Source organism: Pinus tabuliformis, chromosome 3_2 (assembly GCF_031772625.1).
Source record: "Pinus tabuliformis cultivar Carrire ecotype Pingquan chromosome 3_2, CPIR1, whole genome shotgun sequence".
In the NCBI taxonomy this organism is placed as follows: Eukaryota; Viridiplantae; Streptophyta; class Pinopsida; order Pinales; family Pinaceae; genus Pinus; species Pinus tabuliformis.
In genome coordinates, this window is record NC_142302.1 from 423393538 (window position 1) to 423970253 (window position 576716).

The following is a 576716-nucleotide window of genomic DNA, read 5'->3' on the forward strand; positions in this document are numbered from 1 at the left end:
ACTCTTCCACGGCAACGGTGCCAAAATGTCGAGTAGTAAAAAGGGTCTTTTTCACCTCTATTTACCCTACATTAATTATCAATTTAGGTATGATTTGTTATCTCAAAGAGTCTACTCAGTTTGAGGCGATCATTTGTAAAATTAATGCTAGCAGTATAGTTATTTAAATATAAGAGTAAATGGATTCCTAGAATAAAATGTACTTTCAAAAAGAAACTTAACACTGTGAGACTTGAATCATTCACTCAGAAAACTACAACAATTTATCAGCAAAGGGTGTAGTAATAATAAATCCTCCCTTTGTAAAATAATGTAATTGAGAAGCTATTTAAGGAAAAGATCATCAACCTGGGAATTGGACAACAACTGTCAATGCTCACTACAGTTTCAGATCATTTTGTGAACATCAAAGCAATGATAATTCAAATAACGGGAAATGGAATAGGGTCTGATCTATTTCAATCGAATATTACACACTACACTTCTCTGTTGAAGAAACAGTAATCTGAGTTTCAGCATAACCATTATTAGTCATGGTTGTGAAGAAATAGCAATTGCAATCGCAGTGGAACAACAATCCCAATGAACAACAATCGCACTTGGGAGTAAACCGTAGATAAATAGACAATAATACCAATTTATGAATACATAACATTGTTACTCTGTAATCGAACAGTAACAGTAATCTATAAGGAACAACAATGTTACACAATAATATCAAGTTGTTAAAGGAACAACAATACAATACAACTTTAGAATGAGTAGTATAACATTCCTGTGTAAAGAATAACCTTACTATTCAAATAGGAACGAAATATAATAGAGCTAATACATGAAATAATAAGGAACAACAGATTACTGAACAAATTAGATAAAAGAAATCAAACCACACACGACTTGGAATCGAATATTAATGGTACAGGAAGCAAGTGATCCACCAGGGTCAGGCCCTTAGCCTCCAGGGATGCACTGCTTATGATTACTCTAGAATCAAAGATGGAATGGCAACAAAGTTTATATATTAAGCATCAAAACAAAGTTACAATAATTGCTCTTTTAAAGAGTGTCGATGATCAAAGTTTCAGCTACAATAGCGAAATTCATAAAAACAATAATAGTCCACCCCTTGGGCTAGCAATGTCGTGCCTTCTTATAGCAGCTGAGCGGAGATAAGTGGCATGTGAAGATGAACAAGAACTAGCATGCCTTCCTGAGTGTCTTCATCCTATATATATGGTTTGGTGTCATCCTAAACCTTGTTGGCTCCTTTACCCAATACTTCAAGATGTCTCTTGTGTTTGCATTGTCATTGGGAGTGTATAACGGTGCATCCATCCTCCTCACTGGAAATGGAAAATGATGTATATCTTGATAATCCTCTATCCAAAAGGAAGTAAGGCCTACCACAATGACACTTCTCATTATCGATGTTGTTGAACACTAGAGAGGGTATGCAATTACCACTTATTTTGTCATCGTTTCCTTAAATTCATAACTGCTTTACATTATGAAATAGCTATATTGTGAAAGACTATGATAAAGTTTAGAAGATTTGTGTGCAACATAAAATGACTAATAATTACCCTTTTCCTATGTAGAAAAAGAGGAAAATGGAAAATCGCCATTCCAAAGGATACGAAAAGATGAAATCAACTGTTGTCCCTTTGACAGGGAATTGCATCCAAACAAGGCAATCTAGATTGGAGCGTACAAGCTAGGAAAAGGAAGAGGAGATACCAAATAGACGCAAAAAGAATGAGAAGATAACTGAGAGTTAAAAATATGGTGAATCGGATCACTAATTTAATGATTCTCTGTATCATTGATGGCCAAGGGAGTAAAGAGACATTCCCACATTGTTAGGTTGCTATGTTGGCTTAGATGGAAAATGAAGGAAAATAATTCAACTAGTGTGACATGTTGTCTCTCTAGTTGAAAGTGCATCTATCCAATGCTTGGAATTTGCCCAAGGATTAGAAGGAAAAAAAATTCATGTCTGTTGTTCCCTATGACTCCCAAGGGAATACGGCCGGGGTAACCACTAACCAATCTTTGGATTACAGTTTCTAGCCAAACTGTAATCAGAGAGGGCTCTCTCTTTATGATTTTTCTCTGTGTGGATAGTATTTTAGGCTAGCTGTGATGTTCAGGTTTTGGTTTTATGTTTTTGTTGAGGGATGTCTTCTGTACCTAAGGTGCAAACCTTTAGATAATTTTAGTCCATTGGGCAAAGGAGTCTTTGGTTACTGGTTGTTTGAGAAGTAGATTATGATTGCTGAAACTGCAGGGCCTTTTGAATATCTCATGAAACAAACTTAATATTGTAGTGATGAAATGTGTGCAACCAGTGAAAATCAATTAAGAATTTTCCACTAAGCTGGGTTGTGAGAAGGAGATGTATTGTAGAGGAGCAGACTTGAATTCCTAAACAATAATTCCTGTGAAAGATACAGTGTAGAGGTGTAGCAATTAAGAATCACACCTTTATAACCATAACTAAAGAAAACATTTGTAATAGCATAGATTGAATTCAGGGTATTCTATGAATAAATCCTGGAATTAGTCTTTTTCTCTGCCATTAATTTTGAAATCTAGAACATGGATGAGTTATGAGAAAATAACAGAAAGAAACATAACGAAAGTTTAAAGGAAACTTATTGAGCCATGACAACATGCAGGAATCCTGTAGCACTCAACAAATCGCATCACAATCCCTCAGACAACACAGACTTTGGAAATTCCATCGGCCTTTGTATTAAACTCTGAAAATTTACAGCAAAAGAACTCTTGAAGAGTAATCAACAACAACCCCTGCAAGCTTGTGCGAGGGGGAAATATATACAAACGGTAATACAAAATATCTAAGGCGTTGAGTCATCTGAGAAATAATTGTTTTCACCAACTTTGTACAGAATAGCAGATAAGAAGTTATTGATGCTTCTAATACAACATAAATGCTCTTTCTGTCTGTCAGAAGATATTTTGCGTTTGGAGGCCACCGAGTCGGTTGGAATGATCTGCTTTAAATGCTGGAAAATGCGCTCATGTGGCTGCTCTGCTGTAAATTTTTGGCTCTGTCACCTGTAGCTCTCCATCTTGACTTGCTGGCCGAAAGCTCTGCTGAGTTGGCTCAGCCTTCACCTTTTATGCATGCTGATTTTATTAACTTTTCCTGTGCATGCCACCTTGTATTTTTGATGAAAAAACTTAGTGAATGGCTTCCTGGTCTATAAGATCATCTGTATTGCCTTAGTCCACCATTCCTGTGTGGGCAGTTGATGCCTAAGGATTGCATCCATAGTCTCATCTACCTCTGTGTATTTATAGAAGTTAGGAGGCACTTCAAACAGGTGTTTAATTTCATTCATTATAAAGAATAAATTCTCTACTCTGTTGTAGAGACTTTGTCCTGTAGCTGGCCCTGTTTCCTCTAAGGTGCTGGGCCTTTCAATGATCTCACTTGTGGCGAGTGTATTGACCCTCTTGGCATACTGCTCATGGGTAAGCAGTCTTCCTGCATTGTTCAGTAAGCCAGGGAGACCTCTGTTCTGTAATACCACAAATTTGTCCATAAATCTGTTCACCTCGATCTGCATGTCTTGGGTCCTTCTCTCTAATGTCTGCACTAAGCTTCTCAGTGTAAGGACCCTCTTTATCAACAAAATAGTCTCAGTCCTGTTAGAAATTCCCATAGTTGCTAACTGAGAACTTGTTCTATTATTGAGCACATTGATCATCCTGGTGGCAACTTCAGGCATATTGCCTAGAGCTGCCCTTGATCTCTGAATTTCCTTCTGTGCTTTTACAATGAGCTCCAACTGCTCATGGATTGTGTCAATATACTACCATTGGTTAGTAATAGACTGGCCAATATTGGCCCATAGCACTGTCTTGATCTCAGCCACTACTTTATCCAGTTGGAGCTCCTTCTCTAGCTCCTTTATCCTGTCTTTGAGGGCTTTTATTTCCCTGCCCTTTTCTGCCACAGTCTGCTTGGATTTGTCATATCTTTCATTTACCTTGGCTAATTTCTCCCTGGCCTGATTTAGTTCTGTCATTTGTGCTTCCAAGGCCTGAATCTCATTTCTCAGCTTTTGCATGTCCAGGCTTGGGGCCTGCTCTGTTGTTGGTGGTGGTGCTGAGGTGGATGGTGCTGCCTGTTCTGTTTTTTGAGGAGGAGGAACAGTAGTTGGAGCAGTTTCCTCAAGGTTAATTATTTCAGGAGGAGGCTGGGAGGTCTGACCTTCTTATTTTTGCTTCAAAGCTGCCTGTAATGCTGCCTGTGCAGCCTCTGATTCTCCCAGCTTTTCTGGAGTCTGGATTAGCTGCTTATATAGAGACACCAGCAAGGCTGTGGCATCTTGATCATGCCTCTGCTGGGAAACTTCATCTGTTTGAGGGTGAATTTTGGCTGGAATTTTGATCTTTCTCCTCAAAGCTGCCATGTCTACATCCCTCAACTTCAATATTTCCTGTATGCCCTTGATATCGTTGGGATCATGCCCAATCTCTATGATTATATCTTCTAAGGACCTGATTCTGTTGTCCTTTGCTTGAGAGGATGCCCTCTCCAACTCAAGTTGGGCAGCTGTATTATTAAGGCTATTTTCTAGCCTATAATTATCCAATGTCTTGTCTGCCAAGGAGGCATACACCATCTCACCCGTTTGCTTATGTAATTCAATTTTGTCCATTGTGTGGATGTCCTTGGCAAGGACCTCAAGACTGGTCCTTATATAATCTGCAGGGGACTGGGGCTGTGCTACAGCTGGCAAAAAATGCCTCATGATCATTTTGCCTTCACTAACATCATATGCAGACATCAGTCTTTGCTGGTTAGTGGGAGCCATTTTCAACAAATGATTGTATAGTTGTATCTTTATTGGCTCATTCCTCCTCTTTATGTCAATGAAATGCTGTTTGATGCTCAGTTCACCTTCTCTCTGCTGGCTTGAGGAGCTGACTTCTCCTCCCACTGTTCTGTCCTATTCCTCTTGAAAGGAACTTGCGGATGCTTCCCTGCTAGGTGAGCCCATGCCCAAAGTCTGTCCCATTGGCATTTCCTCCTCTGAGAAAGGATTCATTCTTTGTCTTTTCTCCCCATACGTTGTCGATGTTGTAAGGGGAGTCTCTCTGTCTCTTTTTCTTCTTATATCCTCCTTTTGTGGAGTTTGGAGGATTGATGCTTCAGCTGATGTTTCCTGCCTTGGAGGCACAGTTTGTTGTGGCTATTGCTCAGTGGATTTTGGGGCTTCCACTGTCTGCTCTTGCTGTACAGGCTACTCCTGTCTTTGTTCTTCTTGTTGTTGCTGCTGCTGTTGTTGATGTACTTCCTGCTGCTGCACTTCTTCTTGCTGTTCCACCTCTTTTTCTGTTTGCTCTTCAGTCATGGGAGGTGGCTGCTCCTGCTCCACCTACTTTTCTTTGCCTTTGCTGGATGTCTGTTGAGTGTCCATGGCAGCTTGCTGATGTGTTGTTGAAGAAGATGCAGCTGCTCCAAGTTGCCTTTGATAAGAGAAGGAAACCTGTCCACAAGTTTCCAAGTCAGCCTCTTTTTGCATATTCCTAGCCTCTCTTTCTAGCATCTGCTCTCTAGTAATTGGCTCTTCTAGAGTGCCCTCTTTCCAGCTCAAGGAATTGGCATACTGCTCAATATGAGGCTGCTTTAGATGTGCATAGTTACCCAATTTGTATTTTATCCTCCTGAGGGAAATAAAATGATTAGGGTCATAAGGTGTCCATTTAAAACTGGTTTGCAATTTGAGGCCCTCTAGGATCATATCTGCCTCCTTCCATCCCTCCTCTATTTTGTTGTATAGAAAAGGGCCTAGCTGGCTCCTTACCTTCAGCTGCACCTTCTTATTCTTACTTTGGAAATGGAAGCAGTCGGCATTTCCAAACTGCCTGAAGTATTCTAGGGCAAAAAGTCTCATAGGGACATACCTTGGCAGCCTATAAGGGTCCAACTCACAGCCATATACTCTGATTACTATGTGGTGTTGGTAAAAATACCAATCACCAATGCTGTAGGATTTGGAGAGATGGATAACTCTCTGCATGTCATCGGTCAACCTTGGAGGAGGGACACCATACAGCAATGTCATAGCTGGGTGAATGAACAGGTCTATGAATTCACAGTATGTGTATGGTGATTTAGAAATATCATGAAAAACTGAAGTCCAAAACACAACTGACCTTGGACTCCCCTGGGCATTAAGTTTCTTGAGGGGAATGGAGAAACTGTCTGGTTGATAAAATAAGAACAGATGGTAAATGTATGAGGTGTATCTGAACACCCTTTCCCTTTGTAGATTCATTAGCTGTTCATGGATCTTTTCTGCAATATATGTGGCATAGTCATAGTGTACTGCTGGAGGTTTTCCAGGAGAGAATATGGACAGCATTGCCATTATAGTGTCATCAACATCCTCAATTCCCCTGTACCCCAGGATGTAGCTGATCAAATCCACCAGCATTCTGCCCAAGTTATTCAGGTAGTGATATCCAATAGGAGGAGTTCTCATAGTTTCAGAGCTTGGCTGTATGAATAACTGATTAATTTTGATGATCTGGGCACTTGACAAATTACTCCCCTTCTTCACTAAGTCTAGCATGGAGAGAGGAGTCAATGGCCTTGCAGTGTGGAAATGCAGCATCTCATTTATGGTTTCTGGGGTGATATGGAACAAGATTGAGCTTGTAGGACTGAGAATAGCTCTTTGGCATGGATCATAGCATTCCTGGCATCTGTGGATCAAGTCTGGAAGGGCATTGACTTGAGGGAGGTTGTAAATGGGAAAATTTGAGTCCCAAATCCCTAAAATATCAGCTCCACCAAGGTGTTGGGCCTTCAATTCATTTAGCATGTGAATATTAAATTTAGAACCCGCTGGGAACTAGTCTATCATCTGATAATCTACATCTCCTAGGGCTTTCCATTCTAACTCCCTTTGAGGGGCATTCAGAGGCTGGATATTCAGGGCTATTGGTGTTTCCATGGCTAGTAAGGCTTCTGAGTTGTATGTAAACTGTTTTGAGTGAGCAAAACAACGCAGAGGAGTTTCTTCACAATGTAAATGTGAATTGTAGGGAACATAGGGCGAATTGAGCAAACAACAATTGAAATACCGTTTATAGGACTGATTAAAACAGTAGCAGGACTGACAAGAGTGTTTCTATGGTGAATTTGTGTAATTGAGGTTTCTAGTTCACGACTGCGCGAACTACTTGTGAATTCAGGTCAATTTTGTCAAATGCAGGCTTGGCAGAAGGTTTATTGCCTCGCCAGTTGGAAATGGGTGCAGGTCACTGGATGCTTGATGGTAATGTCAGTGCTTTACACTCTCTTAAACAGTTTGCTTGTAGAAATATGGATAAAACCAGGTGCAGGGAACGATTTTGAGAAATACCTTGCGAATTGCAGATAGCAGTTGCAAATGCAGGTACGACGGAGGCGCCCACAGTTTCAGAGTTGAGTTGTGTAGGTTGGCGCTGATTTGGTCGTGAAATGCATGCAGGAATAACAATAGTTGCTTTGGCAAAAAGTGGAAAAAACACGAGTTTTTGGCAAAAATATGGATTTTTGGCATATTGGCGCGTTTTTGGGATGACGTCAACATGACGTCATCAGGTGGGGTCAAGGTCGGATGACGTCAGCATGACGTCACCGGGTGATGTGGCAAGCTGTGATTTGTCCATGGGGATAATGAGGTGGCAGACATATCAGCGCAGGGGCGGACAAGAGTGCTGACGCGATGGTGGGGTGGCACTGATGTGGGTCTGACGTGGTGCTGACGTAGGCATAGTAGGACCGGCAGTAAACCAGAAGCGGTAATGGTTTTTCTCGGACCGCCTTAGATACGGTCGCGGTTTTGTCAGAGGGCGACCCGAGAAATTGTGAGGGCGACGCGTGGCAGAGGCCTGATGTCACCCTCTGACAGTTTCTCGGGTGCTAATCTTCGGACGTCGGGCCCAACCCGATATGTATATTAGCCGTCCGATCAAAGGCGCCCGATCGGACGGTTGACGGGTCGCTGAATAGTGCGGACGATACGGCAACGGGGAAGTAATAAAATATTATTTTCTTTTGAAAGGCGTGCCCAGCGGGACTTTGGGATGTGGCAGATTTTGATGGTTTTTCAATGTATTTTCAAATAAAAATAATATCGCGCCAATACTTTGGATAAAATGGAAAAAGTGGGTTTTTGTGTGCTTCTTTGCAAGTGAAGCGGGTTATGGGTAAAAGGGGCTTTTTCATAAGGTTTTTCTTAGCAAATAAAGGGTTTAATGGGTCAAATGGATTCAGAAGGGGGAAGGGGAAAAAGGCTTAGGTTTCTCAAACTGACCAGCTGTCAATTTGATCCCTGACAGAGAACATATGGCTATAATGCCAAGGGGAGGGATATTTATACAATGCTTGGGGGTTTATACACCATAGTGTTACAATAGTAGGGAAAGGGTAACATAGGGGAATTACATAAATAGATGTTAGGGGTTAATATAGATGAAAAGGGTGGATGGGGAGTGATATCACTAAGTTTATTTGAAAATCACTTAGCTTTAGGGAGTAGATCAAAATAAAAATAATTTTAGACAAGAAATGTGGCTTTTAAAGGACTAAGAACCACCATAAAACCACCAATTCTTCCATGAATCTCAACTGATGAGGGGATGTTAGTAATGAATGGAAAAGGGGAAAATTGGGAAGTTAGACATGCTTCTTTGCTTTGCTGCAAGCTGATAGAGAAGAAGACCTTCTCAATCCATTGATTTTGCTTTGTGAAATAGGTTAGCACACCTTCAATTGTAAGGAATGACACTTCTGCAACCCCATCTGCCTACCCATCTATTTGCCTAGCATTTTTTGTTTCTTCTTGGAGGGTGCACTTAGACTTGCAGACCCTTATTTGCCTTTTCTTTTCTCTGGCTTTTTCCTTTTGACTTTCTATCTAATGCTACCCTTATTGCTTCCAAGGTCCAAGATTAAGCAGTTGGGAGCCTTACTTCTCTACCTAAGCTACTTGTCTGCCAAGATTAAACAGTTTGGACAGACTTCTTTCTCTATTCTACCACTGAAAATTTAAAACATGGCATGATCCAAATTAGGCTGTTGGACCATCCGTCAAAATTGAGTCCCCCTCAAGCTATATACACACCTTGTCTCCCCATGGAAATATGGGATCTTTGCATCATCAAAGCAGATCATATTTGGACCTTTCTTTGCCAATCATGAAATATGAAACCTATTGGTATAGGTAGCTAACAGTGGCTCCACATGGGGATGGTTTTTCATTAGAAAGACCAAGAACAGCAGGTCAGAATGCCTTGGCCTTTGCCTGCTTTCACCAACATTTGAAGTATGCTGCTTTAAAATGCCAAATTTGTGTTCTTCCCATCTTGGTAGATCTCTGATTCTATTTGCCTTTTGCTGATAGTTAACAAAACTTAAGAAACTGCATTTTTACCTTTTGACAGAAAGTAATATATACACTTGAATATGTACAATGGAAACTCAGGCTGCACTTATGGGTAGTAGTCAAAATAGTGCTTCAGCATCCTGCCATTCACAGGACCTTCATCCAAATCAGTTTCATTAAGACTTTTAAGGAAATAAGTATTGTTTCCTTGTACTGCTTGGATAGCAAATGGTCCTCTCCAAAGGGAATCGAATTTTCCATGCTTTCCTTTATCTTCCCTTCTTGAATCCCACTTGAGGACCTTGTCACCAATGTTGAAATCTTCTGCCTTAGTCCTTCTGTCAAAGGCCTTCTTTAATTTTTCTTGTAAAACTTGAACTCTGCTGTAGACTTGATCTCTAGTTTGCTGCAAACATATTATTTGATTGATCCTTCTTTGCATATCATTTGATTCAGCTTGGCTTTCTTGAAGAAGTTTCATAACATGAATTCTTAGTGATGAAGGGAATTTGGCTTCTAATCCATAAACCAACTAATATGGGCTGACCCCAATTGATCTCTTCGTCGTTAGCCTATCTGCCCATAAGGCATTGACCAGCTTCTTATGCCAATTCTTCTTATTTTCTTCCAGCACCTTCTTTATGATGTTAACAAGGCTTTTATTTGATGATTCAGCAAGGCCATTTCCTTGGGGATAGTAAGCAGTAGAATGGCCCAAGGTAATGTGAAATTTGTGGCAGAAATTTACCATCTTCTTGGATCTGAAAGTAGCAGCATTGTCTGTTATTATTTTATCAGGGCAGCCAAATCTAGAAAGGATATTGGTCTCAAGGAACTGAATGATAGTGGAATCATTTGCTTGTCTGCATGGAACAGCTTCAGTCCACTTAGTAAAGTAGTCTGTAGCTGTTAGAATCCATCTATGCTGGCCTGAAGATGGAGGGTGAATCTCCCCAATGAAATCCAAGCCCCATTGTTGAAAAGGTCTCTCTGTTGCAATAGGCCTTAAGGGAAGTGGCAGCAACTGTCTCTTTCCCTCAAACACTTGACATTTGTGACAAGAGGTGGTGAATTTCTTGACATCAGAGAAAACAGTGGGCCAATAACAACCAACCCTCAGTATTTTATCTACAGTGGACTTCCAATACAAGTGTCCACCACAGTCCCCTGCATGAAATTCTTTCATGATATTGTTAGTTTCATTTTCAATCAAGCAGTTCAGTAATATCCCTTCATGGTTTTTCCAAAGCAAATTACCATCCATAACACAAAATCTTGAAGCTTTCATTTTTAAGAACCTACATTTAGTTCTGGACAATCCTGGGGGGAGCACACAGGTTTTGTAATACATAACATATATCAGAGTACCAAGGGGATTGTTCAAAGGCTACATTGATCTTTGGAGTCGCCAGCTCCGGTTCACTGTCTAGCTGGTTGATGTCTAAGGCTTGGAAGTTTGCCCCTATCATTAATTTAGCCAAACCTTGCCCTTTTATTAGTTTTGTAGGTTTTATCTCAATATCAAATTCCAAAATGTTGGCAATCCATTTTCCTCTTCTGCCCTCTAAGTTCTCTTGAGTGAGTATGTCTTTAACAATAGGACTTGGCACATAAGCTATGACATGGGAATAAAGGATGTAAATCCTAAAGTCCTTAATGGCCTTGACCAAGGCATAAGATTGTTTTTCCATGATTTGGTATTTTAGAGGTGCATCTCTGAGGGCTCTGCTAAAGAAAGCAATGGGCTTTTCATTTCCTTGGTCATCTTTCTGTAATAAAACAACAGCAATAGTATGTTGGGAGGCAAAGGAAAAAATGATGAATTCTTTATCAAATTGAGGATTTGTTAGGACTGGAGTTTGAGTAAGGGCCAATTTTATACCTTCAAAGGCTTGATTTGCTTCAACAGTCCATTTCACTTTTGAATCCTTCTTTAGCATGTTATTTAGCAATCTGATCAGTTCTGCTAAGTTTGGGATAAACCTTCTCAAGAAATTGATTTTTCCCAAGAATGCTTGCAATTCTTTGATATTTCTTGGGTGGGGCATTTGTAGGATAGCTTGTATCCTATCTGGGTCAATTCTAATGCCATCTTTTGAAATGATATGTCCCAATAGCTTACCTTCCTCCAAACCAAATAAGGATTTCTTGGGATTCAAGGAGATTCCATATTTCCTACATGTTAGGAAGATCTGTCTCAAATGTTTCAAATGTTCTTGGTCTGATTTTGAGAAAGGTGTGAGATCATCCAAATAAATGACAAGGAAGTCATGAATCTCTTTGGAAAAAGCAATATCCATTGCTCTTTGAAATGTTGCCCCTGCATTTTTCAATCCAAAAGGCATTTTTACATATTTGAAAGTTCCCCATGGGGTTGTAAATGCAGTTTTGTCTTGATCATCAGGGTGTACCAGGATTTGATTAAAGCCTGAGAATCCATCAAGTAGTGAGATCCTTGAGGCACCTACCACTCTTTGGAGGATGTGATCCATCTTGGGTAAGGGATAATTATCTTTGAGTGATACTTGATTCAGATTTCTTAGATCTACACAAAGCCTTATTTCACCAGTTTTCTTTCTCGTAGGGACCAAATTTGAAATCCAATCAGAAAACCTGATTGGTGCTATGATGCCTGCTTTAAACATTTTTTGCAATTCCTTTTCAATTGAAGGGAGGAGCATGGGATTAATCCTTCTCAATTTTTGTTTGAATGGCTTCTGATTAGGCTTGAGAGGGATAGTATGCTGGATAACAGAGGTGTCATAGGATTTTAAATCCTCATAACCCCATGCAAAGACATCTTGGAACTCTTTGAAAAGGTCAACGTATTTGGGTTTTTTATCAGGAGGCAGAGATGCAGATAGCTTTATTATCTTGGGCTTATCAACCGTGCCAATGTTGCACTCTTCAATGGCTGCCTTTAGGGGCTGCATTTTTGGTTTTCTAGGGATTTCGTTTGAGTCAAAGATGTCTTCTAATGGAGTTAGGCCTGTTGGGAGAAAATTGTCTTTCAGCTCTATGATTTCAGCCTCTACTACAGCTTCTTCCTCATGATTGGTTTGTTGAATTTGTTGTATGTTCTCCTTGTTGAAAATAGTTGGATGTAGCATTTGTTTTTCTGTCCTGGGTGATATTGGGTGGTTATTCTGTTCAAACTGTATTTGTGATTGACTTTCTCTTTCAAGTATTTGTGATTGACTTGCTCTTTCAGGTATTTGTGATTGACTTGCTCTTTCAGTGTCAATATTTAATCCTACAAATTCTTGTTGTAAGGTCAAGAAATTATTTATTTGTGCATCATCTTCAAATACCTGCCAGTCCTTGACATTGTTTGGGACAGAAGGTCTGTGTTTTACCTCAGCTGTAAAACAGTGGTGGGGCTCAAAAGGTAGCTTGCAGGTACTTGCAAATGTGGCTAAACTGTGGGCATGCAAGTTATGGGTTCTGGGAATCTTGGTAATTTGAAATTCAGTGAAGGACTGTAGTAGTTCAGCAGCAGCAGATCTATAAGATCTCAGTCTTTTGTCATTGGTGACAAAATTTCCCTTCACTTGTTGGATGACTAGATCTGAATCCCCATAATTGAGACTTTTGTGGCTTGTAAGAACTTTACTAGCTTGAGGCCTAGTAAAAGAGCTTCATATTCTGCCATATTATTAGTACACTTGAAATTTAGTCTATAGGCTCGGCCTTCTACATGACTGTCTTGTTTATTATGTATCCAAACTCCAGCTCCTACCCCTAGTTTGTTGACTGACCCATCAAATTCAAGGAACCATAGGATCTCTTGTTCCGGGGAGAACTTAAAGACCTCCTTGTGTGCTGGAATTGTAAGTTGAAGCTGTGGTTTGCCATCTGGTTTGTTTTCTAGGGCAGTCTGCTCACTTGATGGCACATGTTCACTTTCTTGAGCAGCAGCTGTGTTTAATGTTTGCTTAATCATTGTTTTTTGGGTAGCAGTTTGCTCATTTGTGTCTTCCTCTTGTATGAGTGTCTTGGGTTCAAGCTCATTATCTGAGAGAGTTGTATTATCATTGAAGAGAATGTATGAGTCTATGTCTGAATGGACAACATATATGGGAAAGTTTTGAGGCTTTTCTTCACTGCTGACCATCTATTTCATTAATGTTTCTCTGTATAATCTCTTTGGTTGCCCAAAAACAGTGATGGTGGCATATGACATATCTAACTGCAGGGAACCTTGAAGTTTAGCCCCCCATGACCTTGATAACAGCATCCCATACTTGGGTGGGATGTCAGCAACTACAACATCCATTAGAATTGTTTTGTTTGGGTATTGAACAAGAGACACACATAGATCTTTTATTAGGCCTAAGCACTTAACTTGGCTGGAATCAAAGGAGAACAGGTCCTTGTATGGTCTTGTAATATCCAGGTTTAGTCTCTCCATGACTGATTTGGGCATTAGGTTGTGAGAGGCACCCGAGTCAAACATTGCATTGTGTAATATCTTGTCATGAACATGCAGGTTGACATAGAAAGGTAAAATGCCTGCACCTGTTGTCTTTCCATCCACTTCTGGGCCGAAAAGTAATTCTGGGGTATCATCCAGCACATTGACATTATCTTTGTTATTAGTAAGTTGAAGGGACTTCTTGATTTGTTGCCTATAAATGTCATGTTTGGCCAGTTCTGAGAGAGGAATAACTACCTTCAATTTACTAATTTCAGTTTCTAGGTCAAAGGGTTTTTCAGATTGGATCTTTTGGCTGTGGATGATAGTTCTTTCCTTCTTCACTAACTCTTCTTCTTGATTCTTATCTTGATCTTGAGGCTTGCCCTTCTTGCTCATCTCTTGAGAGGTGTTACTTAGGTTGGGCTTCAAGGGTGAGGGATCTACTGGCTGCTATTTTGAGGAAAAGGTTTCAGCTATTTCCTCGACGGTTACCTCATCTGTATTTGGACCGGTTTTGTTACTTGGTTCTGTGACAATGGTTCTTTTGGGCTGCTGGCTGTCCTTTGTCTTTTCAGGCTGAGTTACATTTACAGTTCTGCTCCTTAGCTTGTATTTCTTATGGACTTCATAAACAGCTGTGTCATAACCTTGTTTGAAATCAAATGACTCACCTGATTTGGTTGGGAACAGCTTGATTACATCATCCTCATGGTCTTCTTGTGTCAAAAAGACTTGACTTTCACCATCTAGACCCATTAAATTAATCTGAGAATCTTCATTGGGTTCACTTGATGTGGAAGTTTCAGCATAGTTTTCTTGGAAAGGGGGTCTTATGTCTTGGTCAGCACTGGCCTTGCCAACGTTTGGGTTTTGAGTTCTTCTAAAATTTAGATTCCTAGGAGGGTTGTTTTGTGGTGCTTCCCATGATGATTTTCTCTCAACCGATTCCACTCTATCCCCTAATCTCTTCATACCAGTGAGTATTGCATCCAGTTTTTGATCAAAGGCTAAGGGTTCCTCTTTGAAAGTGGTTCTCTTTTCCAACCTTGCTCTGTTCTTTTGGCAATCAGGTTAGCTTCCACTGTGACAACAACCTTTTGGGCATCTGCAAGGGTTTGAGGGTCTCTCTCCTTCAACTGATAGGCCATATCAGGGTCAAAACCATCAGGAAATTTGTACAAGGCCAAATCAGGGGGAGGTCTTAAATTTTGCGGGATTGCGTTATAAACATTGTTAAATCTTGCACAATACTCCAAAACAGTCTCTTGGGGACCTCTTTTGATAGTGTCATATTCACCAAGTATGTGCAGAGGATCTTTCTTTTTCTCCCATCTGTTAGTAAAGGCTTGATAAAGTTCATCAAGAGTTGTGATGGAGTTTGCATTCAGGGATCTAAACCAAGTTCTTACATCCCCAGTCAGACTTTGAACAAACATCCTCATTCTCACACTGTCATCATCTATTTCATAGGTCTCAAAATGGTCTTGCATCCTTTTGGCATGCTGAATAGCTGTAAGATGGCCAGTGGAGTCAAAATATGAGATTTTAGTTTGGTAGTCTTGGGGTAGAGCTGCAGCATTAGCTGGTAACTGCAAGGGTGCATATCTGTTAGCCATATTCACAAGGTTTGGGGGATTTACAGGAGCAACTGGGATAAAAGGAACGATGTATACCATAGGGGTAACAGGTGTGGCAGCACCTAGAGTGCTGGTCAAGGGGATATGTGCAGTGGGTGAAGATGTAGAAGGAGGGCTTTGAGATGTAGATGGTGAATTGGGGGAAACAGGAGTAGACCGAAATAGAACCTTGATAGGAGTTGGAACTGGTTCAGGCTGAGCTGTCTCAGGACTCAAATCACTAGGGTTTTCCTGCCTTTGCTGTTTCCTAATTATTTTGGGAATTGTATTTGGACTTTCAAAAAATGCTGGTGGATTTGGGTCAGGGTTTGACCTAGTGTGCCTGGCTTCCCTTTTAGAAGCCAACTTCTGAACTTCTTTTTGGTATTTTTTTTTTTTTTTTAGATATTTTTAGGACTATTTTAAGGGACTGCTCAAGCTTTTGAAACCACCGTCTTGGTAGACATTAGTTGAAAAACAATATGCTCAGTTCCCCAGTGGAGTCGCCATTTATGTTAACACCCAGGTTGTTCCCTATGACTCCCAAGGGAATACGGTCGGGGTAACCACTAACCAATCTTTGGATTACAATTTCTAGCCAAACTGTAATCAGAGAGGGCTCTCTCTTTATGATTTGTCTCTGTGTGGATAGTATTTTAGGCTAGCTGTGATGTTCAGGTTTTGGTTTTATGTTTTGGTTGAGGGATGTCTTCTGTACCTAAGGTGCAAACCTTTAGATAATTTTAGTCCATTGGGCAATGGAGTCTTTGGTTACAGGTTGTTTGAGAAGTAGATTATGATTGCTGAAACTGCAGGGCCTTTTGAATATCTCATGAAACAAACTTAATATCGTAGTGATGAAATGTGTGCAACCAGTGAAAAGCAATTAAGAATTTTCCACTAAGCTGGGTTGTGAGAAGGAGATGTATTGTAGAGGAGCAGACTTGAATTCCTAAACAATAATTCCTGTGAAAGATACAGTGTAGAGGTGAAGCAATTAAGAATCACACCTTTATAACCATAACTGAAGAAAACATTTGTAATAGCATAGATTGAATTCAGGGTATTCTATGAATAAATCCTGGAATTAGTCTTTTTCTCTGCCATTAATTGTGAAATCTAAAACATGGATGAGTTATGAGAAAATAACAGAAAGAAACATAACGAAAGTTTAAATGAAACTTATTGAGCCATGACAACATGCAGGAATCCTGTAGCACTCAGCAAATCGCATCACAATCCCTCAGACAACACAGACTTTGGAAATTCCATCGGCCTTTGTATTAAAGTCTGAAAATTTACAGCAAAAGAACTCTTGAAGAGTAATCAACAACAACCCCTGCAAGCTTGTGCGAGGGGGAAATATATACAAACGGTAATACAAAATATCTAAGGCATTGAGTCATCTGAGAAATAAATCTTTTCACCAACTTTGTACAGAATAACAGATAAGAAGTTATTGCTGCTTCTAATACAACATAAATGCTCTTTCTGTCTGTGAGAAGATATTTTGGCCTTTGGAGGCCACCGAGTCGGTTGGAATGATCTGCTTTAAATGCTGGAAAATGCGCTCATGTGGCTGCTCTGCTGTAACTTTTCGGCTCTATCACCTGTAGCTCTCCATCTTGACTTGCTGGCCGAAAGCTCTGCTGAGTTGACTCAGCCTTCACCTTTTATGCATGCTGATTTTATTAACTTTTCCTGTGCATGCCACCTTGTATTTTTGATGAAAAAACTTAGTGAATGGCTTCCTGGTCTATAAGATCATCTGTATTGCCTTAGTCCACCATTCCTGTGTGGGCAGTTGATGCCTAAGAATTGCATCCATAGTCTCATCTGCCTCTGTGTATTTATAGAAGTTAGGAGGCACTTCAAACAGGTGTTTAATTTCATTCATTATAAAGAATAAATTCTCTACTCTGTTGTAGAGACTTTGTCCTGTAGCTGGCCCTGTTTCCTCTGAGGTGCTGGGTCTTTCAGTGATCTGACTTGTGGCAAATGTATTGACCCTCTTGGCATACTGCTCATGGGTAAGCAGTCTTCCTACACTGTTCAGTAAGCCAGGGAGACCTCTGTTCTGTAATACCACAAATTTGTCCATAAATCTGTTCACCTCGGTCTGCATGTCTTGGGTCCTTCTCTCTAATGTCTGCACTAAGCTTCTCAGTGTAAGGACCCTCTTTATCAACAAAATAGTCTCAGTCCTGTTAGAAATTCCCATAGTTGCTAACTGAGAACTTGTTCTATTATTGAGCACATTGATCATCCTGGTGGCAACTTCAGGCATATTGCCTAGAGCTGCCCTTGATCTCTGAATTTCCTTCTATGCTTTTGCAATGAGCTCCAACTGCTCATGGATTGTGTCAATATACTGCCATTCGTCAGTAATAGACTAGCCAATATTGGCCCATAGCACTGTCTTGATCTCAGCCACTACTTTATCCAGTTGGAGCTCCTTCTCTAGCTCCTTTATCCTGTATTTGAGGGCTTTTATTTCCCTGCCCTTTTCTGCCACAGTCTGCTTGGATTTGTCATATCTTTCATTTACCTTGGCTAATTTCTCCCTGGCCTCATTTAGTTCTGTCATTTGTGCTTCCAAGGCCTGAATCTCATTTCTCAGCTTTTGCATGTCCAGGCTTGGGGCCTGCTCTGTTGTTGGTGGTGGTGCTGAGGTGGATGGTGCTGCCTGTTCTGTTTGTTGAGGAGGAGGAACAGTAGTTGGAGCAGTTTCCTCAAGGTTAATTATTTCAGGAGGAGGCTGGGAGGTCTGACCTTCTTCTTTTTGCTTCAAAGCTGCCTGTAATGCTGCCTGTGCAGCCTCTGATTCTCCCAACTTTTCTTGAGTCTGGATTAGCTGCTTATATAGAGACACCAGCAAGGCTGTGGCATCTTGATCATGCCTCTGCTGGGCAACTTCATCTGTTTGAGGGTGAATTGTGGCTGGAATTTCGATCTTTCTCCTCAAAGCTGCCATGTCTGCATCCCTCAACTTCAATATTTCCTGTATGCCCTTGATATCCTTGGGATCATGCCCAATCTCTATGATTATATCTTCTAAGGACCTGATTCTGTTGTCCTTTGCTTGAGAGGATGCTCTCTCCAACTCAAGTTGGGCAGCCGTATTATTAAGGCTATTTTCTAGCCTATAATTATCCAATGTCTTGTCTGCCAAGGAGGCATACACCATCTCACCCGTTTGCTTATGTAATTCAATTTTGTCCATCAGGTGGATGTCCTTGGCAAGGACCTCAAGATTGGTCCTTATATAATCTGCAGGGGACTGGGGCTGTGCTATGGCTGGCAAAAAATGGCTCATGATCATTTTGCCTTCACTAACATCATATGAAGACATCAGTCTTTGCTGGTTAGTGGGAGCCATTTTCAACAAATGATTGTATAGTTGTATCTTTATTGGCTCATTCCTCCTCTTTATGTCAATGAACTGCTATTTGATGCTCAGTTCACCTTCTCTCTGCTGGCTTGAGGAGCTGACTTCTCCTCCCACTGTTCTGTCCTGTTCCTATTGAAAGGAACTTGCGGATGCTTCCCTGCTAGGTGGGCCCATGCCCAAAGTCTGTCCCATTGGCATTTCCTCCTCTGAGAAAGGATTCATTCTTTGTCTTTTCTCCCCATACGTTGTCGATGTTGTAAGGGGAGTCTCTCTGTCTCTTTTTCTACTTATATCCTCCTTTTGTGGAGTTTGGAGGATTGATGCTTCAGCTGATGTTTCCTACCTTGGAGGCACAGTTTGTTGTGGCTGTTGCTCAGTGGATTTTGGGGCTTCCACTGTCTGCTCTTGCTGTACAGGCTACTCCTATCTTTGTTCTTCTTGTTGTTGCTGCTGCTGTTGTTGATGTACTTCCTGCTGCTGCACTTCTTCTTGCTGTTCCACCTCTTTTTCTGTTTGCTCTTCAGTCATGGGAGGTGGCTGCTCCTGCTCCACCTGCTTTTCTTTGCCTTTGCTGGATGTCTGTTGAGTGTCCATGGCAGCTTGCTGATGTGTTGTTGAAGAAGAGGCAGCTGCTCCAAGTTGCCTTTGATAAGAGAAGGAAACCTGTCCACAAGTTTCCAAGTCAGCCTCTTTTTGCATATTGCTAGCCTCTGTTTCTAGCATCTGCTCTCTAGTAATTGGCTCTTCTAGAGTGCCCTCTTTCCAGCTCAAGGAATTGGCATACTGCTCAATATGAGGCTGCTTTAGATGTGCATAGTTACCCAATTTGTATTTTATCCTCCTGAGGGAAATAAAATGATTAGGGTCATAAGGTGTCAATTTAAAACTGGTTTGCAATTTGAGGCCCTCTAGGATCATATCTGCCTCCTTCCATCCCTCCTCTCTTTTTTTGTATAGAAAAGGGCCTAGCTGGCTCCTTACCTTCAGCTACACCTTCTTGTTCTTACTTTGGAAATGGAAGCAGTCGGCATTTCCAAACTGCCTGAAGTATTCTAGGGCAAAAAGTCTCATAGGGACATACCTTGGCAGCCTATAAGGGTCCAACTCACAGCCATATACTCTGATTACTGTGTGGTGTTGGTAAAAATACCAATCACCAATGCTGTAGGATTTGGAGAGATGGAGAACTCTCTGCATGTCATCGGTCAACCTTGGAGGAGGGACACCATACAGCAATGTCATAGCTGGGTGAATGAACAGGTCTATGAATTCACAGTATGTGTATGGTGATTTAGAAATATCATGAAAAACTGAAGTCCAAAACACAACTGACCTTGGACTCCCCTGGGCATTAAGTTTCTTGAGGGGAATGGAGAAACTGTCTGGTTGATAAAATAAGAACAGATGGTAAATGTATGAGGTGTATCTGAACACCCTTTCCCTTTGTAGATTCATTAGCTGTTCATGGATCTTTTCTGCAATATATGTGGCATAGTCATAGTGTACAGCTGGAGGTTTCCAGGAGAGAATATGGACATCATTGCCATTATAGTGTCATCAACATCCTCAATTCCCCTGTACGCCAGGATGTTGCTGATCAAATCCACCAGCATTCTGCCCAAGTCATTCAGGTAGTGATATCCAATAGGAGGAGTTCTCATAGTTTCAGAGCTTGGCTGTATGAATAACTGATTAATTTTGATGATCTGGGCACTTGACAAATTACTCCCCTTCTTCACTAAGTCCAGCATAGAGAGAGGAGTCAATGGCCTTGCAGTGTGGAAATGCAGCATCTCATTTATGGTTTCTGGGGTGATATGGAACAAGATTGAGCCTGTAGGACTGAAAATAGCTCTTTGGCATGGATCATAGCATTCCTGGCATCTGTGGATCAAGTCTGGAAGGGCATTGACTTGAGGGAGGTTGTAAATGGGCAAATTTGAGTCCCAAATCCCTAAAATATCAGCTCCACCAAGGTGTTGGGCCTTCAATTCATTTAGCATGTGAATATTAAATTTAGAAACCATTGGGAACCAGTCTATCATCTGATAATCTACATCTCCCAGGGCTTTCCATTCTAACTCCCTTTGAGGGGCATTCAGAGGCTGGATATTCAGGGCTATTGGTGTTTCCATGGCTAGTAAGGCTTCTGAATTGTATGTAAACTGTTTTGAGTGAGCAAAACAACGCAGAGGAGTTTCTTTACAATGTAAATGTGAATTGTAGGGAACAGAGGGCGAATTGAGCAAACAACAATTGAAATACCGTTTATAGGACTGATTAAAACAGTAGCAGGACTGACAAGAGTGTTTCTATGGTGAATTTGTGTAATTGAGGTTTCTAGTTCACGACTGCGCGAACTACCTGTGAATTCAGGTCAATTTTGTCAAATGCAGGCTTGGCAGAAGGTTTATTGCCTCGCCAGTTGGAAATGGGTGCAGGTCACTGGATGCTTGATGGTAATTTCAGTGCTTTACACTCTCTTAAACAATTTGCTTGTAGAAATATGGATAAAACCAGGTGCAGGGAACGATTTAGAGAAATACCTTGCGAATTGCCGATAACAGTTGCAAATGCAGGTACGACGGAGGCACCCACGGTTTCAGAGTTGAGTTGTGCAGGTTGGCGCTGATTTGGTCGTGAAATGCATGTAGGAATAACAATAGTTGCTTTTGCAAAAAGTGGAAAAAACACGAGTTTTTGGCAAAAATATGGATTTTTGGCATATTGGCGCATTTTTGGGATGACATCAGCATGATGTCATCAGGTGGGGTCAAGGTCGGATGACGTCAGCATGATGTCACCGGGTGATGTGGCAAGCTGTGATTGGTCCATAGGGATAATGAGGTGGCAAACATATCAGCGCAGGGGCGGACAAGAGTACTGACGCGACGGCGGGGTGGCACTGACGTGGGTGTTGGTATCATCCTAAGACCCTTTTTCCTTCCCAATTTCACATCATTTATCCATACATTTTCATCATTTATCCCTCAAAATCCTTGAATATTGATTATTAATTGTTCTATAGTTATTAAATTGCATAAGAATTAATTTAGGGGTTTTATGTTCCAGAATTAGAGGTTTTTGATGACTTGACTACAGGAAGTACCCACAACCTGTAATGAGTTTACCGTTTGACATGTGGCGCAGCAGAGGAGCGAGAACGAAAAGCATGGGCGAAAAGTGGAATGTCCAAGGATGGACAAACACCTATCTTCCATCCAAATCGAGCCTCCTATGCATGCGGTCAACTTCAGTCAAAGCAGGGTACTCTGGCGCATAAAAGCAGCAACAACATTGTTCTATTTTCATTTTGATTTTTGAAACTTATGGTATGGAAACATTTTCCAAAAAGCTATGTAAAAACGCGGCAACAGCACTATGTACATTCACTGCATCGATGACATGGCTGTATGTACGCATGTGTAAATACAGTTAGTTCAATGTTTTGAAGGTTAATTAATCAGTTGTTGAAACATTTGCTCAGAACAGAGTTTAGTTAATACACAGAACCGGTTACAGTCCCAACGTGTGTTCACTCTTTTGCATTGGTTGATTGCTGAACGGTGGTAGTCAGTATACCCTTAGGCGCGGACGGGCCCTGCGTCCTTTGTTTGGTATTCTGCTCTTCGTTTTGTTACATTTCATTTCAGTTTCTATATATATATGTTCGCACAACGTTGTATTAGTTTCAATCTATATGCTTACACGGCGTTGTATTGGTTTCGATTTATGTATCACACAGGTTGCATCATAGTTTCGATTTACATAACTATTGATTCCCATAGCATATACGCTGCAGTCATCTGAGCTTTTGATTCCTTTATGTTTTGAGTTTCATTACATGTATATGGTGTGCGCATCCGAAGGGTTTATTGTTATGTTGAACGGTCAGCACTAGGATCTGGAACGAGAATCTTGTAAGGGATTTGGTCCTTGTGTGATTTACAGATGCATGCTCATAAACTCTACCTTATTTCACAGTCTATTCATGTTCTTTTTATATAGTTTCATAGTGTAAATATCTTGCATGCTGTGTGTGTTTACTAAGCAAAGGTTTTCTGAGTGATACCTCTGTAAGGGGGTTAGAATCATTGCCCCAATCATACACAGTCTTTAGATTCACAGTTTGCTTTGATAGATGCATGTCATAACCAGCATTGTAGTCAGATACATCAGTAGGGTAATCTAGGTGTGTGAAGGATAGGCTGCATATCACGGTCTTCCGTAAAGAAGCCTTGCAATTTACCTCATAATCACCTGGGCGGTAATTCTTTATGTCTATATATTTTAGACCACGCCTCTAAGCTTACGCACCTCGGTCGATATTAAATATAGAGTCTAGTCTAGCACCCTAGCTGGAACCACTACATTTTGGCGCCGTTGCCGGGGAGGCGTACGTGAAGAATTCAAACAAAAAGAAAAAAATTTCAATACACAAAAACAACCAAAAACACAGTTAGAATCATGTTCATATATGCCTAGACTTAGGGACAATCAAGGGAGATTTGTGAAAACCCCCCACCATCTAAACACTAATCCATCATCATCAGGAGCAGACTCAACACCAACTCAGGAGGATATTCAAACATTAGCTGAGAAATTTTATTCAGGACAGCACATTACTCTTGCTGAGAGAGAAATTCTATTTGCACATAAATCACAGCAGCAACCTTTTCCTAAATCCTCTACCCAAGGGAAAAGTAGCACCATTACCAAAAAATATTCCTTTCTCTCTTTTCCACCAAGAGACACTAAGAGACCAAGCAAAATGGCTGAGGAGGGATCTGGATCAGTTCCCCATCAAGAGGAAGAGGAATCCACTTTTAAATTCCCTATACAAGAACCACAGGAGGATGAGGAAATTAAAATGAAAAATATACCCCCATCCGTGTTACCCAATTTCTATGGTATGGCATCAGAGGATCCGGACTCATTCTTATTTGAGTTTGACATTGTGTGTCGCACTTATGGTTATACAGATGATGCTCACAGACTGAGATTGTTTCAAGCCACATTAAAGGCAGCAGCCTTGAAATGGTTTATGGGGCTAGGGGAACATGCCATAGTAGATTGGGATGGCATGAGGAGGATATTTCTGAGGAAATATCAGCCTTATTGCAGATCCAAAGACTCTAAAGATGACATCTTTAGAATGAGTCTGCAGGAGGATGAAACCTTAGAAGAATATCTAGAACGGTTTGTTTATAACTTGCAAAAATCTAAACACCGAACAATGCCTCCTGATCTAGTTCGCACAATCTTTTTGAAAGGTATTAGGGAAGAATACATGGATGATCTCAACTTAATGGGCAAAGGTGATATCTCTGCCCTACCCTTTGAAGAAATAGCTGAACTGTGTGAAAAATATTCAAGAAGTAAAGCCAAAATGGGAAAGAGGACCTTGTCATCTAGGGTCATAAAAACGGCCTCTGTCAGTGTCACTCGGGCTGAAATTGGTAATCTTTTAGAAGAGTTCAAAACAGATTTGTTGAGTACTCTAGGAAACCAAATTGATACCTTAAAAGCCAAAAAGAAACAAGAGGAAGAAGACAATATAATGGCTATTTTCTGCCCCAAGTGTCGTAAGAAGCATGCATTAAAAGACTGTCCTCTAGACAATATACAAGTATGTGCTTTCTGTACTGAGCATCATGATATATTTAACTGTCCTAAAGTTAAAATTGTGCAGAACTGTAACATGGCAGCCAGCACAGAGATGGAGAACGTGTACTACATGGGTGCAAAGCGACCATGGAAGCCAAGGCAAGCACCCCAAGGTATGTTTCCTAATCAAAATATGCAATTTCCTATCAATGATCAGATGTATGCACAAAACTCATGGAATATACCTATGCCATGGTAGCATGGAAACCAGTCACAAAATCAATGGAGACCATCTCAACAGTATCCCCAATCCTACCATCAGTATCCTCAATCATACCCACCTTACTCACAGCCATATCAGCAGTACCAACAGCCATATCCATCACATTTACAGCCATATCAGCAACACCCTCAGCCAGTTGTTTATCAGCCCCAACCTTCTCAACAAACTCTGCCTGCTCCTCCACAAATAAATGTCCCACAACTTCAATTTCCAACTAATTCACCACCTCCCAGACCCACACAAATACCTGCTCAAACTGTCCCAAATCCGAACAATAGATCAGAGAGGCCAGCTTATAATGTAGAGGAAGGAACTTCCTACTCCACACTGCCTTTACAAAACATTAACCTGAGGTCTGGTAGGGTCCTCCAAAAGGATTCTCCAATAACAGATCAGCAAGGAGAAAACTTAGAAAAAGAAAATGAAATGACAACTCAAATACAACCAAGCAGTGAAATCAGAGACAAACAAATGCAGTCACTGCAACCACCTTTTCCGGACTGTTTGGTCCAAGTCAAACCACCATTGCCTCCACCACAATTTGATGTCTTGGATGAACTTAAAAATGTCTACATAAAAATCCCTTTGCTGCAAGCTATAAAGGACATTCCTATTTACACCAAAGCCATCAAAGATATGTGTCTAAAGAAACCTGCTAGGAAGAGGATTGATCCTCAGACCATTCATGTTCTAGGAAATTTAGCAGGCCTTATGACCAATACCATCTCCATGGAGAAGTATGTTGATCCGGGCATTCCAAAAGTGACCACCATCATTAACAACATACGGATCCCAAACACTTTGATAGATCTTGGAGCTGCAATTAATGTCATGACCCTTGAAACTATGAGAACACTCCAGCTTGTGAATTTGCAACATACCACAATTGTTCTTGAACTAGCTGATAGGTCCAAAGTCATTCCTGAGGGGATTTTGGAAGATATCATTGTTTCACTGGACTCTTGGGAGTATCCGGTGGATTTCCTAGTCCTTCAACCCAAATCCAATCTAGGAGGACATCCTATCATTCTAGGCAGACCATGGTTAGCGACTGCTGATGCATTTATTGGATGCCGATCATGTAACATGATTATCTCTAGAGGGACCGAAAGGAAACAACTCACCCTCTATCCATCGGCACAATCACCTGCAGTCACACATAACTTGTGGCTTGATGACAAATTTAATGACAAAGAGGAGGTACAATCTGTTTTTAGCATTGACCAGATCTATGATTTCCATGAAGATAATACTGATTTGGTAGAATTATTTCTCTCACAGCCTGATATATCTGAAAACTTGAGAAATGAACAGTATAACGCTGCAGATGTACTTCTAGCTCAAAACTTTCAAGAAACATGCACTATCCACTCCTTGCAATCTACATTTCATGACATCTTTCCTGTTCAATCCATCACCAATACTCAGAGTCAAGTCATAGAGATCAGTCCAGGCAAAACTTTAAACATAGGCAACCACCTTGACTCATCTCAACAAGACAAATTGATTAGACTCTTGACAAAGTACCAAAAAGCCTTTGCATGGGATTACACTGACATGCATGGGATTCACCCCGACACATGCACTCACCACATTTACACTGATAGCACCATTAAACCGGTGAGGAAACCACAACGAAGAATGAACCCCATGCTCCAAGACATTGTCAGAGAAGAGTTGCAAAAACTCTTGAGAGTCAACTTTATATATCCTATTTCTGACAGTCAGTGGGTATCCCCATTGGTTATTGTGCCTAAGAATAATGGCAAGTGGCGTATCTGTGTTGACTACAGACAGCTGAACAAAGCCACACTCAAGGACTACTTCCCACTGCCATTCATTGACCAAGTGTTATACACTCTAGCCGGCAAATCATCCTTTTCCTTTCTTGACGGTTTCAGTGGCTACAACCAGATCCGGATTGCCTCTGAAGACCAGGACAAAACCACCTTCACCTGTCCTTGGGGCACCTATGCCTACAATGTTTTGCCATTTGGACTTTGTAATGCTCCAGCTACATTTCAGCGAGCTGTGTTAGCTATCTTTGCTGATTCGATTCATGATTGTGTTGAAGTGTATATGGATGATTTTTCAGTATATGGCAATTCTTTTGAACATGCATTAGAAAATCTAGAAAGAGTTTTGAAAAGGTGTATTGAAGCTAACCTGTCCCTCAGCAACGAAAAGTGCTTCATGATGCTAAATGAAGGGATAGTGTTGGGCCATTATATCTCTTTTCAAGGCATCCAGGTTGACCCAGCCAAGATACAAATTATTGCCGATTTGCCTATTCCACAGAACCAGAGAGAGGTAAGAATTTTTCTTGGGTATGCTAGCTATTACCGCAGATTCATTGAACATTTTAGCAAGATAGCCTTACCTTTGTTTAAACTTCTTGCCAAAGATGTACTTTTTAATTGGACTGAGAACTGCCAACATGCATTTGAACAACTTAAGAAGAAGCTATCTATTGCACCAGTCCTGAGAGGGCCTAATTGGAGTTTACCATTTCATATTTTTACCGATGCATCTGACACTGCCATAGGTGCATGCTTAGGCCAAAAAGAAGAATCTTGTACATATGCAATTTATTTCATTAGTAAAAATCTCACACCTGCCGAGCTTAACTATACAGTTACAGAAAAGGAAACACTTGCCATCATTTATGCTGTGAACAAATTTCGCCATTACATAACTGGTTATGAAGTCTTTGTACATACTGATCACTCTGCCATTCGACATCTCATGAATAAACCAATAACTAGTGGCAGAGTTACCATATGGTTACTATTGTTGCAGGAATTTAACATCACAGTGCTAGATAGACCAGGCAAAGAAAACCAGGTGGCAGATTTCCTCTCTAGACTGCAAAATCCAGGTGAGATTGTTCCTGTTGAGGACTCTTTTCCGGATGAGCACTTATTCGCAATTTCCATAGTAACTCCTTGGTTTGCTGATTTAGCTAATTACTTGTCTACAGGTAGGACACCTCCACATTTCACTGCAAAGGAAAGGAAAAGACTGATCAAACAAAGTGTTAGATATTCATGGCTCAATGGCGATCTCTTTTACACTGGTTTTGATATGATCATTAGGAGATGTGTCCGAAATGATGAGGTAATTGACATTTTAAAATCTTGCCATGATGAACCGTGTGGTGGGCATTTTGCAGCGAAGCGGACAGCCTTCAAAGTTCTTACTCTTGGATACTATTGGCCATCCATTTTCAAGGATGCCAAGAAGTATGTAAAGAGTTGTGACAGCTGCCAAAGGATGGGCAGACCCACAACTACGGATCAGATGCCCCTTCAGCCCCAAGTTCACTTAGAACCATTTGATAAGTGGGCTCTGGACTTCATAGGACCAATCAACCCAGCCTCTAATGGTAAGAAGTACATCTTAGTGTGTACTGATTATGTCACAAAGTGGGTAGAAGCAAAAGCACTGGTAAGAGCAACCGAACACACAGTAGTCAATTTCCTTTTTGAGGAGATCTTTGTGAGGTATGGAGTGCCAAGAGAAATTGTCACTGATCAAGGTACCCAATTCACCTCCCAGCTCATGAAGGATATCACAGACAAGTACCAAATAAAGCATAGGAAAAGTACCCCCTACCATCCACAGGCCAATGGGCAGGTGGAATCAACCAACAAAACTCTGGAGGGGATCATTACCAAAACTGTTGCAATGAACCACAAAAACTGGGAGGAAAAGCTCAAGGAGGCACTCTGGGCTTACCGGATTACTTGGAAAGATACCACCGGATTTACACCATACCAGTTGGTGTACGGTAAGGATGTCATGCTTCCTATTGAATTCCAAATTCACACTTTTAAATTAGCTGCAGATTTACTAATTGATTTGGATCAAGCACAGAAAGAGAGAATCCAACAGTTGAACCAGCTGGATGAGATGAGGCAACAAGCAGAACAAACCACCACCCTCATGCAAAAGCACAGGAAGCAATGGCATGATTCACACATTAAGAAGAAGCACTTCAAAGAAGGTGACTGGGCTCTGCTTTTTGATTCAAAATTCAAGGATCATAAAGCTAAGTTCACCACCCATTGGATGGGCCCTTATGAAATCGTTCAGGCTTATGACAATGGTTCAGTAAAACTCTAAACTATTGATGGCAAAGGTCATTATTTCACAGTCAATGGTCATCGCCTGAAGTTGTACAACAAGCCCATCAGCAAGCAAGATTTTCTCAATACATTATCTCAGCAAGAAGAGGTTGAGGTACTGCAGCCCTCAGCTGCAGTATCACTGCCTTAGTTTCATTTTCTTTCAATTTCAAAATCAAGAAAAAAAATAAAAACAAAAAAAACAAAAATAATAAAAAAAAAAAAAAAAAAACAAAAAAAACAAAAAAAATTATTAAATAAAACAAAAACTCAAAACAAAATAATAATGGGTTAGATGTGAAAACCAGTATCTGGCACAATCTAACCCCGAATTCCTACCTGAAAACCAATTTATTGGCGGGTATGAATTCTATTTCTGTTGTTTATTGTTTCATTTCTCAATTGCATCATGACTTGAGGACAAGTCAAACTTTCAGTCGGGGAGAGGGAGACATCTGTTCAGTTACTTTTATCTCTCCCTTGTAAATTCTTCAGATTTCTTATTCTATATTTCACTGTAAATTTCCAACAGCAGCTTGTTACCAGCATTCTAGACTTTAACAAATAAGCTGTTCTGTCATGATTTTCAGAGGGACCTGGTTATAAATAGTTTGTAGGGGGACCTGTTTTGTTCAGACACCTATGCTATCATCACCATCAGTGCAATGGGACCTGTTTAAGATATTCAGAAGGGACCTGTTTTAAGCAATTGACATCTGTTTGAGACATTCCAGCCAGCAGTAGGGACCTGTTTAAAACATTCAGTTGGGACCTGTTAAAAAAATTCTGCCAAGGGCTACTTCAACAGACTTCCACCAAGCTTTTACAAGGACTTGGCACCAACACTTCAGCAAATTGCAAGCTCAGTGAACCTGTAATAATACAAAGAGCTGCATGAACATCTTCAGTTGTTCAAGGGACCTGTATCTTTAAATCTTCCTAAGGAACCTATTGCATCTTCAGTTTTCACAAGGGACCTATTACATTTTCAGTCTTCAAAAAGGGACCTGTACATTCAAATTTTTCAAAAGGGACCTGTTATATCTTCAAAAATTTTCTCAAAGGACTTGTGTATTCAACCTCCCCCAGAGGTTCTGTCAAAAAGAACAGTCAAAAGGATTAGCAACTCAGCATGTCAAATGATCAACAGAGTAATGTATTTCTATTCTTGGGCATTTAATTTCCTAGATTAGTTTTAATGTAATTTTGGTGACTATAAGCTGTTGTAATTAATTTCAAGGACACCTTCATACATCCACTTACCACCCTTTATCCCACCAAGTTTCATCATTCCCTACATCCACCTATCCCTAACACCCATCACCAACACATATACCCTCCAGGCATACCAACATTCTCTACATGATTGAATATAATTGAAAAGGGCACGTGGTGAGCTGTGTGTTTGTTTAAAAAAAAATACAAAGGATGAGATAGAAGCGGCCTATATATATTCTTTACTCCATACAGTCAAATTATAACAAACGGCCTATATGTTTTACACCACACACACACCCGAATTATAACCTCGCCATCCAACATTGCTACCCAGCATTATAGCGCAGCACTTTCGGTACGCTCTCAGCGTCCTTATGCTAATATGCATACAAGCGTACAGCCCTCTGTTTTTAAATTGTGTGATTACATTGTAAGGCGAGTACAGGGTATTTTACATCCTCGGTTCCCATAACTTACAAAGCGAAAGTTTGAAGCAAGGAACGCGAGGAGATTGTCATCATATGGGTAGAGTTACAACGTAAAGGAGTGAAGCAAGGAACGCCAAGGCGATTGTTACCATTTGAGCGGGGTTACAAAGTGAAAATTTGAACAAAAAGCGCAGAGGAAAGTATCACTGTTTGGGGTCGGTTTACACAGTGAAACCGGTGAGTGCCGAAAAGGGAAGCATCACCATTCTACTTCTAACACCCACAGCAGTCGTATCGACCAGCTAAGCAACATAATTGAAGATTGAAGGAAGCTACATATACCAGGTAACCGACTTGACATCTCTGTGTTTAAATTCTAAAAGTGTAGACAGAGAAGGGTTAGAGGTATAACCCTCTGCCATCACCATGACTAATAGAGTTGAACCTAGTACATTCGATAGCTCACAGTACCATGAAGACTGTATTGAGATTCTTAGAGAAGCACAGTGGCTACCTTTTCTAGAAAAATTCCATGGGAGTAATGAAGAAGTCACAAAACAATTTGCCTTTACTTTTAATGGGGAAAAGGCCCTAATAGGCAACTTCTCCTTCAGAATCTCAGAGGATACCATAGCTCAGGCAATTGGACTCAGCCCTGAGGGAGAAAAGTACTTTAAAACTAAACAATTCAAGGAGAAATCATGGACACAGTTCATGTCCAGCTCTAGAGTTTCCTCAGTAAACTGGAAAAAGGGAGTTCCAAGAAGCTGGTTAGTTCATCCTTGGGATGAAATGGTCTACATTATCCAAAAGTTTATAACATGTGAAGGTAGATACAACATTGTTTATCTCTATCACATCAAGCTACTCCTCCATCTAAAGAAACAATGTGTAATCAGTGTGCCATATTTTTTGTTGCAAAGTTTAACAAAGATGGCCAAAACTATCCAGAAACAAAAAGGGAATGAGGAAAAAAGTCTATACCATTTTGGCCTGATTAAAATCCTCATTGAACATGAGTTGCAGAAGCGAGGGAAGCCATGGAAAGAGTTCCTAGCTGTCAACCAGATCAGAGATGAGGAGGAAAAAGAAGAGCTGCAAGAAGATTCTGGGTTTATGAAGGATATAGATGAGGAAATTCCAATGTCCAAGGCCAGCAGAGCACCTCAGCCTGAGGGCAGCATAAGGACCAGAAACATGCAAAAAGAGGATGTCAAGAGAGTTGAGAAAGACAAAATCTTCACCACCTACTCCCGAAGATCAAGGAGGACATCAAAAACTCAGCTGCAAGAAGACCAATTTGAATCTCCTGCCCCTGCCCATTTGGATGTTGAAAGTGGTGGTCATTCACCACCAGCACCAGAAGTTGACATAGAGGTGGAAAGCCATAACCAGCAGGAGAAATGTTCACCACCTCCTACCAAGAGACAGAAGAAGTTAGAAAAGCAAATTGAGGAATTGAAAGAAGAGCTCATGGAAGCTAACATGTTGGAAAAGGTTATCAAAAGAGAAAATGAACTGCTCAGGGCACAAAGCAAAGAAGTACAGAAGACAAATGAAAAGCTAAAGGAAAGGATCAGTGAGTTAGAGACTGAGCAATCTGAGATTTCCAACTGGGCCACTAAGTGGTACAACCAGAAAAAGGCTCTTAAAGAGAAATATAAAAAGCTGAAGCAAGAGCTCAAGGGACAGAAGGATCAACGGGTGGAGAAGAATGTAGATACCCTGCTCAAGGCAGCAGAGATCCATGCAGGCACAGAGTTCAAAGGGAGTACCTCTGGGGTAGCATGAGGACATGCTAAGTCCTTAAGTCGGGGAGAGATGTTGGTATCATCCTAAGACCCTTTTTCCTTCCCAGTTTCACATCATTTATCCATACATTTTCATCATTTATCCCTCAAAATCCTTGAATATTGATTATTAATTGTTCTATAGTTATTAAATTGTATAAGAATTAATTTAGGGGTTTTATGTTCCAGAATTAGAGGTTTTTGATGACTTGACTACAGGAAGTACCCACAACCTGTAATGAGTTTACCGTTTGACATGTGGCGCAGCGGAGGAGCGAAAACGAAAAGCATGGGTGAAAAGTGGAATGTCCATGGATGGACAAACACCTATCTTCGATCCAAATCGAGCCTCCTATGCATGCGGTCAACTTCAGTCAAAGCAGGGTACTCTGGCGCATAAAAGCAGCAACAACATTGTTCTATTTTCATTTTGATTTTTGAAACTTATGGTATGGAAACATTTTGCAAAAAGCTATGTAAAAACGCGGCAACAGCACTATGTACATTCACTGCATCGATGACATGGCTGTATGTACGCATGTGTAAATACAGTTAGTTCAATGTTTTGAAGGTTAATTAATCGGTTGTTGAAACATTTGCTCAGAACAGAGTTTAGTTAATACACAGAACCGGTTACAGTCCCAACGTGTGTTCACTCTTTTGCATTGGTTGATTGCTGAACGGTGGTAGTCAGTATACCCTTAGGCGCGGACGGGCCCTGCGTCCTTTGTTTGGTATACTGCTCTTCGTTTTGTTACATTTCATTTCAGTTTCTATATATATATGTTCGCACAACGTTGTATTAGTTTCAATCTATATGCTTACACAGCGTTGTATTGGTTTCGATTTATGTATCACACAGGTTGCATCATAGTTTCGATTTACATAACTGTTGATTCACATAGCATATACGCTGCAGTCATCTGAGCTTTTGATTCCTTTATGTTTTGAGTTTCATTACATGTATATGGTTTGCGCATCCGAAGGGTTTATTGTTATGTTGAATGGTCAGCACTAGGATCTGGAACGAGAATCTTGTAAGGGATTTGGTCATTGTGTGATTTACAGATGCATGCTCATAAACTCTGCATTATTTCACAGTCTATTCATGTTCTTTTTATATAGTTTCATAGTGTAAATATCTTGCATGCTGTGTGTGTTTACTAAGCAAAGGTTTTCTGAGTGATACCTTTGTAAGGGGGTTAGAATCATTGCCCCAATCATACACAGTCTTTAGATTCACAGTTTGCTTTGATCGATGCATGTCATAACCAGCATTGTAGTCAGATACATCAGTAGGGTAATCTAGGTGTGTGAAGGATAGGCTGCATATCACGGTCTTCCATAAAGAAGCCTTGCAATTTACCTCATAATCACCTGGGCGGTAATTCTTTATGTCTATATATTTTAGACCACGCCTCTAAGCTTACGCACCTCGGTCGATATTAAATATAGAGTCCAGTCTAGCACCCTAGCTGGAACCACTATAGTGGATCTGACGTGGTGATGACGTAGGCGTAGTAGGACCGGTAGTAAACCAGAAGCGGTAATGGTTTTTCTCGGACCGCCTTAGATACAGTCGCGGTTTTGTCAGAGGGCGACCCGAGAAATTGTGAGGCTGACGCGTGGCAGAGGCCTGACATCACCCTCTGACAGTTTCTCGGGTGCTAATCTTCGGACGTCGGGCCCAACCCGATATGTATATTAGCCATCCGATCAAAGGCGCCTGATCGGACGGTTGACGGGTCGCTGAATAGTGCGGACGATACGACAACGGGGAAGTAATAAAATATTATTTTCTTTTGAAAGGCGTGCCCAACGGGACTTTGGGATGTGGCGGATTTTGATGGTTTTTCAATGTATTTTCAAATAAAAATAATATCGCACTGATACTTTGGATAAAATGGAAAAAGTGTGTTTTTGTGTGCTTCTTTGCAAGTGAAGCGGGTTATGGGTAAAAGGGGTTTTTTCATAAGGTTTTTCTTAGCAAATAAAGGGTTTAATGGGTCAAATGGATTCAGAAGGGGGAAGGGGAAAAAGGCTTAGGTTTCTCAAACTGACCAGCTGTCAATTTGATCCCTGACAGAGAACATATGGCTATAATGCCAAGGGGAGGGATATTTATACAATGCTTGGGGGTTTATACACCATAGTGTTATAATAGTAGGGAAAGGGTAACATAGGGGAATTACATAAATAGATGTTAGGGGTTAATATAGATGAAAAGGGTGGATGGGGAGTGATATCACTAAGTTTATTTGAAAATCACTTAGCTTTAGGGAGTAGATCAAAATAAAAAGAATTTTAGACAAGAAATGTGGCTTTTAAAGGACTAAGAACCACCATAAAACCACCAATTCTTCCATGAATCTCAACTGATGAGGGGATGTTAGTAATGAATGGAAAAGGGGAAAATTGGGAAGTTAGACATGCTTCTTTGCTTTGCTGCAAGCTGATAGAGAAGAAGACCTTCTCAATCCATTGATTTTGCTTTGTGAAATAGGTTAGCACACCTTCAATTGTAAGGAATGACACTTCTGCAACCCCGTCTGCCTACCCATCTATTTGCCTAGCATTTTTTGTTTCTTTTTGGAGGGTGCACTTAGACTTGCAGACCCTTATTTGCCTTTTCTTTTCTCTGGCTTTTTCCTTTTGACTTTCTATCTAATGCTACCCTTATTGCTTCCAAGGTCCCAGATTAAGCAGTTGGGAGCCTTACTTCTCTACCTAAGCTACTTGTCTGCCAAGATTAAACAGTTTGGACAGACTTCTTTCTCTATTCTACCACTGAAAATTTAAAACATGGCATGATCCAGATTAGGCTGTTGGACCATCCGTCAAAATTGAGTCCCCCTCAAGCTATATACACACCTTGTCTCCTCATGGAAATATGGGATCTTTGCATCATCAAAGCAGAGCATATTTGGACCTTTCTTTGCCAATCATGAAATATGAAACCTATTGGTATTGGTAGCTAACATCTATCTACGTACTTGCTGCAATATGTGCCTGTCAGCAGTTTCGTGGCATGTGTTCAACATGGATACCTTCAAAGACTATTGTGAACATATCTTGCAAGTTTCTCTTATATTACAGCTATCGAGGATTCATGGCTATAATATTTTACAATTTCATCACCCCTTTTTACACGATGACCATTGAACAATATCAACCCTACATGTCCCAGGCAGCAATGGAGGTGTTGTTGAACATTGCAGATTGGTACGCCTCACCTGAGGGAACCTTCATCAATATGTACAACGTGAAGAAAGCTCTACAAATATTGTATACCACATCTCGAAAAGGTTGTTAGCTAGATTGCACAGTGTTATCACTCAGGTTGTCCCTTGGTTCCTTAAGGGATACGACCGAGGTAAGCACAAACCAATCTTTGGGTTGTAGGTCCTAGCCTACCTGCAGTTAGAGAGGGCTCTCTCTTTATGATTTAACTTTGTTTTGGGTTGATTTTAGGCTAGTTATGGTGTACAAGGGTTTTGTTTTGATTTTGGTGGGAAGGAGATGTTTTCAAGTAGAGTTGGGATGCATAGTGTGAGAAGTTCAAACCATTGGGCATGGAGTCATGGATTAGGGATTGTTGTTGCGTTTTGTTGGTCACAAGAGGAATATAGAGCAGGATAGCTACACATAGAAAAATATCAGGCTGGAATAAAGATGGAATGAAGGTCAGCGATGAAAGTCAACTAAGAATCTTTCATTAGCTAACAGAGAGGGAAGGTGGATGAAAGTTTGTCTAGGAGCAGTCAAGAATTCCTAAAAGACAGTCATATGTGAAAGAAACAAGGTAAGCATGATCATTTAAGTATGCATATTCATAACCATTTCCGAAGAAAACATATAAAAATAACAAGAACTGAGCATAGGGTGCAGTCAAGCAAAACCTAAGCTAATCTTTTTTCTTGCTATTTAGATGGTAACACAATGGTGCATAAACATATGAAAACTGTAAACAGAGGTAGGAAAACTTATTGAGCCATGTAGTAGCACAGGAATTCCATAGTCACTCTTTAACCATTAATAACACAACAGTCAATTCTTCATCCAAAGCATTCCAGCAGTCTTTGATTACAGAGCTTCTCAAAAATACAGTACAACTCCAGAATGAGGAATATCAACCAACCAACCTGAAATACGTTCTATGGGGAGGTATATATACAAAAACAAGATACAAAATATCTAGGTGATGACTCCTCAAGCAATAAATTATATCACCAACTCCTGTCAGGGAGTAAATGAAGCATTAAACACTGCAATTAATATTGGCTTGCTAGCTACCCATTCTGTCAGAAAACTTTGACTTTTTGGACTGAATGAGTCAGCTGCCTGCTGCGCATTTAATTTTCTTTTTTTGGGCCTGCTGCTGGTACACTGCCTATTGCTGTCTGGGTCTTCATCCTGTGTGCTCGGCTTCTTAACATTTGATGAGTTGTAGCTATCATTTCAATTTTGCTTTATGCTGATTTACCTTTGACAGGTGCATCATGCCATCTGTATATGCTGAACTGTAGCTTGATCAAAAAAGAATTAATAAACAAAATCACCTGAGCAATGTCTCTGTCATCCCGTTCCACCAATCCTCTGTAGGTAGCTGATTCCTTTGTATCTTTATCAGTGTTTCCTCAGCTTCTGTGCATCTATGGAAAGTGGGCTGGAATTGGAACAGGTGGTTTATCTCATGAGCAATGTAGAATAGATTTTCCAATTTATCGAAGACACTCTATCTTGATGGAGGCCCTATATCTTCTGAAGTACTTAGGGAAGTTGTGATTTGGTTGGCAGCAAAAATATTCACTCTGTTGGCATAAAGGTCATGTGACAGCAGTCTTCCAGCACTGGTTAATAAACTTGGTAGCCCTCTGCTATGTAATGCCATGATCTTTGTCTGAAACTCATCCACCTCTGTTTGCATTTCTTGGCATTTTCTGTCCAATGCCTGCACAAAATTCCTGAGGGTTAACACCTTTTTCATTAGCAAAATAGTTTCAGTCCTGTTACTGATTCCTAATGTTGCCAGCTGCCCTTTGGTGCGAGTATTCAAAAATTGGATCATTCTATTTTCTTGCTCGGGCATATTTCTCAAAGATGCTCTAGCCTTTTGGTTTTCAAATTGAGCCAAGTTTATCAAATCCATTTGCTCATGAATGGTTTCAATGGATTGCCATTGGTCTGTAATCGATTGGCCAATTTTGGCCCACAAAATTTTCTTGATATTTGTTAGAGTCCTGTCAAAAGTGAGCTCTTTCTCCAGCTCCTTTATTCTTCCTTCCAAGGCTTTGAATTCTCTTGTCTTCTCAGCTACATCCTGGTTTGATTTGTCATATTTTCCCTCAATTGTAGCCAGCCTTTCCTTGGTTTCTCTCAGTTCTGTCATTTGCAATTCTAGAGCTTCTATTTCCTTCATCATATTGTCCATTTTCAAGCTAGTGCCTTGCTATGTAGGTGCTGAAGTAGTGGCTGAAATTGGTACTGAACATGAAGTGCCTGCTTCTGATGTTGTAACAGTGGGAGGGACTGTTGTGGTGGCTGTGGGAGGAGCAGCTGTAAGAATCTAAGCTGTTTGAATTGGCTGAGAGGCCAACTCTCCCTGTATTCCCTGTAATGATGCCTCCAAGGCACTCTCTGTCTCTATCAACCTTCTATGTAAGGTTGTAAGCAAAGCTACCACATCCTGCTTCTCTTTCTGTTGTGCCAGTTCTGTAGCTTGAGGATGCAATGTGGGTGAGAGTCTAATTTGTCTTCTTAGGGTAGCCATATCTTCATCCTTCTTTTTTATCAAAGCTTGTACCCCCTTCGAATCAGAGGGATCATGTCCCAATTCTATGATAATCTCCTCCAAGGACTTGATTCTATTGTCCTTGGCCTGTGACGAAGCTTTCTCCAACTCAAGTTGGGCAACAGTGTTGTGCAAAGAGTTTTGCAATCTATGGGCAAACAATGTCTTATCTGCTAGAGTAGCATATACCATCTCCCCAGTCTGCTTGTGCAATTCAATCTTGTCCATCGGATGGATATCCTTGGCGAACACTTCCAGATTAGTTCTAATATAATCAGCAGCTGATTAGGGTTGCTCAGTTGTAGGTCTGAAGTGACCGAGGGTCATTCTTCCTTCCTGGATGTCATAGGCCGTCATTAGCCTTTGCTGATTGGTAGGGGCCATCCTTATTAGCTGGTTGTAAAGTTGTAGTCTCACTGGTTCATTCCTGGCTTTGATATCAGTGAATGCTTTTTTGGTATTAGAGGGTTGTTTGCCATGTTGCCTTGTGGATGTTATTTCCATTCCCTGCTGTCTCTCTTGCTCCTGCTGAAAAGAGTTGGCCGATGTCTCCATGCCTGTGGGAATTTGCTGTTCTGTGGGCCCCCCTAGAATTTACTCCTTCGGAAAAGGATTTAACCTTTGTCTCTTTTCTGCTTGCTGATCTGTAGATGTCCCTGGAGGGGTCTCTTCTTGCCTATATCTCTTCTTCGCTCTTTCCTCATTTAGAGGTGTCTGCAATACTGGAATCTCTGTCACATTTGTTTGTGCGGAAGGGTCTTGTCCTTTGCTTTGTTCATCTGTAGAAACTGGTTGATCTGCCATTGTTTCATGCTATCCCAAATCGTGCACTTGTTCTTCTGAATGCTGCATCTCTTTGCCTTTATACGTTGCTGCAGGTGAGGTACTTTCTTGGGCCGGTTGCTGGTGGGATGTGCCCAAAGAGGTACCTTCTCCAATGTACCAAGGAGCTATAAAAAACACCTGTTCACAAGATTCCAAGTCAATAGATTTTTCCAAATTCTTGATTGCTTTTTCTGTTATTTCTTCTTCAGTGAATTCTTCAACTAGAGTGCCCTTTACCCACTCTTGTTGATTAGAAAATTGCTCAATTTGAGGGATAGTGCAGTGTTCATATGCTGCAAGCCTGTATTTGATTCTTCTAAGGCTTATAAAGTGATTGGGGTCATATGGTGCCCAATAAAAGCTTGTTTTTAGCTTGAGTTTCTCCCCTAGAATCTGGTCAGCATCCTTCCATGCTTCTTCCCTCTTATTGAAAATAAAGGGACCCAATTGATTTTTGACTTTTAGTTGTGCCTTTTTGCTTTTGCCAAAGAAATGCACCATATCTGCATTGCCAAATTGCCGAAAGTATTCTAAGGAAAATAGTCTCATGGGGACATATTTGGGCAGTCGATAGGGGGCTAATTCATAGCCATAGACCCTGATTATGGTGTGGTTTTGGTAGAAATACCAGTCACCAATGCTGTAGCTTTTGAAAAGCTATAGAATCTTCTGCATCTCATCAGTGAGTCTAGGGGGAGCATTTGTTGACAACAAGCAGATAGCTGGATAGATAAACAGGTCAATGAACTCACAGTATGTGTATGGGGAGTAATTAATATGATGGAATACTGATGACCAAAATATGACTGACCTCCTCTCCCCTCTTGCATCCAACTTTTTGAGGACAACTGGGAAACTCTCAGACTGATAATACAACAGCAAATGATAGATGTATGAGGTGTATTTGAATACCCTTTCCCTTTCTAGGCTCATGAATTGCTCATGAATCTTATCAGCAATGTAGGTGGCATAATCATACTGGACAACAGGGGGCTGTCCTGGAGTGAAGATAGACATCAAGGCAAAGCTAGTACTGTCTACAATCTCACTTGTTCTGAATCCCAGGATGTAGGAGATCATATCTATGATCATTTTTCCCTCCTCAGTAAATGCAACATGGAGATAAGGAATTGTAAATCTGGAGTAACAGTCTGGGGGCATAAACAACTTAGCAATTCGATCAATCTCTGCGGGCGGCAATTTTGGTGCTTGATCTATCAGATTCTTCAGGGAAAGGGGGACCAATGGCTGAGTTGGTTTGAATTGCAACATCTCATTGATAGACTGAGGAGTAATGTAGAAGAGGACTTTACCAGCAGGGCTCATCACTGCCCTATGAACAGGGTCATAATTAGAACAACAGTGATGGATGAGGTCAGGAAAAACATTTACTGAGGGCAAATAGTACATGGGCATGTTGGACTCCCATATTCTTAATGGATCAGTCTTGTTTCTGAACTTATTCCTTATCTCACAAAAGGCTTGAAGATGAGGCTTCACTCCTTCCATATCGTCGATTTGATAATCCCTATCTACCAGTGGAAGCCATTCTAGCTGTCTATGGGGTGCATTTAGTGGAGCAACGTTAAGGGCAACTGGGGCCTCCATGTTTCGACAAAGATTGCAGTTGGATTAGGCCTGTATTTGAGCAGAAAACAGAAATCCAATAATAGTCTTTTGGGCAGGGAACTCACAGTTTCAAGTTTTGTGCAAAGCTGTTTTTGAGGAGTAAAACTTAATAAAATGAAGACTGTGCAAGGCTTTGTAATTGGTACACTAGAAAGGGAAAAAATAAAGGGCTTTAGCAACCTGTTCTTAGTGATTCTGTGGGTAAACTGGAGCTAAAATTTGAGCTGGCGGTGGCAGTTTTATCGGGGGGGGAAGATGCCAGGTTTTGCGTGCAAATTAAGTTACGTGGGGCAGAGAGGAGAGGGCCGCAGATGCCAACATGTTTCAATGTGGATTTTTAGGTGTGTTTGGCTAATTTTGTAGAGAAATCATGAAAAACAAGGTTATAGGTGCTTTTCGGGTAAATACCTGTTCACTTGGAGAAATGTTGTGGCGAATTGCTGCGGGCGGAGGCCAAACAGGTTGAATTGCAAGTCGAATAGGCCTTGGTGACTGTCAGGCATGTTGAATGTGCACTGGTCGTAAGTGGCATGCAAAAGTTTGCAACGTTCGTTTGCATAAAAAGCAAATGAAAACGATGTTTTTTTACCCCTTTTCACACAAATTTGGCCTTTTGTGGCATTTTGGCGCTTTTTTGATATGACATCAGCATGACGTCATCGGCGGGTCCCGGGTATGGCAGGGTGACGTGGCAATTGACTGGGTCGACGACGTGGCACATGACACGCGGCGGCAGTGGGCTGAAGCAAGAGTGACGTAAGAGGCGACGTGGTGCTAACGTCGGGGGCAGAGAGACAGAAGGCAGTTTGTGGTTTCATCGGACCGCCTTCTGTACGGGAGCGGTATTTGTCAGAGGGGCTCCGATGCAATTGCAGGTGGACACCTGTCTTCTGTACGATGGTAAAACCGCTAGGCTATCGGACGCTAACCATCGATCATTGGGGCAGCTCCGAAATTGGTGAGAGTCGTCGGATGCGGAGGGCCCGATCCGACGGTGGACAGAACTGCGAGCTGCGGGTACCATAATCTACGGGGCCCGCCGAATATTTAAATCATTTGTTTATATGGCGGGGTTCAAAACTTTGGGCTTGTGGGTTTTGCAGGTTATTTGTACCAGAAGCATTTAATGTTTAAATAAACATTTGAACACCCAATATTAACAAAGAGCACAAAAAGGGTAGAACATTAAGGTTTAAGGGTAAAGGGGAGTGGTTATTAATTTAACCAGAGGTTAAATTAACTCCGGTTTAGGACGCGGAAGGGTTAATAGTAGTCCTGGATGGACTATTATTCCCCTAAACTATATTTATATGGCTATACTGCCATACGGTGGGATATTTATTACATTTTTTGGAATTTTATATAGTTTTTGTACAAGAGGGGATAAGGAACTAATCTAGGGAGCTAGATAATAGGATTAGAAGTTAATATGATTTTGCGAAATGAAAATGTAAGGGGAATGATGCCAAGTTTATGATTTGAAACTTAGACATGTGATTTGAATGGGATATGGAGAAATGATTTTACACAAGAAATGTGGCTTCTTTTCATTGAAGAAAGTCAAAGCTTGACTTAGTATTTTTACAAAAATGAAGTGATAACAGGACTGGTTGGGCAGATCCCAAGGTCCTTCAGGGGTGTTAGTAAGAAACTTTGGAAGGGGGGGGGGGTGTGAAAGGAAGTTAGACATGCTTCCATAATTCTGCCATCAAACCACTGCTTTGGCATTTCTTTCAATGATGAGACAAGCTATAACTGACAATATATCAGGTGATCAAACCTTGTTTTCTACAACCTCAAACTACCTACCCAGCCTAATACACCTAACATTTTTTCTTCCTTTTGAATGGGTGCACTTAGACTTGCGGACCATGATTATCCTCTTTTCTTTGGACTGCCCTCTTATCTAAATCTATCCTTATCTCTTCCAAGGGCCCAGATTAAGCAATTGGGCTCCTTAATTTCTCTACCTAGCTACTGATCTGTCAAGCTTGAACTGTTTGGACAGATATTCATTCTCTAGTCTAGAACAAGCAATTTAAACGATGGCATGGTCCAGATTGAACTGTTGGGCCATCCATTGAACTAGCAGTGGCATTTGAGCTAGACACTTTCCTGGTCTTCCTTTGGGGTTCATTTTTATCATCTTTTCTGACCAATTTACTCTTTTTTCCCTTTGATAATTCTTTTACGGCATACCCTCTTCACATTTTTAACTTTTCACTAATGCCTTTTACAAAATATGAAACCTTTGTAGCATGAAAAGATGAACATATTTGGCACTTCCACTGTCAATCATGAAAAATGAAACCTATTGGTATAGGAACCTAACTGTGGCTCCACTTGGGGATGGCTTTTCCAAATGAAAATTCAAGAACAGCAGGTCAGATTTCCTTGTTTTTAATTCTTGCTACAGTCTGCACCTTCCTTCTGTTAGAGACCATTGATCTGAATTCTTGTAACCTATGTGAAGTACCCTTTGAGCTGCTCTGCTTGTAAAATTATAGCTCTGTATTTGCTGGTTTCTCTGAGTATTCATCATCATCTTTAGCCTTCCCAAGCACTTTTCTTTGTTTGTTATGATAGAGCCAGAATATATATCAAAAAATGGTGCAGTTCCCTGTTTTTCTTCAAAATTTGTTGTCTTTAGTTCCTTATCTAACCGCTGTAAAATAAAAGTGCTGGAATTATAGATACTTATGTACAATATATAGTGGTGTCACGCTAATTGCATGGAATCAAAGTAGTGCTTGAGCATTCGCCCATTGACTAGGCCTTCTTCAGTATTTGAGACATCCAAACTCTTCAGAAAATATGTATTATTACCTTGCACAACATGAATGACATAAGGTCCTTTCCACAAAAAATCAAATTTGCCATGTTTCCCTTTTTCTTCTCTCCTAGAATCCCATCTCAACACTTTGTTTCCTATGAAGAAATCTTCAGCCTTGGTTCTTTTGTCAAACATCTTTTTCAGCTTCTCTTGCAGTACTTGGGTTCTATGATACACTTCCTCTCTTGTTTGCTGCAAGTGAATGGTCTGATTGATCCTTCTTTGAATATCATTAGGCTCTGCTTGTATTTCTTGCAACAACTTGATTACAGGGATTCCCACAGATGAAGGGAATCTTGCCTCCATTCCATAAACTACTTCATATGGACTTGTACCAATGGATCTTTCAGTGGTCAATCTGTCTGCCCATAGTGCATTTACCAGCTTCTTGTGCCAATTCTTTTTATTCTCCTCCAAGACCTTTTTGATGATGTTGATGAGGCTTTTGTTGGAGGACTCAGCTAGGCCATTGCCTTGAGGCTAATAGGCTGTGGAATGGCCTAAGATAATATGGTACTTATGGCAAAAGTTGATCATTCTTTTGGATTTGAAAGCAGCAGCATTGTCTGTAATGATCTTTTCTGGACAGCCAAACCTTGACAAGATGTTGGTTTCTAAAAATTGCATAATGATTGAGTCATTGGCCTGCCTACATGGGATGGCTTCTATCCATTTGGTAAAGTAGTCTGTAGCAGTCAAAATCCACCTATGTTGGCCGGAGGATGAAGGGTGAATTTCACCAATCAAGTCTAGACCCCATTGCTGAAATGGTCTTTCACTTGAAATAGGTTTAAGTGGTAAAGGTAACATCTTTCTCTTGCCTTCAAAAATCTGGCACTTATGACAAGACATTACAATTTTTTTCACATCAGCAAACAATGAGGGCCAATAAAATCCAGCCCTTAGGATTTTATCAACTATTGATTTCCAGTATAAGTGTCCCCCATAGTCACCTGCATGAAATTCCTTGAGGACGTCGTCAGTTTCATCCAATGTTAGGCAATTAAGTAAAATTCCTTCATGATTTCTCCAAAACAAAGAACTGTCTATAATACAAAACTTTGATGCTTTCCTTTTCAAGAATCTCTTTTTGGTTCTGGACAACCCTGGAGGAGCTTGCAGGGTTAACAATACAAAACATATGTCAGCATACCACGGGGATTGTAAAAAGGCTTGGTTGATCTGTGGAGTCGCCATCTCTTCTTCGTTGTCAAGTTCATTGATGTCAAGGGCTTGAAAATTGGTTTTGGTCATCAGCTTGGCTATCCCTTGTCCTTTTATCAGTTTTGTAGGCTTGATTTCAATGTCATATTCTAAGATATTGGTAATCCATTTGCCCCTTTTGCCTTCAATTCCTTCTTGGGTTAAAATGTCTTTAACCACAGTATTTGGGACATAGGCAATCACATGAGAGTATAGAATGTAGATTCTGAAATCTTTGATGGCCTTTACCAGGGCATATGCTTGCTTTTCCATAATCTGATATTTTAAGGGAGCATCCCTAAGGGCTTTGCTAAAGAAGGCAATGGGCTTCTCACATCCTTGGTCATCCTTTTGTAATAGGATAGTAGCAATTGTGTGCTCAGATGCAAAGGAAAAAATGATAAAATCTCTATCAAACCTAGGACTTGTGAGGACTGGTGTATTTGTCAAAGCTATTTTGATGTCCTCAAAGGCTTGTTTGGCTTCGATGGTCCACTTGACTTTAGAATCTTTCTTCAGCATATTGTTTAATAGTCTTATGAGCTCAGCTAGATTCGGGATGAATCTTCTCAAAAAGTTAATCTTCCTTAGAAAGCCTTGTAGTTCTTTGATGTTTCTCGGATGGGGCACTTGAAGGATAGATTGAATTCTGCCCGGGTCGATCCTCATGCCATCTTTTGAGATTATATGACGTAGGAGCTTGCCTTCCTCTAGGCCAAACAGTGATTTCTTTGGATTCAAAGATATGCCATATTTTCTACGAATTAGAAACACTTGCCTTGAATGTTCTAAGTGTTCTTGGTCTGATTTTGAAAAGGCAGTGAGATCATCAAGGTAGACTACTAGGAAATCATGGATTTCTTTGGCAAAGGCTATGTCCATTGCTCTTTGAAATGTGGCCCCTGCATTTTTAAGCCCAAAAGGCATTTTGGCATATTTAAAGGTTCCCTAAGGAGTTGTAAAGGCAGTTTTGCCTTGGTCATCCGGGTGTACTAAAATCTGATTGAATCCTGAGAACCCATCTAACAGTGAAATCCTAGAGGCTCCCACTACCCTTTGTAGGATATGATCCATTTTTGGTAAGGGGTAATGGTCTTTGAGAGAGACTTTGTTTAAGTTTCTTAGGTCAACACACAGTCTGATTTCTCCGGTCTTCTTCCTAGTAGGCACTAGATTTGATATCCACTCTGAGAACCTAATTGGAGCAATGATCCCAGCTTCGTACATACGTTTAACTTCTTTTTCAATCAGGGGAAGGAGGATGGGATTCACTCTCCTAAGCTTTTGTTTAAAAGGTTTTTGATTCTCTTTCAAAGGTATAGTGTGTTGGATGACTGAGGTATCATAGGACTTGAGGTCCTCATAACCCCAAGCAAAGACATCTTGGAACTCTTTGAACAAGTCAATGTATTTCAACTTCTGATCAGCGGGTAATGCCTTGGATAGTTTTACCATTTTAGGATTTTCTATGGTTCCAATGTTACAGTCTTCAATCTCAGCATTGAGTGGTTGCATTTTTGGTTTCCTTGAGATATCATTTGAATCAAACAAATCCTCCAAAGGAGTCAAGCCTGTGGGCAGAAAATTGTCTTTTAGATCAATTACTTCAGCTTCTGCTTCAGCTATTTCATCAAAATCTGTTTGCTTCAGCTGCTGCACATTGCTGTGATCAAAAGTAGTTGGATGCAGCATCAGATTTGCTGTTTCAGCTGATATGTATTGTTCAATTTTGGGCTTTTGTTGTTGGTCTTCCACCGTGCTTGTATCAATGTTCATGTTGGAGAATTCCTCTTTCAAAGTGAGGAAGTTATTTATCTGTGTATCATTTTCAAAGATCTGCCAATTTTTGACATTATCAGGGACAGCAGGCCTATGTTTGATTTCCGCAGTGAAGTTGTGGTTGGGTTCAAAAGGTAGCTTACATGTGCTGGCAAAGGTTGCCAAGCTATGTGCATGTAGATTGAGCTTTCTGGAAATTTTATTTAACTGATATTTTGAGAAGGTGTCAAGTATTTGAATGGCTGCACCTCTATAAGCCCTCAACCTAAGATCATTTGTGAAAAATTTTCCCTTCATCTGCTGTATGATCAAATCTGAATCCCCTAAAATTGAGACTTTGGTTGCGCCTAGGTTTTTGATGAGTTTGAGACCTAACAAAAGGGCTTCATACTCGGCCATATTGTTTGTGCATCTGAAGTTTAATCTATATGCATGACCTTCAGCCTGGTCATTTTGCATGTTGTGAATCCAAACTCCTGCCCCTGCTCCTAATTTGTTTACAGATCCATCAAACTCTAAATACCATAAGGTTTCATGATCAAGGTTTGCATTGAGGGTTTTAGAACGTTGCACCATGGGTAGATTGGGTTCTTGTAAGTCATTTGATGTATCATTCTCCTTTGTTGTATCAATCATATCAATAATTTTTTGATTTTGAGCAGCAGGTTGTTCATTCAAACCCTCTGTCTGTGCTGCTACTAGTAATCTGGCATCAGTTTTGGTACACATATCAGCATTATATGAGATGAATGAGTCCATATCAGAATGTATTGAGTAGATGGGAATGTTTTGGGGTTTTTCTTGACTACTCACCACATATTTCATTAGTGTTTATCGGTATAATCTCTTTGGTTGCCCAAAGACTAAAATAGTGGCATAGGACATGTCTAGTTGCAAGGATCCTTGGAGCTTGGCCCCCCATGATCTGGATAAAAGCATGCCATATTTGGGTGGAATATCAACTACCACCACATCCATCAGAATTGTTTTGGTTGGGTATTGGACCCAGGAAACACATAAATCTTTAATTAGGCCTAGACACCTAACTTGGCTTGAATCAAATGAGAACAAATCATTGTACGGTCTTGTGATATCTAGGTCTAGTTTTTCCATCACAGATTTGGGCATTAGGTTTTGTGAGGCCCCGGAATCAAACATTGCATTGTGTAACACCTTGTCATGAATGTTTAAGCTGACATAGAAAGGTGGAACTCCTCCATTTGTTGTCTTTCTGTTAACCTCAAGACCAAACAGTAATTCAGGTTGATCATCTAGAACATTCACAACATCCCTATTGTCTGATATTTGGAGTGACCTATTGATTTGCTGTCTATACACTTCATGTTTGGCCAATTCAGAAAGAGGAACAGCTATCTTCAGCTTACTTATTTCTATTTCCAAGTTGAAGGGTTTCTCTATCTGAGTCTTTTTATTATGGGCAACGGATTTTTCCTTCTCAGCTGAATTTTCAGTGACCTTTTCTTCATCATGGGTATGATTTTGAGTTGAATTTGTTTTGAATTTATTTTCAGGAATGTTGTTTGAACTTAATTTTGAGGGGAGGGATGAGGATGGCTGATTTTTAAAGGGTTGTTCGTCTGATATATCCTCCACAGTAACTTCTCTTGGGTGTTGGTGTGTTTTATCAGAGGATTCTGGGAGAACAGCTTTGTCTTTTGCTTTCTTTGGCTGTTTAGCATCCTTTGGTTTGCTCGTTTCTGGCACATCTATGGTTCTTCTCCTTAATTTGTACTGTTTATGTACCTCATAAACTACTGCATCATAGCCTTCTCTAAAATCAAATGATTCTCCTGATTTGGTTTGAAATTGGTTGCAATTATGGGCCTCTTGATCCTCTTGTGTTAAAAAGACTTGGTGTTCACCATCCAAACCCATTAAATTGATGTGAGGGTCCTCTATTGGTTCACTAGATGTTGAGGCCTCGACATAATTTTCTTGAAAAGGAGGTCTGATGTTATGATTAGGGCTAGCCCTTCCAACATTTGGATTTTGATTCTTTCTAAACTTTGGGTTTCTAGCAGCACTTGGTTGACCTTCCCATGATGATTTTCTCTCGATGGTTTCCACTCTATCCCCAAGTCTGTCCATACCTTTGATTATTGCATCCAATTTTTGTTCAAATGCCAAAGGTTCTTCTTTAAAAGTAGTTCTTCTCTCAGCTCTTGCCCGATTTCTCTTAGCAATAAGGTTTGCCTCTACACTAACAGCTATGTTTTGCATGTCTGCTAAGGTTGGCGGGGCTCTTTCCCTGAGCTGATATGCCATATCAGAATCAAATCCATCAGGGAATTTGATTAAGGCTAAGTCAAGTGGAGGTCTAAGGTTTTGAGGAATAGCGTTATAAATATTGTTAAATCTTGCACAGTAATCTAGGACAGTTTCTTGTGGTCCTATTTTTATTGTGTCATACTCAGATAGAATGTGTAGTGGATCTTTCTTCTTTTCCCATCTGTCGAGAAATGATTGGTAAAGAGCATCCGGGTTGGCTATGGAATTGCAGCGAGCGCTCTAAACCAAGTTCTTACTTCACCTCTTAGACTTTGGACAAAGATTTTCATTCTCACACCATCATCGTCTATCTCATAATTCTCAAAGTAATCTTGCATTTTCTTTGTATGTTGTAGGGCAATATATGTACTAGTACCATCAAAATAAGTGATCTTACTTTGATAATCCTGAGGCATAGCCCCTGGATTTGCAGGGAGCTGCAAAGGGGCATATCTATTTGCCATATTGACAGTGATCAATGGGACAATAGGTAGGAATGGAACAACTGGGACAACAGGGACAGCAATGGAAATTTGTGCAGTGGATGGAGGTGTGGGGAATGTGCTTTGAGAGGTGGATGAGGAATATGGAGAGGAAGGAGCAGTGTGAGGATGAACTGAAGGTTTAACAGGGATCAGAATATAGTTTTGCTGAACTGTTTCAGGGCTTGAATCAACAAACTGTTCTTGTTCCTCTTGCTTCCTAAGGATCTTTGGGATTAAGTTAGGATTGTCAAAAGCAGTTGGAGGATCTGGGTCAGGGTTTGACCTAGTATAACGAGCTTTCCTCTTTGGAGCTAGCTTCCGAATTTGTTTTTGGTATTTTTGTATGATTTTTTTTTTTTTTGGAATTTAGCAAGTAATCAAATTTTTGGAACAGCTATCTGTAGCATAAAACTAGCATGACGATTGACTGAAGCAGCTTTTATTTACTCCTGTAGATGCAAAGCAAGAACAGTTTCAAAGGCTTCCTGGCTGACATTCAAGCTTCATCTGTAGCTTTAAGGAACAAACAGCAATTGCAACAATTCGTTCCTCCCTAGTGGAGTCGCCAATAATGTTATCACTCAGGTTGTCCCTTGGCTCCTTAAGGGATACGACCGAGGTAAGCACAAACCAATCTTTGGGCTGGAGGTCGTAGCCTACCTGTAGTCAGAGAGGGCTCTCTCTTTATGATTTAACTTTGTTTTGTGTTGATTTTAGGCTAGTTATGGTGTACAAGGGTTTTGTTTTGATTTTGGTGGGAAGGAGATGTTTTCAAGTAGAGTTGGGATGCATAGTGTGAGAAGTTCAAACCATTGGGCATGGAGTCATGGATTAGGGCTTGCTGTTGTGTTTTCTTGGTCACAAGAGGAATATAGAGCAGGATAGCTACACATAGAACAATATCAGGCTGGAATAAAGATGGAATGAAGGTCAAAGATGAAAGGCAACTAAGAATCTTTCATTAGCTAACAGAGAGGGAAGGTGGATGAAAGTTTGTCTAGGAGCAGTAAAGAATTCCTAAAAAATAGTCATATGTGAAAGAAACAAGGTAAACATGATCATTTAAATATGCATATTCATAACCATTTCTGAAGAAAACATATAGAAATAACAAGAACTGAGGATAGGGTGCAGTCAAGAAAAACCTAAGCTAATATTTTTTCTTGCTATTTAGATGGTAACACAATGGTGCATAAACATATGAAAACTGTAAACAGAGGTAGGAAAACTTATTGAGCCATGTAGTAGCACAAAAATTCCACAGTCACTCTTTAACCATTAATAACACACCAGTCAGTTCTTCATCCAAAGCATTCCAACAGTCTTTGATTATAGAGCTTCTCAAAAATACAGCGCAAGTCCAGAATGAGGAATATCAACCAACCAACCCCAAATACATTCTATGGGGAGGTATATATACAGAAAAAAGATACAAAATATCTATGTGAGGACTCCTCAAGCAATAAATTATATCACCAACTCCTATCAGGGAGTAAATGAAGCATTAAACACTGCAATTAATATTGGCTTGCTAATTGTCTATTCTATCAAAAAACTTTGACTTTCTGGACTGAATGAGTCGGCTGCCTGCTGCGCATTTAATTTGTGTTTTTTGGGCCTGCTGCTGGTACGCTACCTGTTGTTGTCTGGGTCTTCATCCTGTGTGCTCGGCTTATTATCATTTGAGGAGATGTAGCTATCATTTCAATTTTGCTTTATGCTGATTTACCTTTGACAGGTGCATCGTGCCATCTGTATATGCTGAACTGTAGCTTGATCAAAAAAGAATTAATAAACAAAATGACCTGAGCAATGTCTCTACCATCCCGTTCCACCAATCCTCTGTAGGTAGCTGATGCCTTTGTATCTTTATCAGTGTTTCCTCAGCTTCTATGCATCTATGGAAAGTGGGCTGGAATTTGAACAAGTGGTTTATCTCATGAGCAATGTAGAATAGATTTTCCAATTTATCGAAGACACTCTGTCCTGATGGAGGCCCTGTATCTTCTGAAGTACTTGAGGAAGCTGTGATTTGGTTGGCATCAAAATTATTCACTCTGTTGGCATAAAGCTCATGTGACAGTAATCTTCCAGCACTGGTTAATAAACTTGGTAGCCCTCTGCTATGTAATGCCATGATCTTTGTCTGAAACTCATCCACCTCCGTTTGCATTTCTTGGCATTTTTTGTCCAATGCCTGCAAAAAATTCCTGAGGGTTAACACCTTTTTTATTAGCAAAATAGTTTCAGTCATGTTACTGATTCCTAATGCTGCCAGCTACCCTTTGGTGCGAGTATTCAAAAATTGCATCATTCTTTTTTCTTGCTCGGGCATATTTCTAAAGATGCTCTAGCCTTTTGGTTTTCAAACTGAGCCAAGTTTATTAAATCCATTTGCTCATGAATGGTTTCAATGGATTGCCATTGGTCTGTAATGGATTGGCCAATTTTGGCCCACAAAATTTTCTTGATATCTGTTAGAGTCCTGTCAAAAGTGAGCTCTTTCTCCAGCTCCTTTATTCTTCTTTCCAAGGCTTTGACTTCTCTTGTCTTCTCGAATACATCCTGCTTTGATTTGTCATATTTTCCCTCAATTGTAGCCAGCCTTTCCTTGGTTTCTCTCAATTCTGTCATTTGCAATTCCAGAGCTTCTATTTCCTTCATCATATTGTCCATTTTCAAGCTGGTGCATTGCTCTGTACGTGCTGAAGTAGTGGCTGAAATTGGTACTGAACTTGAAGTGCCTGCTTCTGATGTTGTAACAGTGGCAGGGACTGTTGTGGTGGCCGTGGGAGGAGCAGATGTAAGAATCTGAGCTGTTTGAATTGGCTGAGGGGCCAACTCTCCCTGTCTTCCCCATAATGATGCCTCCAAGGCACTCTCTGTCTCTATCAACCTTTTATGTAAGGTTGTAAGCAAAGCTACCACATCCTGCTTCTCTTTCTGTTGTGCTAGTTCTGTAGCTTGAGGATGCAATGTGGGTGACAATCTAATTTGTCTTCTTAGGGCAGATATATCTTCATCCTTCTTTTTTATCAAAGCTCGTACCCCCTTGGGATCAGAGGGATCATGTCCCAGTTCTATGATAATCTCCTCCAAGGACTTGATTCTATTGTCCTTGGCCTGTGACGAGGCTTTCTCCAACTCAAGTTGGGTAGTAATGTTGTGCAAAGAGTTTTGCAATCTGTGGGCTAACAATGTCTTATTTGCTAGAGTAGCATATACCATCTCCCCAGTTTGCTTGTGCAATTCAATTTGTTCCATCAGATGGAAATCCTTGACGAACACTTCCAGATTAGTTCTAATATAATCAGCAACTGATTGGGGTTGCTGAGTTGTAGGTCTGAAGTGACCGAGGGTCATTCTTCCTTCCTGGATGTCATAGGCCGCCATTAGCCTTTGCTGATTGGTAGGGGCCATCCTTATTAGCTGGTTGTAAAGCTGTAGTCTCACTGGTTCATTCCTGGCTTTGATATCAGTGAATGCTTTTTTGATATTAGAGGGCTGTTTGCCATGTTGCCTTGTGGATGTTACTTCCACTCCCTACTGTCTCTCTTGCTCCTGCTGAAAAGAGCTGGCCGATGTCTCCATGCCTGTGGGAATTTGCTATTCTGTGGGCCCCCTGGCATTTCTTCCTCTGAAAATGGATTTAACCTTTGTCTCTTTTCTGCTTGCTGATCTTTAGATGTCCCCGGAGGGCTCTCTTCTTTCCTATCTCTCTTCTTCACTCTTTCCTCATTTAGAGGTGTCTGCAATACTGGAATCTCTGTCACATTTGTTTGTGTAGAAGGGTCTTGTCCTTGGCTTTGTTCATCTGTAGAAACTGGCTGATCTGCCATTGTTTCTTGTTGTCCCAAATCGTGCACTTGTTCTTCTGAATGCTACATCTCTTTGCCTTTATCCGTTGTTGGAGGTGAGGTACTTTCTTGGGCCGATTGCTGGTGGGACGTGCCCGAAGAGGTATCTTCTCCAATGTACCGAGGAGCTGTAAAAAACACCTGTTCACAAGATTCCAAGTCAACAGATTTTTCCAGATTCTTGATTGCTTTTTCTGTTATTTCTTCTTCAGTGAATTCTTCAACTAGAGTGCCCTTTACCCACTCTTGTTGATTAGCAAATTGCTCAATTTGAGGGATAGTGCAGTGTTCATATGCTGCAAGCCTGTATTTGATTCTTCTAAGGCTTATAAAGTGATTGGGGTCATATGGTGCCCAATAAAAGCTTGTTTTTAGCTTGAGTTTCTCCCCTAGAATCTGGTCAGCATCCTTCCACGCTTCTTCCCTCTTATCGAAAGTAAAGGGACCCAATTGATTTTTTACTTTTAGCTGTGCCTTTTTTCTTTTGCCAAAGAAATGAACCATATCTGCATTACCAAATTGCCGAAAGTATTCTAAGGAAAATAGTCTCATGGGGACATATTTGGGTTGTCGGTAGGGGGCTAATTCACAGCCGTAGACCCTGATTATGGTGTGGTTTTGGTAGAAATACTAGTCACCGACGCTGTAGCTTTTGGAAAGCTGTAGAATCTTCTGCATCTCATCAGTGAGTCTGGGGGGAGGATCTGTTGACAACAAGCAGATAGGTGGATAGATAAACAGGTCAATGAACTCACAGTATGTGTATGGGGAGTAATTAATATGATGGAATACTGATGACCAAAATATGACTGACCTCCTCTCCCCTCTTGCATCCAACTTTTTGAGGACAACTGGGAAACTCTCAGACTGATAATATAGCAGCAAATGATAGATGTATGAGGTGTATTTGAATACCCTTTCCCTTTCTAGGCTCATGAATTTCTCATGAATCTTATTAGCAATGTAGGTGGCATAATCATACTGAACAGTAGGGGGCTACCCTGGAGTGAAGATAGACATCAAGGCAAAGCTAGTACTGTCTACAATCTCACTTGTTCTGAATCCCACGATGTAGGAGATCATATCTATGATCATTTTTCCCTTCTCAGTAAATGCAACGTGGAGATAAGGAATTGTAAATATGGAGTAACAGTCTCGGGGCATAAACAACTTAGCAATTCGATCAATCTCTGTGAGGGGCAATTTTGATGCTTGATCTATCAGATTCTTCAGGGAAAGGGGGACCAATGGCTGAGTTGGTTTGAATTGCAACATCTCATTGATAGACTGAGGAGTAATGTAGAAGAGGACTTTACTAGCAGGGCTCATCACTGCCCTATGAACAGGGTCATAATTAGAACAGCAGTGATGGATGAGGTCAGGAAAAACATTCACTGACGGCAAATAGTACATGGGCATGTGGGACTCCCATATTCTTAATGGATCAGTCTTGTTTCTGAACTTATTCCTTATCTCACAAAAGTCTTGAAGATGAGGCTTCACTCCTTCCATATCATCGATTTGATAATACCTATCTGCCAGTGGAAGCCATTCTAGCTGTCTATGGGGTGCATTTAGTGGAGCAACGTTAAGGGAAACTGGGGCCTCCATGTTTCGACAAAGATTGCAGTTGGATTAGGCCTGTATTTGAGCAGAAAACAGAGTTCTGATAATGGTCTTCTGGGCAAGGAACTCACAGTTTCAAGTTCTGTGCAGAGCTGTTTTTGAGGAGTAAAACTTAATAAAATGAAGACTGTGCAAGGCTCTGCAATTGGTACACTGGAAAGGGGAAAAATAAAGGGCTTTAGCAACCTGTTCTTAGTGATTCCGCGGGTAAACTGGAGCTGCAATTTGAGCTGGCGGTGGCAGTTTTATCAGGGGGGGGCAAAGATGCCAGGTTTTGGCTGCAAATGAAGTTACGTGGGGCAGAGAGGAGAAGGTTGCAGGTGCCAATATGTTTCAATGTGGATTTTCAGGTGTATTTGGCTAATTTTGCAGAGAAATCATGAAAAACAGGGTTACTGGTGCTTTTCGGGTAAATACCTGTTCACTTGGAGAAATGTTGTGGTGAATAGCTGCGGGCGGAGGCCGAACAGGTCGAATTGCAAGTCGAATAGGCCTTGGTGACTGTCGGGCACGTTGAATGCGCACTGGTCGTAAGTGGCATGCAAAAGTTTGCAACGTTCGTTTGCATAAAAAACAAACGAAAACGACGTTTTTTACCCCTTTTAACACAAATTTGGGCTTTTGCGGCATTTTGGCGCTTTTTTGATATGACGTCATCGAAGGGGTCCCGGGTACGGCAGGGTGACGTGGCAGTTGACTGGGCCGATGACGTGGCACATGACACGGGGTGATAGTGGGTTGAAGCAAGAGTGACGTAAGAGGCGACGTGGCACTGACGTTGGGGGCGGAGAGACAGAAGGCAGTTTGTGGTTTCATCAGACCGCCTTCTGTACGGGAGCGGTATTTGTCAGAGGGGCTCCGATGCAATCGCGGGCGGACACCTATCTTCTGTACGACGGAAAAACTGCTAGGCTATCGAAGGCTAACCATCGATCGTCGGGGCAGCTTCGAAATTGGTGAGAGCCGTCAGATGGGGAGGGCCCAATCCGACGGTGGACGGAACTGCGAGCTACGGGTACGATAATCTGCGGGGCCCGCCGAATATTTAAATCATTTGTTTATATGGCGGGGTTCAAAACTTTAGGTTTGTGGGTTTTGCAGGTTATTTGCGCCGGAAGTGTTTAATGTTTAAATAAACATTTGAACACCCAATATTAACAAAGAGCGCAAAAAGGGTAGAACATTAAGGTTTAAGGGTAAAGGGGAGTGGTTATTAATTTAACCAGAGGTTAAATTAACTCCGGGTTAGGACGCAGAAGGGTTAATAGTAGTCCCGGATGGACTATTATTCCCCTAAACTATATTTATATGGCTATACTGCCATAGGGTGGGATATTTAATACATTTTGGGATTTTATATAGTTTTTTGTACAACAGGGGATAAGGAAATGATCTAGGGAGCTAGATAATAGGATTAGAAGTTAATATGATTTTGCGAAATGAAAATGTAAGGGGAATGATGCCAAGTTTATGATTTGAAACTTAGACATGTGATTTGAATGGGATATGGAGAAATGATTTTACACAAGAAATGTGGCTTCTTTTCATTGAAGAAAGTCAAAGCTTGACTTAGTATTTTTACAAAAATGAAGTGATAACAGGACTGGTTGGGTAGATCCCAAGGTCCTTCAGGTGTGTTAGTAAGAAACTTTGGAAGGGGGGGGTGTGAAAGGGAGTTAGACATGCTTCCATCATTCTGCCATCAAACCACTGCTTTGGCATTTCTTTCATTGATGAGACAAGCTATAACTGACAATATATGAGGTGATCAAACCTTGTTTTCTGCACCTCAAACTACCTACCCAGCCTAATACACCTACCATTTTTTCTTCCTTTTGAATGGGTGCACTTAGACTTGGAGACCCTGATTATCCTCTTTTCTTTTGACTGCCCTCCTATCTAAATCTATCCTTGTCTCTTCCAAGGGCCCGGATAAAGCAATTGGGCTCCTTAATTTCTCTACCTAGCTACTGATCTGTCAAGCTTGAACTGTTTGGATAGATATTCATTCTCTAGTCTAGAAGAAGCAATTTAAACCATAGCATGGTCCAGATTGAACTGTTGGGCCATCCATCGAACTAGTAGTGGCATTTTAACTAGCCACTTTGCTGGTCTTCCTTCTGGGTTCATTTTTATCATTTTTCTGACCAATTTACTCTTTTTGCCCTTTGATAATTATTTTAGGGCATACCCTCTTCACATTTTTAATTTTTCACTAATGCCTTCTACAAAATATGGAACCTTTGCAGCATGAAAAGATGAACATATTTGTCACTTCCACTGTCAATCATGAAAAATGAAACCTATTGGTATAGGAACCTAACACATAGGAAGAAGAAGGCATCATGGCCCACACTTTCTATGCAAATGGGAGTGTATGTGATCAGGAGTTTCAATGATGTGGATGGTGAGGTGGAAGAAATCAAGAATTTGAAGTTTGGCACATGGATTTTCAACTGGTATGACCCACATGGTTTATGCAGTGATCATTGCATGAGAGTGTATTATCCTTGGATCCATGGGGCATCTCATTCACCAGAGGAATACCCATGGAGATATTGTTACAACTCTTCTAGGCTCAATGAACCAGTTAGCATTGCAACAGAGTGGCTAGCAACTCTGAAGGAAGTAGCCCCACGGAGAAGAGCAACAACAACAAGAACAGACAACAAAAATATGCAAGACAAAGGCAAGAGCAAGATTGTCAAAATCAAACAGACAGAGCAAAGAAAAAAGTTTAAGGAAGACCTGTTGTGGAAATAGTAGCTTTGGAGATAGATGCAAAGAGGTGAAAATGCGACAAGAGGATAACATGAAGAAAGAGACAGAAGCAAGGACTGGAAGATGTAGAAAGGATGTTGCATGAAGTCTAGCAAAAGCTCAAAGAATAAAAAGAGCTGTGTAGAAGGGAGAAGGAAGTGCAACATGAGAATGAACAGGAATAGGAATAAGAACAAGGGGAAGTGCAAGGCACATACATAGTGAAAACAACACCGATACAGGTTGAATACTCTAAACTAGTAGTAGATGAGGAACCATGCGAGTAGCTGCAAGAATAGGAACTTGCTCTACAGGATGAATGGGTAGTAGAAGAAATGGACACCAAGATGGAGCACCCAGAACAGAATGAGTATACTGATCTCCTTCCCAAAGTAACTAAGGTCACTCCAAAGGCTTCACCATCTCCAATAGTAGAGAAAGTCCCGAGTGAACAAGGGGATACAATTCTCCTTGAGGACCATCCAGGAACATAGGTGTACAATATATCCTTTGAAGAGTCACAACATAGAGTTGCACAAGCACTTAGAGCATGGACCCTAGATGAGCATGCATCACCTGCACACTTGGAAGAACAAGTTATTGTGTCAAATCTACAGACACATCCAACTGCCTTCAATGATGCTACAAAGACTTTTGTTGAAGCCACGAGATCGAATGTTAAGTTATTGATAGCAGGAAATGATTGTATGGCTTAGGAATTTCAATCAACCAGGTCGAGAGAGGAACAATCAACAAGATCTACCAGAGCAGAGATGAAGATGGCCATATGTTCTTAACTATTGGCTCTTGAGATAGTCATACAGAGACTGTATGATAGGTTCGTCACTGTGCACAAGTAATTTTTCCACCTACATCGTCATCACCAGTGCTGCACCAAGATAGTGCAAACGCTTGCAGACATACGTGAAATAGTTGATCATGTACATACATTGATAGTGAGGTACAAGTGAACCACGGTACACTTGCACAAGATGATGAAGTTGTAGATGGATTTGGACAAATCACACATCTAGATTCAACTCCTACTGCTCATCACTAGTATTGAGGCTTCGTATGCACAGTTGTACAAGAGTTTGGATTTCGTGTTGAGTAAGTACGAAACCTCATCAATTGGTACACTCGTTGTATATTGCAAGGTAAAATAATATAATATAGCTTGAATATAGAATTAACTAGTCGGACATAAACTCATTTCTGACATAATTGTAGGTTTGTAGAAGATAAGTTCCTCCTAAATTAGATTGAACTCTTTACCAAAATTAACGAAAGGCAGGGGTCTTCATGCATGCAGACCACAAAACTGATTTTTTTTTTCATATCCACGCACAAGTTCAAAATTATCATACTTCATCCATGTATCAAAAGACTGAAACTAGAGACCCTTAAATCTTCCAGCCCACAAATTTTAAATTAAGAGATCAAAACACAAATGACTCTGAACTTAAGCACCCACAAATCTGAGACCTCGTAGCTTAATGTGTCTTTACATAACATTCAAGCCTTTGGTTTCTTTGCCGTAGTCTTTCAACAAGGAGCTGGAATTTCAAATGCCCTTCGAGCCCTGGGGCGCCTCTTAGACTGAGAACGTCAAGTTGGAGAATCCAAGCTTTTCACATAATAATAACATTGGCAAAACAATCATGGGATTTTAAAAACGTCAAACAGCCATCACAATTCTAGCCTGAAGAAACCTTAAGCATCAGCCGCACCAAAACTTAAAAAAAAAACATCACTCATGAGCATAAAATAGGGCATACCGGCATTTTAACGCACAATCACAAAACTTACTCAAATGTTGTTCTCCAAGCTCACAGCACACGACTCCTTTGCTCGACCTACACACACAGCGGGCTCTCACACTCAGCCCTCAACCTTGCTCCGATACCATGACAAACACACAAACACAGCACAAAAGTTGAACTTCACAACATGCTTTCGTTCATGGATTGAATGGGTATTTATACAGGTTGGAGAAACATCTGGATATCAATTCAGGCGGTGGCTTCCTGAAGAAGCTTACCCCTTAGTCAACAATTTCTAAAACCAGCATTAAAATCACTGTTGAAAATTGGTTCTGGGTAGTTGGAATTACTTCTGGTTCCTTCTAACACTTTTTTCATGGTCTCAGAGCTTCGCCTGGGTGAGACTCTTTGAGAGCAGCAGAAGAGAAGATAAGAAGCTTCGAGTGTGTGAGACTCTTTGATAGCAGTAGAAGAAAAGATAAGCTAGTTTCATAAGACCCCTTAATAAAGCAACAACATAAGTGAAGAGAAAGACGCATAGAGAATAGGATAGCCAGCATAAGACTCTTTGATAGAGAATCGAAAGTTTGAAGATGCCTGCAAAGAAGCGCAAGAGAAAGACGAAGTCAGCTATGGCTAAGTGAGTGAAGGAAAAGGTGAAACAGATTGAAGAAAGTTCATCTCAAATATTTTTTCAAAGAAATTGTTTTGATAACGCTCTCTGTTGTTTCGATACACTTCGTTACCAAAGCAGTTCAGCAGTTTGAAGTGTCACGTTAGTTTCAAAAACTCGCAGGGTTTTCTCTCACCCGCGGCCACATAGTCTCGAAAAGAGCGTTAGCCACATTCCGTTGCAGCAAACTGAGGTGAAGAGAAATGTGCACGTTTTGGTCTCCAACGAAATGTGGTCTGATATTGCAACGCGAATGGTCAAAGGTTTGAGCTTATATAAAATGCATATCTGAATGGAAAGTGCATTGTATTAGTTTGAAAAACGAATTATGTTATTTAAAAAGGTTCATGTAATATTTCATTGCATTAACATTTTTTTTTTTTTTATGACATTCGTATGAGATTTGTGAGAGGTGATCTATTAAAAAGGGAATACGTGCATTCTTAAGAAGGCTTTGAGAGCATTATATGCTCATATATTATTTTTAAAAGGGAATTAAAAAGGAGTTGCATTTTTTTTGGGTTAAAAAAAAATTTGAAAGAAAGATGTATTGTTTCAATCGATTTTAAGAATTGTGATTTCTTTTGTAATCGCTTCTGTGAAAGCGTTGTTTTTTGAAAAAATTTAGACTTGTTTGTTTGTGGAAGCCAAGTAACAACGAATTTTTTATTGCAATTAGATGCGATGTCTACAATTTGTTTTGTTTGTTGGGTTGTAGTGAGCCACCACTTAGCAAATGGGAAGACCGAAGAGGCTTCCCTTGATTTCCTAAGCGAGGACAACTAAGGATGCCTTGAATACCCTTGAGAGGAGTTTTGATGTAAGGGGAAGCATAGAAATTGAAGGTGAAGGTGGATCTATAGCTGCAGATCTACATCTAGATGAAAGGAATGTTGAATCCCACTATGTCCAGCCACAAGTGGATGGAAATTTGGTGATTCCAGCAACAAAGCTTGGTGATGAAAATCTAATAAATCTAGCAATAGAGCTTGCTGATGAAAATTTGGTGAAACCAACAAAAGAGCTCGCTGATGAAGATTTCGTAAATCCAGCAAAAAAACTTTCTGATGAATCTAGAATCAGAGCTTATTTATGACAATGAAGTTGCCATTGGAGCAGTCAATACTATGATGAATCTAAAAAATAATATTGTTGATGTAAATTTTGGTAAAGAATTATTGTGTAATGATGAATGGTTGCATGTAATGCAACAAAAACATCATATTCACATGATGCTATATGGTGAGACATTGGAAGACAACCTATTTGCAACACCACAGGTTAGTAAAGAAGTCAAAGAGATAGAAAGAGAAACATAAAAAGATGAAGAGGCAAGCAAGGAAGCCCGCAAAGAGAAGACAGAGGCAAAAGAAGAGAAAGAAGCACAAAGGGAGATAGATCTGAATGTAAAGTAGAAGGAACATAACCAATATGGATCTGCAAATATTTTTAATTCTAACATTGATTTCCAGTGTGAAGGTACACAAAATGATTATGAATAACAATTAAATTTCCTTGAAGCATGGAGTGAAACACCATGCCTTGAGAAATTTTGTAGAGAAGATGTAGAAATGAAACTTGAAGATAGCTTGGATGATGAAAAAATTCATGAAATTTTTAGTTATTGGAGTTCTGAAGAGATGAAATTGTATTATGGTCTCTTGTTGCAGTAGATTGATGATGAAAAGTGCAATAAAAAAGATAATATTTAGCAGTAGCCCACATACAAGCCGATTTTTGAAGAAGTCCACGATATGCTTATACAACCTAGACAAATGGAAGACCTGCACCAACAAATGAAGAAACTGAGTTTTGAAGGATACAACAAAGAGAAAATGTTGAAACAATTTAGAGGCTACAGAATCTTGAAAAAGAGAAGAATAAAAGTTGAAGTTAATTTTTAAATGGTAATGCTAGTTTGTGGAAGACAAGAAGCTTAGGTTTTTTTATTCCAGTTAGATGTGATGTCTACGATTTGTTTTGTGTTTTGAATCGTAGTGATCCAACACTCAACAAATTGGAAAATCCAAGAGGCTAAGAAGGTCAAAGTGACAATAGCAGATGTTCAAGATCTTTTTAGATCTCGAAACGAAGAGGAAAACACATGCCTTCGCATCGAAATGCACAAAAGAATTTGTGGATGATAGCATTCTTCCCTGATTTCAGATTCGAAGATAGTCAAGGAGGCCTGGGATACCCTTGAGAGGAGTTTTGGTGTAAGGGGGAGCATTGAGGTTGAAGATGAAGGTGAATTTATAGCAGCATATCGACAACGGGATGAAAAATGTGTTGAATCTCATTGTGCTCAACCACAAGTGGATGACGTGTATGAAGAAGTCAAAGAAATGAGAGAGAAGAAACATGTAGATGCTCACGAACCCCACTGTGCACAACCATAAGTGGATGAAATTTGGTGATTCTAGCAACAGAGGTTGCTGATGAAAATCTGATAAATCCAGCAATAAAGCTTGCTCATGTCAATTTGGTGAATCCGGCAACAAAGCTTGCTGGTGACAATTTGGACAATCTAGCAACAAAGATTGCTGATGAAATTTTGGTGAATCCAATAATAGAGCTTGTTGATGACAGTCAAGTTTCCATTAGAGGAGTAAATCCTATGGTGAATCCAGTAATTAATATTGCTCATGTAAAATTTGATGAACAATTGTTGGCTAACGATGAATGATTGTAGGTGATGTAATAGAAACATCATATGGACATGATGTTATTGAGTGAGAATAACCTAATTGAGTCAGTGGAAGACAAATTGTTCGCAACAAAACAAGTTAGTAAAAAAGTCGAGGAGATAGAAATAGAAACATAGGAAGAGGCAAAAATGGAAGCCCACAAAGCGAAAAAGTAGACAAAGGCAGAAGCATAGATGGAAGTGCAACAGAAGGATCCTCTCATTATAGAGGGGAAGGAAGAGAACTAATGTGGTTATGTAAATAATTTTAATTTTAATGTTAATTTTCAGTGTGCACATAAACAGAACGATTATGAAGAAGAATTAAATTTCATTGAAGCTTCGCTTACAACACCATGCCTTCATAAAGTCTACACAGAAGATGTAGAAATGCATGTTGAAGACATCTTGGATGATGAGATCGTCAATGAAATTTTTAGTTATTGGAGTCCTGAAGAGATGAAACTGTATTATGGCCTTATGTTGTAGCAAACTAATGATGAAAATCAAACTACAAATTGTAATATGTGGCAGCAGCCCACATACAATTAGTTTTATGAAGAAGTCCACGATATGCTTAGACAACCTTAGACAACTTGGAAGAATGGAAGACCTACACAAGAAAATGAAGAAGCTAAAATTTGAAGAATACAAGACAGAGAAAAAATTGAAATAATTTAGAGGCTGTAGGATATGGCAAAAGAGAAGAAGAAAAGTTAAAGTCAATTTTTAAATTGTAAACCTAGTTGAGACATAGACGAGCAAGTATCTTAGTGTAATTTTATGTTGTTGTGATTAAAGGGGAGCATTGGAGAGTCTATTTCCGACCACATGTTAGGTGTCAAATCGTCCCTCCAAGTGTCCTAGTTCAGTTTCACTTAGTCCAGTCTAAGTTGAGTTTAACTCTAGTCATTTATTACTCATGCTTCCAATGCAATCTTATTTAACTCATTCGTAATACTCAGAAGAGCAAGTCCTCTACTCCACTTTTTGTTCTCTCCAATTTCTATCAAAATTGAAGATTCACTGATTTGTAAAGCCTACATCTAGAGCAACATGGGAGGTTATAAATAGATTCAACTTGTTGCATGCCATAATCACAAGGAACGCAATATGTAAACAAGAAGAATACCAATTCACAAAAAACTTGGAATGGTTGCAACGAAGTCTTGAATTTTTAGAATTCATGGATTTGTCATATGAAGGGTATTCAAAAAAGTATGGGATTATAAAACACAATTAAATTTGAAATAATGAAACATAACATAATAGGTTGGTTTGTAATCTCGAATTAATATGGTTTTGGAAAGAATTGACTCAAATAAAACACCCAGTATGAATGAATGGATGAACACGAGTAAAAAGAGTGAAAAAACTAAACATGATGCATTGTTTACGAGTTGTGAAGATTTGAAAGAAGAAAGAGAGAAATAAATTATTTTAACGTCCACGAGGCTAAAGATAGCCTATGGGACAGATTACTTCTTCATCTCATTGATGTATTTGGCCATTTTTGTGTGAAGCTTTAAAATAAATTCTCCCAACTTCTCGACAAACCCCTTGCTAAATAGATTATCCCAAGAGCTCGCTGCCAACATCTTTGCATAACTTTCTCTGTTGTCTTTGAAGGCCCCACATTCTAAAATGAAATGTTTTTTTCTTTCCTCTTTACTAAAAGAACAAAAAATATATACTCTTTCCTCTCACACTTCCTTTGGCCTTTTCGAGAGCCCTATTTCACAACGGAATTGACGAGAATTAGTCCTTAACTAAGCAATAAGAATTTTGAGTCTCCATGAGATATTGGCCTCTATGTACGTTTTTAGTTGATGACTATGAATGGGATTAAACACTTCAATATAGTAATTTTTTTTTCTTTCTAACTCTTTATCCCAAATACTCACGTGCAACTTTTCCATAACAAAAACTTTTATCTCTTTATTGTTTATAGAAAATGGATTCAAACAAATATTCCATTTACTAAACCGTTTGATAAATTGAAACATGGTTTGAAATGTAACTTATTGGATAATAAGTTACTCAATCATGTAACGGCTTTTCTCCTCACTTGCATTTAATTTCACACCCATCACTCTCGCCCCATTGACGTTGATCACGCGATATAACCCAATACTTCTATTAGTTTATGTTTTATGGGTTTCATTCGTTTACGTTTGTTAAAGTTTTAGTTTAGCCTATGTTTTAGGTATACTTATATTACGTTTTAATTGAATCTAAGTTTATGTTTTAGGTTTTAGTAATTAGGTTTATTAATTTAGGTAAAATTTGGGTTTATTAATTTAAGTTTAAAATTTTACTTTTATTATTTTAGGTTTACTCTATTCAATTTTAGGAGTTTTTGTTTCAATATCTAGATTTTCATGATGTATATCATGAATAATGTGAAAACGTTGTAAAAATAAGATTATAAGAATTTTGTTATAATTATGTAATGTGGTTGATTATTAATACAAGATACAAAAATACATATTGGCATTAATCAATCAAAGGGATAAATGAAAGTCGAGAATACGAAATTAATTAACAAAAATCTATATTATTAATAAAAATAAAAATAATAAAGAAAAATTTTAATAAATAAATAAATACTAATAAAAATCTAGTGCACCTCCCAAATTAACTATTTAAAATAATAATAATAATAATAAAATGAAAAATAAATTTTAATTCACATTAACTAAATGAAAACATATATATAAATACAACCCATGAACCAAAATTATAAAAATAAAATATCAAAAAATAAAAAAATAATACGAGGATAATTATAATATGAAGAGAAACTAAAATATTAAAAATAATATTTTAATATTAAAATAAATAAAGAAATAGAAAAATTAATTTATTATTAATATTCAAGATCAATTTTTTAAGGCATGGTAGAATAAACAATTTAAAATTATTATAATGCAACAAAGAATAAAGTATATATGCATTAATATATATCAATGAGGGTATATATATAAAAATAACTATAAATCTATATTATAAACCTAATATGAATCCATGATATAACAACTAAAAATAAATAATAAAAGGAGTTAAAGATTAAACAAAAGGTAAAATAGAAACGAAGAAAGAAAGGGTTGTAACCTAACTATTGCTAATTTTCTAGCTATCATATTTATTCAAATTGTTTAGCCTCCTTTCAATCTCTATAGCCTCCCTAAACTTATCGTGATGGACATGATTAATCCTAGTAATGATCTCGGCGTCTTCAATACAAATGTGGTGTTTTGTCTTTTCTGCATGTTCTACCAATGCTGAGGAGTGGGTCCTCCCATGTTTGATGTCAGTTGCATGCTCATGAATCCCTTGATTTATAGTGGGGCCAGTTTCACCAACATAGGGTGTCTCACAGGAACATGGGATTGCATAAACAAATTTCATATTTTAAGGGTCCACCATGTATTGTATAGATCTTAGGGAACTTTTAATGGTGTTAAGGGGCATAAAGTTTGAGGGAACCTTCTGATTTCTTGCGATCCTTGCAATCTTGTTAATATTCCCTTTGATAGAAGGAAGGTGCACTAATCAAATCTAATATTTGGGCTCTTTCTTGATCCTAGAATCGTTGTGAGGCTTAAGAAAAGCCTTGAGACATTGGTTGTTATTATAAACATTATTTACGAAAACATTAAAGATATGGCTTTTCTTGTCATTAACGTGGTTATCATCATAAACTCTAAACACACGTGTAGCTAACGTAACACCAAACTTTTGAGTAGGGAAATGATGAGACTTAGCATGTAGATACTGCTCCATTTGAGTTTTCTTATGAAAGACCTAGTGTGAGAATGAACCATCATCCTTCTTTGAAATTACGATTTCAAGAAAAGGAAAGCTCCCATTGATTTAACATTCTATAGTAAACTTTATGGAACTAGATTGATTATTACGATGCCAGAGAAAGAGATCCAGCTTATCTCGACTATGAAGCTAGATGATGCAGGTGTAATTCACAAACTCTTACAAAGCTTTGGTTTGCATTGAGGTGATGCCAAATATTTAGATTCAATGTCTTTTTATGAAAAGATTAGCCACTACAAGGGAAAGGGGGGAACCTATGGCAACACCAAAAGTTTCTTCATAGAATTCCACTTGAAAGCTAAAGAAAGTAGAGGTAAGAAAAATTTCAACTAGATTAGCAGTATCAGGATTTGTGATGTGATTGATTACCTCAATGGTCTCATTTATATGGATATTCTTCTAAATATCCCCAGGATCAATCCTCATACACTTTACCTCATTGACAAATGATGAAGAGTCTTTGAAAGATGTTTCTGTAATCCCATGTTCCTGCAGGATACCCTATGTTGGTGAAAGTGACCACTCTATAAATCAAAGGATTCATGACCATGTGGTCAACATCAAACATGGGAGGACCCACTCCTCAGCAATCACGGAACATGTGGAAAAGATAAAACACCACATCTATATTGAAGACACCTTGGTCATTACTAGGATTAATGATTTCTATCATAGTAAGTTTAGGGATGCTATAGATATTGAAAGGAGGCCAAGCAATCTGGATAGAGATGATGTCTAGAGAATTAGCAGTTATTGGGTCCCTGCCCTTTCTTTTTGAGTTTCTATTTTTACTTTTTGTTTAATCTTTGACCTTTTTTCTATTTGTATAACCTCTTATTGTTGGTCTATTCTTTATGTCTTTTTAATTGTTATACCATGGATTCATGTTATGTTTATAATATAGATTTATGGTTATTTTTATATATATACACGTATCAAGAGTTATTACTACCTATATACCTTATTCTTTGTTACATTATATGGGTCTCTGCCCTTTCTTTTTGAGTTTCTATTCTTACTTTTTGTTTAATCTTTGACCTTTTTTCTATTTGTATAACCTCTTATTGTTGGTCTATTCTTTATGTCTTTTTAATTGTTATACCATGGATTCATGTTATGTTTATAATATAGATTTATGGTTATTTTTAGATATATACTCTTATCAACCGTTATTACTACCTATATACCTTATTATTTGTTATATTATAATAATTTTGGATTGTTTATTTTACCATAATTTTAAAAACTTGATCGTGAAAATTAATAATTAGTTAATTTGCTTATTTCTTCATTTATTTTAATATTTTTAGATTATTGTTAATATTTAATTATTTTTAATATTATAATTATCTTTCTATTAATTTTTTTTTTTTTTTACAATTTTAGCCTTTTATTTATTTATATATATTTATGTGTTCATTTACTTAATGTGAATCAAAATATATATCATTATTACTATGATTATTTTATTCTTAATTTACACACTCTCTCTCTCTCTCTCTCTATATATATATATATATATATGTTTTTGATAATAGTATAAATTTTTGTGAGTTAATCTTTTAGACTTAACTTTCATTTATCCCTTTGACTCTCTATTGTTTAATTTTGACTAAACCTCTATTTCATTTGGAATATAACTTTTTAAAATTACCTTGTTAGTTTTTCCTCATTCTTTCCATTTTAAATTTACTTATTTGTTTGTTTAAATATATCATTTTCTATATTGTTTGGTCTTAGCCCACGTTAACCATCATCATCATCATTGAAACTAGTCAGTACATTTTGATTGTTAAAATTTTCTACGAGTTATTTAGTTTATGTTTTACTTCTATTATCTTTAGGGTTAAAATGTAAAGTAATAAAGCCTAAAATAATTAGCTTTTATTATTTTAAGTAGATTTATTTTCAGTTTTATTATTTATTATTTTAGTAAATTATATTTACTTAATTTATATTTATCGTAATATGAATTTTATGATATAATATTATAATTTATTAATAGGTTTATTGTATAATATTATTTTATATTTGATTTATTTTTGATATTTATTATTTTTATTTTTATTAATTATATAGATTCTTTTTAGTTAATTTTTTAGTCTTAACTTTGATTTATTCCTTTGACTCCTTATCGTTTAATTTTGACCAAATATTCGTTTCACTTGGAATATAACTTTCTAAAATTATCTTATTAGTTTGTCCTTATTCTTTCCATTCTAAATTTATTTATTTGTTTAATTATATCTCTATTTATTTATCTAAATATAGCATTCTGAAACTGTCTTTTTGTTATTCAAACTAATAGTTACATTCTTAACCCTCTCTACATGGTGCTTTGTTTATTTATTCTTCAAAACCGGTTGAAAAACTGTTATGATGTGATTTTTACCCAAAATTTTCTCATTATTCCATTTATGTTTTAGTTTTATTAATTTTAAAATTTAAATGTAAAGCAATAAAATTTAAAATAATTAACTTGTATTATTTTAAGTAGATTTATTTTAGGTTTTATTATTTATTATTTTTGTAATTAGGTTTAGTTATTCTAGATTTTTTGTATTCAAGCTTCTGTGATCCATAATGAATTAAGAAAAGATGTGGTTCGAACGAACAAGTGTGCTTAATCATGAGGACAAGATGAAGAGGTAGATCATGGCAAAGGCTTAAATAGAGAGCAATGTAGAAACCATAATTTCAAGTAATAACTACATTTGAACAATAAATGATCTATGATCTCCTAGCATAGGAAGTCTATGATCACCTATGTTACAACGAACTCTCATGAGATCCATATTGAAACAGGTCATTGGGTAGTTCCTAAAACACCATGGATGGAAAGGATCTACAGTCTCTGTGAGAATAGGAACAGCGAGGACGAAAACCACTTCCTCTTAGAGTGCCCCGTGTACAACTACATTAGATCTCAGTTTCATAATCTTTGTCGCGATGTTGACCTTCCTAGTTTTAGGATTTCAAAATTATAGTGGGTTCCGAGGCTTATCTCCAAGCTTTTTGAGCATAGGAATAAAATATTAAATCAAAATAAATAATTTGTTTTTTTAGGTCCAATAGACCAAAGTTTGGTATCAGTGGATGTTAACCACCACCACCATCATTAATATATTAAAAACAAATATTATTAAATAACACTATATTAAATGCCTAGTTTTTGGAAAATAATATTTAAATTGTAATATTAATTAATTAATTTACTGAAAACACATATTAATAAATTTATTATATCATATAATAATTACCATTTATAATAATAATCAGAGGTGGTTTATTATATAATATTAAACTAAAGTTACCCCTAATTTAATTTGGAAAATAAAATTAAGTTTGAATCTGATTATTCTTATTTTATTTACAATTGCGTATAGTTACGTAGATGTGATCAACCAAAAGTTTTGCAAATATTTTTCCCATGTGTTTCAAATGGGTTAAGAAAGTTTAAAGAAATTTTAATAAAAGAAATGATTTTTTAAATAATTTGAATGTGAATGTGAAGGATTGAATTTAGGTTTTTGTGATCTATATCAAAATTATAAAAATATTTTTCAATAATAATTATATCAAAAAATATTTTAGAACGAGTTTCAAACCAAAACCAACTATCGTTAGTAAGATAAGAAATCTTAACAATCACTCATCAATGTGGTTAAATAAATAGACAAAACATTCTAACCATTATAAAAATGGCTATATGGAAATGGTTACTTTAGACTAGGTCAAAAAAAAGAAAAAAGTTAATTTCCATAATTTGATTAAAATAAAACAAATATAACTCAATGTAAATATTATTTTCCTAAAAAAGATTAATATGAAATAGTAATATAAATATATTTAAATCAAAGATCAAAATTTTAAAATTATTAAAAAAAAATCTTTTTAAATTTTTGATTAAAATTTATTTATTTTTAGTTACTTATATTACAATTTAATATTTTTTTAAGAAAAATATTATTTGAATTGCATTATATTTTTTTTTTACTTTAATCAAATTTATTAAGCTTTACAATATGAATAACGTATCTCTTTATTTTACTTTTCTTTTTATGAAAGGTTATTATTTTTAGTTATTTTGTTTTATATATAAAAATTATTTGTTTATATTTTTAATATTTATACAAATTATATTTTAAAAGAAAATTGATTTTTTCTTTCATCTTAGGTTAGTTGAAAGTTAATTTCCATTGAAATTTATTTATTTTATTTACTTTTATTAATTTATATTATTATTTAATATTATTTTTTCTTAAAATAATAATATTTACATTGAGTTATTTTCGTTTGATTTTTTTTTGACTTTAATTAAATTTATTAAGTTTTACGATATGAATAAGATCTCTAATTATTTTACTTTTCTTTTTATGAAAAAGTTATTAATTTTCGTTATTTTGTTATATATACATACATAAAAAGAAAATTGATTATTTTGTGTTTTATATATATAAAATTTATTTACTTTTATTATATCTATATATATATATATAATTTATTTATTATTATTATTATTATATATATATCTATATATATTTATTAAAAGAAAATTGATTTTCTCCTTCATCTTAGGTTAGTTGAAAGTTAATTTTCAATCATTGAAATTTATTTACTTTTATTCATTTATATTTCTATTTAATATTAATTTTTCCTTAAATAATAATATTTACATTGAGTTATTTTCATCTGATTTTAATTAAATTATGGAAATTAACTCTTTTTATATTTTTTGGCCCAGGCTATAGTAAATCTATGAAGGCATACATACTCTAGCCCCCTTTGGTTTTGAACTTGTGGCCTCTTAGGAAGAAATGCTTGCTCTTAACGATTAAGCCCACTCAAGTTGTATATAACTATACATTAATACATTAATCAATAAAGTAACACATTGATAATATATTAATATAAACATTAAGACTTTATACTCATAACTGAGTTGGTCAAACATAGTCAACCTAATTTCATGATTAAGCATCATTAATGAAAGACATTATGTTTAACATGTCAATAATTAACCATAGACACATATCAAAAGTGAGCTTCATGACTTAGTCAAACATACTTAATCTTTGTAGTTATCTTTTATCGTGAATATGCCTATTATACAAGAGAGATGTTTTCATGTAACACAAAATTTCTAGAAATGAAAAGAAGTGACTTGTCAACACCACATTCACCGAAGGATCCCATTGACCAAGTCAACGTCCAACTCACCTGCCTAGTTAGCACTATGTCAGAAGTACAGACTGCTGATTGGGATATCCTTTTTTTGAAAATTTGTTTGTTTGAGAAAGTGGATAGAGCTCATTTCTGGAGTCATACAGAGTCCGTTTCACATGAAACAAGTTGCACCGAATTCAAAGTGACAAGTGGTATGTTTTCATTTAGGTTCCACACCATTCTGGTGACTTTCATTTTGACCATAATTGTGAGCACATGATCATTCCTCCCCACTAGAGGCCTTTTGGACCCCAAAATATCACTTTTAGTTGTCCAGCAAGTGAGGGTATAGTTCCCTCACCTTTCCAACTCTATCTGTTTGGATTTTGAAGTATTTGGTCCCTTGAGCCCCGCTCAAAGATAGTTGACATTTACTCTTTTCGATGTACTTGCTCTTCTATCAAGTATAGTTTCCCATTGAAGCTCATCAAGGAATTTTGCAGAAAAGTCTTCAATAGATGAAATTTGAATATTCTCTCCTTGATCTTTAATCAAAGGAGGTTGATATAATATTAAGTTATCAACATTAACAACATCATAAATTTTCATATATGAAGGCAAATCCTACCTGAAGGCATTGTTACCAATCTTTTCCAAAATTATAAATGGACCATATCTAATTGGTTTTAGGTTTTTACCTTATTCTTGGAGCCTCTTTTTTCTAATGCGAATCCAAACTTCATCACTGACATGGAACTTGCGATCTACACGATGATTTTCATGCCTTACTTTATACTTTCCCTGGCTCTTTTCAAGCTATTTTTGAACTCTTTGTTGTACCAATTGGATTTGTTCAATGAACCTTCTTGCTTTGTCTATGTCATTATGACCATCAATAGCAACATCTTTGCCAGAAATGGAATCTACAGGAGATTTAGGCAAGTATCCAAAACATGCCTCAAATGGAAATGTTTGAGTTGAAGATTGCTTGGCCGAATTGTAAGCATGCTGAATATAGTGCAAATGTTCATCCCACAACTTAGGATGCTTGCTAGAATACCCATGAATAATATGTATCATTGTTTTGTTCACCATCTCTGTTTCCCCATCTGTTTGTGGATGAAAAGTTGTATTCTTTTTCAATTTGGTGTCCATGAATCCCAACAAGTTTGACCAAAAATTCCCAACAAAGGGAGAACATCGATCACTAATAATGGATGCGGGCGATCCAAAATGCACCCATACATTTTAAAAGAATAACTGAGCAGTTTGTTTAGTTGTAACTTTCTTTTTACATTGAATCAAAACACAGATTTTGTTGAACCTATCCACAACTACATACAAATAATCATGACCTCTTTTTGACAATTGAATACCTCCTACAATATCCATAGAAACATTTTCCCATGGTTGTGAAGGAACCAAAAGTGGTGTGTACAATCCTAACTTCCTATTGTTAGGCTTACTGACTGCACATAATGAACATCCTCTAATAAAATGTGACACACTTTCAAGCATATGAGGCCAACAACGATACCTCTGTAGATGTGCCACTGTCGTACCTACACCAAAATTGCCAGCAATAACAGAAGTATGTGACTCTCTTATGATGTTAGCTCTTTCTCCTTGTGGAATACAAAGGTTTCCAAGATGATACAACACGTTATCATGGAAATCATAATACAATTCCTCTACTTGGTTACCTTGACTCAATCTTGCATAAACATCTTGAAATTCATTGTCTAATGCATATTTCTCAATGTAACTTTCATGCAAAACAAAATTATTCTTGAGTAAAGTAGGTGCATTAATAATAAGCCTAGAAAGCATATCAACAAATTTATTGTAGATACATTTCTTATACCTGATTGCCAAGTGGAACTGTTGAAGAAAACCCATCCATCGGAAGTCCCTTGACTGTTGCAACTTTGATTGAGATTGTAATTATTGCAATGGTTGATGATTAGTGTGAATGATTATTTCCTTATTGATCCAAGTGGGTGTTGGTGGCCACCCACCTATCCCATTTGGACCCCCACAACTGTCTCTTTCAGCTTTTTTTAGTTTCCTAAATTGTAGCACAGTTTACTATTTTTAGCAGTTTTTCGGGTCCTGAACTTCTGGAGCCGTTTTGAGGCCCTAAACGATGTTTTTTGGGAAATATAGAGCAACATGGGTCCATGGACCAATATTTCCTCTTAAAGTTGTAGTGCTTGGAAAGATTTTTCTAACGAGCTATTGTACGCATCAAACGGAGATCGTATGCCAAAGTTACGACCCCAAGAAATTGATGTACCAATTTACCCAAACGTGGACCACAATTTGGCGTTTCATCTTCTAGGGTTAGGTTTTTTGATGTGAAGGATTTTCCATTGTTTCTCAACAATAAATAGGGCTTCGAGTCTCATTGTAACACAGTTTAACACAGTTCAGAGGCATGTAGCCACCACATCTCTTCTAAGAGATAAGCTACCATCGCCCTAGATAGTTTATTTACATTACTATTTGTTAGCATATTTCAGTATTTTACATTAATGAAATGAAGTATTCTTTCCACTGCATATCTGTGTTTATGGTTATCTCTGTAATTTGTTGCATTCTTGTTTAAGTCTGGATCAGTGGTATCAGAGCGGTCTCATTTTTCTCTGTTTTTCTTTGCATGTCCCCAACAAGGTCGGGATATAACGAGTTAGGGCTTGAACTGGTCGAACCTTTACAAGACCAGCCTCGCAAATCCCGATGGCCTCCCATGGTGGATGAGAAGAAACACGAGGGAGTAGGAGATCCTATCAAAATCTTGCTCGAAGAAGCCCTCGAGTGAAAATGGAACGCAATGATGGACATCTTTGCCCAGATCCTTCAGCGGCTACCCAAAAATGACGCATCGGCTTCCAGCAGCTACTCTGGAAACGCCACGCCCTTTAAGGTACAAGTTAATTTTGAAATCCCCATATTCCAGGGTCAGATAGATGCAAATGCCATAGAGAAATGGTTAAATCTGCTAGAGGGTTATTTTTCTGTTCATGAATTTTCAAGTCAGGAAAAGATTGTTTTCGCTCTTCTCAAAGCAGCCCCCCACGTCAAGGACTGGTGGGAAACCTCCTGCGAGCAGAAGGATGAAAGTACAGGCCCACTATTTTCTGCCGCACCCACTTGGAATGACTTCTGGGATGCCATCAAGGAGCAGTACTACCCTATCAAAAGCTATGAGGACAAATACATCAAATGGACCACACTGTGGCAGGGACAAGACCAAGATGTGCCAAAGTTCACAAAAATTTTTCATACCCTTCGCACACAGTTTGGTATCAAAGATTCTGAGCTGCATCTGGTACTCAAATACTATGGTTGCCTGCACAGATACATCCATGAAGAGATGGAGTTCTTGAACATCTCCTCACTCGGCACAGTGTACCGATATGCTGTCAAAATCGAGCAAAAGTTTAAACAGAAGAAGCGAAACTTTGGATCTGCCAATCCGAAGCCCAAATGACAAAGCCAAGGCGGGGTGACCCAAGACAACTTGTCGAAGCCGCAAGAAAAGAACAACACCATGAAGCCGAAGAAGGACATAGGAAAGTGGTGTGAGTTCCACAAGAGTCCCACTCATAACACAAGTGAGTGTCAGAACAAGCAGTCGCTAGTGGCCAAGTTGAAGGCTTCTGAATCAGATGCATGTTGCGACCTTGAGCCAGAAGCTGACAAGGGGAATGGAAAAGGGAAGCAAATCATTGATGCGGATCCCAACGCAACTGTTGCCACTGCTAAGATCCAGAAAAATAAGCCCGAAAATCCAGAGGAAGGGGAGCGTCTTTTCCACTCACAGATGTGGGTGAAGGGTTCACCACTGCAATTCATTGTCGACAGTGGCAGCCAAAACAACCTTATTTCAGTTGAGGTCGTGAAGCGGTTGGGCCTACCGACTACACCACACCCCCAGCCGTACAGTATCGGATGGCTTCTTGAAGGACGAGATCTCAAAGTTCGCCAGCAATGCTGCCTTCCCTACAGCATCAAGCCCTTCACAGATGAGGTATTGTGTGATGTTACACCTCTAGATGTTTGTGATGTATTACTAGGCCAACCATACCTATGGAGGCGACATGTTTTGTATGAGTCAAGGCCTCGTGCTGTCATTATTTCTTTGAATAATTCATTATACAGGATATCGGAGATAGCCCCACCTACCACCACATCTTTGATCACCGCTAAGAAAGGCAATAAGTGTCGGGTGTGGAGCCTGATTATCTTCTATATTCAAAGGTATCGCCACATTGGACCCCAGTTCGAAATGGGGGCGGCAAAGCCGCCCGTAAAATAATCGCTGCAGGGGGTCCAGGGGGGGGCTGCAACCTTTGGAAGCCCCCCCAGGCAAGGGGTTTCGAGGGCAGTTCCCCCGAAGCTAAAAACATCTGTAAAATTTCCTTGTAAAAGTATAGCAATTTCTAATCAATATGGGCTGTTCATTAGGTGGATGATCTCACAGTAGAACTTATGTTTAGTTTAGGGTTTTTTTCCCTAGAAGGCAACCCCTCTCTTTGTATGAGGGCATTGTATTTGAGGTTGTGTAATAGATGTGTATTCTGTGAGCGAGAAATAGAGAGGTGAGACTGTGAGAGAAAATAGAGGATATTACAGCGGATTTGTTGTAGGTTGTGTCTCTTCATTTTGCTTGATAATAGAAAGGAAGGACTGGCTGTTCGGGGTGGACATGGCCCAAACTGGGTGAACCACGTATATCTGTGTCTCTATTGTTTTATGCGTTTTCTGTGTTTATATTTCTGCAATATTTTATGTGTTCCATTGCTCCGTAATATATAATTTTCTAACAGCAAGCTCATCTCCCAAACCAGGAAATTCATCTGTCTGGTTCACTGCCAAAGTAAGGGGAGGATTGTCATCACATCCATGACCCCCACGAAGGGTTCCTCCATGCAACAGTAGCAGCAGCAAAGGGATACAGTCATGACAAGACACAGGAACAACTTCTCCTCACCCACAGGGGTACCACACAAGTTTCAGGTGGGCGACAAAGTTTCATTACATCTACAGAATGAATGCCTTACAAGAGCCCATCAGAAGCTCCGACCACTCCGAGATGGTCCTTACACCAGTACCAAGGCTACGGGCAACAATGCTTTGAAGCACAACATTCCTCCATTCCTTCACTTGCACCAAGTGTTCAATGTGGACCATCGTCGACCATGCTGCCCACCATTTCTAGTCACATCAAAGATTACAAAACAGCTCACCAGAGACCCAGCTTAGTAGAAGCTTCCTCATCTCAGGGAGGAACTCAATGCAATGGGGACCATTGCTTCCTAAGGGGGGAGGAATGATCCAGGTGGATGTTGGTGGCCACCCACCTATCCCATTTGGACGCCCACAACTGTCTCTTTCAACTTTTTCAGTTTCCTAAATTGTAGCACAGTTTACTATTTTTAGCAGTTTTTTGGGTCCTGAACTTTCGGAGCCGTTTTGAGGCCCTAAACGACGTTTTTTTTTTTTAAATCTGGGGAAACACGGGTTCATGGACCGATGTTGCCTCCCAAATTTGTAGTGCTCGAATAGATCTTTCTAACGAGCTATTGTACGTGTCAAACGAAGATTGTATGCCAAAGTTACGACCCTAGGAAATTGATGTACCAATTTACCCAAACGGGGCCCACAACTTGGCGTTTCATCTCTAGGGTTAGGTTTTGGGATGTGAAGGGTTTTCCATTGCTTCTTAACAATAAATAGGCCTTTGAGCCTCATTGTAACACAGTTCAACACAGTTCAGAGGCATGTAGCCACCAGATCTCTTCTCAGAGATAAGCTACCATCACCCTAGCTAGATTATTTCCATTACTGTTTGTAAGATATTTCAGTATTTTACATTAATGAAATGAAGTATTATTTCCGCTACATATCTGTGTTTATGGTTATGTCTGTAATTTTTTGCGTTCCTATTTAAGTCCAGATCACTTATCCATCAAGCAGTATTTCCACTTTTTCACACTTTGCACCAATGCATACAATTCCTTGTCATATTTAGGATAGTTAATCACTGCAATATTAAAAGTTTTTGAATGAAAATAGATAGGCTTACCATGTTGCATGATGACTGGACCCATGGCGTAGTCACTAGCACCAGTTTGAATCTCTAATATCTACCTCAAGTCTGAAAGTACAAGTATTGGAGCTGAACTAATCTTTTCCTTCAATGCATTAAAGGCTTTTTTTGTTTGCCTCCCCACAAAAAAACCTTTTTCACACTTGTGAATGCATGCAAAGGAGCCACTATAGAAGAAAAGTTAGCAATGAATTTCCTCCAATATTGGGTTGCTCCCAAAAAACTTCTTACCTCAATAAATATCATGGGCCTTAACCAATTCAAAGTGACATCAACCTTGGAGGGATCTATTTTCAACTCACATCCTCCAACAGTATGACCCAAGTAAAGTAAGTAAGTTTTTCCAAACTCACACTTTGACATCTTAAAATACAAATGTTCTTTCTTCAATACATCAAATACTTTTATTACATGCATGACATGTTCATCATGATATTTACTAGAAATTAAGAAGTCATCTAAGTAGACTATATAAAAGTCATCAAGAAATGGCCTTAACACATCATTCATCACACGAATGAAGGTAGTAGGAGAATTACACAACCCAAAAGGCATAGCTATCCATTCAAACAAACCTTGTTTTGTTTTTAACATTATCTTCCGAATGTCTCCTTCAACCATTCTAATTGGATGGTAGCCACTCCTTAAGTCCAACTTATCAAAATACTTTCCATCTTCCAATTTATCAAGTAAATCATGTATTCTAGGCAGAGGGTAATGGTTCTTTACCATAATTTTGTTCAATGCATGGAAGTACACACACATGCACCATGTTCCATCCTTCTTTGGCACCAAGACAATAGGTGAACCATATGGTGAGGAAGATGGCCTGATGATCCCTTTATCCAACAACTCTTGAATTTTCATTTTAATTTCTACACTTTCCATCACTGAAATCTTGTACATGTCAATGTTAGGAAGAGCACAATATTGCTACAATTGTATCTCATGTTGGGTTCCTCTCGCGGGAGGTAATCCTTTTGGTTCTTGAAACATCCCATCATATTGGTTAAATAAATCAACAAATTTAGATTTCAATTTTGAATCACAACCTTTAAAAGCTTCATTATCAACATCATTCCTGGGTTTGATCATTAGACGCACAAAATTCTTACTTTATTCACTAGTCTTTTCATCTTCCCTTCATTAACAAGGGAAAGATTTAGTTTCTTGCTATGATCTCTCACAATATATTCTACTCCATATTTGAACAAATGGTATTTGCTTTCATGTCTATGGAAGATATATTTTTTGTCATAGAGATATGTGCTGCCCAAAACTATGACACATATGTCTAATGGCACAACATTAAGCTCCACTTCATCTACGAAATTTGCAGTAATGGTGAATTTCATTTTACACTTTCTAGTAGCATGAAATTGTGCATTGTAACACACACATCAGAGTGGATATGGTTTATGATGTGGAATGGTTTCCAAGGCTAAACTTTTGACAATTTTTTCGGAGATAATATTGGCTTGAGAGCCACTATCAAAAGTGTATCTACCTTGCTATGTTTTGAGACCACCCTTATGTGAAAAAATTTTATCCTTCTCTTTTCATTTGGAGTTTAATTTTATGAATTTGAAGTACTAGTGGTAGGAATGGATTCTTTTCCTTTTATACCCATGGATGCAATTTTAGTTTCATCAACCAAATCAGATCCCAAATCTTCTTGAGTGGTTGTAGTTGTCTTTTGTTCTCCCTTTTTTTATTATTTTTTTTTGTTTTCATTTCAGGATGAAGCTTCCAACAATGAGCTTCAATGTGACCATAATTGGAACAATGTTTGCATGTTAATTTCTCTCCTTCCTTCTTGATAGATGCATTTTTCTTTCCCTTCCCTTTGAAACCCTTTCCTTTTCCTCTACTCTTAAATGGCTTTTTACTACCTTCTTTTGGAGTGTTTTTCTCTCTTCCCTCAAGATGAGTGGCTTGAACACACCCATCATCTAGATTATTGGGATTAAACATTAATATAGTATGCCTAAGTTAACTCTGTAAACCCCCTATTTACTTCAGCAACGTGTCTTGTGATTGAAAATCTACACCTAACATTGGACACCTTTTTCTGAATACTTGGTTGTAATCATGCACATTTTGACCTTTATGTTGTCTAAACTTCTTCTAATTCATGATAGCTTTTTGCATATAAGCTAGAGGGTAGAATTGTATTTTAATTGCAGCAATGAAATCAAACCAAGAAATTGAGATCTTACTGTGTTTTTTAAATCTCTTTTTAGGTTGTTGATTCCCACTATACTATTGTTGTACCCTCCATTATGAAGGAAGCTAACTGAATCTTTATGTCATCCACTTCAAGGTTTTGAATTTTGTAATATTCCTCCAAGTGATGAATCCAATTATCAAGCTTCTCTTCATTTAGTTCACCATTATACATGGGTAACTCAAATTTGGTATCAAGTTTTGGTAAGGGTGATTTTCCAGTTCCTTTTGAGGTATGTTGATCAGTATGAGTAAGGGTTGTGTTAGTGGAAGAGGGTGAAGATGCATATGAAGAAGAAGAAGAAGATGGTGGAGAGGTTGGAGGTTTACCTCCATTTCCATTGCCTCCTTTTGCATTACCTCCATTTCCATTACCTCCTCCTAAAGAACCTTGTCCTTTAGGAGTTTTGGAGCTTTCACCCTGCAGCTTGGTATTCCTCTCTTCATAGAGGACCTTAACCATCTCTCTCATATCAAAGAAAGACTTCCTGGAGACCTTCTCATCTTCTGTCATGTTTATAGGTTCTCCTTCATGACACATGCTCTCTAGAGCCTCAACTATAACTTGAGGATGAACTAGTGTTGGAGATTGTGGCACCCTTGCCCTCCTTCCTCTTGACCTAAATTTAGGGATTCCAACCAACTTCCCTTCTCATCTTTTGAATTTTAACCTTGTAAGCATGACATAAACTTGCAAACAATTAAATCTTTTTACACAAAGCAAAACTAATGCTCTGATACCAAAATGATTTGATTAAGAATCTTGGTTTGTTGTGATAAGATCCTCCTCAGATCAGAAACAAAATGTTATTCATGTTCTTAAGGATTCATGAATTTTGCAAGTGAAAAGTGAGTTCTATGTTAATTTTCTGAGAAATTTTAACATAAATAAGGGACAAAACAATAGCATAAAAATTTATAGAACATCACCAAAAACACATCACAACAGGAACATGAGGAAGGAGTTCATCGCTCTTGGGCTACATCTCCTTGTTCTAGCTTCCAATCAATTGGGCCTCTCTATTACACAGAAATGTGTAAAATGATGTCTTTATAATGCTCAAATGCTTCTAAAACCTGCTCCAATGTGTCCAAAATGTCAAAAAATGGCTACCTAGTCTCTTTCTGCACCCACTTTGGTCGAAAACTCGAGAAGTTATGACCTATCCTAGTTTCTCCACTATTTGCTCCATAAATTTCCCAAAATTCAACATCATCCTACAATTTCTCCCACCAAGCTCACTAACACAATGACAATTTCGCTGAAAACTAGGTGAAATTGTTGGATCATTCAAAATACCTTTTGGCCACATGGAGGGCCATGTGCCGAGGTCTAAGGCCAATGGCCCACCCCTGTTGGTCAGGCCCCACTCCACCTCTGTAATAGTGTTCACATGGGTGGTTTAAATAACCTCATGGGCTAGCCTCGCACAGGTTGGCCCTCTTCCCAAATTGCGTAAGGTGTGTTGGTAAAGCCTTTGTATTAGCATGTGGAGGTCGCGGGTTTGACCCTCGCTACTTCTGCCCAGACCGATTGGGCTACCACGTGGCATCCTCTAGTTGGGCCACATGTCAGCCTGTGGTTGGCCACTCTCAACAACCAATAACGAAAACTCAAAATTTCAACAAAGGATAAGAAGCCACTTGTCAACACCTAATTCGCCGATGGAGCTCATTGTCCAAGTCAATATCCACCTCACCTACCTAGTCAGTGCCACGTCAGTAGTACATAATCCTAACTAGGCTGTCCTTTTTTTTTGAAAATTTGCCTGTTTGAGAAAGTGGAAAGAACTCATTTATGGAGTCAGGCGAAGTCTGTTTCACATGAAATGAGTTGTGCTTGATTCAAAATGATCTGCAATACATAGTCATTCAATTTCCACATGATTCTAATGAATTTACTTTTTAGCATAATTCTGAGCACTTGATCAGAAGGAATAGAATATTTTTGAAGCTCATCTTGCCACTACTAGAGACCACTACTAAATTCATGTGCATAAGGTTTTCCAAACCTTCCAATTAAAATGCCACTAGGCAAGCCTATTTCTCACAACCTGTGCATGAGAACAAAGTGTTAACAAACCTTTGCTCACAACCTATCCATGAGCACAAAGTATTAACAAACATTTCCCTACTTAAAGAACTTCAAGTATTAATGAGGTCCCTTTGAGGGGAGACCTTCTCTTTGTAAATGAAATCCATGGTTCTTGTTTCTAATTTGGTGTCTATGATACAACAGAAGCAGTGTATCCAACCAAACTGTTATAGGTTTCTATATGTGGAAATTTAATTCATTGAATGTTTCCTTATATCATATTATGTCATAAAAAAGGATGTTATAATGCATTTCCTCTTAATCCCTTTGGAGGAGTCCTAGGTGTCAATGCACCTCAACTTCACAAATTTATTCCTTCAAAGACGTAGTGATGTCTGGGCCATTCTCTTTTCGTATGTACTAGTTTGTAAATTGTAGATCAATGACATTTCAAAAATATGTCAAACACATGATGAATTCCTGGGCAGATTGCAACTCGGGCACTTTGAACATCTTATGAAATCGACCATGGGGCCATGGTAAACTATGCACCATGGTCTAAAATGTAGGAAGTTATTTCCTCAAAAGACACTTTTAAAATAAATACCTAACCTAACCACAATGACCAAACATTGTTCTAGTAATGAGGCCACCATTAAACCTTGGTCCTTCATATATATAGTTATATGTCCCTAGTGAGGAAGTGATTGATACATGAACCTGCTGAGAATCTTTCTAATGAATGAATGAATAAATGATATTTTAACATCTGATGAGACTAAAAACCATCTATAGGACCAAAATAAAAATACCCATTAGTTGATCAAATAGTTTGAAAGGTTTGTAAATGGAGCAAAATGGTATGGATAAAACCATAGCCATGAGCACACTCCTTGGCAATAGTAGTGCACTTTTGTATATTTCAATACCTATTGGAACCCTTATGTCCTTTATCTTAGGACTTTATTTAGGCTAATTTATTATTACAACATCTCTTTTGACATCTTCAATGGCCTATGGTGTTTCTAATCGAAACGTTTCAGCGTAATATCTCTCTTTCCATCGAAGTTCTCCTAATTTAACCTTGTGAACTTATGGTTGAAAGGAATCTAAAATTTTTACATTTTTAATTTAAATTCTTAATATATCCTATGCCTTGTCACCCAGTGAATCCACATTTTCCATTTCCTTATCACCCAATGGAGGATTAGGATCTGAAATATTTAAGTTCTTCAATTTGAGTCTATATGCATCTGCATTTTCATGTGCCTATATCAAATGAGCTCGCTTTTGAAAACATCTATTATCGTAAAATGATTCTACCCTTTGTCCTAGGAATTTCTTGAAGCTTAGTCATTATTAGAACATATCTTTTGACATATTCATTGGCCTCAGGTGCTCGTGCTTCAAACATTTCAACATAATACCTCTCTTTCCATCTAGATTCTCCTAATTTAACCTTGTCAACCTGTGGTTAATAGGAATCTAAAATTTTTACATTTTTCATTTCAAGTCTTGATATATCATGTGCCTTTTCACCTAGTGAATTTTTGGCTTGTATGGGCTTGACCCAGGTTCAGAAGAGTTATTTAGCCAAACAAATCCCGTAGCTACCAGCCCTTTCAGTAACAGCCCGCGGAGCGCGGACTGAGATCTCACCGGAGGTATCAGGGGAGGGTTCTGGAACAAGGTTTGTGCACCCTTGGGATGTCTTGATGTGGTTTGGAAGGTCCGCGTGCCATTCCATGGCCCTCCACCTCTCTACTTCCACGTAGATCCGGAACAAGGCAATTCCTTAATATCTATGATTATAGAGTTTGTTACAGATCAGATCTATTGATTAGGGTATTTCAGCAAACATTCACTAAAGATAACCAATTTGTGCAGCCAGAAAGGATACAGATTTGCATAAACTCAATATGTAAACATAAGCACAAAGATCAAACAGATATATCCACCATGAATTAACTAGATCTGCAATAACTTAGATTCAACATAGTATTTCAGAATAAACTTATCTTTATTCAATTCTTTTGCTTCTACAACCAAATCTTCCTTGCGCACTTAGTTGTAGGGGTCCGCGCACATAGCTGTGTACTCTACTAGGCCTCTCCGTACATAGCTGTATAGCCTCTTATCTACCCACCAACACTCTCGACTCGAACTTACCGACGCAGGAAATATTATCTTCACAAACTCATAGCACCAAGATCCATCGAAAGAGAAGTTCTTTTTCCCCTTAGAGCCACACTCTATTTATACATTCCCATGGTCCACAGACCAAGGGCAGGCCATCTTACTTCCTATTATTCTATACTATTTCTTGGGCAGACAACCCTTTGACTTGATCTATTACATTCCATGCTCCGGATATTTCAAAGATTTACAATATTGTTATCCTATTTTATAGGCTTTAAACACAAAAAACTATTATGCGGGACATCTGTTACCCAACAGGCCCCCAACACAATCATCGTGACTCATCCAAAGTCACTCGTCGGTGTGGTGATATGCACTACCTAGGTTCTGTGGTTCACCTTCCTGTGAGTGACGTACTGATCCCTCTTTGTCTCCTACAACGCTTCTTCCATATCCTTCTCCTGTGTCGCTACCACTTCACGCAATCGATACTGCTCATTTTTCTCTGCTCAGTTAACACAGAACACCCCCCTCATAGGATTTTAGCTCTAGCTAGGGTGCTGCATATAGAAATTCCTCGTACCAACGCTACCATTTTCCAATTTTATATCTTTTGTATGCAGTTTCTACTACAGCTTGTGTTGAAATTTTGCAAGACCATTGCTACTATCCGCGGGATCCCAATCTTCAAGGTGCATCAGAGACAACATATTAACTGTAATTCCATCATTTGTCTCCATATTTACAGCCTTTCCTTTATCTTTCATGGTTCGTCTTCCAGCCCATGGTTGAGGCAGTGACATTCAGACCAGTTCTGGTTTGTGGCTACAAATTTCCGGCACAACCCATACTCGCGATGCTGAAATCTGCATGGTGCCTGCATCTGTCATGACTGTCCTTTTAAAAAATCCCAGCACCTCTAATGGCCAGATCACAACCCTTGGCCTTACTCGTTGAGCATAGATAATGAATAGTTCCATAGTGGTGGGAAGGCACAATAGCTCATGGTTCTCAAAACCATAACTCATTCAGTGGATGCCCCCCTATGATTATAAGTTTCTTGAAGTTCAAATTCGTTGGCTCTCGCCTTTTCTGCTACCCTCATGCTAAGCCTACGACAAATTTTTTCAGATCTGGCTCGTACACCATCTCTTAATTGCCCACCACCTACTCCCTTTTGCCATAACTCAAACATCTTGTCATGAATAGTGATAGCAACAGTCACCTCTTTGCTTGTCGCTGTAGCAGCGTAGCCCTTTCCGTGCATCTGCAACCCTTGTGACAGACCAAATCTACGCGCACCCCAGTTGTCATGCAGCTCCTCCCCATACTGCTTTACCATCCCGTGCTCTCCTTCAACTGGGTGGAGGGGTGAGACTGTCCTCCAGATGGTTAGTCAGGCAGTCAACCCACCCATCTAGAGCTTCAGGCAATTGCCATTTACTCTTCTCGGCAAGGGGTCTCCATTGAGCTTAGCAAGCTGGACTGGGCCTCCATCTGTAACTTCTTTGACTACATAAGGTGCCAACCAGTGCATGCAAAGATTAGTAGGGAGCTGTCATATGGTAGTAATAGATCATTTTCTTTAAACGTGCGCATCTTGATAAGTCAATCATGCCAAGCCTTCTCTCATTGCTTTTGTACTTGCTAATGAAATCCTGTCAGAAATCACTCCTCCTCTAGTTCCTCTAGTTGCGCAATCCTTTGTTCCAAAGCTGCACAGTCTGCCATACCTGTCGCTGCTGCTATTCACAAAATAGGTACAAGGTACTCCATGGGCATGATGGCTTCCTTGTCGTAAACTAATTGGAAAGGTGTCTGGCCTGTCATTTTTTTGCATATTGTTCGGTATGCCCATAACACAGTAGGTATGCATAAATCCTAATCGTTGCATTGTGCATTACATACCTTAGTAAACACTGTGTCCAAAATTTTGTTAAACGCTTCAATAGTCCCATTTGCTTGCAGATGATACAGAATACTCTGCTGATGATATATTTGAAAATCCTTGGGGAACGCGCCGATAGTCTCATTGACAAAATGCATTCTGCGATCACTCATTAGAATTCTTGGACATCCAAATCATTTTAACACATTTTCAAACAAGAATTTTGTAGGTGTAGAAGCCGTATAGTCTTTAACCAGTTGTGCTTCCGCCCATTGGGTCAAGTAGTCTGTCACCGTGATAATATAGCATGCCCTCGTCTTTCCTGGATGAGTGATCGCTCCCACAAAATCGATCGCCTATTTCTCAAATGGTTACAGCGTCATCTATGGCTTGAGCAGAATTTCATCCCTCTGCGATGGTTTCCCAGTCTGTTGACATACGTCGTAGGCCCGACAGTATGGTTTCAAATCTTGTTGTAGAGTTGGCCACCATAGTCCGACGCGAAGAATCTTTTGTGCTGTGGTGCAACATGCATAATGTCCTCTAGAAACCCTCCATGTGCTTCAGTTAGAATCTATCCTCACTCAAATTCAGATACATGTCTACGTAATATTTCATCCTTTCCCATTTTGTAGAGGTGCCTTGCAATAACAGCAAAATTCGCTACACGTATCACCAATTCTTTCTTCTGTTGAATGGAATATCCTTGCGGAGCAGTTCCTATGGTTAAGAAGTGGATGATATCCTCAAAATGGCCATCCACGATCCATAATGCATACAGTTATGCATCTGGTAGCCCTTCATCTATGTTTGTGGGCTCTTTGTTGTTCTCGATCTCGGACAGGTGATCTGGGCCTACGTTTAGATGTCCCGGCTTTATGATGACTTCAAAATCATATTCTTGAAATAATAACAACCATCTGGAAATGCTACCCACCAACACAGGCTTGTTCACCAAGTATTTGAGTGCAGAGTGATCAGTGTACATCTTAAAGTGTCCTCCAGATACATAATGGTGGTATTTCTGGAGCGCGTACACCATTTCCAATCCCTCCCACTCTGTAGTGGAGTAGTTCTTCTCAGCTTTGGATAATCGTTGACTTGCGAATGCTATCAGGTGATCAATTACTTCCGCTCCTTCCTATGTGGGTACTATGCTCAACGTGACACACGATGTGTCAACATGTACATGAAACTTGATGTCCCGTTTTTGAAAGACCAATATTGGAGTTGATGCCATCTTTTCCTTGAGCATTTTTAGACTTTTGCTACATTCCTCACTCCAGCAATAAGTAGCGTCCTTCTTCAACAATTGTTCCATTGGTTCCGTGATCTATGCATAGCTCCTGATGAACTTTCGATAATAACCAGTCTATCCTAGTATGGCGTGCAGCTGCTTGACACTTCGCGGCACTTGTAGATTGAGTATAATAGCAATCTTTGTTGGATCCACCATGAGCCCTTGCTTATAGACCACATGGTCGATCAAGTTCCCAAAGGGGTCGAGGAAAGTGCACTTCTTTAGGTTTAGAACAATCTGGTGTCATTGGTATGTATCCTGCATTAGGCGCAAGCTTGTGGTATTTTTCTTAACTAGCCCAAATATAGTCCAATCATCAAGATATACCTCTAAGAACTTATGTATGAATTCCTTGAAGGTAGCTACCACAATGTGCAAGAATAACGTCGGCACGTTCTTTAATCCAAAGGGCATCATCGTATATTGAAAGCAGCCCCATTCGGTAGCGAACATTGTTTACTCCTATCCTCTGGCATAATCTCGATCTGGTGATACCTTGAGAAGACGTCCGTAAAGGAGTAGGCTTCCTGTCCTCCCACAATTTCCAATACCTCCTTTGTAAATAGCATCGAAAATGGATCGTTAACACATGCATCATGAGCTTCCAGAGGTCCACACAGATGCAAATTTCACCTTTGTATTTTTTCTCCTATACAGCCATAGGACTTACCCAGTCGGACTCCTCCACTGGTTCAATTATTCCTGCTGCAAGCATATTGTCCAATTCTTCACGGACCTTGGCTTTCTATTGTAGATTCAACCGACAAGGTCACTGCTTCACTGGCTTTGTGTTCGGCTTCAGGGTTATTTTCATCATTCCTAGGTCACTGAGAATCCCTTTTAACTATGTGATCTTAGTTGGGAATAGGTCTTGATATTCTCGAAGTAGTTTGATGACTTTTTCCACCATGGCATTGTCCCAATAGTCCCCAAGTGTCGCATACTTCGGCTCTTCCTCCATTTTGATGTTTACTTGTTTCGTTTTCAGTGGTTCTGTGATGTCAGGATCCTCAATTTCTGGTCCATGAACCTCACAATTCCCCTCTATTTCTGGAATATTGATGTTCCTAAGGTCGTCCTCATCATCTTCTACCTACACATTCTAACATTCCAGGGCCTAGCTCAATTGTCGCGACCAGTCTTGCTGCATGACTTCTTCTGGTTCGAGTGGTATTTTGAAAATAGCAGCCTTGACTAGCTACAACGCGTCGTCCACCATATCCATCTATTGATCTTCAAAGAGGAACGTTAACAAAAATCATTTGCGCAAGATATCCCACTCACCTATGCCATGTCGGAGCTCTGTTTCGGTATACCAGTTCCTTGGAATGACGTCCAGGTTATGATAAAATAAGTGTACCCACTTTGGGTGAGGTTCTTTCCCATAGGCTTCGACCCATCTGGTAAGGTGCTTATGTGGGTCATCACGTCCATCGTATTTCTCGACTATTCATAGCTCCGACTTTCCAAATCTTATCTGCATCATGCGTCTGCAGCTATGCCAGTTGTCAAAAGTTCCTTCATGTGTTTCCCACCGCAGGTGTCGTGCACAATGCCCATCGCAACGCATCAAACCGTTGGGGCTCTGGAACCACGGTTTTAAATTTCGTAAGGAATTCCTTACTGTTGTGACCCCATCATACATTGGTAGTTCACGATCCTAAGCTTTGACGCAATACAACGACTTAGTTATCATATTGCAGTTTAACACAGTTACCTTGTTCAATCGATTATGCCACCGCCCATCTTCCTCATCTGAATCTTCAGTGCAGGATTATGCATGCCCCCAGGATATTCTTCCTCCCACAATTTGATTAACCCAATCTTGATTTTGTGTGGTAATTTTGTAGATACAATCTAACTCATCATCACTTCCCTCGTCGCGCACAGGCTCAATGTAACACAGTCCTTCAGCCGAGTCTAGCAGAATGACTATGCAGAATGACTTCTTCTAAAATATCATTTTACGCTTCTTTAAATTAATAACCCCATTCATATTTGTGGCCCAATCTATCCCTAACAACGTAGGATATGGGCTAGTTTCATCCATGATTTCTATTACGTCAAAGTCCATTCAGGGGCTCGTGCCTTCTATATCTACTGTAATTACTTGCAGTCTTCCCATGGGTAGAATCCTCTGTTGATTTTCCATCCGTAGTTGAATAGGAGACCATTGTAGTGTAGGTTTTCCCATGCATTCCTAACTCTGTATAGGTATTACATTTGCATTCGAGCCGAAGTCTAGAATGATCTGATCCATCTCAAAGTCACCAATCTATGCCATTAGCTGCATTTCCTACTTAGTCCTGGACGCTTGTTTTCCAATTTGCGTACCATGCGAGGTTCCGCTGACCCCGCGTACCTAGTTATCAGTTCTTATAATCCTTTAACCACCTAATTGTCGCGAAGCAATTTCATACATCTCTCTAAAAAGGTATTTAACATTGAGGGATCCCTCTCTGGCTCGATTTGATCATTACTACCTGGGGTAGAGACTTCTGCGAAGCTCTCCCTAGATTCCAGATTTGTTTCCTTACGAACCTTGGCATCGTCATTATTCACTTTCCTCTTATCTCCCCCTGTAGCTATGCCACTTCTTAGCACCATGTTTATGTTGGGGTCTTCTTCGTGTGGTTTGGACCTCATCATCTAGACCTTCTGCATCGTCGTAGGTTGTGTCGCCCTCTTCTCACATATATGTGCTATTAATGTGGGGCAATCTAGCATCTCATGATTGAACTGCTGGCAGTAAAGGCACGACATTCTGGTTGGGTTGTTACAGTCCCATGCATAGTGTCCTGGTCCCCTGCAGTTGTAACAGATTAGCTGCTCGCAACCCATTCCTGGCCCCATTTCTCCCTGTCCTCATCCTCGTCGATGGAATCCACAGTGCACTATCACCGCAGCTGGATCATGACCTCACACTTCAGTCTACATTCTGTAGGCAGGTGACTGGTCCATCAATAATTGATAACTTCAGCAGTCCCACACCTCGTGGCCCACCGATCAGCAAAAGTTGCAAAATAGATGCTAGCGGGTCTGGTTAAATTTTGGTAGTAGATGATAGTTGTTCCTGTTGTGCTTTCCTCCCACCTAGAAAATCGTGCAATAGAGCAAGGGTGTTGCGCTCGGCCCTGCTTGTGCCTCTAGTCGCAACAACGTTGGTCCCCCTTCTGCCACATAGTTCAAAAAAACTAGACAGTGATCCTTATCATGACCCTAGCTTCCACACTTTATACACCACACTTTCTCCCTGGCGTTTGCCTAGGGCACCTTTTCCTTTTTTAATTTCTGCATTTCTAAACATAGGTTTTGTATTTTCACGTGGATTTTTTGAACTCCCAACCCCGAATCCTGTATTGTAGTTTCATGCAACATCGTCGCTATCTCTAATTCTTTAGCCTGGGTTGAGATATTTTGCTGTGATAGTGCTGTCCTTAGACGTGGTGTCAATGACGCCACAAACGACGCACATTTCTACACATCTGACAATGTCATGTTTGCCTCACGGATTGTACTTTTTAATCTCCGATCTAGATCCCATGGAATTTCACTAGGCATCATCGTGATCTCCTTGAACCCTATGATCGACTACATTTTTTATTTTGGTGAGTTAAATTCTTTTTTCAATTCAGCCCGGATATCCGCTGTCTTCGCATTCAGGTAATCACTTGAGTACTTTATATACCACGTCAGTGTGCAGTCCTACAGTGTGCTAACTAGGGTAGCCTTTCTGATGTTGTCATTTGTAACTCTCTGCGCTTCCCATACTGCCATCACCATGAACCAAAATTGTTATGGATATACACTCCCTACTCCTTTAAATAGCAACAACTGAATCGCGCTCGTCATCTTCAACTACTAGTTTATGTGTCGATGCACTAGGACCTTTTATGAACTCGTCCTGTTGCTGATTCACTGAATCCTTAGACTCTTTCTTCATAGGATTTCAGCGTCCTGACATCAGAAATCCCTTAGGCAGATCTCGTTTCCAGTAACAGAACCATTTGTTGGCTTATATGGGCCTAACCCAGGTTTGGAAGAGTTATTTAGCCAAACAAATCATGTAGCTACCAGCCCTTTCGGCAACAGCCCATAGAGCGTGGACTGAGGCATCACTCGAGGTAGCAGGGGAGGGTGTTAGAACCAGGTTTCCACACCCTTGGGATGTCCTGATGTTGTTTGTAAGTGTTACGGGGAATAGTGCCTATACAGAACTACTAATCCCACTAAGGGCAGTAGCTACCTTAGAAACAAACAAAGTAAAACTACTTTCATTTTCCTTTATGAAAGATAGATGAGAGAAGAATAAAAGAGACCAACCTCTGTCTTGCACTTGGTTCTTTGCTCGATTCCTCTCTCTTCTGATAGTCCTTTGCTACTTGCTTTATTGTATACCCAGCTTCACAGAGTACCTGTAGAATCAAAGTAGCATAACACTATATGAGAACATGGATCTCTTATCATAAGCAATATAGGATCAGGTGTATATTAACCACACAAATGCATAAAACATCAATCACACAAGTGTATTGAGGAAAACTAGAATAGTTTTATTGATAATCAAGAAAGAGCCAAGAGAATTACAACCAATTGTTCTGACCCAGCAATCATCCTCTTAGCAAGTAAGCCCTTCTTCACCTCATGAAAAGCTTAGATCACCCAACACTATGATGTTTCGTCAAGAGACCAACAGCAATTCCTTACAGGATGCAAAATTCCGGCCTCTGGATCTCTGGGATGAGGGATCCATATATAGATGTCTACAATGGAGATGAGTAAGCCTGTGATTTGATTAGTGTCTTCCCTCTGATAGTTCTTTATTCCACTTGGAGATTGATGATCTCTTACTCATCCCTGGTTGAATTCAAATAGGCAAGTGTCACTAGAGAAGTTTCTGGAAGATTCCATGGTTCTCCACCTTGCGGATTGACCCTGCCATTTGTCCCTTCTCACCCATCGCACCCCATAGAAGGTATTTTTGGAATGCAATGCACCTACTGTGTGTATTTAGGTGGGATGCAACGCACTTTGCCTATGGAGTAGGTGAAATGGTCCAGTTTTGACCAGTTCTGAGTAGTTTTTCATGGAGAACTTCTGGGAGATGTTGTAATCAGTTGACCTTGTTCTTTTAGGGGTTGGAACAACACCTTTAGGGACTTAGGAGCCCTTGGTTTATGGAAATTTATGCTTGGGGTTGCAGTGTCCAAAAATGTCTATAACAGTTGCCCCCTAAAGCATGAGGTCGTTAATCTTTTGATGTTGGGTGAAATGCTTTATCATGAGGATCCAAAGTTCTTTCAAGCTGGAAGGAGACCTGTAATAAGATACAATACAATACATTATCTTCATAATTTTTTCATGATCTAGCTGAGGCGGGCATTCCCATGGTCATCTTTATAAATTCATTTTTCATTTACATGAGACAGACAATCGTCTGAGTGTAGACTGATGATTCTGCTAGAGCCATCATCCCTTAGATTGGATGATTATCTATTCAGCAATGATGTACATTTGATGTCTTTATTTTCCTGAATATATATCGCAGCCAGGATGGATGAAGCTAGATCCGGGGTCTTCAATCTTGTTCAATCTTCACACAAAGTACAAGTCGATCCATGTGAGAGATGTTCTGGAGTCAAACATGGAAAGACATCGCCTGATTACCAACCAATGATGTAAGTTGTTAACAGGCGCGAGAGGAATCAACGATAATGATAATGATCCTCAAGGTACTGCAGTACAATTCACGTGGTCTGAATAAGGGACTTGGCATCGAACACCACGTAAAATATTTCGGTCAAAGGCCGTTGATGTAAACCTGTCGCCGGAAGTGAGAAACTTGCCATTGAGACATGTTACACTAAAAAATGTCACCTTGACTACTTACAGTTAGTATGGCTCAAATCAACAGTCATGCTACCCTCTTAGGCAAGTCTCATGCCTCTGTTATCCATCTCAAACTCAAAGAAGAGAGAAAGTCTTGTAAAAACTATGTTTATCTCTGGGGTCGCAGGTTCTCTCTAGCCTTACCTGTGGGGACGCTGACCATGTTCACAAAATCTGCGTCCATGGACGCTCTGTATGTTAAGGGACAGGTGCATCCCTCTGTAAAAGGCAAAATGCGCGAGTTTTATCTTGAAAAAGTTACTTGTGGTTACTTCTAGAACATTCTAGAGGTCGGTTTGATGAAATGGATGCGCCTCCAGTTGGTTCATGTATCTCTATTAAGGGGGAACTTATCCCATCAATAAGGGAGCTATCCCACCCAAAGAGGGGGATGATCCCATTGATAGTGGACCTGAATAACCTCTTTACAGCACTATAAATAAAGGCATTGAGCCAGAAGGAGAGGAGGTTGGAGCTATACATTTTCTTTGGGTAAATGCTGCAGGATTTAGGTCTTCCATTAGAGCCTTTGTGAGGAGAGATTGTCTTCACTTGATTCTACTTGGGAGAGGGTGAGCTTTGTCAAAGTAGAGGAAAACCCTTGATGGACCCTGGGAGGAACTTGCACAACACCAAGGCCAGGTTGTAAGAGTTTCTTTGTTTCGTTATTAATACAAACTGGTTTATTTTTCTCAATAGCTTGTGTTAATGAGTTATTTCATGTGTTCCTTGGTCTGCATGTTGGATATATGTTTTATTATATGAAATGCAAGTGCTTGGTAATTGTTTGATTGTTTGTGGTTGCAGGAATTGACTTGAAGGAGGAGCTCATCCGGATCGTCAAGAACGGACTTCAACAACAGCGTTTTGGAATAAGGTAAGCCTAAACACTTGTAGTTTTCATGTTGTAAAAGGTGTATTTAGAGAAAGATCACTCCATTTTGTCTTGTTTGTCATTAGAACGTCTTAGACTTCTAGGAAGGTCAGTCGTGTCCGCACCCTTGACAAATTCCGTGTGACAAATTGGCGACTCCGCTGGGGAATCCATTAATGAGAGAGTCTTTTCCTTTATATGAACTTTGCTTTGAGAAAATCATTTTTATTTTCTGGTTTTTGACTGTGAGAATTAGTATTTGGGTGGCTTAGCTTTAGATTTAGTTAGATTTGGTTTTTCTTCATTTTTCCAGAAGGACGCACCCTCTGAGTACTGCACAGTGCGTCTTTGGACGCGCTGTTGCCGTCTGCACAGAGCGGGGCCGCGCCTGTGACAACGGGTTGCCTGCGTCTTCCTGTAAACTTTAAGAAAATTCCATTTTTGCTTTAAATTGCTTTTAGATTTTGTTTTTTCTTAGTGTTTTCTGCCCAGATCCTTTAGTACCCTGTCAAGAATTTTCACCTAAACTAGTTTTGTGAGCTTTGAGTGTTTTAGTGGTTTTCAACGAAGTTTAGACCTAGGGTTTGATTTTTGGAAAGGCTTTGTAGTGACTTTGATAGTAGAAAGTTGTCCAGCCTTAGATCTCTCTGGTTAGTCAACCTTCTTAGAAGTCGGGCCTGTCGTAAAGTCTCCTTGTGTGAGCAACTTGCCATTTGAGTTGTTTTGGGTCAAATTTCGAATTGCTTGTTTATAAAGTATTGATTTCCATTTTACAAAAAGAACAAAAAGATTAGAGTTTTGTTTTGGCTAGTTTTTGATTCTGCAATAAGCTAGTCCTTGATTTGATTGTGATCAAGTAAAACACCTTAGAAATAATCATTGTTAGTTTTGGCCTCGTTAAGATTGCTTAGAATAAATTTGCCTTTAGTTTGCTTATGAGTGCATTTTCATAGATTTTAAGAGTTGTTAAGATTGATTTTTGGTTATATTAGATTTATTTGTTTTATTAAAAGAAAAATACAAAAACATCTTCTTAAAAAGTCTTGTTTCAAGTAGCTTTTTGTTTTCGAAAGAAGAAAAGAGTTTTTTCGTGCATGTAAAGAGAGGTTATGTTTTTATGCTTGGAAAAGACAAACGAATTGTTTCTTTGATTGTCTTCAATTAAGAAGTTGCTTTTATAAAGATTGCATTCTCTCAACTTTTTAGTTAAGCAATTCATCGAAAAAGTAAAGTAGTGGATAAATCATTCTAGGTGCATTTTGTAGTGGTTTCGAGTCGAGTCAACACACCACTGGTTTCACTTCCATCACCTTTTGACTTAAGAAACAACCTTAAAAGTAACGCTTAAATTAAAATCAATCTAGTAATCTTTATTTTTCTAGGGCTCTGAAGCACCAACATAGCTTAGGCTAGGGTCTTGGAGTAGGTGAGTACTTAACTCTCCAAGACTACAAAACCAAACAGATAGTCTATCTTGAGTAGAACAAATCCAATTGTTTCAGTTACATTCTGGGAAAGCTCCTCTTAAAGGAGAAGCACGAGCTCGTGTCCGAACCAGTGAGGGGATCATTCCTCCCTCGTTGGGAACGACGCCAGGCAGTACGTATTACAAACGGTAAACCTCGGATTAACCATTGTCGAGGAGCCAGGGGTCACTTATCGGTAAACCTTGGATTGTTGTCAAGGAGCCGGTAAGGGGATTGGAGCTTGCTACTCTGCCCTTGCGTGCTGTCGGAGTTTAGACTGTTCCCCCAGGTGTAATTGTTGTGATTGGTAACCTTAGTGGCCATAATATCTAGGATTCTACCCAAGGTGACGGTGGAGGGAAGGTCCCACTGTACCTGGAGCAGACGTCGGTTATACTCACTTGGATTTTCTGGGGGGTTCGCTTCACTTCGAGACGGTTAAAGTGGAGGAACTTGGTCCAGTCTATTCATTAAGCAGGTTGCCGGGGTAACTGTTCCACCCACCATTTCTGTACTGAATCCTGCGAGGTTGGGCCTAATCACCAACTAGCGCTTTTGGTCCGGAAGACTACTGTTTGTGTGTGGTTTGACGCTCTAGATTATTTAGGCGTGTGCTTCAAATTTGTTTGCTTCTTTAGAAGACTTTAGGTGGTTTGATTTGAAATTTTTACTTTGTTTTCGTGTGTTGTAGTTAAAATCTTTAATTGTGGCGGAATTACCGAGACAGTCCCGTAGACTTCGGGGCAAGTCTCCTGAGATTGTTACCGGAATAGATTTGTTAAGAAAACTCCGTAAATCGCGGGGTGAATCTCCTGAAGACATTCCGGGTCATTTAGAAGGGTTAAAGGTCCTTGTAACTCCTCCTAGTGGCAGTAGAGTAGGGTCACCTGAAGAAGGAGAGTTTTCCTTGGTAGTCCATCCAGATTACCAAAGTTTAGAAACAGGTTACAATCCCGAAGCTGTTACAGTTTCCGAGCTTGCTGGTAGTTTTTCATCTGCCAGTGAAACAGGCGAAGAACCTGAAATTTCCGAACCTGTTACTCCAACTCCTAGTGTTCCTGATTCACCAAGAATAGAAAGAATTATCACCGAAAATCTTCCTGTTGGATTAATTGCTATAGAAGAACTTGTTCCAGAGGAAGAAATAGGCGTTTCTGATTCTGAAGATCTAATTACCCTTGATCTAAGGGAGCGTGAATCCATCTTTTACAGTCCTCCTAGAAGTGAATCTTGGTACCTTGCATTAACCAATTTTTTAGACAACTCAGTAGGTTTTTCTACACCTCGTACTCCGGTTCCACCTAGAGGAATTCATTCTCCTGTAAATATGTCTGGTCAGTCATCTGTGTTTTCACAAAGTCCTGAATCATTTTTACATGGCGGTCCTTCTGTTCCTACTGGGTATCAATCACTTTCTGGTACCTTTGCGGGAGCATCTCCTCAACCCGTTGATCATGGGTTATTAGTTGGAAACAGTGGTAATGTACCATTGAGTATAGGTGACGTTTATATGATGTCAGGTTCAACTCCCATTAACCAACCTCAAGGTGGCCAATTACCGCCTGGGGGGCAACCTTCGTTAATGCCTGGGGGGCAACCTCAAGGTACTTCATTCGTGACTGGGGGGCAACCTCAAGGGTATCAACCCCAAGGGTATCAACCCCAGCCTCAATATGTACCCCAAAGTCAACCTCAGTATCAATATCAACCTCAAGGATGGCAACCTCAAGGATGGCAACCCCAAGGGTATCAACCCCAAGGGTATCAACCTCAAGGATACCAACCTCAAGGTCAAGGTCAACCCCAGTATTCGTATTTACCTCAAGGTTATCAACCTACGGGTCAATACCCTGGTCAAGGTTATCAACCACCTCAAGGGCAATCATATGGGACTGCACCTTACAGTTATCAACCCTATCCTCAATACGGCTATGGATCTCAGTATCCTCAACCTGTTACGAGTCAATACCCTGGAATGTTAACATGGGATCCGTCACAGGGTCAACAGATGTCGCAACCAAGTATACAGTCGGTACCTCAAGCAGGACAACCTGCAGTTCCTGGTCCACCCCAGCAACCGCAACCTGTCCAGTCAAGTGTTCAGACCCCTGTAACTTCTGTAGTTACTCAGCCGCCAATTGCACCTGGTACTCCACCTCACACGGCTGCAGCAACTACCGCTTCATCTACCATGCTTACTTCTGGAGTATCGGCAGCTCCGGTTTCTACTGTCCCTGTAACCACTCCTCAGACATCTGTACCGTTGTCTGGACCCACGGTTCAAACCACAGTCCAGATGCCTGCAGGCCAACCTGGTACAAGTACGGTTGTTACTACTCAACCTCAATTTGTTCAACCTCCGTACCAGGGACAGTATCAACCTGGGCAAGCTGCCCAACAACCGGTTTACCAGTATCAACCGTATCCTGGGTACACTTATCAACCACCTCAGCAACCCCAGTACGGTCCGGTTAATCCTGGTTTTCCAGGAGGATATAATATCCCAAATGCGACTCCTGTTCCTAGTTATCCTGGATATCCTCCTCCTGGGGCTGGTATTGTGACTCAGAGTTTTAGAGATCCTAACCGGCAGTTACCATTTATTGCAACTTTAGATTTACCCGACTTGACGCGCCTAACGAACGATCCAATTCAATATCTTCAGTTCTGGCCGCCAATGCCAAATAAGTTGCCCAGCGATATACCCAAGTTCGAAGGTAAGTCTGGAGAGGATCCGTCTAATCACGTGATGACTTACCACCTCTGGTGTGCATCAAATTCCATCTCAGATGATTCCATCCGCTTACGTCTTTTCCAGCGTACACTCATTGGTCTCGCAGCCAAGTGGTACATTGAGTTACCACGGGCCTCTTTTTACAACTTTAGCCAGTTAGCTACCTCGTTCTTAACTCATTTTCAGTTACCAGTCAGATACGATAATGGTACAGAATTATTAACTTCGCTAAAACAATCGACATCCACGTACATTTCTGATCACATCCATGAGTGGAGACGTCGAAGAAGATTAGTGAAAGTTTTTATCCCGGACCAAATCTTAGCTGAATGGTTTGTCAAATCATTATTACCAAGAATTACTGAAGATGTAGCTAAGGCCGGAGTAGTTACTGAGGAGCAAGTCATTGCTCAGGCACAATACCTTGACTTAGTTTACACTCAGTCGGGTACGTTACACGAGAAAATTCCGGATCTTCCAAAGTCAAACCAAATCGCTGCTGCTCCTTCGGGATCTCATGCCGCTGATGGTATGATTGGTATCGTGACTACGAAGAGTAAGAAGAAGTCTTCCAAGGCCTCCAATACTCCAATTATCACTTTGCCTGATTCTCCGACAGGAGAGTCTTCTCCTCCTGAACTTACCGCCGACATTCACGCTGTAGAGTCATCTACGGCCAAATCAAAAAACGGTGGAAAGAAGAAAGGAAAGAAGAAGGCTAAAGCAGACAAGGCTCCAAAGGAGAAAACGGAAAAGTCGGAAACCAATGACGAAAAACGCAAACCTCGATATCCTTGTCTTATTTGTGAAGAAGATCATTTTACGAGAGACTGCCCTCATCGGGCCGAGGTAGTGAAAATAGTCAAAGGTTCTCCCACTCCTGCTGTGTTAAAAAATCCATTTCCAGAGCAGGAGAATAAGATGATAGGTTCTTCTTCGAATGCCAGTGAAGAACCCATTTTGATGATGTCTCATGTCAGGATTGCGACTCGATCGCAAGATTATGGTAGTAAGGCTCCTGTTGATGGTAAAGAAGCAGAATCTTCTCACTCTAACCCATCAACCTCAGCTCCTGGTTCCGATCCACTACAGATCGAAAAACCTAACCCAGACTTAGTGATTAAGCCGCCCGCCAAGGGTGTACTTCGAAGGTCTGCTTTCAATCCACATGCGAGAGCAGCCCAGAATTACAACATTGTTGAAGACTTAGCTGTTTCACCTTCAGCAATGTCGGCACTCGAAGTGCTGCAATCATGTCCAGCGCAACGAAAATTGCTTTTGTCGGCTATTGGAGCTGTCGATGTTCAGGACCCGAACCTAATGATCTTTGATCTAGAAAGTAGTACACCGCGTCTCCCCCATCAAATGGCTTTCCAAATTCCAGTGATAGTCAAAAACAGGCCTATTCATCGGACTGTGATTGATGAGGGAGCTTCTACGTGTATTATGTCGATTCAATGTTGGAGATCGCTTGGTTCTCCTTCGTTGAACCAATCCCCCACCATCCTTAAGGCCTTTGATGGCCGTGGGTTCCGTCCGTTTGGTATTCTACAAGAATTGCCTATAGGGGTCGAAGGTAAAACCGTTAGTCTGGATGTGGAAGTGGTTGATGCCCCTCTAGACTACAACCTTCTTTTGGGTCGAAGTTGGTCATATGCTATGACAGCGGTCGTTTCATCGGTCTTCAGAGTCATTAAGTTTCCACATAACGGTAAGATCGTGACTATTGATCAGCTGACATACTTTTCATCCGACCCAACCTCTTCAGAAACTATCCAGCATGTTGGTAAAACGACAATCCCTTATAGGGACATTGGTGTAGGTTTAGTTAAGGATTCCGGTTTACTGGGAACTTTTCCTCTCCCTCCACTCAATGCAGACCCTTCGTTTGCAACAATTCATATGATCACGTCAGAAAACATTATTTATGATGATCCTTGGTATGTTCCCTCTGACTCTGAGCTAGACTCACTCGGTGATGTTATGCCGTTGAGTCCGTATGAGATTGCTTATGAAGCTCTTATGTCTTTTACCGACTTTCATTCAACCGAAATCGACCAAATGAATGTGGTCAGTGAAGAGTCACTTTTCACCTCACCCTTAGAACGGATAACGTTTCCCGAAGAAGTGTCATCTGACGAACAACTTCGCGAAATCCTAAGTGTAGATGATCTACCATGGGAAGATCTCCATCACAGATCTTCGTTTTTACCTAAGGATGATGCATTTGAAAATGATTTTTCATCTATCTTTACCGCTGAATATGTCAAAGACGCTCAGGATCCAACGAAACATTCTGATTCAGAGCTGAATTTAGGGAATATTTCTCGTACTATTCCCATTGATATTTCAGTGAAGCCCGGAATCGAGGAGAACATTCATATAGGTGCCGCATGTACTGAAGAAGAAATCCAAACTTACAAGGCCCTATTCCAAGAATTCCGCGACGTGTTTGCCTGGTCTTACGAGGAAATGCCGGGAATTGATCCTGCCATTGTTGTTCATGAAATCAAAACCTACCCGGATGCTAAACCCATTCGGCAACGGTTGCGTCAGATTCACCCTCGAAAAGCGGCTGCGATTAAAGCAGAAGTCGAAAAGCTGTTGAAAGCAGGTTTCATTTATCCGATCCCGTTAACGGATTGGGTATCGAATATTGTTCCCGTCAATAAAAAACAAGGAACAATAAGAATCTGTATCGACTATAGGGATATCAATCGAGCTTGTCCAAAAGACAACTATCCTACGCCTTATATCGATCAAATTATTGATGATTGTGCCGGAAGTGAGATGTTTTCCTTCATGGATGGTTTCTCAGGCTATAATCAAATCAATATTCTACCTGCCGACCAACCAAAAACGGCATTCATTTGTCCATGGGGGACATTTGCTTATTGCAAGTTACCTTTTGGACTTAAGAATGCCGGGGCCACTTTTCAACGGGCGATGTCTTATGCATTTCATGACATCAAGCACATTGTGCAACCCTATCTCGATGATTTGCCTGCTCATTCTTTACAACGAGCTGATCACCTTGTCCACCTACGAGCAATCTTTATGAGGTGTAGGCATTATCAGATTCGGTTGAATCCCCACAAGTGTGTTTTCTGTATAGAAACAGGTCGATTGCTGGGATTTGTTGTTTCAAAAGCCGGCATTCGCGTCGATCCCTCGAAAGTCGAGGCTATCATCAAATTGCCTCCTCCTTCGAGTTTGCGCCAACTCCAAAGTTTGCAAGGGAAAGCGAACTTTTTACGCCGATTCATCCCAAACTACGCCGAGGTCACTAAAGGTTTTACACGGTTGTTGAAACAGAACGCACAATTCTTTTGGGACGAGATTGCCCAACAATCTTTTGATGCACTGAAACACGCGTTGACCCATGCACCGTTATTGCATCCTCCCAACTACAACCAGGACTACTTCTTATACCTCGCAGCTTCGCATTCCACCATTGGAATGGTGTTAGTTCAAGAAGATGAATTCAAAGCAGAGCATGTGATATATTATCTTAGTAGAACCTTAAATCCCACTGAGTTAAAATATTCGCATGTGGAGAAATTGGCCCTGGCAGCCGTTCAAGCTGTCCAGCGTTTTCGTCACTACATTCTTCTCCGCAAGACTACAGTTATTTCGGATTGCAACCCTATGATTTATATTTTGACAAAACAACTGCTAGGGGGCAAGTACTCTAAATGGATTGTTATCCTGCAAGAGTTCGACTTGGAGTTCGAGAAGTCCAAGTCTAAGAAATCTTTAGTTTTTGCGGAATTGATGTGTGATTTCCCGAGTGCTGACACAGAGACTGTGGCAGAGGAGTCCATTGCGGACGAATCTTTGTTTCTTATTAGCACTTTAGATCCGTGGTATGGGGATATAATCATCTATCTCCAAACCCAAACCTTTCGGCCTGAAGCTTCCAAGGAAGACCGTCGAAAAATTCGGTTTCGATCCCAGCAATACAGAATTATTGGAGATACACTTTATCGCCGGGGGGCAGACTTAGTTTTTCGACGTTGTTTAACTCACGAAGAGGCTGAGAGAGTTTTGAATGATTGTCACTCTGGAGCATGTGGCGGTCATATGTCTGGGTATGCCACAGCTCAGAAGGTGTTGCGCGCTGGCTATTTCTGGCCGTCTATGTTTAAAGATTGTATCCTTGCTGTCAGAACATGCCACAACTGTCAAGTGTTTGATCGAAAGATGCGCGCTCCACCTGCTCCTCTCCACCCTATAATTGCCGCTGGTCCATTCGCCAAATGGGGCATTGACTTTATTACTTGTAACCCTCACTCGGCCGGGGGGCATGCGTATATCATCCTCGCGGTTGATTATTTTACAAAATGGGCCGAGGCGATGCCTACATTCGACGCAAGCGGCAAGACAGCTGCAGTTTTCGTATTCAATCATATCATAACTAGGTTTGGTGTCCCACAAGCAATCATTACTGACCATGGGAGCCATTTTCGAAACGTCATGATGACTGAGCTTACAAGCCAGCTTGGTTTGCGCCACGATAGCTCTACTCCTTATTATCCGCAAGCCAACGGTTTGGTTGAGTCAATCAACAAAGTTCTAGTCATCATGATTCGACGGATCATTGGTATCCATCGAACGAATTGGCATAACATGTTATTTTCGGCGCTATGGGCATATCGAACTTCAGTGAAAAATTCAACAGGTTTCACCCCTTTCCAGCTAGTTTATGGCTTAGAAGCTGTGTTACCTATTGAATGCGAAATCCCATCACTTCAAATGGCTGTCGAATTACTTCCAGCTACTTCCGAAGAGGAGAAACGGTTATTATACTTGGCTAAATTAGATGAGACTCGACGTGACGCTACTTTAGCTATCGAGACTCACGCGAAACGAATGAAAGCTCAGTACGATAAAAATGTAACCCCTCGAAGTTTTTCGGAAGGAGACCTAGTACTATTATATGATCAAGCTAACGATAAGCTAGGTGCCGGAAAATTCGTTCCCATGTGGCATGGGCCCTACATTGTAAAGCGAAAGCTAGCAAAAGGGGCTTATGAGTTAGTTGATTTTGATGGGGACTCTTTGGGTAAACCCAGAAATGGACTTTACCTAAAGAGGTATTATGCTTAAAATGATGGGTATGGAGAAATTTTTAGATAGGTTAGATTTCCTTTCTAGCTAGCAAGTGTGTTAGTTTAGTCAGTGTGCTTAGCTTAGCGAGTGTGGTTTTTCGTCATTATTCTGGCTTATCTTGGTTTTACTCTTGATATTGTAGATGTCGACGCCTCTCCAAACATACATTGGATTTGCTGATGGTGCTTGTCGTAATACACGGAATATCTCTTCCGCAGCTTGGGTTATCTATTCGCCCTCTGACGAGTTAGTTTCTATGCATGGGGTAAGCCTCGGTCAAACAACGAATAACATTGCAGAATACAGTGCAGTGGTTGAATTATTATCCGAATCTATTTCATTTGGAATTCGACGTTTGATAGTGAGGTTAGATTCTGAACTTGTTGTATTACAGCTTAATAGAGTTTATGCCATTAGAAATCCTGTGTTATTAAGGTTGTTTTTGAGAGTGCGTCTCTTGGAACGTGAATTTGATTACATTGAATATCAACATATTCCAAGGTCTTTGAATACATTAGCAGATGCAATTGCTTCTCGAATGTTGGACAGACATTTACGATAATCATGCAAGTAAATTTAAAAACATTTCATCACATATGTTAAACAAGATAAGCCGGTAATAGTGATATATATAGATAGAAGTGTGTCAAAAAATATATACATCGTCTTCGATCATAGGTTTAAAACACCTTATGATCGGCAAAATGATAGTACAAAAAGTCAAAAATGTCACATGTGACTACAAAAGTGACTAGTCAATCACTGGTGGTGCTCTCTGTACGACACCACTGCGCGGGCTACCTTACGCAAAAATCTCCTAAACGGTCCAGGGACCGCGACTACGAAGCGCTGAAGCCTGATAGGAATGTCGTCCATAGTAGTCTCAGGTATATCTGCCGTGAGACGCTCTAGATCATGCTCCAACTCAGCTAGTACTTCTGCTGTCGCATCCTGTGGGGCCGGTACCGGTGCAGCTGGATGTAGTCTATCATAAGGCCGGAGGTTGGCTGGACGCTGTGGACCAACATCTGCATTTTGAAAGATTTACTATTAATTTTGAGACGATATATAAAAAAATACAAAAAATACATAACTAGAAAACTTGTGAAAATAAAAAGTACCTCTGTCGTCCCATTGTTCTCCCTGTGGAAGAACCATGTCCGGATCACCTCTGAAATCCATTCCGGCATACGGAAAGTCCTGTATCACAAAAAGCTGGCCCTCTAACCAGTCAAAATAACTATCTGAGAATCGAACTACTGTCGCGCCCTCGTCAGGATGCCGGGCCATCACCGCAACCCATCGTATCAGCTTTGGCTGCTGGGGACCCAAGATATCAACAGTGAGTTGCTGAGGGATCAGCATTGGAATTCTCTCCAAGGCAAAGCTCACGACTATAGGCCCATATCCAAAAGTCTTTAGTCGTCCGTTCTTTGCCTTGGTCAGTTGGCTCTTCATATGAGCCGACACAGCTTCACACCAGTTGAAAATGGTGCCTTGGTAACAGTCAATTGCCATCCGCATTTGGGATCCGGAAGCAATGTGTAAAGCGGCCGCGCCGCAAATTCTGGTAACCGTGAACGCTATGACTTTGAGTTCCGGTAGAGTGATGTGTTTTATCTCTATGCCTTTTGAATGGTGAGCCCCATGTGTGCACCAATCCTCGCGGAGACTATCAAGGGATTGGCCACCCGGCCTAGTCCCCGCAAGACTGAGTTGCTCACCTCTGTTTGGCAAGCCAGTGAGAAAGTATACATCCGAGGGCTCTATCTCGAGCTGGTGCCCTCCTATGTAAAAGCATTGTTCTTGTACGTTCCATCGCTCAACCAGCCATTCCAAGAATCTTACCTGGCCCCTCATGCCCGGTATGGTCCAATATTTGTATAATCCGCATGCTCTTAGGGCATCCAGGGAAGGTTGATGATTTATTGCAGCTTCATCTTCCTCTACATGCTCTCTTTCTCTCCAGTCTAACATGATTAATGCCCTGCATATCAAAAATAGCAATTAGAAATTAATTTGGGAATTTTTGGTGGTTTTTTGAGAGAGTTGGGGTTTTGAAATGCGCGTTTCTCGGAGGACGCACCCCGGCTTTGTAGCACAGGGCGCCCGGACGCAGCTGGCCTGAAGGCGGGCTGCGTCTTCCGACCGTTTTCCCGTATGAGAAAAAGTCGGGGGACGCAGGTCACCCGAAGGGCACCTGCGTCCGCCGAGAGGCGCATTCCAAAACCAAAACCCCCCCAAAAAATGAAACTAAAACCTAAAAATTGATTCTAAACGGATAGAAATGCAGAGTAGGATGTGTAAAATACCTGGATGAGACGGCGTTCGATTCCGACGGTCAGATTTTCCGCAGCGACCACGGGAAGTTTCTTGTCAAAAGCTCCTTTTTCAACCTCAACAGTGAAACGGTAAAAATGACATGGTAAAAGGTCTTTTTATAGGTTTTTTGGATGAATTAGTTCATTTTTTACCATGAAAAGATGTTTTTGAATGTATTTTTGCCTATTTTAAACAGGTATGAGTAATGTGTTGCTTTTGTGCAGGACAAAGGGATTTCGAGGGAAATTGTAATTTTTCACAAACAAAAATATCAGAGTCATCTTTTAAGCCCTTTTCTGACTCCTAAAACATGAAAAGATCGCCGAGTGTTTCTTTTTCACTCGTTAAAACGGAATTAAAAGACGGTCCCCTTTTAGCTCTTTTCTGACCGCAAAATCAGGAAAAGATTGCCGGGTTTTTGTCGTTTCGAACTCGATAAGGAAATAAAACGACGTGTCCTTGATCGCTTTTTACTTTTCAGGTTAACGACACTATTATGAAAGTACTCCTTGGTCGCAAGATCAAGCGGTTCCCCCAGGTATTATTTTATACTTTTTCGGGCTTGAGGGACACAAATATACGAAAAAGTTCAACGTGGAGTCTCCTTTAGTTTTTTCAGACTCTCTAAAAATGAAAAACGCCGAGTTTCTCCTATACTGGGCTCGTTAAACTTTTACAGTAGAGGACCTGTTCAATTACAAACAGGAACGAACCACTCCTTCCTAGGGTTCGAATTTAAACTAGGTTGGACTCGTCCGAAGGATGAGCTTATAATCAAGCATATGTTATCCTCCTCAAGCTTGTTAAAAATAAAGAGGTACTTGCCAGAAATGGTGGGGGAAAAGAGAGAAGAATGAACCTGTTTGTCACCTTTTGTCTCAGAAGAAACTTTATTACCACTCTTGAACACGACACTTTTCATTCACCTGGGTTGGGAAATCTTTTACCTCACAGTTGACCAAATCACTTTGAAAGTCTTTAACCGGGTTTTAACTTTGAGTTATTCGTCACCAAGCCATCTGTTGTGTCGTTATGTGTTCAAGAGGTCTGCAAGCAAAAACTTTCATCTGCAAAATACTTGTCATCCATTTGACCATCCCTGAGTCAGTCCTTACAGCAACATTTCTTCAACTTGAACAATGATTTCGTGTTGCGGGCTTGCCTGCAACGGGTCGCTTTCTATCGACATCGACACATTATCTAGAAAGATGACTTAGGAATCGACAGTACCTTGAAGTCTGCATGCATCAATGGCAGGTTTCTCGCCTTTGACGTCAGTTTACATCATTGACTTTCGATCAAAGGATTCCGTGAAGTGTTCGACATCAAAACATCTATTCACATTTCACGGGTTGTGCTTGGTACTTTGAGAACCATTGACATTACTGGTGGTCTCTCTCACGCTTGTTAACAGTTTACATCATCGACTGGTAATCAAGTGGTTTCTAACATGTTCGACATCGAATCATTTAATCACATGGCTAGAATCGTACCAATTCGGGAAGTAGAAGTGAAGACCCTGGATCTAGTTTCTACCATCCAGGCTGCGAGGAGTTTTGTATTCATTATCTATGTAGACTAATCATAAACAGATGGCTGCGTCCATACTGTGTCTACAAAAGTCTATAAAAATGATGTACTGCAAGATCATTCCTGTATCAGAATAGTTAGTCCATTAGTTAAAGTTTTGAATCTGAGTATGGGAATGCCTACCTCAGTGATGATATAATCTTATCCATGTATTTTGTGTTGAAAATTGCAGGTTCCAACCAGGCCATCCACAAGACAATCCTTGAAATGATAAAGCGCTTCACCCTTCCTAGAATTACAAAACCCTACTCTATTCCAGGCTTCGCACTTTAGGGGGCAATCTGTTACACTAAAAAATGTCACCTTGACTACTTACAGTTAGTATGGCTCAAATCAACAGTCATGCTACCCTCTTAGGCAAGTCTCATGCCTCTGTTATCCATCTCAAACTCAAAGAAGAGAGAAAGTCTTGTAAAAACTATGTTTATCTCTGGGGTCGCAGGTTCTCTCTAGCCTTACCTGCGGGGACGCTGACCATGTTCACAAAATCTGCGTCCATGGACGCTCTGTATGTTAAGGGACAGGTGCCCCCCTCTGTAAAAGGCAAAATGCGCGAGTTTTATCTTGAAAAAGTTACTTGTGGTTACTTCTAGAACATTCTAGAGGTCGGTTTGATGAAATGGATGCGCCTCCAGTTGGTTCATGTATCTCTATTAAGGGGGAACTTATCCCATCAATAAGGGAGCTATCCCACCCAAAGAGGGGGATGATCCCATTGATAGTGGACCTGAATAACCTCTTTACAGCACTATAAATAAAGGCATTGAGCCAGAAGGAGAGGAGGTTGGAGCTATACATTTTCTTTGGGTAAATGCTGCAGGATTTAGGTCTTCCATTAGAGCCTTTGTGAGGAGAGATTGTCTTCACTTGATTCTACTTGGGAGAGGGTGAGCTTTGTCAAAGTAGAGGAAAACCCTTGATGGACCCTGGGAGGAACTTGCACAACACCAAGGCCAGGTTGTAAGAGTTTCTTTGTTTCGTTATTAATACAAACTGGTTTATTTTTCTCAATAGCTTGTGTTAATGAGTTATTTCATGTGTTCCTTGGTCTGCATGTTGGATATATGTTTTATTATATGAAATGCAAGTGCTTGGTAATTGTTTGATTGTTTGTGGTTGCAGGAATTGACTTGAAGGAGGAGCTCATCCGGATCGTCAAGAACGGACTTCAACAACAGCGTTTTGGAATAAGGTAAGCCTAAACACTTGTAGTTTTCATGTTGTAAAAGGTGTATTTAGAGAAAGATCACTCCATTTTGTCTTGTTTGTCATTAGAACGTCTTAGACTTCTAGGAAGGTCAGTCGTGTCCGCACCCTTGACAAATTCCGTGTGACAAGACATGCAAGCTTCAAAGTACTGAAAGGGTTTTTCCTAGATCGTCTTCTTGGATAATGAGCTAATGTTGACAAGAAGCGATCCATCATAGGAGGGCATTAACAAATCCCACATCAATGACACGGAATGGAGCAAATGATTTTAATGGAGGTGAAAACAATCTGGTGATATATGGTTCAGGGTGGCGGTCATGAAAGAATGGAGTGAAAATGTATTATAGTGGGTGAGACACAGGTCAATTCTCTGAATGACTTCTGTTCAATATATCGGCGACACTGACATGATGGATTGGTAGCATTGACCCCAAATGTGGATGGTGTGATGGAACCATGGTGATATGACCAGTGAATGGAACAACCCAATCCGACTAGGATGCGGAGTGAAAGTGTCATGTTCAAGAGCGACTTGCTACCAACAAAGTTTCTTCAAGTTTTCTTCGCAATTTTTCCCCAGTCATTGCTGACCAGTACCTCTTTATTTTTGTCAAGCTTGAGGAGGATAACATATGCTTGTTCTATAATTTTCCCTTCCGGAAAACCCATCGCTATGTTTTAACGAGCCTAGCGATAGTGAAACTCGTTCTTGTCTATTATAGACAAGTTTGTTGCTATTAGGTTTTAACGATTTTAATGACAAAGATAAATCAGTCCTTTTCAATTTTAGAGAGTCTGAAAAGGAACGTAAAGGAAACTCCAAATATTCTTTTTCGTCATCAAATCCTTTAAGTCCGAAAAAGTATAAAATAATACAAAACGGATGAATTTTCGATAATTTTAACGAGCCGAACAAGACAAACGCTCGATCTTTTTATGGAATAATCCCTCAGGTCCAAAAAGATTAAAATCTAAATGAGGGATAGCACTTCCGGTCACTTTAACGAGCTGGAGAGGCCGATGGCTCGGCAATCTTTTCATATTTTACGAGTCAGTTGAAAAGAGCTTAAAGGAGACTCGTTTTTGAGGAACGAGTGATAAATTCCGGTAGCAGCTGATTCCAGGTAAGGTTTGGAATTTTCCAATCACGGCAGTGTCACAAGGATGGCTAACAAGATCACTCTTCACAGCTATTCCTCAAAAGGGGTAAAAAATTAAGTGGAGGTGAATGATCAGCCAATATAGAGTGGAGGTGATGATGAGAACATGACCAAGGCTTTAAAGACTGAAGTACTACATTCACGATGGTTATTTACCGGAAATTAGTTCATTTTTTAATGAGCTTAAACACGGGGGGAAACACTTGCTCATTGCTTATGTTTATTTTTTAACGAGCTTGAATTCCACAATAAAACTGCTCGATCCAGTCGTATAATAAGGATGTCTCATCTAAGATGCCATTTTTGTGGAGCTTGCACCTTACAAAGCTTTGCTCCGGATCCTTTCTTTATGCAAGTTAGGAAACGACTAATCCTACGAGTTTAAAGGGTTAGAGGACCTACAAATTTAAAAAATAAATAGTCGCTCTTCGCTTGCACGCCAAAAGGTTTGCATGCCCCCAGGTATAGAGAAAAATTTCCAGGTTACCAAGAAAGTTTCATCCGCGTAGCGGATAAAATTCTTTCTCAGCGATGCCTATCGAAATAGGCAAAGAGGAGTGGTGTCACCCAACATAACCTTAACGAAGGTATCTTATTCTAGATTGTTCCCATTTTCCTGTAAGGACGGGTTCGCCAGATTAGTCATATATCCCTCACAGAAATCAACCATATACCCAAGGTTCTTCTGCTGAAGCAGACCAGGATGCATGCCCCCTGGGTTTCAGTCATGTCCCCCGAATCACTCGCGCTCATTAGGTGGATGGACTGGGGATTGATGAGACATTCCTTGCGTGAAAAGACCAATCAGGGATGGTATATGACTATTTGCTATGCGTGAATCGGGGAATGAAAGCTGGTCTACGAGCTTGACCACTCTTCCTTTGTGCGGAAAACACATTACTCTAAATAGTGAGGAGACAACGGCTCCCATGCAATAAATATAGTCTCATCCAAGGAGTAGGTTATAATCTAGAGGTCCTTGGACTACCATTACGTTCATGTGAACGGTTTTCCCTCTCAATGTAATGGGCACATTGGGAAGGATCCCTAATGGTCGACTGGTTCCTTTGTCAAAGCCTATTAGATTTCTTATTTCAGGCAAAAGTGATGATGAACCAAGTGCTTTCCAAGTAGTTGAGGAAAGGATACTCACAGAAGCCCCTTCATCTATGATGTTACTGACCATAACCATGCTATATACTTGAGTGATGATTCGGAATGGTATACTAGCTGGTAAACAGGGTTTGCCTAGTAGATTCCAATCAAAGGAAACAACGAGGTTGCTTGGAGGTGGGACCGAATAGATGGCCGGGTATGACTCTGACGAACTTCCTTCCTGCGGTAAAGGAACGGGTAAATTGCCCCCATGTTCATCGAAGTCTGTGTTTATGAAGAGAATTTGGACAGTGTCATCTTTGTTCTCTTCAGTGACTGTATCATCTGAAGACAGAACCTCTGAAGGCAAGACCGGGTCAACTGCCACCTCGACCTTTTGACTTTCGTCAGGTATGGATTCATATGGTTTATCTTCAATGGTAGATGCTTCGGCCGACCACAAGGGCATGTCAGCTGGATTTTCAACTAGCGACGGACTCGGCAAGAGTTTCTTATATCGAGGAGGGAGCCATAATGGTGAAACTGGACAGTCGTCCAAAACTCTTTTAGCCTCATTTAAGAAGGGACAAGGGTGAACGGCATGATCGCCTTCACACATACTTCAAGGAAGTTTACGTTTTCCTTTTTGTCCACGGGCCTCACTTTCACTAGTTGACGGTGTACTTTCAACATGATCACCAGAGGTGGTCGACACTGGGTTGTGCAAGAGAAGAGAGCAGTCCCTTAGGATCCGAGGGATGCAAGGACAATCTCTATGATAGTGGTCTCCTTTGCAAATGACACATGGCAATTTAGGCCTGGTCAGTGCAGTGTGTGGATTTTCGCTAGACGATGTTTGGTTGCCCCTTTTTGCCTTTGGCTCCTTCTTCTTCTTCTCTTTCTTCTTCTCAGCAACTTGATTTTTGGCTTTACCAGCTTCATCAAGCAAAGAGGAAGGAGGAGAGGAAGAATTGGAAGAAATAGAGGTTTGGGGAGTAACTCTGGTATCGTTTAGTTGCTAACTCGATTGTTCAGGAATCGCAGTGTTCTGAACAATGGAGGTTGAGAAGAGCCATACGAGCAAACCAATTGTCAATCCTGGAAGTGACAATGTGGCCATGTGGGGTGCACCAACATCCCCCCAAGAGGAGAAAGAAATAGGATTTCCTCCAAGAGGAATTCGTTGGTTGGTGGAATCCATTTTCCTCAACCCAAGACCAACGTAGGAAAGGTGATAATTATTCCGTTTAAAATAAATTTTAGACGCTTTGACACAACTCGTTTTTTCAATTTTAAAGAGTCAAGAAAAAACATAAGATGACTCTAGTCGCCTTCGATTTTTAATGAGCCTGAAGTGACAAGTGCTCAGATGGACATTTTCCGTTAAGGAGTCTGAAAAGGAACGAAAGAGACTTCTCTTGAAATCTAGACAGAGGGATTACCAAACCAATCGAAAAACTGCAAAATACTTTTTACGGTACGACAGTCAATCTTCCCAAATGCTATGTTCAGTGCATTGCGATTGATAGGGTGGCACACACAGATTCCTATGGATAGAGGATTAAGCCTATTGTGGTCTCCCAAAATATACTCGACGGTATGTGGGAGCACAAGTCCGTACTAGAACTTATCGTCTCAAAGTGGAGGAATCACCCAACCAACAGTGAAAACAACAATTACCAGGCTTTACGACGCCAGAATACGTCTCTAGCCTAGACTTCTAGATGTTGTGCGTTAGGTTTCAAAGCGTTGTTAGATTCATTAAATTTATTTTATAGTTGATCTTTCTTAAGAAATTTGCCTTTCAGGTTCACCGTGTGATGTAGATGTACAATTCCTAAAATGCAATCTAAGATGATAAACAGTCGTTTTATCTTCTTTGTGCAATGAAAATCCTAGCTAGTAAGGAAACAGAGATGGCGTTCTTTCAACAAAGAGCAAAGAGCACACACTATATTCACTGTCCTAAATCAAACCAACAAACAGTCTAAATGCAAATGCACATGCATGTATTTTTTTTCAACCTTCTTAATGTGTAAATGATAAAAAGAAAGCTATTGCGCAAATCTGAATTATTTTTCAAAGCGACAATTACTAACAAGTTTCTTTTCAAAACAAAATGAGGACAATGACAACACTTTCCGATTTGGAATTGAAAACTTGCTTTCGACACTAGAAAAACTATTAATTCAGATCAAATACAATAGTAACTGGGTAATCGACTATTAAGAGTAATCAGACTCTCTTCTATGACTGAAAACGACACTTGCGACACTTTCAAATCAAGAAACAACAGTACAATTACGTTACTTCTTTGTAAAGGAGAACTGAAAATGACTCAAAAAATACATAAAAACATTTACAGTTCTTTGCATAATGGAGGCGGAATAATAGCAAGGAAAGGGGTTTTAAACAGATGTGTACTGACTACAGGAAGCAAAACTCTTGAATAGATCTGAAAAGAGTGAACACAAAAACCAAAATTTAGGAACAATGCCTCGTCTGATCAGTGCACCTGTAACACAGTGAAATTGAAATGCAACGTACCTACTACACTCAGGAAGTGCGCTGAATTTGAGATTCACATAACAGACAGTGTGCTGGACTAGGGCGATACTTTGATTGGGTTCCTGGTCACAGTTTGCAGTTCAATTCAGGGATTTTGGCCAAGCAAGTGGTAATCAGTAAATCAATCACAGGCGTAGATCTAAGGAGGTTACTAGAGCCACCACAAAGGCAATTAGAGAGCTTGTAAATCAATTGTTTAAATCATAAACAAAACCCGTAGATTGACTGACACAGTGTTGATCTACTTTGCGCTTGCATAGCAAATGCAATTCGAAGGCTAGCTGGCTTGACTTCAGGTTCCGTCTATAAGTTTATAAAGTAAACAAATGTAGATGAACAAACAATCTACTCGCTCCCCAGCGGAGTCGCCATTTTGTTACCGGGAATAGTGTCTATGCAGAACTGCTAATCCCACTAAGGCTGGTAGCTACCTAAGAAACAAACAAAGTAAAACTACTTTTGTTTTCCTTTATGAAAGATAGATGAAAGAAGAATAAAAGAGACCAACCTCTGTCTTGCACTTGGTTCTTTGCTCGATTCCTCTCTCTTCTGATAGTCCTTTACTACTTGCTTTCTTGTATACCCAGCTTCATAGAGTACCTATAGAATCAAAGTAGCATAACACTATACGAGAACATGGATCTATTATCATAAGCAATATAGGATCAGGTGTATATTAACCACACAAATGCATAAAACATCAATCACACAAGTGTATGGAGGAAAACTAGAATAGTTTTATTGATAATCAAGAAAGATCCAAGAGAATTACAACCAATTGTTCTGACCCAACATCATCCTCTCAGCAAGTAAGCCCTTCTTCACCTCATGAAAAGCTTAGATCAGCCAACACTATGATGTTGCCTCAACAAACCAACAGCAATTCCTTACAAAATGCAAAATTCCAGCCTCTGGATCTCTGGGACGAGGGATCCATATATAGATGTCTGCAAGGGAGATGAGTCAGCTTGTGATTTGATTAGTGTCTTCCCTCTGACAGTTTTTGATTCCACTTGGAGATTGATGATCTCTTACTCATCCCTGGTCAAATTCAGATAGGCAAGTGTCACTGGAGAAGTTTCTGGAAGATTCCATGCTTCTCCACCTTGCGGATTGACCCTGCCATTTGTCCCTTCTCGCCCATCGCACCCCATAGAAGGGCTTTTTGAAATGCAACACACCTACTGTGTGTATTTAGGTGGAATGCAACACATTTTTGCCTATGGAGCAGGTTAAATGGTCCAGTTTTGACCAGTTCTGAGTAGTTTTTCATGGAGAACTTCTGGGAGATGCTGTAATCAGTTGACCTTGTTCTTTTAGGGGTCGGAACAACACCTTTAGGGACTTAGGAGCCCTTGGTTTATGGACATTTTATGCTTGGGGTTGCAGTGCCCAAAAATGTCTATAACAGTAAGGTCCACATGCTGTTCTGTGGCCTTGCACCACTCTGCTTCCGCGTAGATCTGGAACAAGGAAATTCCTTAATATTTATGATTACAGAGTTTGTTACAGATCAGATCTGTTGTTTAGGGTCTTTAAGGAAACGTTTACTAAAGATAACCAATTTGCGCACCCAGAAAAGATACATATTTATGTAAACATAAGCGCATAGATCAAACAGATATATCCACCATGAATTAACCAGATTCGCAATAATTCAGAGTCAACGCAGTATTTCAGAATCAACTTATCATTATTCAATTCTTTTTCTTCTACAACCAGATCTTCCCTGTGCACTCAACTGCAGGGGTCCGCGCACACAGCTACAGACTCTACTTGGCCTATGCACACACTTACGTAGAGCTTCTTATCTACCCACCAATACACTTGACTCGGACTTACAGATACAGGAAATACTATCTTCACAAACCCATAGTACCAAGATCCATCGAAAAAGAACTGTTTTTTTCCCTTAGAGCCACACTCTATTTATACATTCCCATGGTCCGCGGACCAAGGGCAGGTCAACTTACTTCCTATTATTCTATACTATTTTTGGGGTAGACAACCCTTTGACTTGATCTATTACATTCTCCACTTCGCATATTTTGGAGATTTACAATATTTTTTCTGATTTTATAGGCTTTAAGCCCAAAAACTGTTACGCGTGACCTCTGCTACCTAACATGAATCCACATTTTCCATTGCCTTATCACCCAATGGAGGATTAGGAACTGAAATATATAAATTCTTCAATTTGAGTCTATATCCATCTACATTTTTCTGTGCTTGTGTCAAATAGCTCGCTTTTAAGAAATTGTATCCTCGTAAAATTCTACAAATTGAATAAAATGCTCAACCCTCATCAAATTTACGTCATCCACATCTATCATATAACCACCCATTGTACCAAACTCTTTTTTGTATATAACAATAGGTAAGTTGATTGCACCCTCACAAATTTCTAATGTATGCATGTGCGCAAGGAAATCATTCCCCACAAAAAAACTAACATAAAGACAAAATCATCTATCAGTCATTCAAATTCCACCTAAAATGGAGGGCTTGGTACCTTCATGTCATACTCAAGTATCATTGCAAGGTCTAGATTTTGGGAAACTGATAGGTATTTTTAGGAAGAGGAATCTATTTGTTGGCCTCCTCGTCCAATTTTCTTGTATTTTCCTTCACAATCAGATGGACAATGACCAACGTGATCACGGAGGTAGCATTTTTCTTACTAATGAGGGAAAGTGACAACGTCACATAAAATTGGAAATTGAATACCATGACAACAAAATAGCTCGTGTTTTTCTATTTTTCACTTTGAATTTTACCTCGCTCTATATATAGCTTGAGAAATTTTGACATGTCTAAGATGAAAAGAAACGTGGAATGACAAATTCACGAGAGATATCATGGCTCCTTGTTGAGTGCTTGAGCATTTAAAACCCTGCTGGTTTGTTAAACTGGGCATTCTGAAACCTCCCCCATCATTATTGCAGGGTTTATTGAAACCCTTGTATTTTATTAATGAATGGGAATTCTGAAACGTCGTCTTTCTTTGCTTAAAGTATATATCATTGTTACAGAGTTATGAAACCCTCTTGCTTTATTAAACATAATGCGTGATATATCAAGGTGTGCGGAAAAAATAGATCCTATTGTTCCAATGGATTTGAACTCAACGTGAAGCAAATGTCGCATAATAGAAACTGACCTTGGAAAAATGGTGTCGGATGGTGATCGAAAAATGGTGTTGGATGGTCAACGGCTCATTCAAAACCGTGCAAAACACTTTCAACGTTTAAGATTTTCACTAGATACAGGAGGAAAAAAATGGGACTATCAGATTTGTTGGGATGAACAGTTTTTTCCCAGCCAACTCCATAGAAGGAACACCTTTGGTCTAATTAGGGGCCTTTGTGAAGCACAAATACTTAATGAGGCATTTAACTATCACAAGTAATTTTGAGCAAATTAAGTTATGTTTTGTATCATAGTGTAATTATTATTAAGGAAATATGTTTTATATATAAGTCCCTTGATTTCGTTCATTTTTTAACTCAAGTACAATGAAATTAAAAAAATAAATTATAGTGCAAGATTTTCTTCATGTATATGGTTGCTTGCTAGGCGGGAAACAGAGGTAGCTGCACAAAAAATTATGACCTACCAATATTCTTTCACAAAATTTGTATTTTCTCTAGTAATATTATTAGTTATCAAAATGATGTTTCTCTTTGTTATTGGTTTTGTAGTATATTGTCTTCTGTTTTCATGATTTTGATAGCGTGCATGAACATTGAAAACCCCCTTTTTTTAAATCCTTTATCTATTAATCGTATTAAACGGTGCATTTTTAGCAAGAACTTTGAACCCAACAATTTAAAAAACAATGTGCTTTTGTTTTGTATGTGTAATATTTCTATTTGTTGAGAGCCTTAAGGGTTGGGCACTAACTCGTGATTTTTTTTACCATAAATTGGACCATGGGTAGTGTTATTCGGAAAAATTTCTTTTGAAATGAGAGGACATAGGAAACATCGTCCTATACACTTACTCTCATTTCATTGGTCAAAAAATTGTTTCTTTCAAAATGGGTCATTTATTACAATGGATCATGCAAATTATTTCTCATTTGTTTTTCAATTTCCTTTCCCAACTCAGGTTAACTCCCATTCCAAAAGCGCTAGCTGTGCATGAAAATTAGTTCTCTTTTCTAGCTATGTAGTTGTGCATGAAAAATAGTGGGTGTGAGTGTGTCACTTCCCGTAAGGCAAGGATATTAATGGATTTAAGTTCCAAAGGAGAGAAAATTTGTCATCCATCAAACATAGCCAAGCTGCAATTCAGAGCTAAGTTGAGCAACTTGATGCTTCCAGACAGTTCTTTTTTTTATTTGTCTAGTTGTCTTTGATCCTCTAGGCTTGTACTATGGATTGAGGATCCACTACCTAGGGGCATAAAAGTCATAAAACTCACCTAGGGATTGCAACTGACATGGGCCACACTAACCCTTATATGATTGGATTTTTTAGCATGTATCCTCCTCCTAGCACAGGGCATAACCACCCACTGTGAGGTTTGATCCTGGGTTGCCTTGCTGATGAAGCTCATCCCTAACTAGTTGTGCTAGTGTGACTTGACGATGCACCTAGCGAGTTAGCTTCAATGCCACCATCTGCTTCTTGTGAAAAAATATATCAGATAAAACCAATATATACAATCATACTTTATATTTCCAAGATTCGGTCTCATAACTCTAAAGTTTATATTTTTTCTCTGCCAATTCTTATTTTGTCGCTTGAAAGCATATATATCTTAGTGTTCCCAAAATTCCATCATGATTTTCATTTCTCCATTCGTTAACCAGAAAGTATCAACATATTGTTTTAATATGCACTTCACCTCTAGATTTCTAGATATAACATTATGAGAATCCTTCAAATAACAACAACTTATAGGAAAGAAAATTATGGAATTGTTTCTTTTCATGTTTCCCTTTGTTTATGACAATTGTTGAGCAATATAGTCGACTTTGTAATGTAGTAGCTCTCTGGCAAGCTTTTTCTAGATGCAAATTCTCTACCAATGATTCTGAATTTGACTTCAATATCGATGCTTTATCAACAAACATGTCTCTTGAGGTTTTGCATGGATTTTCCTTATTATTTTGGTCTTCTAAAATTATGAAAATTGATTTTTTTTTTTTTATGTTGTTAACCTTGGATCATCCTCAATTAAAACTTCCAAATTGTGTGCAATGCTTTTAGGATCTAAAGACTTATGTTCATTTTATCAAAAGTCAAAAGCTCTAATTCTTTAGTTAAGAATATATTTTCTTCCTCATGCAATTTATCAAACTTTCTACATCAATCATAAATAATGGCATACTTGTGAGAGCATTCGAAACCATCAGGAAACCAATACCACTCTCAACTAATGTTGATATAGATCCCTTTAGTTCCATGCTAGGCAACTCCCGTGGTTGTAGAGATTTAGTGTAACAACCTTTCCTAAAAAGCCATGTAAAATATATAAGACCACATTTCATGGCACACATATTCTAGGTTGAATGTTGGGAAAAAAATCCTTGCGTGTGTGTTCAATTGGTTTATTATGGTTAAGGAAATTGGAAAAGAAAATGGCTAAGGATTTGGACAGGCAAAATGGCATTTTTTGCCACAGCTATTTATGAAACTAATGGAAATTAGGAGAAAAGAGGTGAAAGGTCACACGTTGCATGTGAGATGGAAAATAATGGGAAATGAGGAAAATAAATGCCTAATTGATAAAAAGGCTTCTCAGCATCAATTTTTAACCTTTTCTCAATTCATTTTTGGAGCTCTCTCATTATTCTCTCTCTCTCTCACTCTTGGAAACTTAGAGTTTTCTTTGAGCATTTTGGCATTGGATCAAGAAAGGAAAAGAAGGCAAGATGAAAGAAGAAGCAAGAACGAAAGAGAAGGATCAAGCTATTACAACAATATTCTTTGCAAGTATTAATTTGCATGTACATTTTCCTTGCTATATTTCACATTCATGGTATTGCATGTGGTTATTTTGCTGTTATGGCATGGGTTTTCCCAGGTGTGATAGTGTCTTCAGCCTAGCCTTTCCATTTCGAGATAGCCATGGTGTGATGGGGTTCTGATGCTTTGGCTGACCTGGATTATTGGATGGATTTGAAGCTACGTGAGGTGGATCTTCGAAAGAAATAACACATGGTATAGTGATCCCTCAACCATTGTATGGATCGCAGTAAAGCCACTAGCCTAGTACCACCTGAAATGGACTATGTGTTATGGTAAAGTGAAGTATTGTGTGCCTCGGTGGCCCTACGAATCCTTGTCGGTGACTAACGGGATGTATGGTAAATCCAAGAGGTGGATTTCTCTCCGTTGGGCCTATTAATCCTCAGTTGGGATATGTGGCAAATCATAGAGAGTGGGTCTTGGTTTAGAGCCTAGCGATTCGATGTGGATTGCGGTAGAACTTTAGAGACTAGAAAATAGGAAAGTTCTTCATGGTGTAGGTGGAGAAATCTGGTGGCCTCCATGCTTGTTTTGGTCTGGTGATCTGGTGAATATGATGGTAAATCCTTCTATTAAATGTTCATTATATTGGCCTAGTGATCCAGGACGGATTACAGTAAATCCTGGTTTCTATTGATGAGGGTTAGGTCGTTTAGCCTCACGATGCCCTAGTTGGTTCTTTTGGTTTGAGTCCCACATCCATTCTTGGAATATGGAACCAAGGTGAATGGATGAAGAGCTATTTAGCTTATCCATTCTATGGTCGAGTGGTATGTGGTAGTCCCATCCCGTGTTTGGATTTTTCATCATCAATATGAGGTTATTTCTCCTTGTATTTCTATGATTATTATACTCATGTATATGTGGATCATATGGTTGTGATTTACCTGGTACTTTCGTTGATATCATGATGGTTATTTATATGTTTTATGACAATAGCTATGTGTGTCACTCATCATGTTTTTAGTTTTAAATGAATGAACAATCTATCTATGAACTAATAGATGATAATGTAGCAAATGATATAAGTGAACAATGCTTCAGTGATTCTTATATAAGTATGTGATCCATATGCTTAAATATGTTATTTACACCTGTAAATTACATATTTGTTATATGTTCGGCAAAATTCCTATAATGGTTGTTAGGGGTCTAGTTAAGGGCTTGTTCAAGTATTTACATTTGCATCATCATTTCCTTGCTATGTTTCTATTCTGAAGGTGTCATTCAATTATGGGCAATGACATTGGCTTTGGGCCTCAAAAAGTGGCTCAAATCCTAGGGACCTTGGCACAGCACTAAGAAAAATAGTCCCTAGAGGCTGGCATGCCATGCTGTGGGAGCATCTAGAGCCCTTGGGATGCTATCATGCCCATAGCATGGGAGAGTCCAAGAGTTAATTAGCCTAAACTCTCAGTGGGACCCAAGGGATGGTTGTCAAAAACGTTGGGATGATTCCTGGGAGTCCTTATGCTAATTTGGAAGGTCTGCATGATGTGTTTCCAACAATTCCATTTCCCTAAGGTCACCGAGGAGGTTTAATCCAATCACAGTAGCCTCTCGTCAAATGTTTACCTTGGTTGCTCTATTACCTGGGTAGATGTGGGACAAGGGTGTTACAGAGTGGTACTAGAGCATGATTCACCCCTCGTACAGGATGTGCAGTGTGATGGTCATGCATTCATGTCGGTTTCATATGTGTTCATTATGCTTGTAGTCCATGTGCTTGTTACATTTTCATGGTGCTTATCATGGTTGTAGTGATGTCGCCATGTCAAGGTTGATGGTGTTGTTATGGGGTGTGACATCATGAATGTATGGTTATATATGAATTTGTTATGCATGTCAGTGTCTAAAAGTTGTTATGCATGCATTTTCATGGTGAACGTTGTTTTACATCAGGTCTTTGTATGCAATTAGGTCATCATGGTGTGATTGGTATGTTATGATGTTAATGTGTTGGTTCAGATAGAGCATGAGATGTAGACCATCAAAGGGAAGTTGTAGCATTGGCCCTTGAGCCAGGAGAATGTCGTCATACATGTTTGTATGTTGGGAATGCAGATATGTAGGTTAATGATTGTTATATGCATTATTGTTATGTGTGTGCCTCTCATTCTATTGGTGGTATGGTTACATACATGATAGATGCTAGTTGATTAGTGTAGGCATATGCATATGTTCTGGATACTCATGAATGATAGTAACCTATTGTTTTATGCATTTCTATTGTTTTCTAATGTTAGATAACTTGATGAGTCTGTTATATGTTGTTGATGAGTATGTTATATGTTATTGATGAGTATGTTATAGGTTAACTTGTTATTGTTATATGATGGTTAGCTTGATGATTATGTTATATGTTGTTGATGGACATGATATATAAATTGTTGTTGTTATATGTTAGTTAACTTGATGATTAGGGTTAGTGCATTCAAGATGTTAATGCTAATGTTATATGTATTATGTTAACCTAGAATAGTCTATGCAGATGGCTATTGTTACAATAGTCTGGTATGAGCTGACATATTTGAAATATGGTGTTGTACTAATCTAGATTGACTTTGCATATGTGATTATTATGTATGAATGACAATTTTTTATGAGCTTATAATGTGAACATGTTAGCTAGTTATTGTTATGGACATCATGATGTTATTTATGGTTGAGTCGATATGTTGTTAAGTTATTTTGTGCTAACTAGATTGAATGTGTAGACAAGATAGCCTCCCATAAGATACATCAAGGTGCTTGATTGTTTTATTATGTCGTCTAGTTGATTAATTCAACATGCTATGTTTTCAAGTTGTTTGGATGTTTGATGAATTGCATAATATAAGTATGTGTTCAAATGATCTTGTTTTAAGATGACTGTACTAACACATATGTGTTAAGACAGTTGATATGTACTTGAGTGTAGTAGGTGATAGTTGTAGCATTATGTCTAATGACTATGAGTTGATTATGGATTATGACATGATTGTTAGTATTGGTAAAGGTTGACTATCAATTGATAGATATGATTGTCTTGATATTTGGAACATGTGGTTGACATGTGTAAATGGTTGCAAGAAACATGCTTGGTATTAGCGTGAGAAGGTAACAATTGATGTGTTTATGTAACTAATGGTTGGGTGATGTGACATTACATAGTAAGCCTCAATTACAACAAGGTAAAATGGTAAAATAAAGGAATTGGGCAATAATTCTTTTGGCTATGTTTGGAAACCCTAATTCCAAATGAATGAGTGCTTTACATACTAGAAGCCTTGTTAACCTTGATTTCATCTGAAATTATGAGGATATGTGCTATATTAATAAACATTTATTCGACATTTATAACAATTGGTTCTAGTTATGTCTACATTCATTAAAGGAATTGGATTCCCTTGAGAGATGTCATGGATGTGTTTAGTTACAACGCATCTTGCTTGGCACAATAAGGTAAGGTAACTGGTGTATTGTTATGTTTATTTATCCACTGACAATTATGTGTTTATGGCAATATGATGAAAGGGATTGGATGGAAAAGAGGCTTCCATGAAATCTCGAAGAAGGCTCAGGTTAAGCTTTCCCTTGGAAGCATTGGGAACCATGGGGATTGAGTCATGGGGTCTATTGTCAATATTTTTCTTTTAGTCTTTTGGTTATTTATTGTGCTTGATTTTGGTTTTTTGTGTGTCTTGTGCAAGATCATGCCTCTTCGTTTGAGGTGTCATATTGTTATTGATTTTCATGGTTTTCTTCTTGTTTCTTTCTTGTCTTTCCTTTTATGTTTCGAGTCTTGAGAATTGGTTTGGCAAATATGAAAGTTATTGGAGCTTAGGGATATTTGAATGAAATCTAGCAAGGAATGTAAGACTCAAATGAAGTTGGTGCATGTATATGGGAAACTGAAGGCAAGAGTATGATAGTCGGTTGGATTAGTTGGGTCCATTGGCATAAATGGACGATGGCAGTAAAATCATGAGCAATGTAACCATAAAGGAAATTAAATGGACTTTAGGTGTCAAATGCCTTGGCTATGTTGGGAACGATTTTTCTCAATGTTGTGCATGGTCTGCACAGATAACGTGAGTTCTCTTAACCTTTACCTTATGCTATTTGGTGATTATGTTGTGATCATTATTATCCCGATGTCTATATATGTATACATGTATGTATGTGTGTCATTGCATGATAGGATCATGATTATTTAATGCTAATTCTTATATGTATATATGTATGTATCTACGTCACTCTCTAACATGGTTGTTAGCGATCATTCTTGTGGAAGAATGAATGCTTATGTAGGTGAATGACATGAATAGGTTACTGGGTTATGAGGAATCAAGTGGGAAGAGCAGCCCTGACAAATATATGAGGTGAGTATCATGTGGATATGAATTTATATTATGTCATTATAGTATCTTTATGTTATGGACAGGCTAGGTCGAGGGATACATAAGTGGAATGGAAGCAGTATGATCTTTATCATGCTAGGAGAAGCATGGATGATGGAAACACTCTTGAAGAAAGGTTGCTTGGTAGAGATAGTGTGTGCAGTACTAAATTTGTGCATATGTTGCATATGTTGTACATGTTTTATCTGTGATGTTCTGCACATGTGGTGTTGTGTCTATATAGTGTATGTACATGTTGTTTTTGCAATTTTATGTACAAGCTGGTATAGATAGTGTTGTGTGAATATTCCATGTGCAATGTTGGGTATAGATGGTGTTATGTACATGTATATGCAGTGATATGTACATATGTTGTTGTGTGCATGTTGTACATGTGGTGCTATATACATATGGTGTTCTATGCATCATTGTACAAGTGGTGATGTGAGCATGTGGTGATTTGTACATGCTGTAGACGTGGTGCTGTGTGAAGGTAGTGCTATGTACATGTCAGGAATATGGTGTTATCCACATGTGGTGTTGTGTACGTCTCGCATTTTGTACATGTTGTATAGGTCATACAATGTACATGTGTCATTGTGCATATGTTGTGAAGGTGGTGTCATGTTCATGTGATGTTATGCACATGTTGTGCAGGTGGTGCTTTGTACATGTGGTACTATGTACATGTTGTACATATGGTACTGGTGTACATGTGGTATTGTGTGCATGTCATACATGTTGTGTTGCGGGCATGCAATACTATGTATGTGCATTATGTAGTTGTGGTATCGTGACATGTGTACTCGTTGTGTTGTACTTTGTGTATGTATATGTATTTTGTTATACATAGGGTGTAAGTGCATGTATTGTGTTGCGTTGTACACTGGTTGTAGGTGTATGTTTGGTATGTCAGGTGTGGTGCATGTATTGCATGGTGTTGTATGTCATGTCTGGTTGTATGTGTGTAATGCACACTTTGTGTATGTGCACATGGTTGAGAAAAAGGAATTGGGTGTTTTTTGGGTGTGGGAACTGATCCAAAGTATGTATGGAATAAAGGCAAAGGTAGAAGCTAAGAATTAATTAAAGGATAAGTTTATTATTTTATTTCAACCTTATTATGCATGTGATTTATGATTCTAGTCTATGATGATTACGTGTGATCTATGATTATGGTTTATGATAGTTACATGTGATTCATGATTTTAATTTATGATGGTTGGTTTTGAGCTAACCAGATGTGATATGTTTATTCAAGATGATTTGATCAAACAATTAGTTTGACTTGTTGTGACATGAAATAAACAAGATTGCAAGTGTACCTCATTGATGAGCTACCAACGTGGTATGATGTGAATTTATTTCAATTTATTTTGAATCTAATGGAAGTTATGGGCCTGCTACAAGAAGTTTGGAAATGCTCAATTGGGTGGTTGAAATTGACTACAACAATTAGCAGTAGCAATGAAAGGAATTATAACATGGAGAAGTATGTTGGTAAAGCACTTCGGGAGCAAGGTCATTATGGGACACAGGTACCCAATAGTGTCCATTGATTTCCATGAGCATGCTATGGCTGGTATGATGGTTTTGAGGTAGGTATATGCCTTTGTTGTTTGACCTTCCAATGTGAGGAGGCCTTGCCAAGAGATGGACTGCCCGGGATGGGGGTGCTAGTAGAGCTTGGAAGGTGAGCAATTGCATGGAAGGGGGAGAACGGATTTCCCAAAGGGCTGTGTAGTAGAGAAGGGAAGGTCGTGGATGGATTAGTTTTGGTCGTTATCATTGTCAGATGGAATCAAATGCATATTGTGAGTGCGCCCTAGAACAATGAGTCAATAACTCTTCAATCAAGAGGACAAGTGGTGCAGGATTATACTGCTGGATATTGGATGCATATTTGACCTGTAGTGGATTTTGTTCATCCAAGGAAGGAGTTGAATCCTGGTATTAATTTGAGGGTGGAGGTGTCAACCTATGGATTCCCTTGTTGCAAATGTAGGCATTGTATCTTTTTATTTGTTGGTTGAACAAATGTGCATATGTGTATATGTGTGTATTATTGGAAATATTGTATTGAGTTGGATTTATAAGGCTCCATAGACAATATGATTATTTTCTAGGTGAAGAATGTGTGTATGTGTGTATATGTGGTTATTATTGTAAATATCATAATGATATGTGTTATAAACCTCCAATAAACAATATTATTATCATGTTTCAATAGTGGTCATTGTAAATGCTGCAACGAGCTATGTTATAAAGCTCCATGGGAAGTATGTTTTGTTCCCAGTAGTCTTGCTGGTTATAGGTGTCATTAAACATTGAGGACATTGTTCCCCCAAGGGGGTGGGTTATATAACAATCTTGGTTAAAAGTCCATGTAAAATACATAAGACCATGGTTGATGGAACATGTATTTCAAGTTGAATGTTGGAGAAAACATCCTAGTGTGGGTGTTCATTTGGTTTATTATAGATAAAAAAATTGGAAACTATAACAGCTAAGGATTTGGAAATTCAAAATGTGATATTTGGAAAATTTATTTATGAAAATAATGGAAATTAGTAGAAAAGGAAGGTGAAAGGTCACAGGTTACATTTGAGGAGGAAAATGATGGAAAATAATTGAAAAAGAAAAAAATATAGGCCTAATTCATAAAAATACTTTTGAGGATTGGTTTGTAATCTTTTCTCCATTCAGTTTTGGAGCTCTCACATTATTCTCTCTCTATCTCTCTCACTCTTGGAAATGTAGATTTTTCTTGGAGAACTTTGACATTATATCAAGAAAGAAAAAGAAGGAAAGAGGAAGGTAGGAGAAGCAAGGAAGAGCATGATCAAGCAGATATATAAATATTCTTTGCACGTATCGATTTCCATGTCTGTTTTCCTTGCTAGATTTGGAATGCACGGTATTGCATGTGGTCCTTTTATTGTTATGGAATAGGTTTTCCCAGGTGTGACATTGTTTTCAGCCTAGCCTTGCCATTTCCGGATAGCCATGGTGTGATGGGGTTCTCATGCTTTGTTTGAGCTGGATAGCTAAATGGATTCAAGTTTGAGTGAGGAGGATATCCAAAAGAAATGTGGCCTAGTGATCCCTAAACTAGACAATGCATCGCAGTAACATCGCTGGCTTAGTGAACCCTGAAATGGACTATAGGTTTCAGCAAAGACATGTATTGTGTGCCTCAATGGGCCTAGGAATCCTTGGCAGTGAATGATGGGATATACGGTAAATAAAAGAGGTGGATTTCTCTCCATTGGATCTAGTAATCCTAGCTTTCAATATGTGGTAAAGCTTGTAGAGTGGTCCTCTATTTAGGGTCCAGTGATTTAGAGTGGATTGTGGAAATGCCCGAGAGACTAGGAGACAGAAAAATTCCTCACACTGTAGGTGGAGTAATCCAATGGAATCCATGCTTTTTTTGGCCTACTGATATGGTTCAAATCATTTTAAAACTTGTTATTACATGTTCATTGTATTGCCCAAGTGATCCAAGATGGATTACAGTAAAGCCTAGTTTCTATTGATGAGGGTGAGGTTTTTTAGCCTTGGGATGCCCTCGTTGGTTCTTTTGGTTTGAGTCCCGCACTCATGCTTGGAATATGGCACGGGGGTGAATGGATGAACAGATATTTGGCTCAACCATTCTATGGTTGGGTGGAACATGCTATTCCTTTCCCAGGTTTGTATTTTGCATCATCATATGAGGTTATTTCTCTTTGTATTTATATGAGTATTATACTGGTTTATATGCAGATCATATGGTTGTGATTTCCTTGGTATTTATGTTTCTATTATGCTATTTATATATATGTTTTGTGACAATGGCTATGCATGGATCTCGTCATGTTTTTACTTATAAATGAATGAACGATGTATCTATGACCTAATAGATGATAATGTAGCAAATGATATAAGGGAACAAGGATTCTTAGCGATTCTTATATAAGTATGACACTGCTATGCTTAAATTTTTTGTTTACACTAGTAGATTACATTTTTGTCATATGTTTGACAAAATTTTTGTCATGGCTGGTAGGGTCCAGTTAAGGGCTTGTTCAAGTATTAGCATTTGCATCATTATTTCCTTTCTATATCTATGTTCTGAAGGTGTCATTCAATTATGGGCAGTGACCTAGGCTATGGGCCTGAAAAAGTTGCTCTTTTAAGATATTTTAAGAGCTCTTTCTACAAATACCTTTTCTCCTAGTTACCTAGCCATAACCTGCCATTACTAGCACTTGTGTTTCTTTCGAAGATCAAGTTTACATGACAAGAATTATATGATAAAAAAATATGTTGTGGAACAAGAAAATTAAGTTTTAAGTTATCAATTAGGAAAGGGTTACCTTTGCTTTTAGACGCCTTTGAAACTTTTGTTCCTGACAAATATTTTGAATAAAAATAGAGATTGTGATGAATATATTACTGTCAACCGTAATCCATCCTAGATCACTATGCTAATACAATATGTTTCTTTATATGGTGCAACAATTTTAAATATGGATTTTTTTTCGAGAAATTCTTAATATTGTGTGTTAAAACCAACTACAAAAATATTCATTTTTGTTGAAAGCCATCATCATATATACTTTTTTCCTTCCTTTTAGCCATTAGACTTGTAATTTCTTGAACCCATATAAAATGAAATAGTGAGGATTCTAAGAATATAACCCAGGAAGGTGTACAACAACACATTATACAAGTTTTATATTATGTTGAACTCTAGAGACCTCAAAATGTCTTCACCCCATAGTTTGGAATTGATTTCCATCCGCATTAAGGCACTTATTGATTATTTCTTCCATTAATTCATCTTCATCCATTGTTGTGGGAAACTTAGTAATAAGTTTTTACATCTCATTAGAAGTTGCTTAGTGATAGTTCTATTATTTTCTAGAGATATTTGCAATACCGAAAACGCAAAGTGTTCATTTTCCTTAAGTAGACTTGGTGGGGTTGTATGTTATTTCCTCAAAAACATCTCATATCATATGTAATAAATGTTACAAGAAGCTACCACTAATAAATATGGAAGGATTGCAAATCTCTATTGTAGAAAATAGCCCAGTAGTGATTATTTACCATGCATCTTAATCTCTAAGATGATAACCAAACTGTATTTTACTGCTCCCTTTTTTGCTACAACTATTTCTACATAAGCTACAGATAAAACCTTCTGAGAATTCACAAAATGGGAAGAAGTATAGTGAGCCATTAACCATGATATTGGAAATAAAAAATGGCTAATATCAATTCAATGACATATAATGTCCTAAAGTACATCTCATTAGAAGTTTCTTAGTGATAGTTGTATCATTTTCCATAGATATTTACAATATCAAAAACACAAGATGTCCAGTTTCCTTAAATAGACTTGGTGGTGTTGTATGTTATTTCCTCAAAAACATCTCATGTCGAGTGCAATAAATGTTACAAGAAGTTACCACTAATGAACATGGAAGGATTACAAGTCTCTATTGTGGAAAATATCCAAGTATTGATTATTTACCATGCATCTCAATCTCTAAGATGATAACCAAAGTGTTTTTTACTGCTGTCCTCTTTTGCTACAATGATTTCTACATAAGTTGTCGATACAACCTTATGAGAATTTACAAAATGGAAAGAGAGGTAATATGCCATTAACCATGATATTGGAAATAAAAACCAGTTAATATCAATTCAATGACGTATAATGTCCTAAAGTACATCTCATTTGAAGTTGCTTACTGATAGTTTTTATCATTTTCTAGAGATATTTACAATATCGAAAACACAAGATGTCTAGTTTCCCTAAGTAGACTTGGTGGTGTTGTATGTTATTTCCTCCAAAACATCTCATATCGGATGCAATAAATGTTACTAGAAGTTACCACTAATGAATATGGAAGGATTGCAAGTCTCTATTGTGGAAAATTTCCTAAGTATTGATTATTTATTATGCATCTTAATCTCTAAGATGATAACCAAAGTGTCTTTTACTGCTACCCTTTTTTGCTGCAACGAATTCTACGTAAGTTGTAGATACAACCTTGTGAGAATTCACAAAATGGGAAGAAATATAATATATCATTAACCATGATATTGGAAATAAAAACTGGTTAATATAAATTCAATGACATATAATGTCGTAAAGTACTCAATTAAATTGAAACTTTGAATCTTGCAACTTTCTCATAACGAAAGTGAATTACTTACACCATTAGCTCCCAACCTCGATAATTAAGCCAATTAATATTATAGTAATGAAAATTAAGGATTTTAAATTTACTTTTGCATTAAAAAGACATTATCCAACATAGGTATATTTATTATTTCTTTACAAGTATAGTCTCTCATATAGTACATAAAATTATGCATGTTAATAAATTTATCTCTTTAAATTTTCAATTATTTGTACTTTTATAAGTATTATTTTATTTTATTTTTTATTTTTTTAATATAAACCATGGATATTAGAATTGCTTGTAGCAAAGAAATGTCTATTGTTTATTCCACTAATTTCCCATTGTAATGGAAGAAATTTCAACAGCAACAAAGTAGACCACCCCTTTCCCAACAAAATATTCCATAGTGGCATAAATAAATATCCAAAGTAAAGAATATATAGAAGTAAAAAATGCCTTTGAACCAAGGCTATGGGTGGCATTGAAATAAACTCAATATTATATTGGAGGAACAAGTGGAACAACTAGTTCAAAGGCTTCGTTTTTCCCTTATTATAAAATAAAGAAATCAAGGATTGTGGCAAGAGTTCAATGGGATTTACTTGGAATAGGGAAAAATGAACAAATAAATTTATGTCAGAGTGTACCTAACACAGAGAAAACATCTCCATGTAATTAATTTAATGAATTTGAAAAGTTGATAAATATTGTTGAAGGCTAATTTCAAACCAAGAACAATCCTAGTGGATTGATAGTTTGTGGTCCACATTCTTATTCTCAACATCAAGTTTTTGGTTCCCACCTAGAAAACTTATGGGATGTGAAATCGAGGGGAAACACTTATGCATTCATTAGATGATCTTTTTCACAAATGGCATAGCTTTCAATGTTTTTAGATCTCCTTATTGGAAGGAAATGGTGAGAGATGTAGCTAACACTACCCCTAAAGGTTACAAGTCTCCTAGTTATAAAAAGATGAGGAAAACAATGTTATCTGAAGAATGGAATCAACTTGGAGCTAGACTTCATGAAATTAAAGATAGTTGGAAGGAATATGAGGCTCCATTATCTCATATTGTTGGACATATATCAACCATCCCCCCTTATCGATATTTTAATTTCTAGCTTGAGAGGAGTTATGTTCTTAAAACTCCATGATACCATAGGATAGAAAAAATACAGGCCATATCTAATGGGTGTGTTCAAAGAGGAAATAGAGAAGGTTGTAAGAGAAAAGGTGGTCCAAATTATTATAGATAGTGACTCAAACAATGTCCTTGCTGGGGGGTTGATTGAGGATGAATACATAACAATATTTTGGACTCCTTGTTCTATTCACTGCATGAATTTGTTATTGAAATATGTTAATAACATTGCATGGGTTGCGAAACCTATATTTGAAGCAAATATGCTACAAACTTTTATTGTTAATAATGAAACATCCATTGAAATGTATAGGAAATATGAAAATCTTCAACTTCTTTGATGTGTTGAGACCATATTTTCATCTGCATTCATTATGCTTCAGCACCTTATTAAAGTGAACCAATATTTGAGATAGATGGTGATATCAATCGATTGATAGAGGTGGATGGGTTCTCATACTAGGGATGGCCCAAACGTTGAGGACATTATTATTGGATTTTCTTCAGAGGAATTTTGGAGGAGAGTGGAGGATATTGTCACTCTTATTACACTTATTGATTCCACACTTCGAATATTTGATAGTGATTAATCATGCTTAGGGGATACGTTTGAGCGTATGGATCAAGTGAGAGAGAAGATTCATCTTAGAATGGAAGATGAAAATTCTAGGATCAAAAAAGACACCAAAAATGAAGTGTGGGAACTTAGTATGACGTGGTGGAAAATGCTTCACATCCCTCTTCATTCAATTACATTCTTACTTAATCCTAAATGGTTTCATAAGAAACCATATTTAGATGTAGAGGTGATGAAAATTTGGAACAATTTTATAAGTGGGTGTTATTATCACCAGGATCACACTGGTTTATGACTTGAGCTGGGATAGTACTTGAGATCGGAAGACCACTTCACAAATTAAGACTCTGCATAGAACATACAATAACTTGGACCCATAGACTTCTGGATGCAATATGGTATAGAGACTCCCTTGCTTCATTGTTTGGCTATCTATTTTCTTTCACGTGTATGCTCAATAAAAAATACCTTTAATGTATTGATTTATCATTTAGAAGTTAAGTCTAATGTTTCTTTTGGATTATTTTCCATTTAATATTTCAAATATCTATTGCTAACATAATGTTAATTTATTTCATAGCTGACTAAATTGTTTGTATGCAAATAAACTAGAGTGAATATGATTTTATCCATTCAACAAAATGAATCCTCTTGGAATAGAAAAAACACAAGATTTGGTGTTTGGACACTCAAATCTATGTTTTTTATCTCAACAATAACTAGAGTACAAAACTAGACCCACGAGAATGTTGGATTATGGTGGTTCAAAAGATGATGGAGATAATTAGCTTCCACTTGAGGTTCGACAAGACAATGTTGAAGACATTCTTGATAATACTAAGAATTCTATTGACCAAAATAATTATTTTGGAAATCACTCAAGCTCAAAATCCTCTCTAGAAAGAGCTTGAAAATCTAGATTATTAGGTTTAATTTCATTTTGCATATGAATTGTTAGAAGTGACTTTAGAGATACATCTATATTCAAAATTATACATTTAATTATTTATATTTCAAATCTCTTATTCTCATAAATGTTTTATATCTTTTTGGAATTAATGATTGGCTAATTTTTTTTATCTACAAAATTATCACTTCTTTCTTAAAACTAAATCACTATTTATGAATATTTCTTTAAAAATTCACAAGTGAAAACATTGGATGTTTATGACTAATACTTTTTTTATATTGTTCACCTTAAATTTCGTTTCTTCTGTCTCCTTATTTCTTATACGTGAAACATTCAAACTTTATTTCTCGTAACATAGCCATCGGACGAATTTAAAGGGAACAAAATATCTTTTGTATCTAAAAGTGATGCTTAAAGATTTGAATGTGCCTTTTAGAATTTGAAAATGCAAATGTGGATCTCTCTAGTGGTCAAGAGTTTTCAAACAGGGTATTATTGAAATCCTAGCCATAATGCTCCATTTTTCCCAAATGTCATTTTTCATAATTGGTGCATGAGATTTTTCTTGAAATTTGCGTTTAGCCACCATGACTATTGATTTAATCATCACAACTAGAACCTAGGTTTAGTTGATGGAGTCCTCGGTTGAGGCATTCTAGACACAAAAAATGGATCATACAATCCTATGATCAGGCTTCTTTCAATGAAAAATTTATCTGATTGTACGTTGTATCTAAATGAAATATTGCAGAACAAAACACCCCATTTTAAAGGCAAATTTTCAAGCTTAATGTTTACATCTTTTTTTTGAAATATTAAACAAAGTTTTAATTTTTTGCATGTTTAACAAGCTATGACTTGTGATTCATCAATACAAAGGCATACGATACATATAATTAATGCTTTCTTCTAACGAGAAGGAAGCAAGGGTTATTGTTTGCGTGGTTTCCGTCCTTGCTGCTATCTCCATGGCTACTGATGAGGAGATCACTAATTTTGTTAGGGCTGCTAGTTAGTTTATGGTTTTTTATTTATGTAGGTAAGGGTTGGAGTTGTTTTGGTGGTTTTTATGTCTTACATTTTGAATTTAGGCTCTGAAACAACATGTAAAGACCCATCCAATGGTCCTCCAACCAAAATTAAAATTTCCACGTCATTTCACAACACACACACACACACACACACACACACACACACACACACATATATATATATATATATATATATATATATATATATATATATATATATATATATATATATCTATATATATATATATATATATATATATATATATATATATATATATATATATATATATATATATATATATATATATATATATATATATTTGATAACTCGATGTATATATTGGTTACAACATATCAAAAATATTAAAAACATATATAGGATTCAATCGATGCCAATATATAGAAATTAAATGAAGAATACCTAATACGACAGCTCGATTGCAGTGCACCATACTAAATATGCCACCCTGTGAGATAAGAAAGCTTATCTGATTTCTTAGCCCAAGGAATCTCCACAATTTCCCTAACCCTATGAGCCCATATCCAATAGCAGTCATAGTATGCCAGGAATTGACCTAACACACCTAAAACTCAAAACCAAAACTATGTTTGAGTTGTCTATCTCCTTTCTTTCTCTCCTCCCTCCTCTCAATTCTCCCTGTCACCCCCTCCTTCTTCCTCCTCCAAATCCCTAGAAAAAATAAATAAACAGCCCCCCCTCATTTCTCCTCCTACGACACTTATGCCTTCTTCCCCATGCATGACAACCACTCCCCTACCAATCAGTGTAACCCATTCCTTCAAATCAAATGCCATTAACTCCCCCCATGCTCCTTTATTTAGTTGGAAGGAACATCATTTAGGCCTAAGAAGAAATAATAGTAAAATAATGATAATAGATAAAATATTAATATCATATAATATATTATTATTTAATCATGTTAATCAAATTTATGGTTTCACGAGAATCCAATCAATTAAATACTAGCTAATCATATTTAAATATAGTTAAGAAATTATAAGTCAAGGATATGTGTTAAGTAATAACTAATCAAACTTAGCTATTAAATAAGCTTAATTCTAACCACAAGTTTGATCATTAATCAGACTTAAGGTTAATCATAGTTTATTTGCTAATCAAGCTTAAATGTTAACTAATTGTCTAGTATAATAAACTATGGGATACTAGATTATTTATGGGAGGTGTGGGTATGTAGCCAACATAAGAAAACCTCGTATGTATACTAATACTTATGAAAAAACTCAGAGAAAAATCCCTCAACTGATAAGTTATTATCATAAAGCGATTACAACCTTTACAAAAAAAAGATTTCCTTTAGATACATGATTGATTAAAATTTACTGTATGGCATTCAAATCTTTCACATTCATATCCATGGAAAATAAATTACAAACATTAAATCAAATAAATAAAAGCCCTTCTTGGTCCCTTATTTTTCCACTTAACCCAATTTTTTTTTTTTTTTTACTGTATTAAACATATTTGGTTAGAAACAAGGGTGATGTTTCCCTTATTTCTTCTACGAATTTGGATCAAAGGGTTGCATGCTTTACTATGATTTTAAAGATCATCCTTCTTTAAGTTGTTACTGGAATTTTTGGATCTTCTCCCCTCTTCTTATTGATTTCCAGCAACTCTCCCAAGCGATAAAATTATTGATATATAGATATACATGTCTTGAGAAATCAATGCTAGTAGAGTTAGGGCTAGACTTCTCTTTCTTCATAATTACTTGTGAATTATGTTGGATTCTTTTAATTATTTGGTATATTATCTTTCATCAAGCAATTAACAAATTATGTGTGCATTAATATCATGAAAACACAAGACACAAGATGCAGACACTTTGTGAGGGAAAAACCCAGTCAAAATATCTTCCTTCAATAGTTTTCCTTGAGATTATTCAACCTAGACACATATCTCCTCCACTCTAAGCCAACATTTCCTTCTTCTATCCAACCTTTGATCTAGTAGCAGCAAGACTTCAACCATAGGAACCTCGACCTGACACCTTTCGGCATCAACATAGAGTAGCAACAACTTCGAGTTTGACAAGGAGACTTGTATCTCCTATGTCAACCCACATGAGAGAGAGAGAGAGAGAGATAGATAGATAGATAGATAGATAGAGAGAGAGAGAGAGAGAGAGAGAGAGAGAGAGATAGAGAGAGAGATACCAAAACTTTGATTTTGTGCCTCCCTTCATTCTTGACTAAACCGACACTCGTTTTAGCCTCCCTCTTCACCTTCACACTTTTTCCTAGCTTCAACCTTTAGATCTTGAACTATGTGTGAGTGAGTGAGATCCTTCCAGAGAATTTGAATTCTCTTGTATATACAACCTTCAAATGAGGTCAAAATTCCTTCCTTGAGGCCGACGTGATCTTCTTGAGGCTCACTTAGTGTGGTGGTTATGTAATTCATCTTTGACTCAAAAATAAATCAGTTTGCATCGTTAAAAAGCCCAAGAAGGGTCTCATAAAATATACAATGACTCTTTATTAATCCTAGGAGTCCACAATGGGGATTTGACTAATAAAATGATGACCCAAGCATGAAACCCATGCTTTGATAAGTCATTGTAACAATAATATAAATTCCTTTGACAAATACATTTTATGAAGATCAAACCTAGTTACATTTTCCAACAAACCCTCTTAACTAGGGAGGTATTCATAAGTAAGTTCTCAAACTATATGAACTGTTAAGAGTTTAGGCACCACAATACCATGGACTATATTCCTGACCAAGGAAATATATCTAACGTCTCTAAATAGTTTAGGCAGCGCAATGCCTGGACTAGATTCTTGACCAGGGAAATCTATCTAAGTGGGACTAAGGTGGAATAAGGCTTTCAACCTCTCTTGGTACAATCCAGATTGCTTTTTAAACCTCAAACTAGGGGTCTAGGTGTGTAACTGAGGTTAGATCTCCATTGCCAATGCCACCCTCCCTAGTTTGGGAATTAGACATCAACAAATAGTGCCAACCAGATGTCCTCCCAGGAAATGTGTCTCACACACAAAGCCTTAAAAAATATCTTCCAAACTATTATTAGCATCAACAGGATCAGAAATATCAACTAAATCGAACATGCTTCTAAGATAATCAAACTTGTTATTTGGAATATACTTTGTTAGTATATCAATTACCTGATCATCTGTCGGGGCATATTGTAGCTTCATGATCCCATCCTACAACAATTTCCTAACATAATGGAACTTATTATTGATATGCTTCATCCTATCATGAAATATATGATCTCCAAACATATTGATACAACTTTGATTGCCACAATTAATCACAGTAGGATCGAGAGGCTTCTTGAAAAAATATATCTGAAGCTTCCTCAACCATACGACCTCCATTCTTACTTGACATGCATCCATGTACTCTTCTTCAACACTACTCAAAGCAATGGAATCTTTCTTTTTACTGATCCATGAGATCATGGTAGATCCCAAACTAAAGCATTTATTGGTAGTGCTTCTTCCATCGATCTCATTTCCACCCCAATCAGAATCTATGAAGCCAATCAAATTGAATTCCTTGTTATTTTACTTTAGGCAGTGATGTATCGTGCCACGAAGATATCTCAATATATGCTTGGTAGTTATCTGGTGATCATGACGAGGCTCCAGCTAAAAAAGAGCGAGGATTTTCAAAACTAAGCATATATTAGGCCTAGTATTTACCAAATATATCAGAGAACCCACTAGCTAATGATAAGAGTTAGGATCAATGAGACTTGAGTCAGATCTACTCAACTTATTGAGATTGGTGATCATAGGAGTATTCATGGCGCTCAAATCCATCATCCCAAATTTCTGCAACAACTTAGTGATATATTTTACTTGCCCCAAATATATCTCCCCAGGATTTTTCCATACTTCCAGACCTAGGTAATAGTGCATCGGTCCTAGATCCTTCATCTAAAATTTAGCTTCCTACATGTTCTTACATTTCTGTATTCTTCTTTCCACACCTGTAATGAATAGATCATCTACATACAATAGAATAATGACTGGATCATTATTAACAAACTTGATGTAGATATTTGGATTAACAAAACCCTTTACGAAGCCAATTCTTAGAAGGTATGCATCAATTCTAGCGTACCATACCTTAGGAGCTTGCCTCAAATGATATAGGGACTTCTTGAGTCTACAGACATGAGTATCTTTGCCATTTACCTCAACTCCAAGCTGGGGTTTCTCAATGTATACTTCCTCATCGATGGTCACATTTAGAAATGTCGTTTCATGTTGGTTTGATGGATATTCCATCCCATTGTAGCAGCCAATGAAACCAAATATCTAATGGTAGTATACCTTGTAGTGGGTGTAAAGGTTTCTTCATAATCTATGCCTCCCTTTTGATAGAAACCCCTCGCAAAAAATCTAGCCTTGTATTTATCTATACTTCCATTAACTGTGTGTTTTATCTTGTAGATCCATTTTGAGGTGACAACCTATTTTTCACTAAGTCTAGAAAAGATTTCCCAAACCCCATTCTTCATGATGGATTGATGTTTTTCCTTCTTAGCTTTCTTCCATACTTCTTGCTGAGCAGATCCTTCAAATGTAGATGATTATTCTATAATTATTCTTTTCATATATGCACCATATCCAAAATATCTCTTCGGACTTTTTCTTTCACTAAAATCTCCTTTCGATGCCCTTCAGCAACTTGAAGAGAAAATTTTAACCAATTTGACCTCTTCCTTGCATCTGATATGGCCACACGTTGAATAGTCTCACTTGATCCTTATTCTACTTCTTGAATTGTAGAAGGGTTGTTAGGTTTTACTTCTTCTTCAAATATAGGTAGATCTTCATCATTAGAATTAATAGGAATATGCTTCGAGCTTTTGTAGGCTTGATTTTCATCAAATATAATGTCCCTGCTTAGTTCAATGTCTCTCCCTTCCTTAATGTAGATTTTATATGCCTTTGAGGAGGGACTATATTCAACAAGATCCCTTTGATGCTTTTATAATATAGCTTCTTTCCTTTGTCCTTAGGAATGTGAGTGTCAATAGGACTCCCAAAGAATCAAAGATTGTCTAACTTGGCTTCTTCCCTGTGAATTCTTCCTCGGGTGTCATATTATCAAGAATTCTATGAGGACTTCTATTTTGAATATATACAACAATGATTTCTACTTCTCCCATAGAAATTTTGGTAAGTATTTATCAAGGAGCATTGTTCATACACCTTCTTCCATTCTCCTATTCTTTCTTTTGGCCACTCCATTTTGTTCAGGATAGTAGGGAACAATAAGCTTCCTTTTAATTGTTTCTTCTTTACAATATGAAATCAATTCTTTAGAAGTGTATTCTCCACCATTATTGGATCTCAAAGTATTTATTTTGATTTCAATTAGGGTTCCCACTTCAAATCTAAACTCTTTTAAGTTCTCAAATACTTCATCCTTTTTCTTCAAAAGGTAGAGATGTGTCTTTCTAGAGTGTTCATTAATAAATGTTATATAATAAATATGACCTCCAAGTGATTTTTCAGACATGGTCCCACACAAATCAGAATGTATGAGGTTTTATATTTATTTATACCTTTTTTCACTATTTGAAAATGGTTTTCTTGTATGTTTTCCCAAAGATCATCCCTTGCAAATTCCTTCACGATCCTCTTTGATATCAAGGATGCCATGAACTAGATGTTTAAGAGTGGGAATGAACTTCTAGTGAAGATGCCCATATATTTTATGTGATATCTCAATAGGAGTGATTTCGAAGACCTTTCCATCAACAAAAGAAACTCTACCCCATTTATATTCTAAGCAATAAATTTAAAGAAAATTCTTTTTCAAACATGGAGCATATAGTATGTTGTTGAGATGTAGTTTTTCTCCACTCTCCATCTTCAAAAATGTTGATCACATGCCTTTTGAAGCATAGCTTTTGTTGTCTACCAATTTGACTCAATTTGGAAGATGGTTCCTTTGATAGAGTTTGTATTTGTTTTACTTTCCCCTTTCATATGCCTTGATGCTCCACTGTCAATGATCCATGCATATTCATCATTAAATGATCATGTAAGTGCAGCTAAGAACTCTTCACTTTTGACTGTTCTTAATAAGTAGTAGACAATATCTTTGATCCATGTTCTTATAGAGTTGAATCCCATTCTTATAGAGGGAGTAATCGTTTCCTTTAAACCAATGAAGTAACCATCAAATTTCTTTGACCTTAGCTCTGATACCATGTTGAGAAATCAATGTTAGTAGAGTTAGTGTTATATTTCTCTTTCTTGATAATTACTTGTGAAACATGTTGGATTTGTTTACATATTTGTTATATTATCTTTCATTAAGAAATTACCAAATTATGTGTGCATGAATATCACAAAAAACACAAGACAAAAGATGTATGCCCTCTGCCAGGGAAAAAACCCTATCTAGCAGAAAACCAAGTCAAAATATCTTAATTAAATAGTTTTCCTTGAGACTCTTCAACTTAGACACGGACCTCCTCCACTCCAAGGCAACCTTTTCTTCTTCGATCCAACCTTTGACCTACACTTCGACCTTAGAAACTTCGACTTTGCAGCTTCCAGCATCAATAGGAAACAACATCAACCTCGATTTTGATAAGGAAACTTCAATCTCCTAAGTTAGCCCATATCAGAAAGAGAGAGAAAGAGAGACCAAAACTTATATTTTGTCCTTCCCCTCCTTCATGACCAAAACCGCACTCCTTTATGCTCCTTCTTGACCTTAATTTGTCTCATCTTCCAACATCAGATATCGAACTATGTGTGAGTGAGTCAGATCCTCCAAATGAATTCAAACTACCTTGTATATATATAGCCTTCCAATAATGTCGAATTTCCTTTCTTGAGGATGACTTGATCTTCTTGAGGTCGACTTGGTATGGAGGTTACATAATTCATCTATGACTCAAAAATAATTATTTTTTACATCATTCGAAAGCCCAAGAAGGGTCTCATAAACTATAAAATGACTCTAATGACTCCTTATTAATCCTACGAATCCATAATTGTGATTTTGAATAATAAAATGATACCCCAAGGATACCCATGCTTCAATAAGTCATTGTAACAATAATAGAAATTCTTTTGAAAAATACATTTTATGAAAACCAAACCTAGTTACATTTTTCAATAACATGGTCTTCAAAAAATGATTCACCCAATTATATTCACCCATACATCTAAAAACCTCATACTCATAATAAACTATCACAATATAATATTCATTTTTTAATTGACCATCTAAAGCATTGATTTCATTTGATTAGAAAAAGGGAAATGAGTTTATTTTTCACCATGACAGAAATCAAGCACACACAAAGAGAACTAAGTCAATTTCAAAAAACTTATGTAAATTTTAGCTCAAATTTGTAAATTAAAGTTTTCATAAGGAAATTCGTTGTTTGGACTTCCAGTAAAAATTTGTTGTTTAGAGTTCGTATCAACAATACTTTGTCTTATTATATATATATATATTTATATATATATATATATTCTTAATATATATATATATATATATATCTGTCGATAACATATATATTCTACATTTGTTGGAAGAATCACCACACCTCTATGGAATCCGTAATTTCCACCCTAGGGATCCTAGTTACTGATTTGTAATGTTTACCAAAATCTGCGGGTTTTGGTGTAACGGAAAAACTCCACATGGTACCTAGGTTTGATTCCCCCGAGTTGCGTTTGAGGGGAGGTGTTGGAAGAATCACCGCACCTCTATGGAATCCATAATTTCCACCGTGAGGATCTAGTTACTGATCTGTAAGGTTTACAAACCTGTGAGTTTTGGTGTAACGACAAACCTCCACAATATTCGGGTGGAAATAGGTTTATTGACGATTTTGTATAGATTCTAAGGTCAATATGGCCAGAATATGCTTTGTTTGAGTTGCAGCTCAACGACACTTCCGTGAGGGAGCGCAACGGTTATTTTTTTTGAAAGTTATAAATTTGTTCAATAGTGACACATGTAGAGAGAAATTGGCTTGAAATGGAGATAGTGATGTAAGATTCTAATTGGAATCGCATAAAAGGTAAAAGAAAATTATAAAAATAATGTTTAATAAAGAAAATTGAGTATTTGAAAAAATAATGATAATAAGATAATTGTCTGGAGATATTTTACTATAAAAGTGTGTGTCAACTAATATATCTATATATTATAGATGTTGTGTGTAACATTATTTAAAAAAAGATAACTTTATTTCAAATAAATAAAATATTTTTAGTGAGATAAATTAGTTGAGAAAAAAATTATTGTCGGTGTTTTACAACCCAGTATATGAGGGAATTTTTCTCACATGAAAAATTATATATATATATATATATATTTTAATATGAGGGATATACGTAATTCCTTTATTGAACCAAGATCTAATGCCTATAGTATGTATAGTATGCTTGACTTAGTCGAAATAAAATTAAAATTAAAATATGGTAGAGATGTGTAACTTAATGTAACATAATGTAATGTAAACATTTTAACTCATTTAAAATAAAATAGAAATAAATTATACAAATTAAAAATAAAAATAAAAATGACCCATGGTTTTAAAAATCCATGGTATTGACTCATGGTATTCATGTGGAATATAACCTATCTAGGGAAGAAATGAAACTAGCCTAGATCCATCTTGGTTTGATCTTGTATTTAGATACATAATTAGTTGTAGAAAATGATAGCATTGGATCGATGTAGCCTATAAAGGTAAAAAAATTATGGATACTGCTCTAGGCATTTGTTTGGAAATGATATCTAATATTTGTACGTTAGGTGAAATGTAATAATATTACATTTTAATTAGTATTTACTGCACTCTCACCACTTTTTATTGGTTGGGGGTGGTAATAAGTATTGGGTTACATATAATATTATAATATTATATTTATCCAAATTTTCTCCTCATGGATTCACTTTTCATTAAGAATTTCCTTTATATTTGATCTTCATCAGTAAACTTAACGCGTTTGTAAACATTTGATACCATTAAGGTAGAGATCTTGTAATATTTAATATTTTTGATTTCATAAAAAATAAAATAAAATAAAAATTAATAATTAAAAAAAATATATAATTAATAATTAAACGAGCCTATATTCATGTTAGGTCCTTATCTACCAATCATTGAGATAAATTAAATTTCTTGAGATACAAAGCTCGTGTAAACTGGAAAGAAAAATGATTTTTTGAACGCTGGATAAATCTACACTTAAAAAGTGTTCTGAAAAGAAATTTAAAAAATAATAATTAAATATATGTATTTATCTGTAAGTAAACTACTATCGTTATACAAAAATAATTACGATGGAAAATATTTTTTTGGTTAAAATTCAATTCGTTAAAATCAAATTAACGAGTTGAATGACTAAGGATGTGCCTTTAATTTTTTACAAAATAGTTTTAATTTTTTACAAAATAGTTATAATGTCATTCAATGAACGAAGGAAAATAAAATTCGACCAATAGTAAAAGTAGACAAATCAATTTCTATGCAAAAACCAAATAACTATCATTCTATTAACAAGTGCAACTATCAATCCACTAATAAAGGAAATTTACATAGAAGTAAAATAGTTAATCTTCTTAAAAGTCAACTAACCATTTGACTAACAGGTGAATCATTCGCCATAAAATTATTATACCCCTAAAGAAGAAAGATGATTAAATTTCTTGACATTTTCTAATTTTTATCCCATCTTTCTTTTAATGAAATAGTTAAGACATATGAAATTACTTAGATGTCAATTCATTAGCGAGACGTCTAAAATTTCTTAGATATCAATCTATTGACAAAGGGTCTAAGATATGTCATTTTACAAAATCAATAGTTTCACCTATAGAAAAAAGAACAATGATCCAATTTAATTTTTTTCAATAATATTCCACCAATAAAGAATCCATATTATTCATAAATAAATTTTTCATTTAATTAAAGAATATGAATGATATTGAAAAAGAAAAATTGTTATTTCCCTTTATTTTTATTAATTAATTTTTTTTAGTTAATTTTTTTCTATTGGATAGTTTTCTCATTATTGTGGGTTTTTATAAGAGAAATCAAAACAATAATAGTTGAGCATTTTTATGTCAAAGACAAATGTTTCTATTGAAATAAAAACATATTTTAAAGTGAAAAGAGATTTGATCCCATTGACATTTTATAGATTCAGAATTATGATGGATCTAAACCTATAATATTTATTGGTGAGAAAAAAAATCAAATTAGATTATTAAATAAAATCACAACATTTTTTATTTTAAAAATACGAATTATTAAATAAGTGAAATTATAGAATTATAGAACAAATTTAAAAGAAAGAATACCAGTGGGAAATTAAATAGAAACAAAATAAAATGTAGATGTATTATTTAATTAGGGAAAAAAGGAAAATTGAATATATAATTAAAAAACATGAAAATATAGAAATAAAAATAAGATAATTAAAAATTTCGAACAATTTTTAATTAAAATAATAACAAATATAAAATAGGAAAACAAACATTTTAATTATTCAATAAAATAATAACATTTTTTATTTTAAAAAATATAAATTATTAAATAACTAATATTATAGTTAAAAAAACCGAAATATAAGACACGGAAATAAAACAAAAAGAAAAAAATTTAAATGTAATATTTAATTGAAAAAATGAAAATTGAGTATATAATTAAAAAACATAATTATATACTCTGATTAGGATGCGAGCTGACAGTTGAGACAACCTGGTCATATTAACGATCAGTACCTCTAAAATTAGTATCGTCACCCCCCACATGCTCAAGGCAATGGGTACAACGACCCTTGGCATGGATGCATGCTAGGGAGGTGGGAAAGGTGGCACAACAAGAGTTGAGGTGAGGAAGATAGGAAGGCGAGGAAAGCAAGCGTCGATTGTTGGAGTGTTTGCTTGTGGCAGAAGGTGGTATTATAGTGGTGCGGGAGGAAGACAAAACCAGCACTGCCAAGCTCGACGAAGAATGCCATTTGAACCTGGGTATGTTATTTGGCCTCGCTCCTCCACTATAATTATGTTATGATTGGAGTTTTGTTAGGGTAAGAAGACGGTATATAGGAAGAAGGCATGGGGGGTAGAGAACTTCTCGTGGCAATGGGGAAGGAAGTTGATGGCGATTGCCTAGTTCATATGATGATGATGGTGGTGGTGGTTAATGTCCACTGAGACCAAATTGGTCTATCGGACCTATAATTTAGTTTCTAATTGTCTCGCTCCGCGTCTTTCTTGGCGAGATTGGCGTTGTAACTTTCTTTTTTTTCTCTACAGTTTTCCAGCTTTCTTTATCTTGCATCTCCTTGATCTCTTCTGGTTCTTGGGACATTGGTGTCTTAGCTTCGCGATCTAATATGTTCGCCCTTTTGAAGATAGTCGGAGAAGAACTTTGGTCTATGAGATATGCTTTGTTGTTAAATGAAGATTTATTTTGTGCGGTGTTCGAATCTTCATCACTGTTGATGTTTGAGGGGTTGTCGAGTTCACTCTTTTGTGGTTGGGAAGGGCTTTCCCCCTGCTTGTCTTGAGAGTTGTTTCTTTCTTGCTCGATTTCTTCTGCTTCAGAGTTTTCTCGAGAGTGTTCTTCTTTGATGACAGTATAGTGTTCTTTTTGTGCTCCTTCCCACCATGTAGATCTGTGGTGATTTTTTCTAGCAGAATTTTTCTCGGAGGCTTTTGGGCAATTTTTGGCTAGGTGGCCTGTCTCAAAGCAGGATCGACATCTGAAGAGGACACTTTCATAATCAAGTTTCTGATTCCACACATAGTCTTTACTTGTTAGGTGTATTTCCGCTGGGAATCCGAAGCTGAAGTCCATTTCCACACAGATGCGTGCATAGGTGGTTTTGGCATATTCCTCTGTTGCTGGGCACCTGCAGTAAAATTTCCCAATTGCATTTCCAATGGCTTTTAGCGAAGAGAAATTCCAGAGATGCAAGGGTAGGTTTGGCAATCTCACCCAAACTGGTGCTGAGGTTATCACTGTTGTTGAGGGATCGAAGGATGGGTTCCATGGCCTCATGAATAACCCTGATTTTTCCCAAAACCAAGGGCCGGAATCTAGAATACATTGTCTACTTTCATGGTTCTCAAAATCTACTATAAAGAAACCCCTAGCACATGGGTATATATTAATTACATCGGGAATTAGAGGCTTCCATACCTCCGAGATCCAACTGTGGAGAGCTGTCAGTCACGGCCAAAAACCATTGGATCGGCAGATTAGGGCACTTTCCGAAAACTTCAAAGCTTCATCAAATGTGTAGTGCCTATGATTGTTGGGGGGATAATTGCATTCTGTTGGGTCTAGATACATCAAGCTCCTTAAACCACGCTTGGGGTGAGGCTGAAAATTGCAGGTGAATGGGTGAGGGGAACGAGATGGAAGAAGGGGTCAGGGGGAAGCAGTCGGTATGTTGCATGCGAAGGATTATTGTTGCATGAAAAGAAAGTGTTGGGTTAACCAGAATTCCTCTTGGGTTGATGGCAAGGCTAGAGACCCCAATTTGGAAGCTAATTTGGTGGAACTGAGAGGCGATGCTATTAATTCCTAGGTAGAGGGGGAAAGGGAGATGATTTATTCCTAGAAAACTGTAAGGAGAAGGAGGGGACTGCGTGAATGGCTTAGGAAAGGGAAGGCTGACCTGCATGTGAATGAAAGTTATGGATATTGGAAAAGGGAAGTGACAATGGGCTTGCTCTATGGACATCACCATTGTCGGGCTATGTCTGAGTCCCACCTCATATCAGAGGCCGAGAGTTTAGGAGGACAGGGGAAGCAGGGGGTGGCACATAACATTGGCAAAATAATTCAGAAAAGGGTCCAAACTGCAATGTTATGTTTTCGTTTAACAAACCGTTGTTGTCACTAGGGTTAACGAAAGCTAGACATGGCTTGAGCTGCAAGGGGACATGCTCGTGGTAGGAGAGGCTCGACACTTAGGAAAGACAAAGAGCCAAGCACTTCATAACCATGAAGGGGCAAGAAATCCGTAGAACACCTTATCACTAAAGCGGTAGAGGGTTATCGTGAGGGGATAGATGTAGGAATCCAGAAACTGTTAGAAGAATGGGAGGAGGAAATAAAACAAGCCAGTGAGACAGAAGAAGAAATGGAAAATTGGAGGACCTTAGTCCCAGATCCGGGCAACACCTGAGGAAGAATTACGCAGTTTAAGAAAACTCTTTACCTTTATTGGTTAATGAAGAGTTTATTAGGCAAAGAAATGGAAGATATTTTAGTGGGAATGGAAGTGACACTCCAAGATATGCCGAGTTAGAAGAATGATTTGCATAAAATCCTCTTCTAGCTTCATAAACAAGACATCAAACTAGACAGAACTGACAGCCACATCCCTCGCATATTGGAACTGAATGACATGCCTGGGGTATCCACCAAGGATCTGGCATGTGTTGAATCTACCTCGGAGGAGTAGAAGTGATATACTCTTACCTATGCATATCTTTGGTTTATGCGGATAGTTTTTAATTTCTGTTATGCAAATATTAGTTTATATAGTTATGTAATGTATGGACATGAAACAGAGACATAAGGAGCTTAGCTAGAGAGATTAAGACTTTATTGTTTCTGGATGGCTTACAATGCAGACAGTTGGCTAACATACCTAGTTTCCCTTCGAGGCAAGTTGAGGCCACCTGGTCAATCTTTGTGGTGTAAATTTTCCTTTGTTTAATAGAAAATGGAATGGTTCTGTCAAACTTAATAGACAAAAAACACTATATATAAATGAAAAAAGTAATTTAAAAAAAGAAAAATAATAATTAAAAAAATAATAATAATTAAGAAAACAATTTAAAATAATAATAATAATTATTATTATAATATTAATAAGGGAAAAAGGAAATTTGAATTAAATTAACAAAAAAAATTGATTTGTGCTCGATTTACAAACTATCCAGTGTCATCTGATTTAAATTTAATTAACCATTAAAAGAACACAATGTTTTTTTGAATGGAAAGAGATATTTATAAAAATAGTAATAATTTGTAATGAAGAAAGGAAGAAAAGGTCGAATTTAATTAATAAAAATAGCAATTGTTTATAAAGAAAGAATAAGAAATTGAACTTACTTAAATAAATAAATAAATAAATGAGAATATTAAAAAAAGAGAAATAATATTTTTTTATTTGAAAATTATAAAATCTCGTAAGTTTTATATATATATATATATATATATATATATATATATATATATATATATATAAAATGAGTAAAATAATATTTGTTGATTAGAAATAATATGTGGGAGCTTTGATGTTAGGGTTTTGAGAGATTTTTATCACAAATGTTTAGGACGAATTTAGAATGCGATCTAATGAATTTCGAAGTTAGGGTCGCGCAAACCTAGTAAGGTTTGGTCGTCCAATGGTTGGTGCCCTTAGAGGATGGGGAGGACCCTCCTTTTACATCACTGCCCTCAAAGGGTGGAATGTAGGCACACACCATTCTGCCAACGGAAAGGGAGACCCACAAGGATCACAAGAATCCCTAGTCATGGGGGCACAATGGCAGGCAAGGATACAAGTCTGATGCATTCCAAGAGCTCAAAAGAACCCTAAATTTGTGATCCCAAACAATCGCCTGAAGAAAAGAATACAATATATGAATAATCATGCGATTATCTGCAAATTCATGGGTATTTGGCCAAGGGAACAAGAAATTATCCACAAGATACAGACAAAATGGAACCAATTTGGACCAATATAACTTTGAGGCCAAGAAAAATGTTTCTTCACAATAGTGTTTATAGATCTAGAGGATGAAAATAAATTCTTTGAGAATCGGTCATATTTTATGATTAACTATGGGTTATTCATGAAATTCTGGGACGAATGTTATAACATAGAGAAAGAGCAATTTTAGGTAGCTTTAGTTTGGGTTTGACTTTACTCACTGCTCGAGGAATTCTGGGTAGTCGATATTCTTAAAGGAATACACAACTCTATCGGCCAATTTGTCAAAATCTCGAAAATTACCAAGCGAATATGCCATGCAGCTTATCCCAGAATCTATCTTCATGTGAACATATCTCAACGTCTCCTAGAATCCATAGATCTAGAATATTATGACTTGGTATGGACCCAACCACTGGATTATGAACATGTGCCTTTCAAATGAAGGAGATGCCATGAATATGGACATCTGTTTTGGGATTTTCCCCCCACCATAGCAGAAGAAAAAAAGGAAAAGAAGAAGATGGATGAGGAGGGGTTCCAATAGGCTAGTCCCAAAGGGAAAACCCAAAAATCCCATCCTCCACCCTCAAGAAGTAGACAGGCTCAAGCTTCCCAGATCCAACACTGTGCACCAATCACATTGGAGCAACCAAGGAATATTGGACCTCAAAAGAGCACACAAAAGATACCAGAGGAGAACCCCTTTATTGTTGTTGCAAACCTGGAAATGAAGGAACCAATAGTTCCACAAGAGCCATCAACGATGATAAATGCAATGGAGAAAGAGCAAGATCAAATCAAACCCATGGAAATAAGCATACCTAAGAGGAGATTTGTATAAGATCTAGAAGAGGATCAAAAACTAAAGAAAATCTCAGTTCAAACAAGTAATATTATTGAAGTATAAGAAAAGAACAATTGATTAAACTAGGACAAAGGTAAAATGCTTGAGCTATTTAGAGCTTAGGAAAAATGAGAAGTGAAAAATATCCCCTCCGACCAACTAGCCATCTTTTGGAATCTCTTTAGGCAATGGTACAGTCAGATCTCCCTGCATGATGGAAAACCCACTCCAAGCAATAGTAACAGAGAAGGTAGGAAACTATCGCCATCATAATTGGCCCTCATTATTGTTGAAAAAAGTAAAAGAAGATAAAAATAAATAAAAGAGATCTTGAAAGAAGGAGGTAAATTCTTTTTGAATTTGGGAAAAATGAGTCAAGTAATGGAATACTACCCCCACAGTCCATTAGCAATCTGATGAATATTGTCTCATGGAACATTTGGGTCTTAAATAACCTAGGTAAGCTCCAACATCTCAAAGAAAAAATAGAAAAGGAACGCTGAGACATTATTTTGTTACAGGAAATCAAAATTTTAGGTACAAGATTGGAACAATTTGTACTTAAATGTTGGTTCAGAATCTCTTCCATGGAATTGGATGCTTGTGGTACAACGAGAGGATTGGTAGTCCTATGGGACCCTTTAAGGGTTACCTTCCAACACTCGTAGGGATCGACCTATAGCTTGATAGGTATGTTTTGATGCATTGGCTCTAAGGATTGGATTTATTTATCTACAATATATGGTTTGAATGTCACCCAAAGTAAAGAAATTTTTTTGCAAGATCTTTGTGGAATTAAAGAAACCCTTGATGAACTAAGTGGATCATTGATGGATATTTTAATCTCATCTGGGACTTGGGGGGAAGACAAGGAGGGGTTAGAAGGTTGGATCAAAGTTCTAACTTATTCAATGAAACAATCCAAGAGTTAAATATTGTGGAGATCAGGATGAGTAATTGAGTACAGACCTGGAATAATCATAGGGGAAGAATCCAACGAATATCCAGTAAACTATATCAGTTTGTCATCTTATAAAAGTTGATTGGGAGGGATGATTTCATGGGGGACATGCTTTTTCCTAGTATGGGATTTGATCATTGGCACATCAGACTAGAAATGGACATCAAAGAAGTACCCCAAAATGGTCATTTAGACTCAAAAATTTATGGTTGAGGAGCATAAATTTTATAACTAAATTAGAAGAATGGTGGGGGGAGATTAGCGAGGAAGGATGAGTTTGTAGATCTAATTGAGGAGGCACACAAGAGGAAAAAAAATTGGTCAGGAATGAATGTGACTATATTAACGTTGATTCCAAAATCACAAGAGGCAGATAGTCCAAGTGGCCATCGACCAATCACGCTTTGTAATGTAATATATAAGTTTATCTCCTCTCTCATTGTTTGAAAATTAAAACCCTGCTAAATCTTATCATAAGGTAGGAGAAGACATGATTTTTGTAAGGATGCCAAATCCTAAATGGAATAATTTCAGCCAATGAAATAATTTTCTCCCTCAAATTCCACCATAGTCCTAGTATGCTTATAAAACTAGATTTATCAAAATTCTATGATCACCTTAGATAGAATTTTATGTTCCAAATGTTGTCATATTTCGGCTTCTCATAAGAGTGGATTGGATGGATACGATCAATGGCCTCTACTTCTTTCTTCTCCATGCTTCTTTATGGATCACCCATCCACGTTTTTCATTTTATCCAATGATTGGGACAAGGGATCCATTATCCCCTTTGCTATTCATCATCGTAGCAGAGGATCTAGGTTGATTGATCGAATATTTATAACAAAAAGGTCAAATTAAATGGCTTAAGATCCCTGGTACTGACCTGTCAACCATGCACCAACAATTTGTGGATCATTATGGGTTGCTTGCGGTGTCAATAAGCTAGGAGGTGCATGCAGTGCATACAACCATGGAAAGCTTTGAATCTACATTAGGTATGTCCCTTGACAAATAGAAATATAGCATTTTTTATTTAACACTATTGTTCAGATCCAGAAAAATCTACCAACAATCTTGGACTTCACAATTGACACATTACCTTCCAAATACCTAGGATTTCCCTTTGTGTAAAATCTGCTAAAGGTTACATGTTGGAAAGAGCTTTGTGGTAACACGGTGTTGGAATAAGGTCCATGGGGTCAATTTTGTTAAGTTTAGAGTCATTTTTCAATATCTTTTTTGTAGCAAACTTAAAGTCTCCATGAAGTGTGGAAAGCGAAGCGCAAAGCTGAGTAGATTCAAAGGGGCTCTTGTCGCTTAGGTAGGTAGGTGATAGAGTTGTTTTGAGACCCTCGCATGGTCTACGGACCATGGATTTGTAGATAAAATTCTATAAGTAGTTGAGTGATAAAATGTCTAGAAAAAACATTTATGTGAAGAATCATTGTAAGGGAAAGGTGCCAAGACAGGAAAGGTCTGTTTCATGTACTTAGGTGAAAGGGGAAGGCTTCTACATCTAAGTGATTAGAGACCTTGGTAAGTCTGCAGGTTGAGTGCGCGACCGCTATAGGTGAGTGCACAAGGATAAAGAGTCTACATTTGAATGTTTACATTTAATAAAGATTGTTTTGGGCTAGAATTGATGCATCTGCATTCTTTATTTACCTCTACAAATTTTATGTATCTTCCCTTTGTAACCAGTTTAATATGAATTAATGCTTATTTACTGCATGGAATTGCTATATCTATAATCTTTATGCATGATAAGTATAATCAACCACCTTCGCGAAGATCTGAAATTCATTTAGATAGGCTTGCAGTACTTGTTTGTTCTGAAAGGATAAGGCTATGTGAAGATAGATCTAAGCTATAAGAGATTTATGAAGATCATCACAAAGGCCTTTCGATGAATAAACCTAGTTTTATCATCCCTCAATACTTCTTCGGGTGAGACTGCATCCTGCGCTACGCAAGTTGTTGTTATAGACATTTTTGTGCCTTACAGCATTGAGCATGAAATGTCCATAATCTAAGGGATCCAAAGTCCCTAAACATGTTGTTCCTACCCCTAGAGGAACAAGGCTAACAAACCACAGCAATTCACAGAAGTTCTCCACCTGAAAACTGCTCAAAAACAAGTCAATTCAGGATCATTTCAGTGGCTACACTAGCTGTTTGCACTGAATGTCAAAGCCAACACTGGCTACCTGCGTTGAATGTCAACTGGAACACTGGCTACCTGCGTTGAACGAGAATGGACAAGTGGCAGGCTCATTCCTCAAGGTGTCAAAACCCAGGAAGCTTCCAAAATGACACTTGCCTCAGGGAATTCGACTGGTGATGAGTAAGAGGTTCCAAATCTCCAAGTGGACTCAAGAACTCACAGAGGGAGAGGACACTAGTCACATCTCAAGCTGACTCATTCTCTCTCCAAACATCTATATATGGATCTCTCCTCCATGAGATCTAGAGGCGGGAATTTTGTTATTGCAAAGAATTGCTGTTGGTTTGAGACTGGAACTATTGGGTGCTTATTGCTTTGAAGGGGGTGAAGATAGGAATTCCATTTGCTGGGAAGGAGATGCTGGATTGGAGCCCTCTGGGTTGTATCTCTTCCTGAACCTTGTTATTCATCAATAAAGCTATCTTGGTTTCTCCTATATGTTGATGTATTCTTGATGTATGATTGCATTAGTATGTTTAGTTTATTTCTAATCCTGAACTAGTTATGAATATGAATCCATGTCTTGTGTAGTGTTCTCTTCTTGTGATCTTGCAGAAACCTCTTGAAGCTGCGCGAGCGAGAAGGCAAGTAGCTGGGAACTCTCCAAGAGAAGAGAAGCTGGATCGAGGGACAAACGGAAGACACCAGTTAGTCCATCTATCTCTCTCTTCATTCTTAATTCATAAAGGAAAGAACACTAGAATAGCTGTCTCTGTTTGTTGCTAAGGCACTGTCACACCTTAGGTGGATAGGATCGTCCTGCATAGGCATTTTTCCCCACAGCAAATTAGCGACTCCGCTGGGGAGATCTGTTTAGTCATTTTATTTGTGTTTCTATCATTGTTTACTTCATAGACTTGACAGCAACAATCGAACTGCATCTTCTTTTCTCGGATGCAAAGTAGACAGTTGCTGCTTTGATCCAATCACTGGACTTGTCTATGATCTGAACTATAGACTCACAAATGATTTGATGATCCTTTGTGATAGATCTTAGTACCCTTTCAAAGCATCCCTTTAGTTGTACCTTGCTTGTTGCTTTTATTTGGCCTAAAACAATGAATTAAATAGCAATCTGTGACCCAGAACTTGGGGAAACGAGAGTTTCTCCTTCAGCGCAGACCCAGTGCAGGGATTCTGCATTTCAACGCAGGTCCCGTGAAGGCTACCTGCGCTGAATGTCAAAACCCCTGTGTTGAGGTTGCGCTGAATCAGTTTGTCCTAGTGCAGTTGGGGTTCTCTGCTCTGTTTTACCTTGTTTTGATCTCTGATTTTTGCAGCCTGTAACCAGCATAGGTACTAGTCTGATAACTCCTTTTCTCTGCTTACATTCCGCCTCCTTTTGTACAAAAAAACTGTGAGTGTTTTATGTGTTTATGGCGTCATTTACAGTCTTCCTTTGCATGAGTGAAGTAATCATCCTGTAGCCCTTGATTCAGATCTGTTGATTTTGATCTTAGGAGAGAGTTCATTGGCTGTTTACAGTTGATTATACATTTGCTTTTGCTTATTGGTTTGAGTTTGTCTCTTTTAAAGTGTCGAAACAAAAGATTATTTCGAAAATCGTTAAGTGTTGTAATCTCTTCTACCCTTTCTGATTTCGAAAAAGTAAACTTGTTTGTATTTGTCATTTAAAAGCAAATTCAAAGTTGTGCAAAAAGCTTTCTTTTGTAGGTATCAACACTAAGAAAGCGAAAAACAAACACCTGCATTGTGCATTTGCATCTTGATAGTTTGCATGATTGATTTAGGAAAAGTGCATTAGAGTGTGCTGATTGCTCTTTGAGAAAAGATGGTGTCTTTCTTTTCCCTTAGTAGCTAGGATTTTCAAAATTGAAAGATATAAAGCTTGCTTATCATCTTTAGGCTGCATTTAGGAATTTGTATCATACATCTCGTGGTGAACCTTGAAAGGAAAACTTTAAAAAGATCAAACTAAAATAAATTGAATGAACTTAACAACGCTTTGTAACATAACGCACAACATAGAGGTCTAGGCTAGAGACGTGTTCTGGCATCGTAAAGCCTGGTGACTGTCGATCTCGTGGATGGTGGGTGATTCCTCCTCAGGGACGATAGCGCCAGTACGGATTGTGCTCCCACGTACCGTCGCGTATATATTGGGAGACCACTATAGGCATAAAACCTTTATCCTTAGGAAGACGTGTCGGCTGCCATACTGATCGCAATGCACTGAACACAGCATTCAGGAAGATCGACCGCCCGTACCCTAAAAAGTATTCTGCGGTTTTGTGAAAAGTTTGGCACACCCTCTGCTTAGAACTCCAGAGCAGTTCCTTTTGGCCATTTTCAGACTCTATAACAGGAAAAGTCCATCCGAGCATTTGTCACTTCGGGCTCGCTAAAACATCGAAGGAGACTAGAGTCATCTTTAGCTTTTTCTCGACTCTTTAAAAGTGAAAAAGCAAGTTGTGTCTAAAGCGTCGTTAAAATTAATTTTAAACGGAACAATCACCCCTATTCCTACGTTGATCTTTAGGTTGAAAAAATGGAGCACACCAACCAAGGAATTCCCCTTGGTGGAAATCCTAGTCCCTTCTCCTCTTGGGGAGATGTTGGTGCGCCCCACATGGCCACATTGTCGCTTCCAGGACTGACAATTGGCCTGCCGGTCTGGCTCTTTTCAACCAATGCCTTTCACAACACCACCACTCCTGAACAGTCGAGTCAACAGTTAGACCAAACCAGAGTTGCCAACCAGCCTTCTACTTCATCTAACTCTTCCTCTCCTCCTTCCTCTTCGCTTGATGGAACTGGTAAAACAAAAAACCAAGTTCCTAAGGAGAAGAAGGAAAAGAAGAAGAAAGAGAAGAAGAAGAAGGAGCCAAAAGCGACTGGGGGCAAACAAGTGTCGTCTGACAAAAATCCACACACAGCACTGACAAGGCCTAAATCGCCATGTGTCATATGCAAGGGAGACCACTTCCACAGAAATTGTCCCTGCATCCCTCGGATACTAAGGGACTGGTCTCCCAATTTGCACAATTCGGTAGCATCAACCTCTGATAGCCATGTTGACTGCTCACCATCAACTAGTGAAAGTGAAGCCACAGGACAGAGAGGGAAAGCTAGATTTCCCTGCAAACTGTGTGAAGGTGACCACGCCATCCACCGTTGTCCCTTCTTAGATGAGGCTAAAAGAGTTCTGGAAGATCGCCCGATTTTATGAGCGCAACTTCCTCCTGGATATCAAAAACTCCTGCCAAGTCCTTCACTAGTTGAGAACCCGGCTGGCCCACCCAGGTGGTCAGCCGAAGCACCTATCATTGAACATGAACCATCTAGATCCATGCCTGACGAAAGTCAAAAGGTTGAGACGACAGTTGACCCGGTTTTGCCTTCAGAGGCTCTATCTTCGAATGATACCATCACAGAGGAGAATAAAGACGACACCGTCCAAATTCTCTTCATCCACACAGACTCCGACGAACAAGGGGGCAATTTTCCCATTCCTTTGTCGTAGGAAGGAACTTCGTCAGAGTCATATCCGGCCGTCTATTCGGTCCCACCACCAAGCAACCTAGTTGTCTCATTCGATTGGAACCAACTAGGCAGACCCCGGTTGCCAGCCAACATACCATTCAGGATTATCGTTCAAATATACAGAATGGTAATGGCTGGCACTATCATTGATGAGGGGGCATCTGTGAGTATCCTTTCCTCTATTGCTTGGAAAGCGCTTGGTTCACCAACGCTTTTGCCTGAAATGAGAAATCTATCAGGCTTTGATAAAGGAACCAGTCCACCTTTAGGGATCCTCCCCAATGTGCCTATAACATTGAAAGGGAAGACCGTTCAACTGAACGTGATGGTAGTTCAAGGACCCTTGGATTATAGCCTACTCCTTGGACGAGGCTATATATATTGCATGGGAGCTATAGTCTCCTCACTCTTTAGAGTAATGTGTTTTCCGCATGAAGGAAGAGTGGTCAAGCTCGTGGACCAACTTTCATTTCCGAGATCACGCATCGCAAATAGTCATATACCATCCCTAAATGGTCTATTCACGCAAGAAGTGTCTCAACCCACGGTCCATCCTCCTGATGAGCGCGAGTAATCCGGGAGGATATGACTGGAACCCAGGGGGCATGCGTCCTGGTCTGCTTCTGCAGGAAAACTTTGGGTATAGAGTAGGTTTCCGCGGGAGAATATGACTAGTCTGTACCCCGTCTGTCTAGGAAGAGGGTTATTCTAGAATAAGATTCTTTTGTCAAAGTTATGTGAGTGAAATAAACTATTTTTCACTCACCTTTGTCTATTTCGGTAGACATTGCCGAGGAAGTGTTTTGTTTAAACTACTAACGAAACAATCTTTGGGTAACCTGAAAGAGGTAAGCCTCTCTCGTTAAAACAAATGTTTTGGTGGAAGTGAAGTAGAGGTAACCTTGAAACTCTATTTTATACCTGGGGGCATGCAAACCTTTTGGAGTGCAAGCAAAGAACGATTATTTATCTGTTTTTTGGATTAGTCGTTTCCTAACTTGCATAAAGAAAGGATGTGGGGCAAAATCTAAATGTTGCCGTTTTATATGAGACTCTCTTATCATATGACTGGTATATCGAGCAGTTTTAGCACACAGTTCATGCTCGTTAAAAAATAAACGCAAGATCCGAGCAGTTTTAGCACATAGTTCATGCTCGTTAAAAAATAAACATAAGACCGAGCAAATGTTTCCACCCGCATTTAAGATCGTTAAAAATGAACTATCCCGGTAAATAACCACTGTGAATGTTATATCATCAGCCATTAAAGCCTTGGTCGTGTTTGCACCGTCACCTCCACTTTTCATTGGCCGATCGTTCACCTCCATATGATTGTTTACCCTTTTTGAGAAACAACTGCGAAGAGTGATTTCACCTAGCCATCCTTGTGACACTGCCGTGATTGGAAAGTTCCAACCTGTACCAGGAATCAGCTGATAACCCTGTTTATCACTCGTTCCTCAAAAGACGAGTCTTCTTTAAGCTCTTTTCATCTGACTCGTAAAATATGAAAAGATTGCCGAGTTTTGGCCTTCCAGCTCGTTAAAGTGACCGGAAGAGCTATCCCTCCTCTAGATTTTAATCTTTTTGGACCCGAGGGATTATTGCACAAAAAGATCGAGCACTTGTTTTATTCGGCTCGTTAAAACTATCGAAAACTCATCCCTTCTGTATTGTTTTATACTTTTTTGGACTTAAGGGATTAGATGACGAAAAAGGACTTTTGGAGTTAACTTTATGTACCTTTTCAGACTCTCTAAAAATGAAAAGGACCGAGTTATCCTTGTCGTTAGACTTGTTAAAATCATTAAATAGCGACAAACTTGTCTTTAGACGAGCACGAGTTTCACTATCGCTAGGCTCGTTAAAACATAGCGATGGGCTTGCCCGAAGGGCAGGTTATAGAACAAGCATATGTTATCCTCCTCAAGCTTGACAAAAATAAAGAGGTACTGGTTAGCAATGACTGGGGAAAAATTGGGAGAAACTAAAGAAAACTTTGATGGTAGCAAGTCGCTCTTGAACATGACACTTTTCCTCCGTATCACATCGGGTTGGGTTGTTTCATTCACCGGTCACATCCATGGTCTCGCCATACCATCCATATTTGGGGTAATGCTACCAATCAATCGCATCAGTGTCGCCACATGTTCAAGAGAAGTCATTCAAAAAAGTCAACCGTGTCCCATCCACTGCCATACATTATCCTTCATCCTTTCATGACCGCCACCCTGAATCATATGTCACGGATCATTTTCAACTCCATTAAAATCATTAGCTCCGTTCCGTGTCACTGATGTGGGATTCATTAAGGCCCTCCTTTGACGGATCGCTTCTTGTCGACATCAGCTCATTATCCGAGAGGTTGATCTAGGAACAACCCCTTCAGTACTTTGAAGCTTGCATGCCTCAATGGCAAGTTTCTCACTTCCAGCGACAGGTATACATCAATGACCTTCAACCGAAAGATTTTGCGTGGTGTTCGACGCGAAGTCCTTTATTCACACCACCTGAATTGTACTGCAGTACCTTGAGGTCATTTTCATTATCGGTGATTCCTCTCACCCTTGTTAATGGTTTACATCATTGACCGGTAATCAAGTGATGTCTTTCCATGTTCGACTTCAGAACAATTCTCACATGGATCGACTTGTACTTAGAGTGAAGATCGAACGAGTTTGAAGACCCCAGATCTAGTTTCATCCATCCGGGCTGCGATATATATTCAGGAAAGATAAAGACATTGACATGTACATCATTGCAGCAGATGATCATCCTACTCAAAGGATGATAATTTCATCAAAATTATCAGTCTACCATCAGACGATTGTCTGTTCTATGTACAGAAAAATGAATTTATAAAGCTGAGCATGGGAATGCCCGCCTCAGCTAGACCATGAAAGCAGTATGAAAAATAATGTATTGTATTGTATTGTATTACAGGTCTCCTCCCAGCATTGGATGAACTTCGGATCCCCCTGATAAAGCATTTCGCCCGATAAACAGCCTCATACTTTAGGGGGCAACTGTTATAGACATTTTTGTGGCTTACAGCATTGAGCATGAAATGTCCATAATCTAAGGGATCCAAAGTCCCTAAACATGTTGTTCCTACCCCTAGAGGAACAAGGCTAACAAACCACAGCAATTCACAGAAGTTCTCCACCTGAAAACTGCTAAAAAACAAGTCAATTCAGGATCATTTCAGTGGCTACACTAGCTGTTTGCACTGAATGTCAAAGGCAACACTTGCTACCTGCATTGAATGTCAACTAGAACACTGGCTACCTACGCTGAACGAGAATGGACAAGTGGCAGGCTCATTTCTCAAGGTGTCAAAACCCAGGAAGCTTCCAAAATGACACTTGCCTCAGGGAATTTGACTGGTGATGAGTACGAGGTTCCAAATCTCCAAGTGGAAGCAAGAACCTCCAAGTGGACTCAAGAACTGACAGAGGGAGAGGACACTAGTCACATCTCAAGCTGACTCATCCTCTCTCCAAACATCTATATATGGATCTCTCCTCCATGAGATCTAGAGGCGGGAATTTTGTTATTGCAAAGAATTGCTGTTGGTTTGAGACTGGAACTATTGGGTGCTTATTGCTTTGAAGGGGGTGAAGATAGGAATTCCATTTGTTGGGAAGGAGATGCTGGATTGGAGCCCTCTGGGTTGTATCTCTTCCTGAACCTTGTTATTCATCAATAAAGCTATCTTGGTTTCTCCTATATGCTGATGTATTCTTGATGTATGATTGCATTAGTATGTTTAGTTTATTTCTAATCCTGAACTAGTTATGAATATGAATCCATGTCTTGTGTAGTGTTCTCTTCTTGTGATCTTGCAGAAACCTCTTGAAGCTGGGCGAGCGAGAAGGCAAGTAGCTGGGAACTCTCCAGGAGAAGAGAAGCTGGATCGAGGGACAAACGGAAGACACCGGTTAGTCCATCTATCTCTCTCTTCATTCTTAATTCATCAAGGAAAGAATACTAGAATAGTTGTCTCTGTTTGTTGCTAAGGCACTGTCACACCTTAGGTGGATAGGATCGTCCTGCATAGGCATTTTTCCCCACAACAGTTGTTGCCAAAAGGGCCAATAGATAGGGTTTTGTTTGCTGGCGCAGTTAAAGCTGAACCTGGGTCAAGCCTCATCAAGCCAACAAAAAGTCATGTTTTCAAGACCGAGATCTATTTGAGGTATGTGTGATGTCGAAGAAGTGGTTTCCTAGGAAGAAGGAAATTGAGAAGTGGATTGATCCGAACTTTCATGTGTTTTTAGCTTCGGAGAATAGAAATCCTCGGTTATCTAAGGAACAATGCTTAAATAGATATTTGTACACAAACAAAACCGATTTTTTTCATTTCTTCCCTTATGAATTGCATGAGTGGCTATTTAAAATGGCGGAAAATCAAGGTACGTGGAGACTTGACAACCCTGTTGTGTGGAATCAAGAGAAGATGAGGTGCCTAGAAGCTTCCAAAAACAACATTGTGTGGGCTGTTGATCACTAGATTCATCACATGGTAAAAGGATTGTCACTAAACTTGTGATTGATACATCCATCAGCTATAGTGAAGTAGAGTGTAGGCTCGTCAAGCGAACATGACGTAAGTATTTAAAATCTCTGAAAACTTGGATTAAGATGTTCTTGTGTGAAAAATGTGTTATGCCATTACCTTGATATTTGGGACTATGTGAAGCAAAAAACCCTTCACAAGGATCAAATAATAAAGCTCTTAATATAGTCCTCTATTGGGATCCTCTTTAAGCAACAACAAAGGAACTATTCAAAGTACACTGCGGAGCGCACTGTAGATAGTAAGACAGGGTATCTTGAGGATATCTCATTCATCCACTCCACCTCCAAATCCACCTCCACTTTATTCATCTACACTGTCACCTCCACCTCCACCTCTGCACCAAACATTCAACATGGTAAATGCAATGAAGATGTCAATCTTTAAAGGGGTAGGGAGCAAAGACCCAAAACAATTCTAGTTTGTTGAAAGTGTTGTATGGATAACACAATATCTAACTGATGACAATTTAAAGAAAGAACACCTGGTCATGGTGTTGTATGATAGGGCGATGACTTCGTCTATTAAATTCTTTTAAGATCACCCTGTCGTGGTATTGGCATACATTTAGCAAGCATTGAACAATAAGCTTAAGGGGCCTAAGTCTCAGGCACTTTCTATCATAAAGTTTAAGCAGATATAGCAAAGGGTGAATGAATCGTCATTAGATTTCGATCAGAGGCTAAAATGCCTGATTCGGTAGGTTGATATGAATGTCACAGATGATCAACATAGGGACTAGCACATTACTTCATTGTTGCCTCATCTAAGGTTACCATTATCACAGCAAAAGATAGGATGAAAGCAGAGGCTGTGGATATTGCAATGAGATTAGAAGCTTTGCCAGTACAAGATACTAACGTTGGAGTACAACAGATTCAGTCACAGTTGGCTATCCTACATATGGAGTTGAAGATCCTGAATAAGGGAAAGGAAGCCCAGCCTAAGGTTCACGCAAAAGTTTGGTGCTTGAAATGAAAGGGACATGGTCACGATACAGACCATTGCTTGGTTTATCAGAATTATCTTATTTGGGAGGGGGGGGGGCTGTCCCCCTGAAGCCATAAAATACCACTGGGCCGAGCACAAGAACAATGTCGTGGTGCACTATTTGTTTGGTTATAGGACAACATGTGACAGACAATTGTCATCTACTACAGAAGTTGGTACAAAACCCTTGGCAGTTGTTTTGCAATTTCTGCAAATATATAGGTCATGTGGAGTGCCATTGTCGAAGTTATGAATTCATGATGGAGCAGGCTCCTACATATCAGAAGCAGGTGGAAAAGAGAACCCTCGATCATGGTGTGGGTGCAGTGCGTGGAGGATTCCAATGTTGTGGGAGAGGAAGAGGAGGAGGGGTTGGAATAGGTCATGGATAGGTTATTTGTTATAACTATGGCTAAGATGGACATTTTTCTCGTGACTTCCAGAACCCCATGCATCCATCATGTCAGTATTGTAGACAGTTTGATAATGTGATATAAGATTGTTCGGTCATCATTTCCAAGATGCAAGAAAAGAATACAAAACAACTTATGCAAAACATCCAAATGATGAGGTTGGAGCCTCACGAAGAGGATCACAACATCAATGTCGTAATGCACAGTGGTATTGCCATAGGAGAAGATAAGGGAAAGCAACCATAAACCGAAGGATGTGTGCACAAGACTACTGAAAATGAGGTTGGGTTTAACCTCAATGAGGCTAAAGAAAATTTTTTGGAGGCTAAGAAGAAATTTGTTGAGGCTTCTATGTCAAGGAGCCAGGAAAAATTGGTTGGAAGTAGTGAAGGACAAGAAGTGGATCCTTCACTATTAGCCACATTTATCAAAACTTGTATGAAGTTGTTGAGTAATTAGAAGGTAGTAGAAGGGCTCCAGGAGCTAATTGACAATTGTACGAGAAAAGTTAAGATTCCTTCAAAACATCATGGTATAAGAAAAATGGATAAACATAAGAAGTAAATCGGGCACGAGATGAGGCTTACTGTGCAGATTGGGGAGTATGAAATCGACAAAGTCATCTTGGATTTGGGTTCTGATGTGAATGTACTACCTAGGAAGACAAGGGAGAGGATGGGGAGACCTGCGCTACAATGGTCTCCTATACAGCTTTGCATGGCCAATCAACAAAAGATCATTCATATGGGGCACCTTTATGGGGTAACAATCTATATTGAAGGACAATGTGCTTTGGTGGCTTTTGAAGTAATAGAAATAGTGGATGACAAAAATCCTTACCCTGCACTACTAGGAGTTGATTGGGCCTTTGACATGGATGGATTAATTAATATGAAGAATCGAAGGATGACATTTGATAAGAAGGTTCTTAGGGTTACTGTGTCATTGGATCCCACTAAGGGAGCGTGGTACAATGAACTAGACCATGACTATGAGGAGGACGATGGTTTGGATCAAATCTATAAGATTACTGCTCGCAATGAAGACTGGATCAATCCCACTATGAATGGATAGATCACATGGGATAGAGACAACTCATATACTTTTGACTCATATGAGGAGCTCAAACATTGGTAGAATAGGTTACATGAGGTCTCTAAGGTACATTGCAATATTATGACAAAATTCTTGCGATGGATATCTTCTAAGATAAGAAAAATTTCACATTATGATGTATTAAATGATGTTATCTATTTTTGGATGAGTAAGAAAGGGAGGTGCCCAAGGAACATCTATTCTAGGCACTTGAAGTGACATTGCGTGCTACGCCTACCCGTTGGTGGGGTACACATAAGGAAAATTTCACTGACTGGAAGGAATATAAGAGAATTATGAAGCTAAGGCTTGGATATGCTAACACCTGGATGACTGAGAAATATAGCAGGAAGGATGATCCGTGTGAGTGTTATAGACATTTTTGTGCCTTACAGCATTGAGCATGAAATGTCCATAATCTAAGAGATCCAAAGTCCCTAAACATGTTGTTCCTACTCCTAGAGGAACAAGGCTAACAAACCACAACAATTCACAGAAGTTCTCCACCAAAAACTACTCAAAACAAGTCAAATCATGATCATTTCAGTGGCTACACTAGCTGTTTGCGCTGAATGTCAAAGCCAACACTGGCTACCTGCGTTGAATGTCAACTGGAACACTGGCTACCTGTGCTGAACGAGAATGGACAAGTGGCAAGCTCATTTCTTAAGGTGTCAAAACCCAGGAAGCTTCCAAAATGACACTTGCCTCAGGGAATTCGACTGGTGATGAGTAAGAGGTTCCAAATCTCCAAGTGGAAGCAAGAACCTCCAAGTGGACTCAAGAACTGACAGAGGGAGAGGACACTAGTCACAACTCAAGCTGACTCATCCTCTCTCCAAACATCTATAGATGGATCTCTCCTCCATGAGATGTAGAGGCTGGAATTTTGTTATTGCAAAGAATTGCTATTGGTTTGAGACTGGAACTATTGGGTGCTTATTGCTTTGAAGGGGGTGAAGATAGGAATTCCATTTGCTGGGAAGGAGATGCTGGATTGGAGCCCTTTGGGTTGTATCTCTTCCTGAACCTTGTTATTCATTAATAAAGCTATCTTGGTTTCTCCTATATGCTGATGTATTCTTGATGTATGATTGCATTAGTATGTTTAGTTTATTTCTAATCCTGAACTAGTTATGAATATGAATCCATGTCTTGTGTAGTGTTCTCTTGTGATCTTGCAGGAATTTATTGAAGCTGGGCTAGCGAGAAGGCAAGTAGTTGTTCTCTTGTGATCTCGTGTGAACCCGCTGAAGCTGGGCGAGCAAGAAGGCAAGTAGTTGTGAACACCCAAAGAGAAGAGAGACCAGATCGAGGGACAAACGAAAGACACCGTTAGTCCATCCATCTCTCTTCATTCTAAATTCATAAAGGAAGAATACTAGAATAACTGTCTCTGTTTGTTGCTAAGGCACTGTCACACCTTAGGTGGATAGGATCGTCCTGCATAGGCATTTTTCCCCACAACAAATTGGCGACTCCGCTGGGGAAATTTGTTTAATCATTTTATTTGTGTTTCTATCATTGTTTACTTCATAGACTTGACAGCAACAATCGAACTGCATCTGCTTTTCCCAGATGCAAAGTAGACAGTTGCTGCTTTGATCCAATCACTGGACTTGTCTGTGATCTGAACTATAGACTCACAAATGATTTGATGATCCTTTGTGATAGATCTTAGTACTCCCTCAAAGAATCCCTTTAGTTGTACCTTGCTTGTTGCTTTTATTTGGCCTGAAACAGTGAATTAAATAGCAATCTGTGACCCAGAACCTGTGGGAAACGAGAGTTTCTCCTTCAGCGCAGACCCAGTGAAGGGATTTTGCATTTCAACGCAGGTCCCGTGAAGGCTACCTGCGCTGAATGTCAAAACACCTGTGTTGAGGTTACGCTGAACCAGTTTGTCCTAGTGCAGTTGGGGTTCTCTGCTCTGTCTTGCCTTGTTTTGATCTCTGATTTTTGCAGCCTGTAACCAGCACAGGTACCAGTCTGATAACTCCTTTTCTCTGCTTAGATTCCGCCTCATTTACAGTCTTCCTTTGCATGATTGAAATAATCATCCTATAGCCCTTGATTCAGATCTGTTGATTGTGATCTTAGGAGAGAGTTCATTGGCTGTTTACAGTTGATTATACATTTGCTTTTGCTTATTGGTTTGAGTTTGTCTCTTTTAAAGTGTCGAAACAAAAGTTTATTTCGAAAATCGTTAAGTGTTGTAATCTCTTCTACCCTTTCTGATTTCGAAAAAGTAAACTTGTTTGTATTTGTCATTTAAAAGCAAATTCAAAGTTGAGCAAAAAGCTTTCTTTTGTAGGCATCAACACTAAGAAAGCGGAAAACAAACACCTGCATTGTGCATTTGCATATGGATAGTTTGCATGTTTGATTTAGGAAAAGTGCATTAGGGTGTGCTAATTTCTCTTTGAGAAAAGATGGTGTCTTTCTTTTCCCTTAGTAGCTAGGATTTTCAAAGTTGAAAAGATATAAAACTTGCTTATCATCTGTAGACTGCATTTAGGAATTTGTATCATACATCTCGTGGTGAACCTTGAAAGGCAAACTTTAAAAATATCAACCTAAAATAAATTGAATGAACTTAACAACGCTTTGTAACATAACGCACAACATAGAGGTCTAGGCTAGAGACGTGTTCTAGCGTCGTAAAGCCTGGTGACTGTCGATCTCGTGGACGGTGGGTGATTCCTCCTGAGGGACGATAGCGCCAGTACGGATTGTGCTCCCACGTACCGTCACGTATATATTGGGAGACCCCTATAGGCATAAAACCTTTATCCTTAGGAAGCCGTGTTGGCCGCCCTACTGATCGCAATGCACTGAACACAGCATTCAGGAAGATCGACCGCCCGTACCCTAAAAAGTATTCTGCGGTTTTGCGAAAAGTTTGGCACACCCTCTGCCTAGAACTCCAGAGTAGTTTCTTTTGGCCTTTTTCAGACTCTATAATAGAAAAAGTCCATCCGAGCATTTGTCACTCCGGGCTCGTTAAAACATCGAAGGAGACTAGAGTCATCTTTAGCTTTTTCTCGACTCTTTAAAATTGAAAAAGAAAGTTGTGTCTAAGCGTCGTTAAAAATTTATTTTAAACGGAACAATCACCCTTTATTCCTGCGTTGATCTTTAGGTTGAAAAATGGAGCACACCAACCAAGGAATTTGTTGGGTCCCTATAATACTAGTGATTACCCCATTACTATTGTAGTTATACCCCCTATTTATATTGTTGTGCCCCTATTACCCCCATATTGTTATTTCTGTGCCCCATAGAATCCATCTATTGTTATTTTTGTGGCTTTATATTATTATTGTTAGGTCGGCTGGATTATATTGTGACTCCTTAGACTCATATATATAGAAAGGAGGTTTTGTCATTTGTATCATCCAAGAATTGTTCATTTATGTAATGTAAAGGAGGTTGACCCCTCGAAGAGGCTGAATTATAAGGCGTGGATTTATCTTTTCTATCTTTTCTTGAGCTGGTTTCATAACATTTGGTATCAGAGCTTTGGATTCTAGGGTTTCGCTGCTCCAAACAGGTCATCGTGGAATTTTCGCTATAACTTTTTTTCTGTGACGTTTCAGAAGTCGCAAAAAAAACCCATTTGAGAAGAATTGGCGCTGAACCTTGGGTCCTAACTTCAGAGCCTTTTGCGTGATATTTTCAGAGATATGATCTGAGGAAGTTGGCCTTTTTGCAGACTCCTGAATTACATTCAAAACAGGTGACCTGGGGAAAATCGTCATAACTCTCTCTCTGAGGATCGGATTGAAATTTCGTCAAAAGGTACAGAAAGAGGACGGACTGTAGTTTCTTGTATGTATGTTTCAGATTCAAAGGTTGAAACAGTGACTCGTGGCACGTCATACAATTTCACTCTACTGAACCAGTCTAAAAGCAAGTCACTGTGGGAGATTTCACATAACTCTTCCTTGGAGAATCCAATTGGGCTCAGACTTGTGGCATTGGAAAGAGGACGCAAAAGGCTACTGCAGGTAGCAATTTCAGAATTGGATGATCCAAAATTACAGAGATACATCAGATTCAATATCAGGCTTCTATAAAGTGAAAAAAGGTGTGTAGTTTTTTTTTAATTTTTGTGTAAGCTTGGTTTAACGGAATTCAAAGGGCATAGTAAAACATTATTATCGGTAACTTATGCCCCGAGGAAAGAAAATGCAAACACCTAGTAAGGAACCTGAAAGCTCTAGCATGACTCATGAAGAAGAGGAAGAAATGCTACATGATATATCAAAATTACAAGAACAAGTGCAACAAATGTCACGCTCACAAAAGCTAACAGAAGCTAAGATAAGTGGCATGGAATCTAAGATAAATGGTGTGGAATCTAAGGTAAATGGCGTGGAATCTAAGGTAAAGGGCATGGAAGCTAAGATGGATGGCATGGAAGCTAAGGTGAATGGCATGGACGCTAAAATTGATGGCATGGATGATAAGATGGATGAATTGAAGAAGTTGCTACAAGAAAGGGTCACTAATGGTGAAAAGGTAGTAAAGGAAACTCATGATGAGAATAAAAGAAATGTTAATCATGATTCCATAGACTCTAATGTTGGATCGAAGACTCACCATGTTCCAAAAATCGATATGAGGAAGTTTGATGGCAAGGATCCCGCCACATGGATATTACAGATGGAGCAATTCTTCGATCTCAATAATGTGCAAAACACACAAAAGGTACGTATGGCAACTTTATATTTGGAACCAAATCAGTTTGTATGGTATCAATGGCTTTGTTCTCGTAAACAATTTATCACTTGGGCAATTTTTACGGAAGAATTGATAGCACATTATGAGGATACAAAAAGAAACACTTTTTTTAGCCAATTGATAAGTCTCAAACAAAAGGGTTCAATAATGGAGCACATTGAGGAGTTCCAAAAATTGAACATAAGGGTAAAAGATATTCCAGAGGAGCATAGGATTGATGTGTTCATAGGGTCTTTAAAGGATAATATCCAACATGATGTGCGCCTTTGGGAACCTGATTCATTAGAGAAGGCATTCAGGTTAGCAAGAAAAATGGAAAGCAAAATTATGGCAACTAGGAAGCATACCGTTCACAACTATAAAGACGGAAGTGTTGTTGCCCATAGTCTTCCACAACCTACAAGGTTGACACCACAACAATTGGAAGAAAAAAGAGCAAAAGGGCTTTGTTACAATTGTGATAGAAAATACACAAAAGGTCATAAGTGTGCTGAGAAGAAATTATTCTACATAGATTGTGAAGAGGAAGAAGAAAAGGAGCAAGAAAGGTCAAAAGAAGAGGATATATTCCAGGAACAAAGCCTAGATGAAGAACAAATAAATCCGACCATATCTTGTAATGCATTGGCGGGAATTACCACTCCTCAAACCATCAAGATAGAAGGACAAATCAAGAAGAAAAAGGTAATAGTGTTGATTGATTCAGGAAGCACCCACAATTTTATTCATTGTAGGGTAGCAAAAGAATTGAATTGCTTCCTATATCCAGCACCAGAGTGTCAAGTGATGATTGCAAATGGAGGAACAATAAATTGTTCTGGAAAGTGCCATAATATCAAGCTATCCATGGGAGAATATGTATTGACTAGCCCAATGCTTTCCATTCCAATGGGAGGTGCTGATGTTGTACTAGGAGTCCAATGGCTACAATCCTTGGGTACAATAGCTTTTAATTTTCAAGAACTTTTCATGAAATTTTCTGTGGAAGGAAAGGAAGTTGAATTAAGGGGTATTGCAGGGAAACCAGGAAAGATAATCAGCTCTAATGGCATGACAAAGCTTCTAAAAAAGGAGCAAAGAGGTGTAATTGCACAATTATGTTCGCTAGATGTTTCCACATTGGAATCATCTATTTCTCCAGATCTCCAAAAAGTCCTGGACAATCATTCCAAGGTATTTGAGACTCCCAAAGGTCTCCCACCTATGCGTGATCATGATCATGCTATTCATCTGATTCCAGGAAGTGTTCCTCCAAACATCAGGCCGTACAGATATCCATATGTCCAAAAAAGTGAAATTGAACGTATGGTTGCAGAAATGCTAGAGGCTGGTATAATTCAACCGAGTCAAAGTTCTTTCTCAGCTCCAGTAGTATTGGTGCACAAGAAGGATGGATCATGGCGCATGTGTCCAGATTATAGGGAGCTCAACAAGCTCACTATTAAAGATAAGTTCCCCATTCCTGTTATTGATGAATTACTGGATGAATTGCATGGATCAATTTACTTCACCAAGTTGGATCTTCGTTCGGGATATCATCAAATCAGAATGAAGATTGAAGACATTCCGAAAACAGCATTTAGAACTCATGAGGGTCATTATGAATTTTTGGTCATGCCTTTTGGCCTTACCAATGCACCTTCAACATTTCAAGGTTTGATGAATTCAATTTTCAAACCATTCCTTAGAAAATTTGTGTTAGTATTTTTTGATGATATACTAATCTACAGCAAGTCTTGGAAGGATCATGTTGAACATGTTGACAGGGTGTTACAACTATTGGAGGAGAAACAATTATATGCAAAAAGATCCAAATGTTTTTTTGGAGTCCAGGAGGTGGAATATTTGGGTCATATTGTATCTCATGAAGGAGTTAAGGTAGACCCTAGCAAAATTAAAGCCATTAAGGAATGGAAAATCCCCACATCCATAAAGCATCTGCGAGGATTTCTTGGGTTGACAGGGTATTATCGCAAGTTTGTTAAGAATTATGGGAGAATAGCAGCACCTCTAACAACATTATTGAAGAAAGATTCATTTTCATGGACTTCAGAAGCAACAAAGGCCTTTGAACATCTTAAAGAGGCAATGTGCCAAGCACCGGTCTTAGCTACGCCGGACTTCACAAAAACCTTTATTGTGGAATGTGATGCTTCAGGAAATGGAATTGGTGCTGTTCTAATGCAAGATGAAAGACCCATTGCTTTTGAAAGTCGTCCAATCAAGGGAAAGTTTTTAAACAAAGCTATTTATGAGAAGGAAATGTTGGCAATACTCCATGCACTTAAGAAATGGCGACCCTACCTAATGGGAAGACACTTCAAGGTAAAAACGGATCATGATAGCCTTAAATACTTTTTAGAACAAAGATTATCCTCTGAAGAGCAACAAAAGTGGGTCACAAAGATGTTGGGTTATGACTTTGAAATCATCTACAAAAAAGGGAAGCAAAATGTGGTGGCAGATGCACTCTCAAGAAAGGATGAGGATGTGGAAGCATTGTTGTGTGCCATTTCTATTATCCAACCAGATTGGATAAACGAAGCAAGGGAGGAATGGAAGAATGACGAAGAAGTGTGGGCACTTATTCAAAAGCTACAACAAGATTCCAGTACTTCTGATACATTTAGCTGGAAAAATGATTCGTTATGGTACAAAGATCGCTTATACCTCTGTAAGAATTCCCAGCTAAAACAAAAGATTCTTATGGAATTGCACACTTCTCCCTTAGGAGGGCACTCAGGATTTTTAAAAACTTACCACAGGGTTAAGAAGGAATTTTTTTGGGATGGCCTTAAATCAGATATTCAAAAGTTTGTGGCAGAATGTTTGGTTTGCCAGCAAAATAAAGTTGAAACAATTAAGACACCAGGTCTATTACAACCTTTATCCATTCCAAGCCAACGTTGGGAGGAGGTTTCAATGGATTTTATCACAGGTTTACCCAAGTCTGAGGGAAAGAGTGTCATCATGGTGGTAGTTGACAGACTTACCAAGTATGCACACTTTTGTGCATTATCACATCCATTTAAAGCCAGTACAGTTTCTACTGCATTTATGGAAACAATTCAAAAGCTACATGGAAACCCAAAGATTATTGTAAGTGACAGAGATCCCATTTTCACTGGAAATTTTTGGACAGAATTATTTTCTTGTCTTGGTACTCAGTTAGCTCATAGCTCATCTTATCATCCTCAATCTGATGGGCAAACTGAGATAGTAAACAAATGTTTGGAAGGATATCTTCGTTGCTTTGTATCTGATAAACAGACACAATGGGTCAAATGGTTGCCTCTAGCTGAATGGTGGTATAACACTTCCTTCCATACAGCAACAAAAATGACCCCATTTATGGCACTTTATGGGTATCAACCACCATCCATCACATCATATTTAAGAGAAAATTCTAAGGTTTAGGCAGTGGAACATCACATCGAACATCAACAACAAGTCCTCCAACTCTTAAAGGATAACCTCGTGTTGGCACAAAATAGAATGAAACAACAGGCAGATCAACATCGCAGTGAAAGAAGTTTTGATGTAGGTGATTGGGTATTCCTACGGCTACAACCATATAAGAAAATGTCCCTAAAGCAAGCTAAGAAGGATAATAAATTATCACCAAAGTATTATGGTCCGTACAAGGTGTTGGAAAAGATTGGTACTATGGCATACAAATTGGAGCTTCCTGCAGCTTCTCGATTGCACCCAGTTTTCCATGTTTCATGTTTAAAGAAGGTTATAGGTGACAAGCTCCCAATTCAAACAATATTGCCAGAACTTGACGAGGAAGGAAAAATTATATTGGAACCGGAAGCAATCACAGAAACAAGAACTCGACAGCTACGAAATCGATCAATTTCAGAGTATCTTATCAAGTGGAAGAACTTATCCGCTGAAGATTCCACATGGGAGGATGAGAATTTTATGCAGAAGTATCCAGAACTGCTCAAGCGTTGAGGACAACACTTTTTTGAAGGAGAGGGGCATGTTGGGTCCCTATAATACTAGTGATTACCCCATTACTATTGTAGTTATACCCCCTATTTATATTGTTGTGCCCCTATTACCCCCATATTGTTATTTCTGTGCCCCATAGAATCCCTCTATTGTTATTTTTGTGGCTTTATATTATTATTGTTAGGTCGGCTGGATTATATTGTGACTCCTTAGACTCATATATATAGAAAGGAGGTTTTGTCATTTGTATCATCCAAGAATTGTTCATTTATGTAATGTAAAGGAGGTTGCCCCCTCGAAGAGGCTGAATTATAAGGCGTGGATTTATCTTTTCTATCTTTTCTTGAGCTGGTTTCATAACATAATTCCTCTTGGTGGAAATCCTAGTCCCTTCTCCTCTTGGGGAGATGTTGGTGCGCCCCACATGGCCACATTGTCGCTTCCAGGACTGACAATTGGCCTGCCAGTCTGGATCTTTTCAACCAATGTCGTTCAGAGCACCACCATTCCTGAACAGTCGAGTCAACAGTTAGACCAGACCAGAGTTGCCAACCAGCCTTCTACTTCATCTAGCTCTTCCTCTCCTACTTCCTCTTCGCTTGACGGAACTGGTAAAACAAAAAACCAAGTTCCTAAGGAGAAGAAGGAAAAGAAGAAGAAAGAGAAGAAGAAGAAGGAGCCAAAAGCGACTGGGGGCAAACAAGTGTCGTCTGACAAAAATCCACACACAGCACTGACAAGGCATAAATCGCCATGTGTCATATGCAAGGGAGACCACTTCCACAGAGATTGTCCCTGCATCCCTCGGATACTAAGGGACTGGTCTCCCCATTTGCACAATTCGGTAGCATCAACCTCTGATAGCCATGTTGACTGCTCACCGTCAACTAGTGAAAGTGAAGCCACAGGACAGAGAGGGAAAGCTAGATTTCCCTGCAAACTGTGTGAAGGCGACCACACCATCCACCGTTGTCCCTTCTTAGATGAGGCTAAAAGAGTTCTAGAAGATCGCCCGATTTTACGAGCGCAACTTCCTCCTGGATATCAAAAACTCCTGCCAAGTCCTTCACTAGTTGAGAACCCGGCTGGCCCACCTAGGTGGTCAGCCGAAGCACCTATCATTGAAGATGAACCATCTGGATCCATGCCTGACGAAAGTCAAAAGGTTGAGACAGCAGTTGACCCGGTTTTGCCTTCAAAGGCTCTATCTTCGAATGATACCATCATAGAGGAGAATAAAGACGACACCGTCCAAATTCTCTTCATCAACACAGACTCCAACGAACAAGGGGGAAATTTGCCCATTCCTTTGTCGCAGAAAGGAACTTCGTCAGAGTAATATCCAGCCGTCTATTCGGTCCCACCACCAAGCAACCTAGTTGTCTCGTTCGATTGGAACCAACTAGGGAGACCCCGGTTGCCAGCCAGCATACCATTCAGGATTATCGTTCAAATATACAGAATGGTAATGGCTGGCACTATCATTGATGAGGGGGCATCTGTGAGTATCCTTTCCTCTATTGCTTGGAAAGCGCTTGGTTCGCCAGCGCTTTTGCCTGAAATGAGAAATCTATCAGGCTTTGATAAAGGAACCAGTCGACCTTTAGGGATCCTCCCCAATGTAACCATTACATTGAAAAGGAAGACCGTTCAAATGAACGTGACGGTCATTCAAGGAGCCTTGGATTATAACCTACTCCTTGGACGAGACTATATATATTGCATGGGAGCCGTTGTCTCCTCACTCTTTAGAGTAATGTGTTTTCCGCACGAAGGAAGAGTGGCCAAGCTCGTGAACCAGCTTTCATTTCCCGGATCACGCATCGCAAATAGTCATGTACCATCCCTAAATGGTCTATTCACGCAAGAAGTGTCTCAACCCACGGTCCGTCCTCCTGATGAGCGCGAGTAATCTGGGAGGATATGACTGGAACCCAGGGGGCATGCGTCCTGGTCTGTTTCGGCAGGGAAACTTTGGGTATAGAATAGGTTTCCTCGGGAGAATATGACTAGTCTGTACCCCGTCCGTCTAGGAAGAGGGTTATTCTAGAATAAGATTCTTTTGTCAAAGTTATGTGAGTGAAATAAACTATTTTTCACTCACCTTTGTCTATTTCAGTAGACGTTGCCGAGGAAGTGTTTTGTTTAAACTACTAACAAGACAATCTTTGGGTAACCTGAAAGAGGTAAGCCTCTCTCGTTAAAACAAATGTTTTGGCGGAAGTGAAGTAGAGGTAACCTTGAAACTCTGTTTTATACCTGGGGGCATGCAAACCTTTTGGAGTGCAAGCAAGGGGCGGCTATTTATTTTTTAAATTTTTAGGTCCTCCCTTTAAACCTGTAGGTCTAACCCTTTAAACTCGTAGGATTAGTCATTTCCAAACTTGCATAACGAAAGGATCCAGAGCAAAGCTTACGTGAGAGGAAGCTCCATAAAAATAGAATCTCAATGAGACACTCTTATCATATGACTGGGTAATCGAGCAGTTTTAGGACACAGTTCATGCTCGTTAAAAAATAAACGCAAGATCCGAGCAGTTTTAGCACATAGTTCATGCTCGTTAAAAAATAAACATAAGATCGAGCAAATGTTTCCACCCGCATTTAAGCTCGTTAAAAAATGAACTATCTCGGTAAATAACCACTGTGAATGTAATATCATCAGCCATTAAAGCCTTGGTCGTGTTTGCACCGTCACCTCCACTTTTCATTTGGTCGATCGTTCACCTCCATATGATTGTTTACCCATTTTGAGGAACAACTGCGAAGAGTGATTTCACCTAGCCATCCTTGTGACACTGTCGTGATTGGAAAATTCCAACCTGTACCGGGAATCAGCTGCTAACCCTGTTTATCACTCGTTCCTCAAAAGACGAGTCTTCTTTAAGCTCTTTTCATCTGACTCGTAAAATATGAAAAGATTGCCGAGTTTTGGCCTTCCAGCTCATTAAAGCGACCGGAAGAGCTATCCCTCCCCTAGATTTTAATCTTTTTGGACCTGAGGGATTATTGCACAAAAAGATCGAGCGCTTGTTTTATTCGGCTCGTTAAAACTATCGAAAACTCATCCCTTCTGTATTGTTTTATACTTTTTCGGACTTAAGGGATTAGATGACGAAAAGGGACTTTTGGAGTTAACTTTATGTACCTTTTCAGACTCTCTAAAAATGAAAAGGACCGAGTTATCCTTGTCGTTAGACTCGTTAAAATAAATAGCGACAAACTTGTCTTTAGACGAGAACGAGTTTCACTATCGCTAGGCTCGTTAAAACATAGCGATGGGCTTGCCTGAAGGGCAGGTTATAGAACAAGCATATGTTATCCTCCTCAAGCTTGACAAAAATAAAGAGGTACTGGTCAGCAATGACTGGGGAAAAATTGGGAGAAACTAAAGAAAACTTTGATGGTAGCAAGTCGCTCTTGAACATGACACTTTTCCTCCGTACCACAATCGGGTTGGGTTGTTTCATTCACCGGTCACATCCATGGTCTCGCAATACCATCCATCTTTGGGGTAATGCTACCAATCCATCACATCAGTGTCACCATATGTTCAAGAGAAGTCGTTCAGAAAAGTCAACCGTGTCCCATCCACTGCCATACATTATCCTTCATCCTTTCATGACCGCCACCCTGAATCATATGTCACAGATCGTTTTCACCCCCATTAAAATCATTAGCTCCGTTCCGTGTCACTGATGTGGGATTCATTAAGGCCCTCCTTTGACAGATCGCTTCTTGTTGACATCAGCTCATTATCCAGGAAGTTGATCTAGGAACAACCCCTTCAGTACTTTGAAGCTTGCATGCCTCAATGGCAAGTTTCTCACTTCCGGCGACAGGTATACATCAATGACCTTCGACCGAAAGATTTTGCGTGGTGTTCAACGCCAAGTCCTTTATTCACACCATGTGAATTTTACTGCAGTACCTTGAGGGTCATTATCATTATCGGTGATTCCTCTCGCGCTTGTTAACGGTTTACATCATTGACCGGTAATCAAGCGACGTCTTTCCATGTTTGACTTCAGAACAATTCTCACGTGGATCGACTTGTACTTAGAGTGAAGATCGAACGAGTTTGAAGACCCCGGATCTAGTTTCATCCATTCGGGCTGCGATATATATTCAGGAAAGATAAAGACATTGACATGTACATCATTGCAGTAGATGATCATCCTACTGAAAGGATGATAATTTCACCAAAATTATCAGTCTACCATCAGACGATTGTCTGTTCTATGTACAGAAAAATGAATTTATAAAGCTGAGCATGGGAATGCCCGCCTCAGCTAGATCATGAAAGCAGTATGAAAAATAATGTATTGTATTGTATCTTATTACAGGTCTCCTCCCAGCATTGGATGAACTTCGGATCCCCCTGATAAAGCATTTCACTCGATAAACAACCTCATACTTTAGGGGGCAACTGTTATAGACATTTTTGTGCCTTACAGCATTGAGCATGAAATGTCCATAATCTAAGGGATCCAAAGTCCCTAAACATGTTGTTCCTACCCCTAGAGGAACAAGGCTAACAAACCACAGCAATTCACAGAAGTTCTCCACCAAAAACTACTCAAAACAAGTCAAATCAGGATCATTTCAGTGGCTACACTAGCTGTTTGCGCTGAATGTCAAAGCCAACACTGGCTACCTGTGTTGAATGTCAACTGGAACACTGGCTACCTGCGCTGAACGAGAATGGACAAGTGGCAAGCTCATTTCTCAAGGTGTCAAAACCCAGGAAGCTTCCAAAATGACACTTGCCTCAGGGAATTCGACTGGTGATGAGTAAGAGGTTCCAAATCTACAAGTGGAAGCAAGAACCTCCAAGTGGACTCAAGAACCGATAGATGGAGAGGACACTAGTCACATCTCAAGCTGACTCATCCTCTCTCCAAACATCTATATATGGATCTCTCCTCCATGAGATCTAAAGGCTGGAATTTTGTTATTGCAAAGAATTGCTGTTTGTTTGAGACTAGAACTATTGGGTGCTTATTGCTTTGAAGGGGGTGAAGATAGGAATTCCATTTGCTGGGAAGGAGATGCTGGATTGGAGCCCTTTGGGTTGTATCTCTTCCTGAACCTTGTTATTCATTAATAAAGCTATCTTGGTTTCTCCTATATGCTGATGTATTCTTGATGTATGATTGCATTAGTATGTTTAGTTTATTTCTAATCCTGAACTAGTTATGAATATGAATCCATGTCTTGTGTAGTGTTCTCTTGTGATCTTGCAGGAATTTATTGAAGCTGGGCTAGCGAGAAGGCAAGTAGCTGTTCTCTTGTGATCTCGTGTGAACCCGCTGAAGCTGGGCGAGCAAGAAGGCAAGTAGCTGTGAACACCCAAAGAGAAGAGAGACCAGATCTAGGGACAAACGGAAGACACCGGTTAGTCCATCCATCTATCTTCATTCTAAATTCATAAAGAAAGAATACTAGAATAGCTTTCTCTGTTTGTTGCTAAGGCACTGTCACACCTTAGGTGGATAGGATCGTCCTGCATAGGCATTTTTCCCCACAACAGTGAGCTTTTGGCACAATGGATCAAAGCTTGGGGAGAAGGAACTCAACCGGAATGGGTACATGTCTTTTTTCATACCTTAAACACTATTCCAATGAATTGATATTTGGAAATGGAGCTACGCTATGGAACAACTGAATGGGATATCTTAAGGGAGAGTTTCTTATTAGCATTCAACATTGAGAATGGATTTGAGTGCATTGATGAAGATCTCCAAGAAATTAAGGCGACTATATTTAGAACACTATAAGAACTTGTAGAATGGGTTCAACCATACTGTAGTACATAGCTATGCCATGTGCTAGAATGTTACGATGTGAACTTAGAAGAAGAAGAATATGATTCGCGAAAAATCAATATTCCAGAGAATGAAGGACAATGCGAGGTTGAAGGACCTAAAGTAGAGAAATATGATATATCAGAACCTTTGGAGACCAGGAAAGTAGATATTGGGTCTGACGCACAGCCTATGTTTGCAAAGATAGGTGATTATTGGGATGAAGATACCATCGATAATGTTGCGCAGCTACTGCACGAGTACCGAGACTTGTTTCCCACCAAGTTTTCGAACGCGAAAAGGATAGTAGGTGATGTGGTAGTGATGAAGATTTCCTTGAAGCCTGATGTGAAGCTTGTAAAACAGAGACCCTACGGACTAAATATGAAGTATAAGGAAAAGGTGCACAAAGAACTGGGCAAAATGCTAGAAACATGAATTATTGAGCTAGTAAAAGAATTTGATTGGGTGAGCCCTATGGTGGTTCAGAAGAAGAAGCAGTAGGGTGAAATTAGAATATGCATAGACCAGAGAAATCTCAATGATCCTTACGTTCATGACCCATTTCCGAAATCATTTACAGACAAAGTTTTGGAGAATGTTGGAGGGAAGGAAGCTTACTCGTTCATTGGTGGGTTCTCATGGTATCATCGGATTAAGATCATGTTGAAGGATCATAGCAAGGCAAATTTCGCAATAGAGTGGGGATGCTTCCAATACACAATAATGTCTTCCATGTTGAATAATGCGCCTGCAATATTTTCAATGGTTGTAATTGTAGCATTTGAAGAATTCATCTGTAACATCTTAGAAGTGTATTTTGATGATTGGACTGTGTTTGGATTGGTAAAGCACCACATTGCAAGTCTGCACCTTATGTTTGATACTTATCATAGATACCAAATTGTTGTAAACTTGAATAAATGTATCTTTTGCATGCCTTATGGGATATTTCTAGGACGTGTAGTATTTAAGCAAGGACTAATGATAGACCCTACCAAGATAGTTGTGAGCATCAATTTAGAAGCTCCAAAGAATGTAAAGCAGTTGCACGCAACATTGGGGCACACTGGCTACTATAGAAAGTTTATCAAAGCTTACACATAAATAACTACACCAATGGAGAAATCATTGAAGAAGGACATGAAGTTCTACTAGTTTGAAGGAGGTCAGCACAATCTATATGTGTTAAAGGAAAAGATGGTGACTGCACCGATCTTGGCATTTCCAGACTGGAAGAAATAATTTCATGTGTATGTGGATGCCTCTTGTATTGTGTTGGGTAAGTTATTGACCCAACTAGGTGAAGGTGAGATAGATCACCCTATAGCCTTTGCAAGAAGGACATTTTCAAAGGTCGAGAAGAACTATTCAACTAGCGATTGTGAAGGACTGGTGATGATCTACGCACTACAGAAGTTTCACCATTATTTTTTGTGTGCGCATTTCGAAAGGTATACATATCACTCTACTCACAAGTACCTTGTCAACATGCCTATGTTGGGGGGGGGGGGGAGATTTGTAGTTGGTTATTTTTGTTTCAGGAATACGACTTTGAGGTGATTGTAAAGCCTAGACATTTGAATGTGGGACTAGATCAATTATCACGGATTGAGAGAGGTGATGAACCAACTAACTTAGAGGAAGGGTTGTCATATGCACAACTCTTTTTTGTACGGGTCGTTGATGATAATTTTGCAAATAGAATCCAGTTTTTGACTACTTGAATGACACTGGAAGGATACTCTACTCAACAAAATAAGGGTTGGTGGTCTTTGCAGCTGACTTTTCTATGATTGTGGGACATTTGTATAAGATGGGTACTGATGAGATATTGTACCGATATGTTCCGAAGATTGAACAATCTAGAATCCTCATTGAAGAACATGGAGTAGTGGGGGGAGGACACTATGTAGGTACAACTACTTCATAGAAGATCATGCGCATAGGATTATGGTGGCCAATGCTACATAAGGATTCTAAGCCATATTGCAAGGCATGTGATGCATGTTAGAGGATGGGAAAGCCATCATGAAGGGATGAATTTCCCTTGAATCCTCAGATTTCACCAGTGTTTGACAAATGGGCTATTGACTTTATGGGTTTGATACAACCAGCAGGGAAAAAGACTAGTGCGCAGTGCATTCTTACTTTGACCAAATACTTAACAAGGTGGGTAGAAGCATAATTAGTGAAGGAATGTACCACTGCTACGGCCACGAACTTCTTATTTTAGTATTTCTTGACAAGGTTTGGGTGTCCTAAGATACTAATGAGTGACAGGGGTAATCACTTTCAGAATGAAACTATTGCCACGATGCTCAAATAATTTCAGGTTTATCATCAAAAGAGTATGCCCCGATCCTCAAGAAAATGGTACCATTGAAGCATTTAATAAAATTATGGAAACCAAATTAATGAAGGTCTATAACTTGGAGAGGAATGATTGGGATGTGCGCATACTAGCAGTCCTATGGGTATATAGGATAAAAATTTGACAACACAAACCCCATTCAGGTGGTCTATGGGATTGAGTCTATAATGCCCATGGAGTATATTGTGCCAATTTTGTGGATTGCAAGATTGACTAATATGGCGGATCACGAGACTATGGAAGAATGCCTCATGCAATTGTTGGAGTGGGAAGAAGACAGGTTTCTAGCAGGATTTCACCAACAGGTGCAAAAGGAGTGCAAAAAGGAATGGCATGATTGACATATTAAGTTGAGCACCTTCAAGGTGAATTATTTGTTCCTACTATATGATAGGAGGTTCACAAAGTTTCCTGGGAAGTTTCAAATGCATGGGTTATGAACTTATGTGGTCAAGGAAATTATAGATGGCGGTGCAGTTCAGCTCGTGAAGATGGATGGGGAGATATTTTAGAGAAGAGTCAGTGGAAGTTGATTGAAGTTATATCAAGGGGATCATGCCCCAACACAATGACTACATGATAAAAGAATATTCTTACTACAAGCAACTATAATGAAGTATGTGATTATAAACTACACTGCTCAAAGATTGGGAAAACGAAGTAAGGGGGCTGCGCGAAAGAAGCCAGAACTGCACCAGCAGGAGTTTTGCCATGGAGGATGGTGCCACACAGATGGGTAAAAAAATAGGTTTTGGATGCACTATAGATTATTGGATAGTGAAAATATTGTTAGGAGGAGCTGGTAGGCTAAATTTATGGCACACGTCTTGGGCAATATGTCGCCAAAGATGCATTTATGATAGGATTTGGGAGGGAACAGTCGGATTTGAATTCGAAATTACCTATAAATCTGGCATGTTGGCTTGTAGTAGAAAACTTTTCCTTTCGAAAATTATTTGAAAGCTCTATTGTTTGAAGCCTATGAACCGAGAAGATTGGGAGGAACTTCTATCAACGTCAAAATTTTCCAATTTGCCTGAGTAGAACCATGAGTCTATATTTCAGAAAATGGCGGCAACCAATGTCATGGAGGCTGCAAGATCTAAAGTTGTTGTCTCTCAAGGCACCGCCCCTAAATTCATGACAATGGAAGCTACGCCATAAGTTCCTATGGCACCGAGGTCACCTTGGATGAAACCATTTTCTACCAAAGAAAAACAAAAGAAACCATAGACTGTATCAGTGAGGCAGTCACCGAGGAAGAGTCCTAAAGAGGTTCGGTAGAAAGGAAAAATGAATAAGTCTAAGTAGTGACATGAACCATTCGATCTAGGTGAAGAATAGGTGCTTGAAGGGTCTGAAGAGCTAGATGCTGAGTAGGGCGAGCTTATTACTAGGTGCCCATATTATATCCCTCCGCAAAAGGGCAGAGAAAATGTACTAAAATATCTGGATTCTGGGAAGTTTACGATCTTTACACCACTATTACCGGAGTGTTGTAGCAGCTATAACCACCCTCCAAAATTTTTCCTTAGCTTCGTTTTGGAGCCTCCCTACCAACCTTCACAGCAACATGTCTTGCTTCATCAAGTACACAAGCGCAAGTGATTTTCTTGTAGAAAGATAGCTTGTCGATCAAACCATGATGCATTCCCATCATAGGTTGTTAATCCAGACTTGGTCAAGTAGCGATCTGAGCAGCTCCTTCAAGAATTTGTGAAAATATAGAGGGAAACCAGTCTTCCCTCCAAATATTGCGCAATCTTGACTGTCATCCTGCTGGGCCCCAGAATTGTGCAATTATGCTGAGTAGGTTTAACCTAGAAAATTATGCAATCCTTCCCATCTAGGATACTCAGCTCAAAATTTTCACAAATATGGACAATAGTCAGCTGCTCTGGCCATAAATTGCATAAATGTTTTGAGCATCCTTCCCAATTCCCAGCCAAAAATGTGCATTTCCTTGTAGTAGTTGAGAAACCTCTTTCATGTGCAACTAAGTTAACTGGTTCCCTTCGTGACTAAGCAAAGCAAACTTTCATGCATGGGTTGCTTCTCCCAAGGCAGTGTGTAAAGGGATCCCTTGATTTAGGGATCTATTTTTTTTAGTATCGCTTTCCCTAGATTTGTGGCATGCACGACATAACCTTGATTTTATCAAAACTCATCAACTAGATTCTGTAGAGCTCATTCCTCACATCAACCTTGCAGCTCTGACATCCCATAACGCATCTAGGAGCTGACAGCACATTCAACTCTGTTTTTTTGGGATAAGCCCACTTTCCATATCTTATGTTATGGTTTGGTGCTTTTTGTGTTTCGCTTTGTATAAATGTTGTCTGCTTGATTTCAATGAGTTCTTGTTGTCATTTTGATACATACTACCTTATACTAGCACCATTTCAATTTTCATTGCTATTTCACTGTTGTCGCATGCATGAAACTGTTTTGCCTGAACAGTCACTGATTCAGTGACTCGCTTCACCCACATGCATTTTGAACTATTTACCGAATCTTTCATTCAATGTTTCCATGCATTGTCAATAACTTTTGCTTTCACTTAGTGTTGCCATGCATTCAAACTCATAATTTCTTTCAGCTATCGTCGATAAGTGTGGCCAACCTTGGTCTGGACTTTGCCTTTAGCAGGAAAATGTTGCACAATATTGGGTCAGAAGGCTCTATCCTCCTCTCTAGAAATGCACATTTTTTCCTAATGACTATCCTCCAGTCTTTCATTTGGAATTTCTGAGGGACAGTCACTGTTGTCCTAGAAAATTGCGCAATGTAGTCACTGAGCTTGTAAGCATTTTTAGTTGATATTGCACATTTTGGAATTCCAACAATCAGCAGCCAGAATGGATTATGCATTCCACAGTTCCAATAATCAGTTAGCCTCCTAGCATCCCAGACTATGCCTTGCACAGTCTTGGTAGTCAATCTCCCAATGGAAATTGCATGACCTTCATGATTAGTCACACAAGTATGTTGCAAGTCAATTCTCACGTTCATTTTGGTTTTCAACTAACAGATTTCTTTCCATGAGTGTTGCCATGTCTATAGGTATCGTAGGTGTTCATCTGCCTCTCAGCAGCATAGGTACAATGGTTACTAGGAGAGAAAAGTCGAAGACACCATTCAGATCACACTTGGGGATGTAGTCAATCAAGTGTCTATGAGCTTTCCTACTCACGAAGACATCAATTTTTTTCTAGACAATGACATCAAGATATGACGGCAACAAAATTAGAACAAGAAACATCATGAACATTAGATGAAGGCAACATATCAGATGAAACAAAGGAAAGAGGAAGGTTGTTGACAACACGGAGGCACAACAAAGTTACAAGCTGAAGCAGATCCATTGACGATGAAAGCAACTTTGCAGACTTAGGCTCTGAGGTGATGGCATGATTGCGCGAAGACAAAGAATGGTACAAAGAAGGAGTTGCCTGTGATGAAGCAACAACTCAAGGAAGAACATGAGTTGCATAGACAAGTGAATGCATTATAGTAGGAACATGAATAGCAGGGGTTGCAACATGCACTCATAGATGAAACAATGCCCATACAAGTTATAGATCCATCCCGACAGTTGTTACAGAGTAAACATGGTGAGTAGTTTTGTCGATCACATGCAAGGGATTCAACAACATGCATGTCATTGTGCACTTGCATGCAATCCAACCCATTCATCACACTCACCAAGGCGAAGAAAGGAAGCAAGTCTGATTGGAGTTGAGCATGTAGTTGATAGTTGAAGCACATGACCACCAGCACACACTGGAATATTAGCACGGACACTATGCATCCATGTGTTGTAGGCCCTGTTGAACCAAGAAGAACATGTGCATTTTAGAAGACAAGTTGGATGAAGGAGCCACACCAATGCACCCAGATGTAATGGAGGCAAGTGTTTCCTTCGGTAAGATGTCACCATGTGGTGCATGCACACCATCACAGATGACCAAGCTTGGCATCAGCTCAACACCTTCACCATCACAAGCATTTCAAAGAGTTGGTCTCACCTCAATAGACCAAGTGCCAGTGAGGGTTTGCTTGGCTTACTCAAGCCATCTTGTCTCACATTAGCACATGTGCATTGTAATGTAACGTCGTATCAAGTGGAAGTTCAAGTGTCAATAGTTGGATGCAACAGTCATAGAGTATATGAAGAGTTATGAGGGTAGATGAACTATCACAAAGGGGAATGTCAAGGGTCACCCCACCCTTTTCTATAAATAGAACCTCATAAGACATTGTAAAGGCTTTTGGTCAACCAAGCTTTGATAGGAGTATCTTAGAGAAAACCTGGACAGTACTGTAAAAAGCCTTGGCTTCTCCAATGCACAGATCTAGTACATCTCATTGGAGGAGTAGATAGTTGTGGCTATAACGTTACACTATTGCAACTAGTGGTTGGACATGGATGTATTGTATGACTGGAACTTACACTTAATATAACAGAGCTGGCGTGTTTCATGCATATGTTGTATTGTAATCTATGCTATCTAGTTTACTCTAAATGATATATGTATTTGTTTTCTTATGCATGCATGTATGGACTATTCTGTATAAGTATGTATGAATCTTTCTGAAATGTGTTGTTGGTTTAACCATCACTTTGGATTGCTCACTAACTTGATTTCCATCTTGTGATGCATGTTCACTCGTGTGTTCCCTTCCAAGCCATGTACTATTATAGGTTTCCAAGGGGCGCACTCACCTCACCCTCAATGTGTTAGAACCTCTCATGCACTCCCTTGACTTGCTTCAAATGTCACACCCTTGTTAGCAATAGTGGCATCCTACTTGCCTCTATGCAAAATCGTAGTAAAGGCATTACCGTACGACCCACTGCTAAGACTCCTACACCAAATGATTTGAGGTCTAATTGGGACTTCTTATCGAGGAAATCCCCTTACATGTTGGCAAATCTAGCACCTTCAAAATTTTTGCACTAGAAGGAGGGCCAGATTACAAGCTGAATCCTCACATCAGTTTTGAATCTCTACACATCTATCATTACTCACTACTAAGTTTCTCTTCAACATGTATGTCTTATGGAAACGATTTCACTATCTCAAAAATACTCTTGGATAACTTTTCTGATAGGACATATGATGGTGGAGGCTACATAGCCTTGGTAGTCTTGCAGTCGGCGTTATAGGCTCATACGAAATACATGGATTCTCTTAGGAATACATGAGCTGTGTGATGTTCATCTATACTCTTCAAGGGCACCTAATGCATTGGTGTGCCACGGTGTCTAAAAAATCTGTTCATTCTCTTGTTCATCTAGTCACAAAGATAGGCCATGCTTTCAATCATGTTGACCATGAAGCACTTGATCAAGAAATTCTAAAATTACCGAAAGGACTCGATGAATCTGTTGATCAGTTTTACACACGCTTTTGTAATCTTTCATACCAATTTCCTGAATATGAAATAGGTTGGAAATTTATTTATGGAAAATTTGAGTATCTTCTTCACACATCCAAACCCCTCTCAGCACACTTCGGTGATGGAGCTACACAATCACAGTAGGCAGAGTCGTTGTCAGAAGTGAGTTTCTGCCTTCACCTCATGAAATAGCTCCACCACCATGGAGTGATGTGGGAGACCATGCACACACCTCTGTTGAACTGTCACATCCTCCCACCCCACCTTCTCTAGATATTTGCGTAGATTTGGCTTGCAAGCCTATTGGTTGTCATGTGGATTTGTTCCCTTGACCCACGTCCTTGCGTTCTATTGATCCTCCATATTGTATTGCCTTGTGTTCTCCCATTCTTGACTCCTCACCTGTTGTGAACGAGGATCAAGTTGTCGACAGAGTTGGTGTTATTCAACCAACCTGCGCCGTCATTCATGATGAGTTTGTGTGGGAACCTAATGAAGAAATAGTGGTGAGGGATGACTCCCTTCTAGCCCCTCCTCATCCACTTCATCCTGACATCCCTTGTGATTTTGCCACTACTGGTTTCCCCTGTGAAAACCCATTTCTGGATCTTTCTACTTCCGATCATTCACAAGAAACGTTGGATGTCAGTCTGTCATTACAGTGTGGAGAGGACATGTCTTCTCAGGAAAATCTTTTTGATCTATCATCTATATTTCCTGAAAACAGATAGGGTGGACATCTTTGCTTCCCATCTACCTCTCTAATTAATTCATCAAATCATGAGGATGTCGATAAACATCGTGAATTTTCTAATCTTGGTTGACGTGATCTATTCACTTCCTCATCTGATCACGATGTTGATTCAATTGTTGTTAATATTTCTAAGACACTGGTCTACAATGATCTATCTGTCAACAAAGTTGAAACACCACAGACTATCGAGGCACATCAGCGCAAGCTTATGGTTATGTTAAGCCCTTGTTGTCTTGGGGTTGGTTTCACTTCTGCTCAGGAAATTATTAAAATACTCAAGGGTCCTCATCACTCTTTGCCTTGCATTGAATATCAACCAAACACTACAACAAAACAGGCAATTTGCGCCAGATTTAGCACCAGATTCTAGTGCATTTTTTTCTCAATTGGGATGAGCAACCTGGCGCTAAATCTGGCTCTATTGTACAATTTTTAAAGCGTCCTTTTTTGCACCAAATTTTGCATCTTTTTTACGCCAAATTTTCCATCATTTTGTGCATCATACTTTGCACCAAGATTTTCATTTGGTTTTACAACAGCTTTTGCTTCTAGTTTTGTGCCTTTTTTTGCATCTATTTTTGCATCATTTTTTGCTTCCTCTTTTGTGGAATTCTTTGCTTCTATTTTTGTGTCATAATTTGCATTGATTTTTACACCATCTTTGACATCTTATTTAGCGCCTTTTTTTTTATCCGATTTGTGCCATTTTTTGCATCTGGTCTTATGCCATCTTTTGCTTCTAATTTTGTACTTATTTTTACATCTATTTTTGTGCCAATTTTTCTGCCTTTTTTTACACCATCTTTTCCATCCAATTTTGCACCATATGTTGAATCTGATTTAGTGCCAAATTTCGCATGCATTTTTGCACCATTTTTTGCATCCACTTTTGCATTTTATTTATCTCCCTTTTTTGCATCCTATTTTGCACCATATTTTGCATTTTATTTATCTCCCTTTTTTGCATCCTATTTTGCACCATATTTTGCATTTAATTTTGCATCATTTGTTGCATCCAATTTAGCATCATTTTTAACGCCATTTCTTGCATCCAATTTTTCATCCTTTTGAGCATCTAAATTTGCATCCTATGTTGAACCATATATTGCATCCACCTTTGCATCCCATTTTGTGTGTTACGTTCACTTTTGAGCCATTTTTTCATCTACTTTTGCATTTGTTTTTGCACCAAGTTTTGAATGATTTGTTGCATCATTTTACATCCAATGTTGCATCTCAATTTGCATCCAAAATTGAGCCATTTTTATGCCCATTTTTGCACCATTTTTTCTTCTTTTGTGTCCAATTTTGCACCATTTTTTATGTCCAAATTTGCATCCTTTTTGGTATCTAGTTTTTCATCCTTTTTGGCTTCCAAATTTGCATCCTTTTTTCTGCCACATTTTGTGTCCACATTTTCATCTCATTTCGCACCTAGATTTTAGTTGGAATTTTCATCTAGTTATGCATCATCTTTGACATCCTTGGTTTCACCATTTTTTAGTCCCATTTTGCATCTTGTTTTGTGTGTTTTCTTACATCCTTTTTGCATCCTAATTTTACACCATTCTTTGCATCCTCATTTTGGTGTCCATTTTTGCATCCTTGTTTGCACCCAATTCGGTATCCTTTCATATGCCCTATTTTGTTCCCTTCTTCGTGTCTAGTGTTGCACCCTTTTTTCTTTTACTTTAAAAACCTTTTTGTGTCATTGTTTGCATATTGTTTTGATGGCTAGTTTAACATCCAATTCTACTCCCAATTTTTCATCCATGGTTAAATCCACTTTTGGCTTCTTGTTTAGAGTTTTACTTTTATTTCCATTTATGACCACCTCTATGGGTTCATTTTACTAAGTTCATTTACATAGTGAAATATATTAAATTTTCTAAATATCATTTTGCTGTAGGATTTAATGCATGGTTAGATGAAAACAAAACCCTCTCAGTTTATCTCAGAAACCTAGGACAAAAAAATTAAGAGAAAGGTTGTTCTAATGCTTAGGATTCTTAGTAGATCAAGATGTAGAGTATAGATTAAGAAAAAGAGAAAGAATTCTTGTGAGTCCTCGCATGCAGGTCTTCTTGGAGTTTTTCGTATAGCCAAGAAGCACTCCTAGCTAGCTCCAAAGCTTGGTGCTACACATAAGAGAGAGAATAAAGCAACCTTCACAACATAATATCTTAATAATCAAAACTATAAAAAAAACATATAAATATTATTGAATAAATAAATATAAACCAAAAACCCATGCATACATTAGTTAAATAGAAGAAGTAAAGAATGAATAGAAACATATGGAAGGAAGAACAACTGATCTATATGAATAAAGGAGTTGGAGGAAAGTTACAACAATCAGATATAGTTGCAACATCACCTCCCCCAACTCATAGCTCCAAAACTCTCCCTCTCAAGACAGATCTCAAGAGCATGACAATACAAAATTCCCATCATTTTTTCAATGGCCAAGCCTCTAATATATAGGAAAGTGGAGGCTATGAAGATTTCCAAAATTCCTCATTAGTTCAATTTGGGAAAAATCTTTTGGGTGAATAATGTTTCCTCATATAAAAAAGGAATTTTCGACTTTTTAGATGCTTTTGTGCTTAGGAAAAAGCTTCCCCATGCTTTATGGCTCTTTCCCACTTTTGTATGCTTTTATTTTTTAGGAAAAAGCTAAAGATGAGGATAAAGAGATTACATTCCACCATATGTTTCCGAAAGTGACCAAAAATGTCAAATTCAAATTCTAGTTTGCTTATGTTTTAGTTTTTTTTTAAATATATATTTAGTTTTAGTATTTTTTTTTCTAGAAAAATATATTTAGTTTTTGGTATATTTTTCTATAAGAAAAAATATATTTTGTTTTTATAAAAATGGATTTTAAACATTCCATTCATGCTAAATTTGTGATTTTATGATAGGAGTTTAAATTATATATAGTAAAGTAACTTAATGTCATGTGTCGTGTTGCTGAGATGGGTGTTATACATCTCTTTCTTGCTAAGTTATAGAATGTGCTTGGGTTTTCTTAATGCAATAAAACTAATTATGTTCTTCATGATATCTTGAAATGTTCATCTTGAACCAGGCTAATAAAACAATAAAGTTAAAATAGGTTTTCCTTTGTCCTTTATAGATCTTTGTCCCCATTAATCTTGGTCTTAATAGATTAATTGTCTTGTGGTGGCCTTGAGTGATCACTTCCATTAGTTGCATGCTTTGTAGTTTTCAGTTAATGAAATTTTTTAGGCTTGATAATATGTTATTTAATTTATCAAAATGTGTTATTGTCCATATTATTGTTAAATATTAATATTAAATATGCTGATTTTTAAGCATGTTTTAGCAAAACTTTCCCAAAACGTTTATAGATTGTATTTTATAATGCAATGATTCTTTGCTTGATGAAATTTTTTTGGATATTTTTTTTAATGATTCATTGATTGATGAAATTGTTATGGATATTTTTTTTAGTATATTAAATTGTATGTGATAAAGTCAGAAATCACCTCTTTTTTAGATTTTCATTGATCAATTTCCCTTCAGGCCATCAAGTTCACCATTTGGTCCCAGGTTAAGGAAATATAGGAGTCATGAAGTGGAATTGTCCAAGCACTTAAATCTTGAGACATGTTTCTTTTTAGTCACTTTATACTTTCTTTCTATGTAAATTTTTGATGAAAATAGTCTTGGAACATGAGGGGCGTCAATAGTAAGCGAAAACAAACTCCTAAAAGAAAAATGGTATGCAAAGCACCCATAAATAATGTTGCTATAAGAAGCAAAAATATTAAGTGAGGTTCAACCTCATATAATTAGAAAATGGGGGAGGAATTTCCAAGTAGTAGTGATTGATGCTTAGAGATACTTGGGTGGAATGGTTATTATTTGAAATGATTAAGACATCAAGGTTACCAATATGTTTACCTCTTTTCGCATTATGACAATACAATTTTAGTTAATTGACATTGAGGACTACTACCATGTATCCAATGTCTATGACTCCAATATCGCAAATGGAAAACCTCTATTTCTCAATTCTATTTCTAGCACAAGTAATTTATACTCCCCATCTCCATGGATTGTTGGGAGTGACTTCAATATTATAAGTGTCTCGAGGAAAAGAAAGAATGAATCGAAATGTTTAACAAGATATTTTGTAAGCTATACCATTAAAGCCACACAGTAGTCTCCATTAAAGTTGTCAAGAAATGAGTCTCCAACCCACACATGTGGATCAATGAGATGTAATACATGTGTGTGTGGTTACGAACTCAATACACCTCTATAATAACTCCACAAACTTATGTATTTCACTCTGTCACATAAATTGACAGTAGTGTGACATAAGTAAACCAAGAGTAGACATGAAAGCCTTAGGAAACAAACATTCCTTAGATCCTCAATTAGGTGCTTAAATGATGAAGTGAAAATGCAAGGAGAAAATAAGAATTCATGATTTAACCATCACATACATGTGATCAAGTGTGACTAGGAGTGTATATATTCATATATTTTCCAAAGAGGTAGTGAATACATGAGTTACCATTTATTGGCCCTTATTTTTCTTTCTTTTTCATTTTCTTATATATAGGACTTAGGGAATAAGGTTTTCATAAGTTTGGCACAACTCATAGATATAAGATTTACATGAATTTTCACTTCAACCTTAGAGTTTAGACTTAGATAAATCAATATAGTGTATGTTTAATGATTTTGGCTTTCACTTTTTTATTGTATTTCATCACAAATACAAAAGGGGAAATATTTTGCCACAAATCTATGAATGCTTAATCACAAAGTCGTCATGTGATGAAAACAAATTAATGATGTTATTCTCTACGAATCTGATGGGTATTCTTGAGAAAATCTTATGCTTGTGGATGTTTCCTCCCTGGTTGAGAGGGAGTGAGGGTAGACCCCATGTTATCCATGTGTCATGTACTATGGCTAGGATTAACAATCGTAAGCCTAGTAAAGGCACTAGTAGGGATAATGGTGGATTGGATAAACATCTGGGACCAATATTCTTTGAGAATTTGGACATTGACTAGGACTAATCGCCATAAGTCAAGTACATTAATCCAAGATAAGAATAGTCATGAGGATTGACATTTTCTGGTGTCAAATATTATGATAGTGGATTAGGAAATGATCATGTGAGGACATACCTGGTAAACATTTTGGTGGGGTAAGTGCCTTGAAAGGCAGTGGTGTCCAAATTTATGCCTCCCAACATTGTGCTCTGATCTAATGGAGAGATAAACTTGTTAGCCAAGGCCTTACTATTTTGAAAATTTTGGCTATGATGATGTAAATCATCATTGATGCTTATCAATCTAGATCCCTTCTTATATGAATATTTCAACTTGAGAGTACTTTTTTGTCTCATTATGAGTACCTCTCTAGTTTAGAGGGAGGGTCATCATCTTCATTATTGCCATCATCACCACCATCAATGTGATCATTATTTTCATCATTTCATTATCATCATAATCACCATTCATGTCTTCTTCATGATCATCATCATCATCATGATTTTGTATATTGTCGTCAATTTTTCATAATTATAGGTATCATAAGCAATATCACCAACCTTAGGACACATGATATATGAAAGAAAAATAACCACTTTATTTTTTAGAAATGATTGATGATCATCAACATCACTACCATTATCATCATCATTATAATTGTCATCATCCCCATCATCATAACTAATATAAGTTTTATCATAATTTTTGTCATCTTCATCATGAACATCATAATCATCATTCATGCCATTACTGTTCTTGATTATGACAAAGATGAAAATAATGATAATGATGATCAGATGATGATGACTTGGAAGATGACGCCAAAGATATTTATTATGATTTTTACCATGATAACATTTAAAAATTGGGAGGAATGGCCAAGGTCATTAGCATCATCATCATTGTCATTGTAACTCCCATCGTCTTTATCATCATTGTCATTATCATAACAATCGCAATTCATGTCATCGTCATCATCTTCATTATCATCATCGTTATAATTATTGACATTGTCATCAGTTGTTCCTAATTTTCAATGTCATAAGAAATATAATCAATGCAAAAGATATGATGTGTGTTGGAAAATGGATGCAAAAGTAAACAAAAAAATGGGGGTAAAAATAGACGTAAATTTGGATGAAGAGTGGACACAACATAAGTAGATGCAGAACAAGACAGAAAAATTGAACAAAAGTGGATGAAAAAGTAGATGCAATAGTTCATACAAACTCGAACACAAAATAGGACTCAAACATGGTTGAAAAAGTGGAAGAAAACATGGGCACAATAGTAGGCATAAAACTTAGCATGAATTGTGGTGAAACAAATGTGGATACTCCAATGAATGTAAAAAAAAAGGGACACAAACTTGAATACAAAAAGGAGGAAAACTTGGATGAAAAAAGGGATGTAAACATGGGCCAAACATGGGTGCAATAGTGAACACAAAATTAGTTGCAAAACTAGACAAATCAAAAGTGGATGTAAATGTAAATTCGAAATGGGATGCAAAAAACATAAACAATATTTGATGCAAACTTGGACACAAAAGAGGATGCAAATATGGATGCAATAGTGGAAGAAAATGTGGGTTGCAATGATAGGCATAAGATATGGCACAAATAATAGCACAAAAAAGGTGGATGTAATAATAGACACAAAAAAATATGCAAACTTAGATGCAAGACAAGATGCTATAAGGGATGTAAAAGTGGATGCAAACACGGGTGCAACATGAGAAACAAAATTGGATGCAAAATATGGATGAAATGGAAGTACATGCAAAAGAAGATACAAAATGAGATGCAAAACCCAACACAAAAGTGGATGCAAAAATAGATGAAATATTTTATGCAAAAGAGGATGTGAAGATGGATGCAAAATTGGAAGCCAACGTGGGTACAACAGTATGTGCAAAACATGGAACAAATTTTGTCACAACAAAAGTAGATGTAATGATAGATGCAAAAAAAGAAGCAAATGAAGATGAAAAATAGGATGAAAAAAGGGATGTAAAAGTGGGTGTAAACATGGGTGCAACAATGGATGTAAAATAGCTTTTGCAACTTATTTGAAAGAGCAATTTTGTCCCAACAATTAGACTTGTAGCATAAAGAACATGGTTAATACATATGATTTGACCAAAAACTAGTTACTACCAAAATTGAACCAAAAAAAATATTACTGCATAAAAATGAATTAAAAACAAAAAAAATAAAAACAAAAATTTCCCAAATTAAAAATAAATAAATGATAAACTTTTTTTACCAAAATTTAGTGATTTTTTTAGTGCTAATACTAACATCACCATTACAACAAGATATTTTTTTAGTGCTAATACTGCCATTACAACAAGATATAAGAGGGATATAATGCAAAAAGTTTAATAATAATATGTATGTAGAAGATGGTCTTCAGACTGGTGAATTCATGATAATCAATGGGACTACAGTCAAAATAATTGGATGTTATTTACTTTTTTACATAGATTGTCAAAACAATTGCATAAATCGATTTTTTTTAACCAAAATTTAACAAAAACTTTGCTAGTGCTAACATTAGAACCACCATTACAACAAGATATCTTTCTAGTGTTGACAACACCATTATAGTAAGATACCTCAAGAGAGAAAGAAAATTTAAAAAGTATGATAGTAATATGTATCCAGAAGATGGTAGTGAAACTAGTAATTGTTCATTCTCATTATCATAATCATTGTCATCATCATCACCATCATCCTTGTCATCGTTATTTCCATCACTACATTATCATCATAATCACCATTCATGCCATCATCATCAGCTCCATCATCATCATCATTATGGAAATTGTTTGCAATTGTTTATAATTATAGACGTTGTAAGAAATATCATCAACCCAAAAAATGTGATCAGTGCTAGAAAAGGGTTGTTTAGGAGACATTGATATACGTAAGAGAAATAACAACTCTATTTTTGAGAGATGATCGATGATCATCATCATCACCACCATTATCATCGTCATTGTCATTTTTATCATCCCCATCATCATCATTAATGTAATTTCTATCAACATTGTTGTAATCATCATCATCATTCATGCCATTATTGTTTTTGATGATGACCTAGATGAAAATGATGATGATGACACCAAAGATAATGCTTATGATTATGACAATGACAACATCTAAAATTGGGAAGATTCGCCAAGGTCATTAGCGTCGTCATCATCATAATCATTGCCATCATCATCATTAATGTCATTGTAACCACTATCGTCTTTATCATCATAATCACAATTCATGTCATCGCCATCATCTTCATTTTCATCATTGTCAATATTATTGACATTGTCATCAATTGTTCATAATTGCCAATGCCATAAGGAATATCATCAATGCAGAAAATATGATGAGTGTTGGAAAAGGGATGCAAAAGCGAACATAGAAATGGGGGCAACAATAGAAGTAAAATTGGATGAAAAGTGGATACAACATAAGTAGATGCACAACAACATGAAAAACCTAACACAAAAGTGGTGCAAAAGTAGATGCAATTGTCAATGCAAACTTGGATGCAAACATGATGGCAAAAGTGGAAGCAAACATGGGTCCAATGGTAGGTGTAAAACTTGGCACAAACTGTGGTGAAACAAATGTGGATGCAACAACGGACACAAAAGTAGATGCAAAAATGGATGAAACAAAAGTGGATACAATAGGGGATGAAAAAACATACACAATATCTTATGCAAACTTGAACACAAAAGAGGATGCAAACGTGGATGCAAACGTGGAAGCAAATGTGGTTGCAATGGTAGGCGCAAGATATGGTGCAACAAAAGTGGATGTAACAATAGACAAAAAATATGCAAAATAAGATGCAAAAATGGATGTAAAAGTGTTATAGACATTTTTTTCCTTACAGCTCTAAGCATGAAATTTCCATAAACCAAGGGATCCTAAGTCCCTAAAAGTGTTGTTCCTACCCCTAGAGGAACAAGGTCAACCAATTACAACTTCTCCCAGAAGTTCTCCACCAGAAACTGCTCAGAATCAGTAAAATCAAGATCATTTCAGCTGCTCCACTAGCTAGCTGCGTTGCATAGCACCCCAGTACACTAGCTAGGTGCGTTGCAACGCACCTAAATGCACTACCTGGGTGCGATGAGCGGGAAATGACAAATGGCAGTGTCATTCCGCGAGGTGGACAGACAATGGAAGCCTCCAGAATCTTCCCCAATGACACTTGCCTCACTGAGTTCGACCAAGGATGAGTAAGAGGCTCTCAGTCTCCAAGTGGAAGCAAGAACTGACAGAGAGAATCCACAAGTCAAATCATAAGCTGACTCATCCTCTTTGCATACATGTATATATGGATCCCTCATCCTAGAGATCCGGAGAGTGGAATTTTGTACTTTGCAGAGAATTGTTGTTGGTTTTGAGATAGAGATCAGTGCATTGGGTGATTTATGCTTTGTTGGAGGTGAAGAGGGGATTCCTTTGCTGGGGGGTTGATGCTGGATCAGGAATCATCGGTTGTAACTCCTCCTGGACCTTCTTGTTATATCAATAAAACTATTTGAGTTTCTCCTACATGCTTGTGTATCAATGACGTTTTATTATATTTGCATGTTTAGTTTAAATCTGATCCTAAGCTATTTATGAATGTAAATCCATGTCTTTGTGTAGTTTTCCTCTTTTGTGATCTTGCAGGAACTTGGTGAAGCTAGGCAAGTAAGGGAGCAGGTAGCTGGAAGCTATCAAAGAGGAGAGAGATTGGATCAAAGGACTAGCGCAAGACACAGGTTGGTTCATCCTATTCCTCTTCATTTACAGTTCATAAAGAAGAATACGAAAGTAGTTTTCCTTGTTTGTTTCTAAGGTACTGTCACACCTTAGTGGGATAGGGGCGTTCTGAGTAGACACTTTTCCCGTTAACAAAAAGTGGAAGAAAACATTGATGCAACAGGCAAAACAAAATTGGATGAAAAAAATGGATACAATGGAAGTAGATGCAAAAGTAGATACAAAACGAGATGCAAAACCCAATGCATAAACCTGACACAAAAGTGGATGCAAAAATAGATGCAATATTTGATGCAAAAGAGGATGTGAACATGGATGCAAAATTGGAAGCAAACGTGGATACAATAGTGAGTGCAAAGCATGGTGCAAATTATGGCATAACAAAAGTGGATGTAATGATAGATGAAAAAAAAGAATCAAAGTATGATGCAAATGAAGATGTAAAAAGGGATGCAAAAAGTGAAATTTAAAATGGGTGTAACAGTGGATGCAAAATTGTATGAAAAAGTGGATGCAATAGAAGTCGATGCAAAAGTAGATGCAAAACGAGACACAAAACCCGATACAAATCCTGGTCCAAAATTGGATACAAAAAGGGATGCAAAAATAGATGTAGTAGTTGATGAAAACCTAGATGCAAATGAGGATGCAAATGTGGATGCAAAATTATAATCAAAAGTGGGTGCAAAAGGAGGTGCCAAACTAGGCGCCAATTGTGGCACAAAAATATTAGATGCAATAGTGGGTACAATAATAGATGCAAAAGAGGATGTAAATATGGATGCCAAACAAGATGGAAAAGTGGATGCAACAAAAGTAGATGCAAAATTATATGCAAAACTAGACACAAAACGCGATGTAAAACGTGGCGCAAAAGTGATGCACAAATGGATGAAAAAATGGATGCAAAAAATGATTTAAAAAAGGATGCAAAAAAGGATGCAAAAGTCGATGCAAAAGTTGATGCAAGTGTAGGTGAAAAAAGTGGATGCAAATGAGGATGCAAAAGTATGTCAAACAAAAATAGATGCCAAAATTGATGCAAAACCTGGAACAAAACCTGGTGCAAAGGATGACATAAAACTTGGCATAAAATTTGGTGCAAAACGTGGTGCAAAACCTATTGCAATACCTGGTGCTAAACTTGGTGTAAGATTTGGTGCAAAACTTGATGCAAATTTTGTGTCAAGTTTTGCACCATATTTGATAAATGGATGCAAATAGCACCAAAAATGGGCTCTAGATGCAAAAAAAGAAGTAAAAATGGACGCTAATCGCTGGTTTTGTTGTAGTGAAACACCGAGATTTCACTTCCTCCAATTGAACTGCATGATCCCATTTCTCATGCATTGGAGGAATCTTACACAGCAAGAACACATGCACAACATAAGTGGTCTACCTTTCTCACGTTTTCTTGCATGTCATAGTCAAGAGAATGCACACATTGAACATCTGCATGCAGTGTAGCACAACACCATGGAAGCTCCACAAAGTGCATGTCATGCGCTTTCACTCATCTCTTTTATGTGGTTGCTTGTAAACTCGGAGTGTGTTTGTCTTCATTGTTATATCTTTCTTATTTGTTGGTTCACATAGTTGTCTTGTTCGCGAACCATGTCTTCACCAACATGGGGCAACCAATGGATTGGTGGCTGAATTGGAAGTATTACTTCATGTGAGATGGTCCATGCACCATTAGCTTAGGAGTAGGAGTAGTGTTTTCTTTCAGTCTACTTGCTTGCATGCTTTTTCACTTACTTGCTTTGTTGGTTTGTTCACTTGCTTTCGTGTTTGCTTGCTTGCTTTGTTTTTACTTCTGCTTTTGCTTTTTCTTCTACTTTTCTTTGTTGTTTGTTTGCTTGTTTTGTTTGTATGTTAGTTCCACATGAAACCATGTATGACTCTTGAAACAAGCTGGGTAAAGTACAAGAAGACTTGTATAACTATCAAAATTTGGTTATCCATTGTCTACTCTTATGTGATAACTGTTGTCTTCAGTCCATGATACATCAATGGAAAATATGTACTATTCGAAGGAACCTTTTTTTAAACATAGCACTTGCATACTCACTAATATCACCTACTCTAGTCTGATGTTTTTGGGTAAATCCTTGTCAGCTTAGTCAAGTAGAGTAAGGTGCGGGGGAAAACCTTGATAGACACGTCAGAGGTATAATAAACTACTTATGTGTAGGAACAACCTCTTCTTCTCTCAATAAGTCAGGATCCCTCTTCCACCTTTGAAATGAATAAGTCCTATGCATAGTTATGAAGATGAAAATGAAAAAATGGAAAAGTGAAAAAAGTTTGAAAAAATGAAAATGAATAAGGCGAAAGAAGAGAAAGGCTTCCTGCGTAGAGAGGTGATGCAAGTAACTCTGTCAGGGTACTAACTAGGCTCACTAGAAGTAGAGCCATGCTTGTGTTCCTATGTGACTCTGTCGGGTTACTAACCAGGCATGATGGTAGCGGAGCAACACTAGAGATGAAACTAAAACTCCGACGACTATACTTCTTGTGCACCAATATATCCCTCAACCCAAATCAAAACAATTATGTTGACTTGGATTGGAATGTGTGTCAATCAACCATGAGCTTGGTGGATTCTACATTTTACAATCAAGCTAGTGTGAAACCAGGACAAGATGAGAACTAAATAATACTTTCAGAGGTGTTAGAATTGGTTTTCTCAAACAAGGTCCATACAGAGTGTTGGAGTTCTACCAATGTGTCTCCAAGTGTTGTAGCGGCTACAACCACCCTCCAAAATTTTTCCTTAGCTTCATTTTGGAGCCTCCCTACGAACCTTCATAGCAGCATGTCTTGCTTCGTGAAGTACACAAGCTCCAGTAATTTTCTTGTAGAAAGATAGCCTATCGACCAAACCTTGATGCATTCCCCTCATAGGCTATTCATACGGACTTGTTCCAGCATCAAGTTGAGTAGCTCCTTCAAGAATTTGTGCAAATCTGGAGGGCAACTAGCCTTCCCTCCATAAATTGTGCAATCCTAACTAGCAGTCTACTGGGCCCAGGAATTACGCAATTCTACTCAGCAAGCTTCACCCAGAAAATTGTGTAATCATTCCCAGCTGGACTGCTCAGCCTAGAATTCGCACAAATTTGGGTAGCAGTCATCTACTCTGCCTAGAAATTGCACAAATCTTTTGAGTAGCCAGCCTAGCTCCCATCAAGAAATGTGCATTTTCTCCCAGCAGTTGAGTAGCCTGTTGTATGTGGAGCGGAGTTGACTGGTTCCCGCTGGGACCGAGAAAAACTGACTTGCATGCATGGGTTGCTTCTCCCAAGGCAGCATGCAAAGGCATCCCTTATTTTAGGGATCCATTTTTGGCAGTTAGAGGTTACATGCAAGGATCATTTTAGAAATCTCCCACCAAGTGTCGCTTTCCTGAAATTTGTGGCATGCATGTCACAACCTTGATTTTATCAAAACTCATAAACCAGACGTTGGAGAGCTCATTCCTCACATCAAACTTGTAGCTATGACATCCCACATCACATCTAGGAGCTGACGGCAAATTCAACTTAGTCTTTTTCGGGTAAGCCTGCTTTCCATGTATTGTGTTGCATTTTGGCGCTTTTTGTCTTTTGCTTCATATGAATGTTGTCTACTTTATTTCATTGAGCACTTGTTGTCATTTTGATACATACTAGCTTATACTAGCACTATTTCAGTTTTTGTTGCTATCTCACTGATATCGCATGCATGAAACTGTTTTGCATGAACGGTCATTGGTTCAGTGACTTGCTTCACCCACATGCATTTCGATTTGTTGAGTGAATCATTCATTCAATGTTTGCATGCATTTTCAATCACTTCTACTTTCACTTAGTGTCACCATGCGTTCACTGTCATATTTTCTTTCAGTTTCCCATCAGCAAGTCTGGACAAACGTGGCCTGGACTCTGCCTTCACCAAGACAACATTACGTAATCTTGGGATGGAAGGCTCTGTCTTCCTCTCCAGAAATGTCTATTTCTTGCCATTGACTATCCTCTAGTCTGGCATTATCTAATTCTAAGGGACAGTCACTACTGGTCTAGAAAATTGCGCAATGCAGTCAGTAAGGCTACAACCATTGTGAGCTGAGATTGCACATTGCACAATTCTAGCAGCCAATAGCTAGACTAGGCTATGCATTGCGCAGTTCTAGCAATCAGTCAGCCTCCCAGTGTTGAGCACTAGAGAAGGTATGTAATTACCACTTATTTTGTTATCCTTTCTTTGAATGCATAACTTCTTTACATTATGAAATAGGTATATGATGAGAGATTATGATAAAGTTTAGAAGATTTGTGTGCAACGTAAAATGACTAATAATTACCCTTTTCTATGAAGAAAAAGAGGAAAATGGAAAATCACCATTCTAAAGGAAATGACAAGACGCAATCAACTGTTGTCCCTTTGATAGGGAAACACATCCAAACAAGGCGATCTAGATTGGAGCGTACAAACCAGGAAAAGGAAGAAGAGATACCAAATCAACACAAGAGAACAAGAAGATAATTGAGAGCTAACAGTATGGTGAATCCCTCAGGATCCTTTGATCCTGAGGGATCGCTACCTTAACGATTCTTTGTATCATTGATATCTCTACTCAGCTGCTATAAGAAGGGGTAGCATTGCTAGCCCGAGTGATGGACTATTGTTGTTTTTATGAAATTCACTATTGTACTTGAAACTTCGATCATCAACTCCCTCTAAAAGAGTGATTGTTGTAACTCTATTTTGATGCTTAATATATAAACTCTATTGTCGTTCCATCTTTGATTCTGGAGTAATTATAAGCAGCGCATCTCTGGAAGCTAACGGCCTGGCCCTGGTGGATCACTTGGTTCCTGTGCCATTAATTCTCGATTCCAAGTTGTGTGTGGTTTGATTTCTCTTATCTACTTTGTTTAGTAATCTATTGTTCCTTATTTCATGTATTAGCTCTATTATATTTCGATTCCTATTTGAATAGTAATGTTATTCTCTGCACAGGAATGTTATGCTACTCGTTTTGAAGTTATATCGTATTGTCGTTCCTTTAACAAACTGATATTACTGTATAACATTCTTGTTCCTTACAGATTACAGTTATTGTTTTATTACAAAGTAATAGTGTTGTGTATTTATAAATCGGTATTACTGTCTATTTATCTACGATTTACTCCACGTTTGATTGTTGGGATGGTTGTTCCACCGTGATCGCAATTGTTGTTTCTTCACAACCGTGATTAACAATTGTTATGCCGAAAATCATATTACTGTTCCGAAAAGTGCTGCGTGCAATATTCGATTTGGTTTGTTGTGCATTTACATTTGATTCAGGTTGCTATTCAATATTTTGTAGATTTCATAGCTCAAATGGTCGAGTTCCCGTTGCTAAGTACTCTCCCGGTTTGGGAGGTCACGGGGTCAAATCTCCTCGACGCGCTCGGGGTTAGGCCTGATATGGCCGACCGGCAGATCCCTTCGGGTGGAGCTGCCCCGCTTCTCTATGTGGACGTAGCGGCCACTCCGGTGCCCATGAACCACACTTAAAAAAAAAAAAAAAAAAAATTGTAGCTTTCGTTAGCTTGCTATCCCATTCCCATTTTCCATTGAAATCATTTCTGAGTGAAGATTGCAATTACTACTTCATTTTCATAGGTTAAAGCTTTGTTGTTCAATCGAGTTAAATAGACTAGTTGTTGTTTCATTTCCTATTAATTGAATTATGATTACTTTGATATGCACAAAATGATCTGGAACTGTAGTGAACATTGACAGTTGTTTTTCAGTTCCTAGGTTGATGATCTTTTCCTTAATTTGCTTCTCAATTACATCAGTTTACAAAGGAATGAGTTATTATTATTGCACCCTTGATTGATAAGTTGTTGTAGTTTTCTAAGTGAATGATTTAAGTTTTAGAGTGTTAAGTTTCTTTTAGAAAGTAGATTTTATTTCAAGCATCCATTTACTCTTGTATTTAAAGCACTATACTACTAGAATTACTCTGACAAATGAACGCCTCAGACTGAGTACACTCTTTGAAATAATAAAACGTACATGGATTGACAATTAATTTAGGGTAAATAGAGGTGAAAAAGACCCTTTTTACTGCTCGACATTTTGGCACCGTTGCCGGTGAAGAGTGTAGCCATTTGTTTCTTTTCAAAGTAGTGTAAGTACCTGCTAGGAGAAAAATGGGTTTTAAAAATGGAAGGAAAGAACCTATGTATGGAGCATGTAACAACCCTGCTCCCCTACCCGATTTCCTACAGATTTGTTGTTGTTTTGGGTAGAAATTAGCATTCGGTTTATGTGCATGACTAAGCAGAAAAAGACTGAAAAGAATCCTAAACCACTACCCAAACCTGAAAAAGCTAAGGGGCTGGTGACCCTTGGCCGATCGATATTTATAGACGAAATCCTTAAAAAAGAAGAGTATTAGCCTTCAGTAGGACCTAGAAAAGTTACTTCCAGACAACCTACTAGTTCCCTTCAGGCCATAGGATCACCATCTGTAGCCTTGGCTGAGGTGCATAGCCAAACTAAGGAAAAAGATTTTCAAGAAATTAAAAATTCTAGTCCAAAATCATTGCAAGAAGGGAACTTTAGTAATTTCTGTGAGGGAAGAGGAGAAACAAGGGAAACTGAAGAGCCAAAATCTCCTCCTGGGATAATTCAACCATTAAGCAACCCAAATAAGGGAAGTCCTGTAAAGATCATTCAAAACAAAGAATCCCCCCAAACCTTGATTCAGCAAGGAACTCTCATTATCCCAGATCAAGGAAGTGTTGTTAAGGTCATTCCTGCTCCTTCTAGTCAGCCTAGGAATACCCTCCTAGACATCCCATAAGGTTATTGGCACATATTTGACCAAATGGCCTATAACCAGCCAAACACGCGCATCTCCACACTGCAATATCCCATTGTAGATATTGTAGCTAATGCATTCATGAAGGCCATTCCACTCCAGCACATCCCTACATTCCATGGACTTACATCAGAATATCCAGATGCATTTTTATTTGAATTTGATGTGTTGTACAGATGGTATGACTATACTACCAATCCCAAAATGCTAAAATTATTTCCCTCTACATTGAAAGGGGCTATTTTATGATGGTTTATCGGGTTAGGTGGAGGTGTTATAAATAACTGGGATCAAATGAAATGTGATTTTCTGAAAAAATATCAAGATTATTGTAGGTCTAGAGAGTTAAAAGATGAAATATTTCAGATGGTAGCTAAACCTAATGAAACATTATAGGAGTATGTTGAATGTTTTCAATATAATTTTCAAAGATCTCCTTATGCATCATTACCCTTACCTGATAATGTATTAAAAACAACATTAATTAAAGGTATGAAGGAACAATGGATTGAAACACTAAATATTATGGGAAAAGGAGATATTTGTCAAGAAAATTTTGCTGACATTATTGATTTATGTATCAGGAGTTTGAGAGGCAACACAAGACTAAAACTAGCAGAACATGACAGGTTTACAAGGGACAACAAGATCTCTGCAGAAGGAGTAACTCGTGTAGAAATTGGAAATTTATTAGAGAATTTCAAAACTGATATATTGGGGACTCTAACAACACAGCTTGATATTATGCAAGCAAAGCAGAAACAAGAAGAGGCAGAGCAAAATTTGGCAATCTTCTGTCCCGGATGCAGAAAGAAACATAGCCACAAAGAGTGCCCATTGGATGCAGTTCAAGTTTGCACCATTTGTACAAAATACCACCCTACAGAAAGTTGTCCCTCACTTCCTAGTTTGAAAGCAATATACAAAGAAGCGGAAGAAGAACCAGAATTGGTGTACCTACTTAATCAGTGGAAACAATGGTAGCTGCGACAATCAAGTATGTTCCCCGATCCAGCTCTTTCTTTTTAGCCTCTGCAATATCATGCTCAACAGTATAATAAAATGTGGAAAAGCCAACCCCCCTTCACAAATTGGTCACAACAACCATTTCCTTTATACTCTCCATGGCTGAACGAAATGAGCCAATCTAATTGGCCAAATTTTCCCTTTGCTCCACCATATTAGAAAAATAATGCGTATCCAACACAATGGTTGCCTCCTACTTCACAGAGTCAAGCCTGGTAGACAAAATAGCAAAGACCAATGAAACAGCCAGTAGGAACCATTGTACTCCCTCAAATTACACTGCTAGCACTACAACAAAACCCCCAGTCCAATTTAAGACCGCAACTCCTAGCCCAACCCAACCCAAACCCAAATAACAGACCAGTTCAATCTATTCAAATAATTGAAACACTAGAACTAGAAACTAATATAAGGGAGTGCAATGAATTTCAATTAAGGTCTGGGCGCATTATAGAAACAGAGGGAGATAAAACTATTCAAGTTGAAAATCAGTTACCTGTAGAACAACCATTACAAGAAGAGGATGTGATTAGAAAACAAACTCATAATCAAATAATCGCATCCTCTCCCTCATTCCCAGAACGATTAATTGTACTGCGTCCTATAGAACATCCTGAATTTGATATTCTGGGAGAACTTAAGAATTTGTACATAAAAATACCACTTCTCCAAGCCATCCAAGATATCCCAATATATGCAAAGACCATCAAAGTGCTATGTATAAAAAACCAAGGAGGAGAATAACAAATAACCCAACAGTCCGAGTAGTTGGCACCTTATCTGACTTGTTATCAGGAAGAGAAACGCGTGTCAAGTATGAAGACCTAGGAAATCCAATAGTGATAGTACAAATAAATGGAAAAACCTTTTCAAATTCCTTAGTTGATTTAGGGGCTGCAATTGATATTTTAACAACTGCTGCTTGTCAAAAAGTGGGCATTACATCGGTAGAATTGACTTCCACTTTATTAGAACTGGCTGACTGATCAGTGGTTAGGCCAGAAGATACACTACATGATGTCATGGTATCTGTTGATTCCTAGGAATATCATGCCAACTTTGTGATAATAAACCCCAAAAACCAACTTGATGGACATCTGTTAATTTTAGGCAGACCTTGCCTTGCAACCGTCGATGCTTACATTGGTTGCCGACAAGGCAGCATGACCATAACTAGAGGGAGTAACATCAAGAATCTATTCCTATGCTCTCCCACCTAGCCAAGTGTCATGATAACAAAAGCTAACAAACATCCTGTATCATACCTCACCGAAAACATTAGATCCCCATTAACAATAGAAGATGCCCTCGATTTCAAAGATCAAACAGAGGATGATGTTATTAACAACTTTATTAACCAAGCTGAATCTAGATCCCACATTCAATGTCACATGATAGAGGTGGAATTTGATAATCAATTAGAAGAAGATCCTCTCAAAGACACTCATGATCAAACAATACCTACTACCTCTCTGTCAAATAGCAAAACTGTAGAGATTGAGCCATGAAAAACTTTAAATATTAATAGTAACCTAACTCCCGAACAAGAAGAGAAGCTAATCCAACTACCAAGAAAATACAAGGAATCATTTGCATGGGATTATCTGGACATGAAGGGAATCGATCCCCAGTTATGTACACACCACATTTACATAGAAAAGGAGGCAAGACCTGTTCACCAACCTCAATGAAGGCTTAACCCTCATCTAAAAGACATTGTGAAAGTTGAACTACAAAAACTTTTAGATGTAAACTTTATTTATCCTATCTCCAATAACAAATGGGTCTCTTCGCTTGTAGTGGTACCAAAGAAGAATTGAAATTGGATGATTTGTGTAGATTATAGATAACAAAATAAAACAACAAAAAAAGTCCACTTTTTGCTTCCATTCATTGACCAGGTATTAGATACACTAGCAGGAAAGAAGTTCTTTTCTTTCTTGGATGGCTTCAGTGGATACAATCAGATTCAAATTGCCCCTAAAGACCAATACATAACTACTTTTACCTGTCCTTGTGGAATGTTTGCCTCCAGAGTTTTACCCTTTGGCCTATGCAATGCCCCTGCCACATTTCAAAGGGCTATCCTCAGCATATTTTTAGATTTAATAAATGAAGGGCTCGAAGTATACATGGATGATTTTACACCATACGGAGATGATTTTGACCCAACATTAGACACATTGGAAAGGGTGCTGCAACGATGCATTACGACTAGCCTCTGCTTGAGCCATGAAAAATGCTATATGATGATGACTGAAGGAATCATCCTAGGCCATTATATCTTAGCAGCTGGAATACAGGTAGATCGAGCCAAAATTCAAATAATTTTGTTAATACCTACTCCTACCACACAGACAGAGGTACCCAGTTTTCTTGGATTTTTTGGTTATTTAGGAGATTTATAGAACATTTTTCTCACATTGCTGCACCTCTATACACACTGACAGGAAATTTTGACTTTGTTTGGACAGATAAATGTGACCATGCTTTTGAGGATCTAAAAAAGATTGTGTCAATAGCCCTAGTACTCAGAGGTCCAAATTGGGACCTGCCATTCCAAATTTCATCAGATGCTTTAGACACAGCTATTGGAGTAGTCCTCAGGTAGGGAGAAGACAAAAAAGCATATGCAATTTATTATATTAGTAAGAATTTTTTTCCTGCTGAGTTGAACTATACCATTACTGAGAAAGAATTTCTAGCTGTGATTCATGTTGTAAATAAATTTAGGCATTATATTACTGGATATCCTGTTGTTTTATATACATATCACTCTACCATAAATATTTAGAAAATAAACCAATCACAAATGGTATAGTAACCAGATGGCTGATTTTATTGCAAGAATTTGACATCACAATAAAAGATCGACCTGGAAAAGAAAATCATATAGACGACTTTCTCTCACAAATGCCAAAACCAGCGAATGCTACAGCGGTCGAGGATCAATTTCCAGATGAACATTTTTTCAATGTTACTATTAAAACACCATGGTATGTTGATGTTGTGAAATATTTAGTAGTAGGCAAATTACCAAAACATCTTACTCCCAATGAACGAAAGCAGATTGTCCAGCGTAGTACCCAATTTTCTTGGATTGGGGGCTACCTATTCAATACAAGGGTGGATATGTACATTAGAAGATGCATCCGTGAAGATGAAATTTTTTACATTTTGAAAGCCTCCACAATGGATCGTGTGGCGAACATTTCGCAGATCGAAGAACTGGTCACAAAGTTCTGCAAATAGGGTATTATTGGCCCACAATATTCAAATATGTAAAGAAGTTTGTTCAAGCTTGTGACAGTTGCCATAGAGCAGGATGCCATAGACAGTCCAAAGAAATGCCACTGAACCCACAACTAGTCATTGAACCATTTGAACAATGGGTGCTTGATTTTATTGGTCCGATCAATCCATCATCAAAACAGAAAAAATATGTTTTGGTAGCAACAGAATATGTCACCAAATGGGTTGAAGTAGTGGCATTGCCAAGAGCTATAGACGACTACGTCATTCAGTTCCTGTTCCACATATTTGTGTGATATGGCCTCCCAAGAGACATAATCATGGATAGAGGAACATAGTTTGCTGGTAATAATATTGTTGTAACACTAAAAAATTATCATATTCAACATAAAATTACTACTCCATACCATCCATAGGCAAATGGCCAAGTAGAAAGAACGAATAAAGTAATAGAAGCAATACTGACAAAAACCATTGCGTCACACAGACATGATTGGGCTAGAAGATTTCCAGAAGCCTTGTGGGCATATAGAACAACATGGAGAAGCACTATTGGTTATTCACCATATCAGCTAGTATTTGGAAAGGAACCCATCTTTCCAATAGAATTCGAAATACAGACCTTGAGAATGGAGCAAGAAGTTGATCTATATTTAAACGAGGCCCAGATTAATAGACTACAATAGATCAACAAGATAGATGAAATTAGGCTCTCTTCTCTTCAAAATACTACATTAATCCAACAAAAGAGAGCCAAATGGCACGATGCCCTCATAAAAAAGAAAGTCTTTCACGAAGGAGATTGAGCGCTCCTATATGATTCCAGGTTTCAGGATTTTCCGAGCAAACTTCAGACTCACTCGCTGGGACCATACGAAATCTAGAAGGTACATGATAATAGCACAATTACTTTGACCACCATAAATGGATCTAGACATACCTTTAAGGCAAATGGCCACCAAGTTCGGTTGTACCGCAAATCACTCACTCGGGAATCATTCTACCAGCAACTCTGGGAAGACTCCGATATGCAGATTCTAGCTGAGGAAGTGAACTCCTCCTCACCTTTGGTTCATTAAGTGATTTGATTGCTCTTTAAATGTGTACATAATTCTTTTGTTTTATTTTCTATACAGATTTTTGCATTTTTGCAATTTTTGCATTTTGTTGTGCCTTTCGGATGAAACAACATTTTCACCATTCTATTGTTCCTTTTTGAAGGAACAAAAGTTCCACCATTTTGTTGTTCCTCTTCGAAGGAACAACACTTTTACATTCTGCTATTCCTTTCCCAAGGAACAACATTTTCACCATTTGCTATTCCTTTCCAAAGGAACATCTTTTGCATTCTGTTGTTCCTTTCCGAAGGAACCACTATCCGCTATTTTATTGTTCCTTTCCAAAGGAACAGTACTTTCATGTCTTGATGTTCCTTTCCGAAGGAACGACACTTTCACGTCTTGCTGTTCCTTTTTGAAGGAACAACACTTCCGATTTTTTGTTGTTCCTTTCTGAAGGAACAATACTCTTATGTTTTGCTTTTCCTTTCCGAAGGAACAACACTTTTAAGTTTTGCTATTCCTTTATGAAGGAACAGCACGTTTTCATTTTTGTTTTTCTTTTCTAAAGGAACAACACTTTTGTTTTTTGTTGTTCCTTTCCAAAGGAATAACACTTTCGTTTCTTGCTGTTCCTTTCCAAAGGAACAACACTTTCATTTTCTGTTGTTCCTTTTTGACGGAACAACACTTCATTTTCTGCTGTTCCTTTTTGAAGGAACAACACTTTCATTTTCTGTTGTTCCTTTCCAAAGGAACAACACTTTCGTTTTCTACTATTCCTTTCGGAAGGAACAACACTTTCATTTTTTGTTGTTCCTTTTTGAAGGAATAACACTTTCATTTTCTGTTGTTCTTTCCCGAAGGCACAACACTTTCATTTTTTCCATTGTTCCTTTTCGAAGGAACAACACTTTCATTTTTCTATTGTTCCTTTCCAAAGGAACAACATTTTCCCATTTTTTTGTTTTCGCTTGTTTTCTTTGATGTTCCAATTAAGGGACAGTTAATGTTCCTCTCAATGAACAGTAATCTTGAGCATATTTTTTTTTCCTTTTGCTTGTGCTTTTTGTACATTAACTGTTCTATCTTGAGAACAACATTTTTAGAGTGCATTTTCTTCTTTGTGTGTTTTACCATTTAGATAATTTTTGTGAGTCATGCTCATTTAAAGCACAACTATACATTTATGCAATGAATACAAAAACTAAAGGACACTGAAATCAACAAATTACATAAAAATCGTTATCTTTATAAGAAATTGTTTTGAATTGATAAGAGAAAGGAGGAAAAGACACAACTATTGATCACCTTACTGTCATTATTCTACTAATATCGATATGATTGATTATTTTTATCATGATGGTTCTTCCTAAATCCCCATAATTCTCTTTGATCATTATTAGTGAATAATAATAAAGGGCATATATTTCTATTGAGATGTTAAGACATCTTCCACCATCCCTACTCTTAAGAAGTATTGAACCACCCTTTGTGTATAAATAGGAAATGTGTTATATAAAATAAAAAAGAAAGAAAATGTTTATATGATTGATAACATGGCTTGTCAAAAGAAGGATAGCGGGTATCATCAAGAGCCAGCCTACCATGATCATAAGGAAGAAACTGAAGTGGAATTCCCACTATGGCCACCACACCATGGATATGATCCAAGAGGCACATCAGAAAAAATAAAAATTCCTTCGAACATGAGGTCTCATCACAAGCTAGCCTGCCCACCTTTCATTCCTTCCTGGTGAATGGTATTATGATTTATCTGGTTAGCAAGCCAGCATAATGGCCTCCATTTTGACATTGTACAACACTTTCCTAGGCATACATAAAGGATTATGGTTCCAAGGGTGAAATAAACAACTTTGTCAAGGTTATGGATACCTGTGGGCTACAAAGCTCTGTTGATGCTATTGAAGTCATATTTTTATACGCCAACAGCAATTATAAAACCCTTCTTCTTATATCATTATAAATGGTTCAAATGAGATTATGTATATAACCACTCCAAAACTTTGATACATGAAAATTAATTACAATCAATTATGATGGTAAATGTCAATAATGGTTGCATAGGACCTTTTATGTAGGTTAGCTATCCTATCCTTCAATTCTCACATCATATCACGACATTTTTTTATTTATTAAATGATTCTATTATACACCTCGATTTTAGCAATCCACTCGTCATTGTAAACATGCCATTTTTGTAAACGTTGTTCCTTTATGACTCTGTACTATGGCAGTTCAACATGCTGCTCCTTCATTTGATGGCCGAGGATGGATTATTACATTGCAAGGGGGGCACAGGTGACCTCATAATTTGCTGGCATACGTGTCAGTTTATCATTCAGATAATTATGACTCGGGAATAGCAAAGCTTAATGGTATTTTGTTTCCCAATTTGCATGGATTGCTGTTCTGAAGCTGTTTCTGTGTTTTGCTACGCAAAAATTAGCAGTAAGTTCAAAATTCGAACAACTTACTGTTCCGTCATATTCTCTCTGTTTGCTAACAGTTTGAACAGCCTGTTGTTCCATTGCAATCTCTGTGTTTTTTACAGTTTGCTAAGCAGGGGAGGAAGATCAATTTGCAGGGAGCCATAGGTGTTGGTGGTCTCTAATGCTGCACGAGAGATCCTAGCGAGGGCAGGATGGATAGTTTATCTCAACTGTCTACAACAATCCAACGAGACGGTGGCAATTGAGTTTTTACAGAACCTGCAAGAACATCACTCCATGGTAAGAGGGAGACAGGTAGCAGTCACTGACGACATAATTGCAGAAGTTTCAGGACTGCCGACCAATGGACCTGTATGGACTCTAAAAAAGGTGAGGCTGCGAGACGCCATGAAAATATTCCAAGATGAAGGGCAGGACTTGACTGTACATGTAAAGGGAGTTTTATCGGAAGCCTTGGGAGAGTTATGGGCAGAGTTGGCGAGAATTATCCAGAGCTACATCACTTGTGACGGTAAGAAAGACGTGGTAAGACCATTCCACCTTAAACTTTTAGTTGTGTTAAAGCAAAAATGCGCTATGAATTTGCCTGCATTTTTAAATTTTTTATTACATGATGTTGCCCAAAGCATGAATAAATCTCAGCATGTAGAGTCAGTAGTAAGCCACCAAGGCTTAATACGACTTATAGTTAGCTACAGCCTTACTCAATAGCAGAGCAGTTGGGAAGAATTGATTTTCACAATAAATGGGGGACTGGCTTTGCCAGCCCCAAAACGAAAACATGTTGCCAGTACATCAAGCAGACCTTTGAAATGAAGAAAATCTATTAGATTGGCATGGACTAGAGGAATAGTGGAAAATTCCCAGGGGAACATCAGTCAACCTGTGGAAATAGATGATCCAGGAGATGAGCAACCCCCACAATTAAAAGGAGGGGAGAATGGAAAAGAATTGGAGGAAAATGAAGAAGGAGAACTGGAGGAAGAGACTAAGCAATCCGGTCAATAGGAAGAGGAAACAGAGCAACTCAATGGAATTCCACTGCAAAACCCACTGCAAGAAGATGAATTGGCCCAGATTCTGGCCAATATGGGTGAATATGCTCAACCTCACAGCCCACTTAACCCCCAAACCAAAGAAGGACCGCAAGAGTACTCTGTCCATGATAAAAGTGCATCCGAAGAACTGTGTGACGAAGAAGAAGAGGAAGAGGATCACTTGTCCCATGATGAGAGTGTATCTGGAGAAAAGAGTGATGAAGATGAATAAGATGAACAATCTATTCCTAGTCAGAATACACTAGAGGAATTCCACTATGGAAAAGGGGTAGAAGAAGAAGTTACCCAGGAGACATCAGAGCAAGCTAGGGTTTCTACCCCTAAACAACCCGATTAGCAGATTACTAAATAAGCACCCCATGAACAAAATCAGGAAATTGGTCAAGGTGAAGATACAATACTGGAGGTACAAAGCCCAGGCGCGAGTAAATGAATGGTTGTTCCTTCCAAGAAAATAGAGGAAATTAAAAAATTACGAAAGGAAGAGCAGAGACTGCTTAACGTAATCAAGAAACTTCAACAATAGATAAAGGTTTTGAAAATGGGGAAGAAATCAAAAGCAACTACCCAGGAAAAACCCCTTAAGAAAAAGATCAAGAGGACTGAAGTCCAGCCCACCATTCAAAACTGAAAGGAACAACATCCCGTTGTTTCCCATGTCGAAGTATAAACAGAGAACATATTGGCCTGTGATAAGGAAATCTAGATAGAGGCACCATCCTCTAAGGAAAATCATACCATAAAGATGAGACGTTGTGATAAGAAGAGCCAAGTAGATCTCCTACCTACAACTATTATGTTGGAAAATTACCCAAGGACAACAAATTTGCAAAAAGATTTGGCACAAGCCCAACAAACAATAGAGAAACTTACAGAGCATACTATCCCTCGACAAAAATATGAGAAATTACAATAGTAGCTGAAAGACATTAATGCATCAAAAACTCAGGCCTTTGAAGGATGGCTAAAAGCAGAAGAAAGAGTCACAAAGGTAACCAATAGACCAGATGTAGTCATCAAACAAATGGATACCTTATGCCCTCTGTATATTGACGTTCTAGCATGTAGGGCACCTGCTAGGAACTATGCTTTGCTTTTAATGGAATGATATTTACAATTTAAAATTAAATCTCTTAAAGTAGGAGTGCCTATAGAAATAAAAACCATTGATGACTTCATAAAATATTGTAAGAATTACAGGGTGAAAGCTTAGAGATTGTTATGTGAATTTTATTTGCACAATCTTATATTAGATGGAGAAACAAAGCAAAACCCTAGTCCCTTTGTGGGTGATGTCCAACTGTAGGCATTTATTTATTTTGGTGTTAATCAAATAAAGTGGCTTAAAGCCTACAATGTCTTTCAAATACAAGAGAATGGATTAGACTTATGGGTGAGGGCTGAACCTAGAGACCCACTGCAATTATGGAATAAACATAGGAACCTCATGAGAACTCCGGGCGTGATTGAGGCATTGGTACCTATTCACACAGTGATCAATCGGCAAGGGGTAGAATACTTCTTTACCATCAAAGACCTTGCCATTGTGGCAGCCAAATTCTGATATCAGACTTCTAATCTGAACATCCAAAATAGGTAACCATTTAATTCTTAAAGTTTAAGCTAGCTACTGATCGCTTGGGTATCTATGGTGACCTTATTTTGAGAGAAGGCCCATCTTGGTTAGGCTATAGGTTCTGAAGTCCGGTCATTTGGCACCCTGCACTAGGATATCAAGCCTTATATGAAATGCCTGAAGGTCAGATAGGACATCTTTTTGAATACCTAGCTAGGCGTCATGGTTGTAGACCACCTCATGAGATCCCTTCTCCAGCCTATTCCATCACTGCCTTGCATGTCCATTATAATGTTTTCATGAGGGCATGAAAAAGGGTAAGCAGGGTGGTGTGTTGAGCACTAGAGAAGGTATGTAATGACCACTTATTTTGTTATCCTTTCTTTAAATGTATAACTTCTTTACATTATGAAATAGGTATATGATGAGAGATTATGATAAAGTTTAGAAGAATTGTGTGCAACGTAAAATGACTAATAATTACCCTTTTCTAAGAAGAAAAAGAGGAAAAATGAAAATTGCCATTCTAAAGGAAATGAAAAGATGCAATCAACTGTTTTCCCTTTGACATGGAACCGCATCCAAACAAGGTGATCCAAATTGGAGCGTACAAACTAGGAAAAGGAAGAGGAGATACCAAATCGACGCAAGAGAATGAGAAGATAACTAAGAGCTAACAATATGGAAAATCCTGCAAGATCCTTTGATCCTGAGGGATTGCTACCTTAACGATTCTCTGTATCATTGATATCTCCGCTCGGCTACTATAACAAGGGGCAGCATTTCTAGCCCGAGTGACGGACTATTGTTGTTTTTATGAAATTCATTATTGTACTTGAAACTTTGATCATCAACTCTCTCTAAAAGAGCGATTGTTGTAACTCTGTTTTGATGCTTAATATATAAACTATGTTGCCTTTACATCTTTGATTCTGGAGTAATTATAAGCAGTGCATAACTGGAGGCTAAGGGCCCAGCCCCAGTGGATCACTTGCTTCCTGTACCATTAATTCTTGATTCTAAGTCGTGTGTGGTTTGATTTCTCTTATCTACTTTGTTCAGTAATCTGCTATTCCTTATTTCTTGTATTAGCTCTATTATATTTCGATTCCTATTTGAATAGTAAGGTTATTCTCTGCACATTAATGTTATGCTACTCATTCTAAAGTTATATCATATTGTTCTTCCTTTAACATAATGATATTGCTATATAACATTGTTGTTCCTTACAGATTACCGTCACTGTCCAATTATAGAGTAGTAGAGCTATGTATTTATAAATCGGTATTACTGTCTATTTATCTATGGTTTACTCCAAGTGTGATTGCTGGGACTATTGTTCCACCGTGATCGCAATTGCTATTTCTTGACAACCGTGATTAATAATTCTTATGCTGAAACTCAGATTACAGTTCTGAAAAGTGTTGCGTGTAATATTTGATTTTGTTTGCTACGAATTTACATTTGATTTAGGTTGTTGTTCAATATTTTGTAGCTTCTGTTAGTTTGTTGTCCCATTTCCGTTTTCTGTTCAAATCATTTCTAAGTGAAGATTGCAATCACTGCTTCATTTTCGTAGGTTAAAGCTTTGTTGTTCAATCGAGTTAAATAGACTATTTGTTGTTTCATTTCCTGTTAATTGAATTATCATTACTTTCATATGCACAAAATGATCTGAAACTGTAGTGAACTTTGACATTTTTTGTCCAGTTGCCAGGTTGATGATCTTTTCCTTAAATTGCTTCCCAATTACATCAGTTTATAAAGGGATGAGTTATTATTACTGCACCCTTGACTGATAAGTTGTTGTAGTTTTCTATGTGAATGATTTAAGTCTTAGAGTGTTAATTTTCTTTTTGAAAGTAGATTTTATTTCAAGCATCTGTTTACTATTGTATTTAAAGCACTATACTACTAGCATTACTCTGACAAATGACCACCTCAGACTGAGTACACTCTTTGAGATAATAAAACGTACCTGGATTGATAATTAATGTAGGGTAAATAGAGGCGAAAAAGACCCTTTTTACTGCTCGACACCCAAAATCCCAGACTATGCCTTGAAAAGTCTTGCAGTCAGTCTCCCAGCCTCCTGGTAGAAATTGAGCAACCTTCATGATCAGTCACACAGGTATGTTGCAAGTCAGTTCTCAACTCATTTTGGTTTTCAACTGACAAATTGCTTGCCATGAGTGTTTCCATGTCTCCAGGTATTGCAGGTGTTCATCTGCCTCTCACTACCATAGGTGCAATGGTTTCCAGGAGATCAGAGTTGAAGATACCATTCAGAGCACACTTGGGGATACAATCGATCAAGTGTCTATGAGCTTGCCTACTCACGAAGACATCAAGTTGTTCATAGACAAGGACATCAAGATATGATGGCAGCAACATCACAATGAGAAACATCATGAACAACAACTAAAAGTAGCATACTAGATGCAACGAATGCAAGAGGAAGGTTGTTGACAACATGGAGGCGGGATAAAGTTGCAAGCTCAAGAGGATTCACTGATGACGAAAGCAACTTTGGATACTCAAGCTATGAACAAAGAATGATTTACATATGATGAAGCAACAAATCAAGGAAGAACATGAGTTGCATAGTCAAGCGAGTGAGTTGCAATAGGAACATGAAAAGCAAGGGGCGTAATATGCACTCATGGATGAAACTGTGTTCATAGAAGTTATAGATCCATCCCAGTAGCTGGCACGGTGTAGACATGGTGTGTAGTGTTGTTGATCACATGCAAGGGATTTAGCAGCATGCATGTCATTATGCGCATGCATGCGATCCAACCCATTTAGCACACTCACCAAGGTGAAGACAAGAAGCAAGTCCAACTAGAGCTGAGCATGTACTTGACAGTTGATGTGCATGAGCACCAACAAACACTGGAAAATCAACACATACATTATGCATCAATGTGTTGCCCATTCGGTTGCACCAAGAAGACCATGTGCATGCTAGAAGATGAGTTGGATGAAGGAGCCACACCAATGCATCAGGATGCAATGTAGGTAAGAGTTTGCTTTCGTAAGATGTCACCATGGGGTGCATGCACACCATCACGGATGACTAAGCTTAGCATCAACTCACCACCTTCACCATCACAAGCATGTCAAAGAGTTGGTCTAACCTCAACGGACCAAGTTTCAGTGATGTATTGCATGGCTTGCTCAATCCATTTTGTCTCACATGAGCACATGTGCATTGTAATGTTGTGTTGTGTCAAGTGGAAGTTCAAGTGTTAATAGTTGGATGTAACAATCACAGTAGATGAAGAGACATGATGGTAGATGAACTGTCACAAAGGGGAATGTTGAGGGTCACCCCACCCTCTGTTATAAATAGAACCTCATAACTCATCGTAAAGGATTTTGGTCAGCCAATCTTTGATAGGAGTATCCTAAAGAAATCTTGGAAACTATTGTAACAAGCCTTGGCTTCTCCAATGTGTAGAGCTAGTACATCTATTTGGAGGAGGAGCTAGTTCTGGATGTAACGTTCGACTATTGGAACTAGTGGTTGGACATGGATATATTGTATGACTAGAACTTACACTTAATATAACAGAGCCAACATGTTTCATGCATGTGTTGTATTGTATCCTATGTTATCCGATTTACTCTAAATGATATATGTATTTGTTTGCTTACACATGCATGTATGGACTATTTTGTATAAGTATGTATGAATCTTTCTTAAATGTGTTGTTGGTTTAACCATCACTTTGGATTGCTCGCTAACTTGCTTTCCAACTTGTGATGCATCTTGATGAAAAGAAATCTAGGGGTAAACCCAAAACCTCCTTTCATGTATAAATTTTGATCCTGGACCTGTGGGTTATGGCCACTAAGTCCCGTAGGAAGAGATTTAAATAACTTTAACCCTTTTCATTTATTAACGTGGATCTTCATTAAATCCTGCATCCTTTAATCATGGTCACAAGCATGAAACGTAAATCTAGAATGGTAATAGCAATATATGGATTTTAAAATAATTCGGGCACCGCTATAGACATCGGCGGCCCACATACCCCAACTCCGATTCGGAGGAAAACTCCATTGCTCCAATCCGATCCACTGGCCACAATCTCCCAAAAATGTTACACGATATCCGCATGACATGCCCTTGCTGATCCAAACCATTTCCGCTTAAAATTATCCACCAATCTAAATAAACGCATCTAGAGAATAAAGCTCGCCGGCATAAAACCAAAGCTATCCTTCTCCGAATTTAGGCAGTCCAAACAATACCAATTCCTAGCTGGAATCACCTTTAGCGGAGGCGAAAGACAGTAAAGATGCCATCCCTTGTCGCACCGATCACAGAGAAGCATCATTTCCTCATGCAGACCACTCTGACATTGCTCACGGATATGATCCAACCGCTGTTCTGAGTTCGAGTCCTCTTCTTTCAAAGATTTGTTTTCTTTGCAAGATCTCCGCCTCCTCTGCAGTGACTGTCATCACGTATAGCAAACCTGATCTTCAACTCGATTATAGTTTTCGTTCATACAATTCTCGGCACGAGTTCCGTCTGAAATCTCGTTATTTAGAACTATCTACTAAGGCAATTAATCCAATCGTATTACACACACATAGTTATAATCGACCAACACATATACCAGTTACACAATAATTCAAATCGCCATTGATCCTGTAAGTGATCAATGTTGATAAACAAACTCGCACACAGAAATTCATAATTTGACACGCAGGAAATCAACAGAATATATTAATTTGATTATATACAAAATCGCTTACATTTAAGGCATTGCAGCTTTAGAACAAGTTCACTTTCAGACTACATTTTTTTCCTCCCATCTCACCATCTCACGCATACATACTTGCTTATAAAGTATTTACAAGGTGTGAAGCAGTTAAGATCCACAAAATCTCTCCTGAAATCACTCAACAAATTACTTAAATCTCTCATTTTAAATCATTTTAAGAGCAGATCTTCCCTTTGTTTTGTTTCACTGTCCACGTCCTCCTTGCTTAGCTTCAGATTCCTCTTCCATTTATGAGAAGTTAGATGCTCCTGCATCAGACTCCCGAGGTAAAAAAAAAATTATGACCTCCTGGTCATATTCTTCTCCTGGTCCTTAGCAATTCTATCCACTGCATTCTTTCAGTAGAACTACTTTCATGATCTTCTGTGAGCTGCAACCAACCTCTGCAGTAACAGTCTCCTCTGTTACACGATACCTCACCAAGCCCTCCGCACTCGGTCTTTTGGCATCCTTCTGGTTCTCTTCCCTGGAACCAATTGAGCACACCTTGCTCTAGGTTGTTGCAAATCTTCTCACCTTCTGTTGCGCCATCTGCACGACAATAAGACCATAAACTCTACAATTAACTCAACTGTACCTCTTTCCCCTTCTGCTTGCATTCTTCCTCTCACAGGAAATCCTTTCCCTGCTCTGATACCACTTGATGAAAAGAAATCTAGGGGTAAACCCAAAACCTCCTTTCATGTATAAATTTTGATCCTGGACCTGTGGGTTATGGCCACTAAGTCCCGTAGGAAGCGATTTAAATAACTTTAACCCTTTTCATTTATTAACGTGGATCTTCATTAAATCCAGCATCCTTTAATCATGGTCACAAGCATGAAATGTAAATCTAGAATGGTAATAGCAATATATGGATTTTAAAATAATTCGGGCACCGCTATAGACATCGGCGGCCCACATACCCCAACTCCAATTCAGAGGAAAACTCCATTGCTCCAATCCGATCCACTGGCCACAATCTCCCAAAACTGTTGTTCGATATCCGCATGACATGCCCTTGCTGATCCAAACCATTTCCGCTTAAACTTATCCGCCAATCACCTAAACGCATCTAGAGAATAAAGCTCGCCGGCATAAAACCAAAGCTATCCTTCTCCGAATTCAGGCAGTCCAAACAATACCAATTCCTAGCTGGAATCACCTTCAGCGGAGGCGAAAGACAGTACAGATGCCATCCCTTGTCGCACCGATCACAGAGAAGCATCATTTCCTCGTGCAGACCACTCTGACATTGCTCACGGATTTGATCCAACCGCTGTTCCGAGTTCGAGTCCTCTTCTTTCAAAGATTTGTTTTCTTTGCAAGATCTCCGCCTCCTCTGCAGTCACTGTCATCACGTATAGCAAACCTGATCTTCAACTCGATCACAGTTTTCATTCATACAATTCTCGGCACGAGCTCCGTCTGAAATCTCGTTATTTAGAACTATCTACTGAGGCAATTAATCCAGTCGTATTACACACACATAGTTATAATCGACCAACACATATACCAGTTACACAATAATTCAAATCGCCATTGATCCTGTAAGTGATCAATGTCGATAAACAAACTCGCACACAGAAATTCATAATTCGACACGCAGGAAATCAACAGAATATATTAATTTGATTATATACAAAATCGCTTACATCTAAGGCATTGCAGCCTTAGAACAAGTTCACTTTTGGACTACATTTTTTTCCTCCCATCTCACCATCTCACGCATACATACTTGCTTATAAAGTATTTACAAGGCGTGAAGCAGTTAAGATCCACAAAATCTCTCCTGAAATCACTCAACAAATTACTTAAATCTCTCATTTTAAATCATTTTAAGAGCAGATCTTCCCTTTGTTTTGTTTCGCTGTCCACGTCCTCCTTGCTCAGCTTCGGATTCCTCTTCCATTTACGAGAAGTTAGATGCTCCTGCATCACATCTTTTCTCATGTGTTCCCTTCTAAGCCATGTATTATTATAGGTTTCCAAGGGGTGCACTCACCTCACCCTCAGTGTGTTAGAACCTATCATGCACCTTCCTTGGCTTGCTGCAGCTGTCATGCCTTTGCTACCAACAAAGACATCTTACTTTCCTCTATACGAAATTTCCATCAAGGCATTACCGTACGACCCATTGATGGGACTCCTACACCAAATGGTTTGAGGTATAATTGGGACTTCTTACTAGGGGGATCCCCTTACATTTTAGTGGGTCCAACAACATCAACATGGAGAAAGTTCCATTTGAAGGTGCCCAGTTAGGGTGCATTCCCACCCTGAAAATGGAAGATTGGGATTGAGTTAGCCACGAGAAATTTCTGCACTTGGCGAGAAACAAATATTTGATGAAGATATAATATGAGGAGACTGGAGTCACGTGACTGGAGACTATGAAATGGGTCACTGGGGTTGAAAAGTCAGGTTGTTAAATATGTTGTGGGTACCACACTTTAGCCGAACCACGATTAACATGGTGTTCATACTTCAATTGCTTACACTAACGGATGATGGGTGTCTCTGGATGGGAGATCCCATCCCCATCACAGATATGTTGATCCATCGTATCGCCAGGTTTCCCTACCAAGGGGTGGATCCTACTAAGGAGTTTGGAGGCAGTAGTCAAGGGAAACAAATCGCGAAAAAAATGAAGTGCCAATATGGCTTAGTGAAGAAGTTGCGCATATACTCTATCTGTTCCATCACTGATAGGGCGGTGTAGTTTACCAGCCAGATTTTGGATTGTAAGATTATGGGAAAGTACCACGTCGATGAGGTACCAGTTCAAGTCATTTCTTTGGCTGAACTGGGCGCAGTACCTATGCGAAGAGTTCCTCTTGAATTCTCATGAAGCATAGGATGACGACAAGGAATTTCATTATGCCTGGCTGCTATTATTGATTTCCCTCATTGTGTGGAGGTTCCTAGAGGACAGTCAATTCCCTCCAGAGGATGAGGATTTACTAGAGGTAGCGAAGGTTGCTTTGCTCTGGGTAACAAAGGACCCAGAAAGGGTTATGGAAACAAAGATGTTCTGGGTGTTAGTCAAAATGGACCTTCGCATGATGATCAACCAAAGGGCGAGCTTGTCACCTACCCTGTTTGAGAAGTTGGAGGCCTACGTAGTGTTTAAAGCCAATTGTCACAATGTATCCATCTACGTGAGGTGAGATCCTAAGAAAGTATGGTACAAGTTGCCACACCTACTGACCAATGTAGATGTATAGGAAGTGGTGGGAAAATGGCCAAGTGAGTGGCGAAAACCATTAGATCTTAGAGCAGGAACAAGAACAATCCATGAAATTTACTCCAAGCTAGCCACAATAGTGCAGAAGAAAAAGGAAGCCGAGCAAGTTTCCACCTGAGAAAAGGCAGCGTAGAAAAAGGAAGAAGCTGAGTAGGTTGCAAACCGAGATAAAGCATCACCGAAAAAGAAGGAAGCTACTACTAAGGTAACTGCTGACCAAGAGAATGCTGTGAAGGAAGCTCCTAACAAGGAGCATCCTGCAGAGGAGGCCACAGTGGAATTTGAGGAGTTTTCATCTCGAAAAATTACCGATAAGGAACAGTCCAAGGAGGAGGAAGGAGGTGGTGGCAAGGAGTAGAGAACTTCCTTCAAATTGTATAAGCGAACTAGGGAGACCACTTCCGAGTCTAGAAAAGAGCAAAAGGTTGATAAGCAGGCACACACGAATCTAATGATCCTCACTGAGGGGGACTTGGATGAGATCAGAGATAAGGTCCACAAAACGATGACAGAGTTGTGGACACAGTTTAACCAACAGTGCATGCAAATCCTAGGGAGCATCCAAAATTATCTACGCGAGTTGCAGATCCAAATAGGTCAAATGAAGGTGAGCATGGGACAAGCAAGTGGGATTCAAGTGAGCTTGCAGCAAGCCACCATGTCGGCACTAGATGTGGACATTACTCTGGACTTGAGAGTCTTTCCATTACTAGAGGGATTACTGTGCGCAGACATAGATGAGGAAAATGTCCATCTCGGATAGATCAAGGAGGTGGGTATCAACTTAAGCACGCTACCTATTCAGACCCTCTGTGCACTTCATCAAGTGGTCTCAAATGATCTCAGAATCAGGGATCAATGTGCATTATCAATCATCAGCAAGGTCGGGATGAACACTGAGCAAATCTTCATAGAAAAGACTCATGTGCTGAAAGAAAAGGAAGCACCGACAACATCAAGCCAGAGCTTGGAGGCACAATTTCATAAACATGCAAGTCACTATCGAAACTTCACATTCCAAAAGATGAAGAAGCAATAGCGAAGATTCAAAATATGGATGCCATAGTCAGAGAATCGAAGGATGAGATTGGCCAAGGAATCTTTGATATACAAATGAAGATCGTAGAGTTGAAGGTTATATTACAACAAACCACTCTGCCATAGGTCTGGGAGAAGCACAGAGCAACCATCAAGGAGAGTATGGGCACTTTGTATACATTGGTCACAGGCTACATGCAGATATTCGAGCATGCCATGGAGCTATGGATGAATCTGCAGTAGGACCCAAACTTGCAAAAAATTGACACATGCATCTAAGAGAAAGAGTAAAAGTTTGATGAAATCAGGGTGATTGTGTGCAGTTTGGCTCTAGCCTAGTATATCACTCGAATGTAGGAAGGATAACAGATGCAATCACAAATTGAAGAGCTGTAGAGAAAAGAGGTCATTCTAAAGGCCATAACACAACCATGGACAAAAGAAGAAAGTAATCTTACTCTGTCAGTCCAGGAAAATTTAAAGACACTTCAAGAGACATAGAGAATGATGTGCTTGGCGATGGAAGGCCCGACTAAAGAAAATATGTTGGAGGAAGTGCAACAGGTCACAGTATAGGGTTCTGATGACATAGAAGCATTCCATATTGATTTCAATGAACTCCACAACAAGATCGAGGCGCTAGCTGAGTAGCTCGAGTCGAGTCACCATATTTGTGTTGGGGGCCTATTGAATTAAGGTCCCTGGGGTAAATTTTGTTAAGTTTTGAATCATTTTCGTAATATCTTTTTGTAGCAAAGGTAAATTCTCCGTGAAATGTGGAAATAGCAGCGTGAAGCTAAGGAGATTCAAACGGGATTTAGTCTGTTATGTGGGTAGGTGATAGAGCTATTTAAAGACTTGCCCATAGTCCCCGGACCATGGTATTGTAAAGAAAATCCTATAATTAGTTGAGTCATAGCAAGCTTAGAATAATCTTTAAATGAAGAATCATTGTAAGGACAAGGTGTTTAGACAAGAAAGGTTTGTTTCATGTACTTAGGCAAAAGGGGAAGGATCCTACAACTAAATGCATGGAGAACTTGGTAAGCCTGCATGCTGAGTGCATAGACCCCTACAACTAAGAGCGTGGAGACCTTGGTAAGTCTGTAGGCTCAGTCTGTGGACCCCTGCAGCTGAGTGCAGGAGGATAAAGAGTCTATGTTTGAACATTTACATCTAATAAATATTGTTTTGTGATGGAATTGATGCATTTTTGTTCTTTATTTACTTCTTCAATGTTTATGCATCTTCGCTCTATAACCTGTTTAATATGAATTAATTCTAATTTATTGCACAGAACTGGTAGATCAATAATCTTTATGCATGATAAGTATAATTAACCACCTTAGCAAAGATATGAAAGTCATTTAGATAGACTTGCAGTAGTTGCTTGTTTGGAAGGGATAAGGTTGTGTGAAGGTAGATCTAAGCCATAAGACCCTTAGGAATACCATCACATAGGCCTCTGGATGTAGAAAACTGGTTCTATCATCCCCCAATACTGCTTCAGATGAGACTGGAGCCTATGCTACACGGGTTGTTGCTGAAAGGGCCAGAAGTTAGGGTTTTATTGGTTGGTGCAGTTGAAGTTGAACCTGGGTCAAGCCCCATCAAGCCAACAGCTACAAAATAATTGTCATCCTGGAATTTTCATGTGGTCCATCTTGCAGGTAGAGAAAAATTGTTGAAGGCAGTGCTGCAAGCCATGCTGCCGTATCAACTCTCAATATTTTCTAAACCTCATTGCATCTATCAAGAATGGGTGACCATATTTAGGAAACTACTATGGCAAGCAACTAATCCCCAATGGAAATGGGCATTGGTGTCATGAGAGAGATTATGTTTATCAAATTTGAAATGAGCTTTTGGGCTTTAGGCACTAGAAACTGTGAGAAGGCTAATGGGGGGAAAATTCTAGGGGAGATGGATTGAAAGAGGGAATGAACTTTGGAAGTAGATCTAGTTCTAAAAATACTCCAAGGGACGAACAAAAGAGGAGATCATTCAAATGAAATACCTTAGTATAGGCTCACTAGTATGGAATCTAACAGTTAGAAACAAATCCATTTTCAAAGACCACTTGTTATGGGATGTACATAATGGAGACTCTATTCTCTTCTTGCAGGAATCTTTGAAATAACTCCCCAAATTGATGAATAATCCTAACTTAACTTCGATCAAGACCATATTACAATAACATAATTCCCATAAAGTAAAAGAGTATTAGAAAAACATAGACCCTGGTGATGAATAGAGGTAGCGAAAAAAGAAGGAAGATTGGTAGGGTGTGGGTGACATACTGGAGCAGGAATCACTGTGTAAAGTGCTAGATGAAAGACACATCTTGATATCTAAAAAATCAGATAAGCTTCACTAGGGATAATCCTCGATAGGTATGTTATCAATAACATAAGCATACTCTTTAGTTGTTGAGCATCGATCCTTACCGCAAGAATTGTTCTAGAGTATGATATGGACCAAAACAATCTAGCTAGAAGTTTCTATCTTCTTATGGTTTCTCCACAAAAAATGTCTTTTAACCTAGGAAATTTTGTTAAAGAAGGGGATAGTAGGATTGTCCAGATTCCTTTTATGTCAACAGCGAGAAGAAGATATTGAACATCTACTGAAAAAATACCTTATAGATAGCTCCCTTTGGCATTGGGTTTTGGGGATTTTTGGTAGAAAGGACCATTCTCCAAATAGTCTAATTTACACGCTGATATAATGGGGGATATTTTGCCTATGAACCCCATTAATAATTGAGCTTGGACCATTACCTATGGCCTCTTGTTTTGGAATCTATGGAAAATCTACAATATATCTATTTTTAAGGATCAAAGCACCCCTCTGTAATAGATATGGAAGACTATTAAAGAGGTAATAATGGATACCATTATCTTAGAGCCACGGGTGGAAGAAAATTGGTAAGAGGTCCTAGAGGAAGCAAAGGTATTGGAAAATCTCAACCTTTCTCCATATTTATACTCCCCACAGCACCCAAATCAATCACAACATCATTCTTCCCCTCCCCTATCCTACTCCCACACCTTAGGAGGCTTTGTCCAAATTAAATTTTATGGGCTTCCAAATGTAACCTAAGTTTTTCAGGTTATGGTGGCGTCCTTAGAAACTGGTTGGGTCAAATGCAACCAATAACATTGTGGAACTAATCACCCTATAAAGAGGCTTGATGATTTTCAAGAGTAATAAGTTTACAAAAACATAGATTACCAAAGACTCTGAGATGGCGATTAAAATGACCCAAAAATTTCTTCATGGAGGTTTAGTGGAAAAGGTTCTCAGAAGGTACAGATTAGAGGCATAAAGCTGGTGACTTTGAGACCTCCTTCTGGAATTCCCATATGTAATACCCACTCATATTAGATGAGAAGAAAACAAAATCACAAATTGGTTAGCTAATCAAGGAACCATGGAGAATTCGCAGAACACGCTGTGAGAATGGTTACCTCTCACACATCCATTCTTAAGGAAACATTTCGAGTCACTCATCCACAATTATTAACTCTCCCTCATGGGGGTGATTTGCAAGAATGATGAAAGGACATGAGGCATTCCTCCTCCAAATGAGGTAAGAGAGATGATCAAGATAAAATGTGTCTTAGGAGTTTGTCTGATGACATTTCTTGATGCATACCAGAGGTTATTAGGAAGCGCAATTGAATCGTTGGGTATCATACTTTGAAAATATATGAATTTAGGTTTATGGGGAAATGGATATGGAACTGGGTTTAGCATCCTTGAATCTCTATCCCTTTTCTGGTAGCAAGAGAGGCCAAGGAATTTGGCCCTCTTGAGTCACTGGCTCGTTGTAATTGTTAGCCTCTGATGTAGTCATTGGCCTTGGGATCCTGACATGGGAAAAGGTAGACATGTGGAGAAAGGCGGTGAGTGGTGGAAGCATAAAGGCACTACTAAGGTCATTAGAGAAGCTCTCAACTTAACAGAGGCTTCCACTTGGGTAATTTTTTTTTTATTACTTATTATGAGGTGTCTCTTAAAAAATTTTGTGGATAAGAGTACTTCCAGGCATAGGGTTTTCCTTAGCCCTACTCAAGTGTGGAAAGGAACATGTTTTGTCATCATTATTGGAGGTAGGGATTTGCAACCCTAATAGTCCTTTGGTTGGTGGTCAATGAAGTCAGGGTCAAGCCCTTAAGTTGAAAACTTGTTGAAAGTGATGAGGTGTGTTGTAAATTCAATATGGACATGAACATAAAATAATCCACCTCTGGTTTAATCTTTGGAAAGACACTACCTTTTGATGGCACGACAAGTAGCTTGAGGAGAGGTGGGGTTCCTGGTGGGAGGAGCTCCTAGGGAATAGAGAGAAACATCATATCCGTAATGAGAAAATAGTTTAGAAGGTGTTAGGCCACTATACTACTAGTGTAACCCCTTATTGTTATTAGTACAACCCACTTATTATATCTTTGTACCCATGTAGTGCCCATATTGTTACTATTGTAACCCATAGAAGCCCACTATTTTTATTATTGTGCCCTTACAGTATTATTGCTATGTCGGCTCTGATTATGTTATGACCCCTTAGACTCCTATATAGAAAGGAGGTATTTTCATTTGTATCATCGAAGAATTGTTCATTTATGTAATGTAAAGGATGTTGCCCCCTTGAAGAGGCTAAATTCTAAGGTGTTGATCTATCTTTTCTATCTTTTCTTGAGCTGGTTTCATAACATTTGGTATCAGAGCTTTGGATTCTAGGGTTTCGTTGCTCCAAACAGGTCATCGTGGCATTTTCACTATAACTTTTTTTCTGGGACATTTCAGAAGTTGCGAAAAAAACTCGTTTGAGAAGAAATCGTGCTGAACCTTAGGTCTGAATTTTAGAGCTGTTCGTGCTATATTTGCGGACATATGATCTGAGAAATTTGGTCTTTTTTCAGACTCCTGAATTACATTCCAAATAGGTGACTTGGGGAAAAGGGTCATAACTTTCTCTCTGGGGATCGGATTGAAATTTCGTAAGAAGTTGCAGAAAGAGGACGGACTGTAGTTTCGTGTATGCATTTTTTAGATCCAAAGGTCAAAACAGTGACTCGTCGCACGTCGTACAAATTCGCTCTACTGAACTAGTCTATAATCAGGTCACTGTGGGAGATTTCGTATAACTCTTCCTTGGAGAATCCAATTTGGGTCAGACTTGTGGTATTCGAAAGAGGACATAGAGGGCTACCGCAGGTCACAAATTCAGATCTAGATGATTGGAAAGTACAAAGATACATCAAAGGCAATATCAAGCTCCTACAAAGTGAAAAAAGGTGTGTAGATTTTCTTAAATTTTTGCTTAAGCTTGGCTTGAAAATTTGTTTTGAAGGAATTCAAAGGGCATAGTAGAGAATTATTATCGGTAACTGATGCCCCAAGGAAAGAAAATGCAAACACCTAGTAAGGAACCTGAAAGCTCTAGCATGACTCATGAAGAAGAGGAAGAAATGCAACATGATATATCAAAATTACAAGACCAAGTGCAACAACTGTCCGTTGCACAAATAGGAATAGAATCTAAGATGGATGGTTTAAAGAAAGGCATAGAAGCTAAGATGGATTGTTTAAAGAAATTTGTAGAAGCTAAGATGAATGATGTGGAAGCTAAGATGGATGATTTGCAGATAGATTTGAAGACATACATGGAAGAATTGAAGATAAATATGAATAAGTTGCTACTAGAAAGGGTGACTAATGGTGAAAGGGTAGTAAAGGAAAATCATGATGAGAACAAAAGAAATGTTAATCATGATTCCATAGACTCTAATGTTGGATCAAAGACCCAACATATTCCAAAAATCGATATGAGGAAGTTTGATGGCAAGGATGCCGCAACATGGATATTACAGATGGAGCAATTTTTCGATCTCAATAATGTGCAAAGCACACAAAAGGTACGTATTGCAACTTTATATTTGGAACCAAATCAGTTTGTATGGTAACAATGGCTTTGCTATCGTAAACAATTTATCACGAGAGATTTTTACAGAAGAATTGATAGCACATTATGAGGATACAAAAAGCAACACCTTTTTTAGCCAATTGATAAGTCTCAAACAAAAGGGTTCAATAATGGAGCACATTGAGGAGTTCCAAAAATTGAACATAAGGGTAAAAGATATTCCAGAGGAGCATAGGATTGATGTGTTCATAGGGTCTTTAAAGGATAATATCCAACATGATGTTCGCCTTTGGGAACCTGATTCATTAGAGAAGGCATTAAGGTTAGCAAGAAAAGCAGAAAGCAAAATTATGGCAACCAGGAAGCATGTCACTCACAACTATAAAGATGGAAGTGTTGTTGCTGCTAGTCTTCCACAACCTTTAAGGTTGACACCACAACAATTGGAAGAAAAAAGAGCAAAAGGGCTTTGTTACAGTTGTGATAGAAAATACACTAAAGGTCATAAGTGTGCTCAGAAGAAATTATTCTACATAGATTGTGAAGAGGAAGAAGAAAAGGAGCAAGAAAGGTCAAAAGAAGAGGATATACTCCAAGAACAAAGCCTAGATAAGGAAGAAATGAATCCGATCATATCTTGTAATGCATTGGCAGGAATTACCACTCCTCAAACCATCAAGATAGAAGGACAAATCAAGAAGAAAAGGGTAATAGTGTTGATTGATTCAAGAAGTACCTACAATTTTATTCATTGTAAGGTAGCAAGAGAATTGAATTTCTTCTTATATCTAGCACCAGAGTGTCAAGTGATGGTTTCAAATGGAGGAACAATAAATTGCTCGGGAAAGTGCCATAATATCAAGCTATCCATGGGAGAATATGCATTGGCTAGCCCAATGCTTTCCATTCCAATGGGAGGTGTCGATGTTGTACTAGGAGTCCAATGGTTACAATCCTTGGGTACAATAGCTTTTAATTTTCAAGAACATTTCATGAAATTTTCTGTGGAAGGAAAGGAAGTTGAGTTAAGGGGTATTGTAGGGAAACCGGGAAAGATAATCAACTCTAACGGTATGACAAAGCTTCTAAAAAAGGAACAAAGAGGTGTAATTGCACAATTATGTTCGCTAGATGTGTCCACAGTGGAATCATCTATTTCTCCAGATCTCCAAAAAGTCTTGGACAATCATTCCAAGGTATTTGAGACTCCCAAAGGTCTCCCACCTACTCACGATCATGATCATGCTATTCATCTAATTCCCGGAAGTGTTCCTCCAAACATCAGGTCGTATAGATATCCCTATGCCCAAAAGAGTGAAATTAAACGTATGGTTGCAGAAATTCTAGAGGCTGGTATAATTCAACCAAGTCAAAGTTCTTTCTCTGCTCCAGTCGTATTGGTGCACAAGAAGGATGGATCATGGCACATGTGTTCGGATTATAGGGACCTCAACAAGCTCACTATTAAAGATAAGTTTCCCATGTCTGTCATTGATGAATTACTGGATGAATTGCATGGATCAATTTACTTCACCAAGTTGGATCTTCATTTAGGATATCATCAAATCAGAATGAAGATTGAAGACATTCTGAAAACAACATTTAGAACTCATGAGGGTCATTATGAATTTTTGGTCATGACTTTTGGCCTTACCAATGCACCTTCAACATTTCAAGGTTTGATGAATTCATTTTTCAAACCATTCCTTAGAAAATTTGTGTTAGTATTTTTTGGTGATATACTAATCTACAACAAGTCTTGGAAGGATCATGTTGAACATTTTGACAGGGTGCTACAACTATTGGAGGAGAAACAATTATATGCAAAAAGATCCAAATTTTTCTTTGGAGTACAAGAGGTGGAATATCTGGGTCATATTGTATCTCATGAAGGAGTTAAGGTAGACCCTAGCAAAATTAAAGCCATTAAGGAATGGAAAATTCCCACATAGATAAAGCATCTACGAGGATTTCTCGGGTTGACAGGGTATTATCGCAAGTTTGTTAAGAATTATGGGAGAATAGCAGCACCTCTAACAACATTATTGAAGAAAGATGCATTTTCATGGACTCCAGAAGCAACAAAGGCATTCAAACATCTTAAAGAGGCAATGTGCCAAGCACCGGTCTTAGCTACACAGGACTTCACAAAAACCTTTATTGTGGAATATGATGCTTCAGGAAATGGAATTGGTGCTGTTTTAATGCGAGATGAAAGACCCATTGCTTTTGAAATTCATCCAATCAAGGGAAAGTTTTTAGACAAAGCTATTTATGAGAAGGAAATGTTGGCAATACTCCATGCACTTAAGAAATGGCGACCCTACCTAATGGGAAGACACTTCAAGGTAAAAATGGATCATGATAGCCTTAAATACTTATTAGAACAAAGATTATCCTCTAAAGAGCAACACATGTGGGTCACAAAGATGTTGGGTTATGACTTTGAAATCATCTACAAATAAGGGAAGCAAAATGTGGTGGCAGATGCACTCTCAAGAAAGGATGAGGATGTGGAAGCATTGTTGTGCGCCATTTCTATTATCCAACCAGATTGGATAAACGAAGAAAGGGAGGAATGGAAGAATGAAGAAGAAGTGTGGGCACTTATTCGAAAGTTACAACAAGATTCCAGTATGTCTGATACATTTAGCTGGCAAAATGATTCGTTATGGTACAAAGATCGCTTATACCTCCGTAAGAATTCCCAACTAAAACAAAATATTCTTATGGAATTGCACACTTCTCCCTTAGGAGGGCACTCAGGAATTTTAAAAACTTACCATAGGATTAAGAAGGAACTTATTTGGGATGGCCTTAAATAAGATATTCAAAAGTTTGTGGCGGAATGTTTGGTTTGCCAAAAAAATAAAGTTGAAACAATTAAGACACTCGGTCTATTACAACCTTTATCCATTCCAAGCCAACATTGAGACGAGGTTTCAATGGATTTTATCACAGGTTTACCCAAGTCTGAGGGAAAGAGTGTCATCATGGTGGTAGTTGACAGACTTACCAAGTATGCACATTTTTGTGCATTATCACATCCATTTAAAGCCAGTACAGTTTCTACTGCATTTATAGAAACAATTCAAAAGCTACATGGAAAACCAAAGATTATCGTAAGTGACAGAGATCCCATTTTTACTGGAAATTTTTGGACAAAATTATTTTCTTGTCTTGGTACTCAGTTAGCTCATAGCTCATCTTATCATCCTCAATCTGATGGGAAAACTGAGATAGTAAACAAATGTTTGGAATGATATCTTCGTTGCTTTGTATCTGATAAATAGACACAATGGGTCAAATGGTTGCCTCTGGCTTAATGGTGGTATAACACTTCCTTCCATACAGCAACAAAAATGACCCCATTTATGGAACTTTATGGGTATCAGCCACCATCCATCACATCATATTTAAGAGAAAATTCTAAGGTTCAAGCAGTGGAACATCACATTGAACATCAACAACAAGTCCTCCAACTCTTAAAGGATAACCTCGTGTTGGCACAGAATAGAATGAAACAACAGGTAGATCAACATCGTAGCGAAAGAAGTTTTGATGTAGGTGATTGGGTATTCCTACGGTTACAACCATATAAGCAAATGTCCCTCAAGCATTCTAAGAAGGATAATAAATTATCACCAAAGTATTATGGTCCATACAACGTGTTGCAAAAGATTGGTACTATGGCATACAAATTGGAGCTTCCTGCAGCTTCTCGATTGCACCCACTTTTCCATGTTTCACGTTTAAAGAAGGTTATATGTGACAAGCTCCCAGCTCAAACAATATTGCCATAACTTGACGAGGAAGGAAAAATCATATTGGAACCTGGAGCAATCACAAAAACAAGAACCCTTCAGGTACGAAATCGACCAATTTCAGAGTATCTCATCAAGTGGAAGAACTTATCCGCTGAAGATTCCACATGGGAGGACAAGAATTTTATACAGAAGCATCAAGAACTACTCAAGCGTTGAGGACAACACTTTTTGAAGGAGAGGGGCATGTTAGGCCTCTATACTACTAGTGTAAACCCTTATTGTTATTAGTACAACCCACTTATTATATTTTTGTACCCATGTAGTGCCCATATTGTTACTATTGTGCCCCATAGAAGCCCACTATTGTTATTATTGTGCCCTTACATTATTATTGCTATGTCGGCTCTGATTATGTTATGACCCCTTAGACTCCTATATATAGAAAGGAGGTCTTTTCATTTGTATCATCAAAGAATTGTTCATTTATGTAATGTAAAGGAGGTTGCCCCCTCGAAGAGGATGAATTCTAAGGCGTTGATCTATCTTTTCTATCTTTTCTTGAGCTGGTTTCATAACAGAAGTTCACTCTAGATGTAGTGAAAATGAGCACAACTGTAGAGGGGAGGAGGAAATCAAGGATGAGAAGAGCATGAGGAGGATGGAGAATTGGACTCTCCATTTATGATCTTCCTTGGCCGAGAGAATTTTCTTACTCCTTTCGATTCTATAGAAGCTCAAATTCAACTTTTCCAACACACTGTCAAATATTTATATCAAGCTCAGAATGAGGACAACACTAAGTTGGTTGGTCGCTTGACTATCATCTGCCTGAACCAGTGGCGCATCCTGGACTAACAAGCTAATCTGAGAAGGAACCTGAGGTGTCTTTAGGCTTGAATGGAAATTTTTGAGACTCGCATGGCTCACATCGAATTAAACATCCATGAAGCCTTTCACCTCCTAGAAAATGTTTCCCAAGCAACAAAGGTCAATCTCGCTCCTACTCCTTAGATGGATGAATGATTACTCAGTGCTTATACGTTTTCGATAAATATTTCTCATCGTGGGCTATGGATGTAATGGGGCCCTATTTTGTAAAGTTTCTCTCTCTTTGGGTTTTTTGTATCTAAAGGCCGAAAAATCTTATTGGAGTGAGGCCAATTTTTTTTTCTATTAGAAATCCTCCCACTGTAATATCATTATGATATAACAAGACTAGGTTGACTTACAAAAGGAAAAGAGAAAAATATCATGTAAAAAAAAGAGTAAGAGTACATTGATTTAAGTAAAAAGAAAATGCTAAAGAGAAGAATGTTTATGGGGGAAAAATTAATTGTTAATAAATGATTTTAGAAATAATTTTGAGTCAAAAGACATGGTAAAAAGTTTGAAAGGAAAATTGTGAAAAAAGGAAATGGGATGGGTTGAAAGGGAGAATGTGAGGCATTGTGGGAAGAGGTTTCCTTCTCCCCACAATGCCTCACATTTTTTCTTTTAAATGTGTCAAGTGTTCTTGCTGGCCTTGAGAAGTGGACGTGTTGTTTTGCATTTGTAAGATGTGTTGAAAGGGTCCTTAGGCTGGCAGAGAGCAGGGGAGTGTAAAGGGAAATTATGGAAGAGGAAGGAAGTTATACCGGGTTAGTTTTGTGGTGGAGTGCAATGTTTTTGGATGCATTTGAGTAGACATATTGCACAATGTTGTGGTTATTTCGATCAGATTGTTTTGGGTAGGGAGCCTTTGATCCTCCTGGGTGAGTACTAGTATGCCTCAATATTTTTCTTATTTTTATTTTTAATTGCATATACTAGAAACAAAAAATTATTATGTTTCATTAAATATGAATTACGCACATTAATATAGATTTATGGTATGGAGTATTGAACCAGTGTGCACATTAAATATGTAGTTTGCAATATGCAACTAGTATGCACATTGAATATAGGTTTACAATTGTTGTTGAACAAGAAATATAGGGTTCCTATTTTAAAGACAGCTAATGTCTATCATGCAACATTGTACGAAACATGTGACAAGTTGTAATGAAAATATGTTAATAGGCATAGAATAGATAGAGTATATTAATGACATAGAACATACAAGTTGTAATGAAAATATATTAACCATACATAAGCCTTACAAAAGGCATAAAAACAAGTTTTTCATCCTCAAACCCAAGAAAATAGATCTGGAAATATAGCCAGGAAGTAGGGCTTGTTACTGCAAATCATTTTATCTAGAAGCTCCAACAGAATGCACTGCAGAAGAGAGCCTATGTAGTTGAAAGGGGATTCTCAATTTTATGTGATAAAAACATAAATACAAATAAGGATTGGAAATAGAAATAGATGTGTAAATAGAAAAATTAATAACGGACAAAATTAGGCTTCTTATGGTCTATTGCAAGGGAGAACTCTCATTTATTAAAAAAAATTGGACTCTCATCTCCACAACCTCTAGTGACATTTCCTGTTAAGGTCAAGAAATCCTGTAAGGGGAAAAGGAACAAGAAAAGTAGGCATTCCTTGTAAAAGGATATGGCCTATGTGCATGTTACCAATGGGTCAAGGGCATCATATGAAAAGTAAAATCTCTCGCAGAAACATGCATCATAGAAAAGAAATCAGTAAAAAGAAATGTGAAATAAGTAAAAAGTAACATTAATTTAAAAATTAAAAATTAATTGATTTATTGATTGGTTACTAATTAAAAATTAATTACATGTCCATACTTCTATTAAGCAATGTTGCCCCTAATTACATAGAAAGTAAGAGAACATTGACTAAAAGCAAACATGAAAGAACATGTAAATAGTTCAAAACTAAAACAAAATTTCAATATGGTCATCAATACAACCATGAAAAACTCAAATTATAATGCCCTACATTATACAAAGAAATCGAAGAGAAAGGACCTATAGGAAAACACTTCAGAAAGGAAAACACCAAGGGGAAGAGACAAAGTAGAGGCTACGTGGATTTGAACTTAATTGAATAATTAATAATAAATATGCTTTATTAGCAATTAATTATATAATAAAAAAACTATAAAATTATTATAATAATTAAATAATTATAATTATAATATTAGAAAACTACTATCTAAATATAAAAATTATATAATTGATTAAATTAATAATGTAAAAAATATATTTAAAAAATAGGAAAAATGAAACATTGATTTGAAAATTAACACTTATTTGATTTCATTAATAATTGATAGTTTGATTTAAAATGTAAAAAAAATTAAAAAGAAACATTAATTTAAAAATTATAAATTAATTGATTAATTAGTAATTACACATTAATTATATATCCATTGTTTTGTTAAGCGATATTACCCCTAATAGCCTAAAAAATACAAGGACATTGACTGAAAGAAGACAGAGGAACACGTAAACAATTCAAAACTGAAACAAAATGTCAATATGGTCATCAAGATGATAATAAAAAAATCGAACCATAATTCCCTTCATCATACAAAGAAATCCAAGTGATAGAACTCGCAGGCAAACACTTCAAAAAGGAAAACAAAAACACGTGGAGAAAGAGAATAAGCAGAGGCTGTGTGGATTTGAACTTAATTAAATAATTAATAATTAATATGCCTAATTAGTAATTAATTATAAAATAAATAAATAGTTATAAATTTTTATAATTACTTAATAATAATTATAGTAATTATATAACTAATAACTATATACTTATATATTAATTATAAAATTATAAAATAGTTATATTATTATGTAATTACTATATAAACATATAGAAAATGGTATAATTATACTAGGAATGTTATAATAATTGTGTAAATGTATAACTACTATTCAAATAATTACACGAATACTTGTATATTATATACTTATTTTAATAATTGTGAAATTATATAATTATAAGATTATTTAATTACATAATTCTAAAGGAACTGAAGCACGATGAAGTAGAGAAGTTTGAAGCAAACCAAATAATATTTATTTTATATTTTTAAAAGCAAAGAAAGTTTCTTTTATATGTGAACAAAAAGAAAAATTTAAATTCCTAAAGAGAAACCCATAGACTTTTGGATGATCAAGTAATCGGGAGGAAAAGGAGTAGAAATTTCTATGCTCATAACGACTAAAACGATGAAAAAAATTGACACCATGTATAGGTACAAATAGGAATCGCTGTGAAATAAAGTTTAGTATAGATTTGAACAAAGACAGAACTTAGAATCTCAAAAGAAAAACACAAAGCAAAATGGTGGAATATTATGTAATGAGAGAGACACTAGTTGGAAAAGGATAGAAAACCTTATTTGCGAGAAGCCATAACTAGAAAAACTATCCTATCGGTAAGCGCACAAGCACCACCTGAACATTGGTGGCCGCATATCCGGCTACAGGAAAGTGGTAGCTCAAAAAATTCCTTAAGAAGAGAAAAAATAAATAGAAAAATTGTAAGCCCATGGAGTAAAACAATTAATGGGAACTTGCAAGTTTCATGTTCATGAAATCCTCACCTCTAGAGAGAGAATAAATGAAGACATTTGAAACCCTTAGTTGGAAAATGAGAAAAATCCCAACTTGCGAAAGAAAACAACCGTTCTATTCGGAAGCACCCTAGCGTTGACCGGACTTCGGTGGTCGCACATCCATCTACGTGAATGTAGCGACTGGAACTAATTGTATAGAAGCAAAAATGTGAAAATAAAACTTGTAACCCATGCAATGAACAATTAATTGAAGCTTGGATGTCACATGTGCACGAAATCACCACCTACAAACAAATAAAAAAGGAACACTTTATTTTAGCAAGGAAAAATAGCAAATAGGTAGATGAAAAGTCTTGAAAACCCGAATGTGATTGTGTATTTCATACCTTTTGATCCAAATCTTTTGGGGAGTTCCCAAAGATCTAAAAAGCAGGCTCCACTGTTAAGGAGAGGACCTTTAGGTACTCGACCCCAAAGACCTTTAGGTACAATGCAGGCGGTAATGCAAGCTGCGGAGGATTATGAAAAGGAAGTGATCTCAGGGATAGTCCTTCGCATCTATTATACTGTGGTGATACCGTCGAGCCCCCTAAAGGGACGGAGTCACTCACTATTCATATGGTGAGGGTCCTCTCCCGATTCTATATATAAAGCGGTCTGAACAATGCTTTCGGTTAGCCTGAACACCCATATCCTAGGGATCGAATTGAAGGCATAGGACTAGTAAGCATGACTTTTTTAGTTACTTATTTGAGAGGGGCCACCCAATAAGTAAATTGTATAAGCATTTGTAGCAAGCAATCGAATGATACCTGAACCCTAAAGAAACTTTTTTACTAAAACAGATAATAATTGTAAAGGCTACACTATGGTATTCAATTTCCCTTTTACAAAATTTCGCTTGTTACTTATAGCCTTTTTTTGTTACAATACCACAGGTAAATCCCATGGGTAGGTAAATACCACGTGTGAATGAATACCATGGGTTGATGTCACCTGCAATACCATGGGTGGATGCCACTTACAATACCATTGGTTAATTCCATGGGTGGATAAATACCATGGGTTGATGAATGCCATTGGTGGATGCCACTTACAATACCATGAGTGGATGCATACCATGGGTTAATGCCATTTTCCTTTCAGATGATTCCTCTGTCCTTAAGAAGCAATGGTCCCCATTGCGTGAAGTTCCCTCCTGAGAAGCGTTTGTTGAATATGAAAAGTGAATCAAGTGAGGAGTTTTGTGTGGTTTACCCATAACCATGATGAACGAAGATTCAAGGATAGAGACTCCATGTAATGCTTGTGACTAATTGTGATACTTACAATGTGCATCCTAGAAAATGGACTTTGATAAAGTGTGGGTTTGTGGATGAGCTATAACCATGAAAAATGGAAATATGAGGATAGAGATACCGTGTAATGCTTGTGGTTAGTTGTGATACTAATAGTGTGCGGCCTAGTAAATGGAATTCGATGACAAGGATTTTGTGCGATTGACACACAATCATGATGTTGACTGTTAGTGAAGTAGCAAGTGCATACATAGCCTAGGCTGGGAGGGCAAGTCTCCAAAGAATACCCACTATGAATGTTGCTCCAAATTTAAAAATGATATAACTTAGTCAATAGAACTCAGAATCTTTAACATAATCTGTTTTTCGAAATGGAATGACCATTTTGCATCTTCCCATGTATTTTAAATCTCTATAGTGACACTCCATAAATGCAGATTTGCCTTGCAATTGTTCCGTCGTCATGAAAGTTCTAAAATAATAGTTGATTTTAAATCAGCGATATCTCCCTCATTCGAACTTCGTTTTTACCATTTTTTTTTGAAATTGGGTGATTTTTCGAGAGGAGCTCATATATACAATAATTTTTTTTCAAGTATGCAAAAAAACTAAAAGAAATGATATGAGATTCTCCATCTACGAATTTTCATCGAACATTTATGCAACATAGTTTATTTTAAATCAGAGATATCTCCCTCATCTAGACTCTGATTCGGCTGAACTTCTTTTTGAATTTGGGTATTTGTTCGAAAGGAATCCATATCTGTTATTTTTTTGTATATTTTGCACCAAAAGTTTTAGATTTGATCTGAAATCTCGTTGCCCAAAAAAGTCCCGCAAAAAGATATAAAACAAATCTTCACGCTGTGGAGGTCGTAGTACATCCATGAAGTTTGTTGAAGATTGCTACCAAACTTTAAAACTAAAATATGCATCAAACCCTCATTCCCATGAAAACATAACCTAGATCTGATACTATTGATTTGGATCTTGGTAACAGGTCCCTAAGATCTAAAAATTCAAATGGATCTTCGGGGGAGAGGCCCTCAAGATCTGAAAAATTGAAATGCCAAAAGAAAATAGGATAACACACAATAACAAAACTACAAAGATTTTTTTTATTAAAATAGATAATAACTATAAAGGCTACATTATGGTGGACAATCTCCCCTGTACAAAATGCGACTTGTTACTTATATCCTTCTTTTCTTACAATACCACAGGTAAATTTCATGGGTGTGTAACTACCATGGGTGAACGAAAACCATGGGTTGATATCACCTACAATGCCATGGGTGAATGAATACCATGGGTGGATGCCGCTTACAATACCATTGGTTAATTCCATGGGTGGATAAATACCATGGGTTGATGAATACCATTGGTGGATGACACTTACAATACCATGTGTGAATGTCATTTTCCATTTGGATCATTAATGATCAAGGTGGATATTGGTGACAACCTTCATATTCCACTTGGAACTTGAGCATTGTTCTTTCAATTTCCTTAATTGTAGCATAGTTTACTATTTTTGACAAATTTTCAGGTCCTAAACTTTTGGAGTCGTTTAAAGGCCCTAAACAATTTTTTTTTTGGTAATATTCATCTATCCATTTTGCCAAAATCACATTTTCAGTTGTAGTTCTCGAAGAGATCTTTCCAACGTGGTATCATCCATGCTAAATGGAGATAATATGACCAAGTTACGACCCTGGGATGTTTCCTACCCAACTAACCCCAACAAGGCACATAAAATCTTGGTGTTACATCTCCTCGGGTTAGGGTTTTAGTTTTTTAGGGTTTTCTCTTATTGCTCAACAATTAAATGTCCCTTGAGCCTCATTGTAACTCAGTTCATAGGCATGTAGCCGCCACATCTCTTCTCAGAGATAAGCTACGATTGCCCGAGCTAGTTTCATTTTCATTTTGTTTGTAAGCATATCTCATTATTTGATATTAATGAAAGGAAGTGTTATTTATACTGCATCTTTGTATTTATGCTTATATATGTAATTTGTTTCATTCATGTTTAAATTCGGATCATCGATATTAGAGTGAACTGATCTTTCTCTATTTTTCTTTGCATGTCCCCAACGAGGTTAGGATATAAGGAGTTAGGGCTCAAACTAGTCGAAACTTTGCAAGACCAACCTCGTAAATTTTGATGGTCTTCCATGGGGGAAGAAAAGAAAGATGAGGAAGGAGATGAACCAACCAAAATATTGATTGAGGAGGCCCTCGAGAAACAAAGGAACGCGATGATGGATAACATTGCCTAGATCCTTCAACGATTGCCTACTAGTGACGAATCCACTTCCGACAACCACTGTGGAGGCTCCACACCTTTTAAGGTACAAGTAAACTTTGAAATTCCCATATTTGACGGCCAAATAGGTGCAGACACCATAGATAAATGGTTGAATTTACTAGAAGGATAATTTTTTGTTCATGATTTTTCCAGCCGGGAAAAGATTGCCTTTTCTCTTCTCAAAGTCAGCCAACTCCTGCACCAAGGAAGATGGCTCACTAAGGACCAAGTTCAATAGAAGTCTCCTCATTTCATGGAGGAACTCAATGCAATGGAGACCATTTCTTCCTAAGGGGTGAGGAATGATCCAGGTGGATATTGGTGGGCACGTACCTATTCCACTTAGACCTTCACCATTCTTCTTTTATCTTTTTTGTGTTTCCCTAATTGTAGCACAATTTAAAATTTTTGGCAGTCTCTCGGGTCCTGAACTTCTGGAGCCATTTTGAGGCCCTAAACGACGCTTTCTTGGCAATACTAATCTATGATCTCAATGAAATCACATTTTCAGTCATTTTTCCTAGATAGATCTTTCCAATGAGGTATCATGCATGTCAAACACATATGGTATGACGAAGTTATGACCCCAGGAAGTTGGTTGCCCAACTAACCCCAACAAAGCCCATAACCTCTTGGTGTTACATCTCTTTGAGTTAGGGTTTTGATTGTTCAGGGTTTTCTCTTATTGTTCAATAATAAAGAGTCCCTTGAGACTCATTTCAACTCATTTCATAGGCATGTGGCCACCACATCTCTTCTCGGAGATAAGCTACCATCACCCATTTGATATTAATGAAAGGAAGCGTTATTTCTGTTGCATCTCTGTATTTAAGTTTATATATGTAATTTGATGCCTTTTGGTTTAAATTCGGATCAGTTGTATCAGATCGGTCTGCTCTTTCTTTGTTTTTCTTTTCATGTCCCCAACAAGGTTGGGATATAAGGAGTTAGGCCTCGAATTAGTCAAACATTTGGAAGACCATCCTCGTAAATCCCAATGGCCTCCCATGGGGGAAGAAAAGAAAGACGAGGGAGTAGGAGATCCTATCAAAATATTGCTCGAGGAGGCCCTAAAGAAACAAAAGAATGTGTTGATGGATAACCTTGCCTAGATCCTTCAACTGTTGCCCACTAGCAGCACATCCACATCCAACAGCCACTCTAGAGGCTCCATAGCTTTTAAGGTACAAATAAATTTTGACATTCCCATACTTGAGGGCCAAATAGATGCAGACATTGTAGATAAATGGTTGAATATGCTAGAAGGATATTTTATTTTTCATGATTTTTCCAACCGGGAAAAGATTGCTTTTGCTCTTCTCAAAGCTGGCAAACTCCTACACCAAGGAAAATGGCTCAGTAGGGACAAAGTTCAACAAAAGTTTCCTCATCTCATGGAGGAACTCAATGCAGTGGATACCATTGCTTCCTAAGGGGGGAGGAATTTTCTAGGTGGATATTGGTGGCCACCTACCTCTTCCACTTGGATCCTCACCATTGCTCTTTCAGTTTTTTCAATTTACTTAATTGTTGCACAGTTTAATTTTTTTTGCAGTTTGTTGGGTCCTAACTTTCAGAGCTGTTTTGAGACCCTAAACCACATGTTTTTGGCAAGATTCATCTAGTGATTTCATAGAAATAATGTTTTTAGTTGTAGTCCCCAGAGAGATCATTCCAATCAGGTACGATGCATGTCAAATAGAGATAACATGACCAAGTTATGACCCTGGGAAGTTAGCTACCGAACTAACCCCGATAGGGCCCATAAATGCTTGGTGTTAGATCTCCTTAGGTTAGGGTTTTGGTTTTTTAAGGTTTTCTCTTATTGTCCAATAATAAAAACTCTCTTGAGCCTCATTGTAACTCAGTTCATAGGAATATAGCGGCCACATCTCTTCTCAGAGATAAGCTACCATTTCTCGACCTAATCTCATTTCCATTATGTTTGTAAGCATATCTCATTATTTGATATGAATGAAATGAAGAATTATTTCTCTTGTATCTTTGTATTTATGGTTATATCTGTAATTTGTTGTGCTCCTATTTAAATTTGAATCAGTGGTATCAAAGTGGTCTGTTATTTCTCTGTTTTTATTTTCATGTCCCCAACAAGGTTAGGATATAAGGAGTTAGGGCTCGAATTGGTTGAACCTTTACAAGAATAGCCTCGTAAATCTTGACAGCCTCCCATGGGGGAAGAAAAGGAAGACAAGGGAGCAGGAGATCCTATCAAAATATTGCTTGAGGAAGCCCTCAAGAAAAAAAGGAATGTGATGATGGATAACTTTTCCCAGATCCTTCAACGGTTGCCCACTGGTGGTGCGTCCATGTCCAAGCGCCACTGTGGAGTTTCCACACCTTTTAAGATACAAGTTAACTTTGAGATTACCATATTTGAGGGCCAAATAGATGTAGACACCATAGATAAATGGTTGAATCTGCTAGAAGGATTTTTTTTGTTTATGATTTTTCCAGCTCGGAAAGGATTACCTTTTCTCTTCTCAAAGTCGGCCAACTCCTGCACCAAGGAAAATGGCTCACTAGGGACCAAGTTCAACAGAAGTTTCCTCATCTCATGGAGGAACTCATAGCAATGGAGGGCATTGCTTCCTAAGGAGGGAGAAATAATCTAGGTGGATATTGGTGGCTACTTTCCTATTCCACCTAGGCCCTCACCATTGTTCTTTTAGTTATTTTAGTTTCCTTAATTGTAGCACAATTTACTATTTTTGGTAATTTTTTGGGTTCTCAACTTTCAGATTCAGTTTGAGACCCTAAAGGACGTTTTTTGGCAATATTCATCTGGAAATTTCAAGTAAATCGCATTTTCAGTTGTAGTCCTCATAGATATCTTTCTAATGAGGTATCATGTGCATCAAATGGAGATAATGTGACCAAGTTACGACTATGGGAGTTTGGCTTCGCAACTAACCCCAATGGGGCCCCTAAAATCTTGGTGTTACATCTCCTCGGGTTAGGGTTTTAGTTATTTAGGGTTTCCTCTTATTGTTCAATAATAAAAAGGCTCTTGAGCATCATTGTAACTCAGTTCATAGGTATGTAGTTGCGACAAATGTTCTCAGAGATAAACTACCATCGCCGGAGCTAGTATCATTGCCATTATGTTTGTAAGTATATATCATTATTTTATATTAATGAAAGTAAGCATTATTTTTGTTGCATCCTTTTATTTATGGTTATATATGTAATTTGTTGTGTTCTGTTTAAATTTGGATCACCTTTCCTTCATAGGTGATAGATGAAAACAGGTAGATGAAAACTCTTGAAAATTCCTGAAAATTTCATAGGTAGATCAAAATTGTTTAAAACAGAAGGTTTGAATGGTGGTAGGCCTTCAGAGGAGAGACTGTCATTCTTGTTGGAGAAAAAATGGTTAGGAATAGCAGGAGCTGCAAAGTCCCAAGCTTCAAACTGCAGTGGAGTAAATGAACAAACAAAATGACGAGTTGGAAGAAAGGGACGTCATCAGTTTTTTGGGATGAATGTGATTCGCGAGATGTGGTCTACAAAAATTGACGACATCTGACTAGCCACATGACCCCCTTATTGTATTGAAGACAACTATTGTATGTGAATACCAACTGTAGACTTGGTGAATTTCCAGAAACATTGGTCTGATTAAACAGATATTAATATTATTTTAGTTGATTTGATATGTTATAAATATTGGATACAATAAAACAATACAAAAAATGTTTAGATTATAATATAATTAATATATAGTTATAGTGTTTAAAATAATTAAAATTTCAAAATTAAAAATGCCTTTAAATTATGAAATAGAAAACATAAAATAGGAAACATATTTAAAAATATAAATTTGGAAATATATTTAAAATTGGATTACAAAACTATGTTTAAGATTAAAATTGTTTATTTAAAATTGTATTTAGAATTTTATAAACATATTTATAAAATTATAATTAAAATTCTAAGTTTCAATTACCAGACATTTAATTTTTCTTAATAAAGTTATATATTTCAAGGTTGAAATTTAATGAAATAACATTTCCTTTAAAAATTAAAAAAAAAAAATTATTTGTTAAAGTAATTTTATTCTAGTTTTATTATAATTTTTGCATCGTAATTTTATTGTTATTTTATTATAAGGTTTACAAAAATTATAAAAAAATATTGTTGTAATTATAATTGCCATTTTACAATTATATTTGAAATTTTAATATTTTAAATTGAAAATTATCATTATAATTATAAATATAATCTTATATTTAATGTTTAAATTTTAAGGAAATTATAATGAAAAAAATGAGTTAAATTAATTGGAATCGTGGTTTCAAATAAACCAATATTAAACAATTTAAAAAAACGCGCCAATTAGTTTTTGAAAAATGTTTTATATATATATATATACCATATTTATGGTTGTGCCATGATAGACCATGTTTATGGTAATATTTGTTAAGTTTCATGTCGGTCGAATATGTTATTACTTTTAATGAATCTAAAAATTGTTGTAAATTTATTGAATATGTTTTATAAATAGCTTTAATCGTTGGTTGGTTTAGTGTTATGTTGTATATTGATTTTTAATTAATATGCCAAATTATTATTATTATTATTTTATAAATTATTATTACTATTATTTTATAATTTATATGATTGTTATACATAAACTTAATCAATATGGCCAAATTATTATTATTATTTTTTATAATTTATATAATTGTTATACACAAACTTAATCATGAATGGCACACATATTAATGTTATTGAAATTATAGATAATAATTAATGACAGAGACATTAATTAATGGAATGATTCAGTTTGTAGATATGTCTACTGGTGCAATGTTTTTAAAGGGAAAATGTTGATCACCTTAGAATGGCTTAATCGTATTGTTGCTTTGTTTTTATTTTGTTTATTGAATATTATTTTCTTCTTGTCCAACTATTAAGTTGTTGCAAAATTCTATGTTTTCCACCATATATACCATATATAAGCAATAATAGACACACTGCATGCGTAATATTTGTGAGTATATTAATAAATATTTGTTTATAAATGCAGCAGTTTAATATTGGCATATAGTATTCAATGTTTCTTTCTTCTTCTTTTTTAAGGAAAGTTACTTCTTTTACCATGTATTCGATTATTTGGAAGTTTCTACCATTTTAGATTGTTGAGATTATATTTGTTGGCTTCCTTTATGAGTTTTGTTAACATTTAGGTTGATTTGTAAATAGTAGAGCGTTTTATTGAAAATCCCAATTTTCCTTGCAAAATGAAAGCAATGTGCCGAGAAAGAATATGGATTTATTGCTTTTCTAGTTTGTATGGCCATGATTGCCTCATAGAATCCTACCTTAAATGTTAGGGGCACATACTTTCCATGATTTTTCCCTTTTTGATTCTGGATGCAAAATTGAATGTACAGTTAGATCAATGATTCTATTCAGTGCCCCTCAAAATATTTTGCATTCAAATAACTTTTTCATTGTGAACCCTTTTACAAAGAGTTTTATAAATCTTGGAGTTCTTGCTCTTGGTGAGTGAGGATTGTTCTCTTAGTTGGAGAAATTTATTTCACGAGAAAATGAATGGGTTTTGGTGAGACACATATGGAAAAATATGGATTTGTAATTTTTTATTTGCAACAATATTGACATAGCTTGGAACACGATGAAACATCCTTATGGAAGATAAACTCCCCTAAAAGAGGTTATCTTCTATAAAGGAAATCTCTTCTACCTATATTTAGATCAATATTAGGATGATTACCCTACATACAGTTACACTATTTATTGGTTGGATCTTAAAAGAAATAATTGGGGTTTCTCATCTGTTGTTATCACTAATATACCATATATGTTTTTAATATTGTATAGAATTTTTTTTTTTTATTGTTAATAATGGTTCTACGTTTATTTGGTCAGTAATAGAAAATTTTGAATCTGGTCAACCGTGCAATGAGCAAATCTTGTAATATTTTGAAGATTATTGCCGGTCAGATGGAGGTTCCTTGACACCATCTCTATGTATATTAATAGTAAATTCCCACGTTACCTTCCTTTCCACAAAACTCAAGGAAAATTCCTTCATTGGGTTTCTCCAAAGTGAAATTAAAGATTTATGATTTGGTGAGTGGACTATACACAGCATAATTTTCTGATGGTTTCTCCATGCTTGAAACATCGGTGTTCTATGTGCGATGAGTTGAAGATTTCAATGATTTGATTGAAAACGGAAATTTTTTCTCACTTATTCCAAACAAAAATTATATTTTCTCCATACCTCCAATACCCGTGGAAATTGTAATTTAGCCTTTCAGGCTTCCAAATGTTTGTTATTTCACATTGTTACAGATCTTATCTTTGTTCAATCTTTTAAAACATTTTTTTATGATCATTGTAATTCAAATTTTGAATTTATGTTGTAAGTATAGCCATGTCAATTTTTAATATGTTTGTTGGATATTAGTTTTCTTCTTTGGTTGTTTCGCATATTCAGCATTGCACTTTGTATTTGTTTTTCTAATGAAATAAGTGAAAATGGCAATGTTTTCGCAGTTATTCCAAATAAAGATTTTTTTGATAAGAAATCATAATTTCCTAACGGTGTCGTTGTTTGAAATTTAAAGCTTGAAAGTATTTGGTTTTATCGACTTGCATATACAATTTCTTTGTTCCATGTATTTGATTTTCTATTTGGAAAAATTGTTATGTGAGTTCCAAGTATTTTCTGAGAAATATAACCATGAATATTTTTGCTAAGTTTGTATGGATTGATTCAACTATTCAAGTATTTGATGTATGAAATAACGCAGCTGATGTTTTTTTTTAAATGAAATTTGTTGAAAAATTGTTTGTATAAGTGTATGTTGGAAATTTTAAAGGTTGGTTGTAAGTATTTAAAGTGATTTAGTATGGAAGTGTAGTTTATGTATCAAGTGTGAGAAGGTGAAGACTTTAAGCTTTTCAAGACGTGAGATTAGATTTAAACCTCCTAGGTAATTGTAAATCAGAATTTCAATATAATTTTTATCAATGGTATAAAAGCAGCAATGAATATGAGCAATGGTATAAGCAATAATAAAGATGTCCTAAAAGGACAGATAAGAGACGCATGTCAGCCAAAGAAAATATCTTCAACAAATCCTCGAGACGATGAGGATGTTAATCATGAGAATGAAAGAAGGAATAGTGTCATGGGAAAAACATTTTCTTCAAATGTTTATTTTCTTGAATTTCGAGTGTGTATAAAAATTTCTCTTCTTGGATTTCGAGTGTGTATAAAAATTTCTCTTCGAAAACTTTTCTAACAATAGTCTTCTCTAGCAACATTTGTTTTTTTTTACAAACAGGGAATTAATATAAGCGAAAACCATGACTCATATGCAAACAATGAAAGAAATGAAATATTGGAAGATGGGCACAATGATGTTAATGAACGATTTGTGGAATGTGGTTGATTCGCTGAAAGTGATGTGGTTCCTAGCATGGTTGACAATTTGGAACATTTTGCTGGAAATTTGGGGTGGGACATTCTTTGCAACAATTATATAATCAATATTGTTAGTCCGCAGAATATGTGCATAATGTGCCTACTACAACAGCAAAGGTAACACAAGTATTTTTCTTTTCATAATATTTTTCATGCAGACATCAAATATTTATTGTTGGATCTTTATTTTTTATTCTTGTAGAACAATATCGAAATGAATACTAGTCGAGAAATAGATTCAGGACCAGTACATCCTTTATCCTGTGCCCCGAAGTTGAGCCCCGACCATTGAACTGCGAAACTTTAGGAAAAAGCGAAAGAGATAATCTACTTACAGTCTGTAAGTACGAAATGTTACGTGTTTTGTGGGCAGAACAGTTCGTTGAAATGTTTCCTTCCCTCGATGTTACACATCTCAAAATTTTTCCACTCTTGCAAACATTTCCTCACATATATTTTCATTGGGATGATTGTGTTTACTTAGGGATCCTTCGTAGAAGTCATAACCATGACTGCTCTAGAAATGGTGGAAGAAATGTTGCAATGGAAGATAGGCACATTGACGCAGTTAAACAACTAGTTGCATCTGATGTTTTTGTTGATGGTAATATGCTCGCTAAAATGATTGACAATTTGTGACAGTCTGTTGGGAATGTCAGAGCTAGTATTTGTCGACATAACTTTGTATACGTTCTTATTAGTCCCAAAGAATTTCAGCATCCTTTCTTTGTGGGCACTACACAGGTGTTTGATGTAAACTTATTTTGAACGGGCTTGTACATTTGGGCAATTTTTTTTTATTGTTTTATGCTCTTTTTTTTGGAAGTGCACTATTCAAGTGAATGGTGGTCAACAAAAAAATTTGAAACCAAGGAAAGGTATATTGGCACCTCGGGTTCCATCTGGACGATGCAACAACAAGGTATATGTTTTTTTGTCCCGAAATTGTTCGTCAATTGAAAAATTTCACCTATTTTTTTTTAATATTTTTTCAAATTAATATTAATAATATTTGAAAATAAAACGTACCCATCTACAACCAATTTAGAAGAAAGGTTTCCCATCCTTTTCTGGAAATAAATGATCCAATCAATGCTCCAACCAGACAAGCTATTATCATCAACCTAAATTGGCTTTTGGTAGGGACAATGAAAATGTTTGCTATCACTTTAGCGGAGACATGATTGAAGTTCATAAAAAATTTCAATCCCGGATTGATCTATTTTGGAAATGTGCCAAGTTTTTAATGAACGTTATCGTGGTATACAAGTTGTAAGATGCAATGGAAGGCCATAAAAGATGTAAGAATGAGAAACCATTTTTCTTGCTTTAACAACATGGATCGAGGTGTGAACAACTTGAGGTTCTAAATGGTTTGACACAAGTTGAAGATATGCTAATAGCATGAGTAAATCCAATATTGCAAGTGGTGCGTTCTCATGATGGTTAATATAAATATAGCGGCCACACAATAAGTTTTCCGTAGGATATATCTTTGATTGCAAAGAAGCTTCCACGACATGTTGAACAACTTGATTTTTTTGTCGTGATAAGGCATCATATTCAATCCAATTATTTTGAATACTTTGAAGAGTCAACATGTGATGGATGCATTTCTTTTCAAAATCCAGATGGATAAATATGACATGGATGTTGAGATTAATATGGACTCATTTGTTTCTCCCCTAGAATTACATATTAATGTGTCTAATAGGTTATAATATGTCAATAGTGATCCTGATTAAATATGCATAGTTGATGAGGAGATTGAAAGGGAGGGGAATAATTCTTTGCAATCTCATCCATCATCCTTTCTTTCTTTGATCCAAACCTATGTAGGAACATAAAAAAATATATAAATATCCATATACACAAAGATGCACGAGAAATAAAAGTTCATTTCATTAACATGAAAGAACTAAAATATGCTTACATACAAAAAGAAAAATAAACTAGCTCAGGCGATGGTAGCTTATCTCTGAGAATAAATGTGGTGGCTACATGCCTTTGAAATATATTACAATGAGGCTCAAGGGCCTATTTATTATTGAACAACAAGGGAAAACCATAAACAACCAAAACCCTAAACACATGAGATGGAACATCAAGAGTTTGTGGACCGCATTAGGGTTAGTTTGGCAACCAAATTCTCAAAGTCGTAACTTGGTCATATTATATTTGTTTGGCATGTATGATACCTTGTTAGAAATATGACTCTGAGTACTACAGGATTTTCTAGGCTAGAGCCTACTGCAAACCTCAAAACAATATTGTTTAGGGGGTCAAAACTACTCTGAAAGTTCAAGACCCGGAAAACTGCTAAAAATAGTAAATGATGCAATAAACTGGGAAACGAACGAAACCGAATGGATTTCTAAGTGGAATATGTGGGTGCCCACCAATAGCAACCTAAGTCAGTCCTCGCTCCTTAGGAATAAATGATCCCCTTTACGTGTAGAGCCTCCAATAGGTGAGGAAATTTCTGTTGAGCTTAGTCCCTCATGAACCACTTTCCCTAGTGAAAGAGTTGGCCTGATTTGACAACTCAATATAGTTGGATCCTTTGTTGGTGAGTGTTCTGGATCTGCATGTCCATGATATGATCATTTGTGGCATGTTCCATGTAGTCCGTGTTTAACTCTATTAGTGTAAATTTTTCTTCAATGTCGGATGTGTCCAACAATGGTGGAAAGTATGGCCGAAGGCAGTCTACGTTGAACACTAGGTGCAAACCAAGGAATAGTGGAATGTTGAGCTCAAAGGTATTATCACCTACAACCTTACTGATGGTGTATAGCCCATACCAGAGTGGGAAAATCTTGCGGTGGGGTCAAGCAAGGTTCTCCTTCTAAAAATATAGCCAAACTTTGTCCCCTACCTAGAACTTTTATGACACTCGATGTTGATCATGGTGCTTCTTTTAGTTAGCATTCGTTCTATCCAATATATCATGGACCTACTAGTGGATGTGTTGAATGTGCTCAATCAATTTGTTAGCGTTTTCGGCTTTAGATTGGATGTCAGCCGAATATGTCTAAGTCGCTGTAAATGGCATGGCCACATCAATGGGACATAGTGGCTGAAATCCCAGCGCTACATGAAAGGTGCTATGGCCCGTTGAGATGTGGGGAGATTTGTTGTAGCTATGCTAGACATAAGGGAGGATTTCATCCCATGTGCATGGATTCAAGTTGTACATGCACCAAATGTGTATGATCATCTTGTTCACAACCTTTGTTTGGCAATCAGTTTGGTGTTGGAAAGTTGTGGAATTATTAAGTTTGGTATCCAGCATCGACCAGACACTTGACCAAAATGCACTTAGGAATCTGTTTTCCCAATCTAAGATAATGGACTATGGGATCCCAAAGTTTACCCACACTCGTTCAAAGAAAAGCCTAGAAGTGACCTCTGCTATGATAGTCTTCTTGCACGCTGCCATAATGGCAATATTAGAGAATCTATCGACGACCACGAAAACATAGTCTTTGCCTTCCTTAGTAGAAGGAAGGCCTGACATGTAATCCATGGAGATGGATTCCCAAGGTCGACTTGGAGTAAGCATAGGAGTATATAGGTGATGCTTCTTGACGGTTGGTTTGGAAATGGTATAGGTGGCACATAATCTAATGTACTTCCCAATATCCTGACGAATGTTCGACCAATAAAAATACTTTTGTAGTATTGCCACTGTTTTCTCTACTCCAAAATGTCCAGTGACCCAACTATAGTGTACCTCCCAAACCATCTTGGAACACTCACTTGAAGGAAAACAAATGTATCTGAGGTGGCATAAAAATGTGTTCTCGAGGTAAAAATTTGGAACTTGTTTACCTTCATATAGTGTCTGGTATGTGTTGTCAAATTCTCGATCACTTATGTAAAGATACAACCACCATCACATCTCGTGCCCGTAGGAGTCAAGCACAACGATCGACACCATGACTGGTGGTTAGTTAAGGCAGTCAAAAATAGTATTGGTGTTTCCCTTCTTGTACTTAATGTTAAAATGGAACTGTTGCAGGTATGTGGACCATTTCTAATAGCGATCATTTTGCAATTTCCCTTGTGTCTGTATGAATTGCATGGCTCAGTGGTCTATGTGGATGATCATTTCCTTCTCCATAATGTAATGTGTCCACCGAAGGTAGGCCTACACCATGGAATACATTTATTTGTCATAAGTGGGATAGTTTTGGACTATGTTTGAAAGTGTCTCACTATGGTAAGCCATTGGGTGCCCGTGTTTAGTAAGAACTGCACCAATAGCATAGTCGGAGGCATCTATCTCAATCTAAAATAGTTGTTGCAGGTCTCTTAATGTGAGCATTGGTGTAGAGCATAAGGGATTCTTCAAATTGAAAAATTCCTTCTATTTAGTTTCATACCAAAAAATGTTTCTTTCACTTTGCCCTTGGTCACTTGACATAAATTCCAAGTGATATGAGAGAACCCTAACAAGAAACTGCAATAGAAATTGGCAAGAACAAGAAAGTTGAAGAGCTCTCTTAGGGTGGTTAGGGCTGGCCAATCCTAAATGACATGTATCTTGGCCAGGTCAACATGCACACCCTACTCATCAATGATGTACCCGAGATATTGAAGCTGGGTGATGCCAAAAGTGCATTTCTCCAAATCATCACACAACTTGTGTTGTCACAGGGTTTGAAGGACTTGTTGAATATGGTGGAGGTGCTCTTCCCAACTTTGGATGGAGATCAAGATATCTTCTAAATACACCACCACGAATGCATTGGTGAAGGGTCGCATGACATATTCCATCAATCTCATGAAGGTTGTGGGGGCATTCGTCAACCCGATGGGCATGACCAACCATTTGACAAGGCCTTCCTTGGATTTCAAGGTAGCATTCCACACATCATAGGGTTCGATAGGAAACTGGTGCTAACCAAACTTGAAGTCAATCTTGCTGAAACATTTGGCCCCGTTGAGCTGGTCTAGAAGGTCATCAATCCATGGGATTGGGTACCTATTCCAGATAGTGATCTTGTTAACTACCCGATAGTCAATACAGAGTCTCCAAGTCCGATCCTTCCTCTATACTAATACAATCAGACTCCCACATAGTGATGAGCTTGGCCTAATGTGCCTTTTTTGCAACAACTCTTCAGTCTTCTTCTTAATCTCATCATTCTCCATAACAAAGCATTAATAGATCGATCCCTTCAATAGTAGTACGCCCAGGGTCAGACTGATGTAGTATTTGACCTAACATTGCATAGGTACCCTTGTAGGTGAGGCTAAAACATCCTTGTACTCCTCTATGACGTTTTCCATCTGTTACTGTTGTGTGAAAGAGCCCTATCTGGAAGTCATGGCCACAACCTTATTCTTTCCCTAAGGGAGAATCATAAGGAAAACAAATTTCCAAGTCTAGGAAATGATCTTACTGCATTGCTCTATAGTGATAAAAGAGAGGGCAGTAGGGAGGGCTACCTCCAATATTATGTAAAAATTATTTCTCAAAGTAATAATTACAAAGCGAGGTCTAGACTCATATACAACATATCACTTCCACAAGTATGGTTGTCCTAATAATACATCACAAACTTTAAGAGGAGCAACATCACAAAATACCCCATTCATGAAGGGTTTGATTTTCTAGTGAAGGTGACACTGTTGGTTGACATGGATATCTCGTGCTTGGTGATGCCACCAAATGGTGTATGATTGCGGATGTGTTGTAGTCAATATCCCTAGTCACTTCACAACCTAGGTTCTTTTGTCTCTTGTTGTCGACAATGAATTGCAACAGAGAACCCTTCACCCACATCTATGATTGGAGGAGATGTTCCTGCTCCTCTGGATCTTTAGGCTGATTCTTGTGGATCTTAGTGGTGGTGACGGTGGCATCAAGCTCTGTATCCATGATCTTCTTCCCTCTGTCTAGTTCTGACTTAGAGTCAGATGATGCACCTCATTCATAAGCCTTCATCTCGGCCACCAGTGACTGCTTGACTCGACACTCATTTTTGTTGTGAGTGGACCTCTTATGGAACTCACACAATTTTCTCATGTCCTTGTTTGTCTTTATGGTATTATTATTTTCTTGCAGCTTTGGTAGGTTTTCCTACATTGCCCCGCCTTGGCTTTGTCCTTTGCTATGTGGTTTGGGGGCACCTTTTCCTTGCTTCAGATTCACAGATCAAAAGTCTCTCTTTTTTTGTTTAAAGTTCTACTCAATCTTGGAAACGTATCGATACATTTTTTTGAGCGAGGATATCTCCAGGAACTCCATCTCATCCTAGATGTAATTTTGTAGACAGTCATGGTACTTGACTACCAAATTACACTTAGAATACTTAATACCTAGCTTCATGTGAAAGGTATGGAAAAAATATGTAAAATATAGCACATCTTGGTCCCTTCCTTGTTGTAGCATGGTCCACTTTATGTATTTATATTCATAGCTTGCTACAGAGTAATATTGTTTCTTGATGGTGTGTCAGAAAGAATTCCAAGTGGGTGCGTAGGAAAATAGTGCAGATTTCCTCTTGTCCTTTTGTTCACAATAGGTTTACCACTAGTCCTTGACATGTGGGGTAGCTTTGAGAAGTGCAAAAGTAATATTTTCCTGATTATAAAAGTCATGAACTGAAAGATATATCTCCAACATATTTGATCATTTACCTACGACGTCTGCATCTCTATGGCCCTCAAATAGGGAATATCATAGTTAACTTGTACCTCAAAAGGAGTGACGCCTCCAAAGTGATTGTTGGATGGAGATGCATCGCATGTGGGTAGTTGTCGAACGATCTGGGCAAAGTTATCCATCTTTGTGTTCCTTTGTCACTCAATGGATTCCTTGATAAATATTTTGAAAGGATCTCCTACTCCCTCGTCTTTCAGTTATTCAACCATGGGAGGTCATCAGGTTTTGTGAGGCTTGTCTTGTAAAGGTTCAGCCAGTTCGAGCCATAACTCCTTATACCATGACCTCGTTGGGGACATGCAAATAAAAATAGAGAAAGAGAAGAGTGCTCTAAAACCGCTGCCCTGGACCTATGCAGGTATGCAAAAAAATACAGAAATACCCATATACACAGACATGCAATAGAAATAAAACTTCATTTCATTAATAACAAAGAAATGAAATATGCTTACATACATAAATAAAAATAAACTAGCATGGGTGATGGTAGCTTATCTCTGAGAAGAGATGTGGCAGCTACATGCCTCTCAAATTTGTTACATTGAGGCTCAAGGGCCTATTTATTATTGAACAATAAGGAAAAACCCTAAACAACCAAAACCATAACCCTAGGAGATGGAACACTAAGAGTTTGTGGACGCCATTGGGGTTTGTTGGGCAACCAACTTCTCAGAGTCGTAACTTGGTCATATTATCTTTGTTTGGCATGTTTGATACCTTTTTGGAAAGATCTCTCCATGTACTACAAGATTCATGACTGGACCATATGACCAAGCCTGCTATAGACCTCAAAAAATGTCGTTTGGAGGGTCAAAACTATTCTGAAAGCTTAGGACCTGAAACACTGCTAAAAATAGTAAATGTTGCAATAAACAAGGAAATATATGAAACCAACTAGAGTTCTAGGTGGAATAGACGGGTGGCCACCAATATCCAATTGGATCATTCTCACTTTGCCAATGAATGCAGGGAAGTGGATCGACTAAGAAGATTTATTGAAAATGCAGATTTCACAGTTAATGACCCATTAGGTTGGCCAAAAATTGGTTTGTATCCTATTAATGAATATAATAATGAAGCATTTCTAGACATGGCACTCTCGACCTTATTCCCAATAGGTGATGTTGATTGGTTGCAACCACATATTTGAAACATTGAAATGCATGAGGATGGTTTACATCTAGCTAGATATTATGATCAAAGATTTGGTATCCATCCTCGGTTTCGATATTTCTTGTTGAATATAATTATGTGACATCATAACCAAGGAACAAATTCTTTATTTTTTAATAAGTCTATTCATGAAAATGCAACTGCAATTCTCCAAGATTTGCATCAACAATTATGTGCTCTATCTAATAATAAATCGGTTCAGAAATTAATGCATTTTAGTTCTTCTCTTAGGAGTACAAGGGAATATTGGATAAAGTTTCATTCCTAAATCACTAACATGATTACCCAATTGGGTTCCCCACTTTGTTTTTTAAATTGAGCCCAGGTGACACAAAGTGGCTTGACCTGGATAACCTTATGCCTTTAAACAAACAATGTTGTTGAAATAATGAGCTTTCAAAAAAATTAAAAATGTTAGTCAATATCCACATATAGTTCTATGAGTTAGTTCTGCAGAAGTATCTTGGTGCCAAGGCTTTTAGTATAGGTTCATTCTCATTTGTTTTATAGTTTTGTTGAAGGATTTGGAAAAAAAATTGTTGTTATGGTTTCTTTATATATGTTAAATTAAATTTTACTTTTGTTAGGTATGTGTGGCAATCTAGAGTTTTCATCCACATCCATGGATTCCTAGATTGTCTTGAGTTCCAAATATGGAAACAATAGATTGGTCCAACAATCGAGATGTCCATGCAACAAAGTGATACTTTGAAAAATATGTAATAGCTTGTAATCCATGTGACATACATCATCGAAATGTCATGATCCCTTAAAGTTCGAATGATGATCCATTCCTTTTAAATACTTGAATTTTTTTTTTTCCAGTAATCCTGAAGAATATTATGATAATTTGGTCAACTGGGCCCAAAGGCATGGGAAGTGGAGTGTGGATTTTTGTTAATGAAAAAATGGGCTAGTCCATTCATCTTGTTATGATTCTCCATGAAAATTTCATGCTAACTAAACATTTTTCATAGATGAAAAATGTAAAAAAATATGAATCGACACTAAATGATTACTATTTAAATGTTCACAATTTTTTAACAATGCGGTGGGAAAATGTTGATTTCCATCCAGTTATCTCTCAACATGAATTTTTGAAATATATTGCAAAATATGCTTCGAAGGAAGAGATAAGATCAGAGGGTTGTCATGAAATATTGAAAAGATTTTTTAGTGCAAGTGGATGTGAGGATCGTGCATTTTCGATGTATAGAAGCTTCCTTGCTGAAACACTTGTTGAGAGTGACATTGGAGCTTAAGAAACCTACCATATGTTGCAAAGGTTCCCTCTTGCTATTAGTAGTCACAATTTTTTCCTATTGAACGTTGGGAAGAAAGTATATGAAAATATATCACAAAATTTTGATGAAATTTCATCCGAGAACAATTTTGTTCAGCTTTATCAAACCCAACCACTTTTTTTGGAACATTTTTGTTTGATAGAAACAACAAGATCATGGATTTTTGATGCCATTCGTAGGAAATATCCATGGAGACCAGGAGATGTCCATGATATTTTTCATGTTTCACCGTGGTTCTATGATGTTCCTGATGATGATTCTGAAGAGTTTGAAACATTTTTCTAGACTGATTTTCTTTTGTGCAAGTCATTTTGTAACATTGATTTAGATATTGGGCTTTATATTGAAATTATCATTGATAGTTAGGGAAATTTGATATATCGCACGTGCCATGTTGATTGAGATCCTTTTCCAAGTGAAGGAAATGAAGAAGATGTTGAGCCCCTTTTTTAGGAAGACAATATTGATCAAGATTTAGAAGAGTTGTAGGGATTTTCCCGAATAGTTCCTCCAAGCAATGTAAACATTTCAGACCTTGACAATCTTGGTAGAAGGTACCTTGATATTCATTATAATTGGCAAGAAATAATGGTGTCAAATGATATTAAAGAAATTGATATTGATTCTATAAAATATGTGTAGCCTTCAGGTGTTATTAATGGAAACTTAGTTGGGGACACAAATTTATCTCCTTCCTCTCTATCAGAGAAACAACAAGCTACTTTTGAAATTCTTTTTTTGGCACTTTGTTAATGGTAGAAATGATGATCCTTTGAAAATGATTATTCAAGGAACTGCTGGAACTAGCAATTCTTACCTTATTCATTATATTTCTCATTCTCTTTATGCTTCAACAATGGATGATAGAAGTCCATTGTTGTTGCTTGCTCCAACTTGTATAGTTACTTTTAATACACATGCAAAAATAATACGCTTCTACTTTTGAAAATTCCTATAAAATATGTCAAATTGTTGACTTACAAGGATTTGGTAGTGTTTCAATAAGAAATGAGTCACATTCAATATATTTTGATTGTTTAAATGAGATTTATAGGTCGAATGATATTCATACATATAGATTCTCATTTGCGAGAAACCTTTCCTAAAAACAAGGGTTCTCCTTTAGGTGGAATGTCCATGATTCTTGTGGATGACGTTAAGAAGATACCTCATATTAAGGATAAACCCCTCTATACAAGTAAAACAATAGGAAAATTGTTGTGTCAAAGCTTCAAAATTGTTGTGATTTTGGATAGAATTTATAGGTAACAAGGAGATGATCTGAGACAATCATCTTTTTGAAATCCTTCAACCAATTTTAGAAATGTAGAGCATTTTCTGGGTGATTGGGATCTTCTAATGATGTGTTTCAATAGTTTCTTATGTACACATGAAAAGAGTTTATTCAATTATTCATTTTATTGCAACGAATAATATTATCAATTTTCATAATCAAAAAATGCGCAGATCAATAAATTGTCTTATTTCAGGGTGTGTTGTGGAAAGTATTGGAACAACATAAATGAGTTGATAGTGATGACGATGTCTTGGAGTGTAAAGTGTTAGTGCTCTGTGGGGATTTTGTCATTCTTACTTGTACTTTGTGGTTTGAATATGGGTTGGTTAATGATCACGTGCTTAGTATTTAGATTAAACATCAACTTTCTCAGAATGGCTCGAAACCTAAATGACGCATCTGTCTCGGAAAAAATGATCCTAGCACAACTCGTTTCATTGAAAACTGAGTTCGTATGAGAAAGTTATTGTGTTATGATCAGTTTTCTAAACACGTGAAATTTGCAAAAAATATGCCTAGTCGCTACACAATTAGAAGTCCATACTACTGATGTGGCAGGTGACTAGGCATGGTTAAATTTGGTAAACAATCAATTATAGATGGACAAGTGTCATTGTTTGATTGGCTTCTACAGGTGATGATCTGACATGTTTCTATTGGTTTATTTTTAGATGAATGGAAGAATGCCACATGGCAAGCCCAGAGGCCACCACGTGGCACCTCCCAATGGCCTAAATAGAGTTTACTTCAACAAAAATTTGGTGGAAGTTAGCATTGTACCCACGACCTCCAGCACATAAGCCATATGCCTTAACCACCTTCGCTATGCATTAGTTCTTACCATGTATGATCTTCACATTAATTTGAGGTATAACAGTTATGGGCTTGTTGGTTATGGGAGGGCCAACCTGAAGGCCAGACCTCCCCCATGAGAATGCAAACACGTTCACCACAAACAGCTATAGCTAACCCAATGGTCAGTTAATGACACCACTCAATGACATTTTTTGTTTTCGCATGTGAACACAACATTGCAAACCCTTGTGTTTATCCGGTGACTACCCATACCATTACTCCACAAATGGTTAGTGTTTGCAGGTGAACACGATGAATGTAACATCAAACAGTTAGCTAATCTAGCATCTCTAGCCCCGACATTTAATGTGACGTTAACTCCACACATGAACAATCAATCAAAACTTGCAGATATAATGGTTATGGTTAACACTAATCACAGCTTTAAAATTAAAACGAGTAGTTTAACTTTATTAACTATAGTTTAGTCTGGAGGATGATTTTCTAGTACCCCAAAATTCAGGTCTGCCTCCAGATTTAATGGGGCTAACTGGAGATATTCCAGAATTAGAGGAGAAATTGTAGGAAAAGACTGTCTGAATCATAGAGAAGGCAATTTTCTACCAAATGGAGCTCAGGAAGAGGTGTTCTTGGCTAAATTGGACATTTTATACACATTGGTGTGGGTGTCATGAGCCATAGAGCTTTGTAAAACAACATTTTTCCACATTGAGCTAATGCAGAGGCCTAAGCCCTGGATGTTGGACCAAGGAGATGTAGCCCAAGAGGGGTGAGATCCTTCATCGAAACATTTTGTTAAAGTCTCTCTTTGATGGTTTGATGTACTTGGAATGTTTGTTGTTTAGTATTTGAGTTTGAAGTTATTTTTCTCATGAATGTCATTTTAAAACTTAAGGAAATTTACCTGATTACATACACAAATAGCTAATGAATCCTCAACACAAGAAACAATAAGCAAGCACATGTTTAGAAATCTATAATTTTTATTAACACAACAAAAATAATCATACAAAAATAGATCAAGTTGGTACCAAAGAAAAGGTTGAATTTCTTGATTTCTTGAGTTTGTGCAATTAGGGTTTTAATGATTGCAAAATTGTGACGCTTACAAGGTTAAAGTTGTAGAATGGAAAAGGAAAGATATTGGTTGCAACTCCTGAGGTAATTCTCAAAAGGAGAGCCACAAGGTCACAATCTCCACCATCGAAAGCTCCAATTCCAACTGCACTTGAAACTCCTCAAGTTTTTCCTTCAACTAAGATTAAAGAGGTACAAACAATACCAATTTCTAAGCCTCAATCCACAACCATTATGTCTGGATAAAGAGAGCCTAAAGTTCCTTCTTCAGAAGAGGAAGAATTCAAGAAAGCTTTCTTCACTTTAACTAAGATGGTTAAAGTCCTCTATGAAGAGAGGAACAATAGAATGGTTAGAGAGAGTTCTAAACGTCCACATGGAGAAGGAAGCTCAGAGGACAAAAAAGATGAGAAGAAGGATTCCAAAAGAAATGGTGGAAAGCCACCTCCATCTCCACCATCCCCATCATCTTCCTCATCATCTCCATCATCTCACACAACATCATCTTCCACTACCAGCACTAAAACTTCCCATACTAATTCAAAAATCCCAAAAGGAAAGACTCCCTTACCTAAATTGGACATAAAATTCGAAAATCCCATGTACAATGCAGAGGTGAATGGAGAAAAGTTGGACAAATGGGTTCGACAGTTGGAGGTATACTGTAGAATTTAAAACCTTCTAGAAGATGACATAAAGATCCAGTTGGCTTCATTGAGGTTAGAAGGAGATGCACTAGTTTTGTGGGAAGCAAAGACTCAACAAGAAATGTGAATCCATGGTAGGATATCCATCACTTGGGTTGAATTTTCTTTTGCAACTAAAATGTAGTTTAATCCTTTAGCTTATATGCAAAAAGTAATTATGATTTGGAAGAATTTTAGGCAGCTTAAAGGCTAAACAGTCCAAGATTATATACAAGAGTTTAGGAAAAGGGCTTTGCTGTTAGGAGTGAATTTCAATTCCCAAGATACACTGCTGAAATATATTGGGGGTTTACATTCCTATTTGAAACATACTATCCTTATGTTTAATCCAAATAATTTAGATGAGGTATGTGTGCAAGCCAAGCACCTTGAATCTACAAGAAAGAACATTTAGGAAGAGGGTAGTAATAGGAATCCATTCAAGCGTAAGGAGAAATAAAAGGGTGGAAAATGGAAGGGAAATAAAATGCAAGTGTGAAGAAAGAAGGCAAGGAAATCACATGCAAACATTATTCCAAAGAGGGGCACGATAAAGCTCACTGGTGGAAATTGCATCCTGAATTAAGGCCTAAGAAACAAAACAATAAGAGAAAACAAAATATGACCTCTACCACACAACATGACCTTGGTTTTGACTCTCGTAATGAGACAAAGATTTTAGCCATGGTTATGTTGTAGTGGCTACAACCACCCTCCAAAATTTTGGCTTGCACCAAGTTCGAAGCCTCCCTTGAGAGTTTCGCTTGATGACTACACACACTCGGGTTCACTTTGTAAGCTCGTGTGAGTCTTTACATCCACATTTCTTGTTCAATTCATTCGAGTTTATGCATGCTGGTGTCTAACTCATGCTTGCGACCATGTTCTAGTTATGATCAAAGTACTTGCTTCATATGTGCTTGTTGTGTTTGCTATGAAAAAAGCTATGGAACTCACATAAAGAGTCACATTCACTGTCCCACAAGCGTTGTCTCAATGAATGCTCAATCACAAGTGTCTCACTTGTGACTTGCACCGTTAGTCAGTCATGTTGAACATGTGTTTTTGGACGTTTTGGGTCGTTTCAACGTTTCGTCGTGTGAGTATGTGTTGTATGATCACTTATGTATCTTTTGATTGTTCACACACTTAGTCATTTTACTAAAGTTATAATGACTAGACTCGCCTCTAATAGTTTTACCATCACCTCGCCATCGAATCGATCGACTGTCAACCAGAACAATGCACAAACACTAATCTAGTATTTTTAAGTTGTGCTACCCGCAAGCAACTCAATTAGCTTTCATGTTGGCCACTCAGACAATCGGACCCCCCAGTCAGCTCGGGATTGACTCCCCTCAAAAAATTTTCAGACGCCACTGACCTCACTCGCTCAACTAACTAAGGAAATTGCACAGAGAGGCTGGACAGACACCAAGTGCCTGTCCCTGTATCCTTTAGAAAATTGCACAATTTTCCCAGTCAGTCATCCGGGTAGTCGACCGACTACTCATCGAAGAAATTGCGCACTTTTCATGAGAATGCCTTCTACTGTGTAGTAGTCTTCTCAGTTCAGAAGATACACAGAGATGATCAATAGGTCGGCTTCCTAACTTTAATGCAATTTTCCCGCTAGTAGTTCCTAGCAGTAGACTGCTAGTTCCCTCCAAAAATTGTGCATTTTTGGCTTGCAGAGACCCAAACAACCAACTGCTAGTCCCCTCTGGGAATTGTGGAGTTTTGGTTGCCACTAACCCAAGAAGACAACTCCCAATTCCCTATGTGAATTACGTCATTTTGGCTGCCAGTCTCCCGGGTAGTTCCTCTGAGAAACTACAAATCCCTGCTAATCCTTCATGCAACCCAACCCATTCCTTTGGAAAAATGCACAAATCTCCCCATCCAGCCCCTATTTCCCGTTTGTTACAAAAAATGCATAGAGAAGCCCTACCTTTCCTTCTTGCAACCCAGATTGCCCCTCCCAAAATTTGCACAATTTTTCCTCCTGGCCGATCCAGACCTCACAAATAGTCATTGTCAACTGTGATTTCCCATCTCCACCACTTAATGACTCTTGCATAGTTTCCATCAGTAGTGCCCAGAGCCACCATCATGCCTCACAACCTTGCCACCTCTCCAAGTCACTTTCATCCGAAATGATCATGTGTTATGGTAGACTAGGGCGTTTTGGATTTCTTGTCGTCTAATCATCAGTGACTGCAAGTACAGGTACACCAACAAACGTGGAAAGATGACGAATAGGATGAAAGAAGCGATCACATTCATAAGAATGGGTTCGCCAACCAACCAACAAATGATGCATGTGAAACGGACGAACATGATGAACATGCACATTGATGTATAGATGAGAATGTCAAGCCTCCCAACATGCAAGCAAGGAACAACATGCAAAAGATTCATCAAGTGAACCAAAGACCATCGAAGACTTGACACACTTCGTCATGCAGAGGTGAAGCTATGATACACCATGTAGACATCCATCACCCAACAACACTCTAACTCAACGTGCACTCCGGTAGCAACACGAATGTACCCGCACTGTCATGTCAAGTCATGTCAAGTCATGTCATGAGCCGTGTCGCGCACATCTTCACTATGGGCTATGTTTTCAATAAATGTGATGTAACATGGAAGTCCAAGAGACCCACTTATTGAGAAAAGAGTCATGTAAGTAGAAAATTCATGGAAGTCAAAGGGTCATGAGGGTAGTCAAACAACCACAAGGATCTATTTCACCGTTGGCTATAAATACCCCATCATTTGTACATGCAAGGGAATTCTTCACCTTAGCTCCTACCACATAGTCAAGAGGGTCTGCAATATTTTCTTTCAGGAGTAAGCAGTGGATCCAACGCCCCGCACTTGGGGTTAGTGATTTATGGTGTAATGACGTGTCTTGGAACTTTCATTTAATTCAAAAACCTTCTACAGGCCAGCACATTTTCACACATGTATTGTTGTAAGATTGATATTTAACACTTGTAATGCATGTTGATTTAACCTTTGTTCTACATTTGAACTATTTCATTTCTTGTAATGCATAATATATTAATGGAAATGAGTTCTATATGTTGTTAACATTGTCTCACCCATGTAGATTGTTCTCCCTAACATCAAACAGACCTTTCACATGAAGCTTACTATAACCACCATTGCACTCATTCAGACTGATGCATTTAGTGTTGTACGTGTTATCTTACCTTGTATGTTGTGACTGTCACATCCGTGTGGACTGCTCCTCCAGAAGCTGTGCATGCCCTGTTGTGTTTTGTGTTCTTAGCTGAGTTGGGACTGCATCCCATTGAACCTGGAACTCACTTTCACTATCTTCCCCTTTTACAGTGAAAGAACCATTGACATGACTACACTTACACTCACCAGGCACACAAAAATCACTTAACGAAGACAAAGCATACCACTTTCTTGTTGTGACAAGCAAGAGTTGAGGCAAATTCTTAAGATAATGGCAATCGGGCCATCATACCGGACGGGACTCCCACCACAAACATTGTGAGGTCTAGTTGGGACTTCATATGAGGGTGATCCTTTCAATGTTGGCGCTTTCAACACCATCAACATTTCTGGCACTAAAATGAAGGTTGTTAGTTGTATATAGCTGATATTCCCCTCACACTCATTCAACAACCATCTGGTCAAGGCAATAACTCACACTCCCTCTCACCTACATGCAACTCTGTGGTTGGTTACTCCTCACCTCCCAGTGTTGAACATGAGATTCCGTATGAACACCTTAGCTCCATTCGTCCCATCACTCGCTAGCGTCCAACTGATCCTAGAAAGATAGCATCTTCCATGCATAGCGATGAAGCCAAAAGCCATTCCCATGGGATTTTTTGTATCATCAGTGGAAGAAGAAGTCCTTGCCACACTTGAAGGTCTAGGAGAAGCTATTGAAGATAGAAAGGAACCTCCAATCATCTGACAAGGCAAACAAGACACTCTTGTGATTAGACTTCGTTGTAGGAGGTAGAGGGGAAGGAAATGGAGGAGGCAGAGACGAACCAATAGAATCAGAGTTGGAACCATCAAAATCTAAAGGAGAGGAAGCGGACGAAGAATATGAAGAGATTTCTGACCCAAACCTTGAATGGATGACTGAGGGAACATTGGCTCTACAAGTCGTTCTGCACAAGATGCCGAGGCGAGTAGAGAGAATGAACACCATGTTCGGTGTTGACAACATAGTAAAGGCGTAAGACCACTTAGACAACTTATACGTAGAGTGGCAGACCCTTGAGGTACATTATGATGATGCACCATGTATATTGTTCCCATGTACTTTGGTTGGTCGCGCAGTTGCTAGCTATCACAACCTTCCACCGAACTCTATACACAACTAGGTTGCATTCAAACGCATGTTCCTTGAGAAGTTCATTGATGAAAAGACCATGACCATGCTACTCAAAGAGTTGGGAAGCCTCAAGATGGAGGGAAAATATAAATTGAAAGATTTGGAATAGAGGTTTACGCTTATATTGAACAAGTTCATAGCATACACTAAGCCTCATGACTTTATCACCACTAATTACTACACGTCTGCACTGCCAACCAACATCTAGTAGTTCATTAAGCAAGCTACAAAACCAACACTACTGGAAAAATGTGAAGATGCTATCACTGTTGAGAAAGACCTCTGTGCAGTCGAAGTCATCAAGGATGATGAATTGACGAAGGACTCCAAAGATGCAAGTAAGAAGTCCTAAGCAACGACGCGCAAGGGTAGAGCTAAGGAAGCACCTGATTTTGAGACCCCCACTCGTCTTTTCAAGAGCTTATCCACTGAAATGTACGAACTCAAAAAACGTAGAATGGACACATTTGCAAGTGGTCACCTACGTAGGCATAGACAGGAAGGTAGCACACCAAGCAGTAGCCAGTTCATTTCAAAAACTACATAGAAGATTGTGTTCCAGCTCGAACAGTGTGCAGATCCAAAATTATGTTGTTTCCAGAAAGAACATTACCTTGAGAACCCTTCTTCGGGTAGGAAGCGAGTCAAAAATTCTTTTTACATTCATACATTTGATGCATGAATCAATATGCAGGAGAAATTGTAAGACAGACAATGACGAAGAGGTTGCAACTGATGAGCCATCAAGTTCTGAGCATGTGGTGAACACGTATCAGTGCTCACAAATGATGGCAAAGATGAACACTGAGAAGAATCCCTGGAAGAAAATTGACCATGAAAATATAAGGAATAAAGGGGCTCCAACCACACTTACGAAGATGCAATAAAAGGTCAGACAACTGATAAGGAATATTGTTCAACTAGCCAACCCAAAGCAAGAAACACAAAGAAATTCTTGAAGGACATCAGTGGACATAAACACATCCATGAGTAGGAAGATGCATAACACTCTACAAGATAACATGAACAATCATTTTACCCTGCACACCTTAGTGAGTCTTCCACCTTTGGGTTACAACATTGTTGATGATATGAAGAAAACTTGGGAAAACATTAGTTTGTTCGCGTTGACTAAGATCCAGAGCTAGCGAGATATCCTGTTGCATACATAGGGACAGAAAGTGATAGACAATGCAACATCTACTAGCAACAGAGAAAGCACACCTCTTGGATCACTTTCAACTGCACTTAATACATTTCGGATGGAAGAAGTAAACTCAGGTTTCCCTCCATTCCAGCTATCTTTTGAAATTTTCAAATGTAATGTTCACAACTGTTTCATTGATTCCGGCGTGACAGCTGATGAGCCTCATAAATGGGTAATTATATGGGCTCATTTTGCCTCCTAACCTAATCAAATCAACCATTCTCTTAGCTTATTATATGATTTTATAGTTATATTTATGCTTATAGAGTGAGTTGAGTTAGGTATTGTGCCATGTAGTCTAACATGTATTTAATGAAGATTATTAATGGATTTTGAGGTCAATGTCAAGGATCCAGTGGACAAATGGTAGAGATAACTCAAAGTGGATATAGGAGAGGACTTATAGGAGGAATACCCCCTCATTTATTAGTCCTCACTTTGAATTCCCCTTCATTCAGATCGTAGTACAAGCAGCCGCATCATGCACTAGAAGGCAACTGAGCAAGTTGAGGATGACTGATGATTATGTCAAGTTTTGGGAGCCAAGCATCGCTAATTTTAAGGAAGCTATTGGTAGCTTCATTTGTATACGTAGGGAGGCCTAGGGCCTCACTAGGGTCAGATTTTTTCTTATGTAAACTCTGCTCAAATTTCGAGCTTATTATTTTGTGACAGTTCCATGTAATCTTGCTATTGTCATGAAAATAAAGATGGAATCCTTTTTGAGATAGCACTAAGTTACCACAGAGAGCTGAATCTCTTTGGTTAGGGCCCAATCCAAGTAGCCAAGCTCCTCTTTACTTGTATTTTTATGATTTGTTTCAGTTTGTAGATTAGTTTGTTGTTAGATGTATTCTCTTGTGGTTAAGAATAGGTTTCTTTTGATGATTTAGTAGTTTGCTTCCATTTATGCTTTCTGTAGTAGGTTAAGAAATGGCCATCAATGATTGAAAAGGATAGCAATAGCTCCTTGGGCTCTCTTCCTCCCTCTGGGACCATGATTTGAGTCAAAGACTCTCTTGTTGCCCCAAAAACACAGATTTTCCTCCTTCATAGGACTTCTAGTGTTTGCAGTTTTTTAGTAGGTTAATAGTCCATCTTTTCTCTACTTTAGATCTTATTCATCATGATCACTTCCTAATTTCCAATAGTCTTCTTTCATGCTTTCCTTTCCTACAACATTTCTCAGCATTTCTTTTCATAGATCATAGTTTAGACCATTTTTATGCGAAACTCTATTTTTCTTAAATGCACTCATTTCATTGTTTGCTTGATCTTCTTGGTTAAATGTTAGTTCCTTTGTAGAAGATCTCTTCCAGCAGTAGGCCATATTGTCAACAATCACACCCTCTATCTGATCTATGCACTATCGGTCTCCCAAACCTCACCTCAATGCCGCCTTGCTTTCCTGCATCTTTCATAGAACTTCTTCCTCTCTCCGTGAGCGAATTCAATCATATTTCTCTCTCTTGGTGGATCATGGTAGATCATAGGCACCCTAGCACCTCCTTCCAACCTTCATCCACCATTTCCACCCACTATCACACCCTAAAAATACCAAAAATTTCTCTCGGCCTCCTCTTGTAGGCCTCCTATAGTTTCCCTGTTTTCCTCCTGTAGATTTCTTGTGTCCTCCTGTAGATTTTCCTGTAGGATTTCTTTTGAAGGCCGAGTGTGGGAAAGGCCTCCAGAAGGCCACTCGAGACATCCTAGGATCCATCCACACCATCCTACCTCCTGTCAAGTCCCAAAACCGCCCTTCAACGCCATGTATTCGCTGCCACACTTACCACAATAATTTACATGCATGTAAAATTCACATAAAAATTCAAAAATATGTTTTCTTTATTATTTATTTCTACAAATAGCATAGTTAGATCTTGTTTACTTCCTTGAGTAGGTAATGACATTCCTTTCATGGTTTTCATAATGCTTTCTGCAAAAGTAGAATTAGTTGGTTAATTAGGCTTTACTAGGTTTGCTTTACATTTCAGTCTTTCTCCTTTCTGTAGTTAGAATAGAATCTGTATAGTAATCTTTATTTCCTTACATCACACATAGAGCTTCTTCTGGAATCCATAAAAGTTGGCTTGAGCTTCTAGTGATCTTGGGCCGGATAACCAAGTGACAACCTATAGTAAGAACCAGTACTTGTGCATACAACACCGACGCTTCCAAGTTTGTTACGAACTACTGGGTCGATAAGAGTAAAGTAGGCAGCCCACTAGCTTGTATATCTCCTCAAATCCTAATGAAGAGTGGGCTAGTAGTAGCTTACTTGCAATATCTTGAAGACAGTTCCTCTTGCTACAAAATGACCTCCAGAATGCCCATCATGATAGGTTAGGAGGATGTCAAAGACTTCCTCCTTCCCGACACATCTTCTCAAGATCTAATCTGGGCCAAGTGTGAAGAGATTGCCTCCAATCCAGGTGAAAGGGGCACTTTTCCTTACTATCTTTCTCTTCTCTTTCGAGGATAGGTGTGGTGGGAACTATGTTGAAACCAAGTGGTTTGCTATATCAGCAAAGAATGGAGAGAGTACTGATATAGCAAATAGATGTTCATCTGGAATTTGGTCATCCCCCATTCCTTCTTCACCTACAGAAAAATTTACTCTACAAAAAAATTCAGAAACAACATTTTCTTTACCAGGCTTATCAATAATGGTCGATCAAACTGCTGCAGTAAAAGCAACAATCTAATAATGCAAGAATTTACATCTATTTTGTTCATTAAATATCTAATTGCAGCATGATCAGTGTGCAAAAAGGTTTGATGGCCTATGATATAATGTCTGAATTTGTTTAAGGAATGCACGACAGCTAGGAGTTCCTTCTCGGTCACTATATAGTTTAACTCTACCTTTGACAAGTTTTTGCTTATAAAGTATATGGCATAAGGTAACTTTTCATCAATTTTTCCTAAGGCTTCTCCTATTGCTTTGTTCAAGGCATTTGTGTGAATGTAGAAAGGTAGGGCCCAGTTTTGGCCTCTGAGAATTGGGGCAGTTACTAACTTGTTCTTCAAGGTATCTAAGGCTTATTGATAGTTTTCTGACCATATGAACTCAACACCTTTGCCTAAGATGCCAAACAAAGGAGAGGCTAGCTTGCTGAAATATTTAATAAATCTCCTGTAGTATCCAACTAAGCCTAGGAAACTTCTAACATCTCTTAGCTTTTTAGGAGGTGGGACCCTTTGGATGATGGCAATTTTGTTGGGGTCCACCTACAGTCCTTGCTGATATATTGCATGAGCTAACATGGTCCCTTTTGTCATCAAAAATTAACATTTTTCCAAACTAAGGGATAGGTTCATCTCAATACACCTGTCTATAACTTTTCCTAGGTTACATAAAACTTCCTGAAAGTCAAAACAATAAGGAGTAAAATCATACATGTATATTTCTACTACACAATGAACTAGTTTAGAAACTCAATATCGCTCTTTGGAAAGTGGCTGGAGCGTTGCACAAACCAAAAGGAAGGACCTGGTATGCAAAAGTACCCCAAGGACAAGTGAAAGTGGTCTTATCTTGGTCTTTTGGGCTGATTTGAATCTGATTGTACCTGCTAAACCCATCTAGGAAGGAGAAAAACATTTTCCCTGCTAGACCATCTAACAGTTGATCTATGAATGGTAAAGGAAAATGGTCCCCTTTAGTGGCTTTGTTCAATTCCCAATAGTTGACACAGATTCTCCACTTGCCATTTTTCTTTAGCACTAGCACCAAAGGAGAGACCCATTCACTATCAGAGATGGGATAGATGAATCTTGCATCAAGCAATTTCTGCAGTTCTTCCCTAACAATATCTCTAAGTGTTGGATTCATCATCCTTTGAGGCTGCCTGACTGGTTTGCAATCTTCCTTGATGTATATATGATGTGTATGTACTGAAGGATGCACTCCCTTCATCTCCTTATAAGTCTAGGTGAAGGCATCTAGATGTTTTCTCAGTAGACTGCATAGTTCCTTCTCCTAGGATGTGGATAAGGATGGATTGATTTTCGATGTTCTTTCTAGGCCGAACTCTATATTCTTAAGACAAAGAGAAGTGGATTCGGCCACACAGAGATTAGTCGAGGGGTTTTTTTGGGTTTCTCTTACTATGTCTTCTAATGGTGATACACTAGGAGGTGGATTCTGAATCAAATTTTCAATCATATCATCCTCATCTTGTTGTTCCCCCCCATGGCAATTTATAATGCACAGAGTGGTGGAGAATAAAATTCATCCTCATCTTCCTCCTCCAACTAGAGAGGTAGATCATGTTCTAGCAAGGATTGGGCATGAGGATATAGGATTAACTTCTTGGACATGTGCCCATTATTTGTGGTCATGTTCCCAACTCGAAAACTGATGTAGGCATTAGCTATAGCCAACCAGGGTCTTCCCAGAATGAGAGGATACCCAATGAGCTTTGCCTTTGGCTGGAGAACTGGTAAATCAGTAGGGTACTCCCAAAAATCAATGGAGACGATTACATCTTCCACAATCCCCTGAGGGGTCACCGTGGAGTGGTCGGCTAGTTGTAGCACTATCATGGTCTTCCTCAAGGAGCCTTGTAGGTTAAGTCTGAGAATTGTGTCCTTTGTCATCAAATTAATGGTAGCTCCTAAATCAATCAATGTATGTGGGATCATTGTTCCATTGATGTGGACATCAACTACTGGGCTTCCAGTGCCCAAATATTTTGGATCGATTACATACCCCAACATCAGGTTGGACAGTTGTCCTATGACATTGATAGTTGGGGCATCTCCCTTGTGCCTTCCTGGATGCCTAAAGAACTTCTCTTTGATCAACCTATTGTAGATAGGAACATGTTTTATGGCTTGGAGAGGTGGTATCTTTACGCATAAATGCTTCAATTCTCCTAGAAGTTCAGTCTCTTCTAGGGTAGGCTGGATTGTCATGGATAGTCTCTTAGGAAAGGGTGGATTTGCTTTAGGTTCACTTTCCTATTTATCTTCTTCAACCTCCCTGGGTGGAGGCTGGATATTTGGGAGGACTTTCCCAAATCTCAAGTTAATTTCTTGAATCTCCATAGCATAAGTTGGGCATGATGGCTCCCCACTATACACTTGTTGAGCCTGTCTGTTGTTCAGGTTCAAATTTAGATTCACAGGCATTTGGGGTTTCTTTTATGGAGCAGAAGCTAACGGTTGTGGTTGGGTAGATGGTGGAGGCAAAAGAGTGGGAAGAGAGTTGTATTGTGGCCTCCACCCTTGACGAGATTCATTCCACTGAGGTTGTGGCTGAGCATAGGATTGAAATGAATGGGTGGCTAGTTGGGCATGATATTGAGATGTAAAGGACCAAGGAGGAGGCATGAACCAAGAAGGATGAGTAGGGGGACCCCAAGAAGGTATGGAGGTGACTTGGTTGGGGTTGTAGTATTTCTGAGATGTTTGTTTCATCCCTTGCTGGTATGGTCTAGGTCCATGCGACCTTATTTTCTCTATGTAATAGAGTTTTTCAGTGACTCCCTTAGCCCCTTGATATACAACTTTAAGTCCGGGCAAGGAAGAGCACTTATATGTAGAATGATTTTCTTCACAGACTGAACAAACCTCTATAGAGTTCAATGGGCATTCATTCCTAGGATGCCTCCTGGTGCATCTAGGGAAAAAAATGGCCAAATCCCTCTATGATTACTCTTGCTTTATTTTGATAGGCAAGGTACCCATTTGCATGGCAAGAGTCTACAACATCTCACTCTTGAAGTCTTCCAGCATGCTTCCAATTTTACCTTTAATGGATGAATTTGAAGAAGAGGTACTGGCTACGGGTTGACTCCCCTTACATTTCTTTCTGGCTACTATAGAATGGTTTCTAAAAATCGTCTTTATGTCCTGATAGGATAGTTGGTAGATTTCTCCCCAGACTAGTAGATGGAGGGTGTCTAAAATATATTCCCGAATTCCCCTGATTAGGACCAACTTCAGAGACTCAGGGTCGACTTTACACCCAACCCCTTTGTAACTGAGTTGGAACCTCTCTTCATAGTCTTCCAGGGACTCATCACTTCCTATGGGCATTCAGAAGATTTCCTCTTTAGTATCTTTTGACCTACAATAGTCTCGCTACTTGTTGTTAAAGGCTTGCTACATCTGAGCCCAAGTTGTGATGTTATTGCTAGGTAATCCCATGAACCAATGCAGTGCTACATCCTTGAGAGTAGAAGGGAATAGTTTCAACTTTTTCTCATCTCTGCATAGTCATAAGTTTGACAAATGACAACAAACTCAAACAAGAAGGTGTGAGGATCTTCTGTAGTTAGACCATGGAAGTTGTTAGGTTCCTATACCAATAGGTATCAGTTCTCATGATTGGCTATGGAAATGCCAAATATGATCATCCTTTCCATGCTGCAAAGGTTCCATATTTTGGATGGAGATAAAGAAAATAAAAAAAAATGTAAAGAGGGTATGCCCTAAAAGAAAAATCAAAGGGCAACAAGAATGAATTGGTCCACAAAAGAAAAAGAAATTGAACCCCAAAGAATGACCAGGAAAGTGGCTAGTCAAAATGCCACTACTATTTTATCTTGTGCAAAGTAAGTTCACAAGGTGCAAACACTGTTTCATCACACCTAATGGAGGGCCCAACAGTTCAATCTGGACCACTCCATATTTAAATTTGCTGTTGTAGAATAGAGAATGAATATCTGTCCAAATAGTTCAAGCTTGGCAGATGAGTAGATAGGTAGAGAAAATGAGGAGCCCAACTGCTTAATCTCGGCCCTTGGAAGAGATAAGGGTAGAGTTAGATCAGAGGGCATTCAAAAGAAAAAAGAGGTAAATCAGTGTTTGCTAGTCCAAATGCACCCAATCAAAAGGAAGAAAAAATGCTAGGTATATTACGATGGGTAGGTAGTTTGAGGTTGCAGAAATAGGTTTGCGATCTTTTTGCCTTGTCAAGAAGCACTCATCTCATCAATGACACTAGTACCATGGCAGTTGTTTGGTTGCAGAGCAATGGAAGCATGACTAATTCCACTATCATTCCCCCACAAATCATTTGCTAACATCCCCTCAAGGACCTTGGGATTTGTCCAATAGTCCTGTTTCACTTCATTCTAGGAGAAATGCTAAGTTGAACTCTAAGTTTACTTAGTGAAAAGAAGCCACATTTCTTGTGTAAAGATGACCATTTTACTCCATTTCCCTAAAAAACCTAAGCTATTACTTTATAGACTTAGCGTTATCTATTCAAAAAAAACAAAATCAAATCATATTAACATTAACTATATTATATAGCTCCTTTGTAATATTTCCTTCCCCATACTATGAAGAACTATACGAAAAACCTGATAACATTATAAATACCCCGCCCTGGCCTAATATGGCATATTTAAAAATTCTGTGGGGATTATTGGTCCACCCAGGTCCAATAAGAACCCTCCACATGTTCCACAAGGGTTTATTTAACACCGAGTTTAATAAATAACCTCATTAAAAAACCCCTGTGCGCATATATATGTTGGAATTGGTTTGACTTCTGGTTGAACCAATAACCTTAGCCACCCGTATATACCACATAAACCCATAACCCAAGGTTTAAACCCCTCGCGCAAACATTAAAATATTAAATATATGGGCGGGTCCCCACGCCATATCGTACCAGCACCTGCGCCTCCCGTCAACCGTTGGATCGCACCCACCAGATCCAACGGCCCATGCTGATATCGGAGCCGCCCCGCTGTACGAGAGTTAGATCCTGATGGAAAGCGGTTTTGCCGTCGTACATGGGGATGCATGGCCCATTTCTATTGCATTGGGCCCGCGCTGACAGAAACCGCTTCGTACCAAAAGCGGTCCAATGGAAACCGTTTACCGCCTGTTCTCCCCACCGCGCACGTCATCCGCATGCCTGCGTCTGCGTCAGCGCCCGCGCTACTATACAGTCTGTTGTGTCCGCCTTGTCACACATCCACATCAGCTGCCACGTCACCCTCCATACCATGCTATAGGACAAGGTGACATCATGCTGACGTCAGCACAAAAAGTGCCAAAAGGTCCGAAAAAACACAAATTTTTGTTAAAACTCACGAAAGCGATGTTTTTTGTTTATTTTCTATGCAACCAATAGTGAAGTCTGTGCATGAGAATTATGTTGTATCTGCCATCAACGTCCCAGTCTGTCACCTAGGCATGTTCAACCTGCAAACCCGACCTCCTCGGCTCTACCTGCAACTGCATTTCGCACCAAGGTCTCGTAAAACAGGTATTTACCCGTGAATCACCCATAAACCCTATTTTTTCATGATTTCTCTGTGAAAGATCATCGAAAGAGCTAAATTCAACTCAAAAACACTATTGCCTGCAAGCCCCTGCGCTCTGCCTCACCGTGTAACCATATTTTCAGGAAAAATCTGCTAAATTCCATGGCCCTCTGATAAATTCTCCATTGAACTTAAGCTCGAGCTTGTGTCCACTTGCAAAATCACCAAAAGCCCCTGTAAAAGCCGCGCTCTTCCCACTGTTTTTTAAGCTTCCTCGTTAAAAACTCTGCAGACTCTTTCTTCCCTTTGAGTTTTACTCAGTAAGCCTATTTTCACATAAAAACTCAAGTTGCAAGAATTCTTGTTAAAAAGCCCTCTGTCAGAACTCTGTTTCCTGTTGGGACACAGACTCAAATCCAATTATAAGCACAGTGAATCATGGATGCTCCAGTAGCCCTAAACATTGCACCCTTGAATGCACCTCATAGGCAGTTGGAGTGGTTACCTCTAGCTGATAGGGATTTTCAGATTGATGACATGGAGGGTGAAAAGCCTCACCTGCAAGATTCTGTGAAATAAGGAATAGCCACAGGAACAAAACTGACCTACTTGGAATCTGGGAGTCTAATATGCCTATATACTACCTCCCTGCGGTCAATGTCTTTCCTGACCTCATCCATCAATGTTGTGATAACTATGAGCCTTATCAAAGGGCAGTAATGGACCCTGCTAAAAATATCCTCTTTTATATTATCCCTCAGTCTATAAAGGAGATGCTGCACTTCCATCCAGCTCAGCCTTTGGTCCCTCTCACTATGAAAAAATTGCTGGACCAAGCCTGCAAGTTGTCCTCTGCAGAAGTCGACTGAATTGCCAAGCTATTTATGCCACCAAATTTAACTCCAGATACAAAATTCCCTATCACCACGCATGGTTTAATGAGGCTGGAAAAATTCTCATAGACATGATTTCTTACATCCTGGGATTCACAACAAGTGAGATTGTGGATGAAATTGTATTTGCTTTGATGTCCATATTTTCCCCAGGACAACCCCCTACTGTCAAGTATGACTATGCTACCTACATAGCCAACAAAATTCATGAGCAGTTCATGAATTTAGAAAGAGAAAGAGTGTTCAAATACACTACATATATATACCATTTGATGTTGTACTATCAGCCTGATAGTTTCCCAGTTCCCCTTAAAAAATTGGATGCTAAGGGGAAGCAAAGGTCTGTAATATTTTGGTCCTCAGTGTTCCATCATGTTAGTAGCTCTGCATATACATATTGTGAGTTTATTGACCTCTTCATATATCCAGCCACCTGTTTATTATCAATAACTCCTCCTGCCAGGCTCACTGCTGAAATGCAGAAAATATTACACCTATCAAAGGAATACAACATTGGTGATTGGTATTTTTACCAAAACCATACAGTGATCAGGATCTATGGCTGTCAAATGGCTCCCTACAAACTACCAAAATATGTCCCCATGAGACTCTTTGCCCTGGAATACTACCGGCAGTTTAGTAGTTCAGATTTGACCCATTTCTATGGTGCTAGGAAAAAGGCACAGCTCAAGATAAGGCACCAACTGGGCCCTTTTATTTTTAATAAAAGGGAAGAGGCATGGAAAGAGGCTGACACTATTCTGAGAGACAAACTCAAGCTGAAACAAAGTTTTCTTTGGGTGCCATATGACCCTGAACATTTCATAAGCTTTAGGAGAGTCAAACATAAGCTTACAGGATATGTGCACTATAGTATCCCTCAAATTGAACAATATGCAAATCAACAGGAATGGATAGAAGGCACACTAGTTGAGGAACTTAATGAAGAAGAAAGATTAGAAAAAGAAATGAAAGAGTTTGAAAAGACACTTGACCTAGACTCTGTTGGACAGGTGTTTTTCACATCTCCTCGACACCTTGGAGCAGGCACATCATCTGCCACAACCTCACAACAGCCTGCACAAGGAAGTGATCCACCTGCAGGGACATCTAAAGAAAAAGAGGTGCATCATTCAGAGCAGGAGGAGACAATGGTAGACCGACCAGATGCATCAAAAGAACAAAGTCAAGGGCAAGCCCCTTAAACACAAGAAAATGCGCCTGAAGTCCATGTCTTACAAACTCCTCTCAATGAGGAAAGAGCCAAGAAAAGGGACAGGTAGGAAGACACACCCATAGGGGCCTCCACAGAACAGAAAAGAGAGAAAAGGCAAAGGCTAAACCCCTATTCCGAGGAAGAATTTGCAGAGGAAACGACAGTGAATCAAAGGGGTGAGGAAACAACTGAACAGCGGATTCCTCCAAGCACGGAAACATCAGCTAGCTCCTTTCAGCAGGAGCAAGAGAGACAACAAGGTGTGGAGGTTACCTCAACCTCCACCAAGCAGCAGAGCAAGCAAGGCTTTGACATAAAGAAGGCATTCACAGAAATCAAGGCCAGAAATGAGCCAGTGAGATTCCAGCTCTACAACCAGTTACTAAGAATGGCTCCCACTAATCAACAGAGGCTAATGGCATCCTATGACATCCAAGAAGGGAAAATGACCCTCAGTAATTTCAGGCCTACAGTACAGCAGCCCCAGTCAGCTGCTGATTATTAGGACCAATTTGGAAGTGCTTGCTAAAGACATCCATCCAATGGACCAGATTGAGTTACACAAACAAGCTGGAGAAATGGTGTGCTCCACCCTGCCAAATAAGGCAATATTGGCCCATAGACTGCAGAATTCACTTCATAACACTTCTGCCCAATTAGAATTGGAGAAAGCTTCATCACAGGCCAAGGACAACAGAATCAAATCCTTGGAGGAGATCATTATGGAGCTGGGACATGATCCCAACGATCCCAAGGGCGTGCATGCTTTGATTAGGAAGAAAGAAGAAGACATAGCGGCCCTCAGAAAGCAACTCAGGCTGCCACCTACAATTCATCCCCAAACCCCAAAAGTTGCACAATAAAAAGAGGAGGAGGATGTGGTTAGTTTGCTTATGAGGATGCATAAGAGACTGATAGAAATAGAGGGTGCCTTGGAGGCATCACTGCAAGGAAGACAGGGAGAGTTGGCCTCTCAGCCAGCTCAAACAACTCTAACTCTTGAGACTGCTCCTCCTACAGTCACCACAACAGTCCCTCCTACCGATCCAACATCAATAGCAGGTACCTCAACTCCAGCCTCAACTTCAGCAACAGTTTCAGCAACAACTATAGCAGCAACAGAGCAAGAGGCCAGCATGAGTATGGAGGAGATGATGAAAGAAACAAAGTCTCTAGAAGTACAGATGGCAGAATTAAAAGAGGACAAAGAAAAGCTGGCCAAAATTGAGGTAAGATATGACAAATCAAAGATTGATGTAGTAGAGAAGATAAGGGAAGTAAAAACCTTGGAGAAAAGAATAAAGGAGCTAGAAAAGGAGCTTACTCTTGATAAGACTCTAGCTGAAGTCAAGAAAATTTTGTGGGCCAAAATTGGCCAATCCATTACTGACCAATGGCAATCAATTGAAACCATACATGAGCAAATGGAATTGATAAGCTTAGCTCAATTCGAAACTCAAAAGGCTAGAGCATCATTAGGAAATATGCCTGAGGAAGCCAATAGAATGATTCAATTTTTGAACACTCATACCAAAGAGCAGTTGGCAGCAATAGGTATCAAGAACAGGACAGATACCATCTTACTAGTAAAAAGCGTGCTGACCCTAAGGAAATTTGTGCAGACTCTAGAAGGAAAATGCTAAGAAATGTAGGCAGAAATAAATGAATTCAAAATAAAGTTTGCAACATTACAGAGCAAAGGGCTACCCAGTTTATTAACCAGCGCTGGAATACTGCTATCACATGAGCAATATGCCCACAGGGTAAATAACTATGCCTCCAATTAAATTATAGCATCCTCAAGCACCTCAGAAGAAACAGGGCCTCCCTCTGGAAAGAGTCTTTATGACAGATTAGAAAATCTGTTCTATATTGAACATGAGATTCACCACCTTTTTGAAGTCCAACCCAACTTCTATAGATACTCTGAAGCTGATGAAACACTGATTAAAATACAAAGAGATCAGTTGCCTATAGAGGACTGGTGGCAAGGAATGCTGGAAATATTACTCGGGTAATTTTGTTTTTACTTCCCTTTCTGGTCAGCTATAGGTCAGCAAACTCTAAAGCACGGGCCACCTGTCCAAAAGTAAAAACAGTAGAAATAAGAAGTCAAATTGTGACTACAGCTCGTTAATGTAAAAAATCAAGCATTGATGACAAGGCCAAGACAGCTAGCACAACAACATAGCAACATCAAGGCAGCAAACACTGAGTAAATATGTAGCAACCAGCCGACTCACTCAATCCAAAAGGTCAAATATATCTGACAAATTGGACAGCCAGCACATTCACATTTACTGCAGCATTCATTTCCCTCATTTACTAATTCTTAAGAATTGGTAAAGGAAGTTATGACTTCATAACTTATCTTCACGATATTTTATATCTCCCTATTTGTATAAATACCTCCCTATAATATGTATTTGGGGTTGGTGATTTTCTCTCTGGACTGCGTTGTAGATTCTCAGGCTCTCTAATACAAAGGTTGTTTGAAGTTCATTGCTGTTGGATAGGCTGGATGTGGATTTAATGTTCTGGGGACTACTACAAAATTCTTGTGTCTTTCTATGGATCAATAAGTTGCTCTAACCTGTGTTTATGTCTGCTGTGTTTGAAAATATCATACATGTTTCATAGTCTTAGTAACAGAGAAAAGGAATAACCCAGGATTTGTTTAAATGCACCTTGTGTTCAATCTCTGCTATTAATTATGTTTTCTTCAGGATTAGTCATAAATATGAATTCTTAGCCGCTCATGTTTGGACTAATTCTTTCATTTTGAATACTATTTAAGAATTCTTAATTTCTCTTGGATAATATTCAAGCATCTTCCCTCAGCCAGCAAGATCAAGGATTCTTGACTGCCCTTCATCCACTAGCCTACATTCCATCAATTTCCAGATTTGAAAATTGTTCCAAAACTGCCTATCTTGCTCTGTGAACAATGTAAACTTTGAAACGGGAACTGATACTGTTACCCATTTCGTAGAGATAGCAAAAGAGTGACCTGATTTTGAAAAGGGGTGATGCAGAACAAACATGTTTTTTTTAGAGCATAGTTTTTGGCACTTTAATTTTTTTATGTACATTACGTTTTAGAATCATAGTGATTTTCATGCTGATTTAAAAAAGTGAGTATTCTGCATCACCACCTTTTTTTAAAAGACCTGTTTGTTGGCTTTAAATTTTCTAATGTATAAAATGTAAATAATTATTGTGTAAATTTGATCATTGTTGAAGTGGTCGTTTTCTTCACATTTTCTTGTTTTTTATTTTAATTTTAACTTTTTTTTTAGTGAGGTTTTTATTGTTTTGCATTTTTAAATTAGGAGGTCGATATTTAGAATTTTCGATATTCTACATATTTATACATCCTTAATTAATTTTTCAATCCACATGAAATAATTGTTTCTAAAAAACAATATTTTTTAACAATGGACATAAAAATAACCATTTTTAACATAAATATAACTAAAAAACTACACGTTTTGATAATTTTTTTGCTAGAATTGACATGTCAAAATCGCAATTTTTATATGATAATTTTAACTAAAAATGGTTAAATAATAGCTTTTTTTATGAATTTCATGTCAAAAAAATAATAATAATCACTTTTTTTTTCAAAAAATAATGATTAACTTAAAAATCAATGCGAAAATCACATATTACAGATATTGAACGTATAACAACCCTAATTGAGTGTTTATTCTTCTCATAAAATGTCAAAGTCAAAACATTGCGAAGCTTGATTTACAAGCATAACTTAAATTTAATCAACAATGTCACGTAATCCAAACTCTTCGTCCTCTAGAGTTTCATCATTGCCTTCTTCCACAATATTTTCTGTTTCCTTTTGCTCATTTTCCTCTTCTAATGGGTCTTTGATGTCTGCGAATCTCGCACACAACCCCTGGCGCCCCAACCCTCTCAACCCCCCCCTCCACCGGCCCGGGCACCCTCACCTGCCCCCCCAACAGACACCCCACCCTGCCCCGGTGCCCTCACCCACCCTCACCCACCCCCCACCCCGGCCCGGGCACCCTGCCAACCCCCCCCGCCCGGGAGCCCACACAAACCCCCGCGCCCCAACCCTCTCAACCCCCCCGGCTCGGGAGCCCTCACCCGCCCCACTAACCGCCCCCCCACCCAGCCCTGGCGCCCTCACCCGCCCCCCAGCCCGGGCGCCCTCACCCGCCCCCCGGCCCGGGCGCCCTCACCCATCCTCACCCGCTCCCCCACCCGGCCCGGGCGCCCTCACCCGCCCAACCCGCGCGGCCTCACCCGCCCCCTGCCCGGCGCCCTCACCCACCTGCCCTCACCTGACGCACTGCCAGGCGGGGGCGCGGGCCACCCGGGTGGTGCGGCCGAGGCAGGCGCCACCCGGGCGGCCCGCGCCCCCGCTCGACAGGCTGCAGGGCGATTACCGGAATCGCCCTGCTGCTTGCCGGGCCGGGGCGGGGGCCGCCCGGGTGGCGCGGATGAGGAAGGGTGGGTGAGGGCGCCGCGGGGGAGGGCAGGTCAGGGCGCCGAGCGGGTGAGGTGGGTGATGCCGCCGGGCGAGCGGGCAGCCGGGTGAGGGCGCCGGGGCGGGCGGGCGGGGGTGCCCGGGCGGGTGAGGCGGGTGAGGGCATCAGGCGGGTGGGCGAGGGCGCCTGGGCGGGTGAGGCGGGTGAGGGCGCGGGGCGGGCGGGCGAGGGCGCCGAGCGGGCGGGCGAGCGAGGGCGGGCGGGCAGGTGAGGCGGGTGAGGGCGTCGGGCGGGCGGGCGGGCGAGGGTGCCCGGGCGTGTGAGGTGGGTGAGGGTGTCTGGCGTGCAAGGGCGCCGGACGGGCGGGCGGACGAGGGCGCCTGGGGGGGCAAGGCGGGTGAGGGCGCCGGGCGGGCGGGCGGGTGAGGGCGCCCGGGCGATTGCTGGAATCGCCCTGCCACCTGCCGGGGGGGGGGCGCGGCTGAGGCAGGGTGGGTGAGGGTGGCCGGGGGGGCCGGCGAGTCAGGGCGCCCGTGCGGGGGGGCGGGCGGGTCAGGGCACCTGGCGGGCAAGCGGGTGATGGTGCCGGGTGGGCAGGTGAGGGCGGCGGGCGGGCAGGCGAGGGCGGGCGGGCGAGGGTGCCGGGCGGGCGAGGGTGGGTGAGGGCAGGCGAGGGCGGGCGGGCGAGGGTGCCAGGCAGGCAAGGGCGGGCGGGCGAGGCGGGCGGGCGGGCGAGGGCGCCGGGCGGGCGAGGGCGGGTGAGGCGAGTGAGGGTGCCGGGCGGGCGGGCGGGCGAGGGCGCACGGGCGGGTGAGGCGGGTGAGGGTGCCGGGCAGGCGGGCGAGGGCGCCGGGCGGGCGAGGGCGGGCGAGGGCCGGGCCTGCGAGGGCGGGTGAGGCGGGTGAGGGCGCCGGGCGGGCGGGCGGGCGAGGGCGCCCGAGCGGGTGAGGTGGGTGAGGGTGCCGGGCGGGCGGGCGAGGGCGCCCGGGCGGGTGAGGCGGGTGAGGGCGCCGGGCGGGCGGGCGGGTGAGGGCGTCGGGCGGGCGAGGGCGACGGGCGGGCGGGCGGGTGAGGGCGCCCGGGCGATTCCCGGAACCGCCCTGCCGCCCGGGCGCCCTCACCCGCCCGCCCGCCCGGCACCCTCTGTGACGGCCTTGAGTCTCGGGCAGGCGTGCACGATGGGCGGGCGCCCTCGTGCACGATGACGGGCACGTTCCGACACGACGAGGGGCGAACCTCCGACACTTGGACGAGCCGGAAGTTGTGGTGCGGACACCTGAGCTAGCGGTGCGGTCACCCAAGCTTGGCGGTTAGGCATGGCAAACCATGGTTCGGTGCGATGGACAAGACGAACGGGCGAGCCGTGCGGAAGAACAGTGCGACGAGATATATGGAGACACATTGGCCGAGATGTGGCCAAGTGTCGAACGATATATGGAGAAGCACGATAATGGAGCTCATATGTGGTATGAGCACACATGATAATCGATATAGCTAAGTGCTGGGCGAAGCTACATGTTATATGGCTGAACGCACATATGAATATGTGCGTGGAATAATTAAATATAATATGTGGGAAGCAATATACAGACTTATATATATGTAATGGGACAGCCATTAAAATATAAGAAAGAACGTATGTGATAAAGTGAAAGCCGACATCTAAATATGATATGTGGAGCTTATGCAAATAAGCGGAAGATTAAAAAGAAATAAAATATATTAAAAACAGCCATGTATGGGACTTTATAATGGAGTGGCCATTAAAAAGGAACATATGTGAATAAAATACATATGGAGCCATGTGCATACATGGAAGTGGCGTGTAAACATAATGTATGTGGAATACAATTAAATATTGTATGCGTGGCCTTATATGCGATATGGAGGAACGCATATGTGGTAAAGACCGATTATTAAATCAGACCGACGTTGTGTATGTGGCGTATTATCATGAAGTGAGGAGTCGGCCTTATGAAGGCACGCGTCTGTTTAGAGCTGATGATAATACGTATATATATGGCATGGAGAATGCCATTCGGATCAGCAAGAAACCAACGGAGTCTCTCGGTTAGCTGCGCAGTTCTAATGCGCCTGGCTTATGCGCATACAAAGATAAGGTGCAGATGTTAATTCCTGGTTCACGGTTGGATTAACGGCGAGAGGAACAATTGGTAATAGAGATTCGGAAAACAACAGTCATCTCTCATACGCTCAAGGGAGCACGGGGTTGTGCTGGTTGAGGTTGAGAGATCGATTGGGATCTGGGTTCGAACAACAACCCGAATATATTATTGCGCAGATTTATGAGGGTTTGGTACGCTCAGGAAATAACGCAGAGAATTATATATATTCGGCAAGCTGTCTCGGTCGAGGAAGGTTGCATGTGAGTGCAATTATACAGTTGGTCATACTTGAAGCGAGGAACGTGCACAGTCGGCAAAATATCTCGCGGGTTATGGTATGAACGACGGTTGTGTATGCAGGATTGTGGTCTCGGCTGACACGTGGAATGGTCTCAGAATCTGGATAGCGGTTCGGCTATATAAGTGTGCAGACACGTAAGAGTGGTTGGAGTGAACCACGTGGGGGCCGTCCCTCGGTGGAAGCGCAGAGATTATATGCAGATAGCAGGCTGTCGGATTGATTTATTGGTTGAGCGGGTTGCAGAAAGGCTGTCACGTGGGTAGAGATATGGTATAGTGTAGATTCGGTTGCACAGGTATACCTGAATGCTGGCACGTGGACAGTAACATACATGATCGTGCAGAACCGAATTGGAAGTCCAAAGAGGATAGCACGTGGATGTAAGGCGCAGACCTGTTGTAATATTACAAAGTGTGGCCGTGGATTGTCGGCACACTTGTTTGTATGTACATTATATTATTTGAAAAGGTTTAATAATATATCATTGGGTGAACTCGGCTGGGAGTTGCCCCTCCCATATATCTTATATGCAATTGTTGTTATTGCTGTTTAGACATATGGTTATTATGATCAGTTGAATTACTATATGTTGATCAAGATTTATGCGGTTTGTGTAATTGAAGATGTATTGAATATTCGGTTGTGAATGTTTATATATATATTGAAGAATGATGAATGAAGACTACTTAATTAAGGAGTGAATTAAGTGAATTCATGGTTAAAGGCGTAGTCCATAACGTAAATCCGTTAACCGGATGAGCATCGGTGGTGCCGCACACCGCCCAATTAAAGAAAAAAATATTGGGGGCGTGACACCCTCGCCCGTCCGCCCGCCCATAAAGCTCACACATATTATATCGAACCACGCACATATTCATGTGTGCGTTCAGCCATATCGATTATCATGTGCGCTCATACCATTACATATATGAGCTCCATTATCGTGCTTCTCCATATATCGTTCGACACTTGGCCACATCTCGGCCAATGTGTCTCCATATATCTCGTCGCACTGTTCTTCCGCACAGCTCGCCCGTTCGTCTTGTCCATCGCACCGAACCATGGTTTGCCATGCCTAACCGCCAGCTTGGGTGACCGCACCGCTAGCTCGGGTGTCCGCACCTCAACTTCCGGCTCGTCCAAGTGTCGGAGGTTCGCCCCTCGTCGTGTCGGAATGCGCCCGTCGTCGTGCACGAGGGCGCCCGCCCATCGTGCACGCCTGCCCGAGACTCGAGGGCGTCACATTCTCCTCCACCTGAAGTCGTTGTCGTCCTCGACAACACACCATCTTAGTAGCCCTCCACCAAGACTGCATCGACCATGATGTAGACTCCTCCATATAAGGCAACCATCACTGCAACGTATACAAGGCCCATCTCCATCAAGTCATCACCATTGTGACCCCATCACCTCAAAGTGTCTCATCGGTCCTCCACATCAAGTCACCATATATGATGTCCAAAAGTCACAACGATCTCATGTCATCATGAGCTCCATAAACCATCCTCAACCAACACCTCAGCAAGCACACAAGCCTCGGCCAAAAGGTCCCTGCAAGATGCCTCAGCTCCCCATGTAGTAGGAATGCTCCATAGCCGCTCACAACTCCATCCAAGTAATCAACTCTCGATGTGCCTCATTCAGATCCATGAAGCCCTCCTCATTATCTGCAACGTGCCATCCTCAAGTCTCCAACCTAATGTCCATGGCTATGTTGTCCATGTAGTCCAACCAAGCACATCACAACATCGGTCATCCTCATCCAAGCTGCAATCTTCGGTTTAGTGAACTCGGTCACCAACCATATTACCGTGTCATCATAAGTCCCTTCTCCATAGCTCCTCCACCAAAGGTTCACCAAGACTACCTTTTGGTTCTGCCATGAGAAGTCCCTAGCCCGCCCGGCGCCATCACCCGCCCGCGGGCGAGGGCGCTGTGCGGGCAGGCGGGTGATGGTGCCGGGTGGGCGAGGGTGCCAGGTGGGCGGGCGGGTGAGGGCGCCGGGCGGGCGGGCGGGTGAGGGCGCCCGGGCGATTCCCAGAATCGCCCTGCCGCCCGGGCGATTCCTGGAATCGCCCTCACCTGCCTGGGCGCCCTCACCCGCCTGCCCGCCCCTGCTCTCGCCCGCCCGGCGGCCTCACCCTCCTCACCCGCCCGGCGGGCGGGCGGGTGAGGGCACTGGACCGGCGAGGGCGCCGGCCAGGCGGGCGGGTGAGGGCGCCCGGGCGAGTCCTGGAATTGCCCTGCTGCCCGGGCGATTCCCGGAATCGCCCTCACCCGCCCGGGCGCCCTCACCCGCCCGCCCGCCCGTGCCCTCGCCCGCCCGGCGCCCTCACCCTCCTCACCCGCCCGGGCGCCTTCGCCCGCCCGCCCTCCCGACGCCCTCGCCCGCCCGCCCGACACCCTCACCCGGCTCACCCCCCTGGGCGCCCTTGCCCGCCCGGCGCAGGGCAATTCCGGGAATCGCCCAGGCGCCCTCACCCGCCCGCCCGAAGCCCTCGCCCGCCCGACCGGCACTGTAACGCCCTCGAGTCTCGGGCAGGCGTGCACGATGGGCGGGCGCCCTCGTGCACGACGGCAGGTGTGTTTTGACCCGATAATGGACGAACCTCCGACACTTGGACAACGGACCGAAGCTGAGGTGTGGTCGTCGAGGCTACGGATGGGCAGACCAGCGAGTCGGTATGCAAAGACGAAGAAATGAGGACGCATATTATGATGGAGGGACGCACATATGGATATGTGCGTGAACAAATTAATATGTATATACGTGGCTCATATATATATGATGGACGGCCATTATAATATGAGAAGCACGTATATGAAGAACGCATGAGAATAATAAAATATAATAAAGCAGCTATATACGGGATTATATAGAGTAGCCATTAAAAAAGGAACGTATATGATATAAGTGAAGCCGACATATGTTATACGCGCATACGTGGAGTAAAATATAATATATGTGGAAAAATAATAATAAAATATACGTGGCTTATGTATATATAATGGAGGTGACCATTAAAATACAAAGAAGCGCGTATATGGAGGATAACTATAAAGTGGAGCCGACATGTAGAATCTGTACACGTGGCCTTGTATGAATATTAAAATACGGAGGAACGTATATGGATTGAACCGACATTGTATAGAGGGTGTATTATCATGATTTGGAGGGGTCGGCCTTATGTAGGCACGCGTCTCTTGGAGAGATGATACACGTATATATATGGCATAACGATATGCCATTCGGATCATCAAGAAACCAACGGAGTGTCTCGGATTAGCTGCGCAGTTCTAATGCGCCTGGTTCATACGCATAAGAAGATAAGGCGCAGATGTTAATTCCTGGTATTCGGTCGGATTAACGGCAAGAGAGATAATTGGTAACAGAATATGTGGCCGACAGCTGTCTCTAATACGCTCGAAGAGCAAAGGATTGCGCAGATCGAGGTTGAGAGGACGGATTGAAGTTGGAAGTCGATCAGCAGTTTGGGTATATAATAACGCAGGTTATATGAGCGTCGAAACGATCGGATAATAGCGCCGGAAGGTTATGTATCCACAGCCAGGTGTCTTGGTAATCAGAGTTCGGGCAACGACTGAATATATATATGGTTGCAAGGGTTATATGAGCGTTGGAGCTTAGAGATAAACGCGCAGGAGTTTACATATATGCAGCCGGCTGTTGAACGGGTCAAGCAGGAAGATTGTCACGGTTGGAGTTCGGAATTTGAGAAACAGTCCCGGTGTATGAATGCGCAGGTTTACAAGGGTATATCGGGCAATTAATGTGGATGCCCGCTCTTGGGTAAACACGCCAAGAAGTATACGGATTTCTGAGCTCTGTCTAACTGATTCGGGCAGTAGTAAACGTATGATTGCAGAGGGATTATCAGAGTGATAAAATAGTCTGCGGGGGTATCAGCTCTCAGAGATTATACGTAGATAGCAGGCTGTCGAATCGACTTATTGGTTGAGCGGTTTACTGAAGGCTGTCACGTGGGCAGAGATATATGGTATAGTGCAGATTGGGTTGCGCAGGCATACCAGAATGCTGGCACGTGGACAGTAGCATACTTGATCGTGCAGAACCGAATTGGAAGTCCAAAGGGGATAGCACGTGGACGTAAAGGCGCAGGCCTGTTGTAATATTACAAAGTGTGGCCGTGGATTGTCGGAACACTTGTTTGTATGTATATTGTATTATTTGAAAAGGTTCAATAATATATCATTGGGCGAACTCGGTTGGGAGTTGCCCCTCCCGTATTATGCATGTGCAATTTTTATGGATGTGATTTAATTGCATGGTTATGATGAATGGTTGATTTATGAATGGATTATACATGTTAATATGATTTACTTAATTGAAGAAGTATTGAAATTAAGTATATTGATGATAAAGGCGTAGTCCATAAACGCTTACTTAGTTAAAAGTGGGCGTTCGGTGGTGCCGCACCCCGCCCAAAAGAAAAAAAAAGATTGGGGGCGTGACAGGTGGTATCAGAGCTCGGTCAGAGCTGGTGGACAGATTACTCATGGAAACTTGGACAAGGTTCTCTCGGTTGAAGAGCAGGTGATCTGGCAAACATGACAGATATGGAACTCGATGATCTTCAAGAGCTCTTTGATGAAAGAGCCCGGTTGAAGACTGAACTCAAGCAAGTTGAGGAAGAGATAAAGAAGAAGCTTCTTGGTAAGAAGACCGTTGTAATTGAGCAAGAAGAGCTCGACCACATTGACAGATTGGGAACCCTGTACCGAAGACATCCAGAGGACATTCAGAGGTTTAGTTCTGTAAGCTTGGTCGATGAACGCTTGGTTGGTGCACTTGAACAGAACACGGTGGAGGAAAAGCTTGAAGCAAGTCAAGCTAGACCGGGGCCGAGTTCCCTAGAAGGACCAAACAAGGAGGTAAGATATCTCAAGAGAAATGTCGAAAAGACGCATGAGCCTATTGACATTTCTGAGGCCGAAATTTTGAAGCAGGTTGCTGAGATAAGGCACAAGACGAAGCCGACAAAGGAAGGCGGTTCCTTGAAGCTGAGTTGTGTGCAGGTAACCGTAAAAGGGAAAAGGGTGGCAGCTTTGATCGATACAGGAGCTACTCATAGTTTCGTGAGCAGGAAGGCAGCAAGGTCCTTTGGGAAGAAAGCAAAGATGGAAGGAGAATGCAGTGCCTTTAAAGCAGTTAATTCTACCATTCGAGCTGTTGATTGTGTATTAAAAGACACTCAGGTAAGGGTGGGATCATGGTTCGGGAAGCTGGACTTGAGAGTTGTAGATATGGATGATCATTCTATGTTGTTGGGGCTAGACTTTATGGAACTTGCACAGGCCATACCTATGATGACCCGGGACATTCTCTTAATCACAGCTGGTGGAAAGAACATGATGGTGCCGATGAATAGGAAAAGTCGCTTGGGATATAGACCAAGGATGGCTTCTATGACCTTATACCCCAAAGACCCAAATATGAGGCATGAAGATGCGGAACTAAGAGGACTTGGGAGTGGGGTCCAAACAACTAAGGAGAAGAAGCTTGTTGACTTCGTTGCAAAGGCCGGGAAGAAGAGCAAAGGGAGTGAGGAGAGGACCTTACGAACTTGGAAACACTTGTTGGGGACATCTTTTACTAAAGATCTTCACGAGGAAGTTGCAGGTGAAGTAAGCCCGAGCGCTACTTCAGAAGCAGTGATTGGTGAAGAATATGAGGGTATAGATCCCGCTGGAATAGTGGATTTTTGCAGATATGCTATGGGCATATACGACTTCCAATTGACAAAGGACAAGCTAGGTGAGCTTGGGTGTACATGTGAAGAGGTTGAAGCTGTGCATAAGTACTTGAGGACGCAGTATCAATCTGACACATGGGTGGACGAAAGCCAGGGAGGGAGCTTCCTGGCTCTCCTATCTTCTTAGAGGACATAGAAGATGGGCTCATTGTTAAGCTGCTCATGGCAGTGAGCCCTCAAACATGGTTGAGCAGGTATGATGATCGTAGCATGTTGCAGATGTGATGGATGGAGTTTTCATGGACCTGAGCATGGATTATGGGGATTGATTCGTGATGGAGACAAGGTCTCATATATGTGGCAATGATGGTTGCCTTATATGGAGGAGTCTACATCATGGTTGGTGCAATCTTGGTAGAGAGCTACTAAGACGGTGTGTTGTCGAGGATGACAACGACTTCAGGTGGAGGAGAATGTAACGCCCTCGAGTCTCGGGCAGGCGTGCACGATGGGCGGGCGCCCTCGTGCACGACGGCAGGTGCGTTTTGACCCGACAATGGACGAACCTCCGACACTTGGACGACGGACCGAAGCTGAGGTGTGGTCGCCGGGGCTATGGATGGGTAGACCAGCGAGTCGGTATGCAAAGACGAAGAAATGAGGACGCATATTATGATGGAGGGATGCACATATGGATATGTGCGTGAACGAATTAATATGTATATACGTGGCTCATATATATATGATGGATGGCCATTATAATATAAGAAGCACGTATATGAAGAACGCATGAGAATAATAAAATATAATAAAGCAGCGATATACGGGATTATATGGAGCAGCCATTAAAAAAGGAACGTATATGATATAAGTGAAGCCGACATATGTTATATGCGCATACGTGGAGTAAAATATAATATATGTGGAAAAATAATAATAAAATATACGTGGCTTATGTATATATAATGGAGGTGACCATTAAAATACAAAGAAGTGCGTATATGGAGGATAACTATAAAGTGGAGCCGACATGTAGAATCTGTACACGTGGCCTTGTATGAATATTAAAATATGGAGGAACGTATATGGATTGAACCGACATTGTATAGAGGGTGTATTATCATGATTTGGAGGGGTCGGCCTTATGTAGGCATGCGTCTCTTGGAGCGATGATACACGTATATATATGGCATGACGATATGCCATTCGGATCATCAAGAAACCAACGGAGTCTCTCGGATTAGCTGCGCAGTTCTAATGCGCCTGGTTCATACGCATAAGAAGATAAGGTGCAGATGTTAATTCCTGGTATTCGGTCGGATTAACGGCGAGAGAGATAATTGGTAACAGAATATGTGGCCGACAGCTGTCTCTAATACGCTCGAAGAGCAAAGGATTGCGCAGATCGAGGTTGAGAGGACGGATTGAAGTCGGAAGTCGATCAGCAGTTTGGGTATATAATAATGCAGGTTATATGAGCGTCGAAACGCTCGGATAATAGCACCGGAATGTTTTGTATCCACAGCCAGGTGTCTTGGTAATCAGAGTTCGGGCAGCGACTGAATATATATATGGTTGCAAGGGTTATATGAGCGTTGGAGCTTAGAGATAAACGCGCAAGAGTTTACATATATGCAGCCGGCTGTTGAATGGGTCAAGCAGGAAGATTGTCTCGGTTGGAGTTCGGAATTCGAGCAACAGTCCCGGTGTATGAATGCGCAGGTTTACAAGGGTATATCGGGCAATTCATGTGGATGCCCGCTCTTGGGTAAACACGCCGGGAAGTATACGGATTTCTGAGCTCTGTCTAACTGATTCGGGCAGTAGTAAACGTATGATTGTAGAGGGATTATCAGAGCGATAAAATAGTCTACGGGGGTATCAGCTCTCAGAGATTATACGTAGATAGCAGGCTGTCGAATCGACTTATTGGTTGAGCGGTTTGCTGAAGGTCTGTCACGTGGGCAGAGATATATGGTATAGTGCAGATTGGGTTGCGCAGGCATACCAGAATGCTGGCACGTGGACAGTAGCATACGTGATTGTGCAGAACCGAATTGGAAGTCCAAAGGGGATAGCACGTGGACGTAAAGGCGCAGGCCTGTTGTAATATTACAAAGTGTGGCCATGGATTGTCGGCACACTTGTTTGTATGTATATTGTATTATTTGAAAAGGTTCAATAATATATCGTTGGGCGAACTCGGTTGGGAGTTGCCCCTCCCGTATTATGCATGTGCAATTTTTATGGATGTGATTTAATTGCATGGTTATGATGAACGGTTGATTTATGAATGGATTATACATGTTAATATGATTTACTTAATTGAAGAAGTATTGAAATTAAGTATATTGATGATAAAGGCGTAGTCCATAAACGCTTACTTAGTTAAAAGTGGGCGTTCGGTGGTGCCGCACCCCGCCCAAAAGAAAAAAAAAAATTGGGGGCATGACAGGTGGTATCAGAGCTCGGTCAGAGCTGGTGGACAGATTACTCGTGGAAACTTGGACAAGGTTGTCTCGGTTGAAGAGCAGGTGATCTGGCAAACATGACAGATATGGAACTCGATGATCTTCAAGAGCTCTTTGATGAAAGAGCCCAGTTGAAGACTAAACTCAAGCAAGTTGAGGAAGAGATAAGGAAGAAGCTTCTTGGTAAGAAGACCGTTGTAATTGAGCAAGAAGAGCTCGACCGCATTGACAGATTGGGAACCCTGTATCGAAGACATCCAGAGGACATTCGGAGGTTTAGTTCTGTAAGCTTGGTCGATGAACGCTTGGTTGGTGCACTTGAACAGAACACGGTGGAGGAAAAGCTTGAAGCAAGTCAAGCTAGACCAGGGCCGAGTTCCCTAGAAGGACCAAACAAGGAGGTAAGATATCTCAAGAGAAATGTCGAAAAGGTGCATGAGCCTATTGACATTTCTGAGGCCGAATTTTTGAAGCAGGTTGCTGAGATAAGGCGCAAGACGAAGCCGACAAAGGAAGGCGGTTCCTTGAAGCTGAGTTTTGTGCAGGCAACCGTAAAAGGGAAAAGGCTTGCAGCTTTGATCGATACAGGAGCTACTCATAGCTTCGTGAGCAGGAAGGCAGCAAGGTCTTTTGGGAAGAAAGCAAAGATGGAAGGAGAATGCAGTGCCTTTAAAGCAGTTAATTCTACCATTCGAGCTGTTGATGGTGTATTAAAAGACACTCAGGTAAGGGTGGGATCATGGTTCGGGAAGCTGGACTTGAGAGTTGTAGATATGGATGATCATTCTATGGTGTTGGGGCTAGACTTTATGGAACTTGCACAGGCCATACCTATGATGACCCGGGACATTCTCTTGATCACAGCTGGTGGAAAGAACATGATGGTGCCGATGAATAGGAAAAGTCGCTTGGGATATAGACCAAGGATGGCTTCTATGACCTTATACCCCAAAGACCCAAATGTGAGGCATGAAGATGTGGAACTAAGAGGACTTGGGAGTGTGGTCCAAACAACGAAGGAGAAGAAGCTTGTTGACTTCGTTGCAAAGGCCGGGAAGAAGAGCAAAGGGAGTGAGGAGAGGACCTCACGAACTTGGAAACACTTGTTGGGGACATCTTTTACTAAAGATCTTCACGAGGAAGTTGCAGGTGAAGTAAGCCCGAGTGCTACTTCAGAAGCAGTGATTGGTGAAGATTATGAGGGTAGAGATCCTGCTGGAATAGTGGATTTTTGCAGATATGCTATGGGCATATACGACTTCCAATTGACAAAGGACAAGCTAGGTGAGCTTGGGTGTACATGTGAAGAGGTTGAAGCTGTGCATAAGTACTTGAGGACGCAGTATCAATCTGACACATGGGTGGACGAAAGCCAGGGAGGGAGCTTCCTGGCTCTCCTATCTTCTTAGATGACATAGAAGATGGGGCTCATTGTTAAGCTGCTCATGGCAGTGAGCCCTCAAACATGGTTGAGCAGGTATGATGATCGTAGCATGTTGCAGATGTGATGGATGGAGTTTTCATGGACCTGAGCATGGATTATGGGGATTGATTCGTGATGGAGACAAGGTCTCATATATGTGGCAATGATGGTTGCCTTATATGGAGGAGTCTACATCATGGTCGGTGCAATCTTGGTAGAGAGCTACTAAGACGGTGTGTTGTCGAGGACAACAACGACTTCAGGTGGAGGAGAATGTAATGCCCTCGAGGCGTGCACGACGGCAGGTGCGTTTTGCCCGACAATGGACGAACCTCCGACACTTGGACGACGGACCGAAGCTGAGGTGTGGTCGCCGGGGCTACGGATGGGCAGACCAGCGAGTCGGTATGCAAAGACGAAGAAATGAGGACGTATATTATGATGGAGGGACGCACATATGGATATGTGCGTGAACGAATTAATATGTATATACGTGGCTCATATATATATGATGGACGGCCATTATAATATAAGAAGCACGTATATGAAGAACGCATGAGAATAATAAAATATAATAAAGCAGCGATATACGGGATTATATGGAGCAGCCATTAAAAAAGGAACGTATATGATATAAGTGAAGCCGACATATGTTATATGCGCATACGTGGAGTAAAATATAATATATGTGGAAAAATAATAATAAAATATACGTGGCTTATGTATATATAATGGAGGTGACCATTAAAATACAAAGAAGTGCGTATATGGAGGATAACTATAAAGTGGAGCCGACATGTAGAATCTGTACACGTGGCCTTGTATGAATATTAAAATACGGAGGAACGTATATGGATTGAACCGACATTGTATAGAGGGTGTATTATCATGATTTGGAGGGGTCGGCCTTATGTAGGCATGCGTCTCTTGGAGAGATGATACACGTATATATATGGCATGACGATATGCCATTCGGATCATCAAGAAACCAATGGAGTCTCTCGGATTAGCTACGCAGTTCTAATGCGCTTGGTTCATACGCATAAGAAGATAAGGCGCAGATGTTAATTCCTGGTATTCGGTCGGATTAATGGCGAGAGAGATAATTGGTAACAGAATATGTGGCTGACAGCTGTCTCTAATACGCTCGAAGAGCAAAGGACTGCGCAGATCGAGGTTGAGAGGACGGATTGAAGTCGGAAGTCGATCAGCAGTTTGGGTATATAATAACGCAGGTTATATGAGCGTCGAAATGCTCGGATAATAGCGCCGGAAGGTTATGTATCCACAGCCAGGTGTCTTGGTAATCAGAGTTCGGGCAGCGACTGAATATATATATGGTTGCAAAGGGTTATATGACCGTTGGAGCTTAGAGATAAACGCGCAGGAGGTTACATATATGCAGCCGGCTGTCGGACGGATTAAACAGGAGGATTGTCACGGTTGAGTTTCGGAATTCGAGCAACAGTCTCGGTGTGTGAATGCGCAGGTTTACAAGGGTATATCGGGCAATACATGCAGGTGCCCGCTCTTGGGTAAACACGCCGGGAAGTATACGGATTTCTGAGCTCTGTCTAACTGATTCGGGCAGTAGTAAACGTATGATTGCAGAGGGATTATCAGAGTGATAAAATAGTCTGCGGGGGTATCAGCTCTCAGAGATTATACGTAGATAGCAGGCTGTCGAATCGACTTATTAGTTGAGCGGTTTGCTGAAGGCTGTCACGTGGGCAGAGATATATGGTATAGTGCAGATTGGGTTGCGCAGGCATACCAAAATGCTGGCACGTGGACAGTAGCATAAGTGATCGTGCAGAACCAACTTGGAAGTCCAAAGGGGATAGCACGTGGACGTAAAGGCGCAGGCCTGTTGTAATATTACAAAGTGTGGCCATGGATTGTCGGCACACTTGTTTGTATGTATATTGTATTATTTGAAAAGGTTCAATAATATATCGTTGGGCGAACTCGGTTGGGAGTTGCCCCTCCCGTATTATGCATGTGCAATTTTTATGGATGTGATTTAATTGCATGGTTATGATGAACTGTTGATTTATGAATGGATTATACATGTTAATATGATTTACTTAATTGAAGAAGCATTGAAATTAAGTATATTAAGTATATTGATGTCCATAAACGCTTACTTAGTTAAAAGTGGGTGTTCGGTGGTGCCGCACCCCGCCCAAAAGAAAAAAAAAGATTGGGGGCGTGACAGGCACCCTCACCCGCCTCACCCACCTGGGCGCCCTTGCCCGCCCAGCGCCCTCACCCGCCCGGGCGCCCTCTCCCGCTCGCCCGCCAGGCGCCCTCACCTGCCTCACCCGCCCTGGCGCCCTCGCCCGGCCACCCGCCCGGCACCCTAGCCCGCCCGCCCAGGCGCCCTCACCCGCTCGCCCGGGCGATTCCCGGAATCGCCCTGCCGCCTGCCAGGAGGGGGCGCGAGCCGCCCTGGTGGCGCGACCGAGGCAGGCGCCACCCGGGCGGCCCGCGCCCGACAGGCGGCAGGGCGATTCCCGGAATCGCCCTGCCGCCTGCTTGGCGGGGGCGCAGGCCGCTCGGGTCGCGCCACTGCGCAGAGGAGCCGGGCGTCACCCGGGCAGCCCGCGCCCCCGCCCGGCAAGCGGCAGGGTGATTCCCGGAATCGCCCTGCCGCCTGCCGGGCGGCCCGCTCCGTCCCCCAGCAAGCGGCAGGGCGATTCCGGGAATCGCCCTGCCGCCTGCCAGGTGGGGGCGCGGCCGAGGCAGGGTGGGTCAGGGCGCCCAGGCTAGTAGGCGGGTGCTAGGCGGGTGAGGGCACGTGGGGGGGCGGACAGGTGAGGGTGCCAAGCGGGTGGGGTCGCCCGGGCCCGGCGGGTGAGGGCGCTCGGGCCGGGCCAGGGGCCGGGCTGGTGAGGGCGCCCGGGTGGGGGGACGGGTGAGGGCGCCGGGCGAGGGTGCGGGTGAGGGTACCCGGGCCTGGTGGGCGGGCGGGTGAGGTATCCCGGGCTGGGCGGGCGGGCGGGTGAAGGTGGGTGAGGGCGCCCGGGCCCGAGGGTGGGTGAGGGCGCCGGGGCCGGGTGGGGGGGCGGTTGTGGGCGCCCGGGCCGGGGGGAGGTGTGGTTGAGAGGGTTGGGCCGCGGGGGGTTGTGTGGGCGCCCGAGCGGTTTTTGATGTTTTTTTGGGGTTTTTTGGCCAGAGTTCCCGTTTTGAGTTTATAGTTCCCGTTTCAAAGTTTACATTGTTTGTGGCATTACCATTTACCCGAGAAACACTTTCAGTAGTACACCATCATTGACTCCATTGCCCAATAGTATAAACTGTTTGGACTTACATCCCAACTCTATTTTATATCACCATCCAACAAACAAAAAACAAATTTTGTGCATCATAACTAGCCTAAAATACTCCAAAACAAAGCTAGATTACAAAGAGAGAGCCCTCTCTGGTTGCAAGTAGGCTAGAACCTGGAGCTAAAAGACTGGCTAGTGGTTACCTCGGCTGTATTCACTCCTGGTGGCACGGAACAACCTGAGTGATAACAAAAGTGAGGTAGGGCTGAAGGGCTTATATTCTTCATTTTGGTGTCCCCATTGGTCTCCCAAATGGCAAAAGGTATCCTCTATTCTCTCTCCATTCACCCTAGCATTTCTGTTTTCAGCCATTGGCCCCAGACGAATGGTTTCTTCTTATTCTTCCCCTATAGGTTCTTCAAATATGTCTGGCTATTCACCTAAGGGTTCTTCTTGATCAAAACCACTGAAGAGGAGAGAAGGTTGGCTGTGTGAAGCAGTGGGGGTGTTGGGCAAAAATTTTCCTGTATCTCTATTCCTACGAGGCATGAAAGGAAATCTTTTTGGTTGGTTTTTGTTTCATTTTTCCCCAAAGTGATAGTACCTGGAGAAACTGAAATTGATTGAACAAAACAAATTGCAACTAGTTGAAATGAACTTGCTGAATATAAATTTTCAGAATTGAAGAGGAAAGAAAGGAAATGTAGAATTGAAAGAAGAGAAATGACTAGTCTACTTTTGCTTAAATAAACTATTAGCATAATGTTGCAAGAAGAAATAGAAGAAAGCGGTAATCACAGAATACTCTGATGCTTCCCCAGCGACGGAGTGAAAAAGTGGTGAGCACCAGTATTGCTACAATAATGCTACAACTCCTGGGCTACCAGCTCATGAAAGGAGTCGAACTGATCCCAGAAAGATAGCATCTTCCACGCATAGCGAGGAAGCCAAAAGCCATTCCTACGGGAGTTGTTGTATCATCGGTGGCAGAAGAAGCCCTTGCCACACTTGAAGGTCTAGGAGAATCTATCGAAGATAGAAAGGAACCTCCAATCATCTGACAAGGTGAATAAGATAGTCTTGTGATTAAACATTGGTGTAGGAGGAAGAGGGGAAGGCAATGGAGGAGGCGGAGATGAACCAATAGAATCAGAGTTGGAACCATCAGAATCTAAAGGAGAGGAAGAGAACGAATAATATGATGAGATGGCTAACCCAAATCTTGAATGGATGACTCAGGGACCATTGGCTCTACCAGTTGTTTTGCACAAGATGCCGAGGCAAGTAGAGAGAATGAAGGCCATGTTCAGTGTTGACAACATAGTAAAGGTGTAAGACCACTTATACAACTTATACGTAGAGTTGCAGACCCTTGAGGTATGTTACGATGATGTATCATGTAGATTTTTCCCATGTACCTTGGTTGGTCATGTAGCTGCTAGGTATCACAGCCTTCCACCGAACTCTATACACAACTGGGTTGCATTCAAACACATGTTCCTTGAGAAATTCGATGATAAAAATACCCCAACCATGCTACTCAAAGAGTTGGGAAGCCTCAAGATGGAGGGAAAATAGAAAGTGAAAGATTTGAATCAGATTTTTAAACGTATATTGAACAAGTTCACAACAGACACTAAGCCTCATGACTTTATCACCTCTGATTACTACACATCTACACTACCAACCAACATCCAGTAGTTCATCAAATGAGCTGCAAAACAAACACTACTAGAAAACTGTGAAGAGGCTATCACTATTGAGAAAATCCTCTATGCAGTCAGAGTCATCAAGGATGATGAATCGACGAAGGTCTCAAAGGAAGCAAGCAGGAAGTCCCAAGCAACAACGAGCAAGGGTAGAGCTAAGGAAGTAACCGATTTTGAGACCCCCACTCGTCTTTTCAAGAGCTTATCCACTGAAATGTATGAACTCAAAAAACATAGAATGGACACATTTGCAAGTAGTCACCCACATATGTAGAGACAGGAAGGCAGCACACCAAGCAATAGCCAGTTCATTTGAAAAACTACATAGAAGATTGTGTTCTAGCTTGAACAATGTGCAGATCCAAAATTTTGTTCTTTCCAGAAAGAAAATTATCTTGAGAACTCTTCTTCGGGCTGGAAGTGAATCAAAATTCTTTTTACATTCATACATTCGATGCAGGAATCAATATGCAGGAGAAATCGTAAGACACAGACAATGATGAAGAGGTTGCAACTGACGAGCCATTAAGCTCTAAGCATGTGGCGAACGTGTATCAGTGCTCACAAATGATGGCAAAGACCAACACCGAGAAGAAGCCCGAGAAGAAAATTGACCATTACAATATCAGCAGTAAAGGGGCTCCCCGCACACTTATTGAGATGCAATAAAAGGTCAAACTGCTGATAAGGGATACCGGTCAACTGGCCAACCCAAAGGAGGAGACACAAAGATATTCTTAGAGGACAAGAGTGGACATAAACACATCCATGAGCAGCAAGATGCATAACACTCTGCCAGATAACACGAACAATCAATTTATCCTCCACACCTTAGTGAGTCTTCCACCTTTCGATTACAACATTGTTGATGATATGAAGAAAACTTGGGGAAACATTAGTTTGTCCGCGTTGGCTAAGATCTAGAGCTAGTGAGATATCCTATTGCTCGCATTGGGACAGACAACGGTAAACAATGCCACATATACTAGCAAGGGAGAAAGCACACCTCCCAGATCACTTTCAACTATGCTTAATACACCCCGGATGGAAGAAGCAAACTTAGGTTTCCCTCCATTCCATCTATCTTTTGAAATTTTCAAATGTAATGTTCGCAACTGTTTCATTGATTCCGGTGTGACAGCTGATGAACCTCATAAATTGGTAATTATATGAGCTCATTTTACCTCCTAACCTAGTCAGATCACCATTCTCTTAGCTTATTATATGATGTTTTGATTATACTTATGCTTATAGAGTGATTTGAGTTAGTTATTGTGCTATGTGGTCTAACATGTATTTAATGCAGATTATTGATGGATTTCGAGGTCAAAGTCAATGATCCAATGGACAAATGGTAGAAATAACTCAAATTGGATAGAGGAGAGGACTTATAGGAGGAAATCCCCCTTATTTATTACTCCTCACTTCAAATTCCCCTTCATTCAACTTGGAGTACAAGCAGTCGAATCATGCACTAGAAGGTAGACGAGCGAGTGGAGGATGACTGATGATTATCTCAAGTTCTGGGAGCCAGGCCTCGCTGATTTTAAGGAAGCTATTTGTAGCTTCATTTGGATAAGTGTAGAGGCCTAGGGCCTCACTAGGGTCAGATTTTTCTTATGTAAACTTTGCTCAAATTTAGAGATTATTATTTTGTGACAGTTCCATGTAATCTTGCTATTGTTTTGAAAATAAAAATGGAATCCTTTTTGAGCATGCACTGAGTTACCTCAGAGGGCTGAAGCTCTTGTGTTAGGGCCCAATCCAGGTAGCCAAGGTCCTCTTTACTTGTATTTGTATGCTTTGTTTCAGTTTGTAGATTAGTTTGTTGTTAGATGTATTTCTTTGATGGTTAAGAATAGGTTGCTTTTGATGATTTAGTAGTTTGCTTCCATTTGTGCTTTCTGTATCAGGTTAAGCAGTGATCAGCAAAGATTCAAAAGGCTAGCAATAGTGTCTTGGCCTCTCTTCCTCCCTCTAGGACCATGATTTGAGGCAAAGACTCTCCTGTTGCCCCAAAAACATAGATTTTCCTCCTTCATAGGACTTCTAGTGTTTGCAGCTTTTTAGTAGGTAAATAGTCCAGCTTTGATTTGCTTTAGATCTTCTTCATCATGCTCACTTCCTGATTTGCAATAGTCTTCTTTCTTTCTTTCCTTTCCTGCATAATTTATGAGCATTTCCTTTCATAGATCATAGTTTAGACCATTTTTATACAAAACTTTGTTTTTCCTAAATACAATCATTTCATTGTTTGCTTGATCTTCTTGGTTAATTGTTAGTTCCTTTGTAGCATATCTCAGTTCTCAAAGTAGGCCAGATTTTCAATAATCACATGCTCCATCTGATGCATGCACTATTGGTCTCCCAAACCTCACCTCAATTCTCCCTTAGTTTCCTGCATTTTTCATAGAACTTCTTCCTCTCTCCTTGAGCAAATACAGTCATCTTTCTCTCTCCTGGTGGTTCATAGTAGACCATAGGTGACCTAAAACCTCCTTCCAACCTTCATCCACCATTTTGACCCACTCTCACACCCTCAAAATAGTGGAAATTGCTCTCGGCCTCCTCCTGTAGGCCTCGTGTAGTTTCCATGTTTTCCTCCTGTATATTCCCTGTGCCCTCCTGTAGATTTTCCTGTAGGCTTTCTTTTAAAGGCCGAGTGTTGGAAAAGCCTCCATAAGGCCACCTAATACCTCCTAGGACCCATCCACAGCATCATACCTCCTCTCGTGTCCCAAAACTGCCCTTCAACAACACCTATTCGCTGCCACACTCACACACAATAAATTACATGCATGTCAAATTCACATAAAAATACATAAAAATCCAAAAACATGACTTTTCCTTATTTACTTCTAGAAATAGCATAGTTGGATGTTGTTTATTTCTTTGAGTAGGTAATGACATTCCTTTCATGGTTTTCATAGTGCTTTCTACAAAAGTAGAATTTGTTGGTTAACTAGGGTTTACTAGGTTTGCTTTACATTTTAGTCTTTCTGCTTTCTGCAGTTAGAATAGCATCTGTAGAGTAATATTTATTTCCATTCATCAAACATAGAGCTTCTTCTGGAATCCATAGAAGTTGGCTTGAGCTCCTAGTGATCTTGTGTTGGCTTACCAAGTGACAACCTACAATGAGAACTAGTACTTGTGCATACAACAACGACACTTCCAAGTTTGTTACGAACTGTCAGGTTCATAAGAGTAAAGTAGGTAGCCTAGGAGTTGCAATATTATTGCTACAATACTGGTGCTCACCAGTAGCGAATGCCATGCCACTTTCCATTGCTAAAAGAATCAATGCATAATGGAGTGAGACATCTGTGTGAATAATCCAACTTGATCGAACATCGGTACCAACCTTTGGTGAATTACAAGATGTGATCATTTGACTATCTCATGACTATCGAGTCCACCAATGCATCAACATAGTGGTATTGGACATCCCGAAAGCATCTGTTCTATTATGCAGTAGATGTTGGTCCAACAAGTTAGATGAATATTTTTCTATAGAGTGGTCTCACATGTGACTTTCGTATAAGGGCAAGTGCAAACAAATCCAGGTAGAATCAAAGAGGTAAATGAAGCATAATGTCACTCGCATCAATGTCAAGAATGAACCATTGGCCATTGCAAAACTCATGTTTGAAAACTGCCTCTTTGAGACAACATTGGGGTGTTATCCTACATGGCTAGCTCCCCCCACCAGATGCACAGTTGGAACTCCTTCCTTGCCCAACTGATGGTAACGAAACTTGTACAAGACATTTTACCAATAGTAGAAATAGTAGCAGCAAAAATAGTAGTAGTACTAGCACATCAAGTGGTCCATGTACAGATGAGTTCTGGACTATGTAATTTGAGCGATCAAAGGCATAGGACGGCTCAGGAGCCCGGTGTGTTCTGATCGTCCCTTCCAACAAGAAGCATTTGGTGTCAAGTCGCTTGGAGTTTGAGTACATGAAGAATGTAGAAGAATATGAAGCACTCGAGTTGGGCTTGTAGAAAGCCATAAACCTCAATCTGGTCATGCTCAAAGTAGTAGGTCATTCAAAGATATTGGTATGGTAGGTACATAACATGATTCGATGTTTATCGTTGCATCTCAAAAGTTACTAAGAAGAGGTATGGTGACTAATCTCAAACTTCCAAGCATTTAATATCATTGTTGTGCCATGTACATGTAATGAAGTTGCCAATGCACTAGAAGATGTAGCCTTGAGAATGCCACCAATTAGGGATAGATTTACTATTGAAATTTTGTAAGAACCATCTATCCTAAACAACATAACTAACTTACTCATGCTTAATGATGATCAACATATACTACATTTTATGGGGGCAAAAACCGGTGGAAAAAGCCTGACCTTACTTGAGAGTCTCCTTCGGCGAGAGAGCTTGCCTTACTTGTGGGGCTCCTCAAGGAAACCTTGATGGGGTTCAAGCCTATGAACAACCACCCATTCTCCTAGCCCATCCCTTTTGGAGATGGGGTGTCCCTTCCATTTTGAGGGGGTGCATTTTTTTTTCCTTTTTTTTGTTCTAAAGTGTCACTCAGAACATTGTGTACCTTTACGCCAATGTCTTCAAAGATGTAGCATGAGACGATGACGAGAACGGACACTCTCTGCAAGCTGAAGTTGGTAGCATGAAAGGCCACATTATCACAAAGGGTGTGGCATCATTGGAAAATCTATATGACTCACAAGACCGGTTCCACGGGCGAAGAAACAACGAGACCCATAGTTCCACCATGAGGCATGAACTGATAAACTGGGAATAGAACAGATCTGAAGTTTGTCAATCTTGGTACATGTTTTACAAAGAAAGAGCAACAAGCCTTTATCCACTTGTTCAAACATTACCGAGATGTGTTCACGTGGATGTATGATAACCTGAAAACTTATAACAGGTAGATCATCCAACATATCATCCCAATTAAAGAAGGGGTCAAGTCGTATCAGAAGAAGTTGAGGAAAGTACATCCATCACTTGAACCCCTCATATAGAAAGAGCTTACTAAGATATTGGATACATAGATCATATACAAGGTTCGACATTCCACATGGGTCTCCAACCTTGTTCCTATACAAAAGAATTCCAGGGAAATCTGCTTGTGTGTTGATTTTCGGAACGTAAATTGTGCCTCAGACAAAGACAACTTCCCCATGCTGTCCATGGACCATATTTTGCAAACAGTATCTGGGGCACATATGTTCTCTCTCCTTGACAGTTTCTCAAGATACAATCAGGTTCTGGTATCAGAAGTTGACAGACTCAAAACTACTTTCTGTACCAAGTGGGGTACGTTCAATTATAGACAAATGTCATTTGGGCCTGTAAACACGGGCGCAAAACTTCAACACATTATGGACATCACCTTTCGCAGACTCATTTGGCAAAGCATGGTCGTATACCTCGATTATGTGACTATGTTCTCAAGAAGACGAGAAGACCCCGTACACTATCTTAAGAAAAATTTTGAGTGATGCCAGAGATAAGGAATTTCCTTGTATCCTAAGGAGACTGTATTCATCAGGGTGGAGGGGAACCTCCTTTGACACATTATTACCAAGAGTGGGATCAAGGTGGATCCATACTGGGTCCATTCCATCACACATATTTCTCACCCAGTCCACAAGAAAGCCATGCGATGCTTCTTGGGAAAGATAAACCTCGTCTAAAAGTTCATCTCAGATTATGCACAGATAGTAACAACGTAAACTTTGAAACGGGAACTATAAACTCAAAACGGGAACTCTGGCCAAAAAACCCCAAAAAAACATCAAAAACAATGCTAAAAATGAAAAGTGTGTATACTCGAACGATGATTTTATTTTTTAGGGGTCAATTTTGAACATGTTTTAAAAATGGCAGTGACTACGAAATTTACTACGAAATTTTCGTGCAAAATATAGCTTCAAAACAAAAGTGATGATACTGGAACAACGATTTTTTTTTTAGGGTCAATTTTCAAACTTTTTAAAAACTGCTAGTAAAACCAAAGTTTATGTGCCAAACAAAGTTGTTTATGAGGAAAAAAACACATTAATGTTTTTCGTAGGATATCATTTTTCTTTCCTAAGTATAAATTAAACATGTTTTCAACCATAACATGCTTGATAGAAAAGAAAAATGATTCCAGGAATTGCCCAACCACCATCCGGGTGGGCGGACGGGCCACCAGGGTGGCGCCAGCCCAGGCCGTGCCACCCCGGTGGCCAGCCTGCCCACCCGGTTGCTGGCTGGGCAATTCTAGGAATCGACTAGCCACTAGCTGGGCGGGCGGGCAGGCCGCCGGGGTGGCATGGCTGGCGACTGGGTGATTCCCGAAATTAGCCAGCCACCAGGCGGGCAGGCGGGCGGGCAGCCGGTGTGGCGCCAACACAGGCCGCGCCACCCTGGCGGCCCGCCCGCCCAGTGGCTGGGTGATTTTCGGAATCGCCCATCCACCAGTCGGGCGGGCGGCTGGTGGCTGGGCAATTCCCGAAATCGCCCAGCCACCAACCGAGTGGGCGGGCTTACCCGCCCGCTCAGTTGGTGGTTGGGTGATTCCCAGAATCGCCCAACCATTAGCTGGGCAGGCGGGTGGGCCACCAGGGTTGCACCAGCCCAGGCCGGGCCACCCCGGCGGCCCGCCTGTCCGCCCGACTGGTTGTTGGGTGATTTGCGCCACCCCGCCTACCCTGCTGGTTGGTGGCTGAGCGATTTCGGGAATCACCCAGGCACCAGCTACTCGCGCCTGCCCGACTGGTGGCTGGGTGATTCAGGGAATCACCCAGCCACCAGCAGCCCGCCCGGCCTAGCCACCAGCCAAGGAGGAGGGCGGGCCACCGAGGTGGCGTCAGCCTAGGTCGCGCCACCCCAACGGCCCGCCCGCCTGCCTGGCTAGTGGCTGGGTGATTCCCTCCACCCGGCTTGTGGCTGGGTGATTCCCAGAATCACCCAGACACCCGCCGGGCAGACAACTTGTGGCTGGGTGATTCCCAGAATCATCCAGCCACTAGCCGGGCAGGCAAGCGGGCCGCTAGGGTGGTGCAGCAGCCGGGCGGGTGGCTGGTGACTAGTTGATTCTAGAAATCAACCAGCCACTAGTCGAGCGGGCGGCTAGTGGCTGCTTGATTCCGCGAATCACCCAGCCACCAGCAGGGCGGCCAGCTGGTGGCTGGTTGATTCCTAGAATCAATCGGGCGGCCAGCTAGTGGTTGGTTTATTCCCGGAATCAACTAGCCACTAGCCGGCGCTGGTGGCTGGTTGATTCCGGGAATCAACCAGCCACCAGCCACCCGCCCAGCTGGTGACTGGTTGATTTCGAGAATCAACCAACCACCAGCCGGGTGGCTGGCTGGTGGCTGGTTGATTCCCAGAATCAACCAGTCACCAGCCAGCGGCCCAGCTGGTGGAACGTTGATTCGAGGAATCAACCAGTCGGCAGCCACCGGCTGGTGGATGGTTGATTCCGGGAATCAACCAGCAACCCGCCGCCCGCCCGGCTTCACCCAGCCACCACCCCGCTGGTGGCTGGTTGATTCCGGGAACCAACTAGCTGCCCGCCCGGCTGGTGGCTGGGTGAAGTCGGGCGGGCGACTGGTGGCTGGTTGATTCCCGGAATCAACGAGCCACCAGCCGAGCGGCCAGCTGGTGGTTGGCTGATTCTCGGAATCAACCAGCCACCACCCGGGCGGCCGTTTGGTGGCACGAGACTGGTTGATTCCCGGATTCCACTAGCCACCAGCCGGGCTGGAATCAACCAGCCGACAGCCGCCCTCCCGGCTGGTGCCTAGTTAATTCCCGAAATCACCCAGCCACCAGATGGCCGCGAGGCTGGTGGCTGGTTGATTCCCAGAATCAACCAGCCACCAGCAGGGCGGGCGACTGGTTGCCTGGCTGGTGGCTGGTTGATTCCCGGAATCAACTAGCCACCACCCGGGCAGCTAGTAGGTGGCTGGTTGATTCCCGGAATCAACCAGCCACCACCCGGGCGGCCATCTGGTGGCTGGTTGATTTCGGGAATCAACGAAGCACCCGTCGGGTGCGCAACTAGTGGTTGGTTGATTCCCGGAATCAACTAGCCACCAGCCGGGCGGGAATCAACCAGCCACCAGCCGCCCTGGTGCCCGGTTGATTCCCGAAATCACCCAGCCACCAGATGGCTGCCCGGCTGGTTGCTTGATGATTCTGGGAATCAACCAGCTAGCTGCTGGCCGCCCGGCTGGTGGCTGGGAGAAGCCCGGAAGGCGGCTGGTGGATGGTTGATTTCCGGAATCAACCAGCCGCCAGCCAGGCGGCTGGTTGATTCCCGGAATCAAACAGCCACCAGGTGGCTCAGCTGGTGGCTTGTTGATTCCGGGAATCAATGAGCCACCAGCCGCCCGCCCAGCTGGGGGCTGGTTGATTCCAAGAATCAACTAGCCAACAACCGCCCGCCCAGCTGGGGGCTGGTTGATTCCAAGAATCAACTAGCCACTAGCCGGGCGGCCAGCTGGTGGCTGGTTGATTCCGAGAATCAAATAGCCACCAGCCGGGTGGCCAACTGGTGGCTGTTTGATTGCTGGAATCAACCAGCCACTAGCCAGTTGCCCGGCTAGTGGCTGGTTGATTCTCGGAATCACCCAGCCACCAGCCGGGTCGCCGGCTAGTGGCTAGTTGATTTCGGGAATCAACCAGCCAACAGCCGGGCGGGCCGCCGACTAGTGGCTAGTTGATTTCGGGAATCAACCAGCCAACAGCGGGGCGGGCCGCCGACTGGTGACTGGTTGATTCCGGGAATCAACCAGCCACCAGCTGGCCACCCGGCTGGCGACTGGTTGATTCTTGGAATCAACCAGCCACCAGCCGCCCGCCTAGCTTCACCTAGCCACCAGCCGAGCCCGCGGTTGGTGGCTGGTTGATTCCCGGAATCAACCAGCCAGGTGGTCGACTGGTCGTTGGTTGCTTCTTGGAATCAACCAGTCACCAGCCGGGTGGACAGTTGGTACCTGGTTGATTCTCGGAATCAACCAGCCACCAGCCGCCCGCCCGGCTTCACTGCCCGGCTAGTGGCTGGGTGAAGCCGGGCGGGCAGCTGGTGGCTGGTTGATTCCCGGAATCAACCAGCCACCAGCCGGGCGGCCGACTGGTGGTTGGGTGATTCCGGGAATCAACCAGCCACCAGCCGGGCGGTGGCTGGTTGATTCCGGGAATCAACCTGCCACCAGCTGGCCGCCTGGCTGGTGGCTGGTTGATTCCCGGAATCAACCAGCCACCAGCCGCTCGCCCGCCCGGTGGCTGGGTGATTCTAGGAATCAACCAACCACCAGTCGGGCGGCCAGCTGGTGGCTGGTTGATTCCCAGAATCACCCAGCTGGCTGCTTGGCTAGTGGCTGGTTGATTCCCGGAATGAACCAGCCACCAGCCGCCTGGAATCAACTAGCCACCAGTCGGCCACCTGGCTGGTTGATTCTGGGAATAAAACCGCCACCAACCGCCCGCTCGGCTGGTGGCTGGGTGAAGCTAGGCGGGCGGCTGGTGGCTAGTTGATTTCGGGAATCAACCAACCACCAGGCGGGCCGCCGGCTGGTGGCTGGGTGATTCTGCGAATCAACCAACCACTAGCCGGGCAGCTGGCTGGTGGCTCGTTGATTCCAGGAATCAAATAGCCACCAGCTGGCCGCCCGACTGGTGGCTGGTTGATTCTCATAATTAACTAGCCACCAGCCGGGCGGGCGGCTGGTGGCTCATTGATTCCAGGAATCCACCAGCCGAGCCAGCTGGTGGATGGTTGATTCCGGGAATCAACCAACCGCCCGATTGGTAGCTAGTTGATTCCGGCAATCAACCAGCCACCTGCCCGGCATCACCCAGTGACCATCCGCTTACCCGGCTTCACCCAGCCACCAACCGAGTGGCCAGCTGCTCGCTGGTTGATTCCTGGAATCACCAAGCCAACAGCCGCCCGCCCGGCTGGTGGCTGGGTGATTCCGGGTTGATGCGGCTGGTGGCTGGTTGATTCCGGGAATCAACCAGCCGGAATCAACTAGCCGCCAGCCGCCCGTGCTCGGCTGTTGACTGGTTGATTTCGAGAATCAACCAGCCACCAGCCGCCCACCTGGCTGGTGACTGGTTGATTCTGAGAATCAACCAGCGACTAGTCGGCCGCTAGTTGATTCCGGGAATCAACCAGCCACCAGCCAGCCGGCGGCCCGATTGGTGGCTGGTTGATTCCCGCTCGGCTGGTGGCTGGTTGATTCCACCCGCTGCCCGCCCGACGGGTGCTTTGTTGATTCGCGGAATCAACCAGCCACCAGATGGTCGCCCGGGTAGTGGCTGGTTGATTCCGGGAATCAACCAGCCACCAGCTGGCCGCTCGGGTGGTGGCTAGTTGATTCCGGGAATCAACCAGCCACTACCCAGGCAACCAGTCGCCTGCCCAGATGGTAGCTGTTTGATTCCGGGAATCAACCAAACACCAGCTTGGTGGCCATCTGGTGGTTGGGTGATTTCGAGAATCAACCAAGCACCAGTCGGGCGGGTGGCTGGTGGCTAGTTGATTCCAGCCCTACTGGTGGCTGGTTGATTCCGGAAATCAACCAGCCACCAGCCTCCAGATGGCCGGCCAGGTGGTGGCTGGTTGATTCCGAGAATCAACTAGCCATCAGCCGGGTGGGCGGCTGGTTGATTCCTGGAATCAACCAGACAGCAGTTGCCCGCCCGGCTTCACCCACAGACCAGCCGGGCGGACGGCTGGTGGCTTGGTGAAGCTGGGCGGGCGGCTGGTGGCTGGTTGATTCCTGGAATCAACCATCGAGCAGCCGGGCAGCCAGCTGGTGGCTGGTTGATTCCCAGAATCAACCAGCCACCAGCCGGGCCGCTGGCTAGTGGTTGGTTGATTCCAGGAATCAACCAGCCACAAGCCGCCCGCCCCGCTGGTGGCTGGTTGATTCTCGAAATTAACCAGTCACCAGCCAGGTGGGCGGCTTGTGGCTGGTTGATTCTCGAAATCAACCAGTCACCAATCGGGCGGGCAGCTTGTGGCTGGTTGATTCGCTGAATCAACCAACCACCAGCCGCACGCATGCTAGTGGCTGGTTGATTCTGGGAATCAACCAGCCACCAACTGGCTGCCACGCTGGTGGCTGGGTGAAGCCGGGCGGGCGGCTGGTGGCGGGTTGATTCCCGGAATCAACTAGCCACCAGCCGGGCGGTCAGCTAGTGGCTGGTTGATTCTGGGAATCAACCAGCCACCACTCGGGCAGCCATCTGGTGGCTGGTTGATTCCCGGAATCAACCAGCCACCACCAGGGCGGCCATCTGGTGGCTAGTAGCTGGTTGATTCTCGGCTGGTGGCTGGTTGATACCCGGAATCAACCAGCCACCATCCGGGCTGGAATCAACCAGCCACTAGCCGCCCGCCGGGCTGGTGCCTGGTTGATTCCCGAAATCACCGAGCCACCAGATGGCCACCAAGCTGGTGGCTAGTCTAGCCGGGCGGGCGACTGGTTGCCCAGCTGGTGGCTGGTTGATTCCCGGAATCAACTAGCCACCACCCGGGCGGTCAGCAGGTGGTTGGTTGATTCCTTGAATCAACCAGCCACCACCCGGGCAGCCATCTGGTGGCTGGTTGATTCCGAGAATCAACCGAGCACCTGCCGGGCGAGCGGCTAGTGGCTGGTTGATTCCGGGAATCAACCAGCCACTAGCCGAGTGGGAATCAACCAGCGACCAACCGCCCGCCCTACTGGTGCTTAGTTGATTCCCGAAATCACCCAGCCACCAAATGGTCGCCCGGCTGGTGGTTGGTTGATTCCGGGAATCAACCAGCCACCAGCCTGGCGGGCAGCCGGGCCACCGGCTGGCTGGTGGCTGGTTGATTCCTGGAATCAACTAGCGGCTGGCTGGTGGCTAGTTGATTCTCAGAATCAACCAGTCACCAGTCGGGCGGGCAGCTGGTGGCTAGCTGATTCTCGAAATCAATCAGTCACCAGCCGGGCGCGGGTGGTTGGTTGATTCCCGGAATCAAAGAGCCACCAGCCGGATCAACCCGAAATCACCCAGCCACCAGCCGGGCGAGCGGCTGGTGGTTTGGTGATTCCGGGAATCAACCAGCCAGCAGCTGGCCGCCCGGATGGTGGCTGGGTAAAGCCGGGAAGGCGGCTGGTGGCTGGTTGATTCCCAGAATCAACCAGCCACCAGTCGGGCGGCCAGCGGGCGACTGGTTGATTCTCGGAATCAACCAGCCACCAGCTGGCTCGGCTGGTGGCTGGTTGATTACGGGAATCATTGAGCTACCAGCCACCCACCGGGTGGCCATTTGGTGGTTGTTTGATTCCTGGAATCAACTAGCCACCAGCCAGCTGCCCCGCTAGTGGCTGGTTGATTCCCGGAATCACCCAACCACTAGCTCGGCCGCCGGCTAGTGGCTAGTTGATTTCGGGAATCAACCAGCCACCAGCTGGCCGCCCGACTGGTGGCTGGTTGATTCCCGGAATCAACCAGCCACTAGCCGCCCGCTTAGCTTCACCCAGCCACCGGCCGGGCAGGTTGTTGGTGGCTGGTTGATTCCTGGAATCAACCAGCTAGGTGGCCGGCTGGTTGCTGGTTGATTCCGTGAATTAACCAGCCACCAACCGCCCGCCCGCCCGGCTGGTGGCTCAACTAGCCGTTAGCCGGGTGGCCAGCTAGTGGCTGGTTGATTCCTGGAATCAACCAGCGACCAACCGGCTGCCCGGCTCATGGCCGACTGCCCGACTGGTGGCTGGTTGCTTCTCGAAATCAACCAGTCACCAGCGGGGCGGACAATTGGTGGCTGGTTTATTTTCGGAATCAACCAGCCACCAGCTGCCCGCCCGGCTTCACTGCCCGTCTAGTTGCTGGGTGAAGCTGGGCGGGCGGCTGGTTGATTCCCGGAATCAACTAGCCACTAGCCGGGTGGCTGACTAGTGGTTGGGTGATTCCGGGAATCAACCAGCCACCAGCCGGTTGGTGGCTGGTTGATTCCGGGAATCAACCAACCACCAGTTGGCCACCCGACTGGTGGCTGGTTGATTCCCGGAATCAATCGCCCGGCTGGTGGTTGGGTGATTCCGGGAATCAACCAGTCACCAACCGGGCGGACAGTTGGTGGCTGGTTGATTCTCGAAATCAACCAGCCACCAGCCGCCCGCCTGGCTTCACTGCCCGGCTAGTGGCTGGGTGAAGTTGGGCGGGCGGCTGACTGGTGGTTGGGTGATTCCGGGAATCAACCAGCCACCAGCCGGGTGGTGGCTGGTTGATTCCTGGAATCAACCAGCCACCAACTGGTCGCCTGGCTAGTGGCTGCTTGATTCCAGGAATCAACCAGCCAGCAGCCGCCCGCGACCAGTCAGGCGGGCGGCTGCTGGCTGGTTGATTCCTGGAATCAAGCAGCCACTAGCTAGGCGACCAGTTGGTGGTTGGGTGATTCCGGGAATCAACCAGCCACTAGCTGGCTGCCCGACTGGTGGCTGGTTGATTCCCGGAATCACCCAGCCACCAGCTGGGCGGGCGGCTGGGTGATTCTGGAGCCATGAGCCACCCGCCCTGCTGGTGGCTAGTTGATTCCTAGAATTACCCAGCTGCCCGCCCTGCTGGTAGCTGGTTGATTCCGGGAATGAAGTAGCCACCAGCTGCCCACCCCGCTGGTGGGAATCACCCAGCCACCACCCGCCCGCCTGGTGGGAATTACCCAGCCACCAGCCGCCCGCCTGGCTGGTGGGAATCACCCAGCGACCAACTGCCCGCTAGGCTGGTCACTGGTTGATTCCCGTAATCAAAAGAAAAAGGAGAGATAGTTAACCTTTATCAAAAACCACAATTATTTATTAACTATCTTATAGGCATTTGTTCAGATGAAGGAAATTGGGTTCTGGATTTATTTTCTGGCTCAGGTAAGTTTTATTATATGGAATTGAATTTCAATATGTTATTTTTTAATTAATATGCCATTGTACTAATTTAGTTCATTATTTATTTTGTGCTTGATAATTAGGTGCAACACTAGCATGTTGCCTTCAAAAAGGAAGAAATTGCATTGCAATCGAAAAATATCCAGTACAGTGCAATTTAATTCAGCAAAGAATTAATGTTCTTCAATTTCTTCCAGATGCAATACAAGAAATTGGGTTGAATAAAGGGGACTTTAGTGAATCACGTGTGGCAAAAAAGGCAAAGGAACCCCAACCACCATTACATGGAATGTTTGGAAAGACATACATTGGGAGATTCGCAGACATCAAAGACCCATTAGAAGAGGAAAGTGAGCAAAAGGAAACAGAAAATATTGTGGAAGAAGACAATGATGAAGCTCTAGAGGATGAAGAGTTTGGATTACATGACATTGTTGATTAAATTTAAGTTATGCTTGTAAATCAAGCTTTGCAATGTTTTGACTTTGACATTTTATGAGAAGAATAAACACTCAATTAGGGTTGTTGAACGTTCAATATTTGTAATATGTGATTTTCGCATTGATTTTTAAGTTAACCATTATTTTTTGAAGAAAAAAGTGATTATTATTATTTTTTTGACATGAAATTCATAAAAAAAAGCTATTATTTAACCATTTTTAGTTAAAATTATCGTATAAAATTGTGATTTTGACATGTTAGTTCTAGCAAAAAATTATCAAAATGTGTAGTTTTTTAGTTATATTTATGTTAAAAATGGTTATTTTTATGTCCATTGTTAAAAAATATTGTTTTTTAGAAACAATTATTTCATGTGGATTGAAAAATTAATTAAGGATGTATAAATATGTAGAATATCGAAAATTCTAAATATCGACCTCCTAATTAAAAATGCAAAACAATAAAAACCTCACTAAAAAAAAGTTAAAATTAAAATAAAAAAACAAAAAAATGTGAAGAAAACGGCCACTTCAAAAATGATCAAATTTACAAAATAATTATTTACATTTTATACATTAGAAAATTTAAAGCCAAAACAGAGGTCTTTTAAAAAAATGGGGTGATGCAGAATACTCACTTTTTAAAATCAACATGAAAATCACTACCATTCTAAAACGATTCTAAAACGTAATGTACATAAAAAGAATTAAAGTGCCAAAAACTATGCTCTAAAAAAAACATGTTCGTTTTGCATCACCCCTTTTCAAAATCAGGTCACTTTTTTGCTATCTTTATGAAACGGGTAACAATATCAGTTCCCGTTTCAAAGTTTACATTGTTTAGTTAAGCCCATGCAGGACATGATCAAGAAAGATGTAGTGTACAATTGGGGTAATAAAGAAATGTATGCATTCACCCGGATCAAGCAGGCCATTGCAGAAGCGCCTACACTCTACAACCCAGATTTCAAGAAAGATTTCTTGATATACACCTTCACTTTCGATAACTCACTAGCTATAGTACTCACTGAGAAAGATGAAGCTAATGATGAATGTCCCATCTCTTTAATGAGTGCAAGCATGTAGGGACTATATCTCAACTATCCCGACATTAACAAGAAATCTTAGGCAATTTACAAGGTGGTGAAACACTTTAGGCCCTACTTGCTAAAAAACCACTGCATAGTCTTCATCCCCCACCCAGTAGTCCGCACATTGCTAGTACAAAAAGAACTGGGAGAACAACGTGCGAACTGGAGGACGTGATTGCATGAATATGATTTTGAAATCAAGCCAGTGCACACGATCAAAGGACACAGGCCTTGTATACTTGCAACTAAAGTAGTGCATGCTCCACACAATGATGAAGAGCTCACCAGTTGGGAGCAAGAGATTGAGATCTATCACATAAGGCGAGAAACATCCACGGAAGATGGAACCTCTTGGTACACAGATGTATTCTAGTACCTTAAGCACAACACCATACCCTATCACTTTTCTATCACACAGAAAGGTGAATTGTGCCTGAAAGCCTTTGCATATCAATCGGTGCACGAAATGCTTTACAGAAGGCACAGTAATGGATTTTTGGTCAGGTGCCTAGAGGCACATGAATCAGAGAAGGTACTTCAAGATCTGCATGATGGAACCGTTGATGGTCACTTTGCAGGAAATACCACGGAAAACAAGGTTATGTGAGCTGGTTTTTACTGGCCCACATTATTCGAGGATGTGCATGCTTATGCCCACAAGTGCTTGGTCTGTCAGTGATGTGACAACAGAACGCGAAGATCAACAGCCCCACTACACCCTATTGTAGTGACTAAACCATTCCAACAGTGGGGCTAGGACATCATTGGGGAAATGTTTCATCATGTATCAAAACAACATCTCTACATCCCAACAATAATTGACTACATTACGCGATGGATAGAAGGAGTTACGCTCAAACAAGTGAACGACCAGGGAGTCATAAGCTTCCTCCAGTAGAATATCATCTCACGCTTTGGTGTTCCGATATCACATTTTTTTATAATGCAACTTATTGTTCATATTTGAAACTCTATGAATTTTCATTATAGAGTGGTATTATGATAAAGCGTCCATCGAATTACTAACCACAAGGAAATGGTCGGGCAAAGTCCATGAATAAAAACCTCATCCATATAATCAAGAAGACAGTTTTCTCTAGGCAGCGTAATCGGTATACTGCCCTTGAAAATTCACTTTGGGTTGACCGTGTAACACCTAAGCCTTCTCTGAATACCTCATCATACTTCCTGGTTTACAGTAAAGAAGCCATCCTCTGGAAAAATATCTACTTGTCTGCACTTCAGCTTTCCCAGGAATCCCAAGGCAATCCTTACTAGCTAGTTCAACATAGGATGGATTATCTCCATAAGCTTCAAGAAGAAAGGATGAAAGCAAAAGAAAAATTCACACCACCAAAACTATATCAAGAGATGGTTCAATAAGAAGTCTACAAGGAAAGCTAGCTTTGATTTTGGCGACTTGGTTCTAAAATGGCATAAGCCCCATCAAGACAAAGGAAAACATACGAAGTTCTAGTCCCTATGGATTGGCCCGTACTCAGTCCATGAGAAGCTTGGCCTACACATGTATCGTTTTCGATCACTTGACGAGAGGATTGAAAACCTTCCTGTCAACGACCATGATCTCAAGAATTATTTTCAATAGGCTGGGCTGCGCCCGTGCCATGTAAATAGTCTGCTTGCTGCTTGTTGTTTTCATTTTGTTTTCTTTGCTTATTATCTTGTCTTTCGCTTGTTTGATTCTGCTTACTATTTTTGTTCACAGTCATTTTTTTTGTTTGATATATTACTATTTTTTTTCTAGAAATAAGCATGACCAACTACTACATTCTGGCTACTAGATATAGTATGTGGCTAAAATTTGAGGAAACTCATGACACTGCAGCACTTGGCCAGTGCTTGGTGCTTGGTTGTAACCTTCGGCCGATGAAGTCATGATGGAAAATATGAACCATCTGTAGGGGAAGTTTCGGTCCAACCATGAACTTGTGTCCGCACTAGGAAGCCCCATAGCTATAGTCATCCTTCTGCTCTTTATGTTTAATCTCATCCAACTAGTAGAAACAGAGAAGGGGAAAATCTAAATGAGAAGACCTATGTCAGAGATCTTACATGCTTCTCTGAAGGAACAACCTCTTATGATCTTAATAATTTAGGATCCCTCTTCTACCCCAAAAATGAATAAGTTCCTATGCACAGTCCTCTTGAAAAATACACAGGTGAAAGAAGAGAAAGGATTCATACGCAAAGAGGTGAAGAATGCAACTCCACGGGGGTACTGACTAGCCTCTCTGGCAGTGGAGCAATGTGCATGTTCCTGCATGACTCCACCGAGGTACTGTCCAGGCTTGTTGGGAGCGGAGCAACACCAGAGATGAAAACATATACTTTAAAAATCTTCAACTCGTGAGATAAACTACCCTTACCGAATTCAAAACACTGAGACCTAAGTTGAACTTTTGATTGTGTTTGACTGAGTTGGAAAATGGTGAACCATGTATATCCATAGAGTAAGTGGGGAAGCTGAAGTGACCCACAAAATGATTTAATAATCCCCAAAAGAGCAAGGCCCTGTGTTAGAAATGAACTAAAATAGAGTAGATAGAGTTCTACCAGTGTGTCTTCAAGTGTTGTAGAAGCTATAACCACCCAACAATGTTTTGGCCTACACCAATTTCGGAGCCTCTCTTGAGAGTTTCACTTGATGACTACACACAATCAAGTTCACTCCGTAAGCTTGTGTGAGTCTTTGCATCCACCTTGATTTTTCATTTCATTTGAGTTTCTGCATGCTGGTGTCTAAGTCATGCTTGCAACCATGTTCTCGTTATGCTCAAAGTCTTCACTTCCTATGTGCTTGTTGTGTTCACTATGAAATAATTTGTCCCACTCGCACATGGAGTCACATTCACTATCGTGCAAGTGTCATCTCAATGAACGGTCAATCACAAGTGTCACACTTTCCAATTGCGCCATCGGGCTGTCATGTTGAACATGTATGTCTGGATGGTTTGGGTCATTTTTTTGTTGAGTCGTGTGAGTGTGTGTTGTATGATCAGCTATGTATCTTTCGATTGTTCACACACTTAGTCATTTTACTAAAGTTTTGATGACAAGACTCCTCTTTGACAGCCAGGAAAGCAGCTCGCTATCGACTCGATCGACTGTTAACCAGAATAGCGTAGAATCACCAAGTTAGGATTTTCAAGTTTTGCGGCCCACAAGAAATTCAGTCAATTTTCATCATGGCCATCTAGACAGTCAGACACAGCAGTAACCCTGGGACTAACTCCCCTAAAAAATTACACAGAGGCCACTAACCTTACTTGCTCAACTGATTGAGGAGATTATGCGGAGAGTCTGGACAGACACAAAGTGCCCGTGCCTATCTCCTTCAGAGAATTGTACAGTTTTCCCAGTCGGTAATTTGGATAATCATCCGACTGCTCATCCAAAAAATTGAACAATTTTCATGAGCACGCCTTCTTCTATCAAGTAGTCTGCTTAGCTCACAAATTTCCCAGAGATGATCAGCAGGTCAGCTTCCCAACTGCAATGAAATTTTTTGCTACCAGCTCCTCGTAGTAGACTGCTAGTTCCCTCCACGAATTATGCATTTTTGGCTGCCAGTGACCCTAGTAGCCAACTGCCAGTTCCCTTACGGAATTGCATAGTTTTTGCTATTAGTGACACCAGTAGACAATTTCCAGTTCCCTCTGGGAATTGAACAGCTTGCACTGCGAGTCTACTGGGCAGTTCCTCCCAAAGACTATGAAATTTCTGCCTGCTAACCCTTCATGCAGCCTAGACCATTCCTCTCAAAAATTGCACAAATTTGGCTATCCAGCCCCCACTTCTCATTCATTCTGAAAATGCATAGAGCATCCCTGCCTTTCCTTCCTATAGCCCAGACTATCCCTCCCACAATTTGTGCAATTTTTCCTCCCAGCCAAGCCAGACCTCACAGATAGTCACTGTTCACTCAGATTGCTCATCTCCATCACTCAGTGAATCTTGCACAATTTTCATCAGTAGTGCCCAGAGCCACCATCATACTTCACAACATTGCTGCCTCTCCCGGTCACCTGCATCCAAAATGATCATGTGTCATGGTAGACTAGGAGGTTTTGGAGTTGATGTCGTCTCATCATGAGTGATTGTAGGTACAGGTTCACCAACAAACATGGCAAGATGATGAATGGGATGAGCGAAGCGAGCACATACATAAGGACAGGTTCACCAATGGATGGACAAATGATGCATGTGAAACAAACAAATGTGATGAACATGCATGTTCATGAATAGATGATCATGCCAAGCCTCCCAACATGTAAATAAGGAACAACATGCAAAAGCTTCATCAAGTGAACCAAGTACCATCAACAACTTTTCACACTTTGCCATGTGGAGGTGAAGCTATGATACACCATGTAGACATCCATCACCCAACAACATTGTAACTCAACATGCACTCCAGCAGTAGCATGAATGTAACAACATTGTCATGTCAAGTCATGTCGAGTCATGTCATGAGTCGTGTCACCCACATCTTCACTATGGGCAATGTTTTCAGTCAACGTGATGTAACATGGAAGTCTAAGAGACCCACTTGTTGAACAAAGATTCATGTAAGTCAAAAATTCATGGAATTCAAACAGTCATGAGGGTAGTCAAACAACCACAAGGGTTAGTTTCACCCTTGGCTATAAATACCCTGACATTTTTACATGCAATGGTTTTTTCACCTTAGCTCCACCCACATAGCCAAGAGAGTCTATAATATTTTCTTTGAGGAGTAAGCAATGGCTCCAATGCCCCACACTTGGGGTTAGTGACGTATGGTGTAACGATGTGTCTCGGAACTTTCACTTAATTCAAAAGCCTACTATACGCTAGAACATTTTCACACATGTATTATATATGTTGTAAGACTGATCTTTAACACTTGTAATGCATGTTTCTTAACCTGTGTTTTACATATGAACTATTTCATTTGTTGTAATGCATAATCTATTAATGGAAATGTGTTATATATGTTGTTAACATTGTCTCGCCCATGTAGTCTGCTCTCCTGGACATTAGACAAACCTTTCACATGAATTTTGATGTAACAACCATCGCACTCATTCAGACTGATCCATTGAGTGTTGTCCATGTTATCTTACCTTGTATGTTGTGACTGTCGCATCCATGTGGACTGCTCCTCCAGAAGTTGTGCATGTCCTGTTGTATTATGTCTTCTTATCTGAGTTGGGACTACATCCCATCCAACCTGAACTCACTTTCACCATATTCCCCTTTTACAGTGAAAGAACCATTGACACAAGTACACATACACTCACCAGGCACGCAAAACTGACTTCCCGAAGACAAAGCATACCACTCTCCTGTGTTGAAAAAAAAGAGTTGAGGAAAATCCTTAAGAAGATGGCAATTGGGTCATCATATTAGATGGGATTCTCGCACAAAATGCTGTGAGGTCTAGTTAGTACATCATACCAGAGTGATCCCTTGAATGTTTGTGGGTCTAGCACCATCAATAGGTTACAAAGGGAAAGAAACTGTTGCAAGTACTAGTTCATCAAATAGTCAAAACAACACTCCGAATGAAGAGTCAAGAATAGAGTTGTTTTATGTAAGAGTGATTTCAAATTATACAAAGATTGATGCATTATTTGATAGTGGGTCACAATCGAACTTGATTTTAGAAGTCTTGGTTTAAAAAACTAAGCCTTGAAACTCTACCTCATCATAATCCATATCCATTAGGTTGGATAGTTAACAATGTAAACTTACAAGTTACAAGGAAGTGTTTATTCAAGTTCTCCATTACTAAAAGGTTCATTGATGAAGTTGAGTTAAATGTAGTTCCACTTGATATCTCAGGAATCATTTTGGGTAGTCCTTATTTGTATGATAGGAAAGCAGTATTTTATCGCCACAAAAACAAATACATACTGCTCAAGAATGGGGTGAAGTACATAGTGAGAGCCCGTCGCAAAAAGTTGAACATTTCGTTGGTTAATGCAAGGCAGATGAAGAGAGTAGTAAATTCAAGTAGAATTTTTGTACTTATCATGATCAAGAAAAAGAACAATATTTATTATGAATATTTTGAAGGTTGTGATAATAAAATGAAATTTGATTTGTTTGATTTGGTAAGCAAGCATGGCAAGATGTTTTAGGAACCAAAGGGGTTACCTCCCAAGAAGGGAATTCAGCATGAGATTTAGTTGCAACATGATGTTCCACTTCCAAACATAGGCATGTATCGCATGTATATTATGGAGAGCTTGGAAATCAAAAAGAAAATTAAAGAATTTTTGAACAAAGGTATCATACGCCCATCTACTTCATCATGTGGTTCGCCCATTTTCTTGCTGCCAAAGAAGGATGGAACTTGTTGCATGTGTGTGGATTTTTATGCACAAAAAAAAATCATGGTAAAGAATCATTATCCACTCCCAATAATTGATGTTTTTCTTGATCAGTTGAGGTATGTAAAGTATTTCATTAAGTTAGATTTATGAAGTGGTTATCATCAAGTTAGGAATGCTGAAGAAGACATTTGGAAAACTGCATTTAAAACTAAACAAGGACTATTTGAGTGGCTTGTTATTCCTTTCGGTCTTAAAAGTTCTCGATCTACCTTCATGAGGGTAATGAATGATGTATTGATACCATTTTTAGATTAATTTTTCATTGTCTACTTAGATGATATAGTCATAACCAGCAAGTCAAGAGATGAACATGGCATGCACGTAAACAAAGTAATTGATGTCTTGAGAAAAGAACAGTTGCTTTTAAAGATGTCGAAGTGTGAATTTGGCAAGACTTCTTTAGTTTATTTGAGACAAATTGTTGGAGGAGATGAGTTGAAGATAGACCCCTACAAGGTTGAGGTCATTTTGAATTGGCCCAAGCCCAATACAGTTACAGAGGTAAGAAGTTTTTTTAGGGGCATCACACTATTGGAGAAATTTTATTGCTAATTTTTCTCCATTGTAGGTCCATTACATGCATTGACAAGTGTTAATAAAGTATTCCATTGGGGAGATGTAAAACATAAATAATTTGATGCTTTGAGGAAAAAGATAAGTTCAACACCGGTATTGGTACTTCCAGATCTTAGACATCCATTCAAGATTCAAATGGATGCAAGCGATTATGCCATGGGAGAAGTTCTATTGCAACATGTTAAGCCCATTTCATTTCTTTCTGAAATCTTTAATGGAGTTGTAACTAAATATCGCACATATGACAAAGAACTTTATGAATTGGTACAAAGTGTTAAGAAATGGAAACATTATTTGATGGGAAAGGAGACCATCATCCATACTAACTATCAACCATTGCAGTACTTACAGTCACAGTCAAAGTTGTCGCAATCACGACATTTCTGATGGATGACTTTTCTACAACAATTTCATTTGGCTATCAGGTATAAAAAGGGAATTGACAATAAGGTAGCTAATATTATTTCAATGCCTATCGTAAATTCATCTATTATACTCAAGAATAATTTTGTTTTGCATGAAAGTTACATTGAACAATATGCAAATGGTAGAGACTTTCAAGAATTACATGCCAACTTGAGTCAAGGAATTCGAATTGAAGAGTTGGATTATCATGTACATAATAGCTTTTTGTATCACTTGGGCAAGTTGGATATTCCATATGGAGAAAGAAACAACATCATAAGGGTGGTTCACACTTCACTGATTGCTGGACACTTTGGTGTAGGCAAGACAATAATGAATCTTCAAAGGTATTGTTATTGGACACACATGTTGGATAATGTCTCTTGTTTCATAAGAGGATGTTATTTATGTGCTACAAGTAAGCCTAGCAATAGGAAACTTGGTTTATACACTCCACTTCTAGTATGTCCACTTCCATGGATTAGTATCTCAATGGATTTTGTAGGAGGTCTTCCATTGTCAAGGAAAGGTCATGATTACTTGTATGTAGTTATAGATAGGTTTAGCAATATGTTCATAATAACACCATGTAAAAAGAAAATTACAGCTGAACAAACAACTCATTTTTTCTTCCAAAACATTTGGGTTCATTTGGTCTTCCTACATCTATTATAAGTGATTGATATTCTTAGTTTGTTGCGAATTTTTGGTCAAATTTTTGGGAAAAAAGTTGAAGATGAGTACATCCTTCCATCCAAAAATAGATGGAAAAACTGAGGTGGTCAATATAACAATTATTTATATTCTTAGAGGATATTACAACAAATATCCCAAGTTGTGGGACGAACAATTTCATTACATACAACATGCATACAACAGGGAAAAGCATTCTTCCACAAATGCATCACCATTTGAGGCATGTTATGTGTACTTTACAAGATCTCCATTAGAATTCATCTTTTAGAAATGTGTCACAATTGATGGTCACAATGACATCGATAAGGCAAGGAAGTTCATAGAGAAAATTTTGTTCATACATTATACAATGCAAGAATAGCTTGAGAAAAGTCAATGAAGCTAGAAGGAAAGGCATGACAAAGATCGGGTTGATCATAAATTTCAAGTTGGCAACAAAGTTTGGTTGTATATTATCAAAGAGAGACTTCAACGGGAAGGTAAAAACCTTAAACCAATCCTTTATGGTCCTTTTAAAATTCCAGAAAAGATTGGTAATAATGAATTTAAGCATGACATGCCTCCTTATATGCAAATATACTCCATTGTTAATGTTGAGAATTTGAGATTATTTGAGCCTCCTTTGGTTGGTGATTAGGGAGAGCATGCTCACTTGCTACCAATAAATGATTTCTCGCCATAATATCTTGATGAACTTCAACAAGATCTCATACTTGACAAAAGAACCATGACTTCACAGAGAGGGGATGTTGAACAACTTAGAGTGGGACTCAAGGGACAAAATCCTCCTCAAGCCAAATGATTGCACATTGAGAAGGTGGGGGAGTTGTACCCTCACCTGTTGAACAATTGATAGTATGTTTCGTGGTCCAAAATCCTTCTAGTGGGGAGGAATGATCAGGTGCTCAGTATTTAGCTTAAAAATAAAAGTTCTCAAAATGGCTCGAAAATTGAATGAATGCATCTGTCTCAGAAAAATGACCCTAATGCAACTTGTTTCATTGAAAACCGATTTTGTCTGAGAGATTTATTGTGTTCTGATTGCTTTCATAAACAGGCTAAATTTGCAAAAAACATTCGTCACTGTACAGTCAACAGTCTGTACTACTGATGTGGTAGGTGACAAGGCATGGTCAAAGTTGGTCGATGATGAATTATAGATGGACAAGTTTCATTGTTTGATTTGGTTTTACATGTGATGAGTTTGCATGTTTCTATTGGTTTATTTTTTTACCAACAGAAGAATGCCACTCGGCAAGCCTGGAGTCTACCACATGGCACCTCCCAATGGCTTAAACAAAGTTCACTTCAAAAAAATGTTAGTGGAATTTTCGGTCAAACCCATGACCTCCACCTCACAAACCATACTCCTTAACCGCTTTCGCTACTAGGTAGTTCTTACCATGTATGATCTCCGCATTTATTTGAAGTGTAACGATTATGGGGTTGGCGGTTAAGGGAGGGCTATTCCTTAAGACAACCCTCCCCAATGTGAAAGAAAACACGTTAACCAAAAATGACTATAGTTAACCTAACGGTCAGTTAAGCACACCACTCTATGATGGTTTTTTGTTTCCGCATGTGAACGAAACATTACAAATCCTTGTGTTTATCTAGCGGCTACCCATACCATTACTCTGGGACAATTATTGTTCGCATATGAACACAACGGATGTAACATCAAACAATCAGATAATCTAATGGCTCTGACCCCGGCATTTAATGCGATCTTAACTCCACATGTGAACAATCCATCAAAACTTCCAGATATAACGGTTACTGTTAACACTAATCGCGGGTTTCACATTAATAAGCGTAGTTTAGCTTAATTAACTACAGTTTAGTCTGGCATAGGATTTGGCGGTATCCCTAAATTCGGGCCTCCTTCCATATTTAGTGGGGCTAACTGGAGATATTCTAGAATTAGAGGAGAAATTGTAGGAAAAGACTATCTGAGTCATAGAGAAGGCAATTTTCGACCAAATGGAGCTCAGGAAGATGTATTCTTAGATAATTTGGAAATTATCAACACATTGGTGCAGGTATAAGGAGCTATATAGCTTTGTAAAATATCATTTTGCTACATTGAGCTAACACAGAGGCCCAAGCCATGGAAGTTGGACCAAGGAGATGTAGCTCAGGAGGGGTGAACTCCATCAAATCATTGTGTTAAAGTGTCTCTTTGAAGGTTTTTTGTACTTTGAATGTATGTTGTTCAGTATTTGAGTTTGAAACTATTTTTCTCATGAATGCCATTTTAAAGCTTAAGGAATTTTACCTGATCACATACACAAACAACTAATGAAACCTCAACACAAGAAGAAAGAGGCAAGCACGTGTTTAGAAATATGTAGTTGTTATTAGCATAACAAAACTAATCATACAAAAATAGATCCATTTATGGTGCGCTTGGATATATTGAAAATATATCCTTTACGCATGGGTCAAAGCTGCCACAATTTCCACAATTTTCTATAGTTTATTTTTCAAACTACACTAGTGTTCCATTTGATATCCGTTGCCCAAATGTTGTTCCCATAGCATATATTAATAGAGGGAACCTTAAAGAAATTTCTTTGAAAATCGAATGGGCGTCTACTATACACAAATCACACGGGATGGATCTGCAATGATACACTGTAGATACTGGAGACAGAGAGAAATATTGTTTGAAATTTATAAACATATCAAAAGTTAAATCCGTTGATGGTTTACGGATTTCGCCACATTTTTATTTTCAATGTTATGAAAAAATGCAAAATATTGTGTATGTTAGACTTAGGAGAAAGAGGAGGAACGATTGAAGTTGATATCGTTTTGAGGTTCTTGTTTTGAATAGAGTATAGTGCTTTGACATAGATTTCAAGTTAGTGTGAATAATTTTTTCTATTTGTTGTTGTTACTTGTAGTAAATTTTATGGACATCAAGAAGTTGTTCATTATACTTCTCGATGATTGAATAAATTTGTTGATAGTTAAAGTTATTATATAATATATTGGGAAACTAAATGAGTGAATATTTTTTTGTGGTTTTGTTTTTTTAATCAATTTATTCATAGGTCTTTTTATTGTAGTGGATTCATGTTTCATATTTATCTACTAGTTATGAATGTGTGTGTGTGTGTGTGCATGCATACATGTGTGTGTGCGCATGTTTGTGTGTGTGTGTAATAATTTTAGTTTTGTCCTTAGGTCACCTAAATGTAGATATGGAGAATAATGATGTCCTCTATTATGCCTCAACAGTTCATGTTACTGCTCGAGTAATAAATTTTCTTGTGTATATTTAGAAAAGGTTTGATTAAAAACTTTGCTTCCATCCTTGTTTTGTTGATAAACATATTCAAGTGTTAGATGAAATGAAATCAGATGTAAAATACTTTTTTCATGTGCCCAAGAGGGAATTTGTAAGGAAAATAAGAAGGGATTGGCTGGGAAACATGAAGGATTGTTATCATTATGTTCTTGATTTGAATTCGTGATGCTTTTTTCATCAATATGGTTGTGTTTTGGAAGAGAATATTTAATAAATTTCTTTTAAAGGAGTGTTTAAAGTTCAATTTGCTAGAAGAATTATTTGATTTAAAGACGACCAAAATATTTCTTAATTTGTGTTTTCTTTCTTCGGTTTCAATACCGATAAAATCAATTTCCTTGTCATTGGTGTTGTTATGTTAAAAAATTGTATATGAATGGACTTCACCTTTCCTTTCATGTTGTTCTTATTAAATTCTAATGCTTTCCATTTAGATGTTTTTTTTTTCTTTCGTGTTGCGGCTCTCTCTCGTGTAGCACTACAAATTGTTCAATTTTTCCATTTATATTTGTATGGTTTAATAACAATGTTTTAATTTAAGGTAGTTCTCTTCGGTTTGTAATTGATTGGGTTTTTCGTATGGACCCCATGGGTTTTTTTTTATGAGTTTGGTTTATAAAAATACTTTTGAGGTTTATAATATTAACTTTTAGTCTTAATGATCTTGAAGTTTATGTTAACATTTTTTAGGTTTATATTATTAATGTATTGATGTATTAATATTAAATGTATTAGAGTTAAAAAAAAAATATGATGGTTTGTAATGTATTAATATTAATGTGCTGATGGTTTATAATGTTTAAATTGTTTATAATGTACTAATATTGATGTATTAGTATCGATGTATTATATTAATGTGTTATGGTTTGTAATGTATCTAAATGAAAATCAACTATGGTCAAATATCAATTAACATGTTTTTTATATGGTCAACCATGGTCGATCATGTTCAATCATGGTCGATTATTGCCCCGATCATGGGTGATTATTGTCTCAATCGTCATCAATCACTATCTCGATTATTGTGACAAACATTCCCGCAATCATGTTCAATCAATCATGGTCGATCATGCTCAATCATGGTTGATCATGGTCAACCATACTCATTCATGGTCAAATGTCTCAATGTGACAAAGCTTTTTTCAATAGTAAAAACAACCATGTTCTAACAATGCATTGTGAAAGACATTATCTTGATGTGAAAGTCATTCATGCTCAAGCATGGTGGACCATGTTCGAACCTTGCATTGTCTCAAAATCAAAATCGAGCATGCTCAACCATGTTTATTTTAGAGTTTATACTATTTTTTGGGGGGTTTATATACCTTGGGTTTAAAATGTTAATGCCTTCAGTTCAATGTTTTTGAATAGGTTTCATAATCCCTTGGGGTTTAAGTGTTTATTCTATGGGTCTATTATTTTTTTGGGTTTATAAAATCCATCCCATAGGTTTATTAATGTAAGGGTTGGACCATGGTCAAACATGGTCTAATGTCGCATTGTCATAAATATTTTGTCAATATAAAAATCAACTAGTCAACCATGACCAACCATGTTTATTTAAGGGTTTATAATATTTATCTCAAGGTTTATATACCTAGCGTTTAATATTGTTCCCTTGGGTTTATAATATCAATTCCTTAGTTTTATTAATCTAAGGATTCATTTCCCCAGGGTTTAATATTGTTCCCTTGGATTCAATATTGTTCCTTTTTTATTATAATCCCTTTGTTTTTTTGTATTAATCTCTTGGTTTTATTATTCCTAGTATGGAAATCAACCATGGCAAAGGATGGTCAACCATGTTTATTTTAGGGTTATAAATATTTTTCTTATGGTTCATCTAATTTGGGTTTATATTAAATTAATATCTTGGATTTAATATTATTCCCTTGGGTTCATAATTCCTTTGGGCTTTAAGATTAATCCCTCGTTTTTATTATTATGTTGCACTTATTAATCTAAGGGTTCAACCATGCTCGAGCATGGTCTAGCGTCACGTTGTGACAAATATTGTCTGAATAGGAAAATCAACCATGGTCAACCATATTTATTTAAGGGTTTAGAATATTTATTTGAAGCTTTATATACCTTGGGCTTATATATTCCATTTCATTTATAATCCTTTTGGTTTATATTATTCCCTTGAGTTTATAATCCCTTGGATTTTTAGTATTAATCCCTTGGGTTTATAAAATAAACCATGATCAACCATGGTCAACCATCATCAATCATTGTTAACCATGTCCAACCATGATTAACCATGTTTTATAAAATCAATCATGGTCAACCATGGTACAATGTCTCATTGCAACAAAAATTGTCTCAATATGAAAATAAACCATGGTCAACCATGGTTCACCATTGTATTGTGTAAAATATTGTCTCAATATAAAAATGAATCATGGTGAAGCATGGTCATCCATGGTCCAATGTGACATTGTGACAAGGATTTTCTCAATATGAAAATCATCAATGGTCAACGATGTTTATTTAAGGGTTCATAACATTTATTTTAGAGTTCCGATACCTTGAGTTTATAATATTAGTCCCTTGGGTTTAATATTATTCATTTGGGTTCATAATCCCTTGGAGTTATAATATTGATCCCTTGGGTTTAATATTATTTCCTAGGGTTTATAATCCCTTTGGTTTTTAGTATTATTCCCTTAGGTATATAATATCAATCATGGTCAACCATGGTCCAATGTCACATTATGACAAATATTGACTGATATGAATATCAACCTTGGTCAACCATGGTCCAACATCACATTATGACAAATATTGTCTCGACATGAAAATCATGTTCAAGCACGATTAACCATTGTCCAATGTCTCATTGTGACAACAATTTCTCAATCTGAAAATCAACCATGGTCAACCATGTTTATTTTAATATTTGTAATATTTATCTTAGGGTTTATATACCTTGGGTTTAGCATATTAATCCCTTGTATTTTACTATTAATCTCTTGGGTTTATTAGTCCCTCGAGTTTATAATATCAATCCCTTAGGTTAATTAATCTAAGGGTTCATATTCGTAGGGTATAATATTATTAATAGGTTTTACAATATTAATTCTAAGGTTTAATATAGATCCCTTGGGTTTATAGCATAAATTCCTTGGGTTGATAATACTAATAATTACTTACATTTATAATATTAATCTCTCGGGTTCTCAATTTTAAACCTTCGGGTTTTTAATATCAGCGAGTTAGGTTTATAATAATATTCTCTTGGGTTTATAATATTAATTGTTTTTGTTTAATACAATTTGTTGGGGTTTATAATACCTTGGGTTTCTAGTATTGTTAATCCCTTTGGTTAATAATATCAATATTTATTATATCAATAACATCAATAATATTACCATATTATTATAATATAATAATTATTATTATAAATTGTGGCATAATAATAATAAGAATTATTATTATCATTATTATTATTATATTTATATAATTATTAATATCAATAATAATATTAATAGTAAATCCACATCCATCAATATCAACCACATTTAATAATGTGGTTGTGCATGTTGTCGGTGTATACCAACCACGTTTATTAATGTTGTTGTGCATGTTATTGATATACATATGTCGACCTATATCAACCACAATTATTAATATGGTTGTGTTAGTTATGTTATTTTAAAATTGTAATTTTAAGTTATTAAGTTTATATTATATATTTTGACCAAATTTAACTTATTTTAACTTTAGAAAATATAATTAAAATATAAAACTCCATAATCTTACCAATAGTAATATGATCAAATTCATCAAAATAAAAGGCCAACTAAATATAAAGTACTACACTCTCGATTAAATGTTATGGTGATGCTAAACAAAAATCTAATAGAAATACTCGTTGATAGGTATAATTTTCTATAATATATCTTCCTATTGATAAAATTGGAGAAAGAAAAGAGCGTTTTCTTTTATTAAAATAGAAATAACAACTTAAATCCATCTTAACTCCGAATCTACCAAGCCCCAAGAGAAATCAAATATCTTGAGATGCAAACATCTTTTAGAGTGAAAGAGATTTTATCCCTCTATGCTTAGTAGATCAAGAGTTAGATGGATCCACACTAGTATAATATACATGTAATTGGCATTGAAATATTTTATTTATAATTCACATTCTTCACATTAAATTCTTAAAACATGCCCCTCATATATTTTTTCATGTATGGATACATTTAATTATTTAATTATTAATATTTTCTAAAATATTACATCTAAAATCTATATTAAACTTTGAAAGAATTACAAATACCCTTTATACATTGAATTGGAGATGGAATAAGAATTATCTCAGATATCATTTTTTGGATTCAACTGCGTTAAGTAAGTCATTCACGCATGATCATTTCCATGAGAGGTAGTCGTAAGTGACTAATTTCTCATGATTTGAATAGTTCACTTAGCACTCATTGCATCGGGTGATGCTCACAGGGGTGAAGAAGTGGGATTGAAACTAGTGAAATAAATCACATAGCGTCAATCATCACTTCTGGGGCTTGCACCTGGTAACCAGGACTTCCCGGGAGGTCACCCATCCCAGATCTCCTCTTGCTCAAGTGCGCTTAACTGTGGAGTTTTACCCACAATCAAGCCCACTTAGCTTGTTACGCCATTTGCAAAACCTTAGCAAGTATTGTGCCTCATGAACCATTCAAGTAGAGATCCCTTCACTCTTTTTAAATTTAAGTAAAGGGGGTTTACGCAGTGCATTATATCAGATATCATTTTTGGGATTCAACTGCGTTAAGTAAGTCATTCACATATGACCATTTCCATGAGAGGTAGTCGTAAGTGACTAATTTCTCATGATTGGAATAGTTCACTTAGCACTCATTGCATCGGGTGATGCTCACAGGGGTGAAGAAGTGGGATTGAAACTGGTGAAATAAATCACATAGCGTCAGTCATCACTTCCGGGGCTTGCACCCGGTAACCAGGACTTCCTCGGAGGTCACCCATCCCAGATCTCCTCTGGCTCAAGCGCACTTAGCTGTGGAGTTTTCCCCACAATCAAGCCCACTTCGCTTGTCACCCCATTTGCAAAACCTTAGCAAGTATTGTGCCTCATGAACCATTCATGCAGAGATCCCTTCACTCTTTTTGAATTTAAGTATAGGGGTTTTATGCAGTGCATTATATTAGATATCATTTTTGGGATTCAACTGCGTTAAGTAAGTCATTCACGTATGACCATTTCCATGAGAGGTAGTCGTAAGTGACTAATTTCTCATGATTTGAATAGTTCACTTAGCACTCATTGCATCGGGTGATGCTCACAGGGGTGAAGAAGTGGGATTGAAACTGGTGAAATAAATCACATAGCGTCAATCATCACTCTCGGGGCTTGCACCCGGTAACCAGGACTTCCCGGGAGGTCACCCATCCCAGATCTCCTCTGGCTCAAGCACGCTTAACTGTGGAGTTTTCCCCACAATCAAGCGCAGTTAGCTTGCAACCCCATTTGCAAAACCTTAGCAAGTATTGTGCCTCATGAACCATTCAAGTAGAGATCCCTTCACTCTTTTTGAATTTAAGTAGATATCATTTTTGGGATTCAACTGCGTTAAGAATTATCTCATTCTTTTTCTCTATATATGTTTCATATTAAAATCTTTTACTTAACTTGTCTATTGAAATAATATTTTATTTGTAAAGTACATTAAACTTTTCTCCAATTATAAAAAGTGAAAATATAAGGAAAATTATAATTTAAATTATTTAATATGGACATTTAATTTTTTTATGGTGGACACTAAAATATATATTTTTTATTAATATATCTTTGTTTTAGATATCACATGTAATATGAATAGTACTATTCCGTGTCATCTCCATATTAAGTAGTGAAGAAATGTAAAAGTTACATTTCTTAGTGACAATAAAATGTAATTTTTTTTTTTACTCATTTCTATATTAAGTAGTGAAGAAATTACATCTTTTCTTCATACTAAAAATTAGTTTTTATGTTGTTACTTTGGATTACTTTATATCATTATATCGAATATATAAAATTAAGATGCAAATAGAAGTATTTTAATTATGGTGGACATTATTTTTTTTATTTATTACTATTTTTAATTTGTCAATTTAAATTATTATTTTTATTTTTAAATGTAAAATAAAATACCCTTCCATAAATACATAAAAGAAATTTTTTTTTAATGGTAAATTATAATACCCTTACATAACCCCTTTAACATAACTACTATTGCACATAGTTTATCATTGCTTATAGCCGTTCGGAGTTGATATAACTTGGACACATTTTATTTCCTGACAAACTATATGGTTTATTGGTTTACGGTTCGGCTCGTTTGCATGGGTTACATGTGTATTAAATCGGCAATCGGAATGTATGCATTGTCCGACCCGTAACTTTTCCGGCGTTGAGTTGTTGGCGGCATTTAAGATTTCATGGCAGCTGTTTAACAGGTGGCCTGGCTCACCCGCTTGGCCATGTGACTCGCCGATCTTCGTACCCTCGGCCTTCACGCCTTGGGTTCCCGCTCCTTTTCTACGGTGGAGATCTAATGACTCAGATCTGAGGGCGGGAAATCGTCTAAGGGTTTGAGAGCTCTTCATAAACCTTTAGGGCTTCGCTCGCGGCTCATTTGGTACTGGAATGGTTCTCGGATTTCACTTGTCTCTTTACTCTTGGACTCGTTTCCATTTCTCGCCTCCTCCAGGGCTTCATCGACAGCTCAGAGAATTTATGCTTATTTCCCGGAGTCACTGTGCAGGTAATGTATTTTTGTTTTGAAATTAGACACAGTTTTTCGCTATAGGTTATCTCCTTCTTCCGGGATTCGCTATTAGTTCTGCATGCGTTTTATCATGAGTTTCACTGCTGGTTTTGTATGCATCTATTAACAGTTTGTCTCTTGTTATTTGTCGTATGAAGGTAAGGATTATAGCGATGCCTCCTTTCTGCTTGCGGATTGACGGAGCTTCAGTGTTTCGACCTTCTCCGCCGCGTGCCAGGTAAGCAAATCGGCCCTAAGGTCCTGGTGCGAAAACTGGGGTTTTTCCTTGATGTGCCTGAGTCGGCTGTGATTTATACATGTTTGCCTTCTTCTCTTTTTCTTATGTTTACTGGCTTCCCGCTATCTAAAATCCAAGCGAGGATTTCCAGAGTAGGATCCTCATGATTTGCATGTGTTCTCGTATTCCCAGGTTTTGTGTTCCCGGCTTACCCTGTTGGGTTATGAGGAACAGTCGGTTCCCTTGCGCGGGATAAGCCTTAACCTTGTACAGCGATTGAGTTATTCGAAGGCAACCTTGTTTTTCTATGTTTAGTCATTCAGATGCAACTGTTTATGTGTAAATGATAAGGGCCGCTGTTGAACTGGCCGCTGAATATGGACCCCTCTGTTCAAAGGGTGTTTTATTTGTATTTGATGAATATATTTCATTTGCACTTCCAGTTTCATCGTTTTAATAAAAACTTGCTCTGTAAATTGTTGGTTCACTTCTGGTTTTTCCTCGGTTAGTTTTAATAGCATGCCGCTTGTGCTTCAGTATGCTCAGCCCGATATTATCGGCTTGCCTTTCTGAATCGGTTAGCTGTTAAATTTTGTCCTGTGGATGGTATGTATTCTCCGGTTTTCCAGCTTCAGCATTTTGCTATTGTCCTCGAGAAGGGTAGGACAGTTGTTATTGCTGCTCATTTTTGTTTAAATGCTCCTTTTCACAGTTACGGAACTCTGTATTTCCAGCATATGGGTATTTACTGTTAACGAGCTTAATGTATAATGGAAATGTTAATATCGTTACTGAGTATATATGCTTACTTGGTTTGAATGTATGTACATTCATGTAAATACTTCCGCTGTCGTCTCCACGGCCACGGTTAGAGTAGTTTCTGTGGTTGCATTTTGTTGTCCTTTGAATGGAATTCTACGGAATCTAGATTTGGTTCGTATTGCTCTGGTATCTTTTCTTAAGTTAATCGTTCTCATAATATTTACTTCTTCAGTATCTTTCGGTTACATGTAATTGTTTCACAGTTTAAGCAGCCTGTTTCGTAATATTTACCTCTTTCGGTATCATTTGGTTATATGTGATTGTTCACAGTTTTAAGCGAACTTTCTTGCTACCACAGACTCGTATAGTCTCTAAACTCTAAACTATGATCTCACAGTACATTTAGATGGTTTGTCCAGCGGGTATTCATATTACAGTTCTGATATCCCTGGCTGGCAGTCTAAAATAGCTCGAGGCCTTTTACATTCCTTCTTTTAATAATGGATAAACTCAAGTAATTAAGGATAACCTAATCATTCTTTTAATGTACTAACTGTTCGGATAACCTCCACAGTGCCTCTGGTCCCGACTCATTGTTTTATATATATATATTTTTTGTTGAAACTACCGTTAGCATATCAGGTTTTCCTTTTAACAGTTATCTGGCATTAAATCAGTAATATTTGCCTGAATCAAATATATTACAGCAACATAATATTGATGTGGGGTTTTTATAATGTAATGGGTCTTCACTGCCAACTACTGTGATTTTAGCTAACAGTATTGTCTACAATCACTGTTGAACTAGTTTTTCTTCAAATACTGTTACGTACCTGGTTCGCCAGATTTGTATATATATGCTTCAGAAGTTCACCTGCAATCCATGTTTGCTCTTGTCCTCCCAACCATGAGATCCATCGCTAAGACTGGAATCTCCCCCCGAGCTATCTTGCAGGCCTACAGCCCTCAACAAGATACATGCACCTTGTGCCTGGTTATCTGGTCCTTACCAGACTTAACCAGCTTTCTTTTTCCTTCTCCTTCTGTCTGTCCCTACAGCACAGAATTTTTGTCTCTGCCCCCTTTTTCCCCTGGAGGCCTTTCCCGTTAGGGAGGGTAGTTTCATGCAGTTTTCATAACTGATTTCTTCTTCAAATCCTCCTTTCAGAGGTTGCCAGCATTTCAAGAAGTATATATTTTTCCAATATATATTTAATTCACAGTAAAATAATATGATTAGAGTTTAAAAAAAAAACAGTCTTTCAACTCTATCTCTTACTACAGTAAAATTCCAATATTTACACTTTCCAAGCTCATCACATAACATTATCTCTCCCATTAATATGATGGATTTGTAATATTTTAATAATATAAATTAACTTAAAACATATGAGTGAGGAAATTGGAGTTTTTTTAGTTAAGCAAGGATTGTAGATCTTTACCACTCACGTCAGAAATTATGTTCCTTCCAAAAAAAATTCATAAAATTTTGTGTTCAAATTAACCAGAATCATTTGATGAGTCTTCCAAATTTGAGCTTGAGGTAAATTAATAAGAATCCAGTAGAATTAGGAGAAATAGATATCACATGAAGACTGTAACGCTGAAATAGGTATATGTTAATTACGGTGATATACTAATCGCTGTGAACAAGTTAGATTACATTGATTAATGATAAACGAATAATGGTCGACAAAACAAAAATCTGATAAAACAAAAATCTGATAATAATTAATAAGATAATTGATTGTTGTACTAACTAATAAATTAATATTTAAAATCGGAAAATCTGAAGCAACTAAGGGAACGTTGTAAACAGCTGGTTAAGTGTACGTGAAAAAGTTAACTTACATTGTTTAATGATAAACGAATAATGGTCAACAAAACAAAAATCTGATAATAATTAATAACAAAATAGACTGTTATAATAACTAATAAATTAATATTTAAAATCGAAAAGTCTGAGGCAACTAAGCAAAAGTTGCAAACAGCTGGTTAAGTGTACAATCAATAAAGTAGAGATAACAAAGGCAATAAAAATCTCAATACCGGATAACGTTGATGAAAAAGTATAAAGAAATCTGAGACATGAAAGCTGCATCACTCCCTCCCTGAAGTTACTTATTACGGAAAATTTCAAAGAAGGTGACGCCCGATTACACGGAGTCTAATACCATTGGACCTTTAAGTTACCATATTTCAACTTCTTAGAAACCAATTTCAAGGATCTGGTGGTGCATACATTATTCATTGTCAAAGATTCCACTGAACCGTTTCATGAAATGAAAGATAGAATGTGGTATTCATATGCCCTTAAATTCTATTAGAAGTCATCATCAAAGTAATCCGAAATATTTACAGATGAGCGAACATAGAACTTTGTCAAGTTCTGTCGAAATCCATGTACTTAATTTTCATAGAATTGTTTACGACTATGTTGGAGATTATCACATTACGTTCCGCGAAAATAGGAATATCTTCAGGAAAAGTGAGTTTATCACTCATTAGGAATGAAATCAATCACACATTAAGAGCATTCAAATCAATCCCATAAAAATTTTGTAGACTTCGCTCTTAGTTTTGCTGGGAAATTTTTGTCTAATATATAGACAGATTAGTTTTAAAGATGTGGTTTAATGGTTAGATGGTGAGGTTTCGTTTTAACAATTTTTATGGTCTTATTTTGGACAAGATTATATATAGCTGAGAGCTGCTGCAAACCAGAATTTTTAGTTTTTTTTTGATTGAAAATAGAACAAGATTATATATACCTGAGAGCTACTGCAAACCAGATTTTTTATATTGAAAATAAAAACACATAGACTGATGGAAAATTTTCTATGGATATTGGTTCTTGGGTCCGAGGATGGAAGAGGTGTTGAGAATGACCAAGGGAAAACAAGTTAGAAAGTCCGAACTACTGAGGCGAAGAGAAAGCCGTAATAATGCAATTGAGGAAGACAACACATTGCTACTTTAGAACCTATTGATTAGAGTTTCGATGAAAACTACTGGAGCATCAATAATTTGAGAGTGACATCAAATTAAGCAGAAATATAACCGATGAAACTGAGTGAAACGAGATTAGGGTATATTTCAGGAATCGGGAATCCCGCGGTCAGGAGAAAAGACAAATAATTGACCTAGTTATATCTAAAATAGACGTGCCTTAGTTTGGAAGTTGTTATTTACGTCTAACAGCTTGAACGAGCTACAATGGCATCTTTGTTACTCCTGGTTGTTTTAGTTTGTATACGGAATTATTTGAAAACGGCTATCCATATCTAGGTTGTTTCGAACTTTATTTCAATAACAGTTATGGCATAGTTTTGAATAATTTGAAATGTGAAAAAAGAAACTAGGTAAACAATTTGATTAATTTGTATTTTCAGAATCTGCAATTAACTAACCTTCAATTCATTTTCATTGAAACTAGAATGGTAGGACACTATCTTGGGTTAAAGCCATAAAAATAAATGCAAGTGTCATTATGCTGATAAGCGTACTATTTCAAACTCTAGATGTGGCCCAGCAGAATTTAAAATTTCTTTAAAATGGATGGATAGGATATTCTTTGTCCTATAGGCCCTTTGAGGGTTGTGATTTCACACACCCTTTTCATCTTGCACCTTCTAAACGACTTAAATAAATTTTATTAATAAATTTGGCGACAGATTAGGTGTCCAGGACAATCGCTTGTGTTCACCATCGTCTATGTCTTTTAATTCTAAGATGCTTGAAGATTAACAGGTGGATCTTTATACCGCCTACTTTCCCATGTCGGAGATGCAGAGAAGAGAAGCACTTCGAAGATGGGGATACAGGGCTTCCATGGAGGGGATTTTGATGTTATCCCGGATCGTCTTCGCTAGATGGCGACATAATTGCCAAAGAATATTACCCGGAGAGCGATCTCTACCAATTTGATTTAATCACCCTGATCATTTCATTAATTCTTCTTCGATAATATATATGTTAATAATTAAATATAAGCTATGTTTATTATTTGTTGACAGTGATATGTGTAAAGCATTATAAGAAATTTTGGTTTATAATTGGTAAATATATCATACTTGAAAATTTATTTTGTTTTATGGGGAAGAGAATCGAGGTTTTTATTCATCTTGATCCAAATAATTTTGTAGCTAAACTACATACTATTTTTTCGTTATGGCATTATGATGTACTCTGTAAGAGTATTCAAATAGATAGAAGATTTCAATTATACAACAGTCAAGTTTAATATAGATTGTCGTTTAACCATAACTATATTAACTAAGAAAATACACATGTTTGTGTAAGTTTACAACTACCTCATTGAAAAATAAAGTGTTAAAAAACACCAACTCTTACTATATATGTGACTTTCGTATAAACATAGCTCTTGATAGTACATGGAACTTATCGCATAAACATAGCTATCGATAGTTGTTGGTGGAAACGTGCTATGAATTTTATATTATTATTAAGCCACAACAACACAATATTAGGGTTTATATATACATAAATGTTTTGAATTCCCCGTCGTAGATGTGAGTGCCTTTTTTAATGCATCAAAAGACTACTGGGATTGGTCATCCCATCGGAACTTTATGTCTTTACATAAAACACGGAAGAACCCCTCTTTTTATTGGCGGCACGTGTGGAAAAATCAGGTTGGATTTATATATACGTAAATGTTTATACAGCTAGATAATGAATAAAATGAATAATATTAATGTAATAATGTTGTTATTATATTACAATAAAGTTATGTCATCATCAATATTAATATTATTATTATTAATAGAATTTAAGTAATCATATTACATAATTTAATATTAGAGTTGATAGTATTAGGGTTTATAAACTTAGGTTTTAATATATTAATCATAGGGTTTCTAATATTAGTCACATAATTTAGAATATTAATCTTAAGGTTTATAATCTTATGATTTATAATATTAATCCTAGGGTTTAATATTTAATCTTAGTGTTTAATATATTAATCTTAGCATTTATAATCTTAGGATTTAATATATTAAACTTATGGTTTAATATTAATATTAGAGTGCATAATAATAATAGTGTTCTCCTCGCATGAAACCGAATGAAAAAACAAGCCAAAACGAGCGCGCATGAGCTTCGAGGCCTAGGGTTTGGTGCTGCAATTTTGCAGGCTCAGCAACAGTTCTGGAAGCACACAAAGACAGATTAGTGGATTTACTTTACATAGGTAGAGGACTGACCCGACAAATGGTAAACGGGGGGTCCACTGGGACCCCATCCTTTAAGCAAATAGTAATGCAGAAACAAAAAGCACAGGAAGGATTTAAAATCACTGGTTATGGAGAGTGTAAGGAAAACAATGGAACCAGCAGAGAAAGGACACAGCAATTGCAGAAAGGAACAAGAAACAACCCAAAGATGAAAGCAAAAGTGAACAATGGATAGGAAAATAACGACAAAAGAGTAGATGCAGGCCAAAGAGACACAGTACCAATAATAACCCAAACGGAAGGCGAAGAGGAACATGGGGCAGAGAAGCACCCTCAAGAGGAAGAGGAGAAAGCAAAGGCTTCAAACCCCAGCTCCAACAAGGCAACACAAGGAGCATACAAACCGAAATAAATGAAACCCTCCGAGTGGTCTTCTCAGATCCGAACATTCAAGCTTATAGAGACCACATGATGGAACATGCAATAATATGCAAGTTCATGGGAATGTGGCCAATAGAACGAGTGCTCGGCCAATGGATCAAGCAACATTGGAAGCCTAAAGGTGATGTTAAACTACACCTTGGGGCAAAAGGTTTTTTTACTGTTGTCTTTACAAACTTAGAGGACAAGGATAGAGTCTTCGATGGAGGACCTTACTTCTTTGCCTCAGTAGGACTCTACATGAGACCCTGGAAAGCAAACTTTGTGCCTGAAAAAGAAACATTCACACAGGTTCCTGCGTGGATCCGCCTATTCTCCCTTCCTATAGACTATTGGGGACTCGCAACACTTAAGCAAATAGGAGACCGTCTCGGAACCTTCATCAAAGCTTCAGAAGCAACGATGCAACGAAGATACACTTCCTGTGCAAGAATCTGTGTGGAGATGGACGTCTCAGGAGCCCTGCATGAAGGCCTATGGCTGGAATTCAAAGATGAGGACTACTATCAAGCCATCGATTACGAACAAATCCCCTTCCGATGCAGAAGGTGTCACGAGCACGGACACCTTTTCAGAGAATGCCCTTTAAACAGAACAAGGGAAGAGCACAAACCAGAGCAAGCAGCAAAGAGCAACGAAGACTTCACAAAGCCAAAAATAAGACAAAAAGCTAACAGAAAAAGAATACACAGAGCAGAAGCAGGCCCAGGCATCATCAACAATACCTTCATCATTCTGGAAACCAATACAGATTCAGAAGGTACAAACAGGGAAACAAAATTTATTGAAGAACCAAAAGACAAGCTAGGACACAAATCAACTGACGGGGAGGAAAATATAATCATAACAGAAGTCCAAATGCAAGAATTAGAAGAAGAACGCGATGAAGATACTGATATGCTAACCAGCGATGGGGGTAGTGACGATATGGAGCTTAATGAAGTTCTAGAAAAGGAAGGGGTGAACCTCTCAGATCTGGAAAAAAATTGGAGAACTCAAGGGCTGGAAAATATTCCGAAAGAAGAAATAAGGAAGATCAGTGATCTCTTCATCGCAAGACAAAAGGCGGAACTAGACAGGCAAAACAGGGGACCGGGAATTGCAAAAGGCACAGGTAATCATTCAAAGAGCATCTCTCTCAATCCAACAGGTCAGAAGCAAAGAAAGAGAAGAGGCAGAAGAACAAATGGGGAGGTACTGCATGACTTGGGGATTCTAATGATAAACTCAAGTAAAATGAAGGCTCTAAATGCCTTCCCATCCTACCAGTAATTTTCTAGTTATAAATGAAAATCATTTCATGGAATGTAAGAGGGCTCAATAGCCAAGCTAAACAAATACTTCTTAAGCGAAAGTTCCAATAAGAAAATCCAGATATTATGTTCATACAGGAAACCAAATGTGCCATTAACCAAATGGAGAACATCAACAAAAGGCTAGGTAAACCTATAGAATATATAGACGTAGCCAGTCAAGGATGGGAAGGAGGAATAGCTACACTTTGGGATACCAGAGTAATAGACATCATCTCAATGGAAGCTGCAAGATCATTCATCGCCACAGAAGTTCAAATGATAGGTAATTCTGAAACTTACCTATGCATAAATGTCTATGGACCGCAAAGATTAGAAGACAAATTTTCTTTTCTTAATTCTCTCATGAGTTTAAAGCTTAGATATCCAACCTCAAAGATCATCATGGGGCGGGACTTTAACATGATAACCTCTCTACTGGAGAAGAAAGGAGGAATCATGAAGCTTAACAAAGATACAAAACTCTTTGTTGAATTCATAGAATCTGCCAAACTAGTAGACATCCTTCCCAAAAATGGTTCCTACACTTGGAACAATAGGAGACGAGGAGACAAGCAGATTGCCTCTCGTCTAGACAGATTTCTGATCTCGAAAAATATTTTACTAGAAGGAATAACCGCAGACTCTGACATTCTTCCCAGTGGATGATCAAATCACTGGCCAATCGCTTTGGAGGCAGCCTTCCTAGGGACCCCTAGAAACAAGCCCTTCAGACTTGAAAGGTTCTGGTTAACTCACCCCGACTTTGCAAATTTGATGAAGGAATGGTGGTGTGAACCATTGGATATTAGAGGAACCAAAATGTTCAAGCTCCAAAGAAAATTAAAACACATCAAAAACAGAATTAAAGATTGGAACGCGACCGCATTTGGGAACATCTTCCAGGAAAAGAACATCATAGAAGGCAAGTTAAATCAAATTCATAAGGAATGGGCTTCAGGGAACTACAGTGAAGACTCAAGAGAACAGGAGAAGGTATTGATGCAACAATGGCAACTCAGATGCCAGCAGGAAGAGACACTTTGGAAACAAAAATCAAGGATCAAATGGCTAAAGGAGGGAGAACAAAATACCAATTTTTTCCATAGATCGACGTTGGACTACAGGGGGGCAAACAAAATTCTTAGGCTCAACAATGAAGGAGGGGAAACTCTTCAAAATCACAAGGAAATATCAACCTTGCTCACCAGGCACTTCAAGCATATAGCTCAGGAAAAACAGGAAGAAAGATCAGAGGCCATAGAGGAACTAACCCAAGCTATACTCCACATCATAACTTCCGAGCAAAACTTTGCTCTGTTAAGAACAGCTTCAATGGAGGAGGTGGAAGACGCTGTCAAGAGTATGCCAAATGATAAGGCACTGGGGCCTGATGGTTTTACAATAAACTTCTACAAAGCATGCTGGCCAACTATTAAAACAGAGGTATGGGAAGTTGTCGAAGACTCCAGATGCTCAGGCTCCATTCTCAAATCTCTGAACTCCACTTTCGTTGCTCTAATTCCTAAGGAAGAAGAAGCCAACTCCCCGAAAAAATTTAGACCCATATCTCTATGCAATGTGATATATAAAATCATATCTAAAGTTATAGCCAATAGACTTAAGCCTATTCTTCCTGACATAATCTCAGAAGAGCAGTCAGGCTATGTGGAGGGCAGACAAAACTTAGACAACATCCTTTTAGCTCAGGAGATGGTTCATACCCTGCAGAAAAGGAAGCTTCTAGGCATGCTGATGCAGCTAGATCTCTCCAAAGCCTTCGAAAAAGTCAACTGGAATTATTTGGAGGCCACTCTGAATGCTTTTGGCTTTGACAAGCAATGGACCAAATGGTTCCTAGCTTTGATTAAATCCACCAATTTCTCCATATTGGTCAATGGCTCCCCCTCTGCACCCTTCTCCCCCTCCCGAGGCATCAGGCAGGGAGACCTGCTCTCCCCTTTCCTTTCTGTGATCCTTATGGAAGGACTTGGCAGGCTTATTCACAAAGCAAGAGAGGAAGGGAAAATCAAAGGCTTACATCCTCTCCCCTCCATTCCTACAACTACGCACCAACAGTTTGTAGATGACACAATGCTACATGGCACTCCAACTGTGAAAGAAGCTAGGGACTTCAAGAACATTCTAAACCTCTTCAGCAAAGCTTCAGGTATGGAGATTAACCATGTTAAATCTAGTATCTTCTTCTTTAATACTCATCTACCCATCCAGAACCATCTATCCAACATTCTTGGCTTTCGAAAAGGCAATCTACCCTCTAAGTATCTAGGAGCCCTGCTCATAACTAAACCTTGGCAAAAAATTCACTGGGAAAAAATCTTAGCGAAAATGGAGAAAAGATGTAAGCATTGGACTCACAGGGCTCTTAATTTTGCTGGAAGACTGGTCCTCACTAAAGAAATACTGCAGGCCATTCCACAGTATATGCTATCCATCATGCTGGCTCCTAGCGGAATCCTCCAGAAAATTAGAGCTATTCAAAGATCCTTTCTCTGGAGTGGTAATGCTGAGAAAAAGAAATGGGCATTGGTGGCCTGGAACAAATTATGCACTTCAAAAGCAACGGGTGGCCTAAATTTAATTGATCCCTACACCATCAATATGACTTGCGGAGCCAAGTTGTGGTGGCGATGGCTAAAGGAAACCAATCTACCCTGGGCCAGACACTGGAAGGAGAAATACACTCCTAACTGCAATGATCAGGACTTAATAAGGATACAGGAAGTGCCGGAGGGTTCTCCAATATGGAATTTAGCTAGAAGAAACAGCAACTTAGTTCAGGACCATAGTTTCTGGGAAATCTGCAATGGGGAAACCACCCTCTTCTGGGAATATGCTTGGCAGTAGCTCCCAAGGCTGGAAAAACCAGAGCTTGAAGATTTTAAAAGAGACTGCCAAAAGAGGGGTAAATTCACTATCCACCACTACTGGAGTCCTAATAGCTGCGACCAGGAATGGAGAGAATGGACACTCCAGGACACTGAAAACCCAATTGAGGGAAACAATAATACAAGAGACCTACTAAACCACCTAAACAAACGAAAAGTCAGAAAGACCACAGAAAGTGACATGCTGAGATGGGGTATGAAAGGGAGTGGTAAATTCACTCTCAAAGAGGCCAGAGAGCAGCTAGAACACTCAGAGCAGGTGGAGGTGATGCAATGGAGTAACAAGATATGGAATCCCATGTTTTGGCCTAAAATAAAAACCTTTCTCTGGCTCCTAATGCGGCGAAAAACTCTCACCTGGGAGAACCTGCACAAAAAAGGTTTCGAGGGCCCTTCCATATGCCCTATGTGCAATCAAGCTGAAGAAAACATGAACCATCTATTCAACACCTGTGAATGCGCTGATCACCTTTGGCAAGGGATGGAAACTATAATGCAATAGATAAACAGAGACAGGGAATCCATTCAAAATACTATTATGAACTGGCCAAGCAAGTACTCTAACAACTTAAGAATCAACAGTATATGGAAAGTCCTGCCCGGCTTCATAACTTGGACCATATGGAAAGAAAGAAATAGAAGAATTTTTCAAAGTGAGCACAAAAATATAGAGCACTCGCAAATTACCTTAACCCAAAACATTCGTCAATTAATCTTGGTAAAATGTAAAGCAGATCCTGACAACCAAGCTTCGGCCGAGGACCAGAGAATTCTAAACGCCTTCAACTTGATCAACGAACAAAACCTGGGATCCACTGCGTGACAGCAAAACCTAAACACTGTGCCAAAGGGCTAGAGACGTCCGCCAGAAGGGTTTCTAAAGCTAAATTTTGACGGTGCCTCGAGAGGCAATCCTGGCCCGGCAGGCATTGGAGGAATCATCGGGAATCATGAAGGAGAAATACTTCACATTTACAGTAAAGCTCTAGGGAAGGTACCAAAAATGAAATGGAATTTGCAGCCATGGAAAAGGGACTAAGGATTCTCCGAATGAACCAAACAAGCAACGCAGTGATTGAAGGAGATTCAGAGGTAGCCATAACTGTGGCCAGGAAAATCTACGGGGGAACGCCAGCCAGCAGAGTCACAAAACACTGGCGACTGTCCAAGGTCACAGATAATATTGCCAAATTGTTAGGAGAAATGAAAGGCCTCATCTTTCAGGCGGTAAGGCGAAATGCCAACTCGGTTGCTAACCACCTGGCAAATCATGGGATTGACCACCCCAACACAATGTGGGACAGTTGTTGGCAGCATATTGACAACCCGCAATTAAGAGAAAAATGCATACAACTCTTCCGGTTAGATATGGTGACGGCAGAGGAGTCTGACCGGAGGGTCGATTATCTCAGCGCCATAATTGCTTAGACAGGCTAACTATACACGCTCCATTAATTTCCAGCAGGTCTTGAAGGACAAGCGGGATGAGGGCAACTATGATAAAAGAAGGTGACAAAGATTTGTGCAGTATCATGATCTGTGGTGATATGAGCCGCCAAAACATAATAAGGAAGAGGGACACTTGGAAATACATGGAGCAAGCAGGGAGCGGTGACAGTAAAGGGATACAATTATTCCACAACCCAACCAAAATTCCATCAAGCAGTAATTATGGTGATTTGACGTGCAAGTTGCACAAAGATAAGTGATCACACACCGGTAATCTCCTAGGAATTCGTTATTTAACCACTCTCAAATGCCAAAATAAAAACATTGTTGCAGCGTGTAGCAAGACAGAACCTCCTCACGCTGCAGACAGAGCTCAGCATAAAGCTAAGCAAGTTAGAAACACAATGGTAGGGGAGGGCAGCCGTAACAAGTCATCCAACAACGACCTTCGACATGTGAGAGAGATGTATGAGAGGCAAACCTCGCAAAGGAACAAACGCAAAATTATTGAGTCAGAAGCCATAGTCCAGGACGAGGAAAGGAAGCTCTCTGACCAGAAAATTGGGAAAGAAGTTGATTGGATCCAGCACCCTGGAACTCTCAGCACCCGAGCTACTCAATTCGTCAGAACTCAAGCTGAGAGCTCGCGCATGAAGACCCTCCTCGTGAAAGCAATGGACATTCAGGGTGAACATGCGGAGCAGCTGCGCAAGCTTCAGCAGTTGCAGAAACCATGTCGCATGATCATATGGCGTTGGTGGAGAGCAGTGAATTCAAGCTAAGCGCGCTGCACCAACAGGTCGACACCATGGACAAGAAACTCACAATCGTGATTAAGCTTTTATGACAAGCCATCGAGGAGGACAACAAGCCATAAGACATGCAGAAAGGAGAACCGACTGGAGACCAGCAGGGCAATTCGCCCAAGCCAGGGCAAGTCAACATGTTCAGATCTGCTCCGGCCATGGAGATGTTTAAGCGCACTTGACTTTGAAGTCTCTTAGACTCCTCGTCCCCAGCGGACTCCTTTTGTCTCGTAGCTTGCTGACCAGGCTTTGTTCACTGTCCAGGTTTCCTCTGTTTATGTCTTTGTTAGTTCTAGTTCTATGCCACCCTGCATGGTGTGTTGGCTTTCAGTTTCCTGTCACTCTGCCTTTTCTAGTTTTTAGTCACTATGTTCTCTTCTAGTCTCATGTGGTAAGGCCTACTGCTTAGCGGCCCATAATCTGCTAAAGCAGAAGTTTTGTACTATATTTTCATCTTGTTAATATCAAAGCTTACTTACACAAAAAAATAATAGTGTTCTCCTCGATATGGGTGTTCCTTTGAATATCATGCACTTTCAGGATTTGTAGGACAACATTCATGTGAGCAATGAGCAGGATGAATGGGTGGCAATCATGCACTACAAAATCCATTCAAGAAAACTATGTCTTAGTTAATTCAAGTTGTTTCTAACACTACCTCTAAACCCACTTCACAATCAGACTCACATTGGTTCTCATAATTTAGTTTATATTTATCGCTCAATCCCTTTGTCTTATCCTTCATTCCATCTTGTAAAAGGTAGGTTTTGACAAAAGAAATATTGTTCTTCCTATCACATTTCTTGGAAGCTAACACTCTAGCCTCAATGACTCTTGGAAGAAAAATATTGTTCAAGAACATGGTAGAGCCAGATGGGGATATCGAGGACAAGAGATTCCACCTGACTCTCCCTCGTATGATGAAACTATAGAATTGTTTAACTGAGATATACCATCCTACATCCATATCTTGGTAGCTTCAACGGAGTTTGAGGAGTCAAGGCATTTGGTAAATGGTCATTGGGTTGTTTGGAATTTATTAAAATGACACCTTTGGACCTTGGAAGAATTGAGAGATAGAGCAGAATGAAAAAAGACAGAGACTCGAATCCAATTCAACAACAACCATCTAGTGTTGTGCAATCTCTCGATGGCTATAACCATTGATTCCCTTCATCTTCCCCTTGATCTAGCAAGCACGAGCTCTAGGGAAAGCTCTGTTGAATTGAATTTCTCTCACTGTCCTATCTCTCGTCCTCTCCCCAATGGTATAGTGGTGGAAGCGAAGGACAAAGGTATTGCATTCCAATGCTCCTCTCCCAACAAAAAGTATGAAATGAAGGTAAAGAATCAGATGAAGCCTCCTACTAGTGTAGCCTCGACCTGTAAAGGTGAATCATCTTGGCAAGATACAATTTCCTACAACTACCTTATCATTGAAGAAGAAGGAAAAGAAAGCATACCTGGAAATGTTGGAGTAGGAGAAAAAGGATACAACTGTTAAATTTTTCTTAGGGCTATAATGTTCTTTGCTTTAGATAATTGAATTTCTTCGCTTATATATTAGATTCACCCCATAACGTCATATCATTATTCATTTTTACAAAATTATTCAACAACATAAGTAACTATTTAGAAAGAAAAATATCATCATCAATGCAATGGAACATAAAGGAACAATAGAAGAAAATAATTCACACATAGAGACGCCATAATTGGTTAAAGACCACGGAAAACCCACTACGGGGAAACCCATTAAAATTCTTCTTCTTATTAGATTTTCATTAAATTATTCAACAAGAGATAGAGTACAATTGTCCATATCTTCAACAATAATCCTATCGAGAAAAACAATTAAACAACATCATGAGATGTGGTCAACTCACGACATTTCTAGTCAACTGTAAAATTCAAACCCAAGGTATGAAATGCAAGGAGAGAATGTCATGCATATGCATGAAACCATTCAACCACATGCATATGCCTACATGAAATTTCCCTCTAGCATGCATGCAATTACAATTGAAATTTCCATGTACCGTGCATGCAAATGGGAACCAAAAACCTTAGAACACATGTGAAAGTTCCATACCCTATAATTTCAAACCTACGTGAGCCTATCTCTGCAAATTGCCTTATACCTATGTGAGCCAAAACCAAATAAGACAATAGAAGAATGCTTCATTATCATGTCCAAATGAGGTTGAGGCCACTTGTATTTATATACTTCCAAGAGTGTCCATTTTTCTCTAGGGTCAATGTGATCAAATGTGCACATGTGGGAATTAATTAAAAAATACATTTTCCCTTGTTCAAATTGAGCATTTCAACAGTCAAAGTGAGTCCCCTCGAAAAGATGAATCTTGTCTCATGATTGAAATTTGTCACTGCATTGCCAAATTAATAATCCCTCTTAGCTAGTGAGAATTTCTAAATGCATCACATAATCACCACAAGTATCATGTCGACAAATTTCATCACTACTCATATTTTATCACCTCTACTTATCTCTTTATTTTCTCTATTTATATGTCTAATGTTCTTGAATCTAAAAAAAGAAGAATTTGGTATTGGAGGGGGGCCTAAGCTACCACCGTCTATTCATTGGAAATCCATTGCTAGCACCCATAATCACTACTAACAGGGAGCCCAATGCTACCACCTAGGAAACATCGGAGAGCTTATCATTAGGGAGCACATATCAACCTAAAACCACATTAGGGAGCACATCTCAAACCGAAATGACAATCAAGAATGTCCTATGGGAAACACCCACCTCATGTCTATGACTATGGGGAAGGTCCCATTGGACACTCTCAACCCAGGTCATCTCAAAAGGGAGAAAACATCTTCCATCCTATGTTGAACAATATGAATCATTACATAGGGGAGCACATCTCAACCCATCCTATTACCCAATCAACTTCCCAATAATTACCCTCAAGACTCATGTGGTAGAACACCTACATCATAATCAACTTGGGTTGTACATCACCAAGCACTCTCTCAACCCATTGGCTAGACGAGGAGTGGTATTCCCAACATTGAGCCCAACTTGTTGGTATGATTCCAACTAGGGTATACTCTGCATCAGTGAATATATGGGAGCTAACATCTCTAACTGTAGGAGTGATAGAAATGGGAGAAACCTCTATGACCCTATTGTCAAGATATCCCTCAACCATAGGAGCCATCCATCTTAATTCCTCATGTAGGGAGCTTAGACAGAGGGGAAGAGTTGACTAAGTTACCTTGATTAGTCCTACTCTTCACGGATCAGAAACATATCATCATGCCCATATCTAGTACTAGCTTAAATAACTCACTAAAGAGTTCAATCATAATGTATCAATAACAACAGCCTCCTATTCACGTAGGAAATCAAATAAAATATTATATTAGAAGAAATTTTTATCACAAAAAAGATACCTTATTCATCCTCTCTCTCATGGAGGTGGAAACCACAAGCCTAAGCTTGCTTTATATAACATCATTGTCTCAATATATGAAGACATCTAAGTCCCAACTATATACATGGTTCAATACCAATTGGATCCCACTCAATATTATCTCAACGTATCCCTATCATATCCAGAACTTAATCAAATAGCTATCCAAAGAGCTTCTTCCACGTGCCTCACCACTGGTCATGCCATTAAAAACGTACCCAAACTTGGTCATGCTTAAATCTATAGACTTATCATACAAAAATATCATGACACATCTCATACTAGGGCAACATACAGAAAATCCCAAACAACACCATTACATCCATTCAGTCAGATATCATAGGAGGAATATGTGAGACCAAAAAATCCACTGTCCCATGCAAATATCTCTAAGGGTGCTCTGCGGCAACTCAATGTGTATGACGCATGTCAATCATGAATTCATTGAGGTTGTTTCGTGCAAAACATATATATACGGATGGTTGTTCACACATAACACCAATGCTTTAATCAACTATCGATTGCCAAGTCAAGTTTGATGATATATCTTCATAAATTCTTTAAATTCAATTGGAGTGTCCAAGGATCTGCATTTCTACTTTCCAAAAACTTTTCTATAGCTTCACAATATGGATTTTGATTTCCAAACTTTACAAAGTAATTCATCATGTAATGATTCATCATTTCAAACTTGAGAGGCCAACTCCCTCTTACTTCTATTATGAAAGGCTTATTACCTATAGGCCATGAGTGTATAAAAACAAAATCAACGACATACCTTGGATCACTTTTTAAGTATAGCTTTGGATCAACACATCTTCCTCGCTTCATCAGGTAGCTGAAAATGTTGATATACTAGGATCACAAATATTGATTCAAACAATATAATGGTATCTGCAGACATTATACTTGACCAAACCAATATAATCAACCTCACACAAATCAACGATTTGCAATCAAATCAACTAAGTTAGCTTATCAAGCTTTAGTTTAAAAAAAAAGTTAATCTAAATGTCATAAAATTCACTACCAATAACATTGTAACAAACTCTTTAGATGAGTTGTAGGTGGAGCTCTCATCCAAATACCAAGTTACAACAACCTTTTATTTACAAAGAATTATCCAATCAAACTTTATCAAGTCATCCTTATGATCATAGCATGAGACATTTCTACCAGTAAATATGAATGCATACATCATGGACAAGTCATATAAATTTCATGCATATACAAACAATAAGTCATTAAAGTTCCATACATTCGTTATGAGATTATTGTGTATTGAATCGCAACTATTTATACTACAGCTAATGTTCCCAATCCAATGACGTTAATACAAAATCAATATTGAATACCAATTAGTCACTGAAAGACATTATGCCCACATATCACTATCGTAAGGGAAAATCACGAGTTATCAAGTCAAAACCTTAAGTAATCATAATGAGTTCAATGAGTCCATATCCTAAAACATATCTATGAAATATCACGCATTATGTCAAAACACCAAAACCAATAAGCCAAATATCATCAAACCCTTGAACTACACTGACTTTAGTGATCAAATAAAAATAAGATATTGATATCCATATTTCGGTCACCTATAAACATTAGTCAACACATTCACATTCTTTATAATAAGTCAAACATTCAAACTTCCCTTCTCATAGGAATTTCTATTATTTGCTCCATATCTATAGGAATCTCATACTCCATGTGTGCTCTTTGTTTCGTTCATAAGCCTTCAATTTTTGTGTCCTACAGGCACAATCCTATCCATAGGCCTTCTTCCATGCAATTAAGAGGTTTACAGACACACACTTAAGCCTTGTTCGATGCTGTTGGGGCTTAAGCTAATAGAAACACTCCCTTCTCACACCAAAACGTATTCTAGACCAACAATGTGCCCAAACCAATGATGTTAATAAATAATCCATATTGACTACCAATCAGTGAGTAAAAGTCATTATGCCCACATAACACTTTCATGAAGGAAAATATTCAATTATCAATACAAAATCCTAATATCTTATCACAACAAGTTCAATCAGTCCATATCACAAAATATATGTCTAAACTATGAGGCATCATGTCAAAACACCAAAAACGATAAGGCAAATATTTTCAAGCCATTAAAACTCAAACCATATGGGTGATAGAAATGGGAGAAACATCGATTACCCTATTTTCCAAAGATCTCTCAACCCGAGGAGCCCTTTGTCTCAATTCCTCACCCTAGGAGCTCAGAAAGGGGGGGATAGTCAGCTTAGTGTCCTTGAACAACCCCGCTCTCTGTCGATCAGAAACATATCACCATGCTCAGATCTGGTACCGGCTTAAATAAATCACTAAAGAGTTCAATCATAAAGTTCAATCATAATGTCATAACGGAAACAATCTCTTATTCATGAAGTACATCAAATCAAATATTATATTAGAACAAATATATTTCTCAAAAAGGATACATTATTCATGCTCCCTCTCATGGAGCTGGCAACCACAAACCTAACCTTGTTTTGTACAACAACATTGTCTCAACATATGAATATATATATTAGTACCAACTATATATGACATTCTCCTCCAATCATATCCCACTTAATATTATCGAAATGTATCCATGTCATATCCAGAACCTCCTCAAAGAACTCTCCAAATAACTTCTTTAACCTACCTCACAACTAGGAATGCCAAAAACATCATACTCAACATTGGTCATGCTTAAAGATACTCACTTCTCATCAAAAAATATCATGGCAGATTTCATACTAAGGCTACACCGATATGATCCCAAACAACATCAATACATCCATCGAATTCCATCTAGCTTTCTTTAAAATTTCATTTTAGCTCAATCTCCAGCTTTCTTTTATGCCTGAATCAATTGTATTAAGAGGCTTATCCCATAACTAGCTAGAAATCAAAATCCTTAGTCATCCATCTCTATATCTATACATTCTCTATCTTTCTTCTCTCCTTCAACTACCATCACTTTAAATAAACAACCTTGACTTCCTCAATATCTATATGTGAACTTTTCAATCACTATATATTAGACTCTAATGAAACTTATATTATCTAATTGGTGTTTGAAGGTATGTCGGCTAATATAAGTAATATATAGCACGTTCAGTTTAATCAATCAATCTCCCCCCTTCCTCCTAGGGTTGTGATAGAACCTTGCTCTCGTGCTTGTGTTTTAGTGCCTCAAATAGAGATATCTAACAAAGAGCGGCCATAATAGATTTATTTCCCCCATGAAAATGGATATAGCTAGCACTAAGAGACTTCTCACCTTCCCCATTACAACAAACCGTTGACCCCTTCCCCTGATCCTTCTTGACACTGCCTACCTTCATCAACCTTGGAACCAAACTAGAGACTTGAGGTCAAACTCTTCTTTCGTGTATATATCTTGCTAAGTAGAGATGATGAACTTGACAGAGGTGAAAGTCTTTGACAGTAGCATAGAAAATTTTAGGGGCGAATGTTCGCCCTTTGGTGAAATTAAGGGGTTTTAAATTTTTAGTGGGCGAATATTTTGTATGATAGTACATTTTTGCAAATCACCACAAATAGCCCACCTTATTTTAAGGGAGAGGGTAAAAAAGGTAAATTTAGCCCTTGAAATTAGGAGTTACAACCTTCCATTCGCCCATTTTCAAGAATAGGTTTTATTTAAGTGAATCCTATGGGCCAAAGGCCGAAATACCATATTTATAAAAGTGGTATGGTAAATTAATAAAAATATAAATAAATGAGAGGTATGGTAAATAAATTAAACATTTTTTATATTTACTCCATAAGTCACCTTATATACATGCAAGGGTGTAAACAAATAAAAATATAAGTAAAGTGGAGGTATGGTAAATAAATAAAACGTCTTTTAATACTTACTCAAAAGGTATGGTAAATAAATAAAAATATAAATAAACTAGACGCATGGTAAATAAATAAAACCTCTTTTTATATTTAGTCCATAACCCTCGTTCTATTTATGAAGCCTCAAGAAAGAGGTTTTATTTAAGTGAATCCTATGGGCCAAATACCATATTTGTAAAAGAGGTATAGTAAATTAATAAAAATATAAATAAACGAGAGGTATGGTAAACAAATAAAACATTTTTTTATATTTACTCCATAAGTCACCTTATATTTACGAACACTCAAAAAATGTGTTATATTTAGGGGAAACCTATATGGGACAAATAGCATGGACTAGATTGTTATTAATACCATGCAAAAAATCATTATTAACCCTAATATTAGTATTAATAAAAATAAAAATGGCACATGGTATTGACCCATGGTATTCACCAAAATGGAACATGGTATTGACCCATGGTATTCACCTGGAATGTAGCCTATTTAAATGGAGGAATTAAACCAGCATAGATCCATCTTTACTCTCGATCTACTAACCCCCGAGAGGTATCAAATATCGTGATATGCAAACTAGCATAGAGTGAAAAAATATTTGATTTGATCAAGAGTAAAAATGGATGTTGTGATTTAATGTATGTTAAACATTTTAGCTTGGTTAAAATAAAAAATAAAATAAAAATCAACTATTAATTTTATTAATTTTTATAAATTACTAATAGTAATTTTTAAGCTCCAGGTTTATGATAACCCATGGTATTGACCCATGGTAATACCATGGTATTCATGTGAGCATAAACTATTTAAAGGGGAGATTCTATCATCTTAGATCAATCTTAATTCTAGGTCTACCAAGTGCTCAGAGGGATAAATAGATTTCATCCCCCTAAGAGTGGTAGATGTGGAGTTAAGATGGATATAGGTTGGTTTTTACGATAATGAAGATATTAAATAGACTTAGGAAATTATATTGTAAAAACATCTTAAGGTGAATGGTTAAAGCATAGACATTGGACAAGTATATTTGTATACTTTTGTTTTAAACTGAAACACATCCAGGGCTAAAAGGAATGGATTGATTGCACTAGTCATTCTTCTATAAATTTCCAACATATGCTGGAGTAAATAGATTGTAATTTGGGTAATTTTTCTAATTGCAAACAGGAACATACTTGTGTATTGGCAGGGTAGTTACGAGGTCCCTAGAAGTAATGAATTTGAATTTTTCTTGGTTTTATATATAGTATTAGGTTTTTTCTCATGCTTTCTGTGAATGGCATGGGTGAATTTTATCCTACACCCACTAGGTTATCGATATGTAATTTCGGTAATTTTGATTTCAAAAGATATTTTAAAGAAATGCAATGATTTCATTTGTGTGTCCAATAAACACAATATTTTATAATTGAGTAAAATATTCTCCATTCCTGGTGAGACATTCGCCAAAAAATCATATATACATATCATATTATTGACAAAATCACCTTCCATTTTTCCTATATACCATGGAGATTCACCCATTTATTATACATGTAAATTTAGGGGGGGTTCTTAAAATTTTCCCTGGAGGGTAGACCCTTTGGCTAGATGATTCGAAGTGAAGAAGGAAGATTGAGATACTTCATACATATTGAGTAGTCGCTGATCACCAATTGAGATATTTGCATGGGAGGATCAATTTTTTTGGTATGAAATATTCATATGTGACTCGATGGATGTACTAATTCTATTTGGGATCATCTGGGTGCTATCCTATTAGGGAATCTTCCATGATATTTTTGGATGAGAAGTTTGTATCTTTAACCACGACCGAGGTTGAGCACGATGTTGTTGGCATGGATAGTTATGAGGCAGGCTAAAGGAGCTTCTTGTAGATATGTTTGTGCAGGTTCTGGATATGATAGGGATACCTTACGATAATATTGAGTGGGATCCGATTGCAAGAGAATCCCGTATATAAATGGGATTGAAATGTCTTTAGATATTGAGACAATTTTGATGTATGATAAAATATTACGCCTATGGTTTCCACCTCTATGAGAGGGAAGATGAATAAGGTATCGTTTTTTTGATATCTATTTGTTTAAATATAATATTTTATTTGATGTCCTACATGAAGATGAGACTAATGCTATTGAGACATTATGATTGAACTCTTGAGTGAGTTGTTTAATTTGGTACTAGATATGAGCACAATGATATGTTTTTGATCTACAAAGATCACGACATATTGAAGACACTGAGCCAACTCTTCCCCCCTATCTGATATCCTAGGTTGAGGAATTGAGATGGAGGGATCATAGGATTGAGGGATCTCTAGGAAATAGTGTCATAGATGTTTCTCCCGAATTTGTCACTCATAGGGTTGAAGATGTTAAATTTTTCTGAAGTCTATATTGTTAGTTTCTTTATATCACTGCATTTCTTCACTTTGTTATTAAATTCACCCCATTACATCATATCATTATTCATTTTTACAACCTTATTAAGTAGGATATGCAACCATATAGAAATAACAATATAATCATCAATGTAGTGGAACACAAAGTAACAATGGAAGAAAATAGTTCACGCTTAGAGACACCAAGAATGGTCAGAGACCAAGGAAAATCCCACTATGCGGAAAACCCTTTCAAATTATTATTCTTTTTATATTTTCATTGAATGATTCAAAAAGAGATAGATTACAATGATCCGTATCTTCAACAATCATCATATCCAAAAAAACCAACTAAATAACATCATGAGATGAACCCAACAATGCAAATAATTAAAGCCCTGATTCAGAAGTCTTTGGTTAACTACCAAACTCTGTGATCAACTCTTGAAATATGTGTTCAATTGTAAAATTTGAACCCTATCTCTCAACACAGAGAGAGTGTTATGTGTTTCATTGAAATCCTTCAATCGTATGGATAGGCATGCATGTCTGTGGTTACAATCAAAATTTTCTTGTAGCATGCCTATGGCTCAGAAGAAAGAACCCTAGAACACATGTACGAGTTTTGTACCTTGTAATTTTGAACCTATGTGAGCCAATCTCTATGACCTGCCTCAGACCTGTGCAAGCCAAAACCAAAGAAGAGAACATAAGCACTTTTTATTATCATGTACAAATGACCTTGAGGTCACTTGTATTTATGGATTTCCAAGAGTTTCCAATTCGCTTTAGTATCGAAATGATCAAATGTGCACATGTGGGATTTAATTCAAAAATACACTTTCCCTTGTCAAAATTGAGTGCTTCAATAGTAAAATTTTGTCCTCTCGAGAAGAAGAATCCTTCCAATGGTTGGAAATTTTCACAGAGCTACCAAATTAATAGCAACAAAGAAAATGAATCCTTGAGTAGTTCGAGGGTGAAAAAAGCAACATGACTAGGTACCTAATTAAGCTTCATTTTCTTCTATCTTTCTTTAAATTACTGATTTGTTTAAGTTTATATAGTCATACTAGATGGAAACCTTTTTATAGAGAATTTTTCCATCTTTGTATTCCATGTTTTCATTTTTTTATGGCCCATGCTTTCCAACTATATTTTTCACATACTGAACAACCATCTTGTTTCCCCTTCACTGATAGATAGTCCCCCTCTAGCTCTTTTCAGTCAAGACTTAGCACTATGTAGAATTCTCCTCAAATGAACACTCACATTTATAGTTATTCTTAGATTGTAATCTATGAAAGGTATTTATGGCATTATAAAGTTTTCTACTTACTTACAAAAATAAATATTAATGTTAGGGCTTATAAACTTAGGGTTTAATATATTAATATGAGGGTTTATAATCTTAGGGTTTAATATATTAAACTTCATTTTATAACCTTAGGTTTTATAATATTAACCTTAGGCTTTATAATATTGGTTTTATAATCTTAGGGTTTTAGAGCATTAATGTACTAATATGAGCATTAGTAATCTTACAGTTTATAATATTAATATTACTATTTAATATACTAAACTTAGTGTTCAATATATTAAAATTAAGATTTAATATATTAATATTAGGGTTAAAATATTAATCTTAAGCTTTATAATATCGCCTTTAATAATGTTAGGGTTTTATAATATTAGTATATTAATCTTATGATTTATAATATTAATATTACCATTTTAATATATTATTTTTAGGGTTTATAATCCTAGGTTTTTAATACACTAAAATTAGGGTTTAATATATTAAACTTAGTGTTTATAATGCTAAGTTTTATAATATTAATCATAGGGCTTATAATCCTAGGGTTTAATGTTAATAGTGGAGTTTTTAATAATAGGGTTTAATATATTAAACTTAGGTTTTATAATATTAATCTTAGGATTTAATTGTTGGATGGTGTTATCATTGATGTCAACCCATCAAGTTGACTCAGTTTGACTTCGATCAAAAACACTACTGATTCATGTCAAATAGGTAATGAATGCTTCTTATTAATTGTAGGATTAGATCATGATGGTAGCTACATTATTGGATGGTTAAAAACCCAAGTCCTAGGGTTTGGGTTCCATAGATTGAGGATGTTCCCTCACTTTATCGAGGGTTTTTAGTAGCTCAAATAATTGATTTTCAGTGAGATATATATGTCATTATATTCTTGTCAAAAATATGTTTATTTTGATATGTGATACACCCTTATAGGCCTCCTCATTTGAGAGATATTCACAATTGAAGTTAGTGGCATCAGTTTATAGGCTAAAACCCTAAGGGGTAGTGACATGACACCTCCTCCTATGGTTCTAAACATATTACATTGTTTATCATTGTAATATCACCTCATATAAGCTACATAAATTTAAAAACCAAAGACAATAAAGAAATCATTGACTTAATGCACTCATGTGTCACCTACAAAACACACCAAAGAGGATTAGTGTACAATTACTTAAAGTTTAATAAATAATGTATTAACAATTACTAAATTAAATTAAATTTATTAAACATCTAACCTAATGTTTTAAAAGAACAACTATATTAATAAATGGCATCAAACTACCTTCACTCACAAGGAGTATCCCTTCCTTGATTCACAAGTCTGATCTAATCATTTTAATGACAACTTCACTCTTATTAAGTTACAAGGCATATTTTATTTATAATTTTAATTCCCTAAAGTTCCTATGGAACACCTCTCTATCTCCAACATTCACTTAAAAATCCCCTAACTAGTCTAAAATAACTCTATAAAAGAAACCTAATCTAAATCTCTAATGCATAACATTCTCAAATACTTTCAACCTACCTATGGAAGACTCTTCGAAATCTTTAGCTCACTAAGGCAAGGAAAAATGAGGGATCTCCATGACTTATTTTATTTCAAAAAATTGTGCGGTAATGTGAGGTAAGTCAACAAGTGGAATTTGTTTGGCTTTAATATTGTTTTAGGCCTTTTGGTTGATTTGTTGAAAGCTTTCACAATAACACTTCAGCCTCCTCATTAGGACTAGTTTAGGGGTATTTTTATTTATTTATTTTGATTCATATGGGGATATTCTTCTGAAATTTTTTAAGTCTTGTTTACAACCATTATATCTCAGGAATTTCAGCCTCGTGATTAGGTTAGGCTTGATTTGATTTTTTTTTTTTTTGGACTTGTTTCTTAAATCATTGTTATAAAATTCAATTCTAGGACAACGTAAGGAGACCTCAGCCTCCAAGGTTTAATAGAGATTAAATTTTTTCTTATGGTTTCCTTTAACGGCTTCTGAACACCACTAGGTCTCATTCGTGTACATATTATATTAATTTTGCAATCATGTGGTATGGAAGGGTTTGATTATTGGATTGCAATGTTGTTTTATGAACAATCCTAGCAACTATATAGAAAGTGAAACTATAAAGTGACATGTTGATATATAGACCTGAAGGCAACATTTGTGAAGACACTAGTCATCTTGTTAATATATGACATTGTTTCTCACCATAGGACAGTGGTAGTAAGCGGTTTATCATTTGAGTATCTGTATCAAATGCACTAAGCCAATTTGAACTGGTTGAACTTAGGACACCCTTCTTTCCCATATGTTGACTGATTTAGTGTAATAATGAAACAGTAACATGACGTTAAAACAACAACATGATTTGATTTGATTTTAACTTGATAAGCTAACTATGGTAGAATTTTTTACACACCTTGATTTATTTGACTATGACTTTAAAATGGTGACATCACTTGACATAAATTTACTTGATATGATAGGAATAGTTGAACGAAGTTGAATGCATATGACATAGATGAATAGTAAGAACAGATATTGGAAACTTGTTGTTGAGCAGTGGAACTATGCATTGCTTAAAAAAATGGTATTCACTGTAATGTGTTGAAAGTTGAGATAATAATCTTTATGTATATGTTCACATGATAGATTTGAAAATGACTTAACATCTGACTAAGTGATACAACTTTTGATGATATGACAATGTTAATGAGCTTATTTGACGCATTGATTTCACTGTGATAGACTTGTCCATGACTGAAATTTTCACATAAATACTTGATGATATAATTATGTACCTTATAACTTGACTAAAATATTATGACCTCATTTAATGAGACACTTAACAGTGATTTGAACTGATTAACCTATGACATATAACATCTAAGCTTGACCTATTAGACTTGACCTATAGACTACATTGAATCTATTTTGACACAAGCCTTATATACCTGCAGTGAATTGACTTGACAAATAGACATGACTCTTGACAATTGTTAATAACCTTGTTGTACAACTTATTGGCATGGGATATGAATATCAAAATTTATTTTGTGATTTAAAATAGAAGTGAAAATACAAATGTGGATAGCCCTCCTTGGGCAAAGTTTGAGAGATTTGCAAGCAGGTCATAGGGATGACCTGACGCACTTTAGCTTGAGTTATCATCAGCCTTCAGATGTAGTAGTAAATTCCTTTTGGGACAATGACGTCGGTAGCTATTTTTGTGATCTCATGAATGCTCATATATTCATGTTCAGTGCAGTGGTTCAATAGTGATGTGCACTGGCCTATCTGAGTAGTGACATGTAGTGATGTGTAGTGTATAGTGGTTGTAGGTTATACAGTGATGAGAAATAGTTAGCTTATGTAGTTTTTACTTCATTTGATAGTATTGGTAGTCAAGGTTTGAAGTGCATTTTAGTGCATGATCAATTTGAGCAGCACCATGCAGTGAAAAATATTGTCTAGTGGTCAATGGATACTAGGAATTCATAGATTATACAAAATAATAGTATTTTATTGGTAGCATTCTTGTATTGATTTAGAGAATAGGGGGATCTAGTGTGAAAATTGTGAAATGCGGTCTTCTGTCTCATCAGGGTGGCAGGGTGGTTCATGGAAGGTGATTGGAGTCACCTTCAAGTTGTGGCTTAAGAACACTTCAAGGTGGCAGGGTGGTTCTAGGGAAAGTTGTGGCTTGCATAGGGTGTTGTAGCATCCATTCAGTTATGGATGATAAACTAACAAGGCAACAAAACATCCTTTCTGATAGCAACTGGTAAATAGAGTGTTGGGAAACACATGAGATTGTGGCCTAATCCACAAGATGTTGGGGCATCCTTCTGCTTGCGACATGACATTAGGGTCTATTAGCATCCTACAGGTTGTATCTTGTGAATTACGGGGTTGCACCTCCCTCATTTGTGCCTAGAATATTGATGTAATCAATTTATTTTAAGAGGGATAAGATGATTAGTGAAGAATTTTTCAATGTTTTTTCATCCCGAGAGGGTTTTCCACCTAAAAATATTTGTGTTCTCTATTTTATATGTCCACGTTATTGTATGGTGTTGGCTACTATTGATTATTGTTCATGATCATTTGAAGAAGGAAAATAATAATAATTGAAGATAAACTAATGCTCTGAAAAATATTTAGAAGTGCTAATTGTTAAGAAATATTGATTCACCCCCCTCTCAATATTTCCAGCAATTGGAATTAAAGCTTGGTTCCTTTAGTAATAGCTTAACCACTCGAAGGCAGTTTTTAGAGCATAGAGATGGGAAAGTCAAAAATTAAGGTTACACAGATTTCAATTGAAGGTAGAGGTACAACAAAGTACCAAGAAAGTGAGTATTGTGTACCAAACCCTAATTGTGATGTGGATAATTACTAGATACAGGAATTGAGGATGGAAGTACATTTGCATGTGCATGGAGTATGGGAATCACTTATTTCTGGAGACACATCTATCAACAAAGCTAAAAGGTACAATTCAAAGGCCATGAATGTAATTTTTGAATATTTTGCCAAATTCTCTGAAAGAAAAAGTTGGCCAATGTTCAATAATTAAAGGTCTTTGCAAAAAACTTCATAATCTTTATTCAACAAAGAAATCAGGTAAAGATGTTATTGAAAATTCAGATCCTTATGATTATGAGCAAGAAACTAGAGAAATGAGTAAGATAGAGTTTCAAAATCAAGTGATCAAAGTGATAAAAGAACTCAAAATCCCAAAGGAGAGGGAAAGAATTCTCGAAGCAGAATTGGAAACAACAAATGAAATAACCAAGAAAAATGAAGAGTGATGGAATATCATTCGCGGTCTTCGAGTACAATTCGAAAAGTAAAAAATACAAAGACACAGGACCTCAATAGAAAGTCCCAACAGAAGAAACAAGAACTCGACACAACCTTTGCAGAGATTAACATGCTCAAACAATAGATGCATGAAGCAGAAATTGAAGTGAAGGAATTTGATCAAAGATACATAACCGTAGTTGACCAAAAGCAAAAGAAATTAGAAACATCCTCAGTAGAAATAAGTGGGCTTAGAATTGAAAATGAGAAGCAGAAGGAACACATACATGTTCTCAACAAAGAAGTAGAGAATACCACTCTTTTCAAGCTATAGTTTAAGGAGGCAGAAAGAAGAAGGGAGATCTTGAAAATATTGTTTCAAGAAGATCTTTCTCAAGAGAAAGAGCAACTTGATGCAGTGCTTAATGAGATCAGCAATCTATAAGAAAATGACCATTTAGAAGTTATGGACATGAAAAATAAAGAATTCAGAAAAATAATAGGTAAGGCTCCAATTGATGACGATACAAGCTCCACATCTTCGCACAATGAGATTAGGAAGCTGACTGAACCAAAGAATAACATTGTAACTCTAAAGATTGATGCCAAAGAAGCCAAGGACAAAGGAGGATAACAAACTACAACAACGCCTGCAAAGAAGAATGAAAAATCTTCCAAGTGTGTTCGTTTATTTAATGGCTAACAATTTTCATGTGCTAACTTAAGACATATGGATAGGGATTGTAAAGTAGTTGATAGATACAACTATGAAATACCACTGCCTCTGAACGAATTATCTAGGTATGCACATTCATTTAATGGATATTTCTTTTATGTGCTAACTATGGACATATAGCTAGGATTATGAAGTTTTTAATATGTAAAATCAATATCCACAAAACCCTAGAGGAATGTTTGGAAGACCACAAGACAAATACCAAACAGAATCTTCTATGGATGATATTGGATACTTCAAATGTCATAATTATAGACACATAGCTCAAGAATGCACATACAATCCTAATAAAGAATGTTACAAATGTCATAATCATGGACACATAGCTCATCATTGCCAGAACAAAATGGAATAAATCATGAATATTGATGATGAGAATAAGAAGGTTTGGAAGAGGAAATAGGTACGAGCTGAATAATGACAGTAAGAATAGGTAAAGGATCATAATTAAGTGCAGAAAGACAAGAAATTCTTAGCATTTATGCTCTGAGGGTTCGTAATAGGTCGTAAAGAATCAAGAGTTACTTTCGTTAATGACTTGAGTCAAGATGGTTTCTTATATGATACACTATTTTGAATAGTCTCGCTCATCTACTCCTTGAATTTTTGTAGAGGGGGAGTCGATGCAGTGGTATATGGCACAAGTCTATGATTGATAGATAGATAGTTTGAACAATATGGGAGTTTCATAACAGGTTCAGCGGGAGAAAAACAATTGAAGGATTACAAGTTCATAAAAGAAAGCTTCTGTTAAGGGCACATGTGGAGAGGAATCATCATTGATAGACTATTACAAGAGGTTTCTCATTAGGGGGAACATAGACAGATAATAGGTCCAAATGAAGCAATCAAATTGTCATGGGGAGTAACCCTTTACCATTATTGTCAAAGGGGGAGAGAAAGCGTGAGAAGGAGATTGAAATCTCAATAAGGAGGTGAAAAATGAAGGTAGGGGGAGTTGTACTCACAGGAGGACTAGGTGTGTTTCCATCAATGACAAAGGGTTAATTGTTGGATGGCGTTGTCATTGATGTCAACCCATGGAGTTGACTAGGTTAGACTTTGACCAAAAACAAGTGTCGTTGATGTGAAATGGTTAATGAATGCTTCTTTGTAATTATGAGATTACATCAAGATGGAAGTTATAGTATTGGATGGTTAAAAACCCCAAGCCCTAGGGTTTGGGTTCACTGCATCCTTATTTTGTCGAGGTTTTGGGTTAGTAGGTCAAATCATTGAGTTTGGGTCACAGACCTATGTCGTTAGATTCTTCTCAAATATATTTCTATTGATACATGGGATGCCCTAAGAGGCCTCCTTGTTTGAGATATATTCACAATTGAAGTTAGTGAGACCAATTTCTACGCTAAAACCCCAAGGGGTAGTTACATGACACTTCCTCCTACATTTTTCAATATATGACATTGTTTATATCTCACCCGATAAATATCTGATAATAATTAATAAGAAAATAGATTATTGTATGAACTAATAAATTAATATTTAAAATGGAAAAATCTGAAGCAACTAGAAAAAGTTGTAAACAGCTAGTTAAGTGTACATGAACAAGTTAACTTACATGGGTTAATGATAAACTAATAATAATCCACAAAACAAAAATCTGATAAAATCTGATAATAATTAGTAAGAGAATAAATTGTTATATTAACTATTATGTTAATATTCGTAAACAGCTTGTTAAGTGTACAATCAATAAAGTAGAGATAACAAAGGCAATAAAAATCTCAATACGGGATAACGTTGATGAAAAAGTATAAAGAAATTTTAGACATGAAAGCTGCATCACTCCCTCAGTGAAGTTACTTATTAAGGAAAATTTCAAAGAAGATGAGGGCCCGTTACAACTAGTGTAATACAATTGGACCTTTAGCTTACCATATGGCAACTTCTTCGAAACCAATTTCAAGAATCTGGTGGTGCATACATTATTCATCGTCAAAGATTCCACTCAAAGGTTTTATGAAATTAAAGATAAAAAGGTGGGAGAAAATTAAATATATTCAGTTTCAATGTGGTTTTCATATGCGCTTAAATTCTATTCTATTAGAAGTCGTCATGAAAGTAATCCGAGATATTTACAGATGAGGGAACATAGAACTTGGTCAAGTTCTGTCGAAATCCATGTACTTAATTTTCATAGAATTGTTCACAAAAATGTTGGAGATTATCACATTACATTCAACGAAAATATGAATATCTACAGGAAAAGTGAGTTTATCACTAATTAAGAATGAAATCAATCACACAATAAGAACATTCAAATCAATCTCACAAAAACAGTCTATGCTTCCCTCTGAGTTTTGTTTGAAACTTTTGGTAATATATGGACGGACCAGTTTTAAAATCCCACAAAAACAGTGTAGGCTTCCATCTCAGTTTTGTTTGAAATTTTTGGTAATATATGGACCGACCAGTTTTAAAGATGTGCTCAATGATTAGATGAGGAGATTTGGTCTTAACGGCTTTTATGCTCTAATCCTGAACAAGATTATCTATGCTTGAGAGCTAGGACAAGCCAGATTTCTTAGATTGAAAATAAAAACATATAAACGGATGGGAACTTTTCTATACATGTTGGTTCATGGTTCCGAAAATGGAAAAGGTGTTGATAATGACCAAGGGAAAACAAGATGGAAACTCCGACTTGAACGAGCTTCAATTCCATATTTGTTACTCCTGGTTGTTTTAGTTTGTATACAAAATTATTTGAAAACGGCTTATCCATATCTAGGTTGTTTCGAATTTTATTTGATTAACTGTTATGGCATATTTTTGAAATAATTTGAAATTCGAAAAAAAGAAAAGAAAAGTAGGTAAGCAATTTGATTAATTCATTTTTTCAAAATCTGCAATTAACTAACCTTCAATTCATTTTCATTGAAACTGGAATGGTAGGAGCATTTCGACACTATCTTTGGGTTAATGTCATTAAAAAAAATGCAGGTGTTATTATGCTAATAGGCGTACTTATTTCAATCTCTAGATGTGGCCTAGCAGAATTTCACTTATAAAGCCTCTGGGGTTGTGATTTCACACGCCCTTTTCATCTTGCGCCTTTTAAGCGACTTAAATAAATTTTAATAATAAATTGGGCGACAGGTTAGGTGGCGATGACGATCGGTCGTGTTCACCATCGTCTGTGTCTTTTAATTCTAAGATGCTTGAAGATTAACATGTGGATCTTTATACCGCCTATTTTCCCCCGTCGGAGATGCAAGGGGATTTTGATATTATTCCGGATTGTCTTCGCTAGATGGCTACATAATTGCCAAAGACTATTACCTCGAGAGCGATCTCTACAAATTTGATTTAATGACCTTGATTATTTGATTAATTCTTCTTTGATGTTATATATGTTAATAATTAAATATAAGATATGTTTATTATTTGTTTACAGTGATATGTGTAAAGCACTATAAGATATTTTACTTTATAATTTGTAAATATATCATAATCGAACATTTATTTTGGTTTATGGGAGAATCGAGGTTTTTATTCATCTTGATCCAAATAATTGTGTAGCTAAATTACATACTATTTTTTCATTACGGCATTATGATGTAGTCTATAAGAGTATTCAAATGTATAGAAGATTTCTATTATACAACAATCAAGTTTAATATATATTGTCGTATAAACATAACTATGATAACTAAGAAAATACCCATGTTTATGTGAGTTAACAACTACCTCATTGAAAAATAAAGTGTTAAAAAACACCAACTCTAACTATACATATGACTTATCGTATAAACATAGCTCTCAATAGTTGTTCGTGGAAATGTACCATGAATTTTATATTATTGTTAAGCCACAACAACACAAGATTAGGGTTTATATATACATAAAGGTTTATATAGCTAGATAATGAATAAAATAGAAATACAATGAATAATATTAATGTAATAATGTTATACTATATTATAATAAAATTATGTTATTATCAACATTATATTATTATTAATAATAAAATTTTAATAATCATATTACCACAGCTTAATTTTAGGGTTTATAAATTTATGTTTTAATACATTAATCATAACATTTATAGTATTAATTTTAGAGTTTATAATATTAATCTTAAGGTTTATAATCTTATGATTTATAATATTAATCTTAGGGTTTAATATGTTAAAACTAGGGCTTAATATTTAATCTTAGTTTTTAATATATTAATCTAAGTGTTTATAATCTTAGGATTTAATATATTAAACTTATAGTTTAATATTAATCTTAAAGTGTATAATAATAATGTTAGGGTTCCCCTCAATATGGGTGTTCCTTTGAATATCATGTACTTTCAGGATTTTTAGGAAAACATTCATGTCAGCAATGAGTAGGATGCATGGGTGGCAAGGATGCACTATAGAATTCGAAATGTCAATCGAAACATCGACATATTGATCATACTTTTCCAAAAATCTACCACAGAAGCTTAAAGTCTGACATACGTCTTAGTTAATTGAAGTTGTCTATAACATTCCCTCTAAACCCACTTTAGAATGGAAATTACATTCGCTCTTATCATTAAGTCTAGATTTATCCCTCAATCCCCTTGTCTTCTCCTTCATTCCATCTTGTAAAAGGTAGGTTTTGACAAAACAAATATTTTTCTTCCTATCAAATTTCTCGAAATGTAACACTCTAGCCTCAATGACTCTTGGAAGAAAAATACGGTTAGAGAACACGACAATGTCACATGGGGAGGACCAAGACAAGGGATTCCACCTCACTCTCCGTGATATGATGAAGCTCTACAATTGTTTAACTCAGATATACCAACCCACATCCATATCTTGGTGGCTTCAATGGAGGTTGAGGAGTCAAGGCATTTCAACAATGGTCATTGGGTTGTTTGGAATTTATTAACACGCCACCTTTGGACCTTGGAAGAAGCTAGAAGCAGAGTTGAATGAAAAATAGCAGATTCTGGAATCAAATTCAACAACAACCATCTAGTATTGTGAAATCTCTCCAGGTCTATAACCATTGGTTCCCCTCATCTTACCCTAGACCTAGAAACCACCATCTCTAGGAAAATATCTGTTGAATTGAATTCCTCTCACTAGCCTCACTCTCGTCCTCTCCCCAATTATATAGTGACAGAAATGAAAGACAAAGGTATTGTGGTCCAATTCTCCTCTCCCAACCAGAAGTGTGAAATGAAGTAAAGAATCAGATGAAGCCTCCTACCAGTGTAGCTTGGACCTGTAAAGGTGAATCGTCTTAGCAAGGTGAAAGTTCCTACAACTACCTTATCATTGAAGAAGAAGGAGAAGAAGGCATACCTAGAAATGTTGGAATAGGATAGAAAGGATATAATTGTTAAATTTTTCTTATGGTTATATTGTTCTTTGCATAAGATAATTGCATTTCTTCACTTACATATTAGATAATTATTCAGTTTTACAACATTATTCAAGAGCATATGAAACTATATAGAAAGAAAAATATCATCATCAATGCTGCGGAACATAGAGGAACAATATAAAAAAAGAATTCAGGCATAGAGACATGAGAATTGGTCAAAAATGATGGCAAAACCCACTAGAGGGAAAAGCCTTTAAAATTCTTCCTCTTATTAGATTTTCATTAAATTATTCAGCAAGAGATAGAGTACAATGGTCCATATCTTCAAAAAAAATCCTATCCAACAAAACAATTAAACAACATCATGAGATGCGGTCAACTCACGACATTTGTAGTCAACTGTAAAATTCAAACCCTAGATCTCAACTGCAAGGAGAGAGTGTCACGTGTGCGAATGAAACCATTCAAGCACACGTATAGGCCTACATGCATGTGGTTACAACCAAAATTTCACTATAGCATGCATGCGGTTACAACTGAAATTTCCCTGTAGCATGCATGTGAATGGGAACCAAAAATTCTAGAACACATGTGTGAGGTCCATACCCTAGAATTTCGGGCCTAGTTAAGCCTATCTCTGTGAATTGCCTCATACCTATGTGAGACAAAAGAAAAGAAAAAAATAGAAGAATGCTTCATTATAATGTCCAAATGAGGTCCAGATCACTTGTATTTATATACCCCTAAGAGTGTCCAATTTTCTTTAGGGTCGACCTAATAAAATATGTAGATGTCAGAATTAATTCAAAAATACATTTTTCCTTCTTCAAAATGATCACTTCAATAGTCAAATTTGTCCTCTTGAATAGAAAAATCTTTTCCCATGATTGAAATTTATTGCTGCACTGCAAATTAGTAATCCATTTTAGCTAGGGAGAAATTCCAACTACATTACATTATCACCACAAGTATCATATCCTCAAATGTCATCACTACTCATATTTTCTCTTCTCTACTTATCTCTTGATTGAATCTATTAATATGTTTAAAATTCTTAAATCTAAAAAAATAAGAATTTCGTATTGGAAGGGAGCTTAAGCTACCAATCTCTATTCATAGGAAAGCCAATGCTACCACCCAGAATCACTACAAGCGGGGAGTGCAATGCTACCACCTAGGAAACATTAGAGCGCTTATCATTAGGGAGCACATATTAACCTTAAACCACATCAAGGAGCACATCTCAAACCGAAATGACAATGAGGAAGGTCTGATGGGAAACCCTCACCTCATGTCTATGACTATGGGGAAGGTCCTATTGGAAACTCTCAACCCAGGTCATCACATAAGGGAGCAAACATCTTCCACCCTATGTCGAGAAATAGGAGTCATTACATAAGGGATCACATCTCAACCCATCCTATTACCCAATGATCTTCCCAATAATTACCCTCAAGAGTCATGTGGTAGAACACCTACATCGTAATCATCTTGGGTCATACATCGCCAAGCACACTCTCAACGCTTTGGCCAGATGAGGAGCGATATTCCCAACATTGAGCCCAACTTGTGAGTATGATGCTAACTTGGGTATACTCTACATAAGACAAGATATGGGAGCTAACATCTCTAAACCTATGAGTGACATATAAGGGAGAAAGATCTACAACCCTATTGTCAAGAGATCCCTCAACCATAGGAGCCATCCATTTTAATTCCTCACCCGGGGAGCTCAAACAGGAGGGAAAAACTGACTCAGTTTCCTTGATCAATCCTACTCTTCAGGGATCAAAAACATATAATCATGTCCATATCTAGTACTAGCTTAAATAAATCACTCAAGATTTCAATCATAATGTCTCAATAGTAGCAGTCTCCTATTGATGCAGGACATCAAATAAAATATTATATTAGAGGAAATGTATTTAACAAAAAGGATACCTTATTCATCCTCACTCTCATGGAGGTGGAAACCACAAGCCTAAGCTTACTTTGTATAGCATCATTGTCTCAATATATTAAGACATCTTAGTCCCATATATATACATGATTCTCTAGCAATTGGATCTCACTCAATATTAGCGAAATGTATCTGTGTCATATCTATAACCTACTCAAACAACTATCAAAAGAGCTTCTTCAACGTGCCCCACAACTATTCATGCCCTTAAACATGTATTAAACCTTGGTCATGCTTAAAGCTAGAGACTTCTTATAAAAAAATATCATGCTAGATCTCATATTAGGGCAACATCCAGAAAATCCGAAGCAACATCATTACATCCATCCAGTCACATATCATAGGAAGAATATCTCACACCAAAAAATCAATCGTCCCATTCAAATATCTCTAAGGGTGCTCAGCGACAACTCAATGTGTATGGAGCAGATCAACCATGAATTCATTGAGTTTGTTTCATGCAAAAAATATATATGGATGGTTTTGATAGAGAACACCAATGCTTCAATCAAATATCGATTGCCAAGTCAATTTCAACAATATGTATTCATAACTTCTTTAAATTCAATCAGAGTATCCAAGGATCTGCATTTCTACTTTCCAAAAACTTTGCAATAGCTTCATAATATGGATTTTCATTTCCAATCTTCAGACAATAATTCATCATGCAATGATTCATCATTTCGAACTTCAAAGGCCAACTCCCTCTTACCTCGATTATCATAGGATTATTACGTGTCAAGAATAGACCATGAGTGTATAAAAATAAAATCAAAGTCATATCTTGGATCACTTTTGAAGTAGAGGTTTGGATCGACACGTCTTCCAGGTTTCATGAGGTAACTAAAAATGTGGATATACTAGGCTTAGGAATCTTGATTCAAACCATATAATGATATCTACAAACATTATACTTGACCAAACTAGTATAATCAACCTCACACAAATCAATGATGTCCATTCAAATAAACTAAGCCAGCTTATCGAGCCTCAGTTTCTAAATCAAAGCTAATATCAAAGTCATAAAATTCACTACCAATAAGATTGTAACGAACTCTTTGGACCAATGGTAGGTGGAGCTCTCATCGAAATACCAAGTTACAACAACCTTTTATTTACCAAGCATTATCCAATCAAAATTTATCAAATCATCCTTATAATCATAACATGAAACATTACTACCACTAAATATGAATGCATACATCACACACAAGTCATCAAAGTTCCATACATTCATTATGAGATTATTTTGTACAGAATCACAACTATTTATACTACAACAAATGTTCCCAATCCAATGATGTTAATACAAAATCAATATTGAATACCAATTATTCACTGAAAGTCACTATGCCCACATAGCACTATCATAAGGGAAAATCATTAGTTATCAAGTCAAAACCCTAATTTGTAATCATAGTGAGTTCAACTAAACCATATCCTAAAACACATTTATGAAATATGAGGCATTATGTCAAAACACCAAAACCAATAAGCCAAATATTATCAAACCCTTGCAACTGCACTAATTTCAATGATTAAATCAAAATAACATATTGATATGCATATTTCAGTCACTTATAAGCATTAGTCAACACATTCTCATTATTTATAATAAGTCAAACATTCAAACTTCTATTCTCATAGGAATTTCTATTGTTTTCTCCATATCTATAGGACTCTCATACTCCATGTGTGCTCTTGGTTTTAGGCATAAGGCTTCATTTATTGTGTCTTACATGCACAATCATAGCCATATTACGTCTTCCATGCAATTCAAAGGCTTACAACCACACTCTTAAGCCTTCTTCGATGTCGTTGGGACTTAGAATAATAAAAACACTCTCTTCTCACACTAAAACTTGTTGTAGACTAACAATGTGCCCAATCCAATGATGTCAATACAGAATCCATATTGAATACCAATTAGTCATTGGAAGTCATTATGACCACATATCACTTTCATCAACGAAAATATTCAGTTATCAATAAAAAACACTAATTTCTTATCACAACGAGTTCAATGAGTCCATATCCCAAAACATATGCATGAACTATTAGGCATCATCTCAAAACACCAAAAACAATAAGACAAATATTTTCAATCCCTTACAACACGGACCTTACTGGTGATAGATAGGGGAGAAACATCCATGACCCTATTGTCCACAGATCCCTCAACCCTAGGAGCCCTCTATCTCAATTCCTCACCCTGGGAGCTCAAACAAGGGGGATATTTGACTCAGTGTCCTCGAAAAATTGTGCTCTCTATATATCAAAAACTTATCACCATGCTAAAATATGGTACCGGCTTAGATAAATCATTGAATAGTTCAATCGTAATGTTGTAATGGAACCGATATCTTATTCATGAAGTACATAAAATCAAATATTATATTAGAACAGATATATTTTAAAAAAATATATACCTTGTTCATCATCCCTCTCATGGAGGTGGAAACCACAAGCCTAACCTTGTTCTATACAACAACATTTTCTCAATATATGAATATATATCAATACCAACTATATATGAGATTCTCTGCCAATCAGACCCCACTCAATATTATTGGAATGTATCCCTATCATATGCAGTACCTGCTTAAACAACTCTCCAAATAAGTTCTTCAACTTGCCTCACAACTAGCCATGCCCGAAACATCATACTCAACATTAGTCATGCTTAAAGATACTAACTTATCATTCAAAAATATCATGGCATATCTCATACTAAGGCAACAACCAGATGATCCCAAACAACATCAATACATCCATCGAGTTCCACCTAACTTTCTTTAAACTTTCCTTTTAGCTCAATCTGCAATTTGCTTTTATGTCTAGCTCAATAACTACCTATCAATCCCATAACTAGCTATCAATCAGAAGCCCTAGCTATTCATACCTATACCTATATGTTCTCTATCTTTCTTCTCACCTTCAACTACCATTGGTTTAAATAACCAACCTTGACTTCCTCAATCTCTATATCTGAACTTTTCAATCACTATATATTACACTCCAATGAAACTTATATTATCTAATTGGTGTTTGAAGGTAAGTTGGCTAATATATGTAATAGATAGTAGGTTCAGTTGAAGTCAATCATTCTGACCCCTTCCTCCTAGGGTCGTGATAGAAGTTTGCTATGATGTTTGTGTTTTGGTGCCTCAAGTAGAGATATCGATTGAAAAGAGGCCAGAAGAGATTTCTTTCCCCCATGAAAGTGGATTTAGCTAGCACTAGCATACTTTCCCCATTATGATATAGCATTGACCCATTCCCCTTATCCTTCTTGACACTTCCTACCTGCATCGACCTTGCAACCAAACTAGAGACTTGAGATCAATATCTTGTTTCCTGTCTATATCTTTCTAACTAGAGGCGATGAACTTGACATGGGTGAATTTCTTTGAGTGTAGACCCTTTGGCTAGACGATTCTAAGTGAAGAAGGAAGATTAAGATATTTCATAAACATTGAGTTGTCGTTGATCACCCGTTAAGATATTTTCATGGGACGATCATATTTTTTGTATGATATATTCATAAGTGACGAGATGGATTTACTAATGCTATTTGGGATCATATAGTTGTTGCATTAGCATGACATCTTCCATGATATTTTTGGATGATATGTTTGTAGCTTTAAGCACGACTAAGGTTGTGTATGATTTTGTTGGCATGGATAGTTGTGAGGCAGGTTGAAGAAGCTCTTTTTAGATATGTTTGTTCAGGTTCTAGATATGACAAGGATACATTGCGATAATATTGAGTGGGTTACAATTAGAAGAGAATCCCATATATAAATGGGACTGAAATGTCCTAATATATTGAGACAATGGTGATGTATGAAAAAGTATTAAGCTTATGGTTTCCACCTCTACGAGAGTGAAGATGAATAAGGCATCCTTTTTGTGATATCTGTTTGTTCTAATATAATATTTTATTTGATATCCTGCATGAACATGAGACTACTTCTATTGAGACATTATGATCGAACTACTCAGCGAGTTGTTTAATTTGGTACCAGATATGAGCACGATGATATGTTTTTGATATATAGAGACCAGGACAGATTGAGGACATTGAGCTAACTCTTCCCCCCTGTCTCAGATCCTAGGTTAAGGAATTGATATGGAGGGATCTCTAGGAAATAGTGTCATAGATTTTTCTCCCCAATTTTTCACCCATAGGGTCGAAGATGTTAAATTTTTCCTATGTCTATATTGCTATTTTCTTTATATCACTGCATTTCTTCACTTACATATTAGATTTACCCCATTATATCATATCAATATTCAGTTTTACAAGCTTATTCAGTAGCATATACAACTATACAGAAAGAAAAATATCATCACCAATTTAGTAGAACATAAAGGAACAATGGAAGAAAATTGTTCAAGCATAGAGACACTAAGATTGGTCGGAGACTAGGGAAAATACCACTACGAGGAAAACACTTTCAAATTATTCTTCTTATTAGATTGTGATTGAATGATTCAACAAGAGATAGATTACAATGATCCATATCTTCAACAATAATCCTATCCAATAAAACCATCTAAATAACATCATGAGATGAACCCAACAATGGCAGTAATCAAAACCCTAATTCAAAAGTCTATGGTCAAGTGTCGAACTTTGCGATCAACTCTAAAAATGTGCAGTCAACTGTAAAATTCAAACCCTAGCTCTCAACATATAGAGAGTGTCATGTGTGTCATTGAAATGCTTCAATCACACGCATAAGCATGCATGCCTATGGTTACAATCAAAATTTTCTTGTAGCATGCCTATGGCTGAGAAAAAAAATCCCTAGAACATACGTATGAGTTCTGTACACTGCAATTTCGAACATGTGCGCGCCAATCTCTATGAGCTACCTCAAACCTGTAAGAGCCAAAACCAAAGAAGAGACTACAAGAATGTTTCATTATCATGTACAAATTAGCTTGAGGTCACTTGTATTTATATACTTCCAAGAGTGTCCAATTTTCTTTAGGACCAACTTGATCAAATGCTCACATGTGGGCTATAATTCAGAAATAAACTTCCCCTTGCCAAAATTGAGTGCTTCAATAGTAAAAATTTGTCCTCTCGAAAAGAACAATCCTTCCAATGGTTGGAATTTTCATGGAACTACCAAATTAACAAAAACATAGAAAACTAAGCCTTCAGTAGTTATGAGGTGAAGTAAGCAATGTGACTAGGTAGCTGATTAAGCTTCACTTTCTTCTATATTTCTTCATATTACTTATTTGTATAAGTTTCTATAGTCATACTAGAAGGAATCCTTTTTATAGGGCATCTTTCCATCTTTGTATTCCATGTTTTCATTTTTGTATGGCCCATGCTTTCCAACTATATTTTCCTCATATTGAACAACCATCTTGTTTCCCCTTCATTGACAGATGGTACCTCTCTAGCTCTTTTCAATCTAGACATAGCACTATGTAGACTTCTCCTCAATGAACACTGACATTTATAGTTATTCTCATATTGTACTCTATGTAAAGTATTTCTTGTATTATAATGTTTTCTACTTGCTTACAAAAATAAAGATTAATGTTAGGGTTTGATATATTAATATTAGGGTTTATAATCTTAGGTTTTAATATATTAAACTTCGGGTTTATAACCTTAGGTTTTATAATATTAACCTTGGGAATTATAATATTAGGGTTTTATAACATTAGTGTTCTAATATTAGCATTTATAATCTTACGGTTTATAATATTAATCTTACTATTTAATATCCTAAATTTATTGTTTAATATACTAAGATTAGGATTTAATATATTACTCTTGGGGTTTATAATATTGATCTTAAACTATATAATATTTCCTTTAATAATATTAGGGTTTTATAATATTAATATATTAATCTTGTGGTTTATAATATTAATATTACCATTTAATATATCATACTTAGGGTTTAATTTATTAAAATTATGGTTTAATATATTAAACTTAGGGTTTATAATGCTAAGTTTTATAATATTAATCATAGGGGTTATAATCCTAGGGTTTGATGTTAATCATGGAGTTTATAATATTAATATTATGGTTTATAATAATAGGATTTAATGTATTAAACTTAGGGTTTATGATATTAGTCTTAGGATTTAATTGTTGGATGGTGTTGGCATTAATGTCAACCCATAAAGTTAATTGGGTTTGACTTCGACCAAAAACACTAGCCATTGATGTCAAATGGGTAATGAACACTTCTTAGTAATTGTAAGATTACATCAAGATGGCACCTACACTATCAGATGGTTAAAAACCTAAGTCCTAGGGTTTGGGTTCCCTCGATTGAGGATGTTCCCCGACTTTATCGATAATTTTTGGTAGGTCAAATAATCTAGTTTGGGTCAAAGATCTATGTCATTAGATTCTTCTCGAAAATATGTTTATGTTGATATGTGGTACGCCCTCAAAGGCCTCTTGGTCTGAGAGATATTCACAATTGAAGTTAGTGACACCAGGTTCTAGGTTACAACCCCAAGGTGTAGTGACAAGACACATACTCCTAAGGTTGTCAACATATGACATTGTTTATTACTGTAATATCACCTCATATAAGTTACAAAAATTTAAGAAACAAAGATAATTAATCATTCAATGACTTAATGCACTCATGTGTGACCTACAAAACACACCAAATAGGGTTAGTGTACAATTACTTAGAGTTTAATAAACATGTTATTACTAATTAATAAATTAAATTAAATTTATTAAACATCTTCTTATCTGTCAGATTTTCCCTTAGAAGTTATCAAAAGAAGGGACAGTCCAAGGTATCCACAAACCAATATTTAAGTACAAAATATAGCCAGTTTGTACTCAGAGAGCGCTCTCTCTTTATGATTTAGCTTTGTTTTGTGGGATATTAGGCTAGTTATGAAAGCTTGCAGCGTTTTGATTTTGTTTGGTGGTGGAATTCGAGAGCAGATGGATAGAACAAGGTATTTCAAGCCATTGGGCTACGGAGTCAACTGAATGATGGCTTAGCTAGATTAAGGTTGATTTAACAAAGGAGAAATTTCATAGGGCAAGATAGCAAAACCAAAGACAAATGATAGCTTCAAATGGGTGGAATGGTCTTGAACAGGAAGGAAGGGCAACTAATAATCCTTCAACAGAGTCTAAGATGAGGGAAAGCAGGTGCTCATTAACAAAAAGCAATTAAGTATTCTTTGTTAAATGGTCACAGTGATAAACTATGAAAGCAAGGAGCAATTAAGAATTCCCTACCTATAATAGCCTAGAAGAAAACATTAAGAATATAAACGATTTTAAATACAGAATGCATTAAAGCTCTTTCAGAAATATAACTTTTCGTTTATCATTCAAATATGAAACATATGTGAATATTTATTAAACCAGAAAACTGCGAAAACACAATATATAGAATACTTATTTGTTTCTCGCTTGACACAGGTATCCTGTAAAAGTCCTTTGCTTTATTACCTTTTTCCAGCCACCCATACAAAAGTTGTTCAACAATACTTCAATTCCAAAAGTAAATTGTCTACATAAATGTCTAAGAATCCACACTCAATACTTTGAATGAGGAAGTATTTATACAAATGTTTACATCAAAATATCTCCCAACTAAGAGAAATATATTCTATGGAAACTAAATATCTTTTACATGAGTATAGAGACAGATGGTCTTGAATGTAGAAATATAAATTGAACTGACTGTTGCTATGCCTGTTTTTGTTGAAGGAGCTGGAGGCAAGTCCTATGAATATGCATCTTGCTATCGTGCTAGTAACTCTGTGCTAGACATCTGATTTTATCTTTTCACTGATATTCTTTCACCTGTATTTGATACTCTTCACCTATTCTCCATTTTTCTCCTTTTTTACCAAAATTTACTGTGGTAATTATTTATCTTTAGCTCACTTAAGTCATGGTAACTTACAGGATGTCAGTCATGATGGTCCACCAATCATCTTTTGGTATCTTCCTGTAGATTTCATATGCTTCAGTATATTTCAAAAAATTGGGTTGCACTGGGAATAGGTGCTTCACTTCATGTTCAATGTAAAAAAAGGTTCTCCAAACCATCATAGAAAACTTTCCCTGTCAGCAATGCGTTAACTGTAGATGACCTGGCTTGACTGTTAGCTTGCTGATGCAACTTGTTGATGTAGTCTATCTTAACCATTAGTTTGTCATTAATGACTAAAGAAATTGGGAGTCCTTTACTTTGTAATGTGTCAAAATTCCTCATGAACTCATCGACATCTTCCTGCATACTTTGACATCTGCCTTCCAGGCCTTGCATTAAATTCTTTTGGTCAATACTTTCTTTATTTTGAGGATGGTAGCAGTCCTATCCTCAATGTTTAATTGTTCCAACTTTTGCCTATTTCTGCTATTTATAAAATTGATTAACTGGATTACCTCTTCAAGCTTTCTACCCAATTCCTCTTTGGTTCTTTGAACTTCTTCAAGAGCAGGCTTAACCAAATCAATTTGTTAAAAAATAACTTGAATTGATGACCAAATATCATTGGTGGAATCAATGGTATTGGTCCACAATACCCTTCTGATCTTTGTCAAGGGCTTTTGAAATGTAAGGTCTTTCTCCAGTGCTCTAATTTGTTGGGTTAAGACATTGTTTTTCCTCATCTCTTCTTCAAAATTGATTTTTGATACATCATATTTCTACTCCAAAGTAGTGAATTTCTCTTTCACTTTCTGCAGCTCTATGGCTTGGAGCTTCATCTTCTCCATGTATCTAATCAATTCTTTGGTACTCTGTGTTGATGTACCTGTCTGTGATGTGCCTGTTACTTTTATGGGTGTAGTTGTTTCCAAAGGAATATTTGGTGCTAAAGCTGATACCACTGTAGAAGGGATTATTGTTGAAACTATAGGCACTACAGTCTAGGGCTGTGTGGTCAACTCACCTTGCTTTGACTGCACTGCTTTCTGTAATTCCTGCTCTGTTTCTTTTAATTGTTCATTTAGCTTAAGGACCAAGTCCATAATCTCTTCTTCATTTTTCTTCTCAATCACTTCAACAGTCTGAGGGTGAATGAGTGGTGGCAATTTCAATTGTTTCCTAAGGCAAGTATATCTTCATTTTTCTTCTTTATTAGATTTTTAGCTACCTTGAAATCCTTTAGGTCATGGCCCAACTCAATAATCAACTCCTCCAATGATTTGATTCTATTGTCTTTTGCCTGTGAGGAAGCCTTTTCTAGTTGCAATTGAGCAGTAGTGTTGCTCAGTGAATTTTTCAACCTATGTGCCATCATTACCTTGCTAGTTAGTGTAGAATATACCATCTCTCCTATTTTTTTTTGTAGTTCTATCTGGTCTATTGGGTGGATGTCTTTAGCCATGACTTCAAAGTCAATTTTGAGATAATCTGCCAAAGATTTTGGCTGCAGCACTGTGGGCTTTAGAAATCTCATTTGCATTTTGCCTTCTTTGATGTCAAAAGCTGACATCAATCTGGTTTGGTTTGAAGGGGCCATCTTTAAATACTGAGCATAGGCTTGGGCCTTCAGCTGCTCATTATTCGTCTTGATTTCCTTAAACTTTCCTTTGATATCTATAATTTTCTCAGATGAATACCTGAGAGATGAAACTTCTATACTTTGTTGCCTTTCTAGTTCTTGCCTCTGTGAGCTTGAAGGTGTCCCACATGTTGGGGATGTATGTAGATTATCTACTCCTTCCTTCCTCATGCTCTCTGTGGTTTCATCTATGAATTCCTCCTATGAATAAGGATTCAACCTTTGCCTCTTAGCAAAGGTTTGATCTGTAGGTCTGCTAGAAGGGGTAGCTACTTCCCTATCTCTTTCTAAATTATTTTCCTTATTCAGAGGAGTCTGCACAACTGGGGGATTTCCCATATTTGTAGGAGCTAGGTGTGGCTATGGTGGAGCACTTTCTTCAGAGATTTTAGGCTGCTTTGATACCTCTGGCTGTTCTGTTTGTTTTGATGTAGGAACACTAGTTTCCTATGTTTGTGCCTGTGATTTCTCTGCTGTGGGAGCACTGGTTTCCTATGCTAGACTTTGGGAAGACTTTGTATGCACTTGTACAAAAGTGTCTAGGTCAAGTCTCCTCTCCAAATCTTTCATTACATTCTCAACTGCAACTTTATCACTATCTTCCTCTATCAATGTCCCTTCCCTCCATTCATTCATATTGGCATATTGTTCTATCTCAGGAATTCTGTGATGGATGTAGGGTGAAAGCTTATGTTTTGTCCCCCTGTCACTCATGAAACCATGAGGGTCATAAACCCAAGCAAATATTTTCTTTAGTCTCATTGTTTTTTCTATGATTTCTTCTGCTCTTTTCCCTACTTCTCTATTGTTGCACACAAATGAGCCTAATTGGTCCTTAATCCTCAATTAGGTTTTCTTCTTTTCCTTGTTGAAATCAATTTGGTCAGAGTTTAGCATTTTCTTGTAATATTCCAGGGCAACCAATCTCAAGGAACATACTTAGGCAGCTCGAAAGGAGGGAGTTCACAACCATAGATTTGGATCATAGTGTGATTTTGGTACAAGTACCAATCACCTATCTTGTACTGCTTTGATAGTTGAAGGATTCTCTTGATATCATCACTGGTTCGTGGGGGAGGATGTCTTCTCACCATGGTGGTTACAGGATAGACAAATCGATATACGATTTCATTGTATGAATGGCGAGAAGTGTATGAGTATTCAAAGATGGAAGTCCAGAAAATGATTGATCTAGGATTACCTCTAGTATCAATCTTATTCACAGAGAATGCGAATTTGTCAGTTTGGTAATACAAGAAGAGGTGATACAAGACTTTGGAATACTTGAACACTCTCTCATTTTCCAATCTCATGAACTGATCATGGATTTTGTCAGCTATGAATGTAGCATAGTCATACTTGGTAGTAGGGTGTTGGCCAGGGGTGAAGATAGTCATATAAGAAAAGGTTATTTCATCCACATATTCATTGGTTGAGAAACCAAGAATATAGGCAATCATGGTAATAATATCCCTCTCTAAGCTTGTAAAAGTAGTTTTCATGTAGGGTGGAGAGTTTTCTAAAATGTATTGCTCTAGCATGAACATTTGGCAAACTCTGGCAATATCTGAGCTAGAAAGTTTGGAAGATTTTTCAAGTAAATCAACAATAGATAGGGGGGTAAGGTTTTGACTAGGTTGCAACTGTAATATTTCATTAGTGGAGTCTGCTGTAATGGTAAAAAGGATTTTCTGGTCAGGGGATATTACAACTCTGAGATTAGGGTTATAATTGGCATGGCACTGGTGAAAAATGTTTGGGAAAATGTGCACAGAAGGGAATTGGTACTTTGGGAGATTGGATTCCCACAGACCAATATATTCAACATTATTAAGGTAAAGGTTCTAGTATTTACAATGCAATCTTAAGGGGGAGTCATCAAATGTGAGGTATTTTATTTGAAAATTTTTATTTGCTAAGGACAGCTAATCTAAATCTCTATGAGGAGTGGTGATAGGAGGTACATTGAGGGCTATGAGGGCTTCCATTTCTGGTTCTTGTGGATTCAGAGATGGAAATGGGGTTTTTGAGTGGGATAGGTGAAACAGGGGGTCCTGGGCTTCTTTTACTATAAGTTATGCAACGAAATTACACTAAATTTTGGGGGTTTCAACTTAATCACAGAGGAAATTAAGTATTTACAGGATTTTTGGAAAGAAACTAGTAAATACCTGTTTATGGAGTTTTTGGCAATGGAGTATTGATTCACTGGGTGCAAATGGTGGACTGGAGCAGCGTTGGACTGCAATTTTTGGCACAGTTGATGGTTGGAGTACGAGCTGGTCGAATTCACATTCTGGTTGCATGCATGAGTTTTTAGAATAATAATGGAAAAAATAGATTAATTGGGTTTTTAATGCAAAGTCAAATTTTTTGGCAGGTTTTGTGATACGGACAAGTGGCGTCAGTGGGGAGGTGACTTGATGTTTTGTCATCAGTGGGAGGCGGTAAGCGGGTTTCATCACATCGCTTTTGGAGGGTAAGTGGTATTTGTAGGGAGTAGTGCGATGCCATACATCTTTCAACACATAGTATCGACACTATACATGAAACTGCTCACATCGCACGCTAAAAGAAAACCAAAAGTCCCGCACGATATAAGCGAAGGCCATTGGATCTGAAGGATCCGATCGTACGGTGGTCGGGGTAATTACATGACTGGTGGATAATAGGGGCAGGCCCAACAATAACTAAAGGAATTAATCATATTAGGGGTGATTTGATTGGTTGGGAGAGTTATTAATTAGTATGGATGACTAAATTAATCCTCATTAAATGGTCATAGGGTCGAGTTCTTAACCAACTACAGATTAGTTAATTAATTCCATATTATTTGTTTTACGATTATATTTAATCATCAGGGCAAGATATGTAGTAATTTGGGATTTTGCATAATATAGGAATATGGGCGCGGGTAATTTTCTTTTATTTGGGATTTAGATAATAAAAAATTAATGGTTAATATGACGAAATGAATGGGAAAGTGCTAAGTCCAGTGTTTTCCGAAAGTATTTCATCATATAACATATTGACTTAGGCTAAAGTGTATAAAAGGGTTTTTTATGAAGATTTATTTCAATTTCCCTAAGTAAAATAGGATTTTAATTAGGAAAAGTTTAATCAAAGGAATGAGTGATCTTATGGGGGGTAAATGTTGATGAAAGGGACTTAAGTACTTTAGGCATTTCCAATTATTGGGTCGAGGGTCTGGTCCCTCCAAAATTAAGAGAAATGCTTTGAGCCCCTCTAACTATGGCAATTACCTTTAGCACTTAGGTAATTAGTGAAAATTTTAGGGGAAATGAATGGGGAGGTCAATTATTGTGACTTTGAATGTTGATGTGCCTTCCATGCGATACATGCCTTTGCTTAGTGATGAAAGTTAAAATATTTGAGAATTTAAACTTCACATTCACCACACCTTTATTCTGCAACCATCATCTACTTAACCTACCTAGTTTACCCTAGAATTTTCACTTCTTTATTAGGGTGCACTTAGAGTGGCAAACCCTTTTCAAACATTCTTTTCTTTTACATAGTGATGCCTATCTAGGTCTACACTTATTACATCCAAGGGCTCAGATTAAATTGTTGAGTTCCTTTTCTCACTCTACCTATCTACTCATCTGCCAAGATTAAACTTTTTGGTCAGATCTTTATTCTCTACTTCTAAAACATGAAACTGAAAATATGAACTAGTCAAGCTTAAACTATTTGACTATTCATGAATTGTGGCATAGGTGAAAAGCTACACACAATTTTTTATTATACAAAAGTAAAAAGAAGTGGCATTTAGACTTGCACACTTTCGTGGTCTTTTCTTTTTGTTGGGGTTCATTTTCTTTCCTTTTTTGACATTTTCTTTATCTCTTTTTACCCTTTTATTCTTTTTCTAGGGTATATCCTCTTTACATTGTTTATTTTTTTATTTTTCATAAATATGGAAAACCTTTGCAACAAGTAAAGGTATGAACATATTTCAAAGCTAAACCAAGTCAATCATGATATATGACACCTATTGGTATAGGGACATAACAATGGCTCCACTTGGGGATGGCTTTTTCCTGGTGGAAAGTCAAGAATAGTAGATCAGTGGCCTATGAATGACTTTGACTATGGTCTGCAATCTTCTTTTCCTTGCAGCTTTATTTGTATGTATGACAGTAATGCTTCTGAAGCTTAGGGCCTTCTCTTCGGGCTTCAACTTCATAATCTTACCATCCAATCAACACTAACATTATAAAGGATATATTATGTACAATTAGAAATCTAATCAGAGTTAAAAACTGGGATCAAAGTAATGTTTCAACATTCGGCCATTAGCTGGTCCTCCTTTAAGTTCCGCACCATTTAAATCTTTAAGAAAATATGCATTGTTTCATCTGAAAGTATATATTATATATGGCCCTTTCCAAAAGAAGTCAAACTTCCCATGTTTTCATTTGTCCTCTCTTCTTGAATCCCATCCTAACACCTTGTCTCCAAGGTAGAAATCTTCTACCTTGGTCCTTCTATCCAAGATCTTCTTGAGTTTTTCTTGTAGTACTTGAGATATCTGGTGCACCTCCTCCTTGGTTTGTTGTAAGTGGATGGTCCGGTTTATCCTTCTCTGTATATCATTTTGTTCCACTTGAGCTTCTTGCAATAATTTCATTACAAGAACCCCTAAAGATGAGGGAAAAATAGCCTCCATGCCATATACTAGCTCATAGGGACTGGTTCCAATGGATTCTATGGTTGTAAGCCTGTCTGCCCACAAAGCATTGATCAATATTTTGTTCCAAGTTTTCTTATTTTCTTCCAACAGTTTTTTGATGATATTAATTAGACTCTTGTTGGAATATTCTACAAGTCCATTCCCTTGAGGATAATAGGTTGTGGAATGACCCAGTGTGATATGGTACTTGTTACAAAAATTAATCATTTTCTTTGACTTAAAGTCTACAGCATTATCAGTAATGATTTTATCTAGGCAACCAAACCTAGACAGAATATTGGCCTCTAGAAATCCTATGATGATAGTGTATGTGGCTTGTCTGGAGGGAATGGCTTCTATCCATTTTTTAAAATAGTTAGTTGCAGTGAGTATCCATTTGTGTTGACCAGAAGAGGGTAGATTAATTTCCCCAATGAAGTCAAGACCCCATTGTTCAAAAGGTTTCTCGGTGGATATGGGTTTCAATGGTAAAGGTAACAATTTTCTTTTTCCTTCAAATATTTGGCATTTGTGGCAGGAAGTTACAAATTTCTTTACATCTGCAAACAAGGTTGGCCAATAAAATCTAGCTCTTAGAATTTTGTCAGCAGTTGACTTCCAATAGAGGTGTCCACCACTGTCCCCTACATGAAATTCTTGGAGAACCTTGTCATCTTCTTCTTTCAATAAACAATTTAACAATATGCCCTTGTGATTTTTCCAAAATAAAGAATTATCTAAGATGCAAAATTTTGAAGACTTCATTTTCAAAAATCTAATCTTGGTTCTAGAAAACCATAGAGGAGCATGCAGATTTTGTAACACATAAATAATATCAGCATACCAAGGTGAATTTGAAAAGGCCTGGCTGATCTGTGGAGTGGCCATCTCCTGCTTGTTATCCAGCTCTACAATGGGTTTTATTTCTAGGGCTTGGCAACTGATTTTTTCCATGAGTTTAGCCAATCCCTGACCTTTAATTAGCTTAGTGGGTTTTATCTCTAAATCATATTCTAAGATAGTAGCTATCCACTTTCCTCTTTTTCCATCAATTCCATCCTGAGTCAAGACGTCTTTGACTATTGCATTAGGAACATAAGCTATTATATGAGAATATAAAATATAGACCCTGAAATCTTTAAGAGCTTTTACCAATGCAAAAGCTTGTTTCTCCATTATTTTTCATTTTAATGATGCATCTCTAAAAGCTTTACTAAAAAATGCTATGGGTTTTTCACATTCTTGATCATCTTTTCGTAGTAAAACTACAGCTATGGTGTGTTCTAATGCAAAAGAAAAAATGATGAAGTCTCTATCAAACTATGGGCTTGTGAGGACTAGTGTTCTTGTTAAGGCTATTTTAATTTCTTCAAATGATTGTTTAGCCTCAATTGTCCAATTAATGGTTGAAACCTTCTTTAACATGTTATTTAATGATCTAATGAGTTCAACTAAGTTAGAGATAAACCTCCTTAAAAAATAAATCTTTCCTAAAAATGCTTGCAACTCTTTAATGTTTCTGGTATAGGGAATTTGTAAAATAGCTTCAATCTTGGAAGGGTCAATTCAAATGCCATGCTTAGAAATGATGTGACCTAACAGTTTCCCTTCCTCCAAATGAAACAAACACTTCTTTGGATTCAAGGAAATACCATATTTTCTACACTTAAAAAAGACTTGCCTGAGATGTTCCAAGTGTTGTTGATCTGATTTATAAAAAACAATGAGATCATCAAGATATATAACAAGAAATTCATGAATTTCTTTTGCAAAGGAAATGTCCATTGCTCTTTCAAAAGTTTCTCTTGCATTTTTTAGTCCAAAGTGCATTTTAATGTACATGAAGGTACCCCATGGTGTTGTAAATGCCATTTTCTCTTGGTCATGAGGATGAACTAAGATTTGGTTGTACCTTGAAAACCCATCTAAAAGTGAGATTCCAGAAGAACCAACTACCCTTTGCAATATATGGTCCATTTTAGGTAACATATAGTTATCTTTTAGACAGACCTTGTTCACATTCCTTAGGTCAACACATAATATTATTTCACTTGTTTTATTTCTAGTGGGTACCAGATTAGATACCCATTCTAAGAACCTAATAGGGGAAATAATCCCTACTTCATACATGCGTTTGATTTCTTTCTCAATTGATGGTAATAACACAGGGTTAATTCTTCTGAGTTTTTGTTTAAAGGGTCTTTTATTTTCTTTCAAAGGTATATTGTGCTAAATAATAGAAGTGTCATAGTATTTCAAATCTTCATAACTCTAGGCAAAGACATCCTGGAATTCCCTCATAAGTTTAGCATACTTTAGCTTCTGATCAGGAGGTAATAATTTTGACAATTATATCAATTTGGGTTTATCCTGTGTTCCTAAGTTATACTCTTCGATGTCTGCCTTTAAAGGTTCCATTTTAGGTTTCTTTGGAATGTCATTAGAGTCAAACAAATCTTCCAGAGGAGTCAATCCTTTAGGTAAATGATTGTCCTTTAGGTTGATAACCTCTGTTTCTTCTTCAATTATTTCATCTAGGTCCATTTGTTTCAGGTCTTGACTTTCTATTTGTGTGAATTTGGTTGGGTGAAGCATATTTATTAGATTCTCTTTCGAAATGTTAATTTCTACCTCATTTATTTCATTAGAATTAGTGGTTGTATCAACATCTATTTTGAGGTTAGAAAATTCCTCGTCTAAAGTTAAAAAATTATTTATATGCTTATCACTATCAAAAACCTGCCATTTCTTAAGATTATCAGGGATGGCTGGTCTATGCCTAATCTCAGCAGTATATTGATGATTAGGTTGAAAAGGTAATTTGCAGGTGTTGGAAAACATGGCCAGACTGTGGCCTTGCATGTTTTGTTTTCTGGGAATAGTTGCAAGCTAGGTTTCCAAAAAGGTGTTGAGGATTTCTGTGATTGTTCCTCTATAATATCCTAGTCTAGTATCCCTGGTTGAGTGAGTCCCTTTAATCTGTTTAACTATTAATTCTGAATGTTCCATGATGGACACCCTTATAGCTCCTAAGTTTTTAACAAGTTTAAGACCTAACAAGAGAGGCTCATACTCTACCATATTATTGGTGCATCTAGAATTTAATCTGTAAGCATGGCCCTTAGCATGATCATTTTCTAAATTGTACACCCAAAGTCCTGCTCCTGCTCCTAGTTTATTTACCGAGCCATCAAACTCTAAATGCCAAAGGATTTCGTGTTCATAATTTGTATCTGGCGTAGTTGGAACTTGCTTAACCATGGCATTTGGGTCTTCATTGTCATCTGATTTTTCTTTGTTATTTGATATTTCCTGAATATCAACAGTTGATTTTTCTTTTTCAATTTCTTTTGATTCTGCTACTAAAACTTTTAAGGTATTTGAAGGGTTGGATTCTGCATTATAAAGAATAAAAGAATCCATATCAGAGTGTACTAAGTAGATGGGGAAATTTTGGGGTTTTTCCTGACTACTTACTACATAATTCATCAATGTTTCTCTGTATAGTTTCTTGGGTTGTCCAAAAACCGATATAGTGGCATATGACATATCCAGTTGAAGAGATCCCTGAAGCTTAGCACCCGAGGATATTGACAAAAGCATGCCATATTTGGGTGGTATATCAGCTACCACTATGTCCATTAATATTGTTTTTGTAAGATATTGAACCAATGAAACACATAAGTCTTTTATCAATACTAAACATCTCACTTGGTTGGAATCAAAAGAAAATAAATCTTTGTATGGTCTAGTGATGTCTAGGTCTAGCTTTTCCATGACAGATTTGGGCATAATGTTGTGAGATGCACCAGAGTCAACCATGGCATTGTGAAGAATCTTATCATGTATGTTTAGGCTAACATAGAAGGGAGGAATTCCTCCTTCCAATGGTTTCCCATTAACTTCTAGGCCAAAGACTAACTCAGGTTGATCATCATAAAGATTAACTGAATCTTCAGTTCCAATAATTTTCAATGATCTATTTATTTGAGTCCGGTAAACATCATGTTTAGCTAATTTAGATAATGGAACAGAAATTTTGAGCTTGCCAACTTCTGCTTCTAGATTAAAGGATTTTTCTATTTTGGCTCTTGGATTTCGAGCAGTTGTGTTTTCTATGTCTTTCTCCTTTTCAGGATTAGAGTCATGATTCGTTGATTCTCCTAAATCAACCTTTGGAGGTTCTTCCACAGTTTCCTTGGAAGGAGGGGAAGTGGAAGGCTATTTATTGTTTGGTTGATTATCAGAGACATCTTCAATTATGGGGTTAGGAGGATTAGTGTTTGATCTAGAAAGAATTTGCAATGGTCTGTTTATTGTCTTACCTATTTTGGGCTGATTTTGGACTCTTTTCTTGTTTGTTTCAAGGACATCAATTTTCCTACTTCTTAGATTGTATTCCTTGTGCACCTCAAAGATAGCTGAGTCGTATCCCTACCTAAAGTCAAAATATTCTCCTGATTGAGTTTTAAGTTGTTCAAGTATGTGAGCCTCCTGATCATCTTGGAATAAGAAAACTTCTTCTTCATCATGAAGCCCCATAAAATTGATTTGAGTATCTTCTTCTGGGCCTTCAGAGTGAGAATCTTCTGCATAGTTCTCCTGGAAAGGGGGTCTAATGTTTTGGTCAGGACCATTCTTTCCAGTGTTCTAGTTTTGATTTTTCCTAAAATTAGGATTTCTCCCTGGGTTAGTTTGCTGGCTATCCCAAGGAGATTTCCTTTCAATTATCTCCACTCTGTCTCCTAGTCTATCCATTCCCTTAATTATGGCATCTAGCTTTTGTTCAAAGGGTGAGCTTTCTTATCTTCTAAGTATTCTGGGGATCAAATTGGGGTTCTCAAACATTGGGGGTGGATTAGGGTCAGGATTAGCCCTAGTATATCAAATCCTTTCTGAAGCCAAATTTTAGGTTATTCATTTTGCAATTTCTTATAAAGACATCAAAATAACTTCTATGAACTCTTTAAGATGCATATAATCAAACTTTGTGTTTCTTATAGATGTGTTTTAACTGAGGAATTGGGCTCCCCAGTGTGGTCGCCACTATGTTATCACTCAGATTTTCCCTTAGAAGTTATCAAAAGAAGGGACACTTCGAGGTAACCACAAACCAATCTTTTAAGTACAGAATCTAGCCAATTTGTTCTCAGAAAGGGCTCTCTCTTTATTATTTAGCTTTGTTTTGTTAGATATTATGCTAGTTATGAAAGCTTGGGGGGTTTTGATTTTGTTTGGTGGTGGAATTCGAGAGCAGATGGATAGAACAAGGTATTTCAGGCCATTGGTCTATGGAGTCAACTGAATGATGGCTTAACTGGATCAAGGTTGATTTAACAAAGGATAAATTTCAGAGGGCAAGATAGCCAAACCAAGGAAAAATGATAGCTTCAAATGGGTGGAATGGTCTTGAACAGGGAGGAAGGGCAACTAAGAATCCTTCAATAGAGTCCAAGATGAGGGAAAGTGGGTGCTCATTAACAAAAAGCAATTAAGTATTCTTTGTTAAATGGTCATAGCAATAAACTATGAAAGTAGGGAGAAATTAAGAATTCCATACCTATAATAGCCTGGAAGAAAACATTAAGAATATAAATGATTTTAAAGATAGAATGCATTAAAGCTCTTTCTAAAATATAACTTTTCGTTTATCATTCAGATATGAAACATACATGAATATTTATTAAACCAAAAAACTGCAAAATCACAAGATATAGAATACTTATTTGTTTCTTGCTTAACACAGGTATCCTGTAAAAGTCTTTTGCTTTATTACTTTGTTCCGGCCAACCATACAAAAGTTGTTCAATAGCACTTCAATTACAAAAGTAAATTATCTACAGAAATGTCTAAGAATCCACATTCAATACTTCGAATGAGGAAGTATTTATACAAATGTTTACATCAAAATATCTCCTAACTAAGAGAGATATATTCTAGGGAAACTAAATATCTTTTACATGAATATAGAGATAGATGGTCTCGAATGTAGAAACAGAATGCGAACTGGCTGTTGTTGTCCCTATTTTTATTAAAGGAGCTGGAGGCAGGTCCTATGAATATGTATCTTACTGTCTTGCTCGTAACTCTATGCTGGACATTTGATTTTATCTTTTCACTGATACTCTTTCACTTGTATTTGATACTCTTCACCTGTTCTCCATTTTTCACCCTTTTTACCAAAATTTATTGTGGTAATTATTTCTCTTTACCTCACTTAAGTCATGGTAGCTTACAAGATGTCAGTCATGCTGGTCCACCAATCAACTTTTGGTATCCTTGTCCTTGTCAGCCTCCTATAGATTTCATTTGCTTCAGTATATTTCACAAAATTGGGTTGCACTGGGAATAGGTGCTTCACTTCATGTTAAATGTAAAAGAGGTTCTCCAAACCATCATAGAGAACTTTCCCTATGGGCAATGCCTTAACTGCAGATGAACTGGCCTGACTGTCAGCTTGCTGATGCAACTTGTTGATGTAGTCTATCTGAACCATTAGTTTGTCATTGATGACTAAAGGACTTGGGAGTCCTTTACTTTGTAAGATGTCAAACTTCCTCATGAACTCATCGATATCTTCCTGTATACTTTGACATCTGCATTCCAGGCCTTGCATTAAATCCTTTTTGGTCAATACTTTCTTTATTTCGAGGATGGTAGCAGTCTTATCCTCAATGTTTAATTGTTCCAACTATTGCTTGTTTCTACTGTTTAGAATTTTTTTTAAATAGATTGCCTCTTCAGGCCTTCTACCCAATTCCTCTCTGGTTCTTTGAACTTCTTCAAGAGCAGGCTTAACCAAGTCAATTTGTTCAAAAATAATTTGAATTGATGACCAAATATCATTGATGGAATCAATGATATTGGTCCACAATATCCTTCTGATCTCTGTCAAGGGCTTTTCAAATGTAAGGTCTTTCTCTAATGCTCTAATTTGTTGGGTTAAGCCTTTGTTTTTCCTCATCTCTTCTGAAAAATTGATTTTTGATACATCATATTTTTGCTCCAAAGTAGTGAATTTCTCTTTCACTTTCTACAACTCTGTGACTTGGAGCTTCATCTCCTCCATGGATTTAATCAAGTCTTCGGTACTCTATGTTGATGTACCTATCTGTGATTTACCTGTTACTTCTATGGGTACAATTGTTGCCAAAGGAATATTTGGTGCTAAAGCTGATGCCAATGTAGAAGGGACTGTTGTTGAAACTATAGGCACTATAGTCTGGGGCTATGTGGTTGACTCACTATGCTTTGACTCTACTACTTTCTCTAATTCCTGCTCTGTTTCTTTTATTTGCTTGTTTAGCTTAAGGACCAAGTTCATAAGCTCTTATTCATTTTTCTTCTCAATCACTTCAACAGCCTAAGGGTGAATGAGTGGTGGCAATTTCAATTGTTTCCTAAGTGCAGCTATATCTTCATTTTTCTTATTTATTATATTTTCTGCAACCTTGGCATCCTTTGGGTCATGGCCCAACTCAATAATCAACTCCTCCAATGATTTGATTTTGTTTTCTTTTGCCTATGAGGAAGCCTTTCCTAGTTGCAATTGCGTAGTAGTATTTCACAGTGAATTTTGCAACCTATGTGCCTTCACTGCCTTGCTAGTTAGTGTAGAATAGACCATATCCCCTGTTTGTTTGTGCAGTTCTATCTGGTCTATTGGGAGGATGTCTTTAGCTGTGACTTCAAAGTCAATCTTGAGATAATCTGCCAAAGATTTTGGTTGCAACATTGTGGGCTTTAGAAAGCTCATCTTCATTTTACCTTCTTTGATGTCAAAAGCTGACATCAATCTGGTTTGGTTTGAAGGGCCATCTTTAAATAATGAGCATATTCTTGGGCCTTCAGCTGCTCATTCTTCATCTCGATTTCCTTAAACATTCCTTTGATATCTATAATTTTCTCAGATGAAGACTTCAGAGATGAAACTTCTATACATTGTTGCCTTTCCAATTCTTTCCTCTATGAGCTTGAATGTGTCCCACCTGTTGGGGATGTATGTAGACTGTCTGCTCCTTCCTTCCTCATGCTCTCTGTGGTTTCATCTATGAATTCCTCCTCTGAATAAGGATTCAACCTTTTCCTCTTATCAAATTTTTGATCTGTAGGTCTACTAGAAGGGGTAGCTACTTCCCTATCTCATTTTATATTATTTTACTCATTCAGGGGAGTCTGCACAACTAGGGGATTTCCCATATTTGTAGGAGCTAGGTGTGGCTGTGGTGGAGCTCTTTCTTCAGAGATTTCAAGTTGCTCTAATACCTCTGGCTGTTCTGTTTGTTCTTATGTACGAACACTAGTTTCCTGTGTTTGTCACTATGATTGCTCTGCTTTGGGAGCACTGGTTTCTTGGGCTGGCCTTTGGGAAGACTTAGCATGCACCTGTACAAAATATTCTAGGTCAAGTCTCTTCTCCAAATATTTCATTACATTCTCAACTTCAACTTTATCACTATCTTTCTCTGTCAATGTCCCTTCCCTCCATTCATTCATATTGGCATATTGTTCTATCTCAGGAATTCTGTGATGGATGTAGGGTGAAAGCTTATGTTTTGTCCTCCTGTCACTGATGAAACCATGAGCGTCATAAACCCAAGAAAAGCTTTTCTTTAGTCTCATTGTTGTTTCTATGATTTCTTCTACTCTTTTCCCTGCTTCTCTATTGTTACACAAAAATGGGCCTAAGTGGTCTTTAATCCTCAATTGGGTTTTCTTCTTTGCCTTGGTGAAATTAATTTGGTCAGAGTTTAACATTTTCCTGTAATATTCTAGGGAAAACAATATCATAGGAACATACTTAGGCAGCTTGAAAGGAGGGAGTTCACAACCATAGATTCAGATCACAGTGTGATTCTTGTACAAGTATGAGTCACCTATCTTGTACTGCTTTAATAGTTGAAGGATTCTCTTGATATCATTACCAATTCTTGGGGGAGGATGTCCTGTCAGCATGGTGGTTATAGGATAGACAAAATGATATATGAATTCATTGTATGAATGGGGAGAAGTGTATGAGTATTCAAATATGGAAGTCTATAAAATCACTGATCTAGGATTACCTCTAGTATCAAGCATATTCACAGAGAATGGGAATTTGTCAGTTTGGTAATATAGGAAGAGGTGATACAAGACTATGGAATACTTGAACACTCTCTCATTTTTCAATCTCATGAACTGATCATGGATTCTGTCAGCTATGAATGTAGCATAGTCATACATGGCAGTAAGGGGCTGGCTAGGGGTGAAGATAGTCATATAAGCAAAGGTCATTTCATCCACATATTCATTGGTTGAGAAACCAAGAATATAGGTAATCAGGGTAATAATATCCCTCCCTAAGCTTGTAAAAGCAACTATCATGTAGGGTGGAGGGTTTTCTAAAATGTATTACTTTAGCATGAACATTTGCAAACTCTGGCAATCTCTAAGCTGGAAAGTTTGGAAGATTTGTCAAGTAAATCAGCAATAGACAGAGGGGTAAGGTTCTGACTAGGTGGCAACTGCAATATTTCATTGATGGAGTCTGTTGTAATGGTAAAAAGGATTTGTTGGTCAGGGGACATTACAACTCTGAGATTAGGGTTATAATTGGCATGGCACTGGTGAACACTGTCTGGGAAAATGTGCACAAAAAGGAATTGGTACTTTGAGAGATTGGATTCCCATAGACCAATATTGTCAACATTATTAATGTAAAGGTTCTGGTATTTACAATGCAATCTCAAGGGGTAGTCACCAAATGTGAGGTCTTTTATTTGAAAATATTTATCTACTAAGGGAAGATAATCTAAATCTCTATGAAGAGTGGTGATAGGAGGTACATTGAGGGCTACAGGGGCTTCCATTTCTGGTTCTTATGGATTCAGAGACGGGAATGGGGTTTTTGAGTGGGATAGGTGAAACAAGGGGTCCTCGGTTTCTTTTACTGTAAGATTCACAACGGAATTACACTGAATTTCAGGGTTTTCAACATAATCACAGAGGAAATTAAGTATTTACAGGATTTCTGGAAGGAAACTCGTAAATACCTATTTATGGTGTATTTGGCAATGGAGTACTGGTTCACTGGGTGCAAATGGTGGACTGGAGCAGCGTCGAACTACGATTTTCGAGGCAGTTGATGGTTGGAATACGAGCTGGTTAAATTCACATTCTGGTTTCATGCATGAGGTTTTAGAATAATAACGTAAAAAATAGATTAACTGTGTTTTTTTATGCAAAGTCAATTTTTTTGGCAAGTTTCATGATACAGATAGGTGGCGTCAACAAGGAGGCGACTTGACGTTTTGTCGTTAGTGGGAGGCAGTAAGCGGGTTTCATCATACCACTTTTGGAGGGTAAGTGGTATTTTGGGGGAGAAATGTGATACCATACATCTTTCGACATGTAGCATCGACAATGTACATGAAACTGCTCACATCACGCAATAAAGGTCGACCAAAAGGCCCGCGTGATATGAGCAAAGGCCATCGGATCTGAAGGATCTAATTGGACAGTGGTCGGGTTAATGATGTGACTGATGGATAACAAGGGCGGGCCCGACAATAATTAAAGGAATTAATCATATCAGGGGTGATTTGATTGGTTGGGAGAGTTATTAATTAGTTTGGATGACTAAATTAATCCTCATTAAATGGTGGCAGGGTTGGGTTCTTAACCAACTGCAGATTAGTTAATTAATCCCATATATTATTTGTTTTACGGTTATATTTAACCATCGGGGCGGGATCTGTAGTAATTTGGGGTTTTACATAATATAGTAATACGGGCGTGGGCAGTTTTCTTCTATTTGGGATTTATATAATAAAACATTAATGGTTAATATGACGAAATGAATGGGAAAGTGCTAAGTCCAGTGTTTTCCGAAAGTATTTCATCATAGAACATATTGAGTTAGGCTAAAGTGTATAAAATTGTTTTTATAATTTATTTCAATTTCCCTAAGTAGAACAGGATTTTACTTAGGAAAAGTTTTATCAAAGGAATGAGTGATCTTATGGGGGGATAAATGTTGGTGAAAGGGACTTAAGTACTTTAGGCATTTCCAAGTATTGGGCTGAGGGTCCGGTCCCTCCCAAAGTCAGAGAAATGCTCTGAGCCCCTCTAACTATGGCAATTACCTTTAGCACTTAGGGAATTAGTGAAAATTTTAGGGGAAATGAATGGGGAGGTTAATTATTGTGACTTTGAATGTTGATGTGCCTTCCATGTGATACATGCCTTTGCCTAGTGATGAAAGTTAAAAGATTGGAGCATTTAAACTTAACATTCACCACACCTTTATTCTGCATCCATCATCTACTTACCCTACCTAGTTTACCCTAACATTTTCACTTCTTTATTAGGGTGCACTTAGACTGGAAAACCCTTTTCAAACTTTCTTTTCTTTTACATAGTGATGCCTATCTAAGTCTACACTTATTACATCCAAGGGCTGAGATTAAACTGTTGAGCTCCTTTTTTCACTCTACCTATCTACTCATCTGCCAAGATTAAATTGTTTGTTCAGATCTTTATTCTCTACTTCTAAAACATGAAACTGAAAATATGAACTAGTCAAGCTTAAACTATTTGACTATTCATGAATTGTGACATAGATGACAAGCTGCACACAATTTTTTATTATACAAAAGTAAAAAGAAGTGGCATTTAGACTTTCACACTTTCATGGTATTTTCTTTTTGTTGGGGTTCATTTTCTTTCCTTTTTTGACCTTTTCTTTATTTATTTTTACCCTTTTATTCTTTTTCTAGGGTATACCCTCTTTACATTTTTTATTTTTCATTTTTCACAAATATGGAAAACCTTTGCAACAAGTAAAGGTATGAACATATTTCAAAGTTAAACAAATTCAATCATGATATATGACACCTATTGGTATAAGGGCATAACACATCTAACTTAAGGTTTGAAAAGAACATTTATATTAATAAATGGCATCAAACTACCTTCACTCACAAGGAGTATCGCGTCCTTGATTTACAAATCTGGTCTAATCATTTTAATGACAACGTCTCTCTTATTAAGTTACAAGGCATACATTATTTATAATTTTTATGCCCTAAAGTTCCTATGGAGCCCCTCTCTATCTATAATGATCACCTAAAGATCCCCTAACTAACCTAACTAAACTCTATAAAAAGAAACCTAATGTAAATCTCTAATGCATAACATTCTCAAATACCTTCAAGCTACCTATGGAAGATTCTCTGAAATCTTCTGCTCACTGAGGAAAGGAACAATGAAGGATATCTAATAATTATTTTATTTCAAATAATTGTGTGAGCTCCTAAGGTAAGTCAACAAGTGGACTTTGTTTAGCTTTAAAATTGTTTTAGCCCTTTTGGTTGATTTATTGAAAGCTTTCACAACAACAGTTCGGCGTCCTCATTAGGACTAGTACAGGGATATTTTATTTGTTTATTTTGATTTGTATGGGAATATTATTCATAATTTTTTTAGTTCCTAGTTACGACCATTAATCTCAGGACTTTCAGCGTCATGATTATTCTAGGGTTGATTTGATTTTTCTTGTTTTTTTTGCCTTGTTTCTTTAAGAATTATTATGAAATTCAATTATAGGATAGTGTAAGGAGACCTTAACCTCAAAGATTTAATAGAGATTGAATTTTTCCTTTTTGTTTCCATTAAGGGCTTCTCAACAGCACTAAGTCTCAATCTAGTACATATTATATTAATTTTTCAGTCATGAGGTATGGAAGGGTTTGATCATTGAATTGCAGTCTTGTTTTATGAATAGTCCTAGCAACTATATAGACAGTGAAACTATCATGTGACATATTGGTATATAGACCTGATAGATAACATGTGTGAAGACACTCATCCCCTTGTTAATATATGACATTGTTTCTCACCAGAAGACAGTGGTATTAAGGGGTTCATTATTTGAGTTTCTGTATCAAATGCACTAAGCCAATCATTGACCTTGTTGAACTTAGGACACCATTATTTGACATATGGTGACCGATTTAGTGTAATAATGAAATAGTAACATGACCTTAAAACAACAACATGATTTTATTTTATTTTATTTTAACTTAATATGTTAAATATGGTAAGATTTTTAACAGACCTTGATTTACTTGACTATGACTTTGAAACAGTGAAATCAATTGGCATAATTGTACTTGATATGACAAGAATAGTTGAATGAAGTTGACTGCATATGACATGGATGAATAGTTGCAACAATTTTTGGAAACTTTTTATATAAGGAGTCGAGTAATGGAACTATGCCTTGCTTAACAAAATGGCATTCAACGTAATGTCTTGAAAGTTGAGATAATAGTCTTCATGTATATGTTCACTTGATAGATTTGACAATGACTTAACATCTGATTAAGTGATACAACCTTTCACGATATGAAAATACTAATGACCTTATTTGACACATTGATTTTACTGTGATATTCTTATCCATGACTTAACTTTTCAGATAAAGACTTGATGATATGATTGTGTGCCTTATAACTTGACAACAAGATTACAACCCCGTTTAATGAGACAGTTAGGCTGTGATTTGAACTGATTAATGTAAGACATATAACATTCAGGTTTGACCTATTAGACCTGACCTATAGACTACAATGAACCTATTTTGACGTAAGACTTATATACCTACATTGAATTGACTTGAAAAATAGATATGACTCCTGACAAGTGTTAATAACCTTGTCGTACAGTTTATTGGCATAGTATATGAATATCAATATTTAATTTGTGATAAAAATAGAAGAGAGAAGACATATGTTAATAGCCATCCTTGGGCCCAGTTTGAGATATTTGCAAGAAGGTTATAGGGATGACCTGGGGCACCTTGGTTTGAGCGATCATCACTCTTCACATGCAGTAGTAAAGGGAGTTTGGGATAGTGATATTGGTAGCTAGTTTTCTGAGATCATGAATGCTCATATATTCATGTGCATTGCAGTGGTTCAGTAGTGATGTATAGTGGCCTATGTGACTAGTGACATGTAGTGATGTGTAGTGGTCAGTGGTCGAAGCTTATACAATGATGAGAAATGGTTATCTTCTGTAGTTTTCAGTTGATTTGACATCGTTGATAGTCAAGGTTTGATGTGCAGTGAAGTGCAATGATTAATCTGAGAAGCATTATGGAGTGATCAATATTGTACAGTGGTCAGCGGATATGAGGACTTGATAGGGTATACATAATAGCAGTATCTTCTTTGTAGCATTATTGTATTGATTTAGAGAACAGGGAGATCTAGTCTAAAAATTGCGAAATGTGGTCTTCTCACTCATTAGAGTGGCAGGGCGATGCATGGAAGGTGATTGGAGTCACCTTCAAGTTGTGGCCTAAGAACACTTCAAGGTGGCAGGGTGGTGCTACAGAATGTTGTGGCTTGCACAGGGTGTTCTGGTGTCCATTCAATTGTGGCTAATAAACTAACAAGGTAGTGAAGCATCCTTTCCGATAGAATTTGGTAAATAGAGTGTTGGGGCACTCATTAGGTTGTGGCCTGATCAACAGGGCATTGGTGCATCCTTCTGGTCACAATAATATATTAGGATTAGCATCCTACAAGTTGTAGCTTGTGAATTATGGGGTTTACCCCTCCCTCATTTGTAGCTAAAACCTTGATTTAATCAATCTTTTTTAAGAGGGAAAATACAATTACTAAAGAAGCATTAGCTGGTTTTTAACCCGGAGAGGGTTTCCCACCAAAAAATCTTTGTGTCCTTTATTTTATCTTTTTGCATTATTATATGGTGTTGTATACTATTGATTATTATTTATGATCATCTGAAGAAGAAAAATAATAATAACTGAAGATTAACTAATGCTCAAAAAAATATTAAAAAGTGTTAATTACTAAGAAATATTTATTCGCCCCCCTCTCAATATTTCCAACAACTGGAATCAAAGCTTGCTTCCTTCAGCAATAGTCTAATTGATGGAAGGCACTTTTCAAAGCATAGAGATGGTAAAGTAAAAAAATAAGGTTACAAGGATTTCAATGGAAGGTACATGTTTTAAAAAAATATCAAGAAAGTGAGTATTGTGTACGAACCCCTGATTTTGATGCAGATAATTACTGGATATGGGAATTGAGGATGGAAGTACATTTGCAGGCACATGGAGTATGGGAACAATTTTTTCTGGAGACACATATATTGGCAAAGCTAAAAGGTAAAATTCAAAGGCCATGAATGTAATTTTAAATGTTTTTCCAAATTCTATGAAAAGAAAAGTTAGCCAATGTTCAAGAGTTAAAGCTCTTTGGGAAAAGATTCATTATATTTATCCAACAAAGAAATTGGGTCAAGATCTTATTGAAAATTTGGATCCCTCTGATTATGCTGAAGAAATTGGAGAAATGAGTAAGACAAAGTTTCAAAATCAAGTGATCAAAGAGATAAAATAACTCAAAATCCCAAAGGAAAGGGAAAGACTTCTGGAAGCGAAATTGGAAACAACAAAAGAACTCAAAAAGAAAAATGAAAAATCATGGAAGATCATTAGCAATCTTCGAGTACAATTGGAAGAAGTAAAAAATATAGAAACATAAGACCTCAAGAGAAAAGTCCAACAGAAGCAACAAGAACTCAACACAACCTTTGTAGAGATTAATAGGCTAAAACATCAAATGTAGGAAGCAGAAATTGAAAGGAAGGAATTTGATCAACGATACATATCTGTAGTTGACCAAAAGCAACAGGAATTAGAAACATCTTTAGCAGAAATAAGTAGGCTCATAATTCAAAATGAGAAGCAGAGGGAACATATAAATGTTCTGAACAAGGGGGTAGAGAATGCGAGTCTTTTCAAGCTAAAGTTGAGGAGGCAAAAAACATGGGAGATCTTGAAAATACAGTTTCAAGAAGATATTTTTCAAAAGCAAGAGGAACTTGATGCAATGCTTAATGAGATCAACAATATCTAAGAAAAGGACCATTTATAGGTTATGGACATGAAAATAAATAATTCAAAAAAAGAACAGGTAAGGCTCCAAATGATGAAGGTACAAGTTCCACATCTTCGCACATTGAAATTGAGAAGATGATTGAACCAAAGAAGAAATTTGTAACTCTAAAGAATGATGCCAAATAACTCAAGGATAAAGGATGATAAAAACCTATAGCACTGCCTCGAAAGAAGAATGAAAAACCTTCTAGGTGTGTTCGCTTATTTAATCGTTAATAGTTTTCATGTGCTAAATTTGGACATATGGCCAGGGATTGTAAAGTTGTTGATAGGTACAACTGTCAAGGACCATTGTCTATGAATTAATTATCCAGGTATGAACATTCATTTAATGGATATTTATTTTTATGTGCTAACTATGGATATATGGCTAAGCATTGTGAAATTTTTAACAGGTACAATCAATATTCGCAAAACCCTAGATGAAAGTTTTCAAGATCATGAGACAGATACCAAACATAATCTTCTATGGATGACATTGAATGCTTAAAATGTCATAATTACGGACACATGGCTCAAGAATGTAGGTACAATCCTAGTAAGGAATGTTACAAATGTCATAATCATGGACACATATCTCGTCACTGCAGGAATAAAATGGAATCAATCATGAATATTGATGATGAGAATAAGAAGGTTTGGAAGATGAAACAGGTACGAGATGAACAAAGATAGGAAGAACAGGTAAAGGATCAAAAATAAGTATAGAAAGGAAAGAAATTTTGCAACACTTATACTCTTAGGGTTCGTAACCAGTCATAAGGAATCAATAGTTGCTTCGGTTAATGACTCGAGTCAAGATGGTTTGTTAGATGATACAATATTTTGAATAATTTGGCTCATCTATTCCTTGAGTTTTTGAAGAGGGGGAGTCTATGCAGCAGTATATGGCACAAGTATATGATTGATAGACATATAGTTTGAACAAGATACCAGTTTCATAACAGGTTCAGGGGGAGCAGAAAAGTTGAAGGATTAGAGGTTCACAAAGGAAAGCTTCTCTTGAAGGCACATGTCCACATGAATCATTATTGATAGACTATTATAAGATGCTTCTCATTAGGGGGAGCATAGGCAGGTAACAGGTCCACATGAAGTAATCAAATTCTGAGGGGGAGTAACCCTTTTCCATTGATGTCAAAGGGGGGAGGAAAACCTGAGAAGGAGATTGAAACCTTTATAAGGAGGTGAAGCGTGAAGGAAGGGGGAGTTGTACTCACAGGAGGAGTATGTGTGTTTCAATCAAGGACAAAGGGGGGTATTATTGGATGGTCTTGTCATTGATGTCAACCCATGGAGTCGACTGGGTTAGACTTTGACAAAAAAACCCCAGTCATTGATGTCAAATGATTAATGACTGCTTCTTAGTATCAAATTACATCAAGATGACAACTATATTGTTGGGTGGTTAACAGCGGAAGTCCTAGAGTTTGGGTTCCCTGGACTGAGGATGAGCCCTGATTTTGTTGAGGATTTTAGTAAGTCAAATCATTATGTTTGGTTCATAGATATATTTAATTGGATTCTTCTCGAAAATATATTTTTGTTGATATGTGGGATGCCCTGAGAGGCCGCCTTACTTGAGAGATTTTCACAATTGAAGTTAGCGACACAAGTTTCTAGGATAAAACCCTAAGGACACCCTGAGAGGCATCCAAATTTGAAAGATATTCCCAACTGAAGTTAGCGGCACCATTTCTGGGATAAAACCCCAATAGGTAGTGACATGACACCTCCTCCTACATTTGTCAACATATGACATTGTTTATCATTGTAATCTCACCTCATATTAATTACATAACTTCAAAAACCAAAGGCAATAAGGAAATCATTGACTTAATGCACTCATGTGTCACCTACAAAACAAACCAAAGAGAGTTAGTGTACAATCACTTAGATTTTAATAAACAAGTTATTAAAAATTACTAAATTAAATTAAATTTATTAAACATATAAATTAAGGTTTGAAAAGAACAACTATATTAAGAAATGGCATCAAACTACCTTCATTCACAAGGAGTATCCCTTCCTTGATTTACAAGTATGATCTAATCATTTTAATGGCAGCATCTCTCATATTAAGTTACAAGGCATACTTTATTTAAAATTTTAATGCCGTAAAGTTACTATGGAACCCATCTCTATCTCCAATTTTCACAGAAAAAGCCTCTAACTGGCATAACTAAACTCTATAAAAAGAAACCTAATATAAATCTCTAACGGATAACATTTTCAAATACTTTCAACCTACCTATGGAAGACTCTTTGAAATCTTTGGCTCTCTGAGGCAAGTAACAACAAAGGATCTTCAAGACTTCTTTTCTTTCACATAATTATTCGGTCACTTGAGGTAAGTCAACAAGTTGACTTTCTTTGCCTTTAATATCGTTTTAGGTCTTTTCATTGATTTGTTGAAAGCTTTGACAATGACATTTTTTCTTTCTCATTAGGACTAGTTCAAGGATATTTTGTTTTTTTATTATGATTCGTATGTGGAAATTCTTATGAATTTTTTTAAGTCCTGATTACAAGCACCATATCTCAGCACTTTCGGCCTCCTCATTAGGCTAGGCTTGAAACTGATGTTTTTAATTTTTTTCGGCCTTGTTGCTTTAAGCACTATTATAAACTTCAATTCTAGGACGACGTAAGGAGTACTTAGCTTCCAAGGTTTAATATAGATTAATTTTTTGTTTGCGGTTTCCTTTAAGGGCTTCTGAATGGCACTAGGTCTTGGTCATGTAAATATTATATTAAGTTTGCAGTCATTAAGCATGGGAAACCTTGATTATTGGATTGCAGTCTTGTTTTATGAACAATCCTAGAAACTATATATACAGTGAAAGTATAATGTGGCATATTGATATATAGAAAAGAAGGTAACATGTATGAAACCCTGGTCCCCTTGTGAATATATGACATTGTTTCTCACAGAAGACAGTGTTAGTAACTGGTTCATCATTTGAGTATTTGTATCAAATGCATTAAGCCAATCATTGACCTTGTTAAACTTAGGAAATCCTTCTTTGACATGTTGTGATTGATTTAGTGTAACAATGAAACCGTAACATGACCTTAAACAAAAAACATGATTTGATTTGATTTTAACTTAATAAGTTAACTATGGCATCATTTTTTAGAGACCTTGATATATTTGACTGTGACTTTAAAACGGTGACATCACTTGACATAAATTTACTTGATATGACAAGAATATTTCAATGAAGTTGATTCCATATGACATAGATGAATATTAACAAAACTCATTGGAAACTTGTTGTATAAGAATTCAAGTGATGGAATTATGCCTTGTTTAACAAAATGACATTCACTGTAATGTATTGAAAGTTGAGATAATAGTCTTCATGTATATGTTCACCTCGCAGATTTGACAATGACTGAGCATTTGACTAAGCGACACAACCTTCGAGAATATGACAATGTTAATGGTCTTATTTGACACATTGATTTGACTATGATAGACTTGTCCATGACTTAAATTTTGACATAAATACTTGATGATATGACTATGTACCTTATAACTTGACATCAATATTATGACCTCATTTAATGAGACACTTAGCAGTGATTTGAGCTGATTAATCTATGACATAGACTGCAATGAACCTATTTTGACATAAGACTGATATACCTATAGCAAATTGACTTGATACATAGACATAAATCTTGAAAAGTGTTAATAACCTTGTTGTGTAGCTTATTGGCATGGGATATGAATAGAAGTATTTAATTTGTTATCAACAATAGAAGTGAAAATACATATGTTGATATCCCTCCTTGGGCCATGTTTTATATATTTGCTATTGGCATTATGATACAAGTGTTGTCCTTGATGGCAACTCACACAGATGACAGATCATAGTGCAGCAGGTCAATAGCAAAGAGTTGATGAGTAGACTACAAACAATGAAGAAAGAAGAGTGTATAGGCAGGTTCAATATATACCAAGTCGCGTACATATGCAGGTTATACGCAGGTTCACTATGTACCAAGTCATGTATATACGCAGGTTCGCTATATACCAAGTAGGGTATACATGTAGGTTATACACGCATGTTCACTATATACAAATGCGCGTATACATGTGGGATTACTGATCAAAAGTCTCGTATGTGTATTCATGTACTTTCATGCACGGAAAAGCGCGTACATGTGGGAAAGCTTATTTTTGGGTCCATGGTATTTAGACCTATGGTTTTGGTCCTTGGTATTGCATCTGAAGTATTTAACCCAAGTATTGTGTCCCTAGTATTCGTTCTCAATGGTTTTGGACCATGGTATTGAGTAAGGCCTAAGACTATAAAAGGAGAAGAAGATCATTCGGCAAAGGCATTGAGAAAGTTTTGAATATCTGATGAAGTATGAGATCTAGTATGCAGGTTATGGGTTCATGATGCTTTTCTTGATCTGAGCTAAGGAGGAATCTCATCGGTTGATGGAGAACAAGATCTAAGGATAGATTGAGATCTAATGGCTTGGAATGAATCATCTCTATATGGTTTGATCATAGTTATTCTAGATCTGTATACTGACACATGTAATGTTTTGATATGGGTATAACTTAAGTTTGAAATAGCTGCAACTAATGAATGAATATTTATAGATGTATACGTTGGTTGACTATGATAGAAGCGCATACATACGTAGGTTAGATATATCTAAGTAGTGTATACCATATGAGCCATGATGTTTGAAGTTACAGGTGTTTCTAGTTGTTGATGAGTTTTGATGACTGTTTACTGGTGTCAGCATTCTACATATTCAGATTGATTGATTATGTTTAGCTTCAGTATTGATGGATGAGATCTATAATGGATCAGGATCAGAATGACTTATCTTTATGTGATCTGATGAACTAGATCTGGTTCCTAACATATGTATTATCTTTGTATATGTAATGATATGGGTATGTCTGAAGTCAGGAAGTGCAGCGAAGTTATGAATAAGTAATTAATGATATATATGTTGGTTCGCTTCGGTGAAGTTGCGTATACACACAGGTTCAGCACTTCCAAGCAGCGTATGCACTCTGATGCATGATTTTGATGATACAGTTGGTTTTGAATATTGTTGTAGAGTTCAGTGTTCTACTCTTTGTTCTGGTGACTGCATTTTGCTGACAGGGTTTTAGTGATTCTGTATTGGGTGATTCAGATATTGATGATGCTAGTGTTGGTTGATTTTGGGCTTCAATGATATTGATGGGTCCAATATGAAAATTGGATGAAACGTGGCCTTTCACATTATGGTGTTGTGCTTCAGGAGTATCCAGTCTGAAAATTTATGAAATGTGGTACCTAGAGGAAGAAAGAGAAGGTTGTAGCCTTATGTAGGTTCGCACCTACATACTAGTACATCAGCTAGTAAAAGAGCTAAGGGGGTGGTAGCTCCCTTCCAGTAGCAGCGGGAAAACGAGTAAAGGTTGGAGCATTTCAGTAGGCCGGCACCTACATACTAGTAAATGGATTGGCTAGTACAAGAGCTAAGGGGGTTGTAGCTCCCTTCCAGGAGAGTCTGGAGAACGAGAGAAGGTTGTAGCCTTCTGCAGGTAGAAGCTTTTGTACTAGTATAAGACTGCACCAGTACAGAACTATTGTAAGAAGAAGTTTCTTATTAAAAAGAAGATTAAGACGACTTGCAGCAGGTGGTTTTGACCCACATTGGGTTTTCACCTTGCATCATGGTGTTCATGTGTCCTTCTTGTGTGTGATGATTTGTTCTATTTTACTGCTCCTGTTTACTGTTCATATGGTTAATAATGTTCTGATGCACTCATTAAGGAGAAACTAACTGAATCATAAGTTTACTAGATATACGCTTGTTGCATTACACACAGTTGCGTATACACGCGGTTTGCCTTAACTGAAGTAGCGTATATGAATTTTAATATGGAAATGAAAAAGTTATATTGATTTAATAATAATGATTCACCCCCCCCCCCCCCCAGTATTATTTCCAACAATTGGGATCAGAGCAGGTCCTTTGGTAGAAGCTTAATCGCTTGAAGGAGATCTGCAGATCAATGGGAAAGAAACTTAAGGAGAAAGTGCCTAAGAAGAAGAAGACATCTCAGAAGAGTTATGATAGTGGGAGAATTGATTGGGGAATATGTGGAAGAAGCACTTCAGATTCAGAATCACTTCAGAATGAAAATGAACAAGCAAAAGAACTAGCAGGTATGAATTTGTTGATATCGAAACAATTGAATTTTCTCTTATGGGTGAGCAAGAAAGATATCAAATAGAGGCAGAATTTAAAAGGCTTACAAACAAAATTAGAGATCAACAAGATCTATTGAACAAAAGGGAATGTGCCTTCAAAGAAGAAGCTACCAAACTAAAAGCTCAACTAGAGGAAGGAAACAAGGTAAGGAAGTTATTCAAGGAAAAGGAAGATCAATGTCAAAAGTTGCAGGATGAAGTGACATCATTAAGAAATTAAGTCAATGAAAGGAGCACAACAATCAAGAAACACAAAGATAGATCCAGTTACTATGAAAGTCTTGAAGCTACGATCCTCTCCCTAAAAGAAGATCTTGAAGAATAAAAAATGCAGAATAAAGAACTACTCCAAGCTCTTGAAAAACAAGAAAACGAAGTTCTTGAACTAAGACATCAGTTGGAAGAAGGAAGAAAAGCTGAAGAAAAAATGAAGAAGTAGTATCATGAAAAGGAGGAGCCACATCAGGTTGAGGTAAATATTCTTATAGATAACTTAGAAGAAAAGGATAAGCTCTTACGATTTCAAGATAGTACTAAGATCTTGGATGACATTCTTAGTAGTCAAAGGTCTCCCGCTATCAAAACAGGTCTTGGTTTTCATGAATCTGTTGAAGGAGAATCTAGTTCACAAAGTAAGACAAAGGACTCTAATGTAAAATCTGAAATGCTCAACAAGGAGATGAGAGGTCAATCCCATCAACAACCAAGGAAAGAAATTCTTCAAAGAAAATGTTTTATTCCTAACTATGGAAATAATAGTCGGTCAATTCCTCAAATGAATAATGTTGAATGTTATGTATGTCATAATCTTGGACATGTTGTAGCTAGATGTAGAAGAAGAATGGTTCAACACTATCACTCAGAAAGATCATCACGTTCCAGGTACTTTAAGGGATATTGCGTTGCTTGCAATATGTTTGGTCACAGAGTTGTTGATTGCTATAGAAGGAATATGAAACATGTAAGATGTTATGCATGTAACAAGCTTGGACATACACCAAAGGAATACAGGAACAAAGTACGGGCCCCATACCAAAAGAAGAAATCATCATCACACTTGAAGATATGGAAGAAGAAGGAAGTACAGTCAGAAAGATGTGTCATAGCACAATATACAGACATAACATATTCAGAGGGACCTGAAAGTGCAAAATCTCAGTGTTCTAAATCTCATATGCAAGTTTCATAAAGGGAAGTCACACATATACTGGAATTGGTTACTGCACAATCGTGTATATGTTAGTTTGAGGAAAAGCAGTGGGACAAGCTCAGGAAAAGGGGTCTGATATGATTCAGTCCATTATTTGCTCTACTTCATAATGGTTACAATATGTTGATGTTGTGTGGAAATGTCTTGATACTTGTAAGATGTTTAGGAATGATTTGGTCTTAACTTTTGGATGATGATACTTCTTGTTGATATATGCATGATCAGATCTGACAGTAAGCAAGATGGCACAGGTTCAGGGGGAGCATATGCTTTTAATAATGCATTGTTGGAATTATGGTTAATAGTCCTTAGCGATGATGCTTATATGGCTAAATGATACATCTTGCTATGATATGGTTATGAGTTGTCCAAGACAAAATCTCATATGATTCTTGGGTTTACATAGTTGGTGTTCTGATCAGATTTGTGGATGCATATATGGTGCTTACATGGTGATCTTCATAAAAATAAGGAGAAGTACAAAGCTTGAATACACTTGATGATGAGTCACTCATATGTTGCTGTCGTCATATGCATAAATATCATATAATACAATTATGATGTAGGATTCCTATAGTTCTTGATGCTCATGGGGATGAGGATTGTTGTTGTTGATGATATCAATAAGTCTTGACAAATGATCTTGAGCTCAAGATACATAGTGTTGGATAAATGAATGATTACTCAAAGTTGCATTGTTGGAGACAATGATGATGAGTTCTTACCTATATGATGATAGGTTGATAGTTACATAGGTTGATTGATGCAGATGTTCCCAAGTGATGATACTTGGATCATGCAGATCTTGATGTTGATGAGATGGATATGGTGTTTCTCACATATGATATAATTTGAATGATTTGATGTAGACATATCTTGTCACAGGTTGATGCTATACATGTTGCTAGTCTAGATGCTATTGACTGATGCTTATGGAGCAGATCATACACTATGTATGATAGTTTCTGATGACTATCATGATCTTATTTAGATGTTTGGTATCTATTATAAATATCATGTATATCTTTTATTACGAAGGTCATGTAACGGCCTATTTTGGTTTCCCCACTATGCCTGGGATGAATGATGTAATGTACTTATTTGTCATGTGTAAACTTCTGGTGTATCCCCACTTGGTTGGGTGGATGAGTCAATTCTGGTATATCCCCACTTGGTTGGGAGATGGATGTATGTATGAGTCCTTGGTGATAGGAAGGTCATTTATGATAGAGTCATGTTCTTCTTGTAGAACATCTTTTTGTAGACCTTGCTTACAGTTAGGAGGAGCATGAACCACACTCTTCAGTAGAGCAGAGATTTTAGCATGTACTTAGAAGGAGAATGCACAGATTAGTACACCTTGGAATATACAAAGGGGGAGCTCATTCAGAGATTTCAGCAAGTACTCAGGGGGAGTATGGACAGCGAAATGTTTATCAAGGAAAGAGAATATCTCGGTCAGCCCTTTGCCCTTGATGTCAAAGGGGTAGAGTGATTTGGTGTTGTTGCCATCAAGTCCAAAAGGGGAGATTGTTGGCATTATGATGCAGGTGTTGTACTTGATGGCAACGCATTCGTAGAAGAACAACTCACTTATATATAACTAGATGAATCTAGTTAAGAGATATCAGATGTGACAGAATACATGGGATGCAGGACAACTCAAAGGAATTAGATGACAAGTTAGCTTTGCCATCAAGTCCAAAGGGGGAGATTGTTGGCATTATGATACAAGTGTTGTCATTGATGGCAACTCACACAGATGACAGATCATAGTGTAGCAGGTCAGTAGCAAAGAGTTGATGAGCAGACTACAAAGAATGAAGAAAGAAGAGTATATACGCAGGTTTACTATATACCAAGTCGTGTACTTACACATGTTATACAGAGGTTCACTATGTACCAAGTCGCGTATATATGCAAGCTCGCTATATACCAAGTAGGGTATACACGTAGGATTGCTGATCAAAAGCCGCGTATGCGTATGAATGTACTTTCATGCATGGAAAAGCACGTACATGTGGGAAAGCTTATTTTTGGGTCCGTGGTATTTAGACCTATGGTTTTGGTCCTTGGTATTGCGTTTGAAGTATTGAACCTAGGTATTGGGTCCTTAGTATTGGTTCTCAATGGTTTTGGACCATGGTATTGAGTAAGGCCTAAGACTATAAAAGGAGAAGAAGATCATTAGGCAAAGGCATTGAGAAAGTCTTGAATATCTAATAAAGTATGAGATCTAGTATGTAGGTTATGGGTTCATGATGCTTTGCTTGATCTGAGCTAAGGAGGAATCTCAGCGGTTGATGGAGAACAAGATCTAAGGATAGATCGGGATCTAATGGCTTGGAATGAATCATCTTTATATGGTTTGATCATAGTTATTCTAGATCTGTATACTGACGCATGTAATGTTCAGATCTAGGTATAACTTAAGTTTGAAATAGTTGTAACTCATGAATGAATATTTATAGATGTATACGCTGGTTGACTATGATAGAAGCGCGTACATATGTACGTTAGATATATCTAAGTAGAATATACCATATGAGCTATGATGTTTGAAGTTATAGGTGTTTCTGGTTGTTGATGAGTTTTGATGATTGTTTACTGGTGTCAGCATTCTACATATTCAGATTGATTGATTATGTTTAGCTTCAGTATTGATGGATGAGATCTATAATGGATCAGGATCATAATGACCTATCTTTATGTGATCTGATGAACTAGATCTGGTTGCTAACATATGTATTATCTTTGTATATGTAATGATCTAGGTATGTCTAAAGTTAGGAAGTGCAGTGAAGTTATGAATAAGTAATTAATGACATATACGTTGGTTCGCTTTGGTGAAGTTGCATATACATGCTGGTTCGGCATTTCCAAGTAGCGTATGCACTCTGATGCATGATTTTGATGATACAGTTGGTTCTGAATATTGTTGTAGAGTTCAGTGTTCTACTCTGTGTTCTGGTGACTATATTTTGTTGACAGGGTTTCAATGATTTTGTATTGGGTGATTCAGATATTGATGATCCTAGTGTTGATTGATTTTGGGCTTCAACGATATTGATGGGTCTAGTATGAAAATTGGATGAAATGTGGCCTTTCAGATTAAGGTGTTGTTCTTCAGGAGTATCCAGTATGAAGATTTATGAAACGTGGTACCTGGAGGAAGAAAGAGAAGGTTGTAGCTTTCTATAGGTCGGCACCTACGTACTAGAACATCAGCTAGTACAAGAGCTAAGGGGGTGGTAGCTCCCTTCCAGTAGCAGCGGGAAAACGAGTAAAGGTTGGAGCATTCAGTAGGTCGGCACCTACGTACTAGTAAATGGATTGGGTAGTACAAGAGCTAAGGGGGTTGTAGCTCCCTTCCAGGAGAGTCTGGAGAATGAGAGAAGGTTGTAGCCTTCTGCAATTAGAAGCTTGTGTACTGGTATAATACTGCACCAGTACAAAACTATTGTAAAAAGAAGTTTCTTATTAAAAGGAAGATTGAGACGACTTGCAGCAGGTGGTTTTCACCCACATTAGGCTTCCACCTTACATCATGGTGTCCGTGTGTGCTTCTTGTGTGTGATGATTTGTTCTATTTTACTGTTCCTGTTTACTGTTCATATGGTTAATAATGTTTTGATGCACTCATTAAGGATCAACTAAATGAATCATAAGTTTACTGGATATACGTTGTTGCATTACACACAGTTGCGTATACACGCGGTTTGCCTTAATTGAAGTAGCATATATGAATCTTAATATGGAAATGAAAAAGTTATATTGATTTAATAATACTGATTCACCCCCCCCCCTCTCGGTACTATTTCCAACATTTGCAAGAAGCTCATAGGGATGACCTGAGGCACATTGGCTTCAGTTATCATCACTCTTCACACGCAACAATACAGGCAGTTTGGGACAGTGATGTTGGTAGCCAGTTTTGTGAGCTCTTGAATGATCATTTATTCATGTGGAGTGTAGTGGTTTAGTAGTGATGTGCAGTGGGATATGAGAGTAGTGACATGCGTTGATGTGTAGTGGTCAGTGGTTGCAAGTTATATAGTGATGAACAATGCTTAGCTTGTCTAGTTTTTAGTTGATTTGGAAGTGTTCATAGTCAGGGTCTGAGTCGCAGTGTAGTGTACTGATCAATTTGAGGGGCATTATGTAGTGATAAGTATTGTACATTGGTCAGCGAGTACCGTGACATGATAGGGTATACAAAATAGTAGCATCTTCTTTATATCATGTTTGTAATAATTCAGAGCATAGGGGGATCCAGTGTAAAAATTAGGAATTGTGGTCTTCTAGCTCATCAAGGTGCAATGGTAGTGCATTAAAGGTGATTGGAGTCACCTTCATGTTGTGGCATGTGAAAACTTTAGGGTGGTAGGGTAGTGTTAGGGCAAGTTTTGGCTTGCATAGGGAATTTAGGCGTCATTTTAGTTATGGCCAATAAACTAATAGGGCAATGAAGCATCCTTGCCGACAACATCTAGTAAATAGAGTGTTGGGGCACTTATCAGGTCATGGCCTGATCCACAAGACATTGTGGCATCCTTCTAGTTGCAACAGGATATTATGGTCTATTAGTGTCCTACAGGATATAGCCTATGAATTAAGGGGTTGATGTCTTCCTCAATTGGAGCTAAAATCTTGACGTAATCGATTTTCTTTTAAGAGGGAGAAGACAATTACTGAAAAAGCATTCAGTGGTTTTTGACCCAGAGAGGATTTTCCACCTAAAAATATGTATCTTTTGTTTTATCTTTCTCCATTGTTGTACAGTGTTGTCTAATATTGATCATTTTTTATGATCATCTAAAGAAGAACAATACTAATAAGTGAAGATTAACTAATGCTCTGAAAAAAGATTGAAACGTGTTAATTGCTAAGAAATACCAATTCACCCCCCTCTCAATATTTCCAGCAGTTAATATATTAAAATTAGTGTTTAATATAGTAATATTAGGGGTTATAATATTAACCCTAGGGTTTTATATTAGTGTTTGACATTGTGACACTAGAATGATATAAAATTATATCCAACATCATGTTGTGACAAACATTGTCTCAATGCGACAGTGAGTCTGATAATCATCATCAAAATGTTATAATACAATGCAATTTATTTAATGTTGCCTTGTAGCATTAAAAAATTCAGGTTTAATATTACGTTTTATAGTATTAGGGTTTTCAATATTAGGGTTTATAATATTAATCTTAGGGGTTATTATATTAGGGTTTAATGTCACATTGTGATGAACATTGTTTCAATGTGACAATTAATTTGACAATCATTGTCGCAATGTTATATTATGTTGTAATTTATTCAATGTCGCATTGCAACAATACAAAATTGGAGTATAAAATTAGGGTTTACTATTGGGTTTATAATTTATGGTATTAGTGTTTATAATATTAGTGTTCGGGTTTAAAATATTAATCCTACTGTTTATAATATTATTCCTATGGTTTAATATTAACATGATGGTTTATAATCTTAGGTTTTATAATATTAATCCGAGGGTTTATAACTTTAATCTTATCGTTTATAATATTATGGTTTAATATAATAATCTTAGGCTTTATAATCTTGAGTTTTATAATACTAATCCTATGATGTATATATTTATACTAGGATTTATTTATTTTTTTGTAAGTTCATCATTGGTGAGGCTACATCATGGTCATATCCTCAAATAACACGTGAATAGGGCGAGGAATTGAATCAGTAGATTAACATCTAGGAGTGTCTTAAAAATGCATCCAATCACCATTTATCCAAGACCCCATGGACATCCTAGGTTTTAATATTATATTAGGATTTATAATATTAATCTGATGGTTTATAATCCTAACATCACTATAAGGAAAATACCCTCTAGCAAAGGCTTTTATGGATACCCTTATAAAAATAGTCCAAAAATATGTTTGTAGTGGATGTTACTAGCAGAGTTGGGTAGGCAAATGTTTTAGCAAATGTGTTTTAACGATGCATCTATAATATACAAATGCACCGATGTAATTATATGAACCAGTGCTTAATAGAATTTATTGCACCCTGATAGAGTTACTTTTTATAAAAATAAAAAAATAGTGGTTCACTAAGAACATAGTTACCAATCAAATGACAACTATTACCTCAAAACATGTACTTGAGCCGAAAAATCCAAAAAACCCTGAAAATACACCTTGAAATCAAAAGTTGATGTTGGAATATTTTTTTTTTTTTCCTGAGTAGATTTTCAAAATTTTATAAAAATAACACTAAAAAACAATAAAATCCATTTTGTTTGGTGCAAAAAACAACTTGAAATCGAAAAGTGTTGATGTCAGAATAACCTTTTTTTCAGGGTACATTTTCAACACTTTTTAGTAATGATGTTAAACAAAATATATCGTGACTCTGAAAAAATTTAAATTTCCAATGATTTTCAGGTATGACATTAATGATAAAATATCACGTCTTTGAAAACCCTTAAAATTCCTATGATTTTTAAGCATGACATAAAATTTAAAATATCGCTCTTTTGAAAAACCTTAAAATTCCAACAATTTTCAAGCATGGTGTTAAGAAAAAAGATTTATAACTGTTTTCAGCCATAACATTAAAGATAAAATATTAAGACTTAGAAGAACATTAAAAATCTTGAGATTTTTTCAACAATGGAATTAAAACCAAAAATTATGACTGCAAAACAATCTTAAACTTTCCAAATATTTTAGCATGAAATTATGGAAAAAATTTATGACTAAAAAACTTTAAAAATGAACACCTGAATGAAAGAGTTATTCTACCAAAAGTAACTTCTTTTAAATGCTAAATGTATAGTGATTTTGAAATCTTAGCCAAAGACTAGTTGATACATTGCAAAAAAAATTTAAAAGACAACTATCAAATTGACACGTAGTGTAGGTGAGCTCAACCCATTGTAATGAAAACTTAAAGACCAACCATGAAATTAACACATTGTGGGACAAACATGATTCATTATAATGAAAAATTTAAAATCAACTATCAAATTGCACATAATGGGATCGAGTTGCTAGACAAGCATCGACACACACCCGATATATATATAAGAAAACAAAAATTCAAATATTGAAAAACATAAAAATAAAAAATAAAAAATATATAGTAATGACATAAGAAAAAAATATAAAATGTAAAAAAAGTTACCCATACCATGTAAAAAATTTTCAAAAAAAAGAAGAAAGATAAAAAAAGAGTGAAATAAAATAAAAACGAATAAAATAAAATAAAATACAACATTAAAAAAATCAATAACTTAAAAGAAAAAAAAAATCCTCAAAGACTGTGAGGCCCAACTGGCCACGGTTGGCAAGGGGAAAATTCATGACAAAAAATAAATTAAATTTCATAAAAAATTTCATAAAACACTAAAAAAACAAACAAAAAGAAGCATAAAAATGTAAAAAAAAAAAATCAAAATTAACTTGTAAAAATGAAAATTTTAAATAAATAAAAAATTTAAAAAATATAAATATATAATATCAGAGAATATAAATATAAATTAAACAAAGACCTTTTTTTTAAGTTAAAAATAAATAAAAACATCATTTAAAAAAAAGTTAAATAATTATCAGAAAATAAAATAAAATAAAAAAATTAAATTAAATATATATATTTTTTAAATTATATTTTAATATTTAAGTTATAAAAAAAATTAAAATTTAAATAACTTCAAATAAAAAAGATTTAAATTGAAAAAAAAAAAAAAAAAAAAAAATTCAAAACAAAGAAAAAAGACTTAAATTAAAACTTAAAAAATTTAAATTTAAAATTTAAAAATAAACAATTAAAAAAATAAAAATAAAATATAAAATATTAAAAAAATAAAAATAAAAAACAATTTAAAAAAGAAAATTTAAAGAAAAATATATAATAAAACAATATAAAAAATAAATTATAAAAAAACAATTACGAAATACAACCACGTCCCCCTCCTGCCCCTCCCCCCTCCCATTGCTCCCCTCTCCCCTCCCCCACCCGACCACCACCCTCACCCCCCTCCCCTCAACCTCTTACCCCATCCCGTCCCCGCCCGGGGCCCTAGTCAGTGACCAAGAGGCTGTAGACAGATTTCATGAATCGGCCTACGGCCTCTTGGTCGCCAGCTGGGGACCCGGGCGGGCAGGGGATGAGGTAAAGGGGTGAGCTGGAGAGCCGAGAGTGGGGAAGGGAGGGGCGTGAGGGCAAGGGGTGGAGTGGTGGACGGGTGCGGGAGGGGAGTGGGGTGAGGGCGGTGGGTGGGGAGAGGAGGGAGGGGGGTGACGACATGGGATGGCGTGGTAGCCGGGTGGCGGAGGGGAGAGGGGAGGGTGCGGGCGGTTGAATTTTTTTTGATGTGTTTTTTTAATCTTTTTTAATTGTTTTTTTTAGTTTTTTATTTTTATATTGTTTTTAAATTGTTTTTTTTAATGGTCTTTTTTTTTAATTGTTTGTTTTATAAATTGCTTTTTAAGTTGTTTTTTTTAAGTTGTTTTATTTTATTTTATTGTTTTTATTTTTTAAAATGTGATTTTTAATTGGATTATATTTTTATTTTTTTTAATTGTTTTTTTTTTTTTTTTTTATTTTTATTTTTTAATTTAATTCTTTTTATTTTTTTAATTATTTTTTAATTGTTTTGAATTTTTTTTTTTTTTTTTTTTATTTTTTAATTTTTTTTAATTTAATTTTTTAAAATAATTTTTTATATGTTATTTCTTTATTTCTATAATTTTAATTTTATATATATATATATATATATAGATATATTAATCTTTTATTTTATTTTTAATTTTGTTTACTTATATTATTGAATTTAAATATTTTTTATTTATTTATTTAATAAAATAATTTTTTCTTAATTTTTATTTTTTTAACTTTTTTGGTAATTATTTTATGTTTTTTTCTTGTAATGACCTTCTTTTTTTTATTATTTTTTTAACTTAAAAATAACATTTCTAGATTTTTTTTTTCCGTGGATCAATTTTTTTTTATTTAAATTATATATTTGTTTTGAAAAGAAATTGATATATATATATATATATATATATATTGCATTAATTTTTTTATTTTTAAAAATTAATTTTGGTTTTTTTTAGAGTTTTATAGTTCTTTTGATTTGGTTTTTCCTTTTATATATATTGTTTTGTATTTGATTTTTTTGTGATGTTTTATTTTTATTTTTATTTTTATGTTTTTTATTTTTGTTATGTTATTTTATTTATTTTTATATATTTCTATATTTTATTACTAACGTGTTTTTATTATTTCTATTTTTTTCATGCTTTATGTTTTATTTTTATGCTTTTTGTCTTTTTTTTCATTTTAACAGGTTTTTTGTTTTCTTTTATATATTTTTTTGTATTTGATTATTTTTGTCATGTTTTTATTATTATTATTTTTTATGTTTTATTACTAACATGAAAATCACCAACATTAAAAAAAAACTATCCACACTTAATTGATTAGAAAATTTAAAGTGTAAAAATTAAGCCCTCTAAAAAAAAAGTGTTGATGTTCATGAGCACTTTTCAAAATCAAGATGAGTATCACTAACAAAAAAAAAATGTTCACACCTGATACATAAAAAATTTAAAGCGTAAAAAATAAGCCCTCTAAAAAAATGTGTTGATGTTGCATCAACACTTTTCAAAATAAGCATGAAAATCACTAACATCGAAAACAAAATGTTCATACTTGATACATAAGAAAATTTAAATTTCCAAAAATATGCTAAAAAAAAAAGTGTACTCTAGTATCACAACTTTTCAAAATCGGGTGATTTTTTGCTACCTCAAAAAAACAGGTACCAATTCACTTTATCATTTGATTGGTAACTACGTTTAGGTACCTAATGTGCACTGGTTCATATACTACTCGATAGCACCCGAAAGTGGTTAAATTTAAAAACATGTCGGCCATAATTATTTTTTTCTCAGTTTGGTGCTATTCTCTCACGATGCCCCAGTGCTAAACCCATATATGAACACCTCGATGCATAAAAAATATGGTGCATTGTTGTGGTCTTTTTAATTTAAAAATGGCAGTGTGCTTCTTATATTATATGCCCTAGTTCCATTAATTGAACTAAGGCACCCAATGCTTAATAGAAAACGATGCACTGTTGCATCATTATTTTTTATACAGATAAAAACAAAGGTGCGATATATATATAAGGCGCATTGGTGGATATAGTATTCGATAACACCAAGCAAGGGTTAACCTTAAAAAAAATGCTAGTCATAAAATTCATTTTCACTATTTCGGTGTTGTATTCACAAAAAGCACTAGTTCTTTCCCTTTCAATGAGATCCCTAGTGTGTAAACACATGATGCATCATGGAAAGGTTTTTAATTTAAAAAACATCAATGAACTAATCATATAATAAGCATTGGTACAATTAATATAATTGTACGTCCTGGTGCTTAAGAGACAATGGTGCAGTAACCGAGGGTTATTTTTTCTAAACAAAAAATAATGGTGCACTATGTAACCCTCAAGCATGGATGTGTATACTACTCAATAGCACTAGACTAGCGTTAAATTAAAAAATAAAAATCGCTCATAAAATTCATTTTCACCATCCCAACACTATACCCCCACTAATCCCTAGTGCTATGAAATTTTCCTAACACCCTGGTGTGTATACAACATGGCGCACCATTGCAGGGATTTTAATTTAAAAATAGTAGTGTGCTAGGTGAAATCGGAGTATCGGTGCATATACCACTTGATACCATGATAAAAAAGTTTAAATTTAAAAAACATTGATTGTAAAATCAATTTTCACCATTTTAGTGTTATACTCTGACAAAGTGTTGGTGTTATTAATGTTTTGAAATGCCTTAGTGTGTACATAACATGGTGCACCATGGTAGGATTTTTAATTTTAAAAATTGTGGTGTACTTCATAAATAATCTGCACTAGTGCATCGGGTTTGAGTGTGCCAGAACATGATTAAATTGAAAAAACTTATTGACTATAAAATAATTTTTTAACATTTATAGTGTTGTAGAGATCTTAAGAGTTGTTCCTACTTTTTCCTCTCTTCAACACCCTACCATCGGTGCTTCCCTTACTTGTCATCCATTTGTTTGTTGCTCACTATGTTTTTTATAGAATTTTGTCAAATGGTGGTCAATTATTTTTTCATTTACATCGCAACGATGCCTCATGGACAAGAAAATGTCCAGGTAATGTGTATGTTGCTGGCTAACTTAAATTTTTAGTGGAGTAGAATTCAAAATTAGGTAAAAAGACTCATTATTTTTAAACTTTTTTCCTATGTGGTGTGTTTGATAAGTTCAACTCGCACCATTCACGGTGCACCCTATAAATTTATAGGGTTCACCTCAAATTGGTGTGTAATTTTAATGCACTATTTTTTTAATATTATTCGGTGTGTTTGGTAAAATGGAAATGCACTCGGCCATGAAATTCCATGACACACCACTTTAAAAATTTTAATGTTATGGTGGTGCACCTAGAAAAAGTAACTTCCTTGTGTGTTTATTTATACCAAATTCACTTCATAATATTAAAAAATTATAGCTTGGTGTGTTTGTTAACCTGAACGTTTCGTTGCAGTGCGTCAATATAAAATTAATGCACCAATGAAAAATGTTATGTTGAAGCACTGCATTGAAAAATAAAAATAACTAATGGCATATATGTACGCCAAATGAAAGCAACTTGTAAAGTCAATGTACGCACCGTTTTTAGTGCACTCCTTTTTTTGGCATACCCTGTATAGTGCATTCCTATTTTTTTAATGCACCAAGGTTGATTTTTTTTTTCCAATTCAAAGTTATATTTCCATATTTATGAACACATTTTTCACTTAATATTTTTTTTCATTTTTTATGGATGAGGTTAATGTATTTTATATGTAAATAATGTAGATACATAAACAGAGACATGAGAAACAACAAAAATACCATAGAATTGACCAATATAATATGGTATGAGACTGGGAGGCACCAGAGAGGGAGAGGGATTTGCACCCTTGCCATATTACTACAACGACCCAAGGCCTCTTGAGAAATTTATGTCTCCTTAAGTACTATGACGAGGCTACATCACTCAAGGGTTACTCCAAGTTGTTGGCATAGCTAATTCATCAATGCGATGTCCATCGATAGGCTTTCCATGTCGGTCGTAACATGTGGTACGATCCCACTTAGGAGGAAATTTATTTTATCATCGTCCTATCTAGAAGTAGGGAGGATTTTTCCCATCTCCTTGATATCCCCTATGGTGTTGCATTAGACATTCATCTTATCTACTGTCATATATACGTTCGGGGTCACGTAGTTTTCCTAGCAGATTTTCAAGTGTCTAGTGGACAAATATGGATCATGTCTTTTAGTGCAGAGGAGGTTAGGTGCCTCTCACTCTTAGTGACTACCTTTGCATGATCTACCAATGATGGGAAGTGCATTAGTTTCCCTATTTGATTTTATGTTGATTCTTTGGTGCAACAACCATGATGTATCAGATGGTCTATGATTTTTTGTGGCAATTTTGTATAGCTTTAGATAGATGTCGTGCTATGATTCATGGGAGGTTGAACTTCCCTATTGTTTCAAAGTTGTTTCATTTAGTTTTTGATATATTTATGGAGATGATGCCTGCTTTTGATTGTCACCCTCCTATGCCAATCAATGACTTACAAATGCACAAGTGGAGCAAGATGATGCCTAAGAGGGGCTAACCAAAATATCTGACCAATATTTCAACTAACGTGAAGGGCCTACTAGCCAGTGAGGCTGACCATTTTCGTCACTATGTCATGTCCTTACACAAGGATGGATTCAAAATAGTGTCCCAACATCCTCTTCACACTGGATGATGTAACATATGACAAACATAGTATTAGTGTTTTCTTTAAATTAATATAGTTTCATTTTATTTCCTTAATCAATTAGAATAAAATTTATTCTAGCATTTTCTTTAACTTTTCTGATTAAATTGTTTAATAAAATTGTCTATTTATTGTTGTGTACTATATATTTTCTAGATATTGGCACATTTATTGGGGACATGGCTCCTCCCCCACTGGATGTAGATGTGGAGATGGTTGAGGGCGTGATGGGTGAGGTATATCCATAGATGTAGATACCCATGTGTGTGCAACCATGTAAGCTAATATTATATTAAATATGGAGTTAAGCGACTCACTCTCTAGACTTTTGGTTGAGGTGCGAGTTTGCCCTGCGACGACTCAAGACATCAAGATAGATCCTATGCTCCAAGATATCTGGAGGGACTTGTTACACAATATGATGAGTCTTATACCTCATATCGTTAGAGCTACTGTGTTTATCATGGTAGCAAGGAGGGATGGACATGCATATACAGAATATTCACTCAATACTACCCCATTAAATGATGATGAGGGTGGCGATCCTGTTGATAGTACTCCACCTCCTTGGGATGGACATACAACAAAAACACAATACTCAGCCAGACATACTACCCCATCATGTGATGATGAGGATGGTGATCCTTCTACTAGTACTCCTCGTGACCCACTGCCTCATGTTTTCTATCCTCAGAGAGTAGACTAGCCAACTCATCCTCCACCTCCTACTTCAACTTTTGAGATAGTTGACCATTTGTTGTCTTCTACTATAGACCAGGATTCCATTAGTACCATTGTATCAGATATTTTATAGTAGTTATTTGACTCGATGCAATTATTTGACTTGTTTATATATATATATATATATATATATATATGGTTTATTTTTTATGTTCATGTTGATCTACTTAATTTATATGTTTGTGTTGATGTTTATATGATTAGGTCATGTTAGATATGTTCATTTAATGTTCTTGTAGATAGATGTGTATTTTATAGCAGTTATTAAACATGAGATGTATATTTGAGGATGTGTGTGATGATGATGTTAGACAATGCTTTTGTTTTGTTAGATGTGATCGCAATGATCATTACGTATTAGATTCTTAGATTTTTGTGCTAGCTGATGATGCTTATATGTGTTAGAGGTGTATATAATTAGACAATGTTAGTGAATTTGAATGTATACAATATATTTTAGGTGATGTTTATGTTTTTTAGATGGTTATCATAATTATGTTTATTTTTATGAAATGATATTTATTATACATTATGTATTGGTGAACTTATATCAAAATTATATATATGAAATTATATGCAAAACAACTTACTTTAAATAAAAAATGCGAAGATAATTTATAAATTACAGAGTTTAATATGGTTGAAATTATAATTGTAAAATTACCATAAATATTTTTATATTGCATTGATAGTTCATAGATGTTCATTCTAAGTAAATTCTTATTCAAACAAGGGTTGCAAGCATCATAGTACCTACCTATAGAAAACATAGAAAAAGAAATTAAAATGTTTATGAAAAATGTCTTAAAAATAGTCACTACAAAACACAATCAATTTTACAAAATTAAATGGTACAAACCTCTAAACAAAACTACCTTTCTAGTCATAGTCAAGTGTAGAATTCTGAAAATTGAGACCTATACTTACAATACAAGACCTAGAAAATATCTAATTAATATTTGCAATTAATTTTCAAAACATAGATTGTAACATGTAATAATTAAATATAAATTTCAAACTATTTATAATAAAATTAAAATATATAATTGATTGGTCTATAAAATCAACTATAATTAAAAAAATGTGTTCATAAAATATTACATTATAAAAATAACATTACAATTAATTTGATTTTATAAATTTACTAAATTAAAATTTATTTATCTATAATCGTTATGAATGAGGCATCATTAAAATATATATATTTATTAATTATAATTCTTATTAAAAATATAAATTTTAAATAAATATGTATTTTTTAATTTTAACTATAATTATTTTTTAATTTCTAATGTTTAAATTAATAAATAAGAAAATCCGATGAGTAAAATACTATCAATAATATTTATTTAAAAACTATAAATAATCTTTTAAGTTTATATATATAATTCTATCTATCATTAAATTAAAAAAAATTAAGTTAGACATTTTTACAATTAATTTAGATTCAATATAACTTAAAAATTTATATTTTAATAAAATTTAATTTATCACTAAAGTTATGAGAGTTTTAAACAATTTAAAATTAATATTTATAACAACAATTACCAATTTATATTTATATTTAATATCTTCCAAAATTAAATTTAATATCCTACTAATAATATAAAATGCCAACAAGGTGAATAAAAACAATATAATTAGCATCGGATCTATTAACATGGGATATTTTTAGATGTGATCACAATGAAGATGCCCTATTAAGTTATTATATTTTTGTGCTATTTAATGAAGTTTATATGTTCTAGAGGTTTATATAGTTAAGTGATGTTAGTGAATTTGAACGTGTAGTTTAGATGATGTTTATGTTTGTTAGATGATTATCATCGTGATGATTATTTTATGAAATGATATACATTTATTATAGATTATATATTGGTGAACTTATATCAAAATCTTATATATGAAATTACATGTAAAAATACTTACTTTAAATAAAAAATGCAAAGATATTTTTATAAATTACAAAGTTTAATATGGTTGAAACTATGATTGTAATATTACGATAAATATTTTTATATTGTATAGATATTTCATACATATTCATTCCAACTAAATTATTTTTCAAAAAACAATTACATATGAGTAAATGTTATTTTCCATTGTACTATCTACACTTTTTTAATAGACTCTTCTTCCCTAAAAGTTGTTGTTATAAATAGATATGATCTCCAATCATAAGCATTCTATTAGCCCTAACATTTTATGGATCAAAATCTTCTTATATTTGTTTCTTTTGTCATTAATTTATAAGTTGATTGATATCAAATTTTTAAATCACTTCATTAATTGTGGTTTTCATCAACATTGAGGGAATAATTTAAATATTTCCAAAAGTAATAATAAAAGTATGTAAACTAACATACGGCTAAGTTGAAAGCCAAATTATCACAAAATCAAATTAAACTTATGACAAACATAGAAATAAACAAATATGCTAGAATTTTAATTTTTAAATTATAAATTACACAATTGGAAATACTTAGTTTTAAATCTAAAAGTGTTTCCACTGCAAAAACAAAAAGCTTGTAAAAACATTTGTGAATCTTACCAATTATATAAAATTCCGAGAAGAAAAGTAAAGAAAAATATAATTAACAAAATAAAGAAAATAAATACATAAAACAATATTATAAATGATGACATAACACAAGTATATATCAGCCTTCGTTGTCATCACCCCAGCTATCTTCCTTTCCTCACATGATAATATTGTTGTTCTCAAACTTGCGTTTTGATTTATGGTTGTTTCGTAATAGGAACCACCAATCCCTATCCAACACATCTACGTAAAAAAATCCTAGTTGCAGTGTTTGGGGAAAACATAATTCTTCCTGGCTTCATGCTACATCTTTCTAGAGCTGATAGATATCAAACCACTATTAAAATATTCCTTTTCATTTTTCTGATGAAATATGTCCCACCACTTGCACCTAAATATAACACATTGGAATGAAAATAAGTCGAATTTAGTGATCTCTTGTATCATTCTGATGTAACCTAATGTCCTATGTATAAGGTGTTAATCACCGTGGCTAGCAGGACTAGATTGGTCAAACTCAACTTCCACTCGATAGTATTGTGTCATGCATCCATCATCTACATCTTTCGTACGAAAATGCTATCCATATTCTCACACATGTGATCAAATAAACCTATAAATAGTGAAAATATCACAGTGCCATGTGTCTAATAACCCAAACATAATTAAAATATAAAATATAGATGTTACAATTCAAAGGAGCATTATGAAGTTAAAAATGTATAGAAATAGATTATTAACAAGTTTTTGCACCCAAAATCTATGTTTAACACATCCTCTTCAACACGTGAGTAATGACCATATGCACCATATTTCTCTTTCAATTTCTTAGAAACTCAACTTTGGGGCATATCATTGGCATATTTTATTTTAAATGATCAAGGTAAGGAATGTTTCTACCATTAACCGATCTAAATTATTTCCTGTCACTATCCCATTTCATCCTCTTTTGTTCATACAATGTGACCCATGGTTGTGTCACTTCCAAATTGTAAAGAATGAATTTGTTGAAGGCTTCAATTTTTGAATTAACTCATGAAATCAAACCAACATATATAGTATGCATGAGATCAAAATAAACATTATGAAGTTCGGTGTGAACAATTACTATGTAGAAATTTGGCAAATGACAAGTCACTTACTCTTTATCATACACTTCTTTCCATTAATTTGGATAATTTCCCCTTATATTTTATATTCATCCCTTTTCTAATTCCAAATCAACATACATGGTGTGTTGTCTATCTGCTTGATGTACTCATTGGCATAATAGAAAGACTCATATGATACGTAAACACTTGTCATAAACCAATTGGTTTTTTCCCTTTGTCAAATAAAACCTTTCTATTTATTCATGCACCTCTCTAAGAAGAACATCTGATGATAAGAAACTACCCAAACAAATTAAACCTCATCTATTAGGTGAATTAGAAGATGAGCCTGCACATCTATGAAACTCATTGGGAGTTACTTCTCAAACATAAAAATAATCTCAACTATATGTTGATGCCACCATGGAATGCTAGCCATATGAATCTTATTTGATGTGATCTAATTTACAAATGTGGATAACTTAGGTATGGAACATTAGAGGTCTTGGGGGAAGTCATGGTTCACACACCATGCATGAGTAGAGGATAATGACACTACAAAGTAAACACATACAAAAATAAAATGGGCATATGATTTCAACCCCAAAAAATGGTCTTCCTTGGTGAAGAAACATTGTAGTGAATACCCATATAAAGAAGGCACCCTCACACCCATTATAACTTCCTTTTGCAAAGAAGGAACATCTTTCTTTAAAATCCATGGGACATCACCTTCTTTGAAATATCAAAAGGAACTAGCCTCTCCTCTACTTTCTTGTCTTGGACAATGTTTATTTTTATCTTTTGAACAAATAAGATCTCTCCTCATAACCAATCTTTTAGTTTCTTTCGGTAATATATGCCTCCATAAAGAAGATTAAGCATTTTAAAATATATGTATGGGATCTAGTAAGTTGGAAATCTTAAGATGCTCCCAATATAGGAGCTCATAAAAGACATATTTTCTTTTCATCCCTAAATTCTAAACATAGGTGTTAAAGAATTCTTGATCATTGAATATAGGCACCACATTTGACTCTAACATTTATATAATCTTCTTTTCCATCTCTATCTCATATGCTCTAAGTTATTCAGACATTATTGTAGGCCTTTGGCTTCACTTTGGTTTACCATTGAAAGCGTTTTTTTCTCTTCTATAAGGATGTTCTTACGGGATAAGTACCATGAGCAGTCATAAATTGGTTTTCGTAGGTGGTAGGACCACCTAGTCTTTAGATAAGGTCCATAACATCTACATCCATGATACCTTTTTGTTACAAAAATAACAAAATTATTGTATATAGGGCACATTAGAGATCATGAATATCATAATAATTGTAACTAATTAAAGTAATAAGTGAAACAATATTGTTACATATATAAATAAATAAATAAACATGTAATTTACGAAACCAAACTCCTAAGCATGGGTAATCATGTGTGTATTAAGCACATATGACATACAACATAAAACTCTTTTGTGTTGATATCGGTGTTCATACATCATATACATGTATCCCTTCCCATAATACCTTCAATTCATCTACCAATGGTTGTAAGTAGACATCCATGTTCTTCACCTATCTACTATCAGGGACTATGAGGGCCAACATAAGATGTTCATTCTTCATGGAAAGCCATGTGGGTATAATTTTATTGATCACTACTATAGGTTGATCATAATAGTTGGTGTTTTGGAGGAAATATGGATTCACACCATCCATCTCTATGCTGAGTCATAAACTTCGTACTTCATCCTCGAATTTTTCAGGTCATGTATCCTCTATATGCTTCATGGCTATTGTTGGCTTGAGGGGACCTGACCTAGGTTCAATGTTAATTATCCAAACAAATCCCTACACTACTAGCCCTTTCAGCATTAGTCCATGGGAGTGCAGGCCGAAGTCTCACCCAAAGCAGTATGGGGGGGTACTACAACCAGGTTTTTTCACCCTAAGATGGTTGTGATGTCGTTTGATTCCCTATATCACTACCTTCGCATAGGTTGGTTCACTCTAGGGCTTACAAGACGAGCCCTTTATTCCATTCTTCAATACCTCCGCGAAAGGGTTGGATTGACCTTCGCACATCCCTAACCTAATGCTTAGGTACTTTCGTGATGGTAGTGCGCCATGTAGATTCTCCAATTAATCTAAGTCACTTTCTTATTTTATCAAATAATTATAGTTAACACCATGGAAACAGATAATTGTAAATGTGTTGAATTACTCAACGTAATTGCATTCATTTGCGCATCACATAAGCATAATAAAGGAAATTCATACATAACATATCAAGATGCATTAACAGAACAACCACATGGGAATTGTCAAATATTTCTCTTTATTGGTATCTTCCAAGTGTTTACAAACTTTGTTCGCCCTGTGCACACAGCTGTAGGGGTCCACGCACTTAGCTGCAGACTTCTACCATAGGCTTCTATGCAATCAGCTGCAGAGCCTCTATCTATTCTACAACCTAAGACTTAGACTTCTCATTTCAGAGCTATGACTCTCTTACATGGTGTCTCTCTAAAACTACTTAGAGCTTATCTCTTTCCATAAAATCCCATGGTCGGCGGACCTAGGATAGATCTCTTACAACCGACTTTACTTTACAAAACTAAGGCAGACTACCCTTTATTACACATGACACCGTCATGCTTCGCGAGCACAAAATGTGGAGACTTTACAATTTTATTACAAAATTTCACTCAAACATCATGACTTTCCCTCGAGTCACTCGGTAGGCATGGAGATCTTTTCATGAATCCTGTCTTGCTTGACCAATATGACTGCAACCTCGGCCGTGCACTGAGCAGTCGCCTGCTTTGTGTCTTCAAATGTCTTCCTAGTCACTACTCTTGTGATGTGAGCCTGAAGCATTTGTTGTGTTGCTTGCAAAGTCACAAGCTCTCCTTAAATATTTCCTGTGACTGCGTAATATTCCTCCAACTAGGGCTTTAGTCTCGACTTCAGCACTGCTTCCTTGTGCATCACTACATCTAGTTGTTCCTTCAGCTACTTGGCATCCTATAGCTTGGATAGCCTCTTTGTCAGCGTGATAGTTTGCACTATTCCATTGACCTCATCATAGAATTTTTGTAGCTTGCGTTCTTTGGGTCCTCCTACAAGCTTGTTAGGACCTCAAATGACTACTTGAACAACTGTGTGCAATTTACTACTACACTTTCCACCACCAAAATTGCCTCTGTGATAGCAGTTGCCTGATGTTCCTTTACTTCTGGTGGTGTAGAGGGCCCCCAAATGTAGCTTGGTAATTTACAAGTTCAAATCTAGCTGAACCCATGCCATCTATGTCCAAGTGTCATGCACTCCTATGGACAATTTGGGGATGCGGACCTCGACTGGCTCCTCCTTCAGAATGGCCAACTCTGGGACCATTCGGTACACCTCCTCCATGGATTGCATAATCCTCTTGCTCTAATTAGCCATCTCGATCTTCGTGGTGATGGTAGCATTTCTTTGTACATCCATCTATTCATTGTTGATCCGCTATTCGCTGATCACTTGGAGGGAGTGGTGCTCTCAAGCTCTCAATTCTGAAATTACTCCATGTTGGAAGAGGTGGAGTGCTTCACGTAGAAGCATTGCCAGGTTCAGCCCAACTCCCTTCAGGGCACTGACAGTGGGCCTGTCAACCTCATTTTTCATGGTCAGTGCTCCATCCGGCAACACTATCAAACTAGAAGCCTTCATGTGTAGCACATCGACAGCCCCTTAAGTGTCGATAGCCAAGCTGGTAGACACTTGCCATCTTGCGGCCTGCGGGTCTACAACTCCTGCAACTTGATCTGGATAGACCCTAGGATGATCTATTGTTGTTGTTCAAATTGTTGCAAGACCTTCATGGTGACATCGCTAACTATGTCACCGATATCATATAAGTCGACCTATGTCAATATGTTAGGGTCCAGTGAGGTCTTCGTCACCTTGGATTTCTTTATGGACTCTCCCTTCTACAGCTCTCTTGGGTGCTTAATGCAGGCAAAGGTCTCCTGAGGGTCCGCACCGTGATGTTCCGTGTCTTCATCTTCTATCTCAGGTGAAGGTGACCACAAACCTTTGTCAGAACCACACTCTATTCCACCTATCTGCTGACCTGCTTGCTTCTACCTGTTTTCTCTGGGCCTTATCAGTGGCCTCCTTTTTCCTCTTCTCAACCAGTTGTGCCATCTTCAGCTTGGCCTCCTCATTCTTCTTCTGTGTGATGGACTTTCTTCCACCGACCGCCAAGTTCATGGTAGTGCGCCATTCCTCTAGCCATTGATCAAGCACCGCATCAATGGCATCATTCATGGCTAGATATGGTAAGTCATACAACTTCTGCACATGGTCCTTCTACACCCTGATGGAGACTCGATGGAAATTGGTTTTGAACTTGGCATAGCTCTGCAAGTTAGCGTACACCATGGTCAACAATCATGGCTTGTGATCAATGGCCATCTTGATATTCATCTCCATCAAGATAGAGAATATCTTACTGTCTTGGACTTGCTATGCATCCTTGGTCACCCACAATGAAGTGTACTTCACTACTTCAGGGAGGTCTGGCGTGACCAAAGGGAACTGGTTGTCCTCTGGTAGGTCCCATTCTACTAGCACAATCAACAACAAGATCCACGTGTAGTGGAATGTCTTTCTAAGGTCTTATGCTTCGCGGAAGTTCGCTAGGAACTCTTCGCGAAGGTAGTCCTACAAGTTGAACTGGACTCCTTTTGCACACTGCTGTGAGAGCGTGATGATAGGCATCCATACCTCATCGGAGTGACACTTCCGCGTTACTTTCCCTATAAGGATCTACGTGGCTACCTTCACAGTGGGGTTGCAGATGCTAGAGATAGCATACTAGCGTGACTTCTTCAACAACTTGATTTTTTCTTCATTGACTCTCTGAGAGCTTGTTCACTACCCTTGCCACCTGTTACACAAAAATATCGTCACCATGATTATTTGCAGTCAGTATGGGTCTATCATCACTTGTACTGTCCTCCTAAGCAAGTCTAAGACCTCAGCTCTTCAAATCAAGCTTTGGAAGTGGGAGAAAGACATTAAAAATCAATGTAACTCTGGTTCCGCACTTTCTCTCATGGTCACCTGCGGTCCCGCACCTTCTGTGTACAAAAGCTGCGTACCTACCTACTCTATTCCTAACGGTGTATGTGCGGACCCCTGTGAAAGTCAAAAGGCACAATTTTTATCTTAAAAAACTCACTTGGGTTAATTCTAGAGTTTTCTAGAAGGAATTTTGACGTGGATTGTTCGCTCTGAGGTGGTTCATGCATCCCAAAAGAGAAGGAGCTAATCCCTTGACTAAAGGAGCTATCCCTTTGAAGGAGGACCTAGTAACTTCCCTCCATTGCACTATAAATACAGGCATTGGGGTGAGGACTAGAGAGGTTAGAAGCTGAACATTTTGAGGGTAAATGCTGGTGAAATTGAGACTCTTTGGTGGAGCTTGAGAGGAGAGATCACATACCTCTTGGTTCCATTGGAGAGTGAGTGAAACTTGTCAAAGTAGAGGAGACATCTTGTTGGACCCTGGGAGCAGCTTGTACAACATCAAGGCAAAGGTTGTAAGGTTCTTCTTCTTTTGAATTAATACAATCAAACTCATTTTTCTCAACAAGTATCTTATGTTATTTGTTTCATGGACTCCTTGACTTTCATGTTAAATATGTTTTATGCAATTGGTTTTTTAGGTGCTATTTAATGTGTTTGCCTTGTTTGTGTTTGCATCTTTACGAAAAGGAGCTCATTTGGATCAAAGGACCGAGGGCATCCACAAGCTTGCGTTGGACCAAAGGTAGGCCTTAAAAAACCCTTGTTTGCTATTGTTAATTGAAGCATATTTAGAGAAATATAGTGTCTGGTTGGTCTGCTTGTCATTAGGTCTTCTTTAGATTCTAGGAAGCTCTATCTTGTCCGCAAGATCGACTCATTCCGCGTGACAAAATGGCGACTCCGCTGGGGACTTGATTGTTTTCTTTGTCTGTACTTTGACCTGAGAAACTGTTTTTCCTGTTTCTGTTTTGACTTGATTGTGGGATTGGGTGAATTTAGTTAATTTTGAGTTAGTTTTCATTTTTCATAGTTTTGGGAGAGGTACACACCCTCTGAGTTAGGCACAGTGCGTACCTATACGCACTTTTCCTTTGTGCACAGAGCGTAGATGCACCTGTGTAAACAGGTTGCCTGCGTACCCTGTCAAAAACTTGAAAATTTTTAAATTTTCCTCTTTTTATCAGTTTAGAATTTGTTTATAGGTTTTAGCCATTGCCCAGACCTGCTTGTTCCCTGTCAAAAACTTTCCTTGGTTTGATTTCATTAGCATTACGGTTTTAGGTGGAATTCCTAGGAATTTTTCTTGTTGGGTTTGTTTTTCGTTTTTGGTTGTGTAGTGGCTCTGAGCTTAGAAGCCCTAGGGACCTCAGATTACCTTGGTGTCTACTAGTCTTCTTGTGAGTCTGACCATTTATGAAATCTCCCCTTGTTGAGGAATTCGCTTTGAGTTTTCTCATTTCAAAATTTCGAAAAGCTTGTAGTTGAAAGTTTGGAATTTTCATTTTTACAAAAAGATAACGAAAGATTGGTTGTTTTTTGACTAATTGTGATTCTACATAAATTAGTCCTTAGCTCACATTTAGCTAAGTAAAACATCCTCAAAAAGACTTTTAGTAGGCTTTGACTTCAAGTAGTTTTTTATAGTTTGTAGCTCTCAAAGTTAGTTATTTTCATTAGTTTTGAGTGTTTTATTTACAAAATATTTAAAAAAAAATCTCTTTTGAAAAAGTTTGTTTTTGTAGTGATTGAGTGCTTTGAAAAGAAAAGGGAAATTTGTGTGAAATAGCTAGTTGTCTCGTTTTTGAGTGCTTTGGAAAGGGAAAAGCTCTTCTTTTAATTTGTTTAATTGAGAAAGATTTGTGTTTACAAAGTATTTGCATTCTCAAACTCTTTCTTAGTTTAGAAGTTCATCGAAGAGAAAAGATTGTTTAAATCATCTTAGGTGCATCTTTTTAGTGATTTCGAGTCGAGTCTTCACACCACGAGTTTCATCTCCACCACCTCTTGATTTAAACAACAACCACTAAAATTAATGCTTAAAGTAAAATTCACTTAGTAACATTTTATTTCTAGGGCTCTGATACACCAACTTAGCTTAGGCTAGTGTCTTCGAGTAGGAGAGTAATTAACTCTCCAAGACAGTAAAAACAAACAAGTAGTTGTATCTTGTGGTAGGAAGAAATCCAATTGTTGCATTTATGCTCTGGGAAAGCTCCTCTTAAAGGAGAAGCACGAGATCATGTCCGAACCAATGTGGGAATCAATCCTTCCTCATTGGGAATGACGCCAGATATTCACGTATTAAAAATGGTAAACCTCGGATTAACCATTGTCGAGGAGCCTGGGGTCACTTGTTGGTAAACCTTGGATTATGTCAAGGAGCCTTCAAGGGGATTGAGCTTGCTACTCTGCCCTTGCATGTGTATCGGATCGTAGACTGTTCCCCCAGGTGTATTTGTCTCAGTTGGTAGCCTTAGTGACCATATTCTTTAGGATTCTTCCTAAGGTGACAGTGGTGGGAAGATCCCACTGTACCTGGAGCAGACGTCGGCTAGACTCACTTGGATTTTCTGGGGGGTTCACTTCACTCGAGATGGTTAAAGTGGAGGAGCTTGGTCCAGTCTATTCATTAAGCAGGTTGTCGGGGTAACTGTTCCAACCGCCATTTCTGTACTGAATTCTGCGACGTTGGATTTCATCACCAACTAGTGTTTTCGGTCCATAAAGTTACTGTTTGTGTGTGTTTGATCTCTAGATTCTTTAGGCATGTGATTCAAATTTGTTTGGTTCTTTAGAGGCTTTAGGTGTTTTTCATTGAGATTTTACTTTGTTTGCGTGTGAAGTAGTTAAAAGTTTTTAACTGTGGCTGAATTACCGGGATAGTCCCGTAGACTTCGGGGCCAGTCTCCTGAGTTTGTAGCCGTGGCTGATTTACTGAGGAAGTCCCGTAGACTTCGGGGCCAACCTCCTGAAGAAGTCTCGAGCCATCTTGAAGGCTTGAAAGTCCTCGTAACTCCTAGTGGCAGTAAATTTGGGTCACGTGAAGAAGGAGAGTCTTCGTTGGTTGTTCATCCTGATTACCAAACTCTAGAAACAGGTTATAATCCTGAAGCTATTTCAGTTTCCGAACTTGCTGGTAGCTTTTCATCTACTAGTGATATAGGCGAAGAACCTGAGATATCTGAACCTGTTACTCCAACATCGGGGTTTTTCTCTCCAACTTCTAGTGCTTGTAATTCACCTAGGGTAAAAAGAGTAATCACCGAAAAGCTTCCTTCTGGTTTGATAGCTATTGAAGAACTTGCTCTGGAAGAAGAAGTAGGCATCCCTATCCCTGAAAATCAACCTGTTATTGATCTAAGGGAGCGTGAACCAATTTTTTACAGTCCACCTAGAAGTACTACTTGGTATCTTTCTTTAATTAATTATTTGGAAAACCCAGTGTTAAGTTTTTCACCACCTCGTGCTCCTTATCAACCTAGGGGTTTTTATAATCCCGTAAATATGTCAGGTCAGTCATCCATGTTTACTCAATTGCCTGAATCTTTTTTGTACGGCAGTCCTTCTATTCCCTCTGGGTATCAGTCACTTTCTGGTACATTTTCGGGAGCATCTCCTCAACCCATTGAACAAGGGTTATTCACTGGAAGCAATGGTGCAAAGCCGTTGAGTGTAGAATACATTCTTATGATGTCAGGTTCTATTCCCAATTCTCAACCTCAAGGTGGCCAGTTACCGCCTAGGGGGTAGCCCCAATTAACGCCTGGGGGGCAACCTCAAGGTACACAATTTGCATCTGGGGGGCAACCTCAAGGACAGTACGTGCCTAGGGTACAATATGTTCCTCAAGGTCAACCCCAGACTCAATATGTACCCCAAGGTCAACCCCAGTATCAATTTATACCTCAAGGTCAACCTCAGTATCAGTACATGCCTCAGGGGTATCTACCCTAAGGTCAGTACTCGAACCAAGGTTTCCAACCACCCCAAGGTCAATCTTATGTTCAAGGGACAGGAAATCTACCTTTCAATTATCAAACCTACCCTCAACCCGGTTATGGTCCTCAATATTCTCAACCTGTTATGGGTCAGTACCTCGAAATGAACATAGTGTGGGATCCATCGCAAACTCAACAGGTGTTGCAGCCAAATGTACAGTTGTCATCTCAAACTGGACAACCCTTAGTTTCTGGTTCACCCCAGCAACCAGTCGAGTCTAATATTCAAACTTTTGTACCTTCGATAGTTTCTCAGTCTGGGCCTACTGCGCCTCGTACTCCATCTCAAACGACTGCTGCAACTGCCGCAACATCTGTTCAATCTACCCCACCTACTTCTGGAGTATCGACAGCTCCGGTTTCTACTGTTCCTGTATCTACTCCTTAGACATCTTTACCACCGTCTGGATCCACGATTCAAACTACGGTTCAGATGCCTGTAGGGCAACCTGGTTTAAGTACGGTTGTCACAAGTCAACCACAATTCACTTATCAACCGTACCAGGGACAGTACCAATTCGGTCCTGCTGTCCAGCAGCCAGTTTATCAGTATCAACCATATCCTGGGTACACTTATCAACAACCTCAACAATCCCCGTACAGTCCGGTTAATCCTGGTTTTCCAGGAGGACACAATATCCCGAACGCGATTCCTATTCCTAGTTATCCTGGATATCCTCCTCCTGGGGCTGGTCTCATGACCTAGAGTTTTAGGGATCCTAATCGGCAGCTACCGTTTATCGCAACTTTGGACTTACCAGACTTGTCGCGCCTAACGAACGATCCAATTAATTATCTTCCGTTTTGGCCACCAATGCCGAATAAGTTGCCCAGTGACATTCCCAAGTTCGAAGGTAAATGTGGAGAGGATCCGTCGAACCATGTGATGACTTAACACCTCTGGTGTGCGTCTAACTCCATCACAGATGATTCGATCCATCTTAGACTTTTCTAGCGCACTCTAATTGGTCTCGCGGCCAAGTGGTACATTGAGTTACCGCGGCACTTTTTATAATTTTAGTCAGTTAGCTACCTCGTTTTTAACTCATTTCCAGTTGCTAGTCCGATATGACAATGGCACGGAATTGTTAACTTCGCTAAAACAATCGACATCCATGTACATTTCAGATCATATTCATGAGTGGAGACGTCGACGATGTTTAGTGAAGGTATTTATTCCGGATCAAATCTTGGCTGAGTGGTTTGTAAAATCTTTGTTGCCAAGGATCACTGAAGATGTTGCTAAAGCCGGAGTTGTTACTGAGGAGCAAGTGATTGCTCAAGCATAGCACCTTGACTTGGTCTATTCTCAGTCAGGTACGTTACACGAAAAGATCCCCGATCTTCCCAAGTAAAATCAAATCACTGCAGCTTCTTTGGGATCTCATGCCGCTGACGGTATGATTGGTACGGTTAACACTAAAAGTAAGAAGAAGTTTTCCAAGAATTCTTCTCCTATTATAACCTTGCCTGATTCCCCGACAGGAGATTCTTCTACAGAGGTTTCTGCCGATATTCACATTGTAGAATCATCTACGACTAAATCAAAATCCGATGGAAAGAAGAAAGGAAAGAAGAAGAATAAAACAGACAAAAGTTCAAAAGAGAAATTTGAAAAGGCAGAATCCAATGATGAAAAGCGCAAACCTCGTTATCCATGTCTCATTTGTGACGAAGAACATTTTACAAGAGACTTCCCTCATCGAGCAGAGGTTGCGAATATCGTCAAAGGTTCCCAATCTCCTGCTGTTTTGAAGGATCCATTTCCAAATCAAGATAGCAAGATGATAGGTTCTTCCTCGAGTGCCAATGAAGAACCCATATTGATGATGTCCCATGTAAGGATTGCGACTCGATCGCAAGATTATGGTAGTAAAAGTCCTGTTGATGGCAAAGAAGCAGAATCTTCTCATTCTAATCCATCAACCTCAGCTCCCGGTTCCGATCCACTACAGATCGAGAAACCTAATCCAGACTTAGTAATCAAACCGCCCGCCAAGGGTATACTTCGAAAGTCAGCTTTCAATCCACATGCGAGAGCGGCTCAGAATTATAACATTGTTGAGGATTTAGCTGTTTCACCCTCAGCAATGTTGGCTTTGGAAGTGCTGCAATCATGCCCAGCACAGCGTAAATTACTTTTGTCGGCTATAGGAGCTGTTGATGTTCAAGACCCGAACCTACTAATCTTTGATCTAGAAAATAGTACACCGCGTTTGCCTCATCAAATGGCTTTCCAGATCCCAGTGATAGTCAAAAACAGGCCTATTCATCGGATTGTAATTGATGAGGGAGCCTCAACGTGTATTATGTCGATACAGTGTTGGAGATTGCTTGGTTCTCCTTCACTAAATCAATCCCCGACAATTCTTAAGGCCTTTGATGGCCGTGGGTTTCATCCTTTTGGCATTCTACAGGATTTGCCTATAGGGGTTGAAGGAAAAATCGTTAGTCTAGATGTGGAGGTGGTTGATGCCCCTCTAGACTACAACCTTCTCTTGGGTCGAAGTTGGTCTTATGCTATGACAGCGGTCGTTTCATCGGTCTTTAGAGTCATAAAGTTTCCACATAATGGAAAGATCGTAACAATAGACCAGCTGGCTTACTTTTCATCTGACCCAGCCTCTTCGGAGAGTATTCAGCATGTCGGTAAAATGACTATCCCATACAAGGATGTTGGAGTAGGATTAGTTAAAGATGCCGGTTTATTGGGAACTTTTCCTTTTCCTCCGATCAACGCATCATCTTCATTTGCAACCATTCATATGATTACATCGGACACCATTTTTTATGATGATCCTTGGATCGTTCCTTCTAAATCTGAAATAGACTCATTTGGTAATTCTATGCCTTTGAGTCCATATGAAATTGCCTATGAAGCCGTTCAGTCTTTTGCCGACCCGTGTTCAACCAAAAATGACTTAATGAATGTGGCCCATGAGGAATCACTTTTCACATCAACCTCGGATTTAACTACATTTTTTGAACTTCTTCACTCTGATGAGAAAATTCGTGAAATCCTATGTGTAGATGATTTACCATGGGAAGATCTCCATCACAGATCTTCGTTTTTACCTGAGGATGATCGTTTTGAAAATGATTTCTCATCAATCTTTACGACTGAATATGTCAAGGAACCTCAGAATCCAATGAAACATCCCGATTCAGAGTTAAATTTGGGAAACATCTCTCGAACTATTCCCATTGACATTTCGGTTAAGCCCAGAATTGTTGAGAACATTCATATAGGTGCCTCGTGTACAGATGACGAAATCCAACTATATAAGGCCCTATTTCAAGAATTCCGCGACGTGTTTGCCTGGTCCTATGAGGAAATGCCAGGAATTGATCCCGCGATTGTTGTTCATGAGATCAAGACTTACCCGGATGCTAAACCCGTCTAGCAACGTTTGCGTCAGATTCACCCACGAAAAGTTGCTGCAATTAAAGCAGAAGTTGAAAAACTGTTGAAAGCAGGTTTCATTTATCCGATCCCGTTAACGGATTGGGTATCGAATATTGTTCCGGTTAACAAAAACAAGGAACAATAAGAATATGCATCGACTATAGGGACATTAATCGAGCTTGTCCAAAGGACAACTACCCAACTCGCTATATAGATCAAATCATTGATGATTGTGTCGGTAGCGAAATATTTTCCTTTATGGATGGTTTTTCCGGATACAACCAAATCAACATTCTACCTGCCGATCAAGCAAAAACGGCTTTCATTTGTCCATGGGGACATTTGCTTATTGCAAATTACCTTTTGGGCTCAAGAATGCCGGAGCAACTTTTCAAAGGGCGATGTCTTATGCGTTTCATGACATCAAACACATTGTGCAACCGTATCTCGATGATTTGCCTGCTCATTCATTACATCAAGCTGATCACCTCGTCCACTTACGTGCAATCTTTATGAGGTGTAGGGATTATCGTATTCGGTTGAACCCACACAAATGTGTCTTCTGTATAGAAACAGGTCGATTGCTGGGATTTGTAGTTTCGAAAGCCAGCATTCGTGTTGATCCCTCGAAGGTCGAAGCTATTATCAATTTGCCTCCTCCTTCGAGTCTTCGCCAACTCCAAAGTTTGCAGGGGAAAGAAAACTTTTTACGACGATTCATTCCTAACTGCGCCGAGGTTACAAAAGGTTTTACATGGTTGTTGAAACAAAATACTCAATTTTCTTGGGATGAGATAGCTCAGAAATCTTTCGATGCACTCAAACACGCGTTGACCCATGCACCGTTGTTGCATCCTCCCAACTACAACCAGGATTACTTTTTGTATCTCGCCGCCTCCCATTCCACCATTGGAATGATCTTACTTCAGGAAGATGAATTCGGAACGGAACATGTGATATATTACCTTAGTCGAACGTTAAATCCAACTGAGCTAAAATACTCACATGTGGAGAAATTGGCATTGGTAGCCGTTCAAGCTGTCCAATGTTTTCGTCACTACATTTTACTACGCAAAACTACAGTCATTCGGATTGCAACCCTATGATCTACATTTCGACCAAACAATCGCTAGGGGGCAAGTACTCTAAATGGATCGTTATCCTACAGGAGTTCGACTTGGAGTTTGAGAAATCTAAGTCTAAGAAATCTTTAGTTTTTGCAGAGCTAATGTGTGACTTCCCGCGCGCTGACACGGAAACTGTGGCAGAGGAGCCCATTGCAGACGAATCTTTGTTTCTAATCAGCACTTTAGATCCGTGGTATGGGGATATCATCGTCTATCTCCAGACCCAATCCTTTCGGTCAAAAATTTCAAAGTCGGAACTTCGAAAAATTCGCTTTCAGTCCAACAATTTAAAATTATTGGAGATACTCTTTATCGCCGTGGGGCGGATTCTATTTTTTGACGTTGCTTAACTCACGAAGAGGCTGAAAGGGTTCTAAATGACTGTCACTCTGGAGCATGTGGCGGTCATATGTCTGGGTATGCCACAGCCCAAAAGATATTGCGCGCTGGCTACTTCTGGCTGTCTTTATTTAAAGATTGTATTACGGCGGTCCGAAAATGCCACAGCTGCCAGATTTTTGATCGTAAGATGCGCGCTCCACCCGCTCCTCTCCACCCTATAATTGACGTTGGTCCTTTTGCCAAATGGGGTATCGATTTCATTACTTGTAACCCTCACTCGGCCGGGGGCATGCGTATATCATCCTTGCGGTAGATTATTTTACTAAGTGGGCCGAGGTGATGCCTACATTCGAGGCAGACGGCAAGACATCTGCAATTTTCATGTTCAATCATATGATTGCTAGGTTTGGTGTCCCACAAGCGATAATCACTGATCATGGGCATCATTTTCGAAACGTTATGATGACCGAACTTACAGGCCAGCTTGGTTTATGTCACGATAGTTCAACTCCTTATTATCCACAAGCGAATGGTCTGGTTGAGTCCATCAACAAAGTTTTAGTTATCATGATCCAATGAATCATTGGGATTCATCGGTCGAATTGGCACAACATGCTATTTTCAGCGCTTTGGGCGTACTGAACTTCAGTAAAAACATCAATAGGGTTCACTCCTTTCCAATTAGTTTATGGTTTGGAAGCCGTGTTACCCATTGAGTGCGAAATCCCGTCACTACAAATGGCCATCGAGTTACTTCCAGCTACTTCCGAAGAGGAAAAGCGTTTGTTATACTTAGCTCAATTAGATGAGAATCGACGTGATGTTGCATAAGCGATCGAGACTCATGCAAAACGTATTAAAGCTCAGTATGATCGGAATGTGACCCCTCGAAATTTTTCGGAAGGAGACCTAGTGTTGTTGTATGATCAAGCTAATGATAAATTAGGTGCTGGAAAATTCATTCCTATGTGGCATGGGACCTATATTGTCAAGCCAAAGCTAGCAAAAGGGGCCCATGAGTTGGTAGACTGTTATAGACATTTTTGTGCCTCGCAGCATGGAGCATGAAATGTCAATAATTACAGGGATCCTCAGTCCCTAAACATGTTGTTCTTACCCCTAAAAGAACAAGGTCATCAAACAACAGCACTTCCAATCAGTTCTCCACCTGAAAACACTTCAAAACAGGCTTATTTTGGATCATGTCAGCTGCTCCACTGAGCTTCTACGCTGGAATGCAACTGTCCCTCTTTGTACCTGCGCTGGAAGTCAAAAGTAATGAAGGCTACCTGCGCTGGGCGAGATTGGCCAAGTGGTACAGTCATCCTGCAAGGTGTCAACTGCCCAGGAAGCTTCCAAACTGACACTTGGTTCATAAGATTCGCCCTGTGATGAGTAAGAGGTACTTGATCACCATGTGTAACCAAGGATCTCCAAGTGGACTCAAGAACTGAAGATTAACTGAAGAGGGAGAGGACACTAGTCAGCTCTATGCCAGCCTCAAGCTGACTCATCCTCTCTTCTTCTCTCCTATATATAGAGCTCTTCTATGAGGTCTAAGGAGGCTAGAATTTTGTGTAAAGCAAGGAGGTGCTGTTGGATTACAGTTAGAGCTATTGGGTGATTGTTTTACTAGAGGTGAAGAGGAGAGTTCTTGCTGCTGGGGAGGTGCTGCTGGATTGGAGCCATCATTGGTTGTAACCTTCTAAGAACCCTGTTACTTCTATCAATAAAGTTTTGCATGTTCTCCTATATACTTGTATTGCATTGATGTATTGTATTTACATGTATATTTGATTCACTCTAATCCATGCATCAGTTATGAGTACTTGTATCTTGTAGTTTCCTCTCTCGTTTTGTGCAGGGCTTGTGTGTAGCTGGACCGGCAAAGAGAGCAAGGAGCTGGGAACAAGAGACAAAGAGAGAGGATCAAGATCGACTAAGCGAAGGATACCAGGTTGGTTGATCATTTCTTCCCCCTCTCTGTACTTTCATAAAGGAAAACATCAAAGCTTTACTTTCAGTTGTTGCTAAAGACTGTCACCTTTAGAGTAGGGATAGGGTCATCCGCATCGGATACTTTTCCCCACAACAAACTGGCGACTCCGCTGGGGAGCCTAGTATCTTGTTGGTGTTTGTAGTATTTTGCTATTCATTTCTTGAAGAAAAGAGTACCAAATCGAAAAGCTTTTGACTATATCAAAAGCGAAGTAGAGGGACTGCTACTCTTGCCCATTTGCTGAGCAAATTCAAGATTTGAAGAGCTTATCTACAAAAGACTCTTTACTCTTTGTGATAGATCTTCATCCTCTTGATCATACCTTAGCCTGTACTTGACCTATAGCTTTTTATTTCATCAAAAACAGTGCATTTTTTAGCTTTTTATGACCCGGAAAACTTTGTAGACGAAACTCTCGTGAGTCAGTGCAGGCTGTACACAGGCAGCCTGCATTACAGCGCAGGTACTCCCTTCGGGAACTGCGCTGAGAGTGAAATTGGCAGACTAGAACCTGCGCTGGTCCAGTTAGCCCTTGTCTTGCTCAGTTTTCCCATCGTGTCTTGGCCCTGTTTGCACTTGTTTTTGGCTGATTGCTTGCTGGTTATTGTACTTGCTGTAAGCCACTTCTCCTTGACATTATTCCGCCTCAGTTGTGTGATGAAACTGTGAATGTTCTTTCAGTATTTCTTATTGCAGTTACAGTTTCCCATTGTGAAAAGCGAACCAGTATAGCTGTGACCTCTTAGATCCTGAACTGTAAAAGTGTCTTTGTGATCTTAAGAGCTAGTTTTATTACTGTTCATAGCTGTTTGAGTTTGTTCGATTTGCATTTCATGGTTTGAATCTATATATTTCCTGTGTTTTTAAACAAGTCTATCATAAGGTGTCTTTTTTATTGTGGACAAGCTTGTTTATTTCTACTTGAAATTAGATTCAAAATCATACAACAGTTTCCTTTTTGTCTAGCATCAACATTAAGGATAACGAAAAGAAATACATGCATTGTGCATTTTGCATTTGACTGTATGCTTGACGATTTAGGAAGATGTGCATTTTAGTGTGTGTTCTTTGATCTGTGGAAAAAGTTGTGTCCTTATTTTCCCTCAAGTAGATTAAGGTTTTCAAAGTTGAAAGATTGAAAAGATTTGCTTCTCATTCTTAGATTGCATATAGGAAGTTGTATATATACATCTCGTGGCGAACCTGAAAGGCAAACTGTTAAGAAAGATCAACATTAAAATAAACTCAATTTACATAACAACGCTTTGGAATTTAACGCAAACATCTAGAGGTCTAGGTAGAGACGTGTTCCGGCGTCGTTAAACATAGTGACTGTCGATCTCTACGAAGGTGGGTGATTCCTCCTGAGAGTCGGTGGCACTAACACGGACTTGAGCTCCCGCGTACCGTCGCGTATATTGGGAGACCCCTATAGGCTTTTATCCTTTATCCTTAGGAAACCGTGTCGGCCGCCCTACTGATCACGATGCAGTGAACACAGCATTCACGAAGATCGACCACCCGTACCGTAAAACGTATTCTGTGGTTTCGTGAAAGGTTTGGCACACCCTCTGCCTAGATCTCCAGAGCAGTTTCTTTTGGCCTTTTTCAAACTTTATAACTGAAAAAGTCCAACCGAGCATTTGTCACTTCGGGCTCGTTAATACATCGAAGGTGACTAGAGTCATCTTTAGCTTTTTCTCGACTCTTAAAACATGAAAAAGCAAGTTTGTGTCTAAAAGCATCGTTAATAAAATTTATTTTAAGCGGAACATAATCACCTATTATTCCCACGTTGATCTTTCAGTTGAAAAGTATGGAGCCCACCAACCAAGGAAGTAACCTTGGCGGGAGTCCAAACCCCTTCTCCTCTTGGGGAGATGTTGGTGCGCCTCATATGGCTACATTGTCACTTCCAGGATTGGCAATTGGCCTCCCTGTATGGCTCTTTTCAACTAATGTAGTCCAGATCGCCACTAATCCTGAGCAGTCGAATCAACAGTCAGAACAATCTAGAACTACCCACCAGCCTTCCACTTCTTATGATACTTCCTCTGATCCTTCATCTTCGCAAGGTAGAGCCGACAAAAGTCAGCCTCCCAAGGAGAAGAAGGAAAAGAAGAAGAAAGAAAAGAAGCAGAAGGAGCCTCTGGCGAAGGCGACTGGGGGCAAGCAGAAGAAAGCTGACAAAAACCCACACACTGCACCGACCGGGCCCAAATCGCCATGTGTCATTTGCAAAGGGATCCATTTCCATCGTGATTGTCCTTGTATTCCCCGGATACTAAGGGACTGGTCCCCAAGGTTGCACAATCCGGTAGCATCAACCTCTGGTTGTCATGTTGATTGCATTCCGTCAACTAGCGAGAGTGAAGGACGAAGAAGGGGACCAAGATCACCCTGTCTATTATGTGAAGGTCATCATGCCATCCAAAAATGTCCATTCTTAGATGAGGCCAAGAGAGTTTTGGAAGATCGCCCGGTGTCACCGATGCGACTTCCACCTGGATATCAAAAACTCGCGCCTAATCCCTCGATAGTTGAAAATCCGGTTGAACCACTCAAGTGGTCAGCTGAAGTGTCGGTCATTGAGAATGAACCTACTGAATCTAGACTAGACGAAAGTCTAAAGGTCGACACGGCAGTTGGCCCGGTTCTTCCTTCAGAGGTTCTATCGTCCAATGACCCCGTCGTTGAAGACCCGTCTTCAAATGACACCGTCGCCGAAGAGTCGTCTTCATGCGACACCCTCACTGATGAGAACAAGGATGACACCATCCAGGTTCTTTTCATCAGCACCGACTCCGATGAGCATCAGGGCAATGCGCCCATTCCTTTATCGCAGGAAGGAGCATCATCAGAGTCATATCCGGCCGTATATTCGGTCCCACCGCCAAGCAACCTGGTTGTATCCTTTGATTGGAATCAACTAGGCAGACCCCGGTTACCAGCTAGTGTACCATTCAGAATCATTGTCCAGATCTATAGAATGATTATGGCTGGTACTATCATTGATGAAGGGGCGTCTGTGAGTATCCTTTCCTCTGTTGCTTGGAAAGCACTGGGTTCCCCGGCGCTTTTACCTGAGTTGAGAAATCTCTCAGGTTTTGATAAAGGAACCAGTCGACCATTAGGGATCCTCCCCGATGTACCTGTTACATTGAAGGGGAAGACCGTCAGGATGAATGTGTTGGTAGTTCAAGGACCCTTGGATTATAACCTACTCCTTGGACGCGACTATATTTATTGCATGGGAGCGATAGTCTCCTCACTCTTTAGAGTAATGTGTTTTCCACATGAAGGAAGGGTGGTCAAGCTCGTAGACCAACTTTCATTTCCGGGATCTCGCATCGCAAATAGTCAAATACCAATCCTAAATGGTCTGTTCACTCAAGATTCGCCTCCGCCCCTGGTCCTCCTTCCCGATGAGCGCGAGTGATTCGGAAAGAAAGACTAGGACCCAGGGGACATGCACCCTGGTCTGCTTCGGGCAGAAGAAACTCCGGGTATAAGACAGAATTTCCGCAGGAGAACATGACTAGTCCGTACCCCGTCCGTAGGAAGTGGGGTTGTTCTGGAAAAATGATCTTTTGTTAAAGTTATGTGTTTGGGAATCATTCACCTTTGTCTAAAAAAGTGGGCAATGCCCGAGTAGGAATTCCCTTATTACAACAAGTAGTCACCATCTTTAAATTCAAGCCTCGCCCATCGAAACATGTGTTTTAAAGGATAAGCAGGGGCAGTCTATTAAGAAGGAGACCGTATTGTTGTGACAGAGGGTAACCATCTTAGGACAACCCAATGATAGGCACCGCCGAAGAAAGAGATTGATCTGCGGCAGCAAATCGAACCGTCTTTGGAATAATAAGAAAGAGGCAAGCCTCCCTCAATAATACCAATGTTTTATCTTTGGGTAGTGTTCTTCTATTGTCATAAATAGCTGTTTGTTAAAAGTGGGCCGACGGGAAGCCTGAGTACTGCGTAAGACCCCTTAAAATAACGAGAAGACAAGTATCGTTAGCATTAGATTAGCAAGATGACAAATAAATGTGAACACCCAAAGAAAAGCAGAAGTAGGGGAGAGGAGGGGCAACCTCGAAATTCTATCCTATACCTGGGGGCATGCAAACTTTCTGGAGTGCAAGCTAGGGGCGGTTATTTATCTGGTTTTAAGATTAGCCGTTTCCGAACTTGCATGAAAGAAAGCCTGTGGGGCAAAAGTAAAATTTGCCAAAAGTGAGCACAGCTGTGGTAAGGCATAAGCTCTATAAAAATTGGTCCTTACGAGAGGCGTTCTTCATATGACTGGTATATGGAGCAGTTTTTAGCATATAGTTCATGCTCGTTAAAAAATAAACGCAAATTCGAGCAGTTTTACCACGGAATTTATGCTCGTTAAAAAATAGAAAAGTGTGAGCAGAGTTTTTCCGCCAAAGTTCAAGCTCATTAAAAAATGAACCTATCTCGGTAAATAGCCATTGCGATCGCAAATTTATAAGCCTTAAAAGCCTTGGTCGTGTTTTCATCCATCACCTCCATTTCATTTGGCCGATCGTTCACCCCCATATGTGTGTTTACCTATTTTGAGGAACAGCTGCGAAGAGTGATTTCACCTAGCCATCCTTGTGACACTACCGTGATTGGAAAATTCCAATTTGTACCTGGAATCAGTTGCTATCCCTGTTTATCACTCGTTCCTCAAAAGACGAGTCTTCTTTGAGCTCTTTTCACTAACTCGTAAAATATGAAAAGTTTGCTGAGTTTTTGGCCTTCTAGCTCGTTAAACGACCGAAAGCTATCCCTCCTCTAGATTTTAATCTTTTTGGACCTGAGGGATTATTGCACAAAAAGATCGAGTGCTTGTCTTGTTCGGCTCGTAAAAGTACCGAACAACCATCCCTTCTGTATTGTTTTATACTTTTTCGGACTTAAGGGATTAGATGACGAAAAAGGAATTATGGAGTTGACTTTCTGTACCTTTTCAGACTCTTTAAAAATGAAAAGGACCGAGTTTTCCTTGTCGTTAGACTCGTTAAAATGATTAAATAGCGACAAACTTGTCTTTAGACGAGAACGAGTTTCCCTATCGCTAGGCTCGTTAAATCATAGCGATGGGCTTGCCCGAAGGGCAGGTTATAGAACAAGCATATGTTATCCTCTTCAAGCTTGACAAAAATAAAGAGGTACTGGTCAGAAATGACTGGGGAAAAATTGGGAGAACATTCAAAGTTTAATGGTAGCAAGTCACTCTTGGACATGACACTTTTCTTCCGTATCACATCGGGTTGGGTTGTTTCATTCACCGGTCTCATCACCATGGTCCTCGCCACACCATCCACATTTGGGGTAATGCTACCGATCCATCGCATCAGTGTCGTTATATGTTCAAGAGGGGTCATTTTGAAAGTGTCAACCGTGTCCCATCCATTGCCACGCATTATCCTTCATCCATTCATGATCGCCACCCTGAATCATATGTCACAGTTTGTTTTCACCTCCACTAAAGTCATTAGCTCCGTTCCGTGTCATTGATGTGGGATTCATTAAGGCCCTCCTTTGACGGATCGCTTCTTGTCGACTTCAGCTCATTATCCAAGAAGTTGATCTAGGAACACCCCCATCAGTACTTTGAAGCTTGCATGCCTCAATGGCAAGTTTCTCACTTCCGGCGACAGGTATACATCAATGACCTTCGACCAGAAGATTTTGCGTGGCGTTCGACACCAAGTCCTTTATTCACGCCACGTGAATTGTACTGCAGTACCTTGAGGGTCATCGTCATTATTGGTGATTCCTCTCGCGCTTGTTAACGGTTTTCATTATTGACCGGTAATCAAGCGATGTCTTTCCATGTTCGACTTCAGCGCAATTCTCACATGGATTGACTTGTACTTAGAGTGAAGATCGAACGAGTTTGATGACCCCGGATCTAGTTTCATCCATCCGGGCTGCGATATATATTCAGGAAATATAAAAGCATTTTCCATGTACATCATTGCAGCAGATGATCATCCTATTCAAAGGATGATAATTTCAGCAGAAAATTATCAGTCTATCTTCAGACGATCGTCTGTCATATGTACCAAAATGTATTTATAAAAGCTGAGCATGGGAATGCCCACCTCAGCTAGATCATGAAAATAGAATGAAAAATAATGTATTGTATTGTATTGTATTACAAGGCACTCTCCTCAGCACTGGAACGAACTTCGGATCCTCTAGATAAAGCATTTCACCCGATAAACGGCCTCATACTTTAGGGGGCAACTGTTATAGACATTTTTGTGCCTCGCAGCATGGAGCATGAAATGTCAATAATTACAGGGATCCTCAGTCCCTAAACATGTTGTTCTTACCCCTAAAAGAACAAGGTCATCAAACAACAACACTTCCAATCAGTTCTCCACCTGAAAACACTTCAAAACAGGCTTATTTTGGATCATGTCAGCTGCTCCACTGAGCTTCTGCGCTGGAATGCAACTGTCCCTCTTTGTACCTGCGCTGGAAGTCAAAAGTAATGAAGGCTACCTGCGCTGGGCGAGATTGGCCAAGTGGCATAGTCATCCTGCAAGGTGTCAACTGCCCAGGAAGCTTCCAAACTGACACTTGGTTCATAAGATTCGCCCTGTGATGAGTAAGAGGTACTTGATCACCATGTGTAACCAAGGATCTCCAAGTGGACTCAAGAACTGAAGATTAACTGAAGAGGGAGAGGACACTAGTCAGCTCTATGCCAGCCTCAAGCTGACTCATCCTCTCTTCTTCTCTCCTATATATAGAGCTCTTCTATGAGGTCTAAGGAGGCTGGAATTTTGTGTAAAGCAAGGAGGTGCTGTTGGATTATAGTTAGAGCTATTGGGTGATTGTTTTACTAGAGGTGAAGAGGAGAGTTCTTGCTGCTGGGGAGGTGCTGCTGGATTGGAGCCATCATTGGTTGTAACCTTCTCAGAACCTTGTTACTTCTATCAATAAAGTTTTGCATGTTCTCCTATATACTTGTATTGCATTGATGTATTGTATTTACATGTATATTTGATTCACTCTAATCCATGCATCAGTTATGAGTACTTGTATCTTGTAGTTTCCTCTCTCGTTTTGTGCAGGGCTTGTGTGTAGCTGGACCGGCAAAGAGAGCAAGGAGCTGGGAACAAGAGACAAAGAGAGAGGATCAAGATCGACTAAGCAAAGGATACCAGGTTGGTTGATCATTTCTTCCCCCTCTCTGTACTTTCATAAAGGAAAACATCAAAGCTTTACTTTCAGTTGTTGCTAAAGACTGTCACCTTTAGAGTAGGGATAGTGTCATCCGCATCGGATACTTTTCCCCACAACATAGACTTTGACGGGGACTCTTTAGGTAAACCCAGAAATGGTCTTTACTTGAAGAGGTATTATGCTTAAAAGAATGGGTATGGAGATTTTTGGTTAGGTTAGTTTTTCTTTCTAGCAAGTGTGTTTTAGTTGAAAAGTGTGCTTAGCTTAGAGAGTGTTTTTCGTCATTATTCCTACTTATCTTGGTTTTACTCTTGATATTGCAGATGTCGATGCCTCTCCAAACATACATTGGATTTGTGGATGGTGCTTGTCGTAGTACACGGAACATCTCTTCCGCAGCTTGGGTTATCTATTCACCCTCCGACGAGTTAGATTCTATGCATGGGGTAAGCCTCGGTCAAACAACAAACAACATTGCAGAGTACAGTGCAGTGATTGAATTATTGTCTGAATCTATTTCATTTGGGATTCGGAGTTTGATAGTGAGGTTAGATTCTGAACTCGTTGTATTATAGCTTAATAGAGTGTATGCCATTAGAAATCTAGTGTTATTAAGATTATTTTTGACAGTGCGTCTCTTGGAACGTGAGTTTGATTACATTGAATATCAGCATATTCCAAGGTCTTTAAATACATTAGCAGATGCAATTGCTTCTCGAATGTTAAATAGACATTTGCAATAATCATACATGTGAATGTAAAATCATTCTATAACATGATTTACAAGATAAGCCGGTAAGAGTGATATATATATATAGGAGTGTGTCAAAAAATACATCGTCCTCGATCATAGGTTGAAAAACACCTTATGATCGGCAAAAATGATAAGTACAAAAAACAAAAATGTCACATGTGCCCACAATAGGCGATCATCCTATCACTGGTGATGATCTCTATAAGAAACCACTGCCCGGGCCACCTTGCAAAGGAACCTCCTAAAAGGTCCCGGGACTCCAATCACATAGCGCTGAAGTCGACGAGGAATGTCGTCTATAGTGGTGTCAGGAATATCCCCTGTCAAGCGCTCAAGATGGCCCTCCAACTCGGCCAAAACCTCTGCTAATTCGTCCTGTGGGGCTGGCAAGGGTGCAACTGGTTGTTTCCTCTCGAAAGGCCGGAGAGCGGCTGGTCGCTGTGGACCCACATCTGCATTTTAAATTTTTACTATCAGTTTTGAGACGATGCAAAGAAAAAAAAAAAAAAAAATTTAAATAGAAAAGTTGAAAAGGATTTTACCTGACTCGTCCCACTGCTCTCCTGGTCAAAGAGCCATGTCTGGGTCACCACGGAAATCTATCCCAGCGTAAGGGAAGTCCTGAATGGCAAAAACCTGGTTTTCCAACCATTGGAAATACTCATGTTTGAACCGAGCAACCTCTGTCCTCTCATCCGGGTGACGGGCCATGACTACAACCCATCGCATCAGTTTGGGCTCTTGAGGAAGCCTAGCTCCAACAGTAAGATGCTGTGGGATCAACATAGGAACCCTCTCCAGGCCAAAAATCACGACCAAAGCCCCATAACCAAAGGTATTTAGTCGTCCACTCTTGGTCCTGGTCAGTTGGCCTTTCACATTGGCCAGCACAACATTGCACCAGTTGAAGATGGTGCCTTGAAAGCAATCAACTGCCATACGCATCTGGGATCCGGTGGTAACATGTAATGCGGCAGCTCCGCAAGGTCTGGTGACAGTAAACGCAATCACCATGAGCTCAGGACGGGATATGGTTTTTATGTCTATCCCTTTGTCTTTAGCCTGACTGTTGCAGTACTCTAGCCCGAGGCTATCGACAGACTGGGCACCTGGCCTAGTCCCGTATAGAGTCAAGTCCTCGCCTCTCTTAGGCAAACCAGTCAAGAAATAAATGTCCTCCGGCTCGATTTCGAGCCGGTGCCCGCCAATGAAGAAACACTGGTCCTGTATGCTCCACCTGTCAACCAGCCACTGTAAGAAATCTACCTGAGCCCTCATGCCAGGAATGGTCCAGAACTTGTACAGTCTGCATGCCCTCAAAGCATCAAGTGAAGGCTGATGATTCCATGCGATGGTATCCACGTCCTCATGCTCCTGTTCGCACCAATCTAGCATGATATATTCTCTGCATCAAGAATAAAGATTAATTAGATTGCTAGAAAACTTTTTGATTGGTCCATTTTCGAGAAATTTTGGGTTCAAAACCCCTGCGACGGGGTACGCACCCTCCACGTTAGACACAGTGCGTGGGTACGCACTTTGTCTCCACGAAAGGTGCGGACCCCGAGCTTTTTCCCAATGGAGAAAAAGTCGGGGTCCGCGGGTCCGCAATGGTAAACCTGCGGACCCCCGCACGCGGGTTTTGTGCCTAAAAACTCTCCCAAAAAACAAAATGAGGGGCTAAATAAAAAAACTAAACGGTTGAAAATGAAGAGTAAGATGATGTGGATTACCTGGAGAAGACGGCACTCGATTCCGACGGTTGGATTTTCCACAATCTCCACGGGAAGTTTTCTAAGCAAAAGCACTATTTTCTCACCCAAACTCGAACGGTAAAAATGAATTGTCAAAACCCCTTTTTATGAGTTTTTTGAGTAAATTAATTGCAAATTTGTTTATGTTTCACTTTGAAAAGGTATTTTACGACATTTTTATCCATTTCAAATAGGTATGAGTAATGTTTGTGTCTTTGTGCAGAATACAGGATTGTTCAGGGGAAAACTATTATTTTCAACGAAAAAACAAGTAGAGTCATCTTTAAGCCCTTTTCTGACTCCTAAAACATGAAAAGATTGCCAAGCGTTTCTTTTACACTCGTTAAAACTGAATTAAAAGACAGTCCACTTACAGCTCTTTTCCGACCGTAAAAAACATGAAAAGATTGCCGATTTTTTGTCGTTTCAAATTCGATATTGGTTATAAAACGACGTGTCGTTAATCGCTTTTTTACTTTTTCGGATCAGTGACACTAATAACGAAAAGTAGTCATTGGTCGTAAAAGATCAAGCGGTTCTCTCAAGTATTATTTTATACTTTTTCGGGCTTGGGAGACACAAATTTACGAAAAAGGTCAACCCTGGAGTCTTCTTAAGTTTTTTCAGACTCTCTAAAATTGAAAAACACCGAGTTTCTCCTATACTGGACTCGTTAAAATTTCACAGTAAAGGACCTGTTCAATTACAAACAGGAACGAACCACTCCTTCTTAGGGTTCGAATCTAAACTAAGTTGGACTCATCCGAAGGATGAGCTTATAATCAAGCAAATGCTATCCTCCTCAAGCCTGTCAAAAATAAAGAGGTACTTGCGAGAAATGGTGGGGGAAAAGAGAGGAAAATGAGTCTGTTTGTCATACTTTGTAACCACTCTTGAACACGACACTTTTATTCACCTGGGTTGGGAAATCCTTTGCCTAACAGTTGATTAAACCACATTGAAAGTCTTCAGCCGGTTTCTGGGTATTAACATTGGGTCAGTTGTCACCAAGCCATCTGTTGTGTCGTTATGTGTTCAAGAGGTCACTGCCAATAAGCCATTCATCTGCAAAAGATCTGTCATCCATCTTGACCATCCCTGAGTCAGTCCTTGCAACTAAATTTCTTCAACTTGATCTATGATTTCGTGTTGTGGGCTTGCCTACGACGGATCGCTTTCTATCGACATCAGCACATTATCTAGAAAGATGATCTAGGAATCATCAATACCTTGAAATCTGCATGCCTCAATGGCAGGTTTCTCACCTTTGACGACATTTTACATCATTGACTTTCGGTCGAAGGATTCCGTGACATGTTCGACATCAACACATCTACTCACATCTCATGGATTGTACTGGGTACTTTGAGAGCCATTGACATCACTGGTGGTTTCTCTCACACTTGTTAACAGTTTACATCATTGACTAGTAATCAAGTGGTTTCTACCATGTTCGACATCAACACATTTATTCACATGGATAGAATTGTACTATTTCGGGATATAGAAATGAAGACCCTGGATCTAGTTTCCACCATCCAGGCTGCAAGGAATTTTGTATTCATTATGTTGTGGACTACTCATAAACAGATGGCTGCATCCATACTGTGTTCACACGAGTCTATACTTATGATGTTTTACAAGATCATTCCTGTATCAGAGCAGTAGATAGTTTTCTAGTTAGTTTTGATCTGAGTATGGGAATGCCTACCTCAGCGATGATATGATCTCATATATATATCTTGCATTGAATGTTTTTACAGGTTCTGACCGGGCTCTCCACAAGATAATCCTCGAAATGATAAAGTACTTCACTCTTCCTATTTGATAAATGAAATCCTCATCTACTACAAACTTCGCACTTTAGGGGGCAATCTGTTACACAAAAATATCGTCACCATGATTATTTGCAGTAAGTATGGGTCTATCATCACTTGTACTGTCCTCCTAAGCAAGTCTAAGACCTCAGCTCTTCAAATCAAGGTTTGGAAGTGGGAGAAAGGCATTAAAAATCAATGTAACTCTGGTTCCGCACTTTCTCTCATGGTCACCTACGGTCCCGCACCTTCTGTGTACAAAAGCTGCGTACCTACCCGCTCTGTTCCTAACGGTGTAGGTGCGGACCCCTGTGAAAGTCAAAAGGTGCAATTTTTATCTTAAAAAACTCACTTTGGGTTAATTCTAGAGTTTTCTAGAAGGGATTTTGACGTGGATTGTTCGCTCTGAGGTGGTTCATGCATCCCAAAAGAGAAGGAGCTAATCCCTTGACTAAAGGAGCTATCCCTTTGAAGGAGGGCTTTATCCCTTTGAAGGAGGACCTAGTAACTTCCCTCCATTGCACTATAAATACAGGCATTGGGGTGAGGACTAGAGAGGTTAGAAGCTGAACATTTTGAGGGTAAATTCTGGTGAAATTGAGACTCTTTGGCGGAGCTTGAGAGGAGAGATCACATACCTCTTGGTTCCATTGGAGAGTGAGTGAAACTTGTCAAAGTAGAGGAGACATCTTGTTGGACCCTGGGAGGAGCTTGTACAGCGTCAAGGCAAAGGTTGTAAGGTTCTTCTTCTTTTGAATTAATACAATCAAACTCATTTTTCTCAACAAGTATCTTATGTTATTTGTTTCATGGACTGCTTGACTTTCATGTTAAATATGTTTTATGCAATTGGTTTTTCAGGTGCTATTTAATGTGTTTGCCTTGTTTTTGTTTGCAGATTCGTGAAAAGGAGCTCATTTGGATCAAAGGAGCGAGGGCATCCACAAACTTGCATTGGACCAAAGGTAGGCCTTAAAAAACCTTTGTTTGATATTGTTAATTGAAGCTTATTTAGAGAAAGATAGTGTCTGGTTGGTCTGCTTGTCGTTAGGTCTTCTTTAGATTCTAGGAAGGTCTATCTTGTCTGCAATATCGACTCATTCCACGCGACACCACCAAAGATCATCTTTGGATTCTCACCTATATGGTAGGTGTGTTATTCGGTGAATTAGCCTATCTATGATGGGTATCGTCTCCTCCAGCCACAGACACCCATCATGCACCAAGCACAGTAGCTACTTGATGACCAAAACTATCACTGGGGTGCGGTTATAGTGCCACGCCCAGAGTAGGTTTAGCAATCCTGCCTTCTCTACTACCTTGAGCCACCTCCGCAGCTCCAAGGTGGTCATTCCCATATTGGTGTCAATGATGTGGCACATCGGCTACTTGGTCGCCAGGTGTGGAAACTTCTTGTGGTCTGCAAAGTCACAATATTTAAGCTTCCGTATCAGCACCCATGCAAAACGTGCACTATCAAGAGTAATTTCATCCAGTGGAAGAGGGGTTTGCAAGGGAGTCTTACTCTCATCAATGTCCCTTGGGACGTTGGACTTAGGCATGCACGAAGGGACATACTCTAGTAACAATGTAATCGGGTCCACACCGTGGGCTTAAACCTCCTCTACTTCAGCTCCCACATCCTCATCATCCATCAAGATGTCATCGGTATCTCCCTCCTCTGGTTCTAGGTTTATAGCCTTGCCTTTCTCTTATGCAGTGGACTTTGGTGGGTTTCTCCTTGGTGATGCATGCACCGGTATGGCAATTGCATTCCCTTCTTGTCCTTCACAATCTCCTTAGTTGGGGTTGGCTTCGGTCTTGACATTCTTAGTGATTTAGCGACCTCTTCCAATACTTCACCCACTTCTGGAGCAACTACTTCCACCTCTCTTTCCATTTCCTGTGTTGGCTCCTCTACTAGTTGTTTGGTATTTATAATATCTAGGGTGGGTTCATGATCTTATGCAAGAATTCCTGTGTTTCCGTCGGTAAATTCTCAAATACCTTAGTAGCTATCAAAAGCTCGTATTTCTCACGATTCATAATTTCCTAAGAGCTCAACAACTGAATTCTCAAAATGCTAAGTGTTTCTTGCTAGACAACCACTTGTAATTTAAAGGGCATTTTGAATTTAAATCCAACCATTCCCCTAAAATCCGGTTCATTAATGCTAGATTGGTGGAAGAGTTTCTACGATCTGAGCCATAAATTTCATCTTAAATGCCGGACGACTGCTCCATTTGGCCTCACTTATGTTATATTTTCATGAAAAGTGATTATAACAGTCACTTTCCAGTAGACCTATGCGATTTTTCCTTGGGTAGCGCAGCTCCCTCTGTGCTGCCACGGATCCAGTGACACTTCCTTGCTTTGCACCATCCTTAAATCGCACAACTCCCCAACCGAGCGGTGTAGTTTATAGTCCCATGCCTCCTTTCACCTGTCTGGAGCACTAACACTATGCTACCTTCATTTAGTCACCTGGATGAATAGCCAGTGTATGGCTTCAAGTGACTGCCATTCACCTTTTTGGGCAAGGGTTCTCCATACAATTTGACCAGTCGTACTGTTCCTCTGTTGGTAATCTCCTTAATGACATAAGGCCCTAACCAGTGCATCCTAAACTTTATCAAACTACGTTTGAAATTTATCAAACATGTTGTAAGATAACAAAACCAAGTCCTTTACCTTAAAGGTGTGCAACTTAATATGTCAATCATGCCATGCCTTTTCGCGTTGCCTTTGGACATGCTCATGAAATCTAGCCAAAAATCTCTCTTCCTTGAGCTCATCCAGTTGTGTGAGCCTCTCCTCTAGGGCTCCACAATTTTTCTTACCTATGAGCACTGCTATGTGCAGACTATGCACAATATATTCCATAGGCATTACCACTTCAACACCATAGAAAAGCTTAAAGGGGGTTTTTCCAGTCAACTTCTTGTATGTCATTCGATAGAAATGTAGGTATGTGTAGGTCCTAATCACTTCGTTGAGCATTACAAACCTTGGTCAGCACGTTTTCAAGCACCTTGTTGAATGCTTCCACCATCTCTTTAGCTTGTAGGTGATAAGGTGTGCTTTTTTAGTGGTATACCTGAAATTGTTTTGTCAGCGAGCTGATTGTCTCATTCAAGAAGTGCATACCAAGATCACAGATCAAGATCTTCGTAGATTGAAATTGCGTCAATACATGCTCAAAGAGGAAATTTGCAGTGGTCACACCTATGTAATCCTTCACACGATGTGCCTCTGCTCAATGAGTTAAACACTCCGTCGCGGTGATAATGTATCTTGCTCCTCTCATCCCTTGACGCTGAATGGGTCCAACAAAATATTTCACCCATTTCTCAAATGGTTGCAATGTAACCTATGGATTCAAAGGCATCACATCCCTCCGTGATGTCTTTCCAATCCTTTGACACACATCACACACTCTCCAATACACCTTTGAGTCCTAATGGAGGGTCAGCCACCACAACCCTGCGCGTAGAATATTCTGCACGGTTCCTCTTATTATGAAATTATATATTACAGAGCAATGGAACACATAAAATATTGCAGAAATATAAACATAGAAAATACATAAAACAAGAGAGACACAGATATGCGTGGTCCACCTAGTTTTGACTAGGTCCATGGGGAACAACTAGTCCTTGTTTTTATATTATCCAGCAAACTGAAGAGATACAACCTACAGCGGATCCGCTATAACTCCCTCTTCGCTCTCAATCTCCTCTCTCTTCCTCACTCAAAATACAGATATACATATACGTAATACAATTCCCTCATATATAGCGAGGGTTTCCTTCTAGGGAAATACATGCTAAATTAAACATAACTTCTATCGTTAGATCTCTGCCTAATAAACGGTCCAGATTGACTACGAAATTACAACATTTTACAAGGCAATTTTACATCTATTCTTAGCTTCGGGGGCATTGCCCCCAAAACCCCCACAGGCCCCCCCCCCCCCCCCGCCCCCCTTGGACCCCCCTTACAGCTATTATTTTACAGGCGGCGTTGCCACCCCATTATGAACTGGGGTCGAATGTGGCGATACATTTGAATACTGAAGATAATCAGGCTCCACACCCAAAAATCTCCCACTTGGAGACTGATTATAGCAACTCCATTGCTGCTTCATTTGCTAGACAATGACTCCACTTGGGACCTGGTTGTTTCTCATCTTCTTCATCATACTTGAAGACCAATTGAAACTGAGCAGATTCTCAGTTTCTCCCTAGTTACAACTTTTGTTAGCATATCTGCAGGATTCTGCCTAGTGTGTATCTTTTCCAGCTTCAGCTATCCATCTTCCAATGTTGACTGTATGAAATGGTACTTGAGCTGTATATGTTAGTCTTGGAATGAAATGCAGAGTTCTTTGCAAGATGTATGGCACTCTGGTTGTCACTGTATAACCTTCCCAACTCCTGCTTCTTACCCAATTCATCTAGAATCCTTTGTAACCAAATCATTTCTTTACTAGCCTCTGTATCAGCAACATACTCTGCTTCTGTTGTTGAGAGTGCAACAATACTTTGCAGTTTTGAGACCTAACTTACAGTTGTTCCACCTACAGTAAATACATATCCTGTAGTGCTCCTCCTGTAATCTCTGTCACCTGCCATATCTGCATCAACATATCCCTGTAGAGAAATATTTGAACCACCAAAGTATAATTCTTGATTTGTGGTACCTCTCAAATACCTAAGAATCCACATCACCACCATCCAATGTTCTTTTCTTGGATTGTTCATGTACCTGCTTACAACTCCCACTGCATGTGCAATATCAGTCCTTGTGTAGACCATTGCTTACATTAAGCTTCCAACTACTGATGCATATGGAACTTTAGACATATAATCCATGTCTTCTTGCTTCTTTGGGCACATCTCCTTTCTTAATTTGAAATGGCTAGCCAAAGGTATACTAATTGGTTTTGCATTTTGCATATTAAACTTTTCAACACCTTTTATATGTACTCACTTTGAGACAATGTTAATTTGCGATTCATTGTGTCTCTAGTTATTCTCATACCAAGGATTTGTTTTTCTGCAGCCAAATCCTTCATTGCAAATGAGTTTGCGAATTTCCTTTTGAGCATATTTATTTCCTTCATGTTAGAACATGCAACAAGCATTTCATGTACATACAATAACAATATAATATAGCTACCATGATTTTGCCTTTTGAGATAAACACAATGATCAGAGTGACATCTAGTATAACCTTGTTCATACATAAACTTGTCAAATTATAGATACCACTGCCTTGGAGCCTGTTTTAAGCCATGCAATCTCTTCTTCAACCTGCACACTAGTTTCTTCTTCCCTTTTACCTCATGTCCTTGTGGTTGTTGCATATATATCTCTTCATCCAAATCCCCATGGAGAAAGGTTGTTTTTACATCTAACTATTGAAGATGCAAATATTCAACTGCTACTAGACTTAAAATAGTTCTAATTGAAGTCATTTTAACAAGAGGAGAAAATATTTCATCAAAATCAATACCTTTCTTATGTTCAAAGCCCTTCACCACAAGTCTAGATTTGTACCTTTTTCTACCTCCATCTTCTTCCTTCAGCTTTTAAACCCATTTATTATATAATGTTGTTCTACCTGCATGTAGCCTCACTAAGTCCCAAGTCTAGTTATGTGCTAAGGAGTCCATCTCTTCTTTCATGGCTTGCTCCCACTTCTTCTTGGATTCTACCTGAACTGCTTCTTCATAACATTTTGGTTCACCAGAGTCAGTCAAGAATACATAATATAATGAAGGAGAGTATCGTTTAGAGGGTCTACTTATCCTGGTAGATATTCTAACACCACTTTCAGGTGTTTAAAGTGGTTGTTGTTGTTCTGGCTGTTGATCATTATGATTTTCAGGCACCATCACTTTTTTTGTGATCTCGTCAAGCACTATGTATTTTTATACAAAACCTTTTCATTGAATATGACATCTCTGCTCCTAATGATTTTTATGTTTTTAATAATGTACCTTTATGCAATAAAGGTACATTTCTTTGATTTTGTCTCAATCTTTGTTCTATTTTCTTTGTTAATGTGGACAAATGCTTCACAACCAGAAGTCTTTAAAAAATAGTAGTTTACCTTTTTACCTGTGCATGCCTCCTCTAGAATACCACCATCCAAGGAACTTGAAGGCCCTCTATTTATAAGATAAACAATAGTATCTACAACATCTGCCCTAAATTATAAATGAAATCCTGCATGCAATCTCATGCACCTTGCACGCTACATGATTGTCCTGTTCATCCTTTCCGACACGCCATTTTCTTGTGGTGTTCCTGGAACTGTCTTCTCTCTACGAATTCCATTCTCCAAACAATACCTATAAAACTCTTTGCTACAATATTAACCTCCATTATCTGATCTGAGACACTTCAACCTTTCTCCTGTCTCATTTTTAACCAAAGCTTTCCATTTCTTGAAAGTATCAAATGCATCAGATTTATTTCGAATACAATAAATCCAAGTTTTTCTGGTTGCATCATTAATAAAAGTGACATAATAATGAGAGCCACCAAGAGATGATATCTGAACAGGTCCCCATACATCTATATACACAAGCTCTAACTTTTCGCTCTTCTTTTATTTTCCAACTCTAAGGAATCCAACTCTCTTCTATTTTCCATAAACACAATTCTCACAGAATTTTAAATCAACATGCTTCAAACCTGGCAACAAATTTCTTGAGCGAAGAATCTGCATCCCCTTCTCACTCATGTGCCCGAGCCTATGATGCCACAATGTCGTACCTTCTATTGTAGAGGTTAAAGCATTAACATAATTTTAAATACTATTGCATAAATACAATGTACCAACCTTTCCTCCTTTCGCTATTACCAGGGATCCTTTAGTGAGCTTCGAGGTTTTATCTGTGAAAGTAGTTACGCAACCTTCACCTCCCAACTACCCTATTGAAATTAGATTTTTCTTCAAATCTGGAACATGCCTTACCTCCTTCAATAGCCACTGATTTCCATTTTGTTGTTTTATGAAAATTGTACCCATTCCAACGGTTTTACAGGGTTTATCATCACCCAATCAAACTTGTCCAAAATCTCCCTGAACATAATCATGAAAATGTTTCCTATCAGGTGTGGCATTGAATGAGGCCCATGAATCTACCACCCAGGCATCAATAATATTTTCTAATGAAAGAATCAAAGCATCTTGCAACACATCACCTGTTACATTCGCTTCATGATTAGTTTCTTTCTGCACGTCTCCTTCTTTTCCCTTCCGAGACTTGCAGTCTTTCTTCAGGTGTCCTTTCTTCCCACATTTTCGGCACAATATCCTCGATCTGGACTTGAATCTACCTTTTCTTGACTTATTGTAATATACTGGCCTCTTTCCTCTTTCCATTTTTCTTCCCCTAGTCTCTGCAGTCAAAGCATTACCTGATGTCTCACCGAAGCTTTTCCGTTGCATTTCCTCGCTAAGGATTGCACTGAAAATATCATCAAACTTTAAAGTACTAGATCCAGAGACAGAGTTACTAATATCCATAACTAAACCATTCCAAATTTCTGGCAATGAGCAGAGAAATAACAGAGCCCTAAATTCATCATCAAAAGTTACCCCTACAGAACTTAACTGACTTGTAACTGTATTAAACTCATTTAAATGGTCTGCAACAGATCCACCTTCTGACATCTTCATATTAAATAAACACTTCATAAGAAATATCTTATTTGAGGCCGAGGGTTTTTCATATAGTTTGACCAGTGCTGACATTAAACCCTCCGTTGTCGTTTCCTTTGAAATATTAAATGCTACTGACGCTGCTAGGCACAGCCGTATTGTTCCAAGTGCCTTTCCGTCGAGAATATCCCATTCCGTGTCTATCATCCTCGTTGGATTCTTTATCTTTCCGCTTAATGGTAGGTATAGATCTCTCTGATACAGATAATCTTCCATCTACATCTTCCATAGCTGGTAGTTTTGGCTGTTGAATTTTTTGACCCTAAACCTACCATATTCCACCATTGCTCCCACTCGAACCAGGAACCCTTCTCCCCTACGCGTTTATCAGCAAAATAGACCTTCAGCTCTGATACCAGTTGTTAGGAAATTATATATTACAGAGGAATGGAACACATAAAATATTGCAGAGATATAAACATAGAAAACACATAAAACAAGAGAGACATAGATATACGTGGTTCACCCAGTTTGGACTACGTCCACGGAGAAACAGCCAGTCCTTGTTTTTATATTATCCAGCAAACTGAAGATCTAGAACCTACAGTAGATCCATTGTAACTCCCTCTTTGCTCTCAATGTCCTCTATCTTCATCACTCAGAATACAGATATACATAGACGCAATACAATTCCCACATATATAGTGAGGGCTTGCCTTCTAGGGCAAAAAACCCTAAATTAAACATAACTTCTACCGTCAGATCTCCGCCTAATGAACGATCCAGATTGACTACAAAATTACAACATTTTACAAGGTAATTTTACATATATTCTTAGCTTTGGGGGCACTACCCCCGAAAACCCCCACCAGTGGGGGGCTCCCAAAAGGTTGCAGATGGCCCCCCCTGGACCCCCCTGCAGTGAATATTTTACGGGCAGCATTCTCACCCCATTACGAACTGGGGTCCAATGCGGCAATACCTTTGAATACAGGAGATATTTAGGTTCCACACCCAACAACTCTCCCTGCATAATGTCCTCCCACAACACCGCCATGAGTGTCTGTGAGGATGCTGCTTCTTTCAACCTCATGTACACACCGTCGTAGTATCTCATCAATCCCCATCTTATACATATGCCCAGTAATGACAGAGAAATTTGCCACATGCACCACCATTTCCTTCTTCTGCTAGACAGTGTATCCTTCTGATGCAGTACCTATCATTAAGAAATGTATTATATCTTCAAAATTACCATCTGCGATGTGCACTACAAATAGTTTCACATCAGGCAATCCCTCCTCCAAATTAGTGGGCCCTTCCCCTGTCTCGATGCCCGACAGATGGTTTGGTCCCTCATTCAGTCGTCCAGACTTCATAATAACTTCAAAATCATACTCCTGGAACAATAAGAACCACCTATAGATTCTCCCTCCCAACATAGGCTTATCGACTAGGTACTTCAGTGCGGAGGGATCTGTATACATCTTAAAATGGCCTCCCACCAAGTAGTTCCTAAACTTCTAGAGCACATACACCATAGCTAACCCTTCACGTTTAGTGGTGGAATAGTTCTTCTCCTCTTTGGATAATCTTTGGCTTTTGAACACGATAGGATGGTCGAAGCCTACTCTAGCAGCCTATGTCAGTACTACCACTAGCCCATACACGACACATCGACATGTACATGGAACTCCTTCTGATCTGGGAAGACTAGAATCGGTGCGGTGACCATCTTTTCTTTCAATATATCCAAGCTCTTCTTACAGTCATTGTTCCTACAGAATGTGACATCCTCCTTCAACAATTTCTCCATAGGCGCAATGATCTAGGCATAGACTTTGATAAAAATTCTGTAATATCTTGTATGTCCTAGGGTAGCACGTAGTTGTTTCACACTCCTCGGCACTTCCAAGTTCAGTATCACTGTGATCATCGCGGGGTCCCTATCTGCAAACCACATGCCCCAACAAGATCCCAAAAGGAACACAAAATAGACATTTCCTGAGATTGAGTACGACCTAGTTGTAGGAATTTACAGGGTAAGTTCCTCAGAAAGAATACCAAAAGGACACCGCTCACAACCAGATCTCAAATCAATACACCAGTATTTTTGACGTGGTTAAAACCCTCAGAGTGCAAGGAGGGAAACAGTCCACGGCCTGTCCCAACGTGGGTACAGACAATTTATTAATCAAAGAATGAAAATTTACATAAGCTTCTCTCATGCACGGATTACCCGAACAATGACCCTCCATGCGCTTTAAATAGAACTCATGGACCAATCGGGTGTCAAGCCACGGATCAAGTGTCGGTAATACCGAGGTGAGAGTGAACCGTCGGATCACTACATATCGTGACCGTCGAATTGTAAGTTACAAAATGTACAACGGTAAAGAAACACACTTTACCTAACTCTAACCTAACTCTATGCTAGACCAAGTTGAACTTAACTATATCCTATGTGTCGGAATATCCTAACATCCCCCCTTAAGAACAACTTGGGATAGGATTGAAGGATTTACAAATATGACACAATAGGAGAAGGAAGGAGGCACTAGAGCCTATCCCCCCTTAGTGACAACTTCCTGAACTCCAAGCATATATCGAAGTTTAGTGAACTTCGCCTCTGTGAGAGCCTTTGTGAAGATGTCTGCAACCTGATCATCCGTTGGACAATATTGCACTTCAAGAACATGGTCATGAATGAGCTTTCTGATGAAGTGCATGTGTAGTTCAATGTGTTTGCTGCGCTGATGCTGGACTGGATCTTTGCATAGCTGAATGGCACTTTGATTATCACACCAAAGTGTGGTTGGATGCTGCTGCTCAAAGCCAAATTCGGATAGGATCTGACGAAGCCACAAGGCTTCCTTACTAGCTTCCACGGCACCACGATACTCTGCTTCTGCTGACGAAAGAAAAATGGCAGCCTGTTTCTTACAAGCCCATGTAATAGGTCCTGAACCAAGAGTGAAGACATAACCGGCAGTAGACTTCCGATCATCAAGGTCACCAGCCCAATCAGAATCAGTGAAACCAACTAACAGAGGAGCTGCTTTGGCACTGTAATGAATCCCAAACTGTACTGTACCTCGAACATAACGAAGTATTCTTTTAGCTGCTTTCCAATGACTTTCACGGGGGTTTTGCATAAAACGAGCAACAAGGCCAACAGCAAAGGAAAGATCAGGACGAGTATGGGTTAAATACAAGAGTTTTCCGACAAGTTGACGGTATAAGGTAGCATCAACTTCAGGAGAAGTACAAGAGACTGAAAGTTTGACTCCAGACTGAAAGGGAGAAGGGGCTGGCTTACAGTCTTCCATGTGAAAATGACGAAGAATATCACAAGCATACTTGGACTGGGAAAGGAAAATACCTTCTTGGGATTGCAAGACTTGAAGACCGAGAAAATAGTGTAAGTGTCCTAAGTCTGTCATTTCAAATTTCTTTTTAAGGCTGGACTTCACATGGTTTATAAGGTTGGGATCACTACCAGTAAGAATAAGATCATCAACATAAAGAACAAGGATGATAAGAGAGTTGCCCACTTTCTTGGTGTAGACAGTATTGTCAGAATGACACCTAGAAAAGCCAGATTCTAAAAGAAAGCTATCCATTTTGGCATACCAAGCCCGAGGAGCTTGCTTGAGGCCATAAAGGGATTTCTTAAGTCGACAAACGAGGCTGGAGTCTGTTTGTATGAAGCCAATGGGTTGTTCCATATAGATTTCTTCCTGCAAGTCCCCATGCAAGAAGGCAGATTTAACATCCATTTGATGGACTTCCCATTTTAAAGAGGCAGCAAGGGAAAGAACAAGGCGGATAGAGTTCATTTTGGCAACTGGAGAGAAGGTTTCAGTGTAGTCAATGCCTTCAACCTGTGAAAAGCCCTTAGCAACTAGACGAGCCTTATGTTTATCAACTTTCCCATCTGGTCCATACTTGGTTCTGTAAACCCATTTGCATCTAACAAGTTTGCGTCCCTTTGGTAGAGGAACAAGATCCCATGTATCATTTGTCATCAATGAATGATATTCTTCATTCATAGCTGCTTCCCAATGTGGATGGCCTGAAGCTTCTGCAAAAGTGTCAGGATCATGATTTACTGGAGCTTGAGCCAGTAAAGAAGAGGCTCTTTCAAACTGAGAACGTGTACGTCGCTGATCTGTAGGATCACCGGCAAGATCACCTGCTGCATCCCGAGTAGCACGGACCCATCTTGGAAGTTGAGGATCCTGAGAAGGTGGGGGAGGATTATCATCCTCGCTTTCATCATCAGAAGAAGAAATGTTTTCAAAGATAGAAGAGATAGGAAGAGGTGGCACATCCGCCGGACTAGGCTCGCAGGCCGATTTATTTTCATCAAATTTTACATCTCTTCTAATGATAACATTTTTGGACTTAAATGGAATAAGTCTATAACCTTTTACATCTTCAGAATATCCAACAAAAGTACATTTCTCACTCTTAGGTTCTAAAGCTTTATGCTTTTCATCTGGAATATGGGCCCATGCTTCACTTCCAAACACACGAAAGTGACTTACATCTGGTTTAATGGAACTCCAAGCTTCTTCTGGAGTGATATTCTCTAGAACCTTAGTAGGAGTGCGATTGATTATATAATTTGCACAATTAATTGCTTCGGCCCAAAAACTAAGACTGAGTCCTTTAGATTGCAGCATACAATTAGCCATTTCCTTTAAGGTGCGATTTTTCCTTTCAGCTACACCATTTTGTTGTGGAGTGTATGGAACAGTATGTTGCATTTGAATTCCATTTTCGGTGCAAAAGTTGATGAATGCATTTTTAACATATTCTCCACCATTATCAGTTCTTAGCTTAAGAATTTGATGTCCAGATTGTTTTTCAACAAATGCTTTGAAGGCCAAAAAAGTGCTAAATACTTCGCTCTTGAGTTTTAAGAAGTATACCCAAGTGCGTCTAGAGAAATCATCAATGAAAGTTAAGAAGTACTTGCAGCCAGAGAATGAAGCAACAGGAAGAGGACCACATAAATCACTGTGCACAAGCTGTAAAGGGCCTGAGGCGTGCCAAGAGGCACGTTTGTCAAAACTGTCCCGATGATGTTTTCCGAGTACACATCCGGAACAAACACCATCTTTGCAAGATACCATAGGAAGACCTGTCACCATATTTTCTTTACATAGATGCTGAAGGGAGCGATAGTTTAAGTGACCAAACCGCTCATGCCAAAGTTTGCTCACTTCATCATTATGAGCAACAAATACTGAGGGAAGATGGGATGACCCAAAGTTGTGAAACTTATACAACCTTTTGGAATCATCAGCAAGACCAGTAGCTAGAATCTGTTTAGGATCTTTTAGATCCTTGATTACAACATCATGAGGTGAAAATTCAACAATTTTACCTTCACCTGAATGAGTTATCTGATAGACAGATAGAAGGTTGCAGGATAAGTTTGGAACACATAATACATCATTGAACTGACCATTGTCTAGATGAACAGTTCCAGTCCCTACAACATTAAGAGATCTATCATCACCAACATATATATTTTTGGTGTTACAATCATTTAAAGAAGAAAACATGGCTTGGTTTTTGGCCATGTGACAAGAGGCTCCAGAATCAATGAGCCACTCATGAGAATGAGAAGAAGAAGAAGATACATTTAATGCATAACCAGACTGAGATGATTGACGATGACATGCAGAAAGTGCCGTTCCGGAAGTTGAAGTTGAAGTAGGCTCCAGATGGATGTTATGTTTCTTCATTGCGGCTTCCAAGGCTTCCATCTTCTTAAAGCATTTAGATTCTAAGTGGCCATCTCGATTACAAAAGTTACAATGTCTGTCAGTCCTCTTCCATTTGTTTTTATTGTGCTGAAATGATCTTTCATCTTGAGGCTGAGTTGGTTTAGGACCATTCCTTTGAGGATAAGACTTCTTAGGATTCTTTGAATTTGGTTGCTGTTGGGCGGCTAACGCTTTCGAGGAAGAGTTTCCAAGATTAAGAAGACCAAGGTGTAAGAGGTTTTCTTGTTTTCTTATTAAGGAATCACAAAAGGAGTCAAAGGAAGGGGGTTTGTAGTCTTTGCCTTGACAAATGAAAGCTTCCCTTGTAGAATGGAAAGTGGAAACAAATACAGAGTAGGCTGGTCCCAACTTAGTAAGGATGGAATAAATAAGGTTACCATCTTCTTTCTTAACTTTAACACCTTCCAAGAGATATCTAAGGGTCTTGAATTTGGACAAGAAATCTTCAATGCAAGAAAAATTATTAGGATCCAAAGTAAGCAACTCATTCTCAAGTTGATGGGCTCTAATTTCATTTTTAATCCCAAAAACTTTAGCAAGTTTTTCTAATGCTTCATGAGGAGTTTCAATTTCTGCAATGTGGAATCTAAGATCAGGAGAAACAGACATTCCTATCAAACCACGTGCTTGATCTTGTCTATTTTCCCATTTTTCGGCCTTGTCTTCATCTTTGGGTTTCTTCTCTTGGTCTGTGGCTATTCTGAAGAGACCTTTACTTCTAAGTAAATCTCCCATGTAGGCTACCCATTGGAAGTAGTTAGTGCTGTCAAGAATGACTTGGCATGGACTTTCCATTTTTGAAAAAAAACTGAAGCTGAAGATGCTGAAAGTAAGTGGTCCAAGGGATAGATCTCGAAAAAATAGGCGGTTTTAAAAAAAACGGCTCTGAAAAAGGCTTCCGGATGAAGAAGTTATGGCTTTTTGAAAAAAAATTGTTGACGTTGCCGGCAAAGTGCGCGAATGTGCGGGAATGAAAAAAATCCGCCCCCACAAAATGGAGACTTGAACCCAAGACCTCTACTCTCTTAAAAAGTCTTTGAACCAATTGATCTATACAAAATATTTGAGAGAGAGAGAGAGAGAGAGAGAGAGAGAGAGAGGGGGGGGCCTCGATTTGCGTGCTTGCCTTGGGAAGGCTCTTTTCCCCTACAAAACACAAAACACAAAACCCAACACGAATATGCAAAGAAAAACGAACCTTACGGCTCAAAGTTAGCTTTAGCCAAAAAAACTAGAATTTTTTTTAAAAAAATCTCAAAGTTAGCTTTTAACCGAAAAACTAAATATTTTTCTCAATGTTTCTGATTTTCCAAGATCACACTAAGGTGCAGGGAAAAGAGCATACGCATGAGAAAAATCCTTTCTTTCTGTTTCTGATTTGCCCAGATCGCACAGAGTCGCAGGGCAAAGAGCATACGCAGAAATGAAAGGTATAGATCCGGGAAAAAAAAAGGCTAAATAAACCGAAACCGAAATAAGCAGAGAGAAAATGACAGTAAACTGCAAAAAAAAACACTGTATACCTCCCGATCTGAAAAATGACGCAGCTAGGGCTACCGGAAACCTTTTCGCGTGAAACGAAAGGGGTTCCTCACTGAAACAGATGCTCCGAACGCAACAGAGCAGTCCTCTCGGCCCAAAAGCAGTCAGAAACAGCAGATCTAGGAAACGACAGCCGCATGCAGTTCTACCGGCTTCAGATTTGGATCACCAACGGACGCGGCCCTTAAATAGCTCCGATACCATGTAGGAATTTACAGGGTAAGTTCCTCAGAAAGAATACCAAAAGGACACCGCTCACAACCAGATCTCAAATCAATACACCAGTATTTTTGACGTGGTTAAAACCCTCAGAGTGCAAGGAGGGAAACAGTCCACGGCCTGTCCCAACGTGGGTACAGACAATTTATTAATCAAAGAATGAAAATTTACATAATCTTCTCTCATGCACGGATTACCCGAACAATGACCCTCCATGCGCTTTAAATAGAACTCATGGACCAATCGGGTGTCAAGCCACGGATCAAGTGTCGGTAATACCGAGGTGAGAGTGAACCGTCGGATCACTACATATCGTGACCGTCGGATTGTAAGTTACAAAATGTACAACGGTAAAGAAACACACTTTACCTAACTCTAACCTAACTCTATGCTAGACCAAGTTGAACTTAACTATATCCTATGTGTCGGAATATCCTAACACTAGTATCTTTGACAGGTATCCAGCATTAGGCGCAAGCTTTCTACATGGCATTTAACTAACCCAAACACGGTCCAGTTATCAAAATATACGTACATGAACTTATGAATAAATTCCTTGAACACATCGACAACTACACGTGAGAATATTGCAAGTGCATTCTTCAATCCAAACAGCATTAAATTGTACTAAAAGCAACCCCACTCATTACTGAAGGTTATCTTGCTCCTTTTCTCTGACGTGACTTTGATTTGGTGGTACCTAGAGGACCCATTAGTAAATGAATATGCTTCCTAGCTGCCTACATTGTCCAACACTTTATTAGTGAATGAAGTCAGAAAAGGATCATGTACACAAGCATCATTTAGCTTTCTAAGATCCATGAATATCCTTATTTCATTGTTCTGCTTCTTTTCTGGTACCACCCTTGGACCTACCCAGTTAGATTCTTCCACAGACTCAATGATGCCTACTGTAAGCATCTTGTCTAGCTCTAAGTGGACCTTCTCCTTATATTTTGGATTGAGATGATAAGGTCTTTACTTAATTGGCCTCTCGGTGGGTTTTAATGTGATATTCATTTTACCTAGGTCCCCGATTATTCCCTTCCGATCCGTGAACTTGATAGGGAATAAATCCTAGTATTCACGGAAAAATTCAGCGACCTTATCCACCATTGCGTCATCCCACTAGTCTCCAATCTTCATGAATTTGGGTTCTGCCTTCGTACCAATATTTACTTGTTTTGTTTTCAACAGCGCGATTATATGAGGGTTCTCAATCGGCGGTCCCTTAACCTCGCAATGACCTTTTGTTTCAAGGATGTTAATCTTCTACAGATCCTCATCTTCTTCTCCAGTGATAACATTATAGCAATCTAGCACGTGACTCAACTGGGTAGCCCATTCAGGATGAATCAGGTCTAAAGGATCCTACAGTATCCTAAAGATTGTTGCTTTCACCTCTTGTAGTACTTCATCAATAATGTCAAACCCATTCTCAAAACTAAATGTCATCATGAATCCTTTGCGCAGGATATCCCATTCACCTCTCCCATGGCGGAGCTCAGTTTCTACATACCAGTTCATCGGGACAATATCCAGGGTGTGACTAAACAGGTACACCCATTTAGGTGGGGTATTTTCTCCATAAGCTTGAGTCCATTTGGCCAAATGTGTGCATAGATCATCCTACCCATCATACTTGTTTGTCATTCACATCTTAGGCTTCCCAAATCATGTTCTCATCATCCTCCTACATTCACGCCAATCATCAAAGCTTCCCTTGTGCGTACCCCACCATCTTGCACGCGTAGAGCGTAGTGCCCAGTCAAATGCCTTGAAGCACTGCTTTTCTGGTACCTCCCTCTCAAATGCATCCAAAATATATCTACCTCATTCAAACCATCAAAAGTAGGAAGATTTCTTACCTCTGAGGACACACAGTGGAGTGATCGGGTCATCATGTTGTAGTTCAATGTAGTCACTTCATGGAACCAGTTCTGCCAGCACTCTAACTCTTCATCAGAGTCCAAAGTGCAGGAACTCTCAAAATCCCATGTAATTCTTCCATCTTCAGTTAGATTCACCCAATCTCGGTCGCACGCTGTTATCTTATAGATACAGTGCAAATCATCATCACTCTCATAATCATGAATTGGTTCTATATAGCGGGATCCCTCAGCAGGATCTAAAGGTACTATTATGCATAGTGATTCCTTGTCAAATATCATCTTCCAGTTCTTTAGATTTATTACCCCGTTCATATCAGTGGCCTAGCCAATTCCTAGGAGCACGGGATAGGTATTATTGTCATCCACTCTCTCTATTACTTAAAATCATCCAGTGCACTCGCTACCTCAATATCCACAGTCACCCCCTGTAGCCGCCCCATGGGGACGATCTTCTGTTGATTAGCCATCCTTAGCTGAATTGAAGTCCATTGCAGCACGGTTCTCCCCATTCATTCCCAAGTCTGCTTTGGTAGGACATTCGCATTTGACCCCAGGTCCAAAATAGCCTGATCCATCTCATACTCTCCTATCTGTGTGGTCTATCTGATCTCTTGTACCATCCTTGTTTTATGCTTCCTAATCTTTTGTACTACGTGCAGCTCACCCGGAGTAGTTCCAGTGCGTCTATTGATGAGCTCTTGTAATCCTTTCACAACCTTACTATGACGCAGTAACTTCATATAGGTCTCCAAGAAAGTTGTGAGCATAGAGGGGTCAATCTCCTGCTCAGGTTTATACTTGCTTCATGAGGTGGAGGCCTCAGCGAAGCTCTTCTAGCTTCCATCAAGGTTTCACGTGCCTGCTCCAAATCGAACTCAACCTCCTTCATCGGAGCTTTGCGAACCCATGTACTGTCTTCTAGTTATTCCCCCTTGTCATATCCTATCATGACTCCACTTCTAAGCATTGTATTTACATTTGGATCCTCTTCGCGTGGCTCAAACCTCATCATCTGCTGGTTTTGAGTCGGTGTAGGTGGTAACGCCACTTTATCATGTATCTTAGCTATCAGTAGAGGAAAATATTCTGTTTCATGATTAAACAACGTGCAATACTTGCACGATAGACGTGTTGGGTTAGTGCAATTGCAGGCATAATGTCCTGGTCCTCCATAATTGTAGCAAATCAATTGTCCTCGGCCTCTACCAGGTCCTCGCCTGCCTCGGCCTCATCTACGCCCGTGAAATCATATCCGCGCCATCCCTATGCTCTGGTCAGGGTGCTGCATTTTGGCCTAAACCCTATAGGCTGGAGTTCTATCCATCATCAATTCATAGCTCCTACAAGTACGCTTATCATGCCCTACCAACCTACAAAAGTTGCAAAATAATTGTTGCGGTGCCTGTACAAAATTCTGCAGTAAATGACAATTATATGTGGCATGTTTTCCTACTACCTCACAGATAGTGCACCGTAATGCAGGCCCTATGCTAGGTACTACTTGAGCTTCTGGCTTAAAGGCATCAGTCCCCCTGCTGCAATATAGTTCGCAAAGACTGGGCAATGGTCTTTGTCATGCCCCTGACTCTTGCATTTCAAGCACCAATGCACCTCAGGTCGAACCATTTTGTCTTGCTTCAGACTTTGCATCTCAAGGCATAGATTCTTTAGCTGGGCATGGATCTATTGAACCCCAAAATTTGGATCTTGCATCGGAGTTTCATGTATTCTCATAGAAATCTCCAAGGCCTCTGCCTAAGTTGCTAGCTTGTGCAGCTCTTAAATGTGGAAGTAGTGAAGCCACAAACCACTCACAATGATGTTCGTCTATCAAATTCATGTTGGCTTCACAAATTGTACACTTCAACCTCTAATCTAAGTCGCAAGGCATCTCACTTGGTTTCATCACGATTTCTTTGAATCCCACAATTGACTGTGCCTCAGATTTAGGCCTACTGAATTTTCTATTCAGTGTTGTCTGGATCTCTGCCACTCCAGCATTCGGGTTATCATTAGAGTACTTAATATAATACGTTAGCATGCAATCTTGCAGAGCACTAACCAATGTTTCCTTTTTCACATGACCATCTGTAACACCTTTAGCTTCCCATACAACCCTCACAACGAACCATAATTGTTCCGGGTCCTCATTTCCCAATGCTTTGAACAAAGGCAGCTTCATTATATTTGCCATATTGAACTGTGGTGGAGGTGGAGGTGGCATGGGTGAAGTTAGAGGTGATGGTGGTGAAGTTGGAGGTGCTGTGGATCGGGGTGGTATTTGTGAGAATCCTTTTCTTATTAATTGAATAGTGCTTCGCAGAGAAACCTTCACTATCCCTTCCTCGTCACCTCATGGAGGTGAAATTAATGGGCTATACTTCAGACCCTATTTTCCTTCGTTCCTATAAATTTTTCCAATTCCAGTAATTTTGAACATCAAGGTAGCTGCATAACCTATTTTTCACACAATATCATTTTAATCCAATTATTCAAAGATTTTATGTACTTACCTCGCGGTCCTTTGAAAAAGCGCCGCTCCACCTCACTGTAGTTGACTGAAGTTTTGAACGTGAATTCAGTCGCAAGTCCTCCTATGACATGATCAAGCCAGTGATCAAAAACATGCACGATCTTGTCCTCTGATGCTTCCAATTTTTGTATCGGCTCCAAGGTCCAAACAATAGGACCATCAAGTTTCCACCTTCTTTGGCTATCTGCTAGCTTCGTGATCCACTCGTATAGCTCAATTGGAAAGGAGCAGAAAAAAATCTCGTGGATCTCTGTATACAAGTACCTGTCCAAACATTATTCCATTGTTTGTCATAGTTTTCTATTCTCCCGTGTCGCAAATTCGTGGATATTCCTATGCAACTAGCCTCTCTCTTTCTTAGTTGGATTACAGTGATACTACATCACACATCTTTTGTGCAAATTTCAATCTCAGAAATAGAACCATTTGTTGGCTTGAGGGGGCCTGATCCAGGTTGAGCGTTAATTAGCCAAACAAATCCCTACACTACTAGCCCTTTCAGCATCAGCTCGCACAGCACGGACCGAAGTCTCACCCAAAGCACTATGGGGGGATGTTGGAACCAAGTTTCTACACCCTAAGATGGTTGTGATGTCATTTGATTCCCTCTATCCATGCCTCCGCGCAGGTTGCTTCGCTTTAGGCCTTACAAGACGATCCCTTTACTCCATTCTCCAATACAACCATGAAAGGGTTGGATCGACCTTCACATAGCCCTAACCTATTGCTCAGGTGCTTTCACACTACTATGGCAGTGGGTTGTGCAGATTCCCCAATTAATCTAAGTGATTTTGTTATCTTATCAAATAATTATAGCAAACACCACGTAAATAGATAATCGTAAATGCATTCAATTATTCAACATAATTGCATTCATTCGCACATCACATAAGCATAATAAAATAAATTCATACATAACATATCAAGATGCATTAACAGAACAAAGAGATAGGAATTACTGAATATTACTCTTTATTGATATCTTCCAAGTGTTTACAAACTTTGTCTACCCTGCGCAAATAGCTGCAGGGGTCTGCACACTTAGCTGCTGTTTCTGGGAAAACTAGTGTCCATTCAGAGCTGCTAGTCCCATTAAGATGGGTATATATCTTAGAAACAAACAATTCAAAGTAACTTGTGTTTTCCTTTATGAGAGATAGATGAGAGAGAAGCAGAGAGTACCAACCTCAGTCTTTCGCTTGGCTCCTTGCTTGTTTCCTCTCCCCTTTGATAGAGCTTTGCCACTCGCTTCTCACTTGTCCCGCTTCAAAGAACACTTGTATAATCAAAGCAGCAAAATACCATCAAAGCATAGAGATCTATGACCATAAACAATGTAGAATCAGATGTACATTAACCATACAAAAGCATACACAAATACAAGATTCAGAAATATACAAGTATATGGAGGAAAACTCAGATAACTTTATTGATAGAAGTAGTAGAGGAGAGGATTACAACCCAGCTGTCTGATCCAGCATCATACTCCAAGCATGAAAGCCCTCTTCACCTCATGAATAGCTAGATCACCCAACAATACAATGCCTCAAAGAGAAACCAATAGCACTTCCTTACAAATTACAAAATTCCAGCCTTTGGATCTCTAGGATGAGGGATCCATATATAGATGTTTGCAGGGGAGTGAGTCAGCCTCTGGGATTTGATTGGTGTCATTTCACTGATAGTTCTTGGTTCCACTTGGAGATTTCATGTTCTCTTACTCATCCCTAGGCGAATTTAGAGAGGCAAGTGTCATATGAGAAGTTTCTAGAAGATTCTTTGAGTTTTCACCTAGCAAACTGCCTCTGCCATTTGTCTGCTCTCGCTCATCACACGTTACAGAAGGGATTTTCAGTATGCATCACACCCTTTGTGTGTAGGAGGTGAGATGCATTGCACCCTCAGCATGGAGTAGTCTGTATGGTCCAGTTTTGACTAGTTCTGAGCAGTTTGTCAGGGAGAACTTCTTGGCAATGATGTAATCAGTTGACCTTGATCCTTTAGGGTATTGAACAACAATTTTAGGGGTTTCAGAGCCCTCGATTTATTGACATATGTGATTGGGGTTGTAGTGCCCAAATACGTCTATAACAATTGCCCCCTAAAGCATGAGGTCGTAAATCTTTTGATGTCGGGTGAAATAATTTATGATGATGATCTGAGGTTTTTCGAACTGGAAGGTGACCTGTAATAAAATACAATACAATACATTATCTTCATAATATTTTCATGATCTAGCTGAGGTGGGCATTCCCATGGTCAGCTTTATAAATTCATCTTCATGTACATAGGATAGACAACCTTCTGTGTGGCAGACTGATGATTCTGGTAGAGCCATCATCCCTTAGCTTGATGATTATCTATGTAGCTATGGTGTACATTTGATGTCTTTATTTTCTTGAATATATCGCAGCCCAGATGGATGAAACTAGATTTGAGGTCTTCAAACTCATTCAATATTCACCTGATGTACAAGTGAATCCATGTGAAAGATGTTCTGGTGTCGAACATGGAAAGACATTGCCTACTTACTAGCCAATGATGTACTCTATTAACAGGCGCGAGAGGAATCACCGATAATGATAATGATCATCAAGGTACTGCAATACAATTCACATGGTGTGAATACATGAGTCAATTTCGAACACCATGTAAAATATTTCGGTAGAAGGCCATTGATGTAAACCTATCACCAGAAGTGAGAAACTTGCCATTGAGGCATGCAAGATTCAAAGTACTGAAAGGGTTGTTCCTAAGTCAGCTTCTTGGATAATGAGCTGATGTCAACAAGAAGTGGCCTGTCGTAGGAGGGCCTTAATGAATCCCATATCTACAACACGGAATAGAGAAAATGATTTTTTGGAGATGAAAACGATCTGATGATACAAGGTTCAGGGTGGCGGTCATGAAAAATGGAGCGCAAATGTATTGTAGCGGATGAGGTGTTAGCTAGATTGATGACTTCTCTGAGTGACTTCTCTTGAACATATCAGCGACACTAGAATGGATTGGTAGCGTTAACCTAAAAATGGATGGTACAAAGGACCAATGGTGATATGACCAGTGAACGGAATAACCCAACCCAACTCAATCATGGTGATGGAGTGAAAGTGTCATGTTCAAGAGCGACCTACTACCAATGAATTTATTCAAGTTTTCTTCCCTTTTTCCCTAGTCATTGCTGACTAGTACCTCTTTATTTTTGTCAAGCTTGATGAGGATAACATATGCTTGTTCTATAATTTTCCCTTCGAGCAAACCTGTCGCTATGTTTTAGCAAGACTAGCAACAGTGAAACTCGCCCTTGTCAGTATGGACAAGTTTGTCGCTATTGTTTTAATGAGTTTAATGACAAAGATAACTTAGTCCTTTTCAGTTTTAGAGAGTCTGAAAAGAGATGGAAAGGAAACTCCAGTAGTCTTTTTTCATAGTATAATCCCTTAAGTTCGAAAAAGTATAAAATAATACGAAAGGGATGACTTTTCGATCACTTGAGCGAGCCGAAAAAGACAAGCGCTTGATATTTTTGTGTAATGATCCCTTAGGTCCAAAAATATTAAAATATAGAAGAGGAATGGCACTTCCAATCACTTTAACAAGCTGGAGAGGCCAATTGCTCGATAATCTTTTCATATTTTACGAGTCTAAAAAGAGCTTAAAGGACACTTGTTTTTTGAGGAACGATGATGTTTTTGGATAGCAACTAGTTCTAGGTAAGTTTTGAACTTTCCAATTACGACAGTGTAAAGAAGGTGGCTAATAGACTCACTTGTCGTAGTTGTTCCTCAAAAGGGTAAACAATCAAGTGGAGGCGTATGATCGGCTAAAAAGTGGTGGTGATGGTAAGAACACGACCAAGTCTCAAAAGCTGATAGCAATGCGATCACAATGGTTATCTACCGAAGGTGGGTTCATTTTTTAATGAGCTTGAAATCTGTGGGAACATATGCTCTTTTCTAGGTTTATTTTTTAACGAGCTTGAACTTCGCATAAACCTAATTGTGCCAGTCATCTAATAAGGATGTGTCTCATCAGTAGGTTCATTTTTTAGGGAGCTTGTCGCATGCGAAACTTTGCTCCGAGCCTTTTGTATGCAAGCTAGGAATGACCAACTACTGTCCTAAGGGTTAAAGAACTACTGAGGTTAGGTAGGATAGTTTCCCACCGGGAAACATTTCCTTTACTTTGCCATCACCGTTGGTCCCGGCAAAGGTGAATGGTGGATCAGACCAATCACCTAACTTAAGCAGCTAAAGTTAATAAAAAACGATGGGGTTAGAGTTATGCTGGATGCTTTTCACTTGCGTAAAAAAGGTTTGCATGCCCCCAGGTATAAAGAGAAATAGAGTTCCCAAGTGACCATATGGAAGTTCTTGCATTAAAACAAGATTGTTTCATCCACGTAGTAGCCAAAACACTTCCTTGGCTTTGTCCATCAAAATAGACAAAGGTGAATGGTGGTAGCTTCCAATCACATAACCTTCAACAAGGAAATATTATTCCAGACTGATCCCATTTTCCTAAATGGACGGGTGTGTCAGACTAGTCATATACCATACGAGGAAACCTACCTTATATTTGGGGTTTTCCTACCGAAGTAGACCAGGGCGGATGCCCCCTGGGTTTAGTCACATTCACCACATCACTCGCACTCATCAGGTGGACGGACTGGAGGTTGATGAGACATTCCTTGTGCAAAAAGACCATTTAGGGATGGCATTTGACTAGTAGCCATGTTTGAACCAGGGAATGAAAGCTGGTCTACGAGCTGGACCATTCTACCTTCATACGGGAAACACATCACCCGAAAGTGTGAGGAAACAATAGCTCCCATGCCATAAATGTAGTCACGCCCAAGGAGTAGATTGTAATCTAGAGGCCCTTGGACTGCAAATGAATGGTTTTCCTTTTCAATTTTATAGGAAAACTTGGAAGGATCCCTAACGGTCTATTGGTTCCTTTATTGAAGCCTGACAGATTTCGAATCTCAGGCAGAAGTGATGGCGAACCAAGTGCTTTCCAAGCAGTTGAGGAATGGATACTCACATAAGCCCCTTCATCTATGATAGTACCAGCCATGATCATTCTGTAAGCTTGTACTATGATTCAGAATGGTACATTAGATGGTAGGCGAGGTCTCGCTAGTAGATTCCAATCAAAGGAAATGACTAGATTGCTTGTAGGAGGGATCAAATAAACAGCCAGATGAATCTCTTGAACTGAGGAACTTCCCTCCTGTGGAAGAGGAATGGGTAAATTGCCCCCATGTTCATCGGATTCTGTTTTAACAAAAAGAATTTGAACAGTGTCGTCCTCATTCTCTTTGGAGACTGTATCATCTAAAGGTGGAATTTCTAAAGACAAAACTGGGTTGACTGCTGTCTCGACCTGTTGACTTTGGTCCGGTGTAGACTCAGAAATTTTATCTACAATGGTAGGAATTTCGACCAACAACAAAGGTGTGTCAGTTGGATTTTCAACTAGCGATGGACTTGGCAAGAGTTTCTTGTATCCAGGAGGAAGTTACTGTGGTGAAGCAGGACAGTTATCCAAGACTCTTTTAGCTTCGTCCAGGAAATGGAAACAGTGGAGGACATGATTGCCTTCACACAACCTACAAGGAAACTTAGATCTTCCTTTTTTCCCATTGACTTCATTTTCACTAGTTGACGGTGTACTCTCAACATGATGGACAGAGGTTGAAGACACCGGATTGTGCAAGTGGGGAGACCAATCTTTCAAGATCCGCGGGATGCAAGGAAAATCTCGATGATAGTGGTCTCCTTTGTAAATGACACACTTTGGGTTTGGATGGTGTAGTGTGTGGATTTTTTCCAGACGATGCATGGTTTCCCCCTTTCGTCCTTGGCTTCTTCTTCTTCTCAGTTAATTGGTTTTTAGTGTTACTAGTTTCACCAAGCGAAGAAGAAGGAGTGGGAGAAACAAACGAAGTTGAAGGTGGGGGAGCAACTTCAATATCATCTGGTTGCTGATTTGATTGCTGAGGAATTACGGTGTTTTGAATGATAGAGGTTGAGAATAGGCATACTGGCAAGCCAATTGTGAGTCCTGGAAGGGACAATGTAGCCATGTGTTGAGCACCAACATCTCCCCAAGAGGAGAAAGGACTAGGATTCCCCCCAAAGGGAAATCCTTGATTGGTGGACCCCATTTTCTCAACCTAAGACCAATGAAGGAACAGTGATGTTATTTCGAATTAAATGAATTTTATGGCGTTTCGAAACAACTTGCTTTTTAAATTTTTAAGAGTCAAGAAAAAGCTAAAGATGACTCTAGTCACCTTCGATTTTTAATGAGCCTAAAGTGAAAAGTGCTCAGATGGACCTTTTCTTTTAAGGAGTCTGAAAAGGAACAAAAGTGTTTACTCTAGAAATCTAGACAGGGGGATTACCAAACCAATTGCAAAACTGCAATATACACCTCGGTGGTAAATTATATAGAAATTACTGAGGACTTTACATATGATAGTCAATCTTCCCGAATGCTGTGTTCAGTGCATTGCGATCAATAGGGTGGCAGACATGGCTTCCTAAGGATAAAGGATATCATCCTATTGTGGTCTCCCAATATATACTTGATGGTACGTGGGAGCAGAAGTCCATACTGGCACTTGTCGTATCAAAGAGGAGGAATCACCCAACCTACGATGAAAATGATAGTTACCAGGCTTTACGACGCTAGAATACATCTCTAGCCTAGACTTATAGATGTTGTGTGTTAGGTTCCAAAGCATTTTTATGTTCATTAAGGTTTATTTTATAGTTGATCTTTCTTAAGAAGTTTTCCTTTCAATGTTCACCATGTGATGTAGATGTCCAACTCCTAAATATGCAATCTAAAATGATAAACAATCATTTATTTTCTTTTAGCAATGAAAATCCTAGTTACCAAGGAAAGGAAAATATGATTCTTTCAACATAGAGCAGAGAGCACACACTAGATGCACTTTTCCTAAATCAATTTCCGCATGCAGTCTAAATGCAAATGCACATGCATGTATTTGTTTTTCAGTTCCCTTAATGTGAGAATGACAAAAAGAAAACTAAGTACAGATTTAAACTATTTTCTTTCAAAGCGACAGTACTAACAATTTTCTCTTTTCAAAATGAAAGGAAGACTAAGACGACACATTGCGATTTCAAATTGAAAACTACTTTCGACACTTCAAATACTAATAATTTCAAAATCAAGTACAATGGAAAAAGCGTAATCGACTATCTAAAAGAGGAAGACTTTACGACACTCTTTTTCTTGACTGAAAACAACAGTTGCGACACTTTCAAATCAAAAGATAACAGTTTGATTAAGCTACTGTTTGCAAAGGAGGACTGTAAATGATGAAAAATACATAGAAAGCATTCACAATTCCTTATCAATGGAGGCTGAATAATGTGAGGGAAGAAGGTTTCAACAGTGGTATACTGATCATAGACAACAAAACTACTTAATAGAGCTGAAAACAATGAAGAAAAAACCAAAATATAGAGGCAAAAATAGTCTCATTCAATCATCGAACCTCTCCTTAAGGGAAACAGGAATGCATCTCACCTGCAGCACATGGGAGGTGCAATGCATCTAGACTGCCAATTAGAGACAGTGCGATGGTCCAGGGACGATACTGAGCTTGGTTTTCACCCACAATTTGCAACTAAGTTCAGGGATTTAGGTTGAGCTTATGATAGACAGTAAACACAAAGTATAGGGGTTGATCTAATGAAGTTATTGAGCTACCACTAGGGCACTTAGGATGTTTGCAAGTCAGATGTTCAGTTCATAAACCAACTCGGAGATTGACTGAAGCAGCGTTGATCTACTTTGCAGTTGCATAGCAAAATCAGTTCGAAGGCTAGCTAGCTTAACTTCAGGCTCAGTCTATAGTTTATAAAGTAAACAACAATAACAATCAAAAAAACTATTCACTCCCCAGTGGAGTCGCCATTTTGTTTCCGGGAAAACTAGTGTCCATTCAGAGCTGCTTGTCCCACTAAGATGGGTAACTATCTTAAAACAAACAATTCAAAGTAACATGTGTTTTCCATTACGAGAGATATATGAGAGAGAAGCAGAGAGTACCAACCTTAGTCTTTCGCTTGGCTCCTTGATTGTTTCCTCTCCCCTTTTGATTGAGCTTCACCACTCGCTTCTCACTTGTCTCGCTTCAAAGAACACCTGTAGAGTCAAAGCAACAAAATACCATCAAAGCATAGAGGTCTATGACCATAAAAAATGTAGAATCAAATCTACATTAACCATACAAATGCATACACAAATACAAGATTCAAAAATATACAAGTATATGGAGGAAAACTCAAATAGCTTTATTGATAGAAGTAGTAGAAGACAGGATTACAACCCAGCTGTCTGATCCGGCATCATCCTCCTAGCATGAAAGCCCTATTCACCTCATGAAAAGCTAGGTCACCCAACAATACATTGTCTCAAAGAGAAACCAACAACACTTCCTTACAAATTACAAAATTTCAGCCTTTGCATCTCCATGATGAGGGATCCAGGGAAAATTTTAAGAACCCCCCCTAAATTTACATGTATAATAAATGGGCGAATCTCCATGGTATATAGGAAAAATGGAAGGCGATTTTATCAATAATATGATATGTATATATAATTTTTCGGCGAATCTCTCACCAGGCATGGCGAATATTTTACTCAATTATAAAATCTTATGTTTATTGAATACACAAATGAAATCATTGCATTTCTTTAAAATATCTTTTGAAATCAAAATTACTGAAATTACATATCGATAACCTAGTGGGTGTAGGATAAAATTCACCCATGCCATTCACAGAAAGCATGAGAAAACACCTAATACTATATATAAAACCAATAAAAGTTCAAATTCATCACTTCTAGGGACCTCGTAACCACCCTGCCAATACACAAGTATGTTCCTGTTTGCAATTAGAAAAATTACCCAAATTGCAATCTGTTTACTCCACTTCTAGGGACCTCGTAACCAACATGCCAATACACAAGTATGTTCCCGTTTGCAATTAGAAAAATTACCCAAATTACAATCTGTTTACTCCAACATATGTTGGAAAGTTATAGAAGGATGACTAGTGCAATCAATCCATTCCTTTTATCCGTGGATTTGTTTCAGTTTAAAACAGAAGTATACAAATATACTTGTCCAATGTCTATGCTTTAACCATTCACCTTAAGATGTTTTTACAATATAATTTCCTAAGTCTATTTGATATCTTCATTATCATAAAAACCAACCTATATCCATCTTAACTCCACATCTACCACTCTTAGGGGGATGAAATTATTTATCCCTCTGAGCACTTGGTAGACCCAGAATTAAGATGGATCTAAGATAGAATTTCCCCTTTAAATAGTCTATGATCACATGAATACCATGGGTCAATACCATGGGTTATCATAAACCTAGAGCTTAAAAATTACTATTAGTAATTTATAAAAATTATTAAAATTAATAGTTGATTTTTATTTTATTTTTTATTTTAACCAAGCTAAAATGTTTAACATACATTAAATTACAACATCCATTTTTACTCTTGATCGGATCAAATATTTTTTCACTCTATTCTAGTTTACATATCATGATATTTGATACCTCTCGGGGGTTAGTAGATCCAGAGTAAAGATGGATCTATGCTGGTTTAATTCCCCCATTTAAATAGGCTACATTCCAAGTGAATACCATGGGTCAATACCATGTGCCATTTTGGTGAATACCATGGGTCAATACCATGTGCCATTTTGGTGAATACCATGGGTCAATACCATGTGCCATTTTGGTGAATACCATGGGTCAATACCATGTGCCATTTTTATTTTTATTAATACTAATATTAGGGTTAATAACATTTTTTTGCATGGTATTAATAACAATCTAGTCCATGGTATTTGTCCCATAATATAAATATAAGGTGACTTATGGAGTAAATATAAAAAAATGTTTTATTTGTTTACCATACCTCTCGTTTATTTATATTTTTATTAATTTACCATACCATTCATAAATACAAGGTAACTTATGGAGTAAATATAAAAAAATGTTTTATTTGTTTACCATACCTCTCGCTTATTTATATTTTTATTAATTTACCATATCTCTTTTACAAATATGGTATTTGGCCCATAGGATTCACTTAAATAAAACCTCTTTCTTGAGCCTTCATAAATAGAATGAGGGTTATGGACTAAATATAAAAAGAGGTTTTATTTATTTACCATGCGTCTAGTTTATTTATATTTTTATTTATTTACCATACCTTTTGAGTAAGTATAAAAAGACGTTTTATTTATTTACCATACCTCCACTTTACTTATATTTTTATTTGTTTACACCCTTGCATGTATATAAGGTGACTTATGGAGTAAATATAAAAAATGCTTTATTTATTTACCATACCTCTCATTTATTTATATTTTTATTAATTTAACATACCTCTTTTATAAATATGGTATTTGGGCCTTTGGCCCATAGGATTCACTTAAATAAAACCTATTCTTGAAAATGGGCGAATGGATTCACTTAAATAAAACCTATTCTTGAAAATGGGCGAATGGAAGGTTGTAACTCCTAATTTCAAGAGGCAAATTTACCTTTTTTACCCTCGCCCTTAAAATAAGGTGGGCTATTTGAGGTGATTTGTAAAAATGTACTATGATACAAAATATTCGCCCACTAAAAATTTAAAACCCCTTAATTTCACCAAAGGGCGAACATTCGCCCCTAAAATCACCCCTAGAGGGATCCATATATAGATGTTTGCAGGGGAATGAGTCAGCCTCTAGGATTTTGATTAGTGTCATTTCACTGATAGTTCTTGGTTCCACTTAGAGATTTGATGATCTCTTACTCATCCCTCGGCAAATTCAGAGAGGCAAGTGTCATATGAGAAGTTTCTAGAAGATTATTTGAGTTTCCACCTAGCAAACTGCCTCTGCCATTTGTCTGCTCTCGTTCATCGCACCCTACAGAAGGGCTTTTCAGTATGCATCATACCCTTTGTGTGTAGCAGGTGAGATGCATCGTACCCTCAGCATCTAGCAGTCTGTATGGTCCAGTTTTGACTAGTTCTGAGCAGTTTTTTAGGGAGAACTTCTGGGAAATGATGTAATCAGTTGACCTTGATCCTCTAGGGTACGAAACAACACTTTTAGGGGTTTCAAAGCCCTTGTTTTATTGACATATGTGATTGGGGTTTCCGTGCCCAAATATGTCTATAACAACTGCAGACTTCTACCCTAGTCCTCTGTGCACTCAATTGCAAAGCCTCTACCTATGCTACAACCCAAGACCTAGACCTCTTGCTTCAATGCTATGACTCTCTTACATGGCGTGTCTCTAAAACTTCTTAGATCTTAGCTCTTTTTATACAATCCCATGGTCCACGGACCAAGGGTATATCTCTTATAGCTGAATTTACTTTACCAAACTAACGGCAAACTACCCTTTATGACACATGACACCTTCTCACTCCGCAACCACAAAATGTGGAGACTTTACAATTTTATAACAAAATTTGTCTCAAACATGGGATTTTAGCCCCAAAACTGCCCTTGGGGGATCCCGCTCCCAATAGGCACACTGCACTTGGGTCAGGCCTCCTCAAACCAACAAATCTATACGTTACTATCCCTTTCAGCATCATCCCACGGAGCGTGGACTGAAGTCTCACCTGAAGCAATATGGGGGGATGTTGGAACCAAGTTTCTGCACCTTGAGATGGTCATGATGTCATTTGATTCCCTCTATCCCTGTCTTCACGCAGGTTGCTTCGCTCTACGGCTTGTAAGACGAGCCCTTTATTATGTTCTTCAATACCTCTGTGAAAGGGTTGGTTCGACCTTTGCGCAACCCTAACCTGTTGCTGAGGTAATTTCGTGCTGCTATGGAAGTGGGCCATGCAGATTCCCCAATTAATGTAAGTGACTTGCTTATCTTATCAAATAATTATAGTTAACACCACGTAAATAGATAATCGTAAATGTGTTCAATTATTCAACGTCATTGCATTCATTCGGGCATCATATAATCATAATAAAGGAAATACATACATAACATATCAAGATGCTTTAACATAACAAAGACATAGGAATTGCCAAATATTTCTCTTTATTGATATCTTCCAAGTGTTTACAAACTCTGTCCGCCCTGTGCACATAGCTACAGGGGTCCGCACACTCAGCTGCAGACTTCTACTTTGGCCTCTACACACTCAGCTGCAGAGCCTCTACCTATGCTACAACCCAAGACCTAGACTTCTCACTTCAAAGCTATGACTCTGTTACATGGTGTGTCTCTAGAACTACTTAGACCTTAGCTCTTTTTATACAATCCCATGGTCCACTGACCAAGGGTAGATCTCTTACAGCCGACTTTACTTTAAAAAACTAAGGGCGGACTACTCTTTATGACAGATGACACCTTCATCCTCCGCTACCACAAAATGTAGATAATTTATAATTTTATTATAAAATTTGACTCAAACATGGGCTTTTCGCCCCAAAACTTCCCTTTGGGGATCCCGTGCCTAATAGCTATTGAATATATTGGGATTTACATAATTCTGGACTCACTTTTTTGTCAGGTATGCTATCCCTGCAACATAGCTAATTATTTGCAATGAAAGATCCTTTAAATCCTTAGGACTATAAGAATGTGCCTCAATATCTTATGAGGACTATGTGATTTACCCTATTTTTTATTTATGGTACCTATCATGACCACATTTCAGACATATCTCTTTTCTACATATTCTTCTCTATATATAATACACTCATTCAAACATGCATGATATGATATGTACTCAACACCCAACATTTTAAATGACTACTTTACTTATTCGCACCTACCAGGAAAGAATTTAACACTCGAAGTAACCTTATCTTTGATGGGCAATATAAATGTACAATGTCAATATTTAACGATCATAAAACCAACCATTTTTAATTTTGATTATGTTACAAGATTTCTCAATATATATGGGACTTGATCATTGTCAATTACCTAAATATTTCTAAGAAAATTCATTTGACATGCCAAATGTCTCTCTCAAGTTGTATAATAGCATCATTGTCCCTAGCTAGGTTGACTTTGACTCAACGCCAGGTCCAAAGAGAGGGGTGATCGAAGCAGATTTTAGGATTTCGAAGAAGGTATCAGTGATATGAGCATCATCGCCTAGGTCATCATTCTAGAATGCATATAACAACATTTTCTCCATGGAGGTTATATCCTGTAAGTAATCATACATACAAACCTCTACTTAATTTCCTCCATTGCCAATTTGTGATGAAGAACTAGTATTGTTGTAGTCATTTATAAATGATGAATTTAAACATAGTGGGAATGGAATAGGTGATTAACTCAACCATTCTTGCTATGGTTCCTCTCTAATTTTTTCTCTTAATACAAACTTCTCTTGATTTGATATTGTAGTGGAGTGCACTAGAAGATGGTAGGTGGCTCGCTCATCATCAATACAATCCTAATTTCAAAAAATATTGAACATTAGTACATCAATGATCTTAGTAAGCACAATGCAATTCTTTTGTTCAAATCAAATTATACCAAATAATTATTACCATCGTTGACCTAGGATTGTGGCTAGAAGATGGCTTGTTACAATTGGTGAGGTAAAGTGGCTTTCAATTTTCATCTACCAAATGCTTGTGGTATGTTTCTCCTCATAAAAGCTTCTAACATTTTTGAACTCGTGGAATGTTTTTTGCATCTAAGCTTGATTCTGAATTAGGATTCTGCAAATTTGAATATATTTTTATTCAAATTGACATGCATTTAAAAAAAATCAATTAGATCATCGAAATACAAATGAAATCTACAATTACTAGAGATGGAAAGGAATAACTCCATGAAGGACTTTGAGTAATATGGAATGAGCTAGAATTTTAAGAATTCACCATTTCATATTATGAGATTTTCTCCCTGTATTTGAACCAAATCAGTAACATTTTTTTTTGTGCATACCTAAAATTAATTTCGAGAACCATATAACCGCAATCTGAATTCAATATAGTTTTCAAACAATTTTTCAAGAGTAAGGCGACTTTAAGAAGAAAATGTATATTATGAACTACTGTAACTCATGTGTATGCATCCTATTTAGATTTAATTAAGATTCAAAAAATAAAAATAAAATAACAAAGTCAGAAACAAAAACAAAAAGCAAACAATATATATATATATATATATATATATATATATATATACATATATATATATATAACAAAAGAACAAACAACAAACAAAACAAAACAAAACAAATCAATACTTACTTTAAACCCTTACATTTTCTTGTTTATGTGATTGCAAAATTTCACCATATGGTTTAAATCCATTTACCACTTCACAATTAGGGCTTTCATTTTTGGAATTTTAGATTTAATGGGTTTGTGTTACTATATATAAGGCATTTGATATGTAAAGCGGGGGGAGCACTACTTGAATCAGATCTAAATATTGTAGGCATTGTTCTTTTTGTTTTAAAACAAGTTATGTTTATGAGTGTGTCATGTGTGATACAGCGCATCCATGTGTGTTTGAAAAATAGCACTGTTAAGTCCAAAAATATTGTGTTAAATTACTTTGATGGTGGTTCTTTTATCGCTACATATTGCACCGTCATAATTTTATTTTATTTAAGAAAACAATATTTGTTGTGAGTGCTCAAAAGTTAAATGCCTCGTTGCATTCACCAAATTAAATGCACTGATGCATTTATGCACATAAGTGCACCGGTTACCATACCTATTTTGAAAATTATGTGATTTATTTATAAAATGTATTAATGGCTTTTGTATTGAATGGTACAAGTCGTATATTGATAAAAAAAAATGTCTGATAAGTTGTTAAGTAACAAAAATATTGATGAGTATAATGATAACACATTCAAAAAAGAAGAAAAGGTGAGTGCTTTGTAAGTTATTTATACAATTAATATGTTTGAACTATAAGTTTAAGTTATATGTATTGGTTTTTGCGTGTCATGGAGGGTGAAAAAATGAGGAATGTCACTAAGATTTATTTTGATCTAAGTGCACTTAAGAATATCAAATAATAACAAAAATTTCTGTTGAATATTATACTTAAGAATATTAGATAATATGTCTCAAAAAATCTGTTAACTCAGATAGGTTTAATGCTCTACATGGACCAGAAATGAAGGAAATAAATGTCATTCTAAGAAAATAAAAATTATAGAATATGTAAATGACGATGAATTTTGGTCCTTAGGTCATCTAGATTGGAGTTGGAGGATAGTGAAATGGGGGGAATGTTTACAAAACTATGAGGGATAGAGTGGAACAAATGTCACAATGCACTTTTCACTTGTAATACAAAAATCAATACAATGAATACAATTATTCCAAGAACCAAGTTATATTTAAACTACAGGAAGTGTTTCCAAATCAATAGTCAATGAGACATGTAACACTTGCAAAAGAAAAAGCATAAAACACTAAAAAATGATCATTCAAAAAATAATATTCCTAATCAAAATTCTATTTTGGAATTATATGTATATATTATTACGAAACATTAATTTATTAATTGTTATATCAATTATTACTGTTTTAGGAAGATTATGAAAATCTCAAATATCAATGAGTTGATATTTGAAACATTCTAGTAGGAATGTTTAAAAAACTGTACAAGGAGATGGTCAAATAAATGGACATAATTACATCACAGGAGGAGCAATATCAACAAAAACGTGCTTCAAAATGTATGTAATCATTGGAATTTTCTATTAGGTACATATAAACAAATAATTTAGCATTAAATATTAATTTTCAAGAATCTTCTTGTAGAAAAGAAAACAAAATGGAACTCATTTAGCAGATAAACAAGATGACAAGGAAGAAAAGAGTTAATATTAAAGTTTGTGAGTAATTGTTAGTATTTCCTTATAACAACTTAATATTTCATTTGCTTATATTTTAATTTGATTTACTACAGCCATCCTTGAATGTCTTCAAATAGGTCCTAACAAACAAAGAAAAGTCATGAGAAGAATTGATTGACATTGCGTTAAATATGGGTTGTGAGAGAATGTTGGCATCTCCAAAATTAATTGTGGAATTTGTAAGTATCTATGTTGTTTTACTTCTCTAAGTTTATAATTAATAGAACAAAAGAATCCTTTATATTAAATTTATCATTTATTATGGGGTATAAAACTTGCAAGAAACAAAGTACGAAACTATGCCAACAGAAGGTTTCTTGAAAGAAGGCATGATATTTGGTTATGAAAGAATGTGTATAATTCAGGACTCACTCCTTGTTATGGTAAATTACTTTTCAATTTAAATTTATGTATATTATTTATTTAAATTTTCATTATTCTCACTAATGTAGATATACTAATTACACTTTATTTGTATGTTTGTAAAAGGAACTTCAAGAAGATGAAAACAATTGATGCAATCAGAAAACCTTCTTCCAAATAACCTAAGTCATGGAAGTAGCTCAAGCATTGATAATGGTTCCATTGAATAATTGTGATCTACTTGGATATCAATGCAGGTTGTTGTATTTTTTGAAATAATTTTCTGTGAAAATTAGATATTGTGTTTAATGTAATGGATATAGTCTCCCAATTGAAATACAAGGGATTACCAATAAGCATCGCATTTTATATGACAATGAGCCTCTTATTCATATATAATAAAATACATTTTAATTTATTCTATTGTCTTTTCCAATATCATTGTGAAATGTTACACCACTGATTAAATATATGGACAGAAACTTTCTAATGAAGAGATGTGAAAAATAATGATATAATAAATTAATCCAAACATAATATACAAATGCACTAATCAAGATTTAATTTATATGAATAACGTTATAAGACATATGTTTATTTTTCAATGAATTATGAATTTAAAAAATCACAATAATTGCATTTTCACAAGTCAATCTTTGTAAATGAGAGAAAATAGATGTTGGTACATCATATACTAATGTGCACCACTCCGAATATGATTTTTTCAACAACGATATTTACAATAATAAAAAATAGTATCCCAGTGCATTTTTAAAATAAATATGCCCTCAGAAGATATAGATTTCATGCATCGATGTGATTTTCCTTTAACGCAATGGTGCATCATTGCCTTTATTGCACCAGTGCATTAGATTACATAAATTGCCTGCCTTGTTGCCTTTTGTAAAAGGTATGACACCGATGCTTTTGAAAACACATAAGCATTGGGTCATTATACTTTTCAGAATTGGCGTTGTTTATACAACTCATAAACATTGATGCATTGTTACGCATAACTACACAGTGCGTTGGAGTAGATAAAATCACTAAGGCTTTAAGATTTTTTTCCTTCCTCAGTTCGCTTCCTAAAAAGTACTACCCGCAGGGTGTTGAGAAATGATAAGCACCTGAGCAATATACTTTTTAGGCACCGATGTTTTTTTCATTCAACGGCCTAATGATTTTATAAATTTAATGCGCTAGTTCTCAAAACATATGTTTCCAGTTATACTTCTTTCTTCAAATTTATAACACTCATGCTTTTATATTACTAATGCACCTCTGTGATTTTGTCTAGTAAGTGCACCACTAAGAAAGTATCTGCTAAAACCACTCGTCGCCCAAATTTTTTAGTTGTGATGAAATTTCGTTATCAACTTTTCTAAAACTTCCACTACCACAAATGGACGTTGTAGCAAAGCTTTTTTTTGACAATTTTCACCAATTTTATAACACTAAAATTATCTTTTATAACCTCAACTAAAAAGTGTTTCCTTTCAGTGGGTTTAATATATTAAACTTAGGGTTATAATCTTATGGTTTCTGATATTAATCGTAGGGCTTACTACATTAGGTTTTATAGTGTTAGTGTTTTATATTAGGGTTTAATATTGTGACATTGGAATGGTACAAAAATATATCCAATGTCGTATTGTGATGTGTTGTCTGAACGTGACAATCGATATGACAATTATTGTTTCAATGTTACATTACATTACAATTTACTCAATGTCGCATTGTGACATTTCAAAATTAGGGTTTAATATTGCCATTTATTATATTAGTTTTATAATTTTAGAGCTTAATATTATGTTTATAATATTAGATTTTGATATTAGGGTTTATAGTACTAATTCTAGGGTTTATATTATTAATACTAGGGTTTATAATATCAATCTTAGTGTTTGTAATCTTGTGGTTTCATATACTATTCTTATTGTTTATAATAGTTGGTTTAATATTGTGACATTGGAATGATACAAAAAATTATCCAATGACACATTACGTCAAACATTGTCTCAATATGACAATAAATCTAACAATCATTGTCTCAATGCTACATAGCATTGCAATTCATTGAGTGACTTATTACGAGATTACGAAATTGGGGTTTAATATTAGTGTCTATAATATTGAGTTTATGATATCACGGTTTAATATTCACTTTAAAATATTAATCCTAGGGTTTAATATATTAATCATAGGGTTTATAATATTTGTTTTATAATGATAGTTTTTATAATATTTTGTTCAATATTAGGGTTGAATATTGCGACATTAGAATGGTACAAAATCTACCAATGTCGCATTATGACAAATATTGTTGTAAAGCGATAATCAATTTCACAATCATTGTCACAATGTTATATTACATCATAATTTATTCAATATTAGGATTTAAAATTGGGTTTATAATATTGTGTGTAATATTAGGGTTTATAATATTGAGTTTAGTATTGATCTTATAATATCTAGTTTAACATTAACGTTTAATATTGGGTTTATAATATCAGATTTTGTAATATTAGATTTAATATTGGAGTTTAATGTTAGGTTTATAATATTAAGTTTAACATAGGTTTCAATGTAAATTTAAACTTACTCACTTTATTCAATACTTAACTTATCCTTATTATATTAAAACCTTAATACTAAAACACAATACCAAGACAAAAATATACAACCTCATACTCATACTTATATTATAATTATATAATAATTTATATAGATATTAATATATTAATATATTTTAATTATAATATAATAATATTAATTATTATAAGTATAATATAATAATTATATTATTATATTATTAAGATTTGGATTATAGAATATAATATATATAATAATATATTATAGTTTATAATATTAATCTTAAGATTTAATATATGAAATCATATTAATATTATTATAATATAATAATAATTGTTATGATTATCATTCTATTGAGTTTATTATTAATATTGAGTTTATAATATTAGTCTTTGAGTAATAAATGAAACTTAGTCAATTAGATAAATACCTAACTTATCCATACTTATACCAAAACCCTAATATTAAAACTCAATACTAAAACATAATACTAATTTTTGTATTCTACATTATGTTAATATAATAATATTAATATATTATAATAATATTAAAACATAAGTATTATAATTATATATTAATTAATTTTAATATTAATATTAAATGTCTATCATATATTTAATAATTGTTATGTGGTTGATATATGATAATCTTTGTATATGAATCATATTTACTAATTGTGATTGTGTATGTAGTTAGATCAACCATGTTTATTAATATGATTGTGGTAGGTATATGAACAAAATTGTTAAATTAGACGGTTTTGTTTGTCCATTTTGCCATTTTCAACCCAGTCTATTCTTTTTATTAAAAATAATCAATCATTTTTATTAATTAATGATTGACATGGTACACACTTAGGCTTGACACGGCCATGAGATTCTAGGGTTGTTTCTCATTGACTAGGCTTATCAAATACAGCTAATGGTTGAATTTGTGTAAAATTTTTGAGGATTGAGTTGTCGTCCGTCCAGTGCTATCATGGAAAGCCATTATGGGGAAAAGGCACTGTGAGAAGCAGATTGCAGTGAGGAGTTGATCGAAGCTTGTGGGGTTGAGTTCGAAGTTTGCTGGAGCAACATTGGAAGAAAGCAGATAAATGAGCAGAGAATTTGGTTGGGATCAATGCTTGAAGTAATGTTTGAGCCATGACAACTTGTACCGGTTGGAATGAGCTTGTAAGCCGACAGAATCAATGAACCAACTTATCACCGAAAGGGAAGAGCTAAGCCAACCCAGAGTTGTTAGGAGGGCTGATCCATAACATTAATTTCAATAAGGTATAAATTTGTAACAATAGAGTTGGTCGATATATGGATGGATAAAAAATGACGGGTGCATGAAACTTGTGCGTGAATTTAGGTGAGTTCTTAAAACATATGAATAACCAAAATGATAATATAAATCATAGTGACCCGATTTAAGTTCGAGTTTGGATTCCAATTTGATTCTTCAGGAAAAATTAGGCTTTGTGTGTATGGGAATATATACCTTGTAAATTTAAAAAATATTAAATATCTCAAATACCTCTCCAAAATTATTTTCAAACATGTTATAAATAGTGTAAATTCATTTGATATGAAAGACGCATAGAGGGTTCAGTCATTTGGAAGTGGGCATACGACAATAGTGTATTTGTTCGAGAGGTTCAGTTAGGTACTCGGCTTTGTTTTGGACATAGGTATGGCAGGATTTGTTTAAACTTAACACGGGTATGGTAGGAATAACTTAAACATAACAAGCTAAGGAAAATATCGTCTAGTAGAGGTTATAATGGAGGTTTTTAGTGTTATAAAATTGTCCAAAAAATCTTCACTACAACATTTGTTTGTGGTAGTGGATGTTTTAGGGTAGTTGATCATGAAACTTCATCACAACTAAAAAAATATGGGGAGCCTAAGGTTTTAGCAGATGTTTTCTCAATTGTGTGTTTAATAGACAAATAACACCAGTGGGCTACCAATATAAAAGAACTGAGACTGTTTATCATAAATGAATAATGGGCTCCTTGTCATACAAAATGGGATAGTTATTGTTAACCCGTTATCTTTCAATTAAGACACTATGTCTATCACATTAAACAAAATGTCTGATTTTCACAAACAATTATTTCAAAAAATACAACAACTTACAATGATATCCAAATAGATCTTCATTCTCACTTGGAACTTTTGTGAGTGCTCAATCTAATTCCATGACTTGAGTTATTGGGATGATTTTTTTGTTGATTGCATAGATTATTTTTGTCTTCTTAATGATATGTATTCTTATATTGAATAAGGATATGATACATGAAAAAAACTCATACAACAACTTACAATGAACTTAATGGTGTTAATTTTCATACGTGCATAGTTGCGTTATGTTACACATGGTGCACCCATAAACACGAGTCATTTTTTAAAAACATATACATCCCTGACATGGTTTGGATCTGATCTCATAAGTTGTCATCTTAATTTACATGTCAAACTCATATATAGTAACACAAACCTATAAATCTAAAATGCCCAAAATGAAAAGCCCTAATTGTGAAGTGGTAGAGGGAGCTAAACACTAACCTGAAATTTTAGAGTCACATAAGAAAGAAGAAGAAAGGGTTTAAAGTAAGTATTGATTTTCATTTTTCTTTTCAAATTTTTGTTAAAACTAAATAGGAACATATATGGTAAAAAAATTATTAGTAAAATCAATAGTAAATTTTTACTATGCATGGTTTATATTTTTATTTTTTTCTGAATTTTAATTAAAAGTAATAGAAACTGTAAAAGAATATTAGTAAAATCAAGAGGGAAATTTAAAACTTTTGCTATCCAAGGTTTTAAGTGAATTTCCATACCTTTCAAATTCTGACCTTCTACATAGTTATGTTGTTCCAAAATATTTTGTTGCTCCACAATGCTCCCAATATGCTTCTTTTCCAAATCTCTCCCTTGGAATTTTTGGAAAATAATGAATTAGTGAATAACTTCTTACTTTTTAAAATACTTTATGAAATTAGATATCAAAAAATAAATAACCGCTCATTTTTCAATTTGAATTTTTTTGTTTGTTTTTTTTCACCTTTTCATAACATCGATGCATTTCATAGTAAAATGCACCAGTGCATTTACTAGTAATGTGCAACAATTAAGATAGCTCATTAGTGCACTAATTTCTTTCAACGCACTCAAATGATAAAATTCCTTTCTTTATTTTTGAAAACATGTAAATGAGCATGGTTATTATTTTAAAGTGGGGTAAAAGCATGGATCTAGGTTACAATTTTTGGCATGGTAGGGCATGTTTAAGTGAAAAAAATAGGGATTGATCGATCATTTGAAGCGCTCGATCGAGCTCCTTGAGCACTAAAAAAATATCTTAATTGATTGTTTAAAACAAACCCTCGATAGAGCATTAAGTCTCAATCACTCTCTAACACTTAATCAAGCTTTAGGGATCGATCAAGTGTTACAGCTCAATCAAGCATTAGAGCTTGATCGAGCCCTTATTTTCTATTAAAACGCGTAGCCATGTCGCTCGATTGAGCCCCTAGTTAACGACTTAAATGGCTCGATCAAGGATTTAGGAAACCCTTGATCGAGCTATTTGAATTTAAAATTCAAGCATTTGATTAAGCATTTTAAGCACTCCATCGAACTTCTAAGGTCCTAAAAATCATAATTATAGCACCCATTCTACAATGTTTTCTACAATCTCATTTCATACCCTAGCAGACTTAGGGTAGAATGTGTCCTTAAGTGGCGAAGTTGATCATGTTCAATTCGTGAAAGAATCCTCTATCCAATATTACATGAGTTTGAAACTCTCGAGTTCATATGATATTTTTCATCTAATTTCTTTTAAACATAATTGTTGATATTTTTTTGGATAGTTTCGAATGGGCTGAATAAAAAATCAATAACCTAAAATATACACAACGAGAAAATTTCAAAAAATACCACTATCTTCGTTTACAAGTCCTCTTCAAAATATTACTATTGGTTTCTAAATTTCTTTAAAGAATTCAAAAATACATTATCCGAACACATGTGTCTACAAAATGCAATTAAAATATTACTTTGTCAACTTCGAAAATAATAAAAAATAAAATTTTGCATAAAAAAATTAATATGAAAAAATTAATTCTCTTCGTGTAAATGATGCTTATATATATATATTCAAGGATGAAGTACGAAGTCTATGACTTAGCATAGCCTTGAATGATATCAACCGATATTCCCTCCAAAACACCAACTATTATGTTTAACATGTAGTAGTGATCAATAACAATATACCCACATGGTTGTTTATGAAGAATTAACATATTATGTTGGTTGTCGTAGCCCTAGTAAATGATAATCGAAGAATATGGATGTCTAACTACAACAATTGTTAGATGAATTGAAGGAATTATGGGAAGGGATACATGTAGATGGTGTATCAAGACCAATCACAACAATGAGGAGTTTTAAGTTGTATGTTATTTTTTCTTAAACAACACATTATTATCTAGGCTTAGGACTTTTCTTTCGTAAATTACATGTTATTAATTTTAATAATTTTTTTATATACGTAACAATATTGTTTTGCATATTGATTTGATTCGTTGCAATTGTTGTAATATTCATGATTGCTAATGTGTCACATACAAAATAATTTTGTAGGTCTTCTAACAAAAGGGGTATCATGGATGTAAATATTATTGACCTCCTCTGTCGGCTACATATTCGAACCACCTATGAAAGTGAGTGTATAACTGCTCCAGGGTATTCCTCCCAGAATAACATTGTAACATCCCTAGATCAAAAGTTCATGTAATAAAAGTTAATCAAGGAAAAATAAAATGAATGTCATGGGACAAATCCAAGTTGAATGTTGGGAAAAATATCCTAGTGGGCATCACTTGTCGTGTTTATGGCTAATGGGAAATTGGAAATGAAATGGCAAAGGATTTGAAAAGGAGAAAAGGCATTATTGGTATATTATTTATGAAAATAAAGGAAAATAGGAGAAAATGGAGGTGAAAGGTCATATGTTGCATGTGAGGAGGAAATTGAAGGAAAATATAGGATAAATGAAAAAATGAGAGGCATCAAGAATAAAAAGACATCAGAGGATCAATTTGTAGCTTTTTCTCATTTTAGTTTTGGAGTTAGCTAAGAGAGGAGAAGAGCACCAAGAGGAGAAGGAAAGAAAGCAAGTAAAGGAAGGACAAGGAAAGCAAAGTAAGGACAAGGAAGGAAAAGGAGGTAGGTATCAAGCAAGGAAAGGTTATATTAGGCATCTTTAGCATGAATACTTATAGGTAATAGATTCCATATATGATTTCCTAGCTAGTTTTTCCATGAATGGTATATGAATGTGTTACACAGTATTTTGTCACACTTTCTGTATTATATCCTTAACCATAAAAATGATGACAATTGTCATTGTATTCACCATGAAACATATACATAAGAATCCCCTAAAAAAATAAGAAAACTTTCCCTCAAAGAGTTATGAGAAAACTTGTCAGAAAAATTTGTTTTCAGGATCATCACGTTTTACACCACTCACAACCCATGCTGGTAACTTGTTGCACTATACTGACGTAGTGCTAACATCGTGGATTTTATAAGGAAAACCAACATTGAACATCTTAATGTATCTTTTCCTAAAGTGAAGGAGAATCTTCTCTTACTAGAAATCTCAAGAACGATTAGTTGGTTACAGGTGAAGAAGGATTAGAGTGAGATCTCCCATTATTGGTCTTTGATCCTACATTCATGGATATTTCCCTTGAGTTCTGGAACCTCTACCTCCTTTTATGTTTCCTTAACTCCCTCTCCTTCCCTATAAATGAGATCCCTACTATCCACAACTAGTTGGCTATTGCTTCGTTGCCTTCCTAGTGTTGAACTATGCCCAAATGCTGCTCGTTTTGCTAAGGACAAAGGAGTGATTTAAGGTTAAGCTAGGACTTGGAAACTCACCTAAAGGAGGTTTCCAACATCAAGGCTTAAGTGGTTTTAATTATTCCCTTTACCATATATTAATAATACATTATGTGTTTTCTTTCCATAATTGTGTCAATCATTTCTCATTTAGTATAATTCTCCTTGATCTGTTGTATGGTTTACATTGGAATGGTTTTTGTTATGTATGTGTTTGTTGTATCCACATTATTTTACTTGTAGGTATTCATTCCCATCGATGAAGAGGATATTGAGCTTGGAAGAAAAAGACTCAAGGAAGACACCAACGGGGACCTTAGCATCAGAGTTAGGTAGGTCACCTATCCTAATTTGTGTTTTTTGGTATAAGATAGGAAAGTTTGCACATATTTGTCTAGTTTACTGCTAGACCCTCCCATAAGACTAGAGGGATTGTTTTTCTCCTCCGAAAGGATTTCCCACACAAAAAAATGGCGACTCCATTGGGGATGGAACACAAAATAATTCGAAATATTTTGATGGTAGAGGTTTCTTAACACATGGTATTCTCAACCGTTTACCCATTTAGCTGGAAGGAAAAACTATCAATTTGGAAGTAGAGGTTGTTAACGTAAATGTCAAAATAGCCTTCTACTTGGATGAAGCTAGAGTCATGCAATTATGTGGTCTCTTCTCTTTTCCATTTACTTTGTTTTCCCAACCAAGGGAAATTTGTCACAGTAAACCAAAAGGACTTCTTTTCTTCTCACTCTTCAACTGGTAATGTACCTTTTGTTGGGAAAACCAACATTTCTTATGAAAATGTCGAAGTGGTTCTTTTCAAAGATTCCACTTTTATGGGAAATTTTTCCTTTTCTCCTCCAACCAGTGTTTCCTCAGTTAACATGATTAATAACATAGGTGACACTTTTCCACACTGGCCCATCAAAAAAGCTTACCAATTAGTGCTTATGGCCTTTGTGGCTGCATCTAAAATCAATGGCTGATTGAATATGGCTCTACACTGGTATTCACCACCCTCTTGGATTGGTTCTTTAGATTCAAAATGTCCTTTTAATGATGTACTTTCCTTACTTATGAAAGAATCATTGAAGTCATGTCTCTTGAAGAAACCCTTTGGAATGATATTCATCATCTTTCCTATTTTCTTCCTAGCCTTGGCGTGATTCCTACTTGTCTAGATACTTTAGTTTCCCATGTAATGACTTCTCCCTTTCAGAAACCAATCTTTGATCATGAGGTGCTGTCTAAAAGAAATTTGGGAAACGTCTTAGAAACCATGCCCATTGACATCTCTATGAAGCTAGTTATAGTCGAAGACATTCACATATTATGATGGAAATCAGTAGTTTTGTGTAGATATTTTGTACATTAATGTGTGTTTCATTATTGTGCATTCTTTTGGTTAGATTTTTTGCATTTTTCCAACCATGTTTTCCCCTTCTTATCGTGTGTTCCACTTGGTTTTCATATTTCAACAAACCATCTTCCTTATGTCAATTTCACTGATGGCACTTGTTATAGTACGCAGAATCTGCCTTCTGCGGTGTGGGCACTCCTTGCTCCCAATAATGAGTTAGTGATTTTACAGGGTATATTTTTAGGACATAGAACTAACAACATAGTATAATATAGTGCGGTCAATAAACTATTTTCGAAATATATTTCTCTCGGAACTAGGGCCTTAGTTGTTAAAATTGACTCACAACTCTTTGTATAACAATTAAATAAGCATTATTCCATCAAAAACCCTAACATTTTAAGACTTTATTTGAGTGTTTGTTTATTGGAAATAATTTTTTATTACATCACATATCAACACATTCCAAGACACCTAAATACATTGACACATGCATTAGATAACTATGTTTTAGGTCGACATTTGCAGCATATGTAAAAACACAAACCATGGCATAATAAGAACATCAAGTACATAAGGTAAAAAATGTATATATATATATATATATATATATATATATATATATAGATATAGGGTTTGCAAAATATTTATTACATCAAAAATAAAAAATAAAATATTTTGAGACACATGGCTTCTCGAGCCTACATAAGTGCAGAAAATAAAACTAGAGACATGTTTATCCATCAACATGGTGCTCATGATAGCATGAAATAGCTCTAATAACTCGGCCCAATAGCTGACACAATCTAGCTGACACTCCCACATTATGCCTCTGATATCAGAGTCGCACCTATCAATAGTCGCATACTCTAGAATGCCTCTCATCAAGGCCTCTAGGTTACACTACACCACTACCAAAATATTTATTCCCTCCTCATAGGGTGCACCCTCAATCTACCATGTCACCCTCCTCGTTATTGGATAAACCCATGGAGGCCCCTTTAGTCCCACATTTATAAACTATCAAAACTATTAATCTCATTTCACATAATAAAAAGACATCAAAAAGTTTAAAATACTTTAAAAATAGTTATTTACCTGATTCAGTCCATTGTGCTCTAGGTGGTCGTGGGAGATTAGGATCCCCTCGAAAATATGTCTAGGCAGAGACCCAACCGTCTACCATAATGAGTTGATGTTTTATCAATCTAAAGAACTTTCTTGGGAAAGAAATTTGTTTACCAACTCCATGTTGAGGCATCAACTCTCCCCACTGAAGTATTCGTGGATCCATGGGTCCCAGATTTTCAACCTCTAACCACTGGTACCTGAAAAATGGGACACGCTCTAGGAAGAACGTCACCAAAATTGATCTGTAGCTAAACTGTTTGAGTCTACCTGTCTTGCATTTGGTGAGCTGGTCTTTCATGTTGACTAGTAATCCTTCACACCAGTTGAACACAATCAAACTAAGGCAATCCACGACATACTAAAAATTAGATTTTCTCGCCTTGTGCACAACTTGTGCCCCAAATACTCGAACTATAGTATGTAGAATTGTTCTCAATGGAATATTTGTGACAATTTCGATGTCAATCTTCGCACTTTTTCTTTTGTGGGAACCTGGGCAATGTCGAGCTATCATCATGTCAGTTCTTTCTCATCTAGTATGAGGACCATTCAACTGAACTCGTTTTCCTCTCCTGGACAAACCTGTGATGAAGTAGATATCTGCAATTTCTATTTCAAGTATTTGGTCCCCTATTATGAACATCTCGTAGTCTACATCCCACCATTCTATGAAGTGTTGCAGTAATTCCATCTAGTTTCTGATCCCTGGGGTATAAAATAATTTTAGAAATCCACATGCCCGGAGAGCCCTTATGCAATTTTGATCTTTTGATGCTTGATCATCTTCCACTTCATGATCTCTTTCCTTCCACTCAATAACCATTTTTTCAGCAAATAACCTGTGAAACATCCATGAATAGAGTTTTTATTATGTCCTATGGAGGAAAATTTGCAAATAAATCAACAATTTTAAAGATCTGTTGAAAACAAATTGTTCCATGGTGCTATCACATCTGTATCTACTTTTTTCTATGTTTCCACTATGATGGCACCATTGAGCTTAGGGAGGGTAGTGTGGGTCTGATGAGTAAAACCCGTGTTGATTTCCCTTGACTCAAAAAAAATTTGAGCCCTCCTAACCACCTATCCTATGAATGAAATCACTTACAAATACTATTAGAATGTAGAGAAAAGTTAGATCTCTCACCTGCAATAGACAGTTTGTCGAACGATTCCCTAGATCAATCACACTCCTCATGTGAAGATCGGGCATATTTGGGGTAAAATGTGCTCTCCAAATTACCAAATGACAATGTAAACACATTTTTACTTTTTGAGTTTATATAAGATTTTTAAGCCATTTTTACCATTTAGGGCATGTTTTTACTTATATTTATATATTTTTCTCAAACTAGGTAACGTTTGTTCATATGTGTAGCTATAGTTTATTACTTATTAGAGACAGTAATTGATTTTGGATGAATTATCAAGTTTTATTTTATATCTTTCTTAGACTCGTGAAAAATAAATGAAAAAGGAACTCCCATGGAGTGATCTTTTAGCTCTTTTCTTACCCTCTAAATATGAAAATATTGTCGAGTACTTGTCATTTTTAACTAGTTAAAGTAAATTAAATGATGTCTACTCAGTACAAGTTTAACCCTTTTCCATACTGAGACAGACTAATGTACGAAAAATGAATACCTTGTTCACACATGGCTAAGAGGCTCTCTTGAATATTTTTTTCTACATTTACGGATTTGAGAGACTATCTACAAAAAGGGACCTCTGGAGTTTCTATTTTTCCTCTTTATAAAACTCTCTAAACATGAAAAGGATGTCGAGTTATTGTTCCATTGGAATTTTAAAGTTCAAACGATGAAGGAATTGTCACCATAACAAGACCAAGCTACTCCTTCCTAGGGGTCCTCTTCAAGTTTGAGATCAAAAATAATGATGTACTCACTATAAATAGTGGGGAAAAATGGAAGTAAACATGTCCTGTATTTTTTATAAAGGCAACAAGTCGCTCTTGAACATGACACTTTTCTGTATCTCGTGTCAGGTTTGGGTTATCCTCACTTCATCACTTGCCTTAGTGGGTTTTGGGAATCCATTTTCCGCTCATATAAATATATCTTGTCATCATCATGACCTCTGATCCTAGGTTGAGTCAAATGTTGTGTCATCGATATGTTCAAGAGAAGTCCCATCTACAATTCAAACCGGTTATACCTAGATTGATTTTTTTGCAACAGTCTTGAACCACTCTTGCTAAATCTGCAAAATCATGTGTTTCATGTTGATGACATGGGGAACATTATGGCCCTCCTTAGATGAATCAATTCCTGTCAATTCCAACTAATTATCCATGAATATGGTCTAGAAATTCACTTTCAGTACCTTGGAGGTTGCATGCCTCATTGGCAATTTCTTCGCATTCGACGATAGGTTCACATCACTTCCCTTCGATCGAATGATTCTACGAGCGTTCAAATTTAGCTTACTTGTTCACAATCATGGGTTTTGTTGTTGTACCTTGAGAGCCATCATCATTATTGGTGGTTTCTCTCATTCCTGTTAATGGTTTCCATCATTGACTGCTAATTTGGTGGTTTTCTACCATGTTCAACTCCGACACATCTATTCACATGGTGGGATTCATACTTTGGGTGGATTGAGATACAGATAAAGACCATAGGTTTCATCTGAAAAATCTAGCCTATGTGGAGTTATTGGATATTTATGATTGTACACATGATCCCTTCTATTAGGATGGTTGCGTCCATGACATGGATCCGTACATGTGATCCTTTCTATTCTGATTACTATGTCCATGGTGTGGATTCATGTATCGTTAGATGCACACTTAAAGATTTATTTTTAGGCATACTTACATGAGATATTTCAGATATCTTGTATCATGCTTTATTTGCAGGTCTCCTGGCAGCGTTTCTTTGGGTCCTTACCTTGACTTGTAAAGCATTTAACCCAGCACTTCTCGTTTTGGCTTCATGCTTTAGGGGGCATATGTTACACAGTATTTTGTCAAACTTTCCATCCCATATCCTGAAGAGTAAACATGAAAAAAAAATTCAATGTATTGACCTGAAACATATATAGAAACATCCCTTAAGAAAAGAAGAAAACTTGCCCTAAAAGTGTTCTGAGAAAACTTGTCAAAAAACCCTACTTTTAGGATGAGTGTATTTTACACCACTAGTGACCTATATTGGTAACGTTTTGCACTATATTGACCTATTGATTCAAGTGTTGATTTTATAAGGAAAACTCGTGTTGAACCTCTTCAACCTTTATTTCCTAAATTGGAGGAGAATCTTCTCTTACTTGAAGTCTTGAGAACGGCAAGTTGGTTACACGTGAATAAGTATTAGAGTGAATCTCCCAATCTTTTTCCTTGATCCTACTTTCATGGATCTTTTACTTTAGTTGTGGAAAATATCCCTCCTTTTATGGATACTTAACTCCCTCTCCTTCCCTATAAATTAGATCCCTACTATCCACCACTTGTTCGCTATTGCTTGGTTGCATTACTAGTGTTGAATTATGCCAAAATGTTTCCCATTTGGCTAAGCTGAAAGGAATGCTTGAAGGTTAAGGCTAGGACTTGGGAAGTCACCTAAAGAAGGCTTCCAACATCAAGGATTAAGTGGTTGTAATGCTTCTCTTTACCATCTATTAATAATACATTATGTGTTTTATTTCCATAAATGTGTCAATCATTGCTCATTTAGCATAATACTCCTTGATTTGTTATATAGTTTATATTGGAATGGTTTTTTCTATATGCGGGTCTGTTTTCCCCACATGATTTTCCTTGCAAGTATTCATTTCCATCAGTGAACAGGAGATTGTGCATGGAATAAAAATACTCAAGGATGACACCAATTGACATTAGCATTAGTGTGACGTAGGTCATCTATCCTGCCTTGTATTATTTGGTATAAGCTAGGAACATTTGCACATATTTGTCTAGTTTGTTCCTAGATCCTCCCATAAGACTAGAGGGATCATTTATGTCCACAGAAACGATTTCCTCAACAACAACGTGTATATTTTGGTTTCTTTTCTATTGTTGGCATGAATTTTGTGAGGTTTTGATAGTGGTTTTATCCTTCCCTTGCCATTTTCGAATAGCCATGGTGTGATGGGATTATTTCTTGATTCGTCTTTGGATTGTTGGAAGGTTTTTGATCCAGGTGAGGTGGTCTAAGGAAAGTCCCAAAGGCTGGGGGTGGAGATGGTTTTCTCCAAGAATTTTTCAATAGGTGGCTCGAGACAGGAAAATTTCTCAAGGTATGGTGAAGTAATTCTAAGGAATTCAATCTTGGTTTGGTTTTGTGATATCGATATTGGTTTAGGTGAGATCAAAGTATGGTGAGGGTAGAGGTGGTATAACCTATAGATTCCCTTGGATGTTTATGGATTGATTTATCCCATGAGATCACAACTTCATGCTTGGAAAATGACATGGGGATGCTTGGTTGAAATAAATATTTTGTTCAGCCCAATCTATGATCGGGTGGTATGTGGAAGTCCCTGACTTGTTTGGATTTTGTATATGGTTAATAAGAGATAAATTCCTCTTGCTTTTGATGATTAAATGTACTTATTATTATGTGGCTTTAATGTATGTTCTATGATTTTTATTTATATAGTCATATACTAGTTATAAGCATGGTTAATTGACAGATCTAAGTATGGATCTTATTACATTTCCATTAATGAATGTTTGGTTACTAAATGCTTTATCTAATTGGTGATATGAGTCATATTATGAGAAGGAATTTGTCATTCTTGTTTAACCTCAGATAATTTTTCATATTCATATATGCATTCATGAACTGTAGTTGGCATGTTGATCATGTATTTTATGGAATGCCAGTCCTGGTTGGGAGGGGTCAGGTCAAGTCCCAATTCAAGTTTTGATTTCTAATATTTTTTTCTATGCCATTTATAATTTCTAGAAGTCTCACCAAGTTCTAGGTGGAGGCTATAGCCTTGGACTTGAAAAAGTGGTTCAAACTTTGGGGTTGCTGGCATATAACTAACTGGAAAAGTCCATATTCACTGGCAAGGAGGTCTGTGGGAGTGACTAGCATCTTACTGTTTCTTTCATTACTTTGCAAGGGAGGAGTAAGGCTCTAGGTTAGTGAAAAGAGAGAGTTATCCCGAGGGCTGCACACCAAGAGGGGTTGGGTTTCTCCTGGAAGTCCTGTAGCACATGAGGAAAGTCAGTAAAGTCTTAAGTTGTTGATTGCATTTCCTTAAGGTAATATAAGAGGTTGAGTCTTATTACAATGACCCTGAGCTCATGTTTACCTTGGGAAAGTTGGTGGAAGTGACTAAATGTGGGAGGAGGCAGGTTCGAGGGTGGTATGAGAGTAGGTTATGCTCTCTTTGGGTAAATTATGATGTTTTCATTGTTATCATTGTCATGCATGGGGTCATGGTATATAGCTGGTATGGTCATTCATTTTGTTGTTATATTGATATGATTATCATTATATGTGTATCACGAAAATATTGCAGATGAGATAGGTCTCCCCTGAACATTAATGAGGTATGGATTTTATTTTGGTGTCTATTTGATTTATGTGACATGGCCTACGCATAGGAAGAAGATAAGAAAAAATGATGAGAAAAGTGGTAGAATATAGTTCTTGTGACACTCCCTATCGATCATTTGGGAAACAAGGGGAAGAGTATTCTAATGGTATAGAAAATACATGGAGGAGTTGAGGACAAAGATCAGAAGTTGCAAAGTGGACAATGAAAAGTTGGTTGAGGCTCGAGAAAGACTTGCAAGGGCTTAAGAGAAGGAACTGCAGGTCAATGTAGCAATTCTTTATAGCTTGTTGGACTTGCAGAGACAGGGATTGTTGAGGATCAATCAAGAGCATGAAGAGAAAACTAATAGAGCCTATGGTAGCAAGTCTCAGTCAGGATATAGGTTGGATAAAGGAGATATAATTAGACATGTTAGATCATTGGATATGCCTAAAAAGAGTACTAGTATGTATGGGCATCATTCTAGTTCCTAATCCAAGATACATAATCACAATCATCATCATCATCATCCTTATAGGATGGGTGAGTACTTTCCTCAGGATTTCAAGAAATTCAAGCTTTCTACACTCGATGGAGAGATGAAGGATTCAGAATATGTAGAGGGATGGTTGCTTGGGATGAATAAATTCTTCAGATTGCATAGCTACTTAGAGAACATGAAATACTCGATATTCACCTTCAGTATTAAAGTGAAAGCAGATATTTGGTAGGAATATGTGAAGGATGTCAAGGGAATTTGGGAATACGAGTTAATTTGAGATGAGTTTGAGAGACTCTTCAAGAAAAGGTACATGTCTGAGAGGTACTATGATGATAGAGCTAAGGGGTTTAATGAGTTGGAGATGGCTTCTATGATAGATGATGAATATAATAGCAGGTTCATGGAGCTATTCATGCATGTGCCTTATCTCAAGGACGAGAAGGCTAAGATCCAGAGATTCATCATTGGCCTACTCGCATCATATAGAGACCGGATTGAGTTTTATCATATTATATTATTGGAGGAAGCCATCAGGAAGCTAAAGCATTGTTATGAGAAGTCAAATCGCAAAGCTAAGCATAAGAATGACTTGAATGGAAATGATAAAATTATAGGCAAGTGGTCACTGAAGTGGGGAAGACCTAAGGATGCAGGTGAAATAAAATGCGGCTCCTTACAAGAAGGTCAATGTAGTTGAGAAGGGACATGTGTGGCATCTTAGAGGGAAACAAAAGAAAGGTGATGGTAGGGTACCGTTGCAGTGTTAGATATGTCAAAAAGATCATCGTAAGAAGAACTTTCCATTGTACCAGGGTCATAGGCCTTAGATCTATAGTGCTCAAGAGGTGCAGATAGTTGGGGATGTTGGTCATAGAATTCATCGAATTTATGTAGTTGTGGACAACAAGATGGAAGATCATTAGGTTTCCATTATTCAGATGGAAGGTAAGCTTTGTGGTCAATTGTTTTCTATTTTGATTGATCCTAGATCTAATCATAGTTATGTTAATCTTGACCTGGTGGATAAGTTGTTCTTGAGAAAAGAAGTGCATGCAGAGTCTTAGTTGGTGCAGTTAGTTACAGGTACTAAGAAGAGAGTTCACCACTAGGTAAGAGCTAGTGCAACTGAGTTGAATGGTATGCCTACAATAGCCCATCTGAATGTACTACCATTGGGATCATATAGTGATATTTTGGGTATGGATTGGTTGTACCTTCATAGGACCAAATTAGATTGTTATGATAAGGCTATTGAGTGCCTCGATGATAATGGAGAAAACATAATCTTGTAGGGAAAGAAGAAGCCTACATCAGTGAGGATGGTCACTATTATGCAAGCTAATCGCAATTACAGGAATGGGTGTGTGATGTTCACAGTTCATATTTCTAGTGATGAGGGTAAGGATGTTGAGAATGAAAAAATCTTCAAGAGGTACCCTATATTACAACAGTTTTAGGATGTGTTTCCGGTGGAGATTCTAGAGTTCCCTACCAACAGGGAGGTGGAAATTTCTGTTAAGTTGGTAGTAAGAGCAGCACCAGCATCAAAAGCGCCTTAGAGGATCAGCACTCCATAGTTGGTAGAGTTGAAGTTGTAGTTAATGAAATTATTGATAAGCGATACATGAAGAAAAGTGTATTTCCTTGGGGTGCACTAGTAGTGTTCGTGAAGAAGAAGGATGGTACTCTCAAGTTTTTCATTGATTACAATAAGTTGAACAAGCCAATGATTAAGAATAGGTATCCATTGTTGAGGATTGATAATTTTTTTTATTAGTTGAAGTCAACAGTAGTATTCTCAAAGATTGATCTAAGATCATGATACATCAGGTACACATCAAATAAGATGACATCTACAAGACTTTTTTCAGGACCAGGTATGGAAATTATGAATTTTTTGTAGTTCCATTCCGCTTGACTAATACTCCAGCTACTTTTATGTTCTTGATGAATAGTGTGGTGTGTACTTAACTGGACAATTTTGTTATTGTATTGATTGATTACATCTTCATATATTCTAATAATGAGGAAGAGAATGTCGAACACATAGTATTAGTTTTAATATTACTGAGAGAGCATCAGTTGTATGGTAATCTTAGTAAATGTAGTTTCTTTCAGATAGAGGTACATTGCTTGGGACATGTTGTTTCCAGGGAAGGCATTGTAGTAGATCTAGAAAATATTAGAAATATCATGGAGTGGGAAGCTTCTAAGAATGTGGATGAAGTTAGATCGTTCATGGGGATAGCAGGTAACTACTGGAGGTTCATCTAAAACCTCTCACACATTTCATATCCCATTGCATATTTGTAGAGGAAATGAAATCAATTTAAATGGATAGAGGAACATGTAGCAAGTTTTGAGCAGTGGAAGAAGTTGTTGAAAAACTCTCCAGTTCTTAAGATTGAAGATCCAGATAAAGATTTTGTGGTGTGTACACTTTCCTGTAAGAGACAACTTTGTAGATTCTTGATACAGGAGGGATAGCTGGTACACTATGAGTCAAAGAAACTAAATGAACATGAGCATAACTATGTGACTCATAATGTTGAGTTGGCAACTATTACCCATACACTGAAGATGTGGAGAAACTATATTCTTGGAAGTAGGTTCATATTGATGACTCACCACAAGCATTGAGGTACCTATTTGAAAAACCAAATCCGAATTCCAAGCAAGCTAGATGGTTGGCCACCTTTTTTGAATTTAAATTTGAGATCAATTACATCAAGGGTAAGGAGAACAAGGTTTCATGTTCTATTAGTAGGAGAGTGCAGATGAACCATGTTGTAGTAGTGAGCTCCTATGGGACAGATAGGCAGGATAAAATATTACAGGCAAGACAATAGGATGACAGGTATAAGGAGCTTAGGCATAGGTTACATTAGTAGGGTACAGATGATTAGGGTGTGGACTATCACCTCATAACAAGTGGTTTTGTGAGATTCAGGGACAAGATTTATGTGTCAGATGACAGTGGGTTCAAGAAGCTTATCTTGAGGGAATTTCATGTCAAGCCATATTTACGTCACCCAAGATATCAGAAGACACTGACAATAGTGAATAAGTTCTTTATTGGCCGAATTTGAAGAGATAAGTGGTAGAGTTCGTAGCTATATGTTTGGTCACCCAGCAGATGAAAGCTAAGTGTAAGAATCTAGGTGGATTGATTAAGGCTATTCTGATTCCAGAATGGAAATGGTAGGTCATTTCCATGGACTTCATTACAATTCTTCAGATGACATTCAGGCAGCATGATTCTATAATGGTTGTGGTTAATAGATTGAGCAAGATAGCTCACTTCATTCTAGTGAAAACCACTTATTTAGTTAGTGAGGTGGTAGAGGTCTTCATTAGGGAGATCATGAAATTGCATGGTGTTCCAAACAATATTGTGTCAGACAGGGATGTTAAGTTCACTTCCATGTTTTGGGGTGATTTATTTGTAGGTTTGGTTAGAGAGTTGGCCTTGAGTTCATACTATCATATGCATATAGTTGGATAGATAGAGGGGTCAACATTATTCTGGAGGATATGTTGAGGATGTATGTGATGCCTTAGTAGAGGAGATGGGAGGAGTATATTCCATTGGTTGAGTTCTCTTACAACAGTAGTTATCAATAGTCACTAAGGAAGATTTTGTTTGAGGAACTATATGGGAAGAGTTGCAATACTCCCATCAACTCGAGTGATCCATTGAATAGGGTACTTATTGGACCAAATATGTTGGCATAGATGGAACAAGAAATACATGTTATAAAGAAGAATCTAAAGGTATCACAAGACAAGAAGAAGAGTTATAGAGACTAGCACAAGGAATTTAAGGTGTTTCAGGTTGGCGAGCATGTGTATTTGCACATCAATCCTAAGAAGATCTCCTTGAGGATTGGATCATGTTCCAAAGTTGGCACCACAGTATTGCATGCCTTTTGAGATCCTTGAGAGGGTTGGATAAGTGGCCTACAATATTACATCGCCTACAACATTCAAATTCCATTATGTTTTCCATGTTTCATTCCTTAAAATATATGTAAAGTATGGTGATCACGTTATTGATTGGTCTATATTACAAGTGGGTCCAGAAGCATAATTCCAAGAGAAACCCCAGGTCATATTGCAGCAGAAATAGCTCATGCGCTAGAAGAGAGAAATGGAGAAAGTTAAAGTGCAGTGGAAGCACTTTGGGCTTGATGAAGCTACAAGGGAGATGGTTGATCATATGTGGGATATGTATCGTTCATTGTTTTCCTATTGAGGAAAAGAAATTTTGGTATATTGAGATATTCATGTATGGTTGTTATTGTAAATACCACAATGAGTTGTGTTATATACCTCCAATAAGTGATATGGTTGTCATGTTTCTCATGATGGTTTTTATTTAGAGTAGGATGTTCATTGTGAATATGGAAATGAGTTAAGTTATAAAGCTCCATGGGAAATATGTCGTGATTTTCAATAGTTTTGTTGGTTATAGGTTTCATAGAACACCGAGGATGGTGTTCCCCTAAGGGGGAGTGGTTTATAATATCCCCGGGTCAAAATTCCATGTAATGAAAGTTAATAAAGGAAAAATAAGTCCTAGGTCATGGGACACTTATTGAAATCTAAATGTTGGGATAAACATCCTAGTGGGCATCACTTGTTGCATTTATGGCTAAGGGGAATTGGAAAGGAAATGGGAAAGGATTTGAAAAGGAAAAAAAATCATGATTGGTATATTATTTATGAAAACAAAGGAAAATAGGAGAAAAGGGAGGTGAAAGGTCACAAGTTTTGTGTGAGGATGAAATTAAAGGAAAATAGAGGGAAAATGATGAAATTAGAGGCATTAAGAATAAAGAGACATCAGAGGATCAATTTGTAGTTTTTTGTCAATTTAGTTTTGGAGCTAGATCAGAGAGGAGAAGAGAACCAAGAGGAGAAGGAAATCGAGCAAGAAAAGTAAGGACAAGGAACACAAAGGATGGAGAAGGAATAAAAATAAAGTAGGGATCAAGCAAGGAAGGGTTGGATTAGTCAGCTCTAACAACAATACTTGTAGGTAATAGATTGCATGTATGACTTCCTAATTCGTTTGGAATGCATGGCATATGAATGTGTCTATTTTGGTTTATTTTTTGTTGGTGGTATGGATTTTGTCAAGTTTTGATAGTGTTTTAGCCTTTCCTTGCCATTTCTAGATAGCCATGGTGTGATGGGATCCTTTCTCTATTGATATTAATATAGCCAAAAGGTTTTGGATCCAGGTGAGGTGGTATTAAGAAAATCCCAAGGATTGGTGGTGGATATGATTTTCTCTGGGAAGCCCTCAATTGGTGGGTGAATATAGGAAAATCCCTCAAGGGATGGTGAAGGAATTACGAGGCATCCAAGCTTGGTTTGGTTTTGTGATCTTAGGACCAGCTTAGGTGAGATCACAGTATGGTGAGGGTGGAGGTGGTGTAACTGCTAGATTTCTATGGTTGTTTATGGGTTTGTCATAGATGCTATGAGATCCCACATTCATGCTTGGAATATGGCATGATGGTTATTGGATGAAAGAAATATTTGGTTTGGCCCAATCTATGGTCGGGTGATACATGGAAATCCCTGACTTGGGTGGCTTTTGCATATGGTTAATAAGAATTAAGTTCCTCTTGCTTTTGATGAGTAAATTTACTTATTATTATGTGGCTTTAATGGTTGTTGTATCATTTTTATTTATCTAGTTATATGCTAGTTATAAGCATGATTAATTAACAGATCTAAGTATGGATATTATTACATTTCCATTAATGAATGTCTGGTTAATGAATTCGTGACCTAATTAGTGAGATGATAGCTATTGTGAGAAGGCATTGGTCCTTCTTGTTTAACCTTAGATAAACTTTTAGACCCTTATGTTCATATATGCATTCATGACCTGTAGGTTTCACGTTCATCATGAGTTTGACGGAATCGCAGTCCTCATTGGGAGGGGTCAGGTCAACTCCCAATTCAGGTTTTCATTTACAATATTCATTTATATGTCATTTATTGTTTCTAGAAGTTTTACTAAGTTCTAGGTATAGGCCTGAGTGGCCCTAAAAGGGTGGCTTAGAATTCGGGGTCGCTGGGATAGAACTTAGTAGAAAAGTCCACAATCACTAGCAGGCAAGCCTATGGGAGTCACTAGAGGATTACAGTCACTTGCATGCCTTGGAAGGGGAGTGGTTGACACTCCAGGTCATTGAAAAATAGATTTATCTCAGGGGTTGGACACCCGGAGGGGTTGGGTTCCTTCTGGTGGTGTTGTAGCACCTAAGGGAAGTTCGTAAAGTATTAATTTGTCGACTCCATTTCCTTAATGTCATATAGGAGGTTGAGTATTATCATAGTGACCCTATTATGCTCCTGACCTATGAGAAGATGGTAGAATACCAAATATACGAAGAAATACAACCTAGAACAAAGAACAAAATGAGAAAAAACAGTAAATATTTTATTAGTCATGGATGAAAGCAATGTTCACTTGCATCTTTGAGGGGGAAACCTCTGACAGAGCAGAGCTCGATTACAAAATAAGACACAAAACTTCGCAATGGGGAGTCTCTATCCTTTGTATAGGATTCATACATGCAATACCATGGGTAAGTACCATGCTTCTCTCAATACCATCTATCTAATACCATGGCCTGTTTGGAACTAACTATGGTCCCTTTCTTTAAGTGCAGGTCAACCACTTAAAATTATTAATACGGGCTTTATTGAATCTTTAATTAACTATAACTATGACTTGAAGCTATTACATAAATAAAGGGGTTAGGGTTGGACCCTAACATGCCCTTCCCCATAAAAAATATCCTTGTCCTCAACACTGAAGTTGTAGGAACTGCTGAAGAATAGTTGTTGGTTCCCATGTCGTATCTTCTGGAGAGGTGTCTTTCCACTTGACTAGGACTTCCTTGACCGTGCAGCCATGCAGATGTCATTCTCGCATATGAAGGACCTGTTCAAGTTGGAGCCAGAGTGAACCTTCTTCATCCAATTTAGGTAGACGGGTTTGAATTCTGCAAGTGTTCCCCACCACTTTCTTGAGGCATGATAGTTGGAAGATGGGATGGATTTTTGTAGTTGGTGGCAAGGCGAGTTTGTTGGCTATTTCTCCAATGCGATGAAGTATTTTATAAGGTCCGTAGAGTTTTGGAGATAATTTTTGACAGCCCTTGTCTTTGAGTGATGTTTGGTTGTATGGTTTTAGCCTCAAGAATATCTGATCCCCTTCATGAAATGTGTGTTCTTAACAATGTTGGTCTGCCTATGTGATTCTGATCTTGATGGAGATTATCTTTGAGAAAAGCTAGCATGCTTTCATGGTTCTGTATGAGTTGATCCACTGCTTGCACCTTAGAGCATCCAGGGATATAAGAAGTAGGTGAAGGTGTGAGTTGACCATACACTGCTTCATATGGATTCATCTTGGTGGTGGCATGATAGTTAGTATTATACCACCATTCAGCTAGAGGTAACCACTCTACCCTTTGATGTTGCTTTTCCAAAGTGAAGCACCTTAGGTAAGTCTCTAAACATTTGTTGACTGCTTTAGTTTGACCATCAGTTTGGGTATGATATAAGTATTTAGTTGGAGTTGGGTGCCTTGTAGCTTTAAAAGTTCTTGCCAAAAGTTACTGGTGAAGGTCGGATCATGATCAAATAAAATGGAAGTGTGCATGCCATGCAGTTTAATCTGGTCCATGAAAGCTTGAGCCACCAAGGTGTGGGTAAATGGGTGGGGTAGGCCACAAAAATGAGCATATTTAGAAAGTTTTTCCACAACCGCCATGATGACTGACTTGTTTCTTGACTTCAGAATACTAGTAACAAAATCCATAGAAACATCTGTCTAGATTGAGGCAGGGATGGGCAATGGTTGTAAGGTGCCTGGGGGCTTAAGTGTTTCTCCTTTGTTGCATTGACACACACCACATTCAGCTACAAAAGTAAGAATGTCAGTTTTCATGCCTGTCCAAAAGAAGGAACGATGAGTGTGAGCATAAGTCTTTTGAAAGCCTGCATGGCCTATAGTGGGAGATGAGTGAAACTTTGACAAAATGCACATTTTGAGGGTGGATGTCGGCGATATCACTACTCTATCCTTGTAGTGAAGAATATCATCCTTCCAAGAGTGGCCCACTGTGGAATTAGGATCTTCTCTCAAGTTATTAATGAGTTGGGAGAGAGAGGGATGTGAAAACCATTCCTTGTGGGTTTCTTCAATCCAATCTAGAAAGGGAAGAGAGATTGATAGCAAGGTGTTCTCAACCTCAAATTGGCATGATAAACCATCCACTACTACATTTTCACACCCTTTCTTGTAAATTATCTCATAATCATATCCCAACATTTTGGCCAGCCATTTATTTTGCCGGGGCAAGGATAGATGTTGCTCCAAAACATATTTAAGGCTTTGATGGTCTGTGCGGATTCAGAAACACCGCCCCAATAAGTATGGTCGCTAGGTGCCTACTGCATGTAAGATGGCCATCGTCTCCTTCTCATAGGTAGATTGTCGCAGATGTTTCCCACTTAGTTGTTGGCTAGTGAAAGCCAAGGGTCAACCTTACGACATTAAGACATCCCCAATACCAGTACTTGAAGCATCACATTTAATCAGAAAAGATTTGGTGAAGTCGGGTAGTGCCAATACGGGAGTGGAACACATGGTCTATTTGAGAGCCATAAATGCATGTTGTGCTTCACCAGTCCATAGGAATGAATTTTTCTTGACAAGGTTGTTAGGATATTCCGACACATAGGATATAGTTAAGTTCAACTTGGTCTAGTATAGAGTTACGTTAGAGTTAGGTAAAGTTTGTTTCTTTACCGTTGTACATTTTGTAACTTACAATCCGACGGTCACGATATGTAGTGATCCGACGGTTCACTCTCACGTCGGTATTACCGACACTTGATCCGTGGCTTGACACCCGATTGGTCCATGAGTTCTATTTGAAGCGCATGGAGGGTCATTGTTCGGGTAATCCGTGCATGAGAGAAGCTTATGTAAATTTTCATTCTTTGATTAATAAATTGCCTGTAGTACCCACGTTGGGACATGCCGTGGATTGTTTCCCTCCTTGCACTTTGAGGGTTTTAACCACATCAAAAATACTGGTGTATTGATTTGAGATCTGGTTGTGAGCGGTGTCCTTTTGGTGTTCTTTCTGAGGAACTCACCCTGTAAATTCCTACATGGTATCAGAGCTATTTGAGGGCCGCGTCCGTTGGTGATCCAAATCTGAAGCCGGTAGAACTGCATGCGGCTGTCGTTTCCTAGATCTACTGTTTCTGACTGCTTTCGGGCCGAGAGGACTGCTCTGTTGCATTCGGAGCATCTGTTCCAGTGAGGAACCCCTTTCGTTTCACGCGAAAAGGTTTCCGGTAGCCCTAGCTACGTCATTTTTCAGATCGGGAGGTATACAGTGTTTTTTTGCAGTTTACTGTTATTTTCTCTCTGCTTATTTCGGTTTCGGTTTATTTAGCCTTTTTTTTAAACCGAATCTATACCTTTCATTTCTGTGTATGCTCTTTGCCCTGCGACTCTGTGCGATCTGGGCAAATCAGAAACAGAAAGGAAGGATTTTTCTCATGCGTATGCTCTTTTCCCTGCACCTTAGTGTGATCTCGGAAAATCAGAAACATTGAGAAAAATATTTAGTTTTTCGGCTAAAGCTAACTTTGAGATTTTTTTTTTTTAAATTTCTAGTTTTTTTGGCTAAAGCTAACTTCGAGCCGCAAGGTTCGTTTTTCTTTGCATATTCGTGTTGGGTTTTGTGTTTTGTGTTTTGTAGGGAAAAAGAGCTTTCTCATGGCAAGCACGCAAACCAAGGCCCCCCCCTCTCTCTCTCTCTCTCTCTCTCTCTCTCTCAAATTTTTTGTATAGATCAATTGGTTCAAAGCTATTTTAAGAGAGTAGAGGTCTTGGGTTCAAGTCTCCATTTTGTGGGGGCGGATTTTTTCATTCCCGCACATTCGCGCACTTTGCCGGCAACTTCAACAATTGTTTTTTCAAAAGCCATAACTTCTTCATCCGGAAGCCTTTTTCAGAGCCGTTTTTTTTAAAACTGCCTATTTTTTCGAGATCTATCCATTGGAACACTTACTTTCAGCATCTTCAGCTTCAGTTTTTCTTTAAAATGGAAATTCCATGCCAAGTCATTCTTGACAGCACTAACTACTTCCAATGGGTAGCCTACATGGAAGATTTACTTAGAAGTAAAGGTCTCTTCAGAATAGCCACAGACCAAGAGAAGAAACCAAAAGATGAAGACAAGGTTGCAAAATGGGAAAATAGACAAGATCAAGCACGTGGTTTGATAGGGATGTCTATTTCTCCTGATCTTAGATTCCACATTGCAGACCTTGAGACTCCTCATGAAGCATTAGAAAAACTCGCTAAAGTTTTTGGGATTAAAAATGAAATTAGAGCCCATCAACTTGAAAATGAGCTGCTTACTTTGGATCCTAATAATTTTTCTTGCATTGAAGATTTCTTGTCCAAATTCAAGACCCTTAGATATCTCTTGGAAGGTGTTAAAGTTAAGAAAGAAGATGGTAACCTTATTTATTCCATCCTTACTAAGTTGGGACCAGCCTACTCTGTATTTGTTTCCACTTTCCATTCTACAAGGGAAGCTTTCATTTGTCAAGGAAAAGACTACAAGGCCCCTTCCTTTGACTCCTTTTATGATTCCTTAATAAGAGAACAAGAAAAACTCTTACACCTTGGTCTTCTTAATCTTGGAAACTCTTCCACGAAAGCGTTAGCCGCCCAGCAGCAACCAAATTCAAAGAATCCTAAGAAGTCATATCCTCAAAAGAATGGTCCTAAACCATCTCAGCCTCAAAATGAAAGATCATTTCAGCAAAATGATAAGACCAATAAAAACAAATGGAAGAAGACTGATAGACATTGTAACTTTTGTAATCGAGATGGCCACTTAGAATCTAAATGCTTTAAGAAGATGGAAGCCTTGGAAGCCGCAATGAAGAAACATAACATCCATGTGGAGCCTACTTCAACTTCAACTTCCGGAATGGCACTTTCTGCATGTCATTGTCAATCATCTCAGTCTGGTTATGCATTAAATGTATCTTCTTCTTCTTCTCATTCTCATGAGTGGCTCATTGATTCTGGAGCCTCTTGTCACATGGCCAAAAACCAAGCCATGTTTTCTTCTTTAAATGATTGTAACACCAAAAATATATATGTTGGTGATGATAGATCTCTTAATGTTGTAGGGACTGGAACTGTTCATCTAGACAATGGTCAGTTTAATGATGTATTATGTGTTCCAACCTTATCCTGCAACCTTCTATCTGTCTATCAGATAACTCATTCAGGTGAAGGTAAAATTGTTGAATTTTCACCTCATGATGTTGTAATCAAGGATCTAAAAGATCCTAAACAGATTCTAGCTACTGGTCTTGCTGATGATTCCAAAAGGTTGTATACGTTTCACAACTTTGGGTCATCAAATCTTCCCTCAGTATTTATTGCTCATAATGATGAAGTGAGCAAACTTTGGCATGAGCGATTTGGTCACTTAAACTATCGCTCCCTTCAGCATCTATGTAAAGAAAATATGGTGACAGGTCTTCCTATGATATCTTGCAGAGATGGTGTTTGTTCCGGATGTGTACTTGGAAAACATCATCGGGACAGTTTTGACAAACGTGCCTCTTGGCACGCCTCAGCCCCTTTACAGCTTGTGCACAGTGATTTATGTGGTCCTCTTCCTGTTGCTTCATTCTCTGGCTGCAAGTACTTCTTAACTTTCATTGATGATTTCTCCAGACGCACTTGGGTATACTTCTTAAAACTCAAGAGCGAAGTATTTAACACCTTTTTGGCCTTCAAAGCCTTTGTTGAAAAACAATCTGGACATCAAATTCTTAAGCTAAGAACTGATAATGGCGGAAAATATGTTAAAAACACATTCATCAACTTTTGCACCGAAAATGGAATTCAAATGCAACATACTGTTCCATACACTCCACAACAAAATGGTGTAGCTGAAAGGAAAAATTGCACCTTAAAGGAAATGGCTAATTGTATGCTGCAATCTAAAGGACTCAGTATTAGTTTTTGGGCCGAAGCAATTAATTGTACAAATTATATAATCAATCGCACTCCTACTAAGGTTCTAGAGAATATCACTCCAGAAGAAGCTTGGAGTTCCATTAAACCAGATGTAAGTCACTTTCGTGTGTTTGGAAGTGAAGCATGGGCCCATATTCCAGATGAAAAGCATAAAGCTTTAGAACCTAAGAGTGAGAAATGTACTTTTTTTGGATATTCTGAAGATGTAAAAGGATATAGACTTATTCCATTTAAGTCCAAAAATGTTATCATTAGAAGAGATGTAAAGTTTGATGAAAATAAATCGGCCTGTGAGCCTAGTCCGGCGGATGTGCCACCTCTTCCTATCTCTTCTACTTTTGAAAACATTTCTTCTTCAAATGATGAAAGCGAGGATGATAATCCTCCCCCACCTTCTCAGGATCCTCAACTTCCACGATGGGTCCGTGCTACTCGGGATGCAGCAGGTGATCTTGCCGGTGATCCTACAGATCAGCGACGTACACGTTCTCAGCTTGAAAGAGCCTCTTCTTTACTGGCTCAAGCTCCAGTAAATCATGATCCTGACACTTTTGCAGAAGCTTCAGGCCATCCACTTTAGAAAGCAGCTATGAATGAAGAATATCGTTCATTGATGACAAATGATACTTGGGATCTTGTTCCTCTACCAAAGGGACGCAAACTTGTTAGATGTAAATGGGTTTACAGAACCAAGTATGGACCAGATGGGAAAGTTGATAAACATAAAGCTCGTCTCGTTGCTAAGGGCTTTTCACAGGTTGAAGGCATTGACTACACTGAAACCTTCGCCCCTGTTGCCAAAATGAACTCTATCTGCCTTGTTCTTTCCCTTGCGCCTCTTTAAAATGGGAAGTCCATCAGATGGATGTTAAATCTGCCTTCTTACATGGGGACTTGCAAGAAGAAATCTATATGGAACAACCCATTGGCTTCATACAAACAGACTCCAGCCTTGTTTGTCGACTTAAGAAATCCCTTTATGGCCTCAAGCAAGCTCCTCGGGCTTGGTATGCCAAAATGGATAGCTTTCTTTTAGAATCTGGCTTTTCTAGGTGTCATTCTGACAATACTGTCTACACCAAGAAAGTGGGCAACTCTCTTATCATCCTTGTTCTTTATGTTGATGATCTTATTCTTACTGGTAGTGATCCCAACCTTATAAATCATGTGAAGTCCAGCCTTAAAAATAAATTTGAAATGACAGACTTAGGACACTTACACTATTTTCTCGGTCTTCAAGTCTTGCAATCCCAGGAGGGTATTTTCCTTTCCCAGTCCAAGTATGCTTGTGATATTCTTCGTCATTTTCACATGGAAGACTGTAAGCCAGCCCCTTCTCCCTTTCAGTCTGGAGTCAAACTTTCAGTCTCTTGTACTTCTCCTGAAGTTGATGCTACCTTATACCGTCAACTTGTCGGAAAACTCTTGTATTTAACCCATACTCGTCCTGATCTTTCCTTTGCTGTTGGCCTTGTTGCTCGTTTTATGCAAAACCCCCGTGAAAGTCATTGGAAAGCAGCTAAAAGAATACTTCGTTATGTTCGAGGTACAGTACAGTTTGGGATTCATTACAGTGCCAAAGCAGCTCCTCTGTTAGTTGGTTTCACTGATTCTGATTGGGCTGGTGACCCTGATGATCGGAAGTCTACTGCCGGTTATGTCTTCACTCTTGGTTCAGGACCTATTACATGGGCTTGTAAGAAACAGGCCGCCATTTCTCTTTCGTCAGCAGAAGCAGAGTATCGTGGTGCCGTGGAAGCTAGTAAGGAAGCCTTGTGGCTTCGTCAGATCCTATCAGAGTTTGGCTTTGAGCAGCAGCATCCAACCACACTTTGGTGTGATAATCAAAGTGCCATTCAGCTATGCAAAGATCCAGTCCAGCATCAGCGCAACAAACACATTGAACTACACATGCACTTCATCAGAAAGCTCATTCATGACCATGTTCTTGAAGTGCAATATTGTCCAACAGATGATCAGGTTGCAGACATCTTCACAAAGGCTCTCACAGAGGCGAAGTTCACTAAACTTCGATATATGCTTGGAGTTCAGGAAGTTGTCACTAAGGGGGGATAGGCTCTAGTGCCTCCTTCCTTCTCCTATTGTGTCATATTTGTAAATCCTTCAATCCTATCCCAAGTTGTTCTTAAGGGGGGATGTTAGGATATTCCGACACATAGGATATAGTTAAGTTCAACTTGGTCTAGTATAGAGTTAGGTTAGAGTTAGGTAAAGTGTGTTTCTTTACCGTTGTACATTTTGTAACTTACAATCCGACGGTCACGATATGTAGTGATCCGACGGTTCACTCTCACCTCGGTATTACCGACACTTGATCCATGGCTTGACACCCGATTGGTCCATGAGTTCTATTTAAAGCGCATGGAGGGTCATTGTTCTGGTAATCCGTGCATGAGAGAAGCTTATGTAAATTTTCATTCTTTGATTAATAAATTGCCTGTAGTACCCACGTTGGGACAGGCCGTGGACTGTTTCCCTCCTTGCACTTTGAGGGTTTTAACCACGTCAAAAATACTAGTGTATTGATTTGAGATCTGGTTGTGAGCGGTGTCCTTTTGGTGTTCTTTCTGAGGAACTTACCCTGTAAATTCCTACAAAGGTTAGTGAGGGGTCTAGTAATTGGACCATAATTGTAGACAAATTTGCGATAGTAGTCTATTACACCCAAGTATCCCCTCAAACTCTTCAAGGTGTTTGTTTGGGGCCAATCTAAATTTCCTTGATCTTTTTTGGATCCACCCTGACACCTTCACGACCCACCATGTGGCCCAAATACTCGACTTTTTCCATGTCAAAAGAGCACTTGGACAGTTTGACAAATAGTTTATGCTTCTGGAGTAGTTGCAAGAGCAGGTCTACATGTTGAAGATATTTTTCTGAGGTGAGGCTATAGATGAGAATTTCATTAAAGAAAACGAGGACAATTTTTCTGAGATATGGTTTGAGCAGGTGATTCATGAGGCTCTAAAAAATGGATGGGGAATTACAGAGACCAAATGGCATGACCAAGAATTCATAATGGCCTTCATGAGTTTGGAAAGCAGTCTTAGGAATGTCTACTTCTTTCATGCGTATTTGGTGACAGCTCGAAAAAATAGCTAGCTTAGTAAAGAGTTGAGCACCATTTAGTTCATCCAGCAAATCATCAACAACTAGGATAGGGAATTCATCTTTGACCATGAGCTTGTTGAGGGCCTTGAAGTCTGGAAACATGCGCCATTCCCCATCTTTCTTGAGCACCATGACCACTGCTGATGAATAAGGACTGATGCTAGGACGAATGACACCACTTCCAGGAGTTCCTTAATGATTTTTTCAATTTCATTCTTTTGGGCAAAAGGATATCTATATGGAGGCACATTCGACGACTGTGCCCCTAGGACCAAAGTGATGCTATGATCATGTTCCCTTCTAGAGGGTGGAAGCTCTTTAGGTTTGTTAAGGACCTATTGGTGGCGGTTTAAGACCTGTTGCATCTAAGGATTAATATGAAGAATAGTGGGCTCGATGACTTGGATGGCATTAAATTGGGTGATAACTCTATGATGGCCCTTTTTCAACAAATTTTCCATTCGATCCGAGCTGATGATAGAAGGAGCACCTGCCTGGAGTCCAGGGAGGGTATGCATGGGGTCATTCTACTTAAAACTCATATATAACTCTTGGAAATTCATTGTGATTGGGCCTAGCGTGTGAACCCATTCAACACCCAATACAACGTCACAACCACCCATGTCGATGGCAAACATGTGGGTATTTAGGTGGTAATCTCCCATCTAAAGTTTGATATTTTCACAGCACCCTTCACATTTCATTGTCCCCCCATTAGTAATCTGGACCTGGAAATTAGAGACTGCCATGAAAAAAAAATAAATAGCTTCAACGACTTGCTAATGGTTAAATTTATGATTGCTGCCACTATCAATCAATACTACTACAGGTTCATGTTTAATAAAACCTCTGATTTTGAGAGTTGGGGGCATAGAAATGCCTACCAAAGCATGTAGCGAGATAACTGGTTCTTCTGGAGTAGCTGGGAGCTCATTTTCCTACTCGATGTACTCATCTTCCCCCTCTGGTCCCTCAAGGGTTGGGGCTTCCTCATATGAGTTGTGATCAGTAACAGCAATTTGGAAGAATTTGGGTTCCTTGTATTTATTTTCTGGGGTGTATTTGTCGTCATAGTAGTAACACAATCCTTATTTTCTTCTTTCAGCCATTTCTGCGGGGGACACCTTTTGAACCTTGAGTGTTTGGGTAGTGTCTTGAGCCTAGGTGGGGCATCCCTTGGCTATGAAATTTGGATGAGGTGACTGGGCAGCTAAAGCACGTTCCACTTCGATAGCCTTTTTGCAAGCGTCCATCCATGTGGGTGGGTGGTGCATCCGGACATGGACTTGGATGGCTTCTTTGAGACCACTAATAAAACATTCCATTTAGAATTCATCTCCCATACCTTCTGTGCAGATGACCAAGTTCTCAGAGGCTGCAATGTAGTCTTTTACTATGCCTATCTGTTAGAGCTTAGTAAGACGACCCAAAAAATTAATTTTGTGGTCAAAGTGGTCACAAATCGATTTTGAGAACACCTGCGAAGTAATTTTCTAGGGACAACATTTCCGATGCCACTGCCACTGCCACCATTGCAATCTCTCTTAGTCCAAGTATAGGCCTCCCACACGTAGTTTAGTTTCATCATCTACGATATCATTCAGAGTGAAATATTGCTCCATTTGTGCTATCCATACTGCCAGATTAGAGACATCAAATTTGTACATGTCCATCTTGGGTGGTTGAGGGTGGGAATGTTGGTGATTTCCATGGAAGTGAATATGATGGCTAGATTCACCTTCAAGGTATTCATTAAACCCATGGGCCTCCGATTACAACCCCGACTTGCCCCTTGTGTATGTCTCCATGAATTGATGCATCTCGTCCACTAGGCTTTTCAAAGAAGCCAACTATTTTTCAATGCTCTCGATCTTCTCATTGGCCATGGCTTGAGCTCTGGTTTCTACCATACATAGTTCTTAGTCACTTATCGTCACTTTGAAAAAAATTGGGACCGCCAAAAAATTGAAGCTGATAACTGAATGGTACCACCTCAATCAACTCATCGTTCTGATTATTATGAGATAAGTCTCTTATAAGCATCCTGGGAAGGCCTCAGACATTTTTTTTCTCTGAATCGAGTTTTACTCCCTGCTTATCAATACTACAGTTGCCAATTTCTAGAAAACCTAATCCTACGGAATGTCTTGTGAGAATTTCCCTAGGGTATAGGAGCCACAAGCCCAAATGCACAAATGGTCAGATCTGCCTGCGAAGCCCTCAACTGTTGAATGTGAGTTGGACTGTGGTGGCGACAGAACCCCAGCTACTAGATCTGAATGGTACTGTGGCGGTAGACACTCAATTAGTGGATCTGATTATTGTGGCAGCGACAAAACCCCAACTCCTAGATATGATCTGGCAAAGAATATAATGGGTGATCTTCAGAGAGATGAGGGAACTATGGTATCAAGGAGTGTCAGGTGCTACATATCGCAATATACATAAGGGTCCGACAATAATACTCGGCCCAATCATTCATGACACTAACTAAGGAGGATCAACCATGCCCTTAGCCGTACTACTTGACTACCTTATCGTACGCATGAGTAATATCCCCGAGTCCTATTCTCGCCATACTGTAGCAGCAAGATGGATGACAGTTATCTAAGGCAAGGTTTTAGGTGAGCCTAGGGGGAATTCGATATACCCAGAGGGTACGTGGAAGACAGTTTGTGCACAATTTTGTCTAATGCGCTACTACTCAAAGGGGTACCCACACGTGTTACAAGGGAGTCCAACAAGCATGACCACCTCTTGTATTTCTTGTCTGCATGCCTCCCTAAATCCACAAGATTATGCGCTCAATGACAGATCCCATAGTTTAAAGACGCTGGAACATGTCTCTAACCTAAAACAAAATTTTGCTAAAAATGGAGATACCACCAGCCCTGGAAAGCACCCTGATACCGCTTGTTGTGCTCTTGACCTATGAGAAGATGCTAGAATACCAAATATATGAAGAAATACAACCCAGAACAAGAACAAAATGAGAAAAAATAACAAGCATTTTATTATTCAGAGATGAAAGTAATGTTCACTTGCCTCTTTGAGGGGGAAACCTCAAACAGAGTAGAGATCAATTACAAAATAAGACACGACACCCCTCAATGGGGAGTCCCTATCCTTTATATAGGATTCATACATGCAATACCATGGGTCAGTACCATGCTTCTCTCAATACCATCTATCTAATACCATGGCCTGTTTGCAACTAATTGTGGTGCCTTTCTTTAAATGTTGGTCAACCACTTACAATTATTAATATGGTTTTTATTGACTCTTTAACTGACTATAACTATGACTTGACCCTATTACATAAATAAATGGGTTAGGGTTGGACCCTAAGAGACCCTCATCTCATGTTTACCCTGGGAAAGACAGTCAAAGCGAGTAAATGTAGGAGGAGGTAGGTTACATACACCCTTATAGAAGAGAAACATCCACTTTTAATGGTAAACCAAAGAGAACCAAAAGGCATGCAATAATGAAAGGAAGTGAATGTATTAGAGCATGAGAGAGAGAAGGAGAAGTAGATATCATAAATTTTTCAATTCTCAGAATTCGGGGACACTTGCATAAAACTGACTATAAAAGTCCACAATCAGTCGCTAGCAAGACTATGAGAGAGACAAGTGGGCTACATTCACTTGCATGTCCTAGAAAGGTTGTGGATGAGGTTGTAGGTGAATGAAAAAGTGATTTATCTCAGGGTTTGGACACCCAGAGGGGTTGGGTTCCTCTTACTGATCCTATAGCACCTAAGGGAAGTCAGTAAAGTCTTAAGCTTCTGATTCCATTTCCTCCATGTCATATTGGAGGTTGAATCTTATCATAGTGACCCTCAACTCATATTTATCTCAGGCATGCCGATGAAAGCAAGTAAATGTGGGAGGAGGTAGATTACAAACACCCTTATAGAATAGAAACATCTACTTTCAATGGTAAACCAAAGAGAACCCAAAGGCTTTCAATAATGAAACAAGTTGAATGGATTAGATCATGTTATCACAATAAACTTTGTTTTTAAAGGTTTTTTTAGAAAACACTGACAATTTTAGTATCAACGCTTTTAATGTAATAAACAGGGAAATTAGAAATAGCGAGGCTATCAACACTTTAAGTGTTTTGATAATTTTTTCTAAAGAAATTTGATAACAATGGGCTTATCAACGTTTATGATAAAATTGATAGGTCGATTGTCACTGGCAAAAACAAATTTAAAATTTAAAATTTGGAATTATGTTGGCCATGTCAGCGTCAATGATGGGGAATGAAAGTGTGCCACGGGTAAGCGTGAGGTTAAATCATAAATTTATCTTCCACCATTGGTGTATGGTTCGTTGAATAATCATGGGTTAAAACATGTTTCCTACAAATCGTAATCACTTTTCCAAATTGGAATGGTTTCCCTTACCCACTATTAAACTCATTTCGTTTTGTAAGTTCATGTTTTCATTTGTAAGTTTGGCAAATTTACTACTAAATTGGTAATGTTTGACAAGAAAAATGTTGACATTCCCACTTTCAGTGAAATATTAAAAATAGGCAGAAAGGAAATGCTGATAGTCAGTCTATCAGCGAAATCGCCAGTTAAAACGTTTTTTTTCCTTGTACAACACATAAGTTCCAGGCATTCTTTCTAGATAAATGGGAACAAAATTTACGAAAGAGAAATATTCTTTTGTCGACAACAAACTCATTTAGAAAAACCTCTCTCGGATTTCTAACATCTATCACGGTCTTTTATTTTCGAATGGATCCGTAGACGTTATTTTTCAGGATTTCGTGAGGAAAAAGCTCATGGACAACTGTTGACTTCGATGCCACCTCACCAAATTCGACTTGTTGATCCTTATATCTAGCCATGACTCCAACAACAACATGATCTTTAGATACAGATAGGATTAGAAAGTTTTATATGCATGTATTTGAGATGAATGATGTTATTATTTTTAGATTTTGTAATTAAGTTTTGCTACAAACTTGTTTTAGTTAGTTTGTCTTTTCTATAAAGACAGTGACTCAACGATGAGAATGGGTTGTGTTTTCTATCAGAAAATTATTGTGCCCTATGTATTTTCCTAAGGTTTAATAAAGGAAGACTAATTTTACAGTAGTGATACTTGTGTTGAGAGAGTTTGGATATGCATTTTCCTGTTTCTGTTTTCCTTATATGTTGTCATATCTGTATTCTTCTATGACTAATAATATTAAATAAATTGAAATCATATTTACTATTCTTTGTTTATATGATTAGTCTATCACAAATTTCTAAATTATTCTTTGAAATATTTCATCCTTGTGGGGCTCTTATAATTATACCATTGTCTTCTTATTTTGCATTCCATATCAACATTTTTAAATTTCACAGTATCTCAGCTACCCTACCTTTGTGAAGGTTTTAGTTTTCCTACTTATTAAGCCAATTATTTGACTCCATGCCCAATGTAAATCTATCAAACCCTACTACATTTTTGAAACCCTATTACAACAGAGCTAGTCATTATGTTAACTACATAACCAGTCATTTTGACTGAGTTATAGAAGGGATCCCCCTTCAGATTTAAGGGCTAGATTTCAATTCAAGATATTGGTTAGAGGTTATCTTATTTATTTCCTTCCACAACTAGGAAATTTTCTGAGCGATAAAATTTTGGTGCCATTTCCCGGGAGCAAAGGTGAAATTTCCCCTTGGAGAACGACAAGATCCAGATCTAATTGCTAATGGTGGACAATTTTCAGACACAAGGAAGTTGTGAATAATTCACCCAAAGAATCCAATCAAGCTTAAAATCAAATTAAAATACTCCATTCGAGGACAAGCCTTATTAATAGAGACATCAAAGGACAACATGAGAAAACCAGGTATCAAAGCTTAAGTTTTATGCAAGACGTTATAGTATTTTTTGTTAATTGCTTATCCTTTCCTGATCATATCAAAAGAATTTTTCATGGCTTACTATATTGGAATGTAGACCATATACCTGCACTTGTATATCGTTCTTTAAAAAATATAGATATACCTTCTTCTTGCATTGTAGGTCTTGACCAAGTTTTTCATCCAAGCCATACGATGTCCATGACTAGTCTTATGAGCCTCATGTGACCAAGGCTAATATCACGCCCCCCTGCATCTGATCTTATATCTTCCAAGATTCAAGAGATATATAGACCATTAATATTTTGAAATACCTTACATTATTTTCCTCTGAAACAATATAAATATCTTCCAAGTTTGATGGGGCACTTGACAACTTTGAAGTTGAAAAACACATTCAAGCCTTCGATCATTTTATAGATCTTTTTGAAGTTGATGATGATGATTTTTAATTGACAATTTTTTCTCAATCATTACAAGGGGATGACAAAGAATGTTTTAGACATTTAGAGACTGAATCACTTGGTTCATGGGAGGCACTGAGTGATATTTTTATGAAATTTTGGGGCAAGAGGAAATCCAAGTAGCAAAATTTTTCAAATTTTCGTGGCATAGAGAAATAGAGGGATGAACTTGTCCCTGTGTTCAATAGGAAATTTTTAAGTCATTATCACCAGATTCCTAGACACATTCAACCTCCTGTATTTGTTTCCATGTTGCGTTATGAAACAGCCTTGCATTTATATTTTTATTACCATCTCATGAACAGGAGATCTGTGACCTTACAACAAATGTTTATTGATGCTCAGGAAATATATGAGATTATTCAAGAATGTGAGAAACTCCTAAATAGGTCTTCAATGAAATAGATGTAGATGAAAAAGAGAGTGAACATGTTCATAAGGGACTTGTTATCAATCCCAATCCATTTCATTATGAGCAGAGAATTGAGAATATCATACATTTTCTTGAAAGTCTCAATAATGTTGTTTTTATAGAGAGAAATAATAAGCTTGTTGAAAAGCAAGTTGTTGCTCCAAATTTTTATTTTCCTATGTATGATGAATATGATGATTATGATGATGACTTTCATCAACAACCAATTATATTTCATTCATCAAAAAGATTTCATTTTCAGCAGTCTAATGAAAGAACTGAACCTATATATCACTGTTATCACATTGGACATAAAGAAAGTGATGAATTCGCTGAGGCTAACTCTTTTCCTTTATGTTTTTCTTCATTCAAGTTGCTGAAAGAGAAATTTAAAATCATAAATGAAGTGGAGGAACATGAACCAATGCAAAATCACATAGGTTTACTGGGACAAACTTCCAACATTATAGATCAACATGAAGATTTTCATGTTTTTCATGATCCTATGACTTTATATATGGAGAGTTTTGTCAGCTCAGATTCATAGCCATTAACTTAGAGAGATTTTGAATGATGATTGTAAGGATGTTAATTCTCAAAAGAAACCAAAAATATTTTATTTATTAGAAGGTATTCCATTGCAGCTATCATAAGAATATTTTTAACCTATGACAACCATCAAATTGAGATGCATGGAAGAAAATATGCAGTTGAAGGGATTACACATCAAAGAGATAGTCTTTTACATTATTGTGAGATTTGTTTGTAGGAATTTGAGGATCCTTTTGTAGTATTTTTAGAATAATTAAGTAGGCCCAAGCTTTCACATTTTTATCAATAACGAGTTTTTTTCAACTTTTCAAATAAGTTGCAAGAATGTAGTGTAAAGAGTGATGAATTTATTCCCGCTAAATATAGGATTAAGAAAGGACAATTTACTGATGTGGAGTGAGGAAAAGAGAACAATATATTGATCGAGGAATTATTTCAACAGTTTAGGATAGGTTGGTGTGCCAATAAGCTCAACGTTATGAGCATGTTTTGTAGCAACTTTCATTTTTTTTTTTTTTTTCAATGTGCAGCAGTGTGGTACAGTTTACAACTTGCAAGGTTACTGGTTGCGAGGTTCTCGATGGATCAAGCCTCTGGTGTATGGGGTTCTTGTTTCAATGTATGATCGATAACATTGGCGTGAAGCTAGGTGTTATCAAAATATTATTTTTTTTAAATGTTTTTTCAAAAAAGGCTCGAAGTTTCAGTGTAAGTGCTTTTAATGTAATAAACAAAGAAATTATCGATAGCAAGGTTGTCAATGATTTAAGAATTATGATAACTTTTTACGAATAAATTTTCTAAAAAATGGGCTTATTAGTGTTTCTGATAAAATTGACAGCCCGCCTCTCAGCACCAAAAACAACTTCCAAATTTAAAATTTGGAATTATGATGACCACACCCATGTTAATTATAAGGTATGTAAGTGTGCCATGGGTAAGTGTGACCTTAAACTATAAATTTATCCACCACCATCAGCGTACGGTTTATTAAATAAACATGGGTTTAAATGTCTTTCCTATGATTTGTAATGATTTTTCCAAATCGGATTGATTTCCCTTATCCACCGTTAAACTCATTTGTAAGTTCATGTTTTCATTTGTAAGTTTAGTAACTTTTCTGTTAAATTGGTAATGTTTGATAAGAGAAATTCTAGCATTCCCACTATCGGCGAATTCAAAAAAAAAACAGGAAGGAAATGTTGATAGTCAGTCTGTCAGTGAAATCACCAGTTAAAAATCAATTTTTCCTATATAGCACAGTAATTTATGGAATGCTTTCCACGCAATTGAGAATGAATTTTACAAAATCTCTCTCAATTTTCTAACAACTATCATGGTTTTAATTTTCTAAGGGATCACTCGACCCTAGTTTTCAAAATTTCGTGAGGAAAAGGCTTATGGAGAATTGACTTGGATGCCACCTCACCAAACTTGTCTTGCTGATCCTTATCTCTAACCATGACTCGAGAAATAACATGATATCTATATGCAAATAGGAATATAAATTTTTATATGCATGTATTTGAGATGTATATTGTTATTACTTTTAGATTTTGTAATTAAGTTTTGCTAGAAACTTGTCTTAATTGGTTTTCCTTTTCTATAAAGATAGAGACTGAAGAATGAGAAAGGGTTGGGATTTTTATCATAAACTTATTGTGCCGTGTGTATTTTCTAAAGTTTTAATAAAGGAAGACTAATTTTGCAGTAGTAATTCTTGTGTTGAGAGAGTTTGGATATGTATTTTCCTTTCAATGTTTTCCTTCTATGTTGTCATATGTGTATTCTTCTAGGAATGATACGAGTAAATAAATTAGAATCATATTTACTATGCTTTGTTTATATGATCAGTCTCTCATAGATGTTTGACTTATGCTTTAAAATATTTCATCCTTGTGGTGTTGTTATAAGTATACCATTGTCTTCTTATTCTACATTCCATCTCAACATTTTGAAATTTTAGAGTATCTTAGCTAACCTGTGTTTGTGAAGGTTTTATTTTTCTTCCTCATTAAGCCAATTATTTGACTCCATGCCCAATGGAAATCTATCAGATCTACCACATTTTTGAAACCATATTATAGCAGATCTAGTCACTATGCTAAGTACATAACAAGTCATTTTGACTGAGTTATAGAAGGGATCCCCCTTTGAATTGAAAGGGGTAGCTTTCAATTCGAGATATTGGTTGGATGTTACATCAGTTATTTCCTTCCACAACTAGGAATTTTTCTAAGTGATAACAGAGCATATGAGAAAGAGAAAGAGAAGGAGATTGCAGAAATGCTCAATTCAAATGGGGAGCCTATCTTTGATGATCTAGAATTGTTTGACACCTATGTTAGAAATTTCCCATTGGGATGAAGAAGGAAATCTGTATTTTATGAGCACCCTTATTGGGAGCATCTTAAGATTTCTTCTTACTATATCACATGCATATAGTTAAAAAAAATCATCTTCTTTATGGAGTCGTATATCCTTGAAAGAATGAGACACATTGGTTGTTAGGTGGGATCTTATTTCTTCAAAAGCTAAAAAGAAAAATTGGTTAAGAAAAGAAGGTAGAGGAGAGGTTGGTCCCTCTTGGTCTTTCAAAGAAGGTGATGTCCCATGGATTTAAAAGAAAGATGATATTACTTTCGCAAAGGAAGTTATAATGTGTTGGGAAATGGATCCCCCCATAGCATGTTTTGGAGCTTAGAGATAGACTTTTGGTCAATGTAATGTAAAGACTCTGCGAATGCGGGTGCGGAGTGTGAAAGTCGAGGATAAGTCATAGCGTTGTCTGCCCTAAAATGATGTTATTTAATGTAAAGTTGTGTTGGCCTATCCATGGTCCACAAATCATGGATTGTATAAATAGGGTGAGGCTCTGAGTGTAAAGATATTTTTTGGGGAAGAAGCAAGTAATATATAGATTCGAAGGCATGGTTAGAGGATAGAAGTGGATCCGAAGTGTATTGGGTTGTAGTAGTACGAAGAGGCTCTGCAACTGAGTGCGCAGAGGCCTAGTAGAGTCTGAAGCTGAGTGCGTGGACCCCAGCAGCTGAGTGCGCAGGGAGGAGTCGGGTTTGTATTGAACTAAACTTGAAAATGATTATTAATAAAGACAAGGTTGATTCGGCATATTGTGCATCTATTTTGTGGATCCGTATTTTGATGTTATGTGTTAATTGTATCTATTTATTGATATGTGCATACTTGATAAACATTGTTATGAATGCTTATGTATGAAAACCTTCTAAGTAATTAGAAAACATAACCTAATTAACAAAGACTTGGGTAATTAACACTAGTCACATTGTGGGTAGAGCTGCCCGAAGGATGCAAGAAGCTCGCTAGTGCACATAGGCTAGTAAGCATGAAGGTTGAATTGCATCCCTATATCAGACATTCCCAAGGTGCAGAAACCTGGTTCCAGCACCCTCCCATACTGCTTCGGGTCAGACCTCAATCTACATTCCGCAGATTGTTGCCGAAAGGGCCAGTAGTACTGGGATTTGCTTAGCTAAATCACTTCTGAACCTAGGTCAAGCTCCATGCAGCCAATAAATGGTTCCGTTACTGGGACTAGGATCTACCTAAGGAATTCCTCATGTCATGCTACTAGAAGTCGACGAAGAAGGAAATTGAAGAGTTGAGGGATAGGAAGACTCACGAGTTCACGACATAGGAAAACAGAACTCCGCAAGTATCTAAGAAAAAGTGGTTGGATCATTATGTGTATACAAAAATCCACGAGATTTTCTTTGCCTCATTTCATTCTAAACTATATGAGTTGATCACGACGTTAGACAATAGCCAGGGAAGGTATAGGCTTGACCAACTGATGATGTGGACTTCGGAACTAGTACGCCGACTAGAGGCATCAGAAGATAAGATTGCGTGAGCTGTGGACCATTGGCTCGACCGGATAATAGGGGGATTTATCAATGAGTTTGCAATAGACACGATCGTTAGTTATAGCGAAGCAGAACGACGCTTCCTCAAAGGACTGCAAGGTAAGTACATTAATTCTTTAAAAACTTGGAATAAGATGCTATTGTGTGAAAAGAGGGTCATGTGAATACATTAATGTTTGGGATAACGCGAAGAAGAAGGATCTATAAAAGCAGTGAAGAATTAGGAAACAGTCCCTTAATTTCACCTTCGCAAGAGAGTAAGGAAGAGCTCACTAAGGTCTCTCTGAGAAGCGCGGTCAATATGATAAGGCAGTGTATTTCGTAGTTACCACTTCCACCCACGGCACCACCCGCTTCACCTCCCTCACCTCCATCTCCACCCACTCCACTTCCACCATGTCCATGGTTCATTATGGCGAGCGCGATCAAACTACCAGTATTCAGAGGGGTAGGGAATGAAGATTCAGACCAATTGTAGTTCGTGGTAAGAGTAGTATGGGAAGCACAAGGTGTCACAGATGACAATATTAAGAATGCTACATTGGTGAGTTCGTTGTAGGATCACGAATTGACATGGTATATCAAGCACTCTAATGACCACCCAAATGGAGGGATAGAAGAGATCCAGAATGCATTGAACAAAGAATTTAGCTGGCTGAAGTCAGAGAAAAAATCAATCATCGGGTTTGAAGAGATCGTGATGCTTCCAGGCCAAACCACCTATGATGTGGACCAAAGATTGAAGAGTATGATCCACAAGGCCAATATGATGATAACGGATGCAGAACATCGCACATGGTTTGTGGCATCTTTGACACCGCACTTGAGGATGACACTGTCACAATAGGAACTTTCCACCCAGGCTGAAGCATTGGATATCGTGATGAGGTTGCATGAGACCCCGATACAAGACCCTGGGTGGGGAGTTCAACAAATCCACGCACATCTATAAAATCTGTGAATGGAAATGCAAAGTTTGAAGCAAGATAGGGCACCACGGCCAGAGGTGCGTGAGGAAGCATGGTGCATAAAATGCAAAGGCCAGGGCCATGACAAGGATCATTGTTCAGTGTTCACAAACTACTTGGCAAGAGGGGGGCCAATGCCATTGAGACCAGATGCACAAGCAGGGCCAAGTGCGACACCCATGTTATGGTGCACGATTTGTCAGATAGGAGGAAAACACACGATGGATAATTGTCATTTGTTGCAGAAGTATACATCGACACCCCAGCAACTGTTTTGTAATTTCTATAGGTTGGTAGGCCGCGACGAGTGCACTTTTTGCAGCTATGAGCTAATGATCGATCGGACCCCAACCTATAGGATGTAGATAGAAACACGAGACCTAGACCCAACTCTGAGGATGGCGCGCACTGGATTTTAGGGGCAAGGTTGAGGACGATGAAGAATGGGACCAGGAAGGGGCCGTGAACAGTTAATTTGTTACAATTCCAGAGGACCAGGGAACTATGCTTGCGATTGTACCAACCTGACAAGGATATTCTATTCATATTGTGCTCAGTTTGATCATGAAACAATAGATTGTCCTACATTGATCACATAGATGCACGAAAAAGCAGTATTCCAGCCTCCTCCAACTCAGAATATACAAATGATGTGGTCTGAACTGCACGAAGAAGACCGAACGTGAACATGATGCTCAGAAGTGGTGCGACCACGCAGGAGGATAAGGGGAAGCAGCATGAAGAAGATACATGGGTTTTCAAGGCTCCTACAAAGGAACCTAACTTTGACTTAGAACACATATGGAAACTAATAAGAGCTTCACGGAGGCCTCATTTCAGGTAGTAAGGATCAACCAGAGCCAAGAATGGATCCTTCAGTGCTCACTACCTTTCTGGAGACATGCATGAAACTACTGCGTGATGACAAGGCAATTAAGGGACTACAGGAGTTGATCACTAGGTGTGCAGGGTTAGGAGAACTGTGCGTAGTCCAGAAATTGGGAAAGCATGCATTGCACACCTAGAGGGAAATGAGATTGATTGTGCAGATTGGTGAGTATGAAATGGTTTAGGTAATCCTAAATCTGGGTTTAGACGTGAATGTGTTACCAAAAAAAACATGGGAAAGCATGGGCAAGCCTACATTACAGTGGTCCCCCTATTCAATTATGAATGGCAAACCAATAGAATATTTTTCCCATGGGGAGGTTGCAAGGGGTAACAGTTGATATTGAAGGTGCGAGCACACAAACGGATTTTGAAGTGATACAGATTGTTGATGATAGAAATCACTATCCCGCATTGTTAGGAATAGACTAGGCCACTAATATGAATGGATTCATCAATCTAAAGAAGCACAAAATGATCTTTGAGAAAAAGTCGCTATGCGTAGTAGTCCCACTGGACCCAGCCAAAGAAGCTCTCTAAACTAAACCAGTGTGTGGCGATGAAAGCGATGATGAGCTAGATTTTATTTACAAGATAACTACATGAGAGTAAGATTGGGTGAATTTGACTATAGATGAGAGAATCTCATGGGAGAGTGAAAGCTCCTACACTTCGGATTCAGACGAAGAAGTAGAATGATGACAGAATTAGTTACACGAAGTAACGACACTGAACTGTAATATGATGGTTAGATCACTGTGCTGCGGGAGAATAGAGGCAAGAGAGTTGCCAACATATGATGGATTGGCAATGGTGGATGAATTCTTGAACAATTTTGAAAGTACAATACGGGAACAACAACGGTTCGATGTGTTGAAATGGGCACTGCATGCAACACCCACATAATGGTGGGTACACATCAATGCAATTTCGAGGACTCGCGTGAGTAAAGAAGGATGATGCGCCTGCGGTTTGGAAGCCCCCAGCTTCGAATGAGAATCAGGCAGCTAGGATGAAGTAGCTTGCGTGCCCATCTCTCTCGATGGGTACAGACATGTGTTGTGTAGCCCACAAAAACACACCCCAAACTAAGGATCGAAAATTGGAATAGGACACAGCAGTAGGAAAACTGATGCTCACCACAAATGTTCCATTTAGAAACATTCAAGAAGGTATGCGGAATCATAAACAGGGTCCACCAGGTGAGCTGAACTGGTTGGGACCTACATGTACAAGCTGTCCGATGGGCCTATAGGGCCATGTGCAAAAACATGAGCATGGAAATGATTCCAACACTAAAGAGCAGAGACGAGACCATAAGAGCAAAGAAGAATCCTCATGAAATAGCTCCCACAGTTAGGATAGTGCACGAAGACCTAGACAAAGGAATTTTTCAATTACACAAAGCCACTTGACGAGGGAACTTGAAACTTCTCAAACTCAAAGAAGATCGGGTACAGCTGAGGAAGAAAAGAATGTTAATGGACGCAGAAATCAAAAAATAGGAAACTAAAATTGTTCAAACCTGTTGCAGCGAGGAACTAAGAATGATGGGACAAGATATGGGTAGCCATACTACGACATTAGAATATTTCCGTTGAGGATTTGTGGCTCTACTACCATGGCTACGACCGCACCTTACCAGGGAACGTAACCAGGGGAGTGCACCACATAAGGAAGAACATGAGGCACTGACTGTCACGAGGATAATTAAGGAGTGCCTGCGAACTAGGCTGGAATGTGAATTAAAACCTTGCACAGGTGGTGTGACCACCTGACTATCCATAGGGAGCATAGTCTTAGCACTCCAAGTAATTGAAAGAGAGCATGGGACTATAGAGGAGTCTGTATGGGAGTCTGTATGGGAGTTGTATAGGGGTTGCACTTGCGAATAGGGGGTTGCACCAGTGAATAGGGGGTTGCACTGCCATGCAGGTAGACTGGGAGGTGACCATTGGTGTCACTGTTCATGACAAGAGGTTCAATTTAAGGCAAAAAGGAGTGGGCAGCGGGCAATTAAGACACAAATGAAGAGCTAGATTTGGGATGATCTGTTGCTAAGAAGGCATTAATGGCTCAGAAGTGGGGGGAATGGTCAAATTCAAATTCAACTGATACTATAAAATCCCCAAGGCTAGCCTCAAGGCAACACTTGGTTATGTGAGAATTGAGCAGTTACAGAGTAGTGAGCACCGCATACTCTTACCACCTTTGACTATAGACACGATGACTGCTGCTAGAACAAGAGTTCGATTCACCAAAGATACCGTGGAGCCCCATATGACCCATGAGGAGCCTGGAGAGGTGGCAGTTATGCTAGAAGTTCCAAAATCACCACGAACGCCACAGCTACAAAAAGATAAGAAAACTATGGGGCCAGTCCGTGTATCCCCAAGAAAGATAGGGTTTGGAAAATTGTCATTGGAAAAGAAGGGAAAAATTGTGATCATTGAAACAGACAAGGAGGAGGAAGACTTACAAGCTCTGATCACTCAAATTGAGGTGCAAGACAATGAGTCGTAGGATGTCTCACAAATGCCTTCTGTGAAAAAGTTAGCTCTGTACATCCCCCCATGGAAGGGGAAAGCCAAGATGCCGAAGGACCTAGAGGCCACGAAGAGTGCGCTCTAGACCATGCTCCTCCCCAATGGTATAATGTTTGAGGGTCCACCATTGGGACGAATACCTACCATGAGGTTCGAGGATTGGGATCTCGCAGACAGTGAGAAGTTCCCACACCTAGCTGCGGAGAAGTTAATGAAGCAAAAATGGTTGCGGAGTGTGGAGAAGGTTGGGTTACTCCATCTGTGATGGATACCCCACTACCACCACACACACATCAACATTCTCATCATCAGGTAGCTCCTGTCCCTTGTGCATGATTGGTATCTCTAGCTGGAGGATCCTATTCCTGTAACGGCCAACCTAATTCACTAAATTTCTCGACTTCCATTCAAAGGACACAACCTCACGGCCATAGCAGGAAAAATCAATGACTTGGCCCTCGTAAAAGCCATGAAGACCAAGTATAAACTAGAGAAGAAAAAGTGGGGGTATACAATAACAAGCATTAAGGAAATAGGGGTGTGCGTAGCCACCCAACTACTGGCCAACAAGCTAATGAGGAAATGTTGTGTTGACGAAGTACCAGCGTCTTTTATTATGTTGGAAAAGCAGTGCACAGAGGGGATCAAGTTCAACTGGGTGTAGTTACTCTGCAACGAGTTTTTTACGAACTGCAGGGAGGCCCAGGAGCAGGGTGAGGCCTTCCACAACACATGGTTTCTCTTATCCATCCTATTGGTTGTAGTGGAGCTACCAGGGGACAACTAGTTTCGCACTATTAAGTGTAATCTGCTCGAGGCCGCGAGGTACACCTCGTTCTATGCTACAAAAGACATGAAAAGGATTCACGAGACGAAGGTGTTATAGGTGTTCGTGGAGGTAAGAATCTGAATGTGGATCAACCAACAACTGTGCCTGTCTCCTACGGTTCATAATAGCTTGCAAAGCGCGGTAGAGTTCCAGGCGAATATGCATAACCTCTATATTCAGGTGCGCAAGGATCCAACACAAAAATGGGTGAAGCTTTCATTCATCGCAATAGATGATACAATATTCACAGTAATGAAGTCATGGCCTCCGGAGTGGTGCGCACGAGATGTGGCAGAAATGGAGAGGTTGCAGCCCAGTAAAGAGAGAAGGACACTAAGCTGTGCATTATGCAACTCGCTGAAAAGAGGTGCCAGGAATAAGAAACAGCCATGCAGCAGAAGGTGGCTGATGCAACAACAGTGGCACGGATGGAAGAAACCACAATAGAACCAACCAAAGAGCCCAAGGTGGGCCAGGAGATGTCCACAGGGCAGCAAACCGGGGAAGTGGACAGGGTAGAAGAATGTGTGGACCCCAGTTTCGCATCGACCGAACTCAAGCGGCCACGGGGGCCAAAGAAACCAGCTCTAAGGAAGAAATTAAAAATGACAAAGATGTCTGTCAACCCAATCACGCTCACAGAAGGTGATCTGTTTCACATCAGTGAAACAATTCATGAGGTCACGAAGGACGCATTCTAGGAACTGATGATGGAGTAGAAAACTATGTTGGGGGCACTTAGCACATGGCTACAAGGCTTACAGGTGAAAACCCCCAAAACAGGTACAACGGCTTAGTTCATCGTAGTAGGAACTGACGAGGCCAAATAGTCGTTGTGCATCCGTATGGATAACCCCTTGATATTATTTGAAGGAGTGGTAGTAGCAGCAAGCGAGGGTGACTAGACTGCGATGGCAGCATGAAAGGCATTGACCTAAACTTGGCACCCTGCTGCGTGAAATTCTGTAGCAGTTGTAGGATGAGGTCATTGCAGAGCTCCGCACCTGGGAAGGTAGCGCAATCTAGGTCCTGAACAAGCAGAAAATCAACATGGACCAGCTCAGTTTCTAGCATGATGAGTTAGTTGCGTAGGATCAGAGACTCGAGTAGGTAGTAGAGGATGCATGTAGGAGAGTCCCAGAGTTGGTAGTGCCGACAAAACTAAGCAGTAGAGTAGGTCCATAGACTGGCGGCTAGAGTCTGTGAGGCCAGGGAGGAAAAGACGAAGGTTGAGTTGGAGTTGAACATGCATATCATCGAGCTACGATTGAAGGCACAGCCCTCCACGCCCGCAGAAGTAAGAGAGTATTGCACCCACACTATCTAGATGGGGTTAGATCAAATTTGCTAGGCAACACATGATTGTAACAGGATGTTGGAGCAAGCACTAACCATTCTTACACACCTGCAGGAAGACCCGAATCTACAACACCTAGAGATAGAGATGTGCGAGTTGCAGTAGGAGTATGACAATGTTCGGGGCACCATGTAGACAATTGTCCTTACTCAATGACTCCCCTAACTACAGCAGGTAAGGGCACTGAAGGACTAATTAGACACCATGCACCAAAAAGAAGCCCTGCTTAAGTCACACATCCAACCATGGATCGATGAAGCTTTCACAATTACAACTACCATTGAAGGGAAGCTGGCACAGATGCAGGAACTCTATGTGGTTGTATAGGAATGTGACCTCGCTCATGAAGGTTCAGAGATATGTGTGCAACAAGTACAACAAATAGCTAAACAGTGTGCTACAGACACTCAAGCTGTGTAAGACCTACTGGATGGACTTTGCGCAAATATCGTCGCACCGGCAGAGTAACTTGTGATGAGTCATGGTGACTATGTTGGGGGCTTAAAGCCCGAGTTCTGGTCAATGTAATGTAAAGACTCCTTGAGATGCAGGCACATAGCACGAAAGTCTATGATAAGTCATAGGGTTGTTCACCCTAAAATGATGTATTTTAATGTAAAGTTGTGTCGATCTACCCATGGTCCGTGAACCATGGGATTGTATAAATAGAGCGAGGCTCTAAGTGTAAAGATAGATTTTGGGTAAGAAGCAAGTAATAGATAGATGCAAAGGCATGGTTAGAGGATAGAAGTGGATCTAAAGTGTATTGGGTCAAGTAGTAGGAAGAGGCTCTGCACTGAGTATGCAGAGGGCTAGTAGAGTCTGCAGCTAAGTGCGCAGACCCCTACAGCTGAGTGTGTAGGGAAAAGTTGGGTTTGTATTGAACTAAACTTGAAAAGGATTATTAATAAAGATAAGGTTTATTTGGCATATTGTGCATCTATTTTGTGGATCTGTATTTTGATGTTATGCACTAATTGTATCTATTTCTTGATATGCATGCACTTGATAAACATTGGTATGAATGCTTATGTATGAAAATATTCTAAGTAATTAGTGAACAGAACATAATTATGGAAGACTTGGGTAATTAACACTGATTGCGTTGCAGCTAGAGCTGCGCGAAGGATGCAAGGGGCTCGCTGGTGCGTGTAGCCTAGTAAGAGCGAAGGTTGAATTGCGTCTCTATATTAGACATCCCCAGGGTGCAGAAACCTAGTTCCAGCACCATCCCATACTACTTCGCGTGAGACCTCAGTCACTGTTCCGCGTTTTGTTGCCAAAAGGGCTAGTAGTATCTTGATTTTCTTGGCTAAATCACTTTTGAACCTGTTCAAGCCCCATGTAGCCAACATAATGGGTGTGAGGGTGCTTTTTTTATATGGGTCTTCAATACGGTGCTGCCTCACTGTAGAAGATCATTTTTTGGGGTTGAAATCGCATGACCATATCAACCCTATAAGATTACATATGTCAAAAAGATGATTTTATTATTTTTTATTATTTTTGTGCCATGGGATAAAATATAATTAATTTTATCTTTGTTTACTTTGGAGTTCCATCATCCTCTGCTCATGTGTGGGTGTACGAACCATGACTTCCCCCAAGACCTACGACTTTCCATATATAAATTATCTACATTTTTACATTGGATCACATCAAAGCAGATTAATATGGCTAGCATTCCGTAGTGGCATGAAGAGATAGCTCAGATTGTTGGTATATTTGAGAAGAAAGTGTTGACGAGTTTCATGGACTTGCAGGTTCGTATTCTAATTCACCTAATAGATGAGTTTGAACTAGTTAGGGTGGTTTCTTGTCATTAGATGTTCTACTTAGAGAGGTACATGAAGGAATTGAAAGGTTTTGTTCGACAAAGGGAAAGACCCGAGGGTTCTATGCAAAAGGGGTATATATTTTATGAGTATTTCTACTATGCTAGTCAATAAATCAAGAATATCAACAACACACCAAGTGAGGTGATTTGGGATGATGAAAGGGATGAAGACAAAAGAGAAGGGGAGCTTCTCCAAACAAATGTAAAAAGGTGCATGATAAAGAGTAAGTGACTTATCATTTGTCAAGTTTATACATAATAATTATTCACACTGAACTTCATAATGTATATTTGTATCTCATACGTACTATATATGTAGGTTTTATTTCATAAGAGAACTTAAAAATTGAAGCCATCAAAAAATTCATTCTTTACAATTCGGAAGAGACACAACCATGAGTCGAATTGTACAAATAGAAGAGGAGGAAATGGGACAGTGACAAGAAATATTTCAGACTGTTGAATGGTAGAAGTGTGCCTTGTCCTAATCATTTGAAAGAAAATGTGCCAATGATATGCCCCAATAGTTGGGTTGTTGACCAAGTTAGAGAGAAATATGACGCATCTACTCATTATTTTTGTGTTGGAGAGGATGTGATAAACATAGGGATTGGGTGCAACAACTCAGTGATAATTTTTTTTGTACATTTTTAATTTCATAATGCACCTTTAAATTATAACATTTGTATTTGATATTTTAATTATGTTCAGGTTATTAAAGACATGACACTATGATTTTTTCACGTTTTTACAAGTGAATTTGTTCCCATATATGTGGCCATATGGTAATCATTTTGACATGGAGAATGTTGACGATGGATGCATGACACAAAACTATGGAGTGGAGGTCGAGTTTAGCCAATCTAGTCATGCAAGCCACTATGATCAAAATCTAATAAAACAAATGTTAGGTTATATAAGAAAGATACAAGAAATCATTGATGTGGACTTCTCTTCGTTCCAATGTGTTATTTTTAGGTGCAAGTGGTGGGATGCTTTTTATTGGAATAATGTAAAGGAATATTGTGATAGTGTGTTACTATGTATCTACTCTAGAAATGTGTGGCATGAAGCTAGGGATCCTTATATTTTCACAAAACACTACAACCAGGTGTTTTTTAACCTAGTTGGATAGGGATGGGTGGTTCGTATTAAGACATGAACCTATATCAAAACCTATTTTTGAGAATAGTCTTATCATTCCAAGTGAGCAAGATAATCTAATTAATGACAACAAAGAGCGATATGTACTTGTGTTATTTCCTCATTTATACTATTGTTGTATGTTATTGCTTTCCTTATTTCAATGCTTATATTGTTTTTTATTCGCCTTATTAGCATTTTATATAATTGGTAAGATTCACAATCTTTTTTTTTTTTTTTCAATGGAATGGTTTTTACACATAAAACTAAGTATTTCCAATTGTTTAATTTATAATTATAAAAATTAAAATTTTAACATATTTTTTTAATTCTAAGTTTGTGTTAACTTTTGGATTTTATGATAATTTGGTTTTAAAACTTAGTTATTTGTTAAATGACATACTTTTATCATTGCTTTTGGGAATATTTAAATTATGCCCCCAATGTTGACTAAAGCAACAATTAATGAAGTGATTTAAAACTTTGATAGTAATCAACTTACAAAATAATGACAAAAAAACAAATATAGGAATATTTTCATCCATAAGATTTTGGGGCCAATATAATTCTTATGATTGGAGATCGTGACTCTTATAATAACATTTTTTTGGGTATAAGAGTCTATTCGAAAACCGTAAATAGTACAATGGAAAATAGCATTTATTCATATGTAATTGTTTTTCGAAAAATAATTTAGTTAGAATAAATGTGTATAAACTCTCTATAAATTAGAAAAATATGTATGGTAATTTTACAATTATAGTTTCAACCATACTAAATTTTCTAATTTATAAAAATATCTTTGCAATTTTTATTTAACGTAAGTCTTTTTGCATGTAATTTCATATATAAAATTTTGATATAAGTTGAAAATATATAATCTATAATAAATATATGTCATTTAAAAAAAATAAACATCACAGTGATAACCATCTAACAAACATAAACACATCTAAAATACACATTCAAATTCACTAACATCATCTAATTATATACACCTCTAGCACATATAAACATCATTATCTAGCAGATAAATCTAATAATTTAAAAGGCATCATCATCATGATCACACCTAATAGTATCCCATGTTAATAGATCCCATGCTAACTATATTTTTTTTATTCGTCGTGTCGACATTTTATATAATTGTAAAATATTAAATTTAAATTAGTGATATATTAATTTGAAATTTAATTTGGTAAGAGTTACTATAAATGTTAATTTCAAATTGCTTCAAACTCTCATATCTTTAGCGATAAATTAAATTTTATTAAGATAAATTTTTTTAAGTTATATTCAATCTAAATTAATTATAAAAAAAAAGTTGACTTGAGGTTTTTAAATTTAACAATATATTGAATTTTATAAATAAATTTAAAATATTATTTTTATAATTTTTAAATAAATGCTATTAATAATAGTTTATTGATTACATTTTATTGTTTATTAATTTAAACATTAGAGATTTAAAATTAAATTATAATTATAATTTAAAAATACATATTAATTTAACAATTATATTTAAAATAATAATTATAATTAATAAATATATATTTTTAATGGCACTTCATTCATGATTACTATTGTCAGATAAACTTCAATTTATTAAATTTATAAAATAAAATTAATTATAATGTTATTTACAATCCAGTATTTTATGAACATTTTTTTTTTTAATTATTGTTTATTTTATAAACAATTATATATTTTAATGCTATTATAAATATTTTGAAATTGCTATTTAATGATTATATGTTGCAATATATGTTTTGAAAATTAATTACAAAGATTAAATAGTTATTGTATAATTCATATATTACAAGTATATGTCACAACTTTCTGATTTATATGCTTGACTATGACTAGAAAGGTAGTTTTGTTTAGAGGTTGGTACAATTTAATTGTGTGTAAAACCAATTTTGTTTTATAGTGACTATTTTGTAGACATGTTTTATAAACCTTTTTTTCTATGCTTTCTATAGGGAGGGACTATGCTGCTTGCAACCCTTGTTTGAATAAGAATTTAGTTAGAATGAATATGTATGAACTATCTATGCAATAGAGAAATATTTATGGTAATTTTACAATTATAGTTTCAACCATATTAAGCTTTGTAATTTATCAAAATATCTTTGCATTTTTTAGATAAAGTCATTTTGCATGTAATTTCATATACAAAATTTTGATATAAGTTCACCAATACATAATCTATAATAAATATCATTTCATAAAAATTAGCATCATTATAATAGCCATCTAAAAAACATAAACATCATCTAAAATACACATTCAAATTCACTAACATCATCTAATTATATGAACCTTTAGCACATATAAATGTCATTAGCTAGCACACAAATCTAATTATCTAACAGGGCATCACCATCGTGATCACATCTAGAAAAACACAAGCATTGTCTAACATCATCACCGCACACATCCTAAAATATACATCTCATATCAAATAACTTGTATAACATACACATCTATTTTCAAGCACATTAAATGAACTTATCTAACATGACCTAACAGTATACACATCAACACCAACATGAACAGAATCAATTCACTATATATATACATATACAAGGCAAATAACTATTATAAAATATTTGATAAAATAGTACTTATCGCTACCTAGTCTGTAGAAAAAGGTGATTGATGTGAAACTTCCATAAGAATCGATGTATGAGGTGGAGGAGGAGGTGGTTGGTATAATCTTTAAGGATAAATAGGAAGTGGTTCATGAGGTGAATAAGGAGGGGGTGGAGTAATACTAGAAGGATCACCACCATCATCACCATCTGATGGGGTAGTACTAGGTGAATATTGTGTATCTACTACATGGTCATTCATCATTGTTGTTAGTATCCTAGTAGATCTCACGATATGATGCATAAGACTCGTCATATCAAGTGGAAAGTCCCTACATAACTCTAGGAGCGTAGGATCTTCCTTGATGGATCAAGTCGTCAAAGGGAAGACTCCCTCAACAAAAATTCTAGAGAGTTTGTCACCCAACTCCATCATGAATTTAGAATCAAGCCTATGTAGCCACATGCTTCTCGATATGTACATCTAAGGATTTTGTCAACCATCGCAGCCTCACTCGCCATTATCCCCAGTGTGTTGGTAGAAATATTGGTCATATACTCTGATTGGCCTCTCTTTGGCATCATCTCACCCAACATGTTAATTCATATCTCAGTCATCAGCCTAGGAGGGTGACGATCAAAGGTAGGCCTTGTCTCTAAAAACCTCTCAAAAAATAAAAAAAAATAACTCTCAACAAAAATTAAAATTCTACCTCCCATATCTCATAGCACGACATTGATCTAAAGATATACAAAACTATCACAAAACATAGCAGACCATCTAATGCATCGTAGCATCTACACCCAAGAATCAACATAAAAAAATATGGAAATCAATGTGTTGCACATCACACGTATGGTGTGCAAAGGTATTCACTAATAGTAAGAGACAACTCACCTTCTCTACACCAAAAGAAGAGATTTGTAGTTATCCACCAGACACCTGAAAATTCACTGGAGAAACCACATGAACCCTAATGTATCTCTGAGAGTAGGTATGCTAACTCTCTACTACAACACCAAGGGGGAAATCAAGGAATTGGGGAAGTACTTCCCTCTCCTCGATAGGTCAGAGATAAAATATATCTCCTTCTCAGTGGGCTGGAACCACAATTGAAGGCTAACATGGAAATCCTATCAGTGGAAATCCAATACATGAGTTAGATAGACCAATGACTCAGATTTCCCTTTCAGGGATGTAGCCACCTTAAGCACTTATGGAGGCCTAGATTCCTTAAGAGGCCTTGGATGTTTGTCGTGATAAGGTGAGGGTAAAAATATCTCTCCCTCTATTGTGCCTCCCACTGTCATACCACATTATACTGCTCAACCCTTCACTCCTACTACTATTGGGGGTCTCTCCTTTAACTTCTCTACATGATTGACATATAAAAACATATAAAATACATCAACCTTATACATAAAACATACATTTTTTATTAAATAAAAAATGTGTTTATAAATACGGACATATGACTTTCAATTAGAAAAACAAATCAACCACGGTGCATCAAGAAAACAGGAATGCACTAAACGTGACGCACCAAAAAAATAGGAATGCACTAAACACGGTGTGTAAATTGGCTTTGATGCACTGCTTTTGGTTCGCATACATACATAACATTAGTTTTTTTTTATTTTTCAATGTGGTGTGTCACCATAACATTTCACACCAATGCGTTGATTTTAAATCGATGGACCACACTGGAATGCTAAAGTTAACGAACACATTGACCTGTACTCCTTTAATATTATGCAGTGTGTTTGGTAAAACTAAATGAAACTGGTAGCTAATTTTACCCAACACAACTCCATAAAAATTATAATTTTGAAAGTGGTGCATCGTGGAACTTCATGACCCAGTGAAGTTCCATTTGCCAAATGCACTGAATAGTATTAAAAGACTACGATGTGTTAATGTTATGCTCCAGTTTTCTATGCACCCTATAAATTTGCAGGGTGCACCATGAATGATGTGAGCCAAACCTTGAATGCACCACGTAGAAAAAAAAAGGGGGGGGGGGATATTTTCTTACTTAATTTTCAATTATACTCCGCTAAAAGTTTAAGTTAGTGTGAAACATAATCATTACCTACAAATTTTCTCATCAGAGAGACATGGATTCCATGTAAATGAAAAAAAAATTGACCACAATTTAACAAAATTTGAAAGGCACTTATTTATCAATGGACGGAAGGATGGAAAGCAAGGGAAGCACCAACGGAAGGCTTCTTTAAAAAGGAAAAAGTAGCATTGGTGCTTGAGATCTCTACAACACTACAAATAGTAAAAATGAATTTTACGACCAGTAAAAAAAAGTAATGTTTTACCTTATTTTGATGCACTTGAGTACCCGATACATCGATGCAAATTATTTATGGAGAATACCACTATTTTTTATATTAAAAACCCTATCATGGTGCACCACATTATGTATGAATCGGGGTGTTTCAAAATAAGAATAATATTGGTGCTTCATGGGAGTATAGCACTAAAATGGTTAAAATGAATTTTACAACAAATATTTAACATTTGTTTGGTGTTATCAAGTAGTATATGTACCATGCTCCAGTTTCACCTAACATAACACTATTTTTAAATTAAAAATCATGCAATAGTGCACGATGTTGTATACGTGCCATGTTAAATTTCAGACTGCAATGAATGCAATGACAAAGGAGACAATCAACACATCGACAACAAGCATTTGATTTTCGATCAATGGTCAAGGAGAAACCCACTACAGAGAAAACCCTTTGTAATTATTCCTCAATTAAATTGTCGTAAAACGTTTATTATAGAGTAAAATGAGCTAATATAAAATCATCCAGCAAAATTTACCAAACAAAATTCATTAATATGTTCCTAGCATCAATCTAGATCATAAACAACTTTTCCTATCTACGGTCAAGTGCGGTCAAATGTCAAATTGTAACATTAGAGCCCAACTGCATGGAGGAAGAGGTGTGAATTCAATTGAGAGCTTCCAAACACATGGATGAAATTTTGCTCATGTAGTTATAAAATAAAAATTTGTGTTTCATGCTTGCAGTTAGAAACCAAAAACCCTAACACACATGCAAGCTTCAAATCTTGGAATCTCGAACTTGTGCCAAACAAACTTTGTGATCTAGCCTCAATCATGTATGAATTATTCAATGAAGAAGAGAAGAAGAATATGCTTGGTGAATTCCAAATGAGCTTGAGATCCCTTGTATTTATAATATTCTAAGGGTGTCCATTTTTGTATTAGTGTTGACCTGATCAAATGTGACATTATGGGCTTCAATTCAAAAGTACACTTTCCCTTATCCAAATTGAGTGCTTCAATAGTCAAAATTGGTCCTCTCGAAAATGGAAATCTCATCCCATGGTTGGAAATACTAAGTTTCCAAATTAACACTCCCTCTTAGTCATAAATAAATTACATCTGTACCATGTAATAATCATATGTATATTATCATCATATCATCTCCCATCTCTTTTCAACTCTATTTGGTAAAACATTATCAAATATGAATAAGAAGAATCATTAGGGAGAATTTTCTACCAACCTCTTAGGACAATGAGTAAGGTCCTATGGGACTCTCTCACCTCATGTCATTACATAGGGGAGCAAACATCTTCCACCCTATGGTTAGAAATAGTAGTTATAACATATGGGAGCTAACATATTCAACCCTTTGTTGATAAATACAATATCTCATCCATCCTATTAATCCCTCATCAATACCATATCTCAAGAGTCATGTGGTAGAACATCTACATCATAATCAGATTAGGTAAAACACCTTCAATAACTCCCTCAACCCATTGGCTAAACGGGAAGTCATAATCCCAACAAACCTAGCTTGTGGGTATGATGTCAATTGGGGTATACGCTACATCGACTAAGATAGGGGAGAAAAATTTCTAACCCTATGGCTAATAGATAGGGGTGATACCATATTGTCCATAGATCCTTCAACCCTAGGAGCTCTCCATCTCAATTCCTCCCATTAGGAGATCAAATGGGGGGAGATCCCACTCAATGTTCTAAATAATTGATGCCCCTTATCAGTATGGGTCACATCAATCAGTCAAATTTTCTCTCTAAAGACCAATAAATTCCCATTCGATAAAGCCTTGGTTAAAATATCTACAATCTTCTCATTTCTTTTATATATGATGGAGTCTAATGGATCCTATCTACACCTTGCCTCAAATGAAAGGATATCATATCTCTATGTGCTTGGACTTGTCATGAAATAGGGCATTCTCTTCCACACGAATCCCACTCTTGTTGTTGCAATATATCACTGTAGTGTCTAAGAGCTACTCAAATAGCTATCTAAAGAGATTCCTCAACAAAATTGGTTTGCAACTAGCCATGCTAGCAGAAATGTACTCTACCTTGATAGTACTTAGTGCTACGAAATTTTACTACTTTCTTATTCAAGATACCATAGCAGATCCAAGGCTAGAAACACATCGAGACGTACTCTTCTTGTCGACAAAATTTTCTACCTAGTGAACATTAGTATATCCATGAAGTCAAACATCTCTGTTAGGATATCTCAGACGAAGGGTGATCATCCCATGAAAGTATCTCAAAATTTGTTTGGCAACAATCCAATGTGCATGCAGAGGCTTGGTCATGAATGGGATGAACATGTTCATTGTATAGCATATTTCTAGATGGGTGTTCACTAAGAATATCAGAGCCCCAATCAGCTGTCTATACTCAGATGGATTCACTAAATTGGATATTTTATCTTCTCCACATAACTTATTGAAATTCATTTCCATCAGTGCCGGAAAGGACTTGTGTTAATTCATTCCAAATCTCTCCAAAAGCTTCACGACATATTTTCCTTGTGAAAGAAAAATCTCATTGTAACTTTTCCATGCCTAAAGGCCTAGAAAGTATTGCATGGGTCCAAGATCCTTCATCTCGAATTCAGAGGCTAACACCCTCTTACACTTGGTCACTGGGGGATCACTACCTATCAATAATAGTTCATTGACATATAAAACCAAAATCAATGCCATACATTGGACTACTTTGAAATAGAGGTTGGGATCGACATTGATGCTTGTAAATACCAACTTCACTAGATAAGTTTTTATGCAAGCATGTCATGCTATAGGGGCTTACTACAAACCATATAATGCCTTATTCAACTTGTAAAATTATGTCTTTGACTCCTCTACCTCAAATCCCTATGGTTTCTCAACATGCACTTCTTCTTGTAACATGTCATGGAGGAATGTTGTCTTCACGTCTATCTGATGAATGGTGCATCCTTGACTCTCGGCAAGAGAAACTATCAAACAGATGGTTGTATATCGAGCCACAAGTGCAAAAATATCATCATAATATTCTCCCTATTTTTGGGAGAGTCCTCCATCTATGAACATTTCCTTATTTTTCTCAATGCTTCCATCAACTCCATGTTTGATCTTCAATAGCCATTTGGAAGTCACCACATATTTCCTCTTTGGTCTCGACACAACATCCCACATGTAATTATTCACAATTGCTTCATATTGTTTGGCCATATAATCCTTCCAAACTTGTTCTTTCATGACTTATTCAATGGTGGGAGGTCTGTCTTGAATCATAGTTCTCATAGATGCCACATATCCCTAGTACCTTCAAGACTTATTTCTTTCCCTAAATTATCTTTGAATGGGAACATTTCTCTCGTCACCATGGAATGTGTCATGAAGCTAAAGTGGCCTCTTCATTCTAGGAGGATCACATGGAGGAGGATTTAAGGGTTCCATGGGCTCAATGTGATCATCAACAATGCCTCTTTTGGATCCAAGCATGGAAGGACCATCTAAAATATCTACATCATCATTCTTCTTCTTAGGAGGAGGACATGGACAAGGGTCCCTTTCTTTCCAATGGGAAACATATTCATTGAATGATACACCCCTACTAATTTTAGCCTTCCTTTCACCAAAAATATATATTCTAAATGATTTATAATTTTCAGAAAATCCAATAAACATACATTTTCTTCTTGAGGCTAACAACTTGTTTGTTTTATCCTTTAGCACATGGAAATATATGGGGAATCGAAAGATACAGAGATGACCAACCTCGGGCTTGACACTTGTTAAAACTTGTTCATGGGTCCTATTGTCTAATGCTTGATGAGGCAACCTATTTTGAACATGTATGGAAGTTTTACAACCTTTGATCATGAAGCAGGGCATGAGTGGCTTCTACAATATACCTATTATTTACTTTAGCTACTCCATTTTTTTGGCAGTATACAGAACAATAATTTGTTTCTTGATACCTTCCTTCTTGCAAAAATCAATGAACTCATTTGAAATGTACTCTGCACCATTTTCAAACCTAAAGATATTAATTTTCTTCCCTTTTTGATTTCCAACCAAAGCTTTAAAATCAAACATTTTGAAAACTTCATCCTTGTGTTTCAAATAATACATCCACATATTTCTTAAGAAGTCCTAAATGAAGGTGATGTAGTAGAGATGGCCACCAATAGAGTTTACATGCATTGGACCACATATATCAGAATGAATGAGTTGGAGGATGTCATTTTCCTTATTCTTGTTAGAGGAGAATGCTCCCCTTGACCTATTTCTAGTGCGCAACTTAGACATACCCCACCTTGTTGGGCTTAAACATAGGGAATACTAGAGACCAATTTATTCAAATTTGGGAGAGATTCATAATGTATATGGGCCAACATTTGATGCCATAGCTCTTATGTTACTAGTATCATGGATCAATGCTAGAAGAGGTATACTAGTGACTCTATATGGCCCTTCAAATCTAGGTCCCAATGTAAATGCATCTCTCATAGGGGGTCCAATAGGAAAAGTAATAAATTTTGTCTTGATGAAGGAAACTCTCATCCCTTTTTCTTCCAAATCACATATTAATACGAAATTCTTCTTCAATGCTGACTCATGCACTACATCATGGAGAAAAATAGATCCCATAGAATTAAAATGAAATTTAATAGACACAAATCCTACAACGGGATGAGTGGATTTCTCTCAAACAATAATTTTGGAATTTGACTCCCTCTCTATCAAATTAGAGAGAACTTCCTTATACCATGAGAAATGATGAGTGGCCCCACTATCATCTAACCAACTATCCCACGAATCATGGGGATAAGAATTGGTGTGAGAAAAAATAAGAATATATTCATATATATTGCCAACATTACTTTCATACCTAGAGTATCTTGACTTATATTAAGGATGATGATATTCTTCATGATCACTTGGAGAATATCTTCTTCTTCTTGAATCATCAAATCTGTTACTGTTTCTTCTAGTGATGTAGTGTGAACCTTTGTTCTTCTTGGGGAAGTCTTAATCATAATGACCTTCCTTGTGACAATTGTAACATTCAATGTGAGATGATTCTCTATCATTCCATATCTTTTAATTTCAACAAGGAGGCTTCCATGAATTTGATCAATCTATTTTTCCTTTCTTCTTCTTCTTTTGAGTGACGAATATAGTTTCTTGTCCTCCTTCATGCTTTTGAATCCTAACCCTTCATATCATCCTCAATTCTTCTTGAATGAGATTTCGAACAATCTTGTCAAATGACAGGAGGTATTTTTGTTGCTTATAGAAGTAATGAAGGTTTCCTAAATGGAAGGGAGATCTCAAAGAGTTACTATCACCAATTCCCTGTCAGACACAATTTCCCCAACTCTTTGCAATTGATCTCTAACATTGGATATTATCATAATGTAGGATTGCATAGACTCCCTTTTATTCATCATAATATCTCTGAGTTGATATTTCAAGGAGAGGATTTCATTCGAATTGTTGACTTCATACATGCCAGTTATATATCATACATGTCCTTAGACTTCCTCGAATTTCCAACATATGCAAATAAATTATCTTGTAAACCATCAGCTATAATTTTCCTTGCCTTTAACTCACCTTTCTTGTGGTTGTTATTGGAAGCAATGGAAGCATTCTCTCGAGGCTTGGTACTTTTCCTTGAATGAATTCCAAAACATGATTGTTGTCATCTAGAATCTCCAACCTGATCTTCCATGCAGAAAAGTTAGATGAGTCACCCAACTTGTCATGTTCCTTGAAGAAAGAGGAAGACATCTAGACTTAATTATATAGGCTATTGTTGGATTTTATGCGCCTGACCCAGGTTCAGAGGTGATTTAGCCAAGCAAATCCTGGTACTACTGGCCCTTTCGGCAACAGTCTGTAGAGCACAGACTCAGGTCTCACCTGAAGTAGTATGGGAGGGTGCTAGAACTAAGCTTCTGCACCGTGGGGATGTTTGATGAGCTTCTAGAGGTCCGTGGTCTGACTTGTCATTATGCGCACTTGCTAGCCCTTCATGTCACACGGAATCTGTCAAGGGTGCGGACACGACTGACCTTCCTAGAAGTCTAAGACATTCTAATGACAAACAAGACAAAATGGAGTGATCTTTCTCTAAATACACCTTTTACAACATGAAAACTACAAGTGTTTAGGCTTACCTTATTCCAAAACGCTGTTGTTGAAGTCCGTTCTTGACGATCCGGATGAGCTCCTCCTTCAAGTCAATTCCTGCAACCACAAACAATCAAACAATTACCAAGCACTTGCATTTCATATAATAAAACATATATTCAACATGCAGACCAAGGAACACATGAAATAACTCATTAACACAAGCTATTGAGAAAAATAAACCAGTTTGTATTAATAACGAAACAAAGAAACTCTTACAACCTGGCCTTGGTGTTGTGCAAGTTCCTCCCAGGGTCCATCAAGGGTTTTCCTCTACTTTGACAAAGCTCACCCTCTCCCAAGTAGAATCAAGTGAAGACAATCTCTCCTCACAAAGGCTCTAATGGAAGACCTAAATCCTGCAGCATTTACCCAAAGAAAATGTATAGCTCCAACCTCTTCTCCTTCTGGCTCAATGCCTTTATTTATAGTGCTGTAAAGAGGTTATTCAGGTCCACTATCAATGGGATCATCCCCCTCTATGGGTGGGATAGCTCCCTTATTGATGGGATAAGTTCCCCCTTAATAGAGATACATGAACCAACTGGAGGCGCATCCATTTCATCAAACCGACCTCTAGAATGTTCTAGAAGTAACCACAAGTAACTTTTTCAAGATAAAACTCGCGCATTTTGCCTTTTACAGAGGGACGCACCTGTCCCTTAACATACAGAGCGTCCATGGACGCATATTTTGTGAACATGGTCAGCGTCCCCGCAGGTAAGGCTAGAGAGAACCTGCGACCCCAGAGATAAACATAGTTTTTACAAGACTTTCTCTCTTCTTTGAGTTTGAGATGGATAACAGAGGCATGAGACTTGCCTAAGAGGGTAGCATGACTGTTGATTTGAGCCATACTAACTGTAAGTAGTCAAGGTGACATTTTTTAGTGTAACAGATTGCCCCCTAAAGTGCGAAGCCTGGAATAGAATAGGGTTTTGTAATTCTAGGAAGGGTGAAGCGCTTTATCATTTCAAGGATTGTCTTGTGGATGGCCTGGTTGGAACCTGCAATTTTCAACACAAAATACATGGATAAGATTATATCATCACTGAGGTAGGCATTCCCATACTCAGATTCAAAACTTTAACTAATGGACTAACTATTCTGATACAGGAATGATCTTGCAGTACATCATTTTTATAGACTTTTGTAGACACAGTATGGACGCAGCCATCTGTTTATGATTAGTCTACATAGATAATGAATACAAAACTCCTCGCAGCCTGGATGGTAGAAACTAGATCCAGGGTCTTCACTTCTACTTCCCGAATTGGTACGATTCTAGCCATGTGATTAAATGATTCGATGTCGAACATGGTAGAAACCACTTGATTACCAGTCAATGATGTAAACTGTTAACAAGCGTGAGAGAAACCACCAGTAATGTCAATGGTTCTCAAAGTACCAAGCACAACCCGTGAAATGTGAATAGATGTTTTGATGTCGAACACTTCACGGAATCCTCTGATCGAAAGTCAATGATGTAAACTGACGTCAAAGGCGAGAAACCTGCCATTGATGCATGCAGACTTCAAGGTACTGTCGATTCCTAAGTCATCTTTCTAGATAATGTGTCGATGTCGATAGAAAGCGACCCGTTGCAGGCAAGCCCGCAACACGAAATCATTGTTCAAGTTGAAGAAATGTTGCTGTAAGGACTGACTCAGGGATGGTCAAATGGATGACAAGTATTTTGCAGATGAAAGTTTTTGCTTGCAGACCTCTTGAACACATAACGACACAACAGATGGCTTGGTGACGAATAACTCAAAGTTAACCCCTGGAACCCGGTTAAAGACTTTCAAAGTGATTTGGTCAACTGTGAGGTAAAAGATTTCCCAACCCAGGTGAATGAAAAGTGTCGTGTTCAAGAGTGGTAATAAAGTTTCTTCTGAGACAAAAGGTGACAAACAGGTTCATTCTTCTCTCTTTTCCCCCACCATTTCTGGCAAGTACCTCTTTATTTTTAACAAGCTTGAGGAGGATAACATATGCTTGATTATAAGCTCATCCTTCGGACGAGTCCAACCTAGTTTAAATTCGAACCCTAGGAAGGAGTGGTTCGTTCCTGTTTGTAATTGAACAGGTCCTTTACTGTAAAAGTTTAACGAGCCCAGTATAGGAGAAACTCGGCGTTTTTCAATTTTAGAGAGTCTGAAAAAACTAAAGGAGACTCCACGTTGAACTTTTTCGTATATTTGTGTCCCTCAAGCCCGAAAAAGTATAAAATAATACCTGGGGGAACCGCTTGATCTTGCGACCAAGGAGTACTTTCATAATAGTGTCGTTAACCTGAAAAGTAAAAAGCGATCAAGGACACGTCGTTTTATTTCCTTATCGAGTTCGAAACGACAAAAACCCGGCAATCTTTTCCTGATTTTGCGGTCAGAAAAGAGCTAAAAGGGGACCGTCTTTTAATTCCGTTTTAACGAGTGAAAAAGAAACACTCGGCGATCTTTTCATGTTTTAGGAGTCAGAAAAGGGCTTAAAAGATGACTCTGATATTTTGTTTGTGAAAAATTACAATTTCCCTCGAAATCCCTTTGTCCTGCACAAAAGCGACACATTACTCATACCTGTTTAAAATAGGCAAAAATACATTCAAAAACATCTTTTCATGGTAAAAAATGAACTAATTCATCCAAAAAACCTATAAAAAGACCTTTTACCATGTCATTTTTACCGTTTCACTGTTGAGGTTGAAAAAGGAGCTTTTGACAAGAAACTTCCCGTGGTCGCTGCGGAAAATCTGACCGTTGGAATCGAACGCCGTCTCATCCAGGTATTTTACACATCCTACTCTGCATTTCTATCCGTTTAGAATCAATTTTTAGGTTTTAGTTTCATTTTTTGGGGGGTTTTGGTTTTGGAATGCGCCTCTCGGCGGACGCAGGTGCCCTTCGGGTGACCTGCGTCCCCCGACTTTTTCTCATACGGGAAAACGGTCGGAAGACGCAGCCCGCCTTCAGGCCAGCTGCGTCCGGGCGCCCTGTGCTACAAAGCCGGGGTGCGTCCTCCGAGAAACGCGCATTTCAAAACCCCAACTCTCTCAAAAAACCACCAAAAATTCCCAAATTAATTTCTAATTGCTATTTTTGATATGCAGGGCATTAATCATGTTAGACTGGAGAGAAAGAGAGCATGTAGAGGAAGATGAAGCTGCAATAAATCATCAACCTTCCCTGGATGCCCTAAGAGCATGCGGATTATACAAATATTGGACCATACCGGGCATGAGGGGCCAGGTAAGATTCTTGGAATGGCTGGTTGAGCGATGGAACGTACAAGAACAATGCTTTTACATAGGAGGGCACCAGCTCGAGATAGAGCCCTCGGATGTATACTTTCTCACTGGCTTGCCAAACAGAGGTGAGCAACTCAGTCTTGCGGGGACTAGGCCGGGTGGCCAATCCCTTGATAGTCTCCGCGAGAATTGGTGCACACCTGGGGCTCACCATTCAAAAGGCATAGAGATAAAACACATCACTCTACCGGAACTCAAAGTCATAGCGTTCACGGTTACCAGAATTTGCGGCGCGGCCGCTTTACACATTGCTTCCGGATCCCAAATGCGGATGGCAATTGACTGTTACCAAGGCACCATTTTCAACTGGTGTGAAGCTGTGTCGGCTCATATGAAGAGCCAACTGACCAAGGCAAAGAACGGACGACTAAAGACTTTTGGATATGGGCCTATAGTCGTGAGCTTTGCCTTGGAGAGAATTCCAATGCTGATCCCTCAGCAACTCACTGTTGATATCTTGGGTCCTCAGCAGCCAAAGCTGATACGATGGGTTGCGGTGATGGCCCGGCATCCTGACGAGGGCGCGACAGTAGTTCGATTCTCAGATAGTTATTTTGACTGGTTAGAGGGCCAGCTTTTTGTGATACAGGACTTTCCGTATGCCGGAATGGATTTCAGAGGTGATCCGGACATGGTTCTTCCACAGGGAGAACAATGGGACGACAGAGGTACTTTTTATTTTCACAAGTTTTCTAGTTATGTATTTTTTGTATTTTTTATATATATCGTCTCAAAACTAATAGTAAATCTTTCAAAATGCAGATGTTGGTCCACAGCGTCCAGCCAACCTCCGGCCTTATGATAGACTACATCCAGCTGCACCGGTACCGGCCCCACAGGATGCGACAGCAGAAGTACTAGCTGAGTTGGAGCATGATCTAGAGCGTCTCACGGCAGATATACCTGAGACTACTATGGACGACATTCCTATCAGGCTTCAGCGCTTCGTAGTCGCGGTCCCTGGACCGTTTAGGAGATTTTTGCGTAAGGTAGCCCGCGCAGTGGTGTCGTACAGAGAGCACCACCAGTGATTGACTAGTCACTTTTGTAGTCACATGTGACATTTTTGACTTTTTGTACTATCATTTTGCCGATCATAAGGTGTTTTAAACCTATGATCGAAGACGATGTATATATTTTTTGACACACTTCTATCTATATATATCACTATTACCGGCTTATCTTGTTTAACATATGTGATGAAATGTTTTTAAATTTACTTGCATGATTATCGTAAATGTCTGTCCAACATTCGAGAAGCAATTGCATCTGCTAATGTATTCAAAGACCTTGGAATATGTTGATATTCAATGTAATCAAATTCACGTTCCAAGAGACGCACTCTCAAAAACAACCTTAATAACACAGGATTTCTAATGGCATAAACTCTATTAAGCTGTAATACAACAAGTTCAGAATCTAACCTCACTATCAAACGTCGAATTCCAAATGAAATAGATTCGGATAATAATTCAACCACTGCACTGTATTCTGCAATGTTATTCGTTGTTTGACCGAGGCTTACCCCATGCATAGAAACTAACTCGTCAGAGGGCGAATAGATAACCCAAGCTGCGGAAGAGATATTCCGTGTATTACGACAAGCACCATCAGCAAATCCAATGTATGTTTGGAGAGGCGTCGACATCTACAATATCAAGAGTAAAACCAAGATAAGCCAGAATAATGACGAAAAACCACACTCGCTAAGCTAAGCACACTGACTAAACTAACACACTTGCTAGCTAGAAAGAAAATCTAACCTATCTAAAAATTTCTCCATACCCATCATTTTAAGCATAATACCTCTTTAGGTAAAGTCCATTTCTGGGTTTACCCAAAGAGTCCCCATCAAAATCAACTAACTCATAAGCCCCTTTTGCTAGCTTTCGCTTTACAATGTAGGGCCCATGCCACATGGGAACGAATTTTCCGGCACCTAGCTTATCGTTAGCTTGATCATATAATAGTACTAGGTCTCCTTCCGAAAAACTTCGAGGGGTTACATTTTTATCGTACTGAGCTTTCATTCGTTTCGCGTGAGTCTCGATAGCTAAAGTAGCGTCACGTCGAGTCTCATCTAATTTAGCCAAGTATAATAACCGTTTCTCCTCTTCGGAAGTAGCTGGAAGTAATTCGACAGCCATTTGAAGTGATGGGATTTCGCATTCAATAGGTAACACAGCTTCTAAGCCATAAACTAGCTGGAAAGGGGTGAAACCTGTTGAATTTTTCACTGAAGTTCGATATGCCCATAGCGCCGAAAATAACATGTTATGCCAATTCGTTCGATGGATACCAATGATCCGTCGAATCATGATGACTAGAACTTTGTTGATTGACTCAACCAAACCGTTGGCTTGCGGATAATAAGGAGTAGAGCTATCGTGGCGCAAACCAAGCTGGCTTGTAAGCTCAGTCATCATGACGTTTCGAAAATGGCTCCCATGGTCAGTAATGATTGCTTGTGGGACACCAAACCTAGTTATGATATGATTGAATACGAAAACTGCAGCTGTCTTGCCGCTTGCGTCGAATGTAGGCATCGCCTCGGCCCATTTTGTAAAATAATCAACCGCGAGGATGATATACGCATGCCCCCCGGCCGAGTGAGGGTTACAAGTAATAAAGTCAATGCCCCATTTGGCGAATGGACCAGCGGCAATTATAGGGTGGAGAGGAGCAGGTGGAGCGCGCATCTTTCGATCAAACACTTGACAGTTGTGGCATGTTCTGACAGCAAGGATACAATCTTTAAACATAGACGGCCAGAAATAGCCAGCGCGCAACACCTTCTGAGCTGTGGCATACCCAGACATATGACCGCCACATGCTCCAGAGTGACAATCATTCAAAACTCTCTCAGCCTCTTCGTGAGTTAAACAACGTCGAAAAACTAAGTCTGCCCCCCGGCGATAAAGTGTATCTCCAATAATTCTGTATTGCTGGGATCGAAACCGAATTTTTCGACGGTCTTCCTTGGAAGCTTCAGGCCGAAAGGTTTGGGTTTGGAGATAGATGATTATATCCCCATACCACGGATCTAAAGTGCTAATAAGAAACAAAGATTCGTCCGCAATGGACTCCTCTGCCACAGTCTCTGTGTCAGCACTCGGGAAATCACACATCAATTCTGCAAAAACTAAAGATTTCTTAGACTTGGACTTCTCGAACTCCAAGTCGAACTCTTGCAGGATAAAGTACTTGCCCCCTAGCAGTTGTTTTGTCAAAATATAAATCATAGGGTTGCAATCCGAAATAACTGTAGTCTTGCGGAGAAGAATGTAGTGACGAAAACGCTGGACAGCTTGAACGGCTGCCAGGGCCAATTTCTCCACATGCGAATATTTTAACTCAGTGGGATTTAAGGTTCTACTAAGATAATATATCACATGCTCTGCTTTGAATTCATCTTCTTGAACTAACACCATTCCAATGGTGGAATGCGAAGCTGCGAGGTATAAGAAGTAGTCCTGGTTGTAGTTGGGAGGATGCAATAACGGTGCATGGGTCAACGCGTGTTTCAGTGCATCAAAAGATTGTTGGGCAATCTCGTCCCAAAAGAATTGTGCGTTCTGTTTCAACAACCGTGTAAAACCTTTAGTGACCTCGGCGTAGTTTGGGATGAATCGGCGTAAAAAGTTCGCTTTCCCTTGCAAACTTTGGAGTTGGCGCAAACTCGAAGGAGGAGGCAATTTGATGATAGCCTCGACTTTCGAGGGATCGACGCGAATGCCGGCTTTTGAAACAACAAATCCCAGCAATCGACCTGTTTCTATACAGAAAACACACTTGTGGGGATTCAACCGAATTCGATAATGCCTACACCTCATAAAGATTGCTCGTAGGTGGACAAGGTGATCAGCTCGTTGTAAAGAATGAGCAGGCAAATCATCGAGATAGGGTTGCACAATGTGCTTGATGTCATGAAATGCATAAGACATTGCCCGTTGAAAAGTAGCGCCGGCATTCTTAAGCCCAAAAGGTAATTTGCAATAAGCAAATGTCCCCCATGGACAAATGAATGCCGTTTTTGGTTGATCGGCAGGTAGAATATTGATTTGATTATAGCCTGAGAAACCATCCATGAAGGAAAACATCTCACTTCCGGCACAATCATCAATAATTTGATCGATATAAGGCGTAGGATAGTTGTCTTTTGGACAAGCTCGATTGATATCCCTATAGTCGATACAGATTCTTATTGTTCCTTGTTTTTTATTGACGGGAACAATATTCGATACCCAATCCGTTAACGGGATCGGATAAATGAAACCTGCTTTCAACAGCTTTTCGACTTCTGCTTTAATCGCAGCCGCTTTTCGAGGGTGAATCTGACGCAACCGTTGCCGAATGGGTTTAGCATCCGGGTAGGTTTTGATTTCATGAACAACAATGGCAGGATCAATTCCCGGCATTTCCTCGTAAGACCAGGCAAACACGTCGCGGAATTCTTGGAATAGGGCCTTGTAAGTTTGGATTTCTTCTTCAGTACATGCGGCACCTATATGAATGTTCTCCTCGATTCCGGGCTTCACTGAAATATCAATGGGAATAGTACGAGAAATATTCCCTAAATTCAGCTCTGAATCAGAATGTTTCGTTGGATCCTGAGCGTCTTTGACATATTCAGCGGTAAAGATAGATGAAAAATCATTTTCAAATGCATCATCCTTAGGTAAAAACGAAGATCTGTGATGGAGATCTTCCCATGGTAGATCATCTACACTTAGGATTTCGCGAAGTTGTTCGTCAGATGACACTTCTTCGGGAAACGTTATCCGTTCTAAGGGTGAGGTGAAAAGTGACTCTTCACTGACCACATTCATTTGGTCGGTTGAATGAAAGTCGGTAAAAGACATAAGAGCTTCATAAGCAATCTCATACGGACTCAACGGCATAACATCACCGAGTGAGTCTAGCTCAGAGTCAGAGGGAACATACCAAGGATCATCATAAATAATGTTTTCTGACGTGATCATATGAATTGTTGCGAACGAAGGGTCTGCATTGAGTGGAGGGAGAGGAAAAGTTCCCAGTAAACCGGAATCCTTAACTAAACCTACACCAATGTCCCTATAAGGGATTGTCGTTTTACCAACATGCTGGATAGTTTCTAAAGAGGTTGGGTCGGATGAAAAGTATGTCAGCTGATCAATAGTCACGATCTTACCGTTATGTGGAAACTTAATGACTCTGAAGACCGATGAAACGACCGCTGTCATAGCATATGACCAACTTCGACCCAAAAGAAGGTTGTAGTCTAGAGGGGCATCAACCACTTCCACATCCAGACTAACGGTTTTACCTTCGACCCCTATAGGCAATTCTTGTAGAATACCAAACGGACGGAACCCACGGCCATCAAAGGCCTTAAGGATGGTGGGGGATTGGTTCAACGAAGGAGAACCAAGCGATCTCCAACATTGAATCGACATAATACACGTAGAAGCTCCCTCATCAATCACAGTCCGATGAATAGGCCTGTTTTTGACTATCACTGGAATTTGGAAAGCCATTTGATGGGGGAGACGCGGTGTACTACTTTCTAGATCAAAGATCATTAGGTTCGGGTCCTGAACATCGACAGCTCCAATAGCCGACAAAAGCAATTTTCGTTGCGCTGGACATGATTGCAGCACTTCGAGTGCCGACATTGCTGAAGGTGAAACAGCTAAGTCTTCAACAATGTTGTAATTCTGGGCTGCTCTCGCATGTGGATTGAAAGCAGACCTTCGAAGTACACCCTTGGCGGGCGGCTTAATCACTAAGTCTGGGTTAGGTTTTTCGATCTGTAGTGGATCGGAACCAGGAGCTGAGGTTGATGGGTTAGAGTGAGAAGATTCTGCTTCCTTACCATCAACAGGAGCCTTACTACCATAATCTTGCGATCGAGTCGCAATCCTGACATGAGACATCATCAAAATGGGTTCTTCACTGGCATTCGAAGAAGAACCTATCATCTTATTCTCCTGCTCTGGAAATGGATTTTTTAACACAGCAGGAGTGGGAGAACCTTTGACTATTTTCACTACCTCGGCCCGATGAGGGCAGTCTCTCGTAAAATGATCTTCTTCACAAATAAGACAAGGATATCGAGGTTTGCGCTTTTCGTCATTGGTTTCCGACTTTTCCGTTTTCTCCTTTGGAGCCTTGTCTGCTTTAGCCTTCTTCTTTCCTTTCTTCTTTCCACCGTTTTTTGATTTGGCCGTAGATGACTCTACAGCGTGAATGTCGGCGGTAAGTTCAGGAGGAGAAGACTCTCCTGTCGGAGAATCAGGCAAAGTGATAATTGGAGTATTGGAGGTCTTGGAAGACTTCTTCTTACTCTTCGTAGTCACGATACCAATCATACCATCAGCGGCATGAGATCCCGAAGGAGCAGCAGCGATTTGGTTTGACTTTGGAAGATCCGGAATTTTCTCGTGTAACGTACCCGACTGAGTGTAAACTAAGTCAAGGTATTGTGCCTGAGCAATGACTTGCTCCTCAGTAACTACTCCGGCCTTAGCTACATCTTCAGTAATTCTTGGTAATAATGATTTGACAAACCATTCAGCTAAGATTTGGTCCGGGATAAAAACTTTCACTAATCTTCTTCGACGTCTCCACTCATGGATGTGATCAGAAATGTACGTGGATGTCGATTGTTTTAGCGAAGTTAATAATTCTGTACCATTATCGTATCTGACTGGTAACTGAAAATGAGTTAAGAACGAGGTAGCTAACTGGCTAAAGTTGTAAAAAGAGGCCCGTGGTAACTCAATGTACCACTTGGCTGCGAGACCAATGAGTGTACGCTGGAAAAGACGTAAGCGGATGGAATCATCTGAGATGGAATTTGATGCACACCAGAGGTGGTAAGTCATCACGTGATTAGACGGATCCTCTCCAGACTTACCTTCGAACTTGGGTATATCGCTGGGCAACTTATTTGGCATTGGCGGCCAGAACGGAAGATATTGAATTGGATCGTTCGTTAGGCGCGTCAAGTCGGGTAAATCTAAAGTCGCAATAAACGGTAACTGCCGGTTAGGATCTCTAAAACTCTGAGTCACAATACCAGCCCCAGGAGGAGGATATCCAGGATAACTAGGAACAGGAGTCGCATTTGGGATATTATATCCTCCTGGAAAACCAGGATTAACCGGACCGTACTGGGGTTGCTGAGGTGGTTGATAAGTGTACCCAGGATACGGTTGATACTGGTAAACCGGTTGTTGGGCAGCTTGCCCAGGTTGATACTGTCCCTGGTACGGAGGTTGAACAAATTGAGGTTGAGTAGTAACAACCGTACTTGTACCAGGTTGGCCTGCAGGCATCTGGACTGTGGTTTGAACCGTGGGTCCAGACAACGGTACAGATGTCTGAGGAGTGGTTACAGGGACAGTAGAAACCGGAGCTGCCGATACTCCAGAAGTAAGCATGGTAGATGAAGCGGTAGTTGCTGCAGCCGTGTGAGGTGGAGTACCAGGTGCAATTGGCGGCTGAGTAACTACAGAAGTTACAGGGGTCTGAACACTTGACTGGACAGGTTGCGGTTGCTGGGGTGGACCAGGAACTGCAGGTTGTCCTGCTTGAGGTACCGACTGTATACTTGGTTGCGACATCTGTTGACCCTGTGACGGATCCCATGTTAACATTCCAGGGTATTGACTCGTAACAGGTTGAGGATACTGAGATCCATAGCCGTATTGAGGATAGGGTTGATAACTGTAAGGTGCAGTCCCATATGATTGCCCTTGAGGTGGTTGATAACCTTGACCAGGGTATTGACCCGTAGGTTGATAACCTTGAGGTAAATACGAATACTGGGGTTGACCTTGACCTTGAGGTTGGTATCCTTGAGGTTGATACCCTTGGGGTTGATACCCTTGGGGTTGCCATCCTTGAGGTTGCCATCCTTGAGGTTGATACTGATACTGAGGTTGACTTTGGGGTACATATTGAGGCTGGGGTTGATACCCTTGGGGTTGATACCCTTGAGGTTGCCCCCCAGTCACGAATGAAGTACCTTGAGGTTGCCCCCCAGGCATTAACGAAGGTTGCCCCCCAGGCGGTAATTGGCCACCTTGAGGTTGGTTAATGGGAGTTGAACCTGACATCATATAAACTTCACCTATACTCAATGGTACATTACCACTGTTTCCAACTAATAACCCATGATCAATGGGTTGAGGAGATGCTCCCGCAAAGGTACCAGAAAGTGATTGATACCCAGTAGGAACAGAAGGACCGCCATGTAAAAATGATTCAGGACTTTGTGAAAACACAGATGACTGACCAGACATATTTACAGGAGAATGAATTCCTCTAGGTGGAACCGGAGTACGAGGTGTAGAAAAACCTACTGAGTTGTCTAAAAAATTGGTTAATGCAAGGTACCAAGATTCACTTCTAGGAGGACTGTAAAAGATGGATTCACGCTCCCTTAGATCAAGGGTAATTAGATCTTCAGAATCAGAAACGCCTATTTCTTCCTCTGGAACAAGTTCTTCTATAGCAATTAATCCAACAGGAAGATTTTCGGTGATAATTCTTTCTATTCTTGGTGAATCAGGAACACTAGGAGTTGGAGTAACAGGTTCTGAAATTTCAGGTTCTTCGCCTGTTTCACTGGCAGATGAAAAACTACCAGCAAGCTCGGAAACTGTAACAGCTTCGGGATTGTAACCTGTTTCTAAACTTTGGTAATCTGGATGGACTACCAAGGAAGATTCTCCTTCTTCAGGTGATCCTACTCTACTGCCACTAGGAGGAGTTACAAGGACCTTTAACCCTTCTAAATGACCCGGAATGTCTTCAGGAGATTCACCCCGCGATTTACGGAGTTTTCTTAACAAATCTATTCCGGTAACAATCTCAGGAGACTTGCCCCGAAGTCTACGGGACTGTCTCGGTAATTCCGCCACAATTAAAGATTTTAACTACAACACACGAAAACAAAGTAAAAAATTTCAAATCAAACCACCTAAAGTCTTCTAAAGAAGCAAACAAATTTGAAGCACACGCCTAAATAATCTAGAGCGTCAAACCACACACAAACAGTAGTCTTCCGGACCAAAAGCGCTAGTTGGTGATTAGGCCCAACCTCGCAGGATTCAGTACAGAAATGGTGGGTGGAACAGTTACCCCGGCAACCTGCTTAATGAATAGACTGGACCAAGTTCCTCCACTTTAACCGTCTCGAAGTGAAGCGAACCCCCCAGAAAATCCAAGTGAGTATAACCGACGTCTGCTCCAGGTACAGTGGGACCTTCCCTCCACCGTCACCTTGGGTAGAATCCTAGATATTATGGCCACTAAGGTTACCAATCACAACAATTACACCTGGGGGAACAGTCTAAACTCCGACAGCACGCAAGGGCAGAGTAGCAAGCTCCAATCCCCTTACCGGCTCCTTGACAACAATCCAAGGTTTACCGATAAGTGACCCCTGGCTCCTCGACAATGGTTAATCCGAGGTTTACCGTTTGTAATACGTACTGCCTGGCGTCGTTCCCAACGAGGGAGGAATGATCCCCTCACTGGTTCGGACACGAGCTCGTGCTTCTCCTTTAAGAGGAGCTTTCCCAGAATGTAACTGAAACAATTGGATTTGTTCTACTCAAGATAGACTATCTGTTTGGTTTTGTAGTCTTGGAGAGTTAAGTACTCACCTACTCCAAGACCCTAGCCTAAGCTATGTTGGTGCTTCAGAGCCCTAGAAAAATAAAGATTACTAGATTGATTTTAATTTAAGCGTTACTTTTAAGGTTGTTTCTTAAGTCAAAAGGTGATGGAAGTGAAACTAGTGGTGTGTTGACTCGACTCGAAACCACTACAAAATGCACCTAGAATGATTTATCCACTACTTTACTTTTTCGATGAATTGCTTAACTAAAAAGTTGAGAGAATGCAATCTTTATAAAAGCAACTTCTTAATTGAAGACAATCAAAGAAACAATTCGTTTTTCTTTTCCAAGCATAAAAACATAACTTCTCTTTACATGCACGAAAAAACTCTTTTCTTCTTTTGAAAACAAAAAGCTACTTGAAACAAGACTTTTTAAGAAGATGTTTTTGTATTTTTCTTTTAATAAAGCAAGTAAATCTAATATAACCAAAAATCAATCTTAACAACTCTTAAAATCTATGAAAATGCACTCATAAGCAAACTAAAGGCAAATTTACTCTAAGCAATCTTAACGAGGCCAAAACTAACAATGATTATTTCTAAGGTGTTTTACTTGATCACAATCAAATCAAGGACTAGCTTATTGCAGAATCAAAAACTAGCCAAAACAAAACTCTAATCTTTTTGTTCTTTTTGTAAAATGGAAATCAATACTTTATAAACAAGTAATTCGAAATTTGACCCAAAACAACTCAAATGGCAAGTTGCTCACAAAAGGAGACTTTACGACAGGCCCGACTTCTAAGAAGGTTGACTAACCAGAGAGATCTAAGGCTGGACAACTTTCTACTATCAAAGTCACTACAAAGCCTTTCCAAAAATCAAACCCTAGGTCTAAACTTCGTTGAAAACCACTAAAACACTCAAAGCTCACAAAACAAGTTTAGGTGAAAATTCTTGACAGGGTACTAAAGGATCTGGGCAGAAAACACTAAGGAAAAACAAAATCTAAAAGCAATTTAAAGCAAAAATGGAATTTTCTTAAGTTTTACAGGAAGACGCAGGCAGCCCGTTGTCACAGGTGCGGCCCCGCTCTGTGCAGACGGCAACAGCGCGTCCAAAGACGCACTGTGCAGTACTCAGTGGGTGCGTCCTTCTGGAAAAATGAAGAAAAACCAAATCTAACTAAATCTAAAGCTAAGCCACCCAAATACTAATTCTCACAGTCAAAAACCAGAAAATAAAAATGATTTTCTCAAAGCAAAGTTCATATAAAGGAAAAGACTCTCTCATTAATGGATTCCCCAGTGGAGTCGCCAATTTGTCACACGGAATCTGTCAAGGGTGCGGACACGACTGACCTTCCTAGAAGTCTAAGACATTCTAATGACAAACAAGACAAAATGGAGTGATCTTTCTCTAAATACACCTTTTACAACATGAAAACTACAAGTGTTTAGGCTTACCTTATTCCAAAACGCTGTTGTTGAAGTCCGTTCTTGACGATCCGGATGAGCTCCTCCTTCAAGTCAATTCCTGCAACCACAAACAATCAAACAATTACCAAGCACTTGCATTTCATATAATAAAACATATATTCAACATGCAGACCAAGGAACACATGAAATAACTCATTAACACAAGCTATTGAGAAAAATAAACCAGTTTGTATTAATAACGAAACAAAGAAACTCTTACAACCTGGCCTTGGTGTTGTGCAAGTTCCTCCCAGGGTCCATCAAGGGTTTTCCTCTACTTTGACAAAGCTCACCCTCTCCCAAGTAGAATCAAGTGAAGACAATCTCTCCTCACAAAGGCTCTAATGGAAGACCTAAATCCTGCAGCATTTACCCAAAGAAAATGTATAGCTCCAACCTCTTCTCCTTCTGGCTCAATGCCTTTATTTATAGTGCTGTAAAGAGGTTATTCAGGTCCACTATCAATGGGATCATCCCCCTCTATGGGTGGGATAGCTCCCTTATTGATGGGATAAGTTCCCCCTTAATAGAGATACATGAACCAACTGGAGGCGCATCCATTTCATCAAACCGACCTCTAGAATGTTCTAGAAGTAACCACAAGTAACTTTTTCAAGATAAAACTCGCGCATTTTGCCTTTTACAGAGGGACGCACCTGTCCCTTAACATACAGAGCGTCCATGGACGCATATTTTGTGAACATGGTCAGCGTCCCCGCAGGTAAGGCTAGAGAGAACCTGCGACCCCAGAGATAAACATAGTTTTTACAAGACTTTCTCTCTTCTTTGAGTTTGAGATGGATAACAGAGGCATGAGACTTGCCTAAGAGGGTAGCATGACTGTTGATTTGAGCCATACTAACTGTAAGTAGTCAAGGTGACATTTTTTAGTGTAACACTTCACAACCTACGATGCTACTTCCGTGCAGCCCTACTCGGGGCGCAACCCATATAATACCCAAGTCCCTTGCTATTTAATCTGTTTTATCCAATTACTTAACTTGTTTATGTAAGATGAATGATTATTATAGCATATTCAACAATAATATCAATGCAAACGATAAATAAAACAGTATAAACATAAGGAAGGCAATACACATTAGATACACCGAAATAGGAATCAACTTCTCTTTATTAAACTTCAATTTGGATTACAGACTCGACATTGCCCTATGAACTCAGCTGCAGGGGTCCACACACTCAGATGCTGACTGTACTAGGCCTCTGTGCGCTCAGATGTAGATCATCTTCCTACTACTATGACCCAATACACTTAGACTCTTACCCTAAGCTTGAACCATTCATATTCCTTTTTCTCTTATTCTTCCTTCGCTTCATTTACAACTTAGGGCCTTGCTCCATTTATACAATCCCATGGTCTACAGACCATGGGTAGGCCGACATGAATTTACATTCCATTACAATATTTTAGGGCAGACAATGCTATGACTTAACCTATACTTTGCGCTCTGTGCCCACAATTCGCGGAGTATTACAAAAACCTTTGACCAAAACTTGGGTTTTAAGCCCCAAAAGATGTTGTGGGGGGATTCCATGCCCAACAAGTCCCCAACACAATCATCATGACGTGTCCTGAGTCACTTTGCTGGTGCAGTGGAATTGGCACGGAGCCCCTCCAACTAGTCCCATACTGCTTGGAGGCTCGCGGTTCACTATTCTATGGTTTTCTAGACCTGCTGCGTGCACTCTTCTAATGCTTCTTTGTGGGGATCACTACCTGCCTTAGTGCATATAGTCCCTACATCTGTGTGATCTTTCCCCCAATACCAGCCATAATGGTAAAGGCCTCATTAATCTAGGGCTGGACACGTGCCTTGAGAAGTGCCTCTTTCTATCTCGCGACATCCACCTACTCTTTTAGTGCCCTTGCTTGCTACATCTTTTCCAGTCATTGGGTGAGGATGATTGTCTATGTAGTTCCCCTAAAATTATCATATTGTTCTTGCAGTTCACGCGCTTCTATTTCTAGGTGTTGTATGTTGGGGTCCTCCTGTAAGGATGTGAGGACATCAAAAGCTTAGTCCAACATACTGGTACAGTCCTGCACTACCCATCCAATTTCTTCCAGTCCTGTTTGAATCATGGTAATAGGTTGTTGTCTAACTTCTGAAGGAGTGGAAGGTTGTGCCTTCAGCTGCACCGTCGCAATGTGGAGGCTCAGATCCAGCTGTACTCACGTTGTTTCCTCATGCACGCTTTAGACTCCACTTGCTAGATAGTGGATCCGCATCTCTATTGGTAGGTCTCCGACGATGGAAAACTCTGGGACTAGTCGGCATGCTTCATCAATTGTCTTCATGATCTGTTGATTTTGTGACACCAGTTCATCCCATTAAAAGGTGAGTTGTTCGATGTTGATCTTCTCCTCACTCATTACCTGGATCACGCGGCCCTCCCTAGTGTGGAGCTCTACTGTGATGCCATCCTGCAGTTGATACAATGTATCTAGCTGAAGGGCAGCCAAATTCAGGACAAGTCCCTTGATCCTGCCCACCACAGCTATGTTGTCCTCTTTTAATGTTGTTAGTGTTCCTTCTGGTAGCACTACGTTATTGGCCATCTTTGCGCACAGTAAATGTTCCACTGTTGACGTGTCTGTGACACTGTAGGTGGCTATTGTTCCTTCCTGTGGGGGTTGCACCTGGAGTTCCTACAGCTCTGCCTTTGGGGCCCCGAACACAATTTTATACTCCGACATGGCTTTGTGGAACACTTCCTTGGTACCTCACGAACTGTGTCACCAATGTCATAGAGGTCGCCTTTTATTAGTATGATCAGTTTGATGGCCAATTTGGATGCCTTGACCTTTTTCATCGACCCGATCTCTTCGTGGCGTGCGACCTTTTAAGCTGGGTGGACGTTGTTCTTGGGCCCATGCCTTCTTCTGTGTCCTCTACTCCCTGTCCTATAGACAAGTTCTGGCACTTCTCATCCTACGTTGTGGTGGCCCCTGTTGCCTGTGCTGCTGCTGCTACTTCGATAGCCTTTGCCTGCTCTTTAGATGCCTTCCCTGCCTCGCAGAAAGCCCTTACCTCTGCAGCCACTTGTTCATTGTACCTTTTCTGGGCCAACTTCATCACACACAACTTGCTTGCATCCTTCTGCTCCTGTGTTATTGTTCTATCCATCTCCGCCACATCAGGAGTGTGCGACTCGGGGGGTCATGATTCTAGCACTGAAAATATCGCATCATCATTAGTGATGAAGGGGATCTTGGTCCATTGCTGCATTGGGTCCTTACGCTCCTTAATGTACAAATTATGCATGTCCGCCTTGAAGTCTACAAAGCTCCGCAGACTGTTGTACACTGTAGGGGATAGGTGCTGTCATCTGTTGATCCACATCTAGATTCTCACCTCCATGAGCACCAATTCCCTGTCAGACACAATTTCCCCAACTCTTTGCAATTGATCTCTAACATTGGATATTATCATAATGTAGGATTGCATAGACTCCCTTTTATTCATCTTCAAAACTCTGAGTTGATATTTCAAGGAGAGGATTTCATTTGGATTGTTGACTTCATACATGCCAGCTATATTATCATACATGTCCTTAGACTTCCTCGAATTTCCAACATATGCAAATAAATTATCTTGTAAACCATCAACTATAATTTTCCTTGCTTTTAACTCACCTTTCTTGTGCTTGTTATTGGAAGCAATGGAAGCATTCCCTCGAGACTTGGTACTTTTCCTTGAATGAATTCCAAAACATGATTGTTGTCATCTAGAATCTCCAACCTGATCTTCCATGCAGAAAAGTTAGATGAGTCAGCCAACTTGTCATGTTCCTTGAAGAAAGAGGAAGACATCTAGACTTAATTATATAGGCTATTGTTGGCTTGTATGGGCCTGACCCAGTTTCAGAGGTGATTTAGCTAAGCAAATCTCGGTACTACTGGCCCTTTCGACAACAGTCCGTAGAGCATGGATTGAGGTCTCACCTGAAGTAGTATGGGAGGGTGCTAGAACTAAGCTTCTACACCGTGGGGATGTTGGATGAGCTTCTAGAGGTCCGTGGTCTGACTTGTCACTATGTGCACTTGCCAGCCTTTCACAACTTGCGATGCTACTTTCGCGCAGCCCTACTCAAGGCCCAACCCATATAATACCCAAGTCCCTTGCTATTTAATCTATTTTATCCAATTACTTAACTTGTTTATGTAAGAATAATGATTATTATAGCATATTGAACAATAATAGGAGTGCACACGATAAATAAAATTGTATAAACATAAGGAAGGCAATACACATTAGATACACCGAAATAGGAATCAACTTCTCTTTATTAAACTTCAATTTGGATTACAGACTCAACATTTCCCTATGCACTCAGCTGCAGGGGTCCACGCACTCAGATGCTGACTCTACTAGGCCTCTACGCACTCAGATGCAGATCATCTTCCTACTACTATGACCCAATACACTTAGACTCTTACCCTAAGCTTGAACCATTCATATTCTTTTTTCTCTTCTTCTTCCTTCGCTTCATTTACAACTTAGAGCCTTGCTCCATTTATACAATCCCATGGTCTACAGACCATGGCTAGGCTGACATGACTTTACATTCCATTACAATATTTTAGGGTAGACTACGATATGACTTAACCTATACTTCACACTTTGTGCCCACAATTCGCGGAGTATTATGAAAACCATTGACCAAAACTTGGGATTTAAGCCCCAAAACATGTTGTGGGGGGATTCCATGCCAAACAAGTCCACAACACAATCATCATGACTTGTCCTGAGTCACTTTGCTGGTGCAGTGACCTTGGTGCGGAGCCCCTCCAATTGGTCCCATACTGCTCGGAGGTTCGAGGTGCACTATTCTATGGTTTTCTAGACCTGCTGCAAGCACTCTTCCAATGCTTCTTTGTGGGGATCGCTACCTTCCTTAGTGCATATAGTCCCTACATCTATGTGATCTTGCCCTCAATACCAGCCATAATGGTAAAGGCCTCATCAATCTAGGGCTGGACACATGCCTTGGGAAGTGCCTCTTTCTATCTCGCGACATCCACCTACTCTTTTAGTGCCCTTACTTGGTCCATCTTTTCCAGTCGTTGGGTGAGGACGATTGTTTGTGTAGTTCCCCTGAAATTATCATACTATTCTTGTAGTTCACGTGCATCTATTTCTAGGTGTTGTATGTTGGGGTCCTCCTGCAAGGATGTGAGGACGTCAAAAGCTTAGTCCAACATACTGGTACAGTCCTACACTGCCCGTCCAATTTCTTCTAGTCCTATTTGAATCACGCTAATAGGTTGTTCTCTAACTTCTGAAGAAGTGGAAGGCTGTGCCTTCAGCTGCAACGCCGGAATCTGGAGGCTCAGCTCCAGCTGTACTCACGTTGTTTCCTCGTGTGCGCTTTAGACTGCATTTGCTAGATAGTGGATCCACATCTCTATTGGTAGGTCTCCGACGATGGAAAACTCTGGGACTAGCCGACATGCTTCACCAATTGTCTTCATGATCTGCTGATTTTTTGACACCAGTTCATCCCATTACAGGGTGAGCTGTTCGATGTTGATCTTTTGCTCACCCATTATGTGGATCACGCGGCCCTCCCTGCCGTGGAGCTATACTGTGATGCCATCCTGCAGTTGATACAATGTATCTAGTGAAAGGGCAGCCAAATTTAGGACAAGTCCCTTGATCCTCCCCACCGCAGCTCTGTTTTCCTCTTTTAATGTTGTTAGTGCAACTTCTAGTAGCACTATGATATTGGCCATCTCTGCGCATAGTAAATGTTCCACTGTTGACGTGTCTGTGACACCGTAGGTGGCTATTATTCCTTCCTATGGGAGTTGCACCTGGACTTCCTGCAGCTGTGCGTTTAGGGCCCCCAACACAATTTGCTGCTCCGACATGGCTTCGTGGAACACTTCCTTGGTGACGTCGCGAACCGTGTCACCGATGTCGTAGAGGTCACCTTTTGTTAGTGTGATTAGTTTGATGGCCAATTTGGATGCCTTAACCTTTTTTCATCGACCCGATCTCTTCATGATGTGTGACCTTTTAAGCTGGGTGGACGTTATTCTTGGTCCCATGCCTTCTTCTGTGTCCTTTGTTCCCTGTCCTATATACAAGTTCTGGCCCTTCTATTCCTGCGTTGTGGTGGCCCCTGTTGCCTATGCTGCTACTGCTACTTCAACGGCCTTTGCCTGCTCTTCGGATGCCTTCGCTGCCTCACAGACAACCCTTACCTCTGCAGCCACTTGTTCATTGTACCTTTTCTAGGCCAACTTCGTCACTCACAACTTTCTTGCATCCTTCTGCTTCTGTGTTATTGTTCTATCCATCTCCGCCACATCGGGAGTGTGCCACTCAGGCGGTCATGATTCTAACACTGAAAATATCGCATCATCATTAGCGATGAATGGGATCTTGGTCCATTGCTTTATTGGGTCCTTACGCTCCTTAATGTACAAATTATGCATGTTCGCCTTGAAGTCTACAAAGCTCCACAGACTGTTGTACACTGTAGGGGATAGGTGCTGTCGTCTGTTGATCCACATCTGGATTCTCACCTCCATGAGCACCAAGAAGATCTTGGTCTCATGAATCTGCTTGGTGTGCTTGGTGGCCCAAAGCAACATGTACTTTGCGGCCTCTTGTAGGTCCTGCTCAGTGCTAGGGAACTAACTGTCTTCGAGAAATTCCCCTGTCACCAGTCAAATAGACAGTAGAAACCACGCGTAGTGGAAGGTCTTGCCCTACTCCTGGGCTTCCTTGTAGTTAGTCAAGAACTCCTCATAGAGGAAGTCAGCCTAGTCAAATTGGGCCCCCTCTTTGCATTGTTCTGCCTGCGCAACTACTGGAATTGGTACCTCATCTCTGTGACATTTTCTCATTACCTTCCCATCCAAGAGCTGGGTGGCTACGTGCATCCCCTTATCTATTTGATTGTGTGACCCCTCTTTTTCTTCTCCAGTTTTTATTTTTTCTTCATGGCCTCTGTGAGTTGCAAATATCTACTTTTTCCTGTTATCGCTGCGGGGTCCTTTCCCTTACAAGGGAGCCAGGAAATCCTATGGATGAGATCTAATATGATGGGAATAGGCTCCTCCAACCATAAGTACCTATCGTGCACCAGGACAAGTAGCTGCCTGGTGATGAAAATAGTGATAGGCACAGTGTGAAAGTGTGGAATCCACAGCAGATGAAGTAATCCGGCTTTCTCCACACCGGACAACCATTTCTGCGGCTCTAATGTTGTGACTGACCCCTTCGTGCTTTGCTTCATGAGGTTCTCCATATCCAAGTGTGGGAACTTCTCGTTGTCCATGAGGTCCCAATATTCAAACTTCATTGTGGGTATGCGACCCAGGTGCAAGCCCTTAAACACAATTCCATTAGGGAGGAGCAGGGTCTAGAATGCACTTTTAGTGGCATCCAGTTCCTTGGGTATCCTGGCTTTCCCTTTTCACGGAGGGACATACTCGGGCAATCTCACTGCAGCGCACACTGGCTGGATGTCCTCTTCCATGTCTTTTGATGCCTCTATCTCATTGACCTGATCATGTAGGTCCTCCTCCTCATCATCTCTCTCAATGGTGACAACTTTGCCCTTTTCTTCCATCGAAAGTTTACCGAACCACAGATTCCTCAGGGACATGCGAATTGATCCCACTACCTACTTATTCTTCTTAGGCCTTGGTGTCTGGGGCAATTTCGGAATCTCCAACGCGGCCCCGGTGTCTCCAAGAACATCATGTACCATGGGGTTTTGCACGGCCTCGTCAGTGATTCCTTCTGTCGAGCCCAAACCTCTCCTAGTAGCTGTCATCCTATTTGAGTTGTTTGTGGTCATTTGCGAACTTCGGGGCTCAAATATCACTCGGTGCTCAACACTCTGTGCTTTAATCAACTACTCAACTCTCAAATGAACAAGTGTTTTCTCGCGGTTAGCCCATGGAGTTTTATAGTGCCTTTTGAATTCGAATTCGACCGTTCCCCCCAATTCTGGGCCATCAATGCTTTCGTGGAGGCAAATTGCACTAAATATAACCCTTAATTCATGTCTTAAATTCCTGTTGCCGACTTCCTTTTGCCTTAAATTGAATATCTCATCATAAACAGTGACACTAATAGTTACTTCCTAGCCTACCAGTGTAGCAGCATAGCCCCCTGTGCATGGGCATGAACTTTGTGTCATATTGATTCTGTGCACACCTCCCTCATCACGCACCTCCCAAATAGATGCTTTTAGAGTCCTGCACTCTCTTTCAACTATTTGGAGTGCTGAGACTGTGCTCCCTATAGCTAGTGAGGTGGTCGCACCACCTGTGCGAGACTTCAACTTGCCTTCCAATATAGCCCGCAGAAACTCCTCAATTGCCTATGCAACCACTGGCACCGTGCGTTCTACAGTATGTACTGTGCTCCCCTGCTTACTGCATTTGGTGAGGTGCGGTCGTAGCCATGGCAGTAAAGTCATAACTTCTCAATGACAATCTTTTAATGCAGTGGTATGATTATCCATATCGTGCCTTGTCATCCTTGCCTTATCGACGAGACATGCTTGTGTGATCTCATTTTCAAACCTTCTGATCGCAGTGTCCATGAAAATGCTTTTCTTCCTCAATCGTACCTAGTTCTTTTTGAGTTTGCAAAGTCTAAGGTGGCCTCACCGGATGGCTTCCTGAATCCTTATATGTTCGACCTCATGTAGATGTGTGATTTCTTCCTCCTGGTCATCGCGCATTATCACAACTGCGAGAGTCATTACGTGTAGATTCCTTTTTGTATTTCCTTTAGAAATTACGGTTTCCACTATGTTCCATACCTTTGGAATCGTGTCTGCATTCAAGGTTTTGCACATGGTACTATAGGCCCATCGAACCGCTGGTACGTACAGGTCCCAAATAGTTCGTCTCGCCTGATGAACCTTGTTCAGTACTCCACACACCCTATTGAATGCTTCGTCATGGAGGATTGGTAACATGCGTCACCTTTCCTATTGTTGTGGTTTGTTCTGATTCTCTATTCTGGGGGTGGTGTGCACTTGTGCGGACTATACATCATATGTCTCTACCCATCAAGAAAGGTGGGCACGCAAGTTGTTCTGCAATTTTTGATTGGCTTTTGTTCGGATCTAGGGTTTTCCAAAATGTAGGTGCATCATCCTTCTACATCCATGCCAGTCCTTAAAATTTCCTTGATGCCTACCACACCATTGTGTGGGTGTTACGCGCAGTGCCCACTTCATCACATCAAACCACTGTTGTTTTGGTACTGCACTTTAAAATTTTCTCAAGAACTCATCCATCATATGTTGGCAACTCCCTTGCCTTGGTTGTTACATAACACAGTGATCTAGTCATCATGTTGCAATTCAGTGTTGTTACTTTGTGCAACCAATCTTGCCATCGCTCTGTCTCTTCGTTTGAAACTGATGTTCAGGAGCTTTCGCGCTCCCATGAAATCCTTCCATTTGCAGTCGGATTCACCCAATATTCTTCTCAGGCAATTATCTTGTAAATACAATCGAGATCGTCATCACTATCGTTGTCGCGCACTGGTTCAGTGTATCGTGCTCCTTCATCTAGATCTAGTGGTAATATTATTCGTAGTGAATTTTTCTCAAATACCATTTTGCGCTTCTTCAGACTTATGACTCAGTTGATATCAATGGCCTAGTCTATTCCCAGTAGCACGTGATAGGGATTACTATCATTGACAATCTCTATCACTTCAAAATTGCCTATGTCCTCGCACCTTCAATATCGACTATTACCCCTTGCAATATTCCCGTGGGAAAAATCTTATGTTGGTTAGCCATTATTAACTAAATAGGAGACCACTATAGCATGGGTCTACCCATGTGTTCCCATGTTTCCTTTGGTAGTACATTCACGTTCGAACCTAGATCCAAGATTACCTTATCCATTTCATACTCACCTATTTGCGCAGTTAACCTCATTTCCCTTCCGATGCGCAATGCATTCTTTCCATGTTTCCATACCATGCATGGTTCTCCTGACCCCACGCACCTAGTGATAAGTTCCTATAGTCCTTTTACTACCTTGCTGTCATACAACAGTTTCATGCATGTCTCTAGAAAGGTAGTGAGTACTGAAGGATCCATCCTTGGTTCTAGTTGATCCTTACTACCTGAAGTGGAGGCCTCCGTGAACCTCTTCTTAGCTTCCATGAATGTCTCCTTCGCACGTTCTAAATAAAATTCAGTTTCCTTTATACGAGCCTTGCAAACCCATGCGCTTTCTTCTAGTTACTTCCCCTTATCATCTCCAATGGTCATACCGCTCCTGAGCATCATGTTTACATTTGGGTCTTCTTCGTGTGGCTCAGACCTCATCATCTGTAAATTCTCGGTCGAAGGGGACTAGAGTACCCCCTTTTCGCGCATCCTCGCTATTAGCGAATAGTAGTCTTCTGCCTCATGATCAACTAAGTACAATACCAACATGATATTCTTGTTTGGTTTGTACAATCATGGGCAGAGTGCCTTGGCCCTCCACAATTGTAACAAATTAGTTGTCTGTGACCCCTTCCTGGTCCCATTCCGCCTCAACCTCGACCGCACCCCTGAAATTTAATGTGGGCCATACCTACATTTGGGTCAAGGGCTCGCATCTCGGTCTGCACCGTATAGGCAGGAGCCCGATCCATCATTAGTTCATAGCTTCAACAGGTGCGTTCGTCATGGCCTACTGACTTGTAGAAATTACAAAACAATTATTGGGACATCTACTTATACTTCTTCAACAGATGACAATTACCCATGGTGTGTTTACCTCTTATTTAACAGATCATGCACCATAGCGCAGACACTACGCTTGACCCTACCTCTACCTTAGGTCTTAACAGCATCAGCCCTCCTCCTACCAAGTAGTTCGTGAAAAATAGACAGTGGTCCTTGTTGTGCCCTTGCCCTTTGCGTTTTATGCACCATACTTCCTCACTCACCTCTGGCCGAGGTGTCCTATCTTGTTTCAGAATTTTCATTTCCAGACATAGATTCTAAAGTTGCATGTGTATTTGTTGGACTCCCAACCCAGGGTCTTGTATAGGGGTCTCATGTAATATCATTTCCATTTCAAATGCTTTGGCCTAGGTGGAAAGTTTTTGTTGTGACAGCACCATCCTTAAGTGTGGCATAAGTGAGGCCACAAACCATGTGTAATGATGTGCAACTGTTAATGTCATATTTTCTTCGTGGATCATACTCTTCAGCCTTTGGTCCAGATCCCAGGGGGTCTCACCCGGGAGCACTGCAATCTCCTTAAACCTGATGATTGATTGTGTTTCTGATTTTGGCCTGCTAAATTCCCTGTTCAGCACGGCCTGGATATTTGTGATTCCTGCGTTTGGGTGGTCATTAGAATGCTTGATATACAATGTTAATGCATGATCCTACAGTGTGCTCAACAGCGTAGCCTTTTTTATAT